The 513,364-nt window shown below is 39.6% G+C and overlaps 13 protein-coding genes and 6 long non-coding RNA genes across 37 annotated transcripts; 9 read left to right on the top strand and 10 right to left on the bottom strand.

The window, feature by feature from the left end:
* Window positions 1–384: 384 nt before the first annotated feature.
* Window positions 385–14,783, bottom strand: taok1a (TAO kinase 1a). Its single transcript, XM_003440259.5, has 20 exons — window positions 14,261–14,783; window positions 10,583–10,831; window positions 10,081–10,152; window positions 9,874–9,975; window positions 9,710–9,755; window positions 9,518–9,614; window positions 9,295–9,408; window positions 8,458–8,549; window positions 8,166–8,259; window positions 7,976–8,057; window positions 7,702–7,863; window positions 7,384–7,584; window positions 7,136–7,264; window positions 6,611–6,847; window positions 6,388–6,516; window positions 6,025–6,228; window positions 5,647–5,886; window positions 5,039–5,251; window positions 4,733–4,915; window positions 385–4,281 (listed from the first exon to the last, which is right to left on the bottom strand). Exons 2-20 carry the CDS (start codon window positions 10,712–10,714, stop codon window positions 3,745–3,747), a joined length of 3,066 nt encoding a protein of 1,021 aa, XP_003440307.1. The 5' UTR covers window positions 10,715–10,831; window positions 14,261–14,783; the 3' UTR covers window positions 385–3,744.
* Window positions 14,784–16,747: 1,964 nt separating this feature from the next.
* tsr1 (TSR1 ribosome maturation factor) lies at window positions 16,748–28,553 on the top strand. Its single transcript, XM_005474726.4, has 15 exons — window positions 16,748–16,939; window positions 19,104–19,207; window positions 19,298–19,526; window positions 19,923–20,057; window positions 20,163–20,614; window positions 21,167–21,311; window positions 21,716–21,906; window positions 25,355–25,560; window positions 25,664–25,823; window positions 25,920–26,030; window positions 26,128–26,260; window positions 27,591–27,707; window positions 27,880–28,020; window positions 28,109–28,183; window positions 28,270–28,553. The coding sequence occupies exons 1-15, from the start codon at window positions 16,813–16,815 to the stop codon at window positions 28,446–28,448; spliced, it is 2,505 nt and encodes an 834-aa protein (XP_005474783.1). The 5' UTR covers window positions 16,748–16,812; the 3' UTR covers window positions 28,449–28,553.
* A 9,845-nt stretch (window positions 28,554–38,398) lies between these two features.
* Window positions 38,399–53,768, top strand: hic1 (hypermethylated in cancer 1). Of its 4 annotated transcripts, none has more exons than XM_005474730.4 (2): window positions 38,399–38,606; window positions 44,710–53,768. In XM_005474730.4, exon 2 carries the CDS (start codon window positions 44,743–44,745, stop codon window positions 46,942–46,944), a length of 2,202 nt encoding a protein of 733 aa, XP_005474787.1. In that variant the 5' UTR covers window positions 38,399–38,606; window positions 44,710–44,742; the 3' UTR covers window positions 46,945–53,768. The 4 variants fall into 4 exon arrangements, with proteins under 4 accessions (XP_005474787.1, XP_005474786.1, XP_005474785.1 ...); XM_005474729.3 differs by having other exon boundaries at window positions 38,470–38,606; window positions 44,726–53,768; XM_005474728.4 differs by lacking the exon at window positions 38,399–38,606 and adding an exon at window positions 39,658–40,238.
* Window positions 53,769–126,349: 72,581 nt separating this feature from the next.
* Window positions 126,350–130,414, top strand: LOC102081189 (uncharacterized). Its single transcript, XR_269841.3, has 4 exons — window positions 126,350–126,488; window positions 126,997–127,138; window positions 129,216–129,331; window positions 129,830–130,414. It is a non-coding gene; the product is annotated as an uncharacterized LOC102081189 (long non-coding RNA).
* A 10,304-nt stretch (window positions 130,415–140,718) lies between these two features.
* Window positions 140,719–181,742, top strand: LOC112842160 (uncharacterized). Its single transcript, XR_003213849.1, has 4 exons — window positions 140,719–141,000; window positions 170,341–170,623; window positions 177,616–177,736; window positions 181,196–181,742. It is a non-coding gene; the product is annotated as an uncharacterized LOC112842160 (long non-coding RNA).
* On the bottom strand, window positions 154,685–215,031 carry dph1 (diphthamide biosynthesis 1). Of its 2 annotated transcripts, XM_003440119.5 has the most exons (12): window positions 214,875–215,031; window positions 210,667–210,816; window positions 200,343–200,406; window positions 178,479–178,600; window positions 174,508–174,662; window positions 172,864–172,985; window positions 170,074–170,142; window positions 169,199–169,355; window positions 165,587–165,687; window positions 158,353–158,431; window positions 155,851–155,985; window positions 154,685–155,492 (listed from the first exon to the last, which is right to left on the bottom strand). In XM_003440119.5, exons 1-12 carry the CDS (start codon window positions 214,924–214,926, stop codon window positions 155,412–155,414), a joined length of 1,287 nt encoding a protein of 428 aa, XP_003440167.1. In that variant the 5' UTR covers window positions 214,927–215,031; the 3' UTR covers window positions 154,685–155,411. The 2 variants fall into 2 exon arrangements, with proteins under 2 accessions (XP_003440167.1, XP_019200812.1); XM_019345267.2 differs by lacking the exons at window positions 200,343–200,406; window positions 210,667–210,816; window positions 214,875–215,031 and adding an exon at window positions 181,762–181,896.
* A 595-nt stretch (window positions 215,032–215,626) lies between these two features.
* rtn4rl1b (reticulon 4 receptor-like 1b) lies at window positions 215,627–358,298 on the top strand. Its single transcript, XM_005474731.4, has 3 exons — window positions 215,627–216,523; window positions 354,711–355,162; window positions 355,467–358,298. The coding sequence occupies exons 1-3, from the start codon at window positions 216,511–216,513 to the stop codon at window positions 356,358–356,360; spliced, it is 1,359 nt and encodes a 452-aa protein (XP_005474788.1). The 5' UTR covers window positions 215,627–216,510; the 3' UTR covers window positions 356,361–358,298.
* On the bottom strand, window positions 332,015–333,250 carry LOC112842162 (uncharacterized). The gene is made up of 2 exons (XR_003213852.1): window positions 332,869–333,250; window positions 332,015–332,167 (listed from the first exon to the last, which is right to left on the bottom strand). It is a non-coding gene; the product is annotated as an uncharacterized LOC112842162 (long non-coding RNA).
* A 12,045-nt stretch (window positions 358,299–370,343) lies between the features above and the next one.
* On the bottom strand, window positions 370,344–371,815 carry LOC109205013 (uncharacterized). Its single transcript, XR_002064467.2, has 2 exons — window positions 371,492–371,815; window positions 370,344–371,269 (listed from the first exon to the last, which is right to left on the bottom strand). It is a non-coding gene; the product is annotated as an uncharacterized LOC109205013 (long non-coding RNA).
* A 25,844-nt stretch (window positions 371,816–397,659) lies between these two features.
* On the bottom strand, window positions 397,660–427,133 carry rpa1 (replication protein A1). 2 transcript variants are annotated; one of them, XM_005474733.4, is made up of 17 exons: window positions 426,967–427,133; window positions 426,578–426,625; window positions 425,583–425,661; window positions 425,191–425,299; window positions 424,967–425,055; window positions 424,744–424,818; window positions 422,621–422,735; window positions 421,235–421,337; window positions 421,040–421,108; window positions 420,499–420,691; window positions 418,140–418,276; window positions 414,458–414,606; window positions 407,226–407,355; window positions 403,042–403,218; window positions 401,916–402,023; window positions 401,540–401,626; window positions 397,660–398,410 (listed from the first exon to the last, which is right to left on the bottom strand). In XM_005474733.4, the coding sequence occupies exons 1-17, from the start codon at window positions 426,994–426,996 to the stop codon at window positions 398,303–398,305; spliced, it is 1,806 nt and encodes a 601-aa protein (XP_005474790.1). In that variant the 5' UTR covers window positions 426,997–427,133; the 3' UTR covers window positions 397,660–398,302. The 2 variants fall into 2 exon arrangements, with proteins under 2 accessions (XP_005474790.1, XP_005474789.1); XM_005474732.4 differs by having other exon boundaries at window positions 422,621–422,738.
* Window positions 427,134–427,284: 151 nt separating this feature from the next.
* On the top strand, window positions 427,285–428,626 carry LOC112842071 (uncharacterized). The gene is made up of 2 exons (XR_003213676.1): window positions 427,285–427,383; window positions 427,486–428,626. It is a non-coding gene; the product is annotated as an uncharacterized LOC112842071 (long non-coding RNA).
* Window positions 428,627–428,790: 164 nt separating this feature from the next.
* Window positions 428,791–430,694, bottom strand: serpinf2b (serpin peptidase inhibitor, clade F (alpha-2 antiplasmin, pigment epithelium derived factor), member 2b). The gene is made up of 7 exons (XM_025897915.1): window positions 430,641–430,694; window positions 430,476–430,535; window positions 430,051–430,351; window positions 429,722–429,865; window positions 429,418–429,606; window positions 429,117–429,259; window positions 428,791–429,015 (listed from the first exon to the last, which is right to left on the bottom strand). The coding sequence occupies exons 1-7, from the start codon at window positions 430,692–430,694 to the stop codon at window positions 428,791–428,793; spliced, it is 1,116 nt and encodes a 371-aa protein (XP_025753700.1).
* Window positions 430,475–455,598, bottom strand: wdr81 (WD repeat domain 81). Of its 5 annotated transcripts, none has more exons than XM_025897851.1 (15): window positions 444,856–445,519; window positions 443,723–444,150; window positions 439,792–443,297; window positions 439,602–439,709; window positions 439,233–439,432; window positions 438,889–439,070; window positions 438,437–438,602; window positions 437,826–437,991; window positions 436,917–437,726; window positions 436,684–436,829; window positions 436,359–436,541; window positions 431,335–433,832; window positions 430,916–431,013; window positions 430,641–430,709; window positions 430,475–430,535 (listed from the first exon to the last, which is right to left on the bottom strand). In XM_025897851.1, exons 2-12 carry the CDS (start codon window positions 444,082–444,084, stop codon window positions 433,506–433,508), a joined length of 6,156 nt encoding a protein of 2,051 aa, XP_025753636.1. In that variant the 5' UTR covers window positions 444,085–444,150; window positions 444,856–445,519; the 3' UTR covers window positions 430,475–430,535; window positions 430,641–430,709; window positions 430,916–431,013; window positions 431,335–433,505. The 5 variants fall into 5 exon arrangements, with proteins under 5 accessions (XP_025753636.1, XP_013123952.1, XP_005474793.1 ...); XM_013268498.3 differs by having other exon boundaries at window positions 443,723–444,239; XM_005474736.4 differs by lacking the exons at window positions 443,723–444,150; window positions 444,856–445,519 and adding an exon at window positions 454,698–455,598 and having other exon boundaries at window positions 439,792–442,262.
* LOC106097866 (solute carrier family 13 member 5) lies at window positions 448,266–453,477 on the top strand. 6 transcript variants are annotated; one of them, XM_019367688.2, is made up of 12 exons: window positions 448,266–448,435; window positions 449,345–449,473; window positions 449,555–449,691; window positions 449,880–450,100; window positions 450,215–450,395; window positions 450,478–450,600; window positions 450,737–450,949; window positions 451,068–451,174; window positions 451,279–451,400; window positions 451,646–451,807; window positions 452,598–452,735; window positions 453,180–453,477. In XM_019367688.2, the coding sequence occupies exons 1-12, from the start codon at window positions 448,337–448,339 to the stop codon at window positions 453,303–453,305; spliced, it is 1,758 nt and encodes a 585-aa protein (XP_019223233.1). In that variant the 5' UTR covers window positions 448,266–448,336; the 3' UTR covers window positions 453,306–453,477. The 6 variants fall into 6 exon arrangements, 5 of the variants coding, with proteins under 5 accessions (XP_019223233.1, XP_019223232.1, XP_019223234.1 ...); XM_019367690.2 differs by lacking the exon at window positions 448,266–448,435 and adding an exon at window positions 448,631–448,727; XM_019367687.2 differs by having other exon boundaries at window positions 449,345–449,691.
* A 6,869-nt stretch (window positions 455,599–462,467) lies between the features above and the next one.
* LOC109194660 (solute carrier family 13 member 5) lies at window positions 462,468–471,544 on the top strand. Its single transcript, XM_019345420.2, has 12 exons — window positions 462,468–462,625; window positions 464,854–464,982; window positions 465,064–465,200; window positions 465,371–465,591; window positions 465,713–465,893; window positions 465,986–466,108; window positions 466,245–466,457; window positions 466,578–466,684; window positions 466,791–466,912; window positions 467,324–467,485; window positions 468,594–468,731; window positions 469,517–471,544. Exons 1-12 carry the CDS (start codon window positions 462,527–462,529, stop codon window positions 469,640–469,642), a joined length of 1,758 nt encoding a protein of 585 aa, XP_019200965.1. The 5' UTR covers window positions 462,468–462,526; the 3' UTR covers window positions 469,643–471,544.
* Window positions 471,545–478,704: 7,160 nt separating this feature from the next.
* On the top strand, window positions 478,705–494,928 carry slc47a3 (solute carrier family 47 member 3). 4 transcript variants are annotated; one of them, XM_025898337.1, is made up of 17 exons: window positions 478,705–479,354; window positions 479,640–479,741; window positions 479,835–479,903; window positions 479,997–480,145; window positions 480,233–480,275; window positions 480,873–480,917; window positions 489,385–489,482; window positions 489,597–489,694; window positions 491,433–491,546; window positions 491,627–491,694; window positions 491,823–491,931; window positions 492,293–492,368; window positions 492,770–492,839; window positions 492,927–493,083; window positions 493,185–493,279; window positions 493,368–493,410; window positions 494,683–494,928. In XM_025898337.1, the coding sequence occupies exons 1-17, from the start codon at window positions 479,223–479,225 to the stop codon at window positions 494,892–494,894; spliced, it is 1,680 nt and encodes a 559-aa protein (XP_025754122.1). In that variant the 5' UTR covers window positions 478,705–479,222; the 3' UTR covers window positions 494,895–494,928. The 4 variants fall into 4 exon arrangements, with proteins under 4 accessions (XP_025754122.1, XP_025754124.1, XP_025754123.1 ...); XM_005474740.4 differs by having other exon boundaries at window positions 479,048–479,354; window positions 492,927–493,059; XM_025898338.1 differs by lacking the exons at window positions 493,185–493,279; window positions 493,368–493,410; window positions 494,683–494,928 and having other exon boundaries at window positions 479,045–479,354; window positions 492,293–492,372; window positions 492,927–493,000.
* Window positions 487,343–489,391, bottom strand: LOC112842165 (uncharacterized). Its single transcript, XR_003213854.1, has 2 exons — window positions 487,742–489,391; window positions 487,343–487,679 (listed from the first exon to the last, which is right to left on the bottom strand). It is a non-coding gene; the product is annotated as an uncharacterized LOC112842165 (long non-coding RNA).
* LOC100690717 (multidrug and toxin extrusion protein 1) lies at window positions 494,789–500,924 on the bottom strand. 2 transcript variants are annotated; one of them, XM_003440264.5, is made up of 17 exons: window positions 500,694–500,913; window positions 500,231–500,332; window positions 499,924–499,992; window positions 499,676–499,824; window positions 498,139–498,181; window positions 497,998–498,042; window positions 497,780–497,877; window positions 497,594–497,691; window positions 497,395–497,508; window positions 497,236–497,303; window positions 497,025–497,133; window positions 496,865–496,940; window positions 496,684–496,753; window positions 496,459–496,591; window positions 496,267–496,361; window positions 496,047–496,142; window positions 494,789–495,533 (listed from the first exon to the last, which is right to left on the bottom strand). In XM_003440264.5, the coding sequence occupies exons 1-17, from the start codon at window positions 500,799–500,801 to the stop codon at window positions 495,243–495,245; spliced, it is 1,764 nt and encodes a 587-aa protein (XP_003440312.2). In that variant the 5' UTR covers window positions 500,802–500,913; the 3' UTR covers window positions 494,789–495,242. The 2 variants fall into 2 exon arrangements, 1 of the variants encoding a protein (XP_003440312.2); XR_003213853.1 differs by lacking the exons at window positions 494,789–495,533; window positions 496,047–496,142 and having other exon boundaries at window positions 496,459–496,578; window positions 500,694–500,924.
* Window positions 500,925–502,076: 1,152 nt separating this feature from the next.
* Window positions 502,077–506,371, bottom strand: LOC100690984 (multidrug and toxin extrusion protein 1). Its single transcript, XM_013268477.2, has 17 exons — window positions 506,168–506,371; window positions 505,964–506,065; window positions 505,757–505,825; window positions 505,482–505,630; window positions 505,168–505,210; window positions 505,015–505,059; window positions 504,792–504,889; window positions 504,587–504,684; window positions 504,392–504,505; window positions 504,163–504,230; window positions 503,948–504,056; window positions 503,781–503,856; window positions 503,626–503,695; window positions 503,389–503,521; window positions 503,157–503,251; window positions 502,902–502,991; window positions 502,077–502,719 (listed from the first exon to the last, which is right to left on the bottom strand). The coding sequence occupies exons 1-17, from the start codon at window positions 506,324–506,326 to the stop codon at window positions 502,432–502,434; spliced, it is 1,806 nt and encodes a 601-aa protein (XP_013123931.1). The 5' UTR covers window positions 506,327–506,371; the 3' UTR covers window positions 502,077–502,431.
* Window positions 506,372–513,364: the final 6,993 nt, after the last annotated feature.

The raw sequence follows: 513,364 nt of genomic DNA on the forward strand, positions 1-513,364 counted from the left end.
GTTCCATGTCAAAAATCTGGATCAATGACCATTACAAAGGGATTACTGTACTCATATGACCTCCAGCCAAACACAATCAGGGCACCTTTGCGATGTGACGGAACAGGAGACTTGCATCACGGATGTGTGTAGTCGACAAATCAGAGGCAACTTTGTGATGCTATCAAGACCAAAATCTGAGGAATGTTTCCAGCACCTTGTTGAATCTTTGGTTCAATTAATGCAGTCAACAGGGTTCCAACCTGGGTACTTTTAAACAGTTTCTGTTCATGGAATCAGCCTTATTCATTTCCACTTGATCATGGCTTTTAAAAATAAATAAATAAATGTGTTTAATGTGATCATTGAAGCAAAATACATTAAAAAAAAGACACAACCACAAAGTAAGCCATACTAAAATTACTTTATTACAGCTGATTTCTGTTCAATATCCCTCTGCCCACACAATAGTAAATACAATACAAACAATATAGTAAATTTGATCTTATTTTTAATTCTGCTTATCAATATTTGTACACAATTTAAATCCACTTTTTGTACTTTACCATATCTTATGTAGTATCTTCATAATCTCTCTGACATTCAATAACAAGTTCCACCATCTATACATTTTATTATAGGTTATAAGTTGTAGTGGTAATGTGGCAAACAATACTGACATCTTCAAAGAAATGCAATATCTTTTTCAGAATTTGCCTGTCACCCCATCATCTTTTCAAGCCTTTTTACTTTGGCCACTAGACCAGAACCTTGTTGTTTTGTTTCATACATTACATGTGGTCAGCCCAATGATAGGTTACAACCATGGAGATGAAACAAATGCAGTGGTATCTGGGCTTGGCAACTAAGGTATGGCACAGTGTTGGACCATAAAAAGGATCGCTATTTTCTGTCGCTGATTCTCATTCAGTATCCTACATGCTTTCAGTCAGTAGGAGAAATATCTGAAAGTTAAAGTCAAACAAATAAAACAAAACAAAATCAAATCCAGGCTGGTGGAGAAGTCTTTCGACTGATAACAAAATCCAGGTTCCCTCACACAAAACTATCACACAAAAGTGAACAAAATGTGTCTGCATAAACAAAGTTGGCATCTATGTGAGGTCTGATTGACCTAACATTCAAACTCTTGGCTGTGGCCTATGAATATAGTAACAATCCAATAAAGATAAATACATTCTCATCTTCTTTACAACATGAATAACTCAAAAAAAAAAAAAAAAAGGAAAAAAAAAAAGATGACTACAACCTGTTTTGTTACAGTAGCTGGAACTAATCAGTTGGCATAACAGAAAAAAAAAAGTTTCAGGACCAAACCATATGTAACTTGATACAATGCATACTTTCTAGGCAGAATATATACATAATGAAAGTTAAAATCCCACCTAGAAAGAAAAATATCCCAGCATTTTTGTGTGTCCTCAAATATGATAGGAATAGAGCAACAAACAACATTCAGAAAGAGCCAGCATCTGAAAGGGTGGCTCTGAATCAGAGTGGAATGGAGACAAATGGTCAAATGTGTGCAGTGACAGAGAACTAACTCCGCAGTGGCAATACTCAGAGATGGTGACTAAACGAGTGGTATTTAAAGATGATAGTAAAGGCAATTTGTCAGTGTACACAAACCAAGCGTAACATTGAGATATGTCCACACAACTTAACACCTAAACTCTGAGCGTGAAAGGTTTACACATGTCACTGTAGTCTGTCAGTTTTTAGAAATTATTTTCTTAAAATGTGGCTTTACATTTAAAATTCCTGCAATTAAAAACAAAAACAAAAAAAACCATACACACGCATACACACACATAAATTCCAGCTTTGTGAGGAGGAGCAGTCACTTTTGCCAACTCCAGAGAATTATCTTTAAAGTGTTTTATATTCTCAGTGTCAAAATGCCAAGTCTCACTTGAATGGAGAGGCTGTTAAAAGGTAAAATGGGAACATACTTCTCCAGCGATACCTCATTAACTACGAACTGGAGAGAGAGAAAGAGAGGAAGAATGCAGACATGGACATAATTCAGAGGAGGAAAGGAAGTGTTTTTTGCCACATATATTTCGCACTTGGCTTGTGTTTTTTGTGCAACTGTGCACTGACCAAGTTTTACATGCTACAACGTCAAAATGCAAGCGTGTGCTCGATTCAGTCACCCAAGTTTTGGGGTTCAATGACTTGGTGTAACATTATTAACTTAGCACCTTTTAAATTATTAGTGTTGCTTACTTGGGCCCAGTGTTTTCATATTTAGTTGTGCCAAGCCTGCTGTTATGGTCATGACAATTAACCCTAACTTCCTGCCTGCCATAATAAACTCTCCAGTTTACTCACATCACTTCATAGAAACTCTAGTCAAAACATACGCACACACAACAAAAAAGCACCATCCTCACATATTCTATTCACTTGGAATTTAACATAAACACAACTGTGAGCAACAACAGCCATAGCTTCACTGACTGGCAATCTCCTTAGTTACAATTGTATTGGGTGTAGTTGTACTCTGTACTTGGGAAATTGCTCTAAAGAAAAAAAGAAAATGGATCACAGCACATCTAAGTCTGACTCCTAAACTTAACAACATGCGTACCAATGATCACTCACCAGGTGCTTTGTGAAAAGAAGTCAACTATTAAATTTCACACACATTTAGTTATATAAAGTGCTTTGAACAAGGCAGCAGTTTTAAAAGGCACTAATAAAAATAAACAGATGTATATTAGGATTCTTTATGAAGGCCAATAAGTCACAATTCCTTCTGAGAACATGTACAGTGACACTCTCTGTAACGCAGGGGTTTCCCCCTCAAGTACCATGTGAAGGCATGAAAACTGGTTGCAGATATGCACCAGTAATGTTCTGTTTCTCGACATACATAGGACTTAAACCAACTGTACTGAATCTGAGGAAAATGTCTGAAAACCTGCTAAAATAGGCTAAACAAAAGAAGCTAACACTGATAAGAAATGGATGAAGGAAACTTAAACTATAAAGATCTGAGACTAATTTCAGTTATCATAGGTTAAAAAGGCACTGTAGGATAGTTGTAGCATATGTGTGAAACAGTTAAGACTAGATTATTTGGCTCTGAATCTGTAATGTTTCGTTTTGGTAGAGGAAATAAAACTAAGATAAGAGGAATCGAAGTCATCATGATGACCATTACAGCAGGCTGGCATCACAAGCATCTTCCACTCTGCTGCGTTTGTAACCACCATCAAACAATTGCCCAGTGTATATCTGAATACGAATGGGGAGAGTGAAGGGAGGTCCTGAATAAAATCAGTTCTGTGATTGTTTGATACATTTAAAAAAGGACAAAGTTAACACATGTCAAAGGCTTTTAACAGTGTTTCATGTGCAAAATGAGAGCAATGGCTGTGAATAGCACAAACTTATGTTTTTTTTTTGTTTGTTTATTTATTTATTTTTTTAAATCCTCCTTAGGAGAGAACTGTAACTAACACAAATGAAAGTAACATATTGACACTCAAACTGCTTATGTAACATAAATTTTAAGGATCTGTATGTGTGCCGATAAACTGCCGTGAGGGTGGGCTGTGCTTTTTCCAGCCCTTTTGACCTGAGCAACATTTATTTCATCACACATCCACATCTGTACATGGGAGAAATGGTAAATGGTGGGGTAGTGTCTGAGAGAGACAGAGCAGTAGAGCTCTGCCTTGATGTGTTTTTAGATTCCCCGCAATTGGATTCTTGACTCCATGGCTGATGAGGGATCTATGTGTAGGAGAGGTGGGACCCGTTAGATATTTGAGAGGTCACACTGGTGCTCCTGCTCATTCCCTGCTCACTGTGCCCTCCCGAGGGTGTCCTTCCCATCCCCTGGGGGCTGTTCTGAATACCACTAGTGCGTGCGCCCAGAACTCCAGCTGATGGGTGGCCCCATGGTGTCGAATCCCCTCCTCCCTGTATGCCCTGTCCCCAGCCATGCTGCATAGATGCCCCTCCTGGACTAGAGTGATATCGATGGTGACTGCCTTGGTGACTGAACCCTGCACCTGAGCTGCTGCTGCCCCAGTGTGCACCTTGAGAGCTTCCAGATGGGTGCTGCTGCTGCTGGTGACACCAACTTACTTGAGCCCCGGGAAAGTTATTGCCCATGGCCTCTGGAGAGATGTTTGATAGCACCATGTTGCTAAAGCCCAGGCGCATACTCTCAGAGTCAAAAGCCTCAACTTCTCTGGCTTGGCGTTCCAGCACGCTCTGGATTCGCTCTGAGCATTCATTCTGCAAGGACTGCATCTCTTCCTCAATCTATAGAAGAAAAGGAGGAAAAAATGAAATTCATATTAAACTGGTCACAATATTGTTATGGCTTAAAAACATGGCAACTAAAGTAATGTTCAGGACTCTTAAAATACCAGGACACTCTCTACTATACCATAGTTCCCCCCCCTTTTTTAACCTGTTTAAAAGGTATATAGTAAACATGTACACAGTGGACATTATTGGTTTCCCTTTCTTTCATTTTAATCATGTTGCAGCTCGTATGGCTGGACAAATGAACTCTTTTATCATTATAATGACGAGAAGGCCACTGACCTCATGTAAATCCCATCACTACTTCACCCACATTGCATGTAAATCAAACTGGAATAACTGAAGGTAGGAGCATTTTGTCCCTTTACATCCAAACTCTGAGACTCAGTAGCTTAAGAAAATATAAATGTAAATCTTAACGTGAACATAATTTATGGTGGAGAACCTTTGTTTCCAGCAGGGCCCTTCGGAGTGACACCCTCTGCTCCAGATCTTTCTTTTCACGCTCATGTTGGGCATCTGTCTGCATCTTGATCTTGCTCTGGTAGGCGTTGAGAAGCTCCAGCTCTTGCTGTAGCTGCATTCGTAGGGCTTGGCACTGAGCCTCCTGAGTCTCGTCCAGACGAAGCTAACACCAGAGAGGAGATCACATTCAGGATCCAAGCAGTAAAACATATACTCAATTATTACTGATGTGGCCATATCCTCTACAGGTAAGAGACTAACAGTCTTACAGTTTTACCAGACTCACCGCCTGAGTAGAAAGCATTTCATTGATAGAGTGGTCATACTGCTCGGCCAAAATGGCAAGTTTGCGGTGCTGCTCTTGCTTCAGCCGTTTAAGGACAGCTTTGTGCTCTGACTTTGGTGTCGTCTCCAGCAGATGGTTCCTCAGTGCTTTGTACTGCCTAGTCTGGATCTTGCATGTGTCCTGGAACTGCTTCTTGATCTGTAGCTCTTTGGACTAGATTGTAGAGAAAGGAGTAAATACTTTATGCACTATACTTCCCAACTAAAAAAACCCCATTAATATATACATTAAGTCTACAGATAACAGGTAGCATGCTTTAAAGTGAGGAAGTACAACCTGAAAACAAAGCGCTACATTAAAGTAACTCTGGGTTACGGTCTATTCAGTTTGTTTTTTTTAAATTAAAAAGGTACAATATCAAGAAGTATAAGCTGGGCACTCCTGATTCTGAGGCTGACATTTTATTCCAAAATCTGTGCATCTGTTTTTCAGCTAGTCCTGACCCAAGCATGATGAAGTATAATTCAAATAGTGCCTAGACAAGCACTTTTACTAAAATCAGTGTCTGAATATTTAATATACACCCATGCTCAGAAACTTTTCCTGACCTTGAGACTCTTGGGTTGCTGGCGAACCTCCATAGCATGTTTGCGTCTGAGTTCTCTCTCCCTTCGCTTGTTGTACTCCTGCTGATTGGTAAGCTCCGTCTGGTGCTGTAGTCGGATCAGCTCAGCCCTCGTCTTTTGGATATTGTTAAGCTGGCGGAACTCCAACTCTTGCATGGACTCGTGGTGCCGGAGAAGCATAGCATGTTCCAAGTCCTTCTGGGTTTGACGCTTGCTTAGCTCCTAATGATGTCCAAATAGAGATAAACAACAGTGACAAGATAAAATTACTTCCAGAACAACAGACCAATTTTAGTTTGTGGATTACTTAATATTTGTAACATGCTGTTCAACAGTATAGTGGTAGAGAAAGGTACAGACCTCTCGCAATAGATCCTTTTCGATTCTGTGGCGAGTAGTCAAAATCCTCCTTTTGAACCTGCGGCATTCTAGTTCCAGATACTGCCTCTGTCTGCGCTGTAAATTGGCCTCTTCTTCTGCTTGATAGTTTTGGAAGTTCTCCTTCTGTTTTGACAACCACTCCTGCTTTTCTTTCTTGGGAGTTGACTGGTTTTCATTCAATTCCTAAAGTAATAATAGATTGAAGGTCACTACCAAAACTTAATTTATACTGATTAATGTTTACTAACTGCTAGTTTAAAAAGAAAAAAGAAATCTATATGTATTTGTGCGTCTGTAACATCAACGGCACCATAACAATAAAATGTAAATAAATCTGCCTGCCTCTTTAAGTTGCTCCTTGCGAAGTTTGTATTCCCGTTTCTGGTTTTCAAGAAAACTGTTGAGCTCTTTTTTCTGTTGACTCTGGATGTGTTGCTGAAACTTCTTTTCATCATTGCTAAAGGTTTTTGCCTGATAAAGAAACAAATATAATCAGTTTTCTCTATGCACAATAACAGTGAGTGAATGGTAACATTTAATGATCAATTAGAAGCTGAAAGCATACATCTTTCTCCATGGACGCCTGGTGTTTCTTTATCAGTTTCTCCATCTCTTGGGCAAAGCTATTCCTCTGATTCTCCAGCTCCTTGTCCAGACGGAGTCTGTTCTCATCCATTTCAGTCTTCAGCTTGTTTTCCAGAGCCATCAGCTGTTTTTGATGCTGTCGCCTCATGCGCTTGTAGCCTAATATCTGCTCCCTTAACTCAGAATCTTGCTCATGCTCCTTAATCTGGCGAGTGAGCTAGCAAACACAAGACAAAATACTTATCATTAGACATGAAGTTTATAAGGCACACAAGTATTGCGAATAGATTTAATTGCAAGCGTGTTCAAAACACTTCTGATGATTACATGAAAAAATATATTGCTAGCCTTAAGGTAAAAGTTTCCAATAATCACAAGGACACTGGGTGAAAATATTTTTGCCTTTTTACAATCACAGAAACACCCAGCAGGTATATGCATGGTTATCTGAGATATTAAACAGTTCTTTAACAATGATGTACAAATGAAATGACAGCATCATTACCACTGAAGCTGTGCGTATTGTGGCAAAGTGTTCACGGTTTCTTCTTGGCCGTGGCGTGTGTGGAGGAGGGGACTGCCGCTCAGTTGGCTGGTTGTGAGTCTGTAAATCTTGGTTACATGTCTCTTCTCCCTAAAAGGTGCACAACAACACAGACATTGCAGGCTATTTAGAACCAATCTAAACAATACCTCCAGTGAGAATAATACTAAAAACACTCAATAATGAAAAGTGAAAAAAAGATGTCTTACTTGTTTGACATGTATGACAGAGCTGTTGGACATTACTGTGTGGTCCCCTTCAATGTCTGCCTCACTTTTGTCATCACCTGCATCTGTTAAACTATTAACAGAGCTGCTCTGCGAACTGGCACTGATTGACATACTGGGGATGGATTGGTTGCTCCCCACACTGTTCACTGTACCCGTCCTACTCACACTTGGTTCTGGCTCCTAAAAGTAAAATAAAGTAGAAAGTAACAAGATTACAACACGTCTTGTGTCAGAGGACACAATAGTATGAAAGGCAGAGAGGCAAGCAAGGAGGGGTTAACACAATTTCAAACAGACCTCCTCTTCATCTTGTGTTGTTGGGCCATTGTGGACTTCCTGAAACAAGATCTTCTTCATCTTGCGATACTGCAGATTGTCTAGCTCCCGTACTGCATCCTTTGTCCGGTTTATCAAGTCTATTAAAACCGATTCAGGTCGTTCACGCTGGACAAATGCATGCTAGAAGAGCAACAGAAAAGCCATCTTGCATTAAATTCATGAATTTTAATGTGTCTATAAGGATTCATCACAACGAATAAACAATCGGTCACAATTGTTTTTGATTGATTACCTTTAGGAGCTCCTCAGAGTTTGGCCTATCCTGGGGTAATTTCTGAAGGCAAGAATCTACAAAGTTTCGGAAATAATCCGTCCTACAGTTGTGAGAAAGAACAAAGTTTAGAATATAGAAGAACAAAATCAATAATAAATAGACATTATTCAATTTGAAAAGCAAAATATGGATCCAATTCTAAACTCACCATTCACTAGACTGCAGTGTGGGGCTGTCATTCTGTGCTATATGGTATAAGGCACTCATTGCATTCATGTTAAAGAGTGGCGGCTTCCTCTCAGCTATGAACCAAGAAACAGGTTACATTAAGAAATGCATACAAGGAAAGTGAGGGTGAAAGAAGAAAAAGCCACATTAGTCAGTAATTGAATGAACCTAATGGTGTGAGAAAAACTGCTGCTGACTGTGAGCAGTTAATTAAAGTATAAAAACAGATGTGTGAATTCTAACAATGCAACAGCAAAGGAGCTAGGACATACCTAATTCAATGCAGGTTATACCCATAGACCAAATATCCACCTTTCCGTCATATTGACCTTCATCCATAGCTAAAATTACTTCTGGGGCCATCCTGAAAAAAAAGAAAAAAGAAAAAGAAAAGAAGGCATCACAGTCACAATGCTAACTTGTAAATGATGGTTTAATATACTATATAAAAAAATATGCAGGTGGTTTGACAAACACATTTATCCTGTGGTAACACTGGCAGTAAAAAAAACAAAACAACAACAACAACAACAAAAACCCCCACTTGGCTACAGTTCATTTTCCAGTGGAAGGCAGTGATGGGAAGCTGCAAATGGGCACCTGACAGCTGTCGCTGTGTGAGGGATCTGAATCTCAACAAGTAAAAATTGAGTTGGCCTCAACTTTGTTCAGGTCGACGCAGCGACACTTTATCCAGGATGTGGTGACAATATCGCTGGCCATGATTGGCCACTGGTAACTTGGCTGGTCGCAGTGTGAAAGTAGCATTAACATTAGTCTGGCAGCATTTCTTTCCATATTTAGTGAAAACTTGAATAAAACCACAGATACAAATTTTCGGGAACTCCAAGTTACATATATGCATATTGAATGGGACATGTGAAACAAATGCAAACTGAGAAAACAGCATTGCATTTGCAGAGGACTTTCGATAAATACGAAACTCAAAAGAATTGGGATTTAGAAGTTTTTTTTCACATATAGATGTTAATTATGTTTAATATGTGACAATGTTCTTGTAAAGAGATTGGCCATCTGTTAAGAAGGAGGATAGGGTATATGCAGACATATATACATAAATGATTATAGTAAGATGTTTTGAAACTTACCAATATGGAGTCCCAACAAAGGAGTTTGCAGGACAGGCGATGGAAGCAGAGCCAAAATCTGCTAGTTTTACCTGCCCTGGCTCTGTCAGCAAGATGTTTCCTGCCTTGATATCTCTGTCAAACACATGAGAGGAAATGGTTATAGCAAGACGCAGAAGACACAGTGCTTGAGGGCAAAAGCAATCTGTGCACAGCATACTCCTAAAAAACTTGAAACACTCACCGGTGAATCATGTTTTGGGAGTGAAGATAAGCCAAACCTTGAAGAGCACCATGTGTAATTGCAGCTATTTCAACTTCCTGCAGAGGTTTCTTGTGAACTGAAGAAGATGTGTCATAGGTGATCAAGAAAAAGGGTGATGGGGATAAAATGGCAAATACAAGAATGTAATTTTTTCCAAAGTTTTCAACTCACCTTCTAACAAATCGGAAGCAGAGCCAAGGCAATACTCCATTACCAGCTGTAAGGAAATCAGAAGTGCTTTGTGTGAATTTATATTTGGCCCTTAAATAATTAATAAATATTAAGTCTTACATCAAGATCATCATCATCATTAACACAATGTTGTAGAACCTCACCCATGCAGTGTGCTCTCGTAGGTAGCATCCTTTGTACTCTATGGTGTTTGGGTGTTGTATTCGTTGCAGGAATTTCACTTCTTTGATTATGTCTTGCCATTTCTGGGACAACAGTAAAACCACAAAAGGACTGTTACAGCAAGAACAAGTAGCATTCATGAGTAAACAGTTTATTAACTTAATATAGAACAGTTGAGGTTATCATACCTCACTGGATTGCTTCCCACTATATGACATCTTCTTGATGGCCACCACATCATTTGTCTGCACGTCCCGTGCCTGAATAATAAACACATTACATAAAACTGATTGTCAAGATTTTTGTGATTTAAGCTACGATGACATAAATAAGGCAATATAATAAAGGTCCTACTTGAATATAGCTTTGTTAATTAACTTTGCATTATGAAACTGTAAAGATTAAATTATATCTTTGTGCTTTGAAAAATTAACATTAAAAAGCCCCATTGTGATATTATGATACCTGAGCCAATCTGTATTAAGTCACATGCGCAACAGCTACAAGCAGACATGTTGGGGCAACATGGGAACAACATTATGGTAATCCGTTCTCTCTAAGCTGACTAACATAAGCAAAGGTTAGGCGTAATATCTGTGCAATATATGCTGTATTAAAACCTTTAAATCCATTACACGCATCTAATCGATTTGTGGGTAGGTCTGTATGCATGTGTTGTTAAATACTCACAAAATATACAGCACCAAAGCTGCCATGTCCAATTTCATGAAGATCCGTAAAGAGCTTTTCCGGGTCCTCCTTGAAGAAGAGTTCAGCAATTTCGGGGTCCTTGAGGTTCCCCGCCCGACTGTTATTGGGCATAATTAGGGGTCGGGGGCAATGCCGCTGCCGCCAGGAACTATCTGGGTCTGCGACAGCGACGTGAAAGCCCCCACTGATGACTCATCTGCAGGACAGTGGTTTCATATGTGTTCAGAACTGAAAATACAAGAAAAAAAACAAGAGTAAACACACTAGCAGAGATGTATACATGCATTGCTATTCTAAATTAGAAAGCTACAGCAACACTGTATGGACAGCAGTGAAGCACAGCACACTACAAGAAAAGGAAATGTGGATGTTGTGAAGTAAGATTCACATAAACGCTACATTACTAATAATACTGAATAACACTGATTATATCATATTAGAAGGCTATATAAGAAAGAAAGCTTTTGGTTGTTCGGATGAGCAACAGACATGCCTAATAACGTGGGCACGAGAAGGCTAAACAAAGCATGAACTTAACCATGATGTCAGAAATCCTGAGGTAGCAAGAGATAAGTCTCCTGTTTCCATAGTAACCACAGCAATGAAATCAGTGGGCCATGTCCCAACAAAACTGGCCTCACACCTTCAGTGACTGGTGTGTACACAGAAAGATGTGAGGAGGATACAAAGAAGTGCCTGAGAGCTGCCTATCTCCAGCCTGAACGTGGAAGAGAAATTGAGCACCTTCACAGTGTTAATGACTGAAGGAAAACTCAGCATTCCAGTGACGGGACGACTGGTTAAACCTGCAGGTACTTGGAAAACACATCCTCAAATGCAGCAAACAGTGTACATGCATCTTCCTAAAAGTGATTAAAGGGTTTGTTCAGCAAAAAAAAAAGTTTATTCAAAGGTTATATTTATTAGTTTATTAAAAGTATTGTTTAAAACCACTTATTCAAAGTGGTGTCATACCACACTAATGGCTTAGTTTTCCTTTGCCCTGACTTTGGAATATCCACAACAGAAACATTCATTACAATTAAAATAAATTATTTGTTGTGATTCACACCATGTGGGAAAATGACATCTGAAAAGCAGTGTGCCTTTTCATAAGTGGTCTCTTACTGGAAGCAGTCAAGTGCACCGCCTTCTCGTGAATGTAAACAAATTAAACAAACAAATAAATAGATCAAAACAACCAAAAAATAATCACAGTAGGGTGTGTAGATTAACATAATATATCAAAAGCTCAGTATAATTTTACTGGGGTTATGAGGGTTAATATGTTTAGCTTTTCATGATGCCAGCAACCAATACCAATACCAAAACTATGAAAAAAAAAACCAAGTTATTTTGTCAGTTCGTTTTTTTTAGTACGTCACCATAATTGCTCCATCGTGTAGTAACACATTCACCAAAAGATACCTGGTTTGAAACCGAGTGGAGACACTAAACTTAGTTTCAGGAGTCACAAGCTAGTATAAGCCAAGCAAAGATAAATGGAGAGGTTGTGTCAGGAAGGTAATTTGGTGTAAAATTTGTGCCAAAACAAACATACCGATCCGTCTACTGTGGCGACCCCTTAAGAAATAATGGAGCAGCCAAAAGTCGCTGGCAGAGTATGTAGCGACTCTTCTGGAAGTGATGGGGGCAACAAACACCTACAAGTGTTCCAGGCTATCTTTACATGATGAAGGAGGAGGAGGATACCCATGAGCCCAGGAAAAACTACACATGGAAGATGGCTACAACTATAGCTGCCACAATAGCGCAGGCTCTACTCACTGATATAAAAGGCAGTATGAGTATCGTGTGGAACTACTTTGTGTTATTATCCTAAATTACACTAACTTCTTCTTTTTAGAGACACCTGGCACTGCCATTGTGAAATCACTCATGCACCAAAATGTTTGCAGTGGCTAACCATCAATAAAATGTTAAAATTTTAAATGTTTTCCACCACCATGACAGTGATTTAAAATGACTTTATGCTATTAAAAGGTATTTTATGTCCAAGTACATCAAATTGGGTATTGAGACTCATGCAGTTCTACTGGTATTGATATCAACTACTAAATTTCAGGTTATCATGATGTCTGTGCCTTTTAAAAATACAGAAATTAATAAAAGATTATACTAAGCTCACAATGCCACGGTCAAGACTTTACTTTTCATTATCACTTTGAAACAGCTTCACTACTGTAATACTAATGTAGACTGTAAAAGATCACCGAGAAAAGTTTACTGAGTCCACTCGGCTCAGATGATCAGTTGCAAACAGATGCAGGGCTGACGCTAGAGTCACAAGACTTCTTTCCCAGCCTGGGAGAAACAGCCCCCAGTTCCAAGCAGACATCTTTTGTCTCGCAACAACACTGAACAACTCACTATACTACACAGTTGTAGCCACAGCTCTGAAATAAAGCCCCATTACCATGTGGGACTGTGCCTCTTTATTGCCATTGTTCTTCACTACATTGTTTCTCATGAATGAGCTTTGTTGTCATATCTCATGATAGCATTTTCAACTTGTGAACGTATGAGCACAAAAATGAATGATGATAACTGATACTTTCATTTAAAAAAAAAAAGAAAACAAACAAACACAAACAACAAGATCAACAACAATATAAATACCCTGGTGTTCCAACTTGCACAAATGCATGCACAAGAATGCAGCAGGACAGGACAACAGAGCTGGAGGGCTGGAATTCCCAATGTATGCCCTCACTGCGCTGCATTTCCTGTTCGTGCAGCTATAGGGAGGTAGGAATGGGCCCTGCTGAGCATTTTCACTAGTGATTATCTGTCTATCTTGGTATTGCAGCAATGGCACGCCTTCTTAAGTGCGCCGCAATTTAATAAAGTAAAACATTTTTCTTTCCATGTCCTAGAAGTAACTTAAAAGAATACAGGTAGTTTCCATTACTTTGAAGAATCCATTAAACAAATTTAAAAGTAATGGAGGTCATTTAAAACACCTCCGTTTGGCACGCCAGTCTATGGCACAACATAACACAGGGTTTACGTCTGTTTCACCCAAAAACAAACAGAAACGGCACTGTAACATTGTAGCCAGTGTATCTTTATGCCTTCAAGTATATTAAGTTAGTTGGCAACTAGGCACCAGTTACCCAAGAGGAATCAGGGCGATAGATCTGAAAACCTTTAAAATATCAAACGTTTGCCCAAACCAAGATTGGCGAGGCAAACAGCAGCGCAGCATTACCTGCTGCGTTTTTACCTGTCTCCTCCTCCTAGAGTTTCAAAACAACCGGAATTTCACAGATTATTTGGTTGGGTTTCATTAAAAGTTACCACTTTCCCACAGCAGTTTTAAGCGTTATGTTAAAAAAAAAAAAATCACATCAAAAAGACGGAAATATAAAGAGACAGCAGCTTGGGAGTGATTCTGCCTTGGGAGTGTGATGTCAGCTACACACACCAAACTTAACGTTAGCCAAGTTACGTGTCATATGGCGAAACAGTCCAAGCATAATTGGCGTCGTGTTTACGACGTAAACAGCTGAACATAAACACGGATAATGTGGAATTAAGCGATCTGTAAGAACTCGCTTATCAGAAAAAGCTAAATTAGCAGGCTAACATTTGTTATGTTTGCTAAGTTAGCTTAGCCAGTTAGCTGAAACTCACCCTCTTTTGACAGGCCAGGCTTCAGCGCTGTGGAGAATGTCGCTAATTCAAAACAGTTTGGGATTTGAAAAGTATCCCCTCCGTTTCATCACCAGTGAGATAACTTCGTGCGCCAAATCCTTGTGGTTCTTCACGCTGTCAGTCGATTATAACGCGCACATTTGTGAATTGTTACAGGTTAAAATCCCCACCCTTCAAGTAACTGGGGTGCCAGAGCAGTCAGATCCCACTCCCAGACAGGTCCAAAGATGGCTGCCGAGCGATCCGCTGCCGCCTCCCTTCGTGGAAATGCGTCGGGGGAAATGTGAGGGAAGTTCAAACACCTCCAGAACAGCATTAAACAAGCCGCGATAATGTCCGCCTTATCGTTGGGAAAAAAACCTCGGGATTTAACCTCTCACGCTGGCAGACTAACCGTAGCCGTTTAGACGTGTGTATGTGCCAGGCTGTCCGTGCTCCTCATTGCAAACAGCAGTTCCGCCCTGCCTGTTGAATTTGCTGTAAACTCTCCCTGACCCATGTACATCCAGAGGCGGAGACACTGGAACATCATTAACGAACACTGGACCTGCGATCACGTTCATATTTTTATCGAAGTTACTTTTAATAATTGCACTTTTGATATTTCTGGCGTAAGATGTGAGTGGGGGGGGACTTTATAAATTTAATATGTATTTTAAATGAAAGGACTTGGTTATCGATTATGAGGAAATACAAGAACATTATAGAACTGAGACAGACTGTTAGAGAGCCCAAAGGTGGACAGTAGCTGTATTTCACAGTAGTACTGTATATTCTTGGGGCAGTGTAACAGGTTTTCCTTATTACACATTTGCCTAACAAGGGAAAGCTGTTTCGATTCCGGGAGGAGACACAACTCTCTTGGGAATTGCGTCAGGAAGGGCATCCGGCGTTAAACTCCGGCAATTCAAATATGCAAAGCTACCCGCTGTGGCGACCCCTTGTGAGTAAGGAAAGCATTGTATGCAGTTTACTGTATATTAAATTTATCTATTTGTTCATCCATTCAGAAGTGGAATACTTCTTTCCTAATAGAGGCACCATTGTTAACTTTCTGTAAGCAACAATCCATTGCTCCACATCACTTTTTGTTGCTTTTGTTTTGTTTTCTTAAATAATAAGAAAATGAAAACTAACAGAAAAATACAATAAATGAATGGATACACAAAGCCACCCAGGGGGAATGTTAACACAGACATGTAAGATAGGTTGTAGCAGTTTATCTATCACAAACGCAAGTTAACAGAAAACAAGTGATCTCAAGGTAATTTCAGTAGATTGTACAATGCAACAGAGGGTCTCTATCTAACAGCAATCACATAACCACACTGCAGCCATGAGCAGCCACATGACTACAGTGGGGAGGAAAAACTCCCTTTTAACAGGAAGAGACATTTGGCAGAACCAAGCTCAAGGAGGAGCAGCCACATGCTACAACTGGAGTTAATGACATGCATTTGTAAATGTATTGGGTGCGACAAGAAGGAAATAGAGAAGGAATGCTCATTGTATCATAGGAAATCCCCCACAAGCCTGAGGCTATAGCACAATAGCTAAGGGACATGATCCAGCCCAGCTTTCTTAAAAAGGAAAGATTCATATGCTCATTTCTAATCCTTGCCACTCCATCCTGCTCACTCTTGTTAAAAATCTTAATATCTCCAGCTCGGCCACTTCCAGCTTGGCCTCCGGTCTTTTTGTTAGTGCCACTCTCTCCAGACCATGGCATACATCATAGCAGATCTCAATACCATCTTGTAAACCTTCCCTCTCTTGCTGCTATCCTTCTGTCACAAATCACCCCTGACATTGCCTGCACTCACTTTTTCACCACTCTCTGTGGACCATCTGTTGCTTTTGGTGGTTGATCCCAGATATTTAAACTTATCCACCTTCATGACATCTATTTCTTGCACTTTCACTGTTACACCCGTCTCCCCCTCATTCCTCATTCCACATGTACTCTGTCTTGCTTCTACCTTTCATTCCACTTCTCTTCAGAGCATACCTCCACCTCTTAGGCTGTCTTTCTCCTCCTCACTACTCTCACAAGAGATCACAACATCATCTGTAAACACTGCAGTCCACAGAAACACCTGCCTGACCTCATATATCAACCTGTCCATCACCACTGCAAACAAGAAGGTGCTCAGAGCCTGATGTAATCCCACGCTGCACTCATTTGTAGCTCTGCGGTGGTGAAGTGTGGTACTGCACCACTGGCTGAGTCTGATCTCGTGACAGTCATTGCGCTGGCCTTATACATGTCATGCATCAGCCTCACATATTTCTCTGTCACTCTTGACTCCCTCATACAGTACCGCAGTTCCCCCTCTTGGAACCCTGTCATATGCTTTCTTCCATCCACCGAGGCATAGAGCAGCTCCTTTTGACACCTCTTCATCAACACTGTCAAAGCAAGTTCAAATATTGCTTATCCAAGCTTTTATTTTGAAGAAAAGCTTTCCGGAAGACACGTCCCTATCGTGACGTTGCTGCAAGTGCGGAAGTAAGTTAGCTGACCTACCCACATGGTAGAAATGGCTGCTGATGGGGAAAAACAACAGGGCCACAGACCCGGCATATACAAACAAAAAAATAAAGGACACAAACATGGCAAGCACCGGACGAAAGGAGAAATTGAAAGAGAAAACAAAGGCAAGTCGCGTCCAGCTGCACAGCGTTAAACCTGGGGTGTACATGTGTGTTGTTAGCATGTAGCGGTTGCTTCTGCAAGTACACGTGTTTGGCTTTAAGTGCTCAATCCTTTCAGTACAGTATCTTATATCGTAGGACCTTTCTTTATAAGGTATTTAGTGAAAGTCTGTATTCGCTTGCGAGCCTCGTTTGGTGTTTAACTGGAGTTTGCCAATGAGCTTCAGCCATTTAAACGTGGTCCGGGGGTCTTCCAGATACCCAGTTACTGGAAAATCAGAGCACTTAACAGTTAACACCGAGAAAGTTTATCATTAAAAACAGTTTTGTTCTATTTAAATTTAAGCTCATATTCCGACTTGTGGATGTTTTATACGTGATTTGAATGATCGTCAGATAGTAACACTACATGTCAAGCAGTACAGGAATGATAGTTCATGCTATAATTTAATGTTACTTTAATTTCATTCAGCGTAAAGCCGTACACACACACACACACACACACACACACATTTTGACACCTTGTAGCTTGAAAAATATATTCAGGCAAAAGTCTTATATCTGTAAACAAACTTTTGTCGGCACTTTACATTTATTCTGAAATACAAAGTAAAGTGGACACTTTAATAAAAATAATTTGAGCACACGTGATTAACATACAGCCAGATGACCCAATCGTGCCCCAAAGAGTACACACAATAACCCCCACTGATCAATAAAAGTCAGCGTTATAGTCAGGAATGTTGATTTAAATGATTGTAAAGTGTCTCCACTGTAGTTAAACTGGATTCCAACAGAGGGCGCTCCACTAATGTGTGAGAATAAATGTTTTTCTTCGATAAGCTAAAAGACCTTATGTATTATGGCTGATGGATAATCATCCAGCCAGCTTGTGCTGTTATTCAACATCATATATGCAGTCAGACTTTGGCAGTGTTGTAAAGAGAGATGAATATTCAAAGTGTGTCATTCATCAATATATCATGTATAAATAAACCCCAGTCTCAGACTGAAAAAAAAAAAAAAAAAAAAATTCACATATAAGGCAGTGCAGTAGTTAAAAACAACAAAGGAATGTTAGTCTCATTGTTGTTCATTGATGCTTGTATGTACTGCAGTGGTATCAGAGTTGGTTAGTAAAAATAGTTTAACATGAACAGAACAACATAATGGCAAATTATTTCAGTTAATTGATATTTATGATTATTATGAGTATGGATTTGTTCATAATTAGTGTCTTCTGTATATAATTATATTCATTCACTGATGCACACATGTATACTAATACTAAATGGTAAATGTCAGTTATTGTACAGTTCATCTTCAGTCTGTATTGTAATATGTTTTATCAGTTACATCTGCAGTAACGCATATTTGACAGATGGCAATTGGCTTTAAAAGCTAAACAAGAATTTAAGTGGACTGTTTAATGTAAGTAATCATTTTATTGGATTATCAGAGTATAGCACTACAGTCTTGTCTGCAGACTTTAGCCAGCGGGGACAACAGCAATTTTCTGGGGGCTCCTGGTAAAACCAGCATATCAGTTTCAACTACAAGTGGGATACAAATGAAAACCAGAAAACTCTTGGAACAAAAATGACTGTTTCTTGTCTATAGTCTGCTTTATCTCTTGTTATATAAAGTTTGACACATAGCTGTAAAAAAGAAAATGTTCTAACAAAGCATAGTGCCATTTCTACTGAATTCATTGACTATGAAACAAATCAGTACCGTGCATATAAAATTTAGTTCAGTTGTCTAATGTGCGGTCTTTTGCTTACTTTATTTATATCAGCATGACCCTCTGGGGGCGGGGAAGCTTTGTCTGCTGCAACAGCTGCGCTGTTGTGTTGACTTGAACTTCATTTTGCAGGTGTTTTTGATTGGTTGCCTTGCCAGCATATGTTTTAAAGCAGCAAAGATATTGTAAAAATCAAACGGCCGATGTTCACACACTGTTCATGTATCTGCTGAGATTTACTGACATCTTAGACTTCAGCTGCTTTAACATTGTGCAGCAGAGTGGAGCATGATCCATATGTGTGTGTTAGAATAGAAGTTCTTTCTAAGCAGCAAGGTTGTGGGTTGTAGTAAGGCCTATATTAAAATAATACTATACACATTGTATAAATTAATAAATAACTTGTGGTACAATGTCTCACAGGCAGAGTGTCGGTGACAGTCCTTACCAAAAAACAGAGGAAGGAGCAAAAGAAGATGGACAGAAGGCACAAAGCCAACCAGCTGCGCAAGAATAAGAAAGACTTGGTAATTTAAAATATCACACGATGGATCGCTGTTCTTAAATTCTTAATGCAGCGAATCTGGAGTTAATTGAGTGTCTTTCTTTCTTCCCAGGTCCTGACAGAAAAGCGACGTCTTGGCAGCAGGGATGGTCCTCCTCATTTGGTTGTTGTGGTGTCCCTACATGCTCAAGCCGATTCTGGAGCCATCACTAAGCTGCTTCGTGGAGAAGGTGCTGGGGGCATTGTGCATCATGACCGGTGCATCAGTGGTGTCAGTGACAGTTTTGGGCTGATTCTGCCTCGCTTTAAACAGAGGTTCACCTTTCTAAGCCAGAGTACAGGTAAGCATTAGAAAAGAGTTTTCCTTTGAAAAAAAAAAAAAAGTGAGCCAGGTAGTTAAAGGTTATCAAGTGCACAAATAGTGTTGTTTCTGTGACATCTATTGATGTAATTTTAGTTTCTCAAATTTAAAAGACATTACAATTTGAGAATTTTGTTCATAGAATAAGTAAACATCCCTGGTAATGCTGACACACTTGTGACATACTGTAGAATACCATAGAAGAAGAAGTTAAGTCAGATATGTTACTGTTTTTTAGATAGGATTTTTTTTTAATCTATTTATATTTTGTTGTAAAATTGATGTTGTGTTCACTAAATGACATCCTAAAACAAATATTTTAAGGATGTATACTCTTTTTGTGTGTCTTTAACACTTCTGTAATCTCTTTTTATAGCTGACATGCACTCCCTGCTGGATGTGACAAAGATTGCAGATAGCCTTGTATTTGTGTTGGATTCTACTGAAGGCTGGGACACCTATGGAGACTATTGTCTCTCTTGCCTCTTTGCTCAGGGTCTCCCCAGCTATGGTAATTATAAATCTTTCTTTCTTTCTTTTTTTTAAATTTAATTGACTTCGTTTCTGATGTGCCTCTACTGAGCCCTTTTCTCTCTCCCATATTCAACCTACATAGCACTGGTGTGTCAGGGTGTGTCCGAGCTCCCTGTGAAGAAGAGGGTTGAGTCCAGAAGAGCTTTGTCAAAGATCACAGAGGCCCGTTTTCCTGATGCTCGTCTCTTCCCTCTGGACTCCGAACAAGATGCCACACTACTTCTCAGACACCTGGGGACTCAGAGACAGAGAAAGTTGGGTTTCCGCTCCAAACGGTCACATCTCCTTGCTCAACATGTCACTTTTACACCCAACAACCCTGTTGATAGTACAAGTGGACCCACTGGCCTGGGCACACTCTGTGTGTCCGGGTATGTCCGTGGCCGCCCTCTGCGGGTTGACAGACTGGTACACATCAGTGGTCATGGAGATTTTCAGCTCAGCCAGATTGATGCCCCAGTAGACCCTCTTCCTCTGAACTTAACAGTGTCCAGACCACTGAAGCCTAGCAAAGGAGGAGATGTTGACATGCTGGTAGGTGTTGCTGCTTTTTTTTTTAGTACTTTAACTTGGCAAATGTACATGCAGACCTGATAGCGTATACTTTATTAAACAATAAATGATATAAATGACTTCATTTATTGCTCTACTGCATCATCATAATTTAAAAAATATTTTTGGAATTTTACCTAGCTTTGGACTTCTTTGATAAGTTGTATAGTGGATATTTGTTTCTCACTTGTGGACTCAGGCATGTATTTTCCACACTCTATACAAAGTATAGCTCCAAACTTGAAGCATGGAAACCTGTTTAAGTTAGGTAATCCATTACAACTGTCAGCATCTGTTTTTATCAATGTAATATTACCGTTGCATAAGAATTGGAATGCACCCCTGCTAAATATATGTGCATTTTCTCACGCTGCTTTTAACCGTTAAAACTAATTCGAAGTGAATATAATGAATGGTGGTCAGTAGGTTTAAATGCAAAGTGAGACTTTAACACCTTTAATTGTTTTGGAGTGTTAGTGCATCTAGTTTAGTTGATATGGGTCACATTTACCTGCTCATTTGCATTTCCCACAGGATGGAGGTGAAAATGAGGCCCCCGTGAGGGTGCTCATGAAAGCGGACCCATCCAACAGGGAGAGTCTGCAGGCAGAGGCTGAGGTGGATCCCATGGACGGAGAGCAGACATGGCCAACAGAATCAGAACTGCTGGAAGCAGAAGGTGAAGAAAGAGAATTTATAGATAATCCTCTCAGAAAATGAAGATGATTTAGTAGAAGATTGAGGCTTCACTTGTGTTAGATCAGTTACACTTGATTTGAAGTTACAACTATATCACTTTATACTTTCAAGTAGTGTGAAACTGTCTTACTGATGAAAATATATAAAACTTAATTTGCACAAATGGTTTGTGATGTGACAGTTTAATCGACACAACAAACTAGTTAAACAAAGACTTTGCTATAATGTTACTGATGCACAGTAAAAATTTGGATGGTTACACATAGCTGAAATAACTCAGTCATTTCTACTAAATAGAAATGAGTAATGTGTTTTTCTTGATTCAAGAGTTTATCCGGTTAGAAAAACACAGGACTCAAAGGTTTTTGATGTTTCTCTCTTTAGAGGCCAGGAAGAAAAAACGTGTAATGAAGGTCCCTAAAGGAACATCAGACTATCAGGCCACGTGGATTGTTGATGAAGGTGAGGAGGAGAATGGCGACATAGATGAAGAAAGTAGTGATGATGACGACGACGATGATGATGACATAATGGATGAAGCCATGGATAAAGAGGATGGGGAGACTGACTCTCAGGTACACATTTAAAGTAATTTTGACTTAAGTCTTTAATGACACAGTGAAACAGAAGATAAATAAAATGCAAGTATCAGTTTAAATTTTCCTTTTTTAAAACTTTACACAAAAAAGACAGGTATAAAGTTTATGATGATACGACAGCCTAGCCTTGCAAAATGTGATACACTGAAAAATGGGAATTAATTTAAATGGACATTAATAGCATTTTTTTTTCTTTTTTCTTTTTTTTTAAATAAAGCTCAGGTCAGGATATAATCGAAGCAGAGATGCTTAGACATCTCTTTGTTTTGCCAGCTCGTCTGTCTAGCCAGATCTTGAGGTCTACTGCTTTGTTAACGAGGCGTTCCCAAGCCAGCCAAGATGTAGTCTGTCTACCTTGGTCTCTTCCTGGGTTGGACATTCAACTCACCTAGGAAGCATGCAGGAGATATCCTAGGCTCATGCCCTCACCATGTCAACTAGCTCTTTTCAATGGAGGGGAGAAGCAGCACGACTGTGAATGATTTTGCTTTTCACCCTATCTTTAAGGCTGAGACCCCCTTTGGAGGAAACTAATTTCCCGTGCCTGTATCCCTGAACTTACTGTTTCAGTAACTACAGCTTTGCCTTCCTGCTTAGCTCTCTTCGTAACAGCAGTCTGTTTCAGTGCAGATGCGGCACTAATCATCTTTCAACCATGCTCAAGTCTTCCCTGACTTGTGAGCAAGATTTGAAGATACTTGAACGGCTCTCATTGGGGCAGGTTCCTAACTTAGGGTGGACACGCCATTCTTGAAGAAGTGCAATGTTTCAAGCCATGAGGCCTGAGTAGGCTCAGACTGGGAAAAAACCACATGAGCCTGCCTACCTGTGGGCGCACCTCCAAAAATTAAAGCTGGATAATTTACCACTGTGGTAATAATCAAGCATGCTTGCATGCTAAAATTGAATAATTCAGAGAAGCCCTAAGGCCATAGCATCATATTTTATAAAAATTTTAACAGCATTTTACTGCAAAACAAAGTACAGTAAGATACCAAGTACTTGGATAACAACGCTTTCCATGGAAAACACCAGAGACTCACTACAGGAAGGCAGATGACTTTCTTACGACAGGTTTTTCATTATAGTATGGATGATGTGGGGGATTCGTGTGTCAGTGATTGTACAAATATTGTTATATTTGGAATTTTTCTTTCATTTCTCATTTAGTAGTTTGACCAGAAGTTCAGCCAGAACATACCTTTTATGGTTATTTTGTTGCGTGGGGTCGTGTTGTCATAGCAACAGTGTAGCTGAGGTCAGGCGGTGCAGTCCTGTGGAGGATGATGAGGATGGTAATTTGTGAAGAAGCAATAAAGTGTTGGCGTGTCCGGGGCTGAAGCGGTGCATACGTGACCCACAGGCAGTGCACCTCACTGCTGAGAGGCACTGTTTATTTTCTCAGTGTCTGACTCTGGCGTGTAGTGCCAGGCTGCTCACCACAACAATAGTGTTTGGAGCAGGAATCCCAAGAGAAGCCTCCGGTCTTCCTGTCTTGTGAACAGAACTTCCTGTCTGGACGAAGGGAGGGGTTGGCCATTTATTTATTTCCCGCTCCGCTTGAAAAGAAGTCGGGGAAACTTTCTTTATGCAACGGGTTCATTACGATCTGTGATTGTTATTAGCATGCATTTGATGTCAAGGTTAGCACACAGGTATACGTATCTAGACGAAGGTAACAATAGTGGAAAGGGTACTTCAAATGATAATGATTATTATTACTATTGCAGCAAGGATGTTGGAAAGGTTGTGAATCAGCCGCATGCTGAGAGCTTTCCGCTCTTGCGTCTGGCTTCTCCTGTAATTTGCCAGCCAAGGGAGCACAGCAAAGCTTGTCTTCTTTGATGATTCATTTCCTTATGCAAATATGTTGCCCTTGGATGCTCAGTTTCTAGATATTGTTTTAAGAGTGGATGTCTTGCACTGGAGAGTGTCGTTACGTAACTCACTGAATTCAAATGTATGCAAAGCAGGGATTCCCATAGTTTGAATTCGGGCAATTACTTATCCCATTGACACATACAAGGCCCCTCAGTGCTGTTTGTTTATTGTGCCAGAGTTGTTGGTTATGTTACATAAATATTTTCTATAATTAGGATCGTTTTGATGTTATTTGTTTTCCTGCCATTTGTGTCTGGTTATTGTTAATACTGGCAGCAACTAACAAAGTAAGTGTTTTGTAATAGTAGGGTGCAACAACAATATTGTACATTACAGCAAGAGAACGTTATCCAGGAGTAAGGCTGGGCGATTTTTTTTGGCTGTATCATGATATACGATATATATATCACGATATGTTTAACTAGCCTCCCAAAACAAATGTTATTTTCAATCATATCATGCCTAAGATTGGGCATTCATACGGTCACCGTCTGTGGTCAACACAGACTTTTTTTTTTTTTTTTTTGCAAACGAAGACGCCAGTGTAATCTGCTTCATGGCTGGTTTATTTAAAGTTTTCTGTGGTGTGTGGGGAGATGTTGACATGCGGACTTTAAAACATTCTTCATTATGCAATGGATGATTTTTCAGGTGGTGGAAAAAATTTGTGGTGCTGCGACCTTTTGTGGCAATGGTTTTATGCCATGTTTTACAAATTATGGCATTTTGTTTGACATGCTCCTTTTAAAAACCAAACCACTGCCAGTAAATGTTTCTCTTTGGAACTAGCTCGTCTGACTTGTCTTCAGTTACAGTCTCATTCCCTTCCTCGTGTGAAACTCCGGCTGTCACCATATTTTTCCCTATCAGGTAGAATATAAACACGCATGCTCATTGCAGTGTGCCAGGCAGAAAACTTTCTGCTTTGGAGGGAGGATTAGTGATGCATTCGCTCAAAAAAACTCTTAAAAGCTTAATATTGCCAAGGCAGTTTATACTCAATGGTTCCGATAGACCTATTTTAACCATCGTACGTGGAAAAACTTTTGATACATGAAGTATATTCAGTATATCGCCCATCCCTGCCAAGGGCACCTGTTTAACTCAGTATGTTTGGGTTAGAAGCTCAGGGTTTTAAAAAGAGGGAGCCAGACTCATAGCTGGTAAAAGGTTATTTAAAAATGTTTTCAGTGGTCTTGTAATTTGAAAATATAGTAATAAAATAAAATCTAATTTGGCCTTGGCACAGAAAATTCCATATAAAATTTTGTTTGGGTGGCAAAAATGTCAAGGCCAACCCAGCTAAAACTACTGTGAGGCTAGCCTTATTCCCCTTGTGGCCCATGACCTTCCTTCCTTCCTTGAATTAACCAATAGTGTTATCTCTCACTGCATTTGCTGTTAGTAAATGCCAAAGCTTCAAAGCTTCTTCAGTGATCACTAAAAATGAGTACAATGATTGTTGTGTTTATGGTCCGAGAGCAGCTTGCATTCTTTGTTCAAACCTCTTGTACTAAATTTGTCCTGTGTCCTCTCTGCCCAGGACCCCGGTTCATGCTGTGATTCAGAAGAGGAGGAGGAGGAGGAAGAGGTGTGCTCCACAGAGCGAGCGGGCGCAGACCAGCGCTATGATGAACATATGGATGAAGCTGCTGAGGAAGAAGGCCTAAAACGCTACCGTGAGGCTCGAGCCAATGAAATGTTCCCCGATGAGGTGGACACGCCCCTCGACGCTCCAGCTAGAATCAGGTCGGTAGCGTTTCTTTTGTGTTTTTTGTTTCTTTTACATTTCCTTTTGGGATGGAATATTTATTGTTTCCTGTTTGTTTGGGTTGCCGTCCTGTTATCGCAGGTTCCAGCGCTACAGGGGGTTAAAAAGTTTCCGCTCGTCACCTTGGGACCCCATGGAAAACTTGCCCCTCGACTATTCGCGTATATTCCAGTTCCAGAGCTTTGAGCGCACTCGCCGCCGCATATTGGCTGAGGCTGCAGCTGAGGAGGATGGAGCCATGGTAAAGTAGACAACAGTACTTGTCTTCAGCTGTAAATGCTCTCATGTTTAACCATGATTTTTGGCTTCACTCACTCTGCTGTCCTCCTCGTTTCAGGATGGCTGGTATGTGACCCTGCACATCATTGATGTGCCTTTTTCTGTGATGGAGAGTGTCCAGTCAGGCAAACCTCTGGTTCTCGTGTCTCTCTTGCCCCACGAACAGAAGGTATTCACATCTAAAATGTTTCCTTTTTGTAAGCAAAGCTGCACCAGCTACACAGAATAAATTTTGCTGACCTCATTTTTTCTTCTTCTGTGCATAGATGTCAGTCATGCATGTTTTGGTGCGGAGACACCCCAGCAACACAGAGCCGATCAAATCTAAAGAGGAGCTTGTGTTCCACTGTGGATTTCGGAGATTCCGAGCTTCTCCCATCTTCTCTCAGCACACATCAGGTAGAAAACCTACTAAATTCATCCAGTACATTTATCAGAACAAATGGCAGCAGTGATCCTGCATAAACAAACTTAAATCAAACGCATTGCCAGAGATGTATCAAGCCAAGGGCTTGTAACGTCCAACTTCCTGCATTCTCGACTGACCGGTAACTGACTGATCCGTCTAACTAACATATCGTTTAGCGCTTGGCTTTAGCTATCAAGAAGAGATAAAGCTTGCCAAAGTAAGTCACAAACCGCGATAATGTTTGTAACAACAAACCAAATCAAACAGTTAAATCGCCCTCACCGAGCTGAACATGGGCATTTTAAATAAGCTAACAAAGTAACGTGGTTAAAGCGAAAACTATCCAGAGTTTAGAGCTAGCCGCAAGCTAGCAGCCTCGGTATGAGCAAAAGATCCGACCAGTTATGACGAAAATTATTGAGATGAGAGAAAAGGATATCCTGTTATCTGGTGAGTTTGTAAACACTTGAAAATTATACAAGAACCTGACATTTGCTTTGTTATATAAATCTGTTGTACTTGCTTCTGTTTGGCAAGGTAAAATATGTCAGATAAGGGTGGATGTACAGCAGCTCGTTTTGAGTCACTTACTTATATTTGCCTCTTTCCAAAAGCAGAGCACTTTATTTTCACTTGTTTCACTGAGAGAAGAACCTGTAACTTACTGCAGTTGAGGGCAAAAATCGGTAAAAAACATAAATAAATCAGATATCATAACCAGCCAAGATGCAGACTAAACACAGTGTTTTAACATCTGGTTCATATTACAAGTAAATCTTGTAATATTGAAACACACCTGGTGCTAATCTAGGATCTATTATTCCACGAATTTAGTGATGATGGGTCACCTGGAACTCGGTGGGTTCATTGTACCACTTGATTTTTTTTTTTTTTTTTTTCTGATGTTGAGACGGTGTCCTTATACAGAACCACCTCTATGCATTTGCATTACGGCAGTGCTATTACTGTAATATTTGTTGTTATAATGCTAAGCGGTGTTCTTTTGAAAAAAAATATAATAAGGTATCATCCAGTAAAAAACATAAACTTAACCTTTTTAAATTATTGACATTTTAATTAAGATGTCTCGATCTTAAGCTGAAAAAGTCAGAAACTGAAAAATGTCTTTCCACCATGTAAGGTCGACTTTCGGTTCTTTACAAAACAAGAACTGTTAATCAAGTTACTTTATTAGTATAATGATCTTAAAAGCTACTTCTGGAAACAAGATATCTGTTGGATATATTATTATTATTATTGTTATTATTATTATTAAAATCTTTTTTTTTTTTCCCCACCTTTTTTTTTCCTTTTTTTTAGCTGACAAGCATAAGATGGAGCGCTTCCTCAGACCAGATGCCCCCACTGTAGTGTCACTGTATGCCCCCATCACCTTCCCCCCTGCAGGAGTCCTGCTTTTTAAGCAAAGGAATGATGGTGAGATGGAAAGTCCTGTTTACTTCAACACAAGTAAATTTAATTAGTGGCCTGGCTGCCCCCAAGTTAAACTTTAGACCATTCATCCTGTTGGTGGTTTTGATTAATTATCCACTTAAGCAAATTCTGTACTGGGCTTTGAGCACGTGTTCTTCTTACTGTGTCTTTCTAGGCATCCAGGACCTTGTGGCTACAGGCACTCTGCTCAGTTGTGACCCTCAGCGTGTTGTGCTAAAGAGGATTGTTCTGAGTGGACACCCATTCAAAATTAACAGGCGCTCTGCTGTTGTTCGTTACATGTTCTTTAACAGGGGTGAGAGGACGTTCTCATACTATTATTACTGTAACTGCAGACATAATTCATAATTTTTCATTTATATTTTCTTGACTTTCTTTTACAGATGATATCATGTGGTTCAAGCCAGTGGAGCTGCGAACAAAATGGGGTCGGAGAGGTCACATCAAGGAGGCCTTGGGTGAGAAAATTTAAGAATAAAACCCTGTGTCTGTGTCTCTGTGCCTTTTTTGCTGTGGATTCTCACTGCAATTTCTTATTTTTCAGGAACACACGGTCACATGAAATGCGTGTTTGACAATCAGCTACGCTCTCAAGACACTGTGCTGATGAATTTGTACAAGAGAGTGTATCCTCGGTGGACGTATGACCCCTATGTGCCCGCGCCTTTAACTTGGGTGAAGAAAGAAGGCACTGTGGAAATGGAAGACTTGGATATGGAGTAGTGAAGGGACAAACTGACAAGACATGTAATAACAGAAACATCCATGTGGTTTCAGGACACTTTCAAAAAGTGGAATGTGTATTAAATAAACCTATTTTGATCCAAAGTTAAGCTATCTTGTTCCATTTTGCAGCCAAGCCTCAAACATGCTGCAGAGTTTGTTTTGACCACTAGATGGCAGGAATGGATAAGTATTAGTAAAGCTTCCTCAGTGTTTGTAGAGCATCTCACTTTTTCTTTTTTCCTAAATGGGTAAAAAATATTTGAGTCACTGCCTCTAAACAAATAGTTGAGTGCACTGAGTGCTTTATGATTAAACAAATCTGAGAGCTGGTACCACGACGACTGGGTGAGTTCAGTAATTTAACATTAGGCATGTATCGAACTCATTACATGGGCAACACTTTGAAGTCATGCATGTGTGGCTTAATGCCTACACACATTAAAATGTAGAAAGCTAGGACGAAATTATGTATCGATAATGACCGAGATACGTGAGGAACTTTAATCATGGAAAGAGAACTCCCAAGTCGCACTTTTAAGGAAAAGTTCTTTTCTGTAATCGCTTAATGAAATGCTGTTTAAGATTTGGAAAAATCGCAGCTTCGAGCATTATTTATGTTATCTTTTATCATACACATGCCTCAGTATAGTTTACTTAAAAAATATAGGCTGAAGACCTAATAAATGACTTGAATTTTAGCACAGAATGAAACAACAATGGCGCAAAATAGAAGACGAAAACCATTTAAGCCATTTTGAAATGCATGGCATTGCCACTATTACATGAGTAAGAAGCCAAAAGGTTGAATACAAATTGATCTCGGCAAAATTCACTCTTGCTACACTTTCCTGTACATGATAATTCCCTGATGTAATTTACGAATCGAGTGCATGACATTGTATGAGCACTCAAAAATAAAAGCACTGATAAGACTTTGCCTCCTACCAGCAGCGTTTAGCCCCACACACACACACACACACACACACACACACACACACACACACACACACACACACACACACACACACACAGACTCTGGCAGTTTGGCTCTTCATGGTGGTCTTGCCCTGACCTGTAGCCTTCTTTTCAGTTCTAGTCAACACACACACTCAGATCATAACCCCCGTTAATTTGAAACTAAAGCTGAAATGCTCTACACTTTTGCGTCCTCCCCTGCGCCGTACTTTCTTTCTTCGGAGAACGCTGATTTATGAATTGCAATATTTATCGTAAAAACTGAGCCCATGCATGCCTGCAGCAACATGATTCATCTGCGGACTCTGTTGGGATTGCACCATAAAGGCATGCCAGTATGTCTGGGAAACCTGAAGGTGAAGTCTTTTGGATGAAGTGGAGAACATGATCCAAGAAAAGAAGACGGAGGGAGGCAAAAAGTTCACCCTGTGCATTTTTGTTTGAGAACAGTGGAAAAAAAATTACATAAATTGAAAAAAAAGACAATGCAAGAAAGACAAATGTCCCTGCTGTTTTTGGAGCCGGGGAAGGTGGGAGCACTGGACAGTTTTGAGGTAACACTTCATATATTTAGTACTTCGCTATGGATTCATACAGGGGCACAGCAACAGTGATGTGTTGAACACATCTTGTTCAGGCTGAGAGGCAGAGTATGCTCTGCCGCTAAAGGGGAGGGGGACTTCAATACCCCGATGATGGAGAATGCTCTTACACTAACACATACAAAAATGGAACTGTATTTAGATGCGTGCACTACATTTTTCCCTGACACTATCAATTTGAAACAGATAAACATTTAGCTGTTTGGGGACCAACTGCGACGTGGTAAGACTGAATCCAGCCCATAAGTGAAGTGTGTGTTTGGCAAAGGCCACCCTCTGAAGACTTGAATGCTGGTGACTTAGTGCTGTTTGGATCAGGAATGTCTTGTGGTTCCCAGTTCACTGCCACCACACTCAGTTGGCTCTCACAGAAGATATAATGGGTGAGAGATTTTTCCGTTGGATGTGGATAAAGAAACGGAAGGAGAGAAAAGGGGCAGCGAGGGAGTGAGAGATAAGGGAAGAACTAGTTGATGTTCTGCCTGAATAAAGCCAGAAGTGGTGGGAGGAAGCAGTCAAAGGAATGTAAAAAAAAAAAAAAGGGGGATGCATAGAATTTGGAAATTAAAATAAAACATTAGTGGGTGAGAGAGAGAGAGTGAGAGAGAGAGTGAAATGGAGGAGTGTGAGAGTCTGAGGCGGTGTGGGCGAGGGAGTAAGGAGAGCGAGAGTGGCTGGCGTTTATGGATTGCAGATGTGGCGCTATGGGGTTTTGGCAGGGGCCATGCGCGCCTGAATCCTGCACCGGCTGGGTGGCACCGGGGTGAGAGCGAGGTCACTGCACCGCAGCACACAGCCCATAAAACACTGACTAGTGGGGGAAAGAGAGAAAGAGAAGATAGGCCTTAAACACACACTAAGCCGGGACTGCATTGCAGAGTGGGCGAGCAGATTACATTTGGGGTGCAATCACACACAAGCGGACCCAAGCAAGAGTCAGGCTTGGGTCAAGTCATATGTTAATAAAGCTCAGAGCTGATGAGCTTATCTCAGCTACAAAAGATGAGTTTTCTGTAAACAAACTCTCCCTGCCCCGCCCATCAACTATGACAACTCACACCATCTCTTCTGTTGACAGAAAACTTTCCACTTCTGCACTTAATGCTAAATTTAGTTTATACAGTACAAAGGAGCAGCAAGCTAGCCAAGTGTAGACCAAAAGTGTTCAACTCGTGGTTTTTCTCATAGGCTCATCCTGTAAAGTTGGCCATTTCTCGTGCCATCCTCAGGCCAACCTCACTGGATCTGGTCCAAGCAAAAATGCTCATTAAAAAAATGCGAAACTGTACTTGTTTTATTTTATTTCTTTGCCAAACTCATTAGAGTTACAGTTCTGAGAATGAACAATATGACTGCAATAATTTGCCTCAAGTAGGCCTATTTAAGTTTTAATGGAGCAGAGAGTGTTGCTGACACACTCTGCGCACAGATATATTTGATTAGTAACCTTAGGTTTATCATACCTGTACAGTAATTGGCACGCATCTTTACATGACCTGTGTATACATATGGCACTATGTACACTCTGAACAGCACACAGTACATATGGTTTACTGCAAATTAAACTTTACTTGCAGCAAAATTCTAAAAGTGGGATATGAAGCAGTCATTAGCTGCCTTTGTGTGTTTACAGGAGAAAAATGTTCTGCAATCAAGTAGATATTGGCAAAAATTATTTTGGCACAAATTTCTAAGGCACTCCTTAGAAACAATGCTGCCTACGTGCTATGGACCTTGTTTGCTTGAGTAATAGTGAGATTTAGTATAAAGTTATCGTTATTATGTGTATTATCGCTCGCACATCTGAATATTTAAATTTGACTAATTATTTTATTTTTGCTTAAATATTTTCCATCCATCGATTTTTTCCTAACCCCTTGTCCAAATGCAGCTTGCAGGGAAGCTGAAGCATATCACAAGTGTTATAATTTTTATAAAGTATTAAGCACAAAAAATAAATAAATTGAAGCTCACTTACATGTGAAATGTAAATGAGTTTTCACGCATGCTTTTGCTGATCAAAAACACAATGCAGATGACTAAAAACGATTTAAAAAAATATTCCAGTAAAATGTTATTATGTTTTCAAAACACAAAAAAAGATTATCTGGCTTTTAAGTAATATTAATATTGTGTCAACTCAGAGCTGATTACGTTTTTGATGCATCGTAAAACCAAATGACAGCACCCGTATTAAATTAAAAAACAAACTTTATCAAGTGTTTTGGAAAAATTATGCTTTTTGTAACATTTTCATAAACGTTTGACGAACATCTCATGCGCTCCCCTGTTTTTGTAGGTGCTGCCTGACAATACTTGCATATTAGGTCAGCTCTGTTTTTCTCTTTCTTTTGTGTTACCCTTTCTTCCCTCTGTTGTTCCCCTTTTTCTCCCTCTTAGCCTGGTCCTGACTCCCTGGTTCCTGGGGCTTGGCCAAGGCTCGTGTCCCCGGAGGAGCCAGAGAGGAGATGGAGAGGGGGCAGCAAGGGGGTGCTGAGACCGACTCCAAAACCACAGCTGCAGCAGCAGCCCCTTCTTTCCTTTCCTTTCCTTTCCTTTCCTTTCCTTTCCTTTCCTTTCCTTTCCTTTCCTTTCCTTTCCCATCCTCTCGCCTGGCACACTCCCCAGCTCTGCCATTAATCAGAGGGGAAAGGGTATTTTAGTGCATGTGTGTTTGTGTGTGAAAGACAAAGATGCTGACTGTGTGAGTGTCTAACTGAGTGTTTATGTGTATCTATGTGTGTGTGTTGATAGAGAGCTGGATGGGTCCGGAGTGATGGTATGGAGACCAGGATCTCACAACAAAGCCGGAGAGTTCACCCAGAGAACAAAAGGAGGAGGAAGGGGGTTGACAGACATAAAGCCTGGTGAGCAGATTGGGACTGCCAGCGACGAAAAGGAAGAGGTAGACAGATGATCTGCAGAAGTTTTAAGGATAACAGGATGAGTCCAAAGCATCTAAAGATGGTCCAAACCTAGTTTGTAACAATCTGAAATCCCTCTGATCCAGATTGTTTGGGGCATTTTTTAACAAAAGCGCTGCAGCAACACCTGCACACCAATCTATAATAGGCTCACAAGGCCAACAATCCATGACCTCAGATGTTAACAAATGTCATCAATATTCCCTTTAAGGTGCATGCTGCCTCTCTACTTTCCTTCCTTCACCCTCTGATTATCCAGGTGGGAGTGAAATCTTTAAAAAAAGAAAAGAATAAATTCCAACCTGCTCTGCTTTCACCCCCCAACGGGCCTCCAAGAGTGCTTTTCTGCTGATATCACTGCACAGAGACCTGGCAAGCCAATCTCTCCCCAGCTCTATCATTCCCTTCTCCCTGCTTCCTGCCCTGATGATGTCACACACCATATGGTTTTCGGCAGTATCAAGCCGGAAAAGAGATTTAGTCAGTGGAGGGGAGAAGGAGAAAAAAGGAGGAGGGCTGGAGCTGCGCACAGGTTGGACACAAAAAACAAAAGGTCTGCTCTTCCCCCTGTGTGCACTGTGAGTAGAAGGTAGAGAGAGAAAGCGAGAGAGGAGGGGTGGCGGAGTGGGAGGGAAGGGGAATGTTTGCATTGTGTGAGGCTAATGAGGAGAGACCAGGGAGCAGAGACCATGCATCGGACAGCCATGTGCTGCACAGGCGCCCGTTGGATTGGCCTAAACACATGTGCGCACACACAGATACACAGATTTTAACATAGTTACTGATACCCACACTGCAGTTCAGGGGGAGGCCAGATATGTGTTGCACTACTTACTCAGTTTCAGTATCAGTCGAAAAAATATGTTCCCATTTCAATCTCCCCTTAACACCGGATCACATAACTGTCTGGCAGTCATACGCGGGCAGAAAATTACGACCTAAATGCAGTTAATCTGCTTTAAAGAGCATTTTAGCATCTTTCAGCTCATGATTTTGGATTTTTCTTTTCTGCCACAACTTTACTGTCCTGAAGGCAAATGTTCATTAAAAAAAAAGAGAAAAAACCAACTGCATGCCTGCTCAGCCTCAAACTGTAGAAAAAGTTGGCAACTATCTGGTGATAATAGAGCATTTAACTGCTAAAGTGCTAGATACATATGCATCTCTGAGGAGGCGGTGGAAACCCAACCGCAGCTAAATGGAGAGTGAGCACTGGATGTATGCCATATCAGTGTCAGTATTATGTTTATTTCACATGATTTTTCTTGATTCTTCCAGTGTAAGAAAATGGAAATTTGAATTATAATTACATAAACAACAGGATAAACTCCCTCAGCTGAGGGAGAGTCACTGGGCTCAGCTTAAAGCTCAGAAGTAGACCTTAAATGAACATTTTGAAATTGTGCTTTTACCTCTATGGTAGCTCAAAGAATGTTTCCTTGCACCTTTAAAACACAATTTCACTGCAATATCTAATACAATCAAAAAAGATTTCACCATGTTAGCTGCCTTGCTTCCATTATAAAGGTTTAAATGAATTCTATTTACCATACAGAATTAATACTATTTATTTAAGGCTCTTATCTCAGTGATTGCAAGAATAGGTGAAAAATCCAGCTTCCTAAAATGCTAAATAAATATTGTTTATTATTATTATTTTTTAAGCGGCTCCAATATTTTTGTATATTTTAATTTAATTTATATTGATTGACTTGATACATTAACAAACTGTGAAGGTCAAATAGTCGAAAATGTTTAAAGAATAAAATATGCTATGGTGTGAGTATTCTCAACCCAGTAACTATCTTGCATTTATTCATCCCCCCACACCACTCTTGCCTTTCAAGTATTTCTTATCTGGCACTAATCATGGCAAGATAATTGTGCATCACCATCAGATGGGCAACCCAGAATAGAGGCCAAACGCACACAACAACTCTGCTTATTCAGATGACATGCCTTGCACGCCTATGCACTAAAGCTGTCGCGCAACTGCTCATTACAATGAATTAAGAGAGGTCTGTGTGTAAATGTTGAGCCTACCATTCAATTTTTGGTGGTGAAGGGAATCTGAAGCTGGAGGGGTGTGCGTCTGGTATGGTGAGGCGGCCACAGCCAGCATCTGGAGATATGTGTGGCCATGTCCACTGGAAGGAAGGAAGGAAAGAAAGTAAGAACGGACGGAGAGATGATTGATGAGAATGAAAGACAGAAAAGAGAGCGAGCAAAAGACCTGATGTTAGTAGTTGAGAAAAGTGTGGAAGATTACACTCAGATAGTCTGTTTCAAAGTGTTAAAATTACTTTGAGACTGTCCTGTCTATTGTCCAGACCTGCTTTGTCTCTGCTGGCAGACAGAAATGGAGCAATAATAAGGTGATTGCAATATTCGTCACTCAAATTCTTAATTGAAACAAGGTGGACTGGGCCTTAGAGACACGATGACCCTGCAACATATCTGATCGCAGATGTCTGAAGAAGTTGGCTGCAGTCGTTCACACTATTCAACGCCTCACTGTGTTTCCATATCCACCAACCATCGGTGAGATATGTCACATGTACAACTTGCAATGCTCACACTTGGAGAAACTGTGGGAAAGGTGTGTGATTTAGAGAGTGACAGCAAAATGTTAAGGGATTTAACTGTTCAACCTGCCTTATCTCCAGCTCTGGTTCCTGACCAAGTGTTGGTCTTTGGGAAAGTAGTCAGGCACAGGCTTTGGGATGTGCTCCCTGGGCTGTGTCTGGGGTTTTGCGCTTGCAACTTTAATTGAATCATTGCTTACAACCAGCAATTTGGAGGCCTTTTCAGTTCATTAAAAGTTCAGCCATTCAGGTTTGCTGTGCTCCAGATTACGGCATGTTAAATTGTGTTTTGACAGGCTGGAGTTTAATGTCCAGCACAGGCCTCAGGAGGCTGATTGATTAAAGAGATAACGGCTGTCTGGGAAGACAATAGTTGTACCTAGAGACACACAAAACAACTGAAATTAAGAAACTTTTATGTAGTTTTATATTTGGGAAAAATGGTTTATTTGTGGCATATTTGCTTTTATTGGACAGTCAGCAACAAAGAGGCATAAAACACAGAGGGAAAGGCAGGGGATGACAAGCAACACAAGTCCCTAGCTACAAATGAAATCGTGACCGCGGAGTCATGTGATGACTCTTTCCTCAGAGCCTGAGCACATGCCACTGTTGTTCATATCAAAACCACTGTATTTGCCTTTAATCTCATCTGTCCAAGCTTTTCTGGTGCGCTCACTATTAGACAGCGTATCGATATGTTTGCAAGCAACAAACGCGATCATGCTTGGGTGGTACTCCTCCTTAAGTGTTGTTATAGCGCTCTCAGAAACATGTGATATAATAAAAAATGATATTAATTGGTTATGATGCATCAGTAAACTGGTCAAACCCTGGGCTTTGAAGACAGACTTCTAGTTTGGCTTGAATAAAACCAGTCTTCAAAGGCTGATTGAATGCATATTGTTGGAACTATTCAAGTTCTTGTATTATTTATTGGTTATGAAACTACATTACACATTTACTGCAAATTATAGTTACTCTTCCCACCCTCCCCTGTCCTTAAATGACTAGTTTTGAGTATTGCACATAGTGAATGATAGGCTGCTTAATGCTACTAAGATTAAAAGGTTGTGTCTCTTTTTATATCAATTTTGCAAAACAGATATAGTCGCAGTCTACTTGTGATTAGACCATTTAAAAAAATAGTTTACATTTTAAGGCATCAATTAGATTGTTCTTTATTCATTGTTCTTTACAGATGTGTCATAACTCCTTAATAAAAAAATCATATAGCAACTGAAAATTTCTAGGCAAAGGTAAAGCCTACATATGTCTAATCTGTCATATTAAATGCTTTCTGCTAACAAATAATTGGAATTAATAAAAATCAGAGACAGTTATCGTGTAAATATTGAGACTATTAGGATTTAAGTGGGTAAAAATGCTGCCAGCCCTATACTCCTTTTTAAATCTGTGTTAATTAACGAGAAAGAAATCTACGTATAGCCTATCTGACAAAATGACATCACAACAATGTTTCCTTTGGTGGAAACTATTTTGGACTATGAATTGAAACACTGTCATATCCTTGATAGAAGATATTTATCTCCACCTACAGAAAACTGTCTCTCTCTGTCTGTGAGGTTATCATCAGTTCATCAAGGGAACATGGAAGTCAGAGACAATACCTTCCCCAACTTCACCAGGCACTAAGATTTGAAGCAGAGCATTTCAGTGAAAGACCAGCACCTTGAGGTTGGATAATTTAAAGAGGAAGAGGCCCTGTGTGCTTTATGACATTGTCAGCTGCTGCTGCTGTGATCAAAACAAACATGAATCGGCCTCAGTTTGGTAAGTGTTTCACCGAATCACATCGGCTGTCTCTCTCAATATGATGGCAAAATAATCTGTTTCATCAATTTCAGTCTGCGGTCTTAAAAAAAAGCCTTTGGATGGTTATAGAAAGGCTTGAGGCCTGAATAACATAATCCATCCAAATGCAGTTAAAGGTGATGATTCCTGCTTGTTATAGTTTGCAGACAGAATCAAAATGTACTTTTTCAAAGGTACTGAAACTAATTAGGAGCCATAAACACACACAGCATTTTTGTGCACATGTTTTGTTTGATTTGTAATGACAGCTCAGAGTGCAACTGATACAAAGGGAGTCTAAGGCTTTTTATTAGTCTACAGCTAATGTTCACTAATGCTCAGCTCAACTACTCTGCGTGAAAAGATACTAAGGTACAGCGTTTACTTAAACGTTTACTGCTACTTTAAGCTTCTCCCGAGAGACATACGGTACTTGTACTCAGCTACATTTGGCAACTGCAGTCGCTTCTTAAATTAAGAATTAGTACACCACACATATAAATACCCTGCTATGCAGCATATAAAGCACTTCAAATCGACTCAAATGCGACTCATTACATCATTAAAGACCTTTTAACGTGTTAATGACTCAACAAGATAATCATATAATGTAATATAGTTGTTAGAAGTAAAAGTACCTAAAGCTATTTGTTGTAATTTTTAAATGGAAGCTGCTGGGGGGGTGTTTGTACTTCTGAATGATTCTTACATAACTACGCATTTTATCGTGAAAATGAACGATGACTATGGCACTCTCTCTGTGCTTACCCTTAATATGCAGCCGTCTCTCCTTGACATTCTGGCGAACGACGTGGCTGACTATCTTATCTTATCAATATAACTGGTTTATAAGTTACTGTACGTTTGTCATATGGCGTTCACAAATTAGAGGCCAGCGCTTTCCGACCTTTTCATCCCCCCAACATCACTGCAACCCGCGTCCCACTCTTGATAAGGCCTTTGGGACTCACTGCCATTGGGTGTCGCTGTGCGCGTAAAGTCTCAGCCGGCAGGTTTGGTCCGACCGGACCTCAACACAGTCTGAAGTGTCAGACAGTCTTGTTAACACGTGAGAAATTCAGTGTGTGGAAGAAGGTGAAAGAGGGGGAGACCGGGAGAGAGGGGGCTGCAAATTTACGCGGAAGAGAAGTTTTCGAGAGAGAGCTGGACACAGAGGGAACCGCGGAGATCTTATTGAGGGAATGCCGAAAAGGGGAGAAGACATACGGCCAGAGCACCAGACATGAGTCCGAGGTAAGATTGAGAAACGGGCAGAAAGGCGGGGATGGCATACAGGCAGACGTGTCAGAATGAGCAGTTTTATTGAATTACAGAGATGAGTTGATCCAATTACTGTATGCTTCCCCAGGTCTTTTCCTTTTGAACAGATTGATGTAACCCGTACTGACAGAGACGGTAACATCTGGATTATAGCACCACCGCTCATCTGATATACAATATTTCAGACTTAGGTTTTCTGTTGATATTTGGCAAACAACATGCAAGTTATTCAACTAAACTGGAAATGGTGTGAAAAAAACGTTGTGCTGGCACAGAATAGGAAACTGTAATATAACAGATATTAGATAAAGTTTCACGTAATTAATTTCAATACTTTATAGAGCAACTGCAAAGGACTTCTTCAGAAAAGGGAAATACCATTTCTGTTTATCTAAAAACCGTCTTCATGGCACTACAGGCGAGGGCGCACAGCTTTGACTTCATTACTTATCTTACAAAATATGACATCAGAGGAAGAGCTTGATTATTTTTAAGTAGCCAAGAAAAGGCCCTCGTGTCATCGAGTTGCTAGTTTCCCTTTGTATCTCAAAATCATACTGGTGTTTGGTTCAGTCTCCAATCCGGGTCATGATCGAGGGCTTTAACTGCGCAACAGGTGTTTTACCTGAGCGAGTGAGGGAGAGCGCGCGCGCGCGAGAGAGAATTTTAAGGTGCCCAAAGTTGATCTAACCTGCGTTAACTTTCCCTCTAACGCAGGCTAATTGTTTTCTTTAAGGCTCGTATTATGGCAGGTTTTTGTCAGGGGAGGTCTGGAGAAAAGGACACAGACACTTTTATTTTAACCGTTTTATTGATTTATTCAATGAAACGGCTTCAATTATAGAATATCAATACATGTATTCCCTCAATGATTTGTGATTGAACTTGATTGAATTTTGAGCTGAGTTTTGAAGAAAAATAAAATAAAATCAGCGTCGTTATGGAAGAGGTCTGACTGCTTTAAGCTCCTGACATGTTATTGATTCGCTGCAAGCTATTTCCGTCATTACGCTTCTGTCTAAAATTAAGGTGGGCTACCTAAGGATCATAGGTATAACACACACATATGTATACAATTGCTGCCTGTCTCTTTAAGACGATGTGTCGAGAAGTTCAAGTCGGGGTCACATGAAGTTCCTGCCCTCGATTTTACCTTTTAGTTTTATTATAGACTGACATCACACGGGGCGCTAAAACACTTAGGACGCATAGAGGGTCCATTATCATCCCTGTGCGCGTTATTGCTCCGACTCCAAAATAGCTAAAGAAATTACTTGAAAAAAAGGGAGGAAAATGATGCTGTACTAAGCACGTATTTTTTTTATAGGAGGGGACGAGAAAGAGGGGAGAGGAGGGACAGAGAGACAGAGAGACAGAGGGAGAGGGAGGAAAGTGGGTGGGAGGACGGACCTAAGGAGCGAAAAGAAATTCATATCAATTAATAATCATAAAAAAAAAAGAGCTGGCAGACGAGCTCGGAAAACTGGCATGGTTTTTTGGAGGCTGGCAGTTCAAAGCTGAAACGTCAGATATGACTCCCAGAGACTGCTGAGATGATCATTAAGGGAGACTTAGATCGGATGGCAGAAGACATCGGGCATGCAGGTAAGAGCTGATTTGTCGTACAGAGGCAAGAAGAGGGGAAGGATGACATTTCTATTTATAATGACTGAACTCTGTGCGTGCTTTCAGAAAGAAACTTCCTGGAGTCGATGAGATATTAGTGGAACTTGTTTTAAAGCATATGGCGTCTTTCTATGTTTTTTAAATCCTGTTTTAATTCGGACACGGAACATTGCACATGTTCTTTATAGCGCCTTTAATTCGCGTTGGTTGAAACATAAAATTGTTTAATTCCTTGTTCCTTACGTTAAAAAAAAATTGTCCCGTAAAGAGGAAGCTGTTAATTTGTATATTTGTTCAAGATCACGCCGATGTAACCGGCGGTTGGCAAATAAAAATAATCTGACATGCTTCGAGTACAAAACAAGAAAAAAAATCCCTCTGTAAAATCAGATTTTAACGTGTTTTATATTGACTGACATTAAAGTGTATTTTAAAAAACTTTAAAAAATATAAATAAATTTTTAAAAAGCTGTGTTTAGTAAAATAAATGTCTTATAAATTTGTCAGGGATGCTGCAACAACATCCTTGAAGTCCTCACTATGGATCTGTCTTTATGTGTAACAACGGCAGTGCGGAGCTTAGGTGAGGACAGAAGCGCAGGAGATCGTTATATGAATTTTTTTTTTTTTCGTGGGGGGTGATTTGCAGTGTATAAATTTCTGGTTTCCTCTGTACAAGTGGAGACTTTACACAGCTGCCTGGAAAGAGATGCTCTCTCAATGCTGCTGACAGGTCTGAAAAGGGAAAAAAAGAGTTGCTATAAGAAACAGCTGTGTGATACACCTCGTAGCGCAATGAGGTGAAAACGGCCTGTTTCTGGAGATGATTTCATTTCTTTTTCTTCTTCTTCTTCTTTGGCGGAGATAAGGAGAAGCAGAGGGTAGATGAGGCGCTGCAGCGCAGAGGAGATGCATTCACTCGTGACTCGGTTTACTGCTCAGTGTGTGAAGGGCAAATTAAAACATTAGAAACCGAGAGGTCGGGTCCTCCCGGCGACTCACGAAGGCAGGACACGACTTTTTGCTTTGCGACATGTAGTTTTCCGATATATATATTTTTTAACAGTGAAATCAAACCCAACACCGAAGTTAAGAATTTACTACTTAATAATCGCACAGGGAAATAATAATAATAATAACTGTATCCAAGCAAGCTGCAGATATTATTATCATACATATCGTCTTTGATAATTGCTAAGGGAAAAAAAAATCGAAATTAAAAAAGGAACGACTTGCTTTGAAAACTTTAGTATATCATTTAAAAAAAAAAGCAAACAGGTTACCTCCGTTATACTAGCATAGTAGCTTGGAATATTATAATGTCATGTTTAATATGACCATCTCGTTATCTCATTGTTAACTCAGTTACAATCTAGATGAAGAAGATGTCACTCTCATGTCTTTATCAGTAGTCTATTTCTAAATGTGTGATGACTTTTAGGATTATAGAAATATAGAAATCAAACAGGAAAATGATTAACTGTCCATCCTGTTTACTGATGTGACGAAAAAAACCAAAACTGTCAAATATAATCACTAATCATCACTGCAAACACCCAGTCTATTCATCTTTTTTCCAAACTTCAAACTCTAAAACAGTTCGCCTCCGTTGAGTCACAAAAATGACAAAATAAATTAGGTGGGCTGAAGTCGTAAAAAAGTACAGTAAAAGTCTTTGCGAAAAATTTACACTGACTTTGTATTTATTCTAAAATAAACAAGGCTATAGGAATATGGGTCCCAAATTGAAAAGAAAGAAAATAAAACATCAGCACAACGTTTTAAGCAGATGTGTGGCGTGTTTATATGACTGAGGCTGTATGCAGAGGTAGGAAGTTTAGTCTTGCTTCACCCCAAACCACAAAAGTGACAAAACAGACAAAACTTAGGAACAATGACTATTAATCTAATGCAAAAAGGTGAATGTCATTGCCATGAACTACATAACAATCATAAGAGATTTTTCTAGCCTGTTGAGGGGTCTTTAAAAAAGAAAGCTATCAGTCTTCGAGGGAGCTGTAAGCTTCCCTCAGGAAACAGCACTGTATGTGCAGTCTTGAAGAATAACATTACAGCGCATGTTTAACATAACAAAATAAGCTGCTTTTGTGGCATATTATAGGCTTAAAATGTGTTTTCAAGCTCACGGCATGTAGCAGGTTCTCTTTAAGATGTGTTCTCTGACTAAATATTGCAATCATCGATAGCTTCCTAACAGGATGCAGTCAGCTTACACATGGCCTCAAGATCAAGCGTTTTATATTACATCTTTTACTGTAATGTTTCACTTTTTGTCAGGGGCTATAGTAAGTCGGGAGTTTAGGCTATTTAAAGGGCAAGTTGTAGCCTGTCAAACAACTCAAAGAGCAAAAGCAAAGAGATTTTTGTTGTCTTGATAGTAAACTTGCAAACACTTTGCCTGTTGTTATCACAAAACATTATTAAAAAAAAAATTGTTAGGCTGTATCCACAGGACATTGCAGGTGCACATAGATGTTGTAATATGTCAATTAAGAAAAAGATTTTTATGTACTGTGAAGAAGTATTTAATCGGAAGTCAGGATATAAAGAAGGCTTAGTTTTCTGCCAGGCTTTCTGATGCAATTTTTAAATATGCACTTCAAACCACATACAGGAGAGAATGTACACAGAGTCTGTTAACATACAGCTCAGAGTAACTAGTTATCAGCTCAGTGCGATGAAGACTCTGCAACAGCTCAGCAAGTTATGGAAATTACTTGGTCAATTCTTCATATTTACTTAGATCTTAAACACGTTTGATCTCATGTAAATTTCTAGTAAATTTTGTCCGCTGATTAATCAAAGCCGAAAAGAAGAGAAGCCAGCGGTGGATGCACTTCACATGACAGCTGGAAACAGGATGGAGTGTGAGCCCACGTACTACCCTTACTAGAACTGGCTTTTTAAAAGATATACTTCTGATCATACAATAGTTCAGCTGTACGTGTGGAAATGACGACAGAACCTTTCAAAAAAATTCAAAATGAATAATTTTGAAAAAAAAATGGCATTTGTTGTTAAAAACAGATATTTCCTTTCATATTTATCGCATGATGCTTATCACATGATCACTAGCTGGACTTAACTGTGACTTGTCATTTGCCATTTTGTGAGTGATGACATTTCTGTCTGATTTCGCAGCTCTAATGCTGAACAATCAGCATTTGAAAAAATGCTCAGTTTTAGCAGTGGAAGATTTTTGGAGGAAAAAATCGACACATTTTGCTTGGGAATTGTCATAATTCCTCAGTAACTCATTTGTCAGGGTTTTTTTTTTTTAACTCATACTTCTCCATTCTTATGCTGAGTGTGTACACTTAATGAAATAAACAAGAAGTGAATGAGCTGGTGTCAGGAAGACAGTGATCAGATGGATGACACGATATTTATTTAGTTGCTTGTTTCCCATCAGTGAGACTGAGCCCTTAGGGACAGTTTGAGACGTTTAATCTTGTAAGTAAACTAGGCTCAGATGCCACTGTTTGAACAATACGTGGGATTTCATTCATGCAGCCAATGTAGTTTATTTTAAGCTTGGTGGAACAATTGCTGTCGGTATTTGAGCGTGTACCTGTGTGTGTTTGTGCGCCTGTGTGTAGGTGCACACTGGATCTTTGAAACCTACCTCAACGCAAAGTATTGAAACACCTAATGTTGATTTACATCCCGTGCGCTCAGTGTTCCTTATATGACTGGGCAAGAAGGGGAGCTGAAAGCCTGATCTTTTTTTGGATGTGTCCTTCCCCCACAGGTTTATACCTGCTTTTCGTCATATTAGCAAAACATTCGTCCCTAAGCTTTGTTTAAAACTGTGTGCAGCACTTCTGGAATACTTTATCAGGAAGCCAGCAATTACAAAATATATATTTGTGGTTCTCTGTCTTGAGCTCTTTCTCTTTTTTTTGCTTGCTTCAGAGAAAGTGAATGCAAGAACTTGAATTTCTTATAATGAGAAAACCACTGCAACTGCTCACCTTTTGCAAAAGTTCACTTCTACCGAGTGGCCTTTCGGTGCACTTTCCACACATAAGTTATGCACTTTACTGTCAAGGCTGGTCGATCTGCTTAAATAGCTGTTACGCAAATAATAAGTGAATCATAAAAGCGTAACTGTGAGCTTCCATTAAGACATATTAAAGTATTGTTTATGTTTTAAAAGAAAATCTGACAGCAGTTAATTCATCTTAATAAGTGCATCCATATGCAAGGTCTTTTTTTTAATGGTTTACATTATTAGCCCATTTGCTGTTAAAGCTTTTGGCGCTCAAACTTCTGAAAATATACTCTGATTTAATGTAATGTGTTTATTGTAACTTTTGATAGATTGTGATTATGAAATGCATCAATAATATTTTTAGTGGTGCAGAAAATTGCACATTAATTGGCTTATTCTGACTTGAAATGATGACTGCTGCATGACGTTTTACAGATATCTGTTGTTGCAGGTGGTGGACTGAAGACAATGCTGGATGCCATGGAAGTTCCAAGTCATGCTAGGGATCTCCTCCTGCAGCTCAACAGCCAACGCACCAAGGGCTTCCTGTGTGATGTTATCATTGTGGTGCAGAACGCCCTCTTCAGAGCTCACAAGAACATTCTGGCTGCCAGCAGCCTCTACTTGAAGTCTTTGGTGGTCCATGACAATCTCATCAACCTCGACCACGAGATGGTGAGTCCAGGGGTCTTCAGGGTAATTCTGGACTACATCTACACAGGCCGCCTTAGTGAGGGAGACCCCACTTCTCCAAATGAACCAAATCTAGGGGCTGTCTTGGCAGCAGCCAGCTACCTTCAACTGCTTGACTTAGTGGCTTTGTGCAAAAAGAAGCTAAGAAGAAATGGCAAGTACCCTCCCCGCCCAGGTCCAGCATTTCTACCCTACTCAAAGATGGGGCCAAATAGCATGGGTTTAGGGAGTGGCGGCAGGTATAGGGTTTCTACTCCTGTCATTCAATCCTGTCCTCCAGGCGGAATTTTGAACAGCCATGGACCCCGGGCACTACCACCAGAGGAGCTAGTTCCACATCGACTAGCTGTTCATACTGGAGAGTTGTATGCTCCCACCTCCACCCCGGGCTCTCAGGTGTTCCCCTCTCTGCAGTCACCTCTGCCTTCCCAGCTTGGGCGCGCAGCCCTCCCTGACAGGAACTGCTCACCCAGCTTCGGCCTTGATCTCTCTAAGAAAAGCCCCACCTCTCAGTCTCAGCTCACACCTTCTCAGACCCATCTGGGGAACACTCATAATGACGAGGAGCGAGATGGGACTCTGAGTGACCGCACAAGTCCTATCCAGGAGACGAACGGCAGAGCTTTCCCCTCAGAAAAAATGGAATCAACTGACCAGGGAGGCTTTCCCACTCCGCCGCCTTTTCCACCTCTCAACCAACCGATAGCCCCGCACCTCCCCCACCTGCATCGCTCAGGTTCCCAGGGGACAGACCGCTACCCATGCCCTCCAAGTCCGGACACCCCTACGGAAGGCGGAGAGGCAGGCAGAGAAATGGGCAACATCTACCGCTGGGTAAAACACGAACCGCTCTCATACACAGCTGAAGATGAAGATGAGGATGAAGATGAAGAAGAAGGGGGTGAAAATGGAGACCAGCATCATAACCATCACAAGACTGGGGAGGAGAGTGAAGGAGCAGATGACAAGAGCGGGTCAGGCACAGAAGAGACAGGCAGCAGTGAGGGTCGCCCGTCCCCGACTGGACCAATGGGGAGGTTCCACATGCCGTACGAGCCGGAGAGCTTCGGGGACAATCTGTATGTGTGCATTCCCTGTGACAAAGGCTTCCCAAGCTCAGAGCAGCTCAATGCACATGTGGAGACACACACGGAAGAGGAGCTGTACGGCAACTCAGGTGGGGACATAGGAAATGGCAATAACAGCAGCAGCAAAAACATGAGCAGTAACACAAACGGTTATGGAAGCCTCACCAGTGGCAACACTCTGAATAGTTTGTCACACCTGGAGACCAAGTCGAGCCAGCTGAATCCAGCGAGCATTGGGGAGATGATTCGACCCTACCGCTGTTCCACCTGTGACAAGTCTTACAAAGATCCAGCCACTTTGCGCCAACATGAGAAGACCCACTGGCTGACACGGCCTTACCCCTGCAGTATTTGTGGCAAGAAATTTACACAGCGCGGTACCATGACGCGCCACATGCGTAGCCACCTGGGCCTCAAACCTTTTGCCTGTGACTCCTGTGGCATGCGCTTCACCCGGCAGTACCGCCTCACTGAGCACATGCGCATTCACTCCGGGGAGAAGCCCTATGAATGTCAGGTGTGTGGGGGAAAGTTTGCTCAGCAGCGCAATCTCATCAGCCACATGAAGATGCACAGCAGTGGAGGGACTGGAGGGAGCCTGACCACAGATGGGAAACTGAAGCTGGACTTTGCAGAGGGCATTTATCCTCTGAGTAAATACACAGCAGAGCATCTTGGACTGAAACAAGAGAAGGCTAGTGAGCTTCTCATCCAAGCGCAGCAGCAACTGGTGGCTGATGCAAAGGCCATGGAGAGCCTGTATCCACTCTCCAAACTGGCCTCTGAACATCTGGGCCTCACCCACGACAAGATGGACATCCTGGGCCAACCACTGCCCCCACAGGCCCTCTCCGAAGCCCGAACCATCGACCGCTACTCACCAAGTTAAGACATGTGATATCACCTATAAGTCTGTGTGCACACACAATTTGCAGTATCCTTATTCCATTCACCTCAACTCAATATCTCCTCTGCACCTCAGACTCAGGCCATAAACATTTGGTCTGCTAATGCACACCAAAATGTGTAGACTGTAAGTGCCTTTCTATGCATCTAATGTATCCTAAAGACCTCCTTCATAAAGGAGCTTTGTGCTATTACGTGACCAAGGGACACTCACTTAAAAAAAAGTACAGTATTTATGTACAGTGTATGCAAAGAAACTTTTTTTTCTATGATTACAGCCATTGAGCCAAAGCAAAAAATTGAAAACCAAAATGAAAATTGTTTTATTTATTTTTTATTATGGTGGAATCCAAAGGAAAAAAAAACTGTCCCTGACCCTAAACCTGTGTACTATTCAACTTTGTAAAAAAAAAAAAAAAAGAAAGAAAGAAAGAAAAAGCACATAAGGACAAATTTCAGGGTTTGTCCAGAACTGAGCAGAACTTTTATAATATGAATAAGCCACTCACCTGGACTTTAAAGGAATGGAAATACATTTCGTCTGTTTTTTTTCTATCATTTCATTTTTTTATTTCCTGTTTTTGGGGTACTGGACAATTTATGTATCTTGCTCTCCAGCTTCTCACCATCTTGGGAAATGACTGAATGATAAGAGCATTTTGATAGTCGCCAGGGCAATATATTCCCCACCCACCATTTATTTTAAAGTAACACCACTCACCACTCTACATATTTGTGTGGATAAAAGGCTTGTACTATATGACAGCAGTTGAATCCACCTTATGCCCAGCTTTCAACCACTTATGAGCCGAAACTTCCTGTGCAGTTCGACAACCACCCCTTTGCGCTCAGTTGTTATTGAGATGCAGCAAGCACAGCCCTGTGATCTCATAACTGGGACATGATTGCACATACCCAACTGATGACACACTAATCCCTGTTCACGGCAAGTGTAGCTTCATCTTATGGTGTACATGAAGCGTGGGTGTTGCCGCTGACATTGTGTAATTATTACAATTATGGATACAGTTGAGCATAGAGGCAGGGGTAAGGACGGGCTTAATGACACAGAAATCTGTCATTTACTGTCATCAGCAGTTAAACCATTCATTGTGGTCTGATGATTAATCGTGGAGCGGCAGTAGTCAGAGGCTTTGTTGGATGCTTCTCTGTTCCACTGTCCGGCCTCTCATTTGACCTCCCTCCCCTGTAGTCTGTTGTCTGGGAGCCCCGCTACTGTTGACAGGCCAAAGTGAGTGCTCTACTCAGCCCTTTGCCTTAGAAGCACTCCAAACACCGGATGCATATATGCTCCCCCTTCACACACAGCAAGCTGCTAATCTGTCAGTGATATGAACATAAGAAGGGGTTTGTGGGTCTTCCCTGGAAGCCAGCGGGTGAGTAGCACTCCCAGCTGCTGTGCTTCAGTAATCCCTGTGAAATCTCACTTTCTCCTGGACAATTCACACTGCTCGCTGGCGTGATGTCCCATTTCATGCCTGCCATCGTACCCCTCTGATCCACTTATTAACATTAGATCCCAGCCTAGCAAATGTGTCCTGGCCTTGCCTCCCGGCCCTGCTGGTATTAAATGCGGAAACAATGAATGACTGATTTCTGTGTTGGCTGAGCAGCCTGAAAACAAAAGAGCACTTAAAGATTGTGGGTTGAAGGCACATTTTTGTCTGTAAATCTTTATTCCAAAAAAAAAAAGAAGTTGCATTTTTTTTCTTCTTTTTTGGGGTCTTTGTCCACTTTTACTAGTCCTCAATTCAGATTAGAAATGTTTGACCACTATAGTGCCAATGCCAACCTCAGAGGGTGAATGTGAAGATTAAAGCCATAAATACACTGTGATAGACGTAGTGAATCATAAAGGCTAAAAAAAAAAAAAAAAAAAAAAAAAAATCATACAGTGTGCCTTACTTACTTCTTTGGAATTTCCTTTTTCTTTTTAAATGTAACGATAATTTAAGGGCTTATTTTCTGTAGCATATGATCATATCAAACATGTTGTTTCTTGTCACTTTTCTTTTTTCTTCATTTTAATTTGAACTGAAAGCAGCGCACGTGAAATTGGTGCTTACCTCAGGACTGAACCCAGCGTGGGGATGCTAATCTTTTGTAAACTAGAGATCAACAGTATCAACACACATACATGCACACACTCACCCACACACACCTTAGTATTTTTTTTTTTTATTAACAGGATCGTTGTCCTGTGTTAAACCTGTGGTTAATTCTTTGTTTATCCATTTGTTGTTACAGTTTTGTTGTGGAGAGATAAGGTGGTATTAACATTTTTTTTTATAGTATGTGGTATACATTTTTTCTATTTTGTCTTCTTCAATGACATTTATGTCTGACCAGTTCCATTGTTGTAACATAAGGCAAAGCCATTTTTGCTTGTACCTTAAGTGCTTGTCGATATCTGAACCACAGTTTAGTAAGTATGAAGGCATTGAGATCAATATATTACAGTAAAGTTGAGCTGACAAGCTTTGTGTTGTGAAATATCTCCCTCTCTCTCTCTATCTCTCTCCCTCTCTTGCTCTCTCTGTGAAAGACATGATGCATCATCTGTACTTCCTTAAACAGACACGCAGTGGCTTTGCTGGTTGACTATGAAAGCTAGCCTCGTATTGTTTGGCCCCTTTTCCTCAGAGGTTAGTGAACTTTTGACAAGAGTCAGACGGAGGTCGCTCATGCACACAAGCACACAGGAAGCCAGCTTGTTTTGTTTGGTGCTCTGAAAAAAGAAAAGAACATAGCAGAAAAAATAAAAATAAAACCAGTAGAGGCTTCATCTACAAACATGTGTGTATGTGTTAAAAACCTAAAAAACAGACAGAGGCAGTCGTGAGAATTTCCACGCTCCCCTTCACTAGTTAGAATAACATACCGCTTCCACTGTCACACCAAATCTGTGTAAGAGGGAAGACCAAGATAATGCCCGAGCATTTCTGTAGGAAGCACACTGTTTGAAATTTGCTTAATTGCATTTGTGTGCGAATGTTAGTGGAGGGGAGCTTTTCACGTCTTTAGAAAGGGGAAGCAGTTGCTTGTCTGTTTGTGTGTCCCAGTGCTATTTAAGCCCATGAAGGCCTGGTAATGCATGTCCTGGGAATAGAGTTGGTGTGAAGGAGAAGAGCTGAGGAGCAGGAAGTGAACTTTTGGCTGGTGTGTTGTGCTGAGCAGGATGTGCCGTGTGTTTCTACTCAGAAGCAGATAGAAAGACGGAGAACGGGGAGGGAGAGGAGCAGGGAGAGCACAGCAGGGTGGATGCGAGCCATTGTCCTAATATGAAAGCCTGTCCACACTTCTGAAACTCTCCATTCAGAAAACAAGTAGACTGTATCTTCTCTTTTCCTTCCCCTTGTTGCTTTTTGGGAATAAATCTCTGCTCAGTATCACGGTGATGTTATGTTGAAGGCTTTCTAGGGCTGCATGGTGAGACATTTAGATGCTTGTTTTTTTTTTTTTTTTAAATTTGAGGCAAGACTAAATAATAGGAAGACCCCAGTGAGTGTATTGTAGAGCCGAATTGAAAAACTTGGCAGTGTTTCCTTTGCTCTGTGGTTGTTTCACTTAGTCTAATTAGAAGAGCCTTGTTTCAATTTACTGATGTAGCCACCCACCCCATGGGGTTTTATGCCCTTTGCCTTTGTTAATATTATTTATATGACAAGTAAGCCCAGCAAAACTCTTATTGCCACCACAGTGGTTTTTGATGAAGATGTTTTGAGCGTAACATAATTAGGCATCTAAAGAGTTTATTAGTTAAATGAATTTTCAGAATCAAATGAGTGAATGCAAATATAAATGAATGCACTAACAAAAGCCGCAAAAAATTAGGTGTGGGTTGTTTTTTTTAATTTTACTTGCCATGTCATTTCCCTTTTTTAGTTTCTTTTTTTTTTTATAGCAACCATCCCAGTCCTGTAACTTTTTGTAACACTAACATTAGAGAAGTAAAAAGGGCTCTGGATGATCTGCAGTAGCATCTTGTGGACCAAAAAAGGATTTGGCTTTAACGTTAAAAAATGCAAAGTATGCCTTTAAGCTTTCTTCCAGTCGCAGGAGGCCAAGGTCACCTCTGTGACTCCGACAGGCGGCACAGTCTGAAATCATACCACTGTTTGACATTTATTATATTTTGCAAGGTGTGCCAAAAAAGACTGAAGCTTTCAATAGACATCGCAGATGCACAAAACTAAACTCAGCAACAAACGTTGAGGTTCGCATCGGTGAGCTTAGCTTGTAACCATCTTTACCTTGTTAGGAAACTCATTATCAGTGTGGGTAATCATGGGAACGCGAGCACAAGCTACTATGATCCTGTGTATAGTACATATTTTTCTATTTATGAGCACTTATGTTTAAATATAAGCTAGAGTCAGATATTGATATTCAAGCCTAAGTTTGTCCTTTAAATGAGAAAACTGACTCTGAAGTCAGCCAGTTCAAACGTGCCTTCGGTATAAAAAGTATGAAGTTATCCTGCAATAAATTGTACGACCGTGAGCATGGGGAGGTTTCTGATGTGGCTACTTAATGCACCTGCCCATCTACATGTCTGAATGCCTTTCCCACAGTGTAGCAGGGTGAAGTACAAGGGAGATATCTGACACTTTCGAGGCTCTTTATTACAAGCAGCTGCTTTAGATTTATTTCTCTGAACTGCACTTTTCTGGAAAAATCATTGTATTGTGATTTTTTATTACTCTTATGATCCCCTAGAAGTCCCACAATTGCCTTTCCTCTGGCACTTTGCTTCCTTTTCTTCCTCCCTCCAGTGCAGAGCTCGGCCACACTCGTTCACCGCCCTCGTACCCTCAAAGCACAGCTTCCCTCTTCACCTCTCTCTGTGCCTTCTCTCTTCTTACACTTAACACAAACCGCTGACCCACAGCACCCGCTGCCTCCCCTCCTCTCCCATGATCCACTTACTTCCAGCTGTTTTTCATGCTGAAGAAGACAGTTGTCTAAATGTTTATGTGAAGAGCTACTTTCTTTTTCTTTAAGCCCTGATCAATTTCCAAAATGAACTTTGTGGCATGTGTTAAAATACAACAGATGACGGGCCCAAAAAAAAGAAGCATAAAACCCCATATCTGACATCATTATTGTATTGTGATCTTCAAGCCAAGAAATGGCTTACAAAGGAGAGATTAAAGACATCTTATTGTTGTAGAGGAAATGCAGAATAATGTGAGAGGAAATGTTCAGGGAAAATATGCTCAGAAAGATGCCAGTAAAGTAAACATGTATGAAATTGCACAATTGAGTCGGGCCTCAGCTGCACCAGCCAAGTCATGCGCTGAGATGGAGAGAACAAACAGAGAGAGGGTTGAGAGGAAAAGAAGCAGAAACAGAGAGAAAAATAGCTTGTGCTTGATAGTCTTAACCTTCAGTAAATAACAAAGGAAAGCTGGCTGCGTTGTGTGTGTCTGCTCACCACTCTTTTTCCACCCGCTTCCAATTTAATCTTATGAGGACATGTTTTTTTTCCTTTTTTTTGATTACTGCAGGTCATTTTCAGGTTTTTAATTTTAACGTTCATGTCGGTGTGCCATCTGAAATGACACCCTCTTTCCAGGCCTAGCAATTATCACCAAATCAGCACATGACCTACAGTAGGCTCTTTGTAGCGAAATAGTGAAGGGGCTTCTGTCTGTCCGTATCCTCCTGCATCTGTTTTGCTTGGATCTCTTTTTCTCTCTACCTTGAACACATACAAAGTCCACTGAGTGGACCTTGGCTTTAATTGTTTAGTTTACAGTGCACAACTTCTGCTCCAGAAGTTTAAACCTGAAGACAAACAGAGAGCTAGGACAAAACAAGCAGGAATTTGGTGCAGTGAAAGTCAGCCGGGGAAGAATATTCGATTGTATATCTCTCTAACACACTCCTGCTCGCGCACACATAAACACACAGCTGGATGGCAGACTGCTGCTCCAGATTAGGTCAGATTTAATTAGCTTGCTCTGCTCCGTTTGGAGTGTCGCTTCTTGTAGAAAAACCCATTTTTAAAGAAAGGCGATTCCACTGACGGCTTTCACCCGTCACACGCTGAAACCTGTGCCAAAATGTTACAGAGCCTCAGGGTCCTCACACACACTTACGTACACAAAGACACACGCACAAGCATCTATTTTGGTTTTGGAAAAACGGTCAGGAGAAGTGTAGAAATGATGGATTATGATCTAATGAAGACCACTTTGACATTTTGAGGTGGTTGTGCCCGACTGTGGTTCAGGGACAAATATGTTATGCAGGAACACAGGCCGCCACGTAGACAGTAGTAGTTGTGAATAGATGGAAAAATGCATGGCAGAATACATGCATCACAAATTTACAATGGAAATTAGATTTTTTTTTTTTTTTAGTAGACGACAGGATCATATTTCAGCAGGCATGAACCAGGCGTGCCAGAAACATCAGCAGCGTCCTGTGTTTTTGTTACGCGGTTTTACCTTTTATACCAAAAAGACAATTAAAAGCAATACACTTAAACCAAAACAGTATTTTCTTTTTGTGCATTCTGCATATTTCTGTGTCAATATTGATCTTACTTTGCTTTAGTGAAATGAATGTATTTATTGCATGTCAAAATGTTTTATAGGTAATTTTTTTTTGTGTAAATTCCTATTGTGGGTTTTTATCATTTTATTTGATTATGGTGTCTCGATAAAATGTTGATAAGGCTTTTATTTTTTTTAAAAGCCAATGTGAAAAATGTCTTTTCTTGTTTGTTTGTTACTATACTCGAAATCAACTTGGCAATAAAATGAATTGCATAACGGATTTACACGGACGTTTGTCAAGTTATTTAATTAATTTGCACATCCAACTCAAATAGTCCAGTAAATGATCACATTTATATTTTCATTATTTAATTACCCTTGATTACTGCAGTGCAAAATCTCTCATAATAAAACTTGTATTAGTTTTAGACCACTGCAATGATTTGTGTTTTTGGAAAATTTATTTTGCATGAAATGAGTTTTACATTAAAAGAAAGAATGGGACATAAGACCACAGCGGAGACCATTTCACAGCAATGATGACCGCAAAAATGAACGACTTCTGTTCATTTTCCTACAATACGTTGGCCTTCAGGTCTATATTCTCCCACATGGAGACATGTGAGTGCCTCATTTAAGACAGAGAATTTCAAATGAATCTCATACATCACACACAGTCCACATGCAACAATGAACAGATCCATTACTCTGTCAGCAGGAGCAAAGCCAGCCAGGGAGGCAGGCACACACACACACACACACACACACACACACACACACACACACACACACACACACACACACACACACACATCCTTTTCCACTGTGTGAAAATCACCTTATTATCACCAGCACATAAGAAATCATAGTGCCTTCCAGATGTTTAATATAATTCAAGCAACTTGCCACAAATTACTTCTTGACATTAAACAAATTAGCATTTCTTCTCTCAGGTGCATTAAATCAACATTCATGAGCTGGAGGTGCTTCCTGAGAGATCATATTCACCAGGTGTAATGACAGACATCATCCGCTCTATGCTGCTTGAACAGTGGGTGAAAACAAAAGGAACAGCGTGACATTTATCACAAGTCTCACACAATTCTGCTACCCAAACGTGGAACAGGAACGTTTTTCCTCTGATGGTAATCCCCTCACATTACAATGCACGTATTATTTAATCAGTTATGGTCATTGTATCTATGTTTAGCAAAAATATTAACAGAATTTCTAACTTAACAGCTTGCCCCTCCCCAGACATTTCCCAACTATAAGCTGTTAATATGCACTGAAACTCCTCAGTGAATTATTTAGATGTGTCATCAAATGGCCCTGCTACATGTAGGTCGTATGAGGCACAAACTTTTAGAACAGAAGTCATAAAGACGGGAGTTTAACCAGATTATCTAAACCGCTTTATTCGAGTGTAATTGTGTAAATAGAACAAACCTGCATTAAAAAAACAAAAACAAAAAAAAAACTACACGGTGTGATGGCTCGTTGCCTTAGATACTAAGACATGAAATATTTTCCAGGAAATTCAACCTGTGTGATAGATTAGGACTTTTCAAAAACCTATCTGTGGCCAAAAATTTATGCATAGCAGATTAAACCTTTATGCAGAATAATACCAAAACTATTTTTAATGAATAGTATATATTTAGCAGTGTTTGCATGCATGTTGGCTAATGAAGCAGCTGTGGTAATGAGGAACGGCAGAATTTGAGCTTGGTTCAGTCTGGCCCTGTGTTGGTGTCCTTGATAAATAAGTGAGATAGCCTCATTCAAAGCAATGATAGAGTTTGTGCTTTCAGCCTAAAATTGAAACACGGTTATGTTGGCATAACATCTACGTGGACACATATAGACAGAAAGCTATATGTGTCCACGAGAAAGAAGATAGGTGCACTAGGTCTAAAGTTGAAGGGCAGTTGCTAGAAGCCTTGGTACCCACTGCTCACTCTGAAAAACCAGGGTATTCCTGGCAGGTGGCCTACAGCCACTCTGGTCTCTTGCAACTCTTCCATTCGGAGACACTGCATATTAAATGGCAAAGGTCTGTGGTGTCTGGTTTCTCTCAGTGGGTGACAGAAGCTGGGTGCCAGGCTCTGGAAACCCCACCATCGCTTTGAGCTTTCAGTGCCCTCTGTGTCAGAGAAACTACCAGAAGCTCAGGGGCTGTAAACTGTACGCTAGTCTGTCTAGAGTTCACACCTTCTCCTTAAGTTTGCTTTGGTTTACTCCCACAAAACATAGTCAATGAAATTTTTGCAGACGTTAATAAAAAATGTGAGAGATTGTCAGTCCGTCTGTGTCGTCTGAGTGACGGAAATGTTACGGATGTTTGCCCTCCTTGGGGGGAAATGTATGCTGGAAGAAGTGCTAGACCTTTTTCACCCTGACCAGGGATAATTGTGGAAAAACAAATAGATAAGGTGGATGATCAGTAGGTTTCCAGTGGAAGTTTGCGTAACCTTCTCACAAACATTCTTCAGTAGGTGAGACATGAGAAGGGCAAAGGTATTGACTGCTGAGTCATTTAAACTGTCAGGGACTGTCTGCTGTGGGCACACTAAGGGACTTAATCATAACCGTAGTTGTGCTCCAGAAAGTAAGTATCTATACCATTACAGAGAAATGACTTAAGTTTAAATTAGGTGCATACACTTCTGCAGCTTCTCTTAAATTCCAGGAATTTGCTTGGGGACTCCTGATACGGTTTCCAACACTATGACACATTTTTTCATCTAAAGTTTGCTCTGGAGCTGTCAAAAGGTCAACAAAAGTTTCACTCCCGCTTTTATAGCAATATGCAGTCACTCAGAAACCAAAAAACTGAAATGAGATAGGATTATTCCTTGCTTCGCTGACATCTGCTTTATTCCTCCTTCAAATTAAATTTTCATTCAATAGCTCCTGTCCTTTGAGCCCACAATCAGACAGGCATTCTCTTTTGTCAGTCACACCTCAGTGGAGCCAGCAATCAAACCAAAGCAAGATAGTTCAGTTGGTTGTTGTCCATATAATAAGTAATGAGTTTAAGATTGACATCTTTCTCTGATTTTTGTGTGTGTGTTCAAATAAAGAACGTCCCAGCAATATGAAGTACCTATTAGCTGTGAAGTGAATCTCCCAAACTTGAAACAAACCAGAGAACTAGCAAATGGGTTTAAATATTTATTTATTATGCATATACTATGCCCTTTCTATAAATGTAGCACAGAATTTTTTAAAAGACCTATGATATTTGTTTTACTCAGAACAGGATTGCCAGATACTGATTATGAAAGTCCTGCCAGTAACTCCCTGTGACCTCTATATGCAGAGAGCATCAAATATGAATGGCAGAGAAAACAAGTGAGACATTTATGTGCATGAGTAGGATGGTATGAAAACAGCGCTTAATGTTTATCAGGAGCTTTTGTTTAGCATGTTCTTTGCATGTTTAGTTACTAAAGTTTGCACAATAGTTATGTCTGACTCTTACTTGACCTCAGAAATGTGTCCACAATTTTTGAATTCACTCTTAGGTTAAAAACGCCGTTTAACTGCTTTGCATTTTATAATTTTATTGTGGTTAGTTGATGCTTTTCATTTATCACTCAGAATGCTGTGTTTGTGTTGGTAATTGTACTTTTGCGGTAACTTATAGCTTTTAAACTGCTGCTGGAGTGGCATTTATTATCACCATATATACACGTCTGACTTAGGAAGCTTTAGTCTGCTGTAATAACTAAAACAAATGCTCCCCCGATCTCCTTTTGTGCTACTGTCTTTCACATTATTACATGAAGTGGATGAAGGAATTGTAAAGCAGTGCATTGTTTTCCCATATTACATAAAAAAGAAAACCCTCGTTCGCTCAAGGGCTGAGAATTTCAAACTCAAGATCCGAACTCTGAAATATGCTCCAATTTGGTTTCTGAGAAACATCGGGAAAAAGCAAAAAAGGAGACAAACAGATCACTTAAATAGCCCTCATCATGACCTTGACATGAAGTGTCTCACGTCATATTTTATTGTCTCTCTCCTCCTCATCCTCCTTTTCACTTCTTTCTTTGTCCGTCTATCCCACCCTTGCTACATTTCACCGCTTAAGACTCCCACTGAATGGAAAACAGCTGGGTCGGGGACTGCCCAGAGCACATTATGCCCAATTCTTCAATGAATTCCCATCTACCTCTCCCCGCTCCCTCTCTGTCCAGTGCGCTCCCCTGCTCCCTGTCCTCATTTAAGGTGGGGCTGTGCAGCTGAAACAAAAGAAAAACAGCCTGCATGAGAACATGTTTCTCACCCACATATGGTACACTTTCTCCCTCTCCTCCTTTCTGTGAATTTGTTTCCCAACCCTACTCCCTGGTGATACTCTGCTGTTATGGCTGGTTCTGCTTTTGACAAGCTGAAAAGCACCAAGATATAATGCAGCTGAGCTGAATGGCCAAGTATGCATACAGAGTAATGTGTCAGAATTATTAGTTTGCCCCGATACCCATAGTTCACCTGCTGTGGTAGACGACGAATCGTGTGAAGACAAACACTCATAAAACTCTGCTATGATTTCCCAAGAACAATAATATGTTTTAGGTTACACCAAACCGCACTGTAGACTAGTGGGATGCTTGGATGAAATGCATGTTAGCGCGTGTTGTTTCAAAGTATCAATGTTTGTTTTGAAAAAAGTAAACGTGGCCATTGGTCTTTTGAACCACCATCCCTAGAAACCAATTTAGCATCTCCGATGTTATCGGTGTTACTTGTAATACTTCCAGTACTCACACTATAACCAATAAACATCAGGGACAGAAAAGGCATATTGTTAGTGATAGCCAGCTGATAACTGTGTCTGTCTGCTGTCGACAAAACATAATTCAGGATGGCAATTCAGTCTCAGGACGCGGTAACACAAAAAGTAGATGGGAAGTTGTTAACGTGAGCTTGTTATGATAGTTTGGATGGGTGACAAATTAAAGGAAAAAACTTTGACCACTACTGTTGTGACAAGGAAAAACAGTGCCAAGGACAACTCTTGACTGTGTTGGTCATCTGAGGGATTTGTTTAACTGCGGAGGGCATTTTGAACCCCACTGAGAGAAAAGTGTCAAAGTGCAAAAATATTCTAGTTGACCTCTTCATCCTATGATGAATAATCCTGAAGCAGTCTAACACAGGGCAAAGGGGTGGGGTGTCTGATTGTCTGAGTGTGTGTTGGCGGGGGGTTAACTGATTTAGAGAGTACAACTGCACAAAAACGGTGTGAATCATATTCTGAGGCCTTCGCAATCCTGAAATCTTTCAACATGTGAACCATTGTGTTACAGCGATCTCCACCATCGTCATCAAAACACCAAATGAGGAAATGTGTTTTGGAAGAACAACGTTTGTTCCTGCAAAACGCTAAATTGCACTGAAGGTGTTCTGGTGACAGGATGTGACCCGGTGCCTTAGTGAGACAGTCTATGTTCATTTTTCTTTTAATTTGTCACACAACTTGGTGTTATCTGCTTATACATTTAGTCGAGTCAAGTTTATTTACATAGCACATTTAAAAAAACTGCTCTTGACCAAAGTGACGTAATCACAAAAGATAAAAACATAGCAGAAAACAACAAAATGAGAAAAGCTGAGTACAACAACGCTAATAAAAGTACTCGGAACTCATTCTAAGCCAAAGAATAAAAATTGGTTGGTAAGTATCAATATAAAAATTGGCCACTGTAGTTCCTATTGCCTTTTTAGCCCTGATAGTAATATCTGGCTCTTCAGTTGCTAAATGCTCCATTAAGCTGACCAGCTAGTCAGTTACTAACCTTTTGCTCTTTATTGCTGTGTAGACAGTGAAGAGAATGTTTTTAAACTTTCTTTATTAAAAGTAAATAAATATTTGCCTTCATGATTCTGTATTTGTCTGTATTTGTCTGTCTCTGTCTGACGCAGGATAACCTTAGGAAATAAAGGGAAATTTGAAGTGTTGTCACTCTGTCCCTACTGTCACTTCTACGGTGGCAGTAGTTAAAAACTTTACATGGTCTCTCTCTAAGGTGTTTACATCACAAAGATGAAATCAATTTTCTAGAGAACTGAAGACAGTGTTCGAAGCAGTGCAAGGTCAAGAGAAGTACAAGAAGGAAGTATTGCTTCAGCTGCTGTGGGGACCTGGGTGACAAATTGGGTGTATATTGTGGGCAATGTGTGTGTTTGTGTGTCTATGCCAGTGCAATTTCCTGCCTGCAGATTGACTAACATGTGGGCACCTGCCTTGACAAATCCACCCATCCTGTTTCTTTCAGCTCACAATGCATTGCTCTTTGCTGCTGTACATACATGCAGCCAGCACAAAGTACGCAAAAAAAACCAAGAAAAAAAAGATGTTTAAACCATACATAAAATTTGTGCATCTGGACCTCATATCATCTATTAGCAGATCTTGAGAATGAGATCAGTGTTTCTGAAACTTTGTGTTTCATACCAGCCCACTGAAAATATAAACTGGTACAAGAGGCTCATGCATTAGTCATTCACAGATGCTGGAAGCTACAGCGAGAAGCACACACATTAAACTAAACAGGAACTTTACATCATAAATTTTGCACATCTAGCACAGAGCGGTCCAGCGGGTAGACAAGCCAGGACAAAGTTGCCTGGCCTTGGGGGAGAGAGGCTGACGGCCAGCCTGGCTGGGTGATACACATATACATGCATATAAATAAAGGCAACCCAAACACTGAAGGCAATAATGAGATCCTTATCTATTAGTGGAAAAGTTAGAAAGAGCCTTTATAATGCAGGCCTGAAGGGAAACAAATTTAACAAACTAATGAGCTGGCATGCAAACAACTGCAGTTCAAGGTGAACTAGAAAGCGTGAGTGTTGCTGTAAGAGGCACATATAGGCTCTACGTGTTTGCCTGTACAGGCTTTGACCTTTGATTTATGAAGAATTACTTCATGTGAAAGCGTTGGCAGTGAGATGTGCTCTGTGTATCACACAAAGTGTGAAGGTGAGACTACCGGATCTGTTGCTGGAACTATGACGCTATTGTGTATGGTGACACGCTCTGGGGCCCAGCATGTGTGTGTTTGTGTGTGTGTTTGGGTGTGTGAGTGTGTGTGTGTGAGAGTATTTCCTTGTGTCACAGAACAGAGAAATTCACTGACCTGTTAAGAACAGAGTGTCCATTACCTTCTCAGCATGGAGTTACACACTTAAAAGCAGTCCATTACTATTCCATTCAGTTTGACAAGGGTAATAAATTATCAAGTGCCTCATCACTTTCACTTTGTGTATGTGTGTGCACAGTGTGTGTGTGCGCGCGCTTGAGTAAATGGGCGTAGATGGCAGAAAGGTGAGAAGATAGCAGAAGTGTTATTTCAGTTTGGCTCTGTATCACTCGTTCTTCACTTTAGTGCCGGCCTCTGTGAATCTGCTCATTTATGTGTGAACATCTTATCTTCAAATGTCACACTGATTGCCAGTTAACAAAAAGGTCTAAGGGGAATACTGCAGCTCTTGCAGGAGCTCAGTTGGGCTTGCTATTAATTGCAACTTTGGTGGTTTAATCTTTTGCTCTTCCTGCCATATGTTGGTAATAGCCTCAAGAAAGACACAAACCCCAAATTGTTTTCTGTGTGGGTGAAAAATGTAAGTTACTCTGGAAAAAGCATCTGCCAAATGAATGGAATGTAAATAACTTATTTAAAAAAAAAAGCAGACCAGAAAAACATATAACGTCTCCACGCTGGGGTCATTGCATCCAGTAAAATGTATAAAAAGTACATTAAGGTAAGAGTGAGAGTATGTGTAAATGCACATGTGGCACGGAGGGGTTACTCGTCTGTCTGAGAAATGCAGAGGATGACATGTGTGTGTCATCCAGCTGTAGATTAGAACCCCATTAGCCTCAGTGGCTGGTCTGCTGTTTAGACTGAGTATAAACACAGAGGGAGGGATGGCTCGACGTCTTGTTTCTCCATCCTCAATCTCCTGATAACACTTGCAAACACACAACAACATGTCTGGGCAACCAGACTTTCCTTATTCACATAGTGAGTGTGTGTGGACTAAGAGGTCTCCAGTGAGACTGCTCTGTGGACTGCTCTCATGCCCTCCACTGGCATCATCCTCCTCACTTCCTGTACCAGCTGCAGCTCGTCTCCCCGCCTCGTTCTCCCTGTTGCTCTCTTCAGGGCAATCTGACTCTTCTTTCATTCCCACGATCACATAAAAAGTGTTTGTCAGCTGAGTCATGAGCACAATGCTCCTATCAGTTGTTGGTGGTTTAAAGTAGAAAAAAAGTCACTGAATAGAATTAAAAATAACTGCATTTCTTGTAAGACACCTAAATATAGCAGTTATAGTAAATACTCAAAACATGTTGTTGTTGTCCAGTGAGGCTCTATTGATTTAAATTAGTCATGCATTAAAAAAAACAAAACATAAAGTGATAAAGCAAGGTTGGCCCGTGAGCCAACAGAATATTTACAGACTCTAAGCCTCTGGAGCTCTACAGATGGGAATAAACACATTTCTTCTAAACAATATTGCTTAATTTGGTGTGTTGTTGAGCTCCCATAGGATTTTAGTTGCTCTGAGATCTGGTCATCGCAATTCACAAAGTTTTCATTCTTATCAAACTACTGAGGGATGTCTTGTTCCATCTGTTAAATCATCTACATTTTTTAAAAACTTTTTTTTCACTCTTTCTCTTTCTTTCTTTTTTTTTTTGAGAAAAATGCATATTTGCGCTCTTGCCGACAGTTAGATGAGGAAGTCATTTGTGGGTCTGTGCAGTATCTGAGGCTGTACAGCTGGCAGCTGGTTTGCTGAACTTAGAATAAAGAGACTGGAAACTGGGGGAAACACCCACCTCAACACATTTAAAAGTTTAAAAAAAAAACTGTGCCCTCAATGATTAACAGGATATATTTTGTTGGCTTAATCCATACTGAAAACAACGTTTTACAAACTACAGGTTGCGGTTTCAAGCCGGATCTAGTGTGAGCTACTGATAATTCAATTTTTATATTTGAGCTTTGCATGCAAAACAAAACATGGTCAGTTGTAAACTTTCATATTCTAGTCTTATTCTAAGGTCAGCAAACCAGTTGCCAGATTTGAGGAGCTGCTAGTTTTTTTTGTCTTATCTTTGCAAATCTGCTAAAATACCCATGGCCAATCTAAAGTAATGAATGGGCATACGAGTAAATGAGTGCAAAGTCTCTTCAAGAAATGTTTACCTTTGCATCATCCATCTGTCCATGAAAAGGCAGAAGTGAAGGTGCCAAATATAATTTGGTGTTAACCACATATCTATGTCTGTGTTGAGGTGTCTGCATGTATTCACTATGTCTCGGTGCTCATGGACACCACACCAAGTGAGTGCACATCTTCAGCCAGTTCTGCCCTAGTTTACTGGCAGCGGCCCCACTGTCTGTGCTAAAAGTCACGTCGCGAGGAGAGAGAGAGAAGCGGGGTAGGAAGGAGGAGGGGGTGTAAGGGGCACAAGGAGCAGGACACAGGAAGTGGGGAAAGATGAAGAGCCGGGAGACAATGTGATGCACAGGGGTGCTAAACTGGAGGGGAGGAGAAGGAGGAAAAGCAAGCAGAGCAGAAAGAGGAGGGAGAGCACAGGGTGTGTGCATCTGGCACTGGGAGGCAGGGGAAGATAGCGTGGGCCAGGCTGGCCGGACGTGTGTGTTTGTGTTTGATTGAAGAGGGATGTGAGACAGAGACCCCTCACTGGCTCACTTATACTGGAATGCTGCCATGGAGAGATGGACACTGACTCACATGCTTTAGACGCAAACACGCGCACACAGAGACACGCACACGCGCGCACACATTTGCACAGTGAGTGCAGAACAAGGATAAAGAGAAAGTTACTGGAGAGTATGGGATGAGGGAAAGCAAGGCCGAAGAGTTCTGAGGAGCATCTTTCTTAAAAAAACCCAAGCAGCTGGCACAGTCATTAGGAAGCTCATGCAATAAAAGCATACAAAAGTTTATTTTATTTGCTTTATTCTGGGAGACATACTTTCCATAGATATCAACTATTTCAGAATTTCAGAAAGAAATGCAAAATGATGTCTGCAATGCAACATAGTTCATGTGAATTGTGCACATTTTGCATTTAATCAAATTACATCTGATGCAATAGAAATACGCAGAGCTGGTACAAATAATAATAGAAGCATACGAAGCAGAAATGGCAGTGGGAGTTGGCATATGGTTGGCTTGGAAGTTATCATATTAATATTCTGAACAGCTGAGGACCAGTTGACCATGACCCCAGTACTTGTCATGTTACTGAACAGTTAATGCAGTACTTTTGTTAACCTCTTTGAATTGAAGCTGAATGTCAGCATTTCTTGATTCTCATCTTGACTGTTTGACTTGAAATCCACTGTAGTCTGCTTGCCTTTTAAGACATTCTGTCACTGCCATTTCCTGCATTTTCCTAGATTTTCTTATCATATTGAACTTTTTTAGACATTATTCGAAACAAAATTATAATTATTGCTACTATCATTACTGTTATTATTACTATTTTTCAGTATTATAATTTAAATTGAATACTGGGATAATTTTGTACAGTAGTGAAAATGAAGGACAAGGTGAGCAGGGCTGCGGGACAAGGACAGAGATCTAAGGATAACATTTGCAAAGCCATACAATGGTAAGGAAAGACCCTGCTTTTAAATTTGAGCTTTCCTTCTTTCCCTCTGCAACAAGTTTTTTGCCTAACTTGGTCACATTCATTTCAGACAAGAGATACGAGGTGTAGGTTTCCATGCACCACATAGATAGCTGATGAAGTAGCAGGGAAAAAGTTCAAAGGAAGTCCTTTAGCTATGTTTAGTAACAGTAGCTAGCCCCTGATATGATAAACATTACAATGAGATATTAATTAGGTAATGTTATCTTTACTGAAATAAGACAATCCTGCCAGGGACTGCATTGTCTTCATGTGCCCTGGGTCAAACTCCGGGGCTGCTTGTAAGTCTCAGTCTGTCCAGGGAAACAGCTGGCCTGGCTCTGTCCAAGACAGTTCAACAACAATGGTAACATGCTCCATTTACGAAAACAGAAAAAGGTTTCTTATTCATACTAAACTCTGAAAATGTCATCTTGTGTGGTCATTCCAATTTTTCTTAGCTCGAAGCAGCCATTAAGGCATTCAGGGAAATTTCTGGAAAGATGGCTAACCCAAAAAGACCAAACTGTGTCTTTTCACTTTTTTTTTTTTAAAAATTAAGCAAACAATATCTATAAATTAATTAATGAACAAAGTTTAAGGAAATGTTAGGCAGATTTGATCATTTAGACAGGTCACTTTTCTCTGTGCAGTTTTTATTTTCCCTAATTTTTTATTGTGTGTGTTTCCTGTGAGGAAATTTGGTTTCAGCAGTCTACAGATGTGCATGCTAGGAATTCTAATTGGATAAATTAAACTGTGTATGGATAAAGTACATACTATATATAATGCATGGGCAAATGTGGCTTGTAGTCTAAAGTGCTTTGAGTGGTCAGTAAGAAAAGAAAAAATGGAGGAGGAGAGTGGAGAAGAGAGGGAAAGAGAAAGAACCAAAAGGGAGGATGAACTAATGAGCTGCCAGCAAGGCTTCCTTTAAAATGGTTGATGATAACAAATGTCTGTTTTTACCAAGATACTCCAGGAAAAAAAAAAAAAACTCTCAAGGTTGCACTCACTCTCCAAAACAGGATGAACCTTAGATCACGCCACCAACTCCTGTTTGTAGGCTACTGTGGACAACTATGCCCTTACAGAGTGGCAGCAGGATAAGAGACAGATAGGCACTCCAAGCTGAAACTCAATACCTTTTTCATTTTCAGAGCGGTGCTTACATAACCTGATGAGTTAATAGGTCAATCAGAGTTGGACGGGACTTATGTAAACGTGTCTGCTGACAGGCAGAGAAATCCAGTCCAAAAATTTCATACTCTTGGTTCCAGTGACATATTTTGTGCTTCCGTTAGAGCTTACTGTCTGAGAATTTCTTCGCCCCTTAGAGTCACTTCCTGTCCGCCAAGGCATAGTGTCCCTATCGCCACGGAAACAACACTGCAAAGTGACTACAGGAGTTGCTAAGCAGTGTGCTCTTCCTTATGGGACTCCAGAGGCCAGATGGACTCCAAGTGCACACAGACACACACCTAAGTTGGGAGAGGCAGCATGTCCAATAATGGCACGCAGTGTTTGTGTGTGTGTGCATGTGTGTGTGTGTGTTTGGTGAGGGGGAGGATGGAGGAGGGACATTAGGGGGTCCATTGTTTCAAACTCGAAGGCAGAAGTGTTGGGAGGGGAGAGGGAAAGTCAAGGAGAGGCTAAATTTAGAGCACCTCCGCTCAAGTATTCCAAATATTCTTACGTATATTTGGTTGCTCACGTATACAGGTTGTTACTTCATCTGTTTCCAAGAATTACATCATTATGCCAGACCGGCATTAGTGATTTTAAAACTTCTGCTTGATTTATTCAGACGTTACCCTGCTTTACACAGTACATATGAGCTTCTAGATACAAAAAGAGACGTTTACTCAAAAACTGAAATCTCTGGTAATAATTATTGTTTGGATAAGAACCTCAGATTAAGAAGACATTACAGTACATACAGGGTTAAGTCTTAATGTGCATGTTTTCAGTCATTTCCTGGCTAGCTGTATAGCCTTGACCTGCTGGTGTGGACTGGGCCACACACACACAGACCCAGACAAGCACACACATCCACGTCTAGCACTGACCAATACACTTCCTGTCAGGCAGGGACACCCCTTTTGAGAGAGAGCGTGATATGTCTCCACTACATCCCCCGCAGAATCCTCTTATGCAGTTTTGTCCACCTCATTGTTCTTTTCACACTTGAATATGGTCACAAGGGACTGCTGAAAAGATGGCAGCCACCTAAACAGGTGTTAGCTATAACACAAGTGTCAGAAAGTTTAAAAATAATACATGTCACCTCATTAATTTCCTGTGAGAATAACCTTGTCAGTGTAAAAAAATAACTCTAATGGACAATTATATAAATAACTAACACTAATAGCAATAAGTAAGTAAATAAATTATTTTAAACAAGAAAATAAACAAAACACAACCAAAGATATATTGAAATGTACCCTATTTGCTCATACCGCAAATTCCAAATAAAATGTAATATCTCCTTTCTTACAAAAATATTCAAGCAAAATGGTGGTTTTATGGACTTTTGAAACTGTGAACCTGAACATCCTATGTCTGAGTGTATGTCTTATTGGGGCAAAGTTCAACAGGGGGGGGGTTGACAGTGTTACATGAACTGTCTGTTTCCAACATATTTTTCCATGTTCCTGTAGAAAAAGGCACCTGATGGTCTTTCAGAGATTATGGGGGAATCTGAAACAGTAAAGCAATATAGGAATGATCATACATGGTACACATAAGGAACCAATGTAAAAGGGTGGCTTGACACCCGACATAGCAAGCAGGTCTGGCCCGGATCTGGTATCAAGCCGGCACTGCTGGTTGACTTCTGGCATGATAAGACGTATGTCATCCAGATATGGGCCAGGCCTGGCATAGATGGCACTGTCTATGTGATGGCATGCCACATCTGGCCCGATTGTGGTTTGGGTTATGTGGCCCAGGCTCATAGAAAACAGGTCTGGCCCGGATCTGGCATCAAGCTGGCACTTCTGACTGACTGGTGTCATGGCAGGGTGTATGTCAACCAGATGTGGGCTAGGTCTGGCAATGATGCCACTGTTTATGTTCCTATTTTCCTGTGTTAGTTAGAAGACCCAAATGCCATGTTGCAATACTATACTGCTATAGTAGCCAATGTTCCAAATGCATATTTGACAGGTTTGTGAGTGTACACTTTATCCAAAACCTAGTGATGGTTTACCCATCTTTGCCACTGGGTGGCTGTAGCTCAGGCGGTAGAGAAGGTCACCTACTGATGTATGAATGTAGTTAGGAAGTACTCAGTCTAGAGAAAGTGTGTGATTGGGTGAATGTGGCATGTTGTATAGAGCACTTTGAGTAATCCAAGAGAGTAGAAAAGTGCTATATAAGAATCAGTCCATCCACTGCGAACAGAGTTTCGTCATGTTACTTTTGCACTATTATGTTCTGGCACATGTTGTTATTACATGGCTTGATTAAAGTACACATTAGGCTGACATCTAGGGCCAGAGCTGAAAGTATTCTGGGCCAGCACAGGGCCAGGAGTGTGTCTACAACTGGCCCGTGGCTGCACACACCTTACACATGGCCCACATACCGCAAAGAATGACGGCCCTTTGGTGGCCCAGATCAGGTTTGCCAGAGGTAATCCACACATGGGCCAGCACAGGACCACCAGTGTGTCTGCAACTGGCCTTGTGCTGGCCCATATGTGGGCCATCTCTGGCAAACCTGATCTGGGCCACCAAAGGGCCGTCATTCTTTGCGGTATGTGGGCCATGTGTAAGCACATTGGGTGGGCCAGATCGGGGCCATACCAATTTTGCTATGTGGGGCAGACACAAGATCTGCACCTGCAAGCGGAAAAACCTGCAATGTAAATAAATCATCTAGAAATAAATCTATTAATTTACTTTGAATTAATTGAAGGAGTCACTAAGATTATAAGGGCACCTGAGTTGCCATTTCAGTGAGTGCAGAAAACACACGTGCAAGTCCCACACATGCAAGGTTACTATATAGATTACTTTGCAATAAGCATTATTTTTATTGTAAAAATGTTTATTTTTTCCTTTTTAAAAGTTTTAATTAGTGTTGATTTAGTTTTGATAATTATGGGATGGCAGTATAGCAGTGAGGATGGTCTTTAACAGTTGTAATAGTTGCGCATAGATGTAATATTTCCCAGCTATTCCAGGATGCTTTTGTCATTTTTACATTCAATAGCATATAATTTAGTCACTGTGGCTGTTATGTTTTGATGTCTAGGACATGATACTGTGTGAAAGTAGATGTTTTTCTCCATAAACAAATGCTATAAAACCTAAAAAAATACACTGTTGTGGCTATGTGAAATATTAATTAAGCACTAATCATGCATTTATTGATATGAGACAGCCTATGTGTAGATTTTAAATAGATTTATAGTTCAAACTTTGGAATAAATAGTTAGATGAGAGAAGAGGAGAGAAGGGTTAATTATTTACAACAGATTCTGTCCTTCCTCTTCTTCCTCTTTTCTCTGTAATGGTGATCTATTATGGTTTTTGTGTGTGCCTCTGCTATGCATGGGTGTGTTTGTCTTTGTGTGCATCTGGTTTACCAATCTCAGCTCCATTGTCATATCCTTGACCTGGTGAGGGGCACATCGATTCCCGGTGAAGCTACGTGTTTAATGTGTTTCCTTCCATTGCTGAGCTCTGATGTCACCCCGTAAGGTGATTCAGTCAAAGTGGAAACTAGTGGGCACTGTCTGTGATAACAAAGATGGGGAGAGAGTATGGAGAGGGACACATCTCACGTTGAGTTAGGAGACAGTGTATGTTTAAGAGGTAGGGGTGCTTGGGGAACACAGTTTTAACAAGGTTTTAATGACATGCTACAAATGGCCCGTGATCCAGAACAGAACAGACTACACTGGATCTCAGAGACCCCGTCTGGGTTTTCATAAACTGGTCAGCTGTTAAAATCAGCATTTCATGCTGTAGATTAGTTCTGCACCACCCAGTCTCTCTTATTTCTACCTCTATTACATGCATCTCCTGATCGTATTGCACTCAAAGCCACCTCATGCTGTGGTCTGTGATTACAGCCAAGTGTTTACAATCCTCCCATATTAACACTTGTGTTAAACAGCATGGGGTACCATCCTGGACTAGCTTTTTTCAGACACACAGAATTGGGCTTAGAGTTGACACCATCAGCTTGATGGTACCTGCCAAGTTCTCGTATCTGCTTATGTGAGGCAAGACGAGCATGTCTAAATAAACTACCTCAGCCTATATTTATTTATTGCTTTAAACAGAGAAACCAGTGTTGTAAAGAGAAATGAAAACTGAGAAAATGGAGAAGTAGGACATTTTCAAAGTGGAGATTCAGAACCAATGAAATCCAGACTTTATTGGAGGAGAACACTGTTTATGCTTTTATATCATGAATTGGTTCAAATGTGCATCATAAATATTGTGTGGAAAGTTTGCTGCATTCTTTCTTAATGGGATGCTATTTTCTTTTTGCCGTTCCACTTCTAGATTTTATTGTTGCACCATGTATCCAGCACTACAGCTGCCAATGTCCAATTTCACAATACACAGGTAAATTAGAAATGGCACTGTGAGAAATTGCACAAGTCCGCATCTGCATAGCTGCGAGTGTGCTTATGTGTGCATGTATGAATGTGTGTGTGTGTGTGTGTCCTGGGTGTACATGTACATGTGTGTAATAAGAACCAAATGGTGGGGTGTGCGAGTGCATGGTTTCTCTCCCCCATCTCTAATCAGGCAGTCCCCAGGAGTACGGTGTGAGAGCGGACTCGGGGCTTAGAGTGCTGAGCTGCTTCATAAATCAGCTCTACCCATAGAGAGACCTTGATACATGCGGACTCCACTAACTCAGTGATGGAGCTGCAAAGTGTTATTCCTTTCTGGTGACTTTTCAAGGGGGTTTCAATCATGTTTCAGTCCTCGTGGTGATTAAAGCTGTGAAAGGAGGTGTGAAGCAGCAGAAATAATGAATTTGCCATTATTTGATGACCATGGTGTGGTCCTGGTAGGTGGTCTCTAATGACAAGGCCAGTCACTGTCTGAAGAGACAGAATTTATGCTTGCTCTCTCACATTAGATTCCCAGCTACGGTACTGCAACTTTTATACGCACACACACACACACACACACACACACACACACACACACACACATATATATATACTATTTTTTTCCTCTTCTTTTCTTCATCTCTTTCTTCTCCACTCTCTTTTTCAATCCTCATTCCCCGCAGGAGATGGCCTCTCCCTGTCCTCCATCTCTTCTTCTTCTCTTTCTTTCTCTTTCACATCTGGTCAGGCAGCTGTGGCTGGCCAGGTTTCAGTGGGGTGGGAAGGGAAGGTGTGGAGGGAAGAAGAGGAGTAGGAGAAGGGGAAGGGGAGGTGGTTTCGAGGAGGCTATCAATTGCAAAGCCCAGGGCACAGTAAAAGAAAAAAAAAAGATTTGACACAAAAAGTGCACTGTGAAAAAAAAGAATTTAGTTTGAACTGAATTTCTTCTGTTTCTCTCAGTCTATCTATCACACTGTCTCCCTGTGCACTATTAAACTCTATTAAAGAGAGCAGCAGTGCAGAGAGAAGGGGTACGGGAGGCTGGGGGTTTGGGGAGAAGCAGGGGAAGAAGGGGGAGGATGGTGAGGGCAAAGATTTCAATATCTGATTTCCACATCTTAAATACATTAATTTATCTTACCCTGAGGCTCTTTTAAAGTCAAGAGAAAGGAAGGGAAGGGATGGGAGGAGGGAGAGGAAAAGGAGCGAGGGTACTTATGACATTTTCATTGTGGAATCTTGTTTCTATTGTTTCTATGGTCAACATATTGCCCAAAGATTCCACATGCCATCATGGCCACACAAGCTCCAAGCTGCTAAACGGTCACAGATGGTATTACACACTTTGTGCACATGCAGATGACTTGATTTCTGTCAGGCTTAGATGCTTTTTTTTCTGTAAAATGCCAATGTCAGCATGTGATTTACCGCTTATGAGTGTGTCATTGTGTTGCCACATTCCAGGATGTCGACTGTGCTACCTTTATGCCAACTAGCCTGTCTTTGTGGATCTCTGCCCTCAGTGCCAGTTCCCCCTGCACTCCAGCTGAAGTTCATGACCCCTCATAGTTCATGTTGGGACAGGGCCTTACTCAGGGAGAATGAACTCTTCGCTGCGGTCTCACGTGACTCTAGCATATGGTAAGTCACCCCGAGAGTGGAAAAACTCCACTTTTGCTTGCACTTCTTTCCAACTCATTTTATGGCCAGTTTCAGAGCGTGAGGAGCCAAACAAACAGAGAGGAATAAATGGTCAGGGAGAGCGATCTGAAACACAAAGACAGAGATGGGCCTTCTGTACCGCATTCAACAAGAGGGAGTAGGATGTGACAGAGCCATCAGGATTGACAGACAGTTTGCAGGTGTGGGTGCATGTACTTGCCTTTGTGCGTTGGTGTATATCAGATTTTCTGAAGGTGTGCCTGCATGTGTCTCTGTTTGTATATAAGTGTGTGGTGCTAGGGTACTGGGGAAGGTGAACTTATGCTACTCTCGGTACAGGAAGCCCCTGATTAGCACTAACGAGAATTGCAGACCATATTAATGCAGCCACACACCTCTCCCTCCCTCCCTCCTCCTTTTCTCTCTCACTCTTGCCATCTGCACTCTCTACATTCTCTGCCAGACATCATAAACCCACGGCAGAGCACTGAGACACACCAGACCACTGAGGGGGGCAGGCAGGGGGCTGCCATGCACTCAGGCCCCTCTTGTACATTCAGCCTCACAATATCACATTTTTCAAGCAAACACATATGGTGAAACATGCTGTAGATAGTGCACGTGTGCGCGCGCGCGCACACACACACACACACACACACACACACACACACACACACACACACACACACACACACACAGGGGAAAGCGTCTACCATATGACAGAGTTCATATCACAAACATTTATCCACCTAAACAAACACAGAAAGCACAGTGAAAAGTGAAACATTATACAGGTGCAAACATTCACAACTTTACCAAAACACACTTTCTTTCAATTTCCAGAAAAATTAGTTTGCATAGAAAAGAATTTGAGGTTGGAGATCAAAGATAACGAGAGTTTGAGACTGGAGAGATTAAGGAAGAGAGGGAGAGAGAGAGAGAGAGAGAAAGAGGGTGGAAAAAAAGGTCTGCTGGTGTGCAAGTCTTATTAAATGTTCCTGCAGATGGACAGACAGGGTGTTTTCATATTGAGACATGGATACCCTCTCCTCTATTCTCTTGACTCCCACCCACACATTAACATGTGTTTCACATTCAATGCGGAGATGTGCAAACCAACGGCCAACCACTCTGTGTGACTGGCAGCCTACTCTCTCACACTTACTCTCTCTCTCTTTGTGTAGTCATAGAAATGAACCTACAAAACAGGATCATGTCTTTGTGTTTGCATCTTTTATTACAAGAAAGGAGACCAACCGGCACACTTCTGTAACAAAAAGAGTGGACCGGTCTCAACTGATGAATATCGTGAATGTCAAGAAGTCAGACATTTAAAAAAAAAAAATCCTGTTGGTGATTTAAATGATTCAGTTCTGTTAAATAAGGAAGGTTTACAAGTAATTGGAAAAACTAACACAAATTTTAAATGTCAGTTTTGCTTTAAATACTTGGATGAAAATTCTTCGCAGTCAGTAACTGTCTGAACTGAAGTTTCCTTGAGATACTCTCCTTACCCTTTAATTCAGTTCACCTTCAGTTGCAACTTGTTTGTGGTTCTTTCTGCATTTAGTTCTGTCTTCAGTAACTGAAAAGCACACTGTGTTGGGCTGAGATCAGGTGACTGAGTTGGCCATTGAGGAACATTCAATTTCTTTGCCTTGAGAAACTCTTGGGTTGTTTTTGCAGTATGCTCTGGTCATTATCCATTTGTACAATGAAGTCCTGTCCGATCAGGTTTGGAGCATTTGGCTGAATCTGGGCAGAAAGTATCGCTCCGTATACTTCAGAATTCATCCTGCTACTTCTGTCAGTAGTCACATCATCAATAAACGTTAGCGACACAGTTCTGCTGGCACCAAACATGGTGGAGGCAATGCCATAGCAATGCTTCCACCATGTTTGACAGATGATGTGGTACATTTTAGATCACAAGGTGTTTCTTCTTCTTCATACTTTTCTCTTCCCATTGTTCGGATGCAAGGTAATGTTGATTTCATCTGTCCAAAGAATGTTTTTCTTTTAGATCTGCCAAAGTCTAATCAGGTTTTCTTGTTCTCCAGTGTAACCAGTTGTGTGTGCACCTTGTTGTACACCACATTCATGAAAGTGTCTCTTGATTTTAGACTTTGACAATGAAACATCTACATCCTCAAGAGTGCTCTCGTCTTGGCTGGATTTTGTGAAAATGTGTTTCTTAACCAATGAAATCATTTGTGATCATTCTGTGTAGTTGTCTTCTCCAGTCTTCCAGGCTTTTTGGTCTTCTTGAGGTGGCAAGTGCATTCCTTATGTCTAAGAATGTACCAGATTGTTGATTTGGCCACTCCTAAAGTTTTTACTTTTGTTATCTTTTTGATAGCTTTATTTTAGTTTTTCAGCCTAATGACATAGAGTCCTCCTACACTTGTGCTGATATCTCTTTAGACCTCATATTGAGAATTGCAGTGAAAGACTATAAAACACGTCGAACTCTTGGAATCGGCTCCAAATCTTTTCTCTGCTTTATGTTTCATGGAATAATGAGGGAACAGACCTCACCAGGACACGAAACTGCTTGTCAGTAAATTGTACAATAAGCTCAAAGTCTCTGAAAACAGGTCGTTATGCATAAAAATGTGTGTAATTGAATTAGAATTTTAGTTGAATCGCCTATTTAAAATAGGCAAAATTTACAAAAATAGTGTTGTTGTCCAAATACCTATGGACCTCACTGTAACACTGTGACATAACCACTTTCTTGAGTCTAGTCTTAAATGATGTCTGTGGCTGATTTTAATGGCTTTGCTTAAATCAGAACATTCAGCTCAGCAAACATCATGTTCTTTTTGGTTATTGTTGCCATGTAGCTTGTAACTTGGAAATAATATAATGCACGTCATCACTCTGTTACAACAAAACAATATTAAGCATTAGTCCAGACAAGCTGTGGCATTTGAGCTGCTATAGCCAACTGCTCTGCCTCTGCAAGCTGCTTTGCAGCCCAGCTCGACTGTAGTTCCTCCTTTTTATGCTCTGTCTGATTTAATCAGTGTCAGATCTGTCGTCACTGATGACAGCCCAGTTCTTCTTTCTTATAGGGGTCTCACGTTGGCTTTTCCCCTCTTCTGGGTTTCAACATATGCACAGTCATTTTTAGTGAAATATCTAAAATTAGTCACATTTGCTGGTAATACAGTTTACTCACTTTAGTAAACTAGCTAATATTTAATATTATCTTAAAATATTTGTGTCTGTAAGTTAGTCCACGAATTGTGTTGCCTTTTTTAAAAAGGTGACTGCAAAGTTACTGAAGTGAATTCATTTACACATGAAGTTGTATACTTGTTTAATGGCTAGAGATTGGCTATCTACACTTGAAAATACAGGCTATGCAAAAATCATTAACTACATAAACTATATTTTTGTGTTTTACACTGTAATTAAAGAAAAGGGCAATGCCTTCATGTGTGCCTACATGTATGTCAGCAGGGAGTCAGTGCTGTTTGAACACATTCAATGGGGATGCAAGGTCAGAGTGAGCGGATGCAGAGCAGACACACACGTAAACATAAATACAGACACAAACTTAAAAGAGAGAGTGAGATAAAGGCGAGACAGCATGAGGAAACACATGGCATTATAGACAGGTGTAGGTCAGAGAGGAAAATAATGTCTGTGAACACAAACGTAATCACAGACACAAGCGGATTTGAAAAGGTGGCTGGCTGAAGACAAGAGAGATGAAGCTGGGGGATGAGTGGGTGGGACTTGTGGGAGGGGGTCTCTCTCTGTCTAATTTACCCAGCTGGAAGACAACAAGAGGATCCAAGACAGAGCCCTGATGTCACCTACTGTACCATACCCTCCCAATTCCCCTACTTCCTGTCCGTGCTGGAGTGATGTCACAGGCCAGCTGGAGATGTCACGTCCACACCCCCAGCTCCCCTCTGTCCGTCCCCTCTCTCCCCTTTCTCAATGCGGCTTCAATCACTGGAGTCCCACTGTGACCCAGGACAGTCAATGGAGCACGTACCAAACACAGACAAAAAGGCAACTATGCGGACACACCACATACGCGTACGTATTCTTAATCAAAGCTACATCATAGATATAAATCATTTCATTGTGTAATAAAGACAGAGCTAATGAATGAAATACTAAAGGGTACAGAAACAAAACCCATAGCACTGTATAAACATTTTATTGCTTTATGTAATTTATTTTTTCTCCACACAGTTTACATTAAAGAAAAAAAGGGGGGGGAGGGATGTTTATAAGAAGCACAAGAAGAAAACTCTTCTTGGATCCAGTGACCTCACCACTTGGTAAAACTCTGCACCTCACTGCACAAAATATCCCAACCAACCACAACTGCTGATCTGATAATACCCTCTCACAATAACAAGAGTGGTTTAACTGAAAACATAAGAAAGTTAACCTGTGCTTGCTTATATCAGTCATCACTGCTTACAACGCCATTTGGATCATAAACTACTCATTTATAAGTCTTTTTAGGAAAAAATAGCCAGATTTCTGGTCAAGAGTTAGTCTATTAACAGTATTCAATACAGTCTTAAAAACAGTGTCACTACTGGGAGGAAGTAAATGACAGATTTACGACCCAGCGTGGTCATAAAGTGGTCTCGAACATGTTCAACCTCTTTGGGCCACCTCAAACTAATAAAATTGCAGTGAATTGCTGATACAGAGGAACAGAGAGGCGAGCATCAGTTTCTTTCTTTTTTCAACATATAAAAGTGTCATGTTTTTTGTAACCTAACTTGGATATCATGTGTCATTCCTGTAATACTCTTTCTACCCAACATTTGACTCAGAGTGGAGAGTTATTAAAACTGACAAGTTTTTTAAACTCATTAGTGAGGTGTGGTTGTGAGCGGCTGACACTTCCTCCTCAGGGTTGGTGTTTGACCTGGAGATGTTTACTTTTTCTATCACACTCGCTAAAAAAAAGGGTCTGCAATAATGTTAAAGATCCATGAGTGGAAGTCAAGTATGTGAATGACAACATTTGCATAGCTATTTAACATCTTGATTAAAATTTGTGCTGTGAACTGATGCACCACCTCACTATGACGGCTAATTACAAGGTCAAGTTGAAGGTCAATATTAAACCATTCTGTCACAATAGCACTAAGATAACAAAGACAGTCTTGTCCTTTACTGCCACTTCCAAAGGCATTCAAAAGTACCATTAGAGGGACATTTTCATTCTGCTCATTTTTTGTGAAACAGAGAACTCTGCTTCATTTAGCTGTTGTTTATGTGGGTGTGTACTTCTACAGTATAAGAGTAAACACTGTAGGGATATAAATCTTTCTAAACAGCCACATTATGGGGACCCATTTGTGTTTTGGGAACAAAAATATTCTCGATAACTCAATAACTTTTAGCATGAAGTCATGGTCTGGGTTTGGAGCAGAGAAATTATTAGAAGGCAAGTGTCCAGGAAATGAATGCAAGTCCATGCAATGTCCTCCGAAGTGATGGAAGCAAAACATGACTCTGTGTGTGTGCCTATGAGAGTCAGAGATAGTCCATGACCCCCACCCACTAACACACACACACACACACGTATGCACACACAATGTGTTACGTGCAGGCCAACAGACCCCCCCCAGTAGAAACTGAATACCATAATCTTCCTCTCCCCTCCTCTGAACCCACCCTGTCCCCTGCTGGCCACTGTCCTTAACCAAACACACAACACAAGCATGCACACAAGGATGCACTCACTCACTCACTACCTCACACACACACACACACTACACAAACACTCTCTGAACTTTAATATCGGATTATGTTTAAATGATGCACATGTGTGTGTGTGACATACAAACACACGCACACGCCCCGCGTGCCGGTTCTTCTGAAAACACATACATCCTTTCACTTTCTTTGATGGGTGAGGAAATGCTCACACAAACAAATATACAAAACCTCCATCCCAAACCCCATTACATTTGTGTGCTTTTCCTAGAGCTTCAGTTGAGGCTTTCACGACCTGACGTATCCAGCAGGTCCGCCTCCTCTTCTATTCTCTCTTTCTCTCTCCCAGATCGGGCCCTACCTGATTGTCTGCTTGTTTTCCCTGGTGGCTCCCAGCTTCCGTTCCCAGGCAGGGAGGTGGAGGTGGGAGCACAGCCTACGACATATTTTCCACCCCTGAAGGCCGAGGGCCAGCAGTGGTTCCTTCTGTCCATTGGCTATACAGGAAGAACTTCGACCTGCTTTTGCCTAACTGCTCCAAACTACTTCTATGGCTTAGGCCTGGGGTAAAGGGGGGATGAGTTGGGATAAGTGAGGAAAGAAAGTAAATAGACATATGTGTATTCAATGGCTTTTCATCTTTGAACAGGGAAAACAGAAGTTTTGGAAAACAATGTATGTAAGCCTGCAAAGGATCTTTCTGTTGTCATGACTTTCACTTATTTTCACTTGTGATCACTTATTTCAAATGTTAGCATAAACAGTCAAACAGTAAAGGTGGACAGACACATCAGAGACATTGCATGCTGGAATGATTGTACAGCATACATCTTTTATAATTTGATGGTATTCGTTATCTAATGCTGTGTGGTAGGCAGAGTGGGGGCCTAAATGCAGGACTTGGAAGCATAGCTCAACTTAATGGCAGCGTTATTGCTAGAATGCCTCAGGAAAACCAAATAAAAAATCAGGGCTGAGTGACAACTGTAAAAGAACTAGTGGCAAAAAGACAGAACAGGGGCGCACACAGCTAGAGGTAGATCACAACAAAGAACAGAGAGACCCAGACAATATATACACACTCCAGGTAATGAGGGAAGAGGAAACAGGTGGGAGCGCAGCTGACACCAAGCGCAGAATAATGAAACAGGGGAAGTAGAACTGAACCCAAGTACACAAGACACACTACTGACAGGACAAACACAGACTGAGACCGAGACTAAGACAAATGAACTTGACACAAGGACCAGAGATAAATAGACATGGAGACAAGACAAACTTCCACAGAGGATGCACAAAGACAAGGGGCCACATAAATAGGACAGGAAGTAACAGAACAGGTGACAGACTAGCATATATGAACTACACATGGAAACAGAAACATGGATTTGGCATGGAGATAGAAAGGTAAAAAAACACGGAGACCAGACTGACGACAAGACAGCTATGGGAACAAAGGGAGTCCAGAATAGAAGGGGACTGACTGAAGGATAAAAGAATACTAGGGCCTGAATAGACAAGAACCAAAACCTAGAATACAATGAAAGCCCATCAAAAAATACTGAGAGGATTTAAAACTCAAATTACTGGGTCCTAGACCCAGGCAACATATCAAAATCACCAAAAATGTGAAAGAATACAAAACCATTAAGTCCATAACTGAAGTTGCTGGGTTACAAGCCCAGGACCATAAATGTTTTCTTACCTCTTCTTTATTCCAAACAGCTCTGGACCATAATGCTACCACAACCATGCTTCACAGTTGGTGCAATGTTCTTCAGTTTGAAAACCCCACCTTTACTCCTCCAAACATTCCTCTTGTCACTGTGGTCAAACGGATAAACTGTTGTGTCACCTGAAAACTTTTCTCCAGAGATAATTTGTCTTGTCTATGTGGGCAGCTGCAAATTTCATTCGAGCTTGAAGGTATAAATTCTGGAGCAGAGGCTTCTGTCTTCGCCTGCGTCCTCTTAGCCCATGACAATGTAAAATGTAGGTAGCACTTTCTATTAAATCTTGGTAAAGTGATAATAGTATGGTAACAAGGCAGAAACAAGTAATAATGTGGTAATTTCAAAGTTATTACCACTTAATTATCAAAGTAATAACCACCTAAAATCCAAGTATTATCGTGGTACCAACAGTGGTTACAGTTGAGCAATATTGCAATGAAATTTAAGTAATTGGTTACAAAGAGCCTCAAAACTAGGGGTAATAATATGGAAGTACAGCTCTGTAATAAATTAGTAATAGGATAAAAATTACTACTTGTTACCCTATTACTACTAATTACCACATCATTACATACCACTTACTTACCTGTGGTAGTTTCTGTGTAATAAACAGGAAACAGAGCTGCAAAATGCAAAGCAGCCTCTTTTTTTAAACAACATATTAATAACCTATTAAAGCAAACTTTAAAAGGCCATGATTATTACCAGGAAACACATGTGGCAGTTTCTGTGTAATAAGAAGGAATTTAATACCATGATAGCTAATTAAAGCATCAGGAAGTCTGGAATGAACTGGAACCACTTATGCAAAATGGCAATTATGAAGTTTAAAAGAATAATACATATGAATACATGAAATTTGCATAGGAGTGTAAAGGACCCTCTTTCACAGCATAGTTTAGACCTAGATGACAACACATAAGAGGGTAAAAATATTTCAGGTAGGAAAGAAAGGGGAGCAGATTTTTAAAATGTCCAGTGCACAAAAATAAGACGTCATCCATGTTCTCCTGCTTGTACAATTCAGGGTTGTGGGGGGGCGCAACACCACCGTCCTGTTTATCTCTTTCCTTTTCTGCCCAAAATAACATTGGAACACATTGGAATATTTAACATCTATCATTAGAAATATACCACTAAAAAATTCACTGGGGGTGGATAGCTATATTCTGAGTACACCACACCTCCAACTGCCTCACCTAAACTGGTGAAACTGGTGCTTAATTCTGGTGAATACTCCAAATGTCATTAGAAACATTTCTTATCTGATAGTATAACTAACCACAGCGAGTTCTCTATCTATATATTCAACAATAACAGTCAACTTATTTTAATACAACCTACTTTTATAACTACTGTTAGTATTATTAGCTAAGCTAATGTTAGCTGCTGGCCTAATGTCGGCTACTCTCTCAGTGGTGTAAGTTGAAAGTATGTGGTATCAGCTAATAACAACAGGAGACACGGTCCTAAATATAACTTGGGTTAAGGAATAAATAAAATAAATAGGTTTTACATACCTTACAGTCCTATAGCAGTAACTGGAATGTGGGTTTGATTACAAACATACTGTTATAATCCACTGGTTTATCCAAGCATGAATCTACAAGGCAAGCCAAAAATGATGTGCACCACTTCTTCTTCTTCTTTGCCTTTATCCAGGGATAAAATAAAAAGTTCAGACTCCTAGTAGGCAGCAGTCTTCCACCTACTGGCAGTCAGCTCTTTGCACCATGCTTTTATTTAATATGTTATTAAATAGAAGCAAGGAGTTTTGCATTTTGCAGATCTGTTTCCCGCTTATTACGCAACTAAGAAACTAACATAGGTAATTGAATGTTAATAACTTAGAAATTACAACATTATTACGTTCTTGTTCCCGGCAAAATGGTGACAAATCCAAAAAACTTGGGCTTACAAGTTATTTATATTGACATGTTTTTAATATTATTGTATTCATGATTGTTCAGTATGATTGTCTGTGAAGGTTCTCAGTCTTCCAGGTCATCGTAGTCTAAGGAGTTTTAAAAAACTTCTTTAAGTCACCCGCTCACATCCTGGGCCATTTGACCTCAGTAGATCACATGATAGGGTGTGGCTAGGTTTCACAGTGGGTTCACCCGAAACCTTGGCTGATTGTGACCCACACCCATTTTCACACCTTGGCTTGTGTGATTAGGTAGAGGATCAATAGGGGGTCCATGACCCTCTTGGGGACACTGTCATAGGGTTTAAAATCAATTACTCTTAGAACTGAAGAAAGTTCTCGAATGAGAGGTGAAACATCTTCAAGGAAACTTAAAGAAGTCCAGATGCTTTTCTTTCCAAGCTCCTTACATTTAGTATGATCATGTAGAAGTTTATGCAAAAACAGATCTTAGGTTCATTAATCTATGATTTCAGAAAACACTTCCCTGATGTCTTCATGCATGCTCAGTAATCCAGGTAAGGAAATCCCAAAAAGTTGATTCTGCTGCTCATGGCCATTGATCAGTGGTTGTTGATCAATGGTCATGGCAATTTGCATTTTAATGATCAAGAAACTGACCTCATAGCCTCATGGTGACCTCATAGTTTGTCAGTGATGCTAGCTTCAGGCATTGTGTAAATGTACTGTTTGTAAGGTTGGGAAAAGTGATGAAACATTTCTCCCACTGAAAATGCTATGTCCAAGTGAACATAATAAACTTTTGGGGACTTCCTTGATGATTTGATGATTTCACTTGTTAATTTTAAGTCATATTGAACTCAAGATGATGTTTGTTTTGTATAAATTGTGTTCCCCATTAGACTCAAATGAGAGGATGAATCACTGCTCACTTTAGGATGGGCCTATCTTGACACTGATATTGACAAGTTGCTATCCTGTACACTGCTCCCCTTGCTTGCCCTGACAAAATGCCCATTGTGTGGTAAGGTAAACAGTTTTTTCTTCTTCTCTTTTAATAGTGCACCTGCAGTTTTTCATTCCCCACTTTTTCCAATGGGACTTCCTGCATCTATAGAAACACTTCTTAGAGTCAACATGACCTCTGTGATTATTACAAATGACTCTCATTATGTAGTAATACTGTAATTACATGACCCAAAGTGCTGCCCTGCTGTGGTGTGCTGTAACTTTTATCACTGTAAGTGACAGCACTTGCACACCACATCAGTGAGTAAAACTTGTTACTCATTTATAAAGGGATTCATTTTCCCCCAGTTGTTTGCCTCTGGGCTTTTTCGTGATTGAGCTTGTTTTTTTTCGGCGCTTGGGGCTGAGCCATTCTGTCACTGTTGAGCGTTTGATGTAGTCAGACATGGAGGTGAACCCAAAGAATGACTGTAAGACTCTCATGTTAGATTAGTTCTGTTTTATATGAAATGAGTGCTACGGTAATCCACCCAGATCACATAATGGTAATTTGGTACCCATTTCCTTGTTCAACAAGCTTTTATGTAGGCCCAGTAATCATCTGCAGAGAGCTTGAACTGCACGTTATACCACTAAAGCTCAAAACCAGCTGTACAGGCCAATAAAAAGACAAGTAAGGATGTGTTATTAGACATTAAGATTTCTCTACAATGCACTGGGTGAGCGCAACACTGAAAAAGCAGATTTCTTCCAAATTTGACTGTTGGTTCACCTCAGCACTTGGATCTGTTTTAGTGGAGACTTGAGAGGAACATTTACCTTTCCTTGCAGACATGGCTTGAAAGCAAAAATGGTTTTGGTAAAACATGCACCAGTAATAACACATTTTGGTGGTGAATAATTTCATCTGGCATGAAAATAACAATTCTGAGCAGTGAATAAAGAATATACTGGCAAACTGCAGCTTTATTATTTTTGCCATTTGGTAAATAATGGCAGATAAATAAAACATGAATTTCATGATGAGAGGGAAAAGTTGATTGTCAGAAGGTTAGTGCTGTGAGTTCTGATAAACAGTTATCAAGGTTAGCCAGATAAGATACCATCATCACATGACATAGAACTGCTGATAGAAGCATGACAGAGGTGAAGCTTCCGCTCTACATGACTTCCTCACTGATACAATATGTGCCCACAGAGTTAACATGACCAGTGCGTTGGGTTAGATGATATAGATTTGTCAACCATAAATAAATGGTTTTTCTGGTTCTAATTCGGTAGCACTGCTTTTATACATCATTTAATATTTAAGCATTTTGGATAATTAAACGCCATCCTACCAAAGGATAAAAAAAAGAGTTTGATTTGATTCTTTGGTGCAAAATAAACATTTAGACCACACATATATGCTCCAAAAAGACTTTGTAAAGAAAAACAGAAATACAGCAAAACAAGATGGGATTAAATGGAGAAAAGTTGGGTTTTACTGAGAAATACTGTAATGCAACTGAAGTAAAGTAAACAGACCTTTGGAAAGTTAAACAAAAACAACTTAAAGCTGAAGTAAAACCAACATGTGAAACCCGCAGTCTTACTGGCTTGAACTAAGTGTGGGAAATACCACAAAATTTGGTTTCAAATCAGTGCCATGTTATACCAAGACCAGAACTCCACATTACATACTTTCCCAGATACCATTACCCTTTTTCAAAAGACTTTACTGATTGTATGCTGATTGAATAACTAAACATTTCATCTTATAATCTCAGTTGAAACTCAAGTACTTGCAGTATTTAAATGGGAAATACTTTTACGTGACTCACTATGGTAACTGTTCCAGGAGAACCACAACACCTACATTATGTGGGTATGCAAGGTCCTTACTCTATAATCAAACACCTTGTTTTCTAAGCAAAATAAGTGTTTAGTAGGTGTTGTATGTGAAACTGAGGAGACAATATTTCTCTCTAATTGTGTATAGGTAAGTACTTTATACGTAAAAAATACAGTACAGTTAAAACACAGGTAGACAGAAACACATACACTACAGAATTCAAATGGCTAAAATATAATTTAACTTTAAGCATCCACTTTTTGCTGTTGGCTACTGTAAAATGCAGAAATACACTAAAAAAAAACCTGAGGATCCACATTTGATTAGTTTTGTATTCTACTGCTCAATTTCAGCTGACACTTTATTCTATTGCAATGACCTGGATTACTAAAAGTCCAAAAATTTGCTGAACAAACTGGGGCTTTTGAGGCATTTTCCTTTAACTGGAGAGTGGGTTGAATTCACTCTTCAACTCTAGGGGTTTTCCAAAGTTCTGCTGCCCTTCTTGTCTGGTGTAGCTCTGTCCTCCTTAAATTCCCATATACAGTCCTCCAAACATTATTGATATAACACTGGATTTTGCCTTTTAGATGCCACCAGGCCACGATTTAAAACTCACACTCTGAACTGAACAGTACAGAAAAAAGACTCTGAAAGTCTGGTCATCTTTCAGTCCAGTTTAGACTCTGTTGCTTTGTTTCACTTCAGCTGTTTAAATATGCTATACCCAGTTCAGCAATAAGCACAAAACAAAAAACTGTCAAGTCTCTGCCCACATCCTGATACATGGTGAAATGCTCTCTCTCTAGATGCCACTTCTAACCCTGACTACAGCAAGCCTCTAACCTCAGTTCATGCCCTGCAAGTCCTCAAACACACAAACAAAATGAACAGATATTAGATATTACTGTTGCAACACTCATCCTCACAGTGGGCCTGTGCCCCTGATAACTGCTTATATAGACATAGAGTGAAGCTGCAGATATGTCTGGCATGTAATCATTGCTAGTTAGTGAGCTGGATGCAGTTCTTGTCAGAGATGGATGCCAAAATAAGCATGTTTATACAAATATAAGGCAATTACTGGTGAAAGTGACAAGCTCACAGTTTTAACATTCAATTCACACTTCATACCATACATAGTATAAAACTTGAAGAAGATCAGACTAACTGCACTGCAATAATCAATGTAAAAATCTGCACAAGCATGATATATTCCAATGAGCCATTCATTTACTTTTGTTGTGGGAGGCTCAGCATGATTTAAATAATGAGCAGCTCTTTTTCATTTTCTGCTTTTCTCATTTCTATTCGTCTCTATCTTTATTTTTGGAACTGTGTGCAGGATCAGTTTACTGTAAACTCAGAACTGCTTCAGGACACGGGTGGCTCCCCATTAGGAAAGAAAAACCAAGAAACAAATGAACTAAAAACAAATGAAAACAAAAAAATTTACTTGTGATAACCTGTTAGAAAATACCTCCAGGAGGAATTATCATTAGTATGCACTGCAGATGTCCAAAAAACGGATGTCTAATGAACTCCTTGTGCTTTATGTTGTTGTTATGCCAACCAGCAACACTGACTACCACAGCTGTGTGTGAGACATGTTAGCACACATCGTGCACAGCTGCCCAAATACAGGCCTTATTCAAATGTAAAACAGTGTGTTTAACTTGGAGGGTCTCTGATACGCGTGCTAAATATATACCAGTGTCTTACCGCTGTGCCTGATGAACACATCTGGTGGTTTACTCAGTCACTTATCATCTGAAAGGTCTGTAGGCAGCTCTGTGTAGTGAAGTGTGCATTGTCACTGGTGCATGGTCATTCTTTGCCCTCTGTTTCTGTTACTCATTTACATACAAGTAGTTGCTGCTTACATAGCTAATACTGTAAATATAAGGAAGTATTTCAAATGCAGACTGATAATGAGGTACCCTTTGTATACAGGGTTGGTTAAATGGCCCTTTGAAAGAACCATGTCTAAATGTAAAATTGAGTTGAGGAGATTGAGGAGACACAGTTCAGTCTGGCCTCCTCCCCTTTACTATTATTGGAGGGCACGAGTAAGTGGACTAATCCTGATTGAATTACATAGTAAACTAACTTGCTGGGTATCCAGAGTGAAGACAGTGTCCTCTCTGTACCCTCTACTCAGAACAGGAAGCTGCCAGCCTTTCTGAGATTAGGCCTGTTTCCTCTCTCCACAGTGTACTCCCAGCGACCTCGTGGCCCTGTGACCCTGTAACCTTCCTCTCGCTACGTATGGCATACACACCATCAACACAGGAGCGTGCCAGCTGGCATGTGACACACACGCACACGCCACGCTAAATCACTCCTCAGAAAATGACACTTGAGTGCAAGTCAAAAACAATATGGCTTTTCCTGGCACTGCGGTGGAATGCTGAAGTGTTCAGCAGACACAACACAGTCACATATGTCAATACTGTATCCGCATACAGCGCTACTCAAGTATGCCCCTCTCATGCATCCCCCCTCCCTCTCCAACAAATTTGTGGCAGTAATTTTTCCCTCTTGGTGAGTTTTACGAGCTGTAATTTGAAGCACCTGTAGCCACAGAGGGACCAGTCGAGAATGTCTGTGACCCAACTTTGGCCTAGCAAGACATACGCTCATGTTCGGTTATTTGTCATACTAAAAGCATGACTATATGAATGGAAATGTCTGTTGTTGAACTGGTGGGCAGTTGACTATACTAATACTCAAAGCAGTGAGCAGTTCGTCTCATTTACACAAGCACTTTTTGGCATCATTCACACTCTGATAAACACTTAGGGAGCAACTCAGGATTCAGTATCTTGCTCAAGAATACATGAGCATGCAGACTAGAATAGTTAGGGATTGAACTATCAACCTTCCAATTAGCAGATGACCTGCTCTACCTCCTGAGCCACAGCATCCAAGCAGACTGGCAAAAAGATGAAGCCTATTTGGATGATCACCTGACGTCCTCTAGCGCTACCTTGACATTGATATTTTTGGTTATCCACCAAGCTGTTTTTTTCACTCTGAAGATCAGAGTGATGAGGTGAGTGCTGATGTGGCTGATAAAGTAAAAGTTTATTTCATTACACTTTTGGGGGTTGGAAACTACACATTATCAAATCGAAAACAGACAGCTCAGATCAACAGATACATCTGTAGAAAAAATTGATTTAGAAGATAATGCATGTTCAGCATGCAGTAACCACCCACTAAAAGGGAGAAAAGTGTGCAACTCATAAGTTGTGACATAGTTGGGGGATGGCTTATAAAGAAACCTATGTTTCATGATTTTATCATGAGCATATCAGCTAAGCAAAGCACAGGATGCTGCACCTAAAAATGGCAATGACCGTAAATGGTGCATCATCTCCAAATGACTGTGACTATGTCACATTTAGCACTTTCCAAAGTTCATACTAAGTGGTGTTAAATGGAAGTGAGATTTCTTTCATCTGACTCTGTGTTTGTGTGTGTACAGACGTGTTATATTGAGGCCACATGTAACACTCAGGCACTCAGCTTGCTATGAAAACAACAGGTCATTAGTTAGAGCACAGGGCTGTAACCTGCATCATTCTGAGGTTTCAGGTCAGCTGCTTTCTATTACTTCAAGGAGGTGACTTGGTGTAAACTTGAAGCTTGTTGCAAATTCAGATAGAAACATTGATACTATTGATGGCCTTTTGGTTTGAATCACTTAAAAGAAAACCTCAGACGCGAGGTAGTGTGTGTGTGTTTGAACACCAAACACACTTAACAGACTAACTCTTTCACCCAGCCACCACTGCAGTATTTACTGCCACGAAAGCTACTTAAATCTCTCACTGTAAAATAATGGCACATGGTACTATTATTTTTAGTCAGCCATGCAGTAGGCTTATGCATGTGGTTTCTGGACACATCATCTTTAATTATCAGTGAGGAGCCATGAGCGAAGTGAACACAGACTCCTATTTAATTTGGCTAATTAAAGCACGACTGTCAATTGAGTCGAATACAGCAAGGGTATAATTGTCCTAAGACAGCTGTCACCACAGTGCTACCACAAGTGATACACAAAACAGGCCCGGACTGCAGCGCAGTTTGCATTATGACTGTGCTAAGACGTAGGCAGAGGTGTGTGTCTGTTTTGCATGTTCTGTGTTTCATTTTTGTGCTCAGAATTTCAGTCAGTTGCTTTTTCTGAAAATGCTTCCACATTTCACCAGTCTGCCCATCTAAGTGAAAGTCAGTCATCTTAATATATCTGACTGCATCAACATGTTACCCCGAAATGTCACATACCATTAAAGAGAGAAGGTGGGAAGAAAAGTGAAATCTTCATTAAACGATAGAAAAATAAAATATAATAACAATGATTTTAAACAATGACAAGCATCTGTGTTTGTTATTAACTGTGTTCTTTCAGGAGGTGTACACAGCTAATATATTAGCATGTTTACCGAAGGTGCTCTTTGGTGTTACTGAAGGGGTCTTTCTCTTTTTCTTTGGTGACATATCTAAAGTTGCCGTAACAAAAAACCATACAAATGTTTTTGCAGTCTCTTCTTGATGAATGACTGCCACGTGCTTCTTTATGGAAAGTGTATAAACTCTAAGCTGCTCTTGATTGGAAGCTTCTCTCTCCTGGATTTCAACATAACAACTTGTTTGCAATCTTTATTGCAAAAACAGCCCAGTGAAACGTCATTCTGAAAACATCTGAGGGTTTCATTTTTGTGTTCATGTTATATCATTAATAAGTAATGATACTGACCTTTTTTTGGTAACATTAGCTTTCCACTACAGCAATCTGTGTTGTTGAGCTTGCAAGCATGCATACACATACCACACAGACACACAGATGCACACACACACACACACACACACACACACACACACACACACACACACACACAAATCTTTTATCTCTCACACCTGGTCTTAACTTTTGGTCTGTGGTTTCTTTGGCCCTCAGTAGCTGAGGTCCTGGATAATGTTAATCAAAGACTTGTTTTGATCTGCGTCCAGTTTATTGCATGAGGAACATGTCCAATCAATGAAGATTCAGCTGTAGGGCAATGCACCTATTTGAAATGGAAATGAGCACAGCTTCTTCCTCTCTTCACCAATAGCAGGAGGTGCAATGGTAAATCCCCTACTAATTTGTCAATGTGAATCAATTCCAAATGAATAGATTTTTTTTTTGTCTTTTTTTGGAGAACAAGGTATTTGTAATGTTCCATTGGTTTGAAAGGGGCTGTAAAAATGTGTTGCAGTGAGTTCTGAGCATAAATGTGGGCTCTGTAGAAACACTTAAAGCTTTTGATAAACATTCTTATCAAGAGGTGAGATGTTAAATTTGATCTTCTCAGACAGAGCAGAAAGCCAAAGCCTAAGGCGTGTGTGCATGTGTCTATTACTTTAATGGTGGTTGTCCCCACATTGCCTCTCTTTCTCTTCATCTGCAGCACTGAGGGCCTGTTTTATAAGCTCCACTACTGGAGCTGACAGTAATGTGTGCCCACCCATGTAGACAATTCTCTGTGTGTTGATGTGCTTTGACTCTGTGAATATATCTTTCTGCTTATGAGTGTGTCTCTGCATTAATGTGTGTGTGTGCCAGCCAGCAGGCTGGAGCAATACTCAAAATATCTTGGCTGATTTACAGTCTCCTCAGGCTTTGAGAGATCCCTTTTATGACTAAAGACAGAGCGGGGTCTGTGCAGGGACAGCCAAGCTTAATGACCTCGCTGGTGCCAGCTCAAGCAGAGAAATGTGTGAAGCATACAAAACAAAACATTAGTCATATCTAAATTACTTAATGTAAATACACGATGAATTATTTAAAAGAAGTAACACATCAATTCACACAATAGATACAATCTGAACTCTTTCACTGAGGAACACCTGTTGCCGCACATAGCCCCATACATACATAACCACAAGCTTTTGGCTTTCTCAGCTTTGGTTATTACAAAGAATTTATACATAAATGGAAATAAGGACTTTTTATCTTCTCTGTAAATGACAGCTATATTATAGAGTTACAAAACACCTTAACGCTTACAGAAAATCTCTGTCGGTTATTTTTAGCTCATTACTGATGGTCCCTTTGCTGTAGGGATGCAGAAATGGTAAAAAATGTACTTATTTTTAGAATGGGTAGTACTTGAACAGGTAGTTAAGTTTGTTACAGAACCCAAAAACGCTTAGAAAATGTTGTTTTTAGGGGTTTTTTGTGTGGTTTTTTTGAAAAAAAGAAGAGACCATAGGTGTTAATTGCACATCCCAGATACTCTCCTGCAAACACGCAGGCTGCAGCAGCTGTGTTCGAGTTGTGTTCTTACCTTACTTGGACACAATTGTTTGCTGCAGTACAACACTTATGTGTATGCATTGTAATACATAAACAATGTTCATTCATGTTCTCATCGGTGAGAATATTCTCAGCAACAAAAGTTCATCAAACTTCTTGGCACATTCGTATGTCTAAGGGTGTCTCTGCCCCATGTGTCTGTCTGACTACTTGTCCTGAGTTCATGGACATTACCAAATACTGTGCTTCCTCCCTTGAGATGCTCTACCCAGCCTTTACTGCAACCATCTTCAGTTGCTTCAGTTGCCCATGACACTGCCTTTGTGAGACCTTATTTGAGAGATAAGCTATTCATTTTGTTTTCATCTAGCAGAAGACTTTGTTTTTCTCCAGAACGGAGCAGGCTCCTTCGGATAAGTTCCGACAAAGTCTAATCTGACCAGCAAGTTCTTACGAGTAACCAGTGTTTTCCACAATGCTGTAAACCCACAGTTACAGTAGTTACAGTCATGATTGTGCCTCTTGATTGTAGACTTTGACAATAACGCCCCTTTCTCCTCCAGAGTGTTCTTGACTTCACTAGATGTTGTGAAGGGGTTTTTCTTAACCAAGGAAAGAATTCTGTGATCATCATCTTTTATACTCTTCCGTGGTCTCCCGGGCCTTTTGGTGTTGCAGAGCTGGATAGTCTATTCCATTCACCACATGAGATGATTCACAAACAGGAGGGTACAATGTAGAACTTTTCAATGGAGATTATCTGCCTCCTGAGGCCTTATGCAGTGTTTCACTGGAAACGTGTTGCTTCTTGAGAAGGGAAGTCTGCCCAGCCAGATACAAGAGCACTATGACCAAGGTTATTACAGGGTGACAAAAGGCTGGTTGAGGGCCGGGGGGCCTGGAGGGAAGTAAGAGGAGAAGAGATGGTGTTTGATGTGGAAAGAGATCCTAGAACTATTTTATAGCTTTTTCTTATGCCCTTCTGCAGAGAGAAAGCAAAGGGGTGTCATTTTTTTTCGAACACATAAAGTTAGAGATTTTCATGATTTATAGAGAAAGGAAGAGAGGGAGAAAGAAAGAGGGAGAGAAGGAGGGGTGGTGATGGGGGGGGGTTAAACATGATGCAAACCATTTGGAGTCGGGAGCGGAGGTTGCCAGCACAGCCTGCTCTGTTTAAACTGGAGAGGAAGTGACCGTATATACAGCATGCCAGCAAACTTACTCTCTCTCACTGTCTTTCTGTATCTCTTCTTCCTTTCACATTTCTCTTCTCTCTCACACAGACACAGACACACAAATCTGTATCTGTTTCAGAAGCTCAAGAGAGACTGTGTGCACACGTAGGTACACATCCACAGAGGTCAAATGATGGTCACTGGTTAGAGAGTGTTTGTTATTCTTATATTATGTTTCTTTACATCACCGTCACCAGGCCCATCACCATTATTATCATTATTACTATTATTACAATCTGGAAGGCTGGGGGTACATGGGAGAGCGAGAATAAAAGAGCGCTGAGGGGAGAAAAGAGCCAAGAAAGAGAGACTGAAAAATGAAAGACAGAGCAAAAGGGAGGAGAAGAGGTCAGAGTTTTCCCTCAACACCCGTCCATGACTTAATCTTATTCTGCTCTTTTGAGACCTTCCTAGGAATAAGAATTGTTGTAACAAGTGAGAGACATAAGGAGAGAAAAAGATGTGAAAGGGAGTAACGGGGTGAGGCGGGTGACAAGGAGGTGAAGGAGAAAAGGAGCAAAAGTAAGAAATGGAGTGTGATGGAAAGAAAGGCTTTTTGTTAGTATGATTATGTATTTACTGAGAATTAAAATACAATCTTATTATTAAAATTACTCCTTTTTTATTACATTTCATGGTATTACTGGTGTTGTTTTCCATGCAGGATATAATGCCAATGACAAAGAAAATAGGTTTGTTTTTGGAACAGGGTAGTATTTGTTTTCTTTGTGCACATGTATTTATTGCAGCAGGAGGATATGGATGATCACACTATATTAGCATTCACAGCCTCCTGTAATGAAAGTGTCTCATATATATTAATATTAATTTTTTAATATGCAATATAGACACTTTTTTAGTGGGATCAGTTCATTTTTCACCTGGCTGTGTTCTTCTTCATCTCCATCCATCCATCAATCCATCCTATGTCATGTACAGCCTGGTCAAGTCATCAGTCTATCATCAAGCTGACACAGAGAGACAGACTTATGGGCCATTTAGAATTATCAACTGCCCTAACATGCATGTTAGACTGGATTGTGGGAGGAAGACAGAGTACCAGAGGAAACGGCATATGGCGAACATGCAAGCTCAATGCAGAACGTTCCAGCTGGCTGGTGAATGCAAAAAATGTCCTTTCATAGAGAATTGTTTAAAAATATACAATATTCTTTTAGATCTTGCAACATGACTAAAAAGTCTAATACGTAAAAATACAAATCATACAATCATACAAGTTTTACTCACTATTTGTAACTAAAATTGATTTAAAATAACATAATTACTACTTAAATAGCATTGTTTTTGCTGAATTAAGCAGAGACAAGATATCTGACCTCCAAAAAAAACATTTGCTGCTAATCTGGTTAAATATTTAGCTTTTAAAACACGCTCAGCTGACTGCTTGTGTGTCTTGGTAGTTTGATTCTAGATAACTTGCAAACTTCATCTCAGATACTTTAAGTGATTCATTAAGCGATTGAATTATTCTGATGTTGTTCCATTGCTTATGATTCTGGCTGTAGCCAACTGTACTTAAGCTTGAAACTTTAAATCTACTCATCATAGACACAAATGTCCACGTAATATTGGACTCAGTTGTATCCATATTTCATCTGTGCAGCTGATTGTTTTGGGCCACGTTAAAGAATTACAAGATAATCTGCGTCATCCATCTTTATCTCTTCTCTTTGTGGTTGGCAGCAAATATTCAAAGTCCAATATGTCGATTTTAAAGTAGGCAGTCCTTTATTGGATAGGAGCTTCTTAGTTCATTGAAATTTGAAACTTGCTTGAAAATACACAGAAACACTGATGTTCTAGCAGCAACCAGTTCATGACAAGCCTTTGCCTTAGGTATTTGTTACCTGCTTGCTTCTGACTGTCAGAACCACCTCCATGCAGGTGAGAGTATAGGTCCTCTCCAGACCTCGGTAAACTCTTGAGCTCCTCAATAACTTGTGCAATGTACAATCTCTTTCAAAGATCTGCATTGAGCTCCTTGGATTTTTCCATTGTACAGTGTATTGGTCAATCCAAAGAGTGCTGCCAAACAAACCATTTTTATGTTGGCACAGAGAAACTACCAGATGCAGTCAGTAATGATCACTAATAGGTAGTTACGAGTCATTGGCTCTGACAAGTTAAAAGACATTTTGGAACTTTCTGAAGGCATGATTTAATAATGAAGTGGGTGTATCTACATTTTTGACCCTGCATGCATCATTTTGATCTTGTGTTTATTCTTGATTTGTTTTTATTTTATAAAAGTATGTGTTCTGTATCAATAAACGTCATGAAAAGACCAGTCAAAAGAAATTCTTGAAAGACCAACAGCACCAACATTCATTTCAAGTATATGTAAGTTGTAAAAGTGTAGCTTGTTGACTAGGTATACATAGGAAGATAACAGATCCATTCACTCCCTTGTATAGTACTTTACAGTTGCTGAAAACATGTTGCAACTTATATGTCGACTTGGTGGGAAAAATATATAGCTTAGTATATATTGTTGAGATGAAAACAACCAAAAAAGACTTTTTAACAAGAACAAGAAATAAGTTGAACATGAACACCACAGTGAAAGAAAATGGCAACAAGCAATTAGAAAAACATTGCATAATGATAATAATATACCTGTAGTAATAAATCTTAAATGTATCCTTTTAGTAAAAGTGGTCTCCTCCTTCAAATGCACTTGCCATTACATAGTTTCAACCATCTGTGCTGTAATGGTTCTCAATCAACCGTGATCAGAACTGAAATAGAACTAATAGTCCCTATACTCTTGTTTTGGGGATTTTATAACGCAGACACAGACCACCTATTTTTGTGGTGTCTGCTTCAGCTGTGGCGAGTTATTCTAGACCTCACTAAACTGGAGCACTGTGGTTTGGTGAAGTCAACTAATTGGCTTATGATCACCTCAAAATTGGCTCCCAGTGGAGCCTATCAAACTCAAAGGCTAACATGAGTGGAAAGGTTGGCAGCTCAGATGTTTGACAAGGTCCTACGAGCTTCTATGTTTTTTACAGGCAAAAAAACAAAACAAACCCCCAAACAAGCAGGAATATACAAAATGCTCTTATTTAATACTACTTTTTCTATGATTTAAGCATAGCTATATAGGAATTGTACCTATGTAAGTGTAAAGTCAAGGAATAGTAAACATTCAGTTATGACTTCCTACATGTGTTTCCCTGTCATTTAGCAATAAAACCTTGAGAGCATTTTGTTAATTTCCAAAATAGAATAAAACTACTCACTCATAATTTAATTTTCGAGGCTTTATTGCCATTTAAACAGAGTTCATGAGATTTTGCTTTTAAGTGCAAGAAAAAAGGAAGCCGTCACATAATCCCGGAAAAACCCCTATTATATGCAAAACATATCAGTGGTATAGTCATGCAGAAGTAACCTTTTATCGCCACATGCAAAGTCTTCCATTAAAGTTTTCTACATAAGCAAGCACAAGCTGTAAATGCTTCAGAGTATGCAAACACACGCCCACACGTGTGTGCGCTTGTGCTTTTCGGTGTGTCAGTGTGTGCGCGCAGTGCTGTTGTGTTGCTGGTGGCTCGGCTTCAGGATTGTGTCGAGGCTGTCTGTAATAAATGTGCCCAGGCGAGTGGGCCCAAAAAGATATATCACAAACAGGAGGGGAGGCAGAGTGCACAGGGGAAGGAAGAGGATGGAGAAAGTGGGGGTGAGAGGGGACTGGAGTGGGAAAAGAAATGAAGAAGAGGAGAAGGAAGATGGGGGAGAAAGGGGAGGATCGATTGGTAAGGAAAAAGAAAAATGGGGGCAGGGGCTGTTTCTCCTGGGTCCTGCTATGTTTCCCATTATGTAAGCCCTGGTCACCGGCAGCATGCCAGCAGGCAAAATAAAAGAGTCTCTCTGGCTTGGCACGGCTCGTATTTTCCTATCCTCGGCGCGGGGTCAGGGAGGGGTCAGGCAGCTGGATGGGGCGCTGGGGGGATTGTGGGGTCTGGGCTGGCCTCCAAAACCCAAAAGGCCCAGGGTTCAAGTACCAGCTGAAAGCAATCAGGGGGAAATCTGGGAGTGCCACAGCTGCTCGCAGCAGCGTTGTTCTGTGGCTCAACTCTCTCTCCCTCTTTCTCCGATTCTCTCTTGTCCCAATTCTCCCTTCTCTGTTGCCTGTTTTCCCCCTCCTCTTACTTTCCTTGACACACACAAACACACACACACACATACAGAAAAAAGATGCATACTTTAAACATGAAGCCAGAAGTACATGTCTGCTGGTGTGTGTGTGCGTGTGTTTGGCCACAGGCACTGAAGTTGTGTTTGTGTGTGTTTAGATGCATGAACTGTTGTGTGTTTGCGAGTGTGAAAGTAGGGTCACTAAAAATACAAAAGGATTAAAAACAATAGTAGTGGTCCAGCCTGCTTAGACCATAGCGAATTGTACACCACAACATTGTGTGAGTGTTTGACCACAGAGCCTTGAACATCTTAGCGAATGTGCTTGTCTGGCACTGTATTTTACATCAGTGTGTGTGCGTTTGTGAAATTGGATCAGTTCAATCAAAACAAAATAATATATAATGACACTTTTAAAGATTCTAAGCCAGCTATACTGTGGAATATCCAAAGTGCCAGCCTGAAATGAAGGATAAAAGGTATATTGGAAACAGGTGGGGTGCATTTTCCTTCTCTGGTTTTGGTCTAATCTTTCCCTCAGAGGGCACAGCAAATGCCAACAAATACAATACCATTCTCAGTGATTACTTCCATCCTTTGGAAACTTTTTAACTAGCCCTTTCTTCCTCTAAGATGACTGAGTCTATATTTACAGGACACAAGAATTTGCTGAACAGTTTGATGAGCCTAATAAACAATGTAAACCTTACTCCAGAGCCAGCTGAGCACTGAGCTCTAAACACCATTGAACAAGTATGACTTATTTGGGAAACTTATTTAGTTTGCATTTCCTTACACATGCTTATGTGTAGTTTGTTATTTTCTTTTCTTGGTTTTTTTTGCAGAAGACGTTTTGGGGATAAAACGATGTTTGACTGAAGTTTTGAAAAGGAGGCAAATAGGCAGAAATCTAACAGTAACAGAATTACTTATGCTTATTTAACTCTTTTATATCTGCTGCTTATCTGAATGTAGATTGAAAGCCAATAAATTATGTTTCATATAGTAAATTTGTGTTCAAATGCGTTCAAACATGGCTATTAAGCACATGCCGTCTCCAAGTGAGTGGCTTTTAGATGCAAAATATATCAGATTTAACTGTTACACCTCCACCATGGTTTTCACTACACTATCAATAAAATATAGAATTGAGGTGGAGGAATAATGTATGACTCTTAAGGTTACAGACATGTGCAAACTTGATTTGGCAGGTTACAGCTGCCAATGAGCCCGTATGAGCTTACCTACTTGCATCATGTCATGAACACCATTTGTCTCGACTTACTTTAGAAGGATTTGGCAGAACCATTAAGCTTTGTTTAATGTTTATGATGAGTCAATGATCTCTGTTATATCTTGCTTAATGTGCACAGCAGATTGTCTCCTGGCCTGCTGTGTATCCACTGAGATGGCACCGAGTGCTCCTGCCAAAGCAAGAACACCCATACAGATGAGCCAGGTTTGCAACCTTTATTATCATCTGTATTCCCTGTGCCGGTTTCTGGACTCCCTCAACTCATACCCCTCATCCAGACACCTGGGAGAAGGAGAATAAAGAGGGAGGAAGGAATGGGGAGAGGGCAGAGGGATAGAGCGGTGCTGTGATTGAGAGTGGCAAAAACAGAGGAAGTGATAGAGACAGGGAGCCAGCCAGCTGAGCAAGACCCCAGACACAAAAGGCTGGGAAGACGCATGCATGCAACAGACAAATACACACACACGCACACACACAGAGATACATGTGCTGACTTAAGGTCCAAAAAAAGGGGGGGACTGACAGATAAGACTTGTGCTTGGGGCATGTGCTGGAAGAGACACCCACAGTCGTTCGTTGATTCGTTCCTTGCTTGGAGTGACGGAAGGAGTGGGGCTGGCTGTCGTCAGCTTGGTCCAGAGCAGGAAGTGTGCTGGGGATAAGGCGGCCATGTGGCAGGATGTTATGTATTTCTAATTAGAGCAATTCATCTGTCAGCAAGGGCACGCTTTCACTGGAGCTTTCTCTGGCCATACTCTCGCTGGACCTCCATACTTCACACTCCCAACTTCACCCACACTTTAAACACACATTCTTCACCCAGGGCGAGCATGAACGTTCATGCATTTCCCGCGAGACTTCACAGCATTGCTTGTCCGACATACTTCATCTCGGAGTGACTACACCAGAACAAATCATTCAATCACCACCGCTCACATCAACCAAGCAGCCCAAACTGAGCTGAAGGGATCCCATGAGAGAGCTCATTCTTCAGCAGTGTAAAACCATGACTGAGATAAGGGCTGGCCAGTGCAGAAGGTGGGAAAGAAACCACTTTTTTTGCAGACCTAAACACGCCATGATGTAGAATTCTCAACTTGCCTGAAGGCTAGTGTTGCAAAGAGTGTGCTGTTCCCTGGACAAAAGCGACAATGCTAAACTTGATGTACCAGTGGCCTTACAGCACAGAGCAGAGAGCGCTCCCCGGGGAACAGACCCTGCTATTGTGTTACACCAGATATCCTGCTGGTGCTCTTTTGGACAGGAGCTGAAAATCATACAAATAAACAAACAAAGGGAGGTGTGCTATATGTCTGACATGCGTGGATGTGTCTGCATGTGAAAGAGTAAGTGATTCTGTAAAAACTTGTAATTAATGCACAAAAATGACAAGCTGTAAAAGATGTGTGTTTTCTTGACAGGCATGAATTTTGTGCAACCCTAGCTCAAATCAGTACATTTGAACTTTTGTGTGATTGCAGTTTCCAACAACTGGATGGTCCACACTGATGCACGTTGATCTGTACAGGGCCACCAACATGGGCTAAAGAAAAACCCACAACAACTGTATATGGCAGGATTTCCAAAGGGCTGCTATTCTTTTTAGTTTCATTTTTTATATATTTGCACAAATATTTATTAAGTACACTGTGTGAGAGGGTAAGGAGTTCTTTTGCTCTGCACTGGTGCTGGCAACAGTGTGGTCTTTGAATATCAACATGTTCTGGCCAAAAACAAAAAAACTAAATAAAACAAACGGCAGACCTGGATCTGTGTGATGTCTGTGTTAACCTGACTTTTCATTTATTAATACATTGTTTTCATTTAATCAGTGACCTCCAAAACTATTGAGGCTCCTTCATATTTTGCACACCTTCTTGCATGTTATTTGGATTTTACATTAATAAAATTTCAGCTTTTGCAGAGATTACAGTATTCTTGGGTCAGTCTCTGTGAGCAAACTTAGATTCGTAGGTCACCCATTCTTCCTTGTAGAGCATTTCATACTCAAAATGGATGTGAAGGGCCCATAAATGGCCATCCTAAGGTTTGTTCACAGATGGGCTTTGATTTGAGTGAGTTACAGGCAGTCAAAAATTTGTACTGTCACATCACTACTGATCTCTCTATATGTTTTGTGACTGAAACTGGTGCTAGCATTGGATGATTTTGTTCTTTCAAGGATATCTGTATTTGAATGCATTGGTTCTTTTTTTCATATGCCACAGTACAACGACCACCATGTTTTACCATAGACTGCATAAACTGGGTGATGAACGGTACCATCTCTGCAGAGGATTTTTGAAACTGTATTAGAGTTACCACTAGGTTCTTTGTTACTTATTTTATCCCTGCTTGATCACTTATGCAGTTTAGCTGTAAAGTTGGTTCTAAAAAGGTCACAATGTCTTCAAATTTCATGATTATTGAGACCACCGTGCTCAGGTGAAAGTATGACTCAACTACCTTCACTCTGCAACAGACCTTTCCAGGGTGTACCCATCCTCTAGTCCAAGCAGCTGGGATTGGCTCTAGACAAGGCTGGACTGGCAATCTGGCATACCGGGCAATTGTCCAGTGGTCAACAGTGTTGCCGTCAGCCAACTGTCATCGGTCCAAAAGACATGATGATGGGTCAATATAATTTTTTTTATCTTGTCAATATAATTAAACAAGCTACATTACATTAATTATTCAGTATGCCTAATTATACAGGCCACTGCGCACCTGACCTACAAGCACTGCCAGCAGCCCATTCGGTGATTTTCATCTTTTTGGTCACTTATCATTGTGTGTATATATACCTGGTGGCAATGACACTAAAAAAAAGAAGGAAGGCTGAATCTGAGGTCACAGAGTTGAAGATGTTAAGATTTTCACTAGGAATCACAAGGAGGAACAGGATTAGAAATGGTTATAGTAGGTTGAATGGTTTGGAGTGAAAGTCAAATGTTGAAAATGGGGCTGCCAGGCAGGAAGAAAAGAGGAAGACCACAGAGTAGATTAATAGATGTAATAAGGGAGAACATGGGGTTGGTGTGTCAGAAGAAGATGTAAGGGATATGAGGTGAAGGCCTAAGTTTCCATCTCTGTGGCGACCTCTAAAGGGAGCAGTTGAAAAAAGAACTGTACGTGTGTATGTATACATAAGTGAGTGCAGGTCAAGGGCAGTTACATCAAACAGATTTCAAGAGCCCCAAGAAGGGTCTTGTTTTGTAAAGGAGAGACTTTAAAATGTTTAAGCTTTAATACCTAGCATTCATTCTGCACACTGGTGTTTTGCTTCCTGTTTACACAGGTCCATGCATGTCCAGAATGGCCTCTTGATATGCTTTAATAGGCATGTTATTATAACAGGTGATTTCTGAAACTATGCTAAACAAAGAGACTGAACAACTGTTGGTGTAACTTCAGGGATTACTTCCACAAGGCACTATAATCATGTTTCAGTATATTCAGTTTTGGCTTATTATGGAAATCAAAATGTATGGACATTTAGTCTCAGCTGTAGTTTGTTTCTAAAGCTTTTTATCAAAGTGACGGATCTTATCTTGATCTAACATAGTAATGTAAGATGCATCATGTGCATGTCACCACTCTGAGGATGCCTAATCAGTTTTGTGCAATCAAGATTAAAAAGAGACATATCATGAGAAAAATAAAAATAAAAACTGTTGAAAAAAGCACGAATCATGGATATTTAGCAACATATACAACAAGTAAATACATTTTTAAAGTTTTAAAATATTAGTCTTCTAGTTTAAGGAAAAACCATTTTGAAGTAAGCGTACTTTCAAGAATTCTTTCTCCATCGAGTTTCGCATACTTTTTTCTCCTCTACAGCTCTTTAACAGCACGAACTATAAGACCAAACCAAATCATTAAAAAAAGAAAAAGATAAGGAACAACAAGAAGAAGAAATCCCGTCAGAAGAAGACAGACGTAAGCTAAAAAAACATGAGAAAGGGAAAGATGTGATTAGAGAGAAAAATCAAAAGAGGTACAGCAAGATGGGATAATGAGAGGACCCACAGTGAAGGAGTGATAAAGAAGGAGGAAAGAGGGTGTGAGAGAGAGCAGAGTGAGCCGGGTGGGGATGAGCGGGTGGTGGAGGAGGAGGTGGGGCGGAGGCTGTGCGAGGCCGGGAACACGGAGCAGCGGCCGGGGGGATGTTTAGATAGGTGCAGGCTGCCACTAGGAAGTCCACGCTCCAGTATAAACAGGCCGCCACACAACCCAGCACTCCCAACTGTGGGAGAAATCTGCCCTGAGACGCATGGAGTGGCGCTGGCCAACAAAGCGGAGGAGGGAGGGAGGGAATGAAGGAGTGGGTGGTGGGAGGCAGGGGAGGATGGGTACACGGCCACTTTCAGATCCCTGCAAAATATATACACAGCTGAAGCTGGCCTCTGGACCCATTTCCTCTTGCTCCTCTCACTGATGTCCATGCAGTAGTCCTGAGGCCATTTTGACTGCTCTTATCTTGATGTAATCTCTATCTCATAGACCCCCTTACCCACCCCCTCATATGTACACATACATAAACACACACAATTGTATTTTAAACAGAACAGCAGGACCTATCAACAATTTAATGTGAACAATATATCAAATGGATATATGTTATGTAAAAGGCTCCTTTGCAGTGACAAACACAGAAAGTTATTGGGTGGACATTTAAATCCTGTCAGCTCTTCTGAGGTTTTCCCCATATAGTTGTTTCTATTTCTACTTTATTTTTGCTTCATTTTCAATAGTCTCTACAGCAACCTTTCTATAGGTGTAGCTATCTGCTTTCAGACTTTCTGTGTAATACATTTTACAGGAATCCTGTGAGTCTTGAGATTCCTAAGAGATTCCTGTGGTGATTAGACGTGACTAGGCCAGAAAAAATTCTCTTGGGTAGGGCTGCTTGATTCTGGCCGAAATGATTAACATGAATATTTTGATAAATATTTAGATCATGATTATTTGCATTATTTGAAAATGTTTTTTTTTATTGCTCTATCATATAAACATAACCTTGCTTTGGACGTTCATGTTGTGCCGTATGCCTGTTTCTGATTTTTAGTGTCTACAGTCCACAGTGCAGTCAAATCCGAAACTGATTTTACTTTCAGCGCTCCTGTTACAGGAGCGTTCACACTGTGTGGGGCAGGATGATCAAGATCTGATCCGTTCCACTTTTCATTAAACCAAAAACTGCTGCTGTTTTAGAGTTAAAAGTATGTTAACTAAAATAAAAAGATGAGATCTGCAGTTTCTTCTTTCAGCTTTGTGAATAGCAAGATGAAAGAAGATGTTGCTGTTGATTCTGGGTTCATCCAATTGTAAAGAGAAGGCAGCAGCAAGGAGAATGGAGATGTTGGCAGAGTTGGGACAACATCTGAGGAGGTAGAGAAATAACTTCAGAGAGGAGCCCGTTTCCGCCACTAAAAAACAAAACAAACAAACAAAAAAAAAGTACCCATAACTCGAAATTTTGAGTTATCTTTCTCGAAATTTCGAGTTATTTTCTCGAAATTTCGACTTATTAACTCGAAATTTTGAGAAAAGTAACTTGAAATTTCGAGTTAGCTCTGCCAATCGGTAATCTACGTGAATAACGTCATTTTCTTGTTACCCGGAAGGACATGGCGCAGAGGAATGCGCGCTCAAAACCGGATCGAAACAAATTAGAGCTTTCGAGAATACGTTTACGTTACTGATAGTAACGCCATGTGATTCAGCTAATAACAGAAGGATTTCATCATTTGTGAAGCCACACTGAAAATGTCTGTAATACCGGTAGCTTAGCTTTAGCATTTGTAGCTGAGAGCTTCAGGTTCCGGGTAACAAGGAAATGACATCATTCACTTAGATTACTGATTGGCAGCGCTAACTCGAAATTTCTAGTTACTTTTCTCAAAATTTTGAATTAATAAGTCAAAATTTCGAGAAAGGATACTTTTTTTTTTTTTTAGTGGCGGAAATGGGCTGTACAACAGGTAATATTTTACCATTTTTCATATCATTGTATATTCAGTACCAGTGTGCCTTTGGAGCTATAAGTGCAGTTTTTGCCAAACGCAATGGTCTGATTGGTCAGATCTGTTCATTTGGATCCGAAAAATAGGACAAATTAAGCTTGGTTTGAAAAATTTCACAGTCAGTGTGAACGGGTGACTCCAAAAATTAATTTTAATGCCCAAAATATTCGCACAGATTGTCTTAAATGCAATCATCTAATGATTGTTACATTGGACGCCCTGTGTCTGAAGAGACAAACATGAGAGTGATAATATTTCAAATTGAATTAAAAACATGCTACAGTGTAACACCCGTAGAGTATAATTGTTCATAATTATCAACCTGACATTGACAGCTTCAGCCTTCAGTGTATATGGGACCATTGTGGTTCCTACTCACCACAGTAATGAATAAGAAAGCAATATGAGAAACAGTGACAGCATCAGCTGACATCGATGATGACATATGTTTACAAAAGGAAATTTACATTTTCATCCAAATTCTCTTGGTTATGTTGAAAGTTAAGTAATCAAATGATGCTTTGTGCCTGAAGCAATCATTTGTACCCAAGTTATATAAAATGATAATCATGGATGATAAAACCTATCCTTTACGTTCTTCATTTAGGTCAATTAGAATCCTTGCTGTCCTTTCCTATAAACCTTTCCAGTTGGGTCTGAGCTTACTACACGATGAACACAAGAATTTCCTCATAGTGAAAGAGGTTCCTCATTTTTCCGACCAAAAGAAATTTGGTCCTCTAAAGAAAAGAAATGCAAAAACATTCCCACCTATAAAAGACTGCTAACAGTTACACACACACGCACACGCTTAAACGCACGCACTTAAGTCTTGTGGTTGCTGTGTTACGCAGAGGGTTTTCAGGGGAAATTCCTTTGAACATGAAACCCAGTGAAAATAAGGACAGTAAGTGAAGAGAAACATTCAACATTCCATGAGAACCAACACAATGGTAAACCCCTCCGTCACACTGAAACTCTGATTTCCAACTAACATCATGTCCTGTTAGCTATCACATTCCCCTCCACATCACCTGGAGGAGAGCACAGACACACAGTCCATCTGCACCTGGCCCAGACACCTCTGAGCTTAGTGAGGAGAAAGGCCAGTCTCACCATGTCACCATGTTTAGTCTGTTCTTCTGGCCTTTCAGAGTGTGACAAGATCCATGAAGGGCTGAGGCGTAACTGAGGGGACTTACAATGTCATGATAGATACACAGCTCTTTTCGTGTAGACATATATTTAGTGGAATATTTATTCAGTCTCTGTCACTGTGAAATAGTGTAGGTAGAATTAGGCTTGGAAAGAGAACACGTTTGTAGTTACAAGTTTTTGATTTTATGTCTTCAATATATCACCTGCGGCATATACAGCAGGGAGTAGACCAGTATCACAGCTATCTGTGCACTCAAAGCACACAGAACTTTAAATTTTAATAAAGACTGTTATTCCTAATAGATGTCATAGTGAGGCCACTTTAAACCAAATTTTAAAAAACAAAGGAACAAAAATGAAACTGATGTAAATCAGCTTTTTTCACTCTTTAAGCAATATATAGTGGGAATTGTACAAAAAACAAAACACATACATGTGATGCGTTTTAATAGGCGATTTAATTGCATGGAAAAATGTAAAGTCCTTTGACATCCGGCAGCTCAGATACTGAATCTAATCAGATTCATCTATACTCGCCTACAGTGATGTGAAAAAGTCTTGGCCCACTTCCTGATTTCTTAGTTTTTGCATATTTGTCATACTTGCATGTTTCAGATCACTGGACATATTTTAAGACTGGTGAAACTGATTGTGTTATTTTGTGCACATAAAGCCAAATGGATTTACATAGCTTTCCCCCCCCCTGATAATTGAAATAATCATTTAAAAAATGCATTTTGCATTTACTCTGGTTAAAATTTGTTGATGATCTGAAACGTATAAGTTTGGCAAATATGCAAAAAATAAGAAATGAGAAAGAGGGCAAATACTTTGAGCACTCGGAGGATAGCAAAACACAATTTTTATGTGGCTCATTTTGCGTAATTGTGAGATAGGATGGAGTACAGTGAGACCTCTTTGCCCATTTATTTAAATGTGCACCTGATACACTAAAAAAGCTAAAGACTTCCAATTGTACACACCTTAAATTTTCCTATCTACCTATAACTATTTTAGAATTTTTAATGCTATAATTTTGCTATAATTTTACTTACTACATTACGCTACTAAATAGCTAGGAAAGGGAATTGATTAGAAATTCGTGATTTGGTGTAATGATTCTGGGTCATTTTGACCCAGCATTTTCTGTTTCTTGTGTTTTTGTATTTTTCTATATTATTGTTTAGGTTCTGATTCCTTAGTTGTGCTGTTCTGATTATTATTATTATCCTCGTGTTTAGTGTAGGTTTAGTTCAGTGTCAGGTCTCTGCCTGGCATGTTTTCTGTGTTACTTTGAAAGTCCGTGTCTCATGTCAGTGTGTCTAGTTTTGCTTCCCTTGTCTCGTTAAATCTGATTTCTCCCAGCTGTGTTTCCCTCCTGTCTCCCTTCCCTGATTACTCCAGTGTGTATTTAAGCCCTGTGTTTCCCCTTGCCCTTGGTCGTGTTGTTAACATTAACATTTGTTCACATCCTCACTGTGCTGTGTTTTTCCCTCTAAGTTTATGGTAATGTTCAGGTTTCCCAGTTTTTAGTTTGAGTTTCATGTTTGCGTTTCTAGTTTTGCTTTCCTGTATTTCATGTTAAGGTTTTTCTCCAGCAATAAAGCTGCCGCCTGCAGTTTATCATTCACTATCATTCAGTCCTGCATTTGGGTCCTACATCCTGCCTGCCACGCAGTACAACATGACATTCAGTTTCCACTACCAGTATCACTTATCACTTGATTCCTTATTGATTCTCATTTACTCTGCTTTGAGAGTCACCACCATCTCTAAGCAGCATATCAAAGACTTTAAATTCATACAAATTAATTACATGCTGGGTGGTTAAAACTGTGTGCATGTTGGAGGTATTTCCCCTCTTTGTTGTGATCAGTGCTGAGGTCATTTCTAAAAAAAGCCATAATGTATTACACGTATTACGTAGAACACATTTCATAAAAGTAATGCATCACATCACTTAATTACTCCCAGGAGAAAGGAATTCGCTATACTACTCTTTACATTATTTTCACGTTTCTCCATAGAAATGATCTGAAACCCACCGTCTCATAATTACCAGTTAACAATATAAACTTCTAAGCTACAGTCCCACACACCAAAACAAAGTGGGACTGATAACCAGGATCAATAGACTGGCAGACTAACAACTCCAAGGAAGTGAACTACTTGGAACCGGTTTGCTACAAAAACCGGTTCTCAGTTCCCATCCCTATAAATAGCATTGTTAAATATTTTTAGAAAGAGAGCATAACAGTCTGTAAAACAGGTACACCGAGTCATCTTCACTACAGAACAGTCAAAAACAAAGAAAAAATGTGGAGGCTTAAAAAGAGAGACAGGGGATGCGGTGGTAATTCATGTAGGTAAGACATATTTTGTTATGAGCTGTTGTCTGGTTTTTATCATTTCATCTCTTAGTTTCAGTTCAGAATGGTGCCGAGCAGCTCCTTCATGCACAAATACCACTGAGGTGGCCACTGAGGTGATGAGAAGATAACATGTTACTTGAGGGTCATTATGTTTCCCTAACGACTAGGTACTTCTAAACAGACTAACTACATAACATTTCTGTCCATATTATTTCAGTTGCCCTGATAGTAGAATAAGCCACTATAAAGGTATGAATATGCACTAATGTAGCAGTAATCATAAGACAGTGATAAACAGGGCAGAATCTTAAAAAATACTGTAATACAAATTTTTGTTCATACCACTTGATCAAAGCACTGAAAGTCCATTTTGAAACTATTAAGTTTATAAACTTAAATTATTTATATGCTTTTGATTGAGAATGCAACTCTGAAACTACAATGACAATATCTGCAACAGAGTAAATGCATCATTCTACTGGGATAGTTGCTATTGGACAAACATGGCTCTGAGCCGCTGTTTAAAGTAATGAAATTCAAAAGAAGATGAGTCGTGTGAGGGCAGCTGGGAAAGAGAGGATGAGTGGCCAAACAAGAGTGGACCAACACCCAGTCTGAAAAAAAAAATGATGCAAAGATACACACACAGACACACACAAACTGGCTGCCAGTAAACACCAACAAGCCCAGCCGTGCTTCCTGGAACAGCACCATGAAACAGCTGTGAGTCCCAGCAGAGCCTGACTCTCCCACTCGCTGGGCCTCTCACACACACACCCATGCCCTCACATGCTGATATGCATACGACAACACTCTCACACCAAACCTCACACACAGTTCTTTTGTTGGTCACTTGGTTTTCCTAATGCTTACACTTAAGAAATACAGCTATTAGGTTGTGCAATGACAGAAAAACAGTACTACCATTACAGTTTACAGTACTAAAATGACAAAAGTACAAAACTAGAATGACATGCAAAAAAACCCCCAACAAAACATTACAACAGATTCAATTTCCATTTTTTAAATTTTACATTTAAAAAAAAAATTGCAAATTTTGTGGACTGTAGCATTAACCTTCTCTAACCCTGCTTAGTCAGTGCGTCATACCTAGAGTATCACAGCAAGCCACAAACATTCAAGGTCTCAGTCATTGTAACCCTTGAGTCTGCACTTATTGCTCATGATGCCTCAAACATAAATGGATCTTTCCTATCAATCATTTCAATCACTCAATCAATGATTCATTATTTACTGGTTACATATTAGGCATTAGTTCATCTGTACTTGACAAAACACTACCATGCTTCATGACACTACTTACCCAACCCTTGACCATTTCTCTCCTTTAACCTTTGGTTGATATCTGAATTTAACTGTTTAGTTCTCGGAGAGTGCCTGTGCATTGTCTACAGTCTTGTGGACTGCTTGTGATTGCAGACATGGCAGCCAGTACTAGAAATGTTATGAATATATTACTGAGAACAACTAAATGGAAGCTGTTAACTTTCACAAAACCAATTAATCAAAGTTGATCTTTTTGACCTAAACCTTTACCCTCTTGACTAATAGCATGTTTTCTAACCATCATCGTGGTGTTGCTGTATGATACATTTTTAATGCTAACTTATTCTATTTGCATGATATGTAGTCTCAACATCAAACTCCACAAGGTATTACATGTAAGCATTTAATTCAAAATCTTGAAATTATTCACAATCACTGCTAACTGGCAAGCATTATCCTGGGGGCTAGCTACTCAGCATATTGCTTCTTTTCTCTACTAGCATGCTAGCCAGCTCACTGTTGTGATGATTCTCAGTATTATTCAGCTCCAGGAGGATTATCCAGGAGATATGTGGCAAGAGACTCATTGGCGAGGCACCTAATACTGGTGACTGCCTTCAGGTAGCAAAATTTGTTACTTACACATTAGGCTTTGTGCACTTGTACTGTGTTGTCCAACAAAATTTCATATACAAAACTAAAACAAGGAAGGTTATAGGGAAGAAGTGGATTTGAAGAAGTGTGCCCTCCAAACAGTGAAACACCCAAAACTCCCTGCGACTGGCAAATGCATGACAAAAATGATACACACTGTTTTCTAGTTTTTGTGGTATTTCCAGATTCTGCCAGTTTCAGTGTTTACTCATAGATATTTGTGCCTTCAAAGAAAACACCTCATAGCTCTGCTCTGGGAACTGTGACAGAGGCTTTCTTGGATTCTACCCATTAGCTCATGTCAGTAAGCTCTGTGTTTGACTGTAGTAAGTATACACAAACTGTAAAGGTGTTAGACCTGTTTATGAAGCAACTTGTATTTAATCAAAGCTTTTCACTTTACTAAAAACTTTAAAAAAAAACAGGATATAAAGTCATCTTAACAGTTACCCTTCACATCCTGCTGCTTTTAATAAAAAGTCCAGCATTGCATAATTCTGTCGGCAAGTTAGAGGATTTATTTGGACAAACAAATAATCAGTGCTCACTTACATGCAGATGTTCCAGTTTTCCTAGATCTAACCTCACATGTTTCACATTGGATTTACAGTGATTTCTGAATCTACCCAGTACATGATATAAAGAATAATGCACTTCATAATGTACAGTGAAAGTACTAGTTGTCAATGTGACCTGTTTAAATGCAGGAATTACTGTCTTAAAACAAAAAACTCTGTAACTTGCTGAGACTATTGAAAATAGGCACCCAAGTGTTTCACTACATGGTACTAACAGACTCGTGGAGGATGTAAGATGCACTGCTGCACTTTCAGTGACACAGTTTCCCAGGCTTTACTCCGGCGTTTGTCTTGCGTCACTACTTCTGGTCTCATGTGGTTTTTCTGTGGTTGCAACTGCTCCAGTTCACAGAGTGAACACTACACTTCTAAAACAGCTCTAATGATTACAGATCCATCCACACATACTTACAGGCTGTAACACATTAGAAAAGCAACTCTAGTACAGACTACATATCTACCACTCAGGACAAAAATACCTAAAATAGATAATCATTGCTCTGGCATTTCAGCATGAGAAATTTGTGCCAGATTTTCCTGAATTAAGCAATGAGCCACTCACAAGCCTTGGGTTCAGACATCGCCCCAGTCTGAATGACCTTAACAGATCCCTTAGTAGGAATGCTGCAGTTAGCGTGATACTCTCTTGTCCTCTGACTCTCATCCATGGTGAAAAGAGTGGCAGCCATTTCATTACATAACCCTCTGCCCTGTGGGACATAAACCTAAAGAGCAAAATGATGAAATCTGTTCCCTTCCCCTAAGTCCTTACCTTCACCCCAAGCTATATAAGCATCCAGGCCAACACGGTAAGTCAGTTAGCGCAGTAAGCAGGCAGTGATGAAACTGTTCTTTGACATTGTGGTTCAGGAAGGAAGACAACTAGCAATGCAGAAGTCTTCTGCACATAATGTTTGATGTCTTGCTCTATTTAAAAAAACAGCTGAGGTAATGGAAGATATTTTCATTCAGACATGAAATAGTATTTGGAAGTTGGGGGCAGCTACAGCTTTGTTCTGCAGAACTCAGCTACTATTTGGATTCTGTTCATTTCTACGTGATAATTTTACGACTTGATAATTCTTAAGTTATTTGTCAGATTTATCAGAGACAAAATCTTAATGTTTTGCCCAGTAAATAACCTATATTTAGATGTGTCTCTTAACACTGTGGTCAGGAACTTCTATTAGTCTCTCTTTGAAACCAGAGGAGTCTTTTAATAGCAACAGCAATACCTCACAGAGCATGGGAGGTACAGGCCTATGTAGGAAGTAAATATCTCTCATATGTTAAATAACCTAAAGTAACCTTTTAAGGCTGTGCATAGTGCAATCCAATAATTTGGTGAGTAAGCCTATAAAATGCAAAAATATAAAAGGAAAGCTGGCAACACAAAAAGATGACCTTGACCCCAGGTGGAATCACCTGCAGGTGGAAATTTCTGATCATGCTTTACATGGAAAACAGTTCAGTGCAATAATAAAAAATTCCAGTTAAGTTGGAACATTTGAAGGCTGTATGATTATGTTCATGATAAATATTTTGCAAAACCAGCTGAGTTTATTTTTTCTTTATATTAGTCTACTAGTAAATTTTTTTTAATTTTTTACCTTAGTGTGGACGGGGTGGTCTTCTTTAAGTGTAAACAAACTTTTGAAAAAGACATCAGCCTCTTGAACTTCTAGATACTCTACCATGTTCATTAGGTAGCCATTGTTCACCCTGTGCTCTCTGGTACTGAGCTGATAGCATAGTGTCAATTGTTCGCCGAAACCACCTGCTCACCAATCGAGCATTAGCTATAAACTGTTCGGTTGATGAGTTATCTGTTATACCTATGTGTGTACGGACACAGACTTCAGAGGAACCAAGAGTAAACACAATAAAGGTGCATCGCTGTCTTTTGTAAACCCGTTCTCTGACCTGGGCGCCCATTCAGACAGGGCAGACAGCCAGGATGAGCTATAACTCCACTGAACAAGCCCATCCACAAGCCCATGTGTCTGTCCCAAGCAGTAAAGAGAGTAGTGAGACTACCCAGTGACTGCTAGTTTATAATCAGTCAAACACAGGCGTGTCAGCCCTGCACTGTGCGACACTGTGCTTTGCACACTACACAGAGCTGGCGGCCCAGCGAAAGCCCACTGAGCTCTGATATGGAGCCTTGCTTTTCACTAAACTGAGTCAATTCATTCTCATGACCCGTGACAAATCAACGTGACCCATTTACGAGGGTGTCAGTGCAGCCTCTCTGGTACATCAGGCAGAGATACAGGTCCTGCAAGTGACAGTGTGGAATTTAAACATTTCAAACCATGGAAAGTGTAATATTCATTTTTCTCAGAGTTTGAGCCAGATGGGCTTTGGCACATTCATCATAGGAACAGTAGAGAAGAACTAATGGAGCTGTGGCATGGTGCTTATCACACTTTGGGTTATTATTGGATCATGAGAGGCAGCTCTGTATTATGTCTCCCGATGCTTATAATGTAAAAGTTTGATTTTTTGTTGTTGTTAAGACTCAGATAAACAGCTATCTTTTTTGCATATTAAATTTTCTGTCTCAAAAACCTGCAAGCACAGATATTAGTATGATCAAGTTTCATTCCCCACAGGCTGCAAATGATAAAACTGACCTTACTCGACAGTTTAGGGTCTTGTTTAAATATCCAGACATCCATCAGTGCCTATGAGAAGGGCAATAACTAGAGAAAGCAGAGAGTGAACATGAAAAGGACTTGAAGAGATAAACACAGTTAATGGGATAGAAAAGAGGGAGACAAGGAAGAGGAATGTGCAAAAAGAAAAGCGCATGGGCACTGCAAAATAAAGGGGAAATTTATGATGGAAAATCCCATTTTGCCTCGCAGGTTAATCTTCTGATGTACTGAAATGTAAATTCCGATGAGCTTTTTATGTCATCATCGTGGGGTAGCTCTTGTTTCTGTTTGCCTGAAATGTGTGTCAGACAGGTTATCAGCTCGAATGGAGAGAATTATTTAAGAGGAAAAAAAGTAGCATGTGGCCTGGCGCAGATGCACTGATAAAAAAAAAACCATATACACGTGTACAACTTCACATCTTGGAATAGAGTTAAGGATCTCAAGAGGAAACAGTGAATACTGTACACGCACACATAATGCATGTTGCAATGAGTGTGTCGGACTGATTGAGAAAGTTGCATTTGTGTGCTGCTGTTGCACATTCATGTGCGTGTGAATATGTGTGATTAAGTGGGGGGAGGTTTTGCAGGTGGCTTGCTGCGGTGTACTGCCAAGAAAGCAGAATACCCTGGGGTGGGGTGGAATAAATGAGACTGGGAGAGGTGAGGGAGTGGAGAAGGAGTACAACAGGGGAGTTAAAGAGTGTTTAGAGGACTTGATTTAGATGGTGGTTATCATAATCGATTAAAAATTGTTTTCGCTTTAGTCTCAGCGCCCTGTGTCTCTCGCTGGGGCTCGGGTGTGGCTTCCAGAGCAGGGCCCGGCCAGATGACTTCATTGCCATATGGTATCTAACCTCTCAGTCACACTCACTTACAACAATACACAGCATACCCATTCTCTAAACACTCCCTTTGTTATGCAGCACTCAGTAATTCTGATAAAGCCATGCCCATACACACCAAGTCTTGATGGAATCTACAGTAAGTGACCACAGTCATCCTCCTTGATGAAGTGAGATCACGGGTACCAAAGGGAGTGAACTTGTACTCACACATTCTCATCAGTGGGGTTTTTTTTTTTTTTTGCAGTGTTCTGTTGCAATGTGTTGTGTCTGAAGCCACAGTCTTGATCTCACAAGTAAAAAGTGCTGATTGTGTGAATTTTTTGTTTGATCGTGTACAGTAGAGCAGCTAGAGGATTCATCTGTTAGGATTTTCTTGGGCAACAGTTTGCCATCGGTCCCTGTGCTTCTTCACTTATTCTACTTTTGAGCATTTGATACCCTGTTTACTGCAAGCTCCCATTTTGGACAATGCAAAGCTTCAGCAACTAAAAATGCAATTCTGGACAGGGCATCACTGCTGCTTCATATGTGGGTGTGAAAATGCAAATCTGCACTAACGAAGCTTTCACATTTGCAGTCATGCAAGTCAGCAACCTCTGTTCCCACTTCTTCATTCCACCATCATTTATGTAAAGCTAAACAATCTAATTTTTATACATTATTTGAGCACAAAATTAATAAAAATATCCACATTATTATGTCGGTTGAGACAGGCGGTCTTTGTTTTAATGGGGTTGCCCCAGATCCCTGCTGGGGTGAAATGCCAGCCTTGTGTAGGCCAAGCTAACCTAAAAATGAATCCTGTTTTCTAGTCAGATGCCAGTAGCCAGCCGGCTACTGGCATCCGTTCAATAGCCAGTCCACAAGTGATACAATTTAGTTTACACCAAAACAAATAAAACCACATAATTGCACAGCACAAAGTATACCTGAATATGAACACAGGGCCACATATCTCATCCAGATTCCAGCAACAACCTCAACTGTAGCCGTAACCCTAAACCAAAAGATCCCAGTGTGACTGAGTGTGCAGTTAAAGCATCACATACTTGTGTAATTACTATGTGTTTTAAAGAAAATGTTGCCTCTATAGAAGTCAATAGAATTAAGGGTTACAGTAGGCTGTGTGTATTGACAAGGATTTGGAGAGAGGAGAGTGAAAAGACACTGTGAAATGCTATATCAAGCCAGTAAACTCTTGCTGGTGACGGCAAAAAATATGGAATGCATTACGGAAGTGACAGAGTTGAGGACGAAGACACAAACAAACACATAAATCCGCCATAGACAGACACATAGATGATTGCGGAGACAGACAGGCACCCTTTGCCATTGCTATCTCTCCCCATCTGCACTCTCTCTCTCTGCCTCTATCGCACCATCTTGCAACCTTAACCCTCACTTTCATGACATTGCATGTCGCACTCCCCTTTTGTGCCTCAAATCATCTATCACGCAGTTCTTTGGTTTCCATCCCCAGTGCCCAGAGCGGACCAGGTCCCACTCCTTCGGTCCATCTTCTTCCTCTTGTTTTCTTGCCTGAGGCCCAGAGAGAGAGGCAGAGAAAGTATTTGCCCTGTCTCTCCCTCTCTCTGGCTGTGTCTTGGCTCCTCTATAAAGGTTAGTGAGAGCATGGTGTGGGTGTTGGTGTCTCAGGGTGAGTTATGGGTACTACAGCCAGGGGACCCCAGAAAGAACCGAATGAGTGTACTGTTGGGAGAAGGATGAAAGGGAAAAAGAAAATAGGGAGGGATGGAGGGAGGGCAATTTAAGGGTTCAGAATGCCAAGTGCTGATGTGTTTGTTTTCCATCACTGCTGTTCCGGGCAATGACAGAGAGAGAAAACAAACGGCAACACTGATATATTACATACAGACTTTCAACTCAATTCTCAAAGCAATAATTCTACAATGAGAAAGTCTTATCGCCAAACCTTGGTTATCTCTTCATATAAAATCTTCACACGGAATCTTGGAAGCAACAAACCAACTTCAAAACCCGATTCATTAATTTTGCTTGCAGAAAAAAAGATACAGACACCCGAGTGCATGCATGAACAGCATAAGCCTGCGCGTGTAGGTGTGTCTTCGCAGCGGACTCTTCGAGCTCAGCAACACAACTGACTGTGCTGGGATGAGCGTGAACAAAAAGCTGGTGTTGGTTACATTAACCATCACTGCGACTTGACCAGAGTGCACACATATTCGCGGCATGGCGTCTGTTCAACCCCGTGACGTTTACTGTATCATTTCAGTGGTGTCTGTCAACTCTTACATTGTGCAGTGGTGCTTTATTCTAAGTGTGAATACCTGTCTTTATAAGGTAGTGCATTGCTCCTATTACGTGCAGAGACAGCTCCAGGCATGCTGGATTGTCTAGCCCTGCTGCTGTAAGGTAACGTATGGGACAAATTGGAGAGCGGAGGAAGAGGTGAAGGGAACAGCAGAGGAGAGTGAAGACGGCTTCCCATCAGTCCCTTACAGGCATGTGAATCGAGAGACATAAGTCATTCAACCGAATGGATGGAAGGACTGAGGAAAAGAAAAGAAGGAAAAGGAAAAGTTTTGAGGAAGAGAGGAAGAAGTACATGTGGGCAAAAGTTAGCCTTTTAAACCCCGATGTTCCACCAGTAGTTCAGTCATTACAGACTCCTGCTATGTAGCCAAATGTTGTTCAACCCATATAACCTTCATTTAGGCTGTAGTGGAGATCCCACCAAGTTTCCAAGGATACCAAATATTACAGGCTAAATGATGGCTTTATATAAACATTGTAGCGCTTCAATGATGAGCTGGAACAAGCCAACGCACAATATATGTGATACTGTCAAACAGAGTGGAAAAAGGTAATTTTTTCCAACCTGAAAATGCATTAATGGGAAGTGAAAGGAAGAAAACTGGATGTCAGATGATAGAAAAAAAGAAGGAAGAGCACAATAAAAAGTCAATGGGATAAGGAGACAGAGGAAGGGGAAGACCCCCAGCAGCCCACACAGACCCAACCTGTTTGCTGTCTGACCCACAGCATTTCTTATGAATGGAAGGAAATTGTCTCCTGATCAAAAAAAAGCAAAACACATGAGCATTATTAATAGAACCAAGTCAGCTACTGAGAGCAGGACAACAGTGTGCGGGACACAATACAGGGGCACGAAGAAGGGAAATAAAGAAAGGACAACACATAGGAAGGTAAAAGGACAACAAGGGAGGTTTATTTTATTATCCTTTAATAAATATCTGACAGATTTCCTGAGGAAATATCGCAGATCACATGTAAAATAGTTTAAGACTGATGTCAACTGCAGCAACATATGAAATCTATTAGCTAGGAGCCACAGCAGACACAGGGTGAGAGGGAGTGAGAGAGCAAGAGAAAAACAGAGTGAGAGAGGGAGCGCTGCTGAAAGTCATGCAGAAGAAAAAAAAAATCTCACAGCCTATCCAAATTCTTCGAGAGGTAAAAAAGTCAGCCAAGACACAAAATCAGAAAAAGGAGGAAAAAAAAGAACAGGAGCACATGCCCGTGCTCATGCACACGCACACACACACACACACACTGATCTCCACATCCTGCTGGGTTCAGGGCCAACATTGAAATGAGTGCCCAGACGCTGCTGCCAGCCCCAGGGAGGGATGGGGAGAGGAGACACAAACACACTCTAATGCAAAATATCGGCGAAAGGAAGAAAAGATAAAGAGGAGGGTTGGCAGGAGGAGAAGCCTGCCAGGAGTGCTACCATCTGTAAAATAACGTAACTTCAGGGCAAAGTCTTGAAAGTTACCTCTTTGCTCTGGTTAACCTCTTCAAATACTATTGTTTACACTGAAATTAGGGCTCACTGTACATCATTTCACCCCCAACCAACCCACCCCGTTAGCAACTAAAGGATGCCTGTGTTTGTAATTCTGAATGAAACTTGTATTTGTCAAAGTCACGTGTGAAATTTAGCACAAGAAAAACACACTACACAAGGCAGTACAAGATCAGTTTTTTTTTTCACTCGCATTGCACATGTAATTATATCTGTGAGAAAACTCATCAGTTCAAGACAGCGATACTGAAAGTCACAGAGGCGATCGCTAAATCTCACGACGTTAACACGCACACACAAGCACACGCTCAGACTCAGTGGTGGTTCCGTATTTTGGAAAGAGGAACTTGTACTGGCTCGGTGGTGCCAGTATGTCTGTGGCAGTGTGGCAGCCATGGTGTTCCGCCACCCTTACCCTTGCTCTCCACCAAGACCCAAACCACAAGCCAATACCCACAAGCCAGTGAGGCCTGGATGAATATACCCACCACTACACACACATACACACACACACATGCATGCACACACCTCTCACACAGACACAGTCAACCAACCACACATACCAAGCAAAGAGGTAGAGTTATGGAAAATGAGAATGAGTGAGGTTTCTGTCTTTCTCTGTCTTTTCTTCCCCCTTTTTAATCATCCGGGCCTGAAAGGGCACACAGAGTTCAGTGGGGACAAGGAGGCTTGTAGGCGGGGAGGTGCTGCTACAGAGATGAGCAATAGACTTACTACATACAGTACTCGACTGCCTAGCATGGGAAACAGAGGTGGTGACTTCTCCAGTATTCGTCTGTCACAGAGCACGTGTATGTGTTGGCTCAATCAAGAAATAAACAGACATACTTTCAGTAAGTGCGCACTTGCATTACAGGTTCAAGCACTAGAAGAAAACGCATTATCGGTGTTGTTCTGAGCCTCTTAATATCAAAGCTCTTAGGTTAATTAATTTATGATGAGGGATCATGCCAAGTTTTTTATTGAACACCACTCACAACCACAAGGGGACACCAAAGTCAGAAATATTTAAATTGGGCTGATATTGGTTTTAAGAGATGTAGCACTACCCCAAAGTAAAATATGTAAAGAAATGAACAGTAATAGAAAAGTACTAATAACGTAGAAGTCCTCAGCTTGTAAAATGACCACTTAAAAAATTGTTATGTTCTCGATGTGTAAAAAGCAACATTAATGATGGAATCTTCAAGTACACAAGTACAAGTACACACAATTTGCAAAATTGAACAGCATTAATTCCTATTGTACAAAAATGTATTTGCTTTTCAAGATTATAAAAGAGCAATTCAAAGGTTACCGTGTATAATGCATTTAAAAATGCAAATTGAAAGCAAATGTAGCTTATACAGATACTGTTTGATAGCAGTTGCGGTTCATCTTTTCATATAAATGCAGTGGAGTAAAAAGTTTGAGTTTGAATTGTGATGAAGTAAATGGGAAATATGTTAGCTACAAATCCTTTAAAATTGTTCCTTTGACGCTGAGTAACTTTATCCTACTTCGTTACTTTCCAACCCCGTCCCTGGTTTCGAATCTGTTTATAATAAGAAGAGCAGTTTGAACTCTGCTTGCGGCAAAAGCATCAGTTCACTTTAGCATGGAACAGAGTGTACACTACCCAAGGTGTCCATTTGAATCTTACACCCAGAGCTCCACATCTCACCACATAGTGTGTATATGTGCGTGTAAGTGTGTACACTAAGTGTTGAAGGTTAGGGTTCCTGTATGTGTTCCCCAAGTTGTGTAATGGCCCAGTGGAGTAGAAAGTGATGAGAAGCTGGTGTTTGAGCCCAAAGCAGGCCCTTATATGGAATGCTGGACCTGTTTTCTCTCCTCTCCTCTGTCTTGCTTCTCTCCAAAAGTGCTACAAGGTCGGAAGAGAAGAGGACATCCTTCCAAGTCAACATATTTACATATTTGCAGTGATGTGGGGATATTCAGCCGAGTGTTGGCAGGCGAGACAGTGGTCAGCCAGGACAGCTGAAAGTGGACATCTGGGCCTGGGCCTTGGCTGTGGCTCAGTTGCTTACCCTTATCAGCCTATCTCTTACAGACAAAACATTATGCATTGACAGCCTCATAGAGCTCTTTGGACAGCTCAAGATTTTATCTTTAGTGCAAACTTCGAAAGAACTTACACATGTAGAACCAGACGTAATATATGGTCATCATCTGCAATATGCTCTGAAGCAATACACGGTGGTTTTAATACGTGATTACTGAGATGTAACAAATTTTACAAGAAAAGTTTTTCCTTCACGATCAACACACAAAGACATGTCATCTGTTTAAATATCTTATGCATTACTTGGCGGTGCCCTGGGGAACCCTTTGTCCTTTTCACGTCCCCTCTACTCACCCACCCACCTTCTTTCCTCTCTTTTCCTAATGCCCCTTCCCTCTTATGTCTCCTTCATAGCTCTTGCAAGGAACACAGCACCATGTTTCTCTTGGCAGAACTCTGCAGGCTGTCCCTGCGTGCCTGAAAAACCAGCGTTCTCCCCCTCATCCCTGCAGCCAACGTGCACATTTCTCACATTTTCTGCCTGCTCTCTGTGAACAGTTCACTTCAGCCGCTTCACATCATCCAGGCTCCCAGGCACTGCAGGACAGGGCGGGACAGATACGTCCTCTGACTTACATTACATCCATATCCTCCCTGTCTCTCCTTCTCTGCCTTCAGTGTCTCTCACTAAAGTCAGTTTACTCAAAGTGCAAATGTCTTTCTCTCTTTCTCTGGCGGTTACTTGCCCTTTTTGCTCTGTCTCAGTGTGCTGAGCACAGGTGTGTGAGATATTAGGGGGAAGCTGGTAATATGAAAGTTTCTGAGCTAATAGAGAGGAAACCGGGTGTCTGGTAGGCACTCATAGACGAGGGTCAACTTAGGAGCACACAGATGTCTCAGCCAGTTGAGAAACTGACTTTCAGATTAATCCAGTTGCACAGGTGTGAGTTACAGTACTACTCATACCTAGGAAGTGGTATACCCATTACAAAAAGACGGTTAAGCTCACTAGAGCTTAATGGAATACAGACATAAGCTTGGTAAATGTGTAGTCGTGCACACAAGCATATTTGAGATAAACTGGGTCTAATTCAAACAGCTGGAGCTGAACACTTTGCTTTCAAGAGGATGGACGTTTCACCTCTGTCCCACACACCGGGCTGTTTGGCAGTAGATAACAATCTGTATTTATTATGTAATTTATTTCTTCTAAACTTTAATTTAAACTTTATTTCCTCTGAGTCTGGGGTCTGGGCATTGCTACATAAATGAACCTTCTCAGAAATCAGGGAAGGGGGAGAAAAGAAGGAGAAGGAGGGAAAAATGAAAAAAAGTGCAGCCTGTCTCTTGGGTGCCCTTTTTGCCATCCCATTTCCTATGCATCTGGTCTGTGTTTGTGCGGAGAGGGAGAGGGGGAGCAAAAGGGGGACGGCCGTCTGGGGCCGATTAATAACCAGTGATTTATAGGAACTTTTATAGAATAATACAATAAAAATGTGTGTGTACGTGTGTGCTAGCGCATGTGTATGCATGCGTTTGTATATGTGCTCGCTTTACTGAGAGTGCACACAATGCTTTTCTAATTCTGGGGAATCAAAAACAAATTATCAGGAAAAAACACAGGCACTGCTTGAGATAAATTGGGCGCAGATGGAGGCAGGAAATAAAACAAGTGAGGAGAAGACACTCGAAGAAAAAAGCCCGAGAGGAGGACAGGAGGACCGCGGGGAAAGAAGGGGCACCAGACAAAGCGACCGAGTAGGGGGAAGACAAGGTGAGGATGCGATGGAGAGAAGTAAAGAACAGGGGTAGAGAGGACAACAAGAGAGAGGGTAAAGAAGAGGACAGAAATGATATGGAGGAAGAGGGGAGAGTGGGAGGAGAGAGAGCAGAGGAGTTCCCATGCCCTGTGCAGAGGAAATGGGCTTAAGTGAGGGAGTTAGGATATAATGTGTGTCTGTGTGTGCGAGTGGGCAATGAGATGAGCAGACCTCTCTGGCACATAGCAGCATTTCCTTGCCAAAGTGCAATCTCCACCCCCCCAAAAAAATCTCTGTTCATCCCCATCCATTCTCATCACTCTGTGACACACACACCCACACAGGACCTCGGTAACCAACTGCTGGTAAACTGATGGGTCCTCTTGACACACCCACATGGCTTTTACATTAAGCTTGGAAGACTTGATGATGCACCGCTAACAGCAGCAACAGCTCTCTTAGTTTGTCTACGTATGGACAGTTTTCAGATAGCGTGTTAGAAACTAAAAATAATGACAATTAAATATTTCAACTTTGACTCAATCTATGTCTTTAATCTGAATGCAATATACACCTTCTTGCACATTTGTGCAAAATATGGCATAGTTGCTTAACTTGTTGCCTTGTGGGATAATTAAAATCCAGTATATTGGGGATAATAATTCTCTCTAGACATGGAAAAACTACCTATTACCAACATATCAGACTAAACGGTATACTATACAATACAGGTATATTTTGACATGCTCATACTCCAGCTAATGAGACTCGTATGGATGTCAATGTATTTGATTTCCGATAAGTAACGCTACATTTGCAATACAGGAACATTAAATATACAGCATGGTTAAGGTTATTTGGAAACATACCACTGCACAAAACGGTCTTGTTTATTTTACTAGCTGTCTTGCCCATAATCAAAAGTATAACATTATCTAATTTCTTTAAAGCTTCCAAATATCAGTACTGGCATCGAATCCAGTTCTGATCTAGTTCACCTAAAAGCCATTGCATGCGCTACAAATTAAGTTACTTAAAGTCTAGAGAGGTCCAAGCCTACATAAGAAAGAATGAAAAAAAAAATACAACATGACCTAATCAGAAATACAGTGTGTCATACTACATTATGTTCTATTTAAGAGTCATTTACTAGTTTCGTGCTTTGAGTAGGAGCTGGTTTGACACAGGATCAGAAGTTGAGTAACTGTACACTCTGACTCTGCTGCGGAGTGGACAGTAGGAGCCGGCAACAAGCGCTTTCCAATATGAATGACTTCCTGTGCTGCGAGCCTGGACTGTGTCCACTAGCACTCCCTGCACTCATGCTTGCCTTTCCTCCTCCTTCTTTTTCTCTCCATCCCTTTGCCCTCTTGCACACCCACTCACCCCAACTGGGGCCTGAGTCGCACAATGTTTCACTCGATTTGCTGGTAAGTCCTCCCTCTCTGCAGGCCTCAGGAATGCCCTCCCACCATCTTCTTCTTCCTCTCCCCTCTTCGACCATCCCTTGGCACTGCCACCCACACACCAATTCCTGTTGATTCCTCTGACCCCCTTGTAGCCCCCTGGGCCTAATTTTGGTTGCCCCTGGGTAAGGGTTAAAGCCAGGAAAGAGAGAGGGGTTGGTGGTTATTGGCAGGGCAGCAGAAAATTGAGAAGGCCTTCACTGGAAACTCCATCAATGGCTGAATCAGTCTCAGCTGTGCTTTACTGAGAAGTAAAAGGCTGGTCATGCACTTTTAGCCCCTGAGTATTTGTCTTTTTCTCCAATTTTGATGTCTTTATAAAGTATCTTCATGTCAGTGACCATATATGGCACAAGGGAAGATTGCACATTGCAACATTTTAAGGCTTCTTTGTGGTAAAAGACATTGTCCAACTCTAGATAGTGCATTTCACAATGAATAAATCATCATGAATTTGTAATACCCCAGAAAAACCATAAAAACTTCTTGTTTTTAATCTTTTTTAAAAATCGCACAGGTACACCAAACATATGTTGTGATGATTTTGTATTATGAGCTTAAACTCTAAATCTCATGTCCATTATTTATAACAGGCGATGTTTTCTTTTTCTTTTTGCACACTTTTTCAGCACTTTGCCATCTTTGTATTCTTTAGGGGAAATAGCTTGACAGGTTGCCCTACAGCATGTTAATGTATTATTATTTTAAGGGAAATTTGGTTGATGTTTATTGAGCAAATGACTATCAAAACTAATCATCATTTCAGATTTGATGCAGTTTCCAACACAAATACTGGCAGCAAACAACCATATCAGGGTTTCAGTCAACTGTCATTGTGTATTGTACGTTAACATGGTATTAGAGTTTCATAATGAGAAATTCCTCTCTTTCGATCTTCATGATGTGTGAAAAAACTGCCAAACAGTTGCACTCAACATTCTCTGTTTAACAGTCTTTGCTCTCATGCTGATAGAGGCCAATGGACATCTCGTGTTTCTCCCTGCAAACCACAAAGACACATGACAATTGTTATCTTTCTGCGGACATAAAAGACAAATCATGCAGCATGTAAGGAATAAGAGTGAACTTGCTTTCGCAATCACATCCACTCAAAGAAAACGTATCAGCGAGTATGTGAAATTGAACACATGTGCCTTCCCATGCAAAAGTGACGGCTACAAGAAAGGGGCAAACGATGATACGTGCACAAATCCGGCAGAGTACGTGCCGACCTGCCACAGTGTGTATATGAAAGTGTCTGCATATGACTTTTAGCCTCTGTGTGACTGCAAGAGTGCGTGTATGTGTGACCACAGTGAAGTGAGCATGCCCACCACAAAGGGAGAAAATGAGAGAGAATTTGGAGAACAAAAAGAGAGGCAGGCGTCAGAGGTGCAGCAAAATGCCGTCTGTACAAATGTGGGTATGAAAAGACACACATATAGGCACATGATTAGAAATACACACACAGCAGGTTGACACAAAGCCACACACCCACAACTTTCACTTCTGCCTGGTGTGGCAGCACTCTTGAAACACCAAGGTTAGGGTTCATGTACAGGTCATGGCACACATACAGGAGTGGCAAAAAACACATTACTTTTACTTCAACTTATGGATGTTAGTTGAAGTTAAAGAGGTGGAGGTTATGTGATACATGTTACATGGTAGTGAAATAACATCAAAAACAACAAATACGAAGTGAGGCATAAATTCTTCCTGTTTTGCACTTGCTAGTTTTTTCCACTTACTTACACATTTCCACCTTAAGCTGCTGATGAGAAGATAGCTGACACTAGAATAGCTGGGTAAAAAGCTATCAATGCTGGGAAGGCCTCTAGGGCACCAAGAGATGCACGTATAAAGGAATAAAAAGAGCCACACACCAAAAACACACACATGAAGACCAGTAGAGGAATGTGCCACTGTGCCAGTTTGTGCATGTTGCTCATTATACAGCAGGAGAACACAAATCTGTCAGAATCAAAGTTTGGGAAGCAAAGCTGGTGAGAATGCTAAGACTTGCCATCGTTGCTACAGGGGAAATTAACACATGAGAAAATGTGTTTGTGGTGACGATAAAGAGCTAAAGTGAGATGGGGAACTTGACCCTGGGAAATGAGCAGGAGCCGTGTTTTGCTTCATTTGCATGGTCGCACTAACAAACTATTTCTTAATCAACCAGCAGTGCTTATCTGTGACTTTATGACCTCTGGCTACAGAAATAAATCCACCAAAAGTAGTAGTAGAGTTCCTGTCTTTTTTCTTTCTAAAGATTAGTCAGTTTTACACCAGTGTGATGAATGTGATTGTGTGTGCTCGTGCTTGTTTAGCACATGGGGCAAGTGCGTGTGTGTGCATGTGCGTGTGTGTCGGAACGTCGGCAGGGGTGAGACCAGCGCTCCTTAAGGGGGAGCGGCTGCTGGTGTCGGAGGGGTGGGCGAGTCTTTCTCATGGCCTTTGAGCCCTCTCTGGACCCTGTTCTCATCTTGTGATTGGTTAACTTGCAGACACTGTCACTGAGACCAGACAACACACACACACACAGATACAGACACACATGCATATCTTAGAGAGAGACGAGGGGAAGAAGTACAGAAAACAGAAAAAGACACCAGCAGTCACATTGACTGAAGCAAAAGCAAAAGGGCAAAAGAGAGAAAGCACAAAGGCAAAATGGAGTTGAGTGAACATAACACTGAGTGCCAGAGTCAATGTGTCAATCAGTGGCACGGTGTTTATGCATCAAGGTAATATGTGCAGGAAACACAACCAGAAATGCTCCTTCTGTCTGTGGAAGGAGGAGCCTGCCCTCTGCTGATGGCATTTTTAACTGCACACGTAAACTTAAACTACTCCGTTCAGGCTGATTTTGGATGTGAGATCAGAGAGCTTGCACGACTTAAGTAGCTGCAAACACAGGAAGGTTTTGTATCTCTGAGATCAAACTCTCTCAGACTCTTGTTTCACAACGCAACATGCACACTCTTTTTTTTAAATTTTCACAAGGTCAAGTGAAGCTGTGATCATGACAAAATTGCTGGTAATTTAAACACATAACATAAAAATGCATGTTAATATTTTCTGTCGGTTTGCTGTTGTTTTAGTTGCTTTGAAAAGAAAAGATAAATCATATATAAACAACTAAGACAATCCCAGCAACAAAGAAATGTCACGTTACTGAGCTGGCCTATTAAGAGGATCATGAAAGTCGTCTAGGAGCTTCAGGGCTACAAAGCTGGAATGAGGAAAAATTTGTTAAAAGAGCTTGGTAGCTTGGTAGGACTACAATTTGAGAATTATATTTCCAGTTGATAATTTTTTATTGTTACCTTTGGGCGGGAAGAGCAATGTGGTGAAAGTGCTGCATAATACCTGTGGTCACTTTACACAATCTCTTTTGTAAGCGTGTATAAAAAACTAAAATATACCTTCAATAACAGTAAAAACTTTTTGTTGATAGATAAAAATTTCCCTAAGATAAACTGATCTTTAAGATCCAGTCATTAACAGACAAAAAAAAAAAACCCACCTAAAAAGTAATATTTTTGTAGTTGGGAAATAGTACAAAATTAACCTATAATTCTTGTCTTTCTAAACATGGTGGTTAATGAAATACAAAAAACCCATCAGTGGAAGTAGGAAAAACAAACCCTAAAAGAACATCCTGTTAAACAGGGTAATCTCTCATTTGATTAAAAGATCAGCAGGACACTGGTAGCACTGCACCTTTATGTGTCTGAGTCAAAGCTGCGTCAAGAGACAGGGATCTGTTTTAATGCAGCCTAGGGCACAGAGAATCAGCCATTAGTCAAACGCTAATGGCTGTCTTAATATGCAGAGTTATATAGACAGACATTAACAAGGTAATGACCCAGAGCAGGCAGGATTAAAACAATAGTTTATACAGTAGTCTTTGTTGAGCCGCCCATAAATCACCCTCAGTATCAACACGCTATAAGAGTGTTTCTATAGATTATACACACTCACTTGTGGGTGTGTATACAGATGCACTCATGCAGGTCTGGCACTTTAGTGTGAGCACAAGTGGCCAAGGTGTTTATCCTACAGACAGCTGGTAATCCCTCTGTTAGGTTAAGCGCTGTCCTTAGAAGTATATGATATGCACACGTAGCTTGAGTGGGCACACATACATAAAATCATGTGTTTAAAATAGAGCGAGTGGGGGCATTTTTCACTTCTCAAGGCCATTCTGCTTAACGTAGGTTGCAGGGTCAGGCTGCAGAAAATATCAAAATTATTATTTTTTTTAGTCAGTCTGTCCAATCCGGTCCAAGTCAATCCAGTCCTGAATCATTACTCCGGTTTTACACACATGTAGCATACATTAATCCAGTCACTCATGTATTCGAGTCTTTTCATTGAATTTGACCTGTTGACACTAAGAACAAATATTTCCAGGTTTTTCCTTTCAGCGCTTCTCTTTGAAGGATCTTATGTAGCAAGACTTCACAGGAGGAACACAGGTTGATTTTCTTTCTGTCAGTTCAAAACTGACCTCAGCCTTCATTACCACAGAGATAAACCTAAACTTATGTAAAAAAAAACACCTTGTTTTCCCACAGTGTCTGCACTACAAAGGCTTAAAACTCAAGCGGAGTTTCACTAGACAAGTGGTTTTTAACCTGGTGAGAACCAAAAAAAAAAAAAGAAAGAAAAAACATGGTACAAATCATAAGAATTTGCTTTCATACAGAGAAAGCAGAGAAAGACCACTTATCCCAATAAAACAAGCCTATTGTAGCCATTAGCCTCTCCATGGTTACTTTTGGGAAAATAGAAACTCTGATATGATTGTGACATACATACATACACTGACCTCTTTTAAGGTGAAATGAACCATTAAAGCTACCACACAGCTGCTTATTAACCATGCAGTTGTAGTGATGCAAAGTCCAAAACAGCCCCTGTAAGGGGCAGAACTGCCAAGGAAGACTCCCTACTGTTTGTGCATGCTTATACACGGACAATACAGATTAACACAACACAACACAAAGAGTTTACGAACAATTGTTCAAGGGTTTTCTGCTGTCCACCCAGCACATTTTAAGAAGCGCACTGGCCTTGCCTTTGTAAGAGCAACGCTCCTGCGTGTGCTGACGAGAGGCGGTAACCCTGGCAACAGCTGCCAAGGTGCTGCTATCTCTTCTCCCTGCCCACTGATACCTATCACTTGCTCAGCCTCTCTCTACCTCTCTCTCTCTTTGCTGGAGTGAGTCATGATAGTGATCATCAGCTTCCTGTGCAACCCCTCACACTTATCCTCTGCAGCACACCAAGGATATGTTTTGTGCTAGTGTGAGTATGTGCTTGTGCTACAGTTTGAAATAATTGTCGACTCTCCCACACTCTTTCACAAGTTTTCACAAAAAAAACACAACTGAAAAAAAAGAAAACAGTTCTCTAACTTTAAATGTTTTTTTTTTTATGACAGCTTTACAGAAGAATGTATTTTTTTCTAAGGCATCACTTCTTTTAATGTGGCTTTCTATCTAGCATTTCTCATTAGGTGAATAGTGGTACGTGTCGGGAAATGCATACCTTTGTTTCCACTCCCACGCAGGCCAACTTATGGTCATAACTGCTGTGAAAATAGGCCACATCAAGTGTGACGTTTACTACAGAAGATGTTGTGATACCAGTGGAAAAACCGTGCTGGTTTAAACATCACAGCGAAACCCTGGCCTGACATACACATGCAGTGAACTCGCACTGCAGTCAGTTTTGACACATTGAACAAGTATAAAAATGTGTGATTGCATATTCTCACAATCTTAAGAAGAGTTTTTTAATCATTTCTCCGCAGATCTTTTGGGGGAGTTTTCCTCTGTGTTCCAGCTGGCCATGTGCGTCTGTGATCCATGTGTACAGGTGGAAAATTGCTACACTGTAAAGAGCCAACACTATGATCCAGGGGCTTCCAGCATCCGATATGCAGAGGAGATAAGGTCTGTTTGAAAGGCTAGTCACTTAGCCAAGACCCATTCATGGCCAACAACAGCTGGCTTGGCATCCGCACACCTTCATCTGACTGATCTGGCCCCAGACTCTGACAGCAGATCATAATCACATCCATTCACAATTCAATCACTTTTCTGGAACTGCGAGAAGAGTGAATGAGAAGTATGCACCTTGGCTGAGGCACATGTGTTTCATTGATGTCGAAGGGTTTCTTAGAGACGAGTATATTTTTATTGGAGGGGTACAGGGATATAAATGAAAGTCTAGGTCACGAGTATATGCTTGTGTCTGTGTATATGTGTGTGTGGCCTACTGCCACAAAGTGTGAGCACGGTACAGGATCAAATTTAAGCCACCACGAGGCAGAAACAGGTCACGAATTGCTACCAAAAATAAGTTAACATAGAATCAGATAGATATGCCAAAAAGTTGCACTTCTTCCTTTAACTCAGAGATAACTGTAGATAAGAAAACCTCTTCTGCTTGTTTTATCATTCTGAAATGTCACAATGTACTCTACATTACAGGATGACTTAATTACAAGAGAAGTTAAGACATTTCTTGAGCATAAATTGAGGTAATTTTGGTATTAAGCATGATGCCACCTCTGATACAATTTATTTTGATGTATTCATGCTGTTATCAAGAATGCAAAGTCTAATTTTTATTGATTATAAGAGGCATTTTGGAGCAGCAATGACTGTATTAATAATCACTGTATATATAAGCTACGCATCAATAGAATTATCACTTTGAATTTGTATGAAATATTTGACACATGTTGATAAATTCTGACATGGCTTTTATACTTTTCTCAGTGGTGGGAAGTAAGTATTAAATCACCATTATTAACCACTTGACATTTGCCTGTGTGAAAATCAGCTGTAGTTTTTTTTTTTTTCAGAATATTTAAAATATAACATCATTATCTGGAAAAAATTAAAATTATGAACACGATTCTTAAAAGAAAGAGAAGGCCTTGTTGTAGGTATTGAACATCTTCCTAATATCAACACTGACACACACGCACACACATTAAAACTTACATGTAGAAGACTTTGATGCATGTCAAGATTTTCTGTTACGTTACGTAAAGTGCATTTAGTTTCTGGAGACTTAGAAAATGCACACGGTGGATTTCTGTGTCAAACAGGAACTGAAAGAACCACAATTATTCTCCAAAATTTGGGAAAAAACCCCTCATTATTTTATGAAATATGAATTTGTTTTAGGTAATTAAGTAAAAGCCTTTGGTGCTCATTTTTAATATGCATAAACAAACAGATGAATATTTTTTTTTGACACGTTTGCACAGATTCAACAGCTCTGACTACATCCTGTGGGGGGGAAAAAGTATCACAGAGCGATAGAAGGTACAACAAGATGCTGCTGCTGATTTTAGATTATCTCATTTGGCTCATGGCTGCAGCATCATTTATCTTTTGAGAAAGGGTTGTGACATTTATGGCAGGAAGAAGGCCTTCCAAGGGTTTGAGGGCATGGCAGACGCACAGAGATGGAGATTTTAAATGAGGCCAGGACAACGCTGGAGCTCACTGGGTTTGGGACCTCTGGGAATTGGTAAAGCCCTGTGGAGCCAGCGGCGGCTTAGGTTTCTCCCCTGACACTTTCACAAATGCTACATTACCATTCACACAGATGTGCAACCAACCTGAGGTGGCCGTGTCTTTGTTGTACTTACATAGAAACAAAAAGCAAACACATCATGAAACGGACCTATTAATTTCACATGCATTATGAGCATACATGCAAACACAGGCATTCGCACTCGCTGAAGCTCATTTTAATATGTGTAAAATATAGGGATGGAGGTCTCCATTTAGCTTCTTCACTTTACAGAAAATGAGACCTGTCAACGATGATCTACACTTGTGGTGCAGTGTTCCATGGACTGTAATGATGCATAAAACATCCAACAACCACTGATTTACTTTTGCTTTTAATTATTGCTTGGCCCATACTGTATGTGTGTGTGTGTGTGTGTGTGTGTGTGTGTGTGTGTGTGTGTGTGTGTGTGTGTGTTTGTGCGTGTGCGTGTGAAAGTGTGAGAGCAGGACCCACAGAGTGCACTGATGGGGCAGAGGCACTTCCACCCTTGTGCTGTTCAAGTTGACAAGAAAACCGCAAAGTAACTTCTGCTACCTCTACTGGAACAAAAGGTCAAATATCATTCTTAGCCAACTTTCAGTTATGTCCAGTTCCCTTTAAATGCAGCTCTTGTGCAAAATATTTTTAATTTCTCTTCTTTAATTGATTCATTTATGAATTTGCAACGTGTAAGTTCTTTGCGAAACTTCTACAATGTGTAGCATTTGCATTGGCCAGGAATGAAACTCAAGAAGAGCAGCAGCTTCTGCAAATGGTGTGCATTTATAGCTCAGAATAATTTACTTGGTGTTTCAGTAAGCTCTTCTTTGAGTTTTAGTGTACTGTTTCAGGCCTGTTGGGTTGTCATTGGGTACTTTTATGGCTTTCCTACACATTCAGCATCTGGTATTAACCGTTTCACTTGAACACTTTGCTGTTGCAACAAGTGGTGAGTTCAAAATTTCATAAATAACATTACTATCAGACCACATCAGCACATAAACTGGTTGTAGCTAAAAGTCACAAGAACAAAACCAGCTTCAATAATAACTTCATTCTTCTGTGTTCAGGTGAAGTGAAACTGGTCACAGAGACGGAACACCACAGCAGCCGAGAGCTAAAGGTCCTGACCCTCGGGTCAGCTGAGCAGCAGCATGTGTGGGACAGAAAAAGCAGCAGTTGAGAGAAGCTCACAGCGCTGGCTGCCTGTGTGGCTTCCCCATTGGTCGCTGCTTCCTTGTCTGCAGGGGAAGCAGGACAGTGCCAGGGTGCAATGTTTTATGAGCTGGTCTCAACCGAACTCACCACATTCCCACAAGCATTGCAATGAAGGACGTGACTCTGGCCACGCAGCTGCTGCAGCCAGACCACAGGCGGCGTGCACTAAGCATCATAACACATACACATTCACATAATATACTGTATGCGTACATATACATGCACATAGACTGGTAGAAATATTGACTCACTGTAGTTCCGTTAAGTAACACAAGAATTGCAAAGATTTGTTTAATTAATGAGGAATTATTCAGTCGTTTTGTTTCTGAAGCGCTACATTTAGCAACTTTATTTATTCTTATGTCGCAATCTAAAATAAAATCTAAAGTTTTTACTTTCTGGCTTTTTCACTCATATCTGTTAACCTCATTAAACAAATGGAAACTTTCTCACACGTTTGGGCTTTGCTAAATCTGCTGTACATATGAATAAAAATCTACTTATGTAGCAATGCACATTTCCAGTGTTCTCTTTTAATATTTTTGAAATTGCCTTTTGGCTTTTCTAACTCACATCATTTTTAGCACTAATATTTTTTTCCTTTTTATGTTTGTGGCATGACCTGTGAGTCAGCTTCTGCATGCAGCTTGTTTCTCAGACTTTATTGACATTCTGGACTGACTCACTACTGATGCTGATCCTGTCAAATAGTTGGAGAAAAGGCCAAAGTAAATAGAAAAAAAGCTATTACATGCATTTTTCTCACTACATAAAAGGCAAAGTTTCTTAAATTCAAATGATAAAGTATTGTAACTACCACATTACAAAAAAGATAGATATTTGGAGCATGTGTTTGTGCATGGAATATGTGTCGACACTGATAAAACTAATCCTGTTTATCTAAACCCAGTTTTAGCAACGGAGGCTGAACTTTAATCTCAAAACTCATCTCATCTCAAAATTAGACTTTGTTTAGCTACCTTAGCTTGCTAGTAATTATTTTGACCCTATTAATTTGACCATAGCCATCATTAAGGAGGAAAGTGCCTGATACACGCAGACAGGTTCCCAGTTTTCCTTGTCGTGTGCTCTGATGAGAGATTCGTGCACAAAGTTGACATAATTTACATCCTACAGCTTGTTTCCTGTTAATGGACTGATTGGCAGATGGTCATAGTAATAATGCCATTAAACTTAAAAATGTCCTATCATATAAATGTGGCAAAACTGAAATAACACAAAAAAAGCTTTAAATATAGAGAAAAAATTAAAGAAATTAAACTTTATCCTTGTCTTATTTTGTTGCCGGGAGATTTTAAACCACTTTTCACTTCATAAATCCTAAATTTTGATCTCCATAACTCCATTCTCTGGTTGAGAAAAAGACCTAGTATTAAGAAAATGTTGGCCCCCTTTCATTATGTGCAAATCCTCTACGTTGACTCTGGCCAAATGATGTTCTCCATGAGCATAAACTAGCCTACAAATCTATGAAGTGTGGACATGGAGAATTCCAGTGGCCTTTTCATACCTGTCACACAGTCAAATGCCACATACTGTAATAATAAAAGGAAGGTTCCCATGTCCTGTTCAGCCCGACACTCAAACATTGTAATAAATTCTTGACACAATCGCGCAAGCACAAATCACCGCAGTCCTCCCTCGTGACTCAGATCGCAAAGTCAAAAACAGATTTTGAAAAGGAAGGCATTCAGTGGGTTTCAAGTGTGTGTTGGCATATCCTGTGTGAGGTTGACCAGAGATAGATTACACGCCCAGAGTGTGTGGTGACCTGTGCCGCAGCCAGCCAGCAGCGGTTTCGATTGTAACACTAAATCATTTCATATCACATCCATATTTGCTCTTCCCATGGCAGTTAGGAGCTGCAATCTTAACCCGCAAGTCACTACAGGAATGCTCAATGACACAAAGTTTCAACAAGTTAGAAAAATTATACAGTTTACACAAATAAAGAGTCAGTGTTCAGCTCCTCCAAATAGGAGCTTGAAGCACAGCTTACAGTGCTAATAATGATATACAAGCACCTGCATGTGTGGTATTAAACTAAGATAATAAGTAACGAGCATGCATAAGCTCTGCATGATGCATCCATACCAGTTCACAATACAATGTACAATGCTACTGAATACAAAGTGTGAGCCACCAGAAGCATTGTTTGGATAAGATGGCCTCTGTGTTTCGAATCTTTATCTCCAAGGAGAGTGAGGAGAAAAACTGAGGAAGGCTTTTATAGCTATGGCATCAGACGGATTTGAGTGTGAGAAAATGAATAACTCAATATATGAGATATGTCTTTCTTGGGTGTTTGACTTGTTTTGACAGAACTGTACCAAAGTATACATGCACAGGAGTTATCAGTAAAACTTTATCAGATCAACACTGACATCTGTTGGTGGTCTGATCTTTTACATCTCTTACGCAAACGCTAATGTCATCATCACAAGAAAATATTTTTACAGTATGAAGTCATTTAAAACCTGCCAAAGCACACATTTTTCTGGTTTTTGAATGTACTAAATTTCTAAACATTTAAATTTGTAATTGTAACTTTCTGTTAACAATTTAATGACACATAAGAAAAACAAGAGGTACAGCAGTGCTCTCAAACTTTTAGCACTCAAAAGTTATTATTTTATACCCTTCCCCTGATCTTTGCCTTGCTTCCACCTAGAGATTTATTGAGTCCTTACAGAATGTTCTTGGCTTGGTTTTAGTCCTGACATGCAGTGCTAATTTTAAGACCCTGTACACATACAGTATAGCGTTGTCTACCTATGGAAACAATGTTCAGTCCTTTCTATTTGCTACAGACAGACTCCAGTCAGGTTTTATGTGCATCCCTAGGATTATTAAAACAAACAGAACGTATATTGCTTTGTAAATGTAAAAGATTTCAGCTTTTTGATCTCCAAAACCAAATTCTTTATGTCACATTTTGTGTCTAGACACACCACATTTATTCATTTAAAACCCATTTAATGACAAAAGTGTACTGGATCAACTACACCACATACGGGCGCATATAATTTTTCATGCTTTAGTGTGAAAAAATAACAAAATCACGGAAAACACGAAAACACATTCTTCCGCGATTGCTTATAAAACGAATCACACTGTATCATCCCTTAATCACAAACGAATCTAAAAAAAAAAAAAATCAACTTACGCCATTTTAAAAGAATGATGTTTGCGGATAGTTTTTTTTTTTTTTTTTTTTTCATAATGCTAATATTTTTTAAGGGCTGGTTCATGGTGCACTTATATAAAAAACATGGAGGTGGTATAAGGCTGCAGATTTCCAACCACGTCTTACAATACCAGCACCTTTCTGCGTTCCTCTGTCAAGGTTAGGCGGCGGAGATAATACAAAGATGTGTGAGCATGTGGGGGAGGGGTAGGGGTGTGTGTGAGTCATCTGGATGAGTCATGTGCAGTGTGTGTGGACAGCTCGGGGAAGGATGGATATGGAGAGGAAGGCTGGGGTGTGGAGGCCAGGGCGGAATAGCTAAGGTGTCACGGTGCTCTGTTTGACTGAACTGAACCACCGCTGAAGAACACATGTTTTACTGTCTGACTCCGTTCCATCAGAATAAGTGAGCAAACTGTATGTGTAAGAGCCGCTGCTGCTACTGTATGCTCTGCCTGATACATTTTTCATGTATTCCTGAGGGACGGAATGACGAATGCAGTTTAATAACATTCATATGAGTGAGCGCATGCCTGCAGTAAGTGCTCACGGCCAGCAGGGGGGCCCTAAATATGCAGATAAGGCAACATCTCAAAGAGAGCTATATTGTACTGTGAAGGAAAGAGTCCACAGACTATATGAAAGTTGGGGGGGGGGAAGAAATTAATCTTCGTGGCTGTAATTTAGGCACTCATAATTTTTATGTTTGCATTTTATTAAGACTCATCTCTCAGAGTTTTAACATTTGATTCAGAAATCATCCTAGAAATCCTTTATTTTCTCATTCAATTCTCTTTTTTCTCCCACCCAGCAAAGAACAGAGTCACATCAAGGATTCCTCAGTGTCTCTGTAGCTACACTCACCATTTTATCCTTGTAACCTAGAATATAGATGGGCTGCCACCATTTCACACGGCATATAGAGAAAACCTGAGATATTTAACTTACTGACAAAGTAAAAGTGCCATGACAGGTATAAAAGTAAGCGATCAGTGTTGTGCTGTGTTAGTATCTCTTTGGTTAGGAGAATCGTGATCGGCTGAGTCAGGCTGACGAATTTGTCCAAATTTATCTGATTTATCCTGAATGAGTCAGTGGAAGACTCTATACATTGATTACACAGCTTCCTGCCTTAAAACAAGCCTGTGACGAATGTACTGTACACATGCGCAGAAGGTATGAAGGCATCTACATTACAGGATTCATGTACTATAAAAGAAAACGAGTGATCATCCTGCATGGGCAGCACATTTGGATGAGCTACAAACGCAATTTGTCTCTCTTTTACAGAGCCCGCACCTGTACCAGTGAATGAACAGTTGTGTTTTGTGGTATCCAACTAGCTTCAGGTGATACAGTTTAATTAATTCGCTCCCACTAACACTGGCTTTTCAACAAGGAGGGGGTGATAGAGAGCTGGGGGTGGGGGGGTGATGATAAAAGATTCATGAGCCGTGGAGATGTTAGGATGAAGACGGAGCTTTTATGTCAGTCTAAGTGAAAGAGATGTTTTTACCAAGGGAGCCCCCAAATAAGAATACATGACAACCAAATACATCACAGTACATATGTAACATTATTTAGGGCACTGAATATGATAAAAGGCAAGAAAAGGTGAGAAATCCCCACGTTGCTTTCTTTCATTGTCGTACTCAGCAAAGGGTAATTCCAGATTTTAATAATTTTTACATAGCTCCAGGCCCACAGATCTAACAAGCTGCAGACTAGAAACCAGGCTGAATCACTGTTGTGCCTCAGTGCATGTAAAACTATGTAGCTGTGGTAGAATGAGGGACAGAGACAAGGGGAAGAAGGAGAGAGCGTGACTGGGTAGGAAGGAAAAAGGAAGGAAAAAAGAGAGGTGAATGAGTAGGAAGAGGAAGAGTGGTAAAGCAGAATACTGATTAGGGGTTTGTGGGAGGGTGTGGTGGTGTCAGGGGGGAAGTGAGGTAGGAGAAGTAGTCTGCAGGTGAACACTGAATCCCATGGGGTCTTTCTCCCTCTCTTTCCATCTGCTTATGATCTCCCTGTAACCACCACATAGAGAAATGACCAGATAGTGACCGGATGGAAAGGGACCGCATGATAGACGGAGGAGTGTGAAGAGCAGCATAATAGCAGGGAGAATCATTTGCACTTGCAGAAAGAAAAATGGCATAAGGAATCAAATAGTGGGAACACAGAAATTCCCTGGACATCAAAGTGGCACCTTCACAGCACCTCCAACTTGCTTTTTATCCAGCTATCTCCATGTGCTCTCTCCTTTCTCTGATAAAAGCAACTGCTGCATTGGAGAGCAAGGCTGTTTTTTTTGGGGGGGGGGAGGTTTCCTGAGGTAAAAGTAAAAAGCAACTGGGTTGAGGGTTGAGACGGGGGAGGTAGGGATGGTACTCCAGTACAACATGAGACAAACAGCGAATTTGAAGCAAAGAGTTGTGAAATATAGCCTGAGGGCAAAAATGGGGGTGGGTATGTTGAGGGGGTGAAGTAAGCGTAAGAAGATAAGGTGCACTGAGAATTTTGCTCCCTGTGACGTATTACTTTTTCATTCTTAATTCATGAAACCCTAGTGAGAACATTGATGGCTGGTTCTGGCATTTGTGTGAGTAAGAGGACTGACCAAAGTTACCTCTGATTGTGCATGACTTATTCATGTTTGGCTCATTAGTTTGTATAACTCATCATATCTTCAGGTCTCTCTTCTAGACATGATTTTCTGGAACTCTAAGAGAGCTGGACTTTAATGAATATGGGGTTTGGGTGTGTGTAATTGGGGGAGGGGAGGTGAACTAATGGCTTACAAAATTATTTAATTAATTAATAATTAAGGGGATTTTCAAACTGCTTTTTAACTGCTTCATATCACATAACTTAGTTGGCAGCTATATCAGCAACGATTCAGACACTGACCTGATTAAATACAGTTTCTTTGTCAAAGTCATAGAATAAATTTGGGAATTTCTCTACAAGTGTCCACAGATATCAGAGTGAACTCCTCAGTTTTTTGTCATTTTGCGTCTGTACACCACCACACTGGAATTTACTTTACACGATCAAGATGCAACTGAAATGCAGACTTTCAGCTTTAATTCAAGGAGTTTTAGAGAACGCTTTGCATTGACTGTTTAGAATTACAGCCATTTTAAACACATTTTTAAAACAATTTCAGATGCTGAAAATTTAATTGGACAATCTGACATTCTTGTGAGAAAAATCCTTTGCAATCAATGATTGCCTGAAGATTAGAACTCGTGGACATTACTACACCCTGTGTTTCATCTATTGCACAGCTCTGCTAAGGCTTTATTGCAGCTACCTTCAGTTACTGCTTGTTTGTGGGTCTTTCTGAATTCAGTTTTATATTTATTAACTGAAAAGCATGCTTTATTGGGCTGAGATCAGGTGACCAACTGGGCATTAAGAATATCCCATTTCTTGAGAAATTTGCCATCTGTTTGGTTTTGCAGCATTTAACTCAACACTCTGTATTTCCATTTTCATTAAATGGAAATGCAAAGGGTTGATAGTGGACTTTGACAATTAAAATGACCATGAAACTGACGTCCAAGAATGTACAAGACTGCTTATTTTGCATCTTCTTAAGTTTTAACGATCTGTCTGATACAGGGAGTGCAGAATTATTAGGCAAATGAGTATTTTGTCCACATCATCCTCTTCATGCATGTTGTCTTACTCCAAGCTGTATAGGCTCGAAAGCCTACTACCAATTAAGCATATTAGGTGATGTGCATCTCTGTAATGAGAAGGGGTGTGGTCTAATGACATCAACACCCTATATCAGGTGTGCATAATTATTAGGCAACTTCCTTTCATTTGACAAAATGGGTCAAAAGAAGGACTTGACAGGCTCAGAAAAGTCAAAAATAGTGAGATATCTTGCAGAGGGATGCAGCAGTCTTAAAATTGCAAAGCTTCTGAAGCGTGATCATCGAACAATCAAGCGTTTCATTCAAAATAGTCAACAGGGTGGCAAGAAGCGTGTGGAAAAACCAAGGCGCAAAATAACTGCCCATGAACTGAGAAAAGTCAAGCGTGCAGCTGCCAAGATGCCACTTGCCACCAGTTTGGCCATATTTCAGAGCTGCAACATCACTGGAGTGCCCAAAAGCACAAGGTGTGCAATACTCAGAGACATGGCCAAGGTAAGAAAGGCTGAAAGACGACCACCACTGAACAAGACACACAAGCTGAAACGTCAAGACTGGGCCAAGAAATATCTCAAGACTGATTTTTCTAAGGTTTTATGGACTGATGAAATGAGAGTGAGTCTTGATGGGCCAGATGGATGGGCCCGTGGCTGGATTGGTAAAGGGCAGAAAGCTCCAGTCCGACTCAGACGCCAGCAAGGTGGAGGTGGAGTACTGGTTTGGGCTGGTATCATCAAAGATGAGCTTGTGGGGCCTTTTCGGGTTGAGGATGGAGTCAAGCTCAACTCCCAGTCCTACTGCCAGTTTCTGGAAGACACCTTCTTCAAGCAGTGGTACAGGAAGAAGTCTGCATCCTTCAAGAAAAACATGATTTTCATGCAGGACAATGCTCCATCACACGCGTCCAAGTACTCCATAGTGTGGCTGGCAAGAAAGGGTATAAAAGAAGAAAAACTAATGACATGGCCTCCTTGTTCACCTGATCTGAACCCCATTGAGAACCTGTGGTCCATCATCAAATGTGAGATTTACAAGGAGGGAAAACAGTACACCTCTCTGAACAGTGTCTGGGAGGCTGTGGTTGCTGCTGCACGCAATGTTGATGGTGAACAGATCAAAACACTGACAGAATCCATGGATGGCAGGCTTTTGAGTGTCCTTGCAAAGAAAGGTGGCTATATTGGTCGCTGATTTGTTTTTGAATGTCAGAAATGTATATTTGTGAATGTGGAGATGTTATATTGGTTTCACTGGTAAAAATAAATAATTGAAATGGATATATATTTGTTTTTTGTTAAGTTGCCTAATAATTATGCACAGTAATAGTCACCTGCACACACAGATATCCCCCTAAAATAGCTAAAACTAAAAACAAACTAAAAACTACTTCCAAAAACATTCAGCTTTGATATTAATGAGTTTTTTGGGTTCATTGAGAACATGGTTGTTGTTCAATAATAAAATTATTCCTCAAAAATACAACTTGCCTAATAATTCTGCACTCCCTGTATGTTTATCTAGATTATTCAGTCTAATTCTGGCCTCCTTCACTTGCATCGACACCTCTTTGGACCTGATATTGAGAGTTTCAGCAAAAAAAGATCCAAGTTCAAGACTTTAAATCAATTCAAATCAATTTTATTGCCTTAAATTGTCAGAAAAAATGAAGAAACTGACCTAATCTGGCAATGAAACTGGTTAGTCAATTACTTTGGGGCTTAAAATGGGGAACTGTACATTAAAATGGTGGTCATTCCTAAACTATATAAATATGCAGTACTGTGATATCCCCTTTTGATTTAAAGTCTCCACTTCAATCACATCTCAATACCTTTATATAAAATCCACTGTGGTAGTGTAAAGAGGCAGAACTACAAAAAATGAAGTCTCATAGCATGCAGATTTTGCAGTGTGTTTTTTTCTCTCCAGTTTTTAAAAAGAAAACACATGGGATCGATGTTAGGCATTAATAAAACTGCAGTGAGGCAGCACAAATAAGAGTGATATGAAAAATACTGTATCATTCTTATGGAGATCATAATGCTTACACAGTATCAGTTAAGAATTGATTTGCTTATTATAGTTTTTCATATCGTTGACTCAGGTTTTTCATCTGTAAAGATTTCCTGCTGATTTATTACAAACACAGACACACACACAAGCAAACAACAACGTACATTTAACTCATTGTTTACTTGATTATCTGCAAGTTGATGCGGTCTGTGTGATGAACTCACAGGTCTGCTATCACTCATATACTGTCCTAACCTGTGATGTCACGTGTCTCCATAACACCTTTGTTCACCAGCACTAACTCTCATCCTTTAATCCTTATATTTGTGCCCCCCCTCCCTCCCTCCGCTCTTTCTTTCTCACACTAAACTAGTGAATCATCACTGTCACTCCCTCCCTCTTCTGTTAACTGCAGTTTTCTTGCTTGTACACTCACACATTGAAAATCAGCCATCAGCAGCCAGTGAAAGAATACCACCTATGAGAAGGAGAGATCAACGTGAGAGAAGAAGGAAAGAAAAAAGGGACGCCATTGCAAAGATAGAAACGTATTTACAAGGATCACGACACCTTTTTGCCTCATTAGAATGTCGTTTTTAGCATGACGAAGGCTTGCTGTCTAGCCATCAGTAGCTCCTGTACACCTCCTACACACATCTGCAGCATGTCTGTCCTTTAAGTCATTATAAGTTAATGATAATGTAAAAGTCCAACTACTGCCACAACTTTGGTCAATTAATTTGGAAATATTTACGCAACACAACTTTGTGGTCGTGTCTTTTAAAACACACAGTCAAAATCTTTTTTTTTCTGCCTGTATGCTCTCTTTGATAGAGTTCGATATCAGAAAAAAACACACCTGGAATCAGCTGAGAGGAGTGCCAAAAGAAGAGGAAGTATTTTAGAAGAGAAGATGGAGGTGATATAAGTAAAATAGCTTAATATTAAGATTACAATCTTTCTGTTAAGGGAACCGTATTATATACTAAACCAGAAGCTCTAAGTATCTAATATTGTTCATATACTTGAAACACTACAGAACTGCTGAATTTGTGCATTCTGACTTAATCATGTGTGTCTCAAAACTACAGACATGTCTGTAGGTTATTTAGAGACATTAACTAAAGGTGTGCTGACAATAAACCACTAAATACCTTTCTGTTACTCCAACCTAGAATGGAGCCACCTTGTAATTGTAATTGTATGACATAAAAAAATGACACATCAAACAGGTTCATACCACAATCTCCACTTGCTCCATTTCTGTCTTGATCTGGAGTACAGTAGCTCCGTTGTGCCTCCTTGAGATGATTCACAAATGGCAAAGATCACTTGGATCTTTGTAATTATTCTCTAATGAGGAGAGGAGGGTGATTTTTATAAAATTGGTTCAAAGGATAAATTATGTTAAGGATCATCTACTTGGCACACGCAAAGATGAGATATAAGAGTCACACGGATCAATATAGTTTTATACGAAACAACTTTTTCCCCTCTCCTGCGAGATGTCTTGCTCACACCTCTCTGTCGCAAACAGGCTTGTGCACTTCCAGAACAATTTCCTGGAGGACAATTACAACACTGGTCTTAAACATACCCGAAAAGTACAAGCTGTATCAGGGGGTGGTATTACTGTACCCACCAGAAAAGCTAAAGTGTTTCTCCCCGACCCCTTATCATGCCCCCCCACCCCTTCCTTTCTTCCTCCCCTCGCGGAACCCTGAGCGTCCTCCTGTTGACTAAATTTTCTCGATGACGTAAGAGTCCACGTACGACGGCCATGTAGGTGATGCTTCTGAATGAATGAGTATCCCCTCCCATCTCCATTACTAGTACTACGGGATGTCTATAAGAGCAGATCGCTGGGACAGCCCGCTGAATTTCATGCGATACTGAGGAGGAAGAGCGAGATGCTGAGAAACATTGAAAAAAACACATTTAATTTACTTTGCCGAAAATTACGCAGTAGTGCCGAGGATGAGGTTAGGACATGACTCTTATATAGAGTCATGAACACGTTTGCCGCCATCACGTTATAATTTTACGAGGTGGGAATGGCAAAACCTGTGTTTTCTTTATAGTTTGATCAAGTCTTGAACTAAAGAAACCTCAGCTGCGCCAGTGAAGTCTAAAGGTAAGTTTTTTTTCCTCTCTCTTTTCATTATGTCAGTTTTAGTTGTCTCGAACCACATGTAGCAAGAAATTCGAAATAGTGACGAGCTCGTTAAATTAGTGTAACATCACTCTATCTAGCCTTTCACATAATTTTCCTCTGCGTGTCTTTTTGTGAATGTACGGTAGACTACAGAGGCTGAAAGTTACTGCAGTGTGAGTCACTTTGGCGCACATGGGCAGTGACAACTGTGGAAAAAAAGAGGAGAATGTCTTGTAGGGTGTAGGCTACGTTGATTGCATGTTAACCAGGTTGGATCCCCGCAGATAGTAAGCGAATCACGACTAGAGGCTGAATCCTTTTTTTCTTTGTTCCTTTTTTTCTTCTTTTTCCCCGTAGGGAATCATTCTTTGTGGGACGTGTCAGAACCGCCTGTTTTTTTTTTTTTAAATTTATTAACACCAAAGACCCGTCCATGTAATCAGGGCGATAACAAACAACGTGAAGGCATGATTGTTAGATTCAAGATGATCTTATTTATAACGAGCATCATAGCGTAAATCTTAAGGTGCCAGTCGGTGAGCTTAACGTTGTATCCATACCTGACGTATGAAACACGTACTTTAAATACAGTGACCTATTATTCAGGCGGAGATCCTCTCTATAGTTCGCCAGTTTTCCCTTTTCCCCCTCCTCATGGTAAAATGACATCGTGACGTATTCTTGAGATGAAGTCAATTTTGCGTCATTCCTGCGCACATGCAGACGACTTCCAATCACACAGCGGAGGGCTTTAAAGACACAGAGCGAGCCGCCTATATACGTCTGCCACCTGCATTGCGATGTGTCTCCATACTAGGAGAGAGGTGAGGGGGTGGGAAGGCCTGGGGGGTCTGATGAAAACTCCCCAAGGTAACTCCTGGAAGGGGGCATGACAAGAATTATAATGCGCATGGTCCAATAACATCTCCCACGGGTTTTTGGCTTTAATGTCCAATTGCGCCAGGTATCCACATGGGCTATAAAGGATTTGGCAAGTGCACTAGTTTAGTGTCGCTGTCCATTGTCCTGTAGATGGTCTGAAAATTGATTCGCATTTGACTGCATGTAAATGACACTGATGATTATGACAGTACAGTACTAAGAGCCGAGCGCTGATGGTTAGTGTCCGTAGAGTGTCTCATCCTCCAGAAAATTATTAATGTAAAAAAATAAATAAATAAAGTAAATTAACAGATGTTTTAGATTTTTCTCAGCGTGACCTGGGAAAACCTTTACCCAGTCCTCCGTGTTAGTTTCTGCTTTGCGTCATAGTTTAACACCAATTACTTTTTAAACTCTCTGACCTCTGCCTACCGTGTGTGCGGCTCTTAAAAATAGAGTCGCGCATCTCTGGGGATATTTACGGCTGACGTAGCTGCAGAAACTCGACCAGCAGTGTTTCTCTGTCACTGGATGATCTTCAGGACCATGGACAGTGACAGAATCCAGCTACTCTGTTAAAACTAATTGGTCTCATTTGAATGAATGAAACCCACAAAATATTCTTACATTTGTTACATTTGTTGCTCCACATGAGTAACAGCTACACTTTGATAAATGTCATTAATGTGAGAACTAATGTAAGGTACTGACAGTGACCCCATTGGAGATAGACCGAAAAACAAATATGATGCAGGAACAAGCTGAAGTCAGTGGTAACCTCTGATTGGGCTTCAACACCAACTTCTACACTATCCTCACTCACAGTGCTTTTCCCTTTTTTTCTCCACACATTTCTAGATTCCTCCAGAAGAGAAACTGTTTATGTGAAAATACACAAATCACCATCACCAACCACTTTACCCTGCCTGAAAGAGGCCAAACAGCCAATACACAAATATCCGATGAGCGCTTGAGTGTACATAAATTTCCTGACTGCTGACGTAAGTCCGAGAGTTACTCAGCTGGGCTTGCATAAGCCGCCAATTCACCCCATTCTTCCGTCCATCTCTATCTTGTGGCTGACTCATAGATAATCGGCATGGAAATCAATACCACAAACACAAGAGAGCTATGAAACCGCCAGTCTGGCCTTGCATTGCCTAGGGCCTCTGGCAGGAAAGGCCATGTTGTTTGTTTCCTGGAGTAATGTGTCATAGTGCATGATCTAATTTGGCTAATTTCATACTATGTGCCAAAGCAATATTCTAGAAACTGCAAAGAGCTCATTTTCCTTTGCACATCGGACCTTGACTTGTTTATGTAATGCAATTATGGCTGACATTACATTGTTCAGCAAAGGGCAACAGCATGCTATATCCCTTACTCTGCACCCCCACCTTTCCTTCTGCATGCTGTTATGGGCTGGTATGCGAGTACTTTACTCACTGCAGCCAGATATAATAATATGCTAGTGCTCTGTTTTATCAGTCAGTGCATCAATACCTTGGCTCTAGACTGCTTACTGCTAAAACTCCTCCAAAGTACAGTAACAGTCTACAGTCATGGCTACTGACGTCTGGCAAGCCTCTGCACTGAGTGACAAATTTCACCTTTGTGACTGTAAGAATTAAGCTGAGTGGGAAGATGCTGATGTACTGTATGAAGTTTCCTGTCGGAGCCCAGCACTACTGAAGGCTGCATCACCAACATCATAAAACCACAGAGGACGTCAGTGGTTACCACAGCCAATCATATTTCTCCTGCTGTCTCCATGGTGACCGTGGCATTAGATTGTTACTGTAGTAACAGCACCAGTGGTAACAGTCTACAGCCATGGTCGCTAGGGGGCAAAACATACATCTGAACCAGAGTGGTTCACATGAGGAAGTTTATGAAAGACACATTAGACACATCATACATCTAAGAAACAACATGGGACTTATTAATCACAGTAATAAGAAGATATTTTAAGATAGATAGATAGATAGATAGATAGATAGATAGATACTCTTGAGCTGCATGTTTGAATCTTACCACTGTAAAGTATGGCTTCTTATTAATAAATTATTTAAACATGAGCACACGACACTTTGTGTTTTTAATGATTGGAGCTGCTTTTTAATAATCAAGTCAGAGCTCAAATTTAACCACACAGGGGTGACTTTTGGCTTAACATAAGTTCATTCCTTTGGGGAAGGACACAGGCTGGATAAATCAGTTTAAAAATTTAGTCAAATCAATCAGATAAGAGAATGCAATCACCATCAACTGTTTTTCTTTTATTTAAAAGGTGATTTTTGTCTGTAGATCACCACATGCTGTTTTTTTTTCATCATCACAAAAATTTACTGTTCAGAGACCAAGACTCAGATCAGGAAATTAGCACAGTAATAGTAATCAATCAGATTTTAATATCTGCAGATGTAGTAATGTGGAGATATTAAAATCTGATTGATTACCATTACTGGGCTAATTTCCTGATCTGAGTCTTGGTAAAGATCTGAATATTTCTTTCATGCTTTGCAGCATTTTTGGCAATTTAAAATTAGAAGAGGCTGATTGTAAAGGGTTCAAAAGAAGACTCTAAATTATGCTGTGTCCTTGGTGCCAAAACAAATGAGAGGAAATGAATAAAATGAATGATGTGATGTAGGACTCCATAAATAAGCGTCATTCGGTGAATTGCTCTCAAGTGGCCTCATAATTTCATGGTAATCTTCTGTTCCACAAGGTAGTCTCAAGGTAAAAGATATTTCTTTTAGAGCTAGGATTCCAAGTAACAGAACGTGTTCAGGAAACTGGCTGAACGATATGCATGATATTTTCTGAATCTGACAGCTAGAAAGGATAAAAAAGGTATACAGTTGAAAAGATATCTCCACATTCAGAAAATATCATAAATATGGCTCAGCTAGCTTCTGTCTCATTTATTTTTTTTAAACAAACACAACTCTCTTACAGTCTTGGAAAATAAAATGTTACAGTCTTTGAAATGAAGTGAATTTTCACTGGCCTTGTTATTTGTAGCTTATAGTGATATATTTTGGACCTTTGCTAACTTTATATAAGGGTACAAAAAAAGTGCAAAATTAGATAAACAGTAACTATTATTTATTCAACCCAGAGAAATCACATTCAAAATGATCACTTAAAGTATCAGCATGCAGTTTGATTTTAGGGTGTGGGCTTCAAATCAGAATGTTGTGCAAATATAATACAGAGAAACTGCCAGTGATGAGTAAAGATCCATATGGAGTCTGCAGGTGGATGCTGGGGTGGTGGAGTGGTTGAAACACCAGGCAGCAGTGACGCTGACATGTCAGGGTTAAAGAAAGGACATTTTACAGTTTAAATATACTACCAGACTGGGAGGATGTGTTTGGTAACTTATGGTATGACATGAAGTGAGTGAGGTATGTTGCATTGCTGCTTGAGATGCCTTCCTGAACTAGCTTGCAGACTATGCTCCATTTTTCATTTATTAGTTATTACTCATTCATGGCTTTGCCAGTCTTACTAACTATTCAGAGACTTTTCTATCTCACATCTGCATCGATGACTAAGAGGTACAGCGCGAACAAAGGCAGGTTGAAACTGTGTGGGTGTGTGTTAACATTCTTAATCTTGCCAAAAGTGTGTGTCCAAGTAGAATGACTGACTGAGCTGAATTTAAGAATCTACAGATGTCAGTTAGCATGTTAAACAGCTAAAAATCTTGACAATACAATAAGAACAGAACAATTATGACTTATTTAAAAGGGTTGCTACATAGGAGGCAGCATCTGCTGTTATAAAAGAACATGGTAGCAAAACTTTGATTTGCAAAGTTACATCTGAATAAACCAAAAGACTTCTGGAACGATGTTCTTTGGAAAAATGAGACCAAAATGAAGATGTTTAGCCACAGTACACAAACATGTATATAATAGCTATCAAGCACACTGGTGGAGGGGTGATGATTTGGATTTGTTTTGCAGCCACAGGACCTGGGCACCTTGCAGCCATTGAGCCGACCACAAACTCCTCTGTATACCAAAGAGACAAATGTGAGGCCATCTGTCCAACAGCTACAGCTTAGTTGGAAATGAGTCATGCAAGAGGACAATGACTCCGAGCACAGCAGCAAATCAGAAACATAATAACTGAAAACAAAAAGAATCAAGGTGTTGCAATGATGCAGTCAAAGTCCAGACCTCAATCTGACTGATATGCTGTGGTGGGACTTTTACGGAGCTGTGCATAAATGTGCTTCTATAGTTTTATGAATCATGGGATGTATTTCACAGGGCTGCATAGGGTTATGTGAAAACCCAGCTATATGTACTCAAGGTCAAATAATTAGCCCTAAAGTGTACATTTATCCACACGGTACCTGTAGGCATGTAGCCATACCCCTATTTCTGTTTGTTGTTTAAAGATTGCACATGATCATATTTTGAAGGTAAAAGTAATAAAAAAAAAATATTTTAAATAGAATTTTATTGCATCCATTAGCTTTTCTCCAAATCATTGTTAATGAGAAACCAATAAGTGACTTAGACATTTTTATTAAAGAAAATCTTAATAAAGCACATATGTACTTAAATGCAGTGTTATCTTTAATGTGTCAAAACTACTAAGAAATCATTTATATAAATTCATAATAGATTAGCAGACAAATAACAGTGATGTTAAATTATTTATTTATTTACACATTTACTGGCTCTACTGAAAATGCCAAGATAAGAACTTTTGTCATGACAACAGTTATGTTTAGATTTCAAGTGTTCATTCAAATATGAAATGTATTATTCTTATTTTCAGTAGCTACCACAGCAACAAAGAAAGAAACATGTGAGAATAACTTAATAACTACAGCATGCTATCAAAACCAAAAAAAGTTCTTAAGAGTCTACTCCTAGTCACTGTGGGAGTGATTTTCCAAGACGAACCAGCTGCAATTAGTCTGCTTTTCATTGTGAATCTGCATGCTTACTACTGCCTTAATGGATTTCCCGTTGATTAACTTATAATCAGATGCAAATGCCATCACATCAATAATTATAACAATCATAGCTTTCACTAAGAAAGCATCATTAGCTCATGAATGACACAAGGCAGATGTCTGAAGTACATAAAAAAAGACTCAATAATGTTCAGGGCGTTTTATTAATGTTCAAATCCATATGTTAAATTATTAACTAAAAGATAACAGATACTGATAAAATTACATGATGTATGTTTGTGGCGAACTACTGGATGATCCATCAATTTAAACTGACTCATTTCCTCTGTGACTGAAAGAACTTCCTACAGGTCATTGATTACTCCAGCTTTTAGACAATGACCTCTAACCAGGCAGTCATGTTAAACCTAACCGTATAGAGAGTGGGAGTATGCAGATTCAGAAACATCAAGGAAGTAATCATTAGAGACAGGTACATTAGCACCATAAAGAGTGTTAATAAGAAGATTTATTATGTAAATGATCTTTCAGTTTGGTTTTGGGAGAAATACTGAGACCAGATTTACACGTGTTTAGACTGAACTGTAGATAAAATGGGTGTTGCTGCTCCTGGACGATCAAAATCTTGATAAACCATTATGAAATAATGTTTTCATGAAAAGCCAAAAAGTGTTTGAAGGTTTTTAATAGGACTTGCTTGTCCTCACAGCATGGCTATAAAAGGCCAGAAAAATATAAACAAAAAAGAGAAGAAAACTGCAACAATCGGTACCTCATTTGTTCAACAGGTTTCCCCCACTAAAATGAATAAGAAAGAACTGAACGAAATGAGGACAAGAAAACACTCACAATAGAGTGCAGGACGTGGACGTGTTGAGGAAGAAGGTGACTTTGTGACAGCCCTGTGCATGGGTGGTGCTTGGCCAGATGATCAGGGACAGGCTGACCTCCCACGCAGAATTAGTCATCAGTTTACACCACTTATTTTTTTTTTTCCCACAAAAGACTCTTATTCAACCTTCTAGCAACCTTCCTTCACATTGTTGCGCAGCCTTGTCTCCCCCACACACAACGAGTCTGCAGGATCTAGACATCAGCCTTTATTGTTCAAATTTCCCCAGGGATGCTGAAGAGTGATTTAATCAAGACGTGATTAAATAGATTGAAGAAGAGCTCAATCTTTTTTTTGAAACCATTTTAATCAAACTAATTCAAAGAAATACTCAGAATTACAGCATTTGAAACTTTACATAATAAGCTGTTTTGACAAATTTAGCTGTTCACTTTTGTAATTCTGTTCTCAATAGAGCAGTAACCTTTGTTCCGAGGGATTTGCTTTCCTCATTGTATTGCAGATTTGATGCTTCTTAGCAAAATCCAGAAATGGGAAACGACAAGCCTTGCTGCATTTTGGTTTACACATGCTGTAAAGAAAATGATCCCAGAAATGTCCAGATTATGCAGAAACATCTTGCACAGTGACAGCATGCGGCTCTCCTTTTTCGAGGGCTATTCTTCTGAAATCGAAATCGCACATGCACCGTCACACCACAAGTATACTGTTGCACAGCACACAACAAGAAATCAGCAGTCTCCATCATCCAAACATCAAAACACAGTTTTTTCTCCTTCATATGTCTTTATAAACAGTTTTTCGCCCACCTACGGTGTCCTGACAGAAGTAAATACAGGCAATGTAAACGAAATCATTTATTTTCTGTTCTAATGTAATCCAATAAATGGTAGAGGGAGAAAAGAGAGAGAGAGAGAGAAAGAGGAAAACAACAGAGACACAGGAGCAAACACTGGAACACAAACTCCATCTGGATTTTATATACATGCCCTCTACTGCCCCACCTCCCCCTGCCCACCCTCTAATAACACGCAGTATGCGTTAAAATGTACATCAAAGACAAACTGGTATGAAAAAAAAGAACATACAAAATCAAACTTGCAAAGCAAATCTACTCCTCTTCATTTTTATTTTTGTTGTGGTGCCATAAGCCTCTAACCCCCTCCCCTACTTACACCTGATTACCTTTTTGGACAGAAATAAGAAGAAACAAATAAGCGACATGAAAAAGACGAAAGATGAGTTTACTCTGTGAGTTGCCTAAAACGCATTAAGGTGTTGGGGCTGGTGAAAATAAAGGCCGGATGAGCCATCTGTGACTCAGCCTTTCCCTAGATAAGAGAAACAATGACTAAATACATCACAGGTGCTGACATGTTTTTCTCTGCTTTCACATAGAGAGAAAAAAAATCCCCAAAACATTAACCCAGGTAGACAGTTCAGAGTTACTAAAAATGTGTTTTCAATCAGTCTTCGGCTTCTGAATGATGAGTGGTTGTCGAGAGTGCATTAACTGATGACTTTTGAGTCACATCACTGCTCACTCACTGCGGGCTACACAAACAAATGCCGGGCACCAATGGCAACCAGCTAACCGTCCAGTCAGGTTACATCAGTATCACTGCGCATGGTACGTGACCTGAGCACCTGTTGTCCAGGATAACTAAATCGTGTGGCCTGTGTAGTCATAAGACCCATAATAAATACGTCATAAATTCTCCGTGGGACCAGACACTCGATGTTGACACAAAACAAAGTGCGATGGCAAGCACACTCAGGGCAGAAGGGATGCCAAGCAGGATGAAGGAGCGTGGAGTCAAATTCCCTCCACGTCTGGAAAATAATTGCACACACCAGCAACCAAAAGCACACTGGGTACTTGCACTCCACCAAGTACACGTAATCACGTGCGATCATGCAGTGCACAGCTTCTAGTATGAAAAGTGAAAAGTGACTTGAATGGCTTAAAAGAATGCAAATAAGCTGTGCAAACAGTGCCCCTTTGTGGTCGCTCAGCTTTTGGCATGGAAGAAAATGTACTTGAGGTAACAGGTCAGACTGGGAGAGGCTGGCAGAGCTGTGCATGAGAAGCTCATTGACTTTCAGGTCTACCTCCCCCAAAGCCTTGCAGCTATGTGCACAAATTAAGCTATCACAATATGTTTTGAAACGGTTACAGCCAACTAGAATAATACAATCCCAGCTGTGAAAATGTTGGCATGATGTTTAAAACATAAATAAAACCAGAATGCAATGATTGGGAATCTCATAAACCCACATTTTTTCTACAAAAAACACAGAAAACATGTGAAATATTTATACTGAGAAAATGTAGAATTTTAAGAAAAGTATTAAATTGTTTTTGACACTTTTCAAAACAGCTGGCACAAGCCTGTGTTTTTACCACAGTGTAGCTTTCCCTCGTCTTTTAACAACAGTCTGTAAAAGCCTGTAAACTGAAGAAACCAGCTGTGGGCTTTTAGATGGGGAACGCTCTATTCTTGTAATATAGGATTCCAGCTGCTGAGACTGAGAGCTGATAACAAGAGTTTCAAATTTCAATTTGAAATTTGATCGGTCTGATTTCAAAATAATGTGTCTGACCATAAAACTATTTCCACTTTGTCTCAGTCCATTTAAAATTAGCCTTGGTCCACAGAAGATGGCAGTATTTCTGGATCATCTTCATATTTGTGGATTGTACAGCAAATTCTGTTCACAGAGTGTGCTATACCATCCACACCGTAACATTACAGTATCATCACTACTATCTGCTGTACCATTCACAGCCCATGCAGTGATTTCCAAGACACAATGCAGGGTGAATAAAATATGGATTTATGATGTGCTAATCATTGCATTCTGTTTTTATTTACATTTTACACATTTTCAGAATTGGGGTTGTAACAGGTTTGTGTTTTTCATCATTTCAGCTTCTCTTTTTAGACTGGTTAGTTTATAGAGAGAATTTGCTTCTTTCATATATGTTTGTTATTGTTAAAATGTTTGGTTTTAGCTAAAAAAAATATTTTATTATAAAGGAACAACACTTAAGAGGGTTAAAATTCCTTTTTATTTTTGTCTTGACAAATTCAACCAAACTGTTACAAAATGATGTTTTTAGCATGTCTTATACAAATATCCTTTCCATTTTGGGATTTGTCTAAAGCTTTGGTTTTACTACATTTTTTTCACATCTAGTTTTCATTTGGTTTTGTGAACTGTAATCTTGCATCCAAATACTCATAAATTTACTTTTAAGTATTTGATTTCCGTATACAACACAAGAAACACACGGGGACTCATCCCAGGGGAATATTTAATCAAATTTAGAGCATACTTCAAGAGCAATAAAAAGTCTTTAACATCCTCAGACCAACGCCCTTGTTTGGAATCCATTTTTAATTTCTCCTAGTTATTTGGACCTTTTACGTATAAAACTAAGCATTAGCTTTGAACATTAAAAAAAATAAATCGTCTTTATGAGGGAAAATGAAGCAAAAGCAAAATGAAGTATAAGGTGCTTAAAAATCAAACTAGAAAGTGTCAAATTTCAAATGATATATTTAGTATGTTTAATTCTTATGTAAATTTGAGGTGATGGGCATAAAGGTGATATTATTATTATCATGGTATTGATACACCACATTTCATGTAGAAGCCGTAAATGTAATTTGTTACTCAATAAGGATTTAAATGCATCAGAAAAAAGTTATTATTGATGATTTAATTTATCCTCACAAAAAACTACAAAAATGTCTGGTGCTTTTTGGTAACATTTCCTAATGACCATCATTTACAAACCTGTAAACTGATAATTTGTTACAGTTAAATAATCAAATAATAATCTTCACTCGCTGATTAAAAATGATTTTGTTAGCTATATATACAGTGGCTTGCAAAAGTATTCGGCCCCCTTGAACTTTTCCACATTTTGTCACATTACAGCCACAAACATGAATCAATTTTATTGGAATTCCACGTGAAAGACCAATACAAAGTGGTGTACACGTGAGAAGTGGAACGAAAATCATACATGATTCCAAACATTTTTTACAAATAAATAACTGAAAAGTGGGGTGTGCGTAATTATTCAGCCCCCTGAGTCAATACTTTGTAGAACCACCTTTTGCTGCAGTTACAGCTGCCAGTCTTTTAGGGTATGTCTCTACCAGCTTTGCACATCTACAGACTGAAATCCTTGCCCATTCTTCTTTGCAAAACAGCTCCAGCTCAGTCAGATTAGATGGACAGCGTTTGTGAACAGCAGTTTTCAGATCTTGCCACAGATTCTCGATTGGATTTAGATCTGGACTTTGACTGGGCCATTCTAACACATGGATATGTTTTGTTTTAAACCATTCCATTGTTGCCCTGGCTTTATGTTTAGAGTCGTTGTCCTGCTGGAAGGTGAACCTCCGCCCCAGTCTCAAGTCTTTTGCAGACACCAAGAGGTTTTCTTCCAAGATTGCCCTGTATTTGGCTCCATCCATCTTCCCATCAGCTCTGACCAGCTTCCCTGTCCCTGCTGAAGAGAAGCACCCCCAGAGCATGATGCTGCCACCACATTTGACAGTGGGGATGGTGTGTTCAGAGTGATGTGCAGTGTTAGTTTTCCGCCACACATAGCGTTTTGCATTTTGGTCTCATCTGACCAGAGCACCTTCTTCCACATGTTTGCTGTGTCCCCCACATGGCTTGTGGCAAACTGCAAACGGGACTTCTTATGGTTTTCTTTTAACAATGGCTGTCTTCTTGCCACTCTTCCATAAAGGCCAACTTTGTGCAGTGCATGACTAATAGTTGTCCTATGGACAGATTCCCCCACCTGAGCTGTAGATCTCTGCAGCTCGTCCAGAGTCACCATGGGCCTCTTGGCTGCATTTCTGATCAGCGCTCTCCTTGTTCGGCCTGTGAGTTTAGGTGGACGGCCTTGTCTTGGTAGGTTTACAGTTGTGCCATACTCCTTCCGTGGGATGTTCAAGGCTTGGGAAATCTTTTTGTAGCCTAAGCCTGCTTTAAATTTCTCAATAACTTTATCCCTGACCTGTCTGGTGTGTTCTTTGGATTTCATGGTGTTGTTGCTCCCAATATTCTCTTAGACAACTTCTGAGGCCGTCACAGAGCAGTTGTGGAGCCGTTTTGCAAAGAAGAATGGGCAAGAATTTCAGTCTGTAGATGTGCAAAGCTGGTAGAGACATACCCTAAAAGACTGGCAGCTGTAATTGCAGCAAAAGGTGGTTCTACAAAGTATTGACTCAGGGGGCTGAATAATTACGCACACCCCACTTTTCAGTTATTTATTTGTAAAAAATGTTTGGAATCATGTATGATTTTCGTTCCACTTCTCACGTGTACACCACTTTGTATTGGTCTTTCACGTGGAATTCCAATAAAATTGATTCATGTTTGTGGCTGTAATGTGACAAAATGTGGGAAAGTTCAAGGGGGCCGAATACTTTTGCAAGCCACTATATGAACTTTATTTAGAAAAATATTCCCTGTGTGGAAACTGGTGTTTTATAAAACTTGTAAATGGCTAATAAATACAGTGGATTGCAAATATAAAAATATTTCATTTCTTACTCTAAATTCTAACAGATTCTTTACATACTTTTTTTTAAGGGGTCTATAAGCAGGGAGGTGAGGCGGCGTTACCAAACATTACAAAACCTGTGAACCAGTTTTTGTCCCGTTTCACTAACTGCCATCATCTTTGATGAAGTTTAGATCACAAGACTGATCTCAGCAGTATCTGATTTCAGCAGTCAGTATTTGAGGTCGTCATAATTTTTTAAGTTTACTTGACTAAGAAAGTAATAATGATCTAATTTAACAATTTTGTATTTAAATATAAGGGAGGCATGGTGGTGGTGGAGTGGTTAGCACTATTGCCCCACAACAAGAAGCACCTGGGTTCTTTCTATGTGCAGTTTGCATCTTGTCCCCATACCAGGCTTCTCTCTTGATACCCCTTCACAGTCCAGATACATGCATGTTAGGCTAATCAGCAATTCTAAACCTGCCATGTGTGTGAATGTTGAGTGTTGTCTGTGTTACCATGCAGTAGACAGACTGGCAACCTGTCGAGGCGGTACACCGCCTCTCGCCCTAGCTGTGAGTGGCTACATCACCTTTGTGACCCTAAATCAGATAAGCAGCAGAAAGTAAATGGCTGGATATTAAATATTAATGTTTTTTTTTCCTAGCTCGTTTCTATTATGGTTAAATTTACAACCATAAAGTTCAATGTATATGATCTGTCTTTTAAAAAAAACCCAAAAAACCCTTTTATTTATGTTGTAATCAGTAAATCATTTTTTATTTAAATCATGACAAATCTTTAGACTGGGATAACAAACCTGAAGGGTTATGAGAGGAGGAAAGGGCAGATTGTTAACATTCCTCCTTCTTTGCCTGTGACAGAACAAACTAGAATATAAATCGAACATCAGCTGAAAGAGAGCTCTGCTGGCCAATAATTTATTCCCGACTGCTATGCATAACACACGGTACTGTGGCAAATACTGAGCTCTTAAAAAATGTAGCTGCTAGCGGGACACGTGACGCATCCCGGATATGTCTGGCAGTATCGCTCTATCTCACTGGCATTTGCTGTTGAAGTGATACAAAGGTGGAAAGCAGAGTGAGGATGTGATTGGAGAAGCTGGGTAGTTGTTTAGAATTAAAACTCTCCAAAGATCACCTGTCACACTGTGCTGCCACCTGGGGAGGGTTCTTGGGATCAGCTGAGGCCACGGTGGGCTTCTGTCAATCAGTTTTTGCTGTAACGGCCAAACAGCAATAGGAGGATTATTTATTTATTTATTGACAGACTCCACCATCAATAAATAATGAGAATGGAGAGCAGTCGTGACTAGCTCTGCACGCATCTAGGAACTCATACCACTCAGCTTTAAAAACAGGCTCATAGCTTCAGAACAGCACTGCATTTAGGGGGAAAAAAACCTGCTCCCAACAAGAAAGGTTTCATTTCTGATTTACTGTTTTCACAATTTCACCACAAAAACAAGAAAGCAAAACAGGGTCAGGTCGCATCTCAACTGCTCACATATCGGCAGAAAATGTGAAAGTATGAAAAACACAAAATGACACGCTGAGCGTACAAAAGTGCTTCCTACAATGTGGCCGGCTGTTTTTAAAACGCAGCATAAAGCGAATCTCATTTTAAGTGTCAGTTTACAGTGCTTCGCCCAAGTGGATTGCATTTGACTAGAGCCACCCACATTGGCAGACACTTAATTCCTTACAGCATGCTCAAGGTCATCTCACGCTTTCTTTTGGAACAATCATAAAAGAAGAATCTCCATTACAGAAAGGCCCACATATTTCCCCTTTGCAGGCAGAATTCATTTCGTAGCACAGCAGGAAGCAGCTTCGTCATAACAATCAGACTGACATGAACATGCAAGAGCCTGAAAATGTAAGATATTCTCTTACTTGCATGTATTTTTAAACCAGAATACATGCAAAAAAATAAAATAAATAATGGAAACATTTTAGTTTGATCTGCTGTCCTGTAAGATTAGAAGCCATATATATAACTCCCAATCTATTTGAAAAAGAAGCTGAAAACTCCTCTGAAGTTAGACTGACTGAAATTCCCATTTTTCCTCTTCTGGTCTGACCTCCCTCTGCTTGTTAGCAGATGCAGACACACGAGTTAAAGACAGCGCTGGTCACGATGTGTCATTCCCCTTGGCAGCCACAGGGGGCGCACTGGTTCTGCTCACAGTGCTTGGCAGGAATGGCTGGCTCCGAGCCTTTTTTCTGCAGGCAGGAAGAGGGATAGCATTAACACTTGGAGCGGTGACAGTACCTACCTCAGACATACAAATGGTAATACTGGGAAATACGGCTACTGTATCCACAGAGCAGTAATTAAATCAATATCTATGCATCCTTCTTCATTTTTAATAGGTAAAAGGAACATCAAGGTCAAGGTCATAGCCACGCCTTACAAAGAGATGTCGAGATACATGTCCTGTTGTCACGGTGCCACTGGGTGTCAGTGTGGTGACATTCTGATAAAGACCATCAAGCATGAGTTGAACAGTGTGTAATCGCTTTTTATCAGCGTTCCCCACCCGTCACTCATTCTTTTTTTTTATCTCCCAGCCCTATTCACCTGAGTCTGTCTACGAGCAGGCCGCACAGGTTGGTTGTCAGGGTGGTTAGGTGCCCACGGACCCAGGCTCTGATTGGAGTAGAAGTCCATGGGGTAGACTTCCTTCCAGCCTACCTCTTGTAAAGCAACAGCTGCCTGAAAGATACCAAGAAATACAGATGGCGAGAGAGTGACAAATCAGAACCAAATCAAAAAAGGACAAGAAACCCGATAAGCAAAAGGTGCAATAATGGCACCCTCCAAGGTGTTATGGTACATGATTCCACTGATTTTCACTGTCACCTAGTACTGTATCTGCAGTTTTCAGCGTTTTGGACAAACAAGCGGCAGGAAACCACAGAGTGATGAGAAGACACAACAGACTGACTATACCGACAAGACAGGTGTCATAATATTAAGCTTGGATAACAGGCAGAGTTGTCATGTTATCCCTATGCAGCTGCACTGAACGCTACAACAGCTGTTAGAGAGGAACAACAACAGTGGCATGACAGAGCTGTGACTTAAGTGAAGACTGCTCCATATGGAAGAGAAATGCCTGTGAATACTGATTCCGAGCGAAAGTAAAAGCATACATAACAAGCGTTCTGAATGAAAGAACAAATCATTTGAATGTTCATTTATTCATTTATCCGAGTACTCGTTCATCTTTCAAGCTGTTTAGATGCCAAGACCTAACTTCAGCTTTGAACTATTTGGAATAATTCCGATGATGTATGGAATTATGATGAGAAAACAAGTCATAGAAATTTTATAAAACTCCAAATACACCCGTTAGAGAATTTAGTTCAAAGGAGACATGAAAAATTCAGCTTCAAAGTGATGAAATCTTTCTTCTAGTGCGACATAATTCATCACTGTTGCGCAGCTTGTGACTGTCGTTCGTTAGTATAGCGCGCACCCAAACCGACAAGGCAGTGTTCGGTTCTCTTACCCAAAGGCTTAAGTTTTCTGAATAAAACCAGAAGTAAAAACATTATTTTTCTTTAAAAGAAAGTACTGGAAACTTAATAAAGCTTCTTTCTTTCTTTTTTAAGATATAATTGCATCCCAGCTATGTTAAAAAATCTCATAAATATGTGTTTTTCAGGCAAAATAACTTTCTCCATATCCAGATTTTAAAACACAATCTATCAAAAAAATAAAAACACTACAGAGTAACCATCCCTTCCTTTCTCCAGGCAGCCTTCTACCAGAGTCTCCTCCTCTCGTCTACCCCTTATTCAATCAGTTTCTCGCTTCTCTCTCTTTTCCCCACTGCTCTCGTTCTCTCCCCTCTCACACCAACTGCCTCTCTCTGTGGAAGCTAGCTTCTCTTGCTAATCCCTGCTCTGACAGGAGAGCCAAGTGTGTCTTATTGACTATAAATATAACATGAGACGCACTGAAAATAAATCTCCTTGCTCACTTCACCCTCCCATCTCATTCCTCTTCATCTTCCTCCTAAATGCCACAGTGAAAAGCATAGCGCACCGAGACGTGTAACACTCATAGGTATGAGATGCGGGTGAATTAAGACTTATCACAAGCGCGCATATACAGACACAAGAGCAGCACCAAATTATTTAAATGCACAAACATCGTTCCCAAATAGCTGGCGGGGAGAGCAAAGCAAACTGTAGCACAAAGGGCTTAAGAAAACAGATTGCTGCTTTCCTCATTACAGCAGGGCGAATTTCCGTCTTCGCACGCGCCGTTATAGACCTCAGTCAAAAACAATGCAAAATAACCATTACTTTTTCTTCTAAGGTGAATGCTATCATTATTCTTAATGGCCCCGTTCTGAAATCTAAGTGCTTTCACGTCGTGTGCGGCGCACAAAGATGTGTAGTCTGAATATAACAGCAGCCATTTCAAATCACAATCCAATATTCAAGACAGCAATTCCCCTTGCAGCCATTTCAGTATTCAAATCAGTGGCATACATCTGAGGGAAAAAAAATTGTTGAACGAATTAATAGTTGACTTCAAGTGCTAACCAGTGAGGTCACATAACAGCATAATGTGACATAACTGCCAAGCTCATCACAAAACAAGCCTGCTTTCTTTTTGCTACAACAGCTGCAGACAAACAAACACATGCTTTGAAATGGATCTTTATGGGATGCTGTCCGATCCATTTCTCTCCCTTTAGAAAAACAAGATAGCTGAAAGGGGTGGGGGGTGTCTATATGGTTCTGCAGCCAGCAGGGGGGGCTAGTCTGCTGCTGATGGTGTTTTATATGCGTGTGCTGGCGTGCTTTATGGCAGGGAGAGGAAGAGGGAGGAAGAACTAGACATAATTCTTCATCTCCAGCACAAGCAAGGCCTTGATGAGTCTTATACAACTTGAAAAATCACTTAACAATGTAACTTTCTCCTTCTGCACTTTGATGAAGGCTTCAACACGACATCAGTCAGGTTATGTGCAGACAGGAAGGTCTGTGTGTGTGTGTGAAATGTGTGACACTTGTATGAAAAGCGATTAGCGGCTTGTTGAGAGGCTGTAAGGTTGATGCTTACCTCATATGGAGAGAGAAGGGGTTTGGAGAAGGCAGTGCCCCAGTCGATAGAAAGGCGTGGACAAGCGATCTGAACCCACCTGTAAGAAGGAGTAGGTGCAAATTTTAGCTCAAACGTACACTTGAGAATCAGTGCAAATGCGAGTGTAACAGTTAAGCAATAACGTTGAGAGACTAAGATCCTATTAGACAGGCAGAGCACATCTACAACTGCACACTGCATGTGGGTACGTGATGCAGTGGGTTGTGCGAGGAGACTCCCTCCACCTGACCTCCAGCATCTGTTGGAGAGATCTGTCCTGATTTGCAACAGTTCTAAAGACAGCCATGCGACACCATCTGAATGCATAGTCAGAAAGAGGGAGGCTAAAAAGACAGGGATGAAGGCTTCAAGTGGTCTAGTGGTGCCGACTGGTTGCAAGAGGCAAAAACAGAGAGGAAAAAAAAATACAGCAAAAGATGCAAACAGGGGTAAAAGGAAATGCTGTGAAAGGAAAGAGGAAGAGGTTAGGTGAGTGTGAATAAAAAAGCCGCACCAGCCGGTCTCCACGGAGGTAGCCTACATTGCTCGCAGACAGGGTGGCGGAGGGATGGGGTGGGGTGGGCGTAGGTTTAGTGGTGAAGCGGCTGTGTATTAAAGAGATGGGGAGGGGGGTGGGAAAAAAAAGAGAGAGAAGGACACAGATACAGAGCGATAGGGAGAATGAGCAATGAAGATGAAAAACCGGAGGGGGGGTTGAAGAGGCGCAGGCAAGAAGAGAAGACAGAAGTGAGGCAGAAGAGAGGAAGAAGACAGGCAGGGAGGAAAGTGTTTACTCTGGAAAATGCATGGGAGTAGGATGAGGAGGGTGTAGAAGTAAACAGCTGCAGGGAAAACTGAACAATGGGAAAATGGAGACGGAAAGTGGCTGGGGCTACGGGGGTTAGCTTTCACAGATCAATGCTATTCACAGCTCCGTCTCTACTGAGGAAGCATAGCATTCCCTGTCCCTAATCCTTATGATGAAGATCCATCAGAATGATTGATAAATACAAAATGAACTGCAGTGTATATAAAGACTAATGCTAAGTAAATGTCAATGAGGACACACCAGTTTGAGATTTGGTTTGCGAGTGCTTGACTACTTTCAAGTGTATGGTACTGCGTCAAATTTCCTTTCTGTCTTTCCCTCATTTTCCAACTTTCACACAGTTTCTCAGCTGCAGAATTGATTGCACCGCTGACGCTCACTCCACTCTGCTTTCAGTCACAGAATTATTCCACCCCCTCTGGGCAAATGCATGGCATTTTCTCATTTTCAAATAACACTTAAAAAAAAGGCTCCCCCCAAAGAGTGAATTCTGATTCATCCTCCTAATTTGAGAGCCAGCTGAGTCAGAGACATTTCAACCAAGCACCAATCTCCTCAGTCCTAAGTTGGCCAAGTTTAGATGGAGATTGGAATCTGAAATGTGACCTTTAGGTCTATCAGCCGCTTTTCATAACCAGAGCCTTTAAACACACAAACACTGCACGTGCATCAAAGCGGCCTTAGTGCAGGAAAACAGTGGGGAAAAGGGCTAAATATAGGAGGAAAACCGACAGTTTGTATATGCGTGTTTTTATATGCAACATGTTTTTGAATATGCAAATTTGCAGTGCAAGATTCAAAAAGAACACTGGAAGTGATAAAAAAAAAGAGAGAGGGTGATTAATAAGCAAAGAGTAAATCCTCAGGGCTAACTCTGAGAGTAGAGAGGGAAGTAAGACAAAAAGCATGAAAAGGGAAGGAAGAAAGGATTCGTCCTTCATAGGGAGAAGATAGCTGATTGGCACATGAACTGAGGCGGGACTTAAAAGTGTTAGCAATGAGATTTTCTAAATGTTGCAGTGTGGTAAGGCACATAGTGCCACTGTATTGTTCCTTAAAAGCAGTGGAAACAGTATTTATAACCCCTATCTTTGAAATCATTTTAGCAAGTGTGGAAGAGAACTGATATCATCATGACGTACAGTAAAACACAAAGACTTCAAAAAACAGGAGAGGTACACAGTCTCATTTGAGCCTTGTTCCACAATTTGCTCACAAACCAAGATTACCTAAAATAAATAAACAGTGGAACAGACTGTGGGCACAGTGTGGTTTGTAGCTCAGCTGCAGGGGAGGGGTGGAGCAGTGGGTTTAGGGTGTGGTATCAGGGGAGGATGACCTACAACGTTGTTTTCCATCACCTGGTCATGCCTTCCCTATTTCAGTTGGATGCAGGGACCTGAAAAGAGAGGTGTGTGCCGTAAGGGGACAAGGCAGCGTGAAAGTTGTGCAAGAAAAGAAAGTATGGCAAATAAAAGCACCCATGCTGTGTGCCTTGGGTACTGCATACCACAATGGGACCAAAACCCAGTCCGGTGAAGGATGATGGACCAGCGACTGGCGCAGCCATTGAAGGGGCTGGCCCATATGGTGGTGAAGCTAGCTGCCATGCATATGGAGCAGGCGATGGTGCACCGGAAACAGTTTGATCAATTGCAGCACCTGGCCGAGCACCGGACCAGAGTGTTGGAGGATCTGGTACCACAGTGGTCAGCAAGGTACATGTGGCGGCGCTGAGCCTCCCCACAATGGTAAAGGTCAGCTTCCAGTGTGTTCGCCAGGCGATACTGGATCAGCTGGAGCTCACACCGAAAGACCATCGCCGCAGTTTCCAGGGAGACCTGATGGGGCCAGCAGATCTGCCCTCGCCAGGTGGCTGCAGCCTGGCTCAACCAAAGGAGAGGCTTTGCTGCTCGAGCATTTCATGGAGAGGCTCCCAGTGGACACAACAGAGTGGGTCCGCTACAACCGACCAATCGGCCTGGGGCAGCTGCAACCACGAGTAGTTGGCTGGTCCCGGCTCCATGGAGGCAGCTGCGGAATGCATCACCATTGAGGCCCGCCACCAGCATCATCTACCCTTCCCACCTCTCTGTCTCTTTGCAGGTCCCACCGCTAAAGATGGCACACCTCACTCACCGGGAGTTGCATGAGGATCAGGGCAGGACTGCTGGAAGTACGGACGACTGGGATATGTCCGGCAAGAGTGTGTGCGGATGGAGGTGGGACAAGTGTTCCATGTCGCTGGCCCTCCAACACCCTCCCTCAGCCAGGATATGGTGGACTCAGGCTACATACAGAACCCGGTCAACGAAACCCTAGTTTGGCCCGGGGCTTTGCTGGAGGCAAAGTGGGTGGAGGTTAGGTGTGTGCATGGGGACATGCACAAATATCCCATAGAGCCACTTCAAATTAAATAGCAGGGCAAAACACAGAGTAAAGGCTGGAGTTAGCTCGCGACTGATGCATCCCTTAATTCTTGGGACAGGTTGGCCCGGGGTTTAATAACCTTTTGGCATAGTGTGTGGGGATGCATTCAAGGCCTTTAGCAGAGTGTAATGTCTTCGACCAAGTGATAAAAACTGATGGTCAAATGGGGCACCCTGAAGCAGCGCCGACCTACCTGCATTTTGTATCGATTAAGGAAAGGTTTTATCGAGTTAGTCATGACACCCTCACAGAAGAGGAACACACCCAGTTGTTGGTGCCTAAAAGTCACCGGGAAATTACTTTCCAGAAGGAAAGTGCTTTGAGTCTTTCATACCACACAGACTTTTGTGGACAGTTATTTAGTCAGCCTCTATGAAAATGATCTGTCTGCTCTAAAAAACATCATGCTTTCAACACAACACAACATATAAGGTTTAGAGGAGCAGCATGCAAGTGATATATAAAGGTAAAACTGCCTGACATTTAAATCTGGATATGCAATGTGAGCTCCAGCCTGAGTATACTGCATTACCCGCTGTGGCCCATTACACCCCAGCCTCCACCTGTGTGGCTCTGCTTCAATTACACTTACAAACTTGACCTGCCAAGAGCAAGAACAATTAACCTTTCAGAACTCCAAGGAGAGAACAATTTCTTCACCTTTGATTGCAAACTAGCTAATTGAATTAAAATAAACAATTTCTTTTTCTTTGGAGCCCCCCTCCCAGACCCCAAAAATATTCGAACAGAGATAAAAGGCTGAAATATAGCGGCTGGCATTTGCTGTCTGGCTGAGATAAGTGTGTGCTGTGCAGATGTCTGCACAACAGTTTAAAACCTGCTTGGGGACAGCCTAATTACACTCTTAAGAGCATATGTTAATGGTGCCTCTCACTTTATATGAGTGAGTATGTGTGTGTCTAATGACAAAGAAAGCCTGAGGGTGGGATCTGTACAGTGTGCTATGTTGGTTAGTGCTGAGCAGTAGTGAGTCTTTTACCGCCTCACCGTCTATCTTTCAATCTCCCTCGCTTTGTCTCTCTCTTTAATTCCTCCTTTAACACAAGCAGATTTGACACAGCTTCAAACACTTGGTGAATTGTATTGTCTATAATTGTCTCACAAACTATTTGGAGGAGCAAGGTGAAAAAAAATAGTAGAGGTGAACAAACTAATGGTTTGATAAATATATAAATAAATGTTAAAATTATCATCAGAAGAATTCCACTTAAAGTTGTCACCCCTAATAAATATTTATCACCAGTAATATGGACAATGTTGGCAGCAAGTCATCTTCAAATGTCAAATTTTTTAGGCTTGTTAAGGAACTATTTTATGATTACAGACAAAGCCACATTATTAAAAATGAAGGAAATGGCTCTAAATAGCCGACAATCGTCCATCAGTCCTGTTTTTGTTCTTTTGCACTCGTTGAAATGCATCTGCAGCAACAAGTGTCCATAAAAATACTGGCAGGCATCGGTGCTACCCCTTAGCCTCCTAGTACAGCGGTCCAACCCCCCGGGCCATGGGAACCATCAAGCCTAAAACCCTCCACAACTACCACTAACCTGGTGAACTCCAGCTTCTACCAGAAATGAGTCTGACTTCTTATTGGTGAATAAATGTCAGCAAACCATGCTGATGTGACAAGTGTACAGGGAAGGAATAGCCCATAACGACCAGCCCAATAGTAACTTGAACTATTTAACCAAACATGAACTAGACAAGATTCTCAGATAACTTTTATGACCAGCACAGAAACTCAGGTTTTGTGTTGGCTCCAGCACTCTGAAATGATAAACAGCCCTAGTCTGCAATAGTACAAAGGCAGACTACTCCTGCACTATTTTCTGATGTATATACATTCCATGGACAGCTTATTAGGTGCACCTAGATAAAACTATTACAAACCAATAAAACAGCATAGCAATAAATCATCACCCTGAAGGTTAATAATATTCTGGTTTTGTTTCTAGTTCCAGACCTGCTGTAGTATGGTGCTAATTTAACTTCATGGTCACTTTGGGTGATAACATGAATTTGTCATCTATTGAAAGCTGTTTTTTTTTTGTTTTTTTTAAATAATTAAAGGAAAATAAAATCTAGGGTTTACTGATGGTATAAAAAAATTGTGTAAAACCATACAATAAATCTCTACCTGAGATACATGTGTAGATTGGGCTTTAGTTTTAATGTTAGTGAAACAGATCTTGCTGGAAACCTCTTTGTCTGTAATGAGGGTTTGTTTTGGTTGAGTGAATCGTGCCTGAATTACATAATGTTTGAGTTGTACTCATACGTCAGTCTGAAGACAAGAGCCAAAAAAACAAATAAAAAAATAATCTTTTTACCGTGATCGCTCGCTTTCCAAACACAGCCCCCTCAACTACCTCTGCATCTCTCTCTCTCTCTCCCCAACTCTCTCTCAGACCTTCTGTCCCTTTCTCACCCACTCCTCCCTCACACATCACACCTCTCATTACTCCACAGTGAGAGGCCAATCTGAGGGAGTGTGAGTGCTGTGCCTGTGCGAATGTGATTGGCGCTGCTGCACATCAGTGTTTCACTAACCCCTTATCCATCTTTAACTCTGCTCTTCTGGTTGGAAGTCAGATAAATCAGAGAAACTGAACCTTGGAGCCAGAGTACTTGATATTTCATTGAATAAAACGTGAGGAGTTCATGTCTAAAAGACACCTGTAAGTTGCTGGACTGGGTTACAGTGCTACACAGCAGAGAATGCTTCAGGACCTGCCACTACACATATCAGGCTGTTAAAGTCAAGACCTTAGTGTACGAGGGAATGAGAGCGTCTTTATCAAGTTGCTTCAGGTTTCCTGGCTTCACAAGTAAAATTCTTACATAAACAGAAGTAAAACCTAAAGAAAAAAACCCCTGAATCTTCATCAAGGGCAAGGTTGATGTACTTTCTACTTTAACTTTACTGCAAAACAGACTGAAAGTATGCACTTCAATGTATGATTTGTGTATAAAGATCCCTTTTCAATGCACTTTGTGCCAAACTGAAATTTTATGGCTTGTTCAAGTTCATTACATTGGACCATTTGCTTTTATGCCATATGCAAAATCATGGATTCTCCCCAGGACTTGAATGCCAATTTTGTGTATAAAGCTATAAACTCTGTTTGTCAGCTCCCTGTTATAGCACCCATTTGCAAATTATGCTGACTACCCAATTAAGTGTGCAGTGATGCTTACAGAATACATTTCAAATGCTGCTGATTGCAAATTTTAGGTGACTACTAGCTGCTGAACACTAGATTTCTGGCAGGGTCCTTGATGTGAAAGATAAATTACCCAGCCTTTATATCAGAGAGACACAGCAGTGATAAAGAATTGGCAAATGAAGAACACAAAGAGCCAAAGGAGGAGTTTTAGGGATGTGTGTAGGTTAATTAATTTTTGGATTTAATGTTGCTGTATGGCATAGCACACGAACAAGGAAAAACAGAGCACAAAACAGAATGAAAAACAGTGCAAGAGAATATGAGAAATCATTTTGCTTCCTCTGCTTCGGCTCAGCATTTCTAACTAAATGAAGAGCACGCTTTAATTAGGGCATGCGTTAGCGCATGTGTAAATAAGTCCATATTTATATTTGTTGCAACGCATATTCAGGAATTTGGGTTTAAAGGGCAGAGTTTCAGATTTAATTTGAGAAGGTGAACCACAACACCACAGTGAGAAAGTAATGGCCGTTTCATACAGACTCCCCTGTTTTCAGGGACTCAATATACCAATGAATAAGCTTGAATGCTTATTTTTCATACTGTGTTTCTAGAGTTGTATGCATTTCCTTGATCAAATATATGTCTTTAATATGTCTGGGCAAAAAATAATTATTTCTTTTAAATTGTGACAGTGTCAAACAAACCATCAAATGAATAACATTTTGAAAAAAAAACTGTGTGTATGCATTATAATACTCACGCATCTACATCTGGTATCAGATCCAGTTTGCTGGGAAAGATCTCAGAGAGAAGCACTCGAGTGAAGGACTTGCCCAAGGACTGGAGCTTTGACTCCAGGTGCTGGAAGAAAAAGAGATGAAAAAATTTTTGCCTTCTACACATAAAACAACAATCTATGGCTGTGAAACTCAGCCACATATAATAAAGTACAGGTCACATGATGCATGACATTAACATGTGCTGATAATCACTCCAGAGGTTTTGCTCTTTCACAGTTTCAGCTTGACTAGACTTTTTCATCTGGATATCAAGCTTTGAACTATCGCATCTCTGCCTATTTATTTTTTCTGCTAATGCACATTTACACATTGGAAACAGCATCTTACACTCCATCCAGTATGATGTGATTCTTCCCTTCAATCTCTTTCCAATTAGCTCTGGCCTCAACACCTCAACAGGGAAGCTTAAAGATTAGACCCCCAAACCAACTGGCTATGTTCAGAGCAAAGTGCATAGTGTACTATTCCAGCCTCTATACAGACGATCAATCTCTTCATCCTTTCGCCATGTGTCCAGGCACACTCTAAAGATAATTCTTTATTGGGCACTTACAACTGAAATCCCATTCTCGCAGTCTCCACCTAGAGCTTAAAGCTGTAGGAGAGGGGAGGAATTTAGATTGAGCATTTGTGCCTCAGATTGGCTCATTTAAATGTTTTGTACAGTGTCTGCATTACTGTGGTGGATTAACTAACTCATCTGTCAATCTAATATTTTATGGTCACTATAAAAAAAGACCATATGATCCCACTCCTTTGATTAGTAATATAATTAATTACCATCCCCAAATCCAGTGTTTTCAGGCAGAGTATTATATCGTCAGACATGGAAGTGTTGAATCTCGCAATCACTTCAGGCTTGGCAGTAAACTGTTAGATCGGGTGCTGAACAGTCTGATGAAACCTACACAATTACATCACCAGCAAAGCTGCAGTTCTAATGTGCCTGGTTTCTCTCCACTCTTTAAGTCCACCTGGAGATTCTGTCCATAGATTTGACAGAACAAAGGTTTAAAAAATAAAATAAATAAATCAGCCCAGCTACTACTCAGAACACACTTTACTTGGTGAGGTATTGTCCACAATAGTTTTGAGCTTTTTCTGCACGGAAGGTTTCCAACACAGTTAGCAACTGAATCATCAGCTTACGGCTGCCGTGAATACTCAGAATAAGACCTCTGAGTGCAAACTGGATTACATCTTGGAGAAGCTCACTGCGGTCGTGAGTTCTCAGAAATCGGCTCTTTGAGCACAAGAATGACAACATCACGGAGCGTAAGTTTGATAACATCATGGAGAAGCTCACGGCTCTCCAACGAGAGATTGAGAGACCAGTGTGTTAGAACAGCTTTGAAATTCATATGAGTTGTTTGCACTAAAGTAAAAACCACCATTACTTCATGCGGATACCCCTTTGGCACCAGCTGCGGTCTCAAGGCTGGAGCTGAACAACAACACCCTGATAATGGACTGTGTTTAGTCTGTTCTTCCCATTCTATGCAAGGCCACCTGGGTTGGCTGGAAGACTGTTTACTTAGCCTGGCAGGGCGAAGGACACTGTCTCAGCTGAACTCTGGACACATACACACACACGCACACAGACATGTATACACATGCAGATATACACTCATCCCCCTCCCCCCTCCAAACGCCTTCGACGCTTATTCCCTTTCGATGCTGACGGTGGATCATGGAGACCAGCGCATAGGCTGCAGGCCTGGATGTACTGTCTACATTGGCTGTCTCTCACCCTTTACCCACCCCTGTTGCTTGTCATGTGTTTCTTTGGTGTATTAAGAGTTTTTTCATGTGCTATGTGCAGAGGTGTTTTTTTTTTTCTGTTCTCAAACTGATCTCCCTCTTCGAGCTCAGTCTGGGGGGAGTTATTTTTTTCTCCTTATCTTTCCTCATGTGGTGCATTTTCCATTGTTATACCTCTCTGACCTGTCTTCCCCATGTGATGTTTTTGTGTAATGTATGTATGGTAAGATGGCGCCGCCATTGCATGCAATAGGTCGGCAGCCTTAACATGAAATTTCCAATTGTGGGACTAATAAAGGTATATCAAATCAAATATCAGTGTCCCCCACACCCATCCGGTAAAATTCACTTTGGCAATTCTGGAAAAGGGCAGTCCAGCCAAGAGTTTGGATGCACAGTTGGTGCACTGTGCAGCGCTGACTCCATAAAGATATTTGAACTCTACCATTATAAAAAGATTTTTCACAACAGAAAAGTGACAAACAAGCGAGACAAAGACAGTGTGACTGGCAAGTAGCAGTCTCACATGTGGCTATCATTCCTCAGGGTCGGTGAATAAAGCCCAGTGGGCACAAGCCCAGTCACCAGACCTTATAAAACATGTCATTAAATGAAACTGTTTAGCCAAATGAAGGAACTTGGTTCTTTTTCTCACTCTGTCTTTTTAGTTGTGGGTAGCGGACTGAGGCGTTACCTGGGAATCTAAAAGGCAGACAAACCAGAAGATATCCCATAAATCTTTCTTTGGTGAGATATAAGTAAAATGTGACAGTTATCCACTGTCCTTGGGTATCTGCAACATAATCTTGAGTCTGGATATTTGCAAACAAGTCAAGTCTATGGATGTACACTCGCTGAGGAAGTATTAAACCATTTACATCTAGCATTTAGATAGAGGCTCCAGTTTTTCATACAGCAATCCATACAGCACTGAAGTAAAATTCAAAACAGTATGGAAAAGAAAGGGAAACAAAACAAAGAAAAGGAACAAACAGGAGAAAAACAAACTGGCAATCGAAGAGAGGGCAAATCAGGAGGGCCAGCTGCAAGTTAAGAGTGACCAGAGAGACCTTCACACATGCTAATACATAATATCTTGTACTTGCACAGACTCCGAGTTTCTCACTTATGAGTCTGCACCAAATATACCAGCCTTTGACCGTGTGCACTTACTATACTATTTATGAATTCTCATGCCAATAGTTCTGTCTAAGCAAGGTTTGTCTTACCTACAAAGTGTGATGAGAGCCTTAAACAGTTACTGATAGATAATCTAAAATCATTTGTGTATAAAAATACTCCACATTTCACTGAATTATTACAATTAACCAGTTGAATACTGCTTAGAAATGCTTGCTGAACAAGATCGTGAGCTGCATTTCTAAGTGGCTGAATTTTCCAGAGTTAATTTATGCAAATAATGTGATGGGACTGCCGCAAAAAGCTTTCACAGAGGAAAAGTATAGACTCTGTTCTTTATGCTTTGAGATGTTTATTTGTAGTTGTTTATTTCATGTTTGTATTGTGGAAGCAATAACAGAAAACGCTCAAAATCATACATCACTAGTAACACTCAAATACAGTCAAGCTTGAAGCCAGCAGCGAGATCAAGGATAAGATTTTCTATGGCTGTTTGGCTGCATCATCCTAAATTTGAAATAACAAGCTCCCAGTGTGACGACTTCTTGTCTTATTAGTACTTCATGTCACCAAATCACTTGTCAAAAAAAACTCGCGCTAAGAAATATTACAAGCCGTTGCACAAATGGCCTCGGGACATGTAGAGTGTTGAAATGAGGATGCAAACTCACCTCCAGGACTTTAGGGCTGCCCTGTCGGCCAAGCGTACCCAAGATCAGTCCCCATCTCTGGGCCAGTCGAGCCTTGTCAATAGCCTGGAGCCTTAAAGCTCGCATGGCTTCGTGGTCGTAGTATTCCCTGGAGAACACCTTACTGTAGGGGTCGTATCTACAAACATAGCCAGGCAGAAAAAGGCTGAAAATCACAGATGTGAACAGGACGTGCCGATACTTTTAAAAGGATGAACCTGATTACACACATTACAATCTATTGTTCTGGTATCAATCTCAAGGACAGAAATGCAAAAAAAAAAAAAAAAGTAAAAAAAAGGTGAAAAATCCAATTACAAAAAGTCATCAAATACAACAGGAGTTAGTGTATCTGAGGGAAAATAGATGTATTTTTGAGCATCTAATCTCCTTTTCTCTGGTACAAGGGGTACACTTGAGATTAGAATCTTGTTTATGAGAGAGACCTGTGATCTGTGCAGCAGTGCATATGTCTATAACAACACAATTTCACTTTGCATGCAAACAAGCCTCATCAAAACAGAACTTGAGCTTCACATAATGTTATCATGCCACTGCGATAAGGTGAATAATCAGGACCGCAAGCAGTTTTTAAATTTAAACAGCAATAAAAAGCATCTTGAGATTCTGAGCCTTAAACATAATTTGAGGATCCAAAAAGGTGATTATGAATGTAAATCGCTTCCGTACTTAAAAAAAGTTTCACTTTTTTCACTGTAATTATTACAAATAGCTTATTTTACATCATTTCCTCCCAAATTATCAAACTAACACTAGTGCTATAATCAAATCGTTGCACTATTTTGTATCTGATGTCAGCATATAAAGAGAGATATACATGAAATATGTGACTATACCTGTAGGCAGGAATGTCTGGGTTTGCAATCATGATTGATTCCAGGTGAAATCTTCCATCTCCAAGATAACTGTAGAAAGATACCAATCAATTCAATGTTTGAGGTGAATGAAACGAGAGGAAAAATAAAGTGTGCAAAGAAAATTCCCCGAAGACGATTAAAATTCATTGTGCAGCCATAAGAAATGCTGACCTATTCTCTTATTCTCTCCATCAGCATTTTCTCTCTTTTTTTTTTTTAACATTGTCTTTTAATTTATGTCTGCAGCCTCTTAACAGAAGACCTACGGCTTGGGTGGAGGGTCTGCCCACTTCTGCTGTTTGGGAATGTGACCTCAACGAGCGGAGCATGCTGTTTACAGAGAATACAAGCTCTTCCAATTAACCCAGGGTCTGGTGCTGGGGATTCGCCAGAGCGCAAGCAGACGTGGAGTTCACAAACCGCAAACACTGAGTGACATGGAGGTGTCTGAAAATGCAAGGTCTCTTACATAAACGCCCCTTGGGGTCAGGCTGAGAAGAATCCTGTTGTTAGTGTGAGGGGGACTAAGGTCAGTACCCCTACTCATTACTTAGCAGGGGTCTCAAAAGGCCTACTGTGTCAGGACGTGCAATTAAACCCACTAATTGGTCAGTGTTTAGAGTGGCCCAAAGCAGGCAGTGGGTGGTTTGCCATACAGGCTACCAAGAGACACAACTAGCCGAGGCTCTATTTGTTAGCAAGTGCATGATTGTGTGTAAGCACGTTTGTCTCTGTTTGCATCTGTGTAATAACACTGAACACAAAATGAACTCAAGGAGAGCCTCTGTTGCACTGCCTCTCTTTGCTTAGAAACATCCAAGGCCCTCGTATAATTATGTTCCCAACAATAAGCCTGCTGCATTTCAGTCACGGTTGTCCTCAGCACTCTGCGGCTCTAAAAGGTTGGTGTGCTTTAACTCTCCCTATGACCACAGTCCTTCTATCTATATTCTTTATTTTTCAAAAGTGCTCTCACAAGAATGGCAGAATGCTGTGTGTCTGTGCGTTACGCAACTGCCTATTTTCACATTCACATCTTCATATTGTTCTATTATGAGTGAGAGCTAGAGGTGGCAGATCGAAATGGGCGAATGGCCATTTCTCATAGTCTATTTCAATACACTTTAAAAATACTTTCATTATGGAAATGACAAAGACTAAGACCTTTTAGAGCTTCAAAATCACCCTTAAAGACTAATGCATCACTATTCATTCTCCATATTGCTCAAGTGGGTCAAAACTTTGATAAAATGCAATTACAGCTTGAGCACACACCACTTTTTGAGGGAACTTGCTCATTTCGAATTCATATAGGATGACTTGATATTAAATATTCATTTATTGCTATAATACAGGTGCTGAACAAAACCATGCACTGTAAAAAAAGAAATCATATTAAGAGCAGATCTGCTCTGCTTTCGTTAGTGACGGTGAACAATCAAAGTGCCATTACCCGAATAATTCGTTAAAGTAAAAGGAGACTGATCAGCAGAGGGAAACCATTTCGCTGTAGCTGTACTTCCGATATAGCTGTCACATAAAAATAAAATGTTTCAGCTATATATTTTTAGACTGAAATTTAACACTAGGGGATGGTGCTACCAGTGAGGTTAAAGTCCTCATCATTGCTCATGTGTTCAATGTAACACGTGTGGATTAAATGAGAAAGAGCAGCATACATCCCTCAGGTAGGCTAATCGATTTTCTCTCCCAGCACACCTCTGCACAAGCCAGCTGACACATCAAAGACAATGCACATTGGATTAGAAGGTGAAACACACTCTGACCCTTCCACAGCTTTCACACATACAAAGAGACACACTGAAACAGACACAGTACACATCACTTTTGTATCCATTTATGCATATAGCAAAGCCCGTCCTTGTGCAGCTGTTATGCACTGGGAGATTTTAATCGCATGGACAAACATTAGATGTGTGCAGATCAGACATATGGGGCTGTGCACCTAGGCATAATTATATCAAGGGAACATCATCTCACTGTGCACTACAAAGCATAAGATTTATCTACTGCAGACCAGCACCAGATGTATAGACACACAGTAGCTGCGGAGGTGTTGTTTGTTAGTTGGACCTGTTACTTTGCCAAAGCACTTTCCTCCCTGCAGCACAGGCAAAATAAGCATCACTTTGACACATCGCACATGAACGGTGTTTTTGTGAAAATACACAGGAAGAAGTCTTTTAGGGTACATGCAGCTCCTGACTGGATGCATCATCTTTTTTTTCTGATTAAGAGTCAATAAATAGGGAAAATAAGAAATTAAAATGGGCAATCACACAAGCTGAAACAAATTTACAGACAAACTAATATATTAAGGAAACCTGTCGATCTTTACCATGGCACAGTATAGTAGGTGTCATATTTTGCTAAAGCGTTTCTTTAAATGTAAATTATAAAACATGTGAATATATTGACTCTGGCTTGAAACAAGCCAAAGGTGTCTGAATACATACAATTCAAGCTATTCAAGGTGGCTGTTTCTGGCTGCTTATAGCTCACAGATATGGCTGGTTATCACAGCCAGCTCTGTCTGGTGTGACAGGCATTATGGCATACAGATTATTACTCATGCCACATGGGTGGGCATGGCAATAGCAGGCTTTACTATGGAAGGAAAGGAGAGAAAAGACAATGGCTGCATGAGTCAATGCTGGATCTCTGCAGCTATCTAATTTGTGCTAACTAAAAAAAAAGGAACTGGGCAGACACCGTAAGGTGGGAGACAGGAGGAATAAGATTTCTTACACAATGGCATTGACATGGCGCTCCAAGCGAGGGGAGGTGCAGCCCAAAATTTCTCCCGGTGACAGGGGGCGACACTGTGGGACAAGCACATCATACTCTGGCTTGAGGGCTGCACTCACAGCCTGCAATATGGAGGAAGGAGAAGGGATTATATTCTCTGTGCACATATTTAATCAGGTTCTTCACTTTTGATGGTTCATTTTTTACATTTTTAATAACAGAAAGATAACAAGAGATGCATCGAATATGAATGTAGCTGAGTCTGAACCTACAGAAAATATACAGACCAAACATTTTTCTTCATCTTCCATCAGGCTCTGTGCTGTAGGACATTTAAATAAAAGAAAACAATGGATACTACATTAAAGCCAAGTCTGCCTTTTAATGGGTTTCAAGGTTTGCATTGCAATTTTACATTTGATGTAAATCAAGTGATATTAATGCAGAGACCTTCACTTTAATGTAGTGTCCATTGTTTTATTTTAAATTGAAAGGGCTCAAAATATGAACCAGAGGAATAAAAACGTGCAACTGTCTGTGGTCTCGATTCAATGTATGCAAAAGGGAAAAGCAGAATTAAAAGTCAGAAGATAGGGGATTACCACAAGAAAATGGTGCAAATATTTAGAATATTATAATAATATGATATTTTTAAAAGACTGAAAATGTCAAATTCAAGTGATACTTAAAGGGTCATGAATGATTTTCTCCCAGAAGTATAACTCTTAACACAGCCACTGGTGTTTAAATCCTCATGCTTCTGCAAAGCACCAAAAAAAGGCATCACAAAAAATGAACTAGTTCATGTGTACTCATTTAGGTGAAAAGAAAGTGAACAATTGAGTGAACAATTATATAAAAAAAAGAAAAGAAAAAGTGTGTGTGTTCTGAGGCGGAAGGATAAACAAACGATTTAAGGCTAATTTAAGGCAGTCCACAGGGAAAACGGGTGAACTTTTCTCGCCCGTACTGTGTGACCCCAACAAGCCTACACACCATAAGACACGAGTGAGATTGAAGCAGGCGTGAAAACAAACCACAGAGACTTATGCAGACATATACACATGGACGGACTCAAACATCCCATCATATAATGTGACCTGTGAGGGTAGAGCTTGATTTAAAAATAGTGGTGGTTGCATTAGTAAAGGTCCAAAGTGGTGCTGGTTCAACACAGCATATGAAAGCAGCAAAATGCATTATAGAAAAGGGAGGCAGCCAGCCTGAAAGAAGGCTGCTCGAGCTTAATACTATAGCTGCTGCCACTGCTTATATAAAGAGCACTACTGAGCACGATGCTGAACCGAGCGGCCTTCCGAGTTCATTGCACCTTTCAAATCCAAAATAACTGCTGCCGGATTTGTCAAACCCACACTTGAACTGAGCTTTAAGAGCGGCGTGTGAGCTTGTTCATAAAAGCCAGGAACTGGAAAAAGTATACTGTACAAATGCAGAGACGTGTGTGTGTGTGTGTGTGTGTGTGTGTGTGTGTGTGTGTGTGTGTATTCCTGTACTGTACAGACAAATATACTCTTTATGTAATACGGAAAATACAAGTGACAATAACTGTGTGCGTCAGCTCTCTCCGACGTGAGAATCACACACAAATGCACACAAAGTCTGACAGAACCAGCGCTTAATCACCTGCAGTGCCGCCACAAACTGAATTGTGCTGACGAGTGCAAGGGACTGTCCAGGAGAGAAGTTGAACTTGATTGTGTCCAGGAAGTGTGCATTGTCCATCTGGATATCCACAAACACATACAGCATCTTGATACCTGCTGTCGAGTCTATGGGGACTGCAGCAAGACAAAGACAAAAGAAAGACAGATGAATACTTCAGTCCTGCTTCTTTAGACTGCTGTATACAGTATTCATGGAACATCAAAACATAAACATATATACACATAGCAATACAGCTACACAGATAAACCGTATGTGAGCATACTGCAAATATAAAGATCATACAGTACGCACCTGTGTGACATAACTGAAACATATGCAGAGTGAGTCTACCATGTGCAGGAACTGATGCAAAGACCTCAATTATTTAGGGAAGGAGAAGGACACACGCGATTACTATTAATGCCATTAATTTCACAGACCATTTACTACGCGCCCGGGCCTGGGAGACGTAGCTACAGACATGCTGAGTTAGATGCTGAATAAAGCAGGGGAGAGTCCAAGAGACAAGGGGGGAAAGGGCACAGATAAGAACGAAGAATTATTGTTTGTGTTGATCATTATAATCGGTCTTCCTCTCGTGCTACAGTTAATTTGCAGATCAGAAGCGAGGGGACTTTTTTTGTTACAATTAAGCAAATGGCCCATTATGGTTGAAATGCTTTATGAACAAGTGCAGCTCACTTGATGGCCTAGATTAAAGCAACACTGAGAGAGAGAGCGATATGGGAGCAAGGCTCAACAATGTGCAGATAATAGGGAGTGAATAAAGAGGGGATGGTGGGAAAACATAAGAGCTGTCTTAACAAAGGACTGAAGGCAGCTGTGATGGAAATAGGAGAAGAATGAAACATTCCCATGAAAGCAGGCTGGAAAAGAGAGAAATTTAATTTGGGGGTGTGGGCAGATGATTTTATAATAAACTGTATAAAGAGCAAATGCTTTGGAATAGGAGGCAGGAGTGGAAAAAGTAACAGGATACCGAGTGTGTGTTATGGGTATTTAGTTTGAGTGTGAAGGGTAGGTTGTCAATTAACTGGGAACAGAGGTGATGAATGGGCTCACATTTCAGCACAGAGTAAAGGAGAACAGATGGATACATATTTAAAACAGTGGGGTTTGCTGCAGGCCACACGCTGAGTGAGAAACCAAGGAGTTAAATACATCATGAGGGGGAGATAGGTAAAAATCCAGACTGAGACCAACAGCCGTCTGTTGCTTGTTTATAGACACTCCCAAAACATAAAAGGGCAGAGGAAAGTGACATCGATCTGTGTTCACATTAGCATTGTAGCCTGAGAGCACTTAGGTGCTGCAATCAGAGACACAGTCAATGAGACAGACACGACTCACTTGCACCATCACTGGTTTTATCCTTTTCATGGCAATAAGCTCACTTAGCACAGCTGCTTATTAATGCCCATGTAAACAAACACAAATGCACACTCAAATTGAACAAAAGGCTGGACATAGTGCTATACTGGCTTGGTTACAAATGGTCTGTTTAAAATCAATATGTAAAAACAAAATCTATTCTGATATTGCACCTCTGTATAATTCATGAACAATAAGCCACAATAATCGTTTGGCATATTGAAAATGTGGTCCTGAAATAATCTGTATAATCTATGTGGGGAAATGTGATAGCGTTTAACTTGGATTGGAGAATGGATTTAGCATTTATATAATAAAATAAGAGATGCTTGCTATGCTATTATGGTTTAATAAGATATGACATTCATTTGACCTAAAAGTTGGGAAATTACAGTGTTAAAGTAGCCAAAATATAAAAAGCAACCTAGTTTGATAAAATAAATAACCAAGAACGACACAAAATACACAAAGGAGCTCAATTTAACAAGAAAACGGATGTGTGTGAAGAGGGCAATATATAAAAATAGAAATGTAATACGATATGGTACTGTGGTGTTGTAGAGGGCAGTCAAGGTTATACGTTTATTAAATTTATTATCTAAAGCTATTCACCATAGCCACAATCATCTGAATGACTTCTCTATTGCCTGATGGAGCAATCCAAACAGTGTATTGATTCACACTGAATTCAAACATTAACAGCAGGACATGAGAGGATTCTCAGTTAAAGTTAATGTCACAATCTGATACTGCTGACAACATTTCAACTGCTCAAAACAATCAATACAGTCGTATATAATAAAAATCCCACGGCAAGTGTCCACAGATGGGAACTGTTACCTGGGCTGTTATTAAAACTTAAAATCTGTTATTCAGTACCACACAAATACGACTAGCTACTCTAAAATCGGTGCCATGGCCATGTTATGAAATGACTTCAATAGTGAGGATCTGCTCATGATGTTTAACCTCCTAGGACCTGCCGTCCACATATGTGGACATCACATTTTGGGTTATTTAGACCAAAATATTCAATTTTGCTCTACATGGGCCTGATATCCACTTACGAGGACATTATACTGCTACTGTTCTATCATAATTTTAAATGAATATCCTCATTTGTGGCTCTCATTTTTCTTAAAAACAAAAATAAGGTAAAAAAAAAAAAAAATCTGGTAATTCTTTGTTTTCACATTCATTGGGCCCCAATATGCCCAAATATCAAAGAGAAATTAAAAATGCATGTTGTGGAAGAGTTCGGGTCTTAGGAGGTTAAGGAAGACTAGTAAAACTTTCCTGGCATTATCTGGGGAGATCTCCTGACAGTTTTCCTTCCTGGAGGCAGATAAAAAAAAAAGGAGTTCAATTTTGGTTTCTATATTTTGATTCCAGTATGTTTCCCAGTTTATCTCAGGCTGTTCTGTTCCAACTACTGTGGTATTCAGTTTAAACGTCAACAAAAAAAGTCCCCAAACTCATATCTGCAAGCAATGTTAGAACTTTAAAACACGGTTTTATGATGTTGCCCATATTGTCCGGCACAAAATGGAGGTGCTTTATGATTAGAAAATATGAGAGGACACCACTACTCTCAAAAGCAGATACCGCAGAGGAAATGAAAGGGAAATGAATGAATGCGGGAGAGAGAGTTCCTCTGTGAGTCAGTCAAAACACCGTGTCTTTCATCTCCCACAGGTGGCTGACATCTTGGGGAAACAGTGCAGTGATGTCCTCACGACTGAGAGATGAAGGTCAGGATCGGATGCACGACGCCACCATTACATTCGCATTCTCTCAGGATCTGCAGTCCATTTGGGTTTGTTTGTTTTTTTAATCTCTTCCATCAATTAATATCTGATCTCCATCCCAACCCACAAAGATTTTAACGCTTTATCCTTGCATTTGCTGGGCTGCTCTCAGCATAAACCGGTACACATCTTATCTTTTGTAAACATACATGCCTGCATACATAATTGCTCCATGATAATCAAATTATAAATATGCCAACAGCACATACACAAAGACTAACACAATGAACACAATAAAGCCAAAAGAGAGACAGAGAGCGAAAGAGAGAGTTTTTCAGTAATATTAAAATTCTGTTGGTCATTTCTGGTATTTGGGATAGGTGAGGTCGTTCTGGCAGAGATATATCAAAACTATTGATTTAACATTTCCTCCCATGTTCTGCGAAAGGCAGACAGTGGGGGCGAGGGTGAAGGTCCTCGAGAACTGCTTGAGGTTTTCAAAGAACGGCTCTAATGCATGTCCTCCATTGATCTGCTGAGTAAATGTGATGCCCAGGCTCCAAACATCTGATATGCTTTCCATACTAGAGTTGGGAAGAATGCACCAACTAGTAACATTTTCCGTTGATCGATGGCTTTGTCTGTGAGTCTGTCGTTGTTGGTATGTCTATGTTCTGAAGCTTCTGTTTTTTTAATGCATCCCACTCTTAGTAAGTGGGTGTCTTCGATGCTAGATCACTTGACATTCTCTGCACAAAGAGTCATGAAGAGAGAAAAAAAAACATCCAAATAGACAGTAAAGAAACTCACTTAGGCAACTGTGGCCATAGTGCACCATGAAATCAGCTCCCAGGGCTCGAGCAGTGAAGTCGTCCACACAGCAGGCGCCGTACGTCACATCCCCCATCACAATTGTATCTGCATCTGTGAACCTGGAATTTAAGCAGAGGCTCTAATCACTATTGTTACAGACCATATATGCTGTTGCTTGTTACCATAGTGAATAAAACAAATAGCATCCAAGGCGTGGTGTGATTATGAGCGAGCTGAGTAAGATCAACCCCTATCCACTTGCTGCAAATAGAGTAGACTATAAAGCATCTGACAATGCTACCAGTCAATGACTGACTCACAGTACATCAGGGTGACACATTGCTATTCTTTTGCTCCTTATAACTGGGAGCCAGCGGCCAAAGTACAGTACAAGCTGTCTGATAGTTAAAGCCCTGCCAGACGAGGGTTAATGGGTCATCAGTTAGCCTGGCCACAGACAGAACGCTACACGAAGAGGAGAAGCACAAAAGCAAATGTATGACTGATACAAACAGTGAGATTAGAGTTTGCAAAGGTCTTTAACAATCTATTTCCCAGATTTGCTACACACCTGCCTAGGAAACGACAACAGCTAATGTTTGAGAGAACACAAACACAAGAGAACACACTATTCAGACTAGTTGTTTTACGCCACAAGTAGGCTGTGAAATACACAGACCATGTGGGCCCTAATGTTCCACCTTGCAGATGTAAAAGGGAAAAAAAACCATGGCCTTCTTGAGAGGAACACTAACAAATTACACAGGCATCTGTGGACTCAGTACTGTTAAAAATAATTGCAGATTGTGCTACTGAAAAACAAGTGCCTACTCATATCACCCTTTATGGGCAAATAAAATGCTAAGTAAACCCATAAAGACTAAGTAAAATGAATAAAAGCGGGGAGTAACAGCAAAAAAGAGCTAATGAACAGAAGCTTGAGGCATTGTAAGGGAGGGAAGATGGGTAGACAAGGGGATGTTTGTGAAAGGAAGTTGTTGCCAGGTATTCGTGGCTGGATTCTGACATATTTAGGCTAGACAGAAGAGGTAGAACTGAGACGAGAAGAAGGACTTGGGGAGAGGAGAGGAAAGTGATAAACAGAAATGGCTGCACACAGAACAACATCTGTAGCAACCAACAGATTCTTAGTAATACGTCTCCTGCTGCCCAATCTTTCAACCAACATCTACTCTCTGTTTATTCCTCGCTCTGCACCTCGCCAGGGGCTTCACACAAAGTTTCTATTTAGCCTTTCCTCCCTCAATTTCTCTCATGTAATCTCTAGTTTGTGCTCTCTCTAGGCCCCTCATCATTGTCCCCTAGATTTCTATGTAGTTTCTCTCCAAATGTTCCTGTCCCTTCTCCTTTAATAGCAGCTCTCAAGTGAAAGGAGTACAGGCCAGCTGAGCCCAGGAAAACACAGACAGAGCAACTCATCTGATAAATAAATATTTGCATTCAAAGGTTTAAATCAGTGGCTCTCTCTCTTTCTCTGGGTTTTGATTTTTGTCTGCATGCATCTGTTTGTGTACCCTTGAATGTCTACCCAATAGCAGGAAGGTAATTAAGGATCACAAAAAATGATACAATAACAGGGTTCATTTAAGGTTTCTGCACAACATTTCTCACTCACTGGAACGATTATTTTTCATAAACGTACAACAACCTTTCAGCTAAAAATACTGTCCACCAGAAAGAAGAAAAAAGAGATTTCCCCTGCAATTCACTGCAGACCACGCAAAACCATCTACAATGCAAAACACAGCACTACAGAAGATTATTATATCTAATCAGCCATCTATCTGCCAGAAATATCATTACTACACTGGCAGTGCAAGCTGTATCTAGTTATTTCCAGGGTAAGTACATTGAAATTTTATGGTAATAAATGCTAAGAATCTGTTTAAGAGGCTGATATGAGATGTGTAATGCTACTGGGACATGGACAGAGTAATTACTGGGCAACATATAGTCCCATATCCCAATGGGAGAGCGGAACAGAACGAAGACGCATGATGAGAAAAAACACAGAGAGGACAACAACTTGAAATGTGTATCAGTGTAAATCACAATCACATTATCTCAACACAGGACACTACTGTGCAGACATAAAGCCAAAATGTCCTTCGATCCATCCCTATTTAGATTGTTTCACTTTCATTTCCTCAACTATCACTCCTCTTCTCTATTGCTTCGCGTACTGGTGTCCCGTGTCTTGCACAGTTCCGATTTCTCTCTGCATATCAGCAGTGGTTTTGCCTCATCTTGTGGTACTCAGTTCAGCCATTCCAACTGAAATGTCATTAAGATCTAATTAAGATGTCAGAGGAGCTTGTGAACTCTATAACAGCTCTTGTTAATTAGCTCTTTAGCATACAGCTCAATATGTGTGAGAAATTGCCAACTGATTTGAATCTCCGTTACAAAAACCACTGTGCTGGTGTGTGCTACAAAAACAAGCTTGAGTCTACAGCAAGAATGGAATACATGTATCCAAGTACACTCATGTGCACACGCGCACACATGGCGTAGATGTATTGCCAGCTGATTGTATCACTACTTATCAACAGTTTAAACAACTGATGTGTTTTTACATAAATGGCATGTTTCTTCACTGCATCATTGTCCTAATGCAGTTGGGTAAACATAAAAGTAAATGCATTTTTCTGTTCTGTCCTCTGATGCCAATTTCCTTTTCCTGACTTTGACAGGAATTTCTTCTGATGTCACAAGAAAGCAGAGAACTTGTTGGTACCAGTGCATTACACCTCAAAGATGTTGCAGCAGACAAAGAGAATGCAAAACTTCTCCCGTTTCACAAAGCCATTCTGTCACAGATGACACTTATCTGTTCATGAAAACTACCAGACTAAATTAAACTAACAGGCTTCCCCCATCTATCTAAATAACATATGATTTAAGGTTCTGAGTATTTTGCGATGTGTTAAGTTGCAGATATATTTCATTGACAGTTTTACTATCAGGCCCATTAGCCTGAGAAAAAACGACTGTTTAAAAAATGATATATAAACAACTTTCCATTCTAAAACTGCATTGTACCGCAGCTAATATGTCAATGACATATTTAAACTCTGAGCTAGCTGAAAACTATGATTACATTATACATTTTATAGTATTAACACTGCTTTCTCTGGTAGCGTGTGTTAATTTCTATTTGTGTATTACTGTGTCTGTACAGCAGGTAAAGTATTGAACCCGTCACCAATTTTCCAAGTAAATATATTTCTAAAAGGTGCTATCGACATGAAATTCTCACCAGATGTCGGTAACAAACCATTCAATCCATATATGGAAAGAAATCAAACCACTGATGTCCATACATTCAGTTATGTGTAATGATGAGAAATGACAAAAGGGAAAAACTATTGAACACCTGAATAAAGGGAGGTTTAAAAAGGCATGGGAAGTCACAGCACCAGCTGAAATCTATCAGTAATTAAAAAGCAGTCCTACAACTTAGTGCCAATTAATATCAGCTGGGTCAGTCCCAACTGATGGCTTAAAAGAAGTGCCTCATTACCAAGGTATCAGACAAGAATCAGACTTACTGTGGGTAAAACCAATGAGCTCTCTCAAGACCTCATTGTTAAAAAACATAATGATGGCAGTAGTTACAGAAGAATTTCAGACAGTGATCACTGTTAGGACCGTAATCTGGAAGTGCTTCCCGCAAGATTTCAGACAGAGGAGTGAAAAGAATTATCAGAAGATTTGCCCAATTCATGCTAGTTAATCATTTCTAGGGACACCTTGGGCCCCTTAGTATCAATTTAGAATCATTTAAACGCAATAACCTACCTGAATATTGGTGACAACTATATCCATATATAACCACATATATCTATAGCCAATTTCCTGATGTCTGTTTTCAACAGAATAACACATCATACCACAAAATAGGAGAAATGGGAGAGTTTCCTCATGGATGTAGGGTAACTGTGCCATCCTGTTCAATATGCACTAAAGTCTTTGAGGAAAATTTTCACCTTGTTGAATTTATGCCAATAAAAACTAAAGCAATTCAGAAGTGAATACAGGTTCTAACACGCTAACATCAACGTGTACCTAATAAAGCAGCTGGGGAGTCTAACTATAAAAATTGTAGCATTTTCTATTATATTTTTTTTTAAATGTATTGTATTGTGATTGTATTGTATTGTTATCCTATATATTATCCATGTGCTAATCAAAATAAAGCCCTAACTGCATCGCTAACTAACATCATCATTACTTTTCTGTTTTGAGAAACCAGTGAAATTAAAGGTAAAATATACAAAAAAAATTTGAAATTTGACCGAGTGGTAATTAATTAAAATGCTTATCTGCCAAACCCACATTTCCCAACTGACCAAGCCTGTTTCACTAGAATAACATGTATTCCATGAATTACTCAGCAAGTGTGGGAACTGTCAACGAGCCTGTCAGATCTTTTTTTTTTTTTTTTAAAAGGGTGATAATGTCTATAGTGTGTGTATGTGGGTGGGGTGCGGTAGAGTGGAGTGGGCTGAGGGTGGTTAACCGCTGAATTTTTCACAGTCATCCATGATCATCAGGTGGGCTAATCCAATTTACAAATTTGCATCCCTCCTTATTTCCCTGCTGATGTAAATGAATTTGTTCAGCAGTAGCTTTATAAGATGAGAGCAAAATGAGTAAGAACATAATGAAAGTTTGCCCAAAATTGCAAGGTTTTAAATGTTACATATTTTGTTGTAAAACATCAGTAAACGACACAGTTTTTATGCTACATAAAGGTTCCTTTCATTATTTCTTTTTTAAATATGACTCATTGATTTAATTTAAATGGTGTTATGACAGTGACCAGCAACCAATCACATGTTACTTTGGCAGGAGAGTTTAATAGTTTGCAAGGTCCTTTCGCAAAATAGAGTTCTATTTTTAATCTTCAGCCAAAGCCCTTGCTATAATAGGTGTGCATTCTCTCCTGGTGGGTGTGTGGGTTTCCTCCAGGGTCGCTGAATTTCTTTTACTCCAGAGAAATGCAAACAGATTTTGACTCTAAATTGCCAAGCAGAACTGTGAATATGTTGACCCTGATGTATTGGATATCTGTCCAGACTGTCTCACTGCCTTTCACTCGGTGCATGCTGCGGTGGACTCAATGGGATCCTCTAGACTGTGGTTTTCAGAAAACCAAGTATTACTATATGTTCTTATGTCAAGGTGACCAATATATGAGTCTTGTGGTTTTCTATATTAAGATGCATTACAATACACTGCAAGCTGTACCATTTTCAGAAAAGCACTATAGAGGAATATCTTGGAGAATAATATCTTCGCCACACTGAAACTCATCAGCAGCGTCTGGCAACTTTGTATTCTTTGGCATGCGCATACTGAGCATTAACAGTACAACAAATACTTAATTGTTATTGAAAATAAACAGTGAGGCGCTTACTGATGCAGATGGATATTAAACAAGATTACTGATTAATCTTAAAGGAATATAAAGGGCAGGTAAGGCTTAATGGCAGTGCTTTTCAGTTTGCATCAATATGGTAATCCTCATTTATAACCTTATAAACTGAAATTTGTTCATTTTCGAGAATTGATTTCCATTATCTCTAAGGGATAGCAGTGGCTATTTCTCAGCACAGTATAACTATGCATGCATATTTCAGTATTAATAGTACAGTATAATAACTTATCAACAATATCAATAAGTGCCTAATTGATCAAAACACCCAACTGCTTCTCTGTTGTGTTTTCTTATACAGTGTCACTAAACATATTGTAATGCCTATGGTAATGAAAAAGCTGTTGCAGCAAAAGCTGAAGGGGAGAACATTTTTTTAGCTTATCACTATGAATTATAATGTGCATGAAGCTGAAGTTTTGTCCTTACATTGGTTATTATCCCATTAGAGCACATGTGATTCCTAGAGTAGAACAGCAGGAAGGCCTATCAGCTATCAGGCTGCTCATCCTATGGAACCAGGTCCCAGTTTGGATTCAGGAGATGGACACACTCTGTAGTTTATAAAGATCAGGATCGAAAAACTTTCCTTTTGATGACGTATGTACTTACAGCTGGATCAGGTGACCCTGAGCCATTCATTAGTTATGCTGGCATATGCTCAGGGGGTTGTACATGGGGTTACTTCCCAAGATGCACTTAGCCATTCCTTTCCACTCCTAATGCATTTACATGTCGCTACTGGATGTCAAATTTTCCCTACAGTTTGCATTTTGTCCTTGTATTTATTTATTCATTCATTCATTCATTCATTCATTCATTGTCCTTGTCTTTCCCTTTCCCTCACACCTCAACCGATTGCTCTAGATCGCTGCCCCTCCCTGATCTTGGTTATTCTGGAAGTTTCTCCTGGTTAAAAGGGAGTTCTTCCTTTTCACTATCGCCAAGTGCAATGAACTCTCCAATTGTCGGATTTTTCCTCCCATATTCTTGGGTATTTACTCTTGCAATATGAAGCACCCTGAGACTACCGGCACTGTATTAGGAAAGTTGAACTGAACTAAATTTTACAAGGTTTTTTTGGTCAGGTTCACCTTATGGTATGAAGACCAGCACAAAACCCTGCCTGTCTGTATTTACTAAAGTGGCTGAGTGTCAATTCTGCAACTGATGTGTGGACATAGGATTTTTCCAGCTGGCCTTGGCATACATATCTGTAAACATTTCCCTTTCAAAGCACACAATATGGTGAAAATATGATTAAAACGAACTACACAAACATAATTTACTAATGTCTGCACCAGACAACTTGCCACAAATGATGCATAATGCTAAGAAAAAAAGGCTGTGACAACTTCCACTACAGGTGTAATTTCTTTGAAAGCCAGAGGGAGATGTTATCAGAATGAGCAGATAAATGAATGGGTGGATGGCTCAAAGCTGTGAAGTCCTGACCCTGAGTATAGCCAAAGCTCCTATATTTATGGTTTTCTACAATACTAGTATTTTGACCAATACAAAATTCATACATGGTTTAGCTTAGATGTCTGAGATGCCCATTACATTAAGTTGCATTTTACAGTGAGAGATGAGTTTATAGTGTTTCAATGTTTCAGTCAAAGTGATTCTGATTTACTTGCCTCTCCCAGATCTGAACTGCCATGCTGCTACCGAAGAGACAAATATGCTTAAAATCAGCACTTACACTCTATTATTTCTGATAGTAGATTAACTTTCTCCCTCATTATATCTCCTTGTTGTTGTTCTGCTAATTTGAACTGCTTTTAATTGAATGTGTCAGTCATGACTGAAATCAACTGTCTGTGTCTTTGTTAGTGAACCACCCACAGATCTTTCCTCTCCCATCAACCCAATTCTGCAACTGTATCCTAAAGCTAATGTGGCCTCGTTAGTAAATCTGGACCATGATCTATGCAAGGTGTGCAGAGACACTTAGCTTATACCTTCATCTGCTATTTTTCATATAAACAGTAGGGTCAGAAGGCTACTCTGAATTAGCTGGCTCTACTCATAATAAAAGAAATGCCTCAATAAATTGTATTTGAACTATATTGCTGGTTAAAAATGAAAGCAATATGAGTGGCTGCATTTTACTGAATTTCATGCAAGACACACAACACACTCTTACACATACTAATAAATCCTTCTTAAATGGTTCAAGGCCTACCTGCCAGAGTTATTATAGCTTTGTATTTTCTACTTAGTTTTTATTTTGTAATTCAGTTTAGTTTTGTTATTTCAGTTTTTCTGAATTTCTCACATTGTGGACTTCATAATTTATGGTAGATAATACAACTAAAACACTCAAGAGATTCTGGTGAAATCTAGAAAGACAAGAGGAAGATCAATTGTTTGACTATCAAGAATTAGAAAATTCACATAATTGTTCTTCATAATTCCCCCAAAAGAGCTCAAAGCCTGAATCAAACAAGATTTGGAAATATTTAATAACAGATAATTCAACATTTTTGAAGCATTTTAAAGTATTAATCACAAAGTTTTAACATAAGCTTTAAAATATTATAGTATAATCCATAGCAAAGGCACAACTACCCTTACATATGTTTGTATTAACACATCTGAAAGATACAGCAGAATTAATCATTATGTAGCATGAGGAAAATAAAAGAGCTGAGGGTTAAAAAGGGAAAAGTGGCATTTTTCCTGTTCTCCACACACCTGTGCATTCCAAGTAAATGCATCAAAGAGGTCGGTATAGCATAACATGCATTAATTGAATAGGGTTTGGCTAAAGCATAAACACAGAACTTGCTCCAGACAGGATAGTCTGTATCGTTACAGTCTACCCTTGGAAACACTACAGTGCAGCTGCAGAATACAACACAGTAAGTGTCCATGGGGCTGTCCATATGACTGTGTTGCCAGCGACATTTTAACATCTGAAATCTAATAATAGCAAAGGCAGCAGAATGGCCTCATGGGAAACAAAGTGACAAGCAGGTCGGCAAGGTGGGTACAGGTGCAGCAACACTGCTCTTACACGGTTGCCACTGTGGGCAGATAGCACAAATGAGCATATGTGGTGCGTTTGCATCCCAAGACAAAACACATACAGGCTAACATGTGTATTAGGACACAAACTCGCCTTTCCTATACACAAAAAACATGTGGATTATTTCCTATGTCTGGAAAAAGTGCATCTTTTAATTACATTACATTTTCGATATCTGCCCCCATTAGCCCATTGTTACTGTGTGAGTAAGCTTTGGCAAGGGGAAAAGCAGACTGGCTCAGGAAAAGAAGCTTCTCCCCAAAGGCAGCAGGGGGGCTAAGTAGAGATGAACCTTTATTATTTCTTAGTTCATTTTAGGCAAATGATGACAAACACGTGTGTTGAAAGGCAGAACGAGAGAACAGGAGTTCTTGCCACAGAGCACCAAGAGAGCGCAGGTCAGAAAAGATGAAAATGAGGATACTGACAAAGAGGAGATGACAGTCTATGTAAGACAGATGAGCTGTTTGCTGCTGGGCTTGTAATATTAGCAAATCTGATATCTATAATCTGCTTTCTGCACATATAACATTGAAAATATCCTAACAAACTGTTCCCTTCCAAAATAAATTTGGCATGGGGCTCTGAGCAGGAGGATTAAATGATTTCCACTCCTTTTGCTTGCAGTTGATGCCTCTCCCCTTACATATTTCACTTCATTTCACTGTCATATTGACACAGGAATCCTGGGCTGCCTGTCTTCCCCAGAAAAAAAATAGGAGAGAAAAACCCCCAGTAAAATATGACAGTCTAACCAGAGTCATTGAACATCTGCCAGGAATGAGTAAATAGAGAGAAGGGCGAATATGGGATGATGCTTAGACAGATGTTTTCAGTAATGCTATTAGATAATCCTTTAACTCCCTGAAAAAAAACAGCATCATTACCACTATTTCTGTGAGTGTATCTCATCTATTTGTCATGGCATTTATTCAAAAGCCTGAGCCATGGGTCATTATGGAAAAGCCTACAGCTTTATCAAGATAGAGCCCCAATCTATATAGCATAGCATTGCACAATTAAAGAGCTGCAATCCAATTTACTAAAAAGAAAAAAAAAAATGGCAACAGCTATTATAAGTGACTGCTGTTGGGCTGGTATTGCTTAAGGAGTTAAAAAAAATCTCGGGGCCAGGCCTATAACCAGGAATACATCTAATCTCTAGGGATCTCTAAAGAAATAATACAGACAACTAAATTGAGTTTGATACAACGTTTATCAGATCTGCAGGGCATAAAGACAGGAATCAGTGTAAGTACTAAGGAGGACAGATAATAGGGGTATTAAATTCCACTGCACTATCACAGGAACACCAAAGCTTCCTTGAAGACACCGATTACTGCCTGGAACATCTCTTCTTCTACCTAATGTAATTAATCCACCAAAGGCATTCATGGGAAGCCTACATGTAAAAAAAAAAAAAAAAAAAAAAAAAAAAGAATTAGGGACTACATCAAAAGAATTTTTTTTAAATGAACCATTTCTGAAAAACATGCAAAAACATGTTAGAATGTTACAATTCTAAGAAAAAAATGGAAGCAATCCTCAATTTACCAAAACTATTCTTAAATATTTTTGGTTTTTTTACCCAGAAATTGTTGATTACAGAGCACTCTCACTGTGCTGTTCATCGTTGATTTTGGTTACAGTCTACTATCAAACATAAGTCAGAAAGAAAATAACAAAGTAATTATATAACACAGCATTTGGAAATCTAAAAGTGGAATATTTTTTCACAAGGACACGTAAAATATTAGTCATAAGACTTAAAACTACACTCAGAATGACAGCTCTCTCTACAGACAGGTCAACAAGACAGCCTGAGATTCTCAGCACGCCTCGTCCCCTGAGCAAAAAGCAGTGTGAACACATATATCCTGTGTATGACAACACAGGGATGTTCACTCAACACCTTCGCTAATCTAATTCAAAAGTGAATAAATCACATCACGAGCAAATAAACTATAAACATCAAACCAAGGCTGAACAACTCATTGTGACATGAGTAACATTTGAGGTCATTTCCACAAGGTTTTCTAGTGCAAGAACAAAACTTCAAGATGCCAACATTTAGAAGACAATACAAACTCACCAGCAAATGTGTCTGAAACTGTTGAATTTGTTCCAGTCAAAACTGGTTGTGATATAACAGCAAAAAGTGATCAAACAGCCAGACAACATCTTCTCTGCCTATGCAGACAAGTGTAAATTCTGCTTCATTCATTGCATGGTGAACAGGAAGCTCACCTGGGTAAGAAATGGTCAACAGAGCAAGAGTTAACCTTCTCCACAAGAGAGGGCTATGTTTAATTTTGTTAATATGATGATATAATAATATAATATCGTGGCTCAAGAGTTGGCAGTTCGCCTTGTAATCAGAAGGTTGCCGGTTCGAGCCCCGGCTCCGACAGTCTCAGTCGTTGTGTCCTTGGGCAAGACACTTCACCCGTTGCCTACTGGTGGTGGTCAGAGGGCCCGGTGGCGCCAGTGTCCGGCAGCCTCACCTCTGTCAGTGCGACCCAGGGTGGCTGTGGCTACAATGTAGCTTGCCATCACCAGTGTGTGAATGTGTGTGTGACTGGGTGGATGACTGAATGTAGTGTAAAGCGCTTTGGGGTCCATAGGGACTAAGTAAAGCGCTATACAAATACAGGCCATTTACCATAATGAATACAAATGTTCCCTTGGTAGAAAGTGCAACAATAATGTTCAGGTGATGTTGTATGTGGACTGTGCAAACATCTCCAAAATCAGCACTATCATTTTGGAATAAATTTTTAAATCCAAGACTAAACATCAAAAAAAAAAAGATGGCCAGCTGATGGTGAGTCAGCGTCAACATTTTTGCTCAATTAACACTTAATCTTACTTTTAAATGACAAGCCCTTATATGATCAAACCTACTCTAACCTAATAACAATTATGAGAACCTTTTTTTGTAGAGATTGATGTTGTCGCATCTAATTTCTCATTCATTTATCCGTAAGACATCACTCCATCTTAATCTCCATCTGTCACTTGAGTCCCTTAAGTCATTTCACAGTCTTTCACTTCTCTCTTCATTTTCTCGGGCTTTTTTAACTCTGTTCCTCTCTTCCTATACTCAGTGCTTTAATTTTTCCAAGTTGCTTTCACCAAATCTTACACTTAATTTTCTCAATGCTTGAACATAGGTGCATTCCACAGTAGCCATTTCTCCCCACTAAGTTACACTGTCTTCTTCACTATTCCATGTTGTTTCTGTTTAAGTGATTGGATTTTGGTGCATGTTGAAAGGAGCAAGTTGAGACGATTTGGGTATCTGATACAGATGTCTCTTGGGCACCTTCATCTAGAGGTTTGCTTGGGAAAGAGCCCAGGGTATAACCCAGAACCTACTGGAGAGATTATGTCCACAGATACCTCAGCTGGCCTGAGAAGGCCTCAGGATTCCCCAGGAGGAACTGTAAAGCCTGGCTGGGTAAGTGGATGTCTAAAATATCCAGGTTAGCCTAGTGCCATCACAACCTCACTTTAGATAAGTGGGCGATGGATAGAATGCATGTCAATTTTTTCATTTGAAAATAGGAAACAAAATTGAGTTACTACTTTTCTATAGCAAATAGAAAAATATGCAAGACATCTTGTGTCCACCTGACTAGTCTATGTTCATTTAATGGGGATTTGAAATACTAAGTTGATCCCACAAAACTTTAAAGTATGCATTTATACATTTTTTTTATTCCTCCCAGTTTGCAGATTATGCAACCCCACTGTGTGCCCTTCAACTGCCACAGCAATGTCAGTGGCATTACTGTGAAAGGACATTTTAAAAGCATGTGTAATATTCTTCTGATACATTCTTTCGAGGGTGTGCATAATATTACACGGCTCTTTGTGAGTACAATTACATGGCACTGCCTGGGACTGCGCCATATGAAATGAGAATGATTATGGCCAGTCTGAGTGGTTATGTTGGGGAAAGAACAGCAGGACTGTAACCTTCAGCACTAGGCTTGCTTATCTCTTCTACACACTGGGAAATGTGCTAATATAATTACTTTATAAGTATAAAGTATCCATGCTAAGATAATACCAGTGGTCTCATCACTGTCCTCACCCATTACTATCTTCACATTTCATTCAGCAGTCAAAGGCTAGATTTTAAGAATAAACACTCCAACATCCATCTGGCTTACCAAGTCTAGTCTAAGTCCAAAATGGCCACTTCTTTTCTTGCTCTATCTGTAGATGGAATCAATTGTACTTTCATGACAGCTAAGGCAATTTCTAAGGTGCTATCGTCGAAGATCTCATATTACACAGTGTAAGTGTCAGCACCTATCAGGATTTCCACTCTAGGACATGATGCCCCCTACACCGCACCAAAACCAGATGAGATGTGATTACGCTTAGAAAAGACAGAACCAGGAGTTTTTTTTAGGCTTTTGTGTGCATGTGTGTGTGTCTTTGCCTCTAAGGATCACATGGATATCAGTGTGGGTCTTCTAGTTTACCTTTGCCCATACACCAGGGGTTAAACTTAAGATAAGTAATGTTGCAGCTTGCTTTCTTCAAATACAACATAAAATATTCAAACCAAAGGCTTGTTTTCACATACAAAAGTAAGAAGGGGTACAGGGTGGGAGATTTAGATTTTGCCGCCAGGATTATACCTCCATGTCTTTTTTTTGTCACAAGTACAGAAAGGTAGTGGACACTGAGATATTGTTAAAGCATATGTTTCAGGTAGTAAAGGTATAGATGGCAAGAGAGCTAATTAGACAGCACATGTCTTTATGGGGGGAGCTGCTGGCTCATTTATGAGAATCTCCTGTTTGAATATCTTATAAAGCTGAATAGCAGGCAAAAGCTTGAATCACACAGAAACACAACCTGTGTATGGACAAACCCAGACAAATATGCAGATAAAAAAAAAAAAAAATTCTGGCACATATACACATTCACTCACTCATCTATGCCCAGATCTGATGCTACAGCTCAGCTGTGCTGTGGGAGCTGTGAAGACTGTGACGATGTGAGGGCAAAAAGGCGTTGGAGGCTCCTACCAGGCTCCTTCCTAATGGTGGATTTGACATTTACCCTGGGAGGCTGTGGGCTGTGGCTGCTGCTCCCACAGAAATGATTCAACCTGTTGTGCAGCATGTAGAGCAATCTATTCTGATGGATGAAGACAGCTATGGTGAAGGACCTAGAGATGTCTCAGGGCTCTGTGTGCCTACTGTACCTTGATTTACCAACAGACCACATCTGTCACAACTCTTACTCGAGCCATCTAACACCTATGTTGTCAGTTATCAACGTTAGTACATGATGGAGACAGACAGAAAACAGTCGAATCACGAGGTAAGTGCCTTCCATCTCATGGGTTTATGCAACTTCTGCAGACAGCTCTACAATGAGCATCCCAGAACCAACTGTCACCACATCAGCTCCCCTAACTGGTCAGACCTGACTGAATCCTATTCTTGCTCAGACAGTACTGTTAGTGCACACTTTTTTCTGACATTTGTCTTTTGACTTCTTTACCTTTTCTGAAAAAAAAAAAAAAAAAAAAACAGTTTTAAACACACGTATCTGGAAAAATCTATCCATGTAACGTGTGAAAATATATTCCATCTATATACTGTTTATAAAAAATAAATAAAGGAAGCCAGTGTCTTTTTAAAAATTTGACATGTTCACACACATACCCTTCAAGGAAACTAAAGGATGCGTGTGTGTCACTGTGAGCTAAATACTTACATTGGCATGCTAACATTCACACTGCATTAGTCATTTTCTATGACATCACTTTCTTCTTCTTTTTTTTTTTACGAGTTAGACACCATTTATTACGGCGCAGTGTTGTTACAAACTGCAAATCCCTGACTCATCACTGTATACTAAATGCGGTGGTTGGCCATTTTTGTCAATGCGTAGGCTCAGTCACCGTTCTATCTTTATTTCTTTTGCCACTTTTGGGAACGCTTCCTTCCTACCCATGTTTCTATAAATATGGGTCTCATTAAAAGGCACTATAAAAACCTGGAACATTTTTTCTGTCAATCTGCATAAAAACTTGAACCTGAAGGAATCATTCTAAGGCAACAGCCAGGTTGGAAATGAACATTTTGGTCACTGCCAAGATTTTCTGTAAGATGACACTCGTATTTTAATTTACTGATTCCTTGACCTAATTTTTGTCTGTCTTTTTTTTCTTAAGCATTATGCAGTCAATTGTTTTTTAACAGATGTTGTGCTATATGTCGGTCTTTACAGCATGGGGGGAAGGGGGAGATGATGTCATGTGATCAGTAGAGTGCAAATTCTAGGCTTTCTTACATGAAGCACTGCAGAATTACACTTGTTAAAGACTAGTATGCATAATTTGGATTAGAACTTCCTATGCAAAAATCAGATTTTCAAATGCAGCACTAGAATAAATACAGTTAGACTCATAAACATTTGGACAGAGACAACTTTTTTCTCTCATTTTGGTTCTGTATTGAACCAAAATGTATTGTATTGTATTTTAAATGAAAGAACTCAGATACAGGTTAAGTGCACAATCCCTTCATTTCAGGGACTCAAAGTTGGACAAATGAAATAACTGAAACTAAAATGTTAATTTCTAATACTTGGTTGAAAACGTTTTGCTGACAATGACAGACTTAAGTCTTGAACTCATGGACATCACCAGATGATGGGTTTCCTCCTTTTTAATGCTCTGCCAGGCCTTTATTGCAGCGACTTTCAGTTGTTGTTGTTTGTTTGTAGGCCTTTCTGCATGAAGTTTAGTCTTGCTCAATTCGGTTAGGATCAAGTGACTGGCTTGGCCATTCAAGAATATTCCACTTCTTTGCTTGAATAAACTCCTGGGTTGCTTTGGCTGTATGTTTTGGGTCATTGTCCATCTGTATTATGAAATGCTGCCCAAACAATTTGACTGCATTTAGCTGGATTTGAGCAGACAGTGTCTCTTAACACCTAGTATTCATTTGGATTCTTCTGTCCTGTGTCATATCATCAATAAACACTACTGTCCCAGTCCTGCTGGCAGCCATGCATGCCCAAGCCATCACACTGCCTCTGCTGTGTTTTACATGTGAAATGCTTTGGATCATGAGCTGTTCCTCACCTTCTCCATACGTTTTTCTTGCCATCATTCTGGTAGAGGTTAATCTTGGTTTCATCTGTCCAAAGCATGTTTTTCCAGAACTGTGCTGGCTTTTTTTTTTTAAATGTTTTTTTTTTTCGCAAAGTCTTAGTCTTTCAATTCTTGAGGCTTATGAGAGGCTTGCACCTTGCAGTGAACCCTCTGTATTTATTTTCATGCGATCTTCTCTTTATGGTAGACTTGGATTTCAATACACCTCCCTCCTGGAGAGTGTTTTTCACTTGGTTGGCTGTTGTCAATGGGTTTCTCTTCACCATGAAAATGATTCTGCGATCATCCTCCACTGTTGTCTTCTTAGGCATCCAGGTCTTTTTGGATTGCTGAGTTCACCAGAACTCTTTTTTTCTCACGATGTACCAAACTGTTTGCCACTCCTACTATTGTAGCATTTTCTCAGATGGGGTTTTTTTCTGTTTAAGGATGCCTTGTTTCCCCTGCATGGAGAGCTGGTTTGACCGCATGTTGTCTGTTCACAGCAAAATCTTCCAAATCCAAGCACCACGCCTCAAATCAACACCAGGCCTTTTATCTGCTTAATTGATAATGACATAATAAAGGAATTGCCCACACCTGCCCATGAAATAGCCTTTGAGTCCATTGGCCAATAACTTTTGGTAGAAGGTGACACATGTTAAGGAGCTGAAACTCCAAAACCCTTTATCCAGTTTGAATGTAGACACCCTCAAATAAAAGCTGTGAGTATACACATTATGTCCATGTCCTTTACATAACTAATTTGTAAACAGGTAAAAAAAAAAAAAAAAAACTTATATAGTAATTGTATAGTAAACAAAGGTAAAAGCCTGAGTCACTGCACACTTTTTTTTATTTTCTTTCACTCAGTTAGTTTCATTCAATTAATATCAATTAATTGAATGGATATTAATGAAAATCAAATATGTTTGTTTGAAAAAAAAAAATAATAGAACTGTTCATTACTTCATCAGAATGAAGCACACACTTAAATACTGCTTTATCGGAAGACCTTTTTACAAATTAGACAAACAAAATTATATAATGGATGTGTTTGAATTGTTCTATTTTATATTGTGCAATTAATAAACAGTATAAGAACATTGTGTTCATACACAAAGAAACTGAATGTTTCATTTTTCACTTCAGCTTTTAACAACAGAAGCTTTGTGTAAATCCCATGTATAGGAGATACACATGCTTTTTCCTTGTCTCTTTATAGTCATACACTGTCAGGAAAGCAGCTGAAGTAAATACTGTTTTAAGTTCATGAAAGTATGTTTAAAACCTAGAACGAGACAGCTGGCATACCGTCAAAGGCAAAAAAACACACTGAACTGTGACAGGACATATTTCACTGCTGACTCTAAACAAGTCTCTCTTTTGTTTTGAAAGCTTTTCTTTGCTTACTTCGCATCTGTGAATTCACATAGCTATGTCAACATTTGCATAGTGTTGTAGGTAACTACAACGGGCTACTATTAAACAGCTCTAAGGTATCTGTAGAAAATAAAGTCAACATACGATTGGGATTAGCGTGACCAAAAATGTTGCATTCTGATAATAAAACCTAACTGATACAGAATTTATAGAGAATTCTTTAGATTAATGACAATATCTGGTGATTTAAAACTCTAATATATAAGCCCGTATTTTCTTTTCTTTCAGACACACAAAACTTTAAACAGATTTCCCTAATATTTGTCATGTGAAGTCATTTATGAGTCCTTACTGAGATAATATTCCAACGCGGTTTAAAAGTTATGTGTTTTAAGGTCACAATAAGTTGTGGATTACTCATGTATGCTCTGCTCCACTAGTTGTTGTGTTTGTGACGTTCCAAATACACGCTGCCAACTGGTATGCAGACTGCCCTATAGTGAACAAACTATGCAACATCAGTACTCGTAACATAGCTGAAGGGTGTTTCTAAGATCTCTTCTTTATTTTTTATATTTTCATTTATTGGTCATCATACATGTCAATATCAATATATTGGCAAATAACCAATACAAATAATATCTGTATATGTACAAAGACCTTTTAATTTTCTAACACCACCTTTTAAGATGTTCTGAATAAATTACATCTATAATGCAAATGAGGTAACAACAGTTTTCAGCCCTGAATAGTACAAGCTGGTTTCCTCTTAGGTTGATTAGAACTCCAAGATCCTACCCCAAAGACAATGTGCCAATATACAGTCTATCTCAGCTTGTATATTGCCTAAGGTGAAACCTAGGGCAGTTAAAGTTCACAAATGACTTGGTACTCAAGGAAAGGTTAATTTCCTCGAGTGCATAATAACACTGAAGGTGACTCGCATGAGTCACATTAACCACTCAGAGTATCATTTTGGCAGCTGGGCAGTAAGAGGATAATGTTTAAATAGATTTTAATACTAGAGCCAAACGGAAACTCTAAACGTTGGAGGAGGGACAGAAATACCATTCTGAACATTAAGACGGATATGCCCACCAATTCCCAGTGGAAATTACACCACTGTTCATGGTACATATGAGACTGGCTGATCTGTTAACTCTATCAGAGAGCAGTGTGTTGTTCATTCATTAACATTTATAGGTACAGATCTGTTCTAAACTCTGTTCATTCACTACGGTCTCTGATTTGTTGACTGTTGGGCTTTAATTCTTTTAAACCATTCAGATACAAGTAATGTACCAATATTGTTTTAAGGTGCTTTAGACACTGTAGTCTGTGGTGCTATGTCATTGTAATTGCATAACTATGAGTGCAATGTCTTGTTTTTTCTCCTGGCTGTTACAAGTGAATATGGATTAAAATAAAAAGGCAGAGAGAGAGATCAATCAATCAATCAATCAATTTATCTATCTATCTATCTATCTATCTATCTATCTATCTATGAATTGTCATGCTACTCTTTTACAGTCACCGTGGGGCAAGCTAAAAGTATGCATTAATACAGTTTTGGCCAAAATGTATTAACTGTGCCATGGGCATGGCCATAATTCAGAGCAGCTTGTCCTCATTAAGACTTAGCAGTCCATCCAGCTGAAGCTTCTTACTCTGAGGGCAGCTTAGGCCTTTCATCCCCATTTTCATATGGACCTCAGTCCCGTCTCACGAGTACAAGGGTGATAGTGATGGTGATGGCAAAGCTGCCCTGTGAGACCTCTGGTAGCCTTTAACATAAGCTGTGTGACACGAGGTCAGCTGCAAGCTGTGCAAACTTCTAAAGGTTCTTGTCATTCATCTAATTTTGTCCTTGATTCATCTTAGGATGCTCATGGTGATTTGCAGAATTACGATCAATGAAACATTTGTCTCGATTTTCAAATTGTAATTACTATAGAGGGATTTCAGGTTATATTGCAATTTTAAGACCTTTATCATGACTGTACGTAATTGCAGGGCACAAGGTTGTTGCAGCAGTAAAAAGAGTTAAACCATGGCCACCTTACAAATGCTCCAATTACTATACAGAGTATCCACACACCAGGATCAAAGATTATACCCTAAGGAGCCCTCCGATGACGGTTCCTAGATTAATTGTTTGATCCAAAAAGCCTTGTGGCTATCGCATAATTAAAACAAAGTATGTCTAGGAAGATTCTCAGTCAGCCAGATCAGGATATCGCCATATAGGGAAGTGGACTTCTTGTGTGCTATTAAATGACTTCTGGGAATCACCAGTTTCCTATTTAGACATAGAAAAACTGACAGATTCATGCTGGCTCTGTACTTATGAGTCAGCCACTGCTAAGCCCTGGCTCTCGGGGTGAAATGAGATATTAAAAAAGTCAGAGTTAAAAAAACAAAACAAAACAGTACCTATTCTTCACAACTTTTCATGAATTCTGGTAATTGTTCCCAACAGAAGCGAACAATTTAACCCGAGTTTTGTAAATATGAAGATTATCCATCATATTTACTCTACCTAACAGAAAAAGAAATGTGAAATGTAAATGTAAACTCATTGCAATGTGACGTTAACGGCATGTCGGGCATGTGCACAAGAGTGATTTGTAGACTTGTAGTACCTGACCACTACAAATAATGGCCAAAAAAATAGAAGTCCAACTGCAATAACCTTGAATTCTAAGACAAAACCACAGTTGTAGGGCTCCTTGTGACCAACATGGATGAGCATTGTTGAGAGCTTTTTTTTTTTTTTTTTTAAGATTTTGCAGAGAAGACTATGTCAAAATAAGTCGATGCACTCAAATGATACTTGTCAACTTGTCAATCTGTTGGAAAGATGGCAGATACTCAGTACTTTGAGCAGGCTCTGATGTTCATCCAGTAATCAAAGAACCCATCTGTTAAATCTGGAAAGTATGGAGCTGAAATTCTTACTAAGACAGCAGAGACAGAAGAAAAAGTCTCTGGAGGGAGGGAAACTATAGCGCAGAACCTAATGAAGGAAAACCGTGAGAACCATCTTCTACTCTGCAGCCTGGAAGACAAATGTGGATGGTGAGGAGGGGGTGAAAAATACACAGGCACAAGAGATAGAGAACGAGGTAGAAGACAGCGAGAAAAAGCAATTAGTGTCTTCTAATTGCTCTCATTAGAAGAGATGTGGCCGATTTAGCAGATTTATGATGAACAGTCATAACTTGAACATATAACTGTGGACTATATAACTGTGTGGTTTAAATTTCATGAAGCACACAGTAGCAGCTCTCAGTCCGATAGCAATACGACTGATAAGATCAGATCCTATCATCAAAACTTCACTATCATCTTTCTTGTGATAAAAAAGTAAGAAATGTCTGTAAAGAGAGTGACAGAAAGATAAAACAGGAGTCTGGATAGAGGAAGAATGATACAGCAGGAGAAAAGATGAACAAAAATGATGGTGTCAGAAGAGAAAATGGAAACGACGTAAAGCAGAAACACATTTTAGCAAAGTGTTTTTTGCCATAATAATATAAAGCACGTCTAATTATGAAAACCATAATAATGGTGCACCCTGCCTGAAATATTTATGGTAAATCCTACAACTATTCTTCATCTTGCCCATCACATAATGAAGCTGCCACTGGCTAAATACTCTGGGTGTTTAATCATAACAGCCATTTTCTTAAAGAAGACACTTATACTAACAAATTCCAAAGCACTGCTCTCACTCGAGTGCACTTTATGATTTGTGTTTTCCTAAACACTGAATAACCAATTTTATTTAGCAGAGAGCAGGGTAAACCACAGGGTAGCTTCAAAGACAAACTGTTAGGTCTGGTGGACATTATTGCTGAAGCACTGCTCACTGTAGGATGGATGGGGGAAAAAAAAGTTGTGGTGTCTGTGTGATTGAGTGCTGGTGTGTAATAGGGAATATGCAGGCTGAAACGCACTGTAATTAACAAGAATAATATTGCTTCCCTCCTCCGCTGTGGGCTATGAGCAAGGGAAGCTGTTATCTGCTCTGTCCTAAACCTGAGTAATGCTGCATTTTCCTTAGAATCTCTGATTGAGTCAAAGGTGGGGAATTATGATAAGGCTGTTGCTCTCCAATACCAAGTGGTCATGATGCTGGTTTCTACACCAGCTGTAAGTGGAAGAGGATGTATGGATATTTTCTAATAATGTGGTCACAGTGGGCCTCGGTGTCATGCTAACTTTGCTTTCTAAAACTTTGATGTAGAGAAATAAGGAGTCACACAAAACCGAGTGTGAACATCTACACATTGGTGCGTAAGTACTTTGACAATGACACTTGTTTTGTTTTGCCTCTCTGTATCACCACAGGGGATTTCAAATCAAACAGGATGTGACTGAAGTAGAGACTTTGACCTTTCTCCACCACATGAACTACAATTATAGCTATGTTTATATGGTCCACCATCTACAGAGGCTCAAACGAAATAGGACAAATTATAGACAAAAAAAAGCAATGGCTAACTGAAATTCCACCATCTTGATTATTCCATTTAAAGTCCACTGTGATGGTTTATCGAAGCACAATTTAGGCATTTATTCCCCAAAATCTATAGAGATAATTTTAGGCTTTAAATAAGCTAACTGCAGCTTTCCAAACAAATCCATCTAAATATGTTCTCAAATCTGACAGAAACGTGAACACAGAAAGTAGCTGCCTGGGGCAAATAAGTGCAAATTATAACAGTGCAAAGTTAGAATGGCTTTTAAAACCACAACACAACACATTGGTGGGAAGTCTGAGATTGAAATGATCTTTCAAGCAATCAAAGTATGAAATCACTTTTTTTTTTTTTTTTAAATGCGGCTTACCTCTCAATGATGTCACTGATGGTGCAGGCAAACATTTGCAGGCCCTCTGGAAGCTGCAAAGCAACTGGAGAGAGACCGGAGAAAGAAAACAAATAGAAAAGTTACATGCTTGCATTATAGGGATGACAACATGTTATTTGATACTTTCTCAACTGTACAGCTATACATAGCTGCTGCTTCTGGTTCAGAGTGCTCCACTGACAGCAAACAGTGACATTTCATAGGATTTGTCCTCTTTCCACAGTAGTGCTCTTGGTTTATTTTAGTGGGTGACAGGTTGTTGAAAATATAGTCCAAACCAATAACCACAGGTCTGTCTCTGCAGCTCATGGCCTGCTACTAGAGCTTTTCTTTTTTTTTCCCCACAAGGTGGGTGGATAGGACTGGTTGAAGAAAAGAAACATCACTTTTCTACAGGTTGATGCTTGAACAGGTGTTGTGATAAATAACTCTTTTTAAGGCTTTTTTACTTACAAAGGCTCTCATTTTTACATGGCCTGAGGTTATTTTTTTACCCCAGCAAAACAATATCTTTATGTTCACCTGCATTCCTTACTTGGATTCACTGTCTATACCACAATGCTGTGTATTTGCTGTCTGCAAATATGTGTATGAGCGCGAAGGCTGACATATATAAAGGGGAAACTTATGACACGAATGATCGGCAATTTGTTTTTGTGTTTTTAACCATTTCTCTTCTTTTTTTTTTAAAGAGAGAGAAAGACTGGTGGAGTTTTATATTTTTAATACTTTTAAGTCGAGTATTTGTTTGCACACATTAAATTTACTCCCAAATGCAAGCAAAACACTCGCACTCACAAGCACTGAAGATAAACTGAATCAGTTAATTTGCACTGATACTTCTACTGATATGCTACACCACCTGAGATGATAGGGCAACATTTGCCAAAGTGCCGAGTGTCTCATTTAAATCTCTGAGCTTTTTTTTTCTTCTCCCCTCTTCTTAAACTGCTCTCTGGCTGCAATCAGTGAAATGAAACTCCTTTATGCATATTCATTCAAAAAAATAAGAGAAATCAGTGTTATATGAGCGATTCTTAGCCACTAGAAAGCAGACAATTTTATTAAATGTACTCTGTCATAGGCAAGTGTTTTTTTGTTCTCTCAATAATGATGACTGGACATCACACTAGACCTAAGTCCAAATTGGACTGAAATAAATTAGCTTAAATGAACATTTTGTGAGCTTTTAAACAAGAAATATACCAAACCTAAGAAGCAAAAGCATAAAAATCAATAAAATGTCAATTATATTCGTTTTTGTGACACTTTTTTTAATGTTAAAAAACTATGACACCAATATACAATTTTTTATCATTTTTTTAAACAACACAACATTTATATTCAAAATACATCCAAGCCACTTGCCAGCTATATCAGAAACAGTTGTGTACTGAGATTACTGGTTACAGGGCAAATATACTTGGATTTACTTGGAAAACAAAGTAACTACAAATTGAAACTGGGATTTCTTGACAAACAGGCTGTGGTGTTTTTGCAGTACGTTTCCTACATAATTCACTAAGAATCCAATGATGTTCCAGTTACATTAATCCTGTCATTTCCCCACAAAGCAAAAACGCTAACATGCTGACATCAGCAGAACCAAACTCAAAGAGAAACAATTTTCAGTGATTAAAAAAAAAATGAGTCGAGAAGCCGACAGTTTGTCTGGATAAAGGATGTAAACATTTAATCAGTTATCAAGATGCTTGGAAACCAATTTTCTATTTGCTGACCAGCCATCAACACTTGAATATTACAGCAAAGGCTGACTGTGATGCTAAAAGACTTGACTTGCGTATAGATATTCTAAAAATCAGGAAAAATGTGTACCTGTGATGGTAACAAAGGATTTTTTTGTGTGTGTTTGCCTGTCTGAAAAATCTGAAACACGGGTTGGCTACAGTAGTTTGCTGTTTGGGACTTTATTAGTCTACACTGTTTGTATACTAGCAATATCTCCTGTCAGTTGTTTTCTTTTTTATTTATACCTTTTGTGGAAGTTAATATTACAGACATGCAGGCACAAGGTTTCAACAGTTCAGTGTGAAGTCTCTGCCACCAAGTCTGACACACTGAGCGGGTACCTGGGAACAAAGGCGTTATTTCAATCAACCGTGACATTTTCTTCCCGTCAAACTCTGTCACACCTTAGTTCAATAAATCCATCAATGTCTCAGTGGAGAATTACAACTCGAAGACATTGAATTCAGCGTAGAAATGTTTTCAGATGACTAGCCCTGAAACCATTTCAAGACTTCGGCACCAGCGACGGCATTAAACAATAAAAGCTGGGACAAATAAAAGACCGAGGAGGTTGAAGGTGAATAGTCATGAGATGGAGTGATAGATAGAGCAGTTCTAAAGAGAAAGAGTCAGAGAAGTTCTTACTGATGAAAGGTTAAGGGATCACCAAGTGTCATGCAGACGGTGAGAGGCAGGTCATTACCTAGGAAAGGCCAAGTTTATTAACAGAGAAAGGTTTCAGACCACACCTCTGCCACAGCTGACAGAAACAAAGAGCTTTCTCCATCTACTCCATCAAATGAAAGGTGAGTCAGATGGAAGAGGTGTGTAGGCTGTGTGAATGCATGTTGTTGTGTTACATAAAGACAAAATCCTGCCACTTCCCTCTTGCTCTCATTTGGACATTTTTGACCAAATAAGAGTAACAACCCAACCATATGGCCATTATAAGCGATCAAATAAGTATATTAAAAGGCTAAATAAAAATGCAGTTCATATATGCATGCCCCTTTCTTAACTTTCTCAATAAGAAAGAAAGTAAACCTCTGATTTATGCATAAAATGTCAATCAACAATCATCTAATTTTGTATACCTATTGTTGCAACACTAATGGCTGCACAGGTAACCAAAAAGCTACATGTGGGATTATGTTAACAATCAAAAGCAGGAGGCAAACTGCGAAAGTGCTGGAAAGACCAATTTATCAGTGGATGGCAGAGAGAACGAACAAAGCCAAAGATTACATGAAGTTTTCACAACGACAGACCTGACCAGAAGGATAAAAACACACCATAGACTGGGTTTATCCCATAACAAAAACACCTTTTGTAGACATGTGATTATATGAGATGTCCCTGTGTTTCTATCTGTACAGTAAAATGTTAAATTCCAAGATGAGTAGTATTAAAAATAGGCAACATAATAAAGTTATTTCATGAGTTTTAACACAACTGACTTTCAATTTATTAGAAAAGTCTATCAAAAAAAATATATACTACTTTTATGAAAAATATATGCTCACTTCATATTGAAATAGCACTTTTACTGGTACAGTTTTACATATCTTAGATTAAGATGAGGTATGTAAAGCTTAGATTAAGCATAAAAAATAAAGTCATTATTGTTGACTGATAGTTACAACATAAATTGTAATAATCTATATACATAGTAAGTGATTAATCTGGTGACTGATTTGTGTGATCTGCCCTCTATTGGCGCAGTGGTCAGCAGTACTAAGAGTGTCTTCCATTGATGATTGATGATGTGGGAATGACTAACTATGTGGGTGTATGTGGGTATAAGGTTTGTCATAATTTGAGCAGCTATTCTTATATTTCACAATAAACAATTAATTAATTTAAGTTTGTGCTACAACCTCAGCCCACAGAGAGCATCTTGGTTTTCACTTTGACTAGCTAAGCAGTGTTAATTTAGCAGATATTACCGGTTTACCATGACAACCCAAGTAGCTACATTGTAAGATGGAGTACTGTTAACCAGAACCTTGGGCACAATGGCATGGTCCTCGGCAAATGATATGGTTTCAGATTTATTAAAGCTATAATTTCTTGTACTATCGAGAGCTGTAAGTCATTAAATTTATGTAAACTGTATTTAAAGTGCAACTCTTAAGACTGCTTACGTTTTACTGCTGCTTTATTGTAGTGAGACACCACTGGAGTTGTAGTAGCAGAATGGTTTATTTTTCTGGGAATTCCCCAGATTCATTTATACCTACAGGTGTGTGAATTGTCTAAGTGTGTGAAGAGTAAATGGAAGACAGAAAGAGACATTGAATTTAAACACAATGAGCACAATTCCTCTGTGTGAGAACTCTGTGTCATCCCTTCAATAAAGGCACAAACTGTTCAGACAGAAGAAATGGACATCTTGTACTTTAAGTGGGCATTTATTTTGTATTTAGTATTTAAAACAAACATTTTTAATTGGGGAAAGAATTAAAAAAAACTTTTAAACAAAAACCTAATTGCCAAACAATTCTCTAGAAATGAACTTGCCTACAGTAACAAAAAAAATAGGTATATCACCTTGATATTGTTGTCTACTTTAAAATATCTGGGCCAAACAGAAACAAATATAAATATCTAATTTAGTCATTAATTCAACAATGATATCAATAGATCAAGTAAAAAAGAATATCTTTATCCTCCAAAGTCACTTCCAGCACAAATGGATTCATGCTGGTGTTTTACATAAATGTCCAGCAGCTTTTCTATTTCCCGGCATGCCTTGAATTCAGTTTAACAGGCAAAATCTCTTTATGATTATGGGCTCATCCACTGTGACAACAACAGTTCCGAGCATACCTGCAGATCCACTGATTAAATTTGGGATTTTTCTGAGACTTTTCCACTCATCAAAATGCCCTGGACAAATTGTCCTTTATTTGAAATGTACATCACTTGTAGATGACTTCCTTACACTGAAATGGTTTATTTCAAATACTTCTTTTTAAATCCCTTGTCAGATGTCAGACTCTTGGCTCGAGAGAAAATGTATATTCCTAAAAGATGAGAATTATTTTGCAATTTTACAGCCAAAAATCACAAAATAAGTTGGCGTGACCTGTTTGATACTAGGGGGATAAAGGGTTAAACTCTTTAGACTTTTTATTCCTGCAACATTGTGAATTCTGGGAGCATCTTGTGAAAATTATTCTTCTTTTCTAGTCTGAACTACTGTAATTCCTTGTTCTAATGATGACCAAGAGCTATTTGAGTGGCCTCTAATTAATCCAAAAATGCTGCAGCTGGAGTACTAAAAGAAACTACATAGAAAGATGAATCATATTTCTGCTACATGTTTCCAGTTTCTTTGCTTGTTCTTTAAAAACCAGGCCAAAAAGTCTTCATTGATCCATATTATTGCATTGGAGTTTTCAGTAGTACAATAAGAGGTGACTGCTTCAGCTATCCGGCCCCACTCCTGTTGAACCAGGTCCAGTTTAGGTTTGGAAAGCAAATACCAAATCATGAAGTTAAAAATCCTTTTTTTGATTAAGCTTTTACCTAGGCCTGCTTAAGATGGCCCTGAATTGTCCTGTACCTTTATGTTTATACCCTCAAGGCTGCAAAGAGACCTCCAAAAACCTAGCCTCAATTTTCCTCTGTTTCACTCTCAATACATTCTCACATCACTATTGCAGCTCAGTTAATGTAGTTTGTTTGCAAACATTTGTTCAAAAGTGGTTTTTTTCATAAAGTATTAAGTGTTTTTATTTGCAGACAATAAAAAAATTAACCTTTTTATTGAGCCGTAGCACAGACCACTGCTGTATAATGATGTGATTTAATTTTGCAATACACAAGCTTGGAAAATCAAGTTAAAACTGAAGATTATACTGTGTGTAAATGGGAAGATAAAAGGGTTTGAGCTTTCACTTGAGAAAGCATTATGCCAAAAGCAGAAGAAATTAGTTTAGACTTGAGAAAAAGAATTGTTCACAAAGCAAGCAATGGACATACAAAGTTATCACAGCATATCCAAGTGTCAAGAACTGGAGTGAGACGTATGATCTTCAAAGAGAGCCATTTAGTAGAGAAGAAGCCTCGTAGGAAAACTAGTGACAGATGCGTCTAAAGACCTCAAAAAACTCCTTAGTTCAATACTGCGGCTTCCTGTGTCTGAACAGCGGACATTAATAAAAGTGACTGCGTTATGATGTTGCAACAGTGCACAAAGCGACCAATGCAGACTGTATACTGGCGCTTTAAGGAGTTTCTGATCATTGACACCTAATAATGTGTTTTATAGTTGCCCATCTTCATAGATAAAGAAATACAAATGCTCACTACTGACTTCAATCACTACTACCCAACAACTTTCACGGAGAATGTAGAAAAAGGTGGACAGAGATGTACAAAAAGAATTTTAAAGGCTTTTTGAATTTTGAATCCTCTCGCTTTTGCAATTGTTGGTCCTTCAGCGAGCCACGGAAAAGACAACAGGTATAACATACAAAGAGCTCAAGTTAAAACAATGTAAAATGTCCGCTGGAGTCATGAAGCTTCTCACGCTGTTCTTGGATATCAGATTTTTTACATTTCTCTCTTTAGGTGGTGACCTATGCTCCTTTTGCTGCCCAGGCCCACTTTTTAACCTGCTACGCTGCCCATAGCATAATTCCTGTTGGGTTATGTGCTGTTATCTTTCTGAAGGACCAGTTTACATACATATAATCCTTGTCTTTGTGTAGGCAAATAGAAACAGACAGAAACACAGTACCATGAATTCCACATTAGCTGGATGTGAAGCTAACATTGTTTGTGATTATAATTCAAAGATAATTCATAACCCAATTTTAAAGTTTAGAAAATTAATGACTGCAATGAAACCAGGATTATTAGCTTTAAGATATTATCCTATTTTGCTTGATCGTGCCTCTAACTGCAACATGGAGGATTACTGTCGAAACTAAAAAGATGGTGTTAAATGCTTCACATAGAACTTAATTCTTGTAGTTCAAGCAAACATCAAAAAGAAAATGTCAAATGTACTCATTTAATTATCTCTGGCTTTTTTACATGTTTATTGACATGGAAACTAGTGTTCTACCCCATCAAAAATCACATTTAACACAATGCAAAAATAATTACCACAAATAATCCACATACAGGGGTTAATTTATACTGAGCAATAAATCATCAGCTTCAATTCATTTCCTAATCAAAGTTAGAAAATGAACTATTCTTATCTATTTAATTGTATAAATATAATACTTGAAATTCAACACCAAAGACATAGTTGCCTCAAGTCACCAAGTTAATATTACCTGTTATTACTTTTTTGGGTCTTCATTTTAAGTGAACGGATGATGCAATCGCAACAGCAGAAGTTAAAGTTGCTGAAAAACTAAATTGTTCACTTGCCTTTATTTTCATTGAATGTATGATGTAATTATGATAGAAGACAGCCAACAGCCAAAGTTGCTGAAGAACGAAAATGTTCTGAAAATTGCATAATAGATTAGATTTAAAAAAAAAAAAAAAAAAAAAAAAAGAGGCTGGGGAACCAAAATAAAATTTTATGGTATGATGCTCAGTTCTCAGTTTTAACAGAAGACTATGAGACCACTGCAGAGTTCAAAGGAAGACAAAGAAACAGATGGACACAAAGAGGAACAAAGAGAGACTGGGGTGATGAGGTGAGTTTTCAGTTCAGAGACAGAAGCTCTGATAAAAAGAAGTCGCATAACAGAAAAAGCAAAGAAAGCAGGCTGCAATAAAACAAACACTCCCCACAGGGACAAAAAAACCCTATCCTCTTGGCATGCCATCTGCATACTACTACCCAAGGCATGAAGGAGTAGAAAAAATACACATTTTGACACATATATTAGTGAAAGATCTTTTTTTAAGGCTGGAAGCAAATACTGACACATTATTCCTATGCCGCTGCACCAGAAAAAAATGGCATCAGGAAAAGTCAGACTATACATGCAGCAATGCATGAGGGTAAAAACACAAGTCTGTATGTGAAAGTATGTAAGAGAAAAAAAGTACTGATATTTTTGACTTGCAATCTTAATCTCTAAATTGTCTGTGTGCAGCAACTCATGTAAATTTGAATAGAGTACAATGCACACAAAGCACAATTTGCATTTTCAGGAAAACAAAAAATAAAAACCTTACCATTAGATTTGTTGCTAAACTAATAAGCATTGATAGAACTGAATGTATCTACAACTGCTGTTTATGAAAAGTTCAGACACCCTGTCAAATGCAAATAAACTAGAATGTAATTTTTTGCAAGTTGTTTAAACCATATTTTTAATAGAAACTTCAATCCCTATCTTTGATCCCAGCACCACTTTTCACACGGCATCCCTCTTTTATTGACATGCGCTTACAACATTACACTTTTATAACAGAATCAAGGGTAAAGATGGTCAGGAAGAAGCAAAAGTAGAGGTGTGCAATGTCATACCGTCTGCGATAATATAAATATTTATATGATATATAGCTGATATCAATGATATAGCAATGCCATGTGTCATGTTCTATAGTACGCAACAACGACACGAGCCTAGACATATCTAAGAGCGAGAGCTCTGTTTCAGCCTCCAATAAAAACTTCGTAAAAAGGGAACTACTTCATCAGCCTCCAACAGAGCACAATGCTTTGCAAATTACTCCATATGACAGGAAGAGCAAATGTGGATGGAGATTACAGATTTGGTTACATGATGGAAAAGCAGGGCTTTAAGCAACTGGTTAAAAAGTTCAACCCAAGCTACAAAATCACAGGCAGAAATATTTCTCAGTTTTATGATGTGACAATATTGTGCATTCTCCTAACGAGTTACTTACTTCAGTTATAGTTGAAGCGTTAAGCAGTTATACATTTACTTAAAATTTCCAGGGAAAACATGACCTAGGCTACTTTTGTTCTCATATTTGACTATGCTGCATCAACACTACTATCATTTAATGGGGCCATTATGCACCTCTCGATTTTTGTAACCTGGTGCATTGCACTATGGCTGCCACAGCTAGGTGGAAGACACGAGTGTACGATCATTTTTACCACCATTTTAATGACACCAGAGCTGATCAGAGTGAAAAAACACTCAAAGTCTTGGCTTCTAGTTTTGATTACTTCTCCTCTTATATCAGAACTTATGTTGCGATATTATCCGAGTGGCGACACCTATCGTTCAAGAGAATATCGTAGCAGCTTCCTGCGCCTTATTAGCAGGTATAAATACAAGTGACTGTAAAACGAGGTTGGGGTGGTGAGCGAAGCAACCATTACAGCAGGTATACTGGCACCTTACTGCTGCTGTTGACATTACTGGTGGTGTTGCTCCCAGCACCTTGTGGTAATTGATTCACTCTTTGAATTAGGTCAGCTTGAATGACAGGAGCTCTTTGAAAATGAAGGACAGACAATGACTTTCATATTGTTCGCACTACTAAGTGCTGCTGGCTGCCAGCTGCACTGACCGATAAAAAAATATAACACTGTTCAGTATTTTTTTCCTATATCATCAGAAATATCACTGCTGCAAATTTCCTTCAAATATCTGATGTCATTTTGAGGCTATTGCGTCCACCCATAAAAGACTCAAGAAGACAGTCCAACCATTTTATTAACTGCTTATCCAACTTAGGATCATACGCTGGATGCTTTTCCAGCTTAATTTTTATAATTTATACCAACATAGCCTGAATCTGCTACCCACACATGAGAAGCTAAATGCAGCAGCATGTATATTACATCTGAAGGCATGCGGACCTTGTGTTGATGTATTTTCTTCAGTTCCCTACACTGATGCTGATTTTAATGACAGTAACTGTGGATGATGAAGGGAGCCTTTTTCGCTTGTCCCAAACTGGATAAACCTGTATAAATCTTGCACATTAACAACTGAACAATAAAGTCTTCAAAGTAGGTCAAAGCACAGATGCACCCAGGGACAACATTTTGAATGAAAGCATGCATGCATGGTATTTCTGTATATAAATGTTCAATGCTCTGCTTCCCACACGTTCTAAAAGCTTGCAAAACAGCAGTAAAGCAAAAGAAAAATCTTCTTCGTGGAACTGTTTCATAAACCTTTAGGTAATATTAGTTGTATGTTAAAGCTGACAATAAAATGAAACAGACATAAAACAAATATTTTTCAGTTAAAATAAAGAGTTGCACAGTTGCTCGTGTCAGAATATGGAACAGATATTGTTCACGAAAAGCATCATTTCTGCTCACGCTGACCAATAATTTGCGCTACATATTAGAACCGTTTCTCTTATGAAATCCCAGGCTGTGTAAAAGACAGCTACAGATCCTTTACTTCCAAATAACTTCATCCAACCTCTGACCCAATTCAGTAGTTAAATCAGAAGCCTGCGGCTCATTTTAAAAGCTTATAGCACAAGCAGTTTAGGTATTTGTGGATCTGGGTGAGGGCACAGCCGTACTCAGACTGAATGTGAGAATTGTGACATTGTGGAATTCAACTACAGATTCTGTTTCCATTAAAAGCTTATGCAAAAAAACAAAAAAAACAAATAGGATGTAACAGAAACTCACCTCTCTGAGCTTTTGCTTGTCTCACTCGCCAAACTGTCTTGTGGATCTCAAAGTTGTAATTCGCAGGCAGGGCTTTGATTGCCTCCTGTAACTCAGGGTCTTGGAGGATTTCATCTGGAATTTGATTGGCTACCCGCCGTGGTCCTCGAGCTAAAAAGAGAAAGTTAAATTATTGACCTGTTAGCAATGCGGTGAACACAGTCTGAAGCATATATAATGTACCTAGGTCTGTATAGAAAGTTCACTAAAGTTATCACAAAACTAGACTTTATAAGTTAAGCAATATGCCAGTTTTTGCCTTAAAAAGAAACTACAGGAGTCCGTCTCTACAGAGTATTTTTAATAAAAGTGATTTAACACAGCAGGAAACATGCCCCTCTCAAAAACTTTATTAAAAGTGTTGCTGACATTAAATTAAAAATGTGCATATCTTAAATCTGATATCATATCTTTGTCCTGTTTTCTATTACATGGAGTATTTTAATTATTTTCAAATCATTGCATTTAGAATTTATTTTAATTTTAAACAGTTCTTTAAAGAAGTTTCATTATGTGGTCTCTGATGTTTGGAATTTTGTCAGCCTAGTTTTCCATTACTCATTGAACTTGCAGAAACACTGAAACCTGGGGAAGTTTAGAGCCAGAATTATAGTCACAATGTCCAGTATCATCCAAAAGTCTTGAGCTGCCCTTCATCTTCTTATAGTTTTCTAGGAAAGTGTGACATTGGTGCAGCAATTTGTTTGAAATATGCAAACATTTTTTAATAAATCCCTGCAAATATTTCTAACAGGTTTGAAAGCCAATATTTGGAGTGACCAGCACTATTCTTCGACACAGCCCAAACTGTTTTAGGTAAGCTTTCTTGTAATTTTTTAAGTAACCTTCAGGAATTCCTCTATTCCTCTTCTTGAAGGACATAAATAGCTCTTCTCGGATGTTGACTGCCTTTTTTCAGTTCTCTTTCAAGATGATTTTAAAGTGCTTCAATAATGTTGAGATCCGGGCTCTGGGGAGACCAGTCCACCTCAGCCTTTTCTGCACTGTTCCCCGTCTTAAGAATGGCTTCTTGACAACCACACTTCCACTAATTCCATTTCTGATGAGGATCTCCGGTGAAGACGGATCAACTGAAAGGCCAGATGTTTCAGGTCCCGCGTTTCTGGTTTTTTTCCTGCTTCTTAAAGACTTTCAGATACTGTTCTTCTATTGTAGATCGGTTTTTAGGCCACATCTTCATTTTTTTCTCCACTTCCTCAGATTCATTTGAGTATACACTGTACTCCATGATGAGATATTCAAAGTCTTCAGCTAATTGTGCTTTTGGAACCACCTTGTTAATGCGAAAATATTATTTTATGTGTTGCGCGTTATATTTGGCTTTTTATTGTAGATTTAACTAAAGAAACAGGAACAAATGTGTTTTTGCGACAGGCTGCTAATAGGAAAGTCCCTAATAACAGAATTTAAAATATCTGTTATGTATAGACACAACACTGGCTCATCGCTTGAGTTTGGTGCCCTTTTTATGCTTGAATGACTCAGAGGTCAGTGTTAAGTAGCTTAACAAAAGAGAAAAAAAATAATGAATACGCGAACAATGTCCTTAACAAAAACTTTGAAAGACCTTCAAAAAGAAAACCTGGAGAACTATTGCTCAAGTCCACTTAAAAAAAAATAAAAATAAAAATATGGCTCCCTTACACCAAAAACATCAAGAAATGATCACTGGCCCAAGACATACCACATTACCATATAATTATTCAACTTTGACACTGGCTATTACTTGTCCTTATACTAAAGAACACTTTATTTTCCTCCATTTTTTAACAATAGATTTGGCATTGAGTTAGAAATGTGACATATTTTTTAAAAAATGCAAAAACCTTTTGCCTTAAAGTGACAAATTAGCTTATTTTTCATTCTGTAGGAACATTTTCCTGACATGCAATAGACCAACTTATCTTCTTGAAGATAAAAGTCACAGCAAATCAATACAAAGCTGCTCTGAGTGATCACCTTAGTGCTGTGATGAAACAGCTCTAAAATGTACAGTCATGCATCAACTTTTCATTTAAATCTGTCACTTCAAGAAGAGGCAATTTCTTCTTGGCAAGATGAGTGACAAAACTTTTAAGGAAAAACAATTTGATAACATCTAACCAAGTCAAAAACACTCTGAAAGAAGTAGGCATACCATTGTCAAGGCCTACAAACACAAGGTGTAAACCACTGGTTACACCAAACAGCAGGGAGGTCAGATTAGACTTTTCCAGAAAACATCTAAAAGAGCCTTTACAATTCTGAAAATAACACGTTGCACAAATGAAACCAAGACAAACTTGTACCAGAATGATGGAAAAAGAAAAATATAAAGGAGAGAAACTGTTTGGATGAGGATGAATTCTGAAGTGTATACTCCCTGCTCAGTATTAGCCAAATGCTGCAAGACCAATCAGACAGTGCTTCACAGTACAAACAGATAATGACTAGCAGTATTGCTTTGCAGCGTCATTGGATAATGACCCAATGATACTGCAAAACAATACTGATGTGTCTCAAAGTGAAGAAATGGGATACTCTTCAGTGGTCAAATCAATGACCTAATCTCAGCCCAAGAGAGAACGCTTTTTAGCTACTGAAGAAAAAACTTGAATGCAGAAAGAACCACAAACAAGCAGCAACCGATGGTGGCTGCAGCAAAGTCCTAGCAGAGCATCTCAGCCACTGACTGAAAAGTATTAAATATAATCATTCTATTTAAAACTATGCTAGTTTATCCAATTAATTTTGAGCCTCTGAAAATGGGGGACTATGTATAAAAATGACTGTGGTTCCTAAAGCATTAATACCTTACTTTTGTGAAAAGCCTTGAATGAAAGCTGAAAGTCTGCACTTTAATCACATATTGATTGTTTGGTTTTCAATCCACCATATGTACAAAAGCAGAACTACAAACAAATGTGTCTCTGTGCAGCAAATTATGCAGCCAAATGTACGCTGCAAAAGCTGGTTGAGTTTTTAAAATATACCAAGAAAATGTGCTTCAGTACTTCCTTCATTACCTTATCATGTCAGTAATTTAAAATGCCAGTTTAATAAAGAGTTTCTGTTTAAGTACATGGGGCAATCATTTTGTTTTGGAGTATTGAAAATGGCATAATGGTGTTGGTACAGTCCACTAAATTTCTGGTATTGTGACATTTGTGCTTCAGTCACAGAAAAAAATAATGAGGGCCGGATTTAAAGTAGTTCGACTTTCCAGCTGGAAGAACACATTGAGTGGATAGGAGTAACTATTGTCAATGTGACAGGCATTTCATTTATCTGAAGCAGCCCTTCACACCCTTTAGTTTACCTCATGACACTTTCCATTGAGGACAGAGAAAAGTGAACAGTACCTAGGAGACATGAAGAATGGGAGTCGAGTTTTCTGGCCTATTCATTCGCAACCATGATCTAAATACGTCCAGCTGGCAGTACGACCAAACATAGCGGGTGCTGGAAGTTCAGCTTGTGTTGGACAAAGGCGAGGACATCCAAAAACTTGCTGCTGTATTTCTATCCCTATTTAAGAGACCTTTCACTAGTCACACAAGTGCGACCAGTACAAGTCTGGACAGCTGATCCGAACATTTAACTATCTACATTTATTTCTAAGGGTAAACTCTGATACCGTGTGGTCTAAGGAGCTTGGAAAGAAAAGCGTCTGCTTGAAGACGTTTCACCTCTCATCCGAGAAGCTTCTTCAGTTGTGAAGGTGAAACGTCTTTACGCAACTTAAAGAAGTCCAGACACTTTTCTTTCCAAACTCCTTAGACTACGATGACCTGGATGACTGAGAACCTTCACAGGCTGATACCGTGTGCAGCACCTATAAACCCAACGCATTACAAGGCATCGGAGAAATTTCTATATCTGAAATGTCTCTCTGCAGACACTCCGCAGCGATCTCAGGACGTCACATCGACAAGTGTGAACGTGGATGGGATGCTTAGTGTTAATATACAAAATGCTTTACCACGTAAATGTATAATGAACACCTCTTTTATCTACTTAACGTCATACAAGCTGGACGCGCTACTCACTTTCTTGTTTGTACTATAGCCATACCTGTTTTCGTCGCGGAAACCGGATGTCTACAAAACACTCATGCGAAACAGAATTTCTTCTATATTAATTAATTCACAGACGAAATGAATATTTACCTGGGGGCTTTTTGGCAGGAACAAGTTGCACTTCACTCGAGGGCGCTGCCATCTTTCTTTTCCTCCAAAACACACACGCACGTGTGAGGAACGGAAAGGGGAAACCAATCGATTACAGAGAACAGTGAAGAGAAGCGGAGCACCGATGCAACCGATTTAGCTGATCGGGACCAATGACTGTATCGGGACACGAAGACAGGGTGACCAGACTTAATTGACCTGAAAACTTCGGTATAAAACTTTTCTATACTGCAGGTTAAACAGTAATAGCAAAGAGCAAGAGCCAATACTCGAAGTGGGAATAAAATTTAATGAAATAGAACTCATTTTATGGTCTACAACCTATTTTATTACGAAATAATAATAATAATAATAATAATAATAATAATAATATAATAAGAAAATATACAATAGAAAATATACATAGATCATATACATTTAATATAAATTAATAGAAAATAAATACAAGGTGTGTGTGTGTGTGTGGGGGGGGGGGGGGGGGGGGGGGGGTCGGTCTGTTATCTATAATACAGTTGGATGGATGAATTTGCTTTGCAAATCAGTTTCTTTTATAACATACATTTTATAACACCACATCGCCTGGTTTTCCTGACATTTTGTATGCTGATTAAGATTATTGTCGGTGATTGAAGTTTTTGTTGTTGTTTTTTTTGGGGGGGGGGTTCTCTCCTTATGTCATTTCATATGTTTTACGAAGCCCGCTGGTGTCAGGGAGCAGTGTGTCTGACAGGGGCAGAGGCACTGAGAGCGATGGAGCAGTGTGCTGCCCGGTGGAGGGAGGCTGAGGCGGTAACATACTTCTCCCTCCTTGAGCGCATCAGCAAGCCCTGAACCATAGGTAGAAAGCAGAGAGAGAGAGAGAGAGAGAGATCTTCACAGACAAGATCACAGAAATGTAATAATTACGAGGGGAGAGCGGAAAAGTGGGGGATTTTAAGAAAAGCGACGCCATCAAAGTCTACATTATTAAGGAGGATTTGAAGAGTCTACGTTTATAGGCTAATCCGACATCAGAGGCGAAATGTGAATCCAAATAACTTATGTTAATTAGAGATTTTAAATATGGTGAGATTTGAACGGCACCGAAGCACCGAGAGAAGAATTTGAGATTGGCCACTTAAATTGAAATATCTGTGGGGTTTTTTATTCGGAGTCTTCCTGTGATCACCGTCGACTTGCCCCCCAGAACTGATTTGAAGCTTGCACGGTGATTCGGGTTTGAAAGGAGTTGGCTGTAAGGGGCTGTGTCGGACTGTACTGAGCGTTTGCGGTCATCACTCACATTGGAGTTAACATTATTTCGGACAGAGGGGGGACGCTTTTAGTTGGTCTGCTTTCCCGGTGATTTCTGCATCATTTCCAGATCTGCCAGACTTTATGAAATAGAAAACTGTTGTTTGTTAATATTTATCAATCCCGCGGCAGCCATCCTGCAACTGCAACTCAATACAGTGGATCGCAAGAAAATCCAGAGGAGTGACAGCTAACACTCGCACGACGAGCCACGAAAGCTGTGGATCAACTTCAAAACTAAAAGGCACAAGTTCCAAGTCTGGAATATAAGAATAGATGATTCTCAGAGGACATAAGACGAAAAACACCTAGGCCTGCAAAAATGTTCAAAAGGGGTGAGTAAGTCTCAACTTTTGCCCCCCAAAATGAAGTAGTATTTAACCACGACGAATTCTGCTTTGTCGTAATGCCCCACGGTACGTGGATCTACAGCGTGCACTTTTTAGCGTTATGAAACAGATGTTTAAATATGACACAATCATAATGCACCACGCTGCCCCGCAGATGTGTTATTACAGCCGATGCGCCATTCTAAGCGCATCTTTAATTTGCAAAACACGCACTGAAGGTTTCTGGGAATGAAATATTCATCTGTGTAAGGATACACGGGGACGAGTGTGTGATATTAATACAGCTGATGCCGCACTGCAGTTTATGAGTTGTACCCGGGTCACAGGGCTATCTCTCCGAGCACTTCCCTCGGTTGAAGGATTATTATTTTGCTCTGTGTCAGTACATTTAAATGTGATGGATCAAATCGTAGTTCACAAGGTTATTCTCCGCTGGCTACACACTATATGAGCACTCAAGACCTTTGGCACTTAATATAAAAAGGAAGAGCTCCTGAAACTTTTAATATCGAGATCCCCCCGGTAGATAGCTATCGGGCACTCTTGCTTTGTCCCTATCTTTGCTCCGAGGAATGGTTTCTTTCATTCAATGCTTCAACTGACCAATCAGCTGTATAGCTGTCTGCACTAGATGTGTAACAACAGTAGGGAGACTAAAACCTCTAATGAGAATGGATTAGAGCACTATGCTCCCACTGTGCTTTTATTGAGGGAGTGGAATAATAGTGAAATTAAACTGTTTCTCATTTTGCTGTGGCCCCTGGAGACCCTTTAGGGACCCCTGGAGACCTCTAGTCTCCACTTTTCCAGCCACTGCATTAGGATTTACTTTTCTCTGACTTTGCCATGGCATACAGCAAACGGCTTGTGTTGTATTTTTAGCTATTTGTTCTGTCTTGTGATAAACTGTCTGTTTAGAGGGTTTGTTTCTGTCATGTTCCTCCAGGGCAGAGAAAAACAACATGTTTTTTTAGCTGTCATCAGATCGATTATTGCTGTTCCAACAGTTGAGATGAAACCCACCGTGTTTATAGCTGCTTATAGCTCTGAGAAGAGGTTTAATGTCTAAGCCTGTATCTTGACAGTTTCTCATAACTGATGTGGCTCCACACGCAATAGACAGTTCATTCACAGCTTTTATGAGAAGTGTTACAGCTGGATATCTGGGAGAACTGGCGTGAGTCATGATGTACGTTCTACAAGAAGCTCTTTTCCAGAAGAGAGTTTAACACATGAACAAATATGTCTCTCTCTGTTCTAACTAACAGCCACGCTGGTAAGTGCCGAAGTGATAACATGTAATTATAACAAGCAGATTCTCAACGAGAAGATTCCCCAGAGCACACTTTCATTTTTTTTCTCTTTCAGTGTATATGGCAAGGGTTAAATTAAGAACTGAACTGTACAGAGGTGGCCTCTGAGGATTTGGTACTCCTGCTACATTGTCACTTGTGAATCAGCTGTCCAGCCACTGCACAGTGGCGGACAGAAAATCACTTAATTCAAAACAAATGACTTGCTCAGCATGCCAACATGTCTGGGTCTACAATAGTGAAGCAGAGATGCGTCAGCTTTGGCAGGAACACTGCAGAAGTTCTGTGGTGAATTTGAATTTTTTAACCAAAAATAACACATTCTAGGAAACCTGTCTGATGCATCGGGCACAGCATTTACTGTTAGACACCCACCATTCACATACACATAGAAGGAAAGCATCTTAGCTGACCTATGTTGAGAGTACACCTCAGGATGACTCCATATTGTAGTTTGCTGTGGCTAATTACCATCTTAATGGAATGGGCACTTAGAATTTACAATGTTGATCTCATAAGCTTTAGGCAATGATTTTGTACAGGTTGTTTGTTGTTGCAGTGAGGTAATATTTGTATGGCTGTGTCCATACAAACAACAAACATGTCTGAAAATGTACATTTGTTATAGTGTATATTCAACTGAGATAACACAGTCCACACATCTTTGTTTGACTGATGTTTATGATTCTGCTTTGTGTCTTTTCTGTGACTTAGAACAACTTAGAACAGCTATGAGGTTGAGTCTGTATCTGGGTTCAGTACGTGTCTGCTTTACGTAGCCATGCAATACATGTCACTCCATCTCTGTCTTGACTCTTCTGTCTTTCTCACTTGCACCGTCTTTCTTTTTCTTAAAACCAGTCAGCCATAGAGTGGACACAAGGGATGATCTGTCAGAACAGCTCTGAGATGGAAAGGACAAGATGTCCACTGAATATACCATGCCGCGGCATGCTGTAATTGCTGCTACATGTTATTCAGGATTATTGGAAGAGGCTCAGCTTAGGCTTTTTGTACTTTGGCATATAACAAACGATCCATGCAGACAGGCATAGAAAGGCATGCAACTTATGTACTTGCTGACTCACTTGCGAAAAAAAAAAAATCTACTCGCTGTAAAAGATAAAGATGCACATACCCTTGTCCTTTCATAATTACACAGATAGATTTGTTTATGCATGCTTTAGCCCATTCAGGATGTACTGCAGACCTGCATTTCATAGATTATTTCACTTCAGTAAGCAGCCACAAGTTTCTGTTCATTTTGAGGTAGTATAAAAATCAATTTTCAATGGCTTGAAGATTGTTGAGAATATCACAGGCAACATGAAATCACCTTTATTAATTAATCACATACATTAATTTTGCACTGTCATGCTATTTCACACAGGGAACTGGATGGATGTGTTTTTTTTCTTTTTCTTTTTTAAACTGGTTATCTATGGCCAGGAAACATAAACAAAAAGGCTCTGTTAATCCCCAGTGCTTGAAAGACAAAATTCAAAGAGCAACAAGAATGCATTATCACATGACATTGCTATCAGACAGGTTTGATGCTTTAGAGCATGAATTCTGCAAAACTGTGCCTGCATATGAACAGGGAGAGATCAGTGCAGGCAACATGTATGGATAAATAAGATATTGACATACTTCCCATTTTATGATGGAAAAAAATGAAAGCAGTCTTTTAAATGCAAAAGTAAAGGGTGTCTCATTCACTTCCAGCATGCACTGATAATGCAAAACATAAGCGTATATAACTTAAAACAGAGCTTGTTTATAGTTTCTAGGAGTAGCTCTTCATCGTGTACCGAAAAGAATCACCTACAAACTTTGTCGTGCTTTGAAAACTGCTATGCTTTGGCTGTAATGAAGAGGAAAAAACATGCAAAATCATTGATAAATATGATCTCTGTATTAAGTCTGAGGCAGCAGTCATTTACCAAAAACGTATTAGAGAAACACAGAAAAAATGTCTTTGTATATAAAAGCAACCACCATAGTTGCAAAATCTCCTACTTATGTGTTTCCACAGAACACCAATCCCCTCTAGACACCTCCCATTAGATTGCTTCCACCATTATTCCCATTCAGTATTGCACAAGTTTCCACAAAGTGACATCCTTTTCCCATTAAAATATTCCCAGAGCAATGTTTGCTTCCCCGAAAGTTTCACAATTTGCACAAGGAGTTGTTTTTCAGAGCAAAACACTCGGGTCAGCATGTACTTGGTTCAGCTTGTTGTTTGGACAGGTTTAACACATCTGATCTTTTCCTGCTGTTCACCTACTACATGTTGTTGCATCTGTCTCTCCCATAGTTTAGCCCAGCACACATAATAGCAAACAGCATGAGGAAAGGATTACGTGTTTCCTTGGAAATTCTATAGCATAAGCAGCACAAGTTTTACCTCAGCACTGATACCTTATCTTTGCACTAATAATTCATGACCATAAATTCATGTTCTAAATCTAAAACAGGATTTTCACTGTCTCCTGAAAACAGCTGTACGTGTGTGCACAAACATACTTTCAAACACTGAAAGTATGGTAAGGTTTCCTTTTTTGTCAGGCTTTCAAGATAAGACTACTTAGGAAATACATTTGCACTGACTTCATTCAACATGATGAGCTTCTTATTTTTAATAGAATTTAACTGAAAAAGAACAAAGGGAACTGGAAGAACACCACAGAGCATGGAAGCTTTATGCTGGTGAGGACATGCATTCACATCAGCAATTATATGAATAGTAATTAAATGAAAATTTGAACATGGTAAACTCATAATTGAAAACAACAACAGCACAGTGTCCTCTTTAATCTCCCAACTACAGTGATTGACAATATATACAGGGATAATTGCTTTTTTGATATGCTGTAGCATTTAGTAATCATATTTGGAAAATCAGCTGCAACTACAAGCACTGACTTTAAAGTAGCACATGGCTCGTGTTATTTTCAGCACTAGCTGGCTGGGCTGGAGGATTTGCTATTAATGATTGCAGCACAATGAATATAGTGTAAGGGGAACACCTGTGGCCTCCGCTCTTTAGCTTTCCAGCTCTGCTCACTTATGCAGGTTGTATCTTGTGGACCTGTGTCAGTGGAATCAGAAATGCTCTTTAGCCACAGCTCCAATAATGCCCTCCACAATATCAAATAACCACAGATGTCAAGGGGCTACTCTTTTTTTTGGCAGGAATTTATTTAACCAGAGCCTGGTATGACTCATAGACATCAAGTGCCATGCTGCTGATCATAAGGCAAAACATTAAAGGAAATAAAAGAAATAAAAAAAATGTCTTCTTGGTTTTTTCTGAATAAGAAACATGGGTTTTGCCCTTATCCATCACAAGTGATTTGAAATGTTTGCCCATCCGTCACTGCTGCAAACTTGCAACCGTCCTCAAGACTCAAAGATAGTTCTATTTAAAGAGAATAGATTCCTTGCTCACATTATCACCTTCCTAATCCGCTCACAGTGTCAGCCTTTTGCTATCACTCCTTGTCAGCTCTGCATTGTTGTACTTTTCAGCGTGACTTGTGTTTCTGTGCGGGTGTGAGGCAGTGCGGACTGATGTCTGAGGGTTTGGAGGAGAGCAGGTTTGAGAGAAGTGAAGAGGATAATGTAGAGAGGAGCAAAAATATAAACCTCAAACTGATCCTCTAAGTCTTTCTAAGCTGCCTGAAAAATAGAAAGCAAATCTGAGCGGAGGACGACATTTCTGGTTCTCTCTGACAGTTGTTTAAGGGCGTAAATTTTAAGACCTTCTACACATCTGTTTAAACTCGCAGGGTAATCAAAACATGAAGTAGATGCGTGAAAATGAAATAAACCGAGAGCAACTTATTTTTGTGCCGTTTTGCATAAGCTTTGGTGCAAGCCATGAAGGCAACGAAGAAAAAAAATCTATAAAATGGCCCATTGGTAGTCTTAAGACCTATTCTAGAAAAACACAGAGTCTAGGGTAATTGACAGAGGAACATTACCAATTATTGGATAACTGAGTCACATTTATTATCCTGCCACAGTGCACCTCTGCATTCCAAATATCTGATTTAGCCAAAGGAGACTGCTCAAACCCAAAAGCCATTTATTTAGTGCCCAATACTCAGGAGTGTTTCCAAAAAAGAGTCTGGCACGTGACATCTAACAGAAGATGACAAATAATTAACAAGTGTTTATGTGTTTATGTGTGTGTGTGTACGAGTGCGTGCTCGTGTGCGGTGCTGTGCCTGTTAAAGAATACAGCCCTCGCTGGTGTGCATGACACTTCTTTGCTATGAATTGTTGTTGTTGGGTTTTTTTTCTGGGAGCCATTTCACACTTCCCTGTCAACCATTTCACATTGAATTAGGTCATGAGGGCTCTGAGTTCAGAAGTGGATGCTGTGCTCTTACGCAGCTGAGAACTCTCTTATTAATGCGGTCTGAAGAGACATCTGAACGATTAACTCCGCACAACATTTTGACTTGGAATAGGAGTCAAAATTACAGAGCGTGCAAAGAAAAGTCCGTCCATCTCTGTTTGCCCTTTAAAAAGTCACCTGATTCTTGTGCGAACGCCATTTCCTCACTCTTTGTGGTGGAAATGAGATGCAAGGTTGGTCATTAGCGGATGATAATGAGGTGAAAGAGACAAACAACCTAAGCCCTGTTGGTTTTTCTAATATTAATAATTAATTTGTGATTAAGTGGCTAATTGGAGTTTAAAGGTCAATGTCATCGAGAATACCATGGATCTTCGAAGACAGGAGGGAGGTGGGGGAGAGACAGAGGGAGACAGTCCAAGAGACTGTTGACAGTAATCCCAGGTGCTCTCCTGTTACTGTGACAGCTCTCCCCCTTCCTGAGCTATCCTCCCCAGGCGACATTGCCTTTGTGTGCTGAGGACAGCAATTCAGTTACACCAGCACCTGGGCATCTGCCCTTTTGCCATTGAGAGTTAGCAAGTTCTCAAAATGGAGTGGCATATCATCAAGACACAGCAGAGGTTAACAAGAGGGGAGAGGGGGATGTCTATCGCACACGTTCGTTGTTCTTATCATCGGAAGGGGAACATATTTGGTGTTTTGTGTGGTCGAGATTAGAAACTAAATGTTGTAAATGGTCCATTATGTTTGTAATATTGGCTTGTAGGTGAGCTCAGTATAATAAAGCTACCTTGAGCAGGTTCTTTCTGATCGCCAGTCTGTTGCAGAGCTTCTATGTGTTACATAAAATAATCTAAGTCCTGGCATTGATTTATCACGCTTATTATGCCTCAGATTATTCTCACACTCCATCCATATCACAGTCAGAACTCATTTGTTTCAAGGTGCTTGAAGTAAATACAATGGCTAATTCAGTTTCCCGAGTGTGCAGGTTTGAAGATGCTTCCACGTAAAAGTTCTGGCAACTAGGGAAAATTAAAACACTCGAAAGGGAATGAGATGAGGGCAGTAACAACCGTCATCTTTTCATTTTTCTCCTCCTGCCTCCCGTCTCTGGCCCTGTAGCTTTAGTTTTCTCCCCTCCACATCTCCAGTAGATGTGGCCTGCTCATCGCTGGCATTAATGAGGCAGGTTACTGTCACAGTCACATCTGAGCTTAGTGCTTGTAATATCTGCCATGTCTGTGTTCTGGCTAATGTTATCTATGCTCGTACGCCTGTCATGGCTAAGGCTGACTTTTAAGAACAGTCAGGGTTCAGGTAATTGCTGCAACGAATTAATTCAGGCCTGAAATGTGAATTCACACTGTGGCCTACAACTGCAGCACCACTTAAAGAACAGTCTCACACTACCCAGTCACAGGATAATTTGGCTAATTGTGGCTAATCTTGGAAGAAACTTAGCTTGAACCTTTATTTTGATTCATCTACTTTCTAGAATTGGTATATATTTGACTCTTATTTGAAAGCACCATTTTCTTTTATTAAATATTTGAAGAGTGAATTGATGTGATACAGCCTGGTACAAGATGTTGTCTCATATAATCGCTTGAGGGGGACAAGAGGATTTACTATAGAATCCAAAAAATAGTTGAATAGGGAAATGTGTGAGCATTATTTAAAAGGCAGGACTGAGAGACAGATGGAGTTGTAGTAATTACAGAATATAGGCCAAGGTCTTTTCTACAATCGCACATCTTTTTATATGCAAATCCCTGACAATTGTCTTAGAATGGTCTTAAATTCAGTCATTTACAGCAGCAGAACCATGTTTTGACCTTATTAAGGCTCATAGAAAGGGGATAAGAAAGGATTGGAATTACCAGATTCAATTTACCCTCCATTTTTTTCATATCTGGCTAAATCTGAGTCAAAAATGTCCTACTGTTTTTGCAGCAACCTTACTCAAATTGAAATCTATTTCTGGTGCAGAAAGGACCTGTCTTATGCTCCCGCCTTATGTACTGGAGTCCTTGACATTTGTCGGCTTTCCTTCCCTAACAAACACTGTTCTTCTGAATTGGCCCCCACTCATAGAAATCACTGAAGCCAAAAAGTGCTTGCATCATAAACACTGGGCATCAAACTCACAATAGAGGAGCAAGGTGCCGTTTTGTGTGGCAGAGATAAGAGTTTTAATTATTCAAGTATTTGTTAAAGAGTATAGAGGACTAGCTAGATTTAAATGACACGCTGAGGTGGTTTGTGACACATAATGCATGCGGCGAATGCTTAAAACATGTTAGTATTGTGCTGCATTGCAACTCCAGCCTGCTGAACTGTTGTTGCTGTGCCTTTTTTGGCAGAGGTGTGGCTGGGAAGACTGTACTTTAGGATGGGGGAGTTGAAAGAGTAGCGAGGACTTGTGAAATTGGGAGCAGGTTGTTTTACATTCCAATCACCTTGATCCTGCTGGAATTCAGGTGTGCATTTTAATGAAGCAGCTTCCTTTGCACGTGGCACCGGATAAAATCCAGGTGCCTTTCTGTTTAAGATGAAACTGATTTGAAACAAGCTGCTCTTGAAACATCTCTTTGCTGACCATCATTATGACACATCAAAGGGACAAATGTCACAACACTGCGTTCTAAAAGCTTGACTAAGGCCATTTGTATAAAAACACTTTCAGATATGGATTTTTCTTTCTTTCTTTTTTCTTTGCCTGGGCAGCGCAGAAGCATATTTTCTGTTGGGATTATAATGGTAAGCAAAAGGGGAAAGCTCAGAGCTGTTTTTATGAGGTTTCCACCCATCTGCTGTGGTTGGCAAGGGACCTTGAAGAGAAGGCTGCATCCTGCTTTGCCCGCAGTCAAAAAAAAAGGAGAAGAAGCAACAAAAAAAACTGTCAGGCTAATAGAAAGCCACTACCATGTATGCTGTGTCTTGTAGATGCTGCTTCCAGTCAAGGCCTCAATCACACACTGCTCAATTCCCATGGGAGACCCGGGAACACAGAGATGCCACAGTCTGACAGTGAACACTGCAACTGCTGTGCCCCAACACCCCAGTATAAGATCACTGTCTAAGCCGTGTGTGCACTTCTGACAGCTCCAGCTCTTGCTAAATCTACAAATCTCTTTATTCCCTCGAAGGCCAAGAACAGCCTATAGTTTGCCCTCACCAATCATGCTAATATGTCCCCAGTCCCAATACACAGACACGCCTGACATTAACGTATTGTTTAGAAATAGAGCGTAATCTAAAGAGTAAATATAGCAGATGTCATCTGCTGCCGGCTCTCTGGTGAAACAATAAACAGAACACGCTGGTGGAAAACGGACTTTTTCTATTGCTGAGCTGGGGTTACATATGATTTATGAACCGCCACTGCGGTAACAATTCTATGTAGAGGGGATTGATAGTGTTTGGTACTAAAACTCCTCCGGCTGGGACATTAACTTAGCAGATTTGTCCCTGTCTTCACAAGCAGAGCCTTGTCAATTATTTAAAAGAGCAAAACAACAGCACAGAAAAGACAGCACTTGGTGTGTGGAGCTCATTTACACATCTCTATTCCCAGAAGTGTGCTCATGCGTTTAGGCCATAATAAGAGCTGGTCTTTCATCCCTATGTGTCTATCTGCTAATTCACACCATTTCCAATGTGGGTCCCTTCATCCCTCAAAGACGAGGGCATCAAGGGAAAACAAAGAGGTACTGAGGAGAAGGTAAGAAAAAAAAACTATTATTAAAGACTTGTTTAGTTGCTCACTTCACAGGAGCAGAAAGAGGCAGACAACTTCATTATTGTAAGTGAGCGATCCAGGGCCAAAGAGAGAGGGAGAGAAAGCGCAAGGACAGGCATTAAGGTCCGTCAGGCCTCTAATGGAAGAAGCAGGTTTTTTGTGTCACAGCTGCACTCTCCAATGATGGATGGAGAGGTTAACAGTCACTATGAGTTAGGTAGCCCGGTGCACAACATCCTCAGGAGCTACATGACAGACAAATCCCTCTTAAAGCCAGCCAAACTGACACTTTAACTTTTAACCCATTGTGATAATAAACTGTAGCCGGGCCACTTTGCCCCCCATGGCATCTGTTATGCAGCAAAATGTGCATTGTTTCAAGATTTCTGAGAAATGTCATGCATTGTCTTTAAGAGACCTCAAAATTTACCAAAGCAGTAGAAGGTAGGTGTTTATATGCATTGGTGATAACGCAGAGCTCTAACCAAATACATTCACAGGTTGTGTTGCTGTGGGAGAAACAGAAGTTAATAGATTCAATGACACTGTCAAAAAAGAACAAAAAGAGCAGAAAGAACTGATGGGATGGAGATTGGGTAGATGGAGGGAGTAACGGGGGGAGGGGATAGATGTTAAAATGTCTAGGGGATTTTGTGAGCCTAAGATGGTATCATTGACATGAAAAACAGTTGACCCCTAAAGCTGATGCGCATTTCCATGGACCAGGGCAGGTGAGATTGTTCTACTGAAGACATTTATTACAAATATATGCTTATATGCAACGCTAGAAACCAGGTAATAAACATTCAACCTCATGCACTAAAAAAATGCACACTGCTCAAAGACATTGAGATAGATGTGTTAAAGTCATCTGTACAAGATGTTGTAATGGAGCATTTTGATGAGGTGTGTGAATACTTTTTTAATTTCAGTCAAAGATTTTCACTTCAGACTTATTTATCTAAGCTCTATTGCCATTCATCTATCCATCCATGCATTTTTCACCACTTATCCAAGTCCAAGTCATGCAGCAGCAGGGCAGCAGTCTAAGCAAGGATACCCAGACCACCTTCTCCCCTGCCACCATCTTTCAGCTAGCCATCAAGATGTTCCAAAATCAGTTGGGAGAATAATTTCTCCTGGATGTCGTGGGCCTCCACCTGGTAGCACAGACACCAGAAACACCTCACCTGCACAGGAGGTGCAAAGGAGGCGCCCCAGCCAGATGCCCAGGTGTTTGTAGGAGTCTTTTCTCTGAGTTTATCAAATACATGCTGCTTTATGGTATCACTAAAGTAGTAGAATAGGCACGAGTATATTCAAAGTTGAGAGAGCTCAGCGCATTTACAACAGCAGCAGTAACTTCATTATTTATAACTATTATTAATTATTGCCAGCACAAAGTCAGAGTGGATTTTGGCCTATAAAAGGGGATCAAAGGCAACTATTGGCTTTAGTCTTTAGAGTGAAATGATTAAACTATAGGAAAACCTTTTTAGTTTATTTTAAATGTTTTTTAATCAAATCTTCTGTTTTCCATATAGTTTTTTACACTTTCATGAAAACTAAGCACATGTCATGAATTAGTATACAAATCAATTTAAAGCAAAAAAGAGCCGTTGGAGCATCACCTACTACGGAAGCTTAGAAGCTGTGGATATTACTGTCAGGCAAGATGTTTCATTTAATTTCTTTGGTTATTTTGAGTAAAAAAGTACATTTTTAATACTCCACAATTTGCTTTACTTGATGCATTAAGAAACTTACAAAATGCATTGCCATCATGCATAAACCTCAGGTAGCATTGTAAGAGTGATACCCATAAACAAAGGCAAAATAACTTGGATACTCTTAGTTATTCGACTGGAAAATTAGATTTTGATTTCTTAGGGATCAAAGAACATAAGAAATATTTCCTAATCATCTTAATAATCATTTTCCAATTTTTATTTTTCTAAAAGTAAGTTTGCTGCTTTCATGTTTACAAGAAAAATAGCTTCATATTAAAGTGATAACTTGAGCAAATAAATAATATATAGAAAGCCACTGAAACTTTTTTAACTGCACTGGATGGATTGATTTGTTTCAACCAAGTGAGTGTTGATTGTTTGCTTTGCTGTGTTTCTGAAAGAATAATAAGGACGTAATGGCACCTGAACTCTACTAATTTGTTGCTTTGATTAACCAGATGCTCACCTCTGCCATCCTCTGGATGTGACCAGAAAATAATGAAACAATGAGCATGGTCTTTGTTTTTTATGATTCATTTTGAGACTTATCATAAGGATTTATGCACACAATGTTCGTAGCCAAAACAACTACTCTTAACAAGATTAAAAATGCTTTACATACATTCAGCCCAGTTCTGTCGTTGCCTCTCTTCTTGCCGGCTCTTTCATTATTGCTTTTGTTGGCATACACGATTTTTATGGCAGTCAACATAAGCTGGCACATCTAGTGTGTCCCTGTGTTTTAGGCAGCTTTATTGTGCAGCTCATTCTGCAGTTTGGCTTCTTTGGTATTCAGATTCATTCCCTGCAGAGAACTTTGCAGAGAATTATTAGTAAAAGTGGCATCCATTAAAAGAAAAATGATTTTCCTTATTTTTATTGTTTTTCTTTTTTCTGCTTAATTAAACAGCACGGAAACAACGTGCTCTTTACAATAGTAATTTAATTTGTAGGGAAGAAAATAGTGACAAAAAAGCCTCTGAAAAGGGAGAAAGATTACCTTTCAGTAACCCCTCCCTTTTCTAGAAGGAGAGCACTCCATCAAACCCATGTTTATTTCCAAATTTCACACCTTGTTTATGATGTTAATATCATCCTTGTCCCAAAGTCTCCACGCAGTACTAGCTACATGATGTGGCAGTGAGAAGAAAGCGCACCCACATCCCAATCTGTCAGCGTGCGCACACAACAACAGGCCCTGCCACACACATGCACACACACACAGCACTGCTTTGCATCTGTCTCTTAGAATGCATACATTTAGTCGGTTTCTCATCTGTGCATGGTGCCTCAGCTTATGAAACCATGAGATGATGGCGCTATTATCCTGTTGATCGGAACAGCTCTTGGCACTGTGTGGGAGAAGTTGGGCGATCTGGCTGCAGGTGTACACACACATGCACGCACATGCATATGTAGGCTCTCTGTCTTGCGCTCTCTGTTGGAGTTTCACACTACTGTTGCTACATCCGTATATGTATGAGCCCTCTTCGGCTCTCTGCCTCCCACCTAGCAGGTGCAAGCACTTCTATAGAACTAAACAGCTCCAGTTTTTTTCTCTCTACAGACTATTCATCTACTTATCGTGAACCACGTAGTCATCCTGAGGAACGTGATATTATCACGCATGTGGGAAACCAAACAGTTTGTACTATCAAGTTTGTGTGTGTGTTCACAATTGAAAATATAACAGCACAGCTTTTTTGTTTTTGTTCATGTTTTTGTTTTGCTCAAAGACTGGAATTACTGCTGAAGACCCAAGAGCTGTAAAAAGCTTGCTTTAAGTACAGTTGGTGGTGTGGTGGTTAGTCCTTTTGCCTCACAGCAAGACGGTTCTGTGTTCAAATCCACTATCTGGCTGAGGTTTTCTCTTGTGGAGTTTGTATTTTCTCTCCAGGTACTCTGGCTTCCTCCCACCGTCCAAAGACTTGCGCTTAGTGGTTAATTGGTGATTATAAATTGCCCATAGGTGAAAACAGCTGTCTATCGCTCTGTCTCTTGCCAGCTGGAATAGGGATGGATTGACTGTTTTAGTAAAGAATTAGTAGACAATACAACTAGAACATAATCCTTTAAAAGGAAATATGCTAACTAAGATCATTTTGTTGTGGCAAGTTGTCCTTAGCGTTCTGCCTTGTGACTCTAGTTTGTGGTATTAAAGATAGTATGAAATGTTTGCAGAAAACCTCTTAAGAATGGATTCTTGATTATTATGAGCTGAAATTCACATGGTAGAAAAATGAGAGACATCCTAGAAGTCAAAGGCATTGAAAACCAAATAATCCCGATACCTAATGGCAGTCAGGGTGCCGTTCCCTAGCCAGAAGAGGTCAGTGCATCCCTCAGTGGTAATGCAATCATTGATCCACCACCAAAAACCAGTCATTCTGAACGATGTTACAGGCAGCATAACGTTCTCCACAGTTTCTCCAGAACTCTTCATGTCTATCAGATGTGCTCAGGGTGACCCTGCTCTGAGCTGTGAAAAGAACAATGGGCCAGTGATGGACCTGCCAATTTTGGTATTCTATGGCAAATGCCAATGGGGCACCACAGCGAAGGCCAGTGAGCATAGGGCCCATTACAAGACACTGGGCCCTCAGGCCACCTGCATGAAGTCTATTGCTTATTGTTCTGTCAGAAACATTCAAACCTGTGGCCTGCTGGAGGTCATTTTGTAGCTCTGGCAGTGCTCATCCTGTTGCTCCTTGCACAAAGGAGCAGATGCCTGCCCTGTTGATGGGTTAAGGACCTTTTCTGGCCCTGTCCAGCTCTCCTAGAGTAACTGCCTGTCTCCCGGAATCTCCTCCACGCTCTTGAGACTGTGCTGGGAGACAGAGCAAATCCTTTGGCAATGGCACATATTGATGTGTCATCCTGGAGGAGTTGGATTTCCTGAGCAACCTCAGCAGGGTCCAGGTATCACTTTATGCTACTAGTAGTGACATTGACCGTAGCCAAATACAAAATTAATGCGAAAGTAGTAAGAAAAGATCAGGAGGGAAAACCGTTCCTGTTTAGAGTCTCATTTTTGCCCCTGTAGTGCACCTGTTGTTAACACTATTTCATTAACACCAAAGCATTAACAACACCCTCTGCTACTTAACTGACCAGATCAATGTCCCAGAGGTTTATTTGACTGGATGCTATACTCTGATTAAAAGGGTTCCTTTAATTTTTTTTTTTTCTTTGGAGGGGGGGGGGGGTATATTTTAAGACCTTGTGGTGAAATATAGACAGAACCCGACTGAAAATAACAAACCCTGTTCTAGCCTCGTTTAAATGTATTTTTTACCCTGTGTCTGACATAAATCATAGCACATTTTTGTCAAACTAATTTCATAATTTACACTTCAGAAAACTTCGTTCCATAATGAATGTTAGACTTTTTTATGAGTACAGCAGTTGTTGTAACTTAAGACAGAAGTAAGTAATGGACTTGTTCTATCCTTGTTTGTGCAAATTAGTCTCCTGTCTTGAGAAGCAACAAGTATGCAACATCTGTCTGGGTTGCTGATGATTCATTGCTGGGTCGGCTCCCTCGTTCTGCAGTCAGCTCAGTCCTGCTGTGTGTATTCGCTCCCTCTTCCTTGGCTTATGATTAATAGGACACGTCTAAGAAGTGTGCTTGTGTGTTAGCATTTGTGTTTTTAGACTTAGCTGGACAAAGAAAGTGTTGTTCCCTGAAGAGTCTGTCTGAACATAAAGGCCATGACCTCTCAGCACCAGTTCTGTGACCCCCACATTTCAGCACGCTCAGCCCCTGCAGCCCTGTAAACACTCACAGATCCAGCTTATCTCCAGTCACAACAATAAACAAGGTACTGTTGAAAGAAGATAGAAGTATTAACAATGAGGCAGGTAAGGTGTTCTTCTTCTTCTTTTTTTTTTGTCTGATCCTTGAGGAAAAGTGTGTTTTGTCTGATCCATCACCTCTTGCTGACTGCAAGAATTGCTGGCACTTTTTCATTCTGAATGCAGATACATAAGGAACAGACTAAACACGTAACAGAGGTCACGGAAATATATTTTAACACAAGCGCACGCACACAAACATTGTTACAAGAAGCATCCAGAAATTTGCTTTCTTTCTTTTGAATCTATTGTTGTCCGATACACAGAGAGATAGCCTTTAACGTGCCATTACAACCTTATCCAGGCAGCCAGCCATCAAAAAACAGGACAGCAGACATACCAAGTGGTGCTATTTGAAACAGGACAGCATCAACACAAATGATCGGATCTCACCGCAGCATTTCCTCTTTCCTTCTGGCAGGGATTGTGTGTGCCGCCTCAAAATGAATAATTAATGTAAATTGGAATTGTTAGCAAGAGTGGCAAAATCACAAGGGCTCTAACTAATTGGCAAATGTTTTTCCACTCTACCTTCTTGCCAGTGGTAAGAAATTAAGAATACCGGGACGCAATGAGATGTTGTTTGGGCCAAGTTCGAGAAAAAAAAATCAAATGGCCCAATTAATTCGACACAAACTTCATTTAGAATCCCACTTTGTACGTAAAGGAAATTCTTGTCTGAGAAATTTCTTGTTCAAACTGAAAGATTAAACCACAGTAATTGTAAAAGTTCTCAATTATAGATTGGTGGTATAATGTGTCCTTAGGTACAGACACAACATAGTCCATCACCCACAAAGAAAATAAATGCATATTTATACATGGATCTTTTTTATTTGTAAAAAAAAAAAAAAAAAAAGCCTGATTCCTAGCCATATCTGTGCAAAAATATAAACATGAATGAGCCAAGACCATATATACAGCTAAAAGATATTTCTATACTCTTACATAGTACTATAGCGTAACCATAAAGCAGTAATTTAGACATACTGCCCAGACTGCTAGTTTTCATACAGTGTTGGATTCTGTTTCTCCCTGTCATTTCTTTGGCTTCCTTGCTTGCTGCAGAATTTTTTCTCCTCTATTCATCCTGAATTATTAAAAGGTGTTGTGATTCCCAGTATGATTGTGAATCTGGGGCTGCAGCTCTCAACTGCGCAGTCACATTTGCTTGTTTTTCTCTCTCCTCACAGTGCTTTCCCCGTCTTTCCTCGTGCTTTCTCGCTTGGTTCACGAGCCAGAGCGTGATGATGCAGTGTCTACACCCCAAATCTCACCTTGAAGGGCAAAGGGGGAGGGGGGAATTTTAGATGATGAACACTCTGAAAGTCGTGTCAGCCCTCATCTACAGGGCAAGTGTTTTTCATCTGGATCTGTATTCAGGTCAGGGTGCTTTTCACAGGGTAGCGGAAAAGGAGGGAGGGATATTTTTCTTTCCCATCATGCACCAGCAGTAGGACCCAAATTGGCACAGGGGGTTGGACAGTTTCTCCAGGGATAAGCATGCTGTCTCTTGCCTGATTCCCTCTGAGGGAAATCTGCCAGGGACGTCCATTCACAGCAGCACACATGTCCGTTGTTTCCTCAAACCTAACCAAAGACCCAAGAGACCAACACGTTCTTCCTCCCACAGCTGACCTGTCACCATAGCCAGTGACCCCGCCTCTTTTTCTTTTTTTTTATGCTCCTTCAGATTCCAGTTGCTGCCAGACTTGATGTGCCAGTGACTCTGGCAGTGAGGAAAACCACAGTAGTTGCCCTGTGAAAAGGTTATGAAAACAGCTGCTGGCAAATGAAAGATTCATGCAGTGTTACCATATATTTGAGTATCCCTGCCTCATCCTCTTCCTCTGTCTCGTTCTCCTTCTCTCTTTCTGGATGATGCACAGATGACACACCAGTCAGTACAGCACTTGGGTCTGTGGCTCTTTTGTCTCTGATCTGTGGGAGAATATTAATGTAGTGTGTGCTGTCTGAGATGGATCAAACTATTCAGTAAAAAAGGAGGGATCTTTATCTGAGTCCACAAGCACTGGGTTGTAGGGATTTTAATGTGGCACAGCCTGGATGTACACTCTAATAGGCCAGTGTGGAAAACATGAGAGGGATCCTTAGAGAGCAAGTTAGAGGAAGATATGGAGAGAACTAGATATGGATGGCTAAAGGAGCTGAAAGCACTCCTAGCTAGTTGAGTTACTGAATTTGGAGCTTTTTTTTTCTTGCATTCAGTTCCTGGCTGTAGCTCAGGTAGTAGAGCAGGTCTACTACCTGCTAATCGGAAGGTTGGTGGTTCAATGTTAGATAGAAAGCACTTATCTAGAAAATAAAGTGCTTGTGTGAATGAGGCAAGTTATATAAAGCGCTTTGAGTGCTCAGAGTAGTAAAGCGCTATATAAGAACCAGTTCATTTACCATCTGTGTTGCTCCCAGAGTACATGCATGCATCTCTTCAGAAAATGTTGCACTGTAACGGATGTTCATCATTTAATGAGCTCAAGATGTATCTGGGAAGAACATAGAATAGCAACATAAAACTCAGACAGCTTTGTAATACTGTGTGAGACAACCATCTAAAGTAAACTAATTGCTTAATTAAAATACTCAGCAAGCCCATGAGTATTAGATTGCAAAGTTCTGTAACACACCAACATGATTATATTGTACTGTTCTGTAAGTCTGACATGAACTAGCACCCTCTTCAAACAGACACTTGATCTTCAATCTCATGTGGTTTTCTTCATACAAATCCTGCCTCGGTCCTTGGAAGTAAGATTTCTTTGACATAAAAATATCATTTTTTGAAGAAAGCACAAAAACAACAAAAACAACTTTATTCCTCCAACACATTTTGTTTTTGTTGTTCTGTTGTTTTTTTGTAGACCACTGTCCCAGGCTGAGGTTTATGAAGTAGTAAAGATGGCAGTCAGGAAGAAAAAAAGTGAAAATCAAAAGTTCACTGAAAAGAAATGTTAATTAAAAATGACCAATTAAAAATTCTATTGTCAAATGTAACTTTAATTCATTATAGCATTGATAATAATTAGTAAACAAATCTATTACCTTGACCCATGTGATTAAATTCCATCCATCCATCCGAGATAAGTTAGGGTCTCTAAGAAAAGAGTATGGATGGATTCAGTATGTTACAGTACACAGTATGCATGCATGCTTTCAGTGCTCTAAAGGTCATAAGCATGTTTTCGGCATTAAAAGAAGTAGTGCCAATTTAAAATATAAATCACATATGCTTGTTCAAGTGCTCAATATTAAAGATATTTTACAAAAACGCAGGGGGAATAAAGTTAACATTAAAGGCCGCGGGGATTATTAATAGTGGTTTAATGAGGCAGTAGGTAGATATTGAGGGACTATGTAGCCCACAGTGCCTCAGAGTGGAGCCTTTTTTTCCAATCAATGTATGGTAATGAGTGAGAAACAGAGTTTGTCCAGCAGAAGGATTGGAAAATGAGTACAGGGTTACAGGTTGTTAGGGCTGCTACAGTAAGGAATTGGCAACATAATGATAATGATTGTAAAAGACCACTGAAAGACTGAGGCCCCTTGTATTATGCACCTGTGGTATTACTTATAATGAAGTAGCAGGGGACTGGGCGATAGAGTAAGACAAAGGATGGTGTTTTTAGCTGTGATATGTCATGAAACGTTTCATTCTTGTAGTGGGAATTGCCTGTGGCTTAACTATTTTGAGTGATAATCAACAGGCTTCTCAGACACAGCCATGCATTTACTGTAGTCTTTCATAGCGATATTAGATAGCATCTATTCTCACTAGCTGCCAAAGGCATATTAATGTGAATACATTCAGCCTCTGTGCACATAATCACACCCCGGGAGGAGCAGAGGCTACCAAGATAGATCATCAGAGGACCAGCGAAATCAGAGCTCTGCAATGAAATCCAGTGGTCTCTCCTCCCCAGAGCATGCCTCCAGGCCTGGATGTGTCCACACCGAGACAGACTGTGATCAGCTTCAGTGCAGAGAAGACTACTATACACAGCCGAACATGTGGTGGTTGGAGTGGAGGCAATTTCAGTTGGACATAGTATAAAAGTGGTGCAGAATAGAAAGTCAACATATGAAGCCTGTCAGTTTTTTGCGCTTAAAAATTTCTGTATAACTCTGCACTGTAAAAGCATTTGAAAACAATATCTTTCTGCTTTATGGGTATTATTCAAGCTTCTCTCCATTGATTGCCACTCTTGTCTTAAGTTAGCTCCCTCTTCTCTGCCTACCACCATCCCAACCGCCCCTCTTTTTTTATTTTGTCTCCTACACTATCATCCACTGCACTTTTCAGAGTGGAGAAAACTCTTGTTTTGACAGCTATGATAGCTGACTAAATGTCATATGTCTGGTCGAAAAGGTTCTGTGTAACATTTGAATTTATTGCACTTAGTTTCATTCTTCCTCCTATGCAAGGTTTTTGTGTGTATAGGTCAGCTTAGTGTGTATATTTTGGCTAGCGTTTTGTGTGCTTGTCCCTTGTCTCATCGTGAATACATGAACAATAATTTGTATCTTTGTATGTTTGAAGCTCAATTACAAACGGTTCTTGTTTAGAAAGATAAATGGGGACTCTGTGATTTCTGCCTGCAGTGTTGCTGCACCTATTTTTGCTTTTTATTGAAGAGCAAGTGTAACCTTCCCTACAAAATAAAGCGATCAAAAACAACTCTATTGTGTGTGTGTCACAAAATCAAGTTTAATATAAGCAGAATAAGCAGTTTAAATTCACACTCTTTGATGTGTCATGGGGGACAAGTTTAAAAGAAAAGGACTAAGGTGGAATAATTATTTAGCTTGTGTAGAATTCATGGCAAATAAACATGTACTCGCTGTTATTATAAACATAGCCCCCCCTTTACTCATCAGGCCTTGAGGAAGCATTAGAGAACTATACCTACTGACATTAGTGAAGAGGAGGTATGTGTAATATATGTTGGGAACAGCCTGAGTCTTTTTTAAAAATACTGAATATATTATTATATAGTACATAAATATCAGATGATAGAAGGCATGTTTAAGTAAAACCAGCTCATTGCTCATGGTGTCTTATTTTTCAGGCTTACAAGGTTGGAAGGTTGGAATATATATATGTAACAGTAAGAGCTATTAACTGGCATCCAAAAGGCTCACCTCAGGTGTGTTTACTGCATCCAACAGTAGTCGGAGATGCAGAAAAAAACCCATTTTATATCACTAATTGCTATTTCAAATCTGTTTTAATATATTGAAAATGTTCTGACACCGTTTGGTTATATTTTCTGGCTACTAATCCAAGACCACATAATGAAGAGCATTGAACAAAAATGAAAAACAAGTGGTCCTTGATGAGCCTACCCCCACACACATTCCCCCATGCACACTTGCTTTTCTTATTTGTGACACTGCATATTACTGAGTTAGGTGTCTCACTGTATGTTTTTACAAATTGGCAGATGACCTCTCTGCTGCTGGGCAATTGCAGAAACCTTTAGTTTAAAATATACAGAGCTTATCGCCTTTTAATAGGCATCATTTCATTGTTAACTATGGCCTATTCTTGCCCTGGAATAACACTGTTTAACACTGCATTTCTAAAAGGGGATTGAACGGGTTTCCAAACACAATTTTGGCAAAGCACTATTTTCACGCACATTTAGACACAGTATAAAAGCGAGTCCCTTTGGAGTATAAGTGGCTCCCACAATGTAATATAAGCAAAGCCAAACACATTTTATCAGTATCATCGGAGAACTTTACATTGCCCGTTCCCTGTAGAAATCCTCGGTCTATGTTACTCGCAGGTAGTTGGAAGAATTCATAGAGGTGCCATCATATTATCACTGTGCAAAAACACTTTGAATCTATTTTTGAATCTGGCAGAACCTCCTGTGTTTAAAGTGTGCCTCTTCACAAAACAGATAAAAAGAGAGATGCTGCAAAAGCAGATGATAGGTAACATTTCTCCAGAGAGGGAAATCAAGCATAACCGTCATTTTCAGTCTTGCACTGGGTAGGGATATTAAAATCTTTTAGCTCCGTGAGATGAGTTGGGACTCTTTTGTGACTGGAATGCACAGTTGACTGGCACAAGAATAAATCTATTAGATTTTTTTCCATGACTCACTAACGGTCAAAGTTGAATCAGCATTTTTGTGTTTTACTTTGACGAAAGTGGTTAATTACAGCTCTTAACGTTCTCCCTGAATTTAGAGTTTGACCCAACCAATCACAATGTAACACTCGAGGGTTGTGCAACGCAAAACGGAGAAGGAAGCAGGGATGTGTCACCCAAAACTGTGGATGGAGTGTGAGAGACACTAGAATAATGCGGCCCGATGCTGCAGCCTCCTCAAATGGCTTGGTCAGTTGTCTCTACTGTGATATATGTGAGATCGAGTGGCCCTTCACAGCTGATAATATGACACTGGAGGACTACACAGGAACAAGAAGGAAGTCTGATGAAGAAAGGACGAAACTCTTACACTGGTGTGTTACCATGACAACAACCATCAAGTGCACTGTCAGTTGCATGTGTGCAAGGTGAAATACAGTAACTTAACAATTTTGTCTCTTCAAATTGTGTATCTGACTCACACAGGGCAGCAAGTTATGGGATCAGGTTGCTAGAGCATTATAATTTCCCCAAAGCCTTCTACTGCAACAGAGAACAAAAAGTCATACCTTGAAAACAATGGCTACTGAAGCAACCTCAGACAACCCCAAAATAAGCAAATGAGGACTCGAACAGAGCTTAAGCTACCTAAAAACATTTGATTTCATGATATAAGTGGATTATTTTATCACTCTGTGTCTAAAGAGCTTCTGTGAGCTGTGTTTTGTGTTTAGCTAAAGCTTGAACACATATTAATGAATACAAGTTGCACACTCTTTTACCTTAACTTACAGAATAATACAGTCCTCTCAGTTTGAATATACTTTTGTCAGTTTTTAACAAAAGTGCAAATTTAGTTCTAGATTCTTTATCCTACTGGTTGTGTTTCCCACCCTACATCAGGTTTGAGACACATTTCGTAACTCAGGAAAAATGTGCACACAACACAAACCCAACAGAGTTGTTGAGTTGTTTTCCCCTCCAGTGGAGGAAGAACTTGACCTTCTGTCTGTTCTACCAAAGCTGCTGAAGAGATCTTACCATACTGTAGCAGCAACCCCGCTCGAGATGCGGTTGTCTGCTTCCTCTCTGTTTAATTTGAATTGCATTGTTCAAGGTCTGAACCAGTCTGTTGATCCTATTTAATTTTACAATTTCTGTAGCCAACAATTAAAAAAAAATATTGAAAAGTTTGCTATGAAAAATTGAAATGTTTTCCTGCCAGCTGTAATGGTTTAATGGTTGACCCTGATGAGGTACTCGCTCTGTTGGATGTGACGGACCAGATGGCATATGTGGTGGCCTAGTCTTTGTCTGGCTGTAACGCCACAGGAGGTAATGTGTGGAGGATACCAGGAAGGAGAAAAAGGGTAGTGTCCATATTCAGGCACTGTGGATATGAAACTTCCCAGCTGTGTTAAATAGACAGACAGGGATTTATTAAAAGGAAGAGTGTCAGGCAGCTGAGACAAGCAAGACAAAAAATGTCTCCTTGTCTTTGTCAATTTTCTTTTTACTTTTAAGTACAAACTCAGGGTCATTTTAACAAGATAAAGACAGACATAAAGATTGTAAGCAGGTCATCTCTATGTATAGTACAACTAAAGAATATCCTTAAGGGACATAGTTATAGATTTTCTGTGTAGAAGTTAAGATGGATGCAACAGCTAAGAGGTGGATATGGTCACTGTACTGTACCTGCAGTGGAGTGGAGTGCTTTAATATGCTATCATTTAATACAATTCCCAAAACAGTTGCTACTAGTGACTTTTACTAAAAAATAACTGATAGAAGAGCCTAACGGTAGATCTTATTTTCTCTAAGGAGCATTAGTTGATTACCTTTAAGCAGGTATTTTTAAAGACTGTCTTAGAAGGCAAAATAAATTTAAAACAGCAGGAAGCAGTGCAGGCAGAGTTAAAGTTAGGGAGCACTGCTAGCAAGGCAGTGACATCTCTCTATAAAGTGTCTTCATAAAGCATTTTCCTGTAATTATCTTCTGTCACGGTCTTTGCATTTAATGGAACCAAGCAACAACAACCTCCTCCCCAACCCCTCCCACCCACCCACTGCTTGTAGCCTATTATTTTGCTGTGAAGTTGTACAGTGTGTGCAAGGATATAGAAAATCAGTATTTCATGAATTAGAGGGCAGCCTATCTACTATCTAAAGTAGGAGAGACGCTGCAGAGACACAATGTTGCTTGTCAAAGTTTAATCAGACTGAACTGAACCGAGTCAGGAGCTCATAAGCATATCTGTCACCTATTTACGTTAAAATATATTGGAACAAATTTAAGCCTGACCACCTGAATTGCGGTGTAACAGGACACGCTCTGCAGTGCTCTTTAAGAGCAATTTTATTTTTGGTGTCGGTAAATATATAACAATATATTATAATTAGTTATTTGCAGACACTTTATTTGCAGACACTTTATTTGCAGGCACTTTAGTTCGTTACTGATACTGGGTGAGTACGTAATGAAGATGTTCTAAAAGACGAAACTAAAAAGTGGTGCTTTTTCTGTTGTCTAATCACTCCCTGCTTGTGTGTGAATACACATCAAACACTGCCTTTTATTCTCTACATCCTCTCCTCCCATCTTGATTCACTCCTTCCTTTTCAACACGACAGCAAAGAAACAACAAGCGATTTTACCGAGCAAACCCTGAACCTGTTTACCCCTCAGTCCTCCAGGGCACTCCTACAGAGACTACAAAATTTCTGCTGATATATAGTTAGCATCCAAGCCATTCAGTTTAGAAATGTTGCCACTGCTCTCGTAAGAAGTGTGGGCAATAAGAGACCCACAACTGCTTGTGTGAAAAGGCCATACCAGTGTGGGTGATACATTACAGCTCCATATACTTTCCCCTCATGGAGTTCTGCCGTGTGTGAATCTCTGTTTATGTATAGTAACATCCAAACCCATGCATCTAGATGATGTGCCCTTGTGAGCTATAGAGGAAGGAGACTGCACAGAAGTGAAATAAACCTGTGATAGCAAATTCATGATAGCAAATTCAGTCTGTTGTGGGAAAAACGTGGCCTCTTGTGACTCGGGGCCAACTAATAGGTTTTGAAGTATAAACAGAGTAAGGTTGGGAGCTGTTATGAGTGGTGGGACATCAGGGCAAAGATTGTCAAGAGGAAAGAAAAGCAATCATGACTAACATTAATAAGAAATGGCAGCGGCACTACAACAACAAAATAAACCTAGAATTGCAGCAACCATGTAAGTCTATGATATCAGCAGGAATAAGGGAAAAATAAACACGCAAAAAACCGTGTTTGTCAGAGCACGCTAGTGAGCGAACACATGATACCTGGGGCAAATGATGGCGGGTTTGCTGGTGTAACAAAAGCAAGGACGCACTGGCAGTTAAAACCCGTGTTTTAAACAAATTGACACTCTCTTTTTTTTTATATGTGTAAATTTATTTTAATGCATTTTTATGTGAATGGTGGGATGTAATTTGCATCCATTACCAAAAGCGTTCCTTATAGCGTGCTCTTTTTCATTCCTCTTGCTTTATCTCACCCAATTTCCAACCTTTTCACACTGTCTGTTCTAAGTGTCTCACCAACCACATATTCAATATTCTAACATATAATTCACAATCCATTTCAGAATCAGACAATATGACACACGGGCTTGGACTATCGAGAGGTTTTGTGATGGAAAAACCTTTGCCCAGTAATTTTCCTGCAATCGCAGGAAATCAGCCAGGTTGGGTGCACAGAAAAGCTCACTGTCACTGCTATACTTGACCCAGCATCCAACGTGCTGTCTTTACATATTCTCTCTCTCCCCCCCTCCCATTTTCTTTAGAAATGTTATATTCTGAAAAATTGTCTGTACCGCGCTGACCCACCAGAGCCTTTGAACACAGCCCTTCAACAAGATGCACTCAGGAATACTTCAGTTTTGAAGCCTCATTCAAAAAGTGTCTGTCATTTCCGTTATTACCTTAGAATATTGCAGTCTTTTTTTAAAGTGTTCAGTGGTTTTCCTTGCATGGAGCCCCTAGATTTTTTTCTGAAAACTTGTGGTGTTGTTGATGGTACTTCGTTTTCAATTCTCTTGCTTTCATTGAACAAAGCTTGTGACCGACCAACCTGGTGTACCAGGGTGACAAATGGAGGTGTTCTTTCTGATAAGTCATGACACACTGGTTGTATAGATGCATAGCAGCCTCTCTTGGGAGCTTTGTGTTTTGCACTGTTTTTGTGAGTAGCTGATTAGTTTCTGTTCATCTTTTATGTCACACTTGCTGGTTGGGTTCCAAAAACTACTCAGATTGGGTTAAAATGCACATGTTCACTTTGGGAGTCAGGGGCCTTCTCATTACTGTACATGCCCTGGCTTGTTAAGTAACTGTCAGTAGAATGAAACTAACACAAAGGGAGGAAGCAAATCTGTATAAAGTCCTATGGAACATGTGATCTTTGGAAAATGCAGTATACAGTACCTTGCCCCCCCTCCCCCTTGGGGATCCCCAACTCCACTGTCTGAAATGCAGATCCAAAACATGACAGAGACTCCACTATGTTTTACTAATGGTTGTAGACACTCAACACATACTATTTCTCACCTCATTTTGTCTGTACATGTTGATGATGATTAGAACCAAACATTTCAAATTTGGATTAATCACTCCATAAGACCTGCCGTCACTGGTTTTACTCTGATCTTGTAAATATAGCATACGTCAGCCTTTTCTTCTCGTTTCTCTTTGTTAACAATGGCTTCTTGCCAGCGACCCTTTCACTGAGACCGTTTGTGATGAAGCTTCAACAAACAGCCAAAAATCCAAATACATCTCTCAGGTCAGTGTCGGGTCTTTGTGTGATTTTTTTTCCCCTAATTCTCAACGACATGACTTTCACATGCAATTCATCTCCTGTTGATAATTTTTTAGGCCTGTCACTCCCTTGTTTATCCTCCACTTGTCGGGTTCCTTCAGATTTTTTGGCACACTGCGCACCATGCTGAGGTATGCCAAGTTGAGCCATGCCAACTAAAGAAATTGGAGCAAATTATATCTTTTTGCGACAGGCAGCTAGTAACGAAGAGCTTAAAGTTGATACAATTTGTTAAGTTATGTGCAGATACAACACTGGTGCATCCTTTTATCTTTTTAAATCTTGAATGATTCATATATCAGTGTTAGGTAGTCAAAAAAAGAAAAAGAAAAACCTTTCCTCTGAAAACCTTCATCTAATAATGGTTAGGTACAAAAGCTAGAGTGGAAATGAGTGGAAAAAAACAGCCAAAGGTCAAAAGAAAAACATTGAAATGTCTTCAAAAAGAACTATTGCTCTAGAGCACTTTAACAGATAACAACACAGTCTGGCTCATTGGAAATAAAATATAAAAGAAAGAGTCTGAGCTCAAGACTTTTGCACGGTACTGTACATGTTTGTAGTTAACTTGCACGAAACAAACCAAAAGACTACATCATGCAACATCATGCAGTTTCATCCATTAGGAATCCGTTTTTGTGATCTGGTTCTGTAGATTAGGATTAAAACAACAATTAACAAGCAATGAGCACTTATGACAGCAGCAGACAGGCAATCAGCAGAAGTCACCAGATGGAGGAAAACACTGCAGTCATCATGAAATTCATTAATAACACTTTCACAATTATCCATGGCACATGATTAATGGCAGCAGAGTTTAAATTGTTTTGTGGCCAATGGTTTCACTAAAAAATACAAGTTGCCAGCAGCACACATCTGATTTAAGGCATTCATGCAGATACACGTACACGCACCGACGCGAGCCTGCTGTGTATTACACTCACAGACTTTGACTGTTCACAAGATCATTTTCTCACCATCTTATGATAGATATGCCACTCAGTAATGCCTGTAGCTCTGCAATTCAATGCTTGCAATCTCAGCTGGTCCTGTTTTTTTTGTTTTTGTTTTTTTTCCTCTCTGATATATCCTTTTTTTTTTTTCCAGATTTATCATTGTTCTCTTCCAGCCACCCATCCCTTATGACACTAAGTGGAAGAATAATGAACCCTCTGCCCTGTTTTTGCCCCTTACATTCAAGCTCCATGGCAGCCGCTCATTTGCATTTTCTCTGTTGTTGTTTGAGGAAAGGAAAGGAATTAATTTTAAGGAAAGCAATACAGGTGCTCAGATTCTTTATGTGCCCAAGTGATTGAAGAGTCTGGAACCCAGCTGAGCTGACCTCGAGACACTCTCTTATATTTGTGTCTTCTTTACTCCACTCTCTCACCTGCTCTTTACTCTTTAAATGGCCTCTTCATCTCTAAACCTAGGAAGTAATACTCTGTCAGTCTTTGTGAGAGAAGCCTAGTTAAGTAAAAGGAAGGGGAAAAGAGGTAAACACACAAAAGGTTTGAAAAACAATTAGTAATAATAATACAAAGTGCTGGTGCCAATGAGTTCTTAGTTTAGAATATTAAGCCTGTTTTCCTCTTGAAGAGTGTTGATGTGTAAATGCTTCACATTCATTCTCTTAATGCTTTTTGTGAGTATTATATAACAGAAAAACAGACAAATCTAAGCTTGTAGCTTGAATTTTAAGTAAGAGCAATGCAAGCTTTTGCTGTTAGTGAATCACAGTGTCCAGAGGAAATGCCTTGATTTTAAACCCCATTGTGCACATTGTTAAACCCACACTTTCATTAAAATAGGAGTGCTATGGTACAGACTGCCTTTAGGGGTTGAGGGTGTGGGATGAAGCTCAGCTCTTTGTAATAGTGGGCTCTGTGGTGTGTAGACTGTGGATGGCTGCCTTCCCTGCAACAGGCATCATTGTTTTTCCCTCTGAATTGGAGTCATGTGGTGCAAGCTTTCTTTTTCTTCCCCTCTTTCTATTTTTTCCTTTAATTCTCTTTATTTCTCCGTCTCCTTTTCTCTCCTTATATATCGCTATGCTATTAATAGAGAATTCAGCCCCTGGAGGATGTAAACAGGGTAGCATGGGAATAGAAGGAACAGTGGGTGTGTAAGGGTGAAAGTGAAGTGGTTGAAGAGACCAGAGCAAAGTGAAAAATGAGAGAGTTGAGAGTTGATGAAGTGAGGACAGTGAAAAGGACCATAGAGCTGGAATGAAGAGGAATAGCTGAGGTTAGCTTAAAAAAGGAGAAAAGCTACACAATGTTACACAGAAGAAAGAAAAGAGACATAGATAAAGTGGAGTTAAAGCGTGTCATACGGGGGGGAAAAACAAAACAAGAGAACTAGAGTGAGGGAGAGGGGACACTTGAGAACTCTAAATCCATTTTCAGTTGTGTGCTGGCAGGCAAAAAGGAAAAAACAATGAATTCAGGTGGGACCTGTTTGTGAGGACAGACCGGCCCCAGTCTCCAGTGTCATTCTGTAACTTTAAGCATTTTGTTTTAGACCCCTGGTGTTTGTATTTTCACAACGACAGTCTCCAAAACAAGCTAAAGGAGACGTTGGAGTATCTTGCTAAATAAAAAGCATATTCATTTATTCACCTTTAGAGTTACATGTTCAAAAACATGTTGTTAGATAGGAAAATTTACCGAGACTACCCTTTTTCCTTTTATACCTTATTTTCATGGCTTTCTGTTGGAGTGGAAGTAAGTAATGCTTTGTTTAAAATTGAGCAGAAGTACTGACATGTGTTTCTATCAGCCTTCACTGCATTCAGTGTTTTTGTTATGCTCGCTTTTCTGTCACCTAAATAGAAACCCTTTTTACAGTATTTCATCTTCTTTTTATTATTATTTATCAGACACTGATTCAGCTTTTTCCTCGTTTCCTCAAATTGAAAGTGTGCACAAAACCAAGCTGATGGAAACATATCTGATCTTGTTATTATTATCTGAGTGTTGTCAGGTTTCACAATTTCAGTAGTGATTTTAGAGCCATCAGTGTTTGGGGTCCATTTTCCAAATGGAGAGATTTAAGCACATCAGCAGCCTTAACAAAAAAAAAAAAAGCTCCTCCACTGCTCAATTTCACGGCATTCGAACACTTGGGTCTGCAGGTAATTGAAAATAGCCTGTTGTTTGACAAGCTATAAAACTATTCACAGTCATTACCCAGCCAATGAAAAGCATGTTTTCCCAATTAGGCTGCTGATAATAAAGTCACCTGGCTTGAGGTTCAGATTTCTTTGTGGTACTGAGGAAGGCAGGCAGGCCACATGTGAAGGCAGTGATTGTAGTCTGACCTCAGAGCCTTTGCTTCTCTCTGGGGCCACAGCTCCCACTGGGCCTTAATTACAACTGCGTGCAGCTCTCAAACATTGCCATATCTGATTCCAGATTAAACCACTTTGACATCCCTAATTGAAATGAGAATAGACTTTCTGTGAAAATGCGCCTGGCTTAGGCTGAGTGATGGTAATGCCAGAAAATCACAATGGATATATGAATTAAACTGCTGATTGTAGACCTGAGATGCTTATTCTAGATGCCACAATAGCTTAACCAATTACCTGCTGCATGTAAGGTGGATCATATCATGATAACCTGAAGTCCCACAGCTAGAGTTTGTAGGTAAACAAGACAAAGGGATGGTAGAAGAGGTTATTGTGCAATTTTCTCTGTCAGAAACTCCAGCTGTGGTCAGTTAGCAGTACTGTTTTTCTCATCAAACTGGTTCACAACAGGGACTTATTGGCAGTTTCGACCTTGTTGAGGTTTTTCTCCCTTAGTTGTTGACTATGCAAACCTTTCAGTGGGTGGATTCCTCCATCTTCCACCTTTTATTTCACAACAGTGAGACGTGACTCAGCTGTGTCGCATTTGGATCAGTTGTGGAGATCCTGCTGAATAAAACAAGACAGACAATGTCAGCATGCAGCCAGGTATAAATTGCTTTACTACCGATCTTTGCACTGCTACAGGTGCTATGTTAAGAATGTGTGTTGGACCACCTGGTTTTTTCTGAGCTGCAATTCACCCCTGCACTTGATTGGCTATCGATGACATGCTACATAGTATATAGCTGAGATTTATTGTTTGCTTTTGAATAGTAGAAGCAGATGAAACAAATATATTCGTCTTCTACAGAGTGTAACTCTTCTGTTGTCATCCTTACTCTTTTAAATGACCTTGAAGAGGTTCGGACCTCTTGGATCGACATAGGACCTCATCTACAGCGAGTTTATTTCATATGCAATGCAAAATATTAATATAAAACATTCTTTAGTGCCTAAGACCATCACTGTAAATGCGAGGTACTGTTAGAAAACCTACAGCACTATGCTACCTGTGCATTTCACATAATTTACCATAGTGATGTGTTCCTGGCACGACTGTGGAAGCGTGCAACTGTGACAAGTAAAATAAGGTATTTCAGCTTTAGCAGCAGACTCTTCTGGCCTCCCACAACCTCTTTTTTTTCTCAGGCTTTGTGTCGTTAGCTTGGTTGTCCTTCAAAATGAAATCAACATTCTTGAATCGTGACATTTAAAAGAGAAAATAGAAATCTTCTTATTCATCGTTGTAAAAATAGAAATAAAAAAAAGCATCCAGGGTCTTTTTTCATCAATTTTAACCATGTGCTTCTTTAACCATAACATTTTTGTGCTTATTTTCCCTAAATTGTGACTAAAATTAACTTTCTAAATCCTATTCTTCATGGATATTAGCTATTCTAATTTTTATTCATGCAAAACATCTGTTTCAGAATGCAATATTGAGGTAGTATTGAAAGTTTGCCCTGTATTAGCACACAGCATTATTTTGCTAAATTGGTAAAGGCCTCATGTTGCATAGCACTTTGCTCTTACCTCTAGTTCCCCTTTTGTATTGAGTTGAGATGGTCTGTGAAATGCTTTAACATCCTAGGAAAGAGTGAGTATGGTTGTTCATTGAGAGATGAACTAGCTACCTAGGGAAAATATGGTGAATGGAAGAAATCCAAGATATTCATATGCAAATTACTGAATCCTTTTAGTCGTGCATGCTGGTTGAGCAGTTGTGGCACTCTTCTACTAATCACCAGTTAAAAATACTGAATTGTCAATTTGGAGAAGATACTTTATAAACTTTCAAAAATTACAATCGACCGAATTTGAAGTTTTGAAAGGCCAGTGTGTCTGTGCCCCTGCCAAACTGATGCTTGCATAAGGAAAACTGATGACTGACCTTAGTCTAGAGACATGATTCTTTTGCACTGCTGGGCAGGTAAATCTGAATAAAAGTAAAACCGACTCTGACTGGAAACATTTCTCACATTCAGAGCTTACGTTAAAGAATATTTTTGCCATGCAGAGTGAATGTGCAGCAGTGGGTGTGTTTTGGCCAAGGCTTCCAGTGTGTCTACTCAAAAAACTAATGAAAAACTAAAATAAAATGCCCTGCCCTTTCTAATGGTGCAGTGAATGATTATTCAAAGAGGAAGGGAGAAGGAAAAATAGAATAAGGAGAGCAAAAGATGATCCCTATTAAAACGAGATTTCAATCCACGAACCAACGACAAACACAGAAAAAAAGTGAAGCTGGTGAAATAGTCACCGTTGAAACCGGCACACACACATTCTGACAGTAATTAATGTACTTTTGGGTTGCAAATGGTTTGCCTGCTCCTGCATTAACCTTCGTCAACGCTGACACTGTACTAATCTCTTCTCCTCTCTGACATTCAGGCTGCTCCTGATGAATATAGGACACTGCACTTGGAGTCGAGCATAGATTGACAAGAGGGGGGCCATCCTCAGCCCTTTACTGCTCCACCCTTGTGCCATTGCTTCTATACTAACGCAGTAATTGAACAGCTAATGCTGTCTCATTTGTACTAGGAGAAAGCAGGTAGTGGGGAGGTGTTGGCAGACCCCAGTGCATTGAGCTAAATGCGACGTAACAGTAAATTAAGTGATCCAGTAACTGTGAACTGAGTTTGTCTAAGTGTTTGTTCAGACACAGAGCAAATGGACAAATGGAGCTCTACCTACTAACCATCCCACACATTGAGTGTGCTGTTAGAGTGACACCATCTGATCTTTTTCATTTCTTTCCCTCATGTTTTTGTACATTATTTGTTGACACTGTGACATATGAGGATCCATCTCAATTCGACCTACTAGGTTTGATCTACTAGGCTGAATTCACAGATTTATATAATCTGTCTCACCTTTGAAATTCACTGCACATTCATGCTGGACCCACCTAAATACAAAACAAAGACCAAAAAATACACACTTTGACCAATTCACCTGAATTTTTCAACATTTTTCCCACTATAAACCTCTGCCCAGAAAAGAAGTTTCTATTCCCATTGCACCATGTTGTACTATTGTAGTTCAACCCTGTATCCTGTACCAAAGTACAGTGGTGTTTGCTTGAAATGTCTCTCTGCATCTCTATTTTTCTTCCTATTTTGTTTTTTTAAATCTTATTTTCTTCACATCAACCTTACCAGCCCAATTTCACTTACACTTTGTCCCATACTGACACTTGCTCAGGAACCTTAAGTGTTGCATTTTAAAGCACTGCATATCCCTTAGGTAGCATCATTTTTTCTTCATGCAGGATAGTTTAATTGATTTCGATAGATCCCTAAACATCTAAAAAACAGAAGCTAAGAACACACAGCAAGTAAACTCTGCCAGTGTCTCCGAATGCATCACTGGAGAAAATGGTGGAGAAACTTGTTACCCAAATGGGCAAAATACTGAATTTCGCATTGCTCCTGAGAGCAAGCGAGCACTTTGCATGGCAGTCATTAATGTGCGACTGTGTGTGTAAAGGGCTTTGTTGAACTGAAAAAAGCTAAAAAGCACCATATGTGAGTTCAGAACAGCTTACATTTTTTAAACCTAACCAAGTAGTTTTTAGTGCCTAGTCTTTTTGGTGCCCAAACAAAACAGCAGCAGAAAAAGAGGAGTCTAAAAGCACAAGTCCCGGGTGGGACTGCTGTGTTCGCGTTAGAAGTTCTGTGATTTATTGCATCCGTCACACCACCTACTTCCTTATGTGTACTTTTTGTCAGTTGTTATTCATTATCAGCCACAAAAAAGGGTATTCTGGACCAGTGTACTGCATGTTGAATAATCACACTAAATAGGTACTCGGTGTGTTAAAATGTGAGAGGAAAGAGTCCTGACCATGCGTCAGTATGTGACAAGTACAGGGAGAGAATGTGTTGTACCTTTTCATGTGGGGGAAGCAAAGCAGTAAAAAAAAATCTATTTTTTTGAGGGTTGTTCAGCGGTTGTTGGGATGCTTGTGGATATAGGGATGTTGATGGAGAACAGAAATATTAACTTGTGTCTCTCTGTGTGTATTTATGTGTGTAAAGGGAAACTTCTTTCCCCCCTTTTTTATGCCTGCTTTTAGGAAAGATCCACCCATTCGCCAACCCCTTGGGGCAATCAACGTGGCAAAAGTGCTTCAGGACTCACTTCCACAAAATCTATTTTCCTTTAAGAAGAGGTTGCTATGGCCTATGCATGTAAATACAACAATATGTGTGGATAAGGGAGGAGAAGGGGAGAGATCTAGGCACGTCATTGGATTAGGGAGGGAGAGAAATGTTGAGAGGGATAACAGGGAAGAGAAGCATCAGTGAGAGAGAGCCCTTTCATCTCTTTCTGGCGTCTTCAAAGACAATGAGCCTCTCCCACTGCACTCTCTGTTGACATTAACACATGCACACGCGAGCACACACTATGTCAAACATCTGAAAGCACACACACAGTGCCGATACACATGTATCTCTCCTCGTCTGCAAGCTACGTTACCACATGCCCTCTGCGCGCGTGAGTATCGCAGGTGACGCTGTAATTAACCCAAAGAGTCGTCACAAGTGTTCACAAAGATCTGTATGGCCACACATGAGTGTAAGCAGTTGACTTACAAGTGGCGAAGATTGTTAACGTACGTGTCAGAGTCTCTCTTTCACTCTCTGTCACTCCAGCGCTAACTTCATTGATGGGCGAGTACATCAAAAGAGGAAATGTTTTGAAATAAACTCAGAATGTGGGCGGGAGGCAACACAAAAGCCGGCTCGAGGATGATGTGACAGACATAAGAAGAATTATATCAGTGTAATATTGTTGTTTTCATTGTTTTCATTTTCACTAAAATGACACCGTGTTAGCTGCTCGACTTTGTGTTAATAGACAATTGTACATAGTTGATGCAGTATTGCACCAAAAACTGGACGCAGCTGTTAGCGGTATTTCAAGTTGTGGACCAATGGACCAATGAATCAGTAATGAATCAAAGCAGCAATCACACAAGATGCCAGAAACACAAAATATAATTAATTGTCTTTAATTTCCACAAATATCTGGGATGAATATTTGTCTAAACCAGTGGTGTCAAATATAAGGCCTGGGGGCCAGAATACTCTGGAAAAGGTCTCCAGTTTGACCCATTAGACAATTTTTTACAATCAAGCAATTCCTACAACATCAAAGTAATTAAGTACTAAATAAACATTTTATTTTAACAGTGGGTTGTCAGGAAGTTTATTTCTTAAAAGTTAAGCCTAAAGAGTCGTGCCGACAGATTTCTTTCATTTCTTTGTCATGTAGAAAAACTGAGCTGTAACGTCTTCGGAGTGACAGGCACTTAAGATCAAAGTGGGCTGCATGTGGCCCGTGATGTAAAAAGAGTTTGACACTCCTGGACACTCCTAATCCCTCAACACCTCACGATGAACAGCTGGAACCTAGTTTGAGGAGAGTTAACCACAATTGCCACTTTGGAAACTGTAAAATCAAGACAATGAGCTAAAACACAAACAACATATTGTAAAGCTGGCAATACCTCCAGAGTTGGCTGAATTAGAAACACAGTTAAATATCAAACTGATTTAAACATTGAGATTCCAGAAATAGATGCAGGTAATAGAGGTGGTGAGTCTAACCTAGATTAAAGGTTTGGGCTAAGATCTTAATCGGTAACAGGTTACTTTACAATTTACAAAACCCGATTCAGCTACATGCTTTATATTCTAGAAATTATTCTATGGAATCATGTCATGTGAGATAATACTGCTGCACACAGACCAGGTGCAGGCAAATGAACTCCCAACATAGCGAATGCAAACCAATCTATGCGTGCTACAAAGAAGTGCAGCAACTCTATTTACTCAAATGCTGCACTACATCTGCATGAAATAATGCATATGTATCTCAACATTCAAGTGCAATTGTTTAAACCTCTCACCCACTTTTTTTTTCTTGTGGCTGCATTTGTGTATTGAGAATTTTATTTTCTGTGCAGTTAGAAGTACTCAGAGCTTGTAATTATGAGCAAAATGTCCTCTAGCTATATATGTCTCTCTGGTTGTCTCCCGCTCTCTCTTCCTGTCTGTTTCTACTGCAGATGAAAAAGTTGAAGAGTGCAGGATACACATGTATTTATGTCTCCATGTGTTTTACTGCACATACACATCTTTAGAGGGTGCGTTTAGTTCATTTGACAGACAGAGTATTTTGTGGTATTGTACTGGATGCGAGAAAGTAAATAGAAGAAAAAACACTTTACTTTTTTAAGATTAAAAAAAGAGCAAACACAGCGTTCGGTGACGTAAAGAAGAATTAGCCTGTATATTTTTTCAGTCGGGGTGGGGGTGGGGGGGTTTTCTATCTGTCTGCAGACAGCTGGACTACAGGTAGATAACTGCGGCACTGGACTGATAGAATTTTTGCTTTTAGGTATACTTACGCAGTGCTATGCAAAAATCTTGAGCTACCAGTCATTTTTCTATATTTTGCTTCCAATGAGCCAGACTTCCTAGTAATTTTTGAAGTGGTTCAAAACAGTAGTTCTCCAGGCTTCCTAAAGGTCTTTCAAAGTTTTTCCTCAACATTTGGCAGCTTTTTCATTCATTCATCCCAGTCCTTGTATCTGGCCATTTTCAAGGGAATGTTTTGTTTGTTAAGCCACTTAACACTGACCTATGACTCATTCAAGCATAAAAAGGCACTTAATTCAGGGGATGAACCATGCCAAAAATTAGAAAAGATCCAATTTAAATGGTGTCTTTAACAACTTTGTTACTAGCAGCCTGTCACAAAAACGCATCATATGTTCCCAATTCTTTACTCTATCTACAAAAACTGCCAAAGAAACAGTTTAACATGCATAAAATTATGTTTGCTTCAACAAGGTGAAAACTAAAGAGCTAAAACTTGGCATATTTTAGCATGCTGTACAGTTTGTGCTTAAAACATCTGGGAAAACTGGACAAGTAAAGGGCAAAAGAAATGTCAGGCTTAAAAAACTATCAACAGCAGATGAGCAGTGTCTGAAAGTTGTGTCCTTAAGAAAAAAGGAAAAAATATAGTAAAGCTCTGACATAGAATCTTCAGTTGATCTACTGTTCACTGAAGCCTCATTAGAAATGATCTGCGTGGAAGGGTGGCTGTCAAAGAAGCCATTCTTAACAAAGAAAAACAGGGAGAAAAGCCTGAGGTATGGCAAATTACACAAGAACTGGACTGAAAATCAATAGCAACAGGTCTCATCCAAATTTAAAATTTCTGGTTCAAAGTCAATATATATGGAGACGGTCAGGAGAGAGGTAAAACAATGAGCGCTTACGGCCATCTGTAAAATACAGTGGAGGCTCTGTCAAAGCTGATGGAATTATAAACATAGAAAAGTGTAGTCAGATTTTGATGCACTTTGCAATACTATTTGGAAAGCATCTGATTGGCTTTATCTTTCAGCATGACAATCCCAAACTCACAGGTAGAAAAAAGACACGATGGAACACTATAACACCCCAGAGCCTGGACCTCAACATTACTGAAGGAGTGTGTGATCACCTTGACAGAGAAGACAACAAAAGGCCATCAACAGTTTGTTTTTTCATGTGGCTTAAACAGCTAGCAAAGGTTTAAACCGACCTGACTTTAGCAATGTATAAATAAAGGGATGTTGTATTTATAGTTGATCATAAAATGGTAAATGGCCTGTATTTGTATAGCGCTTTACTCATAGAACAAAGAAGATATGGCAGATTTTACAGTAGAGGTTTACAGAAAAATCATTTAAACCGTGACTCCCTTTTGTTTTTAGTTAAAGAGAACCAGACGAGCTTGTCTAATAAGATTCAATGGTAAGTCAAGGACTTACAAAATGTAATAAAAGTGCAGTATCAAATCAAGAGTACATGTGTAAAGATAATAGCAATATAAAACACATAATATTACCCTGATTAAGACAACTGCAGATTGTGCAGCTGCATTCTGTCTACCAGAAGATAAGCATGATTTGTTTTTAAAAGTGATACATATGCTTTCCCATATTTGCTAGAGAGGTCTACCTTTGCTGTACACCCACATAAAGCCCACATTAGCATTTGAAGCAGTCATGATGGTATTGACAAAAACTCAAGTAAGTTGTGTAAGAGCTTCCCCAGCTGCACTGAAGTGTGCCCAGGGCTGATGGGCACACGCCAGCTCTTAGCCCTGTCAGTTGGCGTTGTGACTGGTGTGTGTGAGTTGGAGGTAACAAGGTGGCAGCAAAGGGACCTGGGTGAGCAATGAGCAGTGAGGCGCATGCAGGCCATCTGCAGTGAATACTGTGTTACTGCCCAGAGGTCAAAAGCAGAGAGGGATGGAGACCACAGAGCTGCTTTTATTTCTTTGGCCTAAGTGACCTGCAGTATTTCTTCTCATACAGGTCCACATATTCCACTGATGGCAGGATTATTTGTCTATGTGATCCTGCAAGTTATCGGCATCTCAGGGTCTGTGATGACTAACTAAATTCTGTCTCTCAAAATGGACTCTGAGAGAGTCTCAGCTTACATATACGGACCCGTGGCTTAGCAGCAGCCTGAAAAAATATCGTAATATTTCAGAAAATCTAATGTACTCTTGTCCTCCTCTCTGAGAGGATGAAAAATAAACTGTTGTAGGTTTGATCTCTTTAAATGCACTTATCAATTTATAATAAACACTCTTTTGTACACACACCATGATGCGGATACACGGACACACACAACATGATGTTGATAAATGACTTTGATAACCAGGAGACAGTAATTCTCCAATTTCACTGTCATTTTAATCAATGCTGAGAGAGTTTTCTCCAGGTCTATTCCAGTGTAATAATCTCAGATATCTGTAACTGCTGATGGTAATGAACAGTGATGCTTGAGATCAGAGGGTTCACTGTATAGAGTACAAGGAATTTGATACATAGTTGATGCAGTGGTAAATGACTGAGCTGCTGGTGATGTTTCAGGGAGGGATAGAGACAGTGATTATCTCTCGTAGAGGAATGCCAGGAGGTTAGCAGGATGGGGCAGATGCTGAAGATAGGGTGCCACCATCAAAGCAGAGATCTGTGACTGTTGTTGTCACAAGCAGGGTTCCAAAACCTTTCATCTGTCCATACCCATTCGTGTTGTCCCAGATGGGCCATGCCCTGGCTAAGTCTATTTGCTGTGCAAACCATCCGTACAAGCCATGTCAGACAAGAGGGACTTCAAAAGGTAAAAACTCAAATGCAGTTTTTATCTGATTCTGAAAGCCCACAACTACAGTCCTACATTCTTTCCTGTGACCCTAAAGGAAAGAATGAGGAAACGCCAGAATTAACTGACATAAAACTGACATGTTTGTTCAGTAAATCAGAATAAAGGAAAACAAATAGCATACAACGCATTATAACAATAGATGTAATGAGAGCTCCAGGTCGCCACTTGTGCCCACGTAGCTTTAGCTTTACATCAGCATCCAGGAAAACAAAAGCCTTGTCTGGATCTAATGGGATATTCAGGTTGACTACAAATTTCAGACCTCAGTCTGTATGGTGGAGAGTGTGACATACAGCATATTTCCCATTACCACTTTCAGTCCTGTAATTACCCAATGTCCCTTCTGAGACGCTGGCACACAACTGTGCACGCATGAAGCAGCCCCAGCAACCCCACTCAACTGTACTTCCACTCTTATCTGCCCTCCTTGGCATGCAGCATTGTTCATATCCCATGGAGAAGTACAGTATCTATGTGCTACATGATTGTTAATCTCAAGGAGCCCAAACCCAGTCATGTAAGGCACACAGTGGTCTGGAGAAACTCTTATTACAAAATGCGATCGTGAGATCTCAGGAAATTCTTTGACAGCTATTCATCTGTCTGTGAGTTTGAAATGTTTGCCTCAGGAAACAGCATGACAGGTTGGGCACAATTATCTTATGTTCAGTTTGTCATCATTCAAACACAGCCTTCATCTCTCTTTTTTTTTCAACCAGCCCATACTTTAATTTCTAGAGAGTATAACTCAACAAGACAGAGGCCTGTCTTTGCAAGCTCACATGACAATAGCCTAACGTTTTCTCTGATTAAAGGTCCAAATCAATACTGACCCTCTGGATGTTTATTATCTGAAGGTAGATGTAATATTCAGTTTCTTAAACAGAAATCAATCTCAAGTGCTTTTGTGATCATATAGCAGGTTTAGCAGCCCCCCCATACTCCCTCCTTCCACAGACAAAAACAAAAAAATCACAGAAGAGCTCTGAAGTAGCCTTCTTCCGACAGGTAAGAGAATGTGTGTTTCACTAACCGGCATTTAACTCCATATGGCTGAGTTTGAAATCTAGTTTGTCCTGGAGGAGGGTAAACAGAGCGGAACTGACCCCAAAATGGACTCATCATAAGTGTGATGGCAACAGATGAGGGAGTTTAGTCCACATGGCCTCCTTTTGCTCATTAAACAGACCTGCACCTGTGTTCCTGCTGCACAGCACATCTGTCAGCCATGCCCTGGCTCCTCCTTCACTGTTCTCACCACATGTTTCTCATGGGATCATGATGCACCCCATTCATGAATACTGACACACATATATTACTTTTAATCCTCTCTATCAGACTCTGGGTGCACTAGCTTCTCGTCAGCACCCGCCCAAGCATATAGCACTGATTATAATGATATACAGTATTGTGCAGACTCCAGTTCTCCGTGCTAAAGGATACACAGTCAACAAAATAATTCATATCTCTAACACCGCAAGTTTCTTTATCACAGTGAGTCTCAGATCCTTCTCCTCAGATGTTTCTTACCTGGTCTCTTTCTATAATCTACACTCTGATGTGTATGCACCAAGTGCCATTATCACTGTAAAGCAATATAGTGCTGCATATCCATAAAGGTGTTGCTAAAAGGGTACATCTTTACCCAAACATTGGGATTCGCATTCAGTGCTTTTATAACCATGATTGTGTCTTTGAATTCCACCGTTATGATAACATTAACTGACACTGTGACACTGTCCCTTCATGTGTTCATGATATGGCGTGCTGAATAAAAAAAAAAACAGGAAACTACTGCATGAGAAGTTAGAACTATTTGTTTAGAGCACACTGTGATTAACTGAGTCTGTGCTTCGAAGACACAGCTGCAGCTACAGGGGAAAACTTTATGACTAACCTGCACGTTGTAACCACATTTTCCATTTAGGGATGATTTTTTCTTATTTGTACAAGGAAGAAATGATTACTGAGATTAGTTTTATTTGATGTTATCTTGAGGAGTGATTCACAGTCTGTTTGGGGCTGTTAGAAGACATCCCATTTGTGTCGCACGTGCCATCTCAGCTCATAAGAACAATGTCTATATAGGGTACAATGTTAAAATGTCATAATAGGAATACTATACTGTTTTCTCATGTATTAATGTAATTGTTGCGATGTTGGGCTCTAAAAGGGAATACTCAGTATGTTCAAGTACTCAACATTATTCATTTATCCACTATTATTAAAAAGCTCTTTGGTGTGGCCCCGTCTGCGCCTGTCTTACCATCTCTCTGAACTTAGACCTTTTACTCTAAGAAGAAAGCAATATGGTTCATAATTTAAATTAAATGCATGTCCAGCATTATTTCAAAGAATGACGTAGTTGTAGTCCAGTTGGATATTCACATATCTGACTCAAAGAGAATGCTGTCTGGATGAGTCGTCTCCTTGTTGAGCAATAAAGAATTTTTTTTCATTTTTGTAGCATTGAAACTGGACCCCATCTTTCTTTCTTTAACCTAATATGAACTGAGCAATGCCAAACTATCTTAACTTTTTTAATTATACACTTTGAACTGCATAATTCCCTCTAGACCTATAGTGGCGTGTTTTTCTGCAGTGTTTGTGTTTTCCACCTGCCCCTCTCATCTGTATTTGTGTTGAGCTTACTTGCATTTGTTATGGATCCTTCTGTGTTTGGGTACACAGGATAGAGCTTTGCAGGAACATACGTGATATGCAGGCAACTTCTTTTTGCATAACAGGAAACAAGCAAAATTTTATGGTTCAACTGTCATAATAATGTCAAGAGGAGCAAGTTCTTCTTCGTATTCTGCTTATTTCCATTGGGCTTTGTAGTTGATGTGAGAACTACATTAAGACAGCCAGGCAGACATGTTTATTTTTCATTTATGCTGGCAACTCTTATCAAGGGCACCAAACAATGCAGTCTACATTCCTCTGTTCTTTGTCTCACGTGGGCAGCGGAAGGGAGATACTAATGAGAGAAGAAAAATGCAACACAAAGACGATGGCTGCAGTTTGGCCTGTTAGAAATGTGCAGGTTTTTTAACATCATTAGCAGAAATACTGTGTATGAGAGTGTATAGAGTCATGGTGGTGGAGGTGGTAGCTGTAATGGCTTGCCAGCGACAGTATTAAAAGTGCCTTATATTGTGTAGGTGTCCTTCGTGCTGCCAAACCAGATTTGACCCCACAGAACACCTTTAGAAGTGCCCTTCTGAATGTGTGGCATCTAGCACTGAGTATCAGCAGGTCTTTTGGATCCTATAGTTGCACAATGTGGCCTACCACTACACTGGACCTTTTTTGGCACATCCCGCAAATGCTGAATTACTTGGATTTGAGAAATTGTAAAGCCGGGTTAATGCCTTGGCTATATTGCTATGTTCTCTAAGCCTTTCCTGACCATTTCGCGTGTGTGTGTATGTGGTGGGACACACTGTCCTGCATTAGGGGTGTGCTTGGTATCCAAGAGGGTTTAGGCGGCTGATTAACGTGAATGCAAGGTTTCCTAGTAAAACACTGTTCGGTGTTATTGAGTTGACCTGTGTGTTAAATGTTATGGCTGATAGGATTATGGTCATGTTGATGTGTGTTTGTGAGAAAGATGAAATTATGGAGCGTTAGAGAAAGAGCAAAGGGAAAGTAAGAGTAAGAGAGCCATTTCAGGATGTTGCAAAAGTGCCGTAGTGTACAATATTGCACAGTTGTGGCTTGTGGTACAAACAGTAACATACAACTTCTGAATCTGAAAACATGACACATGGAGCTGCTGAAATGAATTTTGTTCCCTCTTGGAGTGATGTGATTCGATATGAAATTAAACTTTGTTCGCTCAAAGGAAGAAACACGATTTTGGTATTAATATATAAATAAAATTCCTATGAATGTGACAGTGAGGAAAACACTTGTAAAGTATGCTACAATTGTGTCAAGTCAATATTTATGTGCCAGAGCATTATTCTGTGTACTTGCTCCAGCTGACATTTAATAGTCCTGAAATGTGTGTTTAGGCAACTGAAGGATTGAGGAGTGGGGGGAAAAAAAGGAAGATGGAGTCAGAGTAGCAGTAGAACAATCCAAGATGATGCAGTGTACACAGTTGCTTCTCAGACTCCATTAAGGCTGATGGTGCACCCATAAATCTGTGTTTTTCCTGCTTATGCTCTTTTCCTCATTCGATACACAAAGTGACGTTTGAACCTGACACATTTAGGCCATAGCTGGTTTAGGCTTTGATACACATATTTCTGTTGTGCACATATTTTTCTAAACACTGACTCACTGAAATAAAGCATTGCACTTCTTATTCAGCACTATGAAAAGACAGGGCCCCAAATCCTCTGTGAAGCTGTCCAACAAAGACAGGGAAGCTCCTGCATGACTCTACAGCTTTTTTTGTTTGTTTTTCCCCCTCTTTCTGCAGCCATCGGTACACAATGTATTCATATTCTGCCAGGTTGAAGATAACTGTCGGGCTAATAGTAAAAAAGATTGCAGGGTCCTGATTTTCTCCTTTCTGTCTTACCCAACTTTGTTAGCAAAGAGTACCTAAGCCTGACAGCAGAATTTGCTTAACATATTACAACACTTAATATGCTGACACAAAGTCAATCACCCAGCATCAATACTTTTACTTAAGGAAGCAAACTCTTTACAGGGGTTCAACTTATGGATCTGTACACTAACGTAATTGTTTCAGTTCAAGAGTGACCCCCAAACTGTGTTGAATCCAGACATTTAAAAAATGTATTCATTTTTGTCCTACAAGCAGAACACAATACTAAAGGTAATACTGAACTTGACAATGAGTGATGGCCAAAAATAAAGGTAGTATACATTCTATAGGGGAGCCGAGCATTCAGCAGAACAGAAAAAAAAGGGACACAAGCAGGAAACAAAAGGATAAAAATATCCCTTGCCCTTGAGAAGAATGAATAGATAAAAAAAATGACAGATGGACAAGAAATTTCTTTTAAAGATATTAGGATGGGACACAAAAATGCAGTAAGTAACTGTCAGAGGGAAGCAGAGTGCAGGAGATGAGCAGTGGTCCAATGGGACATGTAACACATGGCTTGATATTTACTGGATACAGTCTTCTATCACGTTTGCGGTGTGCTTCGTTTGATGTTTTACAGGCTTTCAGGACTATAGTTTCAATACTGGTTATGGGCACCAACGGCAAGCATGGCAAATCTTGTTTATGTCTGTATTTATTTATTTAATTATTTATTTTTGCTGACAAATGACACTGTTTATCAAGAATGCAGAGAGAATAGACCATGTGTCGTTACTGGTGAAAATTGCTGACATTGTTTGAACTCTACAGGCTGCATCGAACATCCAGTTCATTACAAGTGTTACAGGACCTGTGATTCCTGCCACCATTAACAACATCACAATCTCACAGCAGAATGAGTGACCCTCCATAACGGATGTCCATTAGGTAGCCTTGCACTCTCCAGGGTAATGGAAGAGTGGACAGAGGACAGAAACATGTATTAACTCCCAGTGGATTGATTCTCAGTATAGGGGCAGTGGGAATGGGGTGGGCACTCCTGACATTTATAGCACCCTATGGATGAGGCAATAGGGGTGAGAGATGTAGTGGTACTTTGGTACAGGGTGATGATGAAGTGACCCTGGTGCAAACTGCCGCTTCTTCTCCACGCTGCCCCTTTGCCACCCGCTGTAGCAAGGATTAATGAGCATGAACTGGTGAGGAGACACTGGGCTAGATTACAAACATACCACTTTGTCTTATGTGCAGCAGTTCCACAAAGTGTAGCACTGCTCCCCTTAATTGGTTGCAATCCCTCCAAATCTATTCTCTCTCTCTGCACGACCAGGCCATGTTCTGTATTGTTCTGTGGGTGAAGGGTTAGAAGAAGCAGGAAAGAAGGAACCCCGGGTAGGAGAGTAAAGCGCATGTGAAAAAAACAAACAAAAAACCCCAGTTTTCTCTTTATCGTTTTCTCACTGCTGGGCATGCGTGTTCATGTGTGTTTTCCAAAAGCTGAATATGAAACATTAAAACTTTGGATGGCCTAGATTCAATGTTTTTTGTTTTTTTTTAAATTATTTTTAAGTCAGTCCAGAAACATGAAAGGTTGAAGAAAAACTGTTTAAATTCAGCTTTTTTTTTTTTAGCGCTGGGCTTGATAAGACTATTTTTGTTGGTGATGGTGAAGGAGGAAGGATTGATTGTGTTTGCAAACTATTTGAATTACTGCAAACACTGAACCACATCAAATGAGGATGAATAGGAAAGAAAGATTAGAGGAGAGGTGCTGGCATAGATTTTAATAATTCCTCCCTTCGAGTAGCAGGTGCAATTCATACACAGGTGCTCACTTTTATTAGATCTCAGTGTTGTATCCTAGCAACCTGGCTCTGGGAATAGGCGGGTGCCCCGCCCATGCCCCAGGGGCTGCTGGGATTGAGATTCTGATTAAGGCTTTAGGCCAGTCGGAGAGGGGATTGCAAATCATCAGTGCAGCTCTTAAGAGTTGTGGGAACCTGGCAGCCCTGAAGCCTTGAGGGTCCAAAACCAAACCCAGCAACGATTTGAGAGAAACCTTGATGACTCAGCAGGCTGCATCCTTATTGCCTCGTGGCCCGATGATCATGCGCTCTGTGGAGAATTCACAGAATCAGGCGAGGGAGCATGTTTGAGCATATTCATACACAGCAGGCAGATTTAATTGTTGAAAGTCCATGAACTTGTGTTTGTTGAAAAGCCTTTGAGCATGAGGCTTTGTTTGTATATGAATGTATTCTGATGCTTTAGTGTGAGGCTATGCATGCAAGAGTGTACTCTCCTGTGAGCACTGTGCATTTATTATTTTTAATGCGATTCCTGAATCACAGTGGAAGGCTGCTAATGAAGCTCATTGGCTGTCTGGGCTTTAGTAACCTACTCTTGCTCTTTAGTGGCTGCCCCCACCCTTTTTCTTACTACTTTCTCCTTACTTTCTCAGTAAAGCTACATACTACAAAAATCTACAGAGATCCATAGGAAAGTCAGAAGACGAGGTATTCGAGTGGTAATAAAAGAAATTAGACTGGCGTCAGAAACAGAAAGGGACATGTTTGAGGAAAACAGAGGTGACTAAATTGGCTGAAATAAGAGAAGGGAAGGGGAAAACAAAGAAGCTGTGAGATACGTACTGAAAAAGACATCAGAGTGAGAGTTAGTGAAAGGGCTGCATGATGAGGAGTCTGAGATAGTGACTGAGAGAAGAGGCAAAGGAGGTAGATAATATGCTGACCCACTTTGCAGACACCACGCTGAGATGCTAACCAGTGCTGCAATAAATAACACACGGCAGGCCAGCAGAGCTTAACAGCTGCTTGGTGGCAGTCTGTCCAACCACTGCCCCCTCGTCCCCTGCCATTGCTGCCCTACAGCATCCACTCTTCCTCTCATACCAGCACCTATTATTCTCACCACTCACATTTTCATACTCTGAAGAACTGGGACATTTTGTGTATTTGTCTGAAAAACTGCAACATGCATCAGGCATGTGAACTGATGTGCGTTAACTACATAACTATCAACATAACTATGATTAGTCTGTAATAAGCAGATGCTTGATCACTGAGAGTGATGTGCACGTTCAGCAAACTTCACTAACCTAGAGAGTTTATATTCCTGATTATACAAATCTTAGGGTAAAATGTCAAATTGACAATAAAATAATATTGTGCTGATTGAAGTGGGAGAAAAACTGTTACTGCTTTACTTTACCTCAGCATTTTTGCAGAGGTCAGGAACTTATTGGCCAAATAAATTCTTCTTTAGTGTCAACAATGTTACCTTAGGGGATTATTGATTTGCAGTTTTTATGTACCTGAGTCTCCTGTGAACAGAAAGGTACATTCATCAGCGACCGTGGCTCAAGAGCACTTGTTAGTTGAGGCACGTTATTTGCTTGAATTTACTGCAAAGTACAGCTGGGTGGGGATCCAGTGGGTTTATTCTAAGTGATTACCTTCATCTTATGATGATGCACTTCTATCCTGATAGGAGTGATCTCAGTGACAATGATGGCCTCATCCACTGGGCAGACATTTTTTTAATAGTTTGACGAGAATGGAAATTATGTAAATCATATGCTATAGCCCTCATCGTCATCTGACCTCAATCAAACTGAATGCTTATGAAATGGAGTTCCATCACTCCATCAGAACTCCCAAATGTCTGTATTTATCAGTTTTGTAATGTCATATCAATATCAAAGCCATATTAAAGATCTTTCAGTGTTATTTAGGGGGCAAGTGCCTTGTTGTTATGTTTTCCCTTTAATCCGATATGTTTCTCACATGTGTATTGAATGGAATAGGCATAAAAAATCTCTAAAGTGTTTACTTTATGAAAATGTATGTAAAAGTAAAACTTGAACAAAGTATGTAGACACCGAAATGCAATTCTTTGAGATATACCATCACCACGGGAATTACTAAGCAGCCTACAGCCTTTTCAGAAGTTTCTGGAACCTTACTAATGTTACATACTTTAATTCAGCCAAAGAGTGCTAATGAGGTTGGCTGCTCAAGCTGAGAGATGTAGCTTGGTCAGTTTAAGTTGATCATAATGTGCTGGTTGTGAGTTGAGGTGAAGGCTCAATTATTGCATCTTAAATTATAATTGTATGCTTTAGCATTAGGATTTTCTATTAATAGACCTTAGCCCAGTCAATGAAATCCAGTAGGGTTATCAGCATCTTTTAACTCCCCCATAAAGGCTTATATGCCGAAATGCACTGGAATTTTTTTTTAGGTGAAATGTGACCGTGTCATGAAAATAAAAGCATTTTTAAAAAACATTATTTAAAAAGAGAGTGACTTAGAGTTCTTTGATGTTTAAGCTTATATACCAAAGAGCACCTCAAAGAAAAGCAAATTGAATCCAGGAAGCACTTCTTGTCAACTAACTGTTCGAGGGTTGCCTACATACTTCATGTGCTCATCTGGATGCTTGCTGCACTTACATTAACATGTGTGCCCAGCAGCAGCAGTTAGCTCTGTCTCTGTCAAACCTTCTTCAGTATAGAATGAGATTGTTTGCAGCTGCTCTGTACTGAATTTGTCATCAAACACACACACACACACACACACAAAAAGCACAGTGTACTCAGAGGCCTGTTCAAAGCAAAAGCTCAAGGGACTTGTGTTTCTCTCTCTATCTGTGTGTGTGTGTGTGTGTAGGGGCTGGGTGAGCATGTGAAGCCACTTGTCCTTGGAAGGGGATTTAGCCCTGGTGCTGGCAATCAATCAATAAGTGGTGTTGGAGGAAGGGGTCATGGAGATATAGCCCTTCTCTCTCTCTCTCTCACTTACCAATAGGAGGCTGGCTTTTTTGTACATCAAACAGAGGTGGTTCTGCAAATATAAAAAATTTGATTTATACAAGATCAGATGCATAGCCAAGTTCATTTCTGGCTAAATTCCGTGCTTGTGCTTGAATGGACACGTCAGATTATTCCTGAGTCTCATAAGTAAAATCGTCTTTCTTCTATATCACATGGAAATATTTTTTTCCTTTGTTATTTGATCTAAATACCACACATAGAACCATATCTTTTTCTTTTTTTAAAAAAAAAGAAAAGGTTGAAAGTGAAGGAAAAACCTTTTTTTCCTCTGGAGTGGTTACTTTGATTGTTTATTCAACAGCATTAGCCTTTTAAGGAAAGTTCTGACATTGTGCACAATCTAAATAAGAAAGAAGATTTTACTGCCAAGAGACTCTGCCTTCTATTTATGGTATAAGTTAATTACTAACCTTTGTGATAACAATAACACAATACATGGGAATACAATAGGCAATCTGAGATATTGTTACGCTGAAGAGAAGTGCTGATGAAGATAATCTCTGTGTTATTAGATACTTTGTATTATTAGATTGGAAAAGGAGAAGTGAACAGAAGGAGAAAGAAGAGAAGTGGAGTGATGCTTCTGTGAAATGTCAAGCATGAAAAAGCTGGTTGGGTGTGGGCCTTTAATTAATCCACTTTATAAGGAGAACTGTTGTCACTGACCCACACACAAGAGCGTCATCAAAGGCAAATCCACTCCGCACTCACTGAATTAATTGATTTAGTCACATAAACGCATAGAGTTAAATGAAAACAGTGTGTTAATTTGCTAAAAACTTTGCTGTACGACTGCTCACATAAAAGCTTAAACTAGTGGGCTAAAATAGGGCCTTTACTGCTTAGGTCTGAATTCTTGTCAGCTGTCGCCCCTGCTGTGATAGGATCTGATCACATTAAATAGATATCTTCTGATCTTAACTTCTTTTGTGAGCGTGTGTGTGTGTGTGTGTGAACAAGAGAGAGAAACAGGCATTGCAGCTTTGTATTGCTTGCCATTGTGCTCTTTGGCAGTTCCCTGTTGGCAGCAGCCACAAAACATTAAAATTATTTTATCCAAACCAATGTGGCACCTCCTCTAATAAATGGCCGTCTGGTTTTAAACGATGAAAAAAAGAAACTCAAGTCTTCAAGCTCACATTTTATATAGTGAACCATTTTTTTTCTTGTGTTCCTAGTGGGGAGGATAAAAAAAAGAGAACAGCATCTCTTACTCTTCACAGCAGTGGTTGTGGAGACAACATAAATCACCCAGTGTGTCAACAGCTTTGTGATGGATGACCAGATATAACATATGGCAGTCTACATCACTTTTGATCTGATCTGTACATTCACACTGAATCTAAAATAAAAAAAAGAGTTATATATAGACATGATTCTGTCTCTAGTTTCCCTCCACTCTTATTATTCATTGAAGGAGATGCAGGTATTTTTGTTGCTGTTTATGCATTGTGACATTCTCTCCTGATGGGCTGGCTCAGGGGTGGAGATAAAGTGGATACAGATGACATGGCTGACTGTGCTGGAGGTGAAACACCGAGAGAAAGTGATGTAAGGCAACTTAAAGTCATCAGAAGGCCACGGCTCTGCAGAATGATAAACGATGCCATGCCACCTGTTTAATGCACCATCGTTTTTGGAGGGCTCTCTTTTGATTTATATCCTGCATTCCTTTTATGGCATTTTGTTCCTTTCATCACGATCATAAAGGTGTTTAATGTCAACAACATGCATGCAGCATCTTCTGACAGTGCATAATGGTCCCAGCATGGTAGCCTATGGATAATACAGATGCTACGTCAAGCTTTGCAGACCCATATGTACATATTTAGCCATCTACTGCCACTTGGGGGCAGTGTCAAAAACATTTCAAACAAACATACAGAAACTTTGTTTCTGTATGTTTTAGTACGTTGTTGGTCCTTTAGCTTTGCACCCTTCACTCAAAAGACAGAAGCAAGAAACTTGCTGATTTGGAGTAAAAAGAAGAGTTAAATTAAAACTCTCCACTCCACTTTCTATGTTTGATGTGTACATGCTCTTCTTTCTCTTGGTAGTAAACCCTGCTGTGGTCTTTCCCTTTTTCCTATTCAAGCTGATTTTTTTCAGGCATTCAGCATGGAGGACAGGATGCAAGCCCATCTCTGTATCCTACACGTTGCTTGAATTCCCATTGTCCTTCTCTGCGTAGGCTGAGATCTACACAAATGGGCACAAATGTAGGACCATCAATCCGTCTTGAGGTGGTTTTCTGTGAAAAGTACAGAAATGTGAGAGCCTAAGCTGAGAAAGATACGTAACTTGGACTTATTTATTGTTTACTCTGAACAGCAGGCTCAGTCATCAGAGAAGATCTCATTATGTGATTTGTGAAATGCGAAATGTTGACCTTTTACTATACACATCATTATATTTCTTTCCTCAAAATGCCGAAATTCATTATGCATTATGCATGGTGCAAATTTATTCTTAAGTTTAGGCCTGGCATTGTATTATGTTATTACCATACTTTGTTTAATTTGGTAATACAGATACACGTATACACATGTTACACATATTTAACAAATATTAGCCGACTATTGTAAGTGGGCATCTTTCTTTCTTTCTTCCTTTTCTTATTTCCCTGTTGTACTGTAACTTTCAAACAGAGAAGTGAGCCTTACCGCTCTAACACATCTTCAAATGAGCTAAGATCTCATAATAATCTGAAGGTGGCACTGCTGATTGCGATCATGTATCTGGTAGTTTTATGTTTAATGAGGCAGACCCACCTGGAGAGAAGGGAATCATCCGACACTGCGTGTTTCTTTTGTGAAAAGCTTTTCTGTAGCAGTTGGTTTAAGTCATTCTGGGAAATCACAGACTGAAAAGGGAACTGATGATGCAAGTTGAAACTGCAAAAAAGAAAAGACAATTACAATGTGCTATTACAAATGAAACATCACAAATTGCTGATATATAACCATGCAAAGAGCAGACAATGATGGATTTTTACTTTACTGTAAAATTGTGTGGCAATGAAAGGAGCACTGACTAAATATATCATTGCCTCATTAGAATAATAAAATAACGTTCTCTTTCTTTGTTTCAAGCAACCCATATAAACATATTAATAAATTATCTCCCCAACCGCTGACCAGGGTCAGCTTAAATAATAGATATACTTGAATAAACCTTTAATGCCCTAAAACATGAGGAAAGAGAATATGTAGCACTAAAGCATCACTGGTGAAATGCTAAATGCAGCATAGACGAGTGATCCAGAGGGGGAAGTAGTGTTGTTTATTTGTTAAGGCTCATCCACATATGCCTGGTGCCTTGGGGGCTTCTGGCTCAAGCTTGGTTTTTCCTCCTCATACTGGAGGCTATTCACCCCCTCTCTGACTTTGGAGGTTACCTTTGCAGGATCATTGCGGGTAGAGAAACAAGACAAGATTTTTTTAATCTTTTTAAATCAGATTTCCTGTATCAGTTGTTTTAAAAGTGATATAGCACTTCCATAGAGACCGTTCAAAACATTTTATTTGCCACATGCCAAACAGCCTAATCTGTGGAGTAGTAATGCAGACTTTCTTTTTGTGTAAAGAAGTAGAAATACATTCGGAAATGGTTCGCATTTAGTCAGTCTACTGTCATCTCAAAGAATTTCCTGTCAAAACTCAAAGAAACACGTCAGAGTGGTTACTTGGCTTAACCGCCTCATGCCTGTGTGGTATGTGGTATCACTTAGGTAATGTCTTGGTCGGTAAGAACAACAACGGTTCAAACCTCTAGCTCAAATTAAATTTACCGCTCAAGCAACCACTCTCACAACATGATCCATTCTTAACAGTTTGAAAGACAATGCTTTCTCCTGCAAAAAGAAAAAGTCAGAAAGAAAGACAGATATATTTGGCACTCTTGATTTAAAATGTCTTGTAGTCTTGAGAGTTGGTAATAACAAGCACTGCTCTATATGCAGTAAACAATATGTGCCATGATTAATATTAACAAATATAAATCCACAAATGTTTTTACACAATCTGAAGCCACTGTCTTCTATCCTGTACATTTTATGTTACTTTCTTGTAAGCTGCAGTGTTTTTCTCTGAGCTCTTTCTGTTTCATTTTTGACAACGATGGAAGCCTCCGACTGGTAAGACTGCAGGCGAATAACATAACATCTGACCATGGAAAATACAGTTTAACAGTAGCTTAGTTTTTTATGAGCAACAATAAATACAGGAGAAAATCAAAGAGACGTTTTATTTTACCATTTGGCTAACACAAATTCTCTGTGCAGACAGCAATCTATGTAGTGATAAGGTTATGCCCTATACGCGCTAGCTTGCAGTTGTACAGGATATCATCTAGGGGTCTGTCATTGCACAACTTTGCACAAGCACTGGTAGACTTTATAGTCAGTGGGTTGTGAAGATCTTGAAAGCTTAAAGCTCTCTTCTGGGAACTAGAAGAAAAGCCTGTGGTATCTGCAATGCCCTTCTACTTTTGTAATGGACCAGACAGCCATCAGAGGTAAAGGAAAGTGCAGCTGAGTTTAAGGCTCCTTGTAGATCACTTAATGGCCTGTCACCCATTGAGACCTTGAGATTTTTGTGCTGGATTTCTGCTTGGGCAATGGGCAAAGGTTGTAGCAGATGATGCTCTGGGAGTTGATTGAGAATGCATGATGAGAAATGATACATAGTTATGGAATGGGTATAAGGGACAGAAACCACTGACGTCAGCATCAAAAAGAGTGGGGAAAGTAGAAGAGGGAAACTTTGTCACATCTACAGCCATTAATGCTTTCCGTTGTTTTGGCTGAATGATAAAAGTAATGTGAGTCTTAATGAGAAACAGAAGGATAAAAAAAACTAATGAATGTCTTATGTGACCTAGAAACAACCAAAACTGTGTGTTTTAAAATCCAAAATGATTAAATTATACAACATCGCTGCACATGCTGCCAAATGAGAAATGAAGTGGCCACACAGATAGAGAGATGAACTAACAAAAAGAAGGTTAATGACCGTGACAAGCTAAAGGGGGAAGAAGTGAATCAAACACATTGCTTTCTGCCATAGCAGAGACTGTTAATGACCCTTTGAGGAAAGCAGTGAACCCACTATTGCCTGAAAGTGGCACAGTGACTAATAACGCCATGTGGGTCCCAGGTGTAAATACTGTAGCCTATGTGTAACTTTATGACATTTAGCAGGACAGTGCAGAGAAGGGTAGGCATGCTCAGGGAACTTTTTCTGGGTGAGCAAATGGCAATTTAAAAAAGTATGGTGAGAGTCAGTGTAGGGAAATTGTGGTGCATTAGGGTTTGCAGTTTTAAATGGACTGATTCTTAAATTGCACTTTTCTACCCCACTTGAGCACTCAAAAAGCTTTACACAATATGACCCATTCACAGAAAGTGCTTTGTATCTAACATTCACAATCCAATAAAAGCACTGGGAGTGACTCAGGGTACAGTATCTTGCCCAAAGATGCTTTGGCATGCAGAATGGAACATCCAGGCATCAAACCCCCAACCTTCTAAATAGCAGATGACCTGCTTTGTTTCCTGAGCCATAGCCACCCCAAATCATATGCACGCTTTTCTTCAAGGGAGAGTATCTGTTAATCTGAGATTTAAACGTGGTGTGAATTCAACAAACTCAGCAACCAGCTAACTCTGCAAAATAACAACAAAGTGGTCATTAGATGTTTGCATCTTTCTACTACAAAAAACAGCAATAGTAGAGATCAAACCAAAGATAAAAGTCAGAGTGAGTAGTATACTTTGTTTCATCTGGTGGCCAGAAACACAGCTTCAAATGAATTATAATGTTCCTTATATTACAACTTTCAGTTTTGCTGGCAAAAACACAACAACATAAAAAGCTTTCACAACCTGAGTAAAAGAAGTCTTTTCTTCAAAGCAGCAGATGGTGTGTGTGTGTGTGTGTGTGTGTGTGTGTACTGGGTTAGGGGGTTTTGTCTAAATGTTATAATTGAACTGTACATCGGTTTTACACTCATGGTCAACACCTGAAAAAAAAAAAAAATTTTATTCAACATTTCTTCTTCCTTGTCAAATCCAGGAAAATACATTATCCACATTGATAAACAACCATAAACAAATTTGAATGTGTTATGTGCTCTGAGTAAGTAACAGTATCAAAAAAGCAGCATGGTGAAAAAAGCAACAAATGCTTTGGGGTTTTTTTAAATTAACTTTTGAAGGACTCAATCATTTATTTAAAAGGATAAAGTACAAAAATATCTGCTATCCCTTTTCAGCATCTCGGTGTTAAACTGCTCTATTTGAGAATGAGAGACACTCTCGAGACTTATTATCAGCCTCTGTGGAGCTGTGATCTGAGGATATTTTTAAACCTTTGATAAATAAACCAGTTATTTTCTGGCTAAGGTAAACACAACTTTCCAGTATACAATTAAGACATGAACAATAAAATAAAATGAGATCTGAGGTCTATGATACAAACCCAAGTGGACCACGTGGGTATCTGGATGTAAATATTTATATATCGTGTCCATGTGTTCATACATTTATGTATATATATTCAAGGTCACTTGCAGGCCCAGCTAAAGCTGTTTGACTGAGCAGAAAGGATTCTGACAGCAGTATTTTGTAGCTTTAACTAATTCCAGCTCTACTGTCATGCTTAAATACCTTTTCCATGTACCTTCCCGTCATTCTGGAAACACTTCAGAGGGAAGAACAGAGAGCCATAGATGGAATACATTCAATTTTTTCTTTTTTCTTTCTCAGTCTGCTAATCTGAAGTGTTGCCCTCATATAATGCAGACTTTTTTTCCTCTTTGACTGTACAAGTGTAAAAATAATGCATATTTTCCAAGCTGTATTTTAATGTGGCTCCTTGCACATTCCTATCCATTTGGGATTTGCCTTTCTATAGTTCTTTAAAAAAGAGGAATCTATTATTAAGTCATGATGGTACAGTGAGTATCGCAAGTCTTTCTCTCTCACACACACACACACACACACACACACACACACACACACACACACACACACACGATCAATTTTAAACTGCTCCAAAAAAATCAATTTGAAGCTTCTGAGTCCTTCTGAGCAAATTGTGGTTTGCAGGTTGTCCACCTTAGCTGGTGCTGTTCATAATGATGAAATATGAAAAACTAAATCCAATCCAATTTAAAGTGTCTTAATCAGAGTAGGAGCTAAGGCGTGGAACATCACTTTTTCAAAAGATATTCCTTTATTTGGGTTTTTGATGATGGTGGTAGAAAGTACTGTCTAATACACTTGTTCATGGTTGTTCACTAGGTTAGGACGTGGTGACTGTAAAAGCCACAGTGTAAAACCATTCAGTGACCCCTAGCTTACTGTGTTTTCCTGTGTTGGGGAATTGCTGTTCTTGACATGACTACTGTTATCAGGAAAGAAATGTTTCCATCTAGCCATCCATTTTCTTAACCTTTTATCCAATTTATGGTCGTGCAGTAGCTGCAGCTTATCCCAACTGACAGCGGATGGGAGGTGGGGTACACCCTAGACCTCCTAGCCAGGTCGCCAGTCTATCACAGGACTAACACAGACGGACAGTTTAGAATCACCAGTTAACCTGACGTACTGGAGGAATCCACAGTACTGAAGAAAAGGGGGCATTGCTATTCCTCCTGCAGGATCAACTGGAACATGGGTTTCTTCACTTTTCCTTTAATTTCTCAAGAGGATGGATGGATGGATTTTTAAGAAGCCATATATAGCCACCAGAGACAAATTCAGTCAATTCAGCTTTGGTCATATAAACTTATGTGAATAAATGGGAGTTGATAAAAACCTCCTAACAGTTATACGTGCTGCTTCAAACTCCACAAATCTAAATCTGGCTTTGTTTACACTGAGTGATAAGGACTCCCACTATCACAGTCATCATATAAGCTCATTCAGGTGAAATACCATGTTGTGGGGATGTTGCCAGAGCCTTTCCAGTCACATAGTGCAAACTCTTGTTTGTTTGTTTTTTCATTTCTCATTGTCTCTGTGTAGGAAAGATCACTTCCAATGTGAGCGATGCCCCACTGCCCTATCAGATGCAGTTTTAAGCGACTCCAGCAGAGTCAGGATGAATTTAAGGCGTTAATTAGCAGTCCAGAGTAGTTACAGAAGGAAATAAAATATGTTGGGACATGTTTCATTTGCTATGAGCAAAATCTTTTCGCTCTCATCAAGGACTGTTCATTTCTAATAATGCAGCATTTAGAGCTCCTCAATGCAGCTTTGTAACTACCAAGCTTTTCACTTTGTTCTTTCTCTTGTTTTTTTTTTTATTTCTATTTTTTAGTTTGGCCACCTCCACCATTCATCCTTACTTTCACTTAGAGGTAGTTGGCATGGTGACCATCCATCTTTATTGTCTCCCCATCAAACAGGACTCCCCTGCAGGCCCAGGCTCTTTGTAGCTCAATGCCAGGCGCTGTGCCTGTTTTAGCTATCCTGATAGCTGAGTGGCCTTGCTGGAGCTGAACGTTCAGCCTCCCACCCCCTGGGCAGCTGCTGGCCCTGATGCACTACTGTGGGTTGGACTAAATCTAGATCTTAGTATGGATTCCCTCTCTGATCTTACACACTGTAGTTGGAGTGTTTCTTAGTAGAGACACTTAAAAAAAAATCCTAGCCTTAGACAAATTTTTAAAAATGGTGCTCAACTTGCATTCATGAAATAAATGTGTTCACTCAGATCAGTATAACAGAATTTATATTTTTCCTTAAAGTCTCTGTGGAAAAAACATGTGGATGTGTGTAAATATTGCAAAAGCAATTTAGTTTTCTTGTGAAAGTTCTTCTTTCTGTTGCTCTCTGACCTCCGTTTCTCCTGGCATTTCATTCCCTATGCGGCGAGAGCAGCCAAAACACTGAGCCAAGAAGACTCTGAATTAATGATGCAAAAATCTCTAACTGGTGCTGCAAGTTTGCTACACTGGCCACTGAATGGACAGACTGTCGTATGTAGCCCAGCCATGATATCCATGCAGCTCATCATACACTGTCACATTTCATACCTCAGCTGCGAAGCCGTATGGCTTATCTGGCAATGCAGGCTTTTCATTTCATTGAATTAATTCCTCCATTTGCTTTGTTTTGCAGGGTGCTCACATATTCATTTATTCACAATGGGATGCGTATCGTGGTAAGCGGATGCCTCGTCATTGTCATTCAGCTAGAGACAGAGCACGTACTTAACAAGGAAAAGCTCGTTAGATTAATTTTGTTTTCCTTTTTTTTCCAAGCACGCTACTCTCTCCCCATCCATTTGTGTAATGTGAACGCAGAATGACTCTGTGATGCACCATATCATGGCTTTTGAGCTGACACGATGTCACCAATAATAATGGCATTACACTAAAGATTAAGGAGTTGAGCCATTTGTTGCCACAGTAAAGCCCCTTTGCTGATGTTTTTCAGTCTTGCAGCAGCTATTGTGGAAGTGGTTTTGCAAATGTTTCCAGCTTATTTAGCTTTTTTCCATCCTGACATCCATTAATCCCTCCAGTCTGCCCAGTAATCTTACACTGCCACTGCTGTGCAGACTAAACATTACTTTCTCCACCAACTTCTATACTGCATATTATTCTCTTTACGCGCTCTCATATTTTTTTTCATTCAGAAAAAGGCCAGGCAACCAGAGGAAAACTTATTTCACTTTTTTGATCCAGCCAAAATTGCATGACCATAGTCACAACCAGTGCCATCCAACAGCAGAGCTTTAAACTGCGGCCTTCACTTTCTTGCAGTGCTATATCCCGACATAACACCTACAATAAGTGCAGCTCACACCCCCCATTAATCCCATGATCCTTCTTACTGCCACACATGAGTAAGACTTTGAGGGCATGTTTTCCCCTCTCACATGGCCAAAGTAGCCAAAAAAACATTTTTTTTCCCGGTGACAGACTTAAAATGCAACACTATCCACTGAAGATCAAAGTCAACATAAACCATAAAATCATCTGCAAACACAAACAAACATAGAAACAAATGAAAAAAACACCAAAAAATGTTTAGATTGCACTTAACCCTTTACAGTTGCATAAGGTACAAAAAGTCAAATGGCAAGCAATTTTTTTTTTCATGACTCCTCTCAATATGTAAAACCCAGGGTCATACATGCACTCCTAAGCAGAGGCATATGCAAGGGTTTCTAATTCGATTCCTAAACTACCTCAATTAGTGCTTTTTTTATGGCTAAGGAGAAGTGGTTCTCACCTCGGACCTCACTCTCTCCCTAAGGATGAATCTTATCCTCTCTGTATGTAAGAGGTAGAATGTAGATAAACCAGTAGACTTAGAACTTTGCCTTTAGGCTTTTCCTGTTGTTGTTGTTGTTTTTAACTTAAAACTTGCAGGTCATGATCCTGGATTTTGTACACAGTATTTTCTGTTATGGACCCAGTTTCCTGTTTCATATTTTCTGTTTGACATTGTTGGAGTTTTCAGTTTGGATATTACCTTTCCCTAGAGTATGTTTTCATTCTGATCTTGTTAATTGTTAAGTTTTACCTGTCCTACCATGTTCCCCGTGCCTAGTCTGTGTTTCTGTGATATCTCCCGTGTTTAGTTAGCTTTGTCTTTGTGTTTGCTTTGCCATGTCTCAGTGTTCATTTCCTATCTTATTTTGATAGTCTCTTGTCTTGTGTATTTTGTTCAGTTTTGCTTCCCTCCCTCCCTCGTTAATAGATTCTGTTCACCTGTGCCTTTTTTTCCCAGCTGTCTCGTCCCCTGATTACCTTGTGTGTATTTAAGCCCTCAGTTTTCCTCAGCTCTTTGTTGCATCATACTGTTTGTCTGCCTAAGTGTTTGCCTCGTGGATTACCTGCTTGGATTACTGTTGAACCCTGCATCCTTCAGCTGTTTTTTTTTTTTTTTTTTTGGTTTGTTTGTTTATTAAATCCTGTCCTGGAGTCTGGATTTTGGGTCGAGATTTTGCATAACCATGACAGTTACTAAATTATCCATGAGACCTTTACTTATTTTGGAGGAGCAAGACACCATTATATTTAAACTCTTCTTTGGCTCCTTTATATAAAAATAAGGAGGAAAGATGAAATCAAATGTCTTTTTCAGATTTTGTTTTCCATCTTCAAAGCAAAAGCTTTTCTTTTGGGTGTCTCTTCCTTTAAAAGGTATAACAGTGAGCTGATAAGGATTTCAAGCTCACCTAACTATACTTAACACTGTTATGCTCCATAATATAGAGGGGGTTCTAAGATTTCCCCACAGAGGAAAGAGAGCTGAAGTGGATACTGATGTGCCCCGTAATTGAAATTAACAATCTCATACACATGGATCCTCCGAATCACGGCATAATTGCTTCCCTCATTAAAAAACATGTGTTGCGTCTTTGTGATCTGCACCAGGTTTCATATTAAACCGGATTATTGCCGCTACCACACACAGTAAATTATATCATTCTTCTTCTGTCAGGTCATTTGGTGACTACATAGTGAGATAGCACTGTCTGGTGGCATAGTATATGCTTTAAGTGAATAAGCTTTATTGCAGAGGTTTCGCTCTTCTGAACTTCAATTCCTCTCAATGTCCAATTCCCCCTTCATATAGAGCCTTGATCATTAGAAAATTTAATTAAAACCCTTAAAAAAAGGAAGGAAGAAAATTTGAATCAGATGGATTATCCACAGTGGTGAATCTTTGTTCCAGAGTGGGGGGTGATTCCAGACCCATTAACCAAGTCTATTTAATGCTGTGCTGAAATATGGCTGCACAGTGATTCAGCAGCCATTATACTGCATTGCATTGTCACATGTAAGCATGGCAACCAAGCATATATATCAGATAAATATATAGGCTTAAATCTGATCACTAAATAAAGGCTGAAATATAATACTAAAAGTACATGTAACCTGGTGTTGTATATCATTTTAATATTTTAAGGTCTAAATGTAAATGTTTGCTATGTAAACAACTGGACAGCCTTCTCTTAATCTAAAAGCAAAACGTTTTCATCACTGTTCTTGTGCTTTTGTCACTCGTCTGCATTAAAAATGAGAGTCAAAAGAAAATATTGCTGTCCAGTATTGAGAATGTAAGTGGACTGGTTCTTATATAGCACTTTTCCACTTTTCCTGACTACCCAAAACGCTTTATACAACTTGCCTCGTTTACCTTTTTCTGCGCAAGTTCACACACATTCAGACTCCAATAGTTGCACTTCAGTGAATTTCGACTTGGGGTTAATATCTTCCACAAAGATATTTGAGTTGCAGACGAGAGCAGCCAGGGATCGAACCACCAACCTTCCAATCAGTAGATGACCCGCTCTACCTCCTAGATGTAATATCCTTGTTACAAATTCTTTATTGTGCAGGTGTGCACCTAAAGACTCAGGAAGTGAAAGATAAATGTTATTAATAATGCATGCTTTAGCTGAAGTGTTGAAAACAGGTGTCAAGAAGAAATGGGTCATCACCACTCATATGTGTTGATAGATTATCTCACTCTCATTCTTTTCTCCATCACAGTATGACTGCTCCATTTGAAAAGCTGCTCATTATTTAATGAAGCCACCTTAGATCTCAGTAAGTACTTATCTTACTAATCTGTATATCAGTGGGAAATTTTCTTTGTTGTGACAAACATAAAAGTTAAACTACTTTAGTTTTATACTTCACACCCATTGCGAGTAATTCACATTTTATAGAGAATTTCACATTATAACCTGAGATTTTAAAATTGCCTTGATAAGTCGAGTTCACTTAAATTTATCATTTTGGAAAAGCTCGTCCCACCGCGCTAAGAAAAATCGCCTTCTGTTGACTCATTGGCAGTCTTCAGTATCCAAATAGTGACACAAATCAAGGAAATCCATTTTAAGAGCTTGGAGGAAGGCTTTTAAAATCCTGCAGAATGACAAATCTGGCCTGTGACGATGAAGTTTAGCTCGAGGCACATAATCCATTTGTTCCCCAAATATTCTCTAGAAATGCTTTTTCATACTTACTCCAAAGTTATGCTGAAAGTCGACACAGTTGACAGCATCATTTACAGCCAAGTTGCCGAAAAAAGTGACATGATTATCACAAAAAAAATTACAAAAGGCTCAGGTGTCTAAGGATTTAAGATTTTAACATCTCATAGATAGTCTTTAACTTTGAAGATGTCTTTTCATATTAATATCTATATAGTTATTTTCAGTAGCATGTAGAGAGGGAATGCAATAGATCGATACCTTGAAAATGTTTTTTCTCATATTGTCAGTAATAAATGCTGAGATGCAGTAAAGTGGAAATAGTTGCAATAACATGACAAAAATGAGTGTGATACCGTCTATAGGCAGTTTTTTTTCCTTAATTAATTCAAAAGCAGGCATATTGGCTCTCAGCAGTTTGAGGATTTACAAACATGTCAAAACATAAGTTATGACATAGAAACTTAAGAAAAAATCTTTAACATTTGCCATGATTTCTTGTTAAGCAAATACATTTGAGCAAATTTGTCATAGTCACCATATTCATCTGTCATATGTCATCTTTCCATTCATTTTCTTAACCACTCATTCGGCTAGAGGGGTTGGATCATGCCCAAGATGACAGTGGGTGAGAGATGGGGTACACACTGGAAAGGTCACCAGTCTGCAAGGCAACTGACACAGACGGAAAGACAGCCATTCACACTTGCATCCTAAGGGCAATTCAGAATAATCAGTTAATCAAACATGCATGTTTGAGCTGTGGGAGGAAACCAGAGTACCCAGAGAAAACCCACACAGACACTGGGAGAGCATGCAAAACCATGTGCACTCATTTGAACAAAAGGTCAGATTTCCTTGAGTTGTAATCTCCCAATAGAAGCTGAGTCTTTTTATCAGAGAACCCTTCAAGTAAATCAGGCTGTAGGCATTGTTCACCTGTAAAATACAAGGTGAACAATGGCAAAAAAAATGCTTACTGAGTAGCACTGATACTGACAGATTGTTATTTTAAACTGCTTGAGGGACTTTCTCAGCGTCAAATCACAGCAAGACTGAAGCAGGACACTGTGTTGGACTCATTTGACCATAACTGCACCGTTTTTTTTCCAAAGCATGATCAGCCAGACCAAAAGTTACCACACCATCAAAAGATGTTCACTGAGAGACAGACATGCAACTTCATCAAAGATCCAAAATTGTCCAAAAAATAAATAAATACATAAATAAAAACACGACTCTGTTTAACAGAAGCTCTGCTACTTGGTGCTTTACAGGAACAGAAACAAGACCAAAACACCTTGTGTGATCAAAGTTACACCAGCATTTTATAGTGGATGACTTCTGCTGTGAAGGATGGATAAAGATAAAAAAAATAAAAATAGAGACACACACTATAGTGTATGAACCCTTTGTGGAAATACTTATGTCTTTGGATGTTTTTTAATTTACTTTTGATTATTCATCCATTATTCAGAGATCAGCGTTTCACTTAAATGCTAAACTGATATAATGTGAGATGATTATTTTTAATGGATTTTATTTAATAAATAAAGAAAATAAAGAAATGCAAAGGGTTTGTCAATATGTTTCACCTCTTTATGGCTTCACTGCATCAACCATGAATCATGTGGCAGCATTATATCTTATCTTTTATCCACCTTGCAGCCCATGCGCCTATGCACCCTCCCAGTGTTCTTTATGTATAGGTTCAGGTTAGTACAGTAGTATACTATCCACTGTGCTTTCTCTTCTTCCTCACTTCATCTGTTACTCTGTGCATCCTGCCATTGAGATTCTGCTCACACTGGCCTGTCTAATTAGAGTGAGGCAGAGAGAAAGAAAAACAGAAGCTCTTCTTTTTGCCTCCTTCCACACATCCTCTACCTCCTCCAGCGCCTCTAGTTTTCTCTGCCCCTCCCTCCCATTCTTCAGTTAGCTGGATAGTGCTAATTGATTTGTTAAAAGCCACTCAGTTTCTAATTGCATCTGAAGGACTTCCCAGTGACAAAATGAAACAAGACGTTTTTTTCAAAAAGTTTTTAAAAAGTTACAGGACTTGCGTATTAATGCCGCTCCTCCATTTATGTTGATACCTACAGCTGTAGGGTGCAGCTGTGCATGGTGGCAGAGATTGTGAGATAGTAATGTGAATAATTCATTTGTTTGGAGTAGCCAGTCTAGCTGCTACATTTCCCTTTACAGGTCTGTGGTTTGCCAATCTGTTTATTTATTTAAAGTCAAACTACATATTGGGCCCGTCCACATATCAGCTGCCAGCTCTGAGAATAAATTATACACCACCTATTGACATTCTCAAAAATGATCAGTGTAGGGCTCAAAGTATAGCAAAGAAAACATGATGTGTGCAGCCAGGAGATTTTGCTGAGAAACCTATTCCCTCATATCTGCATTACTTTGTTTCATCTATCTATCTTTGTGTCTGCATGCGCATGCTTCCTCTGCTGTGGAGAATGATCAATATTTCAGTGAAGTGTCATTTCGGTTCCAGGTCTGTTTATTTCCCCTGTCTCGTTCAGGGATTTGAGATAAGCTGCCTCTTGTGCCTTCATCCCTATAGAAGCATGTGCATACATGCGCCACAGTGGTCATATATGTATGAGCACACACTCACTCTCATGCGACAGGAACATTTTTCCCCACCTCAGCTAACACAGCTGGGCCAACAAATCGCACCACACAACTCTCCAAATTACCCAGCTGCCCCATGCTTGTTCCAGCTGCCCCAGCGTGCCATGCTCATTTATAACAGAACCTATGTGGCAGGCTCCAGCAATGTCCATAGACACACACACAAATTCCACTCTACAGAAAAGCATGCATTCCTCCATATGTGTCCGTCCTGCTGGTGACTTCCCAGCAGTTAGGCTTCGTTTCAGCTGGGCTGGTTCTCCCTCACAGCCTGCCACCTGCTGCCACATACACATCCTGATCAGTCACTGTTAATAAGAAAATTCAATCAGCAGTTCATCACACATTTCTTACCACACTTTCTTACCAATTTCCCAAAGTCTGTGAAAAAAACAACAACTAAAGAGTAAAGAGAGAAGGAGATTCTGGCAATAAATTCCACATTTTCAGGTCTGTACAGTCAGGTATCACCATCTTGAATTTAAAAATATCTTGGATCCATTCCCTCGATTATATGGATGCAAGCAAGCTGTCAAACCCACGTAGCAGGCGCCACAGATAGAATTGTGTTGTTTTGTTAAAGAGAACAGATTTAGCGATGTTCTTGTCCTTGCCTTGTTTTTGTTGTACAGAGGCTTCTGCCTAATGATCTGCATCAGATTAGGAAGACAAATCATTAAACACAGCGGTTTGTTGCCATCCTTAAATTGACCTCCTTAGCCATGCAATGGAGTGGAAACCATGTTTTTTGAAGCAGACACTTTTTAGATTGTATTCCTGATATAAACCTTTTCCCTTCACTAGGGGAATTTCCTATCTCCTGCGCTACCTTCCCCCCCATTCGCATTAATTTTTATTGTCTCACCTCATTAAAGCCATTTTACACTCTTTGCTAAAAAAAAGTGTTTTTCTCACTGTGTTTTATCATAGTTAATTTCAACCTTTACTGTCATCCATAATAACCTGTTCAGCTTCTGTATTGTGATTTGCATCCTTGTATCTTTTTTCAAAACACATTCTGACTGCAACCTTTTGCTGGATTGTAGCTGAGCGGTAAAAAATTCAGTCATCGTGCTTGTTTTTGGTGATAACATGGAGCAGGCGCTGTACTTTTTATGGCTAAGACACATTCTGCCATGGCAATTACCACTAGTTCATGAACCTTCCTTAGTCATTTCTGCAGGACAAAGTGTGCAGGAAGAAAGACGAATTTATTTCTCAGCAAATGACTGTGCAAAACGTTTTGAATGCTCTCTTTTTGCATGATTGGGATTTTTCTTGAGCGTCTTCTCTCTATGTTGGAGTGTGGCCCAGCTCACACAAGATATAAATGAAGCACTTTAAGAAGGTTTCTCCTTTTAAATTCCACTCTGCAGTTTCTAGTTAATATTTTAACTAGCTTCCCACATTTCAAGACTCACTGTGGCAACACCATGATATTTTATATTATGCCCGGCTAAGCCAAACACTTAGCAGTGCTTGAGTCATTGAAATGCTGAAATGGTTCAGGGATAAAATTAGGGCATGAAAGCAAAACAGGAGAAGCAAATAGTTATCAATAAACAGATTTGAAACAGCAGATGGGTCTCTTGGAGAGAAAGCGAGCAGAGATGAGTGACTGCCCGTTGCCACTAAGCGCATGTAGAAAAAGGGAATGATTTTCTTACCAAGTTTATGCTAGTTTTACATTAATATCTACACAGCAAAACATCATTTCTCATGACCAAAAGAGAATTATCCAATCTTGTTGTTAAAAGGCACTGCGAGCACAAATATAACTGAGGTTGTGGTCTCCCTGGCTGCACTGCAGTTGCCAGAAAATGGTCCTCTTATAATGGCAAGTGTTGTCATGATGGTGCAGAGCATTTCTGTGCAGCAGACAGATAATAGTAGTTTGGAGTGCATCACTTGGCTGTGTGATCGGTTCAGTAATAAAGTTCATTCAAGAACTGTGAAGTTGTTGTTGTCGTTGTTTTTCTGAGTTTTTAGTGAATTTCAGCTTTGCCTTTCAAGGCAGTTATTACACATATTATTTGCAACCCTAATGTTCTTTTTTGGTATCCAATTGAGTTGTCAATATGTTGGTGTTTTAGTGGAGTTTTAGAACAATGTAGACACAGAGAGCTCTAACCAGAAGCTTGACCTCCTATTAAAAAAACCCTTCTGACTTCAGGGACATGTAATGCTATATATAAAAATGTACATTTGCTAAGAAATAACCACTAAAAGCCATCAAAAACCATAAATTCCTCCTGTCTTCCTTTCTGATGTTGCGCTTCATTAGAGTTAGCAATTTAATACTTGGCTTCATAATTGTTTTTAAAGCTTAAAATAAATGACAATTATTATCCTTATGATTATAAGCAGAAAGTTATTTGGGTCTGGCACCTAAAATTTACCATGCTTAGTCACATTTAACATAGTAATTATCATAAAATAATTTATTTCACTGAGCCCTACATTTACATTGATATTTATTCTTTAAAGGCACTTACACAGACAAATTACATAGACCTGAACCAAGGGCATTTTAATATGAGTGGGGGGAACAACCTGACAAATTTCTCCCTTTTTAAGCTGCAAATCCAATTCTAATCAGAAGAATTATTGACTCCTGCAAATAAACACTTGAAGTGAATTAGCTGGCTGGCAGGGCAAAGTCAAGTACATCCGCCAGACAATAATTATTGGATTAACAATGGATTCCAGTGTGTCTTCCAGTGCAATCATTAAAAAGGTTAATTGAAGCCACTCTGAAATGCAAAAAGCTTAATAGCACGTTGGAATGCTATTTCCATTTACCTTTGCAAAAATCACCAGATTAATGCAGAAAACCTTATTATGGGGATGCATTTTACGTTATAATGGAAGAAGCCTTTTCAGTTAAATGTTGTAGTGTTGGTTCTAAAATCTATACATTCACACAAGTGGAGTTGTGCTTTGTATGGCCAACAGACTGCTTCTGTGAAACCAAACATCTTTTTGAGGATGATGATGATGAACACGTCCTAAAAAGAAAGTCTCAGATCGTTTATGTTCTGTGGCTGCCCACAATACTCTGACTGTGCCCTAGGGACACTCAACTCCATCAAACAGGAGAAACAAACAGCATCAGCAACAGACTGTCTGCTCCTGCTGTGTAGTAGAGTATGTCCTCGGCTGGTGGAGCTGAAGATTTGATGATGTGGGTGTTTGTGTGAGTGTGTGTCTTTGTGGAGTGAAAAGTGATGAATGAGAATTGATGCTCATTAGTTTTTCCTGACAGTAACATTGGAGGGTTACACCTGTAACATATTTCTGATGGAAAATAACGTTCCCGTTTTCGAGGGGTGACCGGCTTTGAAAAAGAAAAGGCAACGTGCAGTCGTAGTGAATTCTCTGACAGCTGACAGACAGCCTGAGATAGTCTCACGGTCTGTGTGTGTTGGGTTAGATGAGTAAAACAGGATCAAAGAGCTGTGTGGTTTCACTGGCAGAGAGAAACACACTTTACCAGCGTGCTTCTCCAATCTCTACGTTCCCTGTTGTTACTGAAGCAACCACATGCATGCAATGACTGTGGCCAAACACTGGCTGTGCTGTGCTGGGCTATTTTGTTGCTGTGCAGAAAGACAAACAGGCTGAACTCCTCTGGTGTCCATCCACCAGACCAGAGCAAACCAACCAAGCCCAGCCGGCCGCTGCAGCATTTCTGTGCTTGTTTGGTCCCCCTCAGAATCTGCTTCGTCTGGCATTGACCCAGCACCAGAGCCACCTTGCCATCATAGGCAAATGTCCTAAAAGATTGATGAGCAGCATGAGCGTGCAGCCATCACGCAGGTGCAGGGAAACAGCTAATGAGCTCCTAGACATACAGAGACTAGACCTGTTTTGTCTTAAATCAACTGACTTAGATCTACTCTGCTCTATACAGGCTGCTCTCTTGTCAGCCTCACCTTCATAATAAATATTCTAACTGCAATCCACAGTCTCCTCAATTTCTTTAGGGATTTAAACAGATTTGAACTTTGATTAACCCTAATTCAACCACAGAAAGTCAAATCTCTAAGTTGTTTTATTGTTCTAATTGTTGATACAGAAAAAAATATGGTTGAATGTAACACTTCTTAACCTTACATGGAACTGAGTTTTGATAGTGAATCTTGGTTATAGGTGCATGTTTTTCAGTTATATATCTTAAAATTGTTCAACTAGTAAAAGCATATAACAATCCTTTTCAATGTTATGCAATTACAACTTTATGCAAAAGGTGACTAAAGGGAGAAAATAATTTAGTGTGTCCTTTTTGTGGGAATCTTCTTCCCATTAAAGGCTATAGTATGATATCAAACGACTGCCACATTTTAAGGGTTTTTTTTATGATAATATAACTGTAACTGATAGCAAGTGCTCCCTGAAATAATGGAAAAAGCATGCCACATTACACACTGTTCCCACCTTGCAGAGTAATGGATGATGTAGGTCAACTTTTACCAGACTTGATTGAGTAAAAAACCAACCACCCATGCGGAACACGGGTACTATGCAAAGCTCAGTTAAATGAATTTCAATCTGCAACCCTGACTCTTCAACCTCCCACCCACCTTTAAAATGGACCCAAAATGGCCAAAGGAAGTGTTACAGTGAAAAATCACAAGGCTGCCAGATACGGCAGTGAGTTTGATGAATTTCCTCATCAAAGACTCGTCACGCCATATGGCAAATCTCTATTTTGCATCTGACCTTCTACTGTTAAATACCTTGTTTCACTGCAGCAAGGTAAGCAGATAATAGCCTTCAGTTACACTGCAGAAACTGCCATCAAACACTTCTGGCGATGCACAACAATGTATATGCATAAAGTCAAAAAAGGGGGGGGGAAAAAGAAAGAAATTCTTTACATTAAATCATTATACGTCCTTGATCAGTGCTGTGCCAAGCTGTTGATGGTACTTGTGAACTATTCACCACTATGATACAGGGATAGCAATGACATGCATATTTAAACAGATATTGTAGATTGGACTATATTAAAAGCTACAGCAGGAAATGCTGATCTTTTGATTGTCTCCAAGCTGACTTCATCATGGTATATTGGTCAGAGCTGAGCACTTTTTAATTCAAGATGTAATCTTTTTTCATTAGAATAAATTATACCCTGAAGACATCAAACTAGGAGGAGGTCATTTACCAACTGAAATCTGAGAATGACCCCTCTTGGGTTCAAATGAAAACCCATTTAGGAAGATTTCACTAACAGTTTTGTTCCCCTTCCTGCGGTTAAATAGGTTCAGTCTGTTAAAGTTCTTCCACGTCTACACTTTCTATAACAATATGTATTTTTGTATGAATGTGGAAATTTGGTATATTGATTCAACAAAGTGCGCTTACGCACACCAGTTCTTAATAAAGCATCTGAAAGACAAATAAGTCTTGAGTGTGGATAAAAAAAAAAAAAAAGAAAACAACAAAAAAAAACCTCTTAAATGTTGTACTGGTAATTATTTGATATGAGATCAGGTACCAGCAATAAATCCCCGCACCCACCTACATAAATCCACCCCACATAACCTACACAGACTACTGGGGACCATGGCTGGACAGGCTGGGTGTGCATGGGTGGCTTTGGAGAAGTGGTGTTTACTAGAGTGGGCTTTGAGAGGAGGGATTAGTCCTTTTCCACTTAAGCAGTGGGCAGTGGTTTCTGGCTCTGCTGCTGGAGCAGCCAGCTCTCCACTCAGACAGATAAGGCAAGCAGAAATGGCTCCTGAAGCATCTTACTGCATATGTTAATACATACTAGGATATACTCTTATAAACATATGTGCATAGGCAGAAAATGCAAGTATGCATATATGTATGTACCCAGAACGTATCCAGTTGTTTCAAATTGAATGAGGAAGCTTGTTTTTAATACTCCTCAGATGCATGAGAAATAATTACAACACATACGTTGAAGCTCATAAACATGAATTAACTGGCTTACTTGTGGGAGGGATTAGAGACAAGTGGAGTCATAAATGGAGTAAGAATAAACAGATAAGGAAAGATGAAGAAAGAAGAGTGGAGGCGCGAGACGTGTAAGGAAGGCAGAATAGAGTTCCCACAGAGTAATGTGAGAGAAGAGGAGGTTGTGAGAGGTATGATGCAAGGGACTGGATCTTTCTAACGGTAATCGCTTAGCTACCCAAAGGGGACAACTCCCTCTTTCCTGCTCTCTCTCTCTGCTCACTCCACTGTCAGCACGAAGACGAACAGGCACTGGATTGAAATGTAAAAGAGGCAGAGGATCAGAGACAGGTGGAAAATGAGAGGAGCAAAGGGCAGAGTAGGGGAGAGATGAGGCAGAAATGGTGCCAGTCCCTCCACTTGCACGGGGTAGAAGCAGAGCAATTGTGCCTGTGTGGTTGTGTGTTCTTCTGCGTGCGCATGTGTCCATTCCTGTTTATGAGCAAGTCTCCAGAGACACGGTGTAGATTATTGTTAGAAAGGATCTATTCTATCGAATCACTCCACAAACCCCCTTCAGGAATTGTCACTCGTGAACATCTCCTGGGAAGACGGGAGAAGCAGGATGAGTGAAAAGTAGAATGATAGCCATCAGTAATATAAACAGCTGGGGGTAATGCTGAGACGAGGATGCATTCAGTGCTCTGACTCCCCTGCCAGTCAGCCCAAGGCTAAAGAGTGCTACACTATGTTCCTACTATGTGAATGTTATGCCCTTAACACATAACAGACACAGCACACAAAGTGAAACTATGAAGTGACAGGAATTAGATCAGGTCTTAAAGGTTTAAAATAATCATACAGATTACACAAAAGAGTGGTAACTATTGAAGCCATATTGCAGATAGATATTAATGGAAAGAAATAGTTTAAGGCTAGAAGTGAGCTTATATTTACAAACTAAAACACAAAACTAATAGTATGATAGCTAAGTACTCATCTGTATAAGTGGAGGAGTGTTGAGTTTATATTAAATTAAACACTGAGAGGTTAATTCTACCATTTCTTTCGGAAATTGCCGGCCAGCTCTGCCTGGCTCCATTTAAAAGGAAATCAAGCTGAAGCCCTGACAATCAGCGATCATTCTATTGTAAGGCAAATGGTGCATAAGGACACACTCCTCTACTGTGGGCTTGATGCATGTATCATATGCAGGCATACATTTTTAAATGTTAACTAAATGAATTATTCATTGAGCTAATTACAGCCATGACTCATTAACATACATGTGGACTATGCCTGATGATATTCAAAGAAAAAATGGCTATGAATCATGGATCGCCCACTGTGAACACACATCAATCAGCAATGCCTTGTTCAATAAATAGACAGTAATTGGGCCCAAAGAAAGTTAGTTATTTGCAGCCAGACCTTGTTAAATTTGGAAAAAAAGAAGGTTTTAGTTGGTCCCCAACTGAAAGTGATGCTTTTTAAAGACTACATCAGAGTTTTGGCCTAATTCAAACAGATGAAAATATAAAGTGCTTATTATTTTCTGCCTAAGTTTTAGCCTGATTTCCCATTTCCCAGGGAAGTCACTATACAGTTTATAGTCTTCATGTCACAACATGCAACTTCCAAATACAGCTATTTTGTATGTTGTCATATAATTTCTTGAAAAACAATTCTGCCTTTTCTTTTAATCAATCAAGATTTAACTAAGATTTTTTTTATGGTATACAGCATCACAGTCCTATAACATAAACATCACACTTTTTCTTTGTTTCCTCTTTACTGGCTTTCTCATTTAAATGTACAGTGAATCAACACTGTCTTGCAAAACTCTCTGAAACAACATCTAGAAACTGTCTTTGCTGTTGCATCCAGAAATTTAAAGCCTTACTGACTGACATCTGATATTTCAATTGTTTCTTACTAAGAGGAATCCTTCTTCATAACTCCAGTGTTAGTTCACTTTCTCTGTGCTCGAAAAGAGACTGCCTAAAAAAACAACACTGATAACTTAATGTGAGTTTTCTTAAATTCACCAGTGGTGCAGCTGTTAAAGAGAGCCCCTGCACTTTTGTCACATAAAAAGTTACTTAAAATGTTTTTTTTCCACTGCCATGGTCCCATCTGTTAATTCTGATTTTAACAGGAAACTAAAAACGCAGTTGCTGTCTGAAAGATATAAATAGTCAAGACTCAGAAACTCCGAAATTGATCACAATAATGTGAATTTTTTTAAGCGTCGTTTTAAAATTTTAGCAGAGACAGTTACCATAATGGGCCAATGTTCTCTTCATCTCTTTAACACTCTTGCTAGCATCTTATACACATCTGGGGAGTGGAAAGATGCTTCTCCTCCAGGCTCATCATTAGTGCCAAACATAGGGACTGGTTCACTTGATCAGATTTTCCCTCTCTTCACTACACATGTTCTCACCCATCTCTTTTCTAGCATTTCCAGCACCAGACTTTTCTTGCCTGACAGCCACTGAACAAGGCAGTTCTATTTTCAGACGAATGCCTCTGAGAAGTCATCAGAAATAATGACAGGAACATTTAATAACGTGAAGAGGAGGATGGCTATAATGTTTCGTAGCAGCCTCAGGGAGATAACGTAACCCCAATCATAAGTCCAATGTAGCAAATAAACAATAAGGAGCATGTGTAGATGTGTACATTGTGTGCAGAGGGCTCTTCCTGCTGTGTAATGCTTTTTCCTAAAGCGAGGGGAGGGGGAGTCTAATGAACAGGTGTGAAAAGTGTCAGTGTGTTTGTGACTATGTGTAAGTAGCCAGCATGCATTTTGGTATGCTTGCTCACATTTATTGATCAGTAGCCTTGGACTTCCTGAACCCTTTTAGCACTGACAGTCAGGCGGCTTACTCTCACCCAAACAGCCCCCAGTGCTGATTGAATGTCAGTGTTGAGGTCGTGCAGCACTGCGGTTCTACTTGACTTACCATGGTAGCATATCTTGGAAGTATTTTATATTTTTAATTTCCTGCCTGTGTCATACACACCCATTCTGCACCACTGCATGAGGAAACACTTTAGCAGTGCAGGCTGCCTTCATGCTCAATAAAATAAAACAGAGGAGATTAGAAAGCTGATTTGCACATGTGCAGAGGTGGCAAAAGAACAGATATACTGCACTTAAATAAAAGTACAGATACTTGATTTTAAAATACTCTGGTAAAAGATCCACTGCTGATTCAACTTCTCTATTCAAGTAAAAGTGAAAGTTACTTAAGGAATAAAAGTTACCAGCAGCTCTTTGGAGAACATTTCTAGCAGCTATTTTTGTGCAAAGCTAACTGAACCTCCACCTGCCATATTAATATAATTATAAACATAAGTATTAATACAAGTGAATACAAGCTCTATTTCAACTTAAATTCTAATTCTAATGAATTTACACAGCTTGAACATCTGTTAAGTGGAGCACAAGCAGAGGAGAATAAAGGATGTTTTAAATAAAAAGCTCTATTTGCTCTTGCCTACACTGTAGATGAGTGACTTTGCCTGTAAACGGTAAAATGAATATATTTAGAGATTAAAGTGGGATTTTGAAAGTATTTTGTAGTGGTACAGAGGAGAAGACTTAAGAATAAGTCACAATTATTCCTATTGTGACTTGCAGTACAGTTTGTGTATAGGCTGTAATCAGCTGACCTGTGCTTCTGGTGCTTTTTGTGGATTTATGTAACTGAATTCACTAAGATACAACAAGATATTACACAAGCTATCACGACAGATTTCCAACCCGTAGACAGTATAAAGTCAATATATAGTTACTTATATAAATGTCTGCTAACCTTGATGTTGACTATGAACACATACAGCTACTCTACACTAGTCCAACATAGTGCACTACTGTAAAACTTCACTACAGTTAGCAGAAACTAGTCAGCTTTAAATATCCAGTTTATCAAATGCCACTGAGCAGCCCTTACTATGAAAGGTAATCTGTTTTCTTCCACCCCTGCCCTGCCTTTATTACATCTCACTCTGAATTAATTATATTAATTTGGACTCTTTTGTCTTGCTGGGAAATACAGCAGCTGTAGCTTCAGTTAGCAGATAAAACTGCACAGAAACAGTTTTTGTGTCTGCTGAGATTTGGTAAGCTGATAGCAACATTGCATGTAAAGTTACTTACTCCCTTTACTTTCACTCCTCCTCTTTAGCACTAGCTAGATGCTATAGTACTACGACCACAAGCTCTGGATTGTTCCACTCCACTTTAATCTCTGAGTATAGAGGTACAAATGGTACATAGATTTAATATGTTTTGCCTATTTTATCATGACAAGTGCAATAAGTGCTGGTGATGGACACACCGAGAGGACTGTTTAAGTTATTGTTCCCTGCATTTAGGATCAAATCGACTGAAATCAGTTGAATTCAGTTGATCAGGAATTGAAAATTTAAGGAGTAGAAAGCAGAGCAGAGTGTAAAAGTGTGGGAAGTAAAAAAGTAAAATGTCAGAGAAATAAATACTCAAGTAAAGCAACAAAACCTCGAAATTGTGAAGTGCAGTAATGATGTATTGGGCTTTGTTACTTCCTACCTCTGTACATGTGACATTGCATTTCCCAGGACCTGATGCATTTCTCACTCTACCTGGGACTGCGTAGATCTAAGGTTAGCTCATGTTGCTCTCTTGCATTTTATGGTTGCCTTTTCTGTATTGTTTTGAGCTTAACTGATTTATGGTCCCTGTCAGAAAATAAACTGTCACTATTTCCATGGCTTCCAGTCTTGTTTATTTAATTGGTCTTGATGGGCTGGCTTGGAAGCCCTATTTCCCACTGCTCGTGAGTGGAAGCCTACATGTTGAAAAGTAATTTTATTGCTAAGTTGCCATGAGCCTTCATTTCTAGGAGAGCTCATTTATATCAGTAAAATAATTTCATTTATCATCTTCGAGAAACGATCAAGGAGGAAAAAGCAGTAAAGCTCCTAAGGTGTTAACTTATTATCAGATCATTTTCAAGCTAAATCAGTGCTAGCATTTTGTTGTAAATCATTTACGAATCATTACAGAATGAGCTGATTGTCTCCCTTCTGTCTCATGTTAATTTTCTATGCAGTATTACATGAAATTTCACATTTAACAAATTTTTATAAAACCGTTTAGAGTCGTTTGGCTACATGTGTTACCTGGTAGATTTTAGTAGTGCTTAAATGCATCATATCCTCCCTATGATGAAACTTTGCAAGTGAGCGATGAAATGACTTCCAAACCTGAGGCAACATTTGCCACTCTATTAACTGTAGCTGGCAACTACACACCACAAACTTCTCAGCCAACAAACTCTCTGGGATTCAAAGTGGGTCTTTTTTTGTGTGTTATTTTTTTTTTCTGTATCTTCAAAGTACTAACAAGCTTATCAGAACAATCTAGTCCAGATAAAAGTGAAAACTAACTGCATTCTTTCGAATTGATGCAACCCAATTCTGTCAGCTCAGACTTAGCTATGTCTGTGGATCATTTGAAACATATTCCACAACTATAGCATGCAGCAATCAACTGACACGCAACGTAATTACAGATAGAGCTAGAAATAACCTGACTGATGTAAAATGTCTGATGGGAATGATGGGAAATTGGCAATCAAAAGTTTGTGTGTGTGGCACATGTGCTTATGAGTGCAACCCAGTACTGGCAGACAGGGCAAAGAGCTACCCCTTTGGAGCCTGTTTCTGCTACTCAGGTCTTATCATTTCTTTGTCTGTTTCTCCCCTAATTCACAAACTCCTATTCCATCAAAACTAATGAATTTGACTGCCCCATTAGCTTTATAAGAAAGCCCTTTAACAGACTTTAATGTACACAGTAGACCAGTCTAACAGCCATGTTCAAAGTACAACACCACTATGATGACCAAAAAGATGAGACATAGTGATTATTTAAGATTAAGGCTCTAATAAATCTACATTGTTTGTAGTGTGGACCACAGCACGCGCCAAGTGTCAGCTGGGACTGGCTCTAGCACCCTGGTTGGACGATGATCGGATGGATTTCAGTAAATCAGTAACTTTTATATTCACAATATAACCATGCTAGAGCAACAAGACTAGCTCCCATCTGAAAAGCTTCTTCAGTACTGATTTCTGAGGAGTTTAAGGCATTTAACCTCACATCTGACCTCAACAGTTTTCAAAAACCCCTGGGAGTACTTACCAATTAGTAGAGAGAAAGCTTTCAGTTTTCAAATTCGAGCAAGTCCAGCTGTCTCGGTGTAGTATTTAAATATGCTTACGTATTCGCGAGTACCAAAACTATTTACTTAAGGCTAAGTATTGCTTTGTCTATGTGTGCACTTTCTCAGCTCCACTGAGAGGTACTAAACCAGGTTTTACTGTCCCTGTGCAATGTCCAGTCTTTCTCCCCACGCCTCCTAAGGGATCCTTCGAATAGCTTAGACCTTTCAGGTTTAATTCTGTTTGGATGAGCAATGACATCAGGCCATTTCAGCAGCTGTGTCAGCCACACTGGTGAAGAGGACGGCAAAAGAGCCAATGGGAGAGGATGTTAAAGAGCTACACTTTATTTTTTTATATCTTGGAAACTCTTGTGTACAAAGACACTCACACACAGCCTCTTGCACATATGGAAGGATGTTAGCTTAGCCCTAAGCTCGATGTCACACTAACCAGTTTGAATGGAAAAAACAAAAGAAAACGATAAGAGAATGTCCCCTGAATTCGCACCAAGGACAAAACTGTAAATTGCTTTGTATTCAGAGGAAAATGGTGGCTATACTGCCTATGAAGCAGTGTGTGTGCGAATGTTTGTGTAATTTATTTCAACTCTGACAGTCTCCAGTGCCAGACCTTGGAGGACATCAGCACACATACTGTACATGGTTTAAAGGTGTCCTTGCTTCAGTAATGTTGGGCATTATCAGTGCCAAACCAGCCACTGTTCCAGACCGTCTTCCCACCCAAAGCGCCAATCTGCCAACTTTTGCTGGCTGACTACACTGAATAAAGTCTGACAAAAAAGAAAAACAGCAAACAGATTTTTAGATGCAGAGCCTTTGGTTTTGCGTCCCCCTTTATCAGTAGGATGTTTGTGTTCATGGATGACTGCAGCAGAGGTCACAATCACACAGAGAAATAAAAAGCAGGAGGATGACTAGAGAGAGTAGAATTTGTTGTGCTGTGTGTTAGGCAGGTCATTTAAATATTAGGATTTACCTTGATAAAGACAAGCGCAGGAATTAACTGAGCGCGTAAGAACACAAACGGAGCAATTAAAAATGCAAACAGAACACGGGATGCAATTAATTCTATTAGGAGGACATTCCCAGAGGAGTGGCGATAAAGCCACTTACGGATGTGTCAACAGAGGCGTCAGCAGAAACAGGAAAGAGATACATTTGATTAGGGCCCAGCCTTGGTTAACCACACAAACACTTGATATATAGTGAGGCGTCGAAACTGTCCGTTATCTTGCAGAATCAAACAATCACAAGTTTTTTTTTTTCCTTTTTTTAAGAAATATATGATGAGAAAGTTGTTTGATTTTATAGAAGATAAAATAAGCCTGAAGACAGTGACTGAGGTGCAGTTTGATAGTGCTGAAGGATACAACACTTTCTCCTCTGATCAAAGTGACAACAGCACAAAGAGTGATTACTGTATAGCTCAGTGAACTGAGAAACTTATTGAAGAGCACTTCTTACAGTTCCTCGTTTGAAGTAATAATTGAATTATTAATTTTTTGTCAGGATAATAATTACAGTTGCTTTAGAGAAACACAGTGTTCCATTTGCCTTCTGTTAATTTTTTACTTTACTATAATTTCCTTTTCTGCCATCTCTGTAAGTAAGGAGATGACTGCAGCGGGGAACTATAACACGAGAATTGGTTGTGTACAAAGGCCACATCTGTTTAAAAATAAATGTGCAGAACAACAGAGTGCTGAATTCTAGCAGGCTATCTGCATAGATATCTTGTTCTGTATTGATCTTGATTTAGCAAATAGCCCTGTGGCTGTGAAGAGGTACAGTGAGAACTGTGGTACATTGATTACCACAACTAGTTTAAGTCAGTATAGATAAAGCAGTGGACTTTGTTTGCAATGCTAATAAATATCTGCATGAGCTCTGCCTTTTACCATGTGAACGTCAAGCAAGTTTTGTTTCTGAAACAGGGGCAGGTATATAATGTAATCCTACGTCATGCAGTATACCCTTTGTAGTGTGAGAAAATTAGCATTTCTTAATAGTAGATGGACTTTTAAAACTACCCTCCATTTCTTCATCTGCTGACAGTCATGCACACCAACAGGAAGATGCATTTAAGTACCACAAGCAAAATGTTAAAGCCTGTTATTGCAGCTAGCAAAGTTTAAATGTTATTGAAGTGAACTGTCCTGAAATTAAAATTTAAAACAAATGCCATGCCAAGTAAGTCTCCATAGGATGGTTTTGTACATAGCAAGAACATGGCCCTTAAAGCAGCAAGTCTGACTGGTAAGAAGTACGATCAGGAACCTCACGATTATCTGACCCTGCTCTTTGATCACTGGGTGGTGGCAGGGACTCTGTAAAATCTTCCAGCAGGGCGAAAGAAATAGCCCCTGTCAAATCCTCTGATATAGGCTGAGTTTGCACCTAGAAGAAGTCGGGGAATGATGAATGTTTTAGAAGCTGGCACTCCAGGAACTGGGATTTTACAGGCAATCAGCTTTGGGTTGAATTGAACCAGACAGTCACCAGAGAGACACCAATCTCAGGAGGAGCAAATCTAGACTACAGACAGAACAAGAGATGCAAGGCTCTGCTTGCGCCACAGTTGCCTTACCAATCTCAAGAGATTTCTCAAAGCAGAGAGTTGAGGCAATTATTAATTATTCCTCCTCTTTTAGAAGGAGAACTACGAAAAAATGTTGATAAAATGTGTGATAGCAGAGAAGACTGAAGGAAACCATCTTGACTAAGCAGTTTTATTTTCAGTTTTAAGGCATAATCAACTGCAATAACTTTTGAACAACTCAAAATATAAAGTTTTATTTATAGAGCAACCAGAGGAGAGAATATATATATATATATATATATATATATATATATATATATATATACATATATATATATATATATATATATATATATATATATATATATATATATTCAGGTATTCACATAAAGTCTGACACATTTACTGTTTTGTAAAATTTCAGCTTGTGCTACTCCCATTAGGTAGTCCCAAAAACAAACAAAAAACCCCAAAACAATATCTTTAGGTTGGCTCAGGTAGTGCTGTGCTTCCTGTGACTTGGCTCTAAATTTCTGCTGCTGATCAGATAAGAGTTGTTACAGTAAGCTGAAACTTTTTCTCACTAGTTGACACCAGAGATTTCTCAGAATCAACAGTTTTTGACACGAATAATTGTGTTATCCTGTTAAATTAACGCCATTTATTATAAATTTAGAGACAGGAAGGAATTATGTTTGCTGCCCAGTGTTAATATTACTGTTTTATTATTAGCCAGAGCCTCTACTTGCTACGTTAATATTAAAATAACAGATGGCAAACTTGCATTAACTTGCACGTCAACCAATGTTCGAATTCAGTGTTGTTGAAACCGGGGCCTTACTGACTTCTCAAAATTCCTCCTAAAGTGTTGCTTAGTGTTCTGAATGTCAACTGCTTCAGCTGCTATTGAAGGAAGGGGCTGTAAGCCTGCTTGTATGCAGCATTACTGCGTAGTGGCTATGCTGGTAGTGATACTATTGCAAAGGGGCATCTAATCTAATAATAACTATTAGTATCTGAGAATCAATTTTTTCACAGTTCTAATATAAAGTGCTGTGCAGTTGTTTCATATTGTCTCAGCATAATTTGATAAATCGATGTCTCAGTTAATACCACCTGCTTTTATAACTAATGCAGATATGTAAGGCATATTGCTGCGATTCATGGCTATTTGATGTAAAGTGTGAAATAGCTGTAAAAGGAGGAAAAAGGAGGAAAAAAAGGAATGACCTTGAGCAAGTCCTTGGTCTTGGATGTGTTTTTCTTTTTCCTGGTGAAATTGCTCCACTGCACATCCGTCTTGAATTTTTCAGTAGGAGCAAGATTATGCTTGCCACATGTTCACTGAGTATATGCACTGCTCAGTACATCCATCCATGTTCCCTTTTTTAATAATTTCATAAACTCTGCATAAGTTAAGACATCCTTCTACCCCTAGGTTCTCTTTTGTCAGGAAGCCAAAACATGTGGACATGCTTGTCTTATTTACTATCTTTTCCCTGTCACTCAGGCACTGTTAACACAAGCAAGTTTTAGTTTAAAAATGCACCATTTTTCCTAAGTTTAGCCAAATTTTCACTCTGCTTCTGAACTTCAAAATGTCTAAATTTGAGATTGTTTGAAACTACCAAATCTGTGTATGTTTGAAGACATCAGTACTGTGTTTTAGTCTTGAATGGAAGAATTATTAGTAATAATGTCACAGACATGTGTTTGCTGTCTGATTGGGTCTTAAGCCTTGATTACATGCCACTGTGGTCGCGGACAGCTGAAGACCCAGTGGCCATATAATCATTCCTGTTATACTTCTTTGAAGTCCATTGCCTGGGGCGCATGCGTAGTTGGTGCATTATAATGTGAATTCTCCTCAGACGAGCCCACGCAGTCACAAAAAACAGACAGGCACGCAGATATCCATATGGACCCTCACGCTCACCATTTAATGAGAAAAAATTTTATCACTAGCATACTCACAGACATACTCTCTTATGATTTGTCCCAGAAAGTCCAGTCAAGTCACTGGCCTCATCTAGGATGTCACGTTTCTCTGTGACAAATTCAGTCATCTTGCCTGGTCTGCAGGACGATGACAGTAGTAAGGTAGTGGCACTGGCCTGTAATGATGCCCAGTTCTTCCCACAGCTCACTGGCATCAGAGTTGGCAGTTGCTTGGTCCTGGAGCTCTGCTGAGTAGGCTAGCTGCAGCAATAAGGCACTGAACGAGGCATTGGTGGTGATCAATTTATATGACTTGCACGCCAGGGAGGATTGTCAGCATTCGGCCTTGGAGGGCAGGAATTGACAAGAGGACATAGAGATTTTCTATGAAAACATTTGAGATGAGAAGCCACAAGGTTTTTCACTGTGTAAATTTGGTAAATGCCTTTCTCGATGGTCTCAACACAACCAAATGCTGTTGCTCCCTTCACAAGCTTGTGTGATGAAAATGGCAAAGCTAGCAGTACATGACTACATCCCTGCACTCACTGAAAAACTGTATCACCTGCTTATTAGTGCATTTTGCTTTGGGGAGCTTCTTACACTCATTTTGTGAGCTGGAGATCTCAGTCAAAATTGTGGGGCATTGGATTGTTACGTTTCCAGCTGCATGTTTTGTAGCATTGTACAGCTCCATGCCACTAGGCTGTGTGTCACGATTATTTTGATTGACCTGCCGAGCTGCAGAAATGTCATCCATAGGAGGCTAAGAAGGCGTTGTTCTCTTTCTCCAACATGAGGTGTTCCCACGCTACTTTGGAGAAAATGCTCATTAGCTCCTCATTATCCTCAGCATCAGCCATTAGCAGGAGGACCACATCCATCTCATTGCCCCACTTGGTGCCTAGTGTGGCAATCTCAAGTATTCAATTGGCACCTTGTCTGAGGACTTCATTGGGTCTTTTTTCAACAAGCTAGCCTGGTAGGCTAGCCTGTGATGAAGGCTTTTCAGAGTAAAAATGGGTGCAGAATCCACATGAGCACAGTACAGAAACAGCAGCTTAGCTGTGTTGCTACCCAAGAAACAGCACACATCTATGATGAGTCTCTGAACATGAGACGAACGCTGCGGTAAAGTTCCCCACAGTGAAAAAGAAAACAAGTTAAAGTTGTTGCTGACCTCCTTGTCTGTGCAGCTGTTATGCAGTTAAACTATGAATTTTATCCTGCTTACAACACCCACATCCACAGGGATCCGAGTGGTGATGTGTTATGCATTTTCAGTTGTGTTGAAATCATATCTAAATATTTGCGACAATGTTTATATGGATAGAGATCGTCATTCACATTTTTTTTTCATAGAAACAATAGCATTTATTGTATCACAGAAAATACGCCTCAAAAAAATACACTCAAACTGATACTGTCTTCTGGTGCTGCAGTTCTTTTAACTCAGCAGATTAAATATTTAAAACAAGATTTTTGGTCTTACTTAATTGCATGTCAACATGTCCTCCACTATGACTCAAACTGCTCTGTGGGATCAAGAAGGAAGTCTGTCTTGGGTCAGTGATGTTTTTACAATGCCCAGCAGACCCTGGAGATAGATGGGTTAAACATGAGAATTTTAAGTGTGGGAGTTTCAGTCCTAACAACACCATTACTAATTCATTCACTGGGTTTTAACATACTGGGCTAAAGTTGCCCTTCAGATGCACTTTTACTTGAATCTCTATCCTAAAGGCATTCCTCACACATAATAACATAATTCCAGCAGGACATTTTGCATGTGGTGTATTGATTGTTGAGCAGAGTGCCTGGAGGGGTGACATTCATCTGTTACAGTATATGTAGACTCAGGGGCTATGTAAAGGCTAAATCTTTGTATGTACGTCTGTTTGTTTGTGTATTTGTGGCTCCAAGGAAAACGACAATGCCCAGCTGTGCTGCATGCGTTACCCCAGGTGATTCATCGATCGGTGATATAGCAGAGCCTGGCTCAACAGTGAGTGTCTAGACATGACAAAGAGGTGAGGAATACAGAGATATAGAGAGACTGAATCAGAAGGGGAAAAAACGCAGCAAACATGTGATGCTGGTGGTAAAGAGATGCATTTAGACACTCCAAATGTACTGCAAACTCAACATGCATTACTTAAACAGGGACTCAAAGACTGACACATGACTACATAATTATGCAGTGTCACCTTAATTTCTCACCTCCTACCATGAAGCTCTTTCTTACATAACCTCATGCTGCTCTGCAAAAAAAAAATCCTAATGGCTACAAGGCCATGAAACATGTAATGTCAAGTTAAACGCATTAGAGTGTACCCAGGTCTACTAAAAAGGTCTGATCTGTAGGGGAAGAAAGAGGAGGAGAGAGGAGCAGGATTTAATTTTTTAATGTATTAATTTACTTAGTTTATTCATTTATTGCTCATAATGCAGTCCTGTTGGCTTAAAGCAGAAGTTCTTAAAGTTGTAATCACCAATTTAAGACAATTAAATGATTTTTGTAATTGTTGCCTATGCACATAAACACATTGGATTTTAAATCAAACAAGATGTGATTGAAGTGCTGACTTTCAGCTGTAATTCAAGGGGTTTAACTGAAGTATTGCTTTAAATCTTTAGGAATTACAGATGTTTTTATACGTACTCCCCCATTTTTAAAACTCAGAAATAATTGGTTATATGGAAATAATTTTAATAATAGGATTCACATGGTTTGGATCACAAGCTGTTCCTCTTCTTTTCTAATCATTCTGGTTCCATAGAATTCCATAGAATTTATATCCAGAACTGTGCAGGCTGTTTTAAACATTTTCTATCAATGTCTAATCAGCTCTTTTTGTTTATGAGTGTAATCAGTGTAATGTTTACACCTTATTGTAAACTCTGTATTTATATTTAAGAAGGTGGCTCTTGAATGTAGACTTTGACATCATATGGCGATCTCTGTAATAGTGTTCTTGACTTGGCTAAATGTTGTGAAGGGGTTTTGCTTAACTGAAGAAAGAATTCTGCCATCATCCCCAATAGTTATCTTTTGTAGTTTTCCAAGACTTTTGATGTAGCTGTCAGTTAATTTTCCTTTTTTATAATGTGCCACATTGTAGTTTTCTCTGATAGGTTTATTTTGGGTTTTCATCATAATGATGGCCTCCTTCACTTGCATCGACATTTGTTTGGACCTTACAGAAAGAGTTTCAGACAAAGCCCAAATGAAGTTCAGTTTTGGAATCGTTTCCAAAAGTTTTATCTGCTTTTATCTGCTAATTTGTAATAAAATAGGGGAACTGTCCCAACCTGGCCATGAAACTGCTTTTTAGTTAATCCTATCCATCCATCTATCCATTTTCTACCACTTATTTGTGTACAGGTAGCAGTCTAAAGCTTCCTTGAGCAGGGGCAGTGCAAAGGCAGGGTTTGTTGTCAGATCCGGGCAGTGTCAAAAACATGTAGAACTGGACTGTGGGCTTCTCTTGCTTGTGCTGTTGTTGGTCCATCAGCCAAATGTGGAGTAAAAATTCCTGATGATTTCCACTGTTGCTCCTTTCCCTGTTTCGGCCCACTTGTCCACCAATAAGCATTTTACCTATGTATAGGTCATCCATGTCCAAATATGTCCAGTTGGGATCTTGGAAGACTACGGTAAATGGGACCACATTCATGGTGTGTTAAACGCCTTCTCCTTTTACTCTCTGAACGGAAACCATATGCAAACAGACACATTTGTGGGACCATAAATTACCCTTAAGAGGAGATTATCAGACCTCCCTTTTCCCTGCCACCTCTTCCAGCTCTTCCGGATACCAAGGTGTTCCCAAGCCATCCAAGAGATACATTTTCTTCCTTGTGTCCTTGGTCTGTCCAGAGCCTCCTAAACATTTAAAACATATCTTTTGCTTATGCCTTGATTTAACACTCTTTAGTACATACATAAGCAAAAGCACAAAAATTGTGTCACGGTATTTATGGACCTATCTGTGACTGTGTGAGTTCTCACAAGAAGAATGTGCACACAGAGAAGAAATTACTGTTTATAATGTGTTTGATTTTTTTTTTTTGTTTTCGTTTGCTATCAGATGCCTTTTAAATTTCTCTAAACTATCTGTATTTGTCCATTTTTCTATGCTGTTGTATTACAGTATGACATGAAATTTTAAGGAACTAAATGTACAGTAGTGCACTCTTTGCTTGACACATAAAATGGTACAAAGGTTCCCCACTGGCCTTGGACTCCACTTTAAGAAACCTGGGCCTGGAGAAGTAGACTTGTTTAAAATACTATCCATAAGCCCATAAGATAGCCAATGGAATATGGTCAGTTATGGACTTGTCTAATGCAGACATCAGATCATCACCTCCATGCATCATTCTGAACCATAGGCTATCCACTATCCATTCCCATTAGCCTCCTATATTAGATTTCCATTTGATTTGATGAGAGTTTTCTTTTTTTTTCTTCTTCTTCTTTTTTTCTTTTTTCTTTTTTAGAAGCGAAAGAGAGCCACTCTCCAAACACCAATTTAAAGAGGGATAGCAAAGTAATCAATTCACAAACCGGAGACTGCAAACTGAATTACCTGGATGGTGAGCCTGGTGGTGGTAGGGATCAGCAATGAGAGCCAGTTTCACACCTATCCATATCAAAGGCTTTAAGGGCAGGAGAAGGAGCTGTGAGTTCCTGAATAGTAGCAAGGGATCAGTGATGATTAAAGCTAACCTGAGCATAGCAAGAAGGCAATACAAAGAGGCTATGTGGAACTCACACTTATGTTCCTGATTGATTTTCCAGGCTTCAGGCTTTGTAATGTCCACCTTCTTCTGTGGCCCTTTTAAAGGTGAAGCAAAATCTCATTTTGCTCCGCCTTGTTTTGACTAGCAGAGAAAGACTCTTTTCACTATCTTTTTTAATGTTTGTCATTAATGTTTGTTTCACTTACATGTTTTTTATTTCATAACTGGTATCTTCAACTATAGAGATATTATTCTACATCTGAAAAATTCTTAAGGGCCACTATGAGTTGCGTTGTAGCAATCAGGTTCATTGTTGGATCAAAAATCATAACACAACAAGAGAGATAAAAGAGAGTGGATAAAGGTTCAGCAGTAAAATATTGTGCTTTATTCTAACCAAGTATAGTCAACCTTAATAGAGACAGAAATAAAACTGGATGAAATAGTAAATGCTCAGTGACAAGAAATCAGAGATGTGCCCACTTTAAGCATTTACACTGTCTGAGAGATTATGGCTGGAAATAAAGCAGCACTCCATGTTTACATTAGTTACATTAGTTACATTAGTGCTCGGTGATCAAATACAATCAGCATGGTTGAGCAATTTTTGCCAAATGTCAATGTTTTTATGTGTTTTTGTAATTTAGGATTTATTAATGTTAAACTGTACTTGCCTCACCCATGTGTGTGTGTGTGTACTGGGTTCTGACTTGTAATGAAATGGAAAAGATATATGTGCATGTCACTGGCGTGCCTGCTGGAAGACCTCAAAGATCTTAATACCGTTTCCTTCATTGCCCTCTCTCTCTCTAGTTTTAGTTCGTTGCAATGTGTAAGTTATCTATAATTTTAAACGTCCAGCTATAAATCTTCATTAGTGGTTAGAATAAGGAAAGGATTTTTTTTCTAGTTCTTCAGAGCAGTTTTGCCATGTAGAAGAATAGGGCTGAAGTCATGGGGCAAAAACTAATCTGCACCTTGCAACTGACTAAAGGGTATTATTGATGGCTTTTACTCTAACTTGGGTGGGGGAAAGTGCATCCCCAACCCCTATTCATTTCTCTCTGAGACATAGACATTCAGAGCTCATTAGCAACCAGGGTAAGGTAGGAAAACAGACTCCAGATAATTTCTCACTTTTCTCTGATTTCTCATTATATAGCACAATGGGCTGTTAGAGAGCTTTTTTGATATATTTGCTTAGGTCCTAATAAGATAACAAGCATCGTCAAAGGTCCTGTTATGGATTTTATTACAGCTTATTTAAGTACTCAGGATAAAATGCTGTAAAAACAGATTCCACTTATATTCTTTTTTTTTATTTGCAGTATGAAAAAAAGCACTCTCTGGCTGAAAGTGACTTCCATCACTGCATATTTTAAAAGTCACAGCAAATTCTGTAAAAAAAAAAAAAAAAGAAAAAAAGGAAAAAAAAGAGTTAGCCATGCATTAAAAGTGTCCAGTAGGTGCTTTAAAATAGACACACTCTGAATCATCCAATTGACACTCTTATCCCACCAAGCTAGATAGAGCCAGGGCTGGATGTAGACATTTTAAAATGCCAGCCTATCTTTGTTTCCATCTTACAGCGTCCTTATTCAGACCTTACCACAGGAAGTCCATTACCCAGTGATACCCACTGTGGATGTATAGCCTATCACAGAAAATTATTTCAAGTTCACAATTCAAGAACTGGTGATGTATTGTGTCAGCACATTCCTTTCATACTGTATATCAATGAATTCCATCCCTGTAAGTTTCACTGTATCTCTCCTGAAACATTTAAAAGTGGAGACACTGCAGAAATAGCACCGTACCAAATGATGTTTATCACAAGCGAGCATTTCAGCACACAATCTATATGGCCATTCTTTACAGTATTGTGTGTGTATGTGTGTGTGTGAGAGAGAGAGAGAGAGTGAGTGAAAGAGAGACATTTCCCTCCCTTGAGTATCAGATTCATCTCATCTCTCTTCATTACCATTACACATCCATCCACTGTGAGCTGAACCCCTGGCTGTGGTACTTCACACAGTATTACTTCGCAGTCCCCCATGTGCCCTGGCAACTTCCCCATGCCACTCAGGCCCAATCTACCCATATTACTTCCCCTCAGGCTTCATCTAAGTGTGACTGATAGGGCCAAAACAGGAGAACAAACAGCAGGCCTAACTTCCAATAGGATTAGGAGCTGTGAAGCATCAGCACAGTCTTTCTCCCCCTCTATTCCTTCCACAACAATAGATCAGTCCATCCCATCTGCATGCATGAAGGAATAACTTTAGAAAAGTTGCTATGAATGAAATAGACCTAAGTCAGTGTGGGCTGGAATGAAAGCCTTAGAGCCAAAGCAGATTTTATTAACTGGTCAACAACGCTGCTCAACAAATGTAGTAAAACTGGAGAGAGAACCACTTTCTGAAGGCTCAGAGCCTGTCTTGCTTCTTTATTATTAACGCCCACCAGTGACGCCATGTTTCAGAGCAAGTGCATGCTGTTACAAAATGAGATCGGGGTTAGATTTCATGAGGCTCCTGAGTGCTCTTACTGTACAGCCCAGTGCTGCTCAGTTACGGGTCATTAGGAACGCCTGCTCCTGCCGTGCACCACGCCAGCCCATTATCTGGCCGCCTGGTGCAGGGAGCTTGCTGGGCAAGGCTAAACATTGGTGAAGAGTTTCTGTCCTAGACAAGAAGTTATAAGCTGAAGACATACAGTGAGGAGTAGTAAATTAGTATCATCTAAAAGTGTACAGGAAACAAGAGTTCGCTTACACTCTGTGTGACACTGTATACACATTTTCAAGTCCATGAATCGTAAGGAAAATCTCATTTGTAATACTCCACTGAATGTCTTAGTACAAATTAGCAGTTCAAAAAGATTTTAAGAGCTGGTAAGAATAGTTAGAAACCATCTCAGCAGGCAGAGAAACTTAAAGAAGTAGCCTTAACCTAAAACAAACAAATGCTATTTGTGATATCACTAAAGGGTCTTGAAACGAGCATTGTGCATGTTTTCGTCTTCTTCTTCTTCTTTTAGTTGCTGCCTTTAGAGGTTGACCAGCTGCCTTGATCTCACACTATCCCTAACATCCTCTTCTGTCACACCAACCCTCTCCATGTCCTCCTTCACTACATCCATGAACCCCCTCTGTGGGCTTCTTTGCACATATCAAAAGCATCTTAGCCTTCCCTCTTTTGCTTGGCTTTAAACCATAAAAGTGCCGAATAGTGTGGTTCACATAGACATTAAAAAGCATGTTTTCAGCACTGTGTGAAAAAGCTGTTTCAGACTCTATAATTAATTAAATCAATTTGCAACACTTAAAATCAACCATTTATTAAGTCTTATTAGGGCCTGGATTTTTTGATTGATATTTTCAGTATCTTTGCAATACAACTTACTAACCAAGTTAACTAGCATTAGCAGATAACGCCATTCTCTTTAGTGTAATTTATGTTTCCAAGAAAAAACAACAACAACAACATGATAACAGGCAATATTCTAACACTGAGACTTTAAAATGAGGCTTTAAAATCCAGTGGGTGAAGTTATGGTGATCACATCTGTCTTTACTGGAGATAACTAAACAGATGTCTCTGTTACCTTATCAGTGATGATTGTCAGCGGATAGAATTTTGCCAGATGGTCAAGCGCGGATATAGTTGATAAAAAGAGATGGAAGAAGTGGATGAGGGTCACTGAGTTTCTCAGTCAAGGCTCTGAGATCTCTTTCTTCACTCTTCAAAGCTTTGATATATTTTCTTTGTGGTATATCCCCAAAAATATCTATACGCTTTACTCTGACATAATCGTTACAGAGTCAGCATTCTTATATTGTAAATATTACTGGCTTTAGAGCTAGCATATTATTAAATTTTCATTTTTCTATGCTATAACGATTAGTTGGGGAAGAAAACACATAACTGACATTTCTATTAGAGCAGGGTTTTAAAGTCAAATACATTCTTTAATCAGGCAACTGCTCAATGATTAAGATCTTGTACAAATTTGCATCATATGCTATTTGACTTTTTTCAGCTCTCCATTGCTCTAAGTAATGGTCCCAGTATCACTGGTGTGTCTGCATGGGAAGCACAAGCAGCAGGAATCTTTTGGCCATTTTTACCATGATTATCTCATACTTCCTTTCTGTGAAACAAGACAAGATGTAATAGGTGAATCTTTCCTCATATTTGAGATTCCTGGGTGTATTTGCCGGTGAAAAGGTTGTGTAATTGCAGAGAGCACAAATGTATTGTGTGCTCAGCTGCAGCTGTAGGAGTTACAGTAGATTTGGCAATAGAAGTATTATTTTGAATACTATTTGGCACAATTTCAAAAAAACAGTAAAAAAAAATGTTTAAAAATATACAACCAACATCTGTCGTTTTAATGCCAGCAAACCAACCTATACAAGCAGGTAAGCATGCTGAGATTTATATTTATCATGAGCTGTGCAAAATCTACTTTACAGACAGTGCACAGGCAAAAATCATGCTCTATCAACTGCATGCAAATGAGCTCTCTCCATGGGAGCAACTTTAGTAAGTGTGGGTTTGAGGGCTCCATCTCTTCAGCACTGCTGAGTTCATGCATGATTGAGAGTATTTTACTTCATGATGCTGTGGTTTCTATTCTCATTAATGGGAGGACACATATCTAAAAAGACTAAGTGAGTTTTGTCCTCTGAGACATCATAAAAAAAATGGTGAGGACTTTATTCAGTACTTATCTTGTTTACATTAAGCAGTTAATTGCACTTGAAAGTTGATTACGCACACACGTATGCACTTACACACACGTAGTCTCTATACTATACTCTTTTATATATAGTTGTATGTACCTCACCCATTAGCTGGTTCACACTCACATCACCACCATGACCAAGGATCTACACCCTATGCAAAATACACTGTTTAGATAGCCACTGTAATACTTTGCAATGAATTGTTTTTCCATCCGAATGACCTACACAAACATACTTTTGGCCAGAGAGGATTCTGAACTGATGACAATGAACTATCCATTTGAGATCAGCAAGCAGGAAATTACCTAATAATAACATAATTCAAATGCAGCTCTATAGTTAATGCACTGGTTAGGCTGCTTAATGCTTTTTATCGACATCATTCTATTTATCAATAATTTATTAGATGTTGTATTTAAAAATCAATGCTTGAACTGTAAACTGTAACAAAATGCTACGAGAATGAAAGAAACTATTTTTAGCAGGCTAAAAAAATTCCCCACAGATTTTTAGAGGTTGAAACACAAAACTTGCGGTGGATGTTACCGAGATATGTCACTGAGCATTATAAAGATCATTCAAAGCACAATTATGCGTAAGCGATACCGATGTTATTTCACTTGGATTTGCTCATCATAGTTGACTACAAGGTATAAAAGATGACTGGTTACGAGAAGCTCACAAAGATGATAGCCTGTTTCTCTGTCCTGATGGTAGTAAGATATACTCACTATAAGAGCATGTCATACATCACTAAGGATCTCTCTCCCTTTTTCCACCACTCGGGATGCACTAAATTGTAATGCAATGCAATGTGTTGTAGATTCTGAGATAGTGCCATGATTTAGTAAGAACTAATTTTAAAAGAGATCTTCCAATTCAGTTTTTAGAAGAATGGAGTAAAAAAAATGTAACTACATGACCAAGTATACACACATTCTCTCTCACACACACACACACACACACAAAGAGCAAATAAAGCCCCCAAAACAGATGCTTCTTTGCAGATATCTTTGAAATTCATTAAAAAAATCAGCAAAAATCATTCACTGACTCAGAAACTGCAATATAAAGACACTAACACTTAGCTGAGGCTGTGCAATAAACAATGGGTCATTAGAGGCAATTATGACCAGCCTGTCTTCTCATCACCAAATTATATTATTGTATCTTTGATGGGTGGTTGAATGGATAGACAAATAGGGAGGGTGGGGGATTGTGTGGCATGTTGTGGCTGCATGTCTGTAGAGTGAGTTCTCGAGTTTGTCTTTCATTTAGGACTTTAAAAATATATATCAAAAATCTATATTAAAATGTTCTGCTTGTTTCTGCAACACACGCTGCTAAGAGCATCTCTGTGCTGACCTGCATTACGCAGTTATATTTTAAGGTCTTCACTCTACCTCAACTCTTGACCGGCAAACTGCATTCCTGCACTGGTGCACTGTCTTCATACTGGGGACCTCAATTTGAAAGGGGAATTTGAGGATTATCTCCTTAGTTGTTATACAGTGAGGCTAGATATTAAGTGGGTTTATGAGATTCATGAATCTCATGCATCTTCTCATTAAAGCGATGTTAAAGTGCAGAGGTTTCAGCATCACTTTGTCACATAACAAGAGAACGTAGGGAGACTGGAAAGTATGAAATACTTGTCAAATGCTGAATTATTATTTGTCCATCTTTGCATTTTAATATCATGTACAGTATATTTCAACAAGAGAAGTGATTAAACTCGACATTCCACATGTGCCAAAGGTTATGAGAAAATTCTGTCTGATTTAACGAAAGTAGGAATTTAAAAAAAAATCCAATAAAGCTTAGCCGTGCCCCAGAAAGAGAAGATGTTAAACCGAGGCTGGTTTTTCATTTAGACTTTACCTCTTTCTCTCCCTCCCTTTTCCTGTTCCCTTATTACCCTGCAGCTCAGAGAGGAAGGGAAATTATTTTGGTTGAGCCAGCACTGTAGTAAGGACAGACTGACTGAGACCTGTAGCAGGGGGCTGTGTCTGTGTTTGAGACTGAGCTGGAACAGAAAGGTCTAAAATGGAGAGAAATATTATTTCAACCATCTCTCTGACCTCAAATTCAACTGCAGCATCGCTGTACATCGCTGTTTCATTCATGAAGATGTTGCCATATATGTGTGAATGCATGCATTGGAGTGCTTGGCCTCACATGTGCACACTGCAGTGGATGCTTGGAAATGTCCTGTCCCTTGCGGGTGATGTGGGGGCTGTTCACAGATGGCTGCCAGTGAAACTCAGTCTTAATTGTGGTCCACACCTGTCCTCTCAGGGGTAATGACAGCGTCTCACTTCGCTCTCTACCATTTGATGTCTCCTTCCGCTATTTTCCACACCTCTGTCCTCAGTCACTCCCGATGATTTTCTCTTCCCCAAGTGGAGCAGGTGAGCTTTTTTGGCTTTCACCGCAACCTCAACATCCCCACAGGCATCTCTTCTTTCCTGGTATGACAAGAACAACAGCCATGTCTATTCATCATCTTATTAACACTGACATAAAACTACTTGTTTCCAAGTTGTATCTTCTTATAGCATCCTAATTATGTGAATGAAAATGTCACGCAACAGTTTTCATGGGTGTTGCTGTTGAAAATACTACACCTTCAGAAAGATATTATTACAGAAGGTGTGAAATGAGAACAGTCTCCTAAAGGTGACAAATATCACAAGCAGGCTTTTCCCGAAGAATCCAAAGTTTAATTACACAGATATAAATATCCCTTAGCCCCCTTTTTCTCTAGCAGCTCACAATCGACTCTGTACTTAGGCTCAATTTATGCACAACCAAAGCAACAAATCTGTTGACAGCTGATGATGCTGCATTAAACACTGGGTGTATCAGTCCCATTGTTCTTAGTCATTTTTCAGTTTTAGATTCCTGGTTTTCACAATGATTCTGGTCATGTTAAGTTTCAGTACTGTTTTTGAATGGTTCTTGATTTGATTTGATTTTCATTCTGCTGGTGCCGAGTGTCAGTTTTTATGATTTGGGGTTTGTGATCTGGTGAAATTTTTGAGTTGTGTCCCCAGTGTTTATGGCTTGTTAATGGCTTATTGCAAATTCATTTGCGCATTCAACACAGTGGTAGTAAGCCTTTTGTGTGTGGGACACTCACTGGAATAACAGCTCAAGTGGCTTTATAATCCTATGAATAGGGATCATATTAAACTTTTGTTTTCTGTTTTGGCTTTGCTGACAAATAAACAGCTGTTTGGCATCCTGAATTGTTCTGTGCTGCTTGCCTTTTCTTGGGAGTGGAAGAAGTGGGGAGTCGCACCTCATGTTATATATAAGCAATCCCTAGATGGGGGCATGCCAACTCCCCAAACCCCTGTTTGAGTTCTGTTTTAAACACCGTTAGCTTATCTCAGTTCGAGCAGAATAAAATATTTTATTTTTTTAATTTATAGATTATTTAGTTACATTAGAGGCAAAGATCTTGTGTCTGTCTTGTGTCTCCATATTTCACTGTTTCACAATTGCTCAGTGATCCTTCAAAGACCAGCAGGAGCTGCCTGGACAAATATGGGGAGTACACAAGCAATTCTTCTGATAGTGTCAGGGTCCCCCTTGTATAAAAGGATACTACCAGCAGCCAGTAGTACTTCACAACCACCCAGTAGATGCACCTATGATCTGAATTTTAAAATCCTACAGTGTGTTGTTTCACCCGGCAGGGTGACGACAATAAGCCGTCAGTCTTTTACTGCTGAGGGGTAAAAATACACACAAGCGTTGCACATATACTCATATATTCCCTAAAACCATCATTTTCCTTGATTTAACCCAAACTCTTGGATCTCAAATCCATCTCATCAGATACAGGTCAACTCCAACCAGGAGCGGCATCAACGTACAAACATCTGAAGCATCTGTAGAACAGTGTAAAGTTTTAAAATATTCTATTTTTTTGTATTTGGCTCACTTTAGAAAAATTAGCAGTATTTTTAGTATTTTTACTGCTGTCAAATGTCAAAACTGGTCAAATTTGACCCAGACAGTATGTAAGGATTAAACCTGCCTACATGTGCTGTATGCGGGTCCTCCCAACAGCCAACACATAGCGCTGGGAGCTTTTCAGTTTAGCAGCTCAGTGGTATAATTCACAAATACTAAAACTTTTTTGTGCTCTTTGCCTGAAGCGCATCAACTGATAAAATTAAATCTCTGACAAACTACAGCAAAGAAAGCGGGTACAGAAAAACAGACTGAAGCTTCTGTGTACTGAAAGAAGACAAAAAATGACAGAAGCATTAAACAAAGATGCCTAATGACAGCAAAGCTAATACTGCCCATACAATTTAGACACCCATTTCATTACCATAAAGACTAAGAAAATGTGTATATATATATATATATATATATATATATATATATATATATATATATATATATATATATATATATATATATATATATAATATTATGGAAATGATGGAACAAATGACTGATTTAAATGCAGAATAAAGAAATTTTAATGGTTTAGCAAAAGTGTAGAAGTAAATGTTCATTGTAAAGTAATTTTATTACTACATTCTGTTTTGGCTTGATATAATACAAAAAATGAAATTAATAGTTAAAAGAGTTTCATTTTTAGACCATCTGTAGTATTCAAATGACTCATTATGTATTTATTTAATTTTACTGTGATTCACCAACATGGTTTTAGTGAAAAATTTAGTAAGTTTGGGATTGCATAAATCTCACAAGGGACACTTTTTTTTTAAGCCAGACTGCACAGCTATTTATAAGACACTCCTTTATTTATTTTCCTTGTATAGGTTCTTTCTGCAATGGCTGTTTCCTGTGAAGATGTCCATTTTCCATGGTAATTTCCACTCCATTTACATTTAATAATCAGGTTTCCATTATAATCAAAGGTAATCCTTTCTTCCCACATGTAACCGTATCATCTGCCTGGGGACGTGAGCAGAAATCCAATTACCCTAGGAGCTATACATAGTTTATTTAACCAATACTGACATATCTTTGAGGTCATGGTGTAAATCAAAGTGCTTAATAGCATGACAATATTGGCTGATTCCTTTTTAAATGTGCTCCAAATGAACTGGTGCATTTGGGTAATTTGCTAAGGAAAAAAGGCCTGGTTAATGCTAATAGGTGCTCCTGCTGTCTGGGCAGTGGTTATAAAATGTCTGTGTCCTCTGTGGTGCTGCTTGAATTACTGAGTCTAAGTGTGACTATTACATCTGCAGAAAGGAGAACAAACTAATGTTAGTCTTGCCATGTCTTGCCACAGCACTGCCTGAAAGTCAGAAAGAAAATTAACGGCTGTTTATTATTTGCAAGGGATTTAATAAGCTCCCATGAGCAATATCCACACCCCTTTGCTTTAGACTGTATCTGGCCAAAACAATGTGACTGGCCTTCACCTCATATAAACAAGCTGTGTTTAATAGTATTAATAAGCCAAGAGTAAAATGCCATCTGTAAAGTAGCCATTTGTAAGGCTGTCAGCTCCAGTCCAGCAGGCGTGCACCAGCCATAGTTTAAATGTCATCTGTTGGCTGTATACACAGCCAGGGCAAGCTGAATAAAACTTCAGTCAGTCCAATAAACGGATAGTATGATATGGCCTCTGACACGGCAATCAATAGACCCTGTCTGTTGAGGGAATACTGTGTTCCTCTCGGCACCTAGGTGGGTTGGGCATTGCCGTAACCAGAACCCCATGCCAAGCAGGGTGGATTACAGTAGGCAGGTTGGGAAGAAGGCATGACAGAAGCTGAGGCCATACTGAGTCACAGCTTACAGAAACAGCATGGCCCGATATGGCCTGTCTAGATTTTACTCTCTCCCTTTGCAGACCTCACACCCATAATGCTGACACATGTATGCAGGGATTTCCAGGCATAATCTGCCCTGCTTTCTGCAGTGCTTCACAAGTCACATCTTTTCTGGTTTCACCACCACCCCACACACACACACGCCGCGCCTGTACAGATACAAATAAACACAAATGTGCAGCCATACACAAACATATGCATGCTCATGTTCATGCTGTCGTTCCAACTCTTTCATCACTAGGTTTATCCCTTGCTGGTGTTTTTTAGCCAGTGTCGCTGCTCATAGCTGTCGCTCCAGCTGGGACCCATCCATCCCGACTATCCCTCCCATCCATCTCAGCCTCTGACTACAAGCCAAGAGGGAAGAGCTGCCTGTCAGCACAGGGCTTCGTACAGGGATTCATAACCTCTTCAATGCCCTCTCAGTTTCCCCTCAATGTCTTTTTCCAGACAGGCCTTCTAAAGTTTCTGTCAGAGCTCCATGGCCAAAGTACAGTCATAGTGAAAGAGGCTGTCAACGAGGGGGACTAGGTCTCTTGGCTCAGACACAGAAAGACAAAAAGATGGACGGACATACACAGAGACAGCTCATCTCGATAGATAGTTCCCAAGAGAAAGAAAAAGCATAGGGACTCACTGAAGATAGAAGATGGGGGTGACTGAGATAAAAGTGTTGCAGCGGTGCAGGAAGGAGCAAGGAGGCAGGATGGAGATGAATAGAGACAAGGCAAGTAAACAGACAGAGGCAGATGAAAATATCATGATAGATGATGGACAGCAAGACAGGAGAGAAAGAAAACCTGCCCTGTCCTAGCCTGTCTCAGCCCTGTCTGAGAGGGTTAATGTACGCTGCTCACCAGCACTTGAATAACATAGCTGCCGTGGAGTTAAAATGGATAAAAACATAAAAGATGAATCACTCTGTCATAGAAGCTGGCTACAGTATGTATAAGTATACATGTAAGCGAAGACTTACATGTATGTTATTGCAGAAACAATAATGTAGATATCACAGTATTTGTGCTGTAAAATCAAGTTCCTCTCTGAGATCTCAGATTGACATATAGGCATAATAAAGTCAGCTTTGAGGGTGCTGATAAATAGCAAATGTAACATAACATTGACTAAAGCTAGAGCTGTCAGTGGTGAGGCATGAGGCCTCGGCACAGCCTGTCAAAAACAATTCACAGCAACAAAGAAAAATCTCAATCAAGGCAGTCTTTGGTTATGGCAAACACAAGCCACTTCCATGCTGTGTCATCAATCTTGACAGAATGCAGAGTCATTAATAAAAATATAAATGCAAAAAGGGGAAAAAAAACACATGTAAGCTACAATCTCACACATGCATATATTTGCACACACACAGAGGCACTTCAGCACGCTCAGTCTAGCTTCCTCTAAAGCCTCAGTGGTCTTTCAGTTCAATTAGTTGAGCTAAATCCATCTCTTGTTCAATCCCAGTACCCACGTCAATCTCACAGTCAGGACCTGTCACTGCCCTGCTTTCAGCCTGTCAGTCCCAGTACACACTTATATTCACTTACATGAAAGCCAGAAGCGCACACATACATCTGCTTAACCATTCCTTCCCTCATCACACACACTGAGCACTGGAAAACTTTGAATATTTCTCCAAAATCATTAAAATAAGGAAGTATTTCTATGGCATGCATAATGAGTGTGTGTGCAGTAAATACATGTTGAGGATAAAGAAGTGCAGTATGAGTGAGGAAACCACATTAGGATTGGTGCTGGTGAGGAGGTATGGCAAAAAGTCCCTCAAAGATGGAGCATTGTATGATAAGAATACATGGCTTTATGCTAAGATAAGCTAAGCTAACCTGGTATTGACTTTAAACAGAGTGATATAAATCCAGTGCTTGCCTTACTGTGGCGGGACCTGCTTTGTGGCACAGCTGGAGGGGAGACTGACACACTGGAGGTCCATCAGCACATCACAGCCGTGTGTGAAAGGAACAGCAACCGGAATAAAAAGGGTAAAAGAACAAACTATGCAGTTGGGTCCGTCATTCGTGCCACGCTTACCTATTTGTGAACATGTACATTTTCTCTTGGCTAGATACAGCTTTAATCACCATCAAAGAACTTATTATAAAAGCAACAACTAGTGCCAGTTCCTCTCTTTGGGTTACTTGTGACTAGGGTTGCCAGCTTTTTAACTATCAAATAAGGGACACTCTGGCGTTGCACAACGCACATCCAGCTGGGCATAGTGTAAATATGCACTGTATGTGACATTAGTAGAATAAGCGACAAACCAATTTTGCTCATTTTACGAGATGTTCCAGCTCAAACGGGACACTTGGCAACCTTACTTATGACTTTCAAACGCTCAAACTCACAGTTCAAATATGTCATATTTACTCGATATAGAGGGCAAGTCATAAGTGAAAGAGATGGAGAGCCTTGGAAGTGAATTTTCTGTTCTATTTTTTTTCCCTTTCATATGACCCTTTTTCAGCACCAGCAAAAGATATAAAAGCAAAGTATCTGCAGATAAAACCCAAGAGTTCAGAGGGAAATATTTGATATAGAATAAACTGCATGGTGGCTGTAAATGTTATTGTCCCATTAATCAAAGTGACAGCCCTCATGCCCATCACACATACGAGAATCGTCTTTGGTGACATAAGTAGGTGGAACAGACGTAGAATGAGCAACTCCTTTCAGTGGATGACAAAAGTGCAACTGACCCCTTGCTTCTCATCTATTTCAGGAAGTGCCGGTCGGGCCCGCGAGCTGTAATTTAGCCAGAGTAATGCATCTGCAATTTCATGCTAGCTTCGCTATATTTTGAGGACAATGGAGGCAGCGTGTAAAAAATTAAATAGATAGACTCCTGTGTCATCATGGATTTGTATGGGATTGTCGCTGTAGTTAGAAGCTATTCAGGAGGATTGTGTTTAACAATTCTGCACAAGACCTCTGCTGTTTTTGCTGAGAAAGGAGTTGACAGAAAATCAATCAAGGGAAGCATGACTACAAATAAATATTTTCGATGAGAGACAATCTTTTTGCATAAACACTACTTAATGCCCCAGAAGCAGAAGGCAGGCATTATTTATTCCTAAATTACCTTTCCAATTGTGCAGACAGGAAAAATGTTAGGCATCTGCTGGCCAGTGTCATCTATTTGGATGTTAATATGTATATTTTTGACAGTTCTGAAGTTATGATGACAACAATGCGAGTAAAGAGCCGTTAAAATTATCAGATAATTTGATTTTGATAATTACATAAAGTAAGCAATTAACAGTTGAGATGGCTTTAAATTAGCTGGTGTCAAACTAGTCAGGTCTTCATATTAGTGCGATTCCATGATTGTTGTGGGGAAGTCATGCAGTCAATTTTCTAAATGGCTAAATCCTCAAGGGATTCACTAAACACTAACATCATTCATCAAGAGGCCTAGTGAAAAGGAGTAGAGCTACGACAACCCCACGGCAACTCAACGGAGTGACCTTCTGTCAAAAATCAGCATCCCTTTCAACAAATCTTACTCTACTCCTTTTCTATTCCATTTTGTTTTCTTATCAATTCTGCAGCTCCTTCATCTGCTACCAAAGATTGTATGGTCATTGTCCCTCCTGAGGAGGGGTTTGAAGAGCCTTTCTGTCTGCTTTGGGAGCTATCTGGTTCCCCATAGGAGCACCCTGTTATTTTGCCTCCTTCTGCTTTTATTGTGCCACCATGCAACAAACAAAAAGATCAAATATCGATCAGCCACAATGACAAACCACCTGCTCCGGCAGTAATACAAAAAAACCTATGCACTGCACAGCTTTCTAATAAAAAAGCTTGATTACTAGAGCAGACTTTTACACATGCACAAACACACAAACATGCACTTTCACTCGGTCACATAAAGAAACCAGAACACAAGACAGATGAGCTTTTGAGAAATACCTATGCAGGATTATCCTCTACATTAGGTGGCATAAGTAATACAAAGCAACAAGAAAAAGAAAGTGTTGTTGTTGTTCTAATGCAAATTATTGAAAGATTTTGAAAAAATAAGAGATGAGTCTGTGCTTTACATGTAAGACTTTACATTATAAACAATTACATGCAGTGAATACCGTCTAATGAGTGTAGTGATAAATGTGGGTAGCATGCTCAGCCCACAAATCTGGTATATCCGCTGATGAAAGCTGATCTTCATGCCACGCTGCACCAGCTAATGGCTCAGCTGATCTTCTAAACTGCTTTTCTCCAGGTGTATCAGCTTTGTTAGGTTATTTGATTACTCTAAATTGCTCTTATGTGCAAATGGACGAGTGTGTGGTTGTATTTCTCTGTTTGGATAGGATGCATCGATGAAACTTCACCAAGCTGTTCATGTATCAGGGCCAGGAGAGGGACTCAGACACAGTGTTTAACTGTAAAAAAATATATATCACCAGGGTTCTAATACTAGAATTTCATCAGGCAAGCTGAACCACTTTAAATTTTAGAATTAAATTGTTTCCCAAAAAGATGTAATTTGGGTGGGTGGATAAAGATAGAATGAATCCTTGAAGAACCCGAGTATGCTGCATTCTTAGATCTTCTCAAAGACATTTTGCAAGTCATGTTGTTGCTACATAAAGTGTTTATAATTTCTCACCTATATATGTCAACCTATTACAACTTCCATTAGCATTCATATCTTTTGCATGAGAACCACATAATCATTTGCCTTTTCTGCTACCAAAACTAAAAATGGATATTTGCAAAACACAGTGTCCAGGGCAGAAGTCTGTTAGTAACAATAGCTTCTCAAGGTGACATGAATTCCTGCATTTTTACCTCTCACTCTTCCTGAAGGCTCAAGTATAATTGGACCAGCCAGCCCTGCCCATCCAGTCTACACTTATGCTGGCTATAGCTTCAGTTTTACACTCCTTGCACCTCTCACACACACACTTTCCCATTATTGCCTCAAGCCATCTCAACCTTGTATTATGCTTCATGTATCCATAAACAGTGAGCCGTTTCAGCAAACAATATTGAGCTGGATTTCAGTTGCCTATTTACAAGTATTAGCAATAATATGAAGTGTATTAGGAATAGAAACGTGGAGATGAAGGTGGGTTTATTACTGTCATTCCCTGAACTCTTGCCAGGTAAATCTCTATAGTGTGTCAGATTGAATGGAAAGGATGAGCACTGAGAATTTCTATGAGGTAGAGTAATTAGAAATCAGGAAAGATCCATCTGGCGCACGTGGATATGTAGGTTTATGCAGCTTGGATAAAATAAACTGAGTGTGTATTGTGCTTTTGTTTAAGTGGGTCTAGCGCTAGACACTGATGAAAAGGTGACTGTTATCAAATGCCACTGTGCAGGATAGCTTCAAGTTTGGTAATCCTTATTGGGATACAGCCTCTCTTGGGGGTTCATCTGAGTCCAATCCTGTCTTTAAGGCATATCAGAGTAGGGCAGGTCTCTGTCTTACAAACTTATCACCTGCAAAGTCCCAAATCCTCATCCTACCAAAAACTAATCTGGCAAAATATCTTTCATGGCCTTTGGAGCATTAGGATTACATATTTAATCTATAATTATCTTGTAGTTAAATCAGTCACAATCTCATTATGGGACAAAAATGCCCTGCTCTTCAGCAGCCAGTTTCCCTAGGAGCTTGAGTCTTTCTGTATTCAGGTCCCACACTCATAGAAAGGCTGAGTAGTAGCTCTGATTTAAATCCTGACAACTCACTTTGGAGAACTGCACCTTGCCAATGAACAAGTATTTGAGACAATGGGATAAGCATGAAAAACCCAGTATAAATTCCAGTAACAATCCACCCACGGTCTGCCCCTGACAAATATGATATTTGTTATACAAACAACAAATAATAAGAAGGTGAGATAAGAGTTGAATGCATATGTTCAATATGTTAAAGTTACTTCATGTCAGTTTTGATGACTAGCAGTGCTATTAAGCTATTTTTATAAAACTGAGCTCCTGTTTTGTTAGTGACTGTCACAGTTATGCACGACACAATTTTAGAGTAGTCTGCATCAATGCCAGTAGAATTACATGATTCAATTCGATACCAAAACAAAGCGATTATCCCGTGTACTTAAATGTAAACTCCTTTATTAAAAAGTCATTTTAAAGCCCTGATACGGTGATGGAATTTTAACATTATATTTTGTTGATACCGAGCCCTGCTAATAACTATTGCCGTGATGGCTGTAATGCCAAGCTACAAGGAATAAACAAACAGGACCCAAATGTATTCAAATGCTGATGATGGTGAGAAAAAAAACCCCGAAATAAAAAAAAAACAAAAAAAAAAGAAACTTATGTTGCCTTAACTAGTTTTATACCAGAGGTTTAGGATTTATTTAAAATAAAATACAATAAACTAAAATAAAATAGTTTCATGTTTCATGCTTTCAAAAATGCCCTCAGTACCATCACTAGTGACATCACCAATAACTATGTTTACCAATGACATAATTATGGCAATGACACAATCTAAAATTGTATTTTTCCCTGACCAAATAGTTTTAGTGCCTAAACCTGTCCAAGTAGGTTTATGTCTCATTAAAAACTAATCAAACAGCAACCAAAAAGGTAGAGTCAAAAACAAAGTAAAATGAGCTGCAATTAAAGCGTCCCTAGACAGAACTCTAAGGTTGAAGGTTGTGTTATTTATGTGTTTCTTCAAATTAGATGCTAAATTGGTATCCCAAGGTCTGTGAAATATGATAGGAATGGGTCTCTGACCCAGCTTCACTATGCAAGGAGTGAGAATGTGTCGGTTTCTCCTTTTAAAATTTCTCACAGCCTTCATTTGCGTAAACTACTGAATAAATGATTCCCCTACACTACTTTGTGTTTGTGAACTTCTCAGCTAATCACATCTCAGTTTTTGGCATTAGTAAAGCTGCAGCAATGATGTGACGTGTGGTCACAAGAAAGCTTTGCTTAGTTTTGAGGTAGTCACAAAACAATAAAAATCACATTTAATTAAGAGAAAGAAGAACAGCACTTAATATGAAAAAATGCACACAAACCACTACAGGTTAGAGATGATGAAAAGTGGTTTGTGGAGCTTCTCTGACATGATTTAGTGTTCTCATATTTATCAAATAAACATTTTTCTTGCAATGTCTTTTTGATGTGACATCCCTTTCCTTTGTAGGGTTTTAAAAAAAAACTCCTCCTAAGCTTTCAGTGGGCTGTGATGGTACAAATTTCCCGAAGGAGCATGAAAAATGATTCACCCACTATTCCTGAATCATTCATCATACAATAGTTTCATCAATATAGTTTATCATCACCACTGTTTGCTGAAGGGCGGTAAGGCTAGAGAGACAGAGTTGGTACACCAGCAGAATGTACTGCGACAGAGCATTTAGGATGCAAAGTAAATTTGGAATATGTTAATACAGACACATACAGCATAGTGATTATTATAGGCATATCCCGTATTCCTGTACATTTCTAGGCCTGCTAACGCTCAAAGAAGTGCTTTAAAAAAGATTAAATTCTTTTTAATAAGGGTCTTTAGATTTGAGGACTTTGTTGTGCAAAATGTAGATCATTTGAGCTTGATATCATTAATTAAGTGTAGAGCTATGCGATCAACATGATTGGAGTCTAACGAAAAATTCATTTCAATGCTAGCTGTAAGGAACAGCACTCAAATTTGTATCTGGACAGAAATTCCTCACATTCATCGCATCTGCCATCACTATAAAGATCAATTTGGCAAACCTGGATTGTGAGTCAAAAAACCTTCATTTTTTCAGGTCTGTTCACATTAGTAAAAGGTTATATTTTATTTTTGCATTTATTTTATGCGTGCATGTGTGCCCCATTCTGAATGTGGTCAGTGCTTGCAGCTGTGAGAAGGGAGGATTGAGGTGCAACAACAGTGCTATCAAGAACCAATCTCAGTTAGATGAATCTAGGCCACACAAAAAAGGCTGGATAACAAATACATGTCTGGTAAGTCTGCTGTTATACATGCATGGATTCAAATGTGTTTTACCTCATTGTCAATTACTCCTTTACACATGGTTCACTGGTGCCAGTAATGATTTGATTGCTAGTAACAATTTCTATACTATATTAAATAAATGTATAATAGGGCTGCTTTTCACCACAGGTTGCTGCAAACCATTTGTTTCTTTGTTTTTATGGCATTTATGAGGTGACTTTGAGTCCCGGATATACGTTCTACAGTTGCCGTGGCCAATTTTGGTATAATAAAATACTAAACTGCAATTCAATGTCAGTGAGAATGGCACTTAATATTCCCAAACACTTCATTACATTTCTGTCAGTCTTCATTCTTTACCAACTCTGAGTCTGGGTATCAAGGTCACTGTGTTCAGCTCATTCAATACAATGTTGCTGGCAGAGCATAAGTCCACAGATCGCAGCTAGCCCATTTATCAGTGATAGAGTACGGTGGCACTGCTACTGGATGGAAACCTCTCAGTGTAAATCTTCTTGTTACAATGATAATTGGCCGGCTTGTATGTTGGAAATGTAAATGTAGGCATTACTGTATTTCTTGTACCTATTTTCATAACACCAGAAGACAGAAGGACTGTTTAATCTAATGTAATATGATAAAAAAATAACGATGCCCTGTTTTGAAGCCAGTGTCGCAGAGAAGCTGGCTGAAATTTATGGTAATGTTTAAGGCAGCCATTCATCTTTGGTGGCATTAAACTGTTGTATGTTGAACCAGTGGTACAATGTAACAAAGCACATCTACAAATAGTCAGGTTGTTTTGAAGTACTGACATTTTATTTTCTTCCACACTATATCTTATACGCTGTTTATTCAATTTTAGTTGTTTTTAGGGCACATCATAGCACAGGAACTGCAATTTTTTAGGTTTTTAATGTTCTTCTCTTAGCAACTGGCTTGGTCAACACACTGAACTGGGTTATGTTCTGATCTCCTACCATTTTTATTTTATAAACTGCTGCATGATACATTTAAAGTATAAAGAAAGTTTTATATGCTACAAAATTTCAGCCACAGATACCATTTATATTGAAAGATATTTTCTATAACTTCAGTTAGTTAAACACCCGAGACGTGCATATTGGCCACTAAATACTTTTACATTTCAACAAAAAGCAATAGTCCACATTGCCTATATTATTGGACTGCTGTGATCTAATAATAGTAACCAGAATATTATTTCTGTTTTTTCTTTTTTCATCTAGAAAAATGTAAAATATGCTTATTATCTAGGCTAGAGTGTTAGAACATTGAATAATGAATTCAATTATCTACCTTATGATTTCTGTGGTGTACTATTCTCATGCCTACAGTACAACAAATCATGTGAAAATTTTGGCTGATTAAGAAATGCCACCTCTAAATTCATCTCAGTAGTTTTGAATCCCTTATTTTAGTCATTTTAAGTTAGTTATAAACTATACAGCTAACTGTAGTTTTAGCTAACAGCTAATGTAATCTGAGATCTTCGGAGAGGTCTCTTCTGGCCATTTAATGTGTTTAAATGTGTTGTTCAGCTCTGCAATAACCTACCAGAAGAAATAAGCTAATGTATTCTTTTCTTGCCAATTTTTACTTAAAAGGTAGACCTGTTTTTTGTTGCGATCACTTTATATTTACTGGTATAGTACTTTTTCTGCATTTAAGTTAAGGTTTTATAAAGAAAACTATCCAACAGACTATAAAGTTGATCAAATAAGCTGTATCTCAAATAGCTGCTCTGTTCTGTTCATACATGCTTTTTGTGTGATTTTGAGGATTTATGAAGGAGGAGTAGAAAAATTAATTTTCATCATATTGCTAAGACACCACATGAACCAAAATATACTTTACATATGAAAAGGCAGATAATTGCCTCATATTATCTGTTGTGTGAGCCAAACTATAAATTAACATTCCACAGCGTGTGAATTAGTGCTGATTTTGTTTCAGATTTAGCAAAGTCGGTGGGGATTAGAGGGTAAACCAAATGGAATAAAGACAGGATAATGCAGCTTTTAGACAATAAATTAATGTAATATCTTAAAACAACTTCATTAGAATTGGCTGATGACTTGATAAAAATATATCTCCATATTTCTCAAGCTTTTGTTAGCATAAGAATTATAGTAATATAATTATGTCACTATATAACTATCACTATTTAATATATACACATACAACATCCAGCACATTCTCCTATACTTCTGTAAAGTCAAATAAAGATGATCATATTTTACATTAGCACATGATATGCATAAACAAAATGGGATTACAGACTTGGCTTGCTGCAAGTGGCAGCTGCCAGCTGAGAAAGCGTTTGACAGCTTGCCCCAATGTTACCTAATTAAAGAAAGGTTGCTCTTGAATTATTATGTTATATTCTCTTTTCGCACTGTACTTAGTTCATGATGTGATCACATCAGCTTTTACTTTCTTAAATGGATTTGTTTAATCAAATAAATACAAACGTGTTGACAACAGAAAGCCCATTTTCAAATATTGTTTTTAGCAAGTATTTATGTTTTTTTTTTATTGAGCAATATCTCTTAAATTGGAAACACCCTTTCTCAGAGTAATGCTGAAAAAGTTGTTTATGCATTTGTTACTTCTAGACTGGATTTCTGTAATTGATTATTATCAGGTCATCCTAAAAACTCCATGAAAACCCTTCATCTGATCCAAAATGCTGCAACAAGAGTACTGACAGGGCCTAGAAAGAGAGAGCATAGTTCTCCTATATTTGCTTCTCTTCACTGGCCCCCTGTTAAATCCAGAATTATCTCTTCTCCTCACATACAAGGTCTTGAATAATCAGGCCCCATCTTATCTTAGAGCTCAGTAGCATGTCACCCCAGCAGAGCATTTCACTCTACGACTCGTGATTAGGATATTTAAAAGTAGAATGGGAGGCAGAGCCTTCAGCTTTCAGGCCCATCTTCTGTATGACCTGCTCCCAGCTTGGACTCAGGAGACAGACGCCCTCTTTACTTTTAAGATAAGGCTTAAAACTTTCCTTTTTGACAAAGCTTATAGTCAGGGTTGGATCAGGTGACCCTGAATACACCCTTAGTTTTCACTTCCAGTGATGTACTGAGCTTTTCTTCTTCTCTCGCCCCTTTTCCTAACTATGGGTTTACACACCACCGTGCATTTAATTATGAGCTAGTATTAATTTCTGGCTTTCTTCCACAGCATGTCTGTTGTCCTGTCTCACTCCCCTGCACCTCCCTGAGCCTGGTTCTGCAGGAGGTTTCTTCCTGTTAAAAGGGAGTTTTTCCTTCCCACTGGTGCCAAAGTGCTTGCTCATAAGGGGTTGTCTGATTAATGAGGTTTCTCTGTATTATTGTTGTGTCTTTACCTTACAATACTGAGTGCCTTAAGGCCCTGGTGTTGTGATTTGGCACTATATAAATAAAACTGAATTGAATTGAACTGATTTATAAGGGTGAATTTGGGCTCAACGCTGTACCTCACTGTAACAGCTTAATCCAGACATGCTTTCGATTGTGCTGGCGATTAACTAGTAACATGCAATTTATCTGCATGATGAATAAATTACAAATCACATGTTATTGCACATAATTGTAATTATCACAGTAACTGATAAAAATGCAATTATTGTTAATAATAATATGTTGAAAGGTTTGTAATGTATTTGGCAGATATATTCTTAGATGGGGGGGGGGCTTACAAGGTAGAATTAACATTCATTCTGCTGCTCTGATTATTTTTGCCTTCGAGTAATGCCACTTTTGGCATTTTTCCCAACAGCAAAGCTGTACTCAATTTTTGAGGATTAATTACTTTAATTGGATCCATTTCTTTATAATTTGAGCCACCTCACATACAAATCATATCACATTGCTCGAAATAACCAAAATTTTAATTCTGATATGAAAAGGAAGTTTTCACAGCTACACCCACCTGTGGAAAATTAAGTACACCTCATAATTCAGCAGCAATAACTTGAAGTCTTCATTTTCTGTATGACTTTATCAGTTTCACGTCTTTATTGAGGAGTTTTGGCCCACTCGTCATTCCAGTGTTGCTTCAGTTCGTTGAGGTTTGTGGGCATTCATTTATGCACAGTTCTCTTAAGGTCACACCACAGCATTTTCATTAGACTGTGGTCTGGACTTTGACTGGGCTCGATTTCTTTTTCAGTCATTCTGTTATAGATTTTCTGTTGACTGGGGGGTCATTGTCCTGTTGCATGACCCAACTTCAGCCTAGCCTTAGCAGTCGGGTCTCCCATTTGACTGTAGAATAATTTAGTATACAACAGAGTTCATTGTCAACTCAATGACTGCAAGTTGCCCGGGTCGGTCCTGTGGCTGCAACATAAGCCCAAATCATCACCCCTCCACCACCATGCTGACAGTTTCTATGAGTAGTTTGTGCTGATGTGCTATGGATTATGGTCGAACATCTTCACACTGGTCTTGTATGTCCAAATGACATTGCTCCAGAAGTCTTGCAGTTACTGGCAATAATTCAAAACAAGCGATAGTTATTTTCTAATTCTACTGTCACGAACAACAACATTTAACATGCTGAGGCCTCTAGGACTGACATGTAGCTCTTGGGTTTCAGTTTCTCTGAGCATTTCATTGATCTGACCTTGGGTTGAATTTGGGGTGACATCCACTAAAAAGATTTGTGTTAACACACCTGAATGTTCCAGACCACTAAACCACCAAAGCTTCTGCTTTTATAGTGACGTTCACACTTGCTGGTGATCAACTAATCGAAGGAATTAGTTTTCAACATGACTGTAGAAGAAAGAGGCTCAGTCCAGAGTGTAAGGCCTTTTTTCACAGGAAGGGTTTTTTTTGTTGTATTTTTATACAGCCTGTAAAAATGCTGTTAACAAATCCTCAGTGTCAAATCTTACCAAATTAAAAAAATGTCTGTAATCATTATTAGATACTTTGGAGGTTTGCACTGCCTGCTTTGTGTTTTTATCTTCTTTTTTCAGCTTTACTGCTGAGTTTCAAGTGTTTGTTGGAAAAATAATCAAAAAGTAATCAGATGTAACAAGTTACATTATCTTGATGAAGCAATTAGTTTGGGCACATTATTGTAATTTTGATGGGGAAACCAGTAATCTTTCAAATACTGCCAACTACATTGTTTAACAACTCTGCAGTTATTACCTACAAACTCACACAGTGTTTGCAAACTGCTGAGATAGACTGACTTTGATGTGAGCGTGTCAGAAAACACTTCTCTACAATCTGACACTTTGCATCAGATATGTTTTAGCTAGCACATAATCTTGCATCATTTCAACTCGTTAACTCACAGACATGTTACATGCTGCATTCACACCCTTCCTTAAGTGAAGGTGTAGATGCCATATGCTGCAGTGCAACAGCTTTCTATTTCATCGTCTTTTTCGAGGTCTTTAAAGGCTCTTTCAGGCCTCTCTGCATGCAGCAGCAGCAGGCAGAGCCAGTACTGTGAAATGTGATGTGAAAGCTATTGTGAAGCCATGCAAGTTATATTAATCATTATAATGATACATTATGAAAAGAAGCAATTACTCTTTGAAGAGCGTTAACCATATTTTTTTCGGAAAGTCGGGAATTTTTACCTCCGTACTCATATTTCTATCAGTGCTTAAATCAAACACAGACACCAGAACCATAATCCTGGGTTAACAGCTGTCTTGTGTGCATCAGTTATGGCTGCTGCTTTTTATATTGCTGCTGACCCCGGCACTCGTGTCTGGGGAAATGCAATCACAAATCAATGTAATCCATGCTTTCTCTTGGGAAGTTGAACCAGGGAGAAATAAAATGATTGAATGATTTTATTTGATAAATTGTAAATACTTTCATCAAATGTACGAACCAAAGCTTCTGCACGCTAAAAATCACCACAGGGCTCATATATAGATATATATACAGGAATCAGCGAAAATAAGAAGATGAGCCGTTGTCAGTTGTTTGTCACTATTAGATTTTTTTTTAAGTGTGCAGACTGCTGGGTATTTTGCAATAATGTGTTTAAGCTGACACTTTAAATTGTCATAATGTTTCCACACTTTTAAAACATTTAAAAAATTTGCTACTTTTAGCTATTGTTTAAAGGTCAAACAGATTTTTGCGTTTTTGCAGCTCAAGGAAAGAAAAGTGGGAAATGGCATGGTTAAAAAGGAAATGCAGTGCTCTTTGGCAAGTGGTTCTTTTTTCTTGATATCAAGGTAATTGTGATATTGAATAAAAAAAACAAAAACTGAACTCCAAGTAAAAACTTTGAGCGCCCACACAAGTTCATGCATTTGTGTACTTGTGTATTTCCTTTTGTGTGTGATTGTATGCTGTGCTCCAGGAGGCTGGCTTCCAGCTGTCAGGAAGTGCAGCCTACAGTCAGTCAGGGAGAACAGGTCTGTGTAAGCTGCCAGTCAGGCCCAGCACTGCAACTGCTGTCCCCGCAGTAATGATGATGGGAGAGCACATCGACCACTACGGGAGCTCATTAAGGGGAAATAATTGGAGTTTGTTAAAAACAAAAGTCTTCGGGCTGGGGAGACAGGTGTTTGTCCACATTTGGAAAGAGTCACTCGCTTTCCTATTTTCACCTGCCAGCTACCAGAGATGTTGGATGAATGCATGGATGGGTGGATGGATGGATAGATGGATGAATTGTTGCACACTTTATCCAGAAGTCTGAGACCTTGGCAACATTGTTTAGCTGAACTTTCATGCCAATAAGCTATCTGAATTTGAATTTGAGTTTGAACAACCATAACAGTTCTCAACTGAAACTGTCATTGTGCTGCCTCCAAGCTCTCATCTTCTATCAGCAATAGCAATAAAAGAGAGAATACAGCCTCTCGTACACAAAATCCTGAAAGCCTCTTCTGATTCCCTGCTTTTACACTGACAATCATCATAATTATTACTGCTCTCACAAATAAGTGAGAGTTGGGAATCATTTAATGGTGAAATCTAAAATTAAACACAACACATGTAAACACTGCCATGGAAGGAAAAACATGTAATTATTGGTAATTACAGTGCCCGTTTCTACCACAGCAAAGTCAGTCAACCTCCAGTGCTGAAGAGGAAGCTGCAGATTGCGAGAGCTTAGATCAAATACAATTTTTTTTTTTCATCACTGTAGCAATGCCAGCAAGTAAGTGTTGTATATGCCTTGGAGTTTTTGATATAAGAATCTCTGGGTTATTATTAAATATTCATCGGGAAGATGACAAATCTGTCCATAAAGAACATGAAAACAGCAATTTTTTGATTTGATAAAGCGACACAAAATTTCAGTCCCATGAAGATGCTTTTAAATTGGCATGGAGGACCGAAATTCTCTTTAATGTCTGGGAGTGGAAACTGCGTATCATGCGGTGATTATGCTGCCTGCTCCTGTGTTTTCTATGTTCCCTCCTGAGCAGTAGGGGTCTTATCCTCTTGATGCCTGACTCTTGGAATTTAAGCTCAAACTTTTTATTTGAATCAATGAAAAGCCTTAGGCAGTAATATTTGTAACCATTGAAAGACAATTTGATCTAATAGGAGACTACTAGAAGACAAATGCTACTGAATATAAAGATTAAGTCTCGATAAAGACTCTGTTAAACAGAATAGTCAGTCAAAGGTGTTTTTGTTGTCGGCAAAGGCTCATTTTGGACCTGGGCCTGGACTGTACTGTACAGAGTTGACTGTTAATCATTTCGGTTATAAAGTCACTAATGGATGCTGTCAACTTGTCTTTGAATGTAAGCTACTTGTGTGCAATGTCAGCAGGGTCCTTACCGGCGGGAGGTCTGTGGCCATCAGAGATTGCGAGAAAAGGGCAAATGAACTTGTTAAGTCCTGTATCTGCAGTTCTGTGCATCGCCAATGTTTCGGGCTGCTACTTTCGTCTGTGTAATTAGGACACTAGATAATAGTAATGTACAAAGTAAACATGAAAACACGCTGACAGATTTGATGTTACTGGTGTTTTTGCTCTGCTGCGAAAATTTAAGCATTAAAGGGTTCGTGCGTGCACGTTTGTGTGATAAGCAATTTTGAAGATGAGCAGCGGATGTCATTGCACAGAATGCTTAGCTGTAATGGAGCATAGCAGCACTACTGTCACTTTCTCAGCTCATAGCGCCTAATTTATAAAAGGAAATATAAATATAATGGTTTGAAGGCTACGAATGTAAAAATATCAAGGAGCAATGCATTTACAGACTTTCATGGGGGATATTAGAGCTGTTCCTTACGGTGATTGCCTCTGATAAGATTAAATGTCCAACCTCTGGCAAATGATCAGAGCTATGTGACTCTAATTACTGCAGCAGTTTAGCTTTTAAGTGTTATGGGGATGTAAGAGGAACCAGAGTTGGAAAAAAAAAAAAACAGGCTTTGTGTCCACTGAATTTTGACCAAATTATATTCTAAAAAGGAATAAGCCTCGCTCAAAAAAGCTGCTGTCCAGAAATAATGATAGCCTGTCACATTTTAGGGCAGCAATTATGCAGATTTTATTCTGAAATGGCTTCCAGAGCAAAAAGTCACTCAATAACAGATTCTCACTCAAACATGACCAGATATTCCCTCCATCAGTAGTCTCTGATTGGTGGTTAGCACAGCAATATGGCACAGCATCACAAAGTGACTCACTATAATAGGCCTGGAAAATCAGCCACTCCATGATAAAGAGAAACTCAAAATTCCATCACAAGTACCTGTACCAACTCATGCATGGCATTACGACAGATGGTACATTTATATACATGTTATGAGTTCATTACCTCAATGTCATAGTGTTCTCTCCTCAAAGTGAGAACTGGCTGCGAGTGTATAGAATACTGAGAGCCACGTTTACTGGTTTATCAGGTGTAATTGGCTGATCTCAAGTGTTTTCAATAATCCAGCATGCCTAGAATTTTTTGAAAATAAAAATCTGGGGTTTTTTTTGTTTGTTGTTGGGTTTTTTGTGGGGGGTTTTTGACCTGCCAAAGGAGCTCAAGCTTCAATTGCTGATTTCCAGACTGTCTTTCACCAGTTTTCCCAGAAAGAGAGAGTAGTGCTCAGCTCAGTTAAGTGCAGCAGCATCTATGGCAGTTAGAGAATTTTTTTTCCAGTTGAGGAAATACGAGAGTCACATCTGTAACTCTAAAGGTGACATGTTTTGTGGCTGCATTTCAATTTGCTTTTTTCAGGCTGCCGCTATGAAGAGTTTCGCATCTCCACCTCAAAATATTTCTCTCTGCATGAGCCTTGAACATCGGTGCAAATGGTTATTCATGAAAGAATAATTCGCTATTTGACACTTTGAGACTGAAACTGAAATGTTTTTCAAACAATGTAGATATTCTGATGTCAAGCTCTGAACCCACTGATCAAATGCCACTCAGCAGTTTGGATTTTTCAGTTCTGAGAGTGTTTTATTCAGACTGCCTTATTCTAACTTTTCCTTTTCATCATTCATATATAGATTTAAAGTGAGCCCATATATTTTAGAATATGTATGTATTATCTGTTAAAGATTTAATTGTTTAACACTTTCACAAAAAGGTTTTATCTTATTGTTTTTTCTACTTTTGCTCCTTTACATATCAGTGCAGGGTTTTTCTTATAGATCAGAGAATTCAGCAGCTAAACTACACCAAAGCATAGTCTCCAACATGATCAGCTACATTATTAAATACTCCTTATGTATTAATGAATCACTATCAATTATTCAGTAGCTCGTTATATAAGACATTACAACAATGCCAAGGACAATTTTGCTGCATTAAAGACTATATTGTTTATGTTTTGGGGGCTATTTTGTACACTTTACTTCATTAAGTGCATTTTTAGCTTTGTGTTAAAAAAAAATCTTTGGCATTTTTTTACCCATAAGAAACAAATCTCAGTTAGCAGTGGGAGGTGAGGAGCAACCTTGCTGGCCCACCAGCCAGGTTTTTCATGTGATGAGGAGATGTGGCCTGTCATCAAAGCACAGCATGAAAAAACTGACCATTTGAACTAAGCAAAGAAGCCAGTCATCTGAAAGCAAAGCTGAGGCAGATGTAATCATTGGGGAAAAGAAGGGAAAATATTTGGCAGTTATAAAGCCACTAAAAAGGAGAGGTCCTTCAGGTGGAAGCTAGTTAATGCTTAAAAATATATTTGGCAGTTCAAGGCAGATCAGTCACAACGTAATGAGATGCCTCTGAGGAAAGTCACACACTCATATTTCCATGTTTTCCCACCATACCTAATTTTACTGGAACTATTTCTGCAGCAGTTCACAGGGGGTCATTTTTATACCTACAGGTAACTTTCTTGCTCATCTGTGGTTTCTGAAAAAAAAAGGAGTCCAAATATGGAGCAATGCTATCAACACTCGCTAAAATGTCAAGGTCAGTGATTGCTTGTGTTTGCCATTTCTACATCACAGGGGTTGCTACAGTGCATGAAAAAAAACAGGTTATGCAGTTTGAATGTAAACGCCACGGGCAGTTAACTACGCTGCAACCAAAAAGGTAAGATAAAGTATGTGCTTTTGAGGTAGAGGGTTATCATCAGTGCAGTAATACATCAGTAAAGAGATGCTGACATAGGATTTTCATTCAAAAATCACTTCGTCTACATGCTGTGAAAAGCAGAAGGTATATTTCTGGAAATAACTTGAGATTATATCAGAAAGACAAGAAGAAGCAAAGGAAGGGTTAACTTTAACAATATCAAGCATTCATTAAAGTTAACAAAACTGCCTTTCAGAGTTTAAACTGTCGCATAAATCAGCGTCTTTACATATTCATCAATTAATGAAAAATGTAAGCAAAAGGCAAATGTCAGCAAAAGTTTATAAAAGGACAATCCAAATGAGTTGTTAAACGAAAAACACAGAGGATCAGATGTCAGTGTGGTATTTAAGAAGGATTAATTAACATGAACTCCCACTAGCTACATGAATGATCTACTTTGCACAAATGCTGTGGACAAACAGAAGACTGACTGCGAGTCTGAGGAGATGCAGACAAGACATGAGTGATATAGCAGAGCAAATAGCAGTCACCGAAGAGAGAGAGATGCGACAGATGGCAACGTAGTCATAGCTCGGGCACTCGGGCTGGAAAAGCCGACACTCTGGCAAGTCACGAGAGTATATAACAGCAGTGGGCAGCTGCATAACGGAGTATGTATAAGGCTAGACAGGACAGACTGTTTATCCAGCCTGACATGCACAGTTTTAGTCTTTAACACAGTCGGGTGTCACTTGGGCAAAGGGTAGTTGTTACATGACACCTGATGACACACATTTGTGTGGTTAGGAACATGATTTATGAGATGGCTACTAAGATGCTTCAGGCAAAGCAATAGCTATCAAATTACTTTTACATTACAAGTAATATTATATTACTCGCTCGCTCACAACAGAGTGTATAAGCAAGAATATTAGTATATAAAACTAGTAGAAGAACATAAAAAAATGGGATTGCATGTTACAGTTTAAATATCACAGAAGCAAGTTGATGAAGCTCATGTAAATAGTTTTTACCTACCAAAAACCAGGGCCGTTGCTAGCCATTTGGGTGCCCTAAGCACAAATGCTTTATGGTGCCCCCCCCCCCGCCACTTAAAAAAAAACAAAAAAACATTAATACTTTTGAATTTCTCAGTGGAATTTGTTTAATTAAATAACAACAAACATGACAGTTAAACAAATAAATAAGGTTAAAGGAGGTTAAAAATACTGTTACAAATAAATACTCAGGCCCCTTTGGAAAATTAAAATCAGAGCTGACATTAAAAGGACCTCTCCGCACAATTTCAACACGATCAGCATCTACACTGTGAGCTGGCCAAAGAGCAGGATCGGTTGAAGGGGGCACACATGTCTCCACAGTGTCACTTTCTGATAGTCTCTCAGTGACAGGACTCTCAGTGGTACTTGTGTATGGAACTGTACCTGAACTGGTGGTTGATGGTTCTTGTTCTTCTTGGCTAGGGATTGTTGCAGGGTCTACAATGGCTGGTGGTTGATGTCCAGGGATGGCACTACTACTGGATGGTTCATCCTGTCCTTGAGATCCTCCTTGAACATATTTAAGCATTGACCCTGCATACAAGAGAAAATATTCAGGGATTTTACAGAAATACAATTTTGAATCTACAGTAGGCCTACGAAAAATTGCATTATAAGACTAATAAATTAAGTAAGTCACTGGTACATTTAAAAATTACTAACTATATTTTACATGTATAGATTTTCATAATGGCAAATGGCAATAAACATGCTGTACATAATTTGATATAAATGCGCAAGTAGGAAATCTATATTACTGGAAGATATAGGTTTCATATTACACTGTAATATGAAACCTATATCTTATTTATGCCGCATAAATAAGATATGCGTCTTTATAGATATCCTGAAATGCAGCAACATACAAAGTAATCTTGTCTAATCTGATAATAATACTTGACTGCATCACTGACCTATCCCAAAGTTAAGGTTAATCAGTAGCATGCATGACGTTAGCCAGCTAGCAACCTGAGGAGGGAAATGCTAGTCTCACGATTGCTAACGTTATCTGAAAACCGTCAATTGAGTGACCATGATGAGTTGCTTTTAGTAGTCCATTCTATATTCATATCCACAACGTAAACAAACTACCCAACATCAATCATTTGCAACATTTGTTAACACAGTATGAACACTGCTAACAGGAGCTATCACAGAGTTGACGGACATGAGCGTGCAAGCAAGGGCTACAATAATGAACTTTTTTTATTGTTATTATTTAAACATTGCCTTACCGGCAAGCGACGCCTGAGTTTCATCACGCTTCCTCTTCTTCTTTCTTTTCTCCGCTCCCGACTCCTGTTGCCGTTTCGAGGCCATGTTCAAACAGGTGTTTACCAATACCGAATTGAGGCATTATAGAACAGACCACTGGGAGTGGGGGGGGGGCACCAGGAGGAGACTGGAGACAGGGCACAAAGCAGATTCACCCCTTTTCTCGGGAAAATTGTTTTATGTTGCTTTTGTATTGTTTAACCATATTAATGCATATAATATTTATAGTATTAATATGGTTTACTTTTTTTTTTTTTTACGACCCTGATTTTTTTGGTGCCCTACCGGCCATTTGGTGCCCTACGCAGTGTGCGTTATGTGCGTTTGCGGAGCTACGGCGCTGCCAAAAACTAAGCTATAATAAATCTTAAATCACAGGCAAAGTGAGATTTATGAAGAGCCAGTCCTTGTAGGTTTCTAGGAAGAAGAAGTTGTACTGAACATTAAGTTATTAAGTTATTACGTTTTTACAGTTCACTTTGTTCGTACCCTTTGCTAGTACAGATTTTGACACACTTTTAAATTCAGAACTGCGGTCATGTCTTCATGAAGTCGATTCAACAAGGTGCTGAAAACATTCCTCTGAGATTTTGGTCCATTGACTTGATAGCATCACACAGTTGTTGATTTGATTTGTTGGCCATGATGCGAATCTCTCATTCCACCACATCCCAAAAGTGTTCTATTGGATTTAGATCTGGTGACTGTGGAGGCCATTTGAGTACAGTGAACTCGCTGTCATGTTCAAGAAACCAATTTGAGATGATTTGAGCTTTGTGACCTGGCACATTATCCTGCTAGCAGCAGCCATCAAACAGTTGTTCTACAGGGATGGACATGGTCAGTAACAATACTCACGTAGGCTGTGGCATTGAACTGATGCACAGTTTGTACTAAGGGACACAATGTGCCACAAAAATATCTTCCGTACTATTACATTGCCACCACCAGTCTTAACTGTTGGCACAAGGCAGGATGGATCCATGCTTCATGTAGTTTACACCAAATTCTGACCCTACCATTCAAATATTAGAGCAGGAATTGACTCTACAGTCTTCCATTGTCCCAGATTTATTCGTTCCATGTTAATTGTAGCCTCCATTTCCTGTCTTAGTTGCTGTGGTAAACATGTTCTTCCAGGTTTTATGTGGGAATTTAGAGATGCTTTTCTGCATACCCTGATTGTTATTTAAGTTGCTGTTGCTTTCCTATCATCCTGGAGCAGCCACTAGCCAACAAGGCATTTTTACTGGATTTTTTATCTTTTTCCGACCATTCTCTCTAAACCCTAGAGACGGTTCAGCAGGAAAATCTCAGTGGGTCAGCAGTTTCTGAAATACTCATGCTAGTCTGCCTGGCATCAACAACCATGCCTCAAACAAAGTCACTTATATCACCTTTCTTCACTAAATGCAGTTTAGGGAAGGCGAGTTCAGCTATTTTATTGTCTCATTGCATATTTGGTTTAACAAGCAACTGAGCAGATGCACAGTACCTAATCAGGTGGCCGGTGAGTGTATGTGGAGTTTAGTGTACCCAGAGGCACAGATGGTATGCTTTTTAAAACATATAGTAATTCCAGAGCTACAAAATGATCCATAACATATTGGCCCTACAGGGAGCTGAACAGAAGTCCCTCTGCTTTTTCAGCAGTGAACATGAATGTGTTCATGACTCTCACACACATCATCACCGATGTCTGTGGAGCTGTTGGACTGTAAAAATGTAAAATGCTCTGAAATGCCATTCAGGGCTCCACTCTATGTCCCACAACACATCAGCAGAATTCTTCTTACTCCACAGTCCCTGCACCATTATTTCTGTTAGAGAAATATTCTTCCAATTTCTGTTTTGTCATTTCTAACTAGAGCAATTCACTGAATGCATTCCCAAAGCACCAAAGAACACGTCATAAAGAGAAGCAGGGAGAAAGAGGGGACGTACACAAAAAAAATAGAAAATTACGAAGAAAATCTCCACAACTTAACAGGAAATAATTCTTCTTGACTGAGAAGCATTTGCAGCACAAGTTTTTCACCATCACTATTTTTCAAACTCCCCTGGTGTCATTAGTCTCTGTGCGAAGAAGGGGGGGGGAGGCTCATTTTCTCTTCCCCTCCAAGTATAGGGCGCAGTGCATTATCTCTCTGCAGATTTACACTTTCAAACATGTTGGCTGTCGTTGGTGGAGGAGCAGCCTGGGGATAATAAAGTTTGGGTGGTGAAGGCAATGAAAGTAATGCCATTTGCTGCTCACTCACTCATTCGTCCAGTAACTGTGTGCGTGTGTGTGAGCTAAAAATCCCAAAATTAGTACACCACTTTAATATTGCTTCTTTCACCATGCCCAGTTTCAAACTGGAATTGCATTTGCAATATGATATGCAAGTAGCAGCACAATAGTAGTGCAAACTTTTTTGGGGGGGGGGTGTATTTAAACACAGAAAGAGATGTGAGAAACCACTTTTTTTTTATTGTATAGTGATGGAGGGCATGGGGGATCATTATTCCTTTCATTATCTCATTCATTTTTTCGGTTTTAGCCATTTAACCACGTTCCATGTGTACTTTCTACACCATACTCTTATTTCTTTCGAAGCTACATTAACATCTCATTGTCATGCAGCTATAAACAGAGAAACAGAGAGAGCTCTGAAACTTGTCATGGTGCTCAGGGAAGCACTGGCATCTGATATTTGAGATTCTGTAGCTGAAAAGCATTGCTCACAAGGCATTGCTCACAAGGTTTTTTTCTTTTTTTTCCTTGTGAAACCAAACCTGGAGGACAAACAATGAGCAAACATGGCTGCTGCTGGAAGCATCATGTAAATTTAGAAAGTTCACTCTTGAGTTGTGCAGCCTGGTCTCCTAGCAGCACAGAGGCATACCGAGAGCTTTCAAACCATTTGGACACTACGTAAACACATGACAATTTAATACCTGTGGGTTACTAAAAGGCAGAAAGTCAAAAAAAATTCAAGGTGTAGTCTGAATTAAATGGGCAAAATTCCTGACATGGTCCGTAAACAGTTGTAAAGGGGCATTCATGAATCGAGGGAGAAAATAAATCTTTAAAAACTCCACCTGCTTGTCATGCAGCCTGGTGTACGACTGCATTAAGAAGCCAACTTCTTAAAAACATCTTCACCTGAATAAACACATCACATTCAAAGACACACAGTCTGGCACTTAGGGCAGCTCTCAACAGAACACAAACATCTTGGGATGTCGGATGGAATAGTATGAGGATTTTGAACTCAAGAAGTTGAAAATAAAAGTGAAAATGTGTCTAATGAATATCACTTGAAAGCAGTTGCAAAGTGAATGTGAGGAGGTGAACGGAGAAAGAATTTTACCTCATTTCAACCCGTTCACGTTCATTTCTTCAGCTTCAAGTGGCTTTCTATTTCAGGAAAGTGACAATAGAGGTGTTCAGGTGATTCCATTAACAAGTCAAGCTGGGCAGATTGTGACAGAGTTTTTGTTGTGGTTTGGCACCAGATCACAAGCTGTGATTTGGTCTGGCACACTTACTGCATGTCTGCCAGTTCACTGTTAGCTAACAGTTGGCAGTTCGCTAACAATGAGGAAAAACAAGACTTTGTGTGAAAGTTTTTATTTCTCTGATTTTTTTTAATTCTACTTTGATATGCAAGTCATGAGCACTTGTACCACTGTTCGCATTAGTAGTAGTTATATATTTATAGCTAGTAGCTTTAATTCAGTTCAGATAAACAAAGATATTTTTTAATCTAGATTTTTTTGGATTCTTTGACATGTTTGGGGTTTATCCTTTATTTTAGCACACTCTATGGGTAATACTCTATGCCACAGGTGGCTCGTATTTAATTCAGACTAGTAATTTGTTTGTCAGGCCCCGATGAAGCCTTAGTCAATACATGTTTTTTGCCAAAATGTACAAAGAATAAACTAAAGGTATACTTTCACTTGAAGTCTCACGCTTTCGTGGTGTTCCATAGTCACTCATGCACCGCGGGACTTCAGTCTACTGAAGAGCAGCCTGTCAGATCAGTCATCAGAGCTGCCTCCATCTTTGTAAATATCTGAAGAAGACTGATTTTTCAAGCACTGTGCACCTTGTTTCTGGAATGAGTTGCTGCTTTTGGTGTGAAAAATGAGGTCATGCACGTCATTTCACCAATGAGGATTTAACAACATTATTACCTGACTGTGTACAGTTATGAGGTTGTTTGCATAAGCTGCCCAGATGCTATTTATATCTTATCAAATTGCAACTGCATAGTCTTGAGGAGACCATTTTTTTCAGTTTTTTAATTTAAAAAATAAGAAACATTTTACTATTGTGTGGTTATCTAATAAGACCATAATATTTAATGGCACTGGGTTGATTAGATTAGATTACATACAGTATATGGGTTAGATTAACCATGTAAAAATAAGGGCCTGAATAACTGTCAATTGCAGACACATCGGCTTCTGTTAAAGAAAATACTGTAAGCTGTGCTTTACTGTAGAGATTTCGAGACTGACACTCCAAACAAATAACCCAACTGTACAAAGCATCTCAGCACACTGAATTTAGTGGAATTTGTCACAGACTTCCTAGCAGAAGACATCCACCTGCAGTACTTAATAGAGTGATCTAATAACTTGGTTTCATACTTCTGAAAAAAGAAAAGGAAGATAATATGTCGGATTCATTAAATCCATTGCAATGGTCAGAGTAAGACTGAAGTATGACAGATTTCAACTAATGGGGAAATGGGATTAATGTGCTGTATATGAATTATTGCATGCTGAAACTGATAGCTATTAATATAATCTACATTCAGTTTCATCATAATGCCAACTGCTACTAACAGTGGAACACATCGAAAGAGAGTTTGCTGAAAGCAGATGCACATTTGGTAAAGTGCTTATTACTGCAAATGTGCGATGTGTAGCTTTAACTGTTGAGTGACTGAAATCGGTGAGTGAAATAGTGCAGCATAAAGAATGTAACTGTAATTTTAAGTATTTTATTTAATAAAAATGAAACTACAGTCTTTGTAGTTTGTACATTATGAAAAAGAAAACAAAATGCAAAAAAACCAACAGAAAACACAATGTAATATTCATGCAATCATAAGAGACGTGCAAGCTAAATCAGAAAGCCAAAAGGCGAATGAGACTCCCTTAGAAGCAGAGGTTTAGTGTTGCACAGACATCCAGTGGCTCTGTGATTAATACGGTACACAGTATATACCATATTTGCCTAAGAATAACTGACATTTTGCAGTCTTTGATTAAACCTGTGATATTTGCTGCACACAGATCCTGCCAGCAGCATACTATAGTACACTGGTAAAACTGCAGTCAATAATAGATCGCAACACTTTAAATTAAACATTGCTAATCATGTTAGTTTGCATTGCATTCACAATTCACTTTGCTTCATAGTATTCTTGGTTGTTTGATCATGATGCTGTATTTTTCCCTTTGAAAATACAGTCATGTTATTACACAGCAGTGTGCGATTGAAGTTATTATGTCTCATCTTAGAGTTAAAACCTACCTACAATATCATCAATATACAGGAGGAACTGGATGTACACATTTGCAGTTAACCCTGAAGACTGATCATTTATGCTAGTGTGAGAAGGGTATTTTCAATGAGTAGGAATAAAATGTGTTTTATTTCATTTTGTTTTTCTCTTATGGGAACCTAAAATTATCGCTTACGTGTTTTCTTGATTTTCTCGACAAGATTACCACATGGTGTATATTAATCAGCACCACGATCACTTTAGGCTACACAAACTCCCCACCTTTCTACCTTCAACCCACCTACTTACCCACCCACACATCCCTTTTTTAATGCAGCCAAATGTTTCTTTCTTTTACTCATCGCTATAAAGAATTGTGGGCAATTCCATAAGGATTGCAAAAAAAGAAAAATATTCAATACTGGCTTGTATCTTGTCATGTTTGCAACCCTGAGAGATTTTAATGGCAGAACTCTATCACTTTTATGTCCTTTTTTTGTTCACTATTTCTGCTATAAAAAATGTAACTCACAATCCTCACATGAAATTTACACAAAACAGTCAAATATTCTATGATTTTCTTAGTTTAATGAGCGTCATCACTTCATGGATGCCTCTAAAAAACAAAGAGGTTGATAGTTCATCAGCGCACATGGCAGAGTGAGTGTAGAGCATTCACATCCAAAATAAACTTTTATTGTTGGTGAAAAAATAACCACAGATCTCAAATAAAAGACTTGCACATTCTATTGATATTTATTGCACTGTGAAGCTATTCTATTGTGCAGATCTTTTGTCTGATTCTGACACTGAATTCTTTCCTTTTTTTGAAGCAGCAGATTGTTTCCTTGTAATAATGACATTGGGACAAAAAGCCCATGAATAAACCAAACAGACAACGTGTTATATTTGTCTCAAGTTGATGCGTTTTGATTTGGATGGTGGCACTCAGCCTCAAGCTCATTCATTATTGAAGGTATTTAAAACAGGTAACAAATATTGGACAGCTTGTTTTGAAAGAAAGAGGTAAGGGTCCTCAAAGAGCAAGGTGCTCGATTTTTGCCACACATTACTCAAACAGAAGTAAAAATGTAATTTGGGGAGTACTTTCAGATATGGATAAAGACACAATTGTTACTCTGCTGAGTCCTTACTGGAGCAGATAGGTATTTTGGATTCACTCAGAATAAACTGCAGTGTCAATATTTATGGTAATGAAGGAACACAGCGCTAGAGTGAAGCTAAACTGTGTGATTTTTATAGTGCTTGGGCAACAATAGAGGTCATGCCACAGAGGAACAAGCTACACAAACAATGTCCATTCATTGTTGTTTTCTGCTTTTTCAGGGAATTTATTTACAGTAAGAAGAACTGTGGAATATTGCAAGACTTACACTTTTAGTTGACTTACCCTCAGAAAGGACGTGACAAGATTGTTTTATTAAATTGTATTCATACTAAGACTGTTAAATTGCTATATTTAATCCAAGTGGTGAAACACTTTTGGCACATAATGATTTTAGCTGTTGGTCCCTCTTTTGCAAAGTGCATTTTAACTCTTTTAAAAGTGCCTTACATGCTTCACATTTGCTATTTTTTCAGCATTGTGAGTTAAACAGAAAAAAATCACTCTGGCAAACTTGGTCTATTTGAGTTTGGGCTTTTGCCATTACAGCTTCGCATGGCTGACTGGGGCCCAGTTTAACCTTTGAAACAGCCCTACCAACGATTCTGCTTCAGGGTAGAGCAAAATAGGTAGGTGAGAGGCAATGACATGGTGAGGAGCTAACATCTGTGGTGGTGAGGGCAGAGAGGTGTGAAGATAATAGCCCCAATGGGGAGATATGCAAGGCAGGGGTGCTTTATGAGGCTCGGTCAGTCTGCTGTGAAGGAGTCCTGCATTGCACACAAAAACCAAAAGAGTAATCTCTAACTTATTCCACAGAGGAGCCTTTGGATCACTATCTTACTTTCATTTCTTTCCTTTACTACTGTCTCTTATTTTTTTCCATCTCAAATTCAATTTGCTTTATGTCCATGGCTATAATTAAATGCAATTATTCTTGCAGACTATATCAATTACAAGTGCATTTCCGTTAAACAAACAGGATCGGTTCAATTTAGCTTAATATCCTCTTCTGTCCTTCTTATGCTTTTCTGTTTTAGATAGTATGCAGATGCTTCTATATACACAGTATGCAAGTAATCTGTAATTACTCGGAGAAAACCACACACACATACCGACACTCACAAAAGAATGCATTACAAAGAAACATGTTACTGTAGTTATGTTTTGTCTAGAACAGATGACTGTTGCAATATAACTTTGCAGTTGCTGATCAGTCACAGTTACAGTGACTTCCTGTATATGGAGGCAATACAGCTGATGTTGCCTTTGTTTTCTTAGACATGTGACTGAGGATCGGTTTTAACCACAACAGTTTTATGAAAACTGATCTTTGTGCTGTTTTTCATCAACATCCCAGTTAGCTTTCTGATAAAAGAGACAGGAAGGGATCTTGTGTAACCCTTCTGTAGTCTGTATGTGTATAGGTGGGCATACAATAAATATGAAGAGAGGAATATTTATAAGCATTTTCTATAACAACTCAACAATTATGTAGTAATAAGGTGGAAACACAAGATAGTAGTATAGAAATAGCAAGTTATTACCACTTAACTACCAAGTAACTTATTATTATGCTATTAAAAAATTATCATATAGTATATAATATGGGTAAGGTGGTCAGAAATTGTGGGTAATAATGTGGAAACAAACATGTTCCTATGAGGCAGAACAAATGAATAATAGTGCAGTATTGCTAACAATATTATAACTTGCTACCATTAAAACAGCTGTGCATTAGAATTTCTATATGTGGACTTGTGGTAGTAACCTCATATTACTAAGGTTAAATTGGTTGATGGCACTATAGCCATTTCTTCTAAAAAGCACCAGGCAAATACTGTTATCAGATTTTAGAAAAACTGAATACCACACACAGGATAAGGTGCTTTATAATTGTATTCCTCCTTTACAGCTCACTTAAAGGTGGCTTAATTCAACTTAGCACCCATAGGTTTCCCTTCCCTTCTTTCTCTGTCTTTACACTGTCTCATTGTCTTTCATTTTTTCTGCCTTTTTTCCTTTCTTTGAAACTCCACCCTCACAATTTCTTGTGTAAACAAACCCCTCACTGGTTTTCTCTCTCTCTCGCTCGCTCTTCGTCCTTGACTTTAGTTTTCCTTATCCATCTTCAAGGAGAGATGGAGGGAAAGTGGCTGGAGGGAATCATGTTTCATCATCCAACCATACGAACTGAGACAGGGCCTGACATCTTCTTTTGCAGCTGCTCGTCTGAATATCATTGTTGTTTATAACTTGCTGCAATATTCAGTGGAAGGCTCTCTGTTTGGTCACATGTCAAAAGAGTTCAAGGGACCAAGTCATTACATGCAACAAAAATTAGTCTCTGGCCATCACTGTAGTGGTGGGGGGGGGAGAATAAACCACTTATCTGTGGAACGTCTGCAGCAAAGCACTTGGCTTTATAAGGAGAGAGAGGATTGGGAGCACTCACTAGTGAGTGGTAGTTGCATGCAGACAAGCAGCTGAGAAGGAGGGGGAAGCACTCACAAAGCCGAGTGTGGTTTGCCTCCAGAGGGTTCAGGTTTACAATGGAGAGCAGGAAAGCAAAACAGAAACTTCAAATGGCAGAGTTGTGGCAAAAGCAGCAGCTCTCTTGACATGATGAAACACCAGCATGTTTTCTGAAAAGACGGGGCGATTTTTCATGATCCTCAGATTTCACTTCATAGGCAACTGGCAAAGCATATGGAGTCAAGAATGAATTATTGTGTTATATATTTTTTAGGATTTTTGCGATGGGACACTTTGAAGTGAATCTTTGGTTTGGTGTTGTGTGTTTTTTTTTTTCTTTTTTAACTGGCTTACTAAATCCCATAAGCTGCTATAGTATCTCTAACAGCCAGACCGGGCTTTCTTTAATCATAACTAGACAGTGGCTGTGTTTTATCCAGCAAAGCCTCCTGCTTTGTAGTTTTGGGAAAGAACAACAGAATCAATTAAACAGCAAGGGGGACATGGCATGAGCAAGGAGGGGAGTAAATAATTGCAGAGACAGGTCGTAAAGAGGAACAGTAATTAACTATCCATTTATAAAAATGCAAGAGATAACATTCATGAGCTGTCACTGTTTACTCAGGACTGGAGGGACTTTATAACTGTCTCTCAGGAGTGAAGCATCCATAAACAGGCACAGGTACTGTATGTGTGCATTTGTTAAATGGAGACACACAAGTGACTCAAGGGCAACTCTAATACGCTGCAAAGAATGGAGCGAATGAAATGATAAGTTATCATGCTCAGCTGGAGCTAGACTATATGAAACCAAAGATGAACTGAATGAAGACAGAACAGTTTGAATAAAAAAGTGGAAAGACCAAGATAGAATCCAATCAGGAGAAAAACGGGTCTAAATGTGATTAGATGAAAACTGAACCCACCAAAGTCTTTTTCCCCTCTCATGAATCAAAAGTTACAGTAAATGCTGAGTGCGTTTGTTGGGAAAAAGTGTTGGGGGCCTTCAAGGTGATAAGGCCTGTAGAGGCCCAGTACATTAATGAATTGACATTACCCAAGGATCAATGGTGAAGCTCTCAGGATTTGAAAAACTACACTTAATGAAAAGGGATTACTCTCTTAAGATCAAGGTCCTCCACTTCACGTCTTCCCCTCGCTCCTCTTCTTTGGCTCTTTTGTATTCTGTTCCAAGCTCCCCCGCCCTTTCAGAACAATAAACACAAACACAAGCTCTCATTTGCATTATGACAGGTTTCCCCAATCAATTGGTTTTAATGAAGAATTTGGCTAGAAACGTACCATTACTGCATTTCATCTTTGTTGCACTGCATAGCTGTATGTGCACACTTTGTTAATTAGAGTTCAATTGAGTCTATATTGGAAGTAGATCTTATTTTATGATTTACCTTGGTTTTTGCTCTCTAGGATATGAAATGCGCTGAAAGTTTGTACTTTCTCATTTTTCAGAGACAGTGTGTGCAGTCACCTTAATCACAGTGATGATCGATTCTAATAGCAGCTCAGAGCTAAGGAAAACAAATCACGCTAAAATATATGGAAATTAGCTCCAAAAATGATTCTGAAGAATCTTTAGTGATTTATAACATAGGTTCCCAACACGCATACAGTAGTTTCAGGACTTATTTTTTGCTATTGTATCACCTACAAAGCACATTAAACATTTGGGGGATTTTAGTGCATATTAATAGCAAGGTGAATTATTACAGTGCAGACGTTCTTTTTGTGCAAGTTTTTGTGAATGTTTTGGTATATACATTCATAGCCATTATTTTAGTAGTCGGCTGAACCCTTTTTGCCATCAGAACTTCCTTAATCCTTCATGGCGTAGACCCAACAAGATGCTGGAAACATTAACCTGAGATTGATGTGAATTGCCACTTTTATCACATCCTAAAGCTGCTCTTTTTAATTGGAATCTGGTGACTCTAAAAGCCATTTGAGTACAGAGAACTCATGTTCAAGAAACCAGTTAGGTTGTTTGGAGCTTTCTGACATGGTACCATATCCTGCTGGCAGCAGCCCATCAGAAGATGGGTACACTAAAGAAATAGACATGGTCAGCAACAATACTCGGATAAACTGTGGCGTTTAAATGACGCTCAGTTGGTACTAAGGGGCCCAAAGTGTGCCACAAAAATATTGGCCACACCATTACACCAACAGCAGGCTGAATTATCGATACAAAGCAGGATGGACCAAGCTTTCATGTTGTTTATTTCCGAATTTCTACGATCCACATGCCGCAGCAGAAGGTGAGATTCATCAGACCAGGCAATGTTTTTCTAATGCTCCGTTGTCTAATTTTGTTGAGCCCATATCAGTTGTAGCCTCAGTTTCCTGTTCTCTTAGCAGACAGGAGCTGCACCCAGTGTGCTGTAGCACATCTGCTTTAACGTTCAGTGTTTTGGGCATCAGCTTCTTATCAGCTTTCTGGTCATCATGAAGACATTTTCACCCAGAGAACTGCGGCTCACTGGACATTATGTTTTTTTCTTTGGTAAACCCTAGAGAAGCCTGTGTGGGACAATCTCAATACATCAGCACGGTCTGAAAAACTCAGACAAGCCTCTTTGGCACCAACAACCATGTCAAATTAACTAAAATCCTCTTGCTATCCCATTCTGGTACTTGAATTAAAACAGGGCACCTTGACCATGTCTACATGCTTAAACGCATTAAGCTGCAGCAATGGGATGGGCTGATGCACGTTAATAAACAGTTGAGTAGGAGTACTTAATGAAGTGGCTAGTGAGTGTATTTATCTTATTGGTGGAAGGAACAAGCTATGGATTACCTTGTAACAGTTTCTTTCTTTTTTTTGTCCTTTTCTACATTTGCTTTTTTAATTAGATGGTGACTTTCACAGCATCCTGTTTTTGGTATTTTAATGGTCACACCCACAAATATGTGAAATGTTGAGGAAAACCAAGGGTTTAAACAGCTTTTTGGGACTTTCCTTCTGCTGCTACAAGGCACTGGCTTTCTCTACTGAATTTTGGGTGTTTACAATCGTATTCGCTAACTTCTGAAACAGGCTGCTTTTCTAAACTCGCTCGCACTGAGCGTTTGGCACTCTAAATGCAGAATTTGAATGGAGTTTTCATTTGCTTACTTGCTCATTTGTTCATTTGTGTTAATTTGTAAAACTAACACAGTTGACCTGTATCAATTTATGTACTTCATGAGAGTGAGCACCTGCACATTTCATTTGTACACTGTGTGTACACAGCACTTAATATAGTGTGCGGTACAAATGTCTGCTCACACTCATGCTTGTATTGCATACCACATCCGCCTCTAGATTGTCTTTCAGCTCTGACTTCCACCGTGTTTGTCCTCGCATCTTTTGAACATATGAACCACATTGAATTGTTGTTCCCTGTGTAGGCTTTTTTACTTTACTTCTATCTAAAGCTGTTAGTTAAGACTCTTGAAACTCTGTGTGTGTGCATGTGCGCATGTATGCCTCTATGTACATGGAGCACCAAACTCTCACCTGCTATGAATAATTGATCTGTTGAATCTAGGGCACATGAGGTTTGTATGCAAGAAGGCAGCTGCTGCAGCAGGAAGGTACCTTACAGTTTGTTTTAAAAGAAACATGTTAGGGCTACCAGGATGTCGAGATTAGTGAACTAGAAAATGGCACCGTTGTCTGTAGACATGGATCTATACTGACCTGATGGCTCCAAAGCAGAGCTATGCAACTCTAAATCATTATTCAGAAAAAAAGCTTTTAGTAGCTGGAATGGGCTATGCAAAAATATAAAAGGAGAGCTATTGTCATCTCTACATGTGTCAGCATGGTGCAATCAATCACAACAATTGATGTAAAAAAAATCTGAAGGAAATTTTCAGGACTTGATTGTAGAACAAAGGTTCTTGACAATTGGGAAAAAATGTCACAGTGTACTCTATATTTGTTTATAAATAGCAACACAATGACAATTTGATAGGTAAAAACAATCTGAACATTTATCCGGTAAACACTAAATTATTCCAGTTAGTGTGACATTGTTAAGCATGCAGTAAACTCACGTTACCTTTGCTAAGATTATAGTCTTTCAGCTGACAGGTATGTGGAATGAAGGGGAGTTTGATGTAAAACTCCAATCAGATTGAGGCAAATTGTAGGGTACATCGCCGTGCTATTAGACTGATTGGAATGTTATAAATAATAGATTTTTATATTTTGTGTTGCTGTTTGAATTTGAAAATGAGAAAGAAATCACTTTTACTTTTGGCCCACACTGGTCATTCCGCTCTGCTTTTCTAAGCACTGTGTTAATTTATTAACTCCACGGGGAAATTTCAATACTTTGCATTCCCCTTCTAGAGAAACATCAAAGCACAGGGTCAGTTAAAGAGCATCAGCCCTGGAGCTGGTAATGATTCAATGCCTTGTTCGGTTTCTTCATTGGGGAGATGCTTGCTGACACAAGGCTTGTAAGCAAGTCCTCCGGTACATAGAGTAACTGCAAGTCCTGTAGACATGTTTTCCCATGTGCACTGGCACTCTTTAAAAACAACCTCCCACTTCTCCAATTACTTCTTTCTTAAATTAGATGGAGTCAGCAGATTAACTTATTGTTCGAGACTCTTTTGTCATTTGCTCCTTCTCCATCTGCCGGCTCACTGTCACACAGTATCACTACAGCTGAGTTGTCACTCTGACAAAGACATGCAATGATTGGCTATGCTGCACTCTGTCACTGACATACATGCGCATGATTGAACAAGACACAGCAACTGGACCAGCCAGGCTGACTGACATCCATCCAGTCAGCTGTTAGAAGCTATAAAGTCAGCAAGAAAGTCTGCAAAGAATTATTAAGTGTGCGGCACAGGAAACTGGAAGGAGTGCGGAGACCCTGTGTATGCTAAGCTTTAATTGCTTGGTGCATTTATTTTTAAAAAGCCAACTATTTTCTCAATTTGTTTAATCAAAGAGAAATCATAATTTCAATTAATTTAGATCCACTCTTCCAACTCAAAATATACTCACGATAATTAAAGAAAATTTGCAATAATGATATTTATGACAATGTTTTATCAGTGATTGCAGCTTGCAGCCTGCAGCATTGATTAGTGCAAACAAAATGAAGGGCGCTTTCCATCCTTCTTTTCCAATGAGCTGCTGTCATTGATGACAGACTACCCTTTTCAAAATGTGAATCTACTGCCACAATTTGCCAGCAGCAGCATTATAGTGCAATTGTCGTGATACAGCATTTATACAGTGACACAGCACAAGAGCAGTCAAATAACAAAAGTATCCAAGGTTGTGTTTTCAGTGGAAATTTTAAGTTAACACATAACTGCTTAACAGTTTAGTCTAATGAGGACAAAAGTAGCTTATAATAGTTGCACAATCTTGTGACATAATAAAACTAAGAAAAGAGACATGTTGTGTTTTGGGTCAAAGTTTTTAACCAGCTGCTCAAAGTGCCCGTTTATTATCATGTAACTACTTCAGTAATTTACATCAACCTGCTTATTTCTCCAGCAAAGTTAGTAATTTATTTACTTTTGGGTTGCACATCACCAGCTGTTAGTATCTCCTTAAATACCTTCATAGCCTGGTTGTTCTCAGCGCTGTGTTTTTATTCTCAAACGGTGAAGCAAGTTTGTTGTTTTCACCTTTAGCAGGAATAGTTTTCTTGCATATGTTGCAAAGTATTATGTTTTCTTTTGAGTAGCTCCATTTTTAGGTACTAAATCTGTATCGGAGACTGACATGTGGTTCTCGATCTCAGACATTCCTGGGCTTGTGTAGTTCCCTCTGGAACATAAGTACATAACGTCACTGTATCACTGCTAATGCTTTGGTTATCTTTGTTTGCTAGCCTTTAGGAAAAACGGTAGGTGTGATCAAAAAGTTTTGAGAGGAGATCGACAAGAATAAAAAAATAACCTTCAATGATTTCAGTTCGGCTGTTCTCACATTCAAGGCCCTCTTCTTGGGCATGTCCAGACAACATCCAGCGCAACTGCTTTTCCAGATTGCTCCCACTGAGGCAAAATCAGAAATAGCACCCAGTCTGGAAGTTTATGAGAATGTCACTTTTAAATTGAGAAACACACAAACAAAAAAAATGTGAGATTGCTCAAATTTAAATCCAGTAATGCTGTTGATTGTTAAGAATCTCTTCCCCACTGGCATTTATCTAGTATTACTTTATAATGTTCTTTTAATCATCCATTATATTTTGCTAAATTTGTCAGAGCTTTGTAAGACTATTTTAGCTGATAAAATAACATAAGCTAAGAAGTACTACTTTAAGTAAACAAAAATATTTGATTCAGTTCACTGCAATTTTATTTATATATCACCAAATCACAACAACAGTTGTCTCAAGGTGCCGTTATATTATTCATTCTGTTATTACTACAACAAATTCCAATTGGCTTATTTACACATATTATCTCTGTGTGTTATTAAGAAAAGTTTTGTTGTCTTATTAACAGTAAAAGCAATGGTGCAATGTTTTTTGGTTATACTGGCTAACAAGACATGGTAAAGAAAGCTTCAAATTAATTAAAATGGTCTTCTTCTCTGGGATCTCATATGTACAGCTGTACTTTCATTCAGAAATAAAATTTCAGTATCTTGTGAAATAAGACTGAAGAGGTATAAATATCCATTCATATCCATTTATATTGCGAACCACACTGTAAAGATTTCTCTACATTTGTAGAGTTAGAGCCTGTAAACACCTCTGAGAGCCAATATAAAGGATAATTATTAGCCACTCCACCAATGGGAATTGTGTTATAAATGCTTTCTATCACTTTAATAGAACTACAGTTTGTGAACTACATATGGATATGCTTTGGATGATTTATATAGGTTTGGCAGAACCATTAATTTAGTTTGGGCAGTGCAGTGCAATATCGCCACGGGGAGTGCAATATATTTGAATCATTTTGCTTTGTGCTGTCGTGATAAATGAAAGTAGTTGGTGGCTGATAGTGTTGCTGTCAACAGTCGTGATTTTTGGCTAGTGTGCCTGTGTAAGAATACGCATGGATGGTGTGTACGTGCTGTATGCATGCATAAGGGTATGTATGCATTTGCAGCTGTGCACACATGCATGATGTATGGCATCAGTGAATTTTTAAGAGAATAATCTGAAGGTATGAAGTGTAAAAGAGCAGCAGGTACAGATGCTGTTTAGAGTCCAAGCGGAATTAACTCGTAAGTCAGTTAATTAACATGTTGGTATTAAACATCTGCGGATAGCTCAGCCGTCAGCCTTGCTCCTCTTTGCCTGGCTTCTTCAGCATCTCCAAATTCCGTCTTTGAAATACATGAACTTTATATACTCGAACACTCCACAAATCTTTTCCATTAGTCTATACATGCGCTGTAAGATGTCGCTTGTTTAGAGGAGTTATTTTTAGGACCTCTGAACTGAGAAACACTGTTGTCACTCGCACAATGTCTGCCTACTTTATGTTTAACTTCCCTCTGGTTTGTCTGCTCCTTTTTTATGTGCTGGTGTGCTGTGTAGCATCTAACCAACATTCTCAGTTGCAACTGTCTGCAGCAGGGAGTGAGAGAGGCTTCTGTCATTGTTTTATAGATCTATCAAGGGCCACACAACTGACCTGCCAGTGCTGTTAACAATACCAAACAGCCATAATATAGCACTTGGCAAGTTATAAATATCAGTCAAGTGGGAAATACAATGGTCTGTATAACCCTGACATAACTTGGCAGCTTGTGCCAGCCTGCTATGTGACTGGGCTTCAGTTCTCACCTGCTCTCTATACTTTTACTGTTCTTCTCTCTTGGCAGGGATGTAATCAGAAACATGAAGCCATTCTGTCCCTTGAAAAGAAGCCAAGCAGACAGAAGAGTGATCAAATTATAATTAATGTGCAGGAAGTGGTCACACTGTGGAAGACTGTTGACAGCTTACAGCTTCACAGCACACACTGTGCTGATATGCACGGAACAAATCACAGGAATAAAACATGGAAAAGAACAACCAAATGTAAATCATCAGCAAGAGCCCTGCTGCTCTGAAAAACAACTTGTGGAATTTAACTTAGTCCTCTGAATATTTTATAAAGATCCCGACTCTCCTAAAGTCTCATTATATGAAGTGATGAGGTGAATTAAGGTAAAAACTAATTGATTTCCTGCATAAAATCTTATGCAGTTAATATTCTCCTCACACACAGACAGGAAAAGATCCCTCAGTTTGTTGATACCTCTCCACCGGGAGAATATCATGGCGATAGTCTGTATTCGAGCAAAAAAAAAAAAAAAAATTGTATTCTGCTACATTTCTAAAAGTTCTGCAGCATTGTCACTGTTCTCACCCATTTTTATTTCATTCACCAGAAGAATAGTCATGCAACCTTATGAGGCAATATTGCCTGCAGTGGGGTCGGGAAATGGCAAATGAGACAAAATCTATAACATTTTGCAGTCAACTGTAAAATAGAGAAAAAAAACAAATATTCCCCGGCAAGTGTTGTCGGTTACAGCTGTTGGCAGGGGTGTTCATGTGTGAGTTTGCTGTTCAGTCAGAGAATAATGGCAGTAATCAGTGCTTTTAACAAGTCAACAGAGAAATACTTTAAAAATGCTAATGAGAAAGAGCTTGAGTGAAAGTATAATTTTTGTGCCATTATGGCTGTTTCTTTTTCCTTGAACAGTAAATACTTGCATGTGTGCTTTTGTTCCAACTTTGCTAATTAAAATAAATATGCAATCACTGACCCACACTGAAAATGTCAGGAGTTGACGTTCTGCTTGCAATGAAAGGCTTATATAAGTTAACACGAACAGAAACGATTGAATGCAAAAAAACACAATTTAAAGAGGTTAAGTTTCACTGAGGCCTTGCGTCTTAAGAGTCTTGTTAAAATTGTTTAATGCTTGCAAGTCAAACCATCTAGGAAAAACACACAAATATATAAGAAGATGTGATCATTTATTCAACAGTCCAGTGCACTGACTTATAATTATTGACCACTGTATGCATGACCATGATTGCAAACATGTTTTGAGTGCAAAGTGAGCTGAGACATTATTTAGAACCAGCCAATAGTAGAGGCAAAAACACCAGAGAGCTTATCAGGGTCTTTGGAGAGACACAGGAAATTGAGTTTGTCCAGTCTAATGATGGGCAGAGTCTCACGGCTTTACAGACGTACCATTTCTCTCCTATTAGCAAAGATGTGTTATTCATGAGGGCAAAGCTAGTGTGAACTACGTTTCATTGATATTCTACACAGTCACTTCTCATTGTCTGGCAAGGGACCCGTGCCATTCTGTTTTATTCATTTATTTATCTTTTTCTATTTCTAACCCTCAAAGAAAGATGGAACCTGGTGATGACGACGGTCAAGGGGTCAAAAGTGATTGTCTCTGTAAAGAGCTATCCATACCTTCTCTCATCAGTGGGAAACTTTATGGGAAGACTGGAAGGTGAAAGACCTGTGATGCAAAGTGAAGTGTTAATAGATGGGCCAGACTCTTACCAGAAATAGCTGTGCTTTTTCCTTTTCCAAAAACACATTATCTCTTTCAGAGCTTCGCCTTTATTCTGCCAAATTCCAATAGGCACTATTGGCATATATATGCACTGTCATGCCCAAAAGCTATTTATATAATACAATCTGAGCTGAAAGGCTTATTGTGTGAGCACACAATGCAGTTATGATAAACTCTAATTTTTTTACATTTAACGTCAGCATTCCCACATAATGCTTATTTGTTCTTCTGCGCTGAAAACCAGTCTCCCTATTGAAAAGCTCTGTAAGCAAGAGTAATTCAGCCTTTTATGCTTGTCATGCTGACATGATCTGCCATGTCGCTGAACCGGCTACACGTGTTATGTGATGTGGCATTGTGTGAATCAGTCCCTGTGTGCAATTATATTTCCATCTGTATTTCACGTAGCATTTAGTGGCGCAAGTACAATGCATGTAGAGATCACTGAGCTGGCAGGTATTAAAGTCTCCAGTGGAAATAGTGGAGATGCACGTTACGGCGGCTGCAAAACAGAGCACAAATGCCTTGAGCGTGGCTGGAAACACTGAAAAAGGTGTTTGGAGCTCCCCAGAGCCTAAATATGCATGGAGAACAGATTATGTCAGATTGTTTCACCATCAAAAGGGCATCCACATTAAATTACATGAACATACTGTATAAAGCCTCATCTGGGCTGACGTTAAAACATTTTATTCATAGGGGAGGAATAAACATTGCACCTTTTTCTGCAAAGTGGTAAAGAAATAAAGAAACATCCATTTTAGGGGAACAAATTTAGCAGGGTAAAGAATCTATTACTTTGTCCTGACAAGCTGAGGAGAGTGAGAGGCGAGGAGGCGCATCCTTATGTGTCCAACATGATTAGCAGATTACTGATTCAAATAGTCTCCCTATCAAGGCAGCATCTACATTCTCATCCCCTCGCTTTCCCCGTGTATCAGACTTATCACGGTCTTTGGCCTGCTCAGATAATTCAGCTGAAGACATGCATGAAGTAAGGTGTTAATGGAAATAGTTTAAGGCCTCAGAAAATAGTTATTTGAGTGATAAGATCAGTTTTATGAAAAATAGAATCCCTTGGATGAATTCCTGCAGCGAGCCTAGTGAAATAAGTATCTAATCTGAGAACGAATATAAAAGCATTAGAAGGATGACATTTGTTTTATTGTGTGCGTTCTTCCTCAAAATGTGTCTTCTGTAAAGGTCAATATACTAATAAAATGTGACACCCATACCAAATGAAATGATTAGAAAGCCGCATCTGAAGTTTGCGGTTGTTCCTGCGTAATGCAAATTTTCCTGAAAGCTTGGCTGGAGAATTTACTGTGTCTTGTCTTATTTGTCTGATAAATAAAGCAAACCTTTATGTTCCCAATGGTAATGCAAAACATTTTCACCTATTTACTCAGTCAGCGGGTGCCACGCTTGATACATGGCCACAGAAATGGAAAGTAGAGAGAAAAAATTGAGGTATAAAAAAGCACCTGCAGAGTGACAAATTAGTGGAACAGTTCTCTTGTTTGTTATTGATTGTGTTAAAAAGCCCTGGTAGCCCTGATGCAGGTCATGACAGTAACATCACAAGTCTAAATAAAGATAAGGTTTGTTGAAGTTCTCTCACGGCATGTCTCGGTCTCTAAAATTATATTCACCTGTATACCAGCACACAGAAACACGCTCTTACACTCAACCTTTTGACTGTGTTCAACTGTGAAGAATCACCTCATTTAGTGAGCACATTTCTGGTTCAGGAGGATGCATGCATTTCCATTGTTGCCCAGTGGCAGGGCTTAACAAATAGGATTAGATCCGTGCCCGAGAGAGCACACTTGTGTTCAGGTGACACACCGCTCCATGCTTCGGCTCTGCAACTAGACACAGAGAATTACTGTTAAAGGTCAGTGGAGTCAGACGCGGAATGTCACAGCTTAGCCACAGTTTGGCAAGAAAATACATTCAGATAAATAGCCCCGTCTCTTGGTGGAGAGTAATTCTGCCCCTGAATTTCCAGCATAAAAGACCCAGGATTATAGGGTGAGTTAAAAGGCAACAGAGGCATATCGATTAGAGGCAGTGAATCACAGCTCCACTATGCTGTGAATAATAAACTAGGTAGAAGACAGCCAGGGGTTTTCAGATGGAACCTTCATGACAGGCTGTGAGTTGTGCTCATTTTAGATGAGACCGTGGATAAGTCACATCTCCCATCTCAAGGATTGCAGGAATCATGTCACTGATCAGAAAGCGCTTCAGAGTAGCTTACTACAAGTTTAAATAAGCATTCCACACCCCATTTAACAACACAAACTGACTGATCACAGCCTGCGCTCCCTGCAAAGAAGTGCCAGTGGACTCAGCAAGGGGAGTGGACTCTTGATAGCATATCTCCCAAAGGTGGGAGAGAATTGGAAAGCGTCATTTCTGAAATAGCTGCATATGTGTCGAATCAGAGAAGTGTTGCACCAGAGATTCAGTCAGCTTCACTGAGGCATCTTGTGACTCAGTGGAGCAGGTGTTATTGTTTGCCGTCTTTAATAGACTCCTCATTGCGGGTCTAAACAAACTTATCTGATTTGGGCTGCAAACTGTGAGTGAGAAGGTCCATATGCGTACACACTCAGTGCCACGAGTGAAGCGATCAGAGAGCTGATGTAAGCGCAGTGTTAAAACAAACCACATAATGGACTTAGGATGAGCTATGCATGTCTTTGACTGGCACAGAAACAGATGATGAAACAGTGGAAAAATCACAGATTCTCTGTTGTTGTTTTCTTACCCGTGTTGTATAACTTCAATATGATGCTAATTTTTACCCAGAGAAGTGGTGTGGATATAGGGATAGCAATGTTTGTCTGTTTGAACAACCAGCCTTTTGGTCCACGATGAAATATGAAAAGCAGTATGTTGTAGATTGCCAGCCATTTATTCTACAGATATATTAAAGGTTGAAACGGGACCTTTACTGTCTTGCTGAAAAATAAAATGTGATTACAGTATTGCATTACTTTGTAATGGTTTACACTCAAAGCTGATGGTTTTATATGCAGTATTTAAGTTTTTTAAGTACTGAACTAAATACAGAGGTTCTAATTCACAAGTTGCAGTTATTTAATTTTTCCTCGTTTTGTTTCTTTGTACGTGTGTGTGTTCTAACTGCAGGCTGTGGACTGGAGTTCCTGCTGGTTCTCTGTGGGCTTGAGTTTTCTTGGTCCTGCCCCCGTCACTGTATCTGCTACAGTGCACCCAGCACCGTCTCCTGTCAAGCCCACAACTTCCTGTCGGTACCTGATGGAATTCCTCCCGACAGCGAGCGCATCTTCTTACAGAACAACAAGATCCATCGCTTACTACGAGGACACTTCAGCGCCAACACCGTCACTCTCTGGATCTACTCCAACAATATCACATACATCGAGCCATCAACCTTTCATGGCTTCACACTGCTGGAGGAGCTGGATCTAGGAGATAACCGCCACTTGCGGTCCTTGGCTGAAGATACTTTTCATGGGCTGAGTCGGCTCAACGCACTTCACTTGTACCGTTGTGGACTGAGTTCACTTCCAAATAACATTTTCCAAGGTCTCAGAAATCTTCAGTATCTCTACTTGCAGGTATACTTTGTACACAATTTGTCTTTTGCATGTTCATTTCTTTATCATTAAGACTACTAATGCTGTTCATTTTATATAAAAATGCACTCAAACAACCCACACAGTAATCATGCAATGTCAAGACTTTGATGCATCAACTAAATGACAAGCTAATCTTGCATTGGTAGGGTTAGGAATGCTCTAATTGAGTAAAAGTGAGCTTATTCTCTGAGACACTTGAATTTGAAAAGACGATAACAAATTGAGCAGTAGTCTATTGATGAAACTTCTTCATAAAGATTTTTATTTCCATGTATCTCTCCAGGATAATCACCTGAAGTACCTGCAGGATGACACATTTATGGATCTCCACAACCTGAGCCACTTATTCCTCCATGGAAACCGTTTGTGGAGCCTTAACCAGAACACCTTCAGAGGTCTGCGAGCCTTGGACCGTTTGCTTCTGCACCAAAACCAGATAGAGTGGGTTGACCGTTTGAGCTTTCATGACCTAAAACGTCTCACCACCCTCTACTTGTTTAACAACTCCCTGATAGAGCTGTCTGGACAGTGCCTAGACACGCTGCCTGCCCTGGAATACCTACGTCTTAATGACAATCCTTGGTCATGTGACTGCAAGGCCCTGTCATTATGGGAGTGGTTAAAACGATTCAGAGGTTCAACATCTTCCGTTGGTTGCCAGTCACCAGTTGATATGGTTGGGAAAGACCTCAAGGAGCTGCGAAAGGAGGACTTCCCCAACTGTTCACCAACTGTTCCAAGCTCAGAATCCAGGGCCCAGACTAACAATTTATCTGGGACAGTGAATCCATCTATGAATCGTGGAGTAGTACTAGGATCCGGAGGGCAGACCAACATAGTGCATCCCTCAAGGCCTGGCCGTTCTCGAAACTGCACAAAGCCTCGTAACAGGGTGAGCAAAGGGAAAGGTGACAACGAGGTTCACCATTCAAAGGAGGTCATGGCAGACAAAGAAGATTCCTCCCCAGATTTCACAGAGGGGGGGAAACATGACCACACATCCCCAGATGGCACAGTCACAAGAAGAAAGCACAAGTGTACTCCCCGGACCACTGTTCGCCCCCCTAGTGGGGTTCAACAAGCCAACAATAGGGCAACCTTATCCCAGTCTTTACTACATGCCAACGCCCTCTTTGTGGCCTTGATAGTGACAAATACTGACTACATTCTCCGCTGACCTTCAGAGGGTTTAGGCAATGCTAATCACAAAAAATAAGTCCTCAGATCCTCTCTTGCTCCTGCACTACAAAGGCCTGGGTGTCTTTTTATGTATGTGTGTGAATTGATTATATGTGTAAATGTAGTGTAGGGAGCTTACCTGTTCAAACTGAAACGGGTATCAAAGCATCAAACATCAACAAGAGCAAAACTCACAGCACAAAAATGGGAGAGACTGAGAATGATAGGTGACATGACAGGTAAATGCAGACCAAGCTTGCACTGCCAACGCCAATATGATTTAATCACTGTACGTATTTGTGTCTTATATGTTTTAAGTTTCCTTTTAAGTAAGCAGGAGTTCTAATAACCAAATTTTGGTGAAAAGAGAACAAAGAAAACGGTGGAGCTTGCAGGGTAAACCTTGTTAGCTAGTTGGCTCTGAAATGGATAAGACAGGTCTTCAAGTGCCCCATTGAGCTTTATGTTTGAGTATAAATGTGAAGGCAATGAACCTGTAAAGCCTCCAGTGTAAGTTTTGTCTTACTCTCATCCTATCTGACAAATGTGTTTTTCTGTTGCATCTTTCGCTAACAACAGGTCCAAACAATTCGATGTGTTTCTCATAAACAAAGAGGTAAAGTGTAAGCATGGCAATAAATTGTGAGTCGATATGAAACACAGGGATTTGCCATTCTCACTACCAAGTGAAAATCTATAGCCACAGATGTTTTTATGGCCATAAAAAGAGCAACCAGTAAGCTCATACACAATACGAAGCCGTAACAAATTCTAACCATTTCTCTCTACATAATGCTGGGTTTTTTTTCAGGTACTATACCTTCTGCCTAACAGCATTTCTACACAACTTTTTCTGACACCTTAGTTTACACCACTTCTCTCTTTTTGTGCAACTGAAGACTAAGCTGCTAATTGTTTCAAGATGATGAGGACTGCCATCCGCTATTTTCATTCGCTTGGAAAGCACTGCGCGCCTCTGGGAGATCAAGCTGTGAATAATGAAGAGTTTGTCTATATCTTGTGTCAGATGTTGTTCATTTTATTTTATTTTTTCCTAAGACACGAAAAGGACCTAGAAATGGATCCCCGCTACAGGGCCCACAGGAGCCTTTGAGGTCAAGGGTCAAATGGGGGCTTCTCTGGTTCCCAGTGAGGATGTGTTAAATGATCCCTCTTGAGTGAGGACATCCTTGCCTCATTGAGAATATGAGGAACACATTTTTTTTTAGAATCACCTTCAAAGACACAACAACAACTCTGGTGAAAAAAATGTGTGCTTACATTAAACGACTCTTGCGATCAATAAGTGTTTAAAAAGAACAATTTGAATGGAGCATGGCGAAACTAGGATCATGCGGTGAGAATTATCCCTCTTTATTAACTGATGCGATTGTTCATGGATGTAGGGATCTAAGAGCAAGACAATCGCGTCTGAAGTAATAAGAGGATGGAGTAAAACGCAGATTGGAGACTATTACAGGACATGCTGTACCGCTGGAGCTGTTGTGCCTGCCTAAAAAAAAAAAAAAAAAATGTACTGATAAGACAGTGTCCATATCAGTAATGTGAACTGTACCAGTAACAATGGAGACGGGAGGACTTCTCGCAGTGCTGATATTAATCATTTACTGTATTACTATGACAAAAAAAAAAAAACAATATCAGTGACATCAATGATGATAACAGGGTTTCTCACTCCTCCTGTCAGGAGTAGTTACATTTTTTATTTTCTGGTGACTTGTTTATTTTTCATGGTATATTTTTAGAACCTCTTATTTGTTAATGCACAATTCCTCACCTCCTCTTTCTTGTTCTGCCATATGTCTATTAATCATTCTTTTTTTCTTTGCCATAATTAAATTGTTCAGTAAGTTATCAAAGAACAACCGTACAAAATGTTTATAAAGATATTAAAATCTATATCTTCTTATGTCTACCTCTGCAGTCTGCGCTTGTTTATTTATTTGCAGTTAAGACTTGGCTTGTTTGGATGAAGTTAATTTTATGCTTAATCCCCCTTTCTTGGCTTTTTCCTTTTAATTTGTTTAAAGCAGAAATTGATTGTGTCAGCAAATTTAGCGTTTTCCTCACCCCACTTACCCCTCTGTCTATGCTGCGTTTTGCAATGTGTCTTCCTTGATCAGGCACTACTGGCTAAACTCTAGCTGCCTCTAACTACTATAGCTCTCTTCTGTCTGTAAACACTAATATTTGGTATACAGTATATGAATGTACAGAATAAATATTAACCTGTTATAGGATTGGCAGGTGGAAGGAAAGTGTGGCTAACTTCCTGACAAATGGGAAAAAAAAGAAAAATTCAGATATGACATTCAGACGGTAATGTAATAGACTACAATTCAATAAATCATATCAGAGCATTAGGGATATTAATGAATGTGTCTCGTAGAATCTGTAGCTATTCCAGGTTATCATTATTATTAATGGGCCTATAGAATAGAGCTTCTATTTCCTCTCTAAATTCCTCTCACTGTGATAGAAATTGATCCACACATGAGTAAATTTAACTTTTTTTTTAAATTCCAGTTGAATTAAATTCCTGTTAAATGATAAATGAGTGCAGAATGAGTGGTTGTATGCATGGATGAGAGCGTTGTACAATTATATTTAAATTAATAGCAGGTCTGGTGTCTGGTTTTTGATACTCTTTTACCTTCCACTTCCACCACTTGTAACCTTCAGCTCATTTGAGCACCCACACATACTTAATAGGTACTCCTACTCTGCATCTTACAGGGAGTTTAATTCATTTAAATAACTCCATCTACAGTTTGGTTTTATAAAGATTTTGCCAAAACACTGAAAATGAGATAAAGAAATTTGAATAGAGGTACACCAGATTTTATCACACACAAAAAAACATGCACAATTTCGAGTTTTGATGATGACATAAGAAGCAAAGGTATTATTAATGAGCTAAATTTTCTCTTTAAATGAAACCAAAAGCATCCAGATGGACATTGTGCATTTTCTGGACTCCAAGTCAGATCAAATGATAACAATCAAGTAGAAAGTCAGCCAAATTAATTTTTCTCTTTTCCATATTCGTATTCGAATGAACTAAACATGGTGAAAGATAAGCAGGAAAAATATGAGGGCTCCCTCTTTTCATTTGGAACTCTTGCTGAAGCCAATGAGCTGTGGACTGTCTAATAAGCTTCTTCTCATGCACACAAACAGCCACTAATGTTTAATTTGGTGATCGTACTAAAGAGAATTAAGCAGAGATGTGCGTTTGTTTTATCTGCTGTGCTTCTAGCTTTGTTAACTGGAACATTTCACATTTTATAAACATTGTGTTGTAGCTTGTAACTGACTAGAGTTTGAATGAAGACGAGCTTTATATGGAAGCTGAATTTGCTGTTAGAATATCTGAAAATAGATACATTCTAAAAAGCAAATTGCTAATTATTTTTCATGGTATCTGGTAAATTAGTATTTTTAAAAGTGGGATTTTATTCTTCACCTTTTTGGGTCTTTCTGCTACTTCGTGGATTATGGTCTGAACTACATATACAATTCTTCATAATTCAAATTAGGACACATAATAAGACTAATGTTGAGCACTTTGGGTGCTCAACATTAGTCTTAAATGATAGCATTTATCAAACCCTTAGAGAAAATGTTACCAGCTCTCAGTTTTACCAGTTTAAAGGCCACAAGGCTGAAATGTAAGCAGGTTTGATGAGCTGTCCAAAGTAAACTAGTGAAATTGAGACATCTCAGCTGTTTGCCTCAACTTTTGCGCAAATGCCACCTATTGACCTATTGGATATTAGATATCAGAGTAATATGATTTGGGGTTAGAACCACAGATAAATATATAATGAGCTAGTTCTAATCAATGAAAAGGATGAGCATCATGAGATTTTTCAAAATTTTGGCAACTAAAAGATGAATTAACATTTTCCATTCTTTATGCTAAGCTAAGGTTAGTGACTATCGGCTATAAATTCACCATATGCACTTTTATTCTACATCTTTTATTCTAACTGTTAGCAAGAATGTAAATTGGAGTATTTCCAAATTATCAAGACATTTAGTTTAGGTGTTTGAGACCTAGCGTAAGCGCTCACGCCTTCTGATTTGAAAACTCTCTCTAGATGGTCCAAACAACTGACAGCTGTCAGCAAAAACAGCTCAAAACATTAGCTGAGAAAGTTGTAAGAGCTGGGAAATGGTGCAGGCAATTATTGAACAGCAGCATTTACATACAGAATTAGGCTGACAGAGATTACGTCATCTCCCACAGATCACCTGTTGTAGCATGTCTTATCGCAAAACTTAATTTCCAGCCTCTAGCTCAGATGTTCTCATGTGATAATGTCTTAATTACGCAATTATTACATGAATATGCAGCACTCATGAGTTAAACCGCAACAATTCTCAAACTTGGCACCTAATTTTACCTAAAAACCTGTGCATGGATTCATAAGATATTACATCAACAATATCTGTCCACAGACATGCAGACACAGGGGCAGACTGTAAAAACCTGCCACAACAGTCAAAGCTGCTTATGTGCTACTTCCTGCAAGGTGTCCAATGGATCATAGGATGCCATGAATTAAAAACACGCACACACATACACAGAACTACAAGGTGAAAACAATAGCAGCAATGCTGTTACAGCTGGTAACTAGCTTAAAGCCCTAAAAAAAAAAAAAAAAAAAAAAAAATGGTGAGTGGCTCTACAAAGGTTTTAAACCAATGATATCAAAAACAAAAAAAAATCCTCATCACAACTTGGACTTAGGCTGCCATTTTTTGTCAAATCTAATCTCTGATATGAGTGAAATGAGGTAAGTGTAATATTTTGAATCTCAATGAACATGCTAGTTGGATTAATTTTGTTGCTCTATTTATTTAGCAGCCCTAAGTGCAGACAAAAGTCAAAGAATTAATGACACCAAAACCTGTGCGATAAGTACTCTGAGTTTTACATCAAATTGTTTGATTTTCCGCAACTCTCATCTGAGTTGGCCCACTTATTTGGAAGGTGCATCAAAGACGCGTGCATAATTGTAATTGTCTCATTGCAGAGGAAATCTCGAAGCAATCATACAGTCAGTACTTAATTCAGCTGGAAGAGCCTCTATATAAAAAAAGGTAGGGCACCAACTGTAGCATTAGAAGCTGGGGCCAAAATGCTGCTGCATAATTAAAACACAAGATGAGGAGAAATAAGTTCTAAAATGTGGAATCATTAACAAAATGAGAGAAGCGTGGGGAAAGAGCAGGAGGCTACAGTACATCAGTAATTGAGCGGTTAGAAGGAGGGGAATTGGCTCAGATTCATGGGGGAGGAAGTGACACATGAAGGGAACACAACCAGACATGATATCACAGCAATGAAACAGAGAAGAAAAGAAGTGGGAAAAACAGAGGAACAGTGGAAAAAACAAATAAAAGAGGTGTGTGTTATTTCAAAGAAGCCCAAAAGTCTTTTTTCCTGTAAACACACACACACACACAGATACAAACATAAAAAACACCAATCCCTTATCACACATCACCACAACACACTGCTGGCCCTAATATAGCGCCAGTATAAGAAATGTTCTCATCACTTATTCATGCAGGAAAGATGTTGCTTGTTGATTTATCCATGTCGACAGTATTGTGAACACAACACAGAAAACAGGTCAGAAAAACCCGTACACCCCTTTAAAAAAATAACAACATCCTTTGACTATCTGTGCCCATTTCTTGGTTTTTAATTGACTCGCTGTCACTGCTGTGTGGCTTTAATTAAAACCATGCAATTAGAAAATTGAAAAGGAGATGAAGAAACTGGGTGAGCTGGAAAGAGAGACGGCACACTAGGGGATGTGATAATTAAGAGCCGGAAAACACCACAAAACGCCACAACACTTGCACCTTATGAGACTCTCCATTCCCCCGTCTCCTCCGAGTCCCACTCTCCCCGCTCAATCACAAAGCTAATATCACCTCTTTTTCCAAAAAAAAAAAAAAAAAAAAACGTTTTTATTCTGGCTCTTTTATTTTGTCTATTTATTTAGCTTAAAATCCCCCCAGAGCAGTGGCGTGCTCCAATTCTCCAAACCAGCCAGCCTGCATACTAAACTAAGAGGACTTGAGCAGCCCAAGGCCACAGCACCACCTGCATGGATTTGAGGCTTGCTAATCCTCTCTTATTTGACCTCAAGTCAGATGGAATATGCAGAAAAATTACTGAAAGTCAGCGTGGCATGTTTCTCTATAACAATACATCTAGGTTAAATTATTTTCTGTTGGCAGGTAGGGGAGGGGCTGGTTGGGGGAGTGTTTCTTTTCATGAATCATATTTCCCTGGTTCTGATTTTACTGGGGTGAATTCTCTGTTGTGTACTGTTGTGCCCTAAAGTTACCCTGAATGTAGTTGCATTCCAGCTGAACCATGCATCATCACAGTTTAAATGTCCACTCTCAGAAGTGCGGCATCACAAAGAAGCCAGTTCTTTGGCAGCCACATTTCTCATGTGGTTTAAATTTGATGTGCTTCCACTTTATCCGACTGACTATAGACTAAACTCAGTCTTTCTGTGTATGCAGTCTATACTTGTTACATATTGAATACAATGCACATTCAAAGGCCACTTCATTAGGTACACTAGATCAGCGGTCCCCACCCAACCTTTTTTGCACCCCGGACCACTTTATGTCCGACAATATTTTCATGGACCAGCCTTTAAGGTGTCGCGGACAAATACAACAAAATAAAACCAGTACTGGTATCAAAAAAAAGAAGATTTATTCATAACACACGGGGAAAAACCCAGGGAAAACCGTGTTAACGATTAAAAAAAAATAACGACAAAAAAATAACAATAAAAAACGATAAAAATGCTGAAAACCATCAATTTCACACCCGAGCCTCAACTCTCGCGGGCCACTACCAGACACCTCGGGGGGCCCGGGGGTTGGGGACCGCTGCATTAGATCACCTGGTGCAAATCAGCAAATCAAATGTCAGCAACTCAGCAAACATGACTAAGAAGAACTCTCTGAATGTACAACACGTCAAACTTTGAAGCAGATGAGCTACAGCAGCAGAAGACCACACCAGGTACCGCTCCTGTCAGCTAAGAACAGGAAAGTGAGGCTAAATTCACACGAGACCACCAAAACTGGACAATAATGTCAATGAATCAATGAATCTCAATTTCTCCTGTGACATTATTAGGTTCTGATGGTATAGTCAGAACTTGGTGTAAATGACATGCAAGCATGTCTGCATCCTGCCTTGTATCAACAGCTCAGGCTGGTGGTGGTATAACAGTGTGGAGAACATCTTGGCACACTTTGGGACCCTTACTATCAACTGAGCATCATATAAATGCCACAAACTACCTGAGTATTGTTGCTGACCATGTTCATCCCTTTATGGCCACAGTGTTCCCATCTTCTGATGGCTGCTGCCAGCAAAATAATGTGCCATGTCACAAGACTCAAATCAACTCAAACTGGTTTCTCGAACACTACAGCACGTTCACTGTGCTCAAATGGACTCCAGAGTCACCAGACTTCAATCCAGTAGAGCACTTTTGGGATTGGAAGATTCGTATTAGGGATGTGAAACTGACAAATCTGCAACTTTGTGATGCTATTATTTTAATATGGACCAAAATCTATGAGTAATGTTTACAGCACCTTATTCAATTTGTACCATGAAAAATTACAGAAGTTCAAAAGGCTAAACTGTGTCCAAAGTGGTACTAGCTAGGTGTAACTAATGAACTGTCAGATGAGTATATGTGCACATCCTCGGGTTTGTTCTTCCTGCTTTCCATCTCATTTACAATTAACCACACACCATCAGTTGAGGAGGGCTGAGAACCAGAGACATGACACTTTGAGCATGAAGCAGCCGTGGAGCCTATCACTGCTATCACTCCTAGAGGGGTCCACAGTCAAAAGGCTAATGACACACACACACACACACACACACACACACACACACAATTAATCACTTCTTTAGCAGCTCTGACAGAAGGAAAGCTCGTCTTTACAGCATCATTTTAATCTCTTCTGGTCTGCTGATGAGATGTCCTTTTGTGTATTGTACACTGAATACATGGAGATAATTGTAGCATTAGAAAATGCCAATTAAAATGTTAGAATAAGCACAGTTTCTACATCTTAAAGAAGTACAAAGGAACTTAAACATGCTGCTACATGGTTTGAAGAAAATGTATAATTGTGTGTTTCCTAATTATAATTATTATTTCATCTAAAATGTTGGAAAGAACCATCAACCACTGACCAATTGAAGGTTTGGTATTAGAACAAAGAACCCAGTCGACATACATGTACACCTATTGCCATTTTCATTTATACAGATTTGTACTTACTGGAAAAGCCATTAATGAGCTCAATCTGTGCATTTTTCTGTTTCTAAAATCCTGCGAAAAAATAAGTTTTATGACAGTGATAAACCTGTAATCACAAGAGGGGGAAAAAGATACACAAAACAGAAGCAGGATAAGGCATGACAGATTTTCACAAAGTATAGAATGACATTTCTCATTTCCCAGAGAACAACAGTGGAAAAAACAAAATCTTTCCTTAAGCAAGAATTTCAATTACATCATAACTCAGTTATTTGAAATATTAGCTCTGGAGTCCATAAACAAACAAAAAACTACTCATTTAAAAAACAATTACACATATTATTTTCTGATATTTGTCGGCACTTACTGTAAAGAGATCTTTAATATCATTCCTGGCATCTTCTGGAGCCACTTACCCAGTTTGGGATTCACCATCCAGAGTGCTCCAATTACCATTGGGACCACTGCTGCCTTCACCCTCCACGTCTTCTCAAGATGCTCTCTCAGTTCTTATTATTTTTCGAACTTCCTTCTTCCCGATGTTGCTATCACTTGTTATAGCAGCCATCTTCCTCTGCTTGTCCACCACTACTAATGTCCGGTTGGTTAGTCATCACCGGTGTGTCCGTCTGTATCTGGAAGTCCAATAGGATCTTAGCTCGGTCATTCTCGACCATCCCAAATGGCATATCCCATTTTGACTTAGGGACTTTTAGGCCCTACTCAACACAGATGTTTCTGTATGCTGTGCCAGCCATTTATTTATGGTGTTCCATATGCCCTGCCTGCTAGCATCTTGCTCCCTGCAATCTGCTAGATTGTCTCAGTGGCATCTTTGCACTTCTGCGCCTGAGGTATTGCCTGGTGTGGTAGACCCCAGCCTCTATCGATTTTGTGGGCAAAGCTTGTTCCTGTGCTGCCGTGATTAGTGCCTCTCTGCTGTCTTTCAGTCCAGCTTTGTCCAGCCATCTAGTTTACAAAGCATGTGATCAGTTGTGGCCATCTTCCTGATGTACTGTGGATCTTTGTTTCATGCTGGATAGTGGTTTCTGACAAACTAGTCCTAGGCCTCTTTCCTTGCACTTACTGAACAGTTAAAAATTTGAAAAGTAGGTTTGCTTTGTAAAAAAGGACAAGCACATTAGTCTGCCTCTGCCATGTTTATTTATTTAACACAAAATAAGTGAAAGCTAAATTGTGTGGGTTATTTGTTGGTTGGTTATTTGATGCTTGTGAAAACCTGCAAGATAAATGTATCTGGTTCAAAGAACTTTGCACTTTCCCTATAAATTATGCCAGATATCATTATTGTCAGAAAAATTCCTAGAGGTAATGTCAATGCTGGGCCCACACGACCCGAAGTGACTGCAACTGTATGATTTGTAATAGTTTTTTGTGTTAGTGTTTAATAACAATCAGTCCTCCCGCCTTTAGACATAAATCGGTCATATTATTCAAATAAACACAAAGAATATCACATTATCTTGGTTTTAATTTTAGCAAGACCGCATTGTTTGTATATCATTGTGCATTATTGTGTTGCAAGATGTTATAATTTGAGCTCCTGGTGAGCTACAGGGCAACAACATATAGCTGCTTTCCTTGACAACTGAGCAAAAAAAAGACAAATTGCTTTTTTCCCCACCATACATTCTGTGCCCTGATATCTCCCAGTTTTTAATTTGAATAAAACTCTGTTCTGATCTACTGACAAAGTGGCTCTCTGGCTCTTTAACCGCTGGGTACAAAGAGAATGAAATATGCTGATGTTGTAGTGATTTTGTCACTCACCTTGAGGCTAGCCAGTGACAGACCCTCCCAAACTCACTTAATCCTCTCTGCCTCTCTAAGTACTGAGAAATACCACGGTCTTACCAGAGAAGCCAGGGTGCTCCCCTGTGCTTTAACAAAGGAGTGTTTCATATGCAATGAAGGGTGTCAGTTGCAGCTGATGGACCAGATCACTGGGCCAACTGCAAAGTCTAATTATCGCTGCATATTCTGCACACATTCAATACAACACTGGCAAAAGTCCCAAAGCCAATACTTTGTGTGAAGCTGTGTGCTAATTATGTACAACAATATAATAGAGGTTAATAATCAAAGAGTGTTTTGCTTCTTTCACTCTGTCTTTAAAAACAACATTGCATTTTCCGTGGATTCAAAAATGACAAGAGACTGCAGCATCAACAATAACAAATATAACAGAGAAACAAAACCAAACAACCTCCTGTGTATCAATTCAGCCTCATTTTCAAAATACTAATGTAAAATAGGAAGTGCACAAGCACATTAATCTGCAGAGGCTTTTCAGCTACCGTTCCAAGATTACATGTCACTAAGTTTTGCCACTCCAGCAAAAAAAAAAAAAAAAAAAGACATGAAATGCTTGTCCCCTCAAATTCGCATGCTCCCACTCAGTGGGAGGCTGCAGGGGGGCATCTGAGGTTGACTTCAAGCTTGTCTCACTCCTTCGTTCTGTGCTCCTGCCCAGCGGCACAAGCATCACGCTGATAAACACACACCCACACTAACACATAACACTGCACATTACAATAACACAAACATACACTTACCAGCACATATTATTACATGTGATGCTCATCGCCCTTTTCTCCCTGAGACACATATGCCAGCATACATGGGTGGTATCAGTATGCCTGTATGGCTTCCAAGTAGGTTTGTACCACCCACACAAGTACCAGACCCCAGCTGTGTTTACAGAAAACAAACCCTGCTGATGAACTCAGTCTGTGGCCAAATGCCAGACTTTGTTGTGTACGAATACTATATCAAAATGTATGCACAATATGTACAATTTTTGAAAGCAGTTTGTTTGGTTAATATTAAAAACTGTCCGTGAAAGATGGATATACCTACTATATCAATCACTGCTGCGTTGCCATTTTTGTTTGAAGAAACTAAATGTCATAAGCAATTGACACACGTGACTGAGAAAAGGAGGGTAGTGCATGCTCATATAGTAATATAGTAGAGACTTCAGTATTCACTACAGCTGTAAAATTAATCCTTTGCATTTTAGCCAGAGAATATATTGAAATGATAGCCTCTGGGTGTGAAAAATGAAACCAATGCCAAAGTACCTTAAAAAAAAAAAACGCTTGGATATTTCTGGCCCGTATATAAGGTCAGTATAAGTACAGTTGTAGTCAGAAGTCTACAGACACCCATCATGGGCATGAAAGTCGTAGCACTTAGGGACTTTTAATGTTTTCTTTGAACTGGTTTCTTTTTCCAGCGTGAATGATTGTACAGCATACATCTTTAATTACTTTAAAAAACAAGAATTGGGTGCAAAAGACTGAATGCAATTTTTTTTCTCTAATTTAATCTGGTTGTTAAGTGATGACATATGAATCCTGCTTCCGGGCCCAAACTACTCTGTGTTTATTAAGGTTGTTGTTTTTAACATGTTTTAATCCTTTGTATCTTGTTCTATTTAATCTGAGCAAGCCCCGAAAAAAAGGCAGTGATCACTGTCGGCCTCTCTCGGTTTTTATTACCACTGTTCATCGGCAGCATGCTTTAAAGCTCAGTTTTTAAAACCTTACGTTGTAACTTCAGCACAGCCCATGCAGCAGTATATTAAGGACTAACCTCATATTAAGGATGGATTATCTCAGTTATTTTCCTGCCTTAAGTTTGGTCCGTTTACATCCTGCCATGCGATTGCAATTTTATTTTTAAGAAATTCCTCAGGCAGAACATTGTAAATCATCATTAGATGGAAACTAGCAAGCTAACTTCAAACTCTGTTAAACTTCGTAAATTCTGTTTTCGTGGATGACTGGATGTTAAACTTAACTGTTACGCCTGGTAGAGCACACTCATCATTTTATTAAAGATGACAGAATTTAGACAGTTTGTAACTCTCAGTGATGCCGCAGTTGTTCGTTTGACCAAATTTGGGACATGAAGCGAAGTTTGGACCCGGAAACGGCTAATGACATCAGACTTAAAGACCGGATAGCCATCAACAAGCTTCTGGCTGGGGATCTCATCACTCATGAAATGATCAAGTTCATTTAAATTGACTGGTGTCCTTACGTGGACCGGGCTTTTAAACATTGTCCAAAAATTTTCAGGAAAATTTGGGTTCATTAGATTCCGGGAAAGCTATTCCAGAAATTTCATGTTAGCCTGCTTTATCCATTTCAAAACCAGTTTTAGTGTGTGTTTGTGCTGGGACACTCAACTGTGTCCACATTTCAACCAGCTGTTGATTTGAGGTGAAGTTAAAGATTTTGGTAGTAGTCATCCTCCTTCATTATTCCAGCCACTTTGTGCAATGTACCACTGCCAGCGGTAGGAAAACAGAGCCAGAGCTACCACCACCATGCTTGACTGTTGGTACAGTGTTCTTAGGTTTAAAACCCCCACTTTTACTCCTGCAGACAGATTTCCTGTAACTGTGGCCAAATAGCTGTCTTTGTCTCATCTGACCATAAAACATTTCTTCAGGAAGCATTTTACTTGTTCATGAGGGCGGCTTCAAATTTCAGAAATGTATGAAGGTGTCAGCTTCTTTCTTGTTCAGCGCCCTCTCACTCCTTTGCGAAGTAAAACTCCTTTTAATGTGTGAAGTGATGCTCGTGTACCAGCAGTTTCCAGTTCATGACAGGCTTGAGCTTCCTGGGTTGTTTGTGAATATCCTAATTTTCTCTGATCTGAAGCAGTTTGGGTGTTCTTTGAAACAACAGTGGTGACACATCGAACTATCTTCTTGGAATGAGCAGCTGTTTAGAAAAGTCTCCAAGAGACCTTTCCAACTTGTGCAAGTGCACTTGTTCTTCTTTGATCTTCACTGAGCTCCTTATACTTTCCCATTGTTCTAAGCACTGCGCAATCCAATAGGTGCTGTCCACAAATTCCATTTATAATGACAAAGAGAGAAACTATCAATTATAGTCAATCATGATCACTAACAGGAAATTCATAGGCCTTGGTCTTGTCAAGTTAAGCGAAGTGTAGAACCCTGAGCACAAGTTATTATAAGATTGTATCGTACTCATATATTTAAGCCTGTATGTATAATTTTTTTTCTTGTGTGAATTAATTTGCTTATACCCGACAGTACTTCAATACTTTTGTGTTTTGTATGCTGTTGTGTCCCATTCAGAATGCAGACAGAAGGTAAATGATGGTAAAGGAAAGAAAGACAGCACTTTGTTCGCACTATCTTAGGCACTGCTGCCTCTCACATTAGGGAAAAGATCTGTATTGATTTTGTGGCAAGTGAATCAGGTTCTGCTTTAATTGGATGTGTGCATTTGCAGTTCTTCAAGCTAATTGCACAAGGCTATGGCTTCTCAGGGTGAACTGCTGAGAATGGACCAGCATGATAGGTTTTACAGGCACTGAAGTCTCTACCTTTGCATAGAATAATGACTTTAGGGCTGCCAAAGAGGACAGACATTGTTTTATCACTGGTGTGTCTCAGGTGTGACTACACTGGAATCCCAATATTATCCCTGGAGGCATGAGTTCTGGTCAATAGCTGATGAGTGATGTCAGAAAATCAGCCTGGTGGAAGTAGGCTGCTGCAGGTGCTAGAATTGATTACTTCAATTTTATGTATCATTAGCTCTGTTTAAAAGTGTGACCTCTTTTTTTTTTTTTTGCTTGTATTACCAATCCTCTATTTTTTCCTACCATAAGTTTGCTATCACAAGCCCTGTTTTTGTTTTGTTTCTTCCTCCTTGCATTTGCATTGTCGCTTCCACATCTCTTCTTTATTGCCTTTTCTGGCAAGTTGCTGATTTTGGCCAATAACTGTCCATCACTGCAATAGCATGTAACTGTTTTCAGGAATTTGTCTGTATTTGTATACATTCAAGCATTTTGAATGTGAAACATGCAGGTCTTCACCTGAAAACAATAGCATTAATAGCATTGCCAGTGGTCAAAAACTCCAACTTATGTGCAACATGCGTCCCGCGCTTTATTGAGAGGGGCCCTGGGTTCCTGTTGTTACTTACTACTGACACTCCCTTTCTGATGTATGTGACATGAAATGTGCAATAAAATAGACTATATGGAAATGAACCACACACAAGTGGGTCAATTATAAATTCAACTCCACTCCCAATTATTTCCAATAACAAAAAAGAAAATAAGTAACGTTAATAAAGTTTGTCAAGCAATGGTAAGGTATCTAATATCAACTGAAACCAAATAATTAAATAATATGGTGGGCCCACACACACTCTCACTGACACACACACCTTAACTGCAACAGTCTTTCTGTGTTAACAAACACCTTGTAGCAGGCCTGAGTAGTGGCTCGGGTGCGATGGGACCTAAAACAACATGGCCACTTCACTTGTTGCCAAGCAGCAAAATAAAAGCACAAAAAACCAGTACTCAGCCTCCAGGCAGTTCAAGGGGATAGTTGGTGAAACTGGGTCAAGGCCGCCAGCAGGGCGCGGCCCAGCACTCACAGTTGCCGTGTCACGTGTTCCCACGTTAACACATAAGCACAGCACACCAGCAGAAGGGTCCTCTCTGGCACCAGCAAGACGTCTGTCTCCTCCTACCGAATCAAATAACCCAGCTAAATGCCAACTGTCATGCTTTTACATACTGTCTCCGCGACATTAGCATTTGCTAAATACATGAGTACAGAGAAGGACATGAGCAAAGCAAACACGCTAGGCTAAGCTAGCGGCTAAGCTAGAGGCTAATCGCGGCTAGCCCGTTTTACATGGTAACTTAAGACACAAGTTTCAAACACAATTCACAGATTCATATTTACCTCGCGGTAGGGTACAACAGCTTTCACAGTCCAGTTAACTGATCGTCAACCTGAAAATAAAAGTTTGTTGCCTGCCTATGAACTCTGCGCCCACAGACACTGATGCTCATCTCTCCTGTCTCTCTTCCCGCAGAGTGCACACGGCTCCCCACTTACTCCCTCCCCTCTACCTGAGACTACTTCAGAGTAGGCCGGAGCTGTAGTACATACCAAGAACTTTGCAGAAAATAATGACATACAGGAAGACGGCTGTGCATTTGATTGATACACATCAGATACCTTACAGATGTTTGTATACATTCTTAAACACAGAGAACATTTGCATTCAACCATAAAAATAAATAAACTATTTATATAGCCAGAGCTACATATGGTTTTAAAAAGGTTTAAAGGTTTGTGTAAAAATAAAACAAAGACTTTTATATGAGGCAGGAGAGACCTCAGTAGTGTTACCTTGGGAGTGAACTGGGTGCACTTGATGTATAATTTTAGGTCCATCCTTCACACAGCTTCAAACCATATCAGGAGTGTTTTGGATGTGGAGCAAATGGTCTGCAGAAGGACTTTTGTTTGAGAATTGACTGGATCTCTGTCTCTGTGTCATTCTTGCGCTAATTTTAAGAAACACGGAGTGGAGTTCCTTGATGCTCCTGGATACCTTTACTATACTATATATAAAGATTAAGATTAAGCCTGCTATATGTTAAGACGTATATGCTTCCCCAGTATAATCACACCAAATCAGCTGTCTGCACTGCTGACAGGGAAAGTAAATGTCATTTAGCGTCCTGATAAATCTCTCCATCTCAGAAATAATTGATAATTACGAGTGATTAATGAAGTGACCTCTGTTACTCCATGAGATTTAAATGTGCACAACAGGCTTTACAGATGAACATTGATTCTGCTGTTGTGTGCTGCTGCCAGGATTTAATAAACTCAGATGGAAGACTGTTAAGCTGCTGGAAGCAACAAACAAAACTTCAGCTCCTGCTGAAACTGGGCTTTGATAATGAATCCTGCATTTTGCTATAATGGGTTATGAAGAGGAGTTAAATACCAGAGTATCTTGGACAGCTCCCATAATCATAACTACTGTGTGATTGAGGTATTTACACTGGTTGTGACACTTTATTATTTATATTTTGTATTGTTAAACAGCACCAGCTGTTTGATGTGTAGAATTCACCGTGCTAAGCGGTTTGGTAAATTTTATGTGTTTTTGTTATGCTCACTATTTTGGATGTTAAGCTTAAATTTCCCTCCTATGTGGTGGGACAAAGGAACCCAGTCAGGGTTAACAGTCACCCTTTTAAATCTGTGCTCCCTGTAGCCCCTCATGGCACAGTGCAACCCCTACTGACCATGCCAATAATGTGCCTCTTAGCTTTGGAAGAGCACAGCTGGCAAAAGCAGGTGCACAACTAACATGTAAGGGAGTTCTCCATGCTCCCTGATGTCCATTAATGCACTAGTTTCTTCAGAGGAATTCCACTAGCCCAGTAGATTTCTAGCAATCCTCAGCGATGCTTACCTATGTCTAATATAAAACACAGATAAGATTTTTCCAAAATGTGACCCTTGAATCTTTTTAATTTTTATTATTTTCTAAAGATATAGTTCGATTCTCTAATGTGTTGTTATATGTTTAAAACTCAGTTATTTTTTGCCTCTTTCATATTTACTGTAATTGTAAAAATGTTGTTTTTTATCACTGGAGCTTTCTTGCCTTTTTTTTTTCTTTTAATCACACAACTGTTTCACTGTGGGGCAGATCAATTTAAAGTTCTCACTGCAGCAGGGTAAATTGATTTACTGGGAAGTGATTGATTTACTGGGGGCAGATGGCTAACTGCCTAAAATGAAAACATGTAAAGAAAAACAATGAGGTAAGCGGTAGTGACAGGTAAATGGAATGAGTGATGGGAAGGTAGAGACAGCATAATGACAATGAACAATGGTGAGCCTTTTCTCCAACATTTCAATATAATTGCAAGGAATGGTCTTCTATTTTGTGAAATAATGTTTGCGGAGTGTGTTGTATAAATGTACGTAGCAGAGTCCTTTGCTATCTCCCTCAGGGTTTGAGCTGGAAGATCAAGCTCCAATGTCGCATCCCCAAAGCACTGACAGCGAACGGTGAGGCAGCGCTGTGTGTGCCTCTCCATCACAGGGGACAAGTGGTACTGCTACTCATGTCAGCATGCCTTTTTCTCCTCACTGCTAAAAATAAGATGTTAAACCCTTTAAAAAAAAACTGCCTCCCATCTCACTTAGTTTTTTTTTAAGTTGCTTCAACGCAGAGACTATAAAAGATTCAATCTTTCCCATCAGCTTTGGAGCGACACTTCTCTACCCCACAAACACTGGGGAGGGAACTGTCAGATTCGAAAAAAGCTCTGTTACACATTGAAATGATTACCTCCATAGAGTGCGACATCAGTCAGAATAGAAGGTGGTGAGCAGAAGAAATAACTTTTCAAGGTCTTTTCATGAAGGTGGGTTTCTGATCAAAGAATTCAAAACATTGCAGGATGACTATGATGCCATGAATTTGTAAACCCAAACCAGGAGGAACACAGACTCCCATGAATACAGGTGGAGGGGAGGTGTTTCTGCTCTCTTTGGTGACTAACAAAACATTTTCAGGTCCACCTAGGGGGTCTTTGGTTGCAGATAAACTTGATTTCAAACATTTGCAACCCACACTGTATGGCTGACTGTTGCTACCGTTCAAAGTGAAATGTGCTACCCCACTCTATACTTACATCAGGCAGAATTGTCAACTGATTAAACTCTGTTTCTGTCTTCAGTCTGCCACTGCATCCAGTCTGGTAGATTTCCCATGGGGATTTAATTTTGGAATTATAGGGAAAGGTATCTGCTTGAGTATAAAGTCATTTCAAGCTTGAGTTTTAAGAGATTAAAGAATTAAAGTAAAGATAAAATACAATACCACAAAAAATAAGGATACGTAATAGTGCTGCACCTTTGGTCCCCACTGTTATTGTTCCTGCTATTTAGCTCTACTGCACAACGTTTAACAAATGTGCCAATCCCGAGCATGATGCTTATTAGCCAACCGTCCTCCATCATCACTTACTGGGAGGGATTAAAATGGGCCGGAACCATCTAGAATGGTGTTCCGGTACTTTGAGTTAATGACTAATTACAGTGCAGTGAAAAAGTATTTTGTCCTCTTGCTGATTATTACTTTACGCATATTTGTCACACTTATATGTTTCAGATCATCAAACACATTTTATTTCCTAAGTAAATTAATTTTTAAAAAGCACTTTGAATTGATTTGTGTTATCTTTCTCTAATATTAAAAACACTATCCAAATCTACCTGGCTAATGTGAACAAGTAATAGCCACCTAAACCTAATAACTGGTTGTGCCACATTTGCCAGTAAGAACTGCAATCAAGCATAGTGAGCCTTTCACATAACTGTGGATGAATTTTTACCCACTAGTCTTTTGTAGAATTGTTTTAATTCAGCCACACTGAAGGGTTTTCGAGAATGAAGGCCTGTTTAAGGTCAATTCAAAACATTTCAATCCAATTTCATATGGGGTTTTCATGTAGAGAGCAGAGTTCATGGTTCTAGCAAGTCCTGAAGCAGCAAAGCAACTACAGACCATGAGTCTATCAACACTACCACCACCATGTTTATGAAGTTCTCTGTATAAAATGCTGTGTAGCTTTTATGTTAGATGTAAAGAGACACTAGGCTTCCTGAAAATTATGCTTTGTCCTCAGAATATTTTCCCCAAAGTCTTGGAGATCATTAAGATGTTTTTTGGCAAATGGGAAATTACCCATTGTGTTATTTTTGGTCAGCAGTGGTTTTTGCCTTTGACCTCTCCCATGGACGCCATTTTTTTCTAGTCTCTTTCTTACAGTTGAATCATGAACACTAATCTATACTGCAGCAGGCGGGTCTGTGGTTCTTTAGATGATGTTGTGACCTCCTGGATGACTTGTTGGTGCACTCTTGGAGTCATTTTGGTAAGCCAGCCACTTCTGGGAAGGTTCACCACTGTGCCAGGTTTTCACCGTTTGTGAATAACGGCTCTCACCATGGTTGGAGTCCCAGAGTCTTAAAAAATGGCGTTTGCAACCTTTTCCAGACTGAGAGATGATTGTGTTTCTTTATATCGTGGCAAGTGTTTCTTTCAGAGGTCTTTTAATCTACCTCACTTCATCAGATAGGTTCTAAGTGATTTTCTTGATCAGGCCTGGATGTGACTAGGGAAACTGAACTCACCCAAGAAATTTGCTGAATCACAATTAAATCTTGATTTTTTACAATTCAGTGTGGATTGCCCTTTTTCCCTTAATAAATTATATTTACTTGGATTATCTTTGTCTAATATTTGTTTGATGTGTCACAAATATGTACAAAAATGGGAAGGGGGAAAATACGTTTTCACAGCACCGTAAAGCTGATTGGCAGTTTAATAGAACAAACTGTCAAGCAATTTCAGATTTTATGAGCTGCAGTCTGTTGGTCCTGTTAGCTGACAGTTAAGTTAGCACATGATGCTGCCTGCACACATCCTTTTGCCATCTCATCCCTGTGATATGTTCATGGTTCAGATGTGAAGCTGCGTTTTATGTACTTCAGGTTCTAGCTACTGCTACAGAGGTGGAGTGAGCATAATCAGTAACTTTTCTGAAGTGTCAGGTAATTTGAAATTTAGCGTTTCAAACAGCCCAATATATATGACACACAAACAGTTTCTGTGTAGTCTGGTATATAACAGCTAGCTAAAGGTACAGTGACTGTGTTTCCTAGGGAAGAAAAAAAATTAATATGTGATCATTTTACTCTCTGAGATGGAGAACGATTTAAGAAAGAGAAGACATGAGAGGAAGATTGTCTTTGCTAAGCTAAAAAACTGCTCAAGTGTGATTTGATGAAGTGGAAATTTAAAGCATAAAGAGTGATAGAAATTATTATTTGATCACCTGATGAATTTGTAAGTTTGCTGACTTGCAAAGAATTAAATAATCTCTAGTTTTTTTTAATGGCGAGATGCAGAATATCAAGCATTTGGGAAAAAACATGTTACATAAAAGTCAGAAATTGGCTTGTATGTCACTGAGTGAACTAAGTATTCATCTCCTACAATCCAATTCTGTCTCCTACAGACTATCCATTAGTCAGTCAATCAAATAATTACAGATACTTCTAATCTCAACTCATTCTGTGTATAAACCACACTTGCTTCCATTCCATCCTTTCCAGCACAATGGGCAAGACCAAGGAGCTGTCAAAGAACATCAGGGAGAAGATTGTAGACCTGCACAAGACTAAGAAGAAGAAGGTTGATGCAAAGGTGACAACTGTTGGTGAGATCATTCGGAAATGGAAGAAATATAAAATGACCATTAATTGCCCTTAGTCTGGATCTCCTTGCAAGATCTTGTCACGTGCGGTTAGGGTGGTCATGAGAAAGGAGTTGGATAAGCAGAGCTTGTTGATGATCCAAAGGCAGCTGGGACCAGAGCCACAAAGAACGCCATTGGTAACACACGTCATCAGCTGATATCTTGTAGGATCACAAAATCCCCCTGTTCAAGAAGCCACATGTACACACCCGTCTAAAGGTTGTTAGAGAATATTTAAATGATTCAGAGAGGTTTGGGGAGAAAGTGTTGTCATCAAATGAAACCAAAACTTTGCTCTTTTGCATCAACTCGGCCCGTGTTTTTGAAGGAAGAGAAATGATCCAAGGAATAACATCCCCACAGTCAAGCACGAAGACGGAAATATGCTTTGGAGCTGTTTTTCTGTGTTACTAGCAGACTTGACTCCATTGAAGAGAAAATGGATGGGGTGACGACCATAAAATCTTCAATGAGAACTTTTTCCCTCACCCAGAATACTGAAGATGGGTTGTGGATGGGTCTTCCAGCATGACCATAACCTAAAACATACCACCAAGGCAACAAAGGAGCGGCTAAAGAAGAAGCACATTAAGGTCAATGAGTGGCCTAGCCAGTCTTAGGACCTCAATCTCAAATCTGTGGAGGGAACTGAAGCTTTGAGTTGCCAAGCAACAGCCAAAAAACAGATTTAGTGAGTTTCTGTAAGGAGCAGAGAGTTAAACTCCCTCTTGATATGTGTACAAACTGGTGACCAATGACAAGAAACGACTTCTCTGTGCTTGCTAACAAGGGTTACTCCACCAATTACTAAGCCATATTCTGCTTGTCGATCAAATACTTATTTTACTCAGTGACATGCAAATGAATTTTTATGTGATGCATTTTTTCTGGATTTTTTGGTTGATTTTCTCTCTACTAAAATGAAGCTACCAAATCTCACTTTAATCCCTTCTGATAGGACTTATTTTTCAGTTGATTCTTCACTGCATTCATGTTACAACCAGTTTTTGGAACATGTTCCAAAGTTATTGTAATCACATTACATTTTTCAGCACGGTAATGCATTACTGTATTAAATTTAGTAACTACAGGTAGAGTTATGTTGTTACTTGCTTTACAAAGGTTCTTCAATTATCTGCAGCATTGCATTTTGTTTTGGACTTTGTGTTCATACTTAAACACCAAAAGAAAGATGGTGTCGACGTTCTCATCAGGAATCAGTAGGATCAATAAAGTAGTAAGATCGAAAAGTTTTGATCCAAACAACTCGTCAAAAACGTTCTTCATGTCCTCTCCAGACCCATCACATTCGATTCAATTTGAACTTGTCAGATCAAACATGCTTACCCCTCCTTTCATTCACACACACACACACACACACACACGTAACAACTCACCACAAGAACACAAGATAGAGAGGCATTACCTTTAGTTCACGGTGGGGAGAAGAAAGCTGACATTTGCGGACAAGCATCTGTCCTGCTCAGACATGCAGTGACGCAGATGCACACTGTCCACTCCACTAAATTAACAACATGCTCCTGTAAGACTTTCATCTGCTTTAAAGCCCGGACAAAGCAGCAGCTGTGGGCACACACGTTGCTGTACAATTCTTCCTCTTTTCAGAAATGTCTCATCTTCAGCAGAATTAGTGAATTCATCTCCATCTCTGAGCTCTTCTTGGTCGTATGTCAATGAGTCCTCGGGCAACACACTCAGCTCAGATTTGCAAAATATGATCATCTTTCAATCTAAAAGACAAACACACTTGCCGCTCACATGTCACTGATTCTGGCCAGTAATTAAGGATGGATTAAAAATCATACATATCTCACAGCTGATGAACATTTATTGTGAAACTGTTTTGAGATCAAAGTTAATTGTTGTACATAATGACTCATCTGTTGTCTTGACAAGGCTACAAGATGAAATCAGTAGACATCGAGAAGTTCAATAAAACCACGATTGCTTAGAGTGTTTCTTCCCAAATAAATAAATAAATAAAAATATCTGTTGTGCTCATTTTTCGACTTATGAACAGGGGCATTTATTAAATAAACAAATTAAATGTCATAGCAAGCAACTGGTAAACAACGAAAACACAATGTTATTAATGGAATGGGGTGCCTTCAGTGATATTGTTTTTCATATCAAATAAATAGTGATAGGCAGTTTCCATAAAATACCACAACAGGCAGTGATCAAAACAAAAAACAAATGCATTGCAGGACAAAACAGAAGTCTCATTCACAGCTGCATGATGTCAAAAACTGTAATAGTTTGGGTTTGACTTTATTGTCTACCACAGTTTATACCTGAGAGACATCAAGAGGTACTTTACTTTAGTGCCACACTCAGGTCAAATGTCTTTTCTCATGAAGCATTGAGCTTTTTTCTCATCATGTGTCACCAGCACATACATTCAACATGACAGAGGCCACCAACCCAGAGGTGAGAGGTTTTCTCTCTGCCACTTATTAATCCAAATGTTCCCCATTCAAAATGTATGGGGTCAGAAGGGCATAATATCCATATGGAAAAGGAACTGAAAAAAGGGTTTTCAAATTCACCTGTCTCCAAAGGTGCATAAGACTCCGAAGTAGCACCTTTCCTATTTTTCACATGAGTATTTGTTTTACATATCCACCACCTGAAACTATGGGCAGGACTGAAAACTGTGCACTAACAATTTTACTATATTCCCAAATGCAGATGCAGCATTTTCTTTTCTTAGAAGGGAAAACAACATATAATCAAAGAGTGAAAGATATCCTTTACTTCCATATGGACCTTTCACAAAACACAGTATGAGTGTGATGTCCATTTATGCTGACTTCAGAGGCACCTACCCTTCCTGTACTTATTTCATGGACTCTTGACAGCAGAAAGCAAGGATTAAAATTTTCTCTTTCAGCAGTGGGGAACTGGGGGGAAAAAAACAAAGCCTCTAATGTTTTTCATAGGAACTTTTTTTAAGCTTCACCAGTTCTGCTGATTTATTTTTCCATGTTTTAATATTCAGGAGCCTTTATTTTGTGGTTGTGTGTCATGAAAGTGGCTAAGATGCCGTTTTCAGTACACTGTCAAACCTTTCATTTTTTCTTTGTTTTGTTTTTGTTTGTTTTTTTGTCTTTTTGTGGAATTCCATCAACCCAAACCTTTGGCTTTGAACTTACAACCTGTCTACTTTGACAAGTTTAATTCTAAATGAAGTACTTTGTTGGAGATAAGCTAATTAATTGGATAGACGCAAGTTGGGTCAAGCAAACCACAGAGATATCAGCAGGTGTATTGTATCTTCCTCTGTTCCATCATTGCACAGTCAAGTGAAGCAGTACTGACGCTCTCTATTGTTCTTCTCTACTACTGCTTTACTCATATGTTTTAATTTGTTCTATCAAATGATTAAATCACAGGCCATCTATATTTCACCACAAACCTAGCGGTGCATGTATCTCTGCATGCTTGCTGTCACTTCCAGCAGCAGTAAAATAACTTTTATGCTGGTCTGTAAAAATGTATTGGAAGTCATATTTCTCCACATCATGAAAGAACATGACCACGTTTGCAATGATATTGTGAATTTTGTTAAATAATTTCCTCTCTCAACCGGAGAGGTTGAATTTTGTTCCACAACCCAGCTCTTTCTTTTTTATGATTTTGAGAACTGCATCCTGATCTGACAGTTTTGAGGTCTACCTTAGGAATGCATGGATAAGGTCTTCTAGTTATACACCTAAATCCTGGAGAGGTTTCTTGACTTTTTGTGTAGTCAGTAGAGAGTTCTTATAATTTAACCCTATTCTAACCTTTTTTTTTACCGTTTTATTTTATTGAATTTTATTTTCAGGATAATTTTTATGAAAGCAACGGGTATCCAAAAAGGTTAGTACATAAGCCATAAAGGGTGCAAAGGTTGTGTAACGTTAGAACCACGCCTAGTGTGTTAAATTAATTGCCAACATTAAAAAAAACATACATAAAAGGTCTTGAGAAGTCAAAGAGTAAAACACAAGCAGTTCAACAACTTAAATATAACTTTTCTCAAAAATCAAACTGCAAAGAATTTGGAAAATTTCATCATCTACAGAAGGTAATATTAAAAGATCCTGATCTTGATAAATCTTTGTATACAGGGGACAAGGACAAGGCAAAAACTAATATTGAATGACTGTGATCTTCAGGCCTCGAGGTGACATTTCATTAAAAACAGTCAGAGTGGAATAGTGGAAAGCATTACCTCAGGAACAATTCTGCAAAATACAGTCAGTGAATACAGTTCATAGCTGCATGCAGAAAAAAAGACATACATATAAGTATAGTATAAATCCTTGCACTATTTGTGGGCGCAAACTTGTTTAGTATAAACTGGGGAAAAACTGCACTGCAGTAATGAAAAATATCATTTCCTTTTGTGGGTTATGAATGTTGCATTATCTGGGCTAAAAAGGATCGTTCATGTTATCAGTTCAAAAGTTGATGGTATGTATAAGTGCACATCTGTGAAGGCACTGGTGATACTAAGCACTGACAAAGGCTCTGTCTGCAGACAAGAGCTTGCTTAGTTTAATTTTTGTATAATATAGAGTACAGAGTTTATATCATTTGGTCATCAGAACCAGATCAACAAACACTTGTTTTCCACCAACATGATAGCATTGGTGCTGCAGAGCTAATTCTTTTTTGGCATCTTTCAAAAAACAGCCAAAATCTTGACGGGGTTTAAGAAGCTAATGTTATTAGGAGTAGGCAGCAAATGTGTGGATAATTTCTTGTTGGAGGGGGAAAAAGTCTGCACACCGCTATCTGCAAATGATCACACACTGCAGTGGTTCCTATTTTGGGACAGCCTTTGTGCACTGGTACAAACAAGCAGAAATGCACTAAACTGTTTGTACATTAGAACAGAGGCACGTCCTGTTCTGTTCAATTTACTAAAAATCCATTTAAATAAAAAAGAAACTAGGTAGAATAATGTTTACTAAATTGTAATTGAAATTGAATGTGCTAAAGCATAGGGCCTAATGAAAAATGCTTACAGTATAGAGTGTATGTATTATAAAATGCTTGTAATCAAAGAGAAAGCAGAGAAAGGGAGCCAATGGAACAGCCAGGACATTTACAAAGCATTACTCCTTGTGACAACATCAACAAATATGTGTGATGAAATGCTGAAAGGCTTTTTTTTTGCATTCATTCACTGTTTAAAAAGAAACTAATAATTGACCCTTTTAGGGCTGTTTTTGTTAATAGTGGTCGCTGTCGGGTTTCATCTCACCCTCATCATTTAACTGTTCCTTTGGACCCTCTTCACTTGCATCTTGGCATTGACATGTCTTTATTCAAACATAATAACCCATTATACATCTCAACCCAGTCATTCCATTTCTACTTATCCATTTATCCACGAGAAAGACATTTCAAGACATAATCAATTTTTGCTGAATCAATAACTTGAAGAGATGAAATGGGGACTATATTCTCACTGAGCTGTCATTATGAGAGTTTGCATTACTTGTCGCCATCATCTGCTGCTTGATGGTATCCAGTCAACAAGTACAAACACGCAGAAGCATAAGATGTACAGTTACGTTAGCACAGTGCTCTGCCACATCGGTCTTTCAAGGCAAAAACCCTGATTTTAATTACACACCACCTTGAATGTTACAGCTCAGTGGAGCTGAGTTCGCTGCTCCAGTAAGCACAAGGTACCCTTTTGCAGAATCAACACTCCTTGAAACCCAATAAAAAAAGTAATTTCAAATTATTTAATCATATCTACAAATGTTGACATTTGTCATTACAACTGCATTACCATGGCAAATACAAAATGCATTTGCATTTCGCTCTCAATGAGCGATGTAGCGTTACAGCTGGAGCTTTAGCCTCCCATTTCATGTGTCATCCTGTAAAACAGCTGAGCTTTAATTGGAACCGAGTCAAACAGCTTTGAGTGTTGTATTTACTAATGCAGTGTCTCGATGAAATATAATGGTTCGGGTAATGTGAGTTAATAAAGGCTGCAGATGTGTTAAAGCCTGTAGAATTTAAACATTTTTTAAAAAGAGCTACTCTAATAAGTGCTTCAAAAGAAACTCTCACTTTGTGGTAACAGGGCAGACACATTTCCTCATCACCAGCCATAAAAGCTTCCTTCCTAATTGGAATAATGGGATGCAATAGTAGAGGGCATATTAGCTCATCGCTAATACTGTACACAAAATACAAACAAAACTGCTAAACCTGTAGTTTCTCTGTGAAATGATACAGCAGACCTGTTCAATGTGAAATAGAGGTACTATGTTTGATATACTAGAAGTTTTAGCTCACTGTTATTAGCACAGCTAATGAAATATGCTACAAAATGTTGTACCCATACCCCTCTAAGTCTCTTTAGCAGCATTTTTCAGAAAAATCTGTCATATGATTTGGTGAAGAGATGATGTCCCTATAGGCTCCCAAAGTCATCATTAAGGATTAGACAGGCTGACAGATATGTCAATATTTGTAAGGCCATTCAATCGCAAGAGGTGTTCCCATTTATCCTGAAAGACGCTACATCAGCCCCATAAGACAAATCTTGAGTGACAGGTATTTATCACTGAAAGATGCAACTACTAATTCATCAAACTGGATTTAGAGCAGTCTGATTACAAGTAACATGTTCCCTGAAAGCAGTCCTTGATGGCTTGTGGATTTCCATGCGACCCGTAGAATGTAATTGCTCTTGGGTCCTCATATAAATCATTTTTCTTGGCTCTGCAGTAGCAGAATTAACTCTTTGTCATTTTTGAGGCTGTATTCTGCAGCAGTGTCGTGCTGGATGGCACTTCAATATGCAACGCTCAAATGTGTTCATGCATTTTGTCAACGTGCATATAAAAAGGTGAATAAAACATTGAAAGACCTCCTCAAAAGACTTTTTTGCTGCTTTTCTGATTACTTCTTTTCATCAGGGTCAGTTCACCAAATCAAGATCAGAAAAGAAGAAGAAACATTTTTCAGGTTACTCTTCGCAGTGTCTAACCATGCAGAGAATCTTTCTTTTATTACACCCAGGTTTTAAGATATTCACTGCTCAGATTTATGCTTCACCCTAGACTAATGGGGTTGAATGGAATTATGTTTATGGTGCTCAAAAAAATGATAGTAAAATTCAAACTGAGCATCAGTGTGCAAAAACACTGTCTGGGTTACACTGTTTAATCTAGAGACCTCGCTGTGAACTGCTTTATTTTAAACCATTTTCTTTTGAATAACATTGTCTGTTCACAGCAAAGTCTGTAGACAGAGTATCACAATAATAGGCCTGCACACTGTGCACATTCAAATTAGCTTTGAAGTAAGATTATTCTGGAGTTTAAAAAGGTGCTTTTCTCCACCAGCTTAGAAATTAATTGCTGAAGCTCAGTTTGACATGTACAGCATTACATCATAATAGTTTTCTTACATATACACCTAAATATGCAAAACTAATTACTGATTATTAGTAAGTTGCTAAAATAGATACATGCATTTTTAAGAACAATAGAGAGGTGTGTCTGCTCATAATTTTTTTGAAAAAGTATCTCTGGCAGAAACTTTAATGGCTTACTAACTTCACATCAGCATTACAGCTGGGTGTGATCAGAAAGGTGATTTACTGTGTTGTAAACACACCAAGTAGTGATGTCATCATGTACCTGTACAACACTCCTGCAAGGTGAGAAGTAAACCACTGGAGATTTAACCTGACGCACCAGATGGTTTGTTATACAGAACCATCTGGCAAGTCGTCCTTTTAAAATGTTTGGAAACTTGCACTGGCACTTCCCTACTTGACATGCAATTGAATGAATCATTTATGTCTTTTCACCTTAAACCAATAATAATACTATGTAGTTAGCACGTCGTTAGATGAATCTGGCTGTTATTTGACAACACGTGCAGATAGCCAAAGTTGGAGTCTCCTGGAATCATCCAGTCTTAAATATATATTTGTCTCACAATGTCAGAACAGTAACAATAAGAATAACAAAAACAAGTTTTTCACATCTTAGAGAGAACAATTGGATTTGCAAAGTGGGTGGAGGTACTCCAGCTTCAGCCCCATTTTACCACAGAAAATGTTACATGACTCACAGTGGGTGCGTTTTGGAATAAATGAACAAACTTCCCTAGCTGAATCAAAGTCCTTGTAGAAGCAAGACTTACCACTGGGCAGCTATTTTGAAGCTAAATAATTTATTTCAATGGTCACTGGGACAAAAAAAAAGAAAAGAAAAAAGAAAATGCATGAACAAACTCACCAGTCCATCTAATAAAATACACTTTACTTTACTGAGCACTCAAAGTGCTTTCGGCTACACATGACATTTTAACCACACATTCATGCTGTGCTTTGATTCTGTACACTTCATCAAATTGATTTACCTTATATCCATGGGTAATTTATAATCCACAATTAACCCAACATGCATGTGTTTGGACTGTGGGTGGAAACCAAAGTACCTAGAATAAATCCACACAGGCACATGGAGATGCATACAAACTTCGCAGCAGGAGGCCCCTGTTGGGATTTTAACCAAGAACTTTCTGACAATGAGCCAACAGTGCTAAACAGTGCATTATCATCTTGCCCCCAAATTTATATTTCTAACACCATCTTTGCTGTAACAGAAAGAGTTCATCTCAGGATTCTTTGAATGCGATGTCTTTGTCTGAATCATCTGTAAATCAGAATCAGAATACTTTATTAATCCCTAAGGAAATTATGTGGTTGCGGTTGCTCCAAGGCAATAAGAAGAGTAACACACTGAACTAAATTAAGTAATACAATATAGTACAAAGTTACAAAATTTAACAAATAGCTCTAATATATACAAATAGCTCAATTATAAATATCCAGAATATTACAGAGATTAAATATATATATGATTGACATTTTACTCTAAACTGTAAAACTTAATTTTCACTGTAGAGGATGTGCAAAAGGGTGCAACTACTGCACTGTGTACTGTGCATTAGATGGAAGAGCAGTACAGGGAGATGGCCACAGACAGGAATGATTTCCTGTGTCGTTCAGTGGTGCATTTGGGTAACCTCAGTCTCTCACTGAACATGCTCCTGTGACTGACCAGCATGTCATGAAATGGGTGGGAGGTATTATCCAGCATCGTCCTTTTCTTAGACAACATCCACCTCTCTGACACCACCTTAAGGGAATCCAGCTCCATCTCCACAACATTACTGCCCTTGCAGATCAGTTTATTGAGTCTGTTGGCATCTGCAACCCTCAACCTGCTACCCCAGCGTGCAACAGCATAGAGGATGGCACTGGCCACAACAGAATCATAGAAAATCCTGAGCATTGTTAAAAGACCTCAGCAGTCTCAGAAAATAGAGATGACTCTGGCTCTTCCAGAGCTCAGTTTATTATTAATGTGTATTTCGAGGTATATATAGTTTTCAATAATGTCCACATCCACCCCCTGGATTGAAACGGGTCACAGGTTTCCTGGTCCTCCTGAAGTCCACGATCAATTCTTTGTTCTTTGTCACATTGAGCTGCTGATGATTCTGCTCACACAACGTGTCATAGGAGTCACCCACAACCTGGTACTCCACCTCATCACCCAGAGTCATCAGAAAACGTCTGAAGATGGCAGGTCTCTGTGCAGTGGCTGGAGTCTGTGGTGTAGAGGGGGAAAAGGAAAGAGGAGAGAACTGTCCCTTGTGGTGCCACCGTGTTGCTGATCACCTTGTCAGACACACAATGTTGAAGATGCGCAATCCAGGACATAAGAGAGGTATCCACCTGCATCACTATCAGACTTAAAAGTTCAAGTTCCAATTTCAGATTTTGCTACACAAAAGCAAAAGTTACAGCAAGTTCAAATCCAGTCTGAGGCTCTTCTGAGAGGAGTTTGCATATCCTCATGTGTGTGTGAATTCTGGGTATTCTGGCTTCCTCCCACAATCCAAAGACATGCGTGGGGGTTAGGTTAATTGCCAATTCTAAATTGATGGTGGGTGTTAATGCGATTGTGAATGGTTGTCTGTTTCTATATGTCTTAACCCTGGAGCAGATTGGCAGCCTGTCCAGGGTGAACCCCGCCTCTTGACCTATGACAGCTAAAATAGTCTCCAGACCCTCTGAGACCCTGAACTGTATAAGTGGAAGAGAATGGATGGATGGAAAATATAAAGACAGAATCTGACAATATAATCACTAACCAACCTTTTTACCAATACCATCTTAATTAAAATTCACATGTATATTTTTATGCAGAATATAAAATGTTTTACAAAATACAAAATGTATTTCCCTCACACTTGATTTTTTTTCTTTGCTTCATTTTGACTTGCTTTTGGAAACTGTCTATCCTTCCCTCTGACATTAACCTTTTTTTTTTTTACTGCACTGTTTGTTTAAACAGAAAAGCAGTCAAACAGAATCACCAGTGACTGAAGCATTTCTCCTGGTGGGCTTATTCTTTATCAGGATAACTCAGGTTATACAACATGGCAGGGGCCAGTGGCAGACCCTCTGTCTTTATACACAGTGTAAACCCCCGTCTTAAGGGGTTGTTGTTGATTCCAGAACTGACAGGCATGAAAGAAGGGATTTAGATGTTGACCCAAACATCTCTCCACCTGACTTTGAAGCCTGTGAGTAAGGCCCAGTATCACACAATCCCACCACATTGCTTTCTTCTGTAAAGCTTCCAGCACAGCTCCCAGTCAAAGATGTACCCGCAGGTTCCAATGCAACATTTCCTTCTGCTCATCTACTTTTGTTACATTCCCTGTGTGGCTCAGTGGTGCAGTGGCTGATGAGATAAACAGTCCAGATACTGCCCAGACACACAGACCATTAAATGTCCCCCAACGGATACCTCACCATGAAAGCCGAGCACCAGTAAGGAAACATATATGTTGCTGCTTGGCCAAATCAACACCTCAATTAGGCAAAAAACAATGACTGCTAGCTGAGGCTACTACTGGCCTGAGGAGATGTTCCCACCCACACAGCAGTGTTATCTACCACACTACAGACATGCATGCATGGCCTGGAGCTTCGCAGCCAAGACACACAGTTGGCATTGGAAGTTCTTGTTTAATTATAGCTCTTCACAGTAATGCTGCACATTACCTTAATGTTTCCTCATTAATGGTTGTCATAAAGCATCCCTTGGCTTCTCTTGTAACCCATATTTTCAGTTTGTTGATTTTATTAGTCAAACACAAGGCACAATGGCTTGTAAGTAATGATGTGAAATGATAGCTGCAGGGTATTTGCTGAATTAAAGCCACCGAGTTGGCAGGGCAGAAAGTGAAACACCTTGACAGCTGGGTAGTGTGTGTGCAGTTCAGTATCTTCTCTTTTTTTCCACACATGATAATGTGAGGCTCAGCCACAGAAAGAGCGGACTACATTTCCAAAGTCCCCTGCCAGAAAAACAACCAAGAGTCACTGATCTTGTCGAGACCTCTAAATTATCAGCTCTGGTTCTTCTGCATTGATCTCTCAAAATGACGCATCACGTCTTTGACAAAAGAGCTGACGCCACAGTATGTGACGCAGAAATGTTTCTTTTTTGTGTCCCTCACAAATGAATATTACAAGGATCTCACAGCAAATAGATATTTCACCAAACTCCAGTTTCTCAATGTCTCTTTGTAGAGTCTATTTGTTAAGTCTGCACGGTACGGTGTGGCATTTCACTTCACTAACTGCGAAGACATCCTCTCGGTAATAAGCTCAAGACTGCACATTTTTGTAGAAATGCTTTAAATGAGACAGTCATAAACAGAACAACACATTTTGAAGAAAAGGAGCAAAACTGTGATTTTCAAGAGGATTTGCTTTATTCATTTAACTCAAGCCTTCATTCATTGCCAACGCTCCTTTTCCATCGCTTTCACATGACTGAGTAAAGGGTTTCTCCAGTTTCAGCCTCGTCTTCAAGGGGGTTGTAAAAAGATGTCAAAATATCATCTCCTGCAGGAAGTGTGTAAAGCTGCCTGTGCAGGCATTCTGTCAGCTCCTGAGACAGCACAGTCGCTCTCCCTGACTCCTACTTTTTTCATCTTATCCCAGAAACAGGAGAAGGCTCCACTGACAAGTAAGTAAGTAAATAAGCCAATTTTGCCTTGCTTTCTAGTTGTCCCTCCAACTGTGTCCCTCTGGCTGATCCAGTTTAGCATCTGCCAACAACAAAGAGATTTGCGAAAATGGAGCACAGTGCAGATACAGGAGAAAAATTACTCTGTCACCACGGTGCATCACCCTGAGCATCCAGAGGGACAGACTACTGAGACATATTGTAGCAGGGCCCGAGGCTACGGCCTCCACTCAATGGGTCCGTTTGGCCTAGCCTACTTGACATGGAGATATAATCTCCATCCCGGAGAGACACAGAGGAGCAAGCAAATTTCGTTTTCCCAACAAGCATCAAACAAACATCTTTGAATGCATGAGTTCCACTTGGACTCCCACTGCACTGAGGCGATAATGTGACCAAAGAGAGATATCGAGGAACGATAACAATGTAAGAGAAAATAAAATAATAAATAAAATAGAAAAATAAAAAAATAAAAAACAGGAAATGCTAAAAGTGAATCTCCACACTGAGGAATTCTATAAATATAGAAAGTACAGAGACGAGGAAAGAAGCATAGAGGATGGGATTGAGTGAGTTTGAAGTCGTATAGAATCCCCTTTCTCCAGCTTGCGTGTCCTCAAAGCACATGCAGACGTACACAAAGGGACACAGCAGAGGTCACACACTCAACCCTGAAGGCAGCAGCATTTCTTAACAATTAAAGTCCCAGTGCATGAAAGAGTGAAAATTAGAGAGAAGAAAAGAAAGGAAGGGAAAGCGAGGCACAAAAGCAGCATAAGGAGGACCCAGTTACGTAACTAAAAGGCCTGTCCAATTCCTACTCTGCTGGGACATGTCCCTGTATAGAAGCTGGAAAGGATGGAAAATGGAAGCAGAGAGAGATGGAGAAAAGGGGCTGAATGGAGAAGGTGGATGTAGTGATGACGTATAAGTATCCAAGAACTGGACTTAATAGTACTGGCATCACAGTAAATTACTGTTTACGATGCCATCGGAGTTTATTCAGGGAGACAAGTGTTTCCAGAGGGAAGACAACAGACCCACACGCAGTACGTTCTCACTGCGGTTAGGCAGGCTCTGACAGGCTCCAACACTTCTCCTTGGCCTGTCTAATCACTTGTTATCTTGACACTTCAATGAACTCGGAGATGATACCACTCCTCCGTATTCACTGATGAGAAGCCCTTATTCAAAGTAGTGGGTCATCCAATTAAAGAGAGCCGAGACAAGGTCACCAGCACCTGTACATACAGAATGAAGACCAGTGGATCTCAAAGCATGGCATGTCAGTTCCTTTGTGAGTTTTACAAAAGAGCAACATGAAACTTCAAAGTTATTTTGATACTGGAAACCATACTAGAATAGTAATTCCAGTGACGTTCAGAGCCTTTGATGTGGTTTTCTTTTATTTATTTTTTTCCCTTTTTTCCTGTTTCAATGTAATGAGTAGATGGAAAATATACTGGCATGATTCAAAATGCCCCTGTGGTGCTGATAGTTTCCCTTTAAGGAAAGACAAGAATAAATAAACACAAAATGACTGACAGGACAATCCCACCCCACACCACCACTGTCTCTCCTAACACATATGGAAAGAAAGCCAAAAACAGTAATTATATCAAAATGTTGCTGCTTTAAACACATCAGATATTCTCAAGTGGTTTCCTATTTAAAGAAACAGAAGATATATTTTGTACGCTCGGTAATTATGTCGAGAGATTGCATAACAAACCTTAAAGGATCTTTAAATAAACAGCCATGGAAGTCAGCAACTCAATGATAAGATTTACTGACAAACAAATCAATGAAGCTGAGGTCTTGACAGAAAGTGAGTGTCTTTTCTAATTATTTCTGAAAATATCTTTCTTCTTGTCACTATCCAGGCTAATATCCATACAATACTGTGCACAAGTCTTGAACCATTCCTCATTTCTTTATATATTTGCCTTAAATGAGCCAGACTTTCTTCTGATTTTTAATGTGGTCTTAGACCAGTTCTCTAGATTCTCTGAAGGTCTTTAAATTATTCAGAAAAAACTGTAACTCAAGAGATGAACCAATGTTGCTCCTACACATAGCAAAGACTTTTGTTACTAACAACCTGTCACAAAACACATCTTTTTAAGAAGTTAAATCTCTGAAAGACTACAGTTTGACAGGCATAAAATAATATTTTTCTACCAAGGTAATTCCCTAAGAGCTGTGTCCTGGAAACTTGGCAAAACTCAGCACGGTGTGCTGTGTGTCCCTCAAGAATGTGGACAAGTGGAGGACAAAAGAAGAGTTATTCACAACATATGAACTGTATCTGGAAGTCATGTCCTTATAAAATAGGAAAAAATCTAGCAAAGATCAGTCACAAGACCTGAGAGATGCATCTGACCCTTTAGTAACCAGTAAATGGATCAACTGAAGGGTCATCAGGAATTGTCCCAGTGGAAATGTGGCTGTCAAGATGCCATCTTAATGAAAAGAAACCGAGAAACAGCTGAGGTGGACTATACTGGCATAAGCAGAGTGGAGGCTCTATCATGGTTTGGGGTGGCATTTCAGCCAGTTGTGTTAGGGATCTTATCAAAAATTGATGGAATTATGATTCCAGCAAAGTACAGTCAGATTTTGATTCCCATGTATTAGTATGTGACTGATAGCAACTTCATTTTTCAGCATAACAATGATCCAAAACACACTACCAGTGCAGTAAAAAGCATACCTGAATAGAAAAACATACAGTGGAACACTATCAGTCATGGATTGGCCTCCCCAGAGCTCAGACCTCAACACTGGGAGGGATTGTGGGATCATTTGGGTAGAGGAAAGAACAAAAGGCAGCCAACATCCAATAAAGACCCTTGAATCTCCATCAATCCTTAAGATTAAAGAAATGACAAAATGGTTCAGGCTGTGTTGAAGATAATGTTTAACACCAAATATAGATTTTCAAGCTTGTATTGTACAAACTCTGGTTTTGCCTTACATGGTGTAATTCCATGTATGTTGGCATGTTTCAATAAATCACTGCATCCATTTCCCATTTTCCTAGCAAAATATAAAGAAATCAGGCTTACAGTAGTATTGAGATGTAACATAGTAAATTACAACTGCCCAATGTACTTTGTTGGCTTCTTGAAAAAAACGAGAATTTAAAAAAATGTCTTCATGTAATAATTTATTAACATTGCAAAGTGGTTTTAAATTGCAGGGAGCGATGAAAGCACAATGATATACTATACAGCCTGGCAAGCTTTGTCTCTGTTGAGTGACCTATTCTTGACTCCTATTTCTCTAGCCAAATTACACTGTGTTGTAGAGCAGAGCTGTTTGCAGCTAATGCATTCACAACCTGTAGGTGTGAAAAGTGTAGAAAAAGTTGTTCAAAACAAGTGAATAAATGGAGAGAAATCTGTGTGGAACTGAGGACACAAAGTCAGAGGAAAGTAAGCACCTTACAATTCATCTATATAACATTAATTTTTAATGACGCAGACAGCATCCTTCACACATACCAAATCGCCCAATACTCAGCTCTGAAGTATCAAATCATTATCACTTACATGTTGCAAGCAGTCTCCTGAAAGATTTTGCCAGACAAAATTGCAGAGACCAAAACTATAAAACCCAAACTAGATGATGCTACCGTGCTCCAGAGAATTGTACAAAACTGATGTGTCCGCAGTCTGCAATTTTGTTGAGAATATTTGTGTGAGAAAAACAGAACACAGAAATGAAAAGGATTCACTGAAATTGAATCAAAGTAAAGTGCATTTTCCAGGATCCTGACAACGATGAGGAGTCACTGCAGAAAACAATACAAACTCACTGCTCGGCCTTATAATCTAGTGCTTGTGAAGACAAGCAGAACTTTATCTATACCCAAATCCAATTAAAGTGGAAACAGGATTGGAGCCCAAGACACAATTGTATCTACAGATTCAATCTGCTCTGCTTTTCAGAACAACAGTGGATTATTACTTTATTTGATTGCAACAATTATTGTAACGATCAGCTTTCCACCTGCCAGACATCTTGACTGTCAGTGCAATTTTCTGCACCCTATTTGAAGACGGAACACAAATCCTGGCAGAAATATTCCCTCTCTCGTACAATCACAGTTCTCCAAGTGGCCAGTCAGGAAAAAAAAATGTAAAAATAGCCACACTGAAACCGTGCTACTTGTGTTTGGCCAACAGGTCCCAAGACTAGTCTGGACTGCTGCATGCTCAAATACAAACACAGCCTTCCACCTGTCCCAGGAAAGGACACCCGTGCACCAGGAAGGCAACAAGACTCATGAATCATAAGAAACACACACACTGCTTACTCCCATTCATTACAGCAGTACCCAAGGGGTCCTCCTACCGCCCATACATCTTCTTAATGTCAGTGCCACAGGCTCTCCTGCATTCCACAGTCTCAACCTGCTGGGGTTCATAGGTCCAAACAAGCAGTAGTGGCGATAAAAGCGAATAAACAGCAGACTGGGAAAGGCCAAGGCTGAGGCTGTTAATAAAAACAATAACTTATTGATATAAAACCTATTCTCATTTTTAAAAAAGACCATGCAGTCTATGTGCATTGTAAGTGACCATGCACTCCACAATGTCTAGACCAATTCCACAGTCAGGAAGCTGAAATACAGACTACCAGAAACACATTAAATGCCTGTACTAAAATCATTGCATTGCAGGAATACGTTTTTCCATAGGATTAATCGATCCCACTCGCAAAATGGCTTTTGTTTGTATTTATGTTAAAGAGACACTGAGGCAACAACTCAGAGATTTTTTTTTCTCAAGCCATTATGTAAGCAAATCGACATATAACACAGCTATCTATAACAATGTATTACACATTTACCAGATGAGCAAATCATGGAGTATTATTGAACTGAACCCTTTATTGCCGTTATTCCTGCATCCATAGTCAACAATGAAATGCTTTTTCTCAAAGACTGAAAAACAGCAGTATATCCAATTGATAGTACACACTATGTACACAATGCAAGATGAATATTCACATAGTGAACAGGGTTGTGTATTTGAAATGGAGATGGGTAGTCTAATTATGCACAAAGTTTACAATGCAGTGTGCAAAGTGGTATAGGTGCAGAAGTCTAGGTGAAATCGTGTAGGTGAAAGTTTGTGAGTGTGTGTATCACAAAGTCTACATAGTTGTAGGAATATAGGATGGTTCAGAAGGATGGGTAAGGGGTAAACGTGTTCATCCTAAGGTGTGAAGCTGTTGAGAAATCTCAGTGTCTCGATTCAGATGCTCCCTGATGTTGGGAGGGGGAATAAAAGACTGGGAATGGTGAAACGGGTTCTGGATGAAGATGAGCTTCTGTCGATGCAGACCTGGATAAAGGTCTGCAGCATAACGAGGGAAATAGCACTAATAAGCTGTCAGGTGTTTTCAGAAGTCTTTACTTTAGCTTTGAAACCACACTCCATCCATTCATTCATTCTACTTTTTCACCAAACACATGAAGACTGGCTGGGCAAACTCCCACAAACCCTTGAATATCCTCAAGAGGATGAAAAGAGTCCAACGTTCCACAACCGGGACAAAAAGTGCATTGTTCCTCCTGAATTCAAGGGTGGTAATGCTGCACTTTCTTCACAATGGCCATGGTGAAGTCAAGTTGTCTGCTACACAGCATATATGTTGAATGTCAAATTGAACATTTTAAAAATTGCTCTTATGCAAAATTTAAAAAGATGGACTCAGTATAGCATTTAATCTTTAAAATCTGTGGCATAAAATAAAGATCAAAATATTTGCAGAGGTAGAAAGCCAACCAGCAACAGCCCAGGAGTCATCAAGCATTACAAGGTGCCTTAGGTGCTCCATCTTATTGGCAGTTGTAATCAGAATTAAATTCGTGTCATTCTTTAAGGGGACATGTAAACCTATAAATTATATTTTCCAGCACTGACATAGAAAATGTCAACCCCATAAACACCTCGATGAAATAAATGAGCACAACAAAGAAGCAATCAATGGCTCATCAGCAGCACCGCCTGTGGTTCGCCAATATGTACTATGCCTGGTGTAAGTTGGGGCAACAAGAATACTTTCTTCATAACTCAGCAACACACATGCCCAGTGGTGTTTGGCACAGAGCACAACATTAATAAGACTGATCCATTTTATTCTGCACTACTGAAATATGCTCATGCCCACTGGTCATAGTCGTGTAATCGCTACATCACAGAAGTGTGCTATGCTTTCAGGGAAATTATTTACATTTCAGAATATTTTACTCACATTTGGAGGAATAGACAGAAACTGTGTGACATCCTTGCACCAAAAGCCAAAATATCTTTGGCAGCAACTATAATATAATCAGATGCATTTTTAAACCAATGCATATGGGCAATAAATAAATATTTATTGTTATTTACTACTGCAATTCTAATTTATCTCAGTCCAATAGCGATGGCTGGATTCACCTGTTGCCAGCCCCATATTGACTGTTGCCAAAATCCCATCCTTAGTGCTTTGTGTAAATACCCAACTATGATATGAAGCCATAGACTCAAGCTTTATGTTTACTCCATAGATACTGTGATAAAAATAATACTAGCACTAAGTTTGGAAGTAACATTTAGATTTGGGTTAAATGTAAATTATAAGACAAGACATCTCTAAGGCTTGGCAGTAGTTAATAGCTTGTCCCACTCAGTATTTTACATTATGAGCTCAAATTTCTACAACCAAATCGTCACCTTGAGCTTGATTATGAGGTTCACAGGGGTAATTGCATACATTGTTTAGTTGGCAATAAAGTCCTGTAACAAAAGTTGATTTGATGAATTTTCATATAATTTAATTCCACGTTGTTAAATGTGTGTTTTTTAAACTGCAGACAAGAAACTCTTGTTTTCAACACCGCTAGCAGTCCTTTCAGTTAAACTGTATAAATGGACTACAATGCAAACATCTACCAGAGAAATGGGACAAATACAGTAACCATTTGTTATTTAACAGTTGATGGATGAACACTGTCAAAAGCAGGGTCATCAAAATGAAACAGTATTCATTTATAGTAAAACAACCGTAAGCTTCCTCAATAAAACCAACTACTTATTAGAATAGGCTGAAGGGTAAACAAAAATAAGGGTAATTTATATTAACTAATTTCCTTGTATTTACACAATGACAGACAAGTTTATCTTACTGCTCTATTATTCAAGGCGTCTCCAGGGCATCAAACAAGACCAGTTGCTGGGATCATTACTCTCAGCAATTAAAGTCTTGCTTTTTGCACACTGCATGATAGAGATCAACTAAAAACCATTTTGTGATTGAAATTAAGTTGTTGTTTCTGCCAAACAGTCAGTAGGTTAATTAAATGCAATCCTCTTTGATTCAAAATGGCCTTTACTAGGGTGCTAAGCTTAAATTTATATCTAGTACAAACTTACATTTTCAGTGTACTGTACAGAGTCATGGGAAGAAAGCCATGAACTACGCTGATGCTCCATCTCGCCATTTTAAAACTTTTTAAACTGTGCCCGATGGAGCTGTTTGAACCAGAAATGGGGCTTTTGACATATTATCGGTCACAAACATTTTGCCCAGCCATACTCACCCAGTGCTAATAAAGCTGCAACTGCAGCTTATTCTTGGGTAACAAATCTAATTCAGTCCACTTTGTGTTCTCATTCTAACAAGTAAGAAATCCAATTATAAACAGATTACGATGTTTTATGTTTTGGGTTTTTTGCCTGGAACTGTGTAATCATCTCAACTTGAAAACAGGTGTGAGAATTAAATTACCTGGTTATTTTACTTTAGCCAATAACATAACAAGTTTTCCTTTTTCACAAAAGCTTATGGGGCAGCAGATGTAAACAAGGACAATGCCACCTCACCACAACAAAGTCCCCAGAGATACTGCAAGATCTACAAACCTCATCCTCAACAGTAGTGTACAAGCACATGAATAAAAAAATAATCAGTTTGGATGCCTAAAAAGCCCCAATGTCTTTGTGTCTGGTAGACTAAACAGAATAAAGCATTACTGTCTATATTTGACAACATCTGACGCCACATCTAAGTTGTGTTGCTCTGAAAATACTCAATGTACTGCAACATCTAGACAAGCGCTAATAACTGAAATGAAAAGGAATAGTGTTGTTTTAAAAAAAAAAAAAAAAAAAAAAAGCTATCTGGAAAGAAATGGAGGGGTCTGGTTATACTAAACCTAATCCATGTCTCCAAGCATGTTTCCCCTCCAAGTAAAACTTACCTTTCCTTACCATTTAAAGACAGCTCTAATCCATTTCAACACACTACAGGCAACAGAAACGATCAACAGAAACTAGATGTTATCACAAGAAAAATGGGAAGGTGCAGCCTCACTGATGTTCTGCTTTAATAGAACATGAAAGTGAAGTTTGCAGAGAATCTGTTGCACATCTGAGCAAAACCTTTGGAGATGGAGGGCATTGTGCACCAGCTCTCGCATAAATCCCCTGAATGCACACTTGGGGGGGGGAAGAAAAAAAAAAAAAAAAAAAAAAAAAGTCCACATGTTGTTGATGTTTACTTAAAAAAAAAAAAAAGGCGGGGGGGGGGGGTTCAGCCCAGGATAAGGTGTTCCAAGCAACATCGTTTTGCGTTAATTATGCGCATCACTTAACAGGAATACACTTTCTTTTAACGTGATTGCAAATATCTTTATTCCAACTGATAATTATAACAAATAAAACTACAGAATTAATGAAACAGACAGTGGAAACACAAATATGTCTCTACTTCACACAAAACAAAACGTAGTACATTTCCCATTAGGCCCACACTGTACATGTGTGTATGTGCTTATGTTTGCAAGTATGTGAGAGTCAGAGGGGAAAATAACATTTAAAAAAAAAAAGAAAAGAACGAGTGGGAGAGCAAATGGTCTTATCTGGCATGTGCAGGTCCAGCCCTGCCATTCTGAGTGCACGTCAGAGGGTGAAAAGGAGTGCTTGCTACTTTGCTGGTTTTCTGCTTAAAAGCAGCTACCACCTCCACATGACCACAGTATACACATAAACAGCTGGTTTACTTAAGACAGGCACTGTGGTGATTTCTTCTTTTGTGCCTTACTGACCCACTCTCTCCTCTGACTTCACATAATAACAAAAAAAGAAAAGAACATCCTTTTTTATATGATCATGACAAAAGGACAAAGAAAAGAGTACCAAAAGATCATTTTGATTGGTAAGCAAAAACTACAACACAGTGACAGCCTTTTTTTGTACAGAAAATGAAAAATTTGCAAGAGCAAACAAAACCAGAACACTTGTCAAAGGTTCCTAGTGGTTAGCCGCCAGTTTCCTTATGTTCAGGATCAACCTCTTGCTATACTCTTTATGATCAACAGGCTTCACATCCATCACTGTGGCTTTAATCCTCGATTCATCCTGTCAGAAAGAAAATGACATTCATATGAGAAATGGCATACAAAATCAAGTCGATATAGATAGATATATCTCCAAATGGCTGTATAAATATATAGAGCCATTTGGACATTTACCATGGGATAAATGCCAATGTTTTCAACAAGATTTTGCTAACGACTAAAAATCATTATGTAATATATTTAATTACCAATGAAAGACAGAGTCGAACATTTAAAGCCTTAGACATCTCCACAGCTGTCTAGACAGGGGAAGGTCGTTCTACCAGGGCTATTACTCTCTGCATTTAAACAGTGGTTACACTCCTTTTGTCTCTGCTGATCATCTGTTGCTTAAGTGGGTGAAATGTAAACCATTTTTCTTTAAGAAAAAAAGAAATCATTTTGGATCTTAATGCTTGGTTTTTTTGTAAGTGAAATATGCAGACAAATATGAAGCGACCTCAAACTGCTCAAATTTAATCATATGAATGGAGATTGATGTTAGAATTAAGGCGGAAGACCTAGGGGAGCCCTGCACGGTGCACATTTTAGCACAGGAAGGCCAAATTTAACAAATGCTAAAAGCAAGAAGTTCAGATATAAATATGGGTGTTTTATTTAATTATCACAAAAAGTAAAGTTCATCAATTAAACGCAGAGCAGTTGTGCCAGTTCTGCCTAAACTGAAACAAAAAATGAAGGCTAATGAACACACAGTTCACGTTTCCCACATAAAAAGGTGGACACAGCTTTCCGCTCTTAAAGCCAATGCGAAGTGTGTAAAACCTTCACTCTCTCCAAAGGCCAGCAGGGGGCGACTCATCTGGCTAGGAGAAAAGTCATGTACTGTATAGAGATAACTATGGGAGAACAAGTGCACTGCTCACCTATAACCTCAGTAAACGCTTTCCTAGAAAGACTTCAGTCCTATTTATTACAACATTATGCTCATTTTGGCCCCATAAGAGTCACATAGTCTCACGTAGTGCAGGGCTGGGCAATTCATTTGCTTTACTCCAGGGCTACTTTGTGATTGGCATGTTTTTACTATGTGCATGCAGTGTCCCTCAGGTGACAGACTGAACTTCAGCTACCAACAGGTGACATCATGGTAGATATGTTCTTTTATATACAGTCTGTTTACACCAGTAGTTCCTTCCAGACTGGAAAACTGGATGAGTGCAACTGATCTGTGGTGGTGGAGTAAAAAGCCTGCTGTGCTCAGACCAATCTGTGTCAGAAACCACTTCACTCCTCTCTAAACTCACACCCCTCACCTTGCACTAAAGCCCCAAAGTGTGTGATAAGAGATCGCCACATCCCATCAGACAGAATTCATAAGGGCAAAATAAAGGAGATATCCCTTCAAATCCAGCTATTTCTATTTAAAACTGGAATAGCCGTGATCAATGCGGGAGAAAAGCTACAATAAAAACTCTGGTTCCAGGCAAGTAAAAGGTCAAGTACTGACTTGAAAGATTCATGAGGTCAAATACAAATAAACAATTGATCAAAGTATTTAATCTACAGATTTACATTAAATTAAATTATGCATAACACCTTGTTTTGCATGATAAATATAATAAAGAAGTTTCACCAATTAATCATAGTATTACACAGCCCCCATATTGCTCTTAAAAGGACAATAATATCATTTATTTAAGACCTTATGCATATAAATGTAGTTCAATGCCCAAATGAGATTAATAATGGCAACCTCAGGTTTTGACTTTGACACCAGCAACATCTCGCAACCCTGTCTTTGTTTTTTATTTTTGTATGAGCTTCATTCTAATTCGAGTTTGTTCGCATCACTAATTCCAAACATATCTCCTTCGTGCTCTGTTTTAACTGTACAACCATTAAATAGTTTGACAATCAGAGAAGGCGCTCTACTTTGTTGTACATATACATTTAAAAAAAATTTTTTGTACCAGTTAAAAAAAATAAATAAATAAAAGGAGAAAGATGTAATAAAAAAAATAGCAATAAAATGGAAAAGGATCACATTTTCCTACAGTATGAGATGATATGAAACTTTTCATTTTCTTTAACCAGCATTATATAATACAAAGGATATGATGGCAATGATACTTAATAAGTCCTTAATTACTGAAATAATCCAATAATTATCCAAACTGCCAGTGCTTAATTACCTTCTTAGGTTTAATTTGAATAATTTCATCAGCTTTGCACTGCATCTGTGTATTTGGCTAAAAATGTGATGGGTTCTATTCTAACATGTGATATAGCTAGAATGACCTTTAAATGTGCTGATGGTGTGTTTCACTGTCTTACTGGCATTACAGAAGGTAATTTTATTACACTCCTTACGGGGAAAACTTCATTCAGTTAAAACGAAGAGTGTAATTCCCTGAAATATTCTGATGATGCTCTTTAGAGGGGTCTGGTCAATATGCAAGTCACACTGTGTTACAACGGACTGTTAAGAACCTGCTTTGTCCCACATCAAGCCTATAAATCAAAGTACACAACAATGTGCGAGAGCATGACACAATGGCTGGATTGTAGCGCTGAGAAGTGGAAAATAAACTCAAAGAGGGGTTGCAGGTGTCTCTGTTGAAGGAATATGGGGTTTGGAGACAGAAGCCAATACATGCTTGTAGCAGTGCCATTGGCAGTTAGGATGCTGAGCTGAATGTGACAGACACAGTGGCCCTTTTTTGTGTGTTGAAGGCGGATGCAGTCTCTGGCTTGGCTCCAGACTTCCTGCTCAGAGTCCCAGCCCAATCAATTCTTTTATGTGCTTCCCTCAAAACAAACCTCTATCTGTGTGGCCTACAGGAAATACTGACCGCAGCTAATCTGTGTGTGCATCCTTCACAAAGCCACTGAAAATGAGCAGCATCCCAGGACAAACACTCTGACGGCATTTTTTTTTTTAAGACGCAGTTCTGCCAGTCAAAATGGGAAAACTATCCCATGTTAAAAAGAAAAACAACAAAAACAAGCAGAACCTCTTATGTTCCCGCTGTGAAGTTTCAGTAGTTCAGGGACGCAGAGACGTGGCCTCATTTTTCTCTAGATTTCTTCTTCTTTTTTTTTTTAAATGCATGTGGTCTGTCTGACACAGTGCTGCAACGACAAAACCCTGGGCATTTTATCACACTACCACACCATTTTTACTTACATTATATGTTTCCAGCTTCACTCTGTTGCGGAAGACAAAAGTGTTGAAGTTGGCATGCTGGAAGACCTCATCGAAGGCAGCTTCATTCTGAATTTTAAATACAAGTTCAGATATAATCCTTTAATCAAAAGCCAGTTTCATCAAACAGTCTTGAGTGCAAAGGAAAGTAAGTGTCTGACAAAAAGAAACAAAAAAAGCTTTGATTTTTCTAAGTAATTATAAATAGAAAAAACAAAGCACCACAGCTTTCAGACATATTTACATTTGTCTACAGAAATGTAAGTGTGGTTATGTTTGGGGAGCATGAAGCTTAAAGTTTAGCTCTGCCCTGGTCGTTCCCTGAGGAAAGTATTACATTCAGCAGAGAAAGCCTCACCGAGTCCTTGAGCTGCCCCAGGTAAGCTGCATTCTGGCCCAGGATAGCCTCTGCACTCTCCTGGAAGCAAGTCACCCACTGGTTGTCCCCATAATCTGCAATGTTGGCCTGACGGATAATAGAGAGGGGGAAAAAAGTTAAATGCATAAACAACTACTGACCAGAGTGGCCTGGCTTACATTTTGTGCAAGGATGTTTGTTTGATATAACAGTTAATAGATAGCCTATATACTCCCGGCAAGTGTGGCACAAACACACAAAAGTGCGTACACACACTCACACTCTCAGGTTAAGCTAAAGCTTGTGAAGAATAACAATATGTCAACTGGTGAATGGTACGAAACAAAACCCGCATGGCTCTCACTGCTTGTTGCTCACTGAGTTTTTGTCATTTTTACTTAAAAATGCAGTTTGTTTGCATTCATGTCTGTGTTTTCTGTATAATGGTAATGCCGATGGGAAAGCTGTTGCAATTAACCCAATGTAACTAACCACGCAAAATGGGAATACAACATGTGTCTTCATTACACTGAGTCACAGAAACAGCAGAACGGGATTTATACATCTCTAAATTTAATCACAAAGAGCAGATTGGGAAAATGTTTAAACACAGAGGCAGAGCCATAAAGGGGGTGGATTAGATTGAGCCCCAGGATATAATAGGCAATATAAAGGTAGGGATGGGCTTTTAAAAAAAAAAAAAAGCTACAACATTTTCGCTGGAAGCAATTTGACTGTTCTTTGAAGCCCGCTTTTAAATAACTGCGCACAGTAGTGGCAGACTTGTGACGTGCTAGTTTTAGTTAGTGGACTTCATATTAGACCTGATTTAATAATTTTTTTGCAGTCAAGCTACACACAGACCTTCATGGCAGTCTTCTGCATTGCACTGTTCTCCTCCTTGTACATGACATGTAATTTACAAAATCTTCACCAATCTGATGCCTTATTATTTGATTATTTATTAGACGTATTAGAAGAATCATTGACTCAGAATTCAACGAAAACGGTCTTTCAATGTGTGCGTGGGCATATATGTTTCTGCAAGTGGATGGCATAGCTTAAAAAGAAAAAGAAAGAAAAGACAGCCAGAAGCTTTTGGGGGAACCCACACTGAATCACTTACAGAGAGGATGAGGCGGTACTTGAAGTTGGGGAATTCTTTGTCACACTTCTCACACCGAAACATGCCATTCTGCTGGTCAACCACTTTTTTGTTGCAGTCTTGGCTGGGGCAGGCCTGATAAAGACAGTTTTCCTTGCGCAGAAACACAATCGTAGCTACGCAGGTGTAGTAGTCAGCCTAAACAAAAGACAAAAAAAACAACAACAAAAAAAGTATAAACATTGTAACTGTGACATACTTATCACGTCTCACTCTCATGACCTTTGTGTTGTGGATGTTGACTAATGCAAACCAAAATAGAAACAGGATAAAAATTAATATTAAGATGGCATTTTTGGGACTATGCAGTGATATATGCGAATGGTCAGAAATAAACTTATTATCATTTAAGGAGCAGATGCATAACCAACACTGCCAACCAGAATGCTAATGGCAACGCAAATGCCAACTATTGAGGGAGCTGCTGCTTTTGCACGGAGTCAAACTTTAGAAACATGCTGCATGTAAACAGCTTCCAGGAAGTTTTCTTTGTGGTCATGGAAAACATCAACCAAGTGACATTTGCCATAGTCGAGGGAAACAAATCTCCTGACAGTCCTGTAATCAAGACATTAATTATTTTTTTTGTGTGTGTCTCTTGCAGGTGCAGCAGTTGTACATTTCTATTTGTCCTTTTATTCTCTGTCTTTGTTGCAGTCCAAAAGCTGACTGCTTTTGGAGAGTCTCCCACCTCATACTAACCTCTGAATAGCCTGTCATAACATAAGTCTGGCTTTTCCACGGTTTGATGAAGGATGAATAACTACGCCTTGGCAAAGCAACTGACCTTCCATGTCTGAATGATAATGTTCAAGTCAGAAAACCATGAAAATGTCTATAATAACTTGGTTAACTTAAATACAAACAAGAGCAAAGTGCAATAAATATATGATTTTTAAACTGCTCTTCTGTTTATACTGACCATGGCTATTACATGAAATACAATCACCTCAATTAACTTCCAGCTCAAGGACAACTGTTACTCAATGTCACTTTGAATAAATAAAAAAGAAGAAAAAAGAAGTGAGGTAAATGACAGGGAGAAAACATGGGGGGAAAAAAATCTTGTTTCAACACACAGCAAATGTCTAAGCTTTCTTTTTTAAACCCTTGACTATTTTGATTGAGCAAAAAATAACCCTGACATCAACCTCTACTAGTTTTCCAAGAGCTCCAATTAATCAAGTAAATACCTCTTTAATTAACGTGTGACAGACCAGTAGGAACAGGGCAGAAGAACTTGTTTTTTTTGGCCCTGTCACTGGCTCTTACAAATGGGATGTCAAGCCAACAAGTGGAGGGTGACCACTTGCTGTCAGAAAGGGCAGAGGAGCAATGTGGAAACTTGAGATTGTGGCACACAAAGACTTTGTGACGGCAACAATTAATTGCAACAAAGTTCTGTGGGTGCAGCCTTGAAAGCCCGACCCCATGCCCTTATGTATAGGATGCCTCAGAAGGTTAAAGACCGGACTAACCTCATTTGTCAATACCAAGCCTCATCATGTGCACAATGGCAAAAGGAATTCACCTGAAATTGGCTGAAGATTTGTGTTAAGGAATTTAAGTGAATAAAAATTATGTTAGAAAAATTAAATCCATCAACAAGTTCCATTGATGGATGAAGAAGGAGGAACAGATACCTTCAGCTGCACCCTTAATCACAAGGGGTCACCACAGTAAGTAGCTCCTCATGCTTTGGCAGATCCTCACTGCCCTTCCAGACAGGACCCAAAAGGGATCTCGTCTCCTACTGGGATCGAACCGGAGCTCTTCTGCTTGTGAGGCAAATGTGTAAACCACTGCTAACCAGTAGCGTCATTTATAATTTGAAATCATTCATCTCAGCACAGTAGATGTTTGACAGGGTCACTAGATGACTGTTATGCTCACTAGAGATGGCACGATACCACTTTTTTATGTCCGATACCGATATCATAAATTTGGATATCTGCCGATACCGATATGAATCCAATATAGTGTGTTTTTTAATCAATAAAACTGTTTTTTTAATATCTTGCTGCATTTTGTATAAGTTCATCCTCAAGTTTAAATAAACACTAAAGCTATTCTGTTATACCTGTATGTAAAAAATACACTGCGCCCAAAATATTTCATAGTTCAGCAACACTGATCAATCTAATAAACTTAAACCTACTCCATCCTCCCTATTCTGGTATTTTAAAGAGTACTTAGCAGAAATATTAAGCAACCTAACTAATAGGGTGCCAAACTCCCAGCAAAGAAAAATAGGGAACCACCCCCCACCCTCCACCTCATGATGCTTAATCGATGTAATAAACTTAAATTTGATGCAGGGTGAAAAAAAATGCACAGAAATAAATTATTTTTCAAGAATAATTAAATAGATTAAACATCTTTCTTCAACAGAATTGCAGAATTCACAAATGGTACTTTCCCAAAGGAAAAAGTACTATAGCTTACTAGGTTAGATTAGACTTAACAGTTACTATATACAGTAATGGACTTCTATACATTTTACATCAGATTAAAACTTTGGGTGTAAGATTCAGATAATTATTTATTAAAAGCTAGACATTTTAAATGAGAATAAGAAAGAAAAGTATGTCTTTGTGCCCCCTTTTCCCTGTTCATGCCCTATCGGCCCCCCTGGCTAAACTTTGCTAGATCCGCCCCTGCACAGTTACCAGCCGTCAGCTACGTAGAAAAAGATCCTGGTGTAGAAAGTAATATTAAATAAATTCTAACAACAGCTTATCAAGGTTAAACGTGCTGCTGTTGTCCAGCCGCTGGTTTCCTCTTTCTGGTGCAAAGTGGGCCAAAAACAAAGAAGAGAGACGGACTGGCGACAGAAAAGCCGATCAGCTGATCATTAAGCAGTTTCACGATTGAAGTAGCAGCAAGAAGAGGCAGTCACTCCATATACCGGTTGTTAAGCTTAACGTGGGTATGCTTTACAAACATTCAGAGATGAACTTACACACTTGTTTTACTTCTCTCTGGGATAACTTCCTCGGAGATGAAATGCTAGTTGGCTAGCAAGGCTCCAAATACACACAGCCGCTCTATCACGTGAGCACACTGCTCCGACGTGCTACGGTTATGAGCCGAGTTACGCCATGTCGCAAGTTTTGTGAGATGCTTTTTTGATATTTAATGGACATTAAATATTTTTTATTTCTCGCCGATATCCGATCCAGTAATTTACGTCAGTATCGGACCGATACCGATACGTAATATCGGATCGGTCCATCTCTAATGCTCACTATTTTAAAAAAAACAATTACTCCTTAAACAAAGTATATTTTACTTAACAGTCTTACTCCAGTACTTTGTCTGAAGCATTTCTTTGCTTTCCTAAGCTTCCAGCTAGCCAGAATATCAATCCTTACAGTCTTAAACTCGTATTTTACAGACAGTGTCAAACTTGTTCTCATTGGTCCCCTCATAATTGCTTGTATCTATTAATTGTCCCAGTTTTATGGGGCATTTTCATCATACTGTGATGATTACTAACGTGTTAAATTATGTTAAACTACACAAATTAAGATCTCAGCACAGGTCACATTATCCATTTTGGAGAATTTATACACCTCACTGAGTTCCATTTCCCTCAACAGCACTGATGAAAAAAACGAGGAAATTGAAGAACATATATTACTTTACTTATTTGAGGGCAAGGAATTACATTACAAATGGGCAAAGAATAAAGCCAATGTAGAATCTAATCAGTACTAGAATTAAATGTGACTTTCACCAAGAACATACAATGGGGCTATGGAGGGGACACCCACAAGGCAATGCATTATATTGCATTAGGATTAGGAACTTTAGTAGGATTCGGTTTTAAGCGCACATAGGTGGTGGTGCAGTGCTTTTATACAACGCTGATTCCAAAGCCTTTTTGCTTCAGGTTTGCAAAGCAGAGCTAGGAGTGAAAAGCTACAATACAGAAGCCTATACAGAAGTGCAGTATGTACCTTGGATTTTTAATAACAAATGCAGTTTGACTGCAAGCATTTCATATTTGTTGTTTGGGATTCAACAGCGGCCTTTCAGTGTGTCCTTGAATATCTTCAAAGAGGCAACCTTGAATAACAATATTGGGGTTACCATATCTTTAATGTTCGAGTGTGTCAACACAAAGCCATGCGTGTGTGTACCTTGTCTCCGTGTCCCAGATGCTCAGTCTTAACGTCAGCTAGAGACTTCCAGTTGGTGTTTCCTCCCCCGCTGCCACCTTTCACCTCTGTCAGAGACTGTCCATCCATAGCGTGCCCCTCCTTGTCATACCTGTGTAGAATAAAGCGAATAACAGTAACTGCTGATTTGACCCCATTCGCAGTAAACTGAGCTTAATTACAGCATGACCCGAATAAATGGTTTTATTACTGATTAAGCTCTTGATTATTCTTCAGTTAATTGTTTGGACTACAAATTTGCAAAAGTGATTAAAATGTGTATTGCTCATTTTGTCAGACTAATAGTTCAAAGCCAACACATTTTAAATTCACTCACAAAGGACCAAGACAAACAAAGCATTTTCACATTTGACAAACAAATATTTCCAGTTTAAATAAAAATGGCTTATTTGATTATGTAAATAGCTGTCATTTAATTTTCTGTCAGTTTACTATTACTGATTTTATGATAAAAGCTTCTTTGTTAAGCATGTCTTTTTATTGCACACACTACATTCCTGAATTATATGACAGCAAAAGTAAAAGAAAAACTAATTGATAATATCAGAGGTCATGTTTTATTCTATGTAATTCTCTCTAATGGACAGTTTGATCACTCCACTTATACTTCAAAGGCTTTTACCCCCAAGCTGGAAAGCATTTTTACAGTTTGAATTGGGAGCGCTGCATTTTTACCAGATTCTAAAAACGTCAGCGCCGTGACAAGGTGTTGAGCATCTTTTCAGCACTGAGCATTTGCCGTTTTTTCTGACTTCCAATAGCCAAAATATGTTCAACTTTCACAGTGGAGGACTGGCAGGACAAATTCAATGCCATCACATCACACTTGTAAAGGTGCTGAATAACAGTCAAAAAGTTAATACTGCTAGTGCCGAGTCTCCAAGGGACTCTCACGCATTCCCAACCGGGCTTTTTCATAAGAGCACATGGCACTTTCAGCTGGAGGGGGGGAAAAAAAAAAAAAAAAAAAAAAAAATAGATAACCTTCGGTCTACACGCCAAATAAGGAATCATAGGGGTCTTTACAACAGTCTTCAGCCTGAAAAGTGACATAACTTGTAGTGCTTTATAAGATTTTTGTGTAGCTCCCTCTGGAGGCATGAAAAGCTTTATACAAAAACATGTTGATGTGTACAATCTGTGGTCTCCCCTTAAGTAAATGCACCATGTTAAGTTGATAAAAATATATGCAAAATATTTCGCCTTGTCACAACACTGTTGTGCAGAAGCCCACTTATGGACTGCAACATTATTCATTTTAACACATCCCAACCCAGGCAGGAGGCACAATACGCTGCTGTTCACATGACTGTCAACAGACTGCAGGCTGTCTATTTAACAGTTGAATGGAAAAAAAAAAAAAAAAAAAAATAGTGTTGTGCAGAGAATCCGTTTCTGTTTGTCAAAGCAGGGACGGCTCATCTGAGGGGAAGGCAGGCTGAGAGGCTTGTGAAATGAATCAACAGCAGAGGGACGGATGAGCTGGCCAGGGTCAGGGCTGTTACGGTGATATCAGAAACCCATTTTCATCTAGTGTTCCCGGTAATTCAGGGAAGGCAATAGGAGAAAAAAAAGGGGGGTAAGGCAAGGTAGACTGAGAAGACAGATGGATGAGGGTAAAATGCACTTGTGGGGAGAAAAAAAAAACAAAACAAAAAAAAAACACAGCAGTTTAAAACGGTCACCAAGATCAATACAGCTTAGTAATCTGTTGGCCACAAGGCAGAGCAGCGTACAATGGCAAGGCCTGGTTGTAAATACAGGGAGAGCTTGCTTTGCTCCTGACAGGCATGACTAATAGAAAATATCCCCATTAACATTTTACACTGTGGCCTGAGCGAAACACAGGTTGTCGATTTCCAGCTCCTCCTAACAAATGTAAACAATTCCTTAAAGTGGCACCAGTTTCCTCACCAGTGTACCTAATTCGGTCTGCATCCAATCAGGAGCTTTCCCTGACCAATCAAATGACAAAACAGAGATGGCATTCCTTGGCATGAATTAATGCCAGAGAAGGCAAATACACAATATTTAAGAAAAAAAACCAAACAAACTGCAGAATAGCAAGACTTCGCATGGCTTCTCTGGACACCTGATAGACAGATACCCAAGAGAACATAGTGACCGAATTCAGTTAAAAAAAAAAAAAGAAAGAAAATCTGCTGCAGGAAACAGAAATGGCACACAAAAAGTAGTGGTTGTGATAAAGAAGACAAAAAGAGGGCAAATTCGGTCTGGCAGAAAATGTGCAACAGACAAGTGAGAGCGGAAAGATCCAGGCCGAGAGCAGAGTGGTTTCAGTAAGACAAGAACACCATGATATCTGGCTGGAGGTTGGCAGACGCATGAATGTGCATAACACAGACGTGTCAAGTGTCACTGTACAGGAACGGGGACATGTCAGATAAAGGGACATGAAGGGATGATAGAAGACTAGGCTCCAGGCTGACCAGTGGATTTTTACCTTAAGTATTCAGATTGTTATCAGATGACAAAAAGATATTAAATTTAAGTACCCACAAAGTGTCATTTATCAAGCAAAATATTTTACATATTTTTTAAAAATCAAATCAATACAGCACAGTTAAAGATTAGGGTAACATAACAGTCAATTCAATGAAAGATCATGTTCTCCACACAGCTGTGCTCAAATTTGTTTGCATCTTAGCTGGCATAATTACCTATGCGCTATGCACAAATCCAAATGCTGTAGTCACAATATGCAAGACAGAAAATGTCAGTTTGGACTGTGACTAAATGAGCTGATGACGAATGTCTGAGGTTGACGGCTTAAAAAAAAATGAGCATAAACCTGACAAAAATGTCAGAACAGGGACTACACCACCTGACATTTTAGGAAAAGACAGGAAGGCGATCTAAATGTGCTGTTGCCACCTAATGGACAACCAAAACTTCACATTTAGATACAAAAAAATGCTAATGTGAAGTCTGATTCTGAAGATTTCCGCAAAAGGCGTAGGCCTTCACTCTGATGTCTCACAATGAGGCACAAAGATCTGAGAATAACCAAAGGTCAAGAATATTAGTGTTGGATTGTTACTAAAATAAATGAATTCTACAGCAAGGTCATGAAATGTTTTAACAGGGATATTTTTGTCTTTTTAATCACCAAAGGAGTTTAAAAGCAACAGCTGCAATTCTATTGCAAAGCAAATTTTCAGCTTTAATTCAAAAGGTTAACCAAAATATATGAAGCCCTCTGTAACCATAAGAAATTAACATAATCATAAATAAACTACTCAGTTTCAATACTTTGTCAAGAATCATTTGCAGGCACTGACTGCCTGAAGTCGACAACATGTGAACATCAAAGGAAGGTTTGAGATGCTTTGCCAGGCTTTTCACTGTAGTGGTCTTCATTTGTTTTTGTTGTGTTTTGGTCTGTCTGCCTAATGCTGCTTGATTGGTCTGAGATTATAGACCAGTGTATAAAGGATGGATGTAGCCACAGTGCCATCACCCATTGGTTTGGACTCTGCTTTAAAGGAGCTTATCCGACTCACAATCCATCACAATTCTAAGGTTATTTTCCATAAAATGGTCCAATCTGGGCGAAGACCAATTATTAAGTATGATGAAATTCTGACCAATACTTTGGAGACGCAGTGATTCTTGGGAATTAGACAGCTGGAAACCTCATCATCGCAAAAGTCCTGCTTTGGACCAAATAAGCTTACAGTCAATATACTGTTTTGTCATAATGTATATTTATTTTATTTAGATTTATATAATTTTACTTATAGATGCAGTTAACTTTTTGCCTGTTACTAAAAAAACTATTCCTCAAATCTTGTCGTATAAACTGTTCACAGAGATACATAAACAGTATGTTCTTAATAGTTTTAAGTAAGCTAATATAATAGCAGCATTTTATCGACTAAAACTGAAGCACAGTTCTTTGATAAATGCAGTCAGACATCTCAAATACAAAAAGAAAAAAGAAAAAAAAAGACTGCAAATGTGCATTTTAATGCCTTACACTTGGGCATTTTAACATGGGACTATGGGGATTCAGATGCTTTTGGTGTCAACTTCAAGTGGCCACTAGAGGGGCTGTGATTTTTGGCACTGCATTTTGGGTTCATTTTTCAGTCCTGGAGATTTCTGCTTAGTTGCGACTTGGTCTTTTGAAAAGTATTTCACCTCTTTCCTTTCAAAAGCTCTGAGGTTATGTTAACATTACTTTTTGAGTTAATGCCCGTCTGTAATGTAGTGGACAGAATCTGAGCTCTGAGCAGATAGTGGATCTTTATATACTTCATACTTCTAAGACATTTGGTCTTCTGTTACATCACTGATAAACACTAGTGACCCTAGTCCCACAGGAAGCCAAACATTCCCATGCATCTCACTGCTCTACCATGTTTTACTGAAGATGCTGTGCACATTAGATCATGTGCATCATTCTGGTTTAAGACAATTCTAGTTTATTTAAAGCAGTCTTACCTGACCTTACTGTTACCACAATGACGACTGGTTTCGATCTTGTGAAAGGTCTTTATTTGCATGAGGTCTTCTGTTTAGAAGTAGTCTACTACTATGCAGATAAATTAAGTGTCCTGTTTACACCACTGTCGTCCTCGCTGTAGACATTGAGGGGCCAAAATAAATAAATATTTGCTAGTAAGCCTGGCAAAGTCTACTTGACTGTCGATTTGGTAGCCGTCTTTGACATTTTTTGGGCTCACTGTAACACAGCTTGGAACACATGGAATAAAATCTAATCCTTTTACATGTTTAATGAAGGAACACACCAAACTTGCCTATAAACGGCCTTTGTAACAGTTGTCCAATTACTTTTGGTCACCTGAAAACCCTAAGGTTTCTCATTAAAGAACTTTAATTGCTTAACCCTTCATCTAATTTGGATGTGAACGCCCTTAAATTAAAGCTTAAAGTTATCTGTACTTCAAGCTCAGATCCATTATGTAACTAGCTTGAATGTATTTTGGTAAACATGGAAAATAAAAACTGTCAATATTCAAATACATATGCCCTAAACTGTATTTTTGCCTCTCCCAGATTAATTAGTGTGCCAAAGGAATGCTACTCAGCTTTCTATATAAGCACACTGGCAAGTACTGAGCAGCACTGCTAATATGCTGCATGAGTTTGAGACAACAGCTCACCAAGGATAGACTATTCATTTGAGAAGGTCCCAAAGGTCTGCGCCAAAACACAATCAAATTAAGATGCCTCTGCAGGAGTAAAACAATGATGTTTCAGCAGCCTTGGCACATTTTAATTTTTTTTTTTTTGGCTGATGGAGAGAACGCTTCGGATTCTCTTCTGTGCGAGATTAGAAAAAAAACATAATTATCAAAAGATTAATTTAGAGTTTAATTGTTTTTCTTCCCTTATCTCTGTTTGTGAATTTCATGTCTCAGATTACAGAAAGAGAGAAACACAGTCTGTAACCACGGCCCAAGTTTATCAACAGCACAAAATCCATGTTACACGTTTCACGGCAATCAGTGGTATGAGAGAGAGAAGGAAAAACTTTCTTCTCACGTTACCTAGATATAACTTCGGGTGTAGCCTTTACAATATATCACATAAATATAACAAGCAATTATCTTCATCCACAGATAAGGCTACATCTTTCAGATAAGCTATTTAATGGTACTGTCTACCAATGCTTGTCAATGATTTTCAATTGACAAATGAGTCAGGATTGGCATCTTTCCATTCGTGAGAAGGGAAGAGAGAATGTAGTAAGTGTATAAACTCTGCTGCAAGGGTCTGGAAATGCGATTAAGGACTTCATGGTGTACAAGTAAAAGAAAGCGTAGGACCCCGGAGTGGTCCTGATGATGCTCAACTTCAGAGGGGTTCAGTGTAGTTGGCATTCTGAGAAATGAGATCTAAAATATTCAGAGAAGCCAGCGGCTGTTCCAAAACTATCATAAAGAAATTACCACCACCCTATACATTAGATTAAAAAGCCACTTTGAGCATAATTTATCGTCTGCTGCCTTCTCACCTGCAAAGGAGAGTCACATTTCACTGCTCCGATTATGCAGATCAGGTCCCGAGTATAAATACCCAGTCACATTTTATAAGGCAGAAGAAAAGATTACGCCGACTTGTCACAAAATAAATTTCAACTGTTTAGTGTCTTATTTCTTAGCGTACAGCAGACACTGCTATTGGAAGGTAAATAAACGAAACCCTTTGGATACAATCGATTGGCCCTCCACTCACAAACATAGACATTTGCCTTCATGTCAGTGAGGAGGGGTCAGACACAGCCTGCTTAAGCAGGATCAATACAGAGGACAGATCCATCAGTGTGCCACAGTGCAGGAGTAAGGTTAAGTACCACCCTCTTTAGTCCATGTGAGGACTGCCTCATGTATCAATCATGTGCCAATCTAAACACAAACTAACGCGCAGCCTATAAAAATACTACCCCCCTACCTCACGTCTCGCACAAAGTGCACGGCTATTTCAGGTCATGTTGAACACTAGGGGATAATTGAAAACCTGGCACATAATGCAAAAAAAAATGTTGTAAACTTGTTAACATACTGTTCTATAACTCAGCATACACCTTTTTAACTCTTAATAAATTCAGCTAAGCGTCAACACACATGACCACATGTGAACAAAGAGCCATGAAGACAAAGACTTTATGGCTAATTTCCACATAATTGTATGTGTTCAAGTGAAAAAACACACAAACAACATACATATGCACACACCATAGCCACGCAAACACACGCACACAGGAAGAGAAAAAAAAAAATGCTACAATCAACATGATCACACAGAAATGAGTCGGGATTTCGTTTCATCTCAAAGGCGATTAGAAGAGCAAAAGACACATTTTCATAGATTAAGTATGATTTCCATTTATATCTAATGCTTCACTGAAGCACCCCCCACATTGTGGCTAATGGGGGAAAGCTAATCTTGATAATGAGAATCAGTGTATGTACTCTTACAACTTGGGAAATGCAAGCTGCCTTTTAAATCCTTAGAGTTCTTTATTTGTAACCAATATTTGCATCTATGAAGCAGTCTTTAAGTTTGTGAAAAAACATGAGTAAAGCCTTATGGCAATAAATATATACCAGATTTTACACTTGCTGTAAAGCCACTTTGTATAATTGCAAGAACACATGAGCAATTTCTACATTGCATTATCTATGAAACTCGAGCCTACTTACCAGCCTCTGAGCTTATATGCCTCAGGGATGTCTGGGTTGATCATAAGAGTACTGCTGAAGGATGCAGAGAGTGACCGGCCTCCAAAGTCTGAAAGCTTTGCCCCCTTAATGGCAATGACAGGTTGGCTAGATCCGTCAAACTTTTCTGCCTATGAAAAGAAAGAAATACAATATTTAATTTGCTTTCTCCTTCATTTTTGCAAACTGACAACATAAGATATACGTGTTTTTGGACAAAGAGATCTTTTATGGTTTTAAATAAATATGGGCAGAGGTTCATCAAAAGATTTAGAAAAAGTCAGAAAATCAATATTGGATGCCCATGATCTGCAGGCCGGCGGCACTACATTAAAAACAGGCATGAGACGGTCATGGAAATCACTCTATAGGCTCAGGAACACTTCCTCAAATCATTGTCTGTGAACAGTTTGCCATGCCATTTACAAATGCAGGTTAAAAGCTCCATCTCGCGAGAGAAGAAGCCATATGTGAACGTCCAGAAACACTGCTGTCTTCTCTGGGCCAAAGCTAATTTAAAATGGACTGAGACAAACAGGGAAACTGTTCTGTGGTCAGAAGAATCAAAATTGGAAATTCCTTTTGTAAAACATGCATGCTGTGTCACTGGACTAAAGGGGAGAAGAACCATCCAGCTTGTTATCAGCACTTCGATCAAAAACCTGCACCTCTGAATGTATAGGGGCATACTGGTGCCTGTGGAATTGGCAGCTTGCACGTCTGGGAGGACGCCATCAATGCAGAAAGGTACATACAGGCTTTAGAGCAACATCATGAAAAGAAAAGTACAACAAAGACGACCCAGGACTGTCGAGCAGCTAGTCCTATATTAGACAAACATGAGACAACGATCCTCTCCCAAAGGTCCAACAGCTGGGGCCTGTTCTTCGTACCTCGCTAAGTAAGTTAGCCGGATTTGAATGTTGACGATTTGGCGTGATCTTGGATCGTTCGGTTCTCCGAAGCTCATCTGGGACTTGCTGTCATAGCAACAGAGCCGTAAAAGTAAGCCTGCTCGGGAGCAGGTTTACTTTATGTAAACAGGATTAGATCGCGGCCACTCAGGTATGTCCGCTGCAGTTATATGAAAGCAACAGCGATATTTCGCCACTGTTTTACCATAAATAAATATTATCAATGTAACTAAAGATAATGCAGTATTTGATGCTTTATTGCTTTCATACAGATACATACAGGTCATTTCAGAAAAAAAGGAAAATGTATTATTAATCATTCTATTACATGTATTTGATCATTCCAGATGTAATTCATATTTTAGAGTAGTAATAGTAAATTACTACGTGCAATCAAGATCAGAGACCACGCTACAAAAGCGAAGGTGGAGTTGGGAAGTCTGTTGCAGCCATGTCCTGTCTGTTTGTACGCGAGCAACCCATTGCGGAAGGTGCAAGATTGATAAGGAGGGTTTACAGAATTCAGCGTAGATTGCGGGATAGACGGGATCCTTTAGCTCAGCGCGACAGTTTGCTCATAGAGAGATATTGATTCTCCCGTGAGGGTATTATTTACTCTTCTGTCTCTCTCTCTCTCTCTCGATCGATATATATATATATCTCCCAACTTACTGTGCATGCTTCAGTCACCCCTTGCATGGGAACAGGTAAAAGTGATGGAGTGTTATGTCGAACTACACACAAAAAACCCACAATGTCAATAAATGGCACAGTACGTAAAGGGGTGTGACGAGGGGGTGCAGGACCACCACCTGTCTTTATGTGCTCTGCCCTTTTCTGGGTTGCTGTTATGAACAAACAAACAGATTATTCCAGGGTCATAGACTAAAAGCAATATAAGTGATAAATATTACCATACTGTAGAATATTCCTATATTTCACTTTTACTTGTTCCCATGTTCTAGTGGGTCCTGTTGTGGCTCTAATGTGGAAGAGGATATGGTGTAATATAATATAATGTGGTATAATATAATATCACATGATATAATGTAATATCATGGATCACTTACGAGTGTAATTTGTCAGCAACTTTCTGCCAGCCCTCTCTCCTTGCTTTTGCAGCCTTTGCAGTGTTCCCCTGCGTTTTAATTAAACTCTGAAACTTCTGATATCCCAAAATCAAGAGTTCTTGCTCTGCTGCCGTAATACACTGAGTGCGCTCCTTCCACATCTTCGCCGACCAATCACAGGGTTGCCGATCAATGTTTCTACTATCGATGCGTAGCCCCTTTTAAGTCACCCAGTGATCTCAGATTACTTCATCCAGCTGTACTAATCGTCAACAACAGGTGCGTTCGGAGAACCGAATTAGCGAGCTCACGGTTAGCGCGATGATTTGATCTTGGATGTGTCATTTGATCTTGGATGTAGTAAGCGAGGTACGAAGAACATCCCCCTGGTCTCAGTTCTGTAAACGTTTACAGAGTGTTGTTAAAAGAAGAGGGGACGCTACACAGTGGTAAACATGGCCCTGTGTCAAGATGTTGAGTTATACTGATGCCATCAAATTCAAAATGACTTCTTCCCCCCTTATCTCTCAGTTTGAACATTTGATTACGAGACTTGCATATAATTTTATGTATGTTTTTAATGTACATTTTACACAGCACCCCCACTTTATGTTTATATAATTTTGGTTATGTGGTTTTATTTTGGGTTCAATTAGTTTTACCATAACTTTAAATTGATTTTGCCTTAAAACTATATAAAAAGGTCAAAGGATTACAAGAGGTCTGATTTCCCCCAGAAACCCCCCCCAAAAAAAACATATATATGTATATTTGAAAAAAATAAATAAAAAAAATTCTACAGTCTATAGCCAATAGATTTGGAAATGTTTCACTAAATACGCAAATGTCAAACTCGTAGTATAAGCAGCAGGGTAAAAAATTAAATAAATAAAAATCAAATGTCAAACATAATTTGCCTTCTAACAAGATAAAACTATAAACACACTTCAACCAAAGAAAGAAGAGCAGTGCAACAGTAAAGTTTCATATATAGGGGAAAATATCTCCAACACTTGATTTTTGGCAGTTCTATTGTTCTTTATAAACTATACATCTTGTGCAGTTCTCCGAATCCCTCTGGAAAAAGTGCATCTGTCGAACGAATACAGGGAACACTGCTTCTTGTCTGGAGGAAAAGAATTGGTGGTGAACTCAGCGCAGTCCCTCTGAGCCACAGGTAAAAATCAACTGCAAGAGCACGCTTACTTTATCACACAGTGACAGGAAATGTAGTCAATAACTTCAAATCTATCGCCTTCTATCACGCAACGTGCACACTGTTAAATCAGTGCTCAAAGCTATTCAACTGTGACCACCGAGTGCACTGAAGAACCTTTTTCATTCAACGCCTTCCTGACATAATTCTAACCAAAAACTAAGGATTAAAAGCTACACACAAGGATGATTTAGCGTAGGCATTTGCTTTACAAGTCACTGGGCTCTAGCTTTAGACCAGTATCCATCATTTACACCAACTACTTTTATCCCTCCTACATAGAATAAAACCATCTGCTTAAATTTAGTTCAGGTAATGATTAATTTTTGGGAAGAAAATTGTTCTTAGAAAAAAGCTTTAACATTTTGTCGCACTGAAAACCTGTTACTGACTTTCACCACTTATTTGAAAACTCCAGACACATGTTCCATTACACATTTTGTACTTTTCAAGTCCATACTCACTTCCTCTCCCCACAGTGTGACAGTCACCACCTTCCCAGACATATCCATCAGACTGAGTGTTCTCTTAGACACTTCACGGTTGGACTTGGTTGTCAGGCGGGTTATGTCGTCCACACTCTTGCACACTCCAATTACATCTGTAAGAGGATATACACAGCAGAGAGCATTTGTTTTTCTATTCTGCATCTGTGTGATTCACAGCCTACAGCAGAGTTACAAATATCTAGCACATAACACATGACATAAAAACAACAGCACACAAACAAACAAATATTGTGCGATTTGTTTTTCCATACACAATTACATCCACACACAGAGGTCATTCCATGTCCCACAGCTTACGGCACAAATTGGCACTTGGCGATTCATTCATGACGTCAGAGGCCAGCATGCCAGGAACTTACATACATAATATTGGAGAGAAATCAGTAAAGGGCTTTGACTAATGCAATCAAGCACAGTAAACCTGAAGGAATTATTTGTAGTGGTATAGCACTGGCATCTCCATCAGCAGTCATTTTTAAACTCCAACTCTGAGCCACTGAGGGTTTTAAACACATTTAACCACTACAAAACTTCTTGATGCTACCTAGCAGGCAGAAGAGAAGTTACTCAAAAAGCAATTTCCATTGAAAGAATTACAAGCCAGCTTCTTATTACCGCCTCACTTTACCTATGACAGCAGGTTCTCATTTTCTTACCATAGGGCCCAAAGTCAATCTGCACTACAGGCCATTACTGTCATCAGGTTTATTAATACCACTTTTATCTGTCTGCTCGTATAGTGTAATTACCTCAACCTCCCAGCATATCCAGTTCGACTTTCCAATACAGACTTTATTCTCACCTTATGATCACTTATTATTGGGCGCTCGGGAACGCCTCTGTTGGAGCTGGGCTCGGAACATCGGCTGGTTGATTTGTGCTTTTTGTAATACACAGTAGTTAAGAGAAATGTAATGCATTTAGGCCTCACGTAGTCACCTGCAGTTTGGTGAACAGTTTGCTCACCGATTGAAAATTACATTATCGCTCCCCTGTGCACTGCGTTATGCAACTCTGCTCTATTGTTTCGGTTACATAAGACAACATCAGAATTAATGTCTCATGAAATAGATTGGGGAAACATGGCTACCATTTAAAAATATCATCCTGCTAAAGTACTGCGGTATAAGAGGGCATAAAATGACAATCGCAACGATTTAGATGTGCCTATTCTGAATAATCAAGCTCATACCAAATGGTTTCCCAATATCAAAAATCAAATGATTTAAAAATAATGTAAAAAATGATTGCATGTGCACCATCAATACCTTAGTTGTCTTCTTAGAAACATGCTCTCTTTCATGACAGGTGTAGCAAGCTGCATGCAATATTTTGTACTTTAAGATGAAAAATATCAGCATAGTGTATGAATTTAGGTAAATTGTGAGTTGTTTGTGATATTATATTTGCCATATGTTACAAGGCGGCTTTACAACCCAGCACAAATATATCAGTCACAACCGTCTTTGTGTTCCATTAGGATTTCTTTTTAGAACAAATTTTAGCCAGTTGAGACTTTCCGAAATCCTTTAATGAAAAAAATCCTGATGTACCTTTATGATTTTTTGCTGCATCGATTATTGTGCTTCTCTTAATTACTGGCTGCTTGATTGCACTGCCAATTCCTAGGTGAGGTTGTGTCTCTCTCTGTCACAAACCATTTGTCTGATGAAAGTCTTGCACCAATACAAATTAACTCATTGCATGTTAGATTACGTCTGCAACTTCTGAGCCACTCATGCTTCTCCTACACACCTTCTCCTACACACCATGTAATAAATGTCCAGTCGTTTTTCCTCTGTACTTTTTGGGGGACATATTGGAAGGATTAAAGAGGCTTTAATGAAATAAATGGATATCGTGTGACGAGCAGAATTGGTGAACAGATCGGCCTTTGCCACATAATTATGAGGACTATAGGCTAAATGTTTATGTTTATTCAGCCCGTCTTCTTAACAGTATTGCACTTTGAGAGTTTCAACCTGACAGCTTCACTCACTGGACTTTGCACATACCCACAAACACACTGCACAACTACAAATCAAAACTTAAACTGTCACAAGTCTAATGTTCACAGGCTCACCAGACTTGAGTTTTTTGCTGATAAAATTTCAGGAATATGCAAAGGCACTTATGATTTATTTTTCACACAAAGTGCCATTTATTTGCAGTTAAAGGCTGCAGGCTGTTTATCAGTTCACCTCTCAAAATAAACTGTGAGAACAAGAGAAGAAATTGACACGGTTATGTGGGACCTTAAAGACACATGCTGGGTTCAGAAATTCCTGTCTAGATTGTTACTTCTGCTCCTTACCAACAATAGCATCTTTGTCTCTGTTCTCCAAGTCACTGATAGAGACAAAGTCACATTGCACCATGGGAACATCACAGCTGTCTTCACAGGGGATAATGGTGGACTCGCCATTGAGTGTCATCTCATAGTCATTCTTTACTGATGTGTACTGCTTGTTGGCGATCTTAAGGGAGCCCTTGGAGATGTAGTAGACCTGGCCCACACAGATAGATGAACCACATGTTAATCAGAGATCTGGGTAGCATTTCACCTGACTGAATGGAGTAAACAAGATAGGACTTCAGGCAGTCAGCGGGATTGGGGGGGGGGGGGGGGGGGGGGGTTGATCAACAAAGGCTGGCAGATGATCATAAGCAGCTTATTGTATGGGTACAGTGCAGCCAGATGACTCATTCATAGTCTCTGTGGTTTTAACTCACAAAGTACTGGCAGCTGTTGATAGCACAATCTACAGCCAAATCAGTCTTTGACGGCGCTGTGAAAGGCGGTTTTGGCATAACAATTAGGACATATTGAATCATTATCTGAAGGAACGTCTCACCTTGCCAGCCTCAATAAGACTGAAGAACTTGTCCACTTCTTGGTTGAAACCAGTCACTCGTATCTCTCCCTGTGGAAAAATATAAATATTTAATTTAAAACAAAAAACATACGTCCAAATGGTTTCTAAATCAGGACATATTTGGTGGGGTTTTTGTCGTTTTAAAATTAACAGTAGGAGTACAAATACACTTACACTCTCATCAACAATCTCCATGGAGAATAGCTTGCCATCCCCCCGAGAGTTGCTCCACGTACGAATGGCGCTCTTGTTGGTCACACGAGCGCGGATCGTCCACCTATTAGAAAAAAGACAAATCTGAGCTTATTATTTCCGCTTTCTTTTCGGGCACCTTATGAGCCCAGATGTCAGCTCCACACATGTGTAGGGATTCATGCACTTGGTATTGTGACCTTTTAAACATCTGCCCCCTAGAAGACCTTTGCATAAATATCACTGAGCAACAACATCACTAAACCCGTTTAATTTACTTGCTTCTTTTGCAACAGGTTTTTCACAGACATTTTGATTACCATTTAGAAAGAAAATAACAGATGTACTTTAATTAGCCTAATATTAAGTTAACTGTGCCAGCAGTATGAGCCCCGCACTGGCATTCCTCTGTAAAATTTGGTCGATGGTTAGTAGTGCCTGTGTTGGTTGTTGGAAAGGCTTGTGCAGTCTAAGATGCATACATTCATATTGGTTGTAGTCTCCTTAATCCATTTTAAGACTGAAATTGACATTCCAAAAAGTTTTCCAAACACACGTGTTCCATTCAACTGTAGAGCCTGACCAATTCTTGGCTATTTAACATTTGTGTGTCACAGAATCGTGAACCTTAAAGTCATAAATACTCAGTCATGGCACCACAGCTGAAGTGATCAGTGAGAAGGACCCAGGACATGTCCAGTCACCATCGACACCCACGGCAAGTCCCCCTTCGTACCGAGCCCCACCAAGCCACCCCTCACATCCCATCCTTATTCCAAAGTTATGGATCTGGACATCCGAATTCCATTATCAGTATAGTGGTACAGTGGTTAGCCCTGTTGCCTCAAGGCAATGAGGGTCCTGGGTATAAATTCAGGGAATCTGCATGTTCTTCTGTTCAAGTGGATTCTTTCTGGTCACACAGTCCAAAGACAGTGTGATAAACACAGGTTTGGTTATTTTAAATTGGCCACCAATTGCTATGATAATTATTTTAAAATAAAGGATTGAAATGTAATTGAAGTTTATGTCTTCTACTTTATTTAAGGGGTTTAGCAAAAATACTGCAATAATGTTTAGGAATTATCAGGCTCAAAATTACTGGATTAATGACTCAAAAGCAGTTTTAGTGCCAGCTGTTCCCTGGTTTTCTGCTATTTCATGACAAACAGCATCTCCCAAGTATTAATTTTCCATTTCCTAACTGCACTGACAAACAGCTGGCTTAATGATGGCCTCCTTTCCTCATATGAATACTTGTTTGGTTGACATTCAGTTTTTTGCCATATATACACACACAATACCTTTTTGCAGACCCACAAATATATATAGCGTTTAAAGACTAACGTGACTGGCAAACATACTTACTTGGACTGGTAGGGGTTGAGGCTTGCAATGGGCACAACTTTGGAGCTTCCCCCTGGAGTATTTGGCATAACAGATGGAGCTTTCTTCCCAAAGTCTCTGTTTAAACCTCTGTTCACTGCTGAGGGAATGAGGAGAAAAATAAATGATCAATGAAGAGCAGTGATGGAGAGTCAAGAGAGAGGCGTATACATTATTCAGAGACAAATTACAAAAAGAAAAAAAAAAAATCCAGTTTCTTTGGATTGCAATTGCTTGATCACTGTAATTATCTCGTATCATGAGAAAGAAGTCCGTCCCCCCAAAACCCCCCAAAAAACAACCCATTGACTTAAAAGTACGTTTACCATCACTGACTCTTGAGACTAGCAAGCAGGAACAACTCAAACAGGAAACAAAAATCCTGTCAAGCCAAGTTGTTGGAGATGTGTGATCCAGCATTTTGGTGAGAAGGATGATTCACATTTCACAGAATCAGGGCAGAGTGTGAAATGCTATAACAAACTGGAGCTGCTCTTCCCCCGGAGAGCGGTGCTGCCTGACTTTGAGATTTTCCGTTTGAACAAGCGCTGCACATTTGATTTGTGTGCGTCTCACGCGGAGGATTAGAGTTCAAAGTGTCCACTTAAGTCCTCCCACTTTGCCAACCACTGCACTTCTGGTAATTAAGCCCCCAGATCAAGCAGCACACACAGAGAAATGAACAATGACTGTGCTGATGAGGAGGGTGGTTGCCACAACCTCAATTCCCACACGGCAGATTAGAGGGATGAATACCTGCTATGACACACTGGAAGACAGCAAAACCCTTATGATAGCTGGATTGCACACCTCACCTGGTCCAAGTCGTCCGCTATGCTGTGATATACTGCTCATCTCTGACGTGATCAAGTGACAGTGTTTCAAAAGCAAACTCAATACTTCATTCATCTCTTTCACACTCTCCTGTGAGTCTCTGTTGCTGCGTGTTTGTTCAGAAGCATTTTCAGTCAAAGGAAGATAAACATGGTGATTGACACACGCAGGCACAATCAGCTCTCCATCTAGACAAGCTCAAGTAGCTGCTGAATTTCATGACGCTACACAGTAACATGAAACAAGACAGTCTGGAAGATGTATGTCAATAATAAGACATTTGAGGCAACCAAAAAGAAAAAATATTTCACAATGGGACTGTCAAAATTACTTAAGTCCTATCAATCTGTGGGTCACCCAGAATACCACAAAGCAACAGAAAAATGCTACCACCTGGTGGTCCTTTATGTACTACATGCTCACAGTGTGTTTTTCTGTTCCCATATACAACCTCCAGAGCTGAAAATTGAAGTAAACATGGCAAAAGTTGAAGTTCCTCCAGGTGCCACTTGAGGCTGGTCACAAAACTGAGTCAAGCTCAATAAACCCCTGTGTTAAAATGCCCAATTATCAGCATTAAAAAAGGAGAAAAAAAAAATCGTCTGCAGCGCTCTACCTCCTGAGCTACAAAAAAAAGATTTATCACCAAGGAAAGTTTCCCCATTTACAACAACTCTGAATGTTTTTTTTATATAACTCAACCACCTGGATAGTTGTATTAGGGGCAACACCACACTGATTGGCAGGTGTACCAACACAGGCTGCTGCAGTTGAATGGCATCTACTAGGTCTCATCCATTAATCTGAATCATTAAATTGAACCTTTTCCCGTTATGTGCACTGTCTGAGCCATTTGGAGCGTTTTTAATGGATTACTGGACTAATATTATAGCTTTGTGCTTCAGTTTAGGTGAGTGAAATTCTAGCGTTTTTTTAGTCCCTTCCTTGGCACTAATGAGCCAGTGTGTGTCTGTGAGTTGCACTCAGTTTATGAATGCAGTGTGCTCACTAAACTAGTATTAGCTGATACATTATAAACTTCCCCCTTTCATCCACATAAAGGTAACTTCTGACTACAAAAACTTTTTTAAAGCATGACGCTGGCCAAAATGTCAATGTTAAACCTTCAAAATGTGGAGCCCAAAGCCAATGGGTGATGTCACAATGACCCCCCGCACCCCACCTACCCTACCACCCACCCACACACAACAATCTTAAGATTTCAATTAATTTGAATTCATTTTCAAGATTAAAATAAACCTTTCACTCACCTTCATTTCTGTTCTGTGGCTGCAGCGGGGGTCGGATTTCAGGGACAGGAGCTGACTGTGGCCCTTTACTTTGCCCTGTAAGAGAGACCTGACATTAGTATTACCCCGCAGTAACAGTATGACCCATTATGTGTGACTAATGCATCTCTAAATTAGTCCCACTTCATAAGCGTATTCACTGAGCACTGCTGTAATATCAATGAAGTATATTTCGAAGACTTACCCTCAGTGTAAGGAGTAGGGTCTCCTATTCTACCGGCAACATCTTTTGCAGGCTTAATGACATCAATTTCCAAAATGATCACTACTCGTCTGTAATGAGACATGTCCATTAACAACAGAAAACAGCCCTCTGCTCCGTGTTTATTCATATTTAAGTGTTTTTAAGGCCTGCTTGCTTCCATTAAGTCGAGAACATTAAAAAAAATGTGCAGAAAATGTGTATACCGTCCATCCTTCAGTATATTGGTCACATGTCTCTTCAGATTACAGATGCAGTTTGGAGCCAGTATGTTTTCCTCAGCCATATGGTTCAGCTGGGTGGAGAGCATGAATGCTGCAGACGGTTTAAAAGAGGAAAGTCAGACAGGAGTGACCCAGGTTCCCCCTATTTAAGAGCCTCTTGAGAGCAATAGCTTAATCTTTAACCCCACGCAACTAGTCAATTTAGTAGACCATCTAAAAAAAAAGCCAGTTAAAATGTAATTTCATGTAAGAGATTTGTCAGAGAAAACTCGTGACTCTCACATTTTTAGAACAGATGGTTAAAATGGGTACATGAACATGTTTAAAACTTCAATGCAAAATATATCAGTGAATAAACTTAATAAAAACCTTACATGACAGAGTGTGCCTTCCATCACTCATCATCACCCGAAAGCGAGAAGGACCATTTCCTCCATCAAGCTTGCGAATATTCTGAAAAACATTATATGAATAAAACTGTTCAAAAACTTTTTTTAAAAATTATTTTTTTAACAATATTGTGTCCCTTTATGTAAACTTGCACATTCTGTGATTGCATTATTTAAAGTATAGAGCATATTTGGTTATTGCCTATGGGCCTGTATTCCTTATTCCCAGCTGCTTTTACAGTGAGATGGACTCAGTAAGGATGATTTTCCTGTAGTCTTTCCTCTTAAGTAAAGTCACTGCTCAGAGAGGGGTTTTAACTAAGAAACTGTAGCCTTTTGAAGTCTTACAGTGATTTGTCAGACCTGCCCCTTAAGAGGGTTCAGTCCATAAAAAAAATGTAACCAAATCTTTTACCATTTTTAAACATGTTTGAGCCCTCATGACATAACCACAGGAAAGCATGTGTTCAGGGGGAACTGTCAAGGGCCATCAAAACAAGTTATAAGATATGAACAAAGATCTCGGTTTGATATTTAGATGTTTATAAATTCAGTAGAAAGGACTGCCACAAGTTGAACGTGGAATGTAGCAACAAATTCCCAACAGAGCATCCAACTGTGTGACTTGATTATTTAGTTTTTCAGTAAATAATCGGAAAACCGACAGAAAATCCACAGTACCATTGTTTGTTTGTGCTCCTGTCACAGTCAATAACAGTCGATCTCGACCCCACACACTACACATACTTTCAGGGACAGTAACCATCTTGAAGATAAAACCGTGTATGCCTCCATTAAAAAAAGTTAGGTGGGGACTACTGATTGATTTTCCATGGAATGACCGAGAACTAATCCAGCTTTGTTTTGCAGAATTCATCCCATCTCATTTAAATAGATGTGGTTGTTGACGGAATGAGGTAATAATAAATATACATTTTCAAAAAAAAAATAATTAAATAAATAAAAAAGCTGCTACTCACCACCAACTGAAGCACTGCGTCGCTGACACTGGTGCCATTTGAAAGAGCCTATGAATACAAACACGTTCAGATAATAAATTCTACATTTAATACAACTATTGTCGAAAACAAAACCACACTTTTCCTCCTTGACTTTAACACATTTTGCTATAATCACAGTTTTTAGAAGACACAAACGTAAATAACAGCTAATATCAAATTAAGCTAGCGTCGAACAACATTCGCAGTTCTGATTACAGTGGATGCAAAAATATGCAAACAAATGTACCACAGCGAACAACTCCACTTAAACAAATACACCATTAAGTAGACGGCGCCTATTTACATTGCGCTTCTACAGTTTTCAGTATTAAACGGCGTAATATTTATGCTGTAAAAATAAACCATACCTCTATTGTTCCCTCCGAGAGTTTCGTCATGGTTGACAAAGGGTGATTTTAGCTACCACAACAAAAGAAAAATATCTGAAAGTTTTAACAAGACAGACACCTCAGTACTACTAGCACTGACACTAAGCAACAAAATTATGACCGTGGCGCCAATAGCTTGTAACAACGCGCCAATGCGCGTATGTGCTGCCACGACTTCCGTTTCCGTTTGCAGATCTGCTTTCAGTTTAGCCTTTCTAAACATCGTGCATCTGCGTGTCTTGGTTATACTGAAAACTGATCAGAGATCAGCTTCGCTAAAGTCACCGCCAACAATGACGTGACGTCAGGCGGTTTTCATGGTGCCTTCGTATTTGTAGGAAACTGGGATACTTCAGACTTTACCGTAACATTTTTTGTAAGATACGAAGAAATCCCGTAAGGAACATAGATTTGACAACATTATGTTGATATTTTTATTTGCCAAAGAACCCCAACTGTAATATTAACTTAACATCTGCTTCTTTTCTTTGCATTTAGAAAGAACTTCCATTATGTCCGTGAAGTCTTTTTCGTAACAATAACAAAAAGAAAAATGGTGAGGTAGAAGATACCACTTCACTACCTGAAAAGAAGAGGCAAAGACAATTATCCACAGCAAGAAATCGCTGAGACTATAAATGTAAAAATGCTTCCTACCGCTGTTTGCGTCATTACATTTTCCCAGTTTTAGAGTTTTAGAAATGCAACAACTTACAACAACCTTTTTCTTTTAAAGACATGTCATTTTTAAAACAGAATGGAGGTTTCTGCCACAACTTCATCTACTTCCAAGCTGCATGGTGAAAAACAAGGATCTGAAAAAGTCAGCGTTTCGGTCTGTAACCAGGGTCATCCACAGGCCGAAACGCATTGGTCAAGTAATAAAGTTGTAGTCTTAGTGTTGCTGAAGCTTCGACCTGTTTTCACGCAATGAAACTCATAAGCATGACGTGTGATTCAAATCAGTTCAGTTTATTAAGTCATTACATCAAACCATCCAATACACATACTGATTCAGTCATAATCTGACACTGTAACCGGTTTCCTCATGTTAAGATCAAAATGTATGTGCTATCAAATTGAAATAGGCTCAATATAAGCAACAATGACTATACTTTTTTTTGTTTAATTATCATTTTTGACAAGGTCTCATCTAATAGCAACTATATTATTTTAAAGGAATACTCAAGTTTTGGACTCCCCATTGTGTTCACAGAATCAGTTTTCACAAATATTTTGATTGAGCTAACTGATTGAGCTATCATAAATGTGTTTGTCTGAGTTTCCCTGGAAGAGCTGTAAAGGGTTTTAGTCCTTACTTAGGTGGGCCTCCAAAGTGGGCCCCATCATTCTTGTCAATGGGAAATCCCACTTTATCCTTGCTTCCAAATTCCCCTTTCTGTAGGATAGGAGCTCCAGGATTAGGGTTGTTGATTACACCCATAAAAACCGGTATTTTAGTTACATCATGCATAAGTGCAAAGAAGAAGGGTTGGCTGAGATGGAAAACTGGATTGGATGCCCTTGAAATAACCACAGTAGTAGCTGCAGCTGCCTCTGCACCATCCTCATTTATCTCCATGCTGGACTTATGCATTACACTGGACACCAGCAGAGGGCCATCTGAAATCTCAGCCAAGTTGGGAGAAGAAAATATCTCACCAAGGCCTAACAAAGAGCACAGAGTATAAGGTCAGTTCATGGGTTAAATGTCACTACCTTTATCTCACAGAAAGTCCAGTAGTTTCATCAAGCAATAATGTAATAATGTATGAGTCGTAAATTATAAATGTAACACTAAGTTCACAGAAAACAGGTCTTACCCAATTTGATAAAGACATCCTTTAACTCTTTAGCATACTCTAGTTTGAATTTGGGGACTTTTACTTGGACTGCCCTCTCTTTGGGCAGTCGATTATAAAGGTTAGAGACATCGATCTTTGCAGCAAGTGAAGAGATATTTGTCTGCAAAGACAGAGGCACGACCACCAACAAACTCATAGACTTCAGGAATGGGAAGCTCGCTACCTGCACAAAGAAAAAGAATGGCGCTTTAGTAAAATGGAGGGTATGCAAGGAATTTAATTTTCTCTTCAAACATTTGAGGTTTGAAAATATTTGTGTTTTACCTGAGCCTCCAGTTCATGATCAATAAAGAAACTCAAGGGATGTTTGGCATCTTCCATCACCTCTACATCAACCATGTGCTGTTCATCGAGATAGAACACACCTCTGGAGGTAAAGCGGGGGTCAAATCGAGCTTTCCACTCTCCTGTGGGAGCAATGGAGGGAGGATCTCGGTTTGAGACAGCAGCAAAATGTAAAACACTTCGGAACACAGTCAGTTTCACTCGGTATTAGAAAGGAAACAGTATCTTATAAAATGGGCAGAATTTTACAAATACAGTGGCATTTGAAAATCTCACTCACCTTTGAAATGGACAGCATTAATGAGCATGAGAAGCAGATTGGGAGGTAAAGCAGAAAGGAAGTCAGCTATCTTTCCTTGAGTTGCGTTCTCTACCCATGTGTTTATTTGCTCCAGATTCTCCAAGATTGCTGGTTCCGAGCGATAAAACCGGTGAGACTCATTGACAAATACTTCCTTCGGCTTAAACCCTAAAAAAATAAACACCCCGACTTTATTTCTCCTAAATACTCTCTCAGATCTTCTTTAAGGTGTAACAAGATAAATTGTTTTAAAATTTAAGGACACAATCTTCTCAGTAATAACCTTCACGCAGAAAGATACGTGTGGCAATGTGTAGATCACTGTTTTTGAGCTGCATCAAGATACTATGTAGAGACTGGTGGTAGCAGGGGAGAGCGTTTTCATGAAGATGATGCATCAGCAGCTCCCTCGTCTCATTTACAGCACCTGTAAAAAAAAGAAAAAAAAAGAGGGGTACAATTACTGAATGAGAAATGTGGTGTTCTCTAGACAACAATAAACTAGGGTAAGTTGCTGACACAATTCATCAGATATGGTAACAGCATATAAATATAACAACTCGCTTAGATAAAATATGATGCAGTAAAAGCACATCGACAAGACATGCATACCTAAAGCCAGCTGGGAGAGGCCCAGTGATATGCTTAAAGGAGATATGATAATATTTGGCTGCTCTGGCGTCATCTCCAGGTTCTGCAGCAGCTGCACACCCATTTTCTGAATGGCAGCAGCAACAATTTCCCTGGATTGTGGGTTTCTGCCAAGAGACAGACAACCCCCATCATCCTCTTCTATCGACGAGGCTCCGGTGGGCCCACTACTTGTTGTAGGTGGTTGATAGGATGTTGTAATTACAGAGGCTTCTGTAGTATCTGCGAATTCTGGCTGTGCTGTACTGCTGGGTCCTGTTTCCTATAGGCACACATTAGAATTCCAAAGCTTATTATTTTCCAAGTTGTTAATTTAGGAGTCCAGAACCATGAACACGGAAAAACAAAAAGAAAGAAAAAAACAGCAAAAGCGTTTTGACTCTAACCTCCTCTGGTTGAGTAAGAGGCACCAGCGAGACTGGTTGATTTTCTTCCACCTCAGCATTCTGTTGAGCACAAAGATAATATAGATTAACAATCTGCACAGGGACAGGACATAATCATCCAGTATAATCTTAACAGTGATTTGTTGAGATCTTTAAGAAGTTTACAGTGGCTCCTTGGCTACAGAGATAGATCAACAGGAGTGTCAGGCAGAGGTCCATTTCCTCACAATGCAACTGTGAAAGAGAAAATTAGGTTAACGGCAAAATTCTATATCCTGCTTAGATTTTATGGATCGACACAATTACCTTTCATGCTCACTGCAATTTAGCATGCTATGCGATAAAAATGAGTATGCCTCTGAAAGCACCATATTCACTCTTCCAGCTAATAGTTACAAGCTATTGAAAAAAGAAAGACATTAAGACACAACATTCCTCACCTTTATTTAGAATTACTTTGATGGATTGTCTGGAAGAATTGAGCACTTTCACTCTACTTAGTTGCGCTCACTTTCAAAGGAAATCACCAGAAATGTGCCTAAAACACATGTGGAGTTCAACCATCAATTGTGTACTTTCAAGAGTTATTCAAGTTGCCAAAGCACATTATAAAAGAGCAGATTCATCTTTAAATAATTTACTTTACAAATATTTTAAAAAAACATTTGTATTCTGGCATTTAAACATGGTATGGAAATCTAAATCAAATGTCAAAAAGGCATTAACTCGAATTGCAACATTACCTCCCTTGCAGACTTTATACATGAAAAATGTTAAAACAGTGATATTTTGTGTAATCCTTTAAGTCTCTAAAGTATTCAAATGTGCAGGAGTGTTTAAATATGTGAGTATATCTTACCTTATATTTAAATTAGAAAAAAAACTTGCTGGCTTGTCCAAAAAAAGAGCAACTAAGTGCGGTGCATGTCAGGATTCCTGGGAGTAAGAGATTGGCATTTGCTCAGCAAACAGTTAAATATCAACTTAGATTGATTGGGGCCTCATTTAAGCCACTATTTGTTTGTAAATGTAGCTCCTGAAACTCTTGCAGGGTTAAATGTTGAAGCTAAACACGAGCAGCTATTTAGCACGTCAGTGGGGAGGTGATAATTTCATGACACAACTAAATCCAAAGGAAACACGGCAACTTGTTGCAAAAGTCTGATTAATCCAGCTTTGTGTCAGTAAACAAATACAAGTTGCTTATTTCAAAGCAATACATTTGATGTCAGAGAACACACCCCCACATTTCCCAGAAGCCCTGGATTTAATCCATGATTAACTTAAGATCTCAGGCAGCAAAACCAGAGGCTTCAGTCCAGAAATCACTGTTTTGTGTTGTGACCAATAATACCCTTTAGATTCTCAAAGAAATATAAAAAAAAGAAACTCATCTGTTGGACTTGGTCACATTTTACCACTAAGCAAAAACGATATCTTTCAGATCACATGACTGCAGTCTGCAAACACAAAGAGGACTTTGTACAATCTGAGCTTTAGTGATTCAGCCAAGATCAAAGGACATGCTAGCAGTCAGTGTAGGTGAATCACAGAACAACTGGTACACACACAGAAAAACATTGGAGTAATTTTTATTAATCCAGTTAATAAATAAGTTTTTCACTGACTTCTTGTAAAATGTTCGGAGACAGAATATCGATTGTAACCAATTATCAATGTGCAACTACAAACGTTAAAACAAAGTTGGTCATTTTACAGTTGAGCTTTCACTCTGGATTTTCTAAAAAACAAAACAAAAAAAAATTCAAAACGTGTAGTACACTTAACAATTTTGAACTTTAGGCAAATAATTAGAAAAGTAGGCAAACAGCAAAGCTTTCATAGTTAAATGCTACTAAACTTTGAAAACTTGAGGTTGGGCTCAATTTAAGGAGCAAAATTTCAACTGTATGTTAATTTGCATCACATCATGACTACATTACACAATACATTTATTGATTTGTAGCTTCTGTTGCCATCTCAGCAGTTTTCAAGCAGTTAAACATAATGGTTAAAATACATAAGCAGTTTATCTTGGCATTGACTGTTCTGATGCTAGCTTTTAGAGTCAAAAATTAGAAGAAGCTGATTGCTGAAGTCTCTGCAATAGCTGGCAAATCCACTTAAAGCAGCATCTGCCGGGTTCCACTTCCAGTGTATTGTTGCTACAGGTTTTTGTGAAGTGTTAGATCAAGAATACCTAAACAATGTTTAGAAAATCCCAAAGCAACTTCAAGTAATTTATTAGTGGATAAAAAACATTCAATCTTTAAAATCTGAGTGAGACTCTAAATGTTACAATTCAGGCCATACTTGTGCAGTAGAATAAAGGCTGTGCATCGGTCACTAACTTTTTAATGTGACAACTTAAGTGTCTCCTCTCTGAGAAGGTACACCAAGACTGTCATCACAACAGCAAGTGTACTTTTACTGTTCGTGATGTATACACAAACACTGAAATATCTAATGAAAAATGGAGCAACACTAACACAAACAAAGGATGTGATCTACAAATACTGCATAGTTTAATCAGTGCATTTGGATACATATTTGTTCTATCATGAGGGAAATCAAAGGTGAGGTCAATGTATTTTTGGTTTTGTTATGCATCTATTTGGAAAAGTGTAAACACTACATAAGACCTTCCTGAGCTTGTCTTCCAATTCATTCCTTTGACCAGAAAAAGGAACCTAGTCAAAAGAATAAGTGACCTTGTCTATATGAGAATCTCCTCGTATATACATCTATAGGTTTAAAAGAACAAAATAATAAAGGAATTCATTATCAATGTACATGATACATGTCAATAGCCTCAATGGCAATATGCAGTAGACATGAAGCTTATACAATGCCTCTACTTGTGCTGCCTCATTCAACAAACAGTTTAAATGATATGACAACTTGCCCTACCAGTATAATTGACCGAAAGCACAGAAGGGACAGAGGAGCTCAGACACTTGGTATCTGGCATGAATAAGACACTTTGAAGGTCAATGCAGAGTGTGTTTAGTATAGCTTCTAGCTATTGATTTAAGCTAATAACCTAATGGCACCATTCTCAGAGCCCAGCAGCAGAAGCCTCTTGGTGGGCAGGACTGCAAGGCTGGTCAGAGTACCGCGGAAGTTCTCTGTGCTCAGTTTTGTGCTGCTAACAGGGCTCAAGGAGATATCAGCCATAGAGTACACTCCGATCTTATTAGCCACTGTTCCCGTTACAATCTCTGAACCGTAAAGGTCAAAGGCGTGGATGGGGTCGGATGGTGACTTGTACAGGCGAAGAGGCTTGTGTTCCAGATCTTTCCACACAGTCAATGTGTAGTCAGTGGAGGAGCTGATAACAATATTTGCTTCTGCAGCCTGAAAAATAAAACAAGAAACAAGAATCAGTGATTGTGGATGTCATGTCCCAGTAACTTAGAAACAAAACAAAAATTAGGAATAAAGAGTAAAATGTCAAATACACCAAAATCATTATATACCTTGCAAATACTCTAAAATTTAAGGAATACAAGAAAAGATGAGCTGAATAAACCCAGAGACCCTTAGTAAATAAAACTAAATGGGGAAAGGGGTTTTTATTTGAAAATATTGAAAACAGAAACGTATTCCACACATTCAGACAGACAAAATCAGCCTTTAGCCTTGTTTATATTAAGTTTCTAAATCATCATTTACTATCAGTAACTACCATTGAAAAACAAACAAACAAAAAAACTAAATAAATAATAACCACTAAATAACATGTTCCATATCCATAAATTTTGAACCTTCAGTTAGAAGCAAGGTTTTTGTTCGTAAAATTTTCATTTAGGAAAAGAAAATTAATTTTTAAAGTGCATTTCGAATAAGCTGCTGCAGGTAAGAAAAATGGGGGAGGCCCTAGTGATGTGTGTGCGCCAATGAGAAATCACTGTGGTCTTTCTAATATCTAACCTGTGTCCATATTTGCCCAAACTTGTGAGTTTAAAACTGGGGCCCTTATCTCTGACCTAATTTGGGGTTAAATAAAGTTTGCACTATGTTGACAACATATTTGCTAGGTACAACTTTCACCATCTCTGTGCCCCTTAGTATCTTTGAATCACTACCTATGGGGAATACCGAAAAATAAAAGACACTTGACTCATTGTTTTAATATTTATTTACCTTACCACTGAACAGTACAGCTACACTTCCTGGCTTGAGTAAATTCTAGTTTAGGAATCCAACAGCAAAAAAGGCTGACCCCTTTTTTGGACAGTCTTGGTGTCAGGCAATATCTGTAAATCTTAAATAAACGCTGGTAAATTATCACTACACTTATCAAACTAGAGGTTAGATGCACATACATAATCAAAAGCATCACTCAGTAATCAGAGGAGGAAAATGCAATGATGCTGCTATTATACCAAGTGCATCAAAAACCGTTCAGGTAGGTAACAGAACAAAATTTTCCATTTTGTGTCTGATGTAATGTGGGTCACTCAGAGCGATGGAGTCTATGCAAATGACAAGCGATTAGCTGTGCACTGCGTGGGCTGTGTGGTCATCCAGAAGTTTCCACTGTTTACCAGAAAGCCCGATAGTGATTTTGTACAGCCCAGATTCAGCTCGTTGAAGTGTACAATGAAATGGTTACATTATATCAATAAATAACTGCAGGGGTCTTGGATTTTATATAAACCAATCATCTAACCCCATACTTGCTGCTCCAGGTGACAAAATAAAAAGTTTGACCAAAGCAGAGACCAATATATGTAACAACTTCATGATCCCCATGTATCCAGCCCAAGTCTTCTGTAAAAAACTTGACTGGTACTTGGTGTAACAAAGATTGAGGTTCATGAATGCGCACTATAAGATCAAGGTATCATATACATTGAGAAAGTATTATTCTAAGCCGAATAAATCTTTACTTTCTTTTTATCTACATTTGATCTATATTGAAATGACAGCATCACACAGTTACTGCAGATTTGTTGACTGCACATCCATGATGTCAAACTCCGGCTCCACCACATTCCAGACGTTCTCTACTGGATTGAGATCTGGTGAATGTGGAGGCCATTCGACTACAATGAACTCATTGTCATGTTCAAGAAACTAGTTTGTGCTTTGACACAGTGCATCATCCTGCAGGAAACAGCCATTAGAAGAAAAGAAAGTTTTCCCTCACCCCATTATACCACCACCTGCAGCCTGCTTTAATGTTATTTATGCCAAATTCTCACCCTACCATCCCAATGTTGTAGCAATTGGGAGACATTAGGCAACAGGCAACATTCTTCCAGTTTTCTATTGTCCAACTTTGGTGAGCCCATTTAAGACATAGCTTTAGTTTCCTATTTTTAGTTGATTGGTGTGGTAAGTAGCCATCTGCTTAAAGGTTTGATGCTTTGTCCATTCAGAGATGCTGTTCTACATTCCTTGGCTGTAACAAGTGTTTGAGTTACTGTTGCCCTCCTGTCAGCTTAAAGCAGTCTAACCATTCTCCTCTGACTTCAACAAGGCAGTTTCACCAGATTAACTGATAATTTCTCTTTTTCAGACTATTCTCTGTAAACACTAGAGATGGTTGTGTGGGAAACATCCCAGCAGATCAGCAGGTTCTGAAATAATCAAACCAGCCCATCTGGTACCAGCAACCATCCTAAGTTCAAAATCACTTAAATCACAATTCTTTTCCATTCTGATGCCAAGTTTGAAATTCAGTAGTACTAAGTAGTAGTCTAAAGACACAAATAGGTGTACCTCACAAAGTGGCCAGCGAGCGTATATAACAACAGTCAAAATCTGACTACATACTCCCCTGACAACTCAAGCTGTCACCCAGAGATACCGCCTTACCCATTTGACTGAAAGGTGATTGAAACTGCATACACTACATACAAACTGTAAATATACCTTCATTTGGAGTATGTCTCCTTCATGAGCTGGCCAGCCTTTCAGTACAAGCCCTGTGCGTGCATCTAGCAGAACAATGAAGCCAGATGAGAAACCTGCCGCCACTGTGCGTCCTGAAGGGTTTATAGCCAGATAACGGATGAGCCCAGCACTCACATTGTTGTATGCCAGACGAAATTCATGCTGAGTACATGGGGAAAGATTACAATTATTATTATTATAGTAGAGAAGCACAAAAGAGCTATAGTTTTCAAAACACAGTAATGAAAAATAATTGGTGGGTGATGTATAGACTAAGCCTCAACAGATAGTTTGAAATTGTTACCTGCAATCCAGGCTTGCGAGGATCAATGAAGCGGAGAACAGAATCCGCGCTGCCGTACACAACACTGCTGTGTGGAGCAGGCATGGTGGTGACAGCTGTAATGGGATTCTTCCCATCCATGGCTTCATGCAAGCGGATCTGTTTGCCTATGTAAAGCAGATAAAAACTTATATTTAAGCTAAATGAAACAGTTTACCTTGTGTGTAGTAATGCACTGCAGTTCATCTCCCTACCTGTATACTGGTCCCACAGGTGCACGGTACCATCACAGCTGACTACCTCCTGTGAAGCCTCCACCTGTCCAACATAGAACACTGACTTTCGATGGTCATTGTACGTCAGCCTGGGCTCCACATCCTGCGTACCATCACCCTGGTTATACAGCGGCCAAAGCTTCACAGTCTTGTCTTTACTACCAGAAAGAAAGTAATCCTCTCCTGCAAGAGGTGCCAAACACTTTGTGGTGCCCGAGTGACCCAGAAAATTTTGTAATCTGATCTGATGGAAGTGGAAATGTGGATCTTGTTGATTAAGACCAATTTCATACTGCCAGTAGGCCAGCCAGTTGCCCTGCAGGGAGCGGCTACTTCGGGGGAGCTCCTGCTTCAAGACGCTGTCCTCTGGCGTGGGGCTGGACACCCAGGAGGAGGAGAAAGAAGCTGCACCAGTGGATGGTGTTGTGAAGGTGGAGGCTGTTGTAATGATAGGTGTGGTATGACTAGAGCGTCCCCAAGGGTGAGTCAAGCCAACATTTGGGCAGCCACCATAGTCAGTGTCTCTGGATACTTGAATTCGGTTTCCTACGAGGTGGCTCCCAAATGTGCCTGACTCAGGAAGCAAGTCTCCTTGCAGGGTGGAACTAGTCGAGGGGGATGGGAACGTGCTACAATCCACACGTCTGCCAAAACCAGACGGTGGAAGTGGATCCACCCTGGATCCTATGGTGGATGTTTCTTGACTCTGACTTACACTCTGATGGTAAGACTGGGCCAACTCCCAGACCAGCTCATGATTAGGTACTAGTTTCCGGATTGCTGTATCACCTAGAGCAATGACAAAAGAATGGTGTTTTATATCTCTTTAATATATATTAAAAAAAACCCATTACTTTTAGCACAGATAAAACATAAGATATCACCTACCGATGAGGCAGTAGAAGGGGATGTAAGAGGCATGAGCCATTTGAGGGTTAAACACAGTCTGCAGCTCTTCCAAGACCCCCAGCTCATATGTCACATTTGACTCTTCAGTGGTACAGACATCTACCACTGTGACTTCTCCCACAACCCTGCGAGGGGCGTTGTCGAGCTACAGGATAAAGACAAACTATACTGACATATTTGACATAACTGACATTTTAAAATTGTATTCCTTTATTGCAACTCCAAGAAATGTGTGTAACTGAAATACACCTTTACATTTATTAAAGAAAAAGGTTATTATAGGTTTCTATCTAGTTTTTTTTTTTTACCGTTTTGTCACTTCGTGTCAAATATTTATCATGAAGCTATTTGTGACAAACTTCGAGTTGAAAGCCTTTTAGAAAAAAAAAGAAAAAAAAAGAAAGATGCAACATAACACTTGCCAGTCATTATGTATTAGTTGTTGGGTTATCCATCTTTGTGAGGACCAAGCTGAGACCCTGATCCTCTGTGTCAGAGTTATGATTTAGTTTTTGGTGGTCAGCATTTAGCTGTGACGGCTAAGGATAGAGATTGTGAAAAAGTGTGTGTGTGCGTGTGTGCGTGCATACCTGGGGCTGCAGAGAATGCAGCAGTGAGAAAACAGCAAAGAATCGACGCAAAGTGTCAGCCATATGCTGCTGCACCATTTCCCTCCCAATGCGTAGACAGATAAGAGCCATCAGGCTGAGTGTCTTGAGACAGACAGCAGTGCGTGTCTGAACTCCACTGGGAAACCTACAGAGTACAGCAGAATGGGAAGAACAAAACAAAGGATAAACAGATCTAATCTAATGAGGGTTTTTTTTTTTTTTTATTATCATCATCTTTCTGTAACAAAATGTAAAGCTTTTTCACTTCAAAACATAACAGCTCAACAAGGTAAAGAAAAAACAAAAAAAAGCAAAATCATCCAACAGTTTGCTGTTTAAAAAGGTTTTACTGAATTCTGGAACCCTCAGTTTCTATTATACACAGTCCCCTCAAATTAATGTAGTTGTATATAAATTAGTTTGTAAATTACCCCATACGAGGTGTAGTAAGCAGGTCCAACAATGGCAGAAGAATATCCTGATTGATCTTCATAAGCATGTCCATTAAAGTGGTATCAGAGAGAAATACAATGATCTTCTGTGTAAGTGCAACAGCTCCAAGCAGACTTGCTTCCTTGCGTGTGTTAAGACGCTGAGAAGAGGGTGGAGACACCTGGAAAACATGCACGTTTATTAAATGAATAGCATATTTTCATTTATATTTTTACATCTTAAAATACATTTGCTTTCCTGTGACAAAGAAAACTAGCCTCAAAATGCTAATAGACGGCTTCATGTGTAATTGTCAGAAAAAAGTCTATTGTTCCCCTCTTACTAGATATCCAATATAAGGCAGGTACTGGTAGGTCAGTACAGGCTCTCCGTAAAGTTGAGCTATATAGATGAGGCAGTCCAGCACAGGCCCTGCAGTGTGGTCACCCACAACAGGTTTCTTCTCATATACACTGCCCATTCCCACACTTTCTAGGCTGCTCCCGTCAGATGCAGGAGTAACAAACTGGTGATTTTGAGGTCCTAAAGGCAAAAACAAGGAAGGAAAAAAGAAAAAGGAGGACAAAAAAAGGGAAACTTAAAACAAAACTCCATAAGATATAACAAGAGTTAAGCAATGCAAAACTCCAGAGCATCATTTTATTAACTACCAATTAGACAATTAAGCTTTACCTGTCATAAATTTACATACCAACGTAACAATTTGTGAGCAATCGCAGCAAATTTCTGGCTACGTATCGAGATGTCACTGTTGGTCCAAGTTTCGCTGACAGCCATCTAACGGTTTTGCAGACTGTATCTGTTTTTAGAAACATAATCAAAATGTTAGATACTGCCACTTTATGTAAAAACATTTGCATGAACCACCGCCATTAACTCACCAAGAAGAATTTTGTGCTCTTTTCCCTCAGATTCTTCTGACGGATCATGGTCATCCTCTTCATCTTGTCCTTCCACAATCTCTTTCTCCGTCTCTTCCAGTGTCATCCCATTCACAAACTCGCCCTCTAAAGTGGCAACTGTGGCACCTGAAGCTTCTGTGCAACCAGAAGGAGTAAGCTCAAGGTTGAAGACAGCTCGGTCATTTGTCCCCTCTTTATCCTCACCAGCATCTGGCCCCTCATCTTCCTCCAGCTCTCCTCCCTCCTCTCCTTCACTGGTGTGTTTCAGGTCCTGGCTGCTGTCAGCTGATTTCAGGCTGGTTCGATCCCGCATTGAGTCCTCACCCAGAGAGAGTTCACTTGCGCTACTTTTGTCACTTAGTTTCCCCACACTGAGAGACTCTTGGTCTTGTTCCCTGGCTGCAGAGTTCTGACTCTGCTGTTTCCCAGTAAGCACCCCTGCGCCACTGTTGACATAAAACCCATTCTGAAAGTCTTCTGGCTCCGAAAGAAACACTTGGTCACTAAGACTGATGCTGCCGCTAGCCCCCATGTTACCGCCAACAGACCCAGACGTTGGCCGAACATCACCACACTGAAACTCCTCTTCTTCCTCCTCTCCCATATTACACATGCCATTTCTCAACCCTTTAAAAGGTTCGGTTCCAGAGCCCGAGTTGCAGCTTTCAAAGCCAGTGATGACCTGGAGCACATGGGGAAGTAGGCTGGATAGAAAGGCCTGCAGGCCCAGTCTCACAATCAGCTGAAGAACAAAACAGTCAGTGTAGAGATAGAAACGGCCTCGGAGGCAGTGAGGACTTTCATAAACATTAATCAGCGGTTTCAGTAAGTATTTGTTTGCATTTCTGGGACCCAGTACTGTAGAGATGGGCTCAAAAAGGTACCAAGCTGCATAGACAGCAGTGGACTCCTCAAGCATGAGGGCTAGAATAAAGGGCAAGAGGATCTCAAGACCCTCTGCTGTGATGCTACTCCGCAGCAGTGCTTCAAGCTGCTGCCACAAGTGAAAGACAACATCTCTTCCTTGAAGGCTACTAATATTTTCCATCTTGGCATGGTAGGAAAAAATAAAATGATGAAGTGCTGCAAAATAAGAAGGGAAAGGAAAGGGAGTGATGACAGAGTTCAGTAACTGAGAGGGGCTTGGAGGAGGCAGACCATTGAAGATGGGGTCATATTTGAAGAGGAGAGGACTTGGGTAATCTGATAAATCTTTGTTTGCCTCTCCAGAATGTTTCTCTATTAGCAAAAGTGTCTCAAGAGCATGGTGCAAACACAGTGGTACATCACGGAGGCTGGCAGAGCATAGCTTTATAACAGCTTGGAAACGCTGTTTGAGTGCAGTATCTGGTTTCAGTCCTCTTAGTTTAGCGGCGTAGAATATCTCAGCGATGAGAACACCAAGAGCCTGCATGTCTCTTTGGTAGAGATGCATAAGAGAGGGGAGGGATTCGGTTGTCAGGTCCAGTCGCACACTAGAAGCCAAAGGATGCCATACGTCAGCGTGAAGACTTTTTACCAGAAAATTGTTCAACTTCTCCAGCTCTTCTAAAGGCTGAAATGGGTTAAAGCCTTCAGGGAGAATGATCTTCATTTCCTCTGTACTGGAGGCAGTCACAATTCCTTCCCCGTGCTTTTTGTTCATCGTCCCACCTCGTTGCAGCATGCCACTTCGGAAACCAGGACCAATGCCACTTGAGAGGTCACCAGGGAATGAACCTGGAGACTGAGATACAGTAAGTGCTGTGTGATCTCCTCCCGTCTTTCCTCCTGATGCACTAATACCTGGTACTGGCACAGAGCAAGATGCTGAGGTGGATGAGCCAGTGGATGCTAAAGAGTCCAGAGCTTCTGTACCTTGTTCAAGGTCTTCATCTTTGTCCACTGTGGTCCATCCACTGGACTCACACCCTGTAGATTCTGGCACCATTCCATCCACAGTGTCAGCCAGAGTCTCATTTAGAGGGATGGGTAGAGAAGGCACATTATGAGCAGCAAGGCCAAGAGGAGGAGGTTCTGCTGGGGCATACTGAGAAGGAGATAAGCGAGGTGGGTGTGGTTGGTCGAAGAGCTGAACTACACCATAAGTAGTTAGATGAGTATGGTTGTCCACGAGATGCAGGCACACATTCTTGGCCTTGATAGCTTCTTTACCTGACAGCTTATAGCCAAATGTGAGATCAATCCAGTGATGCAAATGCTGGGACACCTCTCTGCTCTCAAGAAGCCGCCGATGGACCTCAATGAACTCTTCAGAAGACTTGCACCATGAAGGCACATCTAGGTCTGGCATGTCAGGGTGAATTGAGTGGAAAATGGAAGGGTCCGTGTAGAACTCTGGAATGCACTCATCAGGGGTCCAGCTCTGCATGCGTTCCATACTGGCTGGATATTCATTGGGCTCCCACTGGGATCGAACATGGCTGCACAATACTGACTTGGGAGTCTGCCTGGCTTTGTAGACATAGTATGTAATGTCTGACAGAACATCGGATATGTGATGAGGTACATGGAGGTGATCAGACTGTCCAGCACCAGCACCACCTCCACTGAGGTCTCCACCGACACCTCCTCCACCAACCCCACTGCCTCCTGCAGCTGCCAAAGCCTCTTTGGTCATCTCATATGTAAAGTCCAGCTGCTTATCCCCTTTATTGAGCCTGAACTTTGACCTCCTGAGATCCCGGAATTTTCCCTCTGGCACAGTGAAATCCACCACCCAAGGCAGAACTGGGTGATAATTTGGGTCTCCTTCTCGCCGCCCCGCTAATCTGTTTAGTTCCATCAGGTAGCGGAAGTTACTGACCCGTCCATGGACCCAGTCCAGAACCAAAGTCTTTAATTCATCAAAGCAGTTTTTGCAAAGTCTTTTGTTCTCTTGGCTCACACACTGAATTTCCCTTGGCAGGACATTTTTTGGCTCTTTTCTGCGACTAACATTACTTTCTGCATCCTCTTCTGTTCCCAGTTCCTCATAATGAGCTAGGTTGAGCTTTAGGCGGCTGCACAACTGATCATCTACTGCTATGTCCTGAAGAGACAGCTCTCCACAAGATAGGCCCGCTGCATGACATGCCTGCATAGCTATTAGAACCTGGTAGAGAATGAACAACACTTTGGCATTGCTGTTAGCAAGCTTGGCTGGGCTGAAGGAGACAATATCATGAAGTGAATACTGAGTGTAAGGGAGAATCACATAGAGCATTTCTGCTGTCTCCAAAAGAGATTCTGCAGGCAGGATGTTAGGACACAGACTGTCTGACTGGGATTTGGAAAAACAAGATGAGCTAGATGGCAAGCAGACTTCTTTCTCCTTCTCTCTGGCAGGAGAAAGCAATGGAGATACTTTTTCAGTTGAGATAAATGTGGAATTAAAGAGCTTCTGTAATGCATGACGTACTGCATCTACAGCTGCAACATGCATCTGTTCACTGGCTCCTGAATATGGCCGCACAAGTTTGTTATGAGCTTCACGCCATAGATTCCTGAAAGAAAGAAGAAGGGCAATGGAGACTGTTAAGCATTAAACTCTCTCTTAGATCATAACGCCTAATGTTGTTAGGACTGCATGATTAAGAAATGCCTCCAAGTAATGAGTAACCATGTCCTAACTAAAGCAAGTAATAATACCTAACACAGCTCATTTAATATGAAAGCATTACACACGAACATATTAGTTGTGGACCTAAAACATATTTTTATTACTGACTTATTGAATAAAAACCCTCACAAAAACTCTCTCACACACAGTCTTTCAGTGCTCAATGATTAATTAACTTGATCAGCTGTACCCAATATCGCAGAAAATTTTTTCTTAGACAAATATTCTTAGCTTAATCAGGATTTAGAACTACAATAAGGTGGTACGCAAAGATATATTTTGCATTAGAATTTAAATTATGTTGAGTACCTGATATTATGCTGTGAGACACTCTGCATTGTTTTGGCGTAAGAATCCTGTGACAGAAATTCCATTTGTTGGTGGCATGGCTCTCTGGCCAGTCTGTAGCTCAGCTTACTTTTCCTCAGACCCTGAATGCACACTCTAGTCCACCCAGGGGGCAGTTTCGCCTGGGAAGACTGAAGGTATGTGCAAATTTCTGCCTCACTGATGCTGTCAAAACGGGCACAGCGCATGACTCGCCTCTCTCTCAGGCCCATCACCCAGCGCACAGGAACAAGGGCTACAAGCTCTTGAGGACGGCGCCCTGGGCCTTGCTGCCGTCTTTCAATCCCCAAGTCTTTTTCAGCTGCATGCATCAGCCAATCCATGGTGAATCTGCAACTGGTTGTTCCCACTTAGACACTTTTCAGCTACTTTCCACTTGCTGTCAGCCACTAGAAGTTTTCAGATATCCATGGAGGAAGATATAAAATCACCAAAAGCAAATGTTATCTCCTCATCCACCTGTCCCTTTAAAACAGAACTGTAAAGTATAAATAGACAGTTAGATGAGCAACCACTATAAAAGGCAATACTGCTTTAATGCTTTCTACTTCTCTCATAAAGTTTGAGCTCAGCTCACATGACTCAAGTTCTACAAATCTAATCTGCCCTGTGGGCAGGTTTTCTGAGTAATTTTGTAATTCAACCTGCTCTTTTAAACACTACACTTAGTAGTAATTAATGGCATGAGTCCTTTTCATAAATGCTCACAGCTTGCAGGCAGATACGACACCAAAGAAACAGCAATTCCCAATTTAAAACGACAGTTTGGGGGATGAAAACTTAAGAAATTCACGTAACTGTATTTACATTATGGCAACCTTTTTGACATATTAAGTAACTCAACGGACAAAGTTAATAAAAACCGTCGGTAAGGTTAAGAAATGACGATTGGGGAAGTAACGTCGGAAGTTATCGCTAGCTAACAGTTAGCTTAACAAAGGGACTAGCCTTAAGATGCATAACTGATGGAAGCAAAACGCAACCATGCAGTTAGTTGCTAATATTTCTAGCACAAGGCTAAACGAAAGCAACTACCTCGTTAAATTACAACTATAATGCAATTGCAGACCAATTGCCACCAACATATAGCTCACCTCTCACCACTTGTAGCAGTTGACAGCTCGTTAGCGTTGAGCTAACAATGCACCCCGGTTCCATGCATGATGAGTTTGTCCGACATTAACTTCATAACACTTGGACATCCTGCATGATGACATGTGTTTGCTTCATTTTCTGGCGTTTAGAGATGAGTGTCAGCGGCCAGACGACAGTCAGTCAGCCGATTGTGTTTTGCTCTGAGCTGTTTGGAGCCATGTTTTAGAAGCAATACCTCACGTGACATAACACCAGCCCCCTCTCATGTGATTGCTATTGATGCTTGCTCCCTGCAGCTGTGACGGCAGCGCTTCCTCTGTACTACACGTATATTTGCTCTTCAGCACTTTATTTATTCTGCCATAAACCGCAGAAGTAAGGTTTGTGGTTACCTTTTTAGTTAAGACTTATTGATAACCTACTTTTGATGTAACACGTTTAGGGTAATATATTAAAGGTAAAGAATGGCCGAAATTTAGCCGGTCCTCTTGGTACATCGTGGTTCTTTATGCATTGGTTAAAAATACTGTTTACTAACAATAAATCCCTGGTATTACAGAGACGCTAGCACTACTGTTACTGTCTAAATAATATGGATGAAATCTAGCCACAGTTTCCAGGTCTTTCTTCATTTTTTTCTGACCTTTAAGGACCCAGGAAATCACCTGATCATATTTAAGGTCGCATCACATGATAGGCTACTTCCCAATTTCCCAGTGTTCCAAGTTCCCAAAGAGAAATGCTGTATTTACCTGATTTCTGTGTTGTATGGGTTCTCTCCACAAGGTGGCATGATGTGTGTATTTTTATAGACAAATCCTTCACTTGTGCAGACTTTGCAATCTGCACAAGTGAAATTCTTCCGATTTGCTTGAGTGTCTGCTATGTTTATAATATCCCAAGCAAATACCTGCATTCGGATATTTGCCTGCCATTGTTATTTGCAATGTGCTCCTGTCATTATAACTGATGGCTGGCATCCAATAATGGTCACTTTTGTAGGTACAACACCAAAAACATGAAATCTGCTTAGAGTCGGTTAATTTTATCCCCACTAAATCTGTGACTCCATTAAAGACTACATGAAATCAACTAAAGTACACTGTCATAGATAAAACTGAATTGGGGGCCGGGGGTGGGTGCATATCTTCTTGTTTATTTTTTGTGTTTCCATGTATATATCAATTTCAGTATATGTATTCAAATTGTTTCTCTGATATTGTAAATAAATAAACTTTGCATACTGTCAGGGGCTGGGTCTGTGACACAGCAGTTTGAGTTTATGTTGTATTCCTTATATTATTTTAGAAAGTTCTTATGCTATTATTTAGTTAGGGTTTAGTTGTCTTTAGTCTGGTTTAGGTTTCATCTATGTCCCCGTGTTTGTGAGTCTTTTCCTGTCTTCTTTGTCAGCCTGTCATGTGTTTTTCATGCTACATCTCTCCATGTTTCCTGTCTTATTTTGAAGAGTCTAGTGTTTCCATGTACACTGTGTTTGGTTTTACTTCCCCTTGTGGCGTCATGTTAATTTGTGTCAGCTGTGTCTCCCCAGGTGTTTCCACTTCCTTCATTACCCTCCTGTGTATTTAGGTCCACTTTCTCTTAGGCTACGTTCACACTGCAGGCGAAAGCGCATCAAATCCAATTTTTTGGACCCTATGCGACCCATATCGGATCATGGTACGACAGTGTGAACGACACAAATCCGATCTGGGTCACTTTCGTATGTGGTACTGAATCCAATACATATCCGATGTTTTAGAAAGCGACTGCTGTTTGAACGGTCATGTCGCATTAAATCCGTCTTTTACGTCACTGACACAAGACAGACGCCAATTATCAGCGCCCGAGAAGACATCGCGAACGCTTCCTGGCCATCCAGTGTAGATGTTAGCGAAACTGTTGGGAAGACAACGTGAACATTTTATTTGTACTGTATAATCTGCAGATTCTGACAGAAATCTGCAACTATCCTTTGAAGCACCGCTCCTCTAAAACAGCAATAAGGATAATTATTAGGTTATTTACATTATTATGTAAATAACAAAATAACTTAAAGCAAAAATTTGGAAATGTAAAGTCCGAAGTCAAACAATATTGTTTGCTCTGGGTCTAAACAGAGCGCGTTGTGTGTGACATCTTCTTTTGCGCATGCGGGCCGCTTTGAGCGTTCACACTAGAGCGCATTTGCTGTCGCATTTTATTTGTAGTGTGAACAAGCAGACAAAAAAATCGGATTTGATCAAAAAATCGGAATTGAGCATTAAGACCTGCAGTGTGAACGTAGCCTTATTGTTCTTGGTTAGGTTGTCTTTTTGGTTTCATGTTTAGTCACGTCAAGTCTCAGAGTTCTTCCTACTGTTCTGGTTCACGTTTGGTTATTTCATAGTTACATTGTCTCATGTTCCTGTTCTGTTCCATGTTCATATCTCTTGTCACGGTTTTAATACTTAGTTATTTTCCAGTTTAGGCCTTAGTTTAGTTTTCGCCTTTGTTTCTTGTTCCTTTCTTTTGCAATCAGCTGCAATAAAGGCTCACTTTTGGTTTAATCTTCAGTTCTTTTCTCCCGTGTCTGCGTTTGGGTCCATTCCATTAATACACCAGCATACCCTGCCATGACAGCATACAAAGGTCACAGCTGTAAATTTTATGATCGCAATGAATGTTACATCTACATCCAGCACAGCTGATAAATTTGTGCAAGTCAGTAAACACAAAACTGCATTTTATGCTAAAACTGAAAAATTCTGCATCTTTTTTTTAGTTGTATCTTTTGTCTAAGCAACAACAAGACTGAAGCCTGTCAACCGGGTGGTGCTTACCACACATGGTAATGGTAATATCTTACATTTAAGTGAATTTGATTGAGCCATTCAGCCTTTGGGAATTTAAAAGGTTATGAATTTTAAAGTACATACTGTAATCGGATCATTTCAAAAATGAAATGCAGGTCTCCTGGACTTTCTCGTGGACTCATGATTTTCGGTATTTATTACTATTTATTATTGTTTATTTTGATCATGAACAAAAATAATCCTGCTGAAACTAACAGATTAAAATTCTCACTATTCTTGTTCATCCTATGTAAGTGACACATAATGACCACTGTATTTCACAGTACCGTCGGATGGTCCTGTAAACTGGGGAATCCTCGGTTTCAAGATGGTAACAGTGAAGACTGATTTCGAAGCCGAGAGAAAATATATGTAAAATATTGTGCTGATTATGTGGAGGAACTTTTTCACTTTTAATTGGTCAGTTCTTTAGTTTCGGTGTTTGCACCCTACAACCCCCCCCCCCCCCCCCCCCTCTCTCTCTCTCTCTCCCGTCCTCTCTCTCTCTCTCTCTCTCTCTCTCCTCATTATGTTTCCTCTCTCGCTCTGTCTTTTATTTGCCCCCCCCCCCCCTCCCTCCTCTCGTCTGCGCTTCAAAAGTGCCATCCACGGTGCGAAGTCTGCTTTTCTCCTTTTTCCTTTCAAGATGGCATTCTTGACATTTCTTTACTCTGTAAAGAATGAACTGATCCTCTTCTTAACTCCGTTACTACTTCTTCCACTGCCTTTAGTGATCGGGACACAGGTATGCAATTAATCTGCGTTTGGGTTAAACCTAAACACCCTGATAAAAAAAGATGAGAGAATAAAGTAATTTTAATGAGATAGTTTACTTACTTACTTTACTTTTTAAAGTAAGTAAGTAAACTAAAATTAAGTCAGATTTTACCTTTCACGCGTTTTAATTTGCACTAGATCTTTTGCACCTGTTGATGCGCGCTCAAGTGCACAGCGCTTGGAGCGCGAGAGAGCTCTCCAGTGTTTGCTGCTACGTTCTCCGGTTCTGTTATTTTAACTTCTTTTTGGTAGCATGATAGGTAAGCGCGGGACCACAGAGTAAAAAAAGGGCTCTTTACGCGTTGTTACTTCTACGTGGGTCATAGAGACACAAGAATCACAGGGTGTGAGCATGTTATCATTGGCATAGGTTTAAATGTGAAGCATGAAAAGAAAAATTGGTTTTCAAGAAGCTGATATGTAACCGGAATGAAACAATTTTAAATTAAGGGGGTATGATTAACAATCCAAGTTTTGTCTAGATCTCACTTGTATGATCCAGATCTGTAGTGGCGATGAGACAACTTATCTTCACCCTTTGAACTGTCCTAATGTCTCATTAAAATTGCTTCATGGTTATTGATCTTAGCTATTTATAAACTTCAGTCTATAAACTAAGACTTTCCTAGATAGGTTGCTGACACAGACTGAAAGCAATGCCTTTGTTTGGTGCAGTCAGTCACTTTAATTCAACTGTGTAATTTGTGTATATACTGTATATTATGTGTATTTATTATCTCACTCTTATTGCCTGTTTATGCCCTGTCCTTGTCTTCAACGTCATGCTGCTCTGTTGTATGTTAATTGCCCCTTGGGGATAAATAAACTCTTTCTGATTCTGAGTTGTTTGTATGTTGTACTTTTTTTCTTAATGCAGGTGGCAGAATGTGGTTATGTGATAATCCTGATGGCAGTGTACTGGTGCACAGAGGTTCTACCTCTGGCTGTAACCGCTTTGCTTCCAGCTCTCCTTTTCCCTTTGTTTGGCATCATGGAGTCCAAAGATGTAAGTAAAAAATATATATCACAGTGTAAATGCTTATTTATGTGTGCATACATCTTATCTAGTGTGATCCTTTTGTCTCAGGTGTGTATGCAGTACCTAAAGGACACAAACATGATGTTTGTTGGAGGACTCATGGTTGCTGTAGCCGTGGAGCACTGGAATCTGCACAAGCGCATGGCTTTGAGGGTCCTGCTCATTGTTGGTGTACGTCCAGCACTGTGAGTGGTTAATTACCTTTCAGACCGACATTATATCTAATCTGTTATGATATGAAAAGCACAGTATACGATGTAGATTAGGAAAATAATCCTTTCGCTCCCATCATAAAAGTCTAACATACTTCATGTTCCAACCCATGAGCACTAACCTTTCTGATTTTTTTTTTTTCTTAATCTTCTTGTGACAGACTGATGATGGGCTTCATGGGTGTAACAGCATTCATATCCATGTGGATCTGTAACACTGCTACCACAGCTATGATGGTGCCAATTGTCCAAGCAGTGCTGGAACAGCTAAACACCAGTGAGGCAGAAATGCCTCAAATTTTCAGCTCGGATGAGCAGGTCCAAACATCAGAGACTGACAATAAAGCTGATTCACAAACAGAGAAACAGAATGAGGGACAAGGTGAGCCTTTTGTAACTTCCATATAAAAAAAATCAGAAAAAAAAAATCAACAGCGTCAAAGACTTCTATCAAGCTGCTAGTAGCCCTTTATCATTTCTTTCTCTTTGTTTAAAGGCCTAGAAGTAGTGACTTCCTTAGATGCCACGGCTGAGGTTGTCAGGCATAAGGAGGCAGCAGAACGGCAGAGAATGTGTAAAGGCATGACCCTGTGTGTTTGTTATGCTGCCAGTATCGGAGGAACAGCCACACTGACAGGAAGTGGTCCCAATTTGGTGCTGATGGGCCAGATGAACCAGTGAGTGTCCTCTTATCAGTTATTAGGATCGTGGCAATATAATTAATATATTCCTCCTGTTTGTTTTTGTCTTTTTTATTAGATTGTTTCCTGAAAACGGGGACATTATTAACTTTGCGTCCTGGTTCGGTTTTGCCTTCCCCAACATGATCATCATGCTCACACTGGCATGGCTTTGGCTGCAGTTTGTCTTCATGGGATTCAAGTGAGTTTGATAATGCATAAAGCCTGATTATAAGTGTCAGAGACTTGAATCAACATCAAGAAACCTTTTACCGCACTAAGACTGTGAGTGAGTGTAGAAGTGACACAAAGACTTTTCTTCCCATGTGATCCCCCAGCTTTAAGAAGACATGGGGCTGTGGGGCTGTGAAGACAGAGAAGGACATTGCTGCATATAATGTGATCCGTGAACAGCATCGCCTGCTGGGGCCGATGTCCTTTGGAGAGATAAGCGTCCTGTGTCTCTTCATTTTGCTCGTGTTGCTGTGGTTCACAAGGGATCCAGGCTTTGTCAGTGGCTGGGCAACAGATATCTTCAACTCCCGAGCAGAGTTTGTATACATATTTTCTATAAAAAGACATAATTCAACACCTAATGTTTATTCCTTCAGAAATTTAGTTTATAAAAATGTGATATTACTTGATTTTTGCTATCACTCCATCCTTCAGGTATGTATCAGATGCCACGGTGGCAGTCTTTGTCGCAGTCCTTCTCTTTGTTCTGCCCTCCAAACCTCCGCGCTTGTGTTCTTTTAGGACTCATAGTTTTGACATGGGTGAGCCATCATTTCTGAAGAATGTTGTTTCCCATTCTTATAAGTTTGAAAATAGTAGGCTATGCTGTAATTAAACTTTGATGATTCGTTCCTTTGACCTGTAGCACCTCATCAAACTGCTGGCCCAACACCTCGTCTCCTCACCTGGAAAGTTGCAAAAAATAAATTACCTTGGGGTATTGTGCTTCTTCTTGGAGGAGGGTTTGCTCTGGCTAAGGGCAGTGAAGTAAGTTACAAAGGCAGTTGTTAGATGCAATGGTTATGGGGACAATAACAATCTTTCAAGAAATGTAGGACTTCTAAATAGCCATTCAGTGTCTTGATCCCCTAGGGATCAATAAATCTTTGGATTCAGATGTTTTTGGTTTTCTGCAAATATAGTTACATTGTAGCAGATGCAATATATTGTGACCAAACCTGAATCGCAGTCTCCTCAAAGTAAATATGCACTTTGTTTTGTTGTCTCTTTAGGTGTCTGGACTATCAAAGTGGATGGGAGATCAGATGGCTCCTCTGCAAAGCATCCCTCCCTGGGCAATTGCCATTGTCATATGCCTGCTGATTGCCACCTTCACAGAATGCACCAGTAATGCAGCCACTGCAACACTCTTCCTACCCGTCTTAGCCTCGATGGTAAAGAAGTGAAGCAAGACTAGAGCGAATGAAAATAGGGGGTGTGGGGGAAGACAGAAAATACTGTTTGGGTGCAATAGCTCAGTTAGGTTGCTTCCTAGCGTAAAAATTTTCCTCCAGCTGGAGTTCAGCATTGAAACTACTCCCAGTGAGAGCTGGCCCATTTTCCCACGTTTTGGTTTGGTTTCCAATTGTGATGTCAGACCCGAACACACGCACACGCACGCACGCACACACACACACACACACACCGTGGTTATGGTGACACACACTACTTTTATTATAGCTGTGGTTTCGGCTTAAACACATGGGACACAGACACTCCCACTCAGTAGTTGCTCCGCGCCCTTCCTCGACTGTCACTGAAACATAAGAAAACTCACAATCAGTCACTCGTCCCAAACACCTGTTCAGCCCCGCCTCCGCGCCGCCCCGAGAGCTCACCGTGCCACCCCTCCTCTGCAGCGGGCCAGAGACCACACCCGCGCCACACCCATCTACCCATCCACTGAGTAATGTCTTTTGCAACTTTAAAGTCTGCCATTATCTCCATATATGTTGTACGTTTCTAGTTTAGACATCAAGATTAAGCACCAAGCCAGCAGGAATCTGAATTACACACCCAATGAGTTTTGTCTGCACACAAAATTGAATAATTTGTATTCTGAGTTAGGAGTTGGTGATTAAGGTTGCAGGAAAAATAGCCAGAAAGAGTAGTGGAGGATGTTGTCATCAAGGCTGTATTCGCCCGAGTGTCAGACTGCTGAAACCTTGTGTGTGATTATTGCAGTCTCAGTCCATTGGAATCAACCCGCTGTACGTCATGGTTCCTTGTACCCTAAGTGCCTCATTTGCCTTCATGCTGCCAGTCGCAACTCCTCAAAATGCCATAGTCTTCTCTTATGGATACCTTAAGGTTGCTGACATGGTAAGTACGATGTTGGTTTTGGTATGTTTATTGTGTATATTATATGTTGCAGTGCTGTGACTCTGGGACCAATGTTGAACTGCTTGGTCTGCAGAATTTACATTCATAAAAACTTGCGGTTGTGACCAGAATCTCTTAAGTGACAGTCACGTTTTGACGATAGCTGAAGTTAAGTTGTGTTCAGACTGCAGAACTGAAGCAAATGAATGGATGATAAACAAGTTTAACACCTTCAAATCAAATTATTGTCGTGGATTAAAGTGGTAGAATAATAAAAGAGTGTGCACATCCAAAACACTTCCATGGGTTAAAAAATAAACTTAAGAAAATCTGAGAGTTAACAGAAGATTTATTCACTATACTGATAGCACCCAGTACATTTACAGAAATATATTAACATTAAACTAGATCTTGAAATGACTGCATTCTTTTCTTCTTCACCAGGTCAAGGCAGGATTGGTCATGAACATCATTGGCATTCTTTGCACTACACTGGCCATTAACAGCTGGGGTAAAGCAATGTTTCACCTAGACTCTGTCCCTGCCTGGGCCAATGCCACTGGGGTATGAGACTGGCTCTGCAGTCAGAGAGGATCCATGCACAAGCCTACCCACAGGTGCCAGACTAAGACCTGTGGACAGAGGGATGGTACTGGACCACGCAGTGAGATGCATGTGTCCAATTGGAGTTAGGACACAAGTCTCATGAGGCTCGTTTTGATTGACACTTGAGTGAAAAAAAGTGGTGATCTATAAAATTAGGGAGAAAAATGGTTGAATTATATGACAACATTTAAAAAAAAAAAAAAATATATATATCTATATATATCTATCTCTATATCTCTATCTCTCTCTATATATAGATATATCTCTCTATCTCTCTATACCTATATATATATATATATATATATATATATAACATAATGATGTTAACCTACAAATGACTTTAGACCTCTTATATAAACCTATGACATAGTTTGACTCTCTTATCATACACATTTCTTTTATTCAGTACAATGGAATAATTTTTCATTTTTATCAGAGAATTAGTCATATAGTCAAAGTTGTTTAACATGTACGAATGTGTTTACAGCAATAAGCCATATTGTATATCTTGGTGATGTAACTTAAAAATTGTAAAAATTTGAGGCGCTTCTTTTTTAATTTAATTCTTCTTCTATGCCACTTTTGCTTTACAATATTTCAGAGGAAAATATTTTCACTTTCACATTTCTCTGACAGCTCCAGTCACTGGTTACCTTTCTCACTGATTTTACACTGAAAGAAAACAGTGTGTTTAAAAAATATATATATTATATATTGATACCTTGATAATAAAGTTTAATAGCATTAGTGCTGCATTGAACTGATACAAAAAATGTACTTGTTAATATATTAGCAGTAATTATCCAATAAAAATTCAGTACCTTGTTCTTCATCTTTGTCCACTGTGGTCCAGCCACTGAACTCCCACCCTATAGATTCTGGCACCATTCCATCCACAGTGTCATTTAGAGGGAGGGGTAGAGAAGGCACATTAAGAGCAGCAAGGCTAGGAAGAGGTTTCGCTGGGGCATACTGAGAAGGAGATAAGCGGGGTTGGTGTGGCTGGTCAAACAGCTGAACTACACCATAAGTAGTCAGATAGGTGTGGTTGTCCACGAGATGCAGGCACACAATCTTGGCCTTGATAGCTTCTTTATCTGACAGCTTATAGCCAAATGTGAGATCAATCCAGTAATGCAAATGCTGGGACACCTCTGTGCTCTCCAGAAGCCGCCGATGGACCTTAATGAACTCTTCAGACTTGCACCATGTCAGGGTGAATTGAGTGGAAAATGGAAGGTTCTGTGTAGAACTCTGGAACGCACTCATCAGGGGTCCAGCTCTGCATGCGTTCCATATTGGCTGGATATTCATTGGGTCATGTTTGATCTGCACAAAACTGACTTGTGAGTCTGCCTGGCTTTGTAGACATAGTATGTAATGTCTGACAGAACATTGGATATGTGATGAGGTACATGGAGGTTATCAGACTGTCCAGCACCAGAAGCACCTCCAATGAGATTTCCACCTACAACTCCTCCACCAACCCCACTGCCTCCTGCAACTGCCAAAGCCTCTTTGGTCATCTCATTTGTAAAGTCCAGCTGTTTATGGTGAATGGTAACTTTATTGTTCCCGGTGGGAAATCGATTTGCAGTATGTTAACACATCATACAACACATACACACAAAGAAAATTAAATAAATAAAATAATAACAGCACAAGTGTTATCAGTAGCATCAACAAAGTGTAATCTGCAGTAGTAATGGCAACAAGACTTATGCTTTAGTGTTATTAAGCAAGATAATAGCAGCAGGTATAAAAACACTCCATGACTTGTTAGCGGAAAGGTATTTGTTCATCAGTGGGAAAATAGCGGGACAGTAGGCGGGCGTGCTAGCTTTTGCACAGCCTCCCCGGGTCAGTCAAAAGATTCAAAAGAGAAATGAATGAACTTACCAGGTTGCCCGATCTCTTCACTTATCTTCCTCCAAGCTAGGTCCTTTTTATTCCTGTCTCGGTACAGAAAGGAGCTGGCATCGTACAGCTCCGGGTGGTTTGCTACCGCGTTGATGAGCCTTTCCTCCATATTGAATGAAGAATGAAGGGCTTTGGCTGGACCTGCCCCTCTGAACTAGGTCAGAGCATCACATCACCGGGCTCCTGACTGGTTGTCGCAGCGCGACTTGACGCTGGAGTTCAGATTTTTCCAACTCGAGCGGTAGACTGACGCGCGTATTTTTATTCGCGCGTCAAACGCGTCAGTCGCGCTACTTGGATGCACGACTGACGCGTTTTCGCGACGCAAATCTGCTTCTGAATTTTCGCGGGACCCCCAGTCGCGCTTCATCGCGCTCCTCCATTGACTTTACATGTAAACCTGACGCTCTGGTCGCCTACGCGTCGTTAACGCACCGACTCTCCTCACCGCACACGAACCGGCTACGCTGTGCTGAGCCCCTCCTGTATTCTCTCTACACCCACGACTGCAGTTCGACCCACAACAACAATCTCATCATCAAGTTTGCTGATGACACCTCGGTAGTCGGACTACCGGTAGTCGGACGAGGCAGTTGAGGAAGACGAGGAAGTCCTGAAGTTGGCAGCATGGTGCTCAGAAAACAACCTGGCACTGAAGAAACCCAAAGAGGTCATTGTCGACGTCAAGAGGCACAGCACTGACTTAGCCCCCCTTTACATCAACGGGGAGCATGTGGAGAGGGTCCACACCTTCTGGCTCCTTGGTGTCCTCATCTCTGCTGACATCTCCTGGACAGACAACATCTCAGCAGTCATCAAGAAGGCCCAACAGCGGCTGCACTTACTTACAAGCTGAACTCCAACCTGCTGCTGACCTTCTACCACTCGTCCATTGAGAGCCTGCTAACATACTGCATCACAGTATGGTACGGCAGCTGCACTAATGTGGATAGAGCGAGGCTTCAGAGTGTAGTCAAGACAGCACAAAAGATCATCGGCTGCCCTCTCCCCTCCCTGATGGACATTTATACCTTCCGCTGCCTCAGCAGAGCTGCAAACATCATCAAGGACAGTTGATGATGTTTGCATCATCAACTGTAGCGCTTACAGGTGCATCAGCAGAAAAACCCACAGACTCAAAACCAGTTTCTTCCCAAAGGCCATAACCACCCTTAACTCACACATGCACCGCCCTGAAACCACCATACACAGCCCCCCCCCCCCCCCCTTCCCATTTCCCTCTATGAACCATCACTGTGCAATACCATATTCTATGTGCAATAACCCAACTGTATATTATACATAACACTATTTATTACATATTTACTTTTTTTTTTTTTAACACCGGTTTGTATATTTGTACATTTTATATATTTTTTCTCTGTTAATACTGTTCATATGTATATAGTGCTGCAGAACTGTGCCCAGGATGGGGGTATGGCTTCCTGAAGTCAATTACCATGCCCTTAGTTTTCAAGGTGTTGATCTTTAAGAATGACTGATCACACCAAGAAGCAAACCCATCCACAACAGGCCCATGGGAATACTCTACACCATGATGGAGGCTTACATTGACTGTGTAATCTGCATATTTAATGAAATGACTGTTAGCCTGTGTACTACATTAGTGTATAAAATATGTAGCAGGGGAGAGAGACAACATCCTTGTGGTGAACCAGAATTCAGCTGATTGGAAAAATAGCTGTTTATTTTCACACACAGATCTGCCAGTTAAAAGTCTAAAATCCAACTCCAAATCCAAATCAAGTTTAAACTGGTTAAGAAGCTTATCAGCTAAGAGATCTGGCTGGATATTAGTAAAAGCTGAAGAAAAGTCAATTAATAGGAGTCAAGCTTTGGCTCCATCCAGATGGCGACACAGGAAATTTAATAAAGTGCCCACAGCATCATCAGCACCCCTACAAGGCCTGTATGCAAATCGCAGGGGATCAATAAGCTTTACTTCCTGCTGCATAATCTTCTTCCTGATAAGCTTTTCAAAGGACTTCATCACTAAAGATGTGATGTGGGTTTTGTAGTCTTTGCAACTGGAGCAATAATTTATTTTTTCCATACCTCTGGAACTTTTTTTGTTGCTGAAATGACAGGAGAAACATGTAAGAAAAGATGCTGCATAATTGCTGTGTGTGAGTGTGCTATATGATATAAAGTACAATGCTAAATTTCAGCTAGTACAAACAGCTAGATTTCCCTGTGTTTAAACTGTCCGACAATACTCCTGAGGTTCATAAAAAGTTTAAATACCTCGGCCACTTTATTACTGATCAAATGAATGATGATGACATATATAGACAACACTGTAAGCTCTATGTGCAGGCAAATACTACTGCATGCAAATTCAGCTTCTGTTCAGTGCCAGTTAAAGTGGCTTTGTTTAACACACCATTATATACTGCCCCCGTGTGGTCATCTAATAAGCAATGTAGCTGCATGTTGCATATAATGCTTCAATTAGAATCCATTGTAGGATACCTAAAGGGGGCGGTGCCAGTCAGATGTTTGTAGTTGTCTGTGTTTGGACTTTTAAAGCACTTTAACACTTCCAGTTACTCATCCATTCTGAGTAAGCACTGACTGAAGTGTTTGTGTATTTATTGATTTCTTTTAAGTAATTGTGTATTTTATGTATATTGTGGTTTTATATCTTTAAAAATATTTTATATTTTTGTCATTAAGGTTTATTTGCTGTGTTTTGGTTTTGTTTTGTTTTATTTTAACTATGGACATAAAGTCTGTCAAAAAAGATTGATTGATTGATTGATTGACAGTTAGATGAGCAACCACTTTAAAGACACTACTGCTTTGATTCTTCCTATCTCTCACATAAAATTTGAGCTCCGTTAACGTAACGTAACGTAACTGTATTTACATTATGGCAACCTTTTTAACATAGTAAATAACTGAACAGACAAAGTGAATATAAACCGTCAGTAAGGTGAAGAAATGACCATTAGGGAATTAACGTTGAAAGTTATCGCTAGCTAACAGTTAGCTTAACAAAGGGACTAACCTTAAGATGCATAACTGATGGAAGCAAAACACAACCATGCAGTCAGTTGCTAATATTTCTTGCACAAAGTTAAACGAAAGCAACTACCTCGTTAAATTATAACTATTATAATAATGCAATAGCAGACCAATTGCCACCAACGTATAGCTCACCTCTCACCACTTGCACCCCGGTTCCATGCATGATGAGTTTGTCCGACATTAACTTCATAACACTTGGACATCCTGCATGATGACATGTGTTTGCTTCATTTTCTGGCGTTTAGAGATGAGTGTCAGCGGCCAGACGACAGTCAGTCAGCCGATTGTGTTTTGCTCTGAGCTGTTTTGAGCCATGTTTTAGAAGCAATACCTCACATAACACCAGCCCCCTCTCATGTGATTGCTACTAATGCTTGCTCCCTGCAGCTGTGACGGCAGCGCTTCATCTGTACTGCACGTATATTTGTTCTTCAGCACTTTATTTATTCTGCCATAAACCGCAGAAGTAAGGTTTGTGGTTACTTTTTTACAGAAGACTTATTGACAACCTACTTTTGATGTAACACATTTAGGGTAATATATTAAAGGTAAAGAATGGCCGAAATTTAGCCAGTCCTCTTGGCACATCGTGGTTCTTTATGCAACAACAAATCCCTCGTATTACAGAGACACTAGCTCTACTATTACTGTCTAAATAATATGGATGAAATCTAGCCACAATTTCCAGGTCTTTCTTCATTTTTTTCTGACCTTTAAGGACCCAGGAAATCACCTGATCACCTTCTTAAGGCCGCATCACATGATAGGCTACTTCCCAATTTCCCAGTGTTCCAAGTTCCCAAAGAGAAATGCTGTATTTACCTGATTTCTGTGTTGTATGGGTTCTCTCCACAAGGTGGCATGATGTGTGTATTTTTATAGACAAATCCTTCCCTTGTGCAGACTTTGCAATCTGCACAAGTGAAATTCTTCCGATTTGCTTGAGTGTCTGCTATGTTTATAATATCCCAAGAAAATACCTGCATTCGGATATTTGCCTGCCATTGTTATTTGCAATGTGCTCCTGTCATTATAACTGATGGCTGGCATCCAATAATGGTCACTTTTTTGTTTGTAGGTACAACACCAAAAACATTAAATCTGCTTAGAGTCAGTTAATTTTATCCCCACTAAATTAATGACTATATGACTATATTCATATGACTATATGAAATCAACTGAAGTACGCTGCATGTCATAGATGTAATGTAATTGGGGGGAGGTGATTGTAATTTTTTTGTGTTTCCATGTATATATTCAAATTCTTTCTCTGATATTGTAAATAAATAGAACTTGCATAAATCTGAGATAGAGACTACTACAAAGGTCACAGCTGCAAATTTTATGGCTGCAATTCACTAAACACAGCACATTTGAGGAATATGGCTCTCACTGTGCAATGATCAACGTTGTTTTATTGCTGTATGAATCCTTTTGTCAATATATAAGACGGCACTCATGTTAACACTCTGGACAAAACACATTTTAATCAGTGTATATACACACACACACAGGCACACACACACACATATATATATATATATATTTTAATGTATGGAAGTAAAGCAGCAGAATTAAGGGAATTGGCCGTCCACATTATAGTATATATTTGTATGCCTTTAAAATTGGTAAAAATGCCACTACACATGGTTGGAGACTCACAATTACAGGGACACAAATTAAAAGCTTCTCTCATCCTAGCATACCACCAATGTAGGATAATTACTGTTAGCACTTTCAAAGAAAAGATGCTGCCAAAAAACATGACATTCCTTGGCTCAGCATTTTATGTTCTTCTCTTACTTCTGCTCTTAGTTTTATTTAACTTCCATGCAGAATGTGTTTGATGTTTTAAAACAGTGTTGGCTTGGGTTTATGGTACTGACTACAAATATCCCAAGCTTACAGTACATTAAAAGGGAGGCATAATGAGGCATATTGTGCATCACATTTCAATGTATTACAGTAGCCCTGGAGTAAACTGTTTGTACTTATTTGTACTATTTTCACTTCTGTATTTTGTAAAACAATCATGATCCAGCTCCTCCACTACACTTTTTCCATAAGTGGTGATCATAGGTAATTAAACATTTATCATTTGAAATAATGTGACTAATGTTTAATAAACTCACTGGGTGGGTTACATTGGTTTCTGGAGGCTGAGAAAATAAAATTGTATGACAGTGGATATTATTTGTTTAGGAAAAGTAAAATGAAAAAGGAATTCAGTTCAGTCAAAGCTTCTGTGATGTTTTTGGTGAAATGATTATTGTGCTGTCTTAAAGAAAAATGAATGGGGATTTTGGGCCGATTGCTGCCACCATTAAGGATTTATTTTTTCCGTCTGTTTGACCTTTGTAAAACTAACTCTAAACCCCTTTTATTAGACAGTGACTGAGAAATTTTACTTTTAGCATTTTGAAAAGTAAAACTTAGATAGGGGAGACCGGGGATAGTTGTAACATTTTTGACATTTCTGTCTGTAAATTGGAGCTCTTTTAAGGTAGTGGATTCAAAATGTAATGCAAAGTATTTACATGTCTCTGCTATTAAATAGTGCAACTATTTTCTCTGCAGCACAATTATCCATTGGATGGTATGGTCTCAAACACAAAGAGTGAAATGTTACAATTAACCCCATAGTCTGGGTTAGTTGTAACATATCCTGGGGTGGAATGTAACACAATGAAATAAGGGTACTGACAAAACATTAACATGTAATCTTTTTTATTCAACACATGAATGCACTTGTGTGACAGAATGCAGAAATCTAGCTTTTGAACATATTCCAACCCCCTAAAAAGACAAATTATGGAATTTTATGCAACTGAATATTTCATTAATTTTGGTTGGTCTTCCTTGAGTTTGGCCTCATTGGCTCAGTGGGCATTATAACCTACAACTCTTGCACCAACTTTTGAACATAACAATGAACTGAAAAAATGTAGTTGTACACCAGCATTGCAATTCCAGTACTTTTTATCATGGCTTACCTTGGTGTGGTTTGCAAAGTGCTTCAGAAAGATGAGGAAATCTGTTTCTTGCATCCATCCTGATTTATTTCCACTACCAATAATTCCTACTGGTCCATCTCTGACACAGTGGTCTGCATAACATATGTGTGGGAACTCAAACATTGGAGGAATTGTGTTGCCAATGGCATTAACCGCATATACAAAGCCGACCAGTGAACCTCTCTCTGCTGATGTCGTTGCCCCAACTTGTTTAATATAAGTTAAAGTAATAGTGTGGTAAGTTGTAACATCTGCATTATTGTTACAACTAACCCAGACTGTTGCTGTTACAACTGACCCAGACTCCTATAGCCATGAACTAGCTAAGATTACAGCCAACGGCTAAAACATTAGCACTAAAGACCTACACAGAATATATCCCCATAGACATACAAATAACATAATTTAAGTTTGATGAGTTTAACTGCAAAGCAGATAATGCTATTAGAAATTGAAATAAAGTAGAAAAACTTACTTTTTGGCATACAAATTACTTTTTTTCGTGTTAAATTGTCTGTGTTTGACAAAATGTGCTGATTTTTCACATGTGATAGCAGAACTGAATTGGGCATGCACAGGATGAATCACATCATTTGAAACTTAGCCCTGATTGGAGAAATTGGAAGTGTTACAACTGACCCACGTTACAACTATCCCCGGTCTCCCCTACGTTTATAGAATTCCAAGAAAGCCTGGCTTGAAAAGTAAAATCCTTGGTTGCTTTATTTTTTAAGTTGTGTCTCTTGCCTAAGCAACAGCAACACTGAAGTCTGCCAACCGCATTGACCCCCCCCCCCCCCTCTAAGAGAGGTGATAGACGTGTGCTTACCACACATGATAATCGCCTTTGGGAATTTAAAAGGTAAAGAAATAAATAAAATGAATCGGATCATTTCCAAAAATGAAATGCAGGTCTCCTGGACTTTGTCGTGGACTCGTGATTTCGCTATTTTCTACAGTAAGTCTCCTAACTTTATTACTATTTATTATACTATTATAACTTTTTCACTTTTAATGATCAGTTCTTTGGTTTCGGCGTTTCACGCCCCCGTCTCTCTATTCCCTTCTCTCTCTCTCCTCATTATGTTTCTCTCTCTCTTTTATTTGCGTGGGACTCCCCCCCCCTCCTTCTTCTCTCTTCTTCGCCTCAAAAGTGCCTTCCACGGTGCGAAGTCTGCTTTTCTCCTTTTTCCTTTCAAGATGGCATTCTTGAAATGTCTTTTCTCTGTAAAGAATGAACTGATCCTCTTTTTAACTCCGTTACTTCTTCTTCCACTGCCGTTAGTGATCGGGACACAGGTATGTAATTAATCTGCGTTTGGCTTAAAACTAAACATAATCTAAGACAGGATGAAAGAATAAAGTAATTTTAATGAAAGAGATGTTACTTACTTTAAAAAGAACTTGAATGAACTAAAATTAAGTCAGATTTTCCCTTTCACGCGTTTTAATTTGCACTTGGTCTTTTGCACCTGTTGATGCGCGCTCAAGTGCACAGCGCTTGGAGCGCGTGAGAGCTGTCCAGTGTTGGCTGCTGCGCTCTCCGGTTCTGTTACTTTAACTTCTTTTTGGTAGCATGAAGGATAAACGTGGGACCACAGGGTAAAAAGGGCTCTTTAGACGTTGTTACTTCTACGTGGGTCATAGAGACAAAAAAATCACACGGTGCAAGCATGTTATCATTGGCATAGGTTTAAATGTGACGCATGAAAAGAAAAATCGGTTTTCAAGCAGCTGATATGTAACCGAAATGAAACAATTCTAAATTAAGTGAGATCCAAGTTTTGTCTAGATCTCACTTGTATGATCCTGACAGATGAAGAACCTGGCGTTGAGACACTACAGAACAACTTATCTTCACCCTTTGAACTATCATAACGTCTCATCAAAATTGCTTAATAATTATTGATCTTAGCTGTTTATGGACTGAAGTCAGACTTTCCTAGATAAGTTGCTGGCACAGACTGAAAGCAATGCCTTTGTTTGGTGCAGTCAGTCACTTTAATTCAACTGTGTAATTTGTGTATATACTGTATATTATGTGTATTTATTATCTCACTCTTATTGCCTGTTTATGCCCTGTCCTTGTCTTCAACGTCATGATGCTGCTCTGTTGTATGTTAATTGCCCCTTGGGCAGTGGCGGTCCTAGCCTGTTTGGCGCCCTGGGCGAACACTCAGGACACTCGAAAGTGAAGGATTTGTCTATAAAAATACACACATCATGCCACCTTGTGGAGAGAACCCATACAACACAGAAATCAGGTAAATACAGCATTTCTCTTTCGGAACTTGGAACACTGGGAAAGAAGAGGAGGAGTGTAGGCCGGGGACTGAGCCTGCCTATTTGCCTGATGCGCTGTCAACTTTACGCAATAATGCGAGAGGTGGAATTGCTTGCTTGTTTATTAAAGTGCTTGAAAAGTTTACAGAGCAATGTGATCGGCTCGCGATTCAAACTCTTAAAACATCACAGGCTCTAATGCAAGAAGGGGAAACTCGTTGTGCTGCGGTCAACAAAAACTACGGCTACCCAGCCCTGCTCTGTCAAAATCAAACCAGTGAATGACAGACTGACAACTCCCTCTTAATGTCGCCACTACCACCCACGTGACTCCCGTTACACATCACCATAGCAACCAAACAAATGAAAACCCAGTGATCATTAAAATTCAATACATTTAATTATGGCTCCTACAAGGAGAAACGAGCAAAAAACACAGGTAAGCAGATGTGTCACTGGATAATGGCAGGTCATGTATCCTAAAACATTAAGAATCAGAATACCTTCTTAATCCCTAAGGAGATTATGTGGATTACAGTTCCTCCAAGAAGAAATGGTAAAAATAGTAAGAGACTAAACTCCAAACAATATATACAATAATATAATATTAATTAGTCAGTGTCAATTGTTGATTTGTCCTGTTCTCATTGTATGACGAATTATGATGGCTGTTTGGTAGCCGTTTGCATACTATGCATACTCTCTCTCTCTTCATATGTGTGTGAATGTGTGTGTGCGTGTGCGTGTGCGCGCGTGTGTGTGTGGGGGGGGCGCGCCAGAGGGAGTGTTCGCCCAGGGCGCCAAACAGGCTAGGACCGCCACTGTCATAATGTCTGGTGTTTTCGTGTTGTTGGTTTGTTTTTATTTTGTTTTATTTTGCGAGTTGGTTATTAGATGCTGCTCCAGCCAGCCAGAGAATCCCCCGCCGCCCCGCCCTGTGCTCCCTGTGCCGCAAGCAGCAGGCGCACCTCGCAAACGGAGGGCGCCCTTACTCCCAGCAAATGGGCGATAGAAAACCGATCGGTGCCTACGTCATTCCCAATATGTGCTGGCTGATGTCGGGGCAGCATGAGTACGAGCAATTTTTTTTTTTTGCCGATGCCCGTGATGCCGCCCCCCACCACGATGCCGCCCCGGGCAACCGCCCGTGTCGCCCATATCTAAAACCGCTACTGCCCTTGGGGATAAATAAACTCTTTCTGATTCTGAGTTGTTTGTATGTTGTACTTTTTTTCTTAATGCAGGTGGCAGAATGTGGTTATGTGATAATCCTGATGGCAGTGTACTGGTGCACAGAGGTTCTACCTCTGGCTGTAACCGCTTTGCTTCCAGCTCTCCTTTTCCCTTTGTTTGGCATCATGGAGTCCAAAGATGTAAGTAAGAAAAATATGTCACATTGTATAAGCTTATTTATGTGTGCATACATCTAATGCAGTGTGACTCTTTTGTCTCAGGTGTGTATGCAGTACCTAAAGGACACAAACATGTTGTTTGTTGGAGGACTCATGGTTGCTGTAGCCGTGGAGCACTGGAATCTGCACAAGCGCATAGCTTTGAGGGTGCTGCTCATTGTTGGTGTGCGTCCAGCACTGTGAGTGGTTAATTACCTTTCAGATCTGTTATGACATCAAAAGCACAGATACGATGTAGATTAAGAAAATAATCCTTTCACTCCCATCATAAAAGTCTAACATACTTCATGTTCTGTCCCAAGAGCACTAAGAGCACCTTTCTGATTAATTTTCTATATCTTCTTGGCAGACTGATGATGGGCTTCATGGGTGTAACAGCGTTCTTATCCATGTGGATCAGTAATACCGCTACCACAGCTATGATGGTGCCAATTGTGCAAGCAGTGCTGGAACAGCTAAACACCAGTGAGGCAGAAATGCCTCAAATTTTCAGCTCGGATGAGCAGGTCCAAACATCAGAGACTGACAATAAAGCTGATTCACAAACAGAGAAACAGAATGAGGGACAAGGTGAGCCTTTTGTAACTTCTTTATGTTTGGCTAGGACAAAAAATCAATAAAAATCAACAGCGTCAAAGACTTCTATCAAGCTGCTAGTAGTCCCTTTTCATTTCTTTCTCTTTGTTTAAAGGCCCAGTAGTAGTGACTTTCTTAGATGCCACGGCTGAGGCTGTCAGGCATAAGGAGGCAGCAGAACGGCGGAGAATGTGTAAAGGCATGACCCTGTGTGTTTGTTATGCTGCCAGCATCGGAGGAACAGCCACACTGACAGGAACTGGTCCCAACCTGGTGCTCATGGGCCAGATGAGCCAGTGAGTGTCCCCTTATCAGTTATTAGTATTGCCAATATTTCAAATCATGTGTATTAATATATTCCTCTCATTTGTTTTTTCTTTTGTATTAGATTGTTTCCTGAAAACGGGGACATTATTAACTTTGCGTCCTGGTTCGGTTTTGCCTTCCCCAACATGATCATCATGCTCACACTGGCATGGCTTTGGCTGCAGTTTGTCTTCATGGGATTCAAGTGAGTTTGATAATGCATAAAGCCTGATTATAAGTGTCAGAGACTTGAATCAACATCAAGAAACCTTTTACCGCACTAAGACTGTGAGTGAGTGTAGAAGTGACACAAAGACTTTTCTTCCCATGTGATCCCCCAGCTTTAAGAAGACATGGGGCTGTGGGGCTGTGAAGACAGAGAAGGACATTGCTGCATATAATGTGATCCGTGAACAGCATCGCCTGCTGGGGCCGATGTCCTTTGGAGAGATAAGCGTCCTGTGTCTCTTCATTTTGCTCGTGTTGCTGTGGTTCACAAGGGATCCAGGCTTTGTCAGTGGCTGGGCAACAGATATCTTCAACTCCCAAGCAGAGTTTGTATACATATTTTCTATAAAAAGACATATAATTCAACACCTAATGTTTATTCCTTCAGAAATTTAGTTTATAAAATTGTGATATTACTTGATTTTTGCTATCACTCCATCCTTCAGGTATGTATCAGATGCCACGGTGGCAGTCTTTGTCGCAGTCCTTCTCTTTGTTCTGCCCTCCAAACCTCCGCGCTTGTGTTCTTTTAGGACTCATAGTTTTGACATGGGTGAGCCATCATTTCTGAAGAATGTTGTGTTTCCCATTCTTATAAGTTTGAGAATAGTAGGCTATGCTGTAATTAAACTTTGATGATTCGTTCCTTTGATCTGTAGCACCTCATCAAACTGCTGGCCCAACACCTCGTCTCCTCACCTGGAAAGCTGCCCAAAAGAAATTACCTTGGGGTATTGTGCTTCTTCTTGGAGGAGGGTTTGCTCTGGCTAAGGGCAGTGAAGTAAGTTACAAAGGCAGTTGTTAGATGCAATGGTTATGGGGACAATAACAGTCTTTCAAGAAATGTAGAACCTCACAATAGCCATTCAGTGTCTTGAGATTCTGATTCTACTTGTTTATTTTGGAGGCATGTTTATCAGATCTGCCAGCTATTTAGTCTGTTTTCAGTGGCATCACCATCATTTTTTTTATTTAATCTCCTAATGCAGTTTTAAAGCTTTACGCAAGACAAATGATAATTTCCTCTAGGGATCAATAAAGTATTCTGAGTCTGATTCTGAAATCTGTGGATTCAGATGTTTTTGGTTTTCTGCAAATATAGTTACATTGTAGCAGATGCAATATATTGTGACCAAACCTGAATCGCAGTCTCCTCAAAGTAAATATGCACTTTGTTTTGTTGTCTCTTTAGGTGTCTGGACTATCAAAGTGGATGGGAGATCAGATGGCTCCTCTGCAAAGCATCCCTCCCTGGGCAATTGCCATTGTCATATGCCTGCTGATTGCCACCTTCACAGAATGCACCAGTAATGTAGCCACTGCAACGCTCTTCCTACCCGTCTTAGCCTCGATGGTAAGGAAGTGAAGTAGTATAGAGCAAGTGAAATATAGGTGGTGTGGGAGAGGACAGAAAATACTGTTTGGGTGCAATAGCTCAGTTAGGTTAAGTGCTTCCTAGCGTAAATTTTTCCCCCCAGCTGGAGTTCAGCAATGAAACTACTGCCAGTGAGAGCTGGCCCATTTTCCCACGTTTTGGTTTGGTTACCCATCTTGTTGGTCATTCAGGCTGAATATGTTTGGCCCCCTTCTGTGGGCCCCTTCTCCCATTAATAACCTGCCAAACAGCAATCCAGTCCAGTGCCTTGTAACAGTGCCCTCCCCGCTGCTACTTCTTCTGAAGAATAGCATTTCTGTGCCCACTAGCTGAGCACTGGAGAGAATGCCAAAATGAGGTCTGAAACGCAAGTAGTGGTTTTCACATTTATTGATATCTTGAGGGAAAAGCCAAATAGATGCACAAGGATGATCATCCCGTCTCTGTTTAGCCCTTGAAAATACAAACAGAAAGTGAAGAAAGGGAGAATAGGTACTTTAGTCAGATTCACACAAACAGCTAAAGTTATGGTGAGAACACTTTGTGGCAACGGTGGCTTGTGGCATGTCACTTTGTGTGTCATCCTGTCAAGAAACTCTTTAGCATTTGATTTAGACGGAAACCCTGTGACAAGACAAAATATTGTCATCCTGGTGACCTGATATACAGCTGGAGTTTAACGAAGACTAAATATAAAGTTTAGGTCTTTTCACCCTTTGTTTATTTTGAGAACCAGAAATTACTGTGCACTTGTAAGCTAGTGTGCTGCAGGATATGTAATTCAGAAGCAAATTCCACTGAGTAATGTCTTTTGCAACTTTAAAGTCTGCCATTATCTCCACATATGTTGTACGTTTCTATTTTAAATATCATGACTCAGCACAGAGCCAGCAGGAATTACATCTTAATTACACACACCTAATGAGAGTTTTCCCTGCACACAGAATTGCATACAATTCATTCTGAGTTATGAGTTGGTGATTAAGGTTGCAGAAAAATAGCCAGAAAGAGTAGTGGAGGATGTTGTGATCAAGGCTGTATTCATCCATGAGTCAGACTGCTGAAACCTTGTGTGTGATTATTGCAGTCTCAGTCCATTGGAATCAACCCGCTGTACGTCATGGTTCCTTGTACCCTAAGTGCCTCATTTGCCTTCATGCTGCCAGTCGCAACTCCTCCCAATGCCATAGTCTTCTCTTATGGATACCTTAAGGTTGCTGACATGGTAAGTACGACGTTGGTTTTGGTATGTTTATTGTGTAAATTATATGTTGCAGTGCTGTGACTCTGGGACCAAAGTTGAACTGCTTGGTCTGCAGAATTTACATTCATAAAAACTTGCAGTTGTGACCAGAATCTCTTAAGTGACAGTCACGTTTTGACGATAGCTGATATTAAGGGTATTCTTTAGTTGTGTTCAGGCTGCAGAAGTGAAGCAATATGTTTTCCAGTGTTTTACAATAGTAAATGTTACCACTGGAAAGTTGTAGCAGATGATGAGTCACTCTAAGTAGCCAGCGTAATCTGCAATCTATTTAAAATATCTGCTGTTTTCTGTCACATCCTTGTATGGTTATAAGGCATTTTAATCAGTCAGATTAAGCACATTTTCTGTGCAAGCTGATACGATTTCAAATCAAATGACTTTGTTATGTAGAATTTGTGTCTCAAGGTCCCCTGCCATTGACTTTCCAGGAATGTTAAGCAAGTTTAACACCTTCCAATCAAATTATTGATGTGGATTTGTTACATAAATATTAAAGTGGTAGAATACAAAAAGAGTGTGCACATCCAAAACACTTCCATGGGTTAAAACATACACTTAAGAAAATCTGAGAGTTAACATTACAGTACATTTAAAGAAATATTCCAATCTACATACTGTGGGTCTTCCTCAAATACTTCAGGACTTTAGGGATAATGATCTTCTCATTCAACTTTCAGCAACAAATACAGATGTTAACATTAAACTACGTCTTGAAATGACTGCATTCTTTTCTTCTCCACCAGGCCAGGACAGGATTCGTCATGAACATCATTGGCATTCTTTGCATTACACTGGCCATTAACAGCTGGGGTAAAGCAATGTTTCACCTAGACTCTGTCCCTGCCTGGGCCAATGCCACTGGGGTATGAGACTGGCTCTGCAGTCAGAGAGGATCCATGCACAAGCCTACCCACAGGTGCCAGACTAAGACCTGTGGACAGAGGGATGGTACTGGACCACGCAGTGAGATGCATGTGTCCAATTGGAGTTAGGACACAAGTCTCATGAGGCTCGTTTTGATTGACACTTGAGTGAAAAAAAGTGGTGATCTATAACATTAGGGAGAAAAATGGTTCAATTACATGAAAATATTTATAAAATGTATATCATAATGATGTTAAACTTCAAAGAAGTTTAGATCTCTTATATAGACCTATTACACTATTTGAATCTCTTATAATACACATTTCTGTTATTCAGTACAATGGAATAACTGACACTATAGTGTCTGTAAATGTACGCTCCTTATATCCTTAAGTGAACCAAATGACATCTTATTTTCCTTTTATCAAAGAAAATTAGAGGAAAAGGAGCCATTCATATAGTCAAAGTTATTTAACATGTACCCATGTGTTTATAGCAATAAGCCATATTGTATATCTTGGTGATGTAAGTTGAAAAAATTTGACGTATTTCTTTTTTATTTAATTTTCCTTCTATGCCACTTCTGCTTTACTTTACAATATTTAAGAGAAAGCTATTTTCACATTCACATTTGTCGGACAGCTCCAGTAACTGGTTACCTTTCAGATTTTACACTGAAAGAAATCTGTGGTTTTGTAAAATATTATGCATTGATACCTTGATAATGAATATAAAGTTTAATACTATTAGTCCCGCATTGAAGTGATAGAAAAAAACTTTACTTGTTAATACATTAGCAGTAATTATCCGTTAACTTTCCATATAATATGACACTGACAAGAGCAATTCAGCTGCTTAATTATTACTTTTACTACTGATACATTTTTGGGTCAAAATATGTATTTTCATAAATAAAATACTCTATTTTCGGACATTTAAGGAGCGGATTATAAGGCGCAATATCAATAAATGGGTCTATTTTCATACATAAGGTGCACAGGATTATAAGGCGCATTAAACAAAACGTGACTGATAGCCTTGAGTTTGAAATCCGCTTTGTAAGCATGTCTCTTAACAGGTGCCATTTTTGGGTCCTTTTACACACAACAATATTACTTGGAAGCACAGTACGTATCACTCCGCCAGGCTCCTGACTACGGTAGCCGTAATGCTCAGACAATCCATCAAGTAGTACGTTCAAGTCGTACTAAAATATTTTGACAGATTTTTAAGCGCCGTGTACCACATAAAATCGGTTTCAGGTCAGTAAGCACAACCAGAATTAATACATAAGCCACACCGATTATAAGGGACACTGTCGATTTTTGAGAAAATTAAAGGATTTTGAGTGCGCCTTATAGTCCAAAAAATACAGTTTTAAATATTGAATGCTTTTTTGGTTGTATTTTGGGCAACTTAAAAAATATATAAACTGCAATATTTTCTCAATCACTCCTTTGCCATACAGAAGACTTTGCAAGTGAACATTTCTTAAGAGATTTTAGGTAACAAAAGGTAATGGCTAGGTTGGTGAACTTGGTATTAATCAGTTCAGAGCTAATACTGTATGTGCTGAATCAGACTTTCAAACTGGCTATGAATAAAGATTTCCCTTTTTGCGCTTTTTACATTCAAACTGAGTTCTTTAAGGCATATATTTGATTTGGATATTAAACTTTCTGTCTCATTAAAGCAAAACCTGTATGTAACGTGTACAAAAAGGATGACTTATTGTACTGTAAACACATTTGAAATGTACAGTATAGTTTGTCTTACAGCAATATTAATTGTAAATGAATTGAAATGAAGTGGTATTTAGTAATAACCGCATATAGTTTAATATTCTCTTCAGTTTCAAGACTTTTGTACATGTCAATTTATATAAAAATAAATAAATAATACAAACACATCCTTTGACGTTTCTTTTCTGTTCAAGGACTTCACATTAGATGTTCAATAACAATGGAAAAAAGATAAAATACATCCAAAGTACAGCTGTTTTCCACACACGGCATTTTTTAATTGAATGGATTTAATTGAATGAGGCGGGGAATTCAGTGATGTTTGTGAGAGAGAGACTTGTCAAGATGATACACTAGATTTAAAATGATTTCAAATGTGAGAAACTCAATTTGGCTGTTATTAACTGTAATGCTGTCTATTATTTTAAAAAGCGAGGATGGTTTATTATAACAAAAGCTCAGTCTGAGCTGTCATCCCTCACCATCATCCAAAACAAAATTATCAGATTTTCATCACCACGCAACTCTTTCTCAACAGCGTATGACTGTTATCCATCTTTTAAAGGACAAGTATGTTTCGCTGCCTCTTACTTATTGGCCTCTTGTCTTACGTATAAAGCTGACATGATCTTTTAAACACAGCATGGAAAGCCATAATGAGCCTGGACTTAAAGGCCACACCTAATGGCAAGAGGCCTATGACATTGTAATCCGAGATTAAGGTTCAAGGCAGGGATATTGTTAAGCATTGTTGTGCATCATAAGCATTATGAGCTTAACAAAGCTGTCTTACGTCTCCATTTAAAGATCTGCTAGAGAACTTTAATGTCACCCCATAAGTGTCGATCATTATGTTGGGTTTCTGTTTTAAAAACATGACGAAAGTTAATCATAAAACTCTGCATACAGGGAAGTAAACATCAACAAACCATGTTGTTGGTATAGTGTGACAGTAGAAAACATGGCCAAAAGGTAGCAGGAAGAAAAAAAAAAATCAAAGGATCAGATCAAAGTTTTGACCCCATTCTTTTGGGACAATTAAAATGTTAGATGGTTTTTGGTTAACAAGCGGTTGGGTGCATAGAGCAGTTTAGATCACTATGATCTCGTGTCCCACTGGGAAGGAAAACTTATGTAATTACAGTGTCTTTCTCTCCTTTTGCTCCCTCTGAGCCACCCACTCATTATCCAATTGCAACACATCGTCTTGTGTCGTGGCCTATATTATTGGCTATATATACATGTAAGCCCTCCGCAGGGTATTCAACCTGCGAACTGTTTGCTTTGCTAAGATTTTGTCCAACTGACTGCACAGGCAAGGACTCTGGTGAAGCTAAACACGCATTTCTATGAACCCATTATAAACTAGGCTTTCTAGTTGCAGAGTAAGCAAACAGTGAGCTTAATGAATGACTTCCACAAAAATATAAAGTAATTAGGGAGTTAGGAGTATGTAGAAGAGGTCAAAAAAGGAAACTTCATCCACTTGCATTTGGGAGCATTTTGTTGATGAGAAGGCTTTTGAAAACCACATTGCCCTTTCACCTCTTCTGTATCAGTTACATATGAGCACAATATGCTGCCTGTCCGATACAATCAATCCTCCCTTGAGCATAAAGACTTGTGTGTAGAGATGGTTTCAGTTAGCAATTGGAGTATCCAATTAAGCTTCGGACATGAGTGAGGCCAAAAGCAAAAAAGATCCAGAAGAGGACAGAGAGCTTTTTCATTGCTTACTTTAGGCCAAAGTACATCCATTGTTTAATGGGGATGGGTGGGATTTGGTGTAAATGATTACACTTTTATGAACTCCAAGTAAGCAACAGTCAGCAATGAAGACAAATGTTTTTATTTTAAGGTACTCAGACAAAACACTGAATGCAAACGAAGAGCAACAAGGAACAAAGTACTATCAACTGTGCAGGATTAAAACCTGGAGCTGATTTACAACCACGATTCCCAAATCAGTTTTGCCCAGTCTCTTTTCACAGTACTCTCTTTACCTGTATGTGACTATTAGGATGCAGTAAAATGTAAATAGAAACAGAATACAATAATATAATAATACAATATATATATTTTTCACTTTATGATGCATTAAATGTTTTTGATTGGTGAAAGGTCTGACTTGTAGGCAGGTCAGGTTAAGCATAGCTATTAAGCTATGCTGTTGTAATAGATGCAGTACTGTATACAGTTTAGGCTTAGGCTCCCTGAAAAACATGATCTGGATGGGAGCTTAGATTACTCTAAAGCCCGTAAATGCCTTTCAGGATTGATGGTGCCTTTCTAGATGTGCAAGCTGCCAACTCTGAAGGCGCTAATGCACCCTCATGCCATCAGAGATGCATGCTTTTGAACTGAACGCTGATAACAACATGGATAGTCCCTCTCCTCTTAAATCCAAAGAATGCAGGGTTTCACATTTTAAATTTTGGTTCATCTGATGACAGAACAGTTTTCCACTTTGCTTTAGTTCATTTTAAATAAACTTTGGCCAAGACAAGACAAATGCATTTCTACATCATGGCGGCTTCTTTGCATACTAGAGTTTTATTCTCTATTTCTGGATGGCACATTGAACTGTGTTCACAGACAGTGATTTCTAGAAGCATTCCTGAACTCATGCAGTGATTTCCATTAAAGATATCATGGTTGCTTCTAATGTGATGCCACCTCGGGGCTCAAAGGGCATCCAATATTAATTTTTTACCTTGTTCCTTGCACACAGATTTGACACAGAACGCAGTGTGAGGCAAGGAAGGATAGGACACAAAATCTAGGACTCAAAGACAAAAACTAAACTTAAAGGTAGCTAACGGCTGATTACAAAGCACATTAACTAAAACTGGGAAGGCTCTAGAAATCTAAACTAACTGACAGAACACAGAGAAGGAGACACAGGCGATATGTATAACAGAGAGAATCAGGGCAGAGAGGAAACACCCAGGAAACACGGCTGGACATAATCTAACTGACAAGACAGGGGAAGCAATATCGAACAACATACAGACAGGACAAAAGACTGTCAGAATAAATCAGAAAACATGAGAAACACACACTGAGATGTAGAATGACTAAATACAGGGAACACAGGGAGGAGACAGAGTTAAGAGCAGGAAGGACAAGGCTGAAAGAGCGAGGGATGGAGAGGGCGAAAGCGAGAGCAAGGCACAGAGAGAGAGAGAAACCACACAGAGACATGACTGGGGAAACAGGCAACTAAACATGGAGACAAGACAGACTTCACAGGGAAGCACGAAAAACTCAAAACACGGTCAAAACACAGGACCATGACACCTGATGGCATTTGTAAACTATTTAATTGAAAAGTTATTCTCCAGGGCTTTCTTTTTTTAGTAGCACTTACTTTTCAGCTTATTGTTGGTCTATCCCAAGTTTTTTGAAGATGGGTTATTGCTATTTTTTTCATGAAATATTAAATATGCCTCAGTCTAAACCTTTGCTATGTTCTCTATGTTCTATTGTGAAGAAAATGTGGGTTTATGAGTTTAGCAAATCTCTTGATGGATTATCACGTTGATAATCAATCAAGGACTGCCATGCAGTAAAAAGTTTAATTCATCCAATGTTATTTTATGACCAAGTAACTGTAAACTAAAATCAGTCCTGCCCACCTCAATCTCACTTGTACTTTGTTCTTTTGAAACTGTTAACATCCTCACTAAGTAGCCAAAGACAGTGAACATCATAAATATTGTAACTATCAACAACTACCAATTTAACTACAATTTTTAAGTCCTCAGAACAATTTCTGTTCACTAGTACATGATTTCCACAAACTATCCTTGTGCTGGGTTAGTCTGTCTTGGTGTCTTTTGGGAACTATCACACAGTTGGATGGGTTTGAGAATCTAATGTAATGCAGCGTCACGTAGCATTATGCAGCAAAAGTAGGGAAAATTTCCACAAGAAGAAAAATCACGGTGGAGAAAATCTTCTGGAAGCCATCTGCAAATTATATCTCTTGCAGTAGCCTCTCCCATAGCCACTGACTTCAGTGGTTATAACACTTGGCCCAGCAATTTTGTGGTGACTAGTCTTTTTCTTGGTGAAGTGCGTGAAACCAGTTCAAGGTTAGACACCTCATTTGTGGAAAAGAAGTAAAAATGTTGCAAGAAAGGTCTCACTCAAATTAAATCTATAGATGGACAGTGGAAAATGCTTTTTTTTACAGATTCAGGCTATTCAAAATAGCCTCCAAGAGCCCAGAAACCTGTTTCGCTTACTCTGTTTATTGATATAGAAAGTCGTAAAGAGAGCCAAGGCTGAGAAAGTTTGCATTTCACTGAACTTGGGTATGAATTTATTTGGAGAATACAAGCACACAAGTAAGTAGTTATACAGCTACTCCCAAATATTCATTTGAGTAATCTGGATAATCAATTACTGTCTGTCTGTTTTACTATCTAACTTTGACCTTTGCCAAAATGTAAAATATTCATTATTTTGTTTATAATGCGTTAAAGTTCTTCATTAACAGTCGCAGAGTCATTGTATGTCAAAAATATCGCTAATATTATGCAGAAAAAGGATCGAATCTGGGTCACCTTTAGCCCAGTACACTTGGGAATGTTAATCTGGGCGTGCATGTCAAAATATTTAAAGGTCATGAGCTTGTTAGTGTTAAGGGCACTGTCATTCACAAGGACTGTACTGTAATGAGACAGATGTTTACAGTGTTGTCTTTTTTTAGAGTACCTCCATGTTTTCTGGTGTCTTGGTGTCTACTGTATCTTCTGACGGATGAATTCGAGGTACCGCTCGACAAAAAATAAACCAAGTGCCCAAAACAAGCTGACAGATGACTCATTGGGCTATACGACCACAGTTCATGTGTTCTTTGCACCGCTTCACTCACAAAAAGGGCATTTTTAGGTGTAATAAGAGGTTGTGGCACCGCAACCCTACTATTGTGTCCCTTTCTCTGAAGTTCTCAGTTGACTGCTTTCATGAAACTTAAAGGCCAATTGAATCCAAGATTGAGATTTACAGTAAGCTGACCGACTGTTTTTTCTCTGCATGTCAAAGCACAGACATTTTGATGACCAAAGAGCACTCACATCTGTCCCAAAGTTCCCTTAACCGATGATATCTTTAAAGACCCACAGACCCAGATCACTAATACTGAGCTATTTTAGTGCAAAAAACATGTTGTTGGCAGTTTTAATCTTGGACACTATTGCGAAAGAGAACTTTGTGATTGTTTTTGTGCTTTTGTGGCCAGAATAATGTCAGTCTAGCCAGAATATAGCCCTGCATTTGTCATAGGGATCAAACCTGCGTGAGATGGATTAGATCTCATTGTACTCAGCGTCTCCTTTTAGAATATGAAAAACCACATAATTATATTTAATACACCAGTGTTTTACCTTTATCTTACTCAGGACAATACAAAATATGGTTATTGACCGGATTCTTTCCAAGATGCCTTCAAACAACTACAAATTTCTGGCTACAAGGTGATGTAATTTAACACACACAAAAATACATTTTTCACAAAATGAATTCACAAAACCTTGATCAAACATTATTATTTATCCAATGAAGAAGCTAAATATATTTTTTGTATCACTTTTACTCTGATATTGGTGTCATAAGTAGGTCTAGTTGCAATTTATAAATCCTGGTAAATTCAAAAAATAAGAAGTCTTGATTCTTTAGTCGTTATTCAAAGAGGCTTACAAAGCTAAATATAATGTATCCAACATCTACATTGTAACATACTATGTAAGTATGAGAACTTTAAATGCTTTTCTCAAAAACCACAAGCTTAAATAGGAACACAGTAAATGGCTCCATCTGGTGGTGTAATGCACAATCAAACAACAAGCTGGAGAATTACGTCTCTGTGTACTGTATGTACACCACTTACTTAAGAAAGGAAGAAAGAAAGCTTCTAAGGGTCTGACCAGAACATTACTAAACATGGAAATAGAGTTCCAGCTGGCCATCCAGCTCACTATTACAATTCTTTGGCCTTGAAACCATCAAATGACCCTAATGTAAAGTAGATTTACTGCAGCAGAATAATGTTGACCTTAGTTCGTCCACAGAGCAGCTGAGACACTGACAAAGGTATAACCACAGGTTTATACCCCCAGCAGAACCATCTTTTCTTCTATATCATCTCCACTACACCCAAGCAGTTTTGTCCAGCTTGTTTCACAGTACCCTGTAAATCTGCATGCGACTCTTTGGATGCTGTGTAAAATATAAATAAGAACAAAACGCAATGATGTTGTGAAATGCACTTCACACACACACACAGAGTTCTTTATAGCCAGATGCCACGTTTATTTTGAGTTTTCGTTTGTTGTGACAGTCCACGGTCTGGACAGCTCCAGTCTCAGCTGTTCCCAGCTTCCCCTCTGCTCCTCTCCCATCTCACTAAAAAAGGGAAGGAAGCCGTCATCAGACCAAACGCCATCAGCTGTGGTCTCATCTGCCTCTCCAGGACAGCCCCGTTGAGCTCACTGCACCACTCCTCCCCTGCAGCCTGTACAACACCTCCGCCACACATGTGTTCATCTCCTAAACTTATATTTTATTCACAGTAGACCACAGAAAACACATCAGATCTTTAAAATGAGATATTTTAGTATTTCATGAAAACTATTATGTCATTTCGCATTTGATGGCAGTCATAGATCTCAAAAAAGTTGAAGTGAGAGCAACAAAAGGCTGGAAAAGTGAGTAATACTTAAAAGAAACAGCTGGAGGAACACCTTGGAACTGGTCAGCAACATTATTGGATATAAAAACAAACATCTTACAGAGGCACAGTTTCTCTGAAGTAAAGAAAAAGCAAATAAAAAAAAATCGGTATCAACAAATTGTAAAAAAAAAAAAAAAAAAAACTAACAAAAAACCATTAATCTGTAAATAATGTTCCTCAATGTGAAACTGTGAAGACTTAAATGCCATCATCATGTATCTGGAGAAATTTCTGTCCACAAGGGACAAGGTTGAAAATGTTTGAGCCACAGGTGGTACTGTATTTAAAAAAAAAAAGGTCATGCTCCCAGGGATGACCTTTTTCAGGCTTCAGGCCTTGCATATTTGAGCAAGACAGTATTAAGCCACATATTGCATCTATAAATATTTGAGGCATTGTGAAACAAAAAATACAACAGAGAAGACACCGGACTGAAGAGTCCTGTATCAAACAAGAATGGGACAATGTTCCTTTCCAAAGAGCACAACAGTTGATCTCCTCAGCTCCCTGACGTTTACAAGAAGATGGGATGGGAACTTATCCCAGTTCTCTGAGACGTTTTGCTGCCATCAAATTCAAAAAGACCTTTTTAGGGGGGTAAAATCATGGATGGACTATGAAAACATGCGCACGGGAGACCTTCTTGTGACCGCTTATCCTGATCGCCAGTGCGCCAGATATGCACCGTTATGCTGAACTAGCTTCGTAGTACCAACAGAGCCAAAGTCTCTTCTCCAGCCATCTTTTGTGGTGGTGGTGCGGGAGGGCACTCTAATAGCTGACCTTTAGTCAACCTTTAACACGATTACGCTTGTGCAATATTCAGACAGAACTGAGAATAAGAGTTTCAGACCTAAGCTTTCCCACACGCTAATGTGAACGTGGTGCAATCCACACGATTCATAAACGTGGACAGCCTTTGAAGGCTCGACAAAACGTGGTCAAAGCAGTTCCCAATTCATTTTTCGACGTCACGACCAGCTGACTTTACGGGAAGTGCTTGACGTGCGCTCCTCTCACGCGGTTCATAAAGCAAACTTTCAACCACTTTCATCATAAAGGCTACACGCAGAGATCCTTGACTCACCCCTTCCCCACGAAAACATGGATACCGGGGCAGAGAGCGCACCTATTTCCTCATGGAGAGAATGTTTTATATTAAAGAGAATCCGCATGCTGGTTCCTGTTGGTTACAAGAGCGAAATAAAAGAGCTGTCAAAACTTTCAGTACCAGTGGTAAGTATCCTGTATTTAAATAGACGCTGGTTGTTCAGTCCGTAAGCTCCAGGGATCCATAATCAGTATAATAATAAACAATAATAATAATAAAAATAATACGTTGGCATTTGATTATGTGTATCGATACCAAGATTTTGACCCTTTTCTACAGTCATTGATTGATACCAAAATATTGTGCCATATTGGACCAAATTAGCTCCTCACAATGTGATTTACTAGTTTTTAATAACACTGTTTTTGTTTTCCTGGCAACTTTTAATTCATTTTGAATTTCCTTATCAGATGATATCCCAGCTCATGAATTTTTCTTTGAGCCTTGTAAGCACAATATTTTGTGGCCATCTGGGGAAGACAGAGCTGGCAGGAGTGTCTCTGGCCATTGCAGTAAGTGAAATTCATACAGTCACCTTTTATTAAGTGATTGAACCAATAGAATAGTGACATCTAATCCACCAATGTTTTCTAATGTATTTCCAGGTTATTAATGTTACAGGTATATCTATTGGTAGTGGTTTGGCATCAGCATGTGATACTCTGGTTTCTCAGGTATGAATTTTTGGTCCATCACAAATAATTTATCATCAGGTAAGATGGTGTTTAACAATAGTAATGGCAGACTAAACTGTTCTGTGCTTTTAGACCTTTGGAAGCCATAACCTGCTGAAAATTGGAGTTATTCTGCAGCGGGCCATCCTCATTTTGCTCCTGGCTTGCTTCCCCTGCTGGGCCATCCTTATTAACACAGAGCCGATTCTGCTGGCTGTCAGACAAGAACCAGAGGTGGCAAGGTCAGCCGTCAAAATCCGCTCATGCTTTCTTGAATTTTAAAATATGTGTTCATTTTGATGGGATAAAATCGCGCTCTCTCTCTCAAGGTTGTGTCAGATGTATGTGAAGATCTTTATGCCTGCACTTCCTGTAAGTATGTCTAAGGCTAAGTGTGTGTGTGTGTACAACACAAAAGGCACAAAATTGAACCAGGTGGAAAGTCATCGAAGTGGGAGAGAGGAACAGGCTGACATGCATCTCCTAGGAGGCATACCAGATTGTTCCTTACATGTCCCCTTTATTAATGTTTTAAGATAGATTTAGAGTCACTCTTCCAAATAAAAATACACCTACAAAAAGGAGGCCTTGCTAATCCCAGACACAGAAATCAAATATCCCCACACTAAAATCTTCTCCAAAGTGGGCTAACTAGTCAGCTAGATAAATTCAACCCTGTTTTTTAAGTAGCTAGTGGTCGAGTTATTTTAAGTAGAAATCATTGAGTCTATAAAGTCTCTGCTGGACACTTACTTAGTTGGTTAACTTACCTAGTACAGCATAGCTCTACTTATTTTCCCCCTTGTACAGGTGTATTTCATGATGAAACAAGCTGTCACTACCAAACAGGATGAGTCCCAGTCTAATCACATTAGAATAAAATGTTTCAAATAATTGCAGCTCAGACTATGTTGTTCTTTTCTTTCTGTTTTTAATTTTTTGGTGTGTGTGTGTTTGTGTGTGCCACAGGCTGCATTCATGTACTCATTAGAAACAAGATATCTCCAAAACCAGGTAAATATCTCCCTGATTATTTTGAATAATACAGTTTGGATTGCAGGGAATACAGATTGTGTTCTTCTTTTATTCACAAAATGATAGAGTGGATTGAGTATACAGTATGTGTCTGTAAGTAAGACTCCAGTCCTACTGGCTACAATGTTTAATGATTGATGGTGTCCACATACAGATAGCAAGGAGATCGGGGCTCCTTGAGCACTTTCATGTCAATAAAACTATGATTCACTTTACTTGACAAACACTGCAAACTGCTGTTTTTTTATTACAGGAAAGCAGTCAGATATTTAATCATCTTTTTGTCTGTTGATGGATGTCATGTACAGCGGGTGAAATAAGTATTGAACTGTCAAGAGATTTATTCTAAAGACACTTCTTCAGCTAAGAGTCTAAGAGGAGAAACACACACAGACGCTGCAGCATTTACTTGTGTGTGTGTGTGTGTGTGTGTGTGTGTGTGTGTGGGAGGTCAGAACTGTTTGTTTGACTTCTTCCTATCTCTGTGAGAAGACTCGGATACAAATATCAGAACATGTTTTATAAAGAACAATCAGTCCTGAACAATGAAAAGAACAACCAGTTCTAAGCAAGGAAATGATCATCATGCAGCATTCTATCACAAGCAAACTTATATCATTAAAAGCTTATACTGACTAAAACATACAATTTTCTATTGACATTCCCTCCTGTTGTCAGTATAACCTTTAAATGAGATATCAGTATGTAACATCTTGTTGTACATTTTCTGTCACATCATCTTTAATCACACAAAAGTCTTCACATTCCAACAGGTCGGGGTCATCACCATCATCATTTGTCACGGCAATGTATGCAGCTACAGTGGAAACGATTATGCGGTTAATCATGAGTTTTAGACATGGCAGGATACATGTTACAAAACACAAAATAAAAGTAAAAATACTCCAGCTCCGATGAATAAGATAAGATAAGATAAAACTATTAATCCTATTAACTGTAAAATTCGGTTTCCAAATAGCACAGCACCGACAGAAGCTACAGAATGTGAGCAGAATACTATATATACACATATATAAATACAGAGACATATATATAAATAAGAGTATAAAAAAGGTAGAAATAGAATAAATACAAATACAAGGGAATTGCAAGTATTTCAAGTATTGAAGTCTACTGCACCGTTGGTTATTAACAAAAAGTATTGCACAGTGAAAAGGCAGTAGTAGTCTTTTTAGCACCTGTAGCCAGGAGCCAGTGTAAAGCCAAGAAAACCAGTGACTTGTATTACTCACATAGTCCTGATTTTGGGCCTGCTGGATCTGTCTCAAGGCATTCGGGGCGTCAGTCATGTTTGATGAGTGTACATTGTCTGGTATGTAAGTGCAGCAGGTGTTGTTGAAGAGGACGCAAAGTCCCCCTTTCTCTGCTAGTATCATGTCCAAAGCTACTCGATGTTGCATCACTGCGATCCGTAATGCATTGATTTCCTGATTCTGCTGTTCGTTGATCTTGCACGAAGCGTTCAAGAAGAGTCCAAAGCGGTAGTCCAGAGTTTCGATCCTCAGCATGTTTTTTCCGGTTCCCACCCAGGGGAACAATGTGTGGAGTACTTTCTGTCCGGTAGTCCACAGTTTGAATTCCTCAGGTACGTTGCTTCCCCATATCGGGCCATGTGGTTGAAGTTTAGGGAACGTAGATCTTCTTTTCCGGCGTGCTGTAGAAGTGATGTTTACTGCGGTCATCCTGAAAGTGTGGTCTGACAGGAATATAGGAGCACATGTTCCTGTCCAGCCTGGGGGCAGTATGAAATATGCCCGTTGTCCACATAGCCAGGCCATTCCTTGCACCCAGTACGTGCCGTTAGAAGGTCCACTCATATTCACAGGGGCACCCTCTCCGTGGACTGCAGTTTGGACGCAGTTTGTCGTGTTTCCAACGGGTGTGTTACCTTTCTCTTGTTGATAACACATGGAGTGGTTCTTCCCTGGGAGTTGGTCCAGAAACACTGGGAAGTGGATGGATGTATTCCGGTTTGTCACATTGAAATCGATCCAGAAGAGTTGATCACATGTTCCATTACTAAGTCCAACAGCATGTGGGATTGTGTCGCTGGTGATGATTCGGCTGTGTTGGGATCCAATGCCAGCAAAGCTGGCTGCACACTTTGCTTGAGTCTTGTTCATATATTCACCATATAGTGTGGGGTGTGTCGATGTGCTGGGCATATGAGAACAGACATAACAGTCTGTATTTTCCGATTCTGTTCTGGTCCTGTTGTGGATATAACGGTACCAGGCATTGTTCATCCAAGGGTGGATGTGGTCTTGCGTCATGTCTCTTAGGTGCGAGTTGTCGTGCGTCCATCTTTTCTGTCTGCCTCGTGGTTCAGCTGTTGTTGGCGTCAGCTGGGGTCCTGTAAGGGTGAGCGTCGTAGTCAAGGTAACCAAGAGGGTCCACCTTCCCATGGTTGTACACACCTGCACCTGGCTGCCCTTAAGTTGATCGGATGGAGATTGGAGTGCGGGCTTACCCTACGGGGCCCAATCAGCACTGCCCCCCCTCACCCCCGAAGCAACCAAGCGCGAGTGAGACTTTCCTTTACTAGTTGATTTCTGAGGAAGAAGTGGAATCCTCGGGGACCTCAACTTTTTTGCAGTGGCTCTGATGTATCCAGGAGGGTCTCTCCGCTATTTTGCAGGCACTTGGTATGGACCTTCCCACCGTGGCGAGCTCCAATTTTGTCTTTGGAGTACTCGGACAAGGATCTAATCACCTGGCTTCAACCTGTAAGAAATAGGTGAAGAACAGTCTTGCGGCAGTTTATTGTTCAAAACAACTTCTCTGTTTGTCAAAATTGTCGGTTTATTATAAAGACCATTCCTTGGATTACCCCTCCTGATGAGCCATGGCTTAAAACCATGGCTCACTAGAGCGGCTGTTTTGTGTAATGATTTGGGAAGAATGGGCTTTCCTGCTATTTTCAATATGTCATCAGTGTCTAGTACTGCTCCGTGTTTTAGCCATTGTTTTCTGTTCTTTAGGTGGTGCTTTTTGTTCGTCCTGCAGTACAGACAGTCGAATGGTGTGATTTTCATGAGTTGTTAATAAGACTGTGGTTTTTAGGGCTGCTGCTGTTTTTTCAGCTTTGTCAGCAAAATTGTTTCCCTTTCTAATTTCAGAGTCATCCTTCTGATGTGCTGAACATCAGAAGCATATTGCTAAATGTCGTATCACATGACGAGTTTTCTCCCATGTAAACAGATGTGTGCCATGATAAAATCTTCCTCCACACACTAGAAACAAGAAACTAATTTCAACCCTGTGTTACGTTTTATTATTATTATTTTATACTTATACTTATATACTTATTTTATAATCCAGTCATTTTTCAAATCTAGTATCAGTCAACTAATTTGCATATCAGCTCATAATGCGCTAAGTTGATAGGTCAACAGAAATGCACGTTCAAAGAGAATTTCCTTCATACAGCATCAATCAAACAGAAAGCATTCCACAATTTATTGTATTACCAACTAAATTTATTGTCTGATTACTGCTTGGTCATACCAGACTCTCTCTGTGTCTTTATTTTTTCTTCTCTGTTTTCACAAACGTTTCACCTATTGTCTTGCAAGCTGGAGAGTTAAATGTCAGCAGTGGATAAATTCAGCATTTGATAACAAAACTCTGTTAAGTTTTTCCTGCTTTAACACCAATGAGAGATATAGGCGCATGTATAGTGTGTGCTATAGTATAAGCTGTCCTTCATTGCATGTATGTGTGTTAGTACGCTTGCATGTAGGGCCTGTGGGCTTCTCTCACCCAAAAAGGGCATTTTCTTAACAGCTGCCTTTCTCTTGCGTGTGTTCAGAAAGGCAAATGTGCTTGTAGCAGTTGTGAGATTATTATGCTGTTATATATTACATTATACCTGTAATCAAAATGAGTGAATCATGATACTGCTGTAGGCCACATCATACTTCTTGTGTAATCAATATGTAGTTTTAGTTTGCATCATACTTCTGAGTTAAAAGAATGTGAAAATCATTAGATTAATTAGATAGGTTGGTATTATCCTATACTGCTGATTTGCTGTGAGTGAGTTACACTATTTCATGTCATTTCATACTGCTGAGTTATAAAGAGAATATTGTGTTCAGAGAGTCAGGGCCTTTTTTTTTTCTCTTCTCATTGTAGAGACAACAGAGCACATTGCACGGGAGCAGATAAACAGGGAGCCAAGGTCATAACTCAGGCTCACTGGGAGTTAGAAAGAATGTAAATACTTAGTTTTGTGGCTGTGGTGCATTTTGTATGGCTTCTTTTCTTTTGTTTAGTAGCTTTCTGCCTTCACCTGAGAGGGTGTGCCCTAAGTATGTGACTTTATAATTAGAGTATATTTAAAGATACCTTGTGGCCTTAACTCAGCGACGTAACACAGCCATAATATTTTGCTTACACCCTCCCTCTGTGTGGCCAGTCACTAAAATGTCATCTACGTAGAGTAGAAACTGTCTCTGCCCCTCAAAAGTGAAGCCAAACACTGAGAAAGCGTTTGATAAGTCTGTCACTGAGAACCATTGTTTTATTTTGGAGTGACTTGATTCAGTATAGTGTGGGGATTTGCTACTACTGGTGGCATCATTTCAGTGATTTCATTTATTGCTCGCAGATCATGCACTAGACGGTATTTTGCAGTATTAGCTTTCTTCACCACTTAAACAAAACATCACTCTTTGTTTGTTTTATTATTATTATCATTATTATTATTATTATTATTGTTATTATTATTTTAAATTCTCCTTTCTCAAAAACAGAAAATGAAATTGTAGTTGTTCTTGGCTGAGAAACACAAAACCCCTTCTTTTTTTTTTTTCTTTTTTTTCCCAAGACAAGAAACTAAGTTTTAACTTTTCTGCCTTATCACCTAAAACAAAGCAGACAACCCAGCTCTCAGCTGGCTCTGAACTTATCATCATCAAGGTCGCGTGATGAGAGCTACTTCAGAAGTCAAAGTACTCCTCACTCAAGCAACACGTCAAAAAAACAAAAACAAAAAGCAAAAAAACTCTACACGCACTACACGGAGAACAACAGTAAAGACACAACTGAAAATGCTGTTCTTCTTCGTTCTCCTTGAATTTTAGAATAAACTTCACCTGCATTAGTAAATCATATGCCTAATCATTATGTGTCACTAGTGTGATCACAAATTTATTTATTTTTTTCCAATTCAACAAAACAAACAAAACAAAACAAAAAGGCTGCTGCCAAAAACAAATCAGAAGTATGAGGGAAAAAAAACTGAGCTCACAGACAGCTGCATGTTGCAGCTCCTGCTCTAAAAAATGTGTAACCTGCTCATCAGCTTACAGTGACCACATATTTAATTCAGCTTCTCACTCTTGTAGCTTTAGCTGTTATATACAGGGTTTAGCTTATTAGTTGTTACTATAGGTGTGCTCTATATTTCAGCAATGTCTTATCTAGGACGACAGGTTTTCAAGCAGGTCAAGTGCTTCTATGCACTTAAAGAAAATATCTAAACTAATTATTTTCTTCATCTCATATGTCATTGCACTGAAGCTGAGCAAACCTTAAGCTTGGTGCAGACTACTTTTAGCAATTATCCACCTCACATCATAACTGACTGAGGTGCCTCTTCATATTAATATTATTTCATTATTAACGCTATTATCTCTTTATATAACAGCAATAGTATATTACAATATTTATTTATATTTTATTTGTATCCACCAAGGGTGGTGATCTGCAGTTTCACCCTTTCCCAAGCTGGAGACATTTACATTTTCACACACTTTCCTTGGCTGAACAATGACACAACCTTAATATACCTTATGCAGTTCTCTAATTTATTTAATATGTGTTTGTGTGAATCATTCTGTTCATTCAGGGCATGGTCTTCATCCCAACTATGTGTCATTGTTAATACCAGTTTACAGGTTGTTATCCTTGCTATCATCAACTTGAATACATTACAGTTAAGTTCTAAATCAATTTAGCCTTTTGTTTATTTTACTTTATTCCTCTTGTATCTATATGTATTCAGTCGGGTCTGTTTCCAGCCCTTTTTAAACTTCTACTTTGATCTTGAATTTTTCACTTGGTGAGGGATTATTATGTTCTTCCTGATCTGAACTATTCTCTTCACCTGGGCTGCTATCCTGTTCTGAGTCACTGTCTCCTTTGTTTGTTAATGCTTTTACTCTTTTTTGCCTGTCGTCCTCTCCATTCCTCTCCCCTTCTTTTGGATTATTCCTGCTCCGGTTTGTTGTTTTTCTAACCATCCCTCATCAGGTGTTAATTTTGCTTGTTTATTCCCCATTTTTAAAGATTTTGCTGGGCCTTCACTGACACGCTTGACTTCAGAGTGGTTTACTGATACGGCCTTTGACTTCACCCTAGAGGTGAAGTGGTATCAGTTTTATGAGACGAAGCTCAACCTTTGTCACCAGTACGTGAGCCTCAAGCAAAGAACAAAATAAAATAGAAGTAGTTCAGCAGCGTATTGTGCTGTAAAATCAACTTACTTCTAGACACATACACACATAGACATTTGCACGCTAATTTGTCACGAAGTATTTTATGGCTACCTCTAAAACCAGTCTAAACACAGTTCCTTTTGGCGAACTTAAACCTATGTTAATTTCTTTGTCTCAACGTGTTTTAATTTGCCTAAACATATTTTAATTTGTCACGAAGTAATTTCGGCTACCTCTAAAACCAGTCTAAACACTGTTCCTTTTGGCGAACTTAAACCTATTTTGTGACGAAGTATTTAACGGCTACTTCTAAAACCAGTCTAAACACAGTTCTTAAACCTGTTTTATCACGTTTCTTTAAACCTTTGCGGCCCTTTTATATATCAAAATAGAGTTTCTCACCCTCAGACGTCTCACTGGTGGTTCGGATCGCCAGACTGAATCCCACCGCCGTGGACCAGACTAAAAACACCGGCCTGGACCCGAATTTTAGCGTCCCAGGTCTTTCGGCCTCGTCTAAGAGGGCTGTGCACAGACTTCGGTGCTGGCTTCCCACGGCGTCAGGAATCAGTGCTGGATCCTGGAACAGAGTCACAGATAACAGTTCTGATGTTTCTGCTCCAGCTACGAAGGACCAAAATAAATGTCAAGAGATTTATTCTAAAGACACTTCTTCAGCTAAGAGTCTAAGAGGAGAAACGCACACAGACGCTGCAGCATTTACTTGTATACAAGGGCGATCACAGAACGCTCACACCAGAGTGGGGGCCCTGCGATGCGCGCTCTGTTCTTGCACGTGTCTTTATTTATACATAAGAAAAATGAATACATTTGACGTGAGCATGTGCATATGTGATTGTGTGTGTGTGTGTGTGTGTGTGTGTGTGGGAGGTCAGAACTGCTTGTTTGACTTCTTCCTATCGCTGTGAGAAGACTCAGATACAAATATCAGAACATGTTTTATAAAGAACAATCAGTCCTGAACAATGAAAAGAACAACCAGTTCTAAGCAAGGAAATGATCATCATGCAGCATTCTATCACAAGCAAACTTATATCATTAAAAGCTTATACTGACTAAAACATACAATTTTCTATTGACAGAACACATCACCAATTATTTAAGTAAAAAATTTTTAAAGGTGAGCTTTTGACACTGGAAAAAAGTATGAATGCAGGTTGTCTAAATGTTGTTCAGCAAACTTTAAATATGCTTCAACATGCTGTTTCTTCAACAATATGTTGTAAGCATGCATACAGGCCACGGTGGTTGAGTGGATTACTTATTGTTTGCTTTGAAACAATTGTACCTGTTGATTAAAGGTCTTTCTGTAGCTCTCCACAAGTGGTGCTTGGCTCTTGGACAGCTCTTCTGATAATTCTTTTCACTCCTCTGTCTGAAATCCTGCGGCTAGCACCTGTTCATGGTAAAAATGTTGTTCTTTCCTCTTCCAGATTATGGCCCCAACAGTGCTCATCGGAAACTTCAGTAGTTTCGAAATTCTGCTGTAACCAGTGCAATCAGTATGATTTGCAACAGTAAGGTTGGGAGGGGCTCGAGAGAGTTCATTAGCTTTACCCATCATGAGATGATTCTTGTGTGACACCTTGGAAATGAGATACTACTTATAAGCCATCAGTTGGGACTGAACCAGAAGGGACAGGGTTGATTTCAGCTGGTGTCATGACTGCCCATGCCTTTTTAAACCTCCCTTTCTTCATGTGTTCAGTAGTGTTTCCCTGTGTCATTTTTCATTGTTACACAAAACCGAACGCATGGACATCTATGGTTTGATTTCTTTGCGTGTCTTGATTGGATAGGTTGTTGCTGACATCTATTGAGAATTTATTGCCAATAGCAGCTTTACAAATATATTTACTTAGAAAATTGGTGACATGTTCAATACTTATTTTACCCAGTCTATCTGGGCTGTCATTTCACCATTGCCTAATTAAAATAAACTTGTTGCATTTCTGTTTTAGGGGATTATATGGCCACAGGTCATCACAGGCTTTGTTGTCAATCTTCTAAATGCACTCATCAACTACATCGTCCTCTTCCCGTTAAAACTTGGAGTTGCGTGAGTTTGTTTTATTGGATTGCACTTGACTTCATTAGTATCGTCTTTAGTGGTATCAGCTGATATTATCACATACTGTATAACCAATATGACACATTCAAATAATTTTTACAGAGGTTCTGCAATAGCCAACGCCATTTCCGAGTTCTTAATGGTTGGAATCCTCTTTGCTTATATCATATGGAAAGGACTTCATAAGGCCACTTGGGGAGGTGAGTACTGCATATACACTGGATACTGGTTATTTTTAATATTAAGAGAAACGCAAATGAGTTTAACAACTAACAGAAAATCTTTATTTAACGATACAAAATATAAGTTGTTTTTACACAATTACAAAATGAACAACTTGTTAGAAGCTTTTAAAGAAAACATAAACATGTCTGAGAAAGACTATTATTATAACTACTGTCATGATGGCAGCTGGATGTAGTGACTTTAAATGGAAGGGTTAGGTGGAGGAGGCCAACAGATCATCAGATAAAAGTCCAAAGGTCAAAGCTGAAGTTGGACTGAACTGACGAATCAAGCATTTAAGAAGCAATAAAAAACAAAAAAAACCACAACCAGGTTACAAACAAAATGAGCAGATTTATAACAAGTTCATTTTCCCCCCTTTAAGTGGACCTGTTTTATTTTACTTTATTTTCTGTTATTATATTGTGACATTGGTGAGTGCTCACATTACACAGGGCTACTTTGAAAGACTAGGTAATCCCTGTAAGCAAAAGCCCAATTCAATTCAATTCAATTCAATTCAATTTTATTTATATAGCGCCAAATCACAACAAAAGTCGCCTCAAGGCGCTTTATAGACTTCAGACTGCTCTAAATGCTCAACTTTTATATGATGCTAAAGAGAAGTGATTTCCCTCATACAGCCTGGGTGTAAATATGGTGATCCGAACCACCCGCTGTTTTAATCTTCTATGAGAAGCAGCAAATCAGAAGAAAGTTGTCCTTACAGCGAGAGGAGCTAAAATGGCTTGTTTTTCAAAATGAAAAAATCCAAAGCAACAGACTGTGAGATGAGGTGAGATGGAAGCAAGTGATCTGCTGTGGCAACACCTAAAGGGAGCAAATAAAAAGGAGGAGACGATTAAAAATTTAAGCAAAGCCACATAAGCACACGAGTCCAAGGGTGTCACGTTTACTGCTGTGGCAGGCAGGATGAGGATCCAAACGCAGGACTCGAACAACGGGATGAACAGAGGAAGGCAGCTTTGTTGCGCTGAGATAAAACACTTCATAAAATAAATTTGTGAAAACCAAAACTTGAACATGGAAACTGGAAACTAAGAACTAAACACTGGGAAACTAGAGACTAAGGACAAAGAAATCCAGGCTCAGAAGAACCACACAGCACATGGGGTAACAACACACAGAGGAAAACACAGGGCTTAAATACACAGAGGAATAACAAGGGAATGAGACGCAGAAGGAGAGCACAGCTGGGAGTAATCATACATGACGAGACGGGAAGGAAGCAAAACTGAAAACACTAGCATAGGACGCGAGACTGTCAAAGTAAAACAGGAAACAAGAGACATTCACAAAGACACAGACTCCACACTGGCTAGGCTACATGACTGACAGGGGAGACAGAGGGAACATGGAGCACAGGAAGCAGAAAACAATAAAGAGAACCAAAACCATGAAAAATGACAAATCAGAGAATATAACGTAAAACAGAAAAACACAAACACTGGGTCACCACACCCAGTACTACGACAAAGGGTAAAACTATAGAACTGGAAATTAGCGTATTGAGATTTGCTTTAAATCATTTGGTAGAAAAGCACGCTGACAAATGATTTATTGGTTTATTATATGACTACTATTTGTTTTGAGAGAATTTTTAAAGTATTGTATTTATTTTGCTTTTGTATGCACTTTAATATAAATCTACATTTGGAATCGCTAACATCTACTTTATAAACACTTACGTAGGTTGGTCTCGAGAGTGCCTCCAGGACTGGGGCTCATACATCCGCCTGGCTGTCCCTGGCATGGTCATGCTATGTGTTGAATGGTGGACCTATGAGATTGGAGGCTTTCTAGCAGGTAATGTCACAGGCCACTTTGGGGTGCGTTTGTCTGTAGAAAAGCAGCTCTGAAATCTAACCGCTGTCTGTCATTGACAGGTCTCATAAATGAAGTGGAACTCGGAGCTCAGTCAGTTGTGTATCAACTGGCAAATATTGCATATATGGTGAGCCCTCTGTTGTGAAAAAACTCAGCACACTGCCAAAAAAACTTTATTCATAAAGAATTTTCTCTGTGAGATCAATCAGTTTTCATCCATCCAATGTAACAACTTTTTTTATTTTTTATTTTTAGTTCCCTTTGGGTTTCAGCATAGCGGGCAGTGTAAGAGTTGGAAATGCTTTGGGAGGTGGAGAAACGGAGCAGGCCAAGCTGTCTGCTAAGATGTCAATGTTCTGTGCAGGTCAGAATGCATCAATGTTTATTTCTTTGCCGTGTGTTTTGTTTTTTTATGGTTAGGTTTTTTGTCTAATATTCATTTGAAAATATTTTAAAGACAGTCAATTAAAGGTAATTAATTAGGTCAATTAATGTTGCATAATTCAAATTTTGCTCTCCAGAAGGAAGCACAAAAGTAGCTTAGAGATTTTAAACAGTCTCCGTAATTATAAATGTCAGCAGAAAGCGTGAATATTTTCACTTCTCTTTACCTACCTATGATGTACCCTCGAGAAAGGGTTTCGATCCTATAAGGAAAAAGACTGTTAAGGCATGTTGCTTCCGAAAAAGGTAAATATTTAATTATATTTCTGTCTTTACCGCAGTGTCAGTGTCTATATGTTTGTCAAGTCTCATCGGGAGCCTAAAGGACCACATCTCTTACATTTTTACATATGATGAGTGGGTATATAATTTTATGGGTTTTTTTTGTCTGTTTTATAAATCACAGCAGTTGTTACTTTAAAAGAAAAAAGAAAGGAAATACCAGCATGGGTTACACTTACACATGCAATTTCAGTATCAAGTCTAGGGGAGATAGCAGGCCTCATAAACGACCTTTTACCCTTACATAAGTTACTGTCGTCCTTCGCTTACATAATCTCTCTTATACTGAATAGACACAAAGGTTTATGGTAGCTGCACTCAGCTGTACTGATAATTGTTTACATATTTCTCCTGTTCCTAAGACAGCATAATTGTATAACGTTGCACAAGGCTCAAATTACACAAAAATATGTTATTGCTCTTATTTTTACAAACTCACCAGTATCACTTTAAAAATTTAGGCTCTCTTCTTTCAGACAAATCAGGCAAAGGGTTTCAGATGTCCTATCTTTTTATGCACCTTTCATTCTACTCGAAGCAACATCTGTGAGTATCTGCCATACCCCAGAAATATCCCATAAAGTATGTGTTTGTGGGTACTTAACCATGTCTTTATCCTTTTTGCGTGACTAGGCTGCCGTGGGTGGCATAATAAGAGGAGCGGGTAAACAGAGAGTTGGAGCTATTTGCAACATTTTGGGATATTATGGTGTTGGCTTTCCAATTGGAGTGTCACTGATGTTTGCAGCCAAATTAGGAATCAAGGGTGAGATGTTTTCAACCATCAGCTGTTAGTATCCAAGTTATTGTCTAACTGGTGTTTTTGATTTCTACCACAGCATCAACATCTCCTTCCTCCTCTTAAAGAAAAACATGTTTTGTTTTCCTCAGGTCTGTGGACGGGCTTGTTAATCTGTGTGTTCCTGCAATGCTCATTCCTGATTTTCTATCTAATAAGAATGAACTGGAAAAATGTCACAGTTGAGGTTTGTGTTTAAGGATAAATATTTAATTTTCAATAGTTTTCGGCTGTCTCTTTATAAATAAAGGATCACGCACTGATTTGTCTTGCAGGCTCAGATCAGAGCAGGAGTGCATGTAAGCTCCACAGACACAGGTAAGGGACAGTTTCCACAAATTATTTAATTTGGCTTAAGAGCAAAAGTGTTCATCCTGTTCATCACGAGAAACCAAACGGTTCTGTGTGGAAGTAGAACACACAGAGATACCTTTAGAAGATTATTGAATGAATCTTGTTTGTGTATTTGAATTATGTCTCTACATTATTCACAAAGATTTTACAGACTCTTGTGTCCCCAAATCTTCAATAACCACATTGTGGACCCAAAAATGACGCAGGATAAATTTGTCACAGGTTTTGCGACAAATTTATCCTGCGTCATTTTTTCCTGCACCACCAGAAATGAATTATGTTGTTGTTAGTTTGATTATTGCAACAATGTCTCCATATGTATGTGCTCCTAAATAGAGTTTTGTATATATTTTGGAGGACTTTAGCTGTCCTGAAGCTAATCTTATGTTTGGGAAGCATACAAAATGTGTGTCTTTAACTTTGGAGCCTGAAATCAGAGTTACTGTTTCAGGCAAACAGCAACACTGATTTCAGGCTGATTTCCCCCTGTAAATTTTTTGCTTTGGCTCTCAACACTCTCTACAGCCACCTTTGACTGGAGGTCACGTGGTGCAAACTACCTTTGTTATATTCAAGCCACAAAAAAACGTGTTGAGTGACGGAAAGGTTAGGACAGCATTATGTCACCAGTAACTTCTTTAATATTTAACAAAGGCTAAAATCATTTCCTACCTTCACTTCACCAAGTGGTGTGACTTACAATTTATCTTTGACAATAATCCTAAAAGTGTCATGCTTTAGCTGCTGTAGACAGGGTAAACTAATAAAAGCACAGTCTACATGTAGAAGTAAATACAATTAACACTTTTAAAGAATTTTACATATTTTATAGCTATTTTATTATTGTTGTCATTTTGATATGTTTGTATGTAGTAAGTGTCCTTACTTTTTTTTTTTTTAATCATGCAAGGTCTAAAAATATGAAATGCTCAAAGTCCAAATTGTTGTCTGCAAATTGGTATTTGCTAAACAATCAGAAACCAACCTCTTCATATTTTTTTAAATGTCCTTTAACATCTTTAACTTCACAGTCTATGGCAACACTAAAAAAGCACTCAGTTGGATCAGCAGCTAGAACCATAACAAACTAACAAACAAAAAAACAATACATAGATTTTAGATATTGATTATACAGCAATTAATATATAAAACTTCAAAAATGTGAACAATATTTTTGAATAACAATTATAATTTCATGACCCCTAACATGGAACATTTGCATATATTTATGTCCAGGTACCCAACTAGAAGACCCTGGTAACTCAGTGGGTCAAGCAGACACCATTGATCTGATGGATGTTGAGGTGGAACCTACAGTGAGGACAGCTGAAGGAGAGCTCTCTTTCAGGACTCTGGTTCTGCGTAGGGGCTTGGCTCTAGCTTTCATGTTGTTCATCTTGGCTGTTGGTATTATTTTGAACCTACTTATCACCAACTTGGCTACCTGAACACGAGTAATGTCTGTCTCGTTCAGTGAAATAACTCCAGAGTCTCCAGTGCTGCTTTTCTGGGAGGTCTCAGCACTATGCAAGCATTTGCATTGCAAAGCAGGCAGTAACAGATGGCACAAGCAGGCACAAAGGCAGACGAGCAGGAAATGAATGAATGGTCTCTTGATTAATCAACGAACGAGCATTATATTACTCTTAAACATGATGAGTATTTGGCAAATTTGCTGTGTTCAGTTTACAACACCTTGCAGAAACAAACAAGTCAAACTAAAACTGGTTTGAGAAGACAACCTCAGATTCTCTGTTCTTCTGACATTAAACAGAATCATTGCAGTTCTCTATTGTTCATTCTGACTCTTCATCTGGCACCAACATGGTGGAGAAAATTTGATCAGGAGTATATGTAGTGTTGATCGAGTCAACAGTAGAGTTGGTCTCGGGCAAAGGCACAAGGAAGTGAACACCTGCTCCCAAAGCAAGAAGTGCAACTGCAGCAAACATAATGAGGCCTCGCCTGAGGATCAGTTGGGTGATGGAGAGGCGGCTGCCCTTCAGCTTCTGTGTCACATCTCGATCCTGCACCACAGTGCCCCTATCTTGGCACTCAGTGCTCACAGATATATAGCCATCCATCAGCTAGGAAAAATGAAACAAAAACACCAGCAGGTTGGTCACACTGCTGTGGTCATAACCTGTGTGCATGAAGTATCTGTATGAAGGATATGCTGTGCACACTGCAATCATGCAGAGCAAATAAAGGGGGGAAAAAAAACATTTGCAATCCATCCAGCATATAGAACAGTGTGAAAACTGAGCTTTTAGCGCATAGGGATTACTTACTCTTTGGAAAAATGGGTACAGATACAGTTTAAAATCCATTCTTTTCTAATTTATCTGTTGTGTTGACACAAGAGTAAAAAAAGTTACGTTTTTAAAGCTTCCATGATTCATAGGTAAGTGCTAAGTGACTTAGCAAATACAAGAAAATCATTCATATGAAAATGGCCATGTACAAGGACTGAAATGAGTAGAAAAGCAGGCCATGTCAAAAGAGCAAAGGGTGGCTCAGGACTTTTGCACAGTACTGTATATATGTCAGTAATGGAAGAAAACATAATATAAATGACTTTAACTGTTATATAGACTCACATTACTTGATGTTTGATCTTGGGTGCTGTTATCCACAGTGCCTGTCACGGTAGCTCTTCCTAATAACGAAGGATTTTTCTGAGCTCGTTTCACAGCCTGTAAATATGAAAAGTCAGTATAAGCAATAGATTCATTCATATTTTTTTGGTCTTGGAAGCTAAGTATAAACTGATCTCCAATTTGAGGCACAGTATCTTTATTGGTTGTTTTTATATGATACCTTCTCGGTGATTTGCTCCCAGTTCAGCTTAAAGATGATAATAATGTAGAAGGTAGATTGTAAAATGACACAAACAAGCAGTCCAAGCCAGAAACCTGCAGAGAACATGACAAATTACTTAAGTGCAAGGCAAGCTCCACTTTAAAAGCTCATTTTAGTAAATTACAAAAAAGCATCACTTTGTGCAATTACCCAACACTCTTAGTTTTGCAACGAATGTCAACGTGATACTTAGAGAAAGCCCTATGCAGTAGTATCCAATGAAATTAGCCACAGCTGGAATCTTCTGTTTCCCTGTGCCTAAGAAAATACCTGTGCACACACACTTGGATGAAACAGAGATAAACTTTATATTAGATTTACTTGTCGTGCTTTTAGGAGCATACGCGCGCTGCCAAGTGTAACTGTAAAACTCACCACGAGACCATCAAAGAACTGAAGGAAACAGTAAGCATTCATCAGCTGTGAGACCAGACCTATGATCTTCCTGAAAGAAGAAGGTTTAATTAAGGTTTTGCACATCCTTGCCAATCTTTGAATGCAACAGCAGTGTTTAGGAATATTACTGTTAGTGAAATGTGAATGCAGCTGAACTCACTCATCTGACGTGAAGACGAAGCCAATCACTGTTTTGATGGAGCCAAGGACAAGGCCTTCTACAACTGCAATGCCACCTAGAAAACAAGAGCTCCAAAATCTGTATAATGGTAATAAAGTTATGGGAAACTAATATAAATCACGATACATTTCTAACTGACCTGCAAGAGTCAGGGACATCTTGCTAGTTAGGAGTGCTCTGCCAGTGTCTCCTGCACCAAGAGCATTACCCACCCGGGCACATGCCGCAGCTTGAATACCAAGAGGGAACTAAAGTATAGGATAAAATTTGCTCTCAGGCAGTTAAAAGTAACCAAAGAAATATCTTAAAGGGAGAATTTAATTCTCTGATTTGTAGAGATTAAACTATACCATATATGTTATGACAGCCACCATCATGACAGCATGCTGGGCTGCCAGCTCATTTTCGCTCAGCATTCCTGATTGTTACAGACAAAGAAGAAAGAGCAGGCATGATTCAAATATTTTTTAGCTGGTCTGAGATCATCTAAAAGAAAAAAAAAGAATTACCTGCAAAGAATCCCCCAAACTCATAAACCCACCACTCAAAGCATTTCATTAATGTACTGGGAATAGCCAGCTTCATGTAGGAGCTCCAGTCCTGCAGTGATTCTACAGACCAGCCTGCAGGGGGCGAGAGACACTCATTTATATAAAACTAGGGAAAAGAACAAGATGGTGCATGAGATCATCACTGTTCTCAGTATACCTCCCCATGTTGTTACATGAAGCCTCTTCCACCAAATGTAAGCAAACAGAAAAGTACAGATGTAAATCTGAGACAGAGTATTTGCAGCTGCAGAGCCACTGCAAGACATTTGGGTTGATATCAGAGTGTTAAAGTCTTTTATTCAGAATTAAAGCATTAAAGTGATATGAGTGTGAGTTCACATACCCAACACCCAGATCCAGCCAGTGAATAAAAATATAGTTTGTCACCACATTTGCAATGTTTGCCAGAGCAGCACTATACATTTGTGGCAGTATTATTCCCTGAGGACACAAAAAGTAGTCAGCGTGATCACATCTCCTTTTCCACCAAAAGTGTAACTAGTTTTAGAAACATTTACGATATCTGTAAAACCAGTACGGGATCAGAATAGAGAAATGGACCTGGTTCTGCAGGTAAGACACCTGAAGATGATGTAGAAACATTGCCTACGGAAGAAGAATAAATTATTGCGCATCACAAAAAACGTCAAACATTGGTTATGAATGTTTGTATAAAGGTTAAGGAGAAAAGCAGCGACTCACTGGTACAGCAGGAAGGAAGGCAGTAATATACAGCTGGGCTATTCTGAAAGCAAGAAGTGCACGTGAGTACATCTAGTACATTTTACATTTTAGTTTATATGTATTCATAAAGGCCTTTTCAAAACAAAGTTGCAATATACTGAACTACACAAACAATTAAAAATAAACAATTTCAGTAAAAACAAAAGCAATTTCAAATTCAAGAGAAACCAGTACTCATGCAATCTTACACATTAAAGAAGTTGCTTTGTTCAATGAGGCATTAGTGGGTTTAAAAAGCCCTAAAATAAAAATAAGTTTAGAAGAAGCTACAGAATTAGCCAGCCTGAGGTCATCAGGCAGAGGCATCAGGCATGTCCGAATATTTCAGTCAGCACGATACAGCAGCTTAAAAATGTAGACAGGTGCTTAACAAAGTTAGGTTTAAAAAATGAGCCATAAAATCATTTCTAAGGCTAATAGGTAGGAAGTGAAGAGCTGCAAACACTGCTTTCATCTGGCACTTATTTTGCTATCTGTTAAAAGCCTGGCAGCTGCAGTTTGAATTATTTGCATCTTATTTATGTTATGATGATGAATAAAGTGCATTACAGTGGTCAAGTCCAGAGGACATAAAAGCATGGATGACCTTAATCAAAATGAGATAGGAATGATATCTGTCTAAGCTGAATGAAACAGGACTGCATAACTTTAAACACCTGCATATCAAAAGAGAGATTGGAGCCAAAATTACCCCTAGGTTATGAGCCTCTCTCCAGACATTTTTAAATACTGTAGGAGACCCAGATTAGAGAAAAGATCAAAAGTGCTGCTAGTGCTGGGGGACGAGGGTGTAATTATAATTATTTCAATTTTATGATCATTCAGGTTTAGAATGTTTTTAGACATCCAGTTCCTAATTCAGCTAGATGGGACCTAATATGTGAGATATCAGCAGTAACAGGTTTTAATAGGACATAAATTTGTGCCTGCATAGCAGTGAAAATCAACTCCATCTATTTGAACGAGAAGATGAGGCTTTGTCAGTCATTACAGAAAATTACTTGCTTGATAGACCTGACATAAACCAATCCAGCGCCACATCACTGATACCAGCACTGTTCTTCAGAGTTACTGATTAAGATGTTGTGGTCTACAATATACAAGGCTGAGATAAGGTCAAGGAGAATGAAAATAGAGAAGGGCACAGAGTCAGCAGCGAGCAACAGATTGTTTGAGGCCTTGACAAGAGCAGTCTGAGCGCAGCTAGTGAAGCTCATAATAAGGCATATTTGGTGATTCTCTGAATCAAGCAAAAAGTTAATCAGAATGACTGCGATGGAGTTCAGATACTGACTTTATACAATTAGTTGAGATAATTTTGACATTCAGTTAATTTGAATTGTGATTCTGTTTAGTGAATCTTTGGGGACCAGAAATGGTTTTAATGCACAGATGTTATTCCTGAGAAGATCAGGTTTCATGTCTAAATCAAATGTACCTATATCTATGCTAGTTGTAGCAATAATATTACTGTATATTTGCTGCTGTTAGTTACCTGGCCACCTCAGGGCCCTGGCCCACACATAGTAGGATGGCCTGAGCATTAATGAGGAGACCCCAGCAAGGCAGACAGAACAACAAGAGGATGATTATGCCCCGCTGAAGGATCACGCCCACCCGGAGTAGATTTTTAGCACCAAAAGTCTGTCAGGATAATGAACATTTTAAAGGTGGCAGCAAGAAAGAAGGGAAAATAAACTATTCCAGTGTATGATATCATCATGTCGACTTGGTTTTACAGACCTGAGACACCAAAGTATCACATGCCAGTCCCAGACCATATCCTGTTGCTGCAGTGGTAACATTAATTGTCTGAAATGAATGCAGACTATTATAAGCAAAACTTGAGTGATTCTTAAGAGCAAGTATTAAGTGCTGAGCATAGATTAAATCATAAGTGTTGTTGCAGCCTGATTACGATACAATTATCTTGCTGACTTAAGTAACAATTCCTTTTCTTCCATCAGCATCCTCAGAATTACTTCTTCATTTAGTCCATTATTTTGAGTAAGTTTCAAAACATCAGTGAAGCATACAGATGATGACTTACAGCAGAAGCTAATCCATAGCCAGCCATCACGTCATTTCCCAGACGGCCACAGAACATCGTAACCACAAACGGAAGCAGGTAATTGAGGATTCGAGAGAGCAGCTAGAAAGAGAAATACCAAAAACATTGCAAGAATAATACCAGTATCACATGACAAGTAATTTAAAAATAAACCAATACGGACTGCAATTAATTATTGTGGTACTCAGATTATTTCCTGATAAATGAGCTACAAAACAGTCATTACTGCAGTTTGCAGTCAATATTCAGCAAGTAAAAATTGCCAAATAGTGTTTCAGTTTTATTGTCACATATGTGAAAGTGTGTTTTTCTGACATCTTAAACTTTTTTTTGGAAAAGAAAGACTGTCATCAGTCTTCTGTTGTATCATCAGCAAGGATAACCTCCATCTACACGGTCTGTTAAAGAAAGATCATGGCACGTGAACAATCCCAGTACTTACCAGAGGCCCTGTCATCTTCAGGATGTGGTACAGTTCCTCTCTGTGGGCCACAGGAACCCTGTGGCACACCTGTCTACAACAAAAAAGTTTGCCGCCGGACCTCTCCATGTCTGCAGCCCCAGATGCTAATGTATGTTCTTCCACTGAAATCTTTCTCTATACTCTCACACAGTCATCTTAGCTGCACTCCAGGATGCTGCAAAGGATGCAGCCACAGCTGCCTTGGAGCAAAACAAAGTCCAGCTGAAACAACACAGATTGTGAGAAGGAAGAGAGAAACACTCAGCAACCACAACAAAGGCAAAGATGGGGGTGAGGACTTGAAAGCAAGAATGTTTTGATCTGGGTGATTAAACGTGTGTAAAACACAAGTTACTACCTCTGGTTGTGGTCAGCTGAGGGAATTTTACAAAAATAATAACATCAGGATTTTAGAACTGCAAAGATCAAACATTCGCACAATGGTAGACCAAAAAAAAAGGCCATTGTTGGAGACAATCTGATAATGCAATCTCTTGTAGTATTTCACAGACTTCTTAAACAATCCAACATCCTAGAAACATGAAATAGCTTACTTAATGCCTTCTCAAGCCATTGCTCGTGCCAAATTGAAAGTGGTAATTAAGAACTCAACCATCAAAGAGGCGTTAACAATAGAAAAGGAGTGGAAGAGTGAAATGTGATCATAAAATAAACATTTGTGAGTGTCTTAGGGAAGGATGTCCTTTTAATACTTTCATTGATAAATCTCTTAGATACTTGACAGGCAAAAACAAGTGGAGGATTGGTGGAATAGTTACACCTCCACATTTAAAAGAGCGGGTTGAGATGTCTTGGAGATATGATCAGGACGCCCCCCTTAGGACGTCTCCTAAGTGAGGTGTTTCAGGTATGTCCTACCGAGAGGAGGCCAGAACCAAGACGTTATGAAGAGATTATTTCTCAGAGTAGAGAAAGGTCCACTAAGGTCTTCATAATCCAGAGCTACTATAACACTCTAGCTACCTAACATATATGAGGGTGAAGGCTTTTAGGGGTATAAGTGCATACTCTTAGAACAGGGTTCACATACGTTTACTATTTTTTGAAACAGAAACATTTCTTTACAGCTGGTCTTTCCATTTAACAGTACAAAGACATTAAATTCTTATCACCTGAGCAATATGTTAGATTTTTATAATATTTGTAAATATTTGAGTGGCCAAAATGAATTCATTATTTCATTTTTTTTTTCATGCAAATAAAAAAGGAGAAAGAAATGAATAACTGGACTATTTTATGTCCCGCATCATGCAGTCTGAGTTTGGCCACCCCTACATAAACAGCTTGGCTTCACCACGACAAACAAAGAAACAAAGAAACAAAAAAATTCACACAGAAGAGTTCAACCTAGAATGTTGTTTTTTAATAATTAAAATGGGACATCTATTTACATTTCTGTCAACAACATTATTTCTTTGGTCATTAGACCAAAGCTTAATTTTCATCTCCAGGCAGAATTTATACTTAGCAAATGTTGAAATGTATTCTTAAAAACAAAATGCTGATAAAACAATCAGATATACATTCATCACTTTGTGATGAAATAGGTCATTTATTACTTAATAATGATGATAATTTGAAGAAAATGAAATGTATCCAACACCATTAATCCACTTCATTTTTGAATCACATCTGTTACAGTTGGGTCCTGAGACAATCCAAGACAATCATTCTGCAAGAGCCTAACACTGTGTTTTTATGCCATCTCTTCTAATGTGACCAGCACACCGGTGAAGATTTGATCAGGAGTATCTGTACTATTGATCCAGTCCATTGTAGAGTTTGCAGGTAGCGTCTCTGGCAAAGGCACAAGGAAGTACACACCTACTCCCACAGCAAGAAGTCCAACTGCTGCAAACATAGTGAGGCCTCGCCTGATGATCAGCTGAGTGATGGAGAGATGGCTGCTCTTCGGGTCGTGGTCCACGTGTTCGCCCTGTGTCGCTTGGCACTTGGTACTCACTGGTGTGTAGCCATCTACTGACTTAAAGGAGTTGTATTTTCCATTACTTTATTAAGTTAAATAAAGATAAATGGAATAAAATGGAATAATAAACATAGAACAACGTACTAGAAATAGTAGAAGTACTACTTCTACTCTGATAACAAAGTAGAACAAGACACATCAACCAATTTAGATCGAGTTGAGAACAAAAGGCCACTTACGTTCCCATTACTTGATGTTTGGCCAACGTCTGAAACAACATCTGTGCCTAATGCTGTCATGTAAGTCTTTTTCTGAGCTCGTTTCACAGCCTGAAAAATAGAAAGTTGCAAAACCAAATCAAATTTTTCCATATCCACGAACAGATTTGTCTCACTCACAGATACCTCAAAAAATTAAAACAACAAATCTCCGTCTGTATTTGAACAGCTGAGTCCCTGCATGACCTTGATTGTTATATTAGTCAGTTAATATACCTCATCTGTCATTCTCTTCCAGTTCAGCTTGAAGATGACAATGATGTAAAAGGTGGACTGTAAGACGACGCAAATGAGCAGTCCAAGCCAAAAACCTGCAGAGAGAAAGACAAATGAGACTGTTGAAAGCATGCTGAGCATCACTTGTAATAACTGGCTCTTGCTAGGCAACAATTTATTCTTCTTGCATGTCTATGAACTTAACAAAAATATGACCACTTTATATAATTACCTAGCACTCCTAGTTTTACAACAAACATCAGAGTGATGCTCAATGAAAGCCCTGTGCAGTAGTATCCAATGAGATTAGCCACAGCTGGTATCTTCTGTTTGCCAGTACCCAAGAAGATGCCTGTGCACACACACTGGGATGGGGAAAACAAAGTTCATATTTGACATGAATCTGGTGCCTTTGGATTCTTGCTGCAAATATAGTTGCTCTGAATACAACGAGGGCTGCTAGACTCACCACAAGGCCATCAAAAAATTGAAGGAAACAATAAGCGTTCATCAGCTGTGACACCAGAGCTACGATTTTTCTGCAATGATAATTAAGCCAAAGTCTCATGTATAGAAGTTCTACTGTACAAGCAGGTGTGTAGGTACACAGGTACACAGACTCACTCATCAGATGTGAAGATGAATCCAATAACTGTTTTAGTAGCACCCAGGAAGAGGCCTTCAACAACTGCAAAACTACCTGGAAAGGTAAATAATCTGTCATACTGAAAAAAATCAAACTTGAAATATTCATAAATATCAGACACCACAGAAGAACATATTTAACTAACCTGCAAGAGCCAGTGACATCTTGGCTGACAGAATCGCCCTGTCGGTGTCTCCAGCCCCAAGAGCATTGCCCACACGGGCACATGCTGCAGCTTGCACACCAAGAGGGAACTATGGATTCATTGTTTTGAAAAAGTTAAATAAATCAACCAAATCTGAGAGTTTTTATGAAAGAAGCGAAAATGTAATGTTCTGATTTGCAGTCACTACACAGTACCATGTAAGTAATGAAAGCCACCATTATCACAGCATGTTGAGCTGCCAGCTCATCTTCACCCAGCATTCCTGATCATTACAGACAAAGAATAAATTATAGCCCTTGCAGACTGTATTGCCAGCTCTAAACCCAATTATCTTAGAAGCAGGCTTTACTGGTTTAATCCTGTAAATTGCACATATTCCATGATAATTGGAGTTATGTATTTCACACCATAAATCAGGATTACCTGCAAAGAATCCTCCAAACTCATAAACCCACCACTCAAAACAAGTCATTAAGGTACTGGGAATGGCCAGCTTCATGTAGGAGCCCCACTCCTGCAGTGATTCTGCAGACCAGCCTGCAGGGGGCGAGAGACACTCAGTTTATATAGAAATTCTTAGTGCAAGCACAGAGAGAGCACGCATTTTAAATATCTCACCTCCCCATGTTGATACATGGAGTTTCTTCCACCAGATGTACACAAACAGAAAAGCGCAGATGTAAATCCAAGCTAGAGTGTGGGCTGCTGCAGAGCCACTGAAAGCCATATGTAAAGACACAGAGATAGTCCAGTATGTCATTTTTTTATGTATACATGTGTGCGTGTGTGTGTGTAAAATGATAGTTGAGATGAGTATATCTACCCAACACCAAGATCCAGCCAGTAAAGAAAGATGTAGTTTGTCACCACGTTTGCAAGGTTTGCCAGAGCAGCAGTGTACATTTGTGGCAATATTATTCCCTGAGTACACAAACACCAGATGATGCAAGGCTTAGCATACCTTTCTCTCTGTATCGCACTGATTGAGACAACAAACTGTGATTCTGTTATAAGAAAAGGGAATTGTGTACACAGCATTAGCATACCTGGTTCTGTAGATAAGACACCTGAAGATGATGTAGAAACATTGCCTAAAAACAATTATGACAAAAATGCTTAAATTTAGCAAAAAGAAATTGGTGTGCATATGTGTCTCTACTGAATTTGCACAAAAAGCAGAGAGAAGAATCACATCTCACCGGCACTGCAGGAAGGAAGGCTGTAATATACAGCTGAGCTATTCTGGGGGGGGGAAGCAGACGTATTCAGATCCAATCAAAGCTAAAGAAATGACTATTACAGTTAGATACACTGTTCAGGCTCAGATAGCTCTGCTACCATTTAAAAACTAATTTATGGCAAGAAATGTTATTGAAAGTTATTGTACTGCATATGACTCCTGTAGGGACCAGAACAAGTGTTAGTGTAGATACTTGTTAGCGTTGAGAGGACAGGGAATCTTGTTCTGACTGACAATAAGATTGAGTTGTGCAAGTTCTGTGTGCTCAGTTACCTGGCCACCTCAGGGTCCTGGCCCAGACATAAGAGGATGGCCTCTGCATTAATGAGGAGACCCCAGCAGGGGAGACAGAACAATAGCAGGATAATGATGCCTCGCTGAAGGATCACTCCCACACGCAGCAGGTTCTTACCACCAAAGGTCTTCATAGCAGCACACAGGCATAGTTAATCATTTTATGAATGTGAGAAATAGTTACAGTTAAGATGTGTGCTTAGGGAAATTAGGGGTCAGGGGGAAAAAAACAAATAAATTATGAGTTTCCAAACCTGAGACACCAAAGTATCACACGCCAGTGCCAGACCAGTGCCTGTCGCTGCTGTGCTCACGTTAATGGTCTAAAATGAATATGAAATATATGTATATAGAGAACACTAATTCATAGCTGTAATATCTATTGTCCATCTGCTAGGTGCCTTGAAACTTTGTCTTTATTCATGATTTCCTTACATCAGCCTCCACAGACAACCACTTACAGCAGAAGCTAATCCATAGCCAGCCATCACATCATTTCCCAGACGGCCACAGAACATTGTAACCACAAACGGAAGCATGTAATTGAGGATTCGGGACAGCAGCTAGAAAGACAAATACCAAAAATGTTGCATTGGTGACACAGGTATCACATGACACGACGTCTTACAGGAAGAAAAGTGTAAGCAGACAGTGTCAGTCCTTACCAGAGGCCCCGTCATCCTCAGGATGTGATACAGTTCCTCTCTGTAGGTCAGAGGGACCTTGTTGCGAACCCCCCTGCAGCAGAAAAGCTTGTCACTGGAAACCTCCATGTCTGCAGGACCAGACGGTTTTTCCACTGAAGCATCCATCCTGTCTGTCATGTACTTGTATCTGTAATGCCCTCTATGCACAGGATCCACCACTGATGTTCTAAGTTTTTCAACATCTTAAAAGGTTACTAATGAATTCCCTCCAAGTTATCCAGTAAGTCTTTTTTGTTTATTTTCACAGTATCATTACCGAGGTCTAGACTGTTTCCTGACTGCAGATACACTCTAGGAATTTGCATTTCATAAATAAGTACATGTAGCACTCGTTTTGCAATCTTTCTGGTTTTATGTCCTTTCTCTTTTGCATACACGTGGGCGCTTTGCCATTTTGTGGGAGCAAAATCACCTTCAAGATTCCACCGCATGTCTGTAGCTGCTAATTACATGAATGTAATCAAAATCAAAACTTTATTTATATCACACTTTTCATACAATAAGGATACAACTCAAAGTGCTGTACACATTAAAAGCAGAAAATAAACAAAAACACATGCAAAGATCCCCTTCACTATGCCCTCACTGCACCTACATTCTCACCTAGATATTAGACACCAACCCATCGTATGGAAACACTGGCAATAAAATGAAATAAAGTTTTAAAAAGTATATATACAGGTACATATAAAGGCAATCAAGATGGAAAAACTGACTGAGAGCCAGTGATGAGATCTTAAAATTGGTGTAATCCGGGCTCTTTCTGGTCCTCATCAACAGATGTGCAGCTGAGTTTTGAAGCAGTTACAGGGGTAACAAAGATTTCTTTGAAAGACCAGAAAGAAGAGCATTGCAGTAATCAATCCTGCAGGAGATTTATAGTGTTTCCGTGTCATACTGGAGAGCATTAAGGTTATGCAGTCAGTGCTCTAGAAACATATAAATTGAGATGCAGCCTTTTGCTGCTGTTAGGCATAAAACACACTCAACTTGCTATCTCTGTGAGAGTGATTGCATGTAGTCTTCTTTTATAGAGTTCAAAAAGATGTTTTTATCACTAAGTGGGTTTCTTTTCTTTCTTTTTTCGTCAGCTTTTAAGGAGGCGAGGATTTTGGGAGTCTCTAATGATACATTTCAACTGGAGAGAGCTGGAGATTAATACACAATTATTACACTTCTTTTTACATATTCATACATGTCACTCTCGTGAGTACCTTAAGTATGCTGTTCGCTTTTGTTACATAATGCAAATTTGATACTGTGAGCAAAAGCCATATGACAAAAATATATTATTATGTAATAGAGCTGTATTATGTAGTATTTGTAACACAGTACAAAGTCTTTTTTATGAGTTAGTATTTGCTACATTCTGGAGTCCACGTGGTGCATTTCAGTTGGAAGGAGCAGGAGATAAGTAAATAATTGTTAAATTGTTAAACTTGTTTCCATAAACTCACACTGAGTTAACATAAATGTCTTATCATAAATGCTTGGAGTATGCAATTAAATATATTCAGGCTTGAAAATGTGGAGAAGGCATCTTCTGAATCATCTTTTGCCTTTCTTTAATTCATGTGTCAAACAGTAAATCTAGTGGAATGGGTACGAAACCAAAACTGCCACTTTGTTAAGATGTCGCGCTTAACAGTGGCATCACACATCTAAAAAGAAATCCACCACCATAATTTGTGTTTTCTCCCACGTAGACGCACAAATGCTGCTGCTATAACATCACGTTAAAGTGCCACCAGAACAGTCTATCAGTACACCTGATCAGTCACATTGTTTCAGTGTTATAACTTTTTGGATTTAAGGAAGAGGACTTGAAAAATAGTTAATACTTAACCTAAATACTGCATGTGAAAAGTTTGCCTTCAGGGGTTTTCAGCTGAAGAAAAAAAAAGAAAAGTTTGCAAACATGGGGTTAAGATTTGAAAATTCAATATTTTACACATAGAATTTTTGGTGTTTAAACTAAGTTTCAATATCATAAATCAGCACTGACCTCTGGTTTTATACTGTATTTGATTTTATAAACTTGAAAAGCTAACTTTTTTATTTTATAAAAATAATGGTTTTAGTATTTGTCAGTTTGGTTATAAAAAGGCATGTCTTTATTGAGACTTTGGATGTCTAGACTGCAAATCTACTGCTTTCAAAGTTCTTTTATATATTCTGTTGACTTTCAGAAATATGTCCTCCTTACAATAATAATTTAAGAGACTAAAACTAAAACTGAAACTAATCAAAACTAAACTAAAACAAAACATTTTTAAACACTAAAAACTAAACTGAAACACAAAAGTCCACTTTGGAAACCAACTTAAAGTAAACTGAATTAAAAACAAACAATGAAAATGAAAAAAAATCTAATTAGAAAATACAACACTATGATAACTGCAACATTGTATGAACGACAAAAACATAGTGATATCAGATATGGTATAAAAGGATGTAGGACATAATGAGGCTGAATTACATGTGCCAGTATACCCACTGATGCATTTTCCTTTCCACTTATCTGATTCAGGGTCAACAATACCATTGAAATATAATTGCCCATTCACAAGTCTTCTCATACTACTCTAAATAAAAATACTATATGAAGGAGCAGGGACAAGAATGAAGCAATGCTGAAATGGCTTCTTAACTTATATATATATATATATGTATATATATATTCCCCACTCGCCCCTGCGGGCGGTCTATCCTTCAAGCTCGGGTCCTCTACCAGAGGCCTGGGAGCCTGAGGGTCCTGCGCAGTATCTTAGCTGTTCCCAGGACTGCACTCTTCTGGACAGAGATCTCCGATGTTGTTCCTGGGATCTGCTGGAGCCTACCTAGTTTGGGAGTCACCGCACCTAGTGCTCCGATTACCACTGGGACCACTGTTACCATCACCTTCCAGATTTTCTCGAGCTCTTCTCTGAGCCCTTGGTATTTCTCAAGCTTCTCGTGTTCCTTCTTTCTGATGTTGCTGTCATTGGGAACCGCTACATCGATCACTACGGCCGTCTACTTCTGTTTGTCTACCACCACTATGTCCGGTTGGTTAGCCACCACCATTTTGTCCGTCTGTATCTGGAAGTCCCACAGGATCTTAGCTCAGTCATTCTCCACCACCCTAGGGAGCGTCTCCCATTTTGACCTCGGGACTTCCAGGCCGTATTCGGCACAGATGTTTCTGTATACTATGCTGGCCACTTGGTTGTGGCGTTCCATGTATGCCCTGCCTGCTAGCATCTTACACCCTGCTGTTATGTGCTGGATTGTCTCAGGGGCATCTTTGCACAGCCTGCACCTGGGGTCTTGCCTGGTGTGATAGACCCCAGCCTCTATGGATCTTGTGCTCAGAGATCTTGTGCTCAGAGCTTGTTCCTGTGCTGCCATGATTAGTGCCACGGGGGCGACCGTGGCTCAGGGGATTGGGAAGCTCATCTGTAACCGGAAGGTTGCCGGTTGATCCCCCTGCTCTCTCTGGTCTGGTTGTTGTGTCCTTGGGCAAGACACTTTACCCTACCGCCTACTGATGTTGGCCAGAAGGGCCGATGGCGCGATATGGCAGCCTCGCTTCTGTCAGTCTGCCCCAGGGCAGCTGTGGCTACAACTGTAGCTTGCCTCCACCAGTGTGTGAATGTGAGAGTGAATGAATAGTGGAATTGTAAAGCGCTTTGGGTGCCTAGAAAAGCGCTATATAAATGCAATCCATTATTATTCTGTGCTGTCTTTCAGTCCGGCTATGTCCAGCCACTGGAAGGATTTCTGGATATCAGCCACCTCCGCTATCTGTCGGTGGTACATACTGTGCAGGTGCCTGTCCTTCCATGATGGTGCCTCCTCTTCCTCCTCATTCTTGGGTTTCTGCTGCACGAGGTATTCACTGAGCACGCGGTCGGTTGGGGCCATCTTACTGATGTATTCGTGGATGTTTGTTGTCTCATCCTGGACTGTGGTGCTGACACTCACCAGTCCCCGCCCTCCTTCCTTCCGCTTAGCGTACAACCTCAGGGTGCTGGACTTGGGGTGAAACCCTCTATGCACGGTCAGGAGCTTGTCTTGGTGTCAGTGGCTTCTATCCCCTCCTTTGGCCAGCTTATTATACCAGCTGGGTACCTGATCACGGGCAGGGCGTAGGTGTTGATAGCCTGGATCTTGTTCTTACCGTTCAGCTGACTTCTCAGACTTGCCTGACCCTCTGCAGGTACTTGGTGGTTGCAGCTTTTCTAGCGGCCTCTTCATGGTTCCCATTTGCCTGTGGGATCCCCAGGTACTGTAGCTGTCCTCTATGTCTGCAATATTGCCTTCTGGTAGTTCGATCCCCTCAGTTCTGACTACCTTCCCTCTCTTTGTTATCATCTGACTACATTTCTCCAGTCCGAATGACATTCCGATATCATTGCTGTATATCCTGGTAGTGTGGATCATTGAATCGATGTCTCGTTCACTCTTGGCATACAGCTTGATGTCATCCATGTACAGGAGGTGGCTGACAACTGCTCCATTCTGTAGTCGGTATCCGTAGCCAGTCTTGTCAATGATCTCACTGAGGGGATTCAGGCCTATGCAGAACAGCAGTGGGGACAGAGCATCTCCTTGGTAGATCCCGCACTTGATGGTGACTTGTGCTATGGGCTTGGAGTTGGCCTAGTTTGTTCGCCACATCCCCATTGAGTTCCTGATGAAGGCTCTTAGGGTCCTGTTGATCTGGTATAGTTCTAGGCATTTCCAGGATCCAGGTGTGGGGCATTGAGTCATAGGTCTTCTTGTAATCAATCCAGGCAGTGCACAGGTTGGTCAGCCTAGTCTTGCAGTCTCGGCTGACTGCTCGGTCTACCAGTAGCTGGTGTTTTGCACCTCTGGTATTCTTGCCCATCCCTTTCTGTGCCCCCTTCATGTATCGACCCATGTGCCTGTTCATCTTAGTCACTATGATGCCTGACAGGAGCTTCCACGTGGTGCTGAGGCAGGTTATTGGTCGGTAGTTGGAGGGGACCGGTCCCTTCTGGTGAGTGATTTCCAGCTATAACTGTGCAGCTAGTGACGGGGAAGGATGAGCAAACCATTTCTGTTCATTCTGCATGTCCTCCAAGATGCAATGGGCTCCAATGAGTGTGACAACCTGAAGCCCTCCAGGCTTTACACCAGCTAGATCAATCAGACTGCTGGAATGAGTGCCATGGATACCATGTGTTGCAGTGCCTTTGATTTGTATCTGTCAGTTATTATTTTCCAAAACACTGCTCTGGCTTTTGTGTTTGGAGAGTCCAGTTGACGACATCTCATCTCATTTTCCCTATCTGCCTTGCTGTGTCCCTGCCTTAAATCAATGAAGCACGCATTGTTGCTTAAACCGTGGAGACTTTACGAAACAGAAACTGCGAATGCTTTCGAATCATGCTTATTCTTGTTTTTCACTGAAAAAACAATAAAATAACTATTTGACATCTCAGAGTTAACTGTGACATTTTGTTTAAGCCTTGTATGTAAAACTCTATAAGTGGAGTATATGGAATGATTGAATAAAATCATTTAGAACTGGATTCAAAGTTAGTCACTTTAGCTATTTGCTAAGCAAACCTATACAGTCTATTTGATACAAATCTGAATAATTCAAACCTCTGAGGAGACACTGTTCATGCATTTGTTTCTCTTTTAATTATTCACTTGTATTTTGTCTCTCACAGTGCTGCGAGTGAAACAGGTTTGGTGTTAATGAGCTACGGAGCTGACAAAACATTACAAAGACAGCTCAAAAAATGTCCATATTTACCTGCATTCGTTTCAAATTCAATACAGAAATGGCAGAATTGTAAAAACCAGTCAGAGCAAAAAGCTGTTTCACACAAATGAGACATCTTGCTTTAAGAGAAAAAACAGAGGATACTACTTTTAAAGCTTGTCTCCACTGACTAGGATAACACTCAAAAAATATAAAGAGGATGAAAGGCTCCTAACCCTCTTTTGTTCTGAGCAGTCAGACCATTAAGTTCAGTAAAATATTGATAACTTTGGTTAATGATGACAGTGAAAGATGTGAGCTTTGCCATGAAAGGACACAGTCTGTCACATCTGATGCCAATGAGAGCAGTGATATGTGGCTTCAGCATCTGACCCTCTTTCCCTGGGGGCATTTTGCATAATTGCTTTCTGAAATGCAATCTACAGATTCCCCCACCGAAAGTAATATAGAGCAGTGAGTTTCCAAATTCTTGTTACCCAGAACTGATTTCAGAAGATGGGTTGCGGGCTAATGTAACAGGATTTTGCATGCATCCAAGTGCCCAAGTTTCAAACCACCATGGTGTCCTCCAAAATGATTTTGTGGCCTATTTTTAATCTTGCTGAAATTCATCACTTTAGTAATCTTAAAAACTTTCAACAAACAGTAAAACCACTTTTCCCAGGATCACCATGCCTAAGGACAGCTACACTGAAAAACTACACTGGGTCTCATAACCAAGTCTCATGACAAGTGGAAAGCTGTAGCAACTATAACAAAGTAATAAAGTGGCCGTGCTCAAAAACTAAAGTGGGTAAATTTAGATTTTGCAAGATCTGATAGTAAACAAACTTGACCTATGTAAAACAATAAAGTTTAAGTCCAGGATGGTGCTTTAGTTCAGAATGTGTAGAGTGTGATTTACTTTATGTTGGGTAATTTGTGTTGGAAAAAGCCAGTCTGCCTGGCTCCAAGAAATCTCTCTCTACATCTCTTTTTCTCTGTCCCTGGGCTGCTCTTGACTGTTCATCTATTCAGATTTTAATGCCTTCCTCATTGCTGGCCTGTCAACCAGAAATCACCTGCTAGATCACAGGACAAATTAAACCACAGTGTGCTGTTTTGGAATGACAGTTGAGCGGCTGCTGAGCAGAGCTGGAGGTCGTGGTAAGTGTTAAGTTGCTGCTAGGTAACTGATTTGATTTACTTTGCAGAGCATACACTGCATAAACACGATCACCTAAGAACGACAATTTCTGTCTTACACAATCAGTGTGTTGTACTCTTACATATGTATGGGGTGAAGTTACGTAGGAAACCTTATGAGCAGAGTGTTTATCAGCAGTTATCAGAATGTCTTTACTCTCTAGGCGATTCTTTGATTGCACCTTGAATGTGCAACACGCTGAGACTAAATTTGGTCATTAATTTACAAG

Source organism: Oreochromis niloticus, linkage group LG14, assembly GCF_001858045.2.
Source record: "Oreochromis niloticus isolate F11D_XX linkage group LG14, O_niloticus_UMD_NMBU, whole genome shotgun sequence".
In the NCBI taxonomy this organism is placed as follows: Eukaryota; Metazoa; Chordata; class Actinopteri; order Cichliformes; family Cichlidae; genus Oreochromis; species Oreochromis niloticus.

Bases quoted from the DNA above. Each gene is read 5' to 3' on its own strand.
- taok1a (XM_003440259.5), bottom strand. From the start codon at position 10,714: ATGCCCAATAACAGTCGGGCGGGGAACCTCAAGGACCCCGAAATTGCT. The intron at 10,153-10,582 runs GTGAGTATTTAA...TTTATTATTCAG, and splicing joins GCTTTGGTGCTGTATATTTT to GCACGGGACGTGCAGACAAA. The intron at 8,260-8,457 runs GTATGTCCTAGC...CTTGGTTCATAG, and splicing joins TATAACCTGCATTGAATTAG to CTGAGAGGAAGCCGCCACTC.
- tsr1 (XM_005474726.4), top strand. From the start codon at position 16,813: ATGGTAGAAATGGCTGCTGATGGGGAAAAACAACAGGGCCACAGACCC. The intron at 19,527-19,922 runs GTAAGCATTAGA...CTCTTTTTATAG, and splicing joins CTTTCTAAGCCAGAGTACAG to CTGACATGCACTCCCTGCTG. The intron at 21,907-25,354 runs GTACACATTTAA...CTCTCTGCCCAG, and splicing joins ATGGGGAGACTGACTCTCAG to GACCCCGGTTCATGCTGTGA.
- hic1 (XM_005474727.4), top strand. From the start codon at position 40,187: ATGATCATTAAGGGAGACTTAGATCGGATGGCAGAAGACATCGGGCAT. The intron at 40,239-44,725 runs GTAAGAGCTGAT...CTGTTGTTGCAG, and splicing joins AGAAGACATCGGGCATGCAG to GTGGTGGACTGAAGACAATG.
- dph1 (XM_003440119.5), bottom strand. From the start codon at position 214,926: ATGGCAGCGCCCTCGAGTGAAGTGCAACTTGTTCCTGCCAAAAAGCCC. The intron at 170,143-172,863 runs GTAAGAAATCTT...ATCTTTCTACAG, and splicing joins CGCCATGTCAATGCCATTGT to TTATCTTGGAGATGGAAGAT. The intron at 155,493-155,850 runs GTGAATAGGGCT...TCCTGCCTGCAG, and splicing joins CTGCTCGTAGACAGACTCAG to AAAAAAGGCTCGGAGCCAGC.
- rtn4rl1b (XM_005474731.4), top strand. The intron at 355,163-355,466 runs GTATACTTTGTA...GTATCTCTCCAG, and splicing joins TTCAGTATCTCTACTTGCAG to GATAATCACCTGAAGTACCT.
- rpa1 (XM_005474732.4), bottom strand. From the start codon at position 426,996: ATGACGAAACTCTCGGAGGGAACAATAGAG. The intron at 422,739-424,743 runs GTGAGTGAAAGG...TCATTCCCTCAG, and splicing joins GCCACAGAACAGAAATGAAG to CAGTGAACAGAGGTTTAAAC. The intron at 407,356-414,457 runs GTAAGTAGGCTC...TATTCTACACAG, and splicing joins GCATATAAGCTCAGAGGCTG to GTATGACAAGGAGGGGCACG.
- serpinf2b (XM_025897915.1), bottom strand. From the start codon at position 430,694: ATGGACCTCTGCCTGACACTCCTGTTGATCTATCTCTGTAGCCAAGGA. The intron at 430,352-430,475 runs GTTAGAGTCAAA...GTGTGCCTATAG, and splicing joins CTCTTACTCAACCAGAGGAG to GAAACAGGACCCAGCAGTAC. The intron at 429,607-429,721 runs GTTATTACTGAG...TTATTTTTTTAG, and splicing joins ACGTATCTTTCTGCGTGAAG to GGTTTAAGCCGAAGGAAGTA.
- wdr81 (XM_025897851.1), bottom strand. From the start codon at position 444,084: ATGGATTGGCTGATGCATGCAGCTGAAAAAGACTTGGGGATTGAAAGA. The intron at 439,433-439,601 runs GTATGTAAATTT...TTTTGCCTTTAG, and splicing joins GCTCACAAATTGTTACGTTG to GACCTCAAAATCACCAGTTT. The intron at 437,992-438,436 runs GTATGCACGCAC...TTTATCCTGTAG, and splicing joins TGCATTCTCTGCAGCCCCAG to CTCGACAACGCCCCTCGCAG.
- LOC106097866 (XM_019367687.2), top strand. From the start codon at position 448,337: ATGGCATTCTTGACATTTCTTTACTCTGTAAAGAATGAACTGATCCTC. The intron at 450,950-451,067 runs GTTTGTATACAT...TCCATCCTTCAG, and splicing joins ATCTTCAACTCCCGAGCAGA to GTATGTATCAGATGCCACGG. The intron at 451,175-451,278 runs GTGAGCCATCAT...TTTGACCTGTAG, and splicing joins GACTCATAGTTTTGACATGG to CACCTCATCAAACTGCTGGC.
- LOC109194660 (XM_019345420.2), top strand. From the start codon at position 462,527: ATGGCATTCTTGAAATGTCTTTTCTCTGTAAAGAATGAACTGATCCTC. The intron at 462,626-464,853 runs GTATGTAATTAA...TTCTTAATGCAG, and splicing joins CGTTAGTGATCGGGACACAG to GTGGCAGAATGTGGTTATGT. The intron at 468,732-469,516 runs GTAAGTACGACG...CTTCTCCACCAG, and splicing joins ACCTTAAGGTTGCTGACATG to GCCAGGACAGGATTCGTCAT.
- slc47a3 (XM_025898337.1), top strand. From the start codon at position 479,223: ATGGATACCGGGGCAGAGAGCGCACCTATTTCCTCATGGAGAGAATGT. The intron at 491,695-491,822 runs GTGAGCCCTCTG...TTTTATTTTTAG, and splicing joins TGGCAAATATTGCATATATG to TTCCCTTTGGGTTTCAGCAT. The intron at 492,369-492,769 runs GTGGGTATATAA...CTCTTCTTTCAG, and splicing joins TACATTTTTACATATGATGA to ACAAATCAGGCAAAGGGTTT.
- LOC100690717 (XM_003440264.5), bottom strand. From the start codon at position 500,801: ATGGAGAGGTCCGGCGGCAAACTTTTTTGTTGTAGACAGGTGTGCCAC. The intron at 499,993-500,230 runs GTAAGTCATCAT...CATTCATTTCAG, and splicing joins GCTATGGATTAGCTTCTGCT to ACAATTAATGTTACCACTGC. The intron at 496,362-496,458 runs GTAATTGCACAA...TGTTCTCTGCAG, and splicing joins TGCAAAACTAAGAGTGTTGG to GTTTCTGGCTTGGACTGCTT.
- LOC100690984 (XM_013268477.2), bottom strand. From the start codon at position 506,326: ATGACAGACAGGATGGATGCTTCAGTGGAAAAACCGTCTGGTCCTGCA. The intron at 504,506-504,586 runs GTGAGATATTTA...CGCCCCCTGCAG, and splicing joins CCATGTATCAACATGGGGAG to GCTGGTCTGCAGAATCACTG. The intron at 504,231-504,391 runs GTAATCCTGATT...TGTAATGATCAG, and splicing joins GTTTGGAGGATTCTTTGCAG to GAATGCTGGGTGAAGATGAG.